Raw genomic sequence first — 483042 nt, forward strand, 5'->3', positions numbered from 1 at the left:
ACTAGTACAAACCAATGACCATTCCTTATGGCCAAAGGCTGTTGAAGAGACAGCACAGAACCTTGTAAGGACTCTCTTCAGTCCAGTTTACATCCTCTCCTGCCTTCTTTCTCTTTACCTTGGACTACGACGGCTTTCAAATACAGATGAAACTGAAATTCTTGTAAGGCCTTTCAGTTAACCCAGACTTCTAGTATGGTATTAAAAGTTACCTATCCACTTGCATATCCACTTCCTGAGGTGGAGTTAGTGGCAAGAGTAACACTGTCTTTACTAGTGGGTACAACTGTTACTCTAATTACAATGCTTCACTGATGCTGAAAAAGATTTTTAGATGCTGCAACTTACTGCTAACATCCTGGTCATCTCAGTGGATTAGTGCGAATTCTCTCAGATAATTCTGTTTTAAACAGCTTTATGTTAAACAAAACACCAACACATTTATTGCTAAAAGATTTTAACTGGTCCCAAAAATCAATGCTTATAAATGTTAAGGACTTTGAAGCATTTTTATGATTTTTCTTTAAGATAAATATCACTATTTGAAATCAATTGAAGAAGGATTTATTTTGTTTCTGCATACAAAATTAGATGAAAATAGTTAATGTAGCTTTTTTTTAAAATGAGATCAACACTTAAATAGCTCTTATTCTATCAGAATTTTGTGGAAACCACCATCACACACACACACACACACTCCTGCAGTCTATATTTTTTCTTCCCTCTCCCAACTTCAAATTATAAAATTTAAGATTTTAAGGATGCTCCAGGATTAGTAGGAAATTTAGCAGTAACTTTATACTGTAATTGCTATCATCTCCCTTTGATGCCTATTTCCTACTTCCTGTTCTCCTGTATCCCCATTCACAAAGTACAACAAAACTTATCTAGCATTTTATAAGTAAAGTGACTTATTTCACCATTTCTAAAAAACAGTGGAATATTCAATATTCAGACTAACCTTATCAAGAGATCCTTCCCCTCCTGAAATTAAGAGATTTTAACGACAAAATTTAGTTAGAAAAGTCAAAATGACAAAATTCCACATGTATCTAGTACATCTATAAGATAGCAAGTTGAATATACACTGGTAGATCAAAAGTTTTTAAGATTCCAAACATGTTCATATAAAATGTTGATAATAATTGAAATGAATCCCTCTCACATGCAAGCCCTCCCACCCCATCATCATCTGCCTGATGTCAAAAGTAACTTTAAAAGACACTCCTCCCACCCCCAACAATTGCACATCGAGACATGGACTTAGAAGAACAACAAAATGCTTCAAGTATGCTTCATGCCAATCATCAATAAGAGTCATAACATTACTGAAAAAAGTACACTTGTTCTTTGGAAGCCCAAGACAGACTTCCTATGGAGTGTGGTCAAAGAACATTTTAAATAAGAAAAACGCCCCCCAAACCCAACTCTTATTCCCCTCTTGAAAAGAGTAAAGTGTAAAATTTTCTTTGGACTTAAAGAAACAGTGTTAAGATTTACCATCTGAATAAGAGATAACCTCAACAGCAATTTAGTTTAACAGTACTGCACAAACTGTGTGCATGAAATAATAAATCATACAGATACTACTGTTCAGCTCTACACATACAGACTACATATGGCATATAAGCATACATGTGACATACTGGCCAGTCTAGAAACAAATATATTTAAGGCTAATAAACCTGAATAAACCTTTGGATCCAGAAGTATTTCTTAATTTCCTTTTCATTGGGGGCTTTGAACTCCTAATATAAAGGTGATGATTTCAGCAAGAAACCATCAACAATATGAGAGCACAGAGCTTTGATGTGTGATTATATATCCTTTCATTTGCACATGCATGAAGAAGGATCCTGATTTTAAAGGAATAACGGATAATATGAAAGAATACTCATTTGTATAGACAAGAAATTCTTCTGGAAATGCAAGCAGGTTACTGAACAGATACCAAAATCTGAGAAGTGTAAAAGACACACACAGACACACACATATATGTATATCTATATATATACATGCACATGTATATATGGACACATATATGTATGTATGCATTTCAACATGTAACTGTGTATCAACGAACATATTTTTTTTTTCAAAGAAAGGGTTTTAATTTATCAGGTATTCAAAAAAAAAGACAAAACAGACTAAATAGACCATATACTGTACGAACAAACAAAAAGGTTATGCCACTAGTTTTATGGAAAAAGTGAGTCACACACTGGCAGCAGTAGAGTGTTGAAACTCATAGTAATAAATAGCTCCAAATAAAGAATTTTCTACAACATTTCCTTAGAAAACAGGACCAGTATTCCTCCTTTTATGATGATCCCGCAACACACCTTCACTTTTATATATATTTAATATTATAACATTAAAACAGACACAAGAATGATGACAAATGGTGCTGGATTCAGGACAGTATACAGTAACATTTTTTTTGTTAAAAGTCCTACTGGTATATTGACTAAGGCTAGACAGCAAGTCATATGATCCTATTTGGTGCACTTTCTACCACGATCCCAGATCAATAAACAGGTAGAGCCAAGGACCTGTGGTCCAACCTACTGTGGCAGACTGTTAACAAAAAATAGGGCCTCTTTTTGGTCCCCCACTTTGTATCTTGTTTCCTGGAACTGCAGAAGTGGAAACAAGATTATAGTGTTTTAAGTGACTACAGAAAGTTAGCAAGAAATGGCATTTTAACATGAGTAAAGTTACTAGGCTTGTGATGGCGATGGTACTGCATCAAAGGAGCATATATGGGACCCCAGTACTTGCAACATCTGGTAGTGTCATTCAGCAACTCAATGACTTGAGAATATATGTATGAAATAATAAATAGATCAGTTATGTAATAAGGCAGTGTGTTGCACATGCATTCATCTTGTGGACTGAAACACCACAGAGAGAGATACATGATACCATACACATTCATTAAGAACAAGGTTTTTTTGTTTGTCGTCTTCTGTGTTTGTTTTTCAAGGCTATCCAGGGTAACTCTTCCAGAGCATTATCTTGAGAAGAGCGGTCCTCTGAGTCTTGTCACTTTTCCTCTCCTTTATCAAGAGATGATGACTGGCTTTAAAGTAAAATAAAGCTGAAGAGGGTTGGCTTGTTTTCCCCGCTCATTCCGGTTGCATCATTCTGAATGTTTCACCTAAAAAACAGTTTTTGATGCAGCCAGATGCTGAATCCTCAGGAGGTTCCAGATGTCTCCAGATAACTCTGTAGTTTACGGACTGTGGTTTTGTCCAGTGAGCAAAGGTCAAAGTCAAAGGTGGTGTTTGTGATATGGAAGTGTCCAGTCTCTTCTATCAGATTTACTATCTGAAAGGGAAAAAACCAAAGTCATAGTTGAAATTTCTAGCTGTTTCACATGCCCACTGAATGTATTAACATACCTCTAATTACCATATGAGATGTATAAAACAAATACATTTGCCCTAATATTTTCAGATTAAACCACAATCCTTTACACATTCTTCCCTTCTGACACAGAACTGTAGTCCAGACTACAGTGCTTTGTTCCTTCATCATCAAACATAATCCCAGTCTATTCCCATCTATTGTTACAGCAAACATGAACATGGAGAATATGTTCCTCAAACGTTAAAAGAAAACCTGCATATTTACTGAGTCATTCTTATATATATATATATATATATGTATATGTAGATGGATATAGGTATTTATAAGAAGTAGGAAGATCTCTTTCTGGAATATTTACTGTGGACGTCACTGCCAAGCAGGTTACTATAGAAAATAATTGGCATAAGCCCGTTTTGAAAACAAGAGAAACAAAACATTCCTAATAGAATCTTGTTTAAATCCAAACAAACAAGAAAAAAATTGTATTCAAGAGCTGTCAAATCAGTTGTTAGTACTAGCAGTTATTTCTTGAATAACAAACCTAAATCAATTCACATTTTTTAAACAGAACAACCATGAAGTACTCCTATCAACGGCATGTGAAAAATCTTTTTTGGTGACTGTACGATCTATAATCACAAGTTTCCTTTAAATAAGAATCAGAAGATTTGTCATAAGTTCCTGAGAAGAATATCAACAGGACCTATGTTAGTTTAGCAATGAACTAGAAGAACTAGAGCCTTTCCGAAGTTTCCAAATTTTGTACTGTCTAAATTATCATCTATATTTTGAAAGAATGGTCATACTCAGTACTGGTCTTCTGTAACAAGTAACCCCAGATATAGTAAGCACTAAGATGTGCATCTACCTAAATAAAAAACCATTCACCATCTTAGAAAACCAAACTACTATTTGTCAGATAGGGCTAAAACAGTGCCAGTGTGCCATGGCCATGGATCTCCATGTGTTTCTTGATTCCAACAGATGGACTTCCACAGTGAGCATGTGGGAGGGCACCCCAGTCTCTTGGCAGTGCCGTGCACTGACAGCATGCTGTTTTTCTGCTGTCTTTCCAACTATCTCTTCTGTGGCATTCAAGCTAGACTCAATGTCACATTTCTATGGTGGCCAGCCATAATGCTGAACCTGAAGGCACTGGATTCTGTGTCAAAGCTTAAGAGCTACTGTATGGATGAAATCTTTAGGGTTTTGTTGCATGCAGCTTGTTTCATCACCGATTATTTGGCCTTCTCAGAATAGGTTCACTATATTCTTAGCTTCAAACATCACAACCCTTGATTCTGAGCAAGTCTTTTCAAAAATTGGAGTCACTGAAAAGCCAAAACATTCCAATCTATCAAAGGAACCTTAATTTTCCACTTTAGATTTATTCTCATGCTTCAGGATAAATAGAACACTACAGACTACATCACAGTATAAAGATACAAGCCTAGTTTTTAAATGAGCAAGCTTAGGTCCTTGTGGCAGTCCATCCTAATCAGGCAGATTTGTCCTGCTTTTCAGAGACAGTCACTCTCTATGCTTAGCATGTTATAAAAAGGTTCAGTTTAAATGTCTGTTTCTCCAAACATTGCAAGTAGAATTAAGGTTCACTTGAAACTTCTTGGTACGATGTTATTTAACAGCCCTGCAAACATGAAAGTCTACTACTATAAAATCTAAGGGATATTTGGAAACTACAGATTGAACAGATAAAATACAAAGGTGAGAGTAGTCCACCACAAAATAATGCAATGATTTTCAATTTTAAGTGTCAAATATACCTTCCCTTTCTGCAAATAGCTGTGTAGATACACAAATCCATTCATACAGAACAATGTGCAAGAGTGTGTACTTGAATTTTCTGTAAGTAAAGAATGAAAATGTATGTAAATAATACTGTGATCTCCTATGGACAAGAAAATATGTCTTGGTATGTGTTTACACAGCATATAACATATGTGATCTTAATCCTGACTGGAAACGTGAGGTGGATATACACTTTAGTATGTAGGTCAACTCTTGATCCTGTACTGAACTCATCATCTTAGACTGTGGTTCAGTTACCATTATTGTTTCTGAAGGCTTGGCTTCAAATCACCAAAATTGCATTTACTAAACCATTCGTTAGTTTTCCCCAAAGCTTAACAACATTTCTACAGCATGATGCAATTCTGCATTGAGATAGCTTTGCAAAGAAGGTGATGAATAGCAAAGACATATACCCATTCTCTCTTTTCAAGTATTAAAACTTCATCTCGGTCAAGAAAGGCAACAGCTTCTGAAATATCTGGTCTGTTCCACAAAAAGGTGCTCTTGCAAGGCTGGCAAGATCCTGCACACTGCCAGTACATCACCAATTCTTTATGCAGCAAAGCTCCTGCTTGGCTCAGAGTTGTTCAGCTCTGATCAGACCAAAGGATCTGGTCTCATGTTTGATCTTGAGAAGCAAACAGTGTCAGCTTCAATACAGGTCACACAGACTTTGCAAAAACAAATCAGAGTTTGCCAGCCTCTGAAAATCCTTCAGTTTGAAATCCATTTAGTTCTAGGAGTACCACACACAGCTCCACTGAAACATGGCACTGATAGATATTATTTACTTTTTTGAACTTTACTAATCAAACTGTAGTTCTTTTTCCACAGTCAAAGATGATCCCTGCACGCATATGGTTTACAGAATATACCTTAAAATGACAAATCTGGTAAGAATACACTAATTCGAAAAACACTGAACTTAAAGCAAAGCTCGTATAATTACCCTCTCCCCATTTCATTTTTTTAAGTAGTTGTTTTTTTCTGCACAGACCACAGAATAAAGAACTATGTTTATGACAAATGAAATAACTTCATGTATATTGTCAGACAATGAATGACAAACCCCATGGTGGAGGAAACAGAATGGAAATGAAATAAATGAGGGAAACGCCTTTTACATTAAAAATCCTGCTTTCTGATCATCTACCATTTTCTGCTTTCCACAAGTTGTAAAAAAAGAAAGGGAATATCTAGATTTAACTTGATTTGCAGCTGTACAAGATTCTGAAAATATTTAGCACTGATACTGCAGTTATTTACACTTCTTTTAAACGTCTGTTGGCTTCAATTTTTTTTCCATACAGAAATTCTTAATCCAACCTTGCCTACTTCCTTTGTCCATCTGATGATTCGTAGATTCTTGTAACACTCTCCCACCTCCTACTGTCCTGAAATTAACATGAGAGAGAAAATCAAACAGAAAAAAAAAAAGATTGCTACTAGCAGGCAACTCTGATCTATGTTATTTTTCATTGTCCCTTTTAGGTACTTTTCTGAACCTTGTCTTGAGAGAGAAGCTATGGAGTCAATGCAGCCCGCTTTTGTAAAGTTAGGAATTTAATCTCAGGCTTGTTCTCCCAATATCCACTGTATGATACATAATTAGCTGCAGAACAAGTTTACAGGAGCTGAGGCAGGAAAGACAGCTACACTGAACAATCCTGTCTAATGTTTCCTTGTGATACTGTGGAAGAACAACACTCTTTGCAACCGCCACAGCAATATACTTAATTTTAGAAAAAAAGAATATGTAAAAGTGTTAACACATCTATTTTTAAGCAGCACTAAATATTTTAAACAAACTGGCAACTTTCTCATTGATCAGGTTCTACTCTAGGCTTTTAAGTCCCAGACCAAGAGAAATATAAACATTTTAAACATATTCCTGTCCTGCCCTCAAGAAATATAGTCACCAAATATAATCAGGGTATCTGGTAAATCAGACTGGAACGAACCCCCAAAAAGTTTTAATTGATATACAAAAATATATCCTCATAAATCCAAACGGCTCAGCTGAAACTATCTGCCTGTTTGCCAGCACTGAAGAATTCATGACTTACGGTATTATCACACACCTCCTTATGCTATTCAGAAATACTTGAAAAAAGATTAAAAATTTAGATTAATCACTAGGAAGCCTGATAGTTATAATGTTATAAATAGCATTAAAACATTTTATTCTGAGAGCTCAGGCTTCATAGTCAAAAAATATCCCATTTGTTCATCTTGGAGCAAGCTTCGCTTTACTGCTGTGGAGGATTTTAAGCCATCTGATAGCTTCCAGACTTGTAAGTTGCCCCTCACAAAAAACTCTCAGGAGATACTTGCTTTCTACAATTAAGCACCTTGTGAATATGAGCAGTGTGATTCTCAGCAGTGCTGCACACTCTCAATTTCTTCCTTATGTCTGTGCTGTCTAATGCATTAGCATTAATGCTTTTTTTAAACCAGCTGAAGATATGACTTCTGCTGCCTCAAAATGAGAGGCAAAGTCCTACCAGAACTCTCACTGCCTTTCACAGGGTCACATTAACACTGTCTGCCGTGAGAAAGCAGATTTAGGAATGCAGCTTTAGTCAGCCAAATTGGAATATATGGGACACGTAGAATTAGCTTTTGACTTAAAATACTCCATTACCCCTACTGTTTCAGAAAAAAATGCTGCCTCATCATTGTAAATCCCAAACTCCTTATTTATAGTGAAAGAAATGGGAGAAACTGTTCTTAAATAATGTAATTTCAGACCAATTTCTATCTAGCCATGCTCCAATATTCGCATCAAAACTGCTCAGCTGAATCTCACAGGACTCATCGTGGCCAAATGTTCTTTTCACCTGCCTTCTAACTCCTGGGTGATTCTCACAGACCTTTAAGTATGATTTCACATCAGGATTACTTAGCTATGCATCCTGGAACCTGCAGTTCAATATTACATCTCTCTTGCCTTCTCCCTCTTTTTATGGATTTATTTCACCTTCCTTTAACACAATGCCTCAAAGAGAAATGCCTCTCTTGGGAAAGAGCCCTATCCTTAAACAGATATATTTTCTCATTTCCACGTCCACTAAATTCACTGCCTACAGATGTGGTGACACCTGAGACTTTAAAAGCTGTCCTCTCTTTGTCACACCCCTTAGCAGTTCAAGTGCTAGTTCAAGAGCCACTGCTTTGACTTTATTGTTGTTCACAACCTTGACCAATACCTTCATTTTTATCTTGCAACTCCTTTCCCTAAAAAGTCCCTAGAATCCCTGACATATGCAGGAAATGTTTACCTTCCCTGACATAAACTTTATATATTATAAACATCACTCAGGAACGCACCACCTCTACTGCCATTCCAGTCTGACCTCGCAACCATCTTTAAAACTCCTTCAGGTATTTACAGCTTTGTTGCACATTTCCGCACTCACTCCCTCTTCTCCTGTAATTCCTTTTCCAGAGTTTCATCCCTTGCTTTCTTGAGCTCTGCAGTTCTTGTTGTCTCTACATACTTCCTGTAACTCTTTGACTAGCAATTTCACATTCATTTCTGAAAGTGTTCTCAGCTCTGCACTGTCTATTTTTATTTCCAGACTCGTTGGAAGTATTTTACATTAATTACATAGCTTCGAAGCAGTCAGGATTTTTAAGATGGAAAGCAACATTACTTGTAATACACAGATGCACTGATTCTATGCAAGTCCACTGTTCAATATTGTGGACACATTTCTGTGATAAGAACCAATGAATTAAGGGATTAAAGGCTTTAAAAACTCAGCTCCTGCCACTATAGTATTATGTGTTTTATAACAGTATAAACCATTTGCTAGTGTAAGTTGGCAAACAGAGAAACGGCAAGTAACATGGCTCTTCATTGAATTCTAGTAGATCTTTGTAGCCAACATTATAGTTACTAGACACATCACTAAAGTACTATACCCACTGTCCTGGCACAGACAGTGCTGTTGTAAATTCAGCTTTTATTGAGGCTTCACTAACTGCCTATGCACACTCCAAACTCAGGAAAATAATCTGCAAGGACAACAATCTCCTAGGAAACAAGGCAACATTGACAGTTAATAGACCTAACTCTCATAACATAACTAACAGCTTGAACACTATGCTATGAGAAGTCATAGATTATAGTATTAAAATTAAACTCTTAAATGACTTAGGAGGCAAAGGCTAATGAATGCTTTCCATTCTCTGATAAATATTCACGATAAAAAAAGTCTATCTTCAGTTTTAAATCCACGTGAATTTTTTTTCATTTACTCAGAATAGGATACAAACTTCCAGTTCAATCATGTCTCTTTTCACACAGCTTTTTCTAGTATTAGTAAGTTCTTACGAGGCAGATTTTAACTGTATTCTAATAACAGACTGAAGAAGCTTTAGTGGACAAGCCCATCTTTCCTCTGCCAAAGGTATGTACTTCCTCCCCACAAAATACACTTAGGTGCTACTAGAAGAGGAAAAAAAATAAAAGGATTACAGATTCAATTTGAACCATCTTATTTTGGGGGGGAAAATTTCTTAGGACCACAGGACAATCCAGGTTGGAAGGCAGGTCTCTACTCCATCCTCCTTTCTAAAGCAGGCTCAGCCATGGGGTTGGACCAGGTTGCTCAGGGCTTTATCCCATCAGGGCTTGAAAACCTCCGAGGACAGAGATGGCCCAGCTTCTCTGGGCCCAGCTCCAGTGCCAGGCTGTCCTTGGGAGGACTTGCTTGTTTTCATCTTCTCTTCGCAGGAAGGTTTTGAAGATGTTTTTCTTTCTTAGAATTTCATTTGAAGGCACCTTGACCCCAGGGTCTGCTGGGTCAAGTGAAACCGTCCCAAAGCTATGCCTTGGATATCTGGAGAGGCAAAGCTAAGGCATGACTGTACAGTACAGTGGCTTCTTCAGTTTCATGGCTCATGTGGACTCTCTAAGAATTCGTGAACAACGTAAAGTGGGTATGGTAATTCATATCTTTTAGCCTCCTGCAAACCAATTATCCAATGCAGATAAAAATTTGCCTTTCTACCATTCTGACAGAGTGCTTGCTTTGGTGAGAAAAGCACTAATTTGTACAAAAGACAAAATGAACTTAGGAAACAATACTATATTAAATATGAAAGATGATCAATATGCATGAGTATCAGAACATCTGACACAGCCATCAGCATTCCTCTTTAATTAAGAATATCTTTAACTGAAATCTTTCTTTCCACCAATCTTTCAATTATTTTCTGATTTTTACTCACAATATCAAGCCTGAATTAATAAACACCACTCATAGATTAACGCAGAGGCTTGCAAAATATTTTTTACTGGCTTATCCAAGTGTTGAGAAATTTGATGAGTGATGGAAGTCATGTAAAAGTGATACAAATTTCTCTCTTTACAAAGTGTCTAAAACTGGGATATAATTGCTCTAAACATAATATAAAAGGCCATCTATGCTACAATTACATCTGCTTTGTTAATGGTGTTTATGGTTTCATTTTCATAATTTGTAATCCAATAGTAACTGACACTGTCATCCAAAACAAAAAACATAAAATTCTTACTATTGCCTAACTTGTCAATAGATTTGAAACCTTCTTGGTTTGCACATTTTCATATTTCTTTACTTCCATGACTTCAGAAGACTGAATAAATACACAGTATTTTTTCCCCAAAGTTCCTCAAATACACAGTATTTTTTCCCCCAAAATTTTTTCCTCAGTGATTTTTTCCCCAAACTTTTTCCCCAATTCACTTTGAATTGCATATTTTCTGTTTGTCGTAGCAAACATACTTAACTATGAGAAATGTGAGAAAATGCCTGTCATTCTCAGGAAAAAGCAGATTCAAAATTCTTATCAAGTCATGACATACAACTGTACTCATTCTCCTATTCTGTTTTCATTACTACTGATTCAGTATGTTGAGAAACATAACAATGAACTGGTGAAAAATTTAGCTCAGATAGACTTTTTTTTTTTAATTTATCAATTACTTTGGCAACACAATTTAAAGTATGCATAAAAACTCCCTAAACTGCACTGCAAGTCTTAATAAGCAGTATTCTACAATCTTGAAAGTTATTAAATCTGATAAGGTTTTAGATGAAGAGAACAAAAATAGATGCGACTTCACAACTTCAATGAGCATGCTGTGATATAGCATGAGAGTGCTCCTCACCTGCTGTAGTACATGTCTCTCTCTCAATGTCATTAATCTTCTGTGGAGTTCTACTAGTTCATCGAGATATGCCTAGAAACAAATACCCCCCCCCCAATAAACAAGTTGTTAATTAATCATAGCTATGTGTTTAAAAAACTTCCAGATTTCTTCAAAAACAATACCAATGAAAATATTACTTTAAATCTTAATTGAACTAAATTTCCTTTTTTGATAGGCTGGCTTTCTTTAGCTTAATTCAGTCCAAACACAAGTTTTGACGGTTTTCTTAGATACTTCATAACCCTGAAAATCTTAAGGTACTGCTACACTGTAAAACAACCTTAAGTAAATTATTCTGTCAGAAGGTCAAAAGACTTTTGGACAGCTGAACTTGCCTTCTAGCATAATAAGAACATATAGAAACCCAAAGAGAATACACTAATTCTTAGAAAAGAAGTAATCAGTGCATTTTTCAGATGCACAGAAATACATTTTAAGGAATGTCAGGAGTTCAAGGGATAGCCACCTTCTCCCTTTGGAAATCAAACATTCCTTGGCTGTAGAAGAAAATCTCTGTGGCTCAGCTACAGCAAAAGGTGTCCAACTGAGACCAGCGCTTCCAAAATAGAATTTTTGACAAACAGCTCCCACCTTTCCACAAGAACCCCAGGAAAAACAGAAACAAAAACAAACAAGGATTCCTAACCAGGAGATCATGAATTGGTTACAGAAGCTCACAAACAAATCCTTCTTTCTCTTTAAGGTTACTTAATTTTGTGTCAACAAGGAGATTTAGGGGCAGAAAGGTCAAGAAACATTGTTCCAATGGTAATTTCCACTTTCCTCTTTCTCAGAATATCAACCTGTTCTAGAGCCATGTCGCCCCTCTCCACCCAATCACTGACTTTCTCTTTCAGTCTCAGACATCTTTTTTTTTTTTTTTTTTTTTTTTTTTTTTTTTACTTTTTTAAAGCACAGAGAGACATGGCATCCATCTGAAGGAAGGAAGAAATGCTACAGATTAGGCCACTGAAAATTTAGCAACAGATACTGCTACATCAGTCTCCTGCCTCACAATATCACAAAGTTACTACTACCACCTGTAAAATGTAAACCTTCAGAGGTTCTCGTCCACACCGGGAAGTTACACTGTGTTCTCTCACACAGTGTGTTAGAGCTCTTATTGATAGCCAGCTGACATGACTTTTCACAAAACTGCCTTTCCCTGTGTTAAATGGTAACTCTTGCTTAGTATTGTTCTGGATAACATGTGCTAAATCACACTGCCATTCCCTAAGGTGTAACCCTTGGAAAGGATTCTGGAAAATATTTTTGTATTGCCTGATTGGTTTATTGACTGGAAATTCAACTGTGACATCTCCTATACAAAAATCATCACTTGTTCAGTGAAGCACAATGCAAAATTACGGGAGGTGCAGATAAAATAAATAATAGATGGCAGATTCCCATCTAGCGACATTTGCAAAGTCACCATATGTATTGAAGGGAAGAAAAAAAATAATACAAGTGAGAAAGAAATTTTAAAACAAAGAGAAAGATTTGCCCTTGAAGAACTGAAAACACAGATGTACTAATTATTTTTTCATTCTATTAATAAAAAAATTTATTTTAGGTTGGTGTGCAGAAAATACATTAATACCATTTTCTAGGCTAGTTTATTGTTCTCCCATTCCTGTTTACCTTATCACAATCGCCATTCTTTATTTGTTTGTCAGATTTATTTTGCTTTATTGGACTCTTGACTTCTAAAATCTGGAAAAGAAAGAAAATTCTTAAATACATTTTTGGATACAATTGCTTAAGAAAAGTCCTACTGTCACTTAAAAACAAGAGGAATATAGAAAAACAAACTCAGAACTGGTCTTTTACATTCTTTAATCCATACAATCAACCTGTATCTTTTCAGAAAAAGCAACTTGCAACAGAAAACACTGAATTGCTGGAATAAGATGATACTGACGTTATTGCTCCTTAAAGGAATTACTGTCATGTCATTTTAAAGCCTTCTTGACACTATTTTTTGTGTGTGTCCTTTGCATGCTAATAGGATAAGAGGTCTAATTTCGCAGACAAAAAATGATGCTGAGGTACTACTGTTCAGTGCCTCTGAAGTGCCATCTGTGTTTTTCTCCCGTTTTCTTTTTCAGTGCTGCCTCTTTTTTGAAGAGTAGAGATTCCAAAACTTACATGATTACATGGGCTATAACTGCAAAAGAATGCTTGACAAAAAGCAATAATTTGTCTTGTACTTATATCGTACCATTCCTTCAGTGCAATACAAAGCCATTTACTACAACATATACAAACCAGGAATGCTTCATCCAGTACTGAAGCACAGTTGAGAAGAGCACGTCAATAATCAGCAGAACACCATGCTTAATATGAAAATCTCAGGATTCAAGTGAGGAATGTTTCAGAGAAGCAGAGAATTCTTGTTTGTTACTTTGATTTTTTCCCCTCACACATAGAAACATTTTTTTGAAGCTAGAAGTACAACTAAAAAAGCACCATGTCACTCCTAACCTGGAGTATAGTCAGCTCTTCTGAAAAACAAAGGAAAATAAATCATCACAGATGATGAAGACTTTGTTTTATGCGCCACTGTAAATAAGACTGGTATCAATAGCACAATTTTCCCTAAAACGATCCTGGACAGTCACAACACAGTACAAAACTCAACAAGGAAAACCATGGAAATGAAGGCCTGTAAGGACAACTCTTCTGGGCTACCATGAAGCCTCACTGACAGCTTTCTGTAAGTTCCTTTCAATGTCTTCTAGTTCCCTAGTATAATTTACTAAAACTACATATACGCTCCCCAGGGTGATCAGCATGGTAACAATGCATGAGGCAGGTAGACAGCTACCTTCTTGTATAGAGAAAGTGACTGCAGATCTGAATTAATCCTACCTAAGCATTTGCTTAGCCAAGAGTGACGCATAGCCAGAAAGCAAAACATGATACTTCTCTGAAGAAAAATGCCAGTTCTTACATTCAACACCCCTGGGATTATCGCAGTCTGAACCAGTTAAAAGAGACATCTTGTCTTGATAAAATTGATCTCTGAGTAAGAATTCAGTACCTTTTAGATGCTTTACTTGCTTTTAAAGGAAGAAAATTCTTAGTAAGCTGTAAGCTGTATTTTTTTGACACCTACTTGTCCTAAAATTTAAAGTCATTTTCAAACAGAACCTTAATGAGGACACAGTATACTTGAAAAAGTCGCTTCCTTGCAGTGCTCTTGATGTGTGATTGAAATCAAACATCTCAAGCACTCTTGTTTAGAGGAGATATGGCACTAATCATATCAGTGGAAGCTTATGGAAGCACTGACATCAACTCCATCTTAGCCATTTCAGGCTGCAAATGGACTTAGCCCAATTTCATAAATCAAAAACTTCATTCTAGCAAGCAGCACTCTGCTAGCAAGCACAGCTTCCCCAAATTTCCAATTTTCACTTCAATTATGAAAACACAAGCAGGCAGTGAGACGTTTATGTTTAGCTGGCTCATTGCTATTGTTTGCAGTGTCTAAACATGCAGGCAGGCTTTCTGTTAGGTCACTGAAGCAAAAAGGAACGTGAAAAATGTGACCAAGTGGGCTGCCGCTTGTTGAGACTTACAGGTCCAGTTACATTGCCTCTGCAGAAGTAAATGCCTTCATTAAACAACAAGCCGTAGATGGATGCTTCATTCTCCCTGTGTTTATGTCTCCAATAAATGTAACATTCTGTATCTTTACAATTTGAATTTTTTCTAGAAAGAGTCTCTCTGTAAAACTTGAAACTTACATGTAAATCAACTCAGAAAAGCCTGCAGGGTTTCTGCTGGATACCACAAATGCTTCCTGGATATGGAATCTCCTTTTTCTTTATGTTCATAAAAACTGTTGTGTGCATAGTCTATTCCTGAGATGTTTTTTCCCCAGTGTGTATTTGAATTTAACTGACATGAATAATAATGTTTTGCTTTTGCACTATGAGTAAACTTGTATATTATTGGAAAAAACAATGAAACGTAAATTATTTTTGCCGGAGAACTGAAACAGATATCCCCTCCCAGGGGAGGGGCTCATCTGTAAGACTCAACTCCTCATTTAAACCACAAACTTCTGTTAATACAAGTAAATGCTATTTTAACTACATCACTACTGTAAACAGCCATTTATTCTCATATTGATTTCAGTAAACTACATGATGGTCTTGTGTGTGGTCTAGCTGACCCTGAGAGTCAGTTGTGGCTCCCTAAAATAAGTGGCAAATTATGTATTTCATAAATAATGAAAATAATTGTTTTAAGAATATCAGCTTTTACATTTGTTAGAGACCCATACTTTTTAGTTGCCTAGGTAAGAGGTAAACTCCTAAAGTCTAATTTTCATTTGTCCCCAGCTTATTTTGTAGCTGTAAGTTATTTCATTTATTTTTCTGGAAAACAGAACCACCCTACTTTCCCATCTAAAAATAAAACAAAAATTAGCTGTTATTGATATGGAACAAGTACTCTTTCTGATAGTGAAGTAAAACCTATTGTATCTTCTAGATAAATACTGGAAGGGAGGGTAAAACACCATTTAATAGACTCCTGAGAATGAACCCATTGATGTGAATTGTGTCTACTACAAATAAATCCCAAGAAGTGCATCAATTGTATGACTGATGCTGTAAAGCCAGTTTATAATGTTTACCTTACAAAGTTAATTCAACAGAGGGGACACATTCCTTAAAATACTGATGAAAACATTAATTTGCTTTACAGTATTTATTTAATCAGACACTTTTCCATCTTCTGAAAAAAAGTCCTAATGTCAGTTTACAGGCTAAGTAATTGCACTGAAGTAATCAGAATGTTACACCAGCTCCCCAGCAGCAAGCACGTTCCTACGTCAGGCTTATATTTATGAATTCTGACTTTACCTGGTTGTTGTTCGTTTTCAATAAAGGTGGTGTTGGTTCATGATGTAGTGATAAAGAAGCTGAACTACTGTCACTGTCACTGCCGTCGCTCAGACTAACCCTGTGGAGAAATACAGCCAAGAACTTAGACATCCAGACAAAGGCCTGCTGGCAGGGGTGAGCCTAGCTCACACTTCGAAGTAGGATACTAAGGATTACTCTTTGCTAAGTAAGCCATCATTAATCAAAGCAACTTGGAAAACTGCTGCTCAGTAGTGGAGAGGCATCAGAGTGGAGCTGCACTCTGGAAAAGGCATGTAGAGCCATGTGTAGCACAGAGAGTAAGACTAGCTGCCTTCACTTGGTTGACATTACACTGTCCAGTTAACAGCAGCTAACATTACAGAAATGATTAAACTGTTAGAAAGTTACACTGCTGTTTCCACAGTCCCTGGAGTGAGGCTGTCGCTGTTCATAGCCATCTGGAAGGAGGAACATGCGTTTCATAGAGATACTTCTCTGCTCTTCCAAAATCTTTTTAAAATCTGTACTTCCTGCTTGGACAAGTGCTTGACTGAAAAGTCATCTTAAAAACTTCATCATAAATAACACACCTTTTCCTGGTTACAATTAAAAAAATTCAGCATCTCAGAAGGGCCATGTGCAAAAGCTCAGATCCTTATCAGTATCACTTTCCGTTTACTTAGGAGCAACAGGGAATATTTACTTGTTGGAAGAAAAAAAACAAAACGAGTTACTGAGGATAAAAGCAAGGCAGAGAAAGATTAGCCGTAAGTTTTATAAAAAACTGAAACAAAATCTCTACATTTAGAGACAGGTTGAGCCTAAAATCATCCTTTATAGGATCACTGACATTTTAACAAATGCTCGAACTGCTAGTCGTCTTGGTCTTTTTTCCTTTGATTCCAGCTGCTAAAGTGCATTAGGGAAACAGCTGACATTCATTAATAGTTTCCTATTACCTTTCCACTTAAGCAGTTGCTGACATTGGCACTCGGGTGTCATGAGCTCACAAAGGTTAGAAACAAGCAGAACCCCATGGATCAGATAAAGGACCCACTATGAAAAGGTTTGAGAAAGTCTGTGTTTCAGGTTTTCCATAACTTTCAACAACATTCAAACACAGCTTCAAACTGCCTGAAGAACAGCTGAATTTTGAAATGCCCTATTAAGGCTGCAATTAGGAAACAGAATGTTTAAAACTATAATTTCTGTGACTGATGCTTGCTTGGCCTTCTCTTCTAGTTCCTTCTCTACTAGTTCCTGAAGTCACAATGGCATGAGACCAAGGTAAGTCAGACGAACACACTATAACACCACTGTAACAATGAGGTTTAGCATACAAATAGCTTGCATTGGGAATGCCTAGGTCCCCCAGTTTTCAGAAAAGGCACTTTTATATGTATACTTTTTAGAAACGGGGTCTGATTTCTCTGGCTGTTTGTTTCTCAGCACTGTGTGAGAACATTAAACCCCATCTACTTACTAGCAGGCACAACATCTTGGCCATCAGGCTATTTGCCATCCTAAGAGACTCACCTGCGACTTCTGTTTCCTCCACGTGTATTTACAGGTCTCTCCAACTCAGAATCATTGTCACTCTCATCTGCTTCATCTGATTCATCTTCATTATCATCTGAATGCAGATCTTTCATTATAGACCGCAATGGACCTGTGCAACAGAAACAATAAAATACACACAAACTAAGCTCACTTTGCAGTGTTCAAGACAAATCACCAAGCTTCACAGATGTTAAAAAGTACCCTCCCAACATAGTATTGGGAGGGGAGAGTCTTAAACGTTAAAAAATGAAGTAATGCACTGGGGGCTTTTGCTGCAGGCACTTATCCATAAATCATTTACTCACATGAGCAGCTCTGTCAACTTTAATAGACTTACTCATGACAACGAAGTGACTCACATGTTCAAGTGTTTTCAGGATTGGCCCCCTGAAAAACAGCTGAAGTACGTAAAATATTTTTGTGCCAAATATTCCCTGTGCATGTTTTAATTTAGGAAAAATTGAGTGTTTCTATACTACTAATAGAAGTAAGATTCTTTTACTTTGACAGGCTTTAACATTTCTTGCTTTCTAAAAGGATATTTATATGCCAGTAAAGATCGACTGGGACATATTGGTAATAGTACATTTGTTAGGTTAATCCACATATTGAAAAACAAAGTCTAATAAGTTATTCTGATTGTAACTTCTGGCCAAGGCAGTCTTCGTCTGCCTGTTTTTGATCTATTTAGATTTAGCTGTTCTGCTTATTTCAAGGTCAATTTCAGGTCAAATAGGCATTTTGGCAGTGTTCATATGTAAAAAGTATGTCAATTCCATGGAATGTCATCCTATCTTTTTTCTTGAATTAATATAAGATATGAAGCTTGACTTGCCCATAAAACTGTATTCAATTCAGTTTAGGATTCTGGTTTGATATTATTCAATTTACTTTGGTTTAAAAGGTAGTTACAGAAAAAGCAGCATGTTTAACATATCTGTAACATGTAAAACAATACAGTTGCTTAAAAGAAGAATGGGCAAAAGCAGCTTAGAAGAGTGAAGTAAGCAAGAAGGATGCCACAGGACGTTTAATTCTGAAGTATACCACAACTGAGAACATAAGAAGCAACATGCAAAAGCAAGTGATGGCTACAGAAACAGTGATTACTATTAGGGTTCTGTAATTCCTTCAGTTCAGGAAACTCAAAGTACTAACACTAATGGAATAAGCCTCAGAGTGCTCTTCAAAGGGAAGCAAACCTTGCAACTTCTTTGCTTATGGGGAAACAGTCCAGGAGTGTCATCCCTAGTCATAGCCAGAATAGAAGCTAGATCTCTCTCCATTAGGACCATACTCCTAAAAGTGCAACTATTCCCTTCATGGAAGGAAGGGTTGGTTAGGTGGATCAATTCAGATCTAGAGAGGCTCAGGTCACAGGCCTTTTGACCAGTTTTCAGTGAATGACTTACTACTAATGCTGCGCAAGACCTCTGTTAAGGTGGCGCAGTTCTATCAGCGGGTTCTTTTCTCTATCTGCACATCTTAAAGGTGACTTGGAATAAGCCCAGATGGTGCTGCTGGGCAAATTCCTGGTGGACCAGACACCTGCATAGGCCATAAGGAAAGGTGAGTCATGCAGAAGTACTTCTTGTCCACACAACCACTGCTGATCAGCTAAAGCAGTAGCAACTGATCTGCCCTCCTTTTTCTGGTACTTTTGGGGTCTCAGACAATGCTCAGCTATTTCCAAATGGTAACCTACAGTTTGACTGAGTATCTAACCCTTGCCCCTCAGAAAATGGCTTCCTCCTTGTCTTTTAATAGGAGCGGTAATGAACTAATTCCCTTTGAAGCAAAAGGGGAGAGGACACCCTCAGCAGCATCAGCACAGGGATGAAAGAAGAATTTGCCTATTCTGATCTTTTGGAATATGCTCTCACTGGCCAGCTTGACCATCGGGATGCGCAGAGAACAAAAGACAAGGCACAGGGAGCTAAACAAATGGAGGTACGAAGTTAGAAAAGAGAATTAAAATGGAAATACAAGGAGGAAGAGTCCATGGCTGAAAAGGGATAAAAGGAAGGAACAGAAGAATATTCACAAGGGCTAGCTTTAGCCTAGAAAGGCTAATCCCCTGACACTCTTTGTAAGTCACAAGAGACACAGAGAGGTTACCTTACAGGGCAAAGATACTAACAACCACTCTCAAACTCCTACTGAAGGCAGTTGTCCTTCTCTGTCTCTACTGAGACTACAGAAGTCTTGCCCCACACATTAGGCTGAAGTCAGCTTTTGAGAAGACTTTCCTCCCCACAAACCATGAGGAGGAAGAGATTGAGAGAAAAGACCAGATGAAAGACTGAGGAAAGGAAGTGTTATTCAAGAAATGAAACTAAATGGGAAAAGAACAAAGGAAAAGGACAGTGGCATGGCAGGCAAGAATAAACAAAAACTAATTTTCTAATGAAATGTAGTATAACATATGAATACCCAGTCTTGCAACACATACCAAAACATTAAACCTGATAGCTTTTTTGACAGTGGATTGCAAGCTACTCTAAACATCAGACCTTGATTTGCTTTTATTTTTAAATAGAAAGAAAACCAGTATACACTCCTCATGCTCCCCACACAGCCTGCTTTCCCAGATTTGAGCTAACTCTTTTCACTTGCCTGCTTCTTTTTTTCCAAGTATTGCAGAGGGTCATTTTATCTCCTAATACTAGGGCAATGAGATAGCCCCATCTTTAGCAGATGGCTGGCTTATTCCTCTTAGAGGAAAAGGAACATGGACTCCTGATGCACTGACAACACCATAGGCACCAAACAACCTGTCATTCAGACATGTTTTCACTGAACATGGGACCAGGTCTGAGACCCTGAACAGGCACTTCGTATCCAGCTAGCTAACTTTTAATCAGCGTTTCTTAACAATCAGTAAAGCATGAATTTTTATGTCTTTGTCTCTAGCATTGATAGCCATGTTACTGTTAATCTTCTATTCCTTACTAACATTTAATTAAAAACCTCCATGACAATTCCTTTAAGGGTTTGAGAAGTTATTTGTTATCTCCTGAAGGGTCAGAGAAGTTCAGGAGACACCAAAAACTTGCTGTTGCCCAAGAGCAAATGTTCTTAGCAAAGATACAGGGGAAAAAAACACAGAGGAAGCTCTGAGGGCAAAAGGACTTGACAAACCTTACATTAGCCCAATGCTTATACATAAAGAGGTAAGCAAAAGTTTGTGCTGTGGTGCTTCTGACACTTGAGTGAACACTGGATTTTGAATGTGAAGGAAGAAGAGCCCTTGCAAGTAACTTTTATTTAGGGCATAAAGCATGAGTTCTGACCAGGGCACAATATTGTGATATACATACCACAGAATGCCTTGTGCTTCATCCCATACTATATAAAAATGCATACACTTGGCAGCACATTAAGTTAACTGGGAAAGCAGAAATTGCTATTTATTGCAGCAAGAAAGAGGACAAGTATATGCCACTTGCATTTCAAAGTTGTTCATGTCAGAGCAAAAACCTCCCATCTATTCTTAAGAACGTTCAGAACTGGAAGACAGTCTGTGACATGCTCATTTATGGCCGAGGAGAGACGAATGGATCCAGTCTGGATATTAGATATCTGGATATAGAAGAAAACATTAAATCGCTTGGTTTTCTCCCAAAGTAAGGTAACAGAAACAAGAAGGGGCATCCAAATCTTTTGGCTTGTAACAGGCAGCTCACATCACAAATGAGGTTTTCATGAATACAGAAATGGGCAAGAAGGGGTTTTGTTCAGCCTTAGTTATAAATCAAACTCCTGAAGCCAGTCACGAACAACAGTCATGCTGCTCCTGTTTTCCTAATTTAAAGAGGTGCAACAACTGGAACAATGCTGTTGGAATACAGAAGAAAATCATTGCCAATCACTTCCAGAAAGGCAGTGTGACAGATATACATCATATTTAGATCTTTTAAAAACCAAACCATCTGTGTGAGGTCCTAATCCATTTACATAATCTTAAAAGCAAGACTATCTTTGGAGAATATAAACGGATAAAACAAATGCAGTATTAATTAGTCAAAAGCTACTTTTTTAATGCTTCCTGGTTTAAAGAAGAAAACAAAAACTGATTAAGAACGTATCAGTCATACAGTCTCATAAAGTCAGGGAACAAGGCCAAATAGGAACTAAGTAGTTTAATAGCTCATGTAGAATGAATCTCAACTGATTTACAGAAAACCTGCTTTGGCAGGCTCTCTGAGAAGAAACTTCTATTTTGTTACTAAGTTCTGAGTAGACCATAATTATTAGCCAGAAAGCCAAAATGTAAACTTAATACCAACCTAAAGTCTAACCATCTTTTTCTCCCACCATATTTCTAACATAAATACAGTATGCTCTTAAAACTTCTCTATAATACAGACCCCCAGCTTTGACTTGCTAGGTTTCTTCCAGTTCACGTAGAATTCACTGGCCTTGGACCCAAATACCACAAACTTCGAGATCATTGCTCTTTGAAGCGGTCCATAAACAGACATCCTTGTACTCCCCATGAGTGCCAGGCCAACCTGAGCGGGGCTCCAGACAGCAGCCACGTGCCATGCTCCTTAATCCCACAAAATGACAGCCTCAAAAATGAAAGCTCTTTTGGGTCTAGCATCTGCTAAGCAACTGGCACATATTTGCTGCCTCAAAACAAGCAGCCTTCATGCCCTTTTCCCAGCTACACATCTTCTCCCCTTCTATTTTGCACTTATGGTTACATCTGTAAACACTTGAGGAAAAGTGTGTAAAGTGAAATAGTAGCTAGTTCAGGCTGTGAAAGCAGCAGGAAAGTGGTGATGAGATGCCATCAATTAGTTTTTGTTGGCCCCTTCATTTTATATGTTGTTTTCAATTTCTTTGGTTTGTTAGTACCTTGTTGTCTGCTGTTCTGAGATGGTGTAAAACTGGAGCTGGAACTGGAGCTGGAACTGGCAGGACTGGGCTGTTCAGACTTAAAAGAAAAAACAAAAATAAATAGCATTGTAATAAATGCTTGCACCCAAAACTGTATTTTAAGAGAAAGCTATTGTCTTAGGCATTTTGTCAAAAAAACAAAACAAAAAGCCTGCTGAACGGAATGATACTCAGAGATCTTTATTTCAGGTGTTGGCGAGCCAAACAGTGGACAAATTGCCAAGCCCACAACACACATACACACAACCTCTTGTCACATACAGCACTTTCCTAAAGTCAGTATGCTACACAAAAAGCTATCAATGCCTTGTTTCTAAGGCTATACAAGATGTGGGCCTAAATAAGTTTACATAAAATGGACCAAAGGCTATACTGCAGCCTTGGCTTACTGTAGTTGCAACATTTTCCTAATTAATCCTAGTTCAGTAGAATCTAAGAAGAGGGAAAGACCTGAGTAGACCAAGCTAAATGCCTTAAAATCCTCCAAATATTTCTTTCTTCCTACTGAAAGAATTAGTATTAAGGAGCGGATTTAAAAAATATTTTTCTGCTCTTACTGGATTTCCCTCTGTTATGACACTTTCTGTACATCTTCAGGCCCTACACAAGAGTGACTGAACGGAAATGATTGCATTATCATACAAGGAAATTATTCTGAACCCACAGATTTCAAAATCTTTAAAATAGAATTGTTAAAATTAGTTTACATTACTTACTAAACAGTTCTACACATTGGTTTTTCACTGTTACTCAAGGAGGATACATTTCTCTATGAAAGTCTATAGAGCTACTGAGAAAGCCCTACTATTTTATGTAAATACAATTCTGTGTATTTTTTCTCATTGTGCTTATGCATTTTGAGGCTTGTCCTGAGAATTACTATCTCCTGCTGCCGTATTGCATATTTGTGTCTATATACTTTTTTTGTGGCTTCTTAGGCTTGGTGGCTTAAAGTGTGGGTGCTGGTAAGCATATGCACACAAACGTGTATATGAGACAAGGAACGAATCTTTTGCATAGTTATAGGAAATGCTAATAAGGAAACATAAAATGAGAAAAATTGTCTACACAGATGGGATGGTGAAAATTGGGGTAGGGAGTAATGATCTAAAATCTGCTATTAAAAAGAAAATCTGCTTGATCTTTACACTTTATACAACTGCTTTACTGTAAAATGTTATCCAGGCTAATGGAAATTTCCTGACTCTCCTTGGCTATAAAATTTCCCTTGTGATTAAGCTGCTACTAAATCCTTGTCAAGAGCAATAGCAGTAATATCGAGCCACTGTAAAGCTCAGAGCTAACTTGCCCAAAAGTTGCCTTGTCTCCACAAATCAATCTATTGTTGCCCTTCATAATAAGAAGGCAGATTTACAGCCTTTTACCGCCTTTTTCTCACAATGGAAAGATGCGTATTTGGGCAAAAGAACGTTTCACTTTTTCTGAGGATGTCTGAGGAAAAACAAAACAAAACAAAACAAAACCCTTTAACATCTGCTCTACTCAAATGAACACCAATTCTAGTTCTTACAGACAACCGTCAACCCCCCCTCCCTCCCCAAGCCCAACCCCTCTCTCAAAAAAAACCTCTGGGCTTGACTGTAGAGGTATAGTAACTTGTTTACATGTGAATCAACTCTGTGCAAGAAACCTCCAGCCAAACAACCAGCAAAACCCCTATTTGAGTACCAAACAGAATTCTTACAGTAATGTATCACAGGATCAGACCTTTTTGAAAGATACTCCAGCATCACTTTACACTATTCCAAAAAGCAAGAAATTGTGTAAAAAAATTTTTCTCACAGCAACTTCTGCAAAACCATAGGAAAAGTAAGATTTTTAGCTGTAAAATAAGTACGGTGACACAAAACAGACTGTACTGATAAAGAAGAGTCAATGCAAACTGTAAAGGCATCACCATTCTGGAAACTAATTTCAGTCTTTTGCTTCAGGTTACTCTTAAACATCTGGTTAATCTGTCACTTTCCTTTTTGTAGCAAAATAGTTAGCTGACAACTGGTTTCTTCAGATTTCCATTAACTTTATTTTTCCTTTATACTTTATTAATTTCCACATGAACTGAAATTTATGGAAAATCCATTGTACATTCTGATATTCCATTAAAAACCACCAAACACAAAAAGGCTATTAATAGTTAATTTAAAATACTTGAACTGCTAAAACTCTCGTGTGTCTTTCTTCCCCTGCCCTCCTCCTCCCCCCTACCCCCTCCATTGCAGACATGCAGAGATATTTGACATTATTAAAACTTCACTGCTTACATTTTGGACCAGTTTGCTAGAAATGACAAATATAAAAAGGCCTCGTCTTATTCATATTATCAGGTGTACAAGTGCCAATGGAACTCCTCAGTGTCAAAATTTTCTCCAAGCATTAACTGTTTGCGAGATAAGATCACAAGAAGGAATAGCTATGAACATATATAAAGTTATACCTTCCTGATAAAATTTTACTCTGCTTTAGCAAAATTATTTTGAAAAGCCACATTAAGAAATCCCAGTGAAGCAGACATCCACATCCTTTTAGAAAGGGTTCTCAATGACACCTGGAAACCATTTACATTATTTGCTTCAACTGCCCTATCTGAAAATTTATTCCAAGAAATACAGACTAGAGTAATTTTAAAAAGTATTAACTACTGGAAATTAAACTTAGCTTTTTCTGTTATGAGAAGTGGGTGAGAACATGCACAGAAGAAAGCAGAAACAGCTGCTTTTAACATAAGAAGGAACATTATTAACAGAAAAGGCTTGCATTTTAGAAGAAACTAAAAATATGCCTCGTATATATGAATATGGATTAGTAAGTGCCTACAGGGTTGACACTTCTTGTTACCAGAGGCCATCTTTTGTCACTTAGGCAATGCTTTTCGACAATTTTACAGGCTGTTATCCCAAGGACTTTGGTATTTATGGCTTTATTCACTTGGGCTTTCTGCTCTTATCCACTGGTTACTAATGACCAAATAGATTTTTTTTTTTAATGGGTCTGAAATTAGCTGAAGGATGTCCTTCAACAATAGAAGCTTAAGACAGTACTAGCAAAAAGCTCCTCTCGTGTCCTTTTCCCATTTTACTAGTTTTCTCTTACTGCAGACAAGCTAATGAGAGTTTAGACCCAAATGGTTTGTTAGTGCAATGACCCGATATGATTTATTGCATTCTTAGACAGTCTATTCCATTTTACTGCTCTCACACTGATGCACAGGAGACACTGGCTTCTTTATTAGGGTTGGTTAAGAGATTCTGTGTTTTGAAACTGCTCAGCAAGAAGAGGGGCCTTTTTTTTGGCTCCTGCTTTCCCTGAAAAAGTACCTTTTTGATCAGCTCTAAATGACTTGGCCTCTATCAATTCCAAACTTTTTATTTTGTTTTTACAAGTAGTACATGAATTTTTTTGTACTACTTTTGTACAAACAATATTCAGGCAAACTAACCTGCTTATGACATGACATATCACAGGGCCATTTCTGTAATATTTCGTAATTGTTTGGATTCATATAACTACTTCCAAAAATAAAAAAATCATTTAACGGTCCTTATTTATATTAAAAAAATAGAAAACATCTGTATGTAGGTGACAACTGCTTTTCTTGCCTTCCCCTGAATTGTTTTTAAAGGAAGTTTATATATTGTTCCCTCAAATAAAACTAAAATGCTGCAGTAATGTTCCGCTTCGTATCAGCTAGTCTACATATTTCCTATTTTTATGCCCAACAGTCCACAGATTTCTGTTTTCACTGTGCTATAAATGCTGATAAGTCTATCAACTTAAAACTGCTAAGAGTTAAGTACTACTACCAGTTGCCCCAGGATAAGCCTTCTTCTCTTGTCCTGTACTTATAACTTCTACGGCTGCCTCATGTGCCCTGTCACCTACCACCGCCTCAGGTTTTAGTAGAATACCCAATCTATCTATAGCTCAAAGGACAGGAAAACCTCATCTCTACCAAGCATCCATGTCTGCCATGGATAAGGGAAGACACTGTTTGCATTTCCATAATGCCATAAGCCTGAATCAAGCTGGCTGTGCCCTGCCTCATTTCTAAACCACCACATCTCCTGTCAAGCAGCTACCTCAGAAATTAACTTCTGAGGTGGGATAAAATAATTCCATTTTAACCATTCACAAAAGTTAGCTTATGGATTGCAAGCTCATCGGTGAGATAGAAGAAGAGAGGGACCAAAAGGGAATTGGAATTAATTCTTTTCTTACAGAAGTAGAACTATTTATTCACAACTGTGACATTTACAGAACTAAGAGTTATTTAAAATAGTAATTTAAAATTAAGGAGCTGTAAAATTTAAACAGGAAATGTCAAATGATTGATTTTTGGGAGGAAGGGGATGTAAAACTAAAGTAGAAGTTGTTCAGTTGCTAAATGTGTTGTACACTAGCTTCTATTGCATCTGGCTGTATAATTTCTTTAACAAATAACCTCTTCCTCATCAATAATACAGAAGTCCTGTCTGAAAGATGACTATAAATGATGAGGGCAGCTAATTGCATCAATAGCTAAGGTCACTTTCTCTGCTAAAGGACTGGTTTAATAGATACCATGTCCTCTAAAATCTATGCATCTGCATGCATTTGCATTTAGGAACATGTACTTTATAATTAAGTTGAATCTGTACCCACTACTTGAGCAAGGTACTGCTGCTCCAGTAAGCCCAGCTCATCTCTGGCTTAAAGGAAGCTCAAAATAAATGTAGTCCTGACTATGCTATTCTAGAGACATTATGCCTTTAGTTAACATTATATTCTACCACCAAAGCATAACATAACATCTCTGCTTCTAAGTGCTGTGCAGCTCTTAACAGGTATCGACCCAATCTACCATCTTGTGAAAAGCTCAGCCATGTCTGGGAGAGTGATATTATAAGGGGATAGATACACTGGCACGAACAAACCATGTTAGAATATGTGGTCCAGGAGTCAGAGGCATTGATCCATGCATAACCCCCACCCCCCATGCATTAAAAAAAACCCCACGCATTAAAAAAAAAAGCATAAAAAAAACACTAGTTGGTTGTAAGGTGACATAAAGAACACTTCTGAGAGCTTTTCAGTGATATTTGATTTTTCATGTTTTACAGTATCTGTATGTGTTATATTCTCCCCATGAGTTCTGACATGTATTTACCTTAAAAGAAAAAAATCCAGTAACTTCAGAACCCCATGACTCTAGAAACAGAAACGTAAAGAGAAGCACAAACTTTAGCAAAAGTCCCCCAGGAGTGAGAACTCCTTCTGTCACTATAAAGATTTATTATTAATGCGGTAAAACGTGACTCAGTATATAGAACGGACACATTCAGTGAAAAGGCTAAATGCAAGCACTGCAATTGCTCTAGCCACTAATATGTAAGGAATCTAAAACACATCCTTAATTTAACAATTAGCATCCAGAAAAGACCTTAAACCAAACACTGTAGCTATTTGGTCTGAACAACTGCACTGGATGAAGCAGGATTTTTTTCAAAAATGGTAGGAAATGTACAAAACATCCTACAGGTAGCTAAGTGATTAGAATTATTATGAGCTGAAGGACAACAGCTAGGTATCTCTGGGCCCCAACCACATACCGAGATAAACGGCAGGGGAAGGGAAGGGGAAAGTAGAAGAATACAGTAGAGGAATATTTTATTTATCCAAGTGTCAGTATGCATATCATTTGTGCTCCTGAGTTCAGCATTTACCTGAAAACACCCAAAGACTGACTAATCTGGAGAAGGGCAGGGAAGGACAACCCCCACAACCCCAAAAGCAACAACTCAAGCTGTGTTCTCCAAATACAGAGGTCTACAAACACGCATGTCAGAAACCTCAGTTTTCTGTAGGATCGTTGGTCTTCCCAGAAGCCTCAAGCTATTTTAGCAGTATAAAGACAGTATATTCAGCAATCTCTTTAGCCTTGCCTGCACCTTCAGTGAGTCCTCCATACTCCTATTTTCTCCTTCTGCATTTTTTTTTCTCTTTCAAAACCATTACTTGCTTTAGACTAATGCTAAGGGGAGACATTACTGCTATCTACAACTACCTAGTGGGAGGATACAGAGCAGACCAAACCAGACTCTTCTTGGCAGTACACAAAGATAGGACAAGAGGCAATGGGCACAAGTTTGAAAACAGGAACCCCTGAAGACATACTAGGGAAAAAAAAGTTTTAGCATGAGGGTGGACAAATAGTGCAACAGGTTGCCCAGCAAGGCTGCAAGTGGTCCAGCACTAAAGGTGTTTGAGACTCAGCTGGTCACAGCCCTGAACCACATGATCTAATTAGACGAGTTACAGGCAAGGGCTGGACTAAAAAAAAAAAAAAAAAAAAAAAACCTCTGGAGGTCTCTTGGAACCTAAATTGTTCTACACATCTTTGATTCAGTTCAGCTTGAAAATAAAAAGAAAAGAATTTGATCCTGGTTTCAGATTGAGGATGATCTTTCTTCCCACTTCATGTTACTCCCACATCCTCTATTCCAGTAGGTAGTAAATTGGGGTGCTGTAGGAAGGCAAGGGATTTTTTGTTTGTTTGTTTTTTAGACTTACATGCTAACTTCAGATTAAACTTTGCAAGCACTACAAAAACTAATTGTTTTCATTGAATTCATTACTTACAAAGCAAGATTTTGCCTTTCTTTAGAGACCCTCCCACTGAAATACATATCTATTTTTGAAAAAAAATCCTTTTCCTTTTATATTTTCATGTTTACATATAGTCTTCGGTTTATAATTAAAAAATAAATTTGAGACACTGCTAACTCACAAAAACTTAAAAATACTCAAGTTAAGTATCAGCCTTAGTTAAGTCTCCTCTGCATGCATCTTTTCTAACTCATTTAAATAAAAAATTTTCTTCACAGAACACCGCACAATGAAAAGATGAATCAGTAATGGAGGCTGTTGCATGTATAGGTATGTTTACCGCACCAGTCTTACTGGTAAGGAGATTAGAAGACACACAGTAAAGCAGGAGAACTGCAGGAAAAAAGATAATGGTTTCTCACGTAAAGCTACTATGGTTTCCACGAAGTCCACTCCTACAAGATACAGAGTAAATTAACATCTAAGTAAACTAAAAAATACAGTCATATGAGTATGAGTGTGGCCCTCAGCATACTGAAAGAGGCAGAATGCAAACTGATGGAAGTACACATCAGATAACACAGCTAGACTTCAGTGCCAATTTTGCATTGTGCAATAAGACTTTATACAACCCTTTGTCTTTGACAGCATTACTTACATATTCAGAACAGAGTTCTCATTCTTTCATGGCTGGAGTTATCTGAACCACATTTCCCCAGAAGCACGTGAAAAGACATCAATATTTATAAATAATTAATACGGCATGAGCAGCACAGCATGGGGAAGTTAACAGCTTTGTATTCTGTTCAAAGCCTGAATTACGTGCTAAAAACAAAGCATGGGGCCTGCTGACGGAAGGTGAAGATATCCTAAATAAATTACTTGTTCAGTGACTACCACGTATTTTTGTAAACTCAGTGGTGCCAAAGTCCTGTGGGGAGAGAATGATGACTGTACATATGTAGTCTGGTAAATGCAGAAGGGCCAAATTAAGCTGACACAGGCAATATTCAGAGGCTGATTTTCTGGGAGTTTGACTTTGCAATTTCTAACATTTTCCATTTGAAAACACATTTACATATCACATAGATAAAGCTCTCAGAAGCCAACTGTGAACAAACAGAAACTTGTGTTTAGGAAAAAACAAATCCTCGATTTTACAGCTGGATGAAAACTAGAAAATTCTGCCTAGGTATTAAAAACAAAGAGAGTTTCATTCAATCTGTCTACGTTTTCTGTTCTATTACTGGGTGAAGAGTACTCACAGACTTTGCAAAAACCCCATAGTTTTTGTCTCTTCCTATATAGTTCAAGCTCTGCGTACAGCCCTCCCAGCACAACCCTACACTAAAGCTTTAGTATGCAGAAATTTGTGAAAATCATATTCATCCACTAAACACAGTCCTAAATCTCTAAACAAACAACAGTTTTTTTTTGTTTTTGGTTTTGGTTTTTTTTTGAAGTGCTGCAGCACAGTCTCCATGCAATGTCTTTGCTATTGTAGATCACTGGCTCCTGAACCTATGTCCCAGAACAAAGGTACCTTTTTCCCAAAATATCATAGCAAACTGTATACAGAGACCTAGTGTAGTTCTCACCATGTCATCACTGTTAGCTCTCTCAGTTTTACACCAAGTCTCATTATATTTACTGTTTTCTTAACCTTGATTCCTGGGATTTAGGTGATTATGTGAAAATCTTAACTTTAATTAAAAAGTTTCTGTACATTCCAGTTACAGTGAAAAGCTGTAGTGAGAGAAAAATAAAGAAAGCTCTCCTGTACCCTAAAAAATCCCCAAGCCTCTAGAAAAAACAAAGCGCTCCAGTTTTCAAATTTTCGTAATTTTTAGCCAATATAACAATTTTGCAGACTAAGTTTTTGATTTTCAGATGCTGTGGTTGGCAACAGTATGCTACACACATTTTTTCCTATGGTATTTCTGAGACATCTATCAGTATCATTCTTAAGAAACTCCTCTATGCTAATATTATCATGTATTTGTGTAGTAGCTTTCAGAAAAATTCTGTTCATTATGTTCACACAGAATTAAGCAATGCTAAGCCTTGGAGAAAAAATACAAAACAGATGGCTGTCTCCTTACTGGTCTTTTACCATTTACGGCTGACACATCTGTGTGCTGTTACTTTGCCTACATACATACTTCTACTGATTACCACAAAAAATACTCATTTAAAGCTCCTTGACACAGCTTTGGAGATTTAAAATAGATTTCTGATACTATGGTATCAGCTTTCTGTTACTGGAAACATTTTCTTCCCATGTAAAAAAAGTTACAAGACTTATGTAATTGTTACATGAGTAGTAAGAAGCCACAGAACAAAGGAAACTCTAAACAGTTTGAAAACCTAGCAGTTCTGTTTATATTTAAGCTAAATTAGACCCAAAGCATTATAATGTAGTGTAATGCAATTCAATGTAAGCAATACAGGTAACCAAAGTTATGAAATTGTAAAAATATTGGCTAAATTAGGATTTCTTCAAAGGTATTATAACCCTGCTTAATCAATCTTGTCTTTTAGTGTCCAAAGGGTCAAAAAGGCTGCACATGGCACTAATAAATCAAGTAGAACTATCACATCTACAAACTGCTTTTTTTGGCTTAAACTGTAACATCTAACTTGCAAAATTTAGCTACTTATAATGGTCCTTTGCCAAAGCAAATTTAGCTCACCGAGAACACTAAGAATGGCTTTTTTCCTGGCAGCTCACCACCCTGAACTTGTGAATCTTTGAGACCAAGTTGTTTTTGCCCAGAATCTTCAGATCATGGTTTTTTTGCTTGATATTCCTACCTATTCATGACATTTTTCTCTTAGAGAAGATGCAATTCAACCGGCAGTGTCTTGAAACCACAACCTTTTAATACATGGAATAAAGTTACAGTAGATTAACTAAGCCTCATTAAATCAGCATGGACAAGAGAAAAGAATTATTCATACAACAAAAGAAAGTAAGTAATTACAACCCGTATTTATTCTTTTCTTATCATGGTTCAAACCATAACGGTTTTTCAGTTGATGATTCAAATCCTTAAAAATGTTCTGGATGACTGGTGTGTTATTTCCTCCCATTACTGATAGTAATACCTAAAACAAGCTCAGACAAAACAGCAAAGTTATTTGATTTACTTCTGTCCCAAGCACCATTCCTCACCAACAATGATATTAAAGAATGAATGGTTTTGTGATTTAAGTAATGAATGTCAGGGCCACTAATTCAGTTACTGCTATCCCTGGCATCCATTATCTCCAGATATGTGAAGAATCTTTCTTTACAGTGTTAAGGCATAAGAAAAGCTCCTGTCAAGTTCAGCTAAAAATTACTGCTCTCCTGGTGATACAGTACGTACTATCAGTCTCCTTTAAACATTTTCTTCTGATGTTGCCCAGAGGTCATGATTCAAAATTTGGGAATATTTAAGCAGATTTAGACAAGTGCAAATTGTTCCATTTCTCCATATTATCTAACTCCGCTGCCTTGAAACACTGATTCCTACAACATGGAGCATAATTTCCTTCAGTTTTGCCAGATGGTTTACAGCACAACTGGTTCAGAATAAGCAATTCCTTCACAGAGATCCAGACATACATGACAGAAATCAGTAACATTTCTCAAGACAACTGAAAGAAATAAAAACACACACATTCCCAGAATCAGGCAGCTCCGCCCTGCTAGGCTAATTATGTAGTTTGCAAGGGGATGAAATCAGCATTAATTAACAAATTTCTTGGCCTTTCATAGCTACACAGTCTTATGACAAGTAAGTTTGATCACCAAAGTAATATGTACCGTATTGTTTTCATCCTCCAATGGAATCCAATGGCATGAGACACTGCTGCCTAGATAAAAGTACTAAAAACGCCACTTGAGACCTCAAGGTCAGAAGCAGCATAGACAAGGCACTTCAGCTGGTCAGATAAGATTTTGTCTCTTTAGCATACAACAAAAATACGGTCAGAGGCTTTCAACTGAAAATCTGTTAGTCTCTATCAGAATTTTTACTGTAGCAGCTGAATGCTTTACTCAGGGGCATCTTTTTTGTTTTTAGGAAAAAGTCTGAAGAAAACTCATCCTGCAGCAACTTTTTGTAACAAAAGCATCAGCTCTACTGAGACTGCAGATTTTAACTAATCACAGCACTACTGAAAGACAGGGCAATGAGTTAAACCAAACTTCACACCAACACTTTTTAAAGCAAATCATCATTTTTTTCTTCTACTGGCTATACGATGAGGCAAGATTACCTTCAGCTAACACACAAATTATTGTCAGAATTAGTTAAAGAGCTGAAGCCTTCTCTAAACAGTAACTGCTGCTTTACATGCACTGCCTTGATTTCCCAACAAAGGAGTGGGCACCATTGTTGTGAGGAAACAGGCAATCACAGAGAGCACGTAACAGACACAGCTGGATTAAATCCAGCATTACTTATTCCACAAACCCTGCATATGTAAATACACTGGAAGAATGACAATGCACAGGTAATACTATAACCTAGTTTGGGGATGAAATGCAACGTTTCACCACAAGTATCCTTCCTTACCCTTTGGGGAGGATCCCCCCAACTTCCAAGGTGCCGCATCAAGGCCAAACACTCAGCACAACCGGAGGCTCCCGTGAGGTGCAGTTCTGAACAGCAAGAACCCACAACCCCTTCGGCACACCCATGAGATACGCTCCAACTATGCGGTACCGTGTTCAGGCGGCCCTTCTCCTGCCTTTGTAAATTAAACTTCACTCTTTAACATCTAAAAATTAAATTATGTGTTTACTGTGTGTTCTGGAAAACTGAGCTCAGTTATCGCTCTGGACTACAAACTTCTGAATGGGAAGTGTTACGAAAATTAGTCTAATAAATTTTAAGGGAAGTCTGGCAGCAAACCTTCAAAGGTACTTAAGTAAAACATGTCATTTTTGCCAAAAAAATCATAAATTTCATAGTTCCACATAAAGAATAAATGGACATAAAAGCCTGCAACAGATCTAATTATTGTGGATACAGTTAAACTATTTCAGCCAAATACTAAAAGGTGTTGGATTTTATGTTAATTATACACAGTCATTTCTCTGGATCACAACAACACATATAAATAAAGCAGCTTAAAAGCAATGAAATTTGCTTCAAGGAGATCTCACATGATCATGATTAATATAAAATATCTATCTTCAGCATCTACAATCCTATCAGCCTCGCAAAATTGTCATGACTTCACCGGCTCAGCCACAAAGTCCTATCTGTCTTTTGCCACAAAATAACGAAGATAATGAAAACATCAGCATTGAACATGGCCAGCTAAAAACCTTACTTGCTGCAGGCTAGCAGGTGAACAAAATTTTCCAGGGCTGAAATATAGAAAATAAAGTCCCCAATTCAAAAATGGACATATGCAAATGGTAAAGTTTATCCACAGGAGTAGTTCCACTGAAAGGCATATAGCCACTGTTACAAATAAAGTCAAATAGTGAAACATAAACTAGTAGCCTAATAACATATGATGTTATTCCTGTGTTTTCTTTGTAAAAATATGACACTGCCCAAAATTGGAAATGAAAGCGATACTCATGATTTTGCCTCAAGAATGTGACATTCCTGACATTCACAAGATTACAGTTGTAATCTGGACTTTTAACTACATCCACCAGTTTCTCTCCACAGTTTCCTTTCCAAATCAATTTTTTTGTAACCCAGTGATTTCCAAAAGCCCTGCAGTAACAAACACTATCTGTTTAACATCAGAAGTTGCTACCACAGTGGAATCACTGTGTTGATTTTGCAGCTTCCTTATCCAGCAACAATTCATCTCACCACATATGCACCAGTTTAATATGCACTCAGGCTTTTGCAAATGAAACCAAAACATTCTTCCCTTCATAGTAACAGTCAATAAAAATAGGCTCAGTATAGCAGCTGAATGGTGCAACACTACAGTGTATCCTGAGGGCCACATGGCATGCTTGTGTCTACTGCCTGCCTCTGCCATTTCTGATTCTCTTCAGCCATTATTTCTCTCTGAGCACAGACCTGGAAGAAAGCCTCTTGGACCAAAAGGTATTTATACAATCTGCTCACATCTGCTGAGTTACCTGGTCAACATGGGCACACTCTGGACAAACAACCCCACAGCAACAACTAATGGGGTTTTCCAGTAGCCTTCATGCATGACTACATATAATACTAAATGCAGAAATGGCATATAAAAACATCAAGCAAGAAGTAAAGATTCTAAGCCTGTGACAGGTCACAGATTCACAGTGCTCCGCCTGACTAGCCAATACAATGAAGAACATCAACAGTATCAATCGTTTTCTATTCTCAGTATTCTAAGTCATTAAAGACATTAACACCGTCCGAGTTTCAGGAGAGTAAAAGAATTCAAAGCTAGCTCCCCTCCGCTTTATTTATTTTTTTTAAACTGTGCAAGTGCTTGAAAATTCCATATGGATCTCTATTTCACTATTGTTATTTCAAACTCTAAATATTATCTGCCAGAGATCTTTCCTTGGCTTCCAGCCCGGGCAGAAAACTGGATTTTTTAGCTAATAAGGGTTGGGAGGTTTTACAAGACCATGGGGGTTTTCAAAATATTCTTGCATATTCGTAGCAGCCGAATTAATAGATCTTATGCCAGATGCAAGGTGGCGTTTTATGGATTACTTTAAAAAGGTACTAATGGTGGAACTTCCAGACATGCAAGCAGTTATCAAAATAAACCCATATTCTATTGTGATCACTAGTATATATTCATTCCTATAAAGCAGCTTGCATTTTTTCCAGAGAAAAATGCCCCATTGAAGTACTCTGCTTTTGATAATTGAAACTCCTCAGTCCTGATCAATCACAATTTGATAGTGCATATGCCCGTGCACGTGCGCGCACACACACACTCACACACACAATTTACATGGGATTCAGTTGTATTCTTTCACTCTCTCACAGATCAAAGCATTTCTGCTCAATTGGTACTTGCATTAACTCAAATCTCCTCTCACTGAATTTTTCCTTCAAAACTGTTTAAATAAATAAAAGTACAATTTTTGGAGTTTTCAAGTGGACTGCGCTGTTATTCCTATGCCTTACTAAAGCCATATAACTTACATACTTTCTATGCCCTCCTTGCTTTATACACTCCATAGGAAAGCCAGTAAAGTGATAACACCTTGGTGTTTGTGTAGGATTTCTAACTGTCTGAATGTACTGCCCCTCCTGAATAATGCTGCTAGCTCATATAAATGTCCTAGGACTCTAAATTGAAGACTCATAGTGTTATGAACAGTAAATCTACCACTGATGCTGAAGTCCAACACACTTTAAAACACTGACATATGTGAAAAGTGATACTAACAAAACAGCACAAAGAAATATTTAGACAAATGTCGGACTTGCCAGCAACTCAAAATGATCAGAAAAACAGAGCTAGAAACACTAAAATATATCAAATGCACTACACAGCAAACACCATACATGTTAATATCCTTCAAATCATACACAAAAAGGTTATTAAACAAGAGCGGAAAGTTTATCATTAAGCAAGACATGCTTTCCTTTATTTCTCACTGCAATTTTATAATGTTATCTGAATCTCAAAGTAGGGATTGACTCCAGGGAATTAGAGGAGTGTCTGGCTTTCTCAAATGCCTGCGAGGCAACAGTAAGGTAACCTGGCTATGTACTCATACCTCAGCTTTGAGGGACAGCTCAGAGGCTGGATTAGTCACTGGCAGATATGCTTTACCACACAGAAAAGAAGCCATCTCTCCAGTAATTGCAATGGTCAGAGGGTAAAAAAAACCCTGTATGTTGCCCATCTCACAAAGGCAAAGGCCAGTTCAAGTCTGAGTGCCCAGAAATAGGTAGAGCACAATGCCAGTATTCAGAAGGGTTGAGCACACACTGCTTTTCTGTCTGAAATTAAAGACCATTAGTTGAAAAGGTGCACCCCACCTCTATTTGCTGAACAGGGGCTGTATCTGAAGAAAGCAGGGGGATATCAGCACTGCTTTCCTGCGACATCTACCCAATAAAACAGTTCCTGGGGCCATCAGCAGCCAGACATGACTTGACAGGTATCTCAGAAGACCCTGTGACATACCAAGAAACAAGCTGCCACCAAGATGGTTTAATGCTGACAGTACTACTCATGGTTTTAAAACTGCTTAGAGTGCAGGGAGCAGGGCCAAACACAGCTGCGACACTGCCCCAAATCAGGTCCTGTCAGAATTACTTACACTTGTGTTTGATGCTGGGCAGTTTTGCTTACAGTGAAGACTTTTCAGAATGTCATCTTAAATTTAAAAACTGCACCCAGCCTTCACCATGGGAACCAGAACAATAACTAACCACATCTAGCTCCAAAAGCAGCTCTCCGATGTGACCACCGATAGCTAGACACTAACTTTTAAAATAAGTCTTAGCTTCTGGTGAACATATTCAGAAGAACTTGCACAGCCTTTACTGAATTTCTCCTGCTGTGCTCTTTGTTGGACCAATTTTCAAAAATAATGCAAGCACTGATTGCTGATGTCCCACTTGTTAGCTTGCTTCTGACACATAAAAAATGAGTTAACGGGAAAAATTCAGAAGCGATGAGTATTTGCTAAGGGGAGAACCCTTGGCAAATATTCTAACTTGTCTCCCTCCTACCCCCATGGACTGTTTCAAAAAGAAATGCATACAAAATGTAGTTGTTCTTTGTGCAACCACTGACTATGTGAACTTTCTGTAAAATATAAAAGTACAACTAAAACAACTCTAGGTGGAACAACACAACCTTAGCTATGCAACAGTTATTGACCACTCTGTTTGATGACACCTATTATTATGAATTTCTCATGTATGTTATACGTATATGAACTCATACCAAGAAGGTGAACAGACACCATGTAGGGGCATGCATGTCTGAGAATGAGAACATTTCTTACTACATGGAGTGAAGTAAGCATTATCCTCACAAAATTCTGAGCTAAATTATTCATAATTTCATCATTCATAACATAATAGCTTTGCGCTATCTTGCAATTGCAACTTAAATTACAAAGCAAAATGTACTTTGGCGCAAAACTGATCTTGTTGTGGTATCATGACTATTACCTTTCAGGTACTGATTTGCAAACTGATTTGTAATATCTAATCCAAGTTTGCTAAATTTGCTGAGTTTGGTTTTGTGGTTTTCTTTTTAAAGCCACTTCAGGAACAAATCCTGGATACTTTTCTAATGAATATATTCCTAAATAATGGTACATTCTCTGTTCAGCAGGGCTACTATATCCGTCAGTATAAGCTTACCACAGTATGTGGTATGACATTTGACTACATTTTATAGCATGTAATTATGCCAGAACGTGCTTACTGAAGAAATATCTTCCTAGCTTCAGGCAACAAAGTGGGTTAATATCATGAAGCATGAACAGACCTGATTCAAGTGGTTCATGTATAGCATGAGCTTTTTTTTTTATTTTTACTTTAATTACTCTCTACACAATGCAGCAACACTTTCACTTTTTTCCTCTTCCCATAACTACATATGTAGGATATGTCCTGCAGTGATCTATCTGTAAAATGTACGCCTTCTCCTGAAATGTTTAGAAACCCAAACATAATCAAATAGTTCAAATTGTTTCTTCCAGCATACAGTATTACCTATACTATGTTGCTTAGTCACACGGTTTCATTAGGCTCTCCGGATATATAGCTGGTGAAATGTAGAAGACCCCATGTTCTGTGAAACGCTGTAGACTTTCATTAACCAGGCTGCCCAGCTCTTTCTCCAAAACTGTTAACAGTTGTGCAAATCCACAGGCATCTGGTGGTTTTCTAGGCTTTTTATACACTTCTCTAAAAATATTATTGACCTTCTAACTAGTATGCAGGCACTGACTTGAGCCATACTGAGCTTGAATTACTAATAAGTACAGTCCCAAAGACTAGAAAAGTGGCAGACGTCCTTTACACTCATACAGTGTGATGGACCATGCTGGCACTCCCACTGAAGACCCCTCTCTTCCACAAAACAGGATGTCAAGGTTCAAATAAACCAGAGCCCAGACCAGCAAGTTCTGCTTGTCTATCGGAGTCAGGTACCTTACTCTCTCCATAACAGCAGCTTGCAGAACTACAAAATTCTGATTTTTTTTCTTTTCTTCTTCTTTTTTTTTTTTGCTTTAGTACAGAATTAATGCACCCCTTAGGTCCCTCAGGTCAACTGCAGATGAGTTATAAACAGCAGTGACAGTGGATTTGTGTCATCCTATGAAAACCACACAGAAGCACAGATTATACTACTGATTATGGGCTAGAGGCTGCAGAATCACAGCAAAGAGGGAAAGGCATGCTAACTACTAAATAATATCTAATATTATGTGTTATCTAGTTCTAAGCACCTGTTCATATCCTTTACATATCAGTTATCTGCAGGTTGCTAGGTAGCACACACATCTGTAGTGTCTGCATTTGTAAAACTTCTGTTATGTTGCAGTTGCTTTCCTTAATTCTTTTGTCTTTCAAGAAGAATGGAGAACTGATGATGCCAGTAGGAGTACAGGTGCCTTTTCACAGGACCAGTCTGAACAAATGGGAAACTCTGAAAATGAACTCTATGGTAATTAGCCTGCTATGCTGAGGGTAGGTGGTGAATCTTATAGTGCTCACATAACTCAAAAGAAGCTGAATCTTCTCTCTTAAGACATTAAAAATTAATTCACCCCAAGGCTGACAAGTATGAGAACTTTCATATTTAAAAGAAAGTTTATTTAGAAGTACTGAAGCCAGTGGCAACATGGTTTTAGACTGAAAACACCATCCCAACCACATTACCACCAGTGCCATGCTATAACATGGGCCTGCTCCATCACATACCTTCCACATTTTACAGGCTTTGCATGCACTAAGGGAATGGTCATTAAAAGGCCACTTTAGAAAGAAAATAAAGACTTTCTCCCAGTGTGAAAAGCTTCTATCAAGTAAACACCTAATGCTGATGCCTACCCACAGCAGGCTATTCACTGCACGTTCCAGACAGTTTAAATAGGGCTGTGTATATTGTGGCAGTAATGGAGGCACATAACTAACAGTGGAAAAATGAGAAAATTCAACAAACATAGTTGAAAAGACTTTCTCGCTTACCACCTCTACGTGTAAGTATAAACGAAGGCATCAAAACAACCCCCTTCTCTTCAAAAGACTCCTCTTCCCACCCCTTCTGTATTTATCTGTCTATAAAAGATGCTTCTGAAAACTGAAATCTGCCTAGGGAGTAATTAAAATCCTAATCATCAAAAGCAAATTATGCCTGAAACAGATGAGCAGGCATGGCTGAAAAATACTTTCAGGAAAGCAAACTTTATGGAAGATCCATTTTCCTCTTGGGTAACTTGATCATTTTACACTGATTTTCCTCACCAGAGTGAAGACTCTGGGGCCTTCCCTCTCTCTCTCCCCAAGTTCTTATCAGTTATAGAGCTGTCCTTCTTAGCAGAAGATTGAGCTCATTTGACTCTGGTATGCCCTTTTTACACGCCTGCATTTACTGAATACTCTGAATTACTTTGACCCTTTCCCGAAGTTCTGTAATTCCTGAATACAAAGCCTAAGGCATGAAATACAAGCATTTCAACAGATTTCCTTCACTCTCACAAAAAGGATGTAATGCAAAAAGAACAAAATCGAAAGGGCAGTATTATTTGTAACCATCTTCCATGCACTCACTAGTCATAATTTTGACAGATTTATATACTAAGTACACTTGAGCAGTCAATACAATTTAAGCAGAATATGCATAAGTTTAAACAGTCAGCAATTAACATGGTTGAGCATGAACAATTTGCCAGTATACAGGAGAAGGGGAAAGGAAAATACAAATATGATACACAATCCCAAGGACTGGGAATACTCAGTGCATATGAAGAAAAAGCAAACATCACTTACTTCAGATTTGGAGGATACATTTTCCTCCATATCAGAATCATTGGGATCCACAATATCATCAAAAGGTGGAAGAGTAGACGTCTTCTTTTCCAGTGTATCATTTTCTATTTTGACTTTCCCCATCTTGAGTTGAGATCTATCCTTTGCTTGTTTTTTGTCAGCTGAACAAGTAAGAATCAGTGGTGGAGCACTAGAAAAACTTTTAAATAAAGACTCTGAGCTACTTTTTTTTCTTTTTTTGGCAGAAAGTTCATCAGAATCCACAACAGAGGGCCTTTTTGTAGGGGCCTTCTTTTCTTGCTGCTGACCACTGGTTATGGTAAGGATGGGAGTATTTTCAGATTTTGGCTCCTTGGACATGGGTTTGGGTTCCTTGAAGGCCATCTTAGGAACTATTTTTTCATCTTTCAGTGGTTTGTTTTCTTTGGGTTTCTTAGAGGATTCTTTGGAAGATTTGTTGTGTTCCCTGGAAGGTTCTTTGAAGGCACTTTTATGTTCTTTTGAGTCTTTAGAAGATTTTTCCTTGTGCTCCTTTATTAACTTATGGGGCTTTGAAAAACTGTTACTACTGCTGCTGCTACTTGTGTTAATAGTCTTAGTTGGGTCCTGCAAAAAGGGGACATAAAACTTTACTTAGCAACAATCAAAACAACAAAAAACTCCAAGGCACAATATGGAACCAGTATTAAAATTAAAAACCTGGACTAGAAACTGCAAATGATTCTATAATAACCAAAACACACGATACACAAGCCATCATTGTGGTCAGCTCATCTGTTGCAAAGCAGTGGAACACGAGCAGCTACCATTGTTTGTCCATGTTTCCAAGAAAAGGATTGATTTGTATCTTAAGAACCAAACATGACTTAGTTTAGGAAATGTTAATCGATGTCTATTAAATAATCAGAAGGAAAAAAAATTGTAAGAAAAGATCAGCACAGGAACCTACATACTGCCAGAGACAATTAGTTCAGGATTAGGGCAAAACATTTAATTTCAGGCAAAGCCTGACTTCTCAGCCACGACCTTGTTCCTCATTCACAGTGACAACTCTGGGTCCAGTCCAGCTATGGAGAACTTGATTGATACATCTCAAGAACCAGCATCTCTTTACTGAGAAAACTTCCTCTGCTGAAAAAGCTTTCCTCCCCCGCACCGCCCATCCCTTGCTGCTTTCTATTCTGACTATTTCATTACATGTTTTAATTCAACTGTTAGAGGTGAAAAGGGTTTCCTGAGGGCATGATGACAAACATCCTGAAGATATGCAAAAGCAGAAAGAGCAGAACAGTATCACTCCTTGCTCAGTTATTTCTCTGGTAAAATGTTAAAGATTAAAGAGAGGGAAAATAGTGATTTGTAACTAGAATTGGCAACAAGGGAACTGAACTATTTGGGGCAGGTTTTACGGGATCCTTTCTTCTGAGAATTAACCTTCATGTTCTCTGATCCTCAGTGTGCCTTCATTGAATTTTCAAAGGATAAAATACCCCGAGCACCACCCAATTCCATTGAAACTGCTTGCAGTGGCTGCTCAGCATCTCAAAAATACCTAGTAGCCTGACTAAATACTAAACCTATGTAGTAACTTCCTCCAAAAATAAGGTTGTTTTCACACTACTTGCAATCTACAAAATGACAATTTCAATTTACAGGAATCTATGCTCAACAAGTTTAGGTTGTTTACTTCCTTACAGGCAGACTATAAAAATGTCTACCTATATATTGCTAGGTTTCAGAGCAGCTTTTTGGAAGAAATGCTTAAGCAAAGACATTGTATATGCCCATTGATTTCCTTTCCCTCTACCATTTAAGCTGCTGTTCTAGGTATAAAAACCAAGATCCTGGAACTCTGGGAAGATCAAGTATGATTTTTTTTCTTATTTATATATTGCAAAATTTGTAAAAATCCTAAGTACAGATTTATATAGAACAAGATTTCATTAAGAATGCCCAGGTAAAGTAATAGCAGAAAGAACTTGAACTGACCCCCTGGAGAATACAAAAAATAAAAAATAAAAAAATTGAAGCTTTATTCCTGCTGGAAACGCCTAAGGCCGCTAGCCCATACACCCAGGAATTTACCACTCTGAGCGCAGGATCTGTCCTGACCAACTGCTACAGTCCACGATAGCATCTAAACCTCCAACCCTCAAGTGATCGAACTCATGATAACAGGAAGAACACAAATAGCTTTAATGAAACTATATGGACTACAGCCATTCCAGTATGGCAAGTATTTCCAGGCCCATGCCTTACTCGCTGGCAACTATACATATTATAGCTGAATAATTTTTAATTACTCTCCCTCAGGACAAAAAAAGATTTACACTATTTATCAGACGTTGGAATGAAAGTAGTTAACCGTGTCCCAATACACATAGTGTTAGTGTTTTAGAATTAAAATTGCATTGAAATTCTGAAGTTGAATGAGTGCATGATGAACAAGGATTTACAAGTGTTTTTCCACTACAGTTTTTAGGCAAAGAAAGCATTACTGAAAATGGGTAACTACTGAAAAGAATGTTTATCCAATTAAATATTAAAAAGGCACTTCTGGTTTGACTTTCAATAATACTGGTTAGTAGTCCAAGTCCTTTGCAGGGTGCAGAACAAAGTAGTACCAATGATCCTCTAGTCTGTTTAAGATCAGATATCCTCTCATCTGTATGAAATTCATGTACAAATACCTAGCTCTATTTATTTTTCAGCAATCTGCACCAATGTTTACCCACCATTCTACAGTGATAAGAATCTGCTGTTCTGTTTCAACCCTCCGGGATATATGCAGATTTGGTTTTTCTGGCTGTCTAACATTGCCACATATTTACAGAACAGCAGAGGGGAAAATATATTAAGCTTTTCTTCCCCCATACCTAATCACTGTTTTAACCACAATATAAACGGGAGAGCAGCAGTGCACTGCAAATTAAAGGAACAAAGCAAGACATGCAAGCCACAACCTCCAAAAGGAATGACTAATTTTATAAGTACAATCTGTAGAACAGCTCTGAAAAAACTCAAAAGCAAAAAAACAAACCAAGACATGATGAACTTGTTAAATGGAAGTTGTGTCAACAAGATGAGAAATTAAGAAAGGGAATATACCCAATTATGCGCTGCTTATTAACCAAATTAGCAGATCATGTCTATTTAAGACTTGTATAATCTGGATGCTGTAAAACCTGGATGTTTTAAACAATCATATGTACAGAAAGAGCAGTCTCCATTCTCCTTCCTATCAACAGGGGAAAAATTAATTAAAAATAATTACTTTGAACTGGCTTTTTCTTTTAAAAGTTACCTTAACTAATTAGTGAAACAATTGAATTTTCACACACATATTGAGTGAGTTATTTGATTGTGGGTTTTTTGTTCAGCTACATTTCTTGTGTCAGTACTACAAGTAGATTTTCAAGTCAGATTTGGAAATCTATATATGTACCAACATTAACAATCGGCAGAAGCATCAATCCAGCACCCAAAACACAAGTAAACAATCAAGCTTAAATCTTGGAAGAGAAGTGAGGATGAAAGAGGATTGGCCCAAAAGTCAAATATATACAGTATGGATTAACTTAAAAAAGCAATCCTAATTTGTTTCAGGCTTCTGGGGATACCATACAGAATTGGTAGAAAGGAAAAATGTTCCACCAACAACCTACAAGAAAATGCTCACTCTTCAAAAGTGAAATACTCTGTGGAAACATCAATTTGGAAAGTCACATGGAAGGAAACACCAAAGCTTTTTTTTTTTTTTTTTTAATTATTATATATAAAGTTACTTTAAATGTTGGGAGGGTAAAAAAAAAGAAAAAAAGAGACAAACTAAATCATTGCAAAATAATTTGAGAAAAATTTCTAACATATAAATTTAAATCTTTACCACACTTATGCAAAGTATGACTGTGATCAACAAGCCAAAATGCAGTTTTTGGCTAGCCTACGCTACATGCACTTTTCTTCGTGGCTCTCTGCCACAAGGTTAATTTTGAAATTTACCTAGTCAGCTATCAGATTAATATACACTCTACTAACATTCCACACTAATGAAAGATAAATGACTTTGAATGCAAAGCTGTCAATAAAAGCTATTATTCTCTTAAATGATGAACAATATTCTGAAGATATTTGAATGTCTGAATATAAGGCACTTCCTTGTTTCCTAGGCCACTAATTAAAAACAAAAATAAAAATGCATTAATCATTCCTTGCACTGGATTACTTTAGTCAAGACTCCTTACCTGGTTTAAAAAAAAGCGGCCACATATTTTGCTTTATGCAAGACCAATCCCAAAGGCATGTCCTATGAACTCATTATTAATGCTTTCCTTCTATCTTCAGATCTTGTTCTATCATGCCAGAGCCAAAAGTGCTGCTCTAGGCAGGTACAGGTTATTTGTCATTCATAAACAAGATGGAGTCCTCATATTTTTTATCATTCTCCTTACCACGAATTTTAAAACCCTCCAAAGGGAAAGGCTCATTTTAGTTGCTCTCCAACAGATGAGAGCTGTGAAATAGGCCCTGGAAGGCAGTATTATCAAAACCACTGTGAACTGGAGACCTTTTTTTTTTCTTTTCTTTTCTTTTCTTCTTCTTTTTTTTTTTTTTTTTTTTTTTTACTTTTAAAATCAGATTTCCTCCCTTATTCCAGAATATGGAAGCTGATGTTTTCATAGAAATAATAGTATAAATATATGATATTTACTGTGACATTTAATACCATGGTTTTTTTTAAGATCTGTTCCTTAAGATGGCCAAACCCTTGCTTTTATGGATACATTCATTCTCTAGGTAAATGCAGTAGCTTTTCTCACTTCCTAATCTTCTTCAATGACCCTAAAAGAAGCCACCAAAGACACAGAGGAAACAGTATGAGGCACTTAATTTTAAAAACATAAAAAACCCAATCATAGCCACCAATTAAACTCTATCAGTGCAATGATGAATGTAAAGTGCTGGTGGGGATGAACTGTGGGTAAATTTTCACATCATGTACTGCATAGACCTTAATGTAAATCAGAATGTATGCTGACAAATTTGTGTTCTTCCCCACCTTAAGAACTGTTGTGCAGAATAAGAGTGAATTACATATTTCTTTTATGTGACATATCAAATGGTCTTTTTTCAAGTTGCATATGCAATACAGAGACTGTGGGTTTTGACAGGTGCTGTATTTACGTATCATAGCTTATATTTGTCTATTCATCAAATATTATTTGAAGTAACCCAAGTGGACGTTATACTTTGATATATTGCATAACAAACATCAAAAGAATAATATAGAAGATTATAGGCATGTTAAAATATCTGTAGAGGTATTCTTTTATTAATCCAAGTAACAGCAAGCACACATATGTCAAGATACACAACCCCTTTGATGGAGCAGTACTAACAGGCCTTTAAAAATAAATAATTCAGAAAGCATGATAAAAATCTAAGATCTTCTCAACCCAGAAAAATGGTGTTGCTCAACAGGTAATGTATTTGCAGATTAAACCAATTCTGGAACCACAAGAAAAAGAATGGTGTTGAATTCTCTACACATCTTTCAGGGCTGAATTTTGACTTCCTGCTACAAAATGTAACTCTCAATTTGGTCAAATGTTGCTTCAGGATAACCAATGTCAAAAATCTCCAAATACTCACAGACATTCTGAGGCTAGTTAGAAAATGACGCAATTTTGCTGAGTTCATTAAGTGGTTCGTTAAGTTTGATTAAGTCATTAAACTGAAAACACTGGCATGGCCATGCCCATCTACTGTATTTTTGTGTTTAGACTAAAAATTTAGGATTGGGGGTCATAAAAACATGCATTATTTTCACTTGTAATAAAAAAGTAATTTCTTCAAATGTGACGCTTATTGAGATAATGTGGTCATGTAAAGCCAATGGAATGGAATTAGTTTCCAATATGCCTCCTGCTCTCGGTAGGAAAAGAGGAGGAGGTATCAAAGGAATTACTTGCTCGTGGGAATTTAGATTTCTAACAAATACAAGTATGTTTAGTATTCAACTGCAAAATGCTAATTGATTTAGATAGAAAAAAAAGCATTTTAAAAGTCTCCATAAATATAGTGTTATTTCACTTTTTAATTGCACACTGGAGATGAATTCACCCACTTACATAGTTCTTCTCACACATAATTACTATAGCCCACATTCCCAAAGCTTTCCACACTTCAGGAAACTTCTTACTTGTCCAGCCCACTGGACTATTATGACCAATGACAGCTGGAGAAAAAGAAGCAGTGTAGACTCAGCGGTTGGAGAGAGCCAGAAGAAGCAGCATAAAGCACTTCCTTCTGGTCAGACATAGGAGTAACAACTTGAAGTTAACTTCATTTCTTTGCAACTGACAGTATATATTATTCCAAAAGACTGGACAAGAGTTCACTGTCTGAACAGGGTTTAGGAAACAAAATCCCAGTTACCATTTGTTCATTAAAAGAATTACTAGGGAGACTCAAAACTTACCATGGAGTACAGTAGTAGCTGGAGCACTAGTGTAGGACTTTGTATCACTTCTGCACTTCCCTGAACCTTTCTGTAGCAATCTGGGCTGCCTGATTTAGGCCAAGCCTCCACATGCCTGCACTGGAAAGCAGGACAAGGCACAGGGGCAACCACATTACAGCTACATCCAAAGAAGGGGTTCAGAGACCAACTTTGATGGTTGCAGTAACTGCATTACAGACCGTAAGGCACTCGGATACAATGCAAATCAGGCAGTGACACACTAAAGAGAACTTCTCTATATACTTTTTGTCATGATACCTTCTCATCAATGCATACACCTAGGCATAACCATAGTTCACTACCTGACAGTTCTTTCAAGATAAAAGATTGGGCATTTTTCCAGGAGATAACATTTTGTACAGTTACAGAACATGAAAGTTATTGCTAAAAATAAGTATTGTTTTTGCAACACACAAAATCAGATGCCAATAAGATTAGGTGACATATTTCAAGCTGGCAGATGCTACAAAAGGAAGAATCAAAACCCAAAAGATTTTTAAAATAGAATGGAGAAAAGGCTTATATGCTAATTCATTTATGAAGCAAGCAGTTGTGTTGTATCTGTTTCTCATTTTAATACTAATGGCATACTTTTTATTTCTCTACATGATTAATTCATTTCAACAAACTGAAGTTGTTCTTTGCTGTTTTGGAAAGGTTGATTTATATTTCTCAGAAGTTTCACTGGAATACACCTTTTCATCATTTTCTGTCTCTGTGCATTAAATTTGATGTCCTAAAAATTGATGGCATATTGTTATCTCTGAAACACTTAGTAAAGAATAAATCCCTGAACTTTAAATATAACTAAAACCCCTAGAGAATACCATCTTTCTTTCAAGTTTCTCTCTACACAGTTATCTTAGAAAGCATTCATTTAAAAATATTTAACAAATCAAACAAGTATTTTAGTATTTTCTCAAATTCTATAAATTTCTGTAGATCTCAGTAAATCCTTTTCTGGCCAAATAACGCAGTTCCCTCCCTTTTCCTCCCCCAAACTGTCTAATACTAAAACAGACAACTAGATTTACTTTTGAGAGAGAAGGAAAACAGTGTATTTTCAAAAACCAAATAAATAACTCCTTAATTGGCACATATTCTCACAGCCATCCTAGTTCAGCATTATTTTTATGTAGCTAACAGTAAGTTCACATCAAATAAATAATTAGGCGTATTATCTATGACTATGTCACATGACTGTAAAAGAACTTAGAGGGATTATTTTCCGACTTATTTCCCTGGGTATGCCTCACTGTTTCAAGTGTCTTCTGTCAAAATAAGTCTCACCTTTGGCCCATGAGACGACTTCTTCTTCACTTCAGAAAAAGACAGGGAGTTACTGGAAAGGTTGGGGAGATGAAGGCTCTGTCCTGAAGGGACCGATGTGCCATCTGACATTACCATGATCTGTCATAAGAAGAAAAAAATATTAAGTCAAATGTTATCAACAGAGAGACTGAGACATGCACACAGAAATAGCCTGATCTGCCTAAGAAATTAGCAAATCACACTGGCAGAAGAATACCACCTCTTCAACAAGCACTACCCTTGTTTCTTCTCAACAGGGGATGGGTTAATGAAACCACACTGCCATCCTCCATTTAATGAACAAAGCACACCTTTCAACTTCCATGCGAGTACAACGTAAGCCCTCGAGGAAGTGGCACAGCTTGTTCCATTACTGTTCCCTACAGAGCACTATGCCCAAGTCCTTAATTAGCATCTCTTTCCCTTATTCTGATGTCTGGTAAAATTGAACGTCTATCCCACCTGCAGTGAAAAGTTCGTCAGATTACTGACATCCCATAAAGAAAGAGGCATGTGCAGCAGTCTTTACTTTTGAATAAAGTAGTGTGATTCAAGATACACTGTAAAAATAATCTTTATTTTTAGTTCAGTTTTAGTATGAAAGCAGCACAACTCTAATACCTCCAAGAAAAAGAATTCCTCATTGTCAAAGAGGCAAGTTGTATATTAACTTCCAGGTTCTGCCTTATCAGTTCTGGAGTTCACTGGATGCCCCATGAACAAACAGTGTTTTTGCCGTAGCAAGAGTCTAGTACTGTGATCTGTTTGTTGATTTTTAAGACTTATGAGTACAAACAGATCAACTGCAGAGGCGACAGAAAATTCAGCCATGGCTAGAGTGGTTACCAGACCCGTCAAAAGGCATGCTTTCTATCTAAGGTAAACTCAGCTTCTGCCTGTGCTCCAGTGCTGCTGTGCCTGGATCTCAGGGCTTCTCAGGACAGCTATTAACTTATCTGTTGCTTCAAAAATGCTCAGTGCCAGACACAGCTGACTTGTTATCTGACCACCACTGCAAAGCTAGAGAGAAGTCAGAGCTCTGCAACTGCAAGGAAGGAACTATCCCTTTCCACAGGGTCCCACACAACTCACTTGCTTTTGTGGATGCCCTGGGGGATCACCCTTGCCCCTCATATAACCCAGGGGGTCCTTCCTTGACCACAGGTTGCTGTATTTAAAAATCATATATTTTTAAAAGCTATTTATGTATTCAAACATTTTGTGAAATCAGATTCTGCACAGAACCAGAACATGCCAGGAGACAGGCCTCTCAAAAAAAAAAAAACGGGGCAAAAAACAATTGCTTCCAACTTGTGGTCAAGGTACAGTCAATATCAATTAGCTATTGTGGTTCAGCACAATACATGATTTTATTTTAGCCAGCCTGCCGGGTACTTTTACCTCCACTTGCCAAGGGTTTTGGTTGAACTGAGTCCAGCTGAAAGCAAGAAAAGGCAGAAGCTAACATAGAGAACGACCAGTGACAAGGATAATGTTACCACAAAATCTGCAGCCACCCTTGTATATCGCAAACCTGTGCAACATATACAGAAAATGCCTTTGTCACTACTGTTATTCCCTCTCACGGACCAGTTAAATTGGGTGGTTAAATAAGATTGTTGGTTTAAAATGTTGCACTGAGTTTAATTTAAAGGAGAACAACTTTCTTTACAGAAAATACCACTTGCACCAAAACCAGCTGACCTTTCAGTAAAAGTAGACATAAGGTCACCCACCCTTAAAGAGTTTAAGCCAGTCTTTTATTGATACAGAGCAATTCTGTTCATTTACTTGTATGAGTGAAAGGTGCATAGCATATCTTTGTGTTGCATGAACAGACAGTTTGGAGAATCTGGGTTTGCCTTACACTGATCATAAAAGCAAAGAAACGAAAAATTCTGCTATGGATCTTTCTCCTAGGGTTGGAAGTTGCCAGTTTCTCCTTGAAACGTAACAGTCTGATTAACTAAAATATGTTGAGGTTCAACCACTGTTCTAATTTTTTTAATTTAAATTGGTAAAAATTCCAGCTTAGAAATATTTATGCATTCATTATAGTAAATAAATTGTCTTACAAAGCTGACATTTTAAAAGAAGCTTATAGACCTTTTAGATATCTCAATTTCTGTGCTGGTATCCATTAAACTGTTATTTGGACTATTGACATTCACAGTGTTCCAGAATATTTAGGAACAGCAGCGCTGGAATGGACAGCATTAGTACCATCTAAGTCCAGGCAGAGCTGGCAAATCTAGCTCCAGAGAGAAAGACAATAAAACCAATACAGATTTCAGAAGACAAAATATGGATATTCCAAATTGAGCCCCACAAATTTCTGTGTAATGAATCCTGCAGCCTGTTATTTTACTATAAACACTATAAAATGGCAGTTGTTGAACCAGAATTTTATTTAACGTGATTAACAGTGTATGCAATAAGACAGAATATCAGTTCAGCATTCCAGATAAGCTCAATAAAGATGATGATAGCCCAAAGAAATCTTATGTCCAATTCAATCCTATGATAAAGCATACACCTCTCTTCCAAAGTGATCTCTGCCAGAAAAAGACTCTGGTCTTCATTAAAATCCTTTACCTCCCTCCCCTGCCAAAAAAACACAAAACAAAAACAAAAAACCCCCAACACACAACCAAAAAACCCCCTCCTTTTCCCTCTCAAATAAGATGAATATTAACACTAGGTAAATCTCCAGGAACTTTAAAGTGCTGGTTTTGTTTGCTGAGATGGTGTATATAAAAAGTCCCTGTGCTACACCACTTTGGAAACGAAATGTGTTTTCTTGTTGACTAACTTTAGGAAAGAGAGAACTACACATCCAGTTGAAGCATACTATTGAAATAACTCAGCTGACAGAATTACAGCAACTTCTACACAGTGGGTACTGCCTTCCCCGCTGGCCCCAGTTTATGAAAAGTAAGACCTTGCAAATGCAGAAATACTCAGCCTGGCCTTTGTACTTCAATCAGTTTTCAGAGCAAGTCCCTATTTCTGCATTGTTACTATCAAGCATGCACATATACATGTGTACACACATACATACATACAAACACAGTACATTAAATCAAGGCTAGCACAACCACAAAGTACATTAAATCAAGGCTAGCACAACCACAAGAAGATATGAATGCATATATCATTGGAAGCAAGAGTTCTCCACTACAACCACTCAATCTGGTTTTTCTTGGTTGTTTGGTTTTTTTAAACCATCCTCCTCTCTTTTGCACTGCAAGTTTCCTACCAGGCTGCAGTTGCAGAGGACAGTGTACCGCAACGGGTCAAGGACACCGCTGCAGCCCTTGCTTAGGCCAAAACCCCTTTGGGCTTGCCTGATCTCACAGCGAACCACTACAGGGATATAAGTCAGCAACTGTATCAGTTCCTCTCCCCGCCCCTTCCACGACTTGCTGCTCTGCTCATACAGGTCAGCAGCTCAGTGGGATCAAGACAAGGTGGTGGAATCAGACACCAGTGCAGGTGTTTGAAGCTGGAAGCAAGGTGAGATCACAGAGGCAACAGCTTGACTTTAAACAATTCCATTAAAGTGGTCATGTTATCACATCCTGAATTTACCAATATTTAAAGCATGAAGTTATAGTGATAGTTTTGTTGTTCTCTCACAGATTTAGCACAAGAATAACGGTATTAAAGCAGAGTAAAGGCCTAGCTAAGCTGACAGTCTGTCTTTGATGTAGCCAGCAGTGACAGTTTGAGGAAAAGTACGGGAACAGGACAACTAATGAAGTGTTATTCTTCTCCCTGCCCCCCATCTCCTCTCTCAGCTTCCAGCAATCAATGGTTTCGGGATTTCATATGTCAGAGGCTCTATCCACATCACGGTAATAACCTTAATGCTATTCTTTTAGTCAAACTTCCATGAGTTTATCCAACTGCTTTCTTGATTCATTTATATTTCTGAGATCTGAAACTCCTGTGGCAATAAGTTCCACAATTTAATTGTGCATCTTTATAAAGTACTTCCTCTTGCATATTTTAAACTCAATGTCTGATTCCCATTTGGCACCTCCGTAATTTTAATGTTATGACATGGTGTCTCACAGTCTGGGCTTATCTAATAATATCCTGAAATGTATTACTGACATGCAAATTCTAAACTATGACTGTCAAACAAGGTAATCATGGCTCCAGGCCTGGCAGTGCAAAGTTTTGTCCAAAGAATGGTTGGCTACTGCAGAGGTGACTGATCATGCAAGGGTCCCACAGAAACAGGAGCAAACTGCTTGGCAAAGTGAAGAGTCTGGCTCAGTCAAAACCTAGTGACTAGCAGGGTGCTAGAGGATCACTGTGAGAACTGAATGATGGCAGTCCTGCTACTGGTGGAAAAACCCTCCAAAATCTCAGTCCTTCTCCTGAAAATATGAAGATGACTAAAGTTGCTAAAGGACAGAAAGTAATGAAAAAAAGTCTTCTCCAGAAGCCCTAAAAACATTCGGTAAGAATAAGTAGATTACAGTGGTGGGTCAGGTCAACAAATGGCTACATGCTCTGGGCAAATACGATGCCTCACAGGGAAACTAGATAGTGCTGGGAAGGTATCCATGGGATTCGCACATCCTATCAGTGGCATGAGAGAGGGTCAGGGAACCCAAATACTAAGCTGAGAAGGAGACTTAAAATAACAATTTCAGCTGTAGGATATTATATCAGGCTTTTCCAATACCAAAGTCAGGAGCAGACAGAAAGGCAGTCTCAACACAAGCTTGAGAATAAAGCAAAAAAACCAGATGCTTCTAGCAAGCAAACAAACTTTGAAAGTGATGCAGAATCTTAGGGAAGCATGAGCTCTAAATTGGTACTAGCATTTAAAAAAGATTTACAGAGATTTTAAAACTTAAATGCAGACAAGTATAGAAGAAAACGCTGATTGTGAAGATGCATCTTCCTGGATGAAGCTAGAAAAAACATTTAAGTTCAGGTAAGAAACAATGAAGTCTGAAAAAGAGTACCGTTTAAATAGGTCATGTGAGAACAGGCAGTTGGACATAGTTCTCCTTCTCAAACAGTGAAGAGTTTTGAAAAAAGGTTGGGTGAATTGGAATATCTGGTTCTGAATAAGCATTAGAAACGTGGTCAAAAGAAAATAGTTTATTCCACAGTGTTACACCAGGGCATAAGTGACACAAATGACAGAACAGGTTCTATTAAGAGATACATTTTCATGTTGGGGTCTTTCTTTGGTTTAAAGCTAAAGAAAAAACCATGTATTTTAACTTTATCTGTCGGTGAGAACTATAGACTCCTTGTGAATTAAAATTCCTTGCATGCACAGGAAGTGACTTATATTACATAATGTGAATGGCAACAATATGGGGTTCTACAAATACAACGGCAATAAAAGGCAGGCTAAGGAAAACATGGGTGTGCTGCTCAATGGGGCAAAGGACCTTGCGACAAAGGACAAGAGAAAGACTGAGCTGCTTAATGTTTTTTTGCCTCAGTTTTCTCTAGTAAGATTGGTCCTTAGGCTTCCAAGGTCCCTGAACCTCCTGGTAGAGCTTGTGGGAGTGAAACAGTGAGGGACTCATTGGAGAGCAGAACTGACTTAGAGAGCACTTCAGACACTGGGACACAGAGAAGTCTACAGGACCAGAGGCGATGCATCTGAGGGCGCTGAAGGAGCGGGCCAGTGTTGTTGCAAGGAAGCTCTCTACCATCTTCAAAAGATCATGGCAATTGGAGAAGTATCCTAATGACCAGAAAAAAAGGTTGTGTTCAATAGTATGAGGCCCAGCTAGAGACTAATTACTAGCAGTGTTCCTCAGGGATCAACATTTGGCCCAATACTGCCGTGTCTTCATTAACATCTGGATAGGATGGAGTGAACTCTTGGCAAGTTCACAGATGATACCAAACTGAGGAGAGTAGCCAGTGTGCTAGAGAGCAGTACTGCCATTTAGGGGAACATGGGCCTGCTGAAGAAATGGGTGGATGAGAACCTAATGGATTTGAACAGAGGCCAACACAAACCAAAAGGTCTGGCCCTGGGAAGGATTAACCCTCTGCAGCAGCACAGCCTGAGGCTGACTGGTTAGGCAGCAGCTCTGCAGAAACGACCCCAATAATCCTGATGGACAAGTTGGTCATGAGCAAGCAATGCGCTCAAGCAGCAGTGAGCAAAAAGAGTGGGCAGGGAAGCCTAACTATCTTTAATGATAAGAAAGTTCCTCATAAAAATAAATGACATTTTTACCTGTTCAGCAACTCCTTTAAACAATGCTTACAGGTTGCATGGAGAACTTTAAAGACTACACTCAAAGATGACTGCAGGCAAGTCTTCAGTTCTTCCCAGAGTACTGCCCATAGCAACCTACTCCAATATTAAGGGCTGGATATGTTTCTGAGGAAAACAAAAGGGAGTGGAGGAGCCATAGCAGGAGAGGGGAGAAGAAGTCTCTATGGATCTGATGGCCCAATCTGCCCCACCATCACATTACAAATCACAGACAAGCTTTTCTTAAAATCTATGGTTCTCCAGGAAGAAAAATGAGAACATGTTAGAGTAAAAACAAATAACAGTTTTATGAATTAGCATCATAATCAGATAAGTGTATATATATTTGTTATTGTTATTGAGAAAGTTGCTCTGCAAACACGCAGCATCAGCCTGTCCCTCTGATAAAGAATCTCAAGTACTGTTAAAGGTGGCGGGCAAAGCTATGCCTGATAAGTTCCAGCTCAGACCATAATAAATGCATTTTCCCCACTCAGCTTCCCTTTCCTCTGCCCTTTTACCTTTACTCAGACACACGCTGTCTGAGATGGCTTTCATAACAAGAAAAAAAAAATACGTACACACACACACACACACAAATGGCGATTATTGGATACTTACTACTACATAACTGCAAATCAAGAACCCAGCAATAATCACAATTGTGGTATGATACACATGTGTTTTGCTTTACTCACAAAAAAGCAAAATGATTTATTTTTGAAAGTACCACAGTTAAAAAGTCCACTGTATAGCTTTTCTTAGCATTTATATGGGAATACTTGCAAAAGGCTCTTGATTGTAGCTTCCACGAAGCACTGACACAGATGGAGAGGTGGAGGAGAAAGCACACAAGCTTAGCTTTTGCATCCTAGATTATCAAACTGTTTACATTTGCACACATTTTACCTCAGCTTTGGTTTGAGACAAAAATAGTTCTCATAGAGCAGCTGTAAATGATCAGTAGAGGTTTCTTAGGAGACAAAGCTTATCATGACCATTTTTATTGCCACCTAAACCAGACAAATGAAATTTAAGTGTTGTCTACTTTGCAATGATTGACTTTCATGAAAAAAATGATAGGTATTTTTAATCAATAAGCTTGTTCTATTTCAGAGTTTTGAGAAAGTTGTTTTCTTTCAATGCTACCACTATTCTGAATAATAAAAGCAAGGTCCCTGGCCTCTTGCCATAGTCATCATGCTTATTCTCCTGCATGTAAGTGAACAACTCCACTAGCTCCACTTTTCTGTAATACTCTACTATAACTGGCCATTTTTTCACCACATGAAGTATTCTGTCATCAGCATGGCAAAAAAGCTGCATCTTCTCCACAGTTAGAACTAAGAAAGAGAAGTAGCTGTTGTCTTCCTCTCCTTGGCAATCCAGAAAATAGGTATCTCAGTATGACTACTTTTCAGAGATACCCTGTGCTGTTCAGGAGAAGCTCCATTACATGACCAGGAGTGTTGGGATGGATGATGTTCAACAAAAAAGGAAGGATCTTTGGGCTGTTCCATAAGGCATACAGAACTTCCATCAGCAGATGACATGAATTCCCAAGAAATGCAGCCTGCAATCTAGTGAAGATGGAGAGATGACGACTACATGGCCTGTGATCAAGACAAGCAGGAGAAAGACCAACAGCAGCAAAGATTAGTGGAATAACTGCTTAATGTGACTGGACAGAAAACAGAAGAAAATTTAGATCCTTGCTGATGTTAGTCCCTGTCTTGCCCCAAAGCCCAGTGAAACCAAGGACTGCTGCCAATAAGCAGTTCTAGAAGAGTTATTTAATAATGCAAGTTGTAGACAGAGGTGGAGGGAGCCCCACTGCATTTCACCATCTCTGTGAAAGGAGAACTGGAGCCTCAGTGTGGGCAGCTCCTCAATACATAACATTAAACTTGGGCAAGAGAGAATTACATTTGTTGGCTGATTGTTTCCTGGTTTTCATTGTGATCCATAGGTTTTCTACACCACCAACCACTACTACTAAGCCATTACTCACATCAATTTTAGCTTAGCAAATAGCAGACACAATAACATTAAGGTAAGGTTTAACAAGATCTCATTGTAATAACACACCTAAGGAAAAATCTGTGAAAACAACACAAGTCCAAATCATACTGGAACATCCAAATATTACATTAGCATCATGCTGATATTATCTACTACGACAACTCCCACCACAGAGCAAAAAAACAACCAAAAAACCTACCCAAGTGTACATAAGCTATTTGTTACTTTCACTGCTGTCAGACAGGCATACCACTTCAAAACAGATTTTTTTAAAAAAAACTTTTTTCACCAGGCCAACCCTAGAGAAAGACTTCCTCCTTTTTTCATAAAGGCCAATTATGGCACTATGCATACAAGTATTCAAATTGATCTGTTGGCAGTGCTATCTTGCCTTTAAGTTCACTTAACACCCAGTTAAATGGTCTGCAGCTGTTGAGCTTGCAATTAGAGTCTTTGTCTACCACTTGCTCTAAATAAAGGACAGCTTCATGGGCCAGGGCAGCAGAGGATCAGTTAATTCTCCCAGAAACAGTGGGTACAGAAAGCCAATTTGTACCCATATTATTGAGTAGGAATGAACTCGCTGCCTGATTCATCTGAAATGACCAATTTACAAAATACTTGAGCTGCAGGCACCCTCTAGGGGCATTCCATTTTGCTGCTCAGGACAACCAAGTGCTATGAAATAAAAAACTGGCATGTATCTGATTTATATAGTCACATACACCACTGAAAAAAGTAGGGAACGAGGCAATCATAACTGTGCACCACCAATTAACCCAATATAAATGTGAGCCCTTTTTCACTAACCCTAGCAGTTTTGCCAGTGTTCTAAAACCATAACACCTGTACATAAACCTAGTCACAACTTATTTACAAGCCTCCCTACATGAAGATTGATCTGCCAAAGACAACACTGTTATCTACCAACACGTTTAGCACCTTGAAGTACCCAGGTAACCAACAGCAAGAACAATCTGCTTTTTGAAATGCAAAACCTTGCTTCTTCAGATTCCAGTAGGGCAGGCTTGAGGAACAGCCTCAAAGTGTTCCATGGAACTGATCTCCAACTTCGACAAATGGACATCTTGTCACCCCACATCTGTAGGGGTCACAGTCCAACCATTCTATAAGGATTCTTACACAGTTCAAAATTTCATGAGCTGTTACAATTGCTCCAGATTAACACATCAGCGCTTCTGTGGGGGAACGAAGCACTACCAAAAAGCTCTTGCCTGTCTCTTGCTTTTTGCTCTTCCTGAATGACAGGAGGCCATCAGCAAAGCTGGAATAACCTTACATTAAAAGGATCCATACCAAGCTACCTGTAGTTTCATTTACTCAATTGGTAATCTAAGAACATTTCCATAAAGGAGCCTCAGAATGGACAGATGAGTTTCCCCACAATGTGCTGCAGAGAAGTTCAAAGAATAAAACCTTCGGTAAGAGCTATGGGAGATCCTGTTTGAATTCTAGGCAAAATGATCCATTACCACAACAGTACCACAGATGCTATTATACTTGTTTGGCATAAGGAGCAGATAAATAGACTTCTTTGTGTGGCCCTGGGCTGCCACAGCCCAACATCATTTTACAGCGAAGAGAAAGTTCATTCACCATTGAGAGCACTAAGAATCACAACAAAAATCCAACTGCCTTGAACAAGGCCTATTATTCCTATTCAAAAAAAGAAGAAAAAAAACTAAAGGGAAAAGAAAATATCTTAGAAAATTTTTTTGCGTTCCTTACTTGAAACAAAAGTAGACATTAATCATATAGTTAAAGAAAACTCAATTACTTAATTATGAAAAGCGCAAGATTAAAGAAAATCCCTTGCCTTGGAGCAGCATTATACCTAAGGGTGGCCCTGGATAGAAGCCAACTATTCCAACTGACACAGAAGACTGGCAAGGAAAGGGGGAGGGTAGAGACAAGAGGCAAATCCCCACAATTTCATCTTCATTACACTAGATTAGTAACACAAGCTTCAGAACATACATCACACAGCATCAGAAGTAACTAAAGAGACATTTGTCGACTGTTACACAGTGAAAACATGAGGATTTGAAACAACCTCCAATAATTGAATGCAATACCTTTTGGCAAAACCTCAATTTTTACTCTGTTAGTTACTGTTTTGTAAAAATTGTACCCATCTCAAAATGTTTCTTTCCTTCTCTTTCTTCTACTCACTAATAATTCAACTGTCTACAAGGAGGGAGTTGTGCTTGGTACAGCAGAGCTGTTTGCACTTCCAAACTCATTTTACAGAAAGCAGACAAAAAGAAAACATCTGTTGCTAAAAAGAGTCATTGCTACTCTAACAGCTACCTATTCCTTGCATCCTCTATATCTGAAACCTCAAATCACATCATTAAAAACCATGTGTATTTGTAATAATGTTATAAATTGTACTGTTTTTATAAGCTGACATAACTGTTCTCTAAAGACTTTTCCTTTTATGAAAAAAAACCTAAGCCTGAAATGTTGTTTGTGTAGTCCAGTTAAAGGAACAAATGATGGAAGGGAGTCTTCTTCCAAAAAGTCCAGAGTATTATTATACAAGTGCACACTGTACAAACATTCTCTTTTAAAAAATATTTTTTCTTCCTCTTTTTTTTTTTGCACCTATGGCAGACAAGGCTGTATTATATTGCTGTCTTCACATGAATTGAAAATATTTTCACTGTCCTTTCCTGAAAGACTCAAAAAGAAGTTGTTTGTAAAATCATATTGAAACAGGTGATGTCTGAGCAAGACTAGGCTTCCAGAGGCAAAATTCAATTTAACTGTTAGGTAGCCATCATTCAAAATCTTCAGAATTAATTCCTTGCTATTGACTCATGAAGCAGATTAGAAATTGAAATTAGATTAGAAACCTAATTTTTTCTTGAAATGAAAAAGCATGCAAGCCAAGACTCCAGTAAAACCACCATGACTGACAATGGAAAATAGATAAATGGAATCATACATTGTTTATAAATAGGTTGGCAGGATTCTACATTCAAACTCTAGTTAAAAATTGAAGAACATGATCAATGACTATAATTTCCCCACCAGTGTCAGCCCTCTTCCCAAGACTCTCTGGTTTGTAATTTCAGGTTCAGAGACTGAAACAGAGAAAAAAGGTAACAGACAAATGTAGGAAGGAAAGGCCAGGATTAAAACCTCAGTCTTACTGTACCTCCTCATACATAATTATGTGTGCTGTGTCTAGAATATGAGCTCTCTAGGTGCTTGCTTGTACATACTTCTGTCACTACTAGTAGTCTGACGATTTGCTTGGTAAAAACTTGGTCTTCCTTCATATACAGGGCATCTTCTGGGATTTCAGACTGGATTACAGGATACACTCCTAATTTACATAAACCACTTTTGTGTACATGTTAGTTTATCATCATTAGGTACTGTACTGCAGAAGCAGTAGCAAAAAAATGTTTAATGTTATAATTTCCATAGTAAACTTTTTGAAAAGATTGTTATTTAGCATATATACATATATATTGAAAAAGATAGAATGTAAGCAATAATACCCAGTGCTTTGGCTGAATATGCCCCATGTATTGTTGAAAATACTTCACTTCTCCATAAACGTTTGAGTACGTTTATGAGACACAAGGTCAATTCTGCAGAGATGACAGCAATGGCAGAGATGAGCCTAACTAAATCTTTCCTGAGGGAGAAGGGGATTTCTGTGTGGAAAGTGTATTTCTGAAGATGACAAACTTTTGTCAGAGGATTTTGCAAACTGTACATGGCCTTTGTAAAATTGAACCAAAGGCTCCTAGTAACTTTCCTGACTAGAGAAATACCATTTCTGTAGCCAAAGCAAAGCCTTTTTCCTGCAAGGATTGAAAAGAATAATTCTCAAATAGGAAGAAAAACACGCAACTTGCAGGCCTCTTACTAATGATGACTGAGGGTATACTTATGCTTCAATTCTGATTATATAAAATGTAGCACTAAGAAAGAAATCTTCTGCAGAGGTTATCTAGATAATGTCTGACATCACCCTAAATACCCTTCTTGCCTTAGCCAAAGCTGACACAGCTGCACTGCAAAGCTATGCTGAAGTTGTGTTCTCACTTGTTTATTACGTGGGATATGTAAATATTACCGTGATTCTTTCCCAGTGAACTGCTGACTAACCAGTCTCACCTCAGGGCATATCAATGACAGAATGCATACGGAAAAGGATATCCATGACAGTGCACTGGTAGTCTGTCAACAATTAAAAAAAAGGGGGGGGGGTGGAGGGGATTATCATGAAAGATAAAAAAACCACTGGTTCTGCCCAGTACCACTTGCTAGGTCACTTCTGAGAAACCACTAGATATGTATATGTCAAGGAGGAAAGAGCGCAGTTGTGGACATCCCAATGATAAGTAAGGAAACTCTGCAGCAACATACAAATACATAGACAGGATTACACTGAATGAAGGAGAATGGCACTGCTTGAAGTAATTCTGCTGAGTGAAGTTCAGTATTTTCAGCAGCAAATATGACTGCACCTGTTCTTTATGCCTGCCTGTACTTTGAGGAAATGCCTTGATTTACAACCAAAGCACATGCCAGGGGACCAATGTATTGCACAAAGCCTGTACTTCTTCCCTTCAGAAGGGCATACTGTTTGTAATATACATATGCTTATGAAAATAAGAAATAAAGAACCACATTTAGTACTTTACTACCATGGAAGCACATTTCCTATTACTTTGCTTGGAGGAAAACAAATGAGAGCTAGGCTCTGAGGTGCACAGGTATTATGCAATTTATACCATTATTTAAAATCATGTCAGCAGAAGTCCTCCATGTTAGAGTGCTTTCCCTATAGCTACCACTCAATATTCTACATTTATCTGGTATCATTCATTCTGAGGAACACGAACTTGATTTTGTCTGATTTGCTGCCAGTCAAGGAAATTATCGGTGACTTGTTACTTTTATACTTTTTTTTAAAAGACATCCATAAGCAGAAGTATTAATTAATTTGACTTACATAAGAGCAAAGCCCTTTTCAAGTAGTTTATTTTCCTGTAAATGCTTTTCTCTGGCTGAAGCACAGTAGTTACACGAGAGTTAATGTTTTATGACTTTATTCAGTTGTCTATTCTACTTATATTTGATAGTCAGCTCTCCACTGCTTCTGAAACAGTCAAAAAATACCCCTACGGAAAACAACCCATACAAGTATAATACGCCTTTCAGTGCTGGGAGGTGTAAGCTGTTTCAGATATTTAGTAAAAAGACAGACAGGACCTTATTACATCAACTGTCCTGAGCTGATTGGGCAAACTCCAAGGTCAGAAAATTTATAGAGGAAAGCATGAAAGACTAACAGCTTCAAGAAAAAGAAACCTATTGTTGGAAGAAAACCGGAGAATTGGAAGGAAAAAAAAAAACACAAACAAATGAAAACCCCCCAAACCCCCAAGGAGTTTGTCTCCTCCAGAAGACAAAAGGCAATCCTGCAAAGCCTGAGCAATCCTGCAAAAGAATGAGCACACTGACATATTCAGGGCAAAAATTTGACAAAAATGCCCCAAATTTCTTTAATAGAAGAAAAAATGCTATTATGTCAAGGAACCTAAAATTAGAGGGCAGAGATAATGAGCAATGAAATGTATGTTTATTTTTGTCATTCTGCACCCCTAACCCCAAGCCTCTGCTTGGGGATTTATTATTTATTGCACTAGTAGATAAAACTTTTCCATTGACAACTGACCCAATATGATATCAGAGGCAGTGGCCTCCGAGGTTTTTCAGAATATAATCATAATGTTTTACTTGCAAACACACTAACGAGTGAATACCTACATCGTCCACCATGTACAACACCCAATACATGCAAATCCAAAACACAGCTCATGCTTCTATTTCAGTAAAACTACACTTGCAACAGTTCTTCTCTAGGAAGACAACAAGCTCTTTCAGGTTATGCCTGAATTTTCAGAATTATCCCTGCTCCTAACTCCTGCTCGGTTTTCAAAGGTCCCCTTCAGCAGACAGAATATTCTAAATCTAACTCCCTATTAACTCCCACCTTGAACCTCCTGCTGTCTAACTGTGTCAAGTGGGACTAAGAGTCTTTGTTGCTTAAGACTACTCAAAAATGTAAACATAAGCATTGACCTAGTATAAACTCACAAAATGGAGGATTACTTAGTATCTCTTCCAGTGACCTGGAGGAGGAGAGAGCACGCACTCTTACACATCAAGTTTGGAAATGACACCAAACCGGGGGTACCAGTTGACACACTCAAGAGCAGGGCTGCTGTTCAGAGGGGCTTAGGAATGCTGGACGAATGGGTCAACAGAAACCCTGTGAAATTCAAAAACAGAAGACAAACACCTAACTATGGCTGGAGGGGGCTCAGCAGAGCAGCGCGGGGCTGGCAGCAGTGAGCAGGGCAGGACCACGTGTGGGTGCTGCCAGCTCCATCCTCGGTGCCCCACGACCGAGGCTGCTCCAGACAGGATGTTGGATTAGGGACCTCCCCAGGCCCCCAGCAGCCTGCTAGGGTCTGCAATACTACGAAGCACAGCAGAACGCTCTCCACAAACAAAAAAAATACGATGTTAATATGTTCCCGCAGGTTTGACCCTCTCCTCCCTGCAAACTGGCTTACCTCCTCAGACTTTTTTTATACTCATTCTATGAACACAAAGAAATCAGAACAGGTCAAAGCTGTACCTCTGTAAATCTTCTGGTTCAAAGTGGGTAAGTTACATATTACATTAAATTTAAATAGATTTATTTATACATAGAGTTTTCTAACTTGTTTTGCCTCATATATAGTTACTGAACTTATTCTGCCTAAAACTCATTACTCTCTGAACAAGAAATGTTTTATTTTCTTGTTACTCAATACCATCACAGTAGCCTTTCTGTATTCCATCTCTGAAATGTCAAGCAAGCAACGCTTCATTTATAAGGCCTAAGAAAAGTAAACATGAATCATGTGGATGTTAAGATAGGCAAGATACAACTATCTTAATAGCGTATTTAAGATAGGTGCATGCTTATTTGCTCACTTGCTCCACTTCAAGACAACAAGCACTGAGCTCTTAAACTAAGTTAATCACAAACACTTAATTTCACTGTCAGGTAAACTTTTATTGTACTAATCATGCACCAGCAATAAGCAGCAACATCTTTATTGTGATGGCTTTGACATGGGTGCAGGACTCACCCCTCCTGCCTTTAGAAGCTTTCTTCTGAATTCCTCTGTCGGGTTGTTGAATGTGAGCTTTTCACAGCGGAGGTGATTTACAGGTGGGTGGCCTTCAAGGTGCAGGAATAAGTCATAGTCAAATCGAACTTTCTTAGGTTCTTCCTGAGGGTTGAAAATAACCAGATAGAAACATCTAACACCAAAACTAACTAAGTTGAAAACAAGGGCTACATAAAGACTGTCAATTAAAATGAAAATTATATCATTTTTAACCATTCTCTGTGTTCTTAAACACATGATGGAATTTACCAAGCGTCAGCTGAGCTACGGTAAATCAGAAAAACTCCTATCAGCCCACGGTAACACACGGTAATTGCATGAACTTCATGAATTTCAAGATCTCTTGAAAAGACTTTATTGAAAGTATTTTACGTCATGTTTTCCATAGGGTAAAGGAAGATGCAGAGTCAAGCATCATGATTCAGCTGACACAAGGTAACTCAGTCACCAACACAAACACAGTCACACTTCTGAGCCCTAGGTAGCATAGAAGACACTGCAGTACATTTTGACTGCAAGCTCCTCTGCAGAAGTCAAACGCTTCTTTTCTTTTTTTTAAAAAAAGAATCATGAAGAAAGGAGGGGGGTAAAAATGAAACTGCTGCAGCAAACTATTTCACCTTCTAGGCATGTTATCTGCTCATTTATTAATGAGATCTCATTCCCTTGAACCAATGTGGCCAGCTAGATTTCAAGTATTCCGCCACAACTTCCATGTGATTAAAATGAAATTGAATGTTCCCTGTACCAATATGGAGAGAATAAAACAGCAAAAGCAAATTAGCTTGGAAGAAATCATTACTGCTCTATTGTTTGGAGAAATCCTTTGCCAAAAAAAGAAACTAATGTCAATGAATACACTCCAGTTCGTATTACAAGAGAAAGGATATTACATATGTTTTATGTTATACATTTACACAGTTCTATTCTAGAAACCATAAGTAAGTTATATGTTCTATTAAGGCAACATTAAATAGCCCTTCCTCCAGGGGCCCAGATGTGCAAACAAAAGCCACCAAGCCAATGGAAGTTTTAAGGCAGAACACAAGTAAAAGGCCAAATTCAAGAAAGACTTTAGCAAAATTAGAACCATGTCAGAACCATGACAAAAGAGGAAAACAAAATACAAGGAAATCTCAACACGTATCCAACACTAAATTTCTAATCAAAATGTGTGCTCTGTTCAGTGACAAACATCCCTGAGATGCTTTAAAAAAATGCACATCAAAAAATGCTTAGTTTTGACTTGGAATTCAAAGGATGTGAAAAGCAGGAAGCATAGAAATCTCAGGTACTGTAAAAGTCAAAACAAAGACTTCACACACAGTCAAGGGACATCCTCAATGTCCCATCTCTGAACTTGGAGCAAATAACAGAAAGGGACCTGGGCTAAAAAGCCTGTGGCAACTTGTTTCTGAAGACAGAAGAGAATAGTTCCCTTAGAGGAACTAGTTTGACAGACCTTTTTCAAATGCAAACATGGATGAAGATATCTGTTATTTTTAAAAAGATTAACACAAGATTTCTTTCATAAAAAGTGAAAGTGATTTATTTCCCAGTCTGCTTAGAAAACTGTAATGTTATGGGCAATCAGTTGGTACCAGCAGCTTTGGCATAAAAGCAGAATTATAAGAATTTACAAACTGGAGTCTTCAAAGTCTGTGGAAAGTTAGATGATCACAGTCAGGGATTTCAAAACAGAATTTTAATACATGAAGCACTACCAGTACCACTGCCATTATTTTAAAACAGTCCTGACAGTGAAGGCAAAATACACTCATTATTAGCCTTATACTTAAGTAACAGCATTTTCCAGCGTAGAAGTCCTTGAATATAAAAGCATTTTTTCCGAGGACTATGTCTCACTGGCTAACACCTACAGCCTACTTTTGTTGAATATGACAGGTTCTGGGAAGCAGCTGGTTTAACTCTCTAAAGCTTGGAATATTTTCTGTCAGAGAGAAACGGCCACTAGATTTTCAACAATTTCTGTTTAGTCTTATGAATGGAAACATTTTAATTCTTTTAGTTCAAGATCCAGGATGGCTTTTGGTACCCTTGCTGTCTCTGTTCATTAGGGTACTTGCTGAACCAGAAATGGAAAGTTGTCTACCTTGAATAAGTGATGATGGTCTGTCTCCTCTTCCTCCTCCAATCTATCTCCTCTTTTTCTGTATTGGAATACCTGTAAAGTGGCTTAGGGGAGGAAGAGTAGCTGAGCCAGAAGGAAGGAGTAATTTGCCTCAGGAATGACAACTCAATTTTTGTGCCATTTTTCCTTCGTATTGTACTGACCCCAGAAAAGGGTCGGCAGCCGCATGGAGAGCTAGCTGACTCACAGTCCGACTGCTGCTTGTTGTATTCCATGACACCAAAATAGGGGTGAGGAGTGTTTGCAAACTTCCTAATTCCACATGCTGCTTGAGGGTGAAGTGAGCTGTAATCATTGGCGCCCTCTTGATTTCAGTATAAGCCACAACTCCTGCTGGTTAACTCCTGAGACTTGCAGGCCTCCACAGTCAGCAAAGGCAGCCAAAGTCTGAGTGGAAAACAGAAAAAGAAATGTCGGGCTGGAAGCCTTCTGAAGAGATGCTTCAGTGAATCACTGTCTTCTGACTTTGTCTCCCCGCTTTTGGGATGAACTCTGAATGGAGGAATTAAAGAGAAGGGGCTGCTTTTCTTTAATAAAATCAGATTTCCTGCAATGGATCAAACTGCCTCCCTATTGGATACAGAGCTAACGAGCATACCAAAAAAGCCAGTCAAGTCAATGAGGCAGTCCGGTTTCCTTTTCCACCAGCAACTGGGGTAAACTATCCCTACTCTTCACAGATTGATACAGGGAACATTTCGGAATTACCTGTTTAAAACATACAACTTAGAAATGCCTAGAGCAGAATTATCCACCTGTCATGCCTTGACAGAGCTTCCCATGGAAGACAAAAGGATACTGAATATCTATTTAAAGGCATAAGAAGCTAACATAATTGTACGCTCCTCTAACCCAAACTGTATCTGAGTAGGATTTCAGAAAAGGCTTTTTATTATGCATTTCTGTTTTCCTTTATTTCTAATTTTCCACCAAACACTCAACAAGTTAAAGATGATAAAGCACCTACTTGATTAAAACAATTATGTTAAACTACACCCTGATATTACAAAATAACCACACAAGTATCTCACAAGCAAATGTGAAGTATAGTAATAGGTCCACCAAAGCACGTGACAAACAAAGGATGCCTAAGATATTACAATCATTAAAATACTGTACAATAAATTCAAGAAACTATGTCAGCTTTTTCCTCTTTATTCCCCCCAAATAGGATTCTTTTCATCTGAACCAGTTATTAGTAATACAGACTCTGTTATGTACAATAAAGGAAATCTCTGTATTTGCTACCAGAGGGACCCACAATAAGTGCAGTATTTACTTAGACTCAGAATGTGAGATATCACAATACCAGCTTTGTAGAACAGCACTAGTTTTGTTTTTAAACTGTGCCCCCTGGTAATGTTGAGTTGAGTAGAATAAATATTCACATGCACTCTAAAAGAATGTTTTTTCAGACTGAGGATGCAGGATGAAAAGACTCTTTTTGAAAGACCGAAAAAATGAACAAATTAGAAAGATTGGCAATATTAAAACAGCACAATGGGTTCATTATGAAAATCAACAGGATCAAGATCAGCTTCCTTTCTTAAAGTTTTTAAGTGGCTATTGAACTTCCTGAAGCATTAGTTAAAAAGTGTGTCCACTTCCAACTAGGCTTTTAATCATTCTAAATAATTACAGTCAACTCCTTCATTTTATCTGATAATCCTAATTGCCCAGGGGTATCTTCAAAAGTAAAATTAGACAATTCTAAAAGTTACAGTGAATTTGAATTGAGGAACAGCATTTATAAAGATACTCTTAATGCTAACATTTAACCAAGCTTGGTAATTAAAACTGGGAATCAAATCCTAAAACCTCCATATGATTTTTTTTCCTAATAGAAAGATGAAAAGCATGTTTTTCCATACCTTGTTTTTGAAGTAAACCTCAATTGGCAAAATAAAACCAGCATACCCGGATTCTTCAACTTTGTAAGGTGGATCCTTGCACACTGAAACAAAGAAAAAAAAATCTTTATTTCCCTCCAAAATCATGTTTTAGAAACAGAAGCAAAATAACTGAGCAATTAGCTTGTGCAATAACGCTGCTACAGCAGCAATATTACAAAACCACATGCACACACTGGGACTCATCTTGGCACGTATTTACCAGGAGCTCAGAGATAGCAGTACAGTTTTTTCTATCTTTGCAGCCTCTGAAAATGGAAGAACGAAGGGCATCCACACCAGGTAGATCATACCATTTACAGGTTTCTACCTTGAGAAAGTTTAAAATAAAATCTCTCATTTGGGGGGAGGGGAGACAAAGATATTCCAGGATAGAAAGGAGACTCTCAAAAAGGTTAACTGTTTTATTATTATTGTGTTAAATCAGGATCAAGGTCTACCTGATAGGACTCAGCTTTTAACAGGACAGTATTATTAGCTCCAGTATGCATAATGTATAACCTAGTGCACAGGCTTTTAGTTATGGCAAATGCCCACAGTCTTGAGCATGAGCTCTGTGACTAAAATGACACTGGACTGCCTACTCAAGTCAGCAGTGAAAGCAGGTCTTTAAAGAACTAGGAACAGAAACTTCTCTTCCTCCTCCTTTCCAGCTGTACCAATTTATTTTTTTCTTCTTCAGAGTTCATGCTAAAATAACACATTAGCACAAACAAGCTGAGCTGGAGAAACCCTGCTTCGTCTCCTGCAGCACTCTGTCTGGTACTTCCAAATGCTGCACTGATATTTATGGCAGCCAGTGACCTAGGCACTACCACCTCAGTGACATTCTGGGACACTGACAGTTTCTTTGCTCGAGAGTGGTAGAAATGATGCAGTTCAAAACAAGATAGGCTGATTTCCTCAGAACCATTTGCTCTAGCGCTATCAATATTATCTGCTTGAAAAAAAAAATGCTTACTTCCAGATGGCTTATTGTTTCCTAGGATGGGTGCCCTTTTCGGAATTGCCAGGGGGCTGCTCATTGCACTGTATCAGGTGCAACTTATACTATTTGACATACACCATATAAAAACTGTGTTTGGCAGTCAACTGTGCACAGCCAGCATACCTAAAGTATTCTTTTTCTTGAAGTACTACAGTCTGAATACCGAAAGTATTCTTTCTATCAAAAGTACTGCAAATGGGCATTTAACACCCATCATTCCCAATATCATTCCCCAAACCTGACAAGACCCATCAGAAACATCCAGGAGCATAACTGCTACTACATTCTTCACAACCCAAGCAGCACATCAGCTCTCTCAGGACAGGCAAGCTTTATTACTATCCACATAGAGGAACACGGCAGCACTTTTTGTTACTGCCCCACAGTTCTTCCCCTGCTCTGCTAGCACCCAACCAGTGCAAGGACTTCACGGATAAGGAAGATTCCAAGTACTGTCACATCTTTGCTCACTTGCTGAAGTTGTCTATCACCATCCAGCTTGCTTCACAAAATCAGTGCACAGGAAAAAGGATGATAAAAGTGGAGTGAGAATAATCTGTTTTCCAGATTCTTTCTGCAATACTTTCTTCTTCCAGCTATAAAATTTATTTAACTTTTTTTGGCAGGAAAAAAGAGGACCTGTAGTTTATAAATCAACCTTTGAAAGGTTTTGAAGAAAAGCATTAAGACAATAGGTCAAATTTGAGAGGTGGTTTCAGTTAGAAACTGATCCTTTTATTTTACAAACTCCTAAAATTAGTACTTCACCTTGTACTGACATGTCTTCCCTGTAAGAGGCCTTACCAGCATTTGCAAATGTAAGTATAATAGTCCTAGTTAAGTACAGCTAGAAGTTACAATAATAAATACTGATAACTTCCCTAACTGAAGGTACAGGAGCAGCCTTGCTGCTCCTCCTCTGCCTTCAAAAGACCCCTTTAGGGAAAGGCCTTCCCAGTATTATTTGAATAATACATGCAAGTGTAAAGAGAGGAGAATGAAATCCACTTATAAAAACAGGATAAGGTTAAATAGCAGATATTTATCCAGATGAAAACATAGAAGCTTTTTCTACTGGAATAATATGTTAACTGGTATTGAAATTTCAGGCTTCATTACATGACAAGCCACAAATAACCTTTCACTTTTTTTAAAATGTCCTGTCAACGTCTTCCTGAGCATTTAATTGGTGCAGAAAACACTGTTAGCATAAATATTTTTCATTCTCCTCCTCGAATCTCTCTACTTCTAGATTTACACAGCTGTTAGCAATGCTGAATAGTACCTTCTTGAAGTTTCACATTACAGCTCTGAAAACAAAATCTGTTACATTTGCAGGCTTTGTTGAAACTTGGGCAATGGGTTACCAAACACTTCTCCACAAGGAAACTACTTCGGGAGCCTTCCCAATCTGAAAGACGGACTTTTGACAGAAGGGAAATTCTACAACCTTGTGATTGAAGACTTCCTGAACACAGCAAGTGACTAAGCAAGGGTGCATGATATTGCACGTTACAGAAAGCTACAGTATTTTCCTCAGCATATCCCTGAAAGCCACCAGCACATGTACTGGCAGAAGCAGCCTCTCTGTGCAGTCTAAGGCAATGCTCCACTGGTATAGGCTCTTTTGTTTTTTGAATTGCTCCAATTAGTAACCAGGGCTGCTGCAATCACATGTGTAGCTCAGCCCAACAAACAGGCAACCATCCTAGAACATTTTGGTGAAGTGCAGCAGAGACAGGTGGTAGGAGTTAGGTAAAAATCACAAAAAAAGATTAAGAAAAAACACAACAGAAAAGAAAGAAAAGCTGTAGTGGAGAAGGAAAAGAGAGACAAGAACAATTTGCAAGTACAGACCAACAGAGCAAAAGCCACAACAGAAACTGGGGATGAGTGATTTTCAAGAATGAAGCATCTGGAAACCCCAACAGGCTTCTTAAAACTCACTGACAAAGCAGCTAACCTTGACCCAGTAAATGAGCAGCAAACACTACCCTTCTGCAGACAAATACACTTTAATTTCCTCCCCAACAAGAGGGACAAAGCCATTTCCCCCATGACTTCTCCTCACCTTTGAAGTGGCACTACAAATATGTTTCAAGCACCAGAAAAATAATACTTCCTGCACAATATTATTACTGAGAGTTAAAGATTTTAGTTTTCAATAGAAACAGACTGGATGGTCACACTGTGCTTCCTCCCTCTCTTCTCTATCTTTTGAGGAGGTAGTCCAACTTCAACCATAATGAATCAAGAGAGTCTCAATGACAGCTAAAGCCCTACAGATACCTACAGGTCTCATGAAAAACCACTCTCTGCAGGAGATAGTTCCAGACAAAACCTTCACTGAGATGCTGGGAGAAGCAGCCAGCAGTCTTAACACAGTATCTTCTTGGAAGAAACATAAGGGCCAGGAGAAAAAGAGAAGAGACAACAGCAAAACCATGTAGATTTCGGTAGATTTCACTGTTCACAGTAGAAGCTGTTCACAGAAGTTTTCTATTGCCTGTTTAAAGCAAGATAAAGAGTTCATGATCCTGTGTTACCTTATCTTTGCCACAATGCAGTATCATTTCTCCTCCTCCAAAAATGAGAGCTTTGATCTTAGGCATTTGCAAATGCAGTTGCTAAATTCAGATTGACCATCCTCTTAAACAGTTTTAGCTATAACTTTGAAGTAAAAATAGGAATTTATACAACACAATTATTCAACCAAAGTCCAACCTTTCTGTTCATCATGCTTCAATGTACTTTGGGATGAACGGTTCTATAGCCTGTAGTAACATTGGTGTGTTTGAGGCCACAGATGAGAGCTCACCTCAGAGTTCCACTATAGCAGAAGGAGAGGACAACAAAAAATTTCTAGTTACAGACATCAGTTTTAAGAGCTTTAACATGAGATTCATTTTATACTAGTCACTCTACTCTACCAAAATGTACCCAAATTGTGTAGACTTTGGCCAAAAAAAAAGAGCCTCCAGAATTCACAATACTAGGAAAGACACTGAAAAACCTTTGCTAAAGCATCCTGCCATACTTACACCTCCAAACACACACAAGCAAGTTGCTAAAAAATTCCAATACAAATACTTTTCTTAAAAAGTGCTCTGCAGTAACGCTGCACAAACTCTGCAGTATAGATGTCATGGCACCTGACTTAAACCCATTGCAAGCATTTGCAGAATTATTTCCCCAGTTGAAGAGTTCTGTCCCAAGCACACAGAGACACTATTTCATAACCTCAGAGAAGTGTCAGTCCTCAGCAAGCCTTTCTGCATGATTTAAGTTTATGAAAGGCTCAACATATTTGTGGATTTCGAAATGGCTCTTCAAAAACTTCCATGGCCACTCCAACGCTGCTAAACACTTTTCAGCAAAAAGCATTTTTCCTGATGAAAACCAAAGTCAGGATGAGTAAAGAACAGTAGAAGTTCCCTTTAGATAGATGCTAACAGAGCAACATCAGGACCATGCAGAACTATGATGGTTGCAGTGAATACATGTAGCATGCACCCTGTAGACGTCATGAAGTGGGTGCTCACATGAGGTGAAGACTTGTGACAGAGAACTGTTTTAGATCATTACTTTATTTGTACTGATATTTTATAGATTCTTGCCTGTAATTCACTCATACTGATTATCCTTTGACCAACTTTTCCCTCCATTCACCACCATCTTAATTGACAGAAGTCTCAAAACAAGATGATGCCTTTTCAGAGGAAGGCTGACTGTAGTAGCAAATCCCTCCTGCCTTAAGACGACAGTTTTAACACATTCAGCTGGGATTTCATAAGAGCTCTTTGACCTTTCTATTCACTAGCTCACTTTCCTAGCTGGTGAGCTCCAATACTTTGGCTCTATACAAAGAGAGGCAGAAAGAAGAAATAACTGTTATGCCCTAACTTCAGTCATTAATACCAAGAAATTACTAAGTACATTTGAACAAAAGCTAGCAGAAATTAGAAAGTTAAGTGTGGCTTAAACCACAACTTGAACACCAGATATAAGGAGTTCCCATTTACATAGTGTCTTATGCTGACAAGTATTTCATGAAATAGACACAGCTTCTTCATCAATTGAAATCAAACCGATATGCTATTTAAACAAGACAGGAAGGAAGAGAAGGGGAAAAACCTCTGTTATGCTCAACAACGCTCTCCAAATCAAATGTTACTAGTCCTTACCTCAGCACTGACTTTTACACACTGCTAAAAGACCAGCAGAGGGAGTAGTAAACACTCACTCGCCCCTAATCAAATTTCTTATCACTCCAAAAATAAAAGGCTGAGAAAGGCCAGTTAAAGTCTGCTTGTGCTCTCTTAATTCTGTCTCTTCGCACATAAAGACAGCATTAAGTCTTGAACACACAATCGTCAATGTCTGATAGACAGCAGTGAGTTTTCTGCACCTCCAGACTCAGGTGCAGCACTTTGTACCCTTGGACTTACAATAATGCTGTTAATTTAGAAAGCTGTAAATGTATTTTTCGGTAGTCTAACATTATCTTATAATAATTATCCATGCATATATACTATCTGCATGTCCTGAAAGCAACTGTGAATATCAAGCAGCAATTTCACCAGATCAGCTTACGTCTGCATGCTGCAGATGGCAAAAGAGAGGGGAAAAGAAAGGGGGTGGGGAAGGGGGGAAAGAAAGAAAGAAAAAAAATTCGATCATTAACTGTAAAGGAGAAAGACGTTTATAGTGCCAGAGAGTGGGCAAGAGCAACCTTAACTCAGAAATTTCCTCTTGTGTGAAGTTCAGCCATGTAACCTTACACGATCTGTTTATGTTTTTCTAGTAGTTCCCAGTTCTTCTGAGACAAGGGAAGAGAGAGGAATGACTGAAGCGCACCACCTCCCTGGCCAGATTCTGGAGCAACACTGACTGGCAGCAAGTTGCCCAAAGTTCCTTGAAATTCTGTAGTAAATTGTGTTTTCTCACCCCTTCCAGGAACTCCACCAGGAGAAGCACTTCTCTTGAATGCCTCACTGTCCACAGACATTAGAAGATCTTTCAGTACCAAACCATGTCTCTTTATTTACTACCACCAACTTCTGAGAATACAGAGCAAGCTTTCTACCTTCAGCACACTTTACAGAGGGTGCAAAAGGTCCCCCCTGCCCCCCCCCCCCCCCATTTGACTCAGGTATGGAGAAAGTTATTTAGCTAAGTTATGCACTGCACGTAGAAGCAGCGCTCCTTATTGAGGCATATGGAAATTACTAGACTAGTTAGTCTTTCAAAGGAGTTAGCATATCCTAATTATTTATCTTTTGTGGTATACTAATTATATTTATTGCCCTTTGAAGACTGCAAACACATTGCAATACAAATTTAGATTAACAGGAAATCGCTTCTTACGGAAGTATTGTAGTATTAATCAGAATATTTCTTTCTTTGTATTAAATATACTGGAAAACACACAGCCCATTTTGCCTCTGTTGTTTACCTGACACCCTTCTTGATGCATTTCAGAGCAGCTGCATACGAGATCTCGAAAGCTAGTTCACATTTTATAGTTAATTTAGCAGTTAAATAGTGGGAATCAGAAAAGGGAAAGCACAATAAATTTTCTAGCATGATTTGGTTTTTTCTCATCTGTTCACAAATGGTATTAACAACAAAGTATGCCATCTAAGTTATCTTTCTAATTTAAACAAAACAGGAATATGGTATGAGCTTAAGACTACAGAACGGTGCACAGCTAATGCCAAAACAATTGTTTACAGTGTGTTTACATGAATGCTAGACCTGATTGTTCTGGCTTTTTTTCAGCATTATTTGTGTAAGGGACAAACACAAAGCTCTACAACGAAAAACACCCTGAAGTACACAGATCTGAAGTCTCTATTCAAACCAGTTCTATAACAAGCACAATATAAATGTATGCCCTAGCACAGAAACACAGCTTAAGAGCTGTGTTTGCAGGCAGGTTATACATATGTTGCATACGCTGGCATGCAAGTAATGGTCACAACATATTACACTACACCGGGATTTGACATTTGAGGAATGAGGACAGGAGAACAGCAGCTAATGAGAAATGCATTATAAGGAAGGGGAACAGAAATACTAACCTTTGTTTTCTTTGAAGAAAAATTATTAAAATTTTAGTCCTGATTCTGACACTATGGCACACAATTATATTTCTGCACTGGCACAAGATATTAATTTCTGAAAGTCAACAATAGTTAGTCTTCTTCTCAAACTCTGCAGTCCTACATATTACTTAGCCTAAAAACAAACTCTTCTTTGTATACAGGATGTGGAAAGGAGGAAGAAGAAATATAGACTAGATGTCAAAAGCAGAAAATCTTTAAAGTGGCACATGGTCTAATCTTGAGTAATTGTTTTTTGTTCTAGGTTAACTCCAGCATGAAGTGAACAAATACAGTTAAAAAACACGCCTTACAAAATGCTACATTTGTTAGACTGTATTTGCACTACTTAGCTACTGGTAATCTGTAGAACAGAAACAAAAATAACATGACAATGCTGTCTAAATATACATTTGATAGATTTTTGGCTGGGGACTTGTTTAAGAAAGCAATTTGCTTTCTTACGCATGAAAACCATTCATTTTGCACTCCATCTCTGCTCTTTTAAAAATCTCATTAAAAAAAGAGACAAAATTGTATTTGCAAATTGGTCTTATTCTTAAAGTGAAATACTACTTACTAAAATATTAGAATTGCTTTACTAATTTTATGCTTTAGAATAAAAAAAATTTCCACTTTAAAAAACAAAAACTTCTTGTAATACACTCACAATTAAGTAAGAAGGCAGACTCTGACGGCATGAGAGAGGCAGATTCCAGAAGCACAACAGTAACTGCAAAGTCAAGTTGGTTTCATGCTAGACAAAAAAAAAAATCAGAAGCCCCTTCTTCACTATAAGCTTGAAGCCAAACAATTCTATGTGTATAGATCATACTATGTAATAAAAAAATAAAATGCCACTTCTTCAATATCATGTGCCTACAAAGGAAAAAAAAATCGTTTTAAAAGAACTGGCCTACTCTCACATATGGAAATTCCAATCTTATCGCAGAAATCACCTTCTTAAATAGACTACCAGCCTGGCATCTGGCTGCTGACATGCTTTCGGGTACCCAGAACAGTCCAAGCATCTAGAAGACCTTCATCAGCTCAAGGTTTCCTTATTGTTCTCAAATATTTGGAAACTCTGTACTTGTACATGGGCGCGCACACACACGTACAAATGTATGTAAGCACATTTATTCTGCTGGAACACTCAGATGAGCTTTAAGGGAAAAAAAAATCAACTTAATAAAACCACAATCTCTCTTTCAAAGATATATCCAACTTGGAAAAAGAGCTGTGCTTTACAATATCCCTGCAAACTCTAACCATGTTACTGACAGAATAGATGTACTGCGCTGCTCATGCTTTTCCCCTCCGTGACATCTTTATAATTCCATCGCGCAATTTTAAGCATTAGGTAATAAGTAGATAATTTTGTTGATAATTCAGCAGGAATAATTGGGTTTCTTTTTGGCTCCTTACTGTGTTAGCTCTGCTGGTCTAGAAAAAGTAAAGTGCTTCTTAGAAGTTCGTAGCACATATGAAGTGCTAACATTCGCTTTTGTTACTGAATGCCCCAACCTTTTTCTCAGGGTTTGGGTAGTAGTAGGATTCAAAAAATATATTTAGAATCACTGGCAATGGCAAGCTTGATATTGTTAAGGATTATGTCATACCCCAAACCTAAAAGGTGTTTTGCTTCTATAAAACAATTTTACGAAGATTTCAAAGAACACTTCAATTAACCATACAACTAACAAAAATCTGATTACAAAATTATACAGTTGAAAAATATGTTTGTAAAGCTGAAAACTAAATAAATGGTCCATTAAGTTGAATAATATAGTATAATTGTATAATTGGTATAACTATACAGCTTGACGGCATGTTTATAGCTACACAGAGATGAAAGTGCTGAAGAAAATGAAGATGTTTAAGCTGACTTCTTAAAAAGTGTGTAAGAAGCTAAAACTTAACAATTTCCTTCATCTATAGTCTCTGAATGTTGTTTGTACCTCATTCCTTAACACATTGTTTTTCATGTCTGCTTTTCTTTTTAGCATTCATTACCAAGGTACTGAAGGTATTTTTACTGCTTTATTTTCACTATTGAGATGATCTCCTATTACTCTGTACATCTTCCCAATGGAAAGGATTCGGACTTTTGTTCTTATTCCACCTTCAAGTTTATCAAACAGGAAATCTGTCAAGCTGTAACAGTCTCAAAGTAGTGCTGAGCATCCCTGAAGCTTAATGAAACATCCAAAGAGCACACCCTTTACATATTAAAATAACCATTAAAATTACCTTTTATAGATACCCCAGATTGGATTTTGGTCCCTTGAAACAAACCAGACAAAAATCTTGTTTACTTTATATAGTTGCACTATACTAGGTAAAACTGTGATTTTGAAATAATTTAAATAAGCCAGGGCCAAGCAAAGCATGAACATTCTTCTTAATATAAGGAAACACTGAATTATGATACTGATTTTTACTAGACTCTGTGCTCTCATATTACTCCTATCACAGTTTAAACAAGCTAAAAACACAACACACATAGCTTAAATTAACATCATCAGTCTTAAAACAAATAAACAATGGAAGAAGCCAAAGAAAATGTGAATACAGGGAACAACCTCCCTTAACAACTTTACAACCTCCCTTGCAATTCCTCAACTGACCTTCTGAATTTCAACTCTCAATTTCTTTAGTTTTTTTCCCCCTCTCCTTTGCTTATACCAATGTATTTCTCTTCTCTTGACTCTTCTCTGACATACAACATTTTGTTTGTATTTTATTTCATTAAATAAAAGTTTGAAAACCAAAGAACAGAAATAATTCAGAATAAATATCCTGAACAAAAAATTAATTGCATGACACCAGCCAGATACACAGGAAACAAGTAATCTCACATTGCTATTGTTTCATTGGTGACTATGATTCAAAAATATGGCAGAACAGAAGTCTTTACACCTTTCTCCAGTGTTGATGAAAGGAATGTAATGATTTACTTGGAATGAAGTGAAGCAATACAAACAATGCAAATCTGCAAAATTATATACAGCTGACAATAATTTGCTTCGCTCTAACAGAAATTCCCAGAGTTAACTAACTCTAATTTAGAATTTGTTCAGGAATTAGAGCACACAGTGACTGAAGAGCATTAAATAAGTCAAAATGGAAATCAGCATTTCAGACTAGGATATCAGATGCTCTCAAAGGAGTCATGCTCACAACTTTTCTACATCACAGCTGACTTCTTTGGACTTCTCATCCAAAACACGAGTTCTCATAACAGATCTGATGAATGATAACTAACTGCACAAGATAGGTTTTCCAAATGTGGCATGTTCAATTCTGGGAATGCCTTGGCTTTTTATTTTTCATTTATTTCTTTAAATAGCAATTGCCCCAGGAACTTGTCTGAATAGATGCTTCTTAGATTACTTTCATAATCTGATCTTCAGTTTGAAGAAAGGCCACCCCTACACACAGAGTGAAAGCAGGCCACTACAGAGTTAAGAAACAAAGGGAAAGAAAAGCATCTACAGAAATGTAATCAAATCAGAGTAAGACTCTAATCCTAGCTTCTTCACTCATTTCTCTGTACATTTTAGAAGGACAACAATTCTTTCCACAAATCAGGAGCTTTAAAATAACACTGTACCCAAGACTTTTGATGTTTGGTTTTAAATTCAAGTTGTTCCCATTATTATTTTACATCAGATAGGCATGAAAAAAAGGCCAAACAGGAGAAGCAAATTTTTGGCTGCTTGCTTTTTACAGTATCTGTTTGCCTTTGTCTTTCCTTAAAATTGCTTTTCACCCCAAGAAAAAACTCCCTTGGTAGCCAACACATCTGTAAAGTTGACTCCAAAAACACCATTCCTTTCACGCGGACAGTTCCCTGCACCCAGGCTGAGCTCAGCTGCCATCTACCACAGCGCTCACTGTAGGCAGGTTACACAGAAGCCTTTGCCACTTCTGGCGAGTGTCAGCGATGGCAGCCATTAGTGAACATCTGACAAATTTAGATGCAACAAAAATAACCTGTTAAAAAAGTTATCCTGTTGAGGCTTCTACCGTCCTATAGGAATGAAGGGGATGCTGTGGTTGAACAGCATATGCCCTTACTGGTGTTAAATGAAAGAGGGGGGTGGAACACAGGCTGGCGGGAAACCGTCCCTGCTCATTGCTCAGCACACAGGAGTACGTGTGCACGCAGGACTGCCTCCTTGCCGCCAGCCATACTAAGGGCTATTTCATAATTACTTCTACCTTCTGAGAGAAATGAAAATAACAACAAAAAGCCCTTTTACTTCAGTGAAAAGGTCACAGTGTTAGAAATGTGCCTGTCTGCGGCCTCATGCTGGGTGAGCGTTAAAGAAACCCACCCCACATACATAATCCAATACAGTACAAAGAAAATGCTAACAATAACAAAAGGGACACTGTGAAGACTCTTAATGTTCAAAACTAAGAAAACCTGAAGTGAAACCAACAACACATTCCATTATGAGCACCACCGAGAGCCTCACAGCCAAAAGGCTCAGAGAAGGACAATAATAAACCGAAAAGGGGTGAGGAGAAGGAATTTTCTAACACTAAATTTCCATCCTGGTTCTCAGGAACTGATTTCTATTACTAGGAGAACTTCAGTTATGTCCATCAGGAACTAAAGATATTTTCTTGGCTGTTTGCCATAACATTATATGTCAATATTCAATTCTGTTTAGACATCAAGATGAAAGGAAATACTGAAATACATGGAACAACTCAGTCTCATGGTTGTCACCTGTAGGAACTGAAAACTTAAAACCAGCAAGAAGCCTCTTTATCAGAAATGGATTCAGATCTCTCCTATCTAATAAAGATTCACTCTTAAGAGTAGTCCAAGCAAAAACCAATTAATGTAATTAAAAAAAACAGAGAAGCAACCAAGGGATAAATGATAATGAAAACATACATATCCTAAAGAGCTATTTTTAGAGCTCACTACTATGCTCCAAAATGCTCTAGAGCTTCTTTATAGACAGTATTTATGTATATGACGAACACCATGGCAAATCATTCTTAAGACTGCACAAAAGATCAAACCTTCTTTTGCTCTGGGGTAGCCTTCAGGGAAGGGAGAAATTAACTACAGCTTTATCTTACAAGAAACATTTTGCTTAATTGAGAGAAAACGCAAAGACAGACTGAAAATGATACTCTGATGAAACGGTACCTCATCTAACTGAACTTTTCTTTCAAGAAAAACCATCAGCACCAGATACTCTTAAGCTTCCCCACAGACACAGAAAGCTTAAAGATTTTGGACTCTAGAAACAAAGAAGCTTAAAGATTTTAGACTCCAGAAACAAAAAAGCAAAGGACAGTAGCGATGTCCACTGTACAGGCAGAGAGGCACAAGCAGTAAGAACTTCCCACAGTCTTACGCTGTTTTCATGGCAAAGTCAGTAAAATGAGTCCCAAATTCCTACATTTGAATGAAGTGTCATGACGACACTACCTACTCTTACTTGACAAATTCAGAACCAATAAAAACATCACGTGGCCTGGCAGAGAAAAAAAAGTCACATAGATATAGCTAGCGTACTGCAGAAAAAAAAAACTTACGTGAAATTAAATGAATATAGAACAGTGAAGCTGTACAGTAATGGTAATTTTTTTTTGATTAAACATACAAGTTGCTTTGAATTTCGTGATTCTTTATGAGCTATTTTTCAACATGCAAGTCCTGGGACATTCCGTACATTTATTAATGGCTGGATGCAAGGCAGGTAGCCTAGGAGGAAGAAAACACTCTTGATTAAATAAATTTGGGTAAGCTCCAGCTAAGCATAATGAAGAAATACAGGTGACTTCATAAAACTTCCTACACTGAACAAGGTAATGACAAAAGGAAATCAGTGTAGAGAGAAGCATATAATACATTTTGTAAGGACACCATTCCATTTTAACCACTCATCAATTAGCAGCATAACCTGCTTATGAACAAAAACAGTCAAGGCAATCCCAGTATGAATCTAGACGAGTGGTTATTTCATATAATCACTTATCTGCTCTTCTACAATGCAACATAATTACTCTGAACAAATGAACTGTGGTGACATGATGCTTTATTTTTCTTAAAAAAACAAAACAAAATCTGAACAAATCTGAAAAAAACTCTTAAGAGTGTTCAAACAAGAACTGCAACACCACTGAAAAGTGTTAAAATTAAGTCTGTAATACACTTTATTTAGATAACGCAAATAGGATACCCAATCACGTGCGCTAAATGCCATTGACGTGGCTTCAACATACTTTCCAAACCCATCCATACATTTTCACAAGCCCTTAGCAGAAGCCTTACAAGGACAGATGAGAAAATCGTAATATCTCTACTTTAGGCTGAAGTATAACTTGCAAAGAATGAAAAACAGCATTTGCTGATAATAAGTATTGGTTACCCTAATTTCAGAATACAGCAGTTATCATAGGCCACTAAGCAGAAGGTGCTGATAAATACTACCTTGAAATTGTCAATTATTTAAACGACCAACTCAGTTTAAGACCAGCTTAGCATATTTAGGCATGAACACGGGGCACTGCACTTGAATGTTGCAAACCTTTAATTAGTTTCAGAAATACAGGAAAGCCCACTCAAATATAAACAGTAGCTACAGGAAACCCAGAATGTAAACAGTGCAAGAATATCATGGAAAAATAATTAAATACAACAAAAACTACGCCACTATTCAGAAAACAGCATGTTATCAACTTCAGCATCATGTTAATTTTGGTCTTATCTTTATGAGATGCTTCACTCAAAGCTGGCCATGTGTGGCTTTAAACACACTGCACTTCAGCATGCCTATGACGTCCCAGAACAGAAATACTGATTTAAACATTCAGTGACACTGGTCGTTCTTCCCAGGAGAACCACAAGAGAGCTACCGCTAGACAGCGTATGTACAGCACCCTACAAACAGGTTCTTGTTACCTAGTTTTAGTTTTACTGCTGGAAACTAATATCCATCATAAAAAAAGTGTGTTTTGTTCTAGAAAGAGGTAATAGCCTTAAATATCTTGAACAACAAAACACTGGTTACAAAGTAAAGCATAAGCAACAAGAACAGAAAAGATATGCTTAGATAATCTCCAATGCATAGTAATGAAACTGACAACCTCAATTTCTCACCTGCACAGTTCTCACTAGATCTTAGTACGTAGTGATTAGTGACTTAGGGACTTAGATCAGTACTTCTAAAAGCACCAAATTCCAGAAGGCTGTAACTCTTCAGCTCCCCATTAGAGGTACAAATTGTTTAGAAAATGGTATCATACTCTCCTATAGTCAGAGCTGCAATGCTTGGACAGAACTTTGTGGTTACTTTTTTACCACAGGAACATAAAAGGAAACCAGGACTCCAAATGCCTGGGGGCACTGGCAGACCGATCAGCATGCTGGCCAAATTCCACTGAAAACCACTTCATTTAACCACTTTATAACCCCTCCTCTGGTGTCAGTAGAGCAGGGTATTCTTTCTGTCCTGAACTGTTATGGCTAATCATTAAATTTTTGCCACAGTTGTTGGGAGTTACTCAGTGCTAAATACTTAAGGGAAAATCAGATAATTTACTAGACTATTAAAAATCAGACTGTTTTAAATCAAAAATTTTAAAGCCCCAGTCCCTCTCCATGAGGCAACCCCCTGACCTGACTCTTCTAGTTTCCTTCCATAGTGTCTCCTGTAATGCAGAAACTTGAACCATGCATAACTGTCCACATCCCCCTCCAGGAAGGCTAGGGTGACTTTTCTTCCCACCGTATTCTGTAGTGTCTTCTCCTAAAGATACTGCAGTAGCTGCTTCTGTTTCTACATATACCCAACACAAACCATTCAATTCACTGTCCACTATGAGCCTCTCAGGCTGCTCCCACTCCTTCCTAGATCTATTTTCAAGAGTTCTCTCTACAATTAAAACATACCATTGCAAATTTAGGCATTAGCTCATATTAAGCCAAGTTAAATCTCATTTTGTTATTTTTGCCTTAAAAAAAAAAGTCCAAGTCCCTTTAGTGTTATTTCTTCCGCTAACAAGGCCTCCCTATAGAACAACAGTTGCTATTTCATCAGCAACCTGCTTACATCAGCTATGTGACTAATGAGGATGTTAAATAACAACATTCAACACAAATCCCCTTGATATTCTGCTGAACAGCATCCCCAAACCAAATGTATTTCTGTATTTAACACCTTCACTTTGTCTATTGACATTCAAAAGTCAGTCTGCAGATGGTTATATCCAGGCCCATTTGAATTGTCCTTATGGAATTAGATTTCACAAGACTACTCTTTTTATGCAGAAATTATTTGTAGAAATTGCTAAATTCAAGAGATTTATCTTTTTTGTTATGCTAGTGTAAATATCATAGCTATCAAATTATGTAAGTCTTACCTTGGCCCCTTTAATGACTGCTTTTACAGTACATGAAAGAGCTTTTCAGAAAATCCCCAAGGTTTAAATGAAACATTTGGCAGACACTTTGGGGAAGAGTTTCAACATCATTATTTGAAAGAATAACTTCCATGCAACTATGGAGAAAACAGCCTCAACTTACGTTTTGACTGGAACATACTTTACTGCGCTTTGCTTTTCTCCTCTCTTCACCCACTCCTCTCCCACAAAAGTACAGAAGCACATGCAAGAGCCCATACGTCTGCTTCTGACACTGTTTACTGTACTTCCTTGCAGGCATTGCATAAGTAATATAGCTACGATCCTTCTGGGTGTTCTGAAGGATCACCATTCTACACTTCACAATTCACAACCACTAATCCATTTTATCCTGGTTGTCTCTCTTAGAACAGCAGTAGTAACTAAAAAGAGAATTTAAGCTTTCCACTGTTATTTGGTAACATATTCTAAAAGCTTTATTAATATCCCACCTCCTCTCTGACAATAATATCATTTAGTAACTAAAGCAGACAGGAGTTGCTTCATACAGATTTTTAGGAAAAAACTTTGTTTTTTACTTTAATGCTTTGATATATCTAAGACAGGTCATTCATTCCATGCTGTCTGCTCCCTGGAGGCACAAAGAAAGATCTTCCACCACATTTTTAAATGAGAAGGCTTCAAAAGAAAAATGGTGGAGCCAATCTTATTTTCAGCACCCATCCAACTCTCTATTGGAAGATAATTCAGATTAAGGGTTATGATTGGGAATCTGTTAACCATTTAATTTCATCCAGTGTTTCTTTTTGGTTATAATTCTTCCATCAAGAGTTTCTGGTATGTGAGCCACCCACAAGTCGCTCCACCTTCCAATGTTCACCCTCTTTCTTTGACTCTGATGGTTCTTCCTCTTAAAGTTAAGTTTTTGCTTTATTCACCTCCCCTTACATGTTTCTTGTCTTGTTATATTTTGTACATGGGACACACACGAGCAAGCTCACATCCTCCACAAAAAGGTCTTGTTTACCCTCTTATTCCCAGCAGCAGCTATCTGGCCTCACCAGCACACAAAGAACAGAGCAACTATGCTTACGCTTTTGTTCCCCATTTATTCTCACTAGCCTCAGGAGAAGAAATTCAGAGGAATAGGATTAAAAATTTACTCCTCTGCCTCTGAGTGGGCTTGGAAAATGACTAATGAGAAAGCAGAGTCTGTTCATCTTTCCCTAGGTCTGGCAAGACTCGTGCTCAGAAAACTGACATTACAAAAAGAAGGCATGATTTTGGGGAGTTACAGAAAGAAGTTAGAGCCTTAGCCTTGAAAATGCCATACAAGCTTACAATTCTCTAATATTGTTTCTTCCATCCCACTGTCTGGCTGTGTCTTTACCACAGAAGGAGAAAGGGGGAAAAAAATCAAAACTATTAAAGCGTAAACTAGTAGGTGAGGGAGGGAGAATGCCTCTACACTGAATAGCTACAACAAACTGTTCTCAAAACAGCACAGTAGCTCCTTCCTGGTTTTGTATGGATATGTGGTCTGTATGCCTCAGGCATCTCCACCTATCCACTAAGATCTCTCTCCAGGAATTTTTTCGGCTCGTCAGCTGGAAGCATAAGCAAGCACCCTCCTGCATACGTAAGCAGGCAAAAGCAAGTGCTGCAGCTCGTTCTGACGTGTGTCCATGCGGCTGGGTCAGCAAAACGTATCAACCTCTCAGCGTTGCACGTCCCTCAGTGGTGGCACTAATTTGGTTCAGTCCCCACTCCCCAAGACACCAATTTTCACAAAACAAGGAAGAAATTAATATCCTCAAGGTTTCCATCTAGTTGAAACTGGTTGACAAAATAAAAAAAAAAAAAAATTAAGGGGACACACATATAAGCAGCATTGTCACAAAAGCCTTATTCCCTAAGGAAAACTGCAAGGTTTAAGTGTTTTCTTCAAGTCAGCCCGACTGACAAAGATTCACTTATGCATTGTTTATAATATACTATCAATTTTAATTAGTCTATTCCCATAGAATTTGATCCCTTGATTCTCTTTTCTTTGCTTACAGTAAAAATATCTTTGATAAAGCATTTGTATTCTGATTGTTTTGTGAATTATGCTGTTTCTTCCTTCACATCTATAAAATACAGTTTTCCCACAGGAGCCCCAAATACATACCATGTATATTAGGATGAAGTTCCCACAGGCTATAAGCCTATCTGGCTTGCCAGAGTTTCCTTGGCACCTACACTTTTTTTTTCACTTGAGTCAGCTGCTGCAATAAATTAACTATTAAGAAAATTGAAGACTACATTTAAACTCTTGGGCCTTAAAATACACAGCTAGAAAAATGCCTCTGTAGAAAAGCATCTGGGCTCTGAATACTTTTGTTACTCAAATATCCTCCTAATAAAAACTTTGGTCACTGGCTAATGTCTTATACTATTGGTTTATATGCATAGCTGCAGAAACACAACTGGTATTAAGACATATTAGATGAGAGAAATTACTCGCTTCATTCAGTTTATTGTTGCAGACCACAGGCAGTCTGATATTTTTAGAAGTTTATTGATTCATCCCCCCCTCAATAACATAACTAACAGTAGGAATAAATCTTCTTTTTAACTCAAGTTTGTTATAACCAGGTAACCAGGCTAACAAATGAAATAGGAGAAGCTGTTACTTAGAAGAGATTCACAAACTCCTCCTGGGAAACTTCACCAAACTGTTTCCCCCCCCTGCCCAAAATATGCTGTTTTACTGAATTTCATGTTTTTGTTTTTCCTAACACAGAATCTTTAGACTGCAGTAGTTTAAACTCTGAAAAATACAGTACCTCAGATCATATTTTTTTGGTTTTGGATCACAAACAAATGATGAGCAGCTCTCCATACTACTCCAAGACCTTCCATGTCTATTTTCTGCCCTCTACAACATTTTTCTTCTATGTGGTACATACATTATCATCATCTCTTATCTAAAGATATACCACTGATTTCCAAGCATGCGTGCGTGTGTGTGAATCCACATGCCTCTTGCCTGTTCAAATTGAATATTCTTTCTACTAAAGACCATCATTTACTCTATGAAATTGCGTAACTGTAGCTATGTAATGTAGGCACTTCTGAATTAAAAAGTGGGGTGAATAACTTTGGTTTTCTGAATTGTCTATGAAGAAGCCTAATTCTCTCCATCATCTTTATATTAGACACAAGTCACCAAATTTATATGCCCAAATCTCAACAGTGCCAATCTCCCTTTATGAGTTTATGTGACAGCACATATGCTAAACAGCTACACAACACAACCTGCAGTTGGTGCATGTACTAAGCATCGTAATACTGGTATACAAGTATGAAAAGAAGGCCGAGAATTAACTTATTGTTAAGAAACAACTCTGCAAAACTCCAGAGCGTAGTTCTAAAGCGTGATTCAACCTGTGATCCAGAAGACACCAGGAAGTACTCTGGAAAACAAAACTCTGGAAAACACAAGAGAAGGTGTTTACAGTTGCATGCAATCCCACCCTTACAAGTAACTTATAATTGAGGAAAAACAAGAACTGCAAATGAACATAAGATTTAACTTAATTTTCATCCTGTCAGTACCAATAAGGAGGTCTAATCATGAGCCAGTCCAAAGCATTTATTAGTGCCTTCAGAAAAAAGCAGTCCACCCCTTTTTTTTTTTTTTAAGAAATATGAATTACCAATTTTTAATCAACATTTAATATTTAGTTCAATGACAATTTTGTAAAATCCTTTTTTTTGTTTCTTACATGCTCAGCACTTGTCAGTCCCCACAGTTCTTCAAGCTATGTAAAACAAAAGTGACTTGTGGATTTCTGGAGAGGAATGTTGTTTGTTTTAAAAATATTAGAGGTCCTCCAACTAAAAGAGCATACAGGAGCAGTGTTTCATCTCAAGAATCATGTTAATGAGGTATCCCACCACACTTCTATTCAGCTAAACAAGAAAAGAGAAGCTATTTTTAAAACACTTTTCAAGACAAGCACAATAATAACTTGGTATACTTCAAAACATTTACCAAGGAAGCCAGTATTAATTGCCATCAACTTAAAAAGGACAAATCAGTAGTGCAGTCAAGAACAGATGCAAGGGCTGCTGGTTACTGTCAAGACACAGCTCTATCCACAACAGACTTGTATTCTGATATATTTCTATTCAGTCACACCAGAACTTGGCAACACATTTAACACTCCCAAAGGCCCAAAGTAAATCAAGAAAAACAAACTGAGATCTCTCCCTCACACACCTGCCCCTAAACTGAGCTATATACAACATGCCTTTTAGGCAACAATTATATGACTTTTTCTCCCACTCCTTTTAAGAAGTTTAAAATTCTGAAATAACAGTTGGGGATATATGACATAAGCACATACATACTTTTTGTATATATGTGTTGTTTATCAGTCTTTTCGTGTATATGCCTTGTATATCAGTCTTATTAAACATCAGCCATAAACCCTCAAAATGTTGGGCTCAATACAGATTTATATGCGACAATCTTCTAAACTGAATGGAACCTATTTTTGTAATAAGATTAGCCTTTTCGATCAAGAAAAAAAAATAGGTGGCTTGTTTTAAAAAAATCAGTAAAGTGTAATTAAAAAATGCTTAGAGAATGAGTTTTTCAAACAGCACATAATTTGCCTTGTTACCAGTACAAGGAAAGAAAGACATTAACTATAAAAGGTACAGCACTGCAAATCCCACACGTACTTAAATCATGGCAGAAGATCCACAGTTACCACAGACCAATTAGCAGCACTGGAAAGAGATTATATTGAGTAGAAACAAAAAAGACTAGATATGGTTGTGCACACCACACTCATACTGGGTGAAATGTTAGAGAACGCTTAACTTTCTCCAAAATATGACAGCATTAGAGATACTAACAGTAGTTTCCTACCTGGTTCATCTGAACAGTGTATTGTATACTGACAGTTCTGTTTCCAAGCAGAAAACTTACTTGTGAACCTCAGGCCAGCTGATCTGCTCTTCTAAAAAGGTATCTGCTCAAATATTATTACATGGTAAAGCATGCTTTCCTAGAAGTAAAGAAACTTTCAGGCTTTTGGTGCAAGTCTTAAAAGGGAAGCCAGAAAACTAGCACCAACAATAGATCGATCACTAGATGTTTCAGTTGCGTGCTTTCCCGTGAAATACTTGCATTAGAAGACTGGAATTCAGCTCAGTGCAGGAACAAAAGCTTGCTGCAATTGGTGCAACTCTACTAAAAACAAGGAAACTACAATCCTCCATGGCTGCCATTGATAGGAGCTCACCAGTTTCAAAGGAGATACAGGATTTTGCATAGTTGCTCTTTGCTGGGGTGAATGGCATTTGTGTATAATAAAGTCATCCTGACTTGACTTTAGTCTACTTTGGTTCTTATCAACACATGGTAGAAGATGTGGAAGAAAAAATGTACTGTGAAACAGTCAGAATTTGCAAGCAGAAAACTAATTTGATCAAATGAGAGAAAGTATCAGTTAATCATTTTCTATTAAACAGAGCCTTGCTTCATTTTATAAAGGTAATACCTCACACTCAAGCCTTTTCCTCCTATTCAAAGTAGATATTTTGCGTAATTTACAGAAGAATAATTTTCACTGTTTTGTACTTTGAGGGTGTTGATGCATATTAACAAAGCTCTCATTTGCCACAAAGGTAGATAGGACAAGTGAGAAGTTTTACATTTTGCCATCAATATCCACATATTGCAATCAACATTGAAGGCAGTATATTTGGATCAGTTTAAACTGTCTTATGGCCTGTATTACAAGGTCCTGAAAATAAAACAGCTAAGCAATGATCAAAAGCAACGCATAAGACACAAACCAAAACCATCCCCCTTAGGAAAATATCACACAACTGATTGTCTTATCTAACAGCTAGGATTACTGTTGCATTCATAATTCAGGTGATTATAACATGCTTTTGGAAAATTTTTTAATCGTGACATCAGCACTGCTAGACGGATCAAACAAGCTGTAGCAAAACATGGGAAGGCCAAGATATGATTGGATAGTTTGTTTGACATAAACATTATTGCTGTGAGTTCACTGCTCGTTGACCTGCAAAAACATGATTTTAGTAAGGCATCCCTGACCCCTTTCTCCCACTCACTTTCACAAATACCCTTGACTTTTACCATCTCATCTTAAACTTCAAAGGAAAGCTGATGTTCAAGTGATTTTTGTAATATCCTCCCCTTTTTTTGCAATCACACTCGCACACGCTACTGTCTGCACAGAGAATGAGGGTGTCTGCTCAAGGGGGTATCTGCAGCTTCATGGCTCTGGAAGTAGATATTCTCTCCTCCATACATCTTACAGGCTGTACTTATGCTGGAGTAGCTAATGGAGCCAAAGTTTGATAATATTTCACGACTGTGATGTTGTAGCTTTTAGGGGGAAAAAAGAAAAAATATGACTGGGGGGAAAAAAAGACAGCTAGGGAGTATCTGAAGATAATTTTTTTTGCCTGGCCAAAACCATTTATCAATGGCTTTCTGCTTCTTCTTCCACCTCATCGTAAAGGGTTAAGATACTGGATTGCCATACAACACACTACTACTTCCCTGTGCCCCACGCAGAGGTGCCAAAGACAGGATCAACTCTGTATGTGTCCAGAGCAATCCATTTTCCATTTCTAGGAAAGAACACAGGAGGCAAACGCCCCGGGTCTGCGTTTGCACACTGCACATTCCTTCACAGAATAACAAAAGCTGACCGGTGTCCAGGCACATTCTCCACTTCCTGACTAAAGCTGAAGGAGAACATCCCTTTTTCCTCAGACCTCTCCCTCACCACCTATCAATTTAACCCATGCAGATGAACTAAAACCACAGCTGGTATCTTTTGTATATAGCCGGCTGCCTGTGCTGGGACAGCAGTTACTAACACAAGGGATGGCCACACGTCTGCCTAAAATCTGAATGACTTTATTGCTAACAGGATCAGCTGATTCAGTGAACCATTATCTACATCCCCTGCCCACTGGATGCTGTAACACAGTTCTGAGAGAAGTGATTTCCATGGCAGAACAGTAATGAACCACAAAGCATACACACTGATCCTCATGCTGATCAGCTACTAAATGGAAAATCATTTTGCAAAAGATACACTGATGCTAAGAAATTAAGTTAGGCTGATATCAACTCATGCTGTTTGTGCAGCAGCAGACTATGGAGGCTTCATCAGGATCATGCAGTCTAAGGCACTATCAAAACAAACAAACAAAAAAAGCACCCACAAAAAGATACAAGTCCCAATCCAATGAGCTTTGGGTACAAACTGAACCTCCAATGAAGTTTTGAACACTTGCAGTCTCCACTGACATACAATTTTAACCAGTTCAGTTATAACTTTAATCAAAGCCATTTATAACTAATTAGAACTACCACAATCAGCAACCACTGGTCAAATTTAAAATCATTTATCACATAGCTTTCACAAGTTGGGAATTTACTTACTCACTTTTAATTAGAATTTTATCGCACACCTTACATTTCTACAGAACACTGGTGCTCAGTGAAGCACTTTTCCTTCACAATGCATTTGGTCCATGAGTTTGTCAGCCATTACAGTTTCTACCCACAAAGCCCTTCAAATGAAAGAGAAAATCTTATCTTTCCAGAGAAGACAAGCGAACCCCACAATTAGTTATAAGAAAGCAAGAATGTATCCCCCTTTTAAATCATTCACTTTAAACAAAACATGAGATCTGTAACAAGCTCAGTACAAACAGGGTTTTAGTTTCTCCAAGTTAAATTTAAAAAGAAAAAAGAGAAAAAGGGGGAAAGGGGGGGGGAAAGGGGGAGGGAAAGGGGGGGGGAAAAGGGGGGGGGAAAAGGGGGGGGGAAAGGGGGGGGGGAAAGGGGGGGGGGAAAGGGGGGGGGGAAAGGGGGGGGGGAAAGGGGGGGGGGAAAGGGGGGGGGGAAAGGGGGGGGGGAAAGGGGGGGGGGAGAGGGGGGGGGGAGAGGGGGGGGAAAGGGGGGGGAAAGGGGGGGGGAAAAGGGGGGGGGAAAAGGGGGGGGAAAGGGGGGGGGGAAAGGGGGGGGGAAAGGGGGGGGGAAAAGGGGGGGGAAAAGGGGGGGGGAAAAGGGGGGGGGAAAAGGGGGGGGAAAAGGGGGGGGAAAAGGGGGGGAAAAGGGGGGGGAAAAGGGGGGGAAAAGGGGGGGGAAAAGGGGGGGGAAAAGGGGGGGGGAAGGGGGGGAAGGGGGGGGGAAGGGGGGGGAAAAGGGGGGGGAAAAGGGGGGGGAAAAGGGGGGGAAAAGGGGGGGGAAAGGGGGGGAAAAGGGGGGGGAAAAGGGGGGGGAAAAGGGGGGGGAAAAGGGGGGGGAAAAGGGGGGGGAAAAGGGGGGGGAAAAGGGGGGGGAAAAGGGGGGGGAAAAGGGGGGGGAAAAGGGGGGGAAAAGGGGGGGAAAAGGGGGGAAAAGGGGGGAAAAGGGGGGAAAGGGGGGGAAAGGGGGGGAAAGGGGGGAAAGGGGGGGAAAGGGGGGGAAAGGGGGGGAAAGGGGGGGAAAGGGGGGGAAAGGGGGGGAAAGGGGGGGAAAGGGGGGGAAAGGGGGGGAAAGGGGGGGAAAGGGGGGGAAAGGGGGAAAAGGGGGGAAAAGGGGGGAAAAGGGGGGAAAAAGGGGGGAAAAGGGGGGAAAAGGGGGGAAAAGGGGGGAAAAGGGGGAAAAAGGGGAAAAGGGGAAAAAGGGGGAAAAAGGGGAAAAAGGGGAAAAAGGGAAAAAGGGAAAAGGGAAAAAGGAAAAAGGAAAAAAAGGAAAAAGGAAAAAAGGAAAAAGAAAAGGAAAAAAGGAAAAAAAAGGAAAAAAGGAAAAAAAGGAAAAAAAGGAAAAAAGGAAAAAAAGGAAAAAAAGGAAAAAAAAGGAAAAAAAAAGGAAAAAAAAGGAAAAAAAGAAAAAAAGGAAAAAGGAAAAAAGGAAAAAAAGGAAAAAAAGGAAAAAAAGGAAAAAAGAAAAAAGAAAAAAGAAAAAAGAAAAAAAGAAAAGAAAAAAAAGAAAAAAGAAAAAAGAAAAGAAAAAAGAAAAAAGAAAAAAAAGAAAAAAAAGACATTGGTGATCAGGTAGACATATCTGTGTTAACAGAACTTCCAATTTGCACTTTTCTTGTTTTTTTCTAGTTAATATTTTTCTATTTGTGGTACGTGAGAAAAGATGTACATGGTTTAGTTAATTCTCTTCGCTCTTGGTTACAACCACAAGGAATGCAATTGTAACTGTGCTGTAAATTATGGTAAAATTAGTAAATGTAATTATGCGGTCTTAACACTACATTACCAATTTTTTGCAGTTACTGTAAATCATAATAAAATGACAACCCTACAAGAATGTAGCACAGATCTGTTGGCAGTTGTCTATGCTGCAGTCTAGACAAAAAAAAACACCACACACACTCTCTCCTTCCCTCTACCCGCTGCAATCAGTGACAGCTTCTAGTAAAGCTGTACATTTTCATATTCTAATGAACAATGTTCAATCTACAGCATCTAACAAAAGGTGATCCTTAGTTCTGAACAAAAGGCAAATTTTCCAATAGTTTTCTCCAACCATAGCTACGATTATATTATAGAACCTATGATTTCCACTTCAGAACACAATAGGAAAAGGGACCTACTGACTTCAGGGTGCTGGGAAACATAACAACCAAATCCTCTCAGCAAATTTATGAAGTTTCATCTTAAATAGGTTGTGTCTTTTCTCCTCGCTGCCCACATTAGATGGCCATTCTCCTCAATCACGCCTTTCGTGACTAGATACTGTCTTCTAATTTCTCACCTAGAACTATCCATGGCTCTTTCAATGACAAGGTGAACAAAGAAAACCAACTTGATTACTTAGTACCCAAAGCAAGCAGGATTTCCCAGCATTCCTAAACACCAACTCTATTTGGCTGACAACTCTGACAAAGATAACTTGAACATTCAAATGCCAGTAAATGCAGAGGAAAAAAAAACGTTCACAATCAAGATTGTGACCTCTGCCTGGAGGAAAGATGCATTTCCAATTGTGTTTGATCAAAACTCCAAATGGAAGAAAGGGAGGGGGAGAGAAGAGGAAGTAATTTGCTCTATCAATACCTTTCCTACAACTATATCACAACACTTTAATTATGTTTGCATGCAGTGCAGAAAGAATAAGATCAAAATGAAGCAACTTATGAACACACAACACAGAAAATGTTAAGAACTCTGATCCTCTGTTCAACTGAGTGCAGGTATTGCACACTGGGTACAGAATTATCTAAGCACATGGCTTCTGCAGTGATGGTTTCCTCTACATTTTAGTTCTATTCTCGTCTACATAAAATCGCAAGTGAGTCCAGTGAAAAAAGTCCTTCCTTGCTACACCTTACACACCCAGTCTTACCCCCTACCTTTCTTGTTTCCTTTATGGGATATATAATGCTTTATGAAAAGCTTACATTGGCAATCATATAAATGATTTTGGCTTAAACAAAGGAAAAACCTCTCTAAATGTAGCAGAGAGGTGCAGCATGTACAGCTGGCTATTCTCTCAGTTCCGTAAGTATTTTCAGGTGCTTATTAAGAACAGTTTTATCACTGAAGAGGTTTCTGGATATTTAAACACTTACAACTTTGACAAACATATGACAATTACAATTTTTGTAGTCAAAAAAAAGTGTATAGAACTTTAAAATGAAAACTGAATTTCTGTTTTCATTCTAGCTATCAAATGTAACTGTATCCTTACTACACATGCTTTTTATTTTTCCGGTCTGAAAACCATTCCTGTCAAATCCCAAAAGCAAGTCTGTTCAGTCCCAAGGTCACTACAAACGCATCCTTCTCTCTCTCTCTGTAAATTAGTTTTGGTAAATTTTTGGAGGATTTTCAGTCTTTTTAAAGCAACAATAGGGCTTTTCACCACGTCAAAATGTTACTCAAACTCTTACAGGCCTTTATTATCACCTTATAGGTCTGTATTATTGCAATGCAATTGTCATCCTCCAAAACTGACTTTTGAAAAACCTGTTTGTAGTGACTTAGAAAAATTACTGTAGAAGAGGTGTCAGCATCGTGCTTGGAAGGCACAGCTCATGAGAACATGCCTCTAATAGACCACTACAGGGGATGAGAAGCTAGTTATTCTCCTATAACAAATGTCTTCCTTGCTACCTCTGGAACAAAGGAGAAAAAACACAACATACTGCCAAAACAGTACGGAAACTCATGCCCTGACTTCCCTTTTTCATGAGTCCAGATTTCATATGACAATGCCACAATTTGGCCTTGAGGTTAGCTACTTACCAGCTTTCCACCCTACTTCTCTGCTCAATTTGACAACAAGACATCCATCTATTTATAAGATACAGTAATTCTGAGAGCATGATAAATGTTCTGTGAACGAAGAAAAAGTCTCATCCATTAATATACTTGATAGAACAAGAGACAAAATCTTCAAAATTACTTTCTCCATAAAAATACAAGAGATTTAAAAGGTCATTTAAAGTTAAATGACAACAATTAAAATTAATGACAAATTTAAACACAAAGTAATCTAAGAAAACATGCACAGCTCACAGGCATTATTTTAAGCCACAGAATCTATAACATTTTCAGAGCATACAGAGTGTATTGTCAATCTATTTTTAATTTTAGTGAAAATCATAAGGAGGTATACTTAGAAAACTCTTCACTGGCTATGTTTTCATTTAGAGCTATGTGATCACATGTCAGAGATACTTTATGGATGTTCACTCACAGGCATCAAGAAAATGGCAACTTCCAAGATGAGATACGAAAAAAAGAAAAAAAACAAAAAAACATTCTGCCTCTGCCAGAAAATACAGACAATGATGAAAGAGATGATGCTTTACAGTGACAGTTCCTTTCCCTGACCTCAAATTAACTCAGTTTGTCAATGAACCCCACTTCTACTCCTCTCCTCTTTTCTACCTTGTCCTATTTAATAGGGATTTCTTTTTCTAGCTACTGAAACTACTTTCCCAATTTTTTTTCCCCAAAGTGCCTTCATAGCATCCTTCTCAGAGATTTGTTCTTCAAGTTGCCCATACATAAAGGAACAGAAACAGAGAAGCAAAGAAAAGCTACGTTAAAAATGAAAATTAAAAAAATACAAGAAATACTCAACTCTGGGAAGGAGAGAAAGCCTCTATTTTGTTGCTGTTACACAAGCCAGCAGACAATCTGTCATATACACAGAGATTTCCACCACCCTTCACAGACAATTTCCTGCTGTGTGAGGTCCTTTGCCTGCAACTGAAGTTGTAAATCCTCTTTTAACCTAAAGCAGTAGTACTACTACTGAATTTTCAAATTTCAGTGCTCCCCTCTCCTCTCATTTACTTTCCTGGAGTCACCTAGCATAGAAATGAAGGATTTATTGTTTCAACGAGTATGCTCTGTCTAATGTTTGTCTTAATTTCTAAGGATTTCAATTGCATTTCAATTTAACATGGTTTAACTAATTCAATCTATGCTTGCCCTACTTCCTATCTATTTTGCTGTTGCTGGGAGATGAAACTTATTCCTCATGATGTTTTCAGAATCAGACTACTGCCTAGCAAGTCTTTCAGCTAGCTGAGCAGATTGCCCTATCAGATATGTTGGAGGGTTGGGGGTTTTTTGGTTGTTCTGTTGTTGTTTTGTTTTTGTTTTTTAAAGAACAGTGAAGTCCCAACAGCTTTTCATTTTACATTCTCCGTCTACAGATTGCATCTACTGCATGTCCGATCTGGTTGACATGAAATTATTTGTAAACAAAGCAAAAGGCACAGCTGGAAAGCTGAACCCTCAAATTCCCGTGTCTGTATATTACCTCTATGCTTAAAACCAGCTTACCACTTATGTTTTGCACCTGCATTCCAGTACACACTTTTTCTGCTACCATGACCGATTTTCTTTTTAGATTATACTATACCTCACTCTTCTGCATCTCCGATACATCTCATCCTGTCATAACCAAGAAATAGTGTAAGATTAAGGATCACAGAAGTTCAACAAGGATATTGCCTTCCTAACCACCTTAGCAATTGGTAGCAATTATAAAGGTATATTTAAAGGTTTGGACTAATTCTAATGAAAAAAAAGAAAAGAAAAAACACACGTTACGAGTCAAGACAATTAGTATTGTCATGTTGCAAAATCACTTCTCCTGAAGTTTAGTAATATTCATATAGTTTTAATGTGTTTTAATTTGTGAGAAAACCCAAAATAATCTTAATTTTGGGAGAGATCTTCCTAGATCTTCTCCTAGAAAAGGAAGGGCTTTACAATAGTTTTTATTAGAATAACTTTAAAAAAAGCCACAGAAAACTCAAGTTAAAATACATCGGACAGGAGCAATACAGTGGGTTTACATGCAAGTCTCCCCTTATCCCACTGTGTGCTCAAGGGCACATCCTTGTTCCCCATCTTGTCCAGCTGACTCTTAGCTTCTGAAACAGAGAGTTCTTCCCAGGGATCAAAAGGAGGAGCTCTTCTTATCCCCTATAAAGCAACATCTGCATATCTGCCAGAGTATGTATATATAGAGAGAAGCACCCACCCCATACCCCATGAATTTCATCCACCTCTAAAGTACAGTATGCAGATGAAAGACAGACAGCTAGCAATAGCAGGCAAGTTCTTCCTCAAGAACACCGCTAGGAAAGAGCGGGATCTAGGGGGAAGGGTAGAAGTGCCGGAGATATACAAGGATGTTTTACATACATAAATAAGAATATATGTACATTATATATATATACACACTCATATATATTTATATAAAAGTGGGAAACATCCTATCTCTGTTCTAAAGAAAAAGGTACTTCATATCTACAGCTGCAGAAGATTGAACTTTAATGGTTGCGTCCTCATAGCTGTGAAATAAGTTGGCTATTTTTCAAGTACTATTTGAAAATATGTACAAATATACAACTAGACAAGAAGCGGAACACCATGCAAAACAAAAGCTAGTTTAACAGCACTGCAAGAAAAATAGTCCACTGTTTAACATGCCCCATTTCAAATCTCTCACTTTAAAGGGAAGAATTTTGTGAGGAGAAAATAATTATTATAGAGGCACTAGCATCTCATGTTTAGATTCCACAAGTCCAACATATATCTCACTTGACCCATGACCTTGGTTACCTCCCTACAAGTCTGCCACCTCTCACTACTTCATTCAATCACTATCTCACACAGAAATTCAGCTTCAAGGAAAAGGGCAAATGAAAGATGAAAATTAAGAGTATCACAGACATTCAGGCCACCATCATGTTCTGCTGAACCTCTTCAACAAATACTATGCCTCTAATCCTTTAACAGAAGCAGTAGCTTTTTGGTCTAATAAAAGATTCCAAGCAGCATGTTTTTGGTAGAGCAAAGGAGAAGGGAGGAGTGAGAGAAAAAATAAGTAGTAATGAATCAGTTTCAGGATTTTGAAACCCTCCTGCCACCTGATGTAACCTTGCTCTTATACTCTCCAAAAGACATAGTAAAGATACCACACTGATGGGTTACATCTCTAGCAAAACTGCTCTGTACCTAAGACTCCAGCCCTCCCCACAGTCTTCACAAGGTTTGAGCTGCCTTTTAAAAAAAAATAAAATAAAAAAAAATAAATTTCATGTTCAAACCAAAAATACTAACCTTTTCTACACAGGGAATCGCTTACATGGTCTGCAAAACGTTCATCTTGAATTCAAATTCTCAACAGTCTTCCATGGGGATAGCCTCTCTTTTCTTCTGTAATGTTCTTATATTTAGGAGTTTGATTGTTTTCTTTTTAAATGTTGAGTTAATTGAAAGACCAGAAGAGGCTTCCAACAACAAAAAGTATGGAGAAGAGAAACACCCACCACAATGTACCTTCAGAAGTAAAGAGAGGGTACAGGAAACACATGCTTAAAAAGAGTACAAGCAGAATTCCATCGTTATGACAGCAAGGTCCAAGTACCGCCATAACATCCCACATTCAGGACTTGACTTAAAGAGAGGCAATCTATAGCAATGCAACTATAGTAATGAGTGCAAATGGGCTGTGTGATGGGCAACTGACCTAACTTTGATGTCACAAATCAACCAAACTACCTTTTAGTGCTGACACGTCTTGCAGCTAAGCTGAGACAGACTAGTTCATGTGGGCACATGTTTACTTTCCTCTAGTAAGGAGCATATCCTTCTCTGTTTAATCACACCAGAATCATTGTGAAAAATGCTCATTTTACATGTAACCTTGAAAGTATTTTTAAAAAATTTAAAGATTCATCTCTATTTGAAAAGAATTTACTGAGATTTCCTATGTAAAATTACTACAGTTATCTATATTCAGTTTTCTTTTCTTTAATACATTTGCTTGTGTCATACAGGAACAGGCAATATAAATACTACAATATACAAAGTAATGCCTCTACAAGAAATCTCAAGTAATTTCTGAGAACCACCAAAACCCTTACTGCTTTTTGATTTTCTTTTAGATCAAAATTTAGACTGACCAAACTGAGTGTTCAGTATATACTACAAACTGAATTCTTGAATTTAAAAAAAAAAAAATTGAAAGAACTGCAATGCGAAAGAAGAACAGCATGTACATATGAGAAATGTCAGCTCTAAAGATATTTAGAAAAACACGCATTAAATAGGTGGTTGGGGGCAACCCTTCTGCCAGCTTTATCACTTATTGCTGCCCTCACCCTAAAATAAGCAAAAGTGAAATTTAAAGAAAAAAAATGTATTTCACCTTCTGAAGAAACAGAATTGTAAATTATAAATCAGAATCCTTTTACTTGTATTTACACTACTGCATTTTTAGAAATGTAAACTTGTTGTTGCCTCTCAGTTCTTTTCTGGAAGTGATAACCTCTCTTCTAGGTAAAACTCTCTTTGCTGACTCCGCACCTAGTCATAGTATTTGACTAACTGCACCAAAGCAAGTGGAGGACACCCAAAAGAAACTGACAAAAAGAACAAAGGAAGAGGTCAAATGGCCAACCTCAGGATTTTCACAGAAAACATGAACCACCTATCACAGGTCTCAAACAACGCAGAAATTTTATTTTGATATAAAGCTGCATGTGCATTTGCTTTGAAAGCTTTGTCCCTTCAGTCATGGTGGAATTCCTAACTGGAACTCAAGGAAGCGCAGAAGACTTCTGATGCTGGCAAAGCCTGAAATCCAGCAGAAGATAAAGGCAAAACTGAACACAGTCACATGACAGTTTCTTACTAAAGAGACTGTTCAAGGCTGAATTTAGAACTATGAAAAAGGAGAACAGAACTGCTCAAGTTTACCATGAAGATTTTATTCTGTATCATATAGCAGCAGCTCCTCAGCTTAAGTCTGGCACTACAGGACAGGCATGACCCTCTGTAAAAGCACAAAAACAAGAATGAGCAAACACCTGAGAAAAAAGTACTCTTTAAGAAATATCTGAACTGATAAGGCTGTTTAGCTTGATGAAGAACTCAACAATCCTCAAACACACACGAAGAATAATCACTTCTCCATGCTCATAGTGAACAGGACAGTAATTTGAACTTGCAGAAATGAAGATTTTAGTTAGACATGAAGAAAGGTTTTTCAATAGTACAGATAGTGCAGCAATGAACCGTCTTCCTGGCAGGTTGTAGAATAATCAGAGATCTTTGACATGAAGTTTGTAGAAAAAAATAAACAGTCATTGGGAATGCTACTGATATAACAGAAAACAGATGAAGAACCAACCATAAACTAGATCTCGGTATCTTTTCCAGACTTATGACAGGAGACTAGAAAATAATTGCTAAGAAATTTGGAGGACATTAGTGAAACAGATCATCCAGGCTAGTTAATTTTGTTGTTTGTTTCTGTTTTATCTTCTCCACACTGAAATGTGCAACTGAGGGTTACTAACAGAATGGACCTTTTTTTTCCTCCTTTTTTGCTCTGTTTAGATATTACAGTTTGTATCTCTAAGAGTAAAATGAGATTCTGGAACCAAGCACAGAAGTCTGAAAAGATCTGAATATCATATCACATTTGTAGAGCATGTCTTATTTTTGTAATAATATTACATATGGATGATATTTACAGTCAAACTTTTTAAACATGAGAAAGCATTAATTTGGAAATATCAGTTTAGAAACCATTTCTCTGCGGCATTTTGAAGCATCTGCATGACATTTTTACCCCCCAAACTCACCCAGTCCATTCTTTCCCCTCCTTCAAAATCTTTTTAGCTTTGAGAGAAAAAGGGCTGAAAACCAAGGAAACTAATTTTCACCAAAAGCATTCATTCTGCTGCATTGAGGAAAAGTGACAGGGATAAACAAACTAAAAATACTAAAAAGAAATTGTTTCAAAACCCCCAAACATCAACTTTAAGTTTAGTTATATCAATTCTCTCAGAAGTCTGTCAAAAGTGAAAAAGGAAATTCCTCAACTAAAAATCCAGCTTTTGATTAAACTTTTTTTTTTTTTAAACGTGCAGAAGATGTTTTCTTCTCAAAAGTTTCAGACAGCTCTAATGGAACTTTCAAGATACCTTCAACTCTATACAGAGGACTTCAGTATAAAAGGACAGCAAATAGCTCCACTAGCCTTCCGCTCGCTTTAAACACAGAAACAAACCCACTCCCCTACTAACACCAATACACTGAGCTGCTCAGAAAGAAAGTGTGTTTTCATCTACAATGCAAGCCCATCTGCAGCTTAATGATTTGATACACACATTACTGGTTTTATTAAGCAGATTTGAAAAAGGAGTCAGCAATGCAGCTATATAAAACTGCCTTCTTATAAGCAGACTACAAAAGGAGAAGTCATTTTATTTAAGAACTAAGGGTTTATGAAGAAAACACACTTACCACTTAATTCAACTTTTCTTTACAAGACCAATCTTTCTCCAATTCTCCACTCTATCCATCGACTCAGGCAAAGTGAACTGGTTTGGGAGAAAAAAGGAGTGCTGCAGGAGCAGTGGTAAAACACATTTTTCCTCCACAAATGCACTGCTGCTGAAGAAGCACACAAGGGCAGCTCTAGCGCTGAAATGAGGTCCCCTAAATGCATACCATCAACACACCTCCACTATCATCAAATTCCACCTTCTTCAGAAAGAACAACATATTTAAAAGAATTATTATGCTAATTTACAGATATCAATATTTGTGCTATTGCTAAAAAACCCTTTTGCCTAGTATTTTCATCTTTTCCAATTCTCTTATTTTAATCAAATATTGAAAAACTCTATCATATTGGCAAAGTGCATGCCATTACTTTAACCCCAAAGCAAAAGAGATAAAGACACCGGAATTTAAACAGCAATTGCAACTGGTCGGTAAACAATTTAAAGTCAAGTGAAGATTATTCTACTTGGCTTTATTACTCTAACAGTGCGGTGCTTATAGACATTTCTTTTAAGAACGAAACATGATAACAATTAAAAGGGTTTAGTTCAAAAATTACAGGGGGGAAGGCTGGGAGGGCAGATGACAAAACAGTACTGTATTTACTTTCCTGAAATTATGCTGCTTGAGCTTTACATTCCCTGGAGAAGTTTTATATTCCCGACCACAGTAATTTAATAATGACTAGAGCTTGCAGGCACATGAGCAAGTACTAGAAGGAGGAGTAGTAAAATAAAAAAAATAATAATTAAAAAAAACCCCAAAGCTGGCATATACACCAGTCATTGTCTTGATCTTATGCTTTGGAATTAAACAGAGACTGGAAATCCATTACGGAATGAACTACTACTGTTTTCAAAGCAACATCCCACCAGTGGCACAACAATACTAGCAGCAAGTGAAGCAGAATTGTTACACAGTTATCTCGCCCAACAATGCCCATTGCTGGAACTCAGTTCTTGGACAGAATTACTTAATAAGTAAAATTCTTCAGGTTTTCTATTAAAGGCTACATCATTTTCACAAGGGAGTAGTTCAACTACTCTGCATTCTCTAGGATGTGGCAATTAATCCCCACCTTATAAGAAACCTTCCTTCCTTTCTGACTCTTAAGCCCAAGTACTAGCTGTTTGAAACTTCACATTTACGTTATTTAATTGGCACCACAGGAGGGACATCACAGTTGCCGCTAACATTCCTTATAGGCCCCTCATTACAGGGACATTAATGACTGCAGTCAGCCCAATTCCACTTCCTTGCTCACTGATTTAATTCCCTGTACAGTAGTGCTCCCAGCCCGCCTCCGAAAGCCTCCCTGCCTGGCATTCAAGGACAGCGCTCCCAAGCCCTGCTATGTAACAGGGCGCAGCCAGCTGGCAAGTTACATGTGCCGGGACATAAAGAAACAGACCAGAGGTTCTGCAGCAGCATAAAATGCAAAGTCTGCCTTTCCATCCCAGAGCATGCCCCATCTGTTAACAAATATGGACCAAGTCACAGAAGGTAATATTTTCAAAGACAAACACTCCAGTAAGAAGATGCAGAGTTATTTGTGTGCAAATTCAAACTTCAGGTTCTTGCATAAACATCCAGGTATTCAAATCGATTTCACACACACTACGGGAATACTTTGCTCTGACTGAACATGCTGCATGACTTCCAAACCTGAATTAATCTTCTTTCGTATCTAAAAAGTGTACATTCACTGCCTGACAACCACTCAGCTTCCTTCAGTCATGTTACCCGAACTATACCCTCTCTTATGCCACGAAAACCAATTTATACACTCTTCAAATTATGAAGGCTATAAATCCAAGGTTACAGAGAAGCCAATCAGGATGACAGAACTGTGTAATTTAAAACCAAAAAAACCAAATGCCTTGATTTTATGAACTGCCAGGCAGACATCAAGGGACTCCTGGGAATAAACAGAAGCTCTTCACAAAAGTACTTTATGACTTCAGCCAGTCCTGGTCTTTTCTTCTGCAGCTCTATCAGAAAACACAGTCTGTTGTGCAAGCAGCATTGTTACCTTAAGAAGAGGCATACACAGCACTGTCAGCAAGGGAATCTAGAGAAGAGGCAGGGAAGACTGAAGAAGCAGAGTACTCTCAGCTCACTATTAGAATAGCGACTACTTTGCCAAAACATGAAAAAATAGCTTACGCAGAAGGAATTTTACAGCCTCCTCACAAATGGACCTTAGGATTCCCGATCAAAGGTAAGCAACCATGGCAGAGACAAGAATCCCAGAAGCAGTGCTCAGAGGTTGAATACAACCTATTTTTAGTGTCTTAGGACTTTCATTTCTCTCACCTATGAGGTGAGCTACTGTGGAAAAACTGTCTTAAAGAGAGAGAGAAAGTCAGACTTTTTATTAGGAGAGTGATAAGCTGGAATCAGCTATCAGACTTGGCAGTTAACAGGGCAGATGTCCACAAAGGAGGCCAGCATTCTGCTCCTGTTTGTTCCTCCCCAACTAGGGAGTGCCTATACCTTTCCGACTTGAAGTGATTCCTGACTAGAGAGTGTTTTATTCAACTGTTCTGGATTCACCTGCCTAATTACTGGGTAGTAACACAGCTTTCAAGAGCACAGTGCACAGGACTGGCAAACACGAACTCAGCATTTTGCACAGTGGGGCAGAAGCAAGTGGGAACACTGCTCGAGACAGCATGAGATGCCTTGAAACCACACCATTGGGGTGGTATGACCCATGGCACCTCAGCATCAGCTAGAAGACCTGCCCACAGTGGGCCGGAGGCCTCAAGTTAGAAGGAGCTCCAGAAGACAAAGGTGTTACCTGTGGGCCAAAAGTACATGACCTTTACTGTGAAGTGGAAACTTCCAAAATGTTACTGTAAACTAGTTTTATGCAGCAGAATCCTACTCAAATTATGCAAGTGCTCTCTTTATTTTAAGAGGGAAGGAATACATGACAAAAAGCAGACTGACTACTTAGAGAACAATTCCTTTTTCATGGAGGAGGCATCAAACAAATCATGTTTTTGTAGTCCAGTATATCTATGGCAGCAGTATATTTATCTGGAATATGCACCAAGATCTTAATCTGGCTGCAAGAACACAATTGTTTTTCTTAGCAAGAATTACAAAGCAAAAAGAACTAGAGACATATGTAATCTGTACTTACATCCAATAGGATTTCTATCAGATGCAATATGTATCAAAATACCAACATATCAGAACTGCTTCTTATACATAACAGAAAAACTGAATTCATACACAGACTATGTGTATGAGTCAGTTACCAACACACTGTGAACTAGACTTGCATCTTCTGTCTTTTCCTGTGTCTTCCACAGCTCCAGACACTCCTAAGCCATATCTGGAGTGGCTTGAGAAAGAGGTAGTTCAGTTCTTGCAAAGAGCACTCCAGAGAAGGAACTTTAATCAAATTCATACTTTCTGGATTACTATTTAAAGTGCAAGCCTCTTTACAAAAAAAAGCGCCTTCACTATATCACAAATAAGAAGAATCCTATTACCATGCATGCACCTACTATAAGAAGCCACATTAAAATCAGATATGTAGCCAAATTTTCTGTGTGCAATAGTAGCCTCCAAAATTTAGGCATGATGACTCCATTACCTGGAAATCTGCAAGGACATATGCACACAATGAACATCATGCACTGTGTATAGCTCTGCGGAAATGAGAAAGACTATGGACAGTATGTGAAGTTAATGAACAGTCTCCCCTAAGGATCAGAGATGTGGTGTAAGAATCTAATTAGGGTCTAGGAACGGAAGCTCTAGGAGGGGAAGAACTTGCATTTAGATTTCTAGGGGCTACAGCTATCAAAATATAAACCAAATTGGCTGATAGTTGAGAACTGTTACTTTAGTCCTTCACCTATACTACATCCATGGTACCACTGAAGTGAGGAGAGATTCCTTGCATAGGAAGTCTACACTTAGCTGCTAAGTAATAGTCCAGTCACAAATACATTATACATAACAAAGATATTATAGAATAACAACTTCAGTCACATTATCATAAAAGAGAGCATTCAGAAAAGACACAGTAGCTGTTGGTCATTAGCAACTTGCTATACTTCTATAAAAATATAAAAGAAATGTGAAAGAATAGTGAATTGAAACTGTCTAGAAATGGCTGCTTAGCACAACTTATATAAAACTTGCTTAGCACGAGTGGCTAGATTTGCTGAAGCCTTAGGCCAAGCGTGGGAAAGGTAACGAATCTTTACTTAGTTTAATAAAAAATAGTGCCTCAGAGCTCATTCTGGCTGGGAAAATAAAGAAGCCACACGCAGTCTGCGCACCTGTGTCACCGACTCCGAGAGGGAAGACGCCAAAACAATGGGGAAAAATAAGACCTTGGGATACAACCGCCAGACCCAACAACAACAGAAGTACAACCATCATTAGAGACTGCAAAAAAACAAAAATAAGGAGAAAAACAGCTTGCCTCAGAATGACGATGAGACCCAATGAGGAGCAGGAGACCCCAGGCCAAAAAATTATCATTGGTCTAACTATTGCGTGAGGGGTGGGAAATGGAAGTCGAACAGACTATAATTACGCAGGATTTGTTTATGTTGGGGTCCCTCTTCGGAGGCACCCAGCTCGAGCTGTAATTACGGCATGCGCGTGATTAAAATTATCTGATTTGTTTTGATTTGACTCCGAACTTTTCTGCGGGAACCTAGGGTCAAGCCCTCTTATGGAGGCCGACAAGCCTAATTTCCATAACAAGAAATCCACATTAGAGGATTAACTTCCTGCAAAGCAGTTTACTTAATTCACGTCGGATACTTCTGAAGTTCCAGATCTGCCATAGTGAAGGCTGAAGAGAACTCACTGTTCAAGTAACAACTTGAAGCACTTAAAAATTGCCCTGCCTGCTTGGTTAGACCGTGTTGTGCCTTAGAGGGGTCAAACTCAGAAAAGTGAGCCACACTGGGGCCAATGTACTAAGATAATCAGAAAACACAGCCAGCCTCCCAGTTCACACATCTGTTTGTGTGGAAGAGTCAGACTACTAGCATCCTTTTATTAACTCCAATAGGGGAACTGACCTCAGTACCCATCCCTTTGAGACTGAAAAATAGCACTAAAACCAATGCTGAGCATGTGCTACAAGTTCATGTGTCAGAGTCACAGCATAGAGTCATTAGAAAAATCGATCACCCAGTTTTAATGTGACTGGCAGCTCAGAGGGAAATAGTGTGGTTGCTGAACCTAACCTACACTCTGGCACTGTAGATTTCCACCTCCTCAGAAGACAGAGGCAATGTTGCTGCAGTCTGACTATCAAGGGCACTGTTGGGAATGGCAGGAGTGAAGAGGGAGAAGAAATAAAGAAAGAAATGTAACCCAAGACACTATAAATATGACAAGGTACCATTTATATCAGCTGAGCCACAATAAGGGACTGCATGCATGCTCTTAGCCCATGAGTAGAACAAGCTTACACTTACTGAGTGAGCACCTCACAGAGCTGAGCTCTGTTGACACAGCAACTCCCTAAACCAGCTTGTGTGCCTGTGTCCTGAGAGCAACATTCTGTATTTTGAATGTCTACTGGACTGTTGAAAAAGAATTTAAATGGTAACTCTTTCTTTGGAAGAGGAAGAATTGAAGGACAGAGGGAGCAAAGGCAGTAGGAGGAAAATTTCCTGTCAGGAGATAAAAGGAAAGGAACTATGTCATGTGTTAGTACCAGATTCCCTCCTCTATATGCATGTGCAAGTACACATCATAACTACAGAGGGGCCCTACTGGGCTTAGAAGAGCCATGGGGTACACAGGGAACAGGGGCTTTTCAAATATGACCATGAAAGCCCCATAATAATTGTTTGATCAAAGTTGCCTAGTGGAAAGAGAATAAAAAGAGGATGTAAGAGATTATCTATGTATAAGCCAGGAAGGGGTCTGGGCTGTTTCATGCACAAGGCAGACTAGATAGCCAAGGGAGCATATGATTTTCTGTAGGAAAGTGGTAAGATTTGCAGCTCTTCTGATTACGATTTTTCTTGCTTGCCCTTGTAACAGTCCAATCCCTCCCCTTGAACAGCTTAAAAGCACAACCATTAGTATTACCCTACAACAGCATGTAGCAGAGGGGCAGAACGGGCTGGAGACCTGCATCACATTTGATCTAGTGGAGACGGCACACGGCAGAGCTGGGCTCTTCCTTGTTCTGCCACCAACCTCTTGTGAGAATCTGCCACTATGTCTCAGTCTCCCCTTATTTGTAAAAAGGGATGTTTCTCTTCTGTGAAACACTTTGAGTTTCACAGACAAAATTCAAGAGCTAAATATTATTGTGGCTGAACATCCCCCCCCCCAAATCTTAGCTGAAAATTTAAGTAGCTACCACTGCTTTAGCCTTCCCATGATGTGCTCAAATATGCAAACAAATTTAAAAATCTTTCCTGTTCCTAAGAAACTCACAAGAAGACCTGACTAACACCAAGATAAGGTGCTCTCTCCAGAACACCAAGGTCACAGACATTCAGAATGAAGACCAGGAACGAGCGAGAAAAGGTATACACCACAACCTTGCTATTCCTCCCCTCCCCTGCTTTCTTTCCAAGAGCAGGCAACAGCCAACGATAATCATCTGCCAGTAAAGCAGCTGCATTCATTGCATTAAACTGTACTGAATGTGGAAGGCTTCACAAGAGCAGGCTGGTACAGCTGCAATCGTGATAGGAGTGAGAGTCCTCCATGTATTTGTTTAGAGAAGAACATGCACTGTGCATGCACACCCATGTAAATCATAAGAGCAGCATTTATCCTGTTGCTTTATTAATGGTAGCACAGGATTAGAGTTAGGTCTTCCTTGCTCTTAGAAAGAGAAGAGCAGTGGAGGCAGAGAAAATTCAGACACAAAGCAGCCCACATGCAACTGGCCTCCAGACACATGAGTGGGAGGCAGGGAACACAAGAAACAGACAGAGCTCCAGGCGGGTTAGGTCCTGGGAAGAATATGGTATTAATGGTCTTGTGAAGAATTTTGTGCCAAGAGAGGCTTTTCTTACACGCCCCATTTTTTTTTTTTTATCTGTCTGACAGCTCAGGTAAGCTGTTACATATTTGTGAACATACACAACTGTCCTGCTCGGCAGAGCTTTGCTACATACTAGCCTTAGTGCTACTGGCTATTGATTTGTGCCAGCATGCATTTGTGGATATGTCAAACCTAAAATAAAGTTACAGTATTAAAATGTGCAATTACCATATATGTGACAGGGAAGGCTGCTGGATGAAACCCGTGAGGAAGTTCCAGGCATTGTTCTGCCGTTTGCATGAACAGCCAAACAGTTCACACAGAAAACAATCAAAGAAAGTCAGTTCAGAACTGATAGGGATGAACTCCTCTCTACTGTTGGAAAGCAACAGTTCAATGTACACAATTATACAGCTATGCAAGTGACATCCCTTCCTTATTCTTTCAGATTGAATTAATAAAACAAAACAAAATTTACTTTTATTTAAAACAGCAATAGGGACCAAAGGCTTCTACATCAAACCTTCTCCTTAGATTTCCAAGTTAAAAAAAAAAAAACAAAACACACACTATTCCATCTCCACTGCCTATATAAAAAAAAGGCATTTGAGAGTTTAAGTTTTAACTTACTGTGTAAAGGTTATTTATAAGAGCAGTGGCCTTGCTCACCTGCCCCTTCTATCAGGAAATGATAACACAAACATTATTTTAGAGGATAAAATGAGAGAGTTTTAGGTATCAATCCTCTCATCTGAAACTTTGAATGAAGTGTTTTGGATCACCACAGAAAAGCTTTATGAACCCAAGTTCTTCGCTCTTCGGAAAGATACCCATTTGCATCACAAAAGCCACATAAATAACATGCTCAGCAGTCCTGCAGTGAGCGTAGAACAGTATCAAGGAAGTTAGTATTGAAAACTGCTAACAGTAAGTTTACCTGTTTCAGACATGGGTGGGGACATCTTGGTTTCACTTCTGAACAGCTGCCCAGCTTTTATCAGCTTACCCCATGTTACTGCATATATCAGAAACTACAAGTACAGCTGGGATTTCACCCTGCAAATCCGTTGTCTCATTAACAAGCTATGCTCAAATCCCTTTTCCTAATGATCATGCTTCCCTGGGATTTTTTTCTTCCTTCTTTAATCTGTGAAGAACTTGCAAGTCTTTTTACAGTAGATTACTATTACCAGCTATTACTAAGCACTCATATGCCTGACCTCTCTATGCTTCTGAGTTTATATTCATGAAAGTACTTCTCCAGACAGGAATGTGAGAACAGTCACCTCCCAGAAAAATTCTAGACTCTTCAAGTTTTTACACTACTAACTTGCTGTGTTATCATAGGAACAGTCACTTAGCCTGCATCTCTGCTTCCCCATCAGCAACACTCAATACCACTATCATTTAATAAACACAACCTACACAGGCAACATGCTAAAATATGGTTACTCTATTTTCGGTGCCTGGGAAGCTCAAAGACAGATGCATACAGACCACAATGAAAGCCTGTGCGCAAACATCCATATTAATAACCTCGCTTTTCTGAATTCAGGTTTCCCCTTGGTTCCACAGTCTCTGGTTCTCTGCCTTGAGTATCTCCCACTGCCTCTGAGCTTCTGCTAGGGCAAAAAGCCTGCTTGTTGTTTTGCCTCCCCTCCAGCTAGGTCCCCATCTACAGAGGGAAAGTGAGGAATACAGATTTTTATACTTGACAGTCATTACATAATAATGTCTGTAGTATTAGTACCAAGTAGAATGTAATGCAGAACACTCTTCATGGAAAGAGAAAAGACAGCATAATGTTCCATTTTTGCAGATCCTGCTGTTAAAGTACCTTGTAAGTAAGTTACAAGTCTGGAAGTGATCTTAAAAGGAGAGAGTAATAGGAAAGGCAACACCATTCCAGACATTGAGAAATAGCAACAAGCTTGCCATCTTTGTATTTGAAGAAAAAAAAAAAAAAGAAAAAGTCAACTAATTTGAATAGTATAATATTTTGAATTAGCCTGCTTTTTTGTACATTATACACAAAATCTTGGCTTTATAAAGCTCAGCACGATACAGTCCACTAAATATAATACAAGTCTCAGTGGAAATATTGTAGTCTCACTTTTTCAAAAAAAAGTTAAAATGCAATAAAAATTGATGACTGTCCTCCATACCCACACAGCAGATAGACACTATTGCTAAAAATAAAGTGATTGAAACCTCTTCTGCCTCTTCACGCACAAGAGAATTGTATTGCAAATCTTGCACCAAGCCATAAAAGCAAGGGAGCAACGCAAAAAAGGATTAGACAGTACAATACATAGAAGCATTGAAGAAAAGTTATTTTATGATTAAATAGGCAAATTCACAAGGAGAAACCAAGAGAGTGACACAGTGTCGTTATTCAGAATGGCAAAAGACAAAGAACCCTGAGATCAAAAGGCTCCTTCTGGCAAATTCCAGACATCTGCTTCAAAGGCATGGAAGAGCTAAACCCTCTGAACAGGCAGCAGTGCAGCCATTGCAATTTAGGTAAGACAATTTTCAATACTTCTTCCCTCCCCTTGGAAAAGTCCAGCAGAATTATTTTTGTGAAATTCTCCCCTCCATCCTACCCCACCCCCACAAAATCAGTCTGAAACAGACATTCAAGGTCAGCCTGAACAGTCAGTTCCAAGAAATTGTCTTAGTTTCCTACAATAGGACATTTGTGAAACACCATTGCCAGCTCTCTCTGTAAAGTATAACCAACTATTTCCTTGACTATGAAAGCTATAAACCATGCATCTCCAAAGAATAATTTTCAAAACCACATAAATTACAGTTAAGACAAGAAAAGGTGGCAAACTACCTATTAAGAAAAAAAACTACAGATGCCCTTATTTATTGCCACAACCTGTTCTCTCCATATTTAGCTCTCAGGAGAGCTAGGAAGCTAACACAGAACAGAACACTTCTGCATCCCATTTCTATCCATAACTTGCTGTTTTACTGTTCTATCCTTCCAGAGAAAATTGCGCACTCCAAATTCCTCCCATTTTGCTAAACCTCAGCAACAGAATCCAAAAGTTAACAACTGTGAACACATAGTAGTGACTCATAAAACCCACATTTCCTCAAAATACCCCAATAAGTATACTTTCCATACTAAACATAAAAGACTAAACTGTCTTACAGTTAAGTAGGTTCAAGGATGTGTTCCAAAACAGAACAGGAAAGATTAACAGATTTTTTTCAACTCTTGAGCTATACTTACATTAGAACTAATAAATTTACTACTTATTACTAAGTGAGAAATCAATCTCTGCTATTTTCTTCCTTTTACATACATCTGAGCAACAAATACACTTTCCTTTCTAACCATTAACCTGAACTGTGTGAGAGCCTAATCAGTCTTGGACATCGTTTCTGTCCAGCTTGAGAAGCCCCCCTGGGCTTATACACCTTGTCTCACCATGGGCAGTACGTGACACCTCAAGAAACCAAAGGGCCATCATGCTAGACAGGTTAGTAGGGCACCATAGAAAATATCTGCAGCACAGAAAAACAGGCAAAAGGAGAGAAGAGGACACTGCTTGGCAGATCTCTTGCATCTTATGTCCTAGCTATACCTAAATTGCACCTTTTGCTCTCAGCTTAATTATGAAATCAAGTCGCAATCTGATGAAGATTTAAGTTGCCCACACTCTTTTCTATTTGACTGTTCTGGTTAACAGCACTAGCACTGTCTGAAGACTAGCTATATCTAGAACAGCTCCCAGATTCCAAGAAAAAAGGCTTTGATATTTTCCCTAATATGCAGACTATGCTGTAACATACAGAGGTTTGAAAAGAACCATCTTTTTAAAAAATTGGAACACATGACTGTAAACAGTGTACATAGTCCAGCATTTCTTGCAGAAGTTTCCAGAAGAGTGGATAGAAACGGATAACCTTAGTCTCTATTGCTTATATTTGTCATAGTCTCAAACTAGGAATTCTAAGGATACCACTTGGAAGGATAATGTTTTTTCAGTATCACCTCTACCATATGGCACCTCTGTCCAAGTAATTTTAAAGTTCTACAGCTACTATGGCCATGCCCTTCAATACCTATTCTACTAAGCAGTTTTCTCCCTAGCATGAAAATTCTCCGTTTTGAAGGCCAAACTATGAGCAGCTCCACAGATGACTGAAGAACTGGCTTTTGATCTCAGTGGGAGCAGGATTCAGCTTGCACAACTCAGTTTGAAGATTTTCTCTCCCCAGTTGGATTATTGATCAGGGATGCAGAAAGGTCCAAGAGGGGCAGAAGGAGAGACAGCTGTTTGCAGCTTCTTTTATTCTTGTGCTTATTATAAGTAAATCTGAAAGAAGTACACATCAACAATATATTTCAGTGTACAACATTACCATCAGAAACATCCAGAAGACTTGTAAGTTTCATTACCAAATGCCTTAGCTCCCAATTGTCTGTGAAAAACATTCAAATGATAAACAGTCTAAGTATTTTTCACAGAATAAATGCCTCTAAAACTTACCACATACGCAGTTTTTCTACTGAAAAACTCTGAGCAAATGTTCAATTTATTTGTATGAAGTCATTTGACATCTTGCCTAATACATTAAATAAAGTTTTCCCTTGAGTTATCAAAAGTCTGCAGAATTAGTTCTTACACTTTCTTAGTCTCTCCTAAATAAACTGAATCCTATCCTTAGATTAAAAAAAAGGATTCTAGCAAATCATTTCTTGCACCAAAAGTCATGCTTTATCCTTCTGATAGGCAAGGATAGATTTAAACACCTATTCAGAGTTTCTATTTCTGTATACATAGCATCGAGGCACTTCCTTAAAGTTCACTTGCCTTCTGCTCCCACCTTTTGCCCCCACCATCTTATTTGGCAAAAACCTCTGAACACCAAAATGAGCAGGCTGAGCACTTAACAATCAGAGTCAGAAAGGCAAAAACAAGATAACCAAGTGAACCTTTCCATTCTCCTACGTTCAAATCATTTCAACAAGAAACTGACTCAACCTGGTGAGAAGCAACAGAAGATAAAAACTCTCAGACAGGTAACTTAAGTTTATTGCAGCCTTGCCAGATAGACAAGCTGGCATAACCTAACAGAGAAACACAAAACCAAAACTAGGGGCTGATATATCTTCACTCCAAAATACACAGAACTGTACCTTACAAGCAAAAATTTACATTCTTTACAGTGCTATGCTCTTTCTTCCAATTCTTTGACCTTTCCATAATGCAAAGGGACTGTCAAAATCTAGCCTCATCTGCCTTCTTCAGGGCAGAATCTTTCAGATCCCCAAAAATCTCAAGAGCAGCTTTTCATATACTGCTAATCAGCTAGACATGACAGGCAGGAAGAAAAAATAAATAAATAACAGGTACTAGGGTTATGATTACAAGAAAAAACAAGATGAGAAAGGTTTGGATTTGTTTTTTCAAAGTAGGTTTTGGTTGGGAAACTCCTTGCCAGACATGAAATACTTCTACTCCAGAAAATGGATTTCAGCGTCAAGTACAGGACGGGCATGATCAAAGTTCGAGACCAACTGATTCGTAAGCATGCGAGAAAGAGCACACGCGCGAGAACACACAAGTGCTATAATGGAAATTTGTCTTGAATGTCATTAAAATATTATTACATTTGCATCTAGTTCCTACATGTTTCCTGGGACACCAGTGCCTCTTAACTCCTATCTTACATTTCAGATGTGAAATCTCAGCACATTCCAGTTTTTCCATGTTTTTACTTAACTTCTTCCTCTTTTTTTCTTTTTAATCCCCCACCATCCTTCAGTTTCCTAGCAACAGATTTATCTTCTGTTCCCTTTTTGGACTCTGTATTTTTCTATCCCAAATGGGAGAGTCTCTTTTGTTAGTTTTAATAGCAAATGTTAACACTTCAGATCCAGATCCATAATCTATAAGCACTGTGTGGCTCATACGTCAAAAAAGCCTAAACAAAAGTGCAAAATACCAAAGAAAAAAAAGTTTTTTAATGTAAACTATGCTGATATAATGGAACAGCCCACAAAAGCATTTGATAGTGGGGGAAACCAAATGACCACGTGACTCACTATCCTTTCTCTGACAGTAGCCAATAATGGATGTCTAGAGGAAAAAAAATAGGAACAAGGAAGCCTGCAGTGAAGCCTCCCGTATGTTGTATCAACTGCAATGCAAGTATCACTAAAAATTACAATGAAAATTAAACAGACAAAATTTGCATATTTAAGCATTTATTATAAACAAGAATTCCTGTTGGCCACATTTCCTGATATCAGTTTCTTTAATCATCTTTTGAGATCAAGAAAACTTGATATTCACAATGTACCGCAGCAATCAGCTCTGTAACACTGTTTCTGACATGGTAGGATACAAAAGGAAAACTTTGGATGGTATGTATTGTTTTTACATGATTTTAATGTAGTTCTTACATTGTGAAACTGATAGCCCAGAGAATGAAATACTCTACTTTCCCTACAGAGCAAGAGAAGGCTTCTCCACCCAGTGTGAATCAGAGTTGATCCAAAGGGAAGACCTCTCATTTTTTCCATATCCCTTAGCATTCTTAGAGCTAGTAAATGCCAACTATCATGCTGACTTCTGTTCCCCAGGGTGAACCACAGTCTAAGAGAATACTGGAATTAGTATTTTCACACCACTGTTAACTTCCAGTCACTACATACCTGGATCTGCTTTGAAGAAAACAACTAAAAATAAATCTTTTTATTCTTTCTTGCCACTGGAGCTATCTGATCTTTAGGCATTTTCAGCCCCCAAGGTATTCAATCCTTTAATTCACTAGTGTTCACTAACAGTGAATTGGTTTATTTCATCGTAGTTTTTGTAATGCTGTTGTTTCCAAAGAACTGGATGACTAGAAAAAACATCACTTGCAAACCATAAGGATAAAGGGTATTTACTGTGAACATCGCATTTAATTTTACTGGTCACAAATTTGACACAAAGAACTGAGTAAAAAAAAATCTTCAAGTAAAAACTTATACCAGGCAGCTCAAAGCGTACAGCAAGACCAGAAACCAGACAAGTGACAAAAGTAAGCACTTACATGAGGCATACCCTTGTTCTTGGGTAATGAACTCTGAAAGCATCCCTTCTGACAGCAAACAAGTAGCAGTGTAAAAACCAAACAGCTTCTACAGTGTTTTAACTACCAAGATTTGAACTTGTCAAAAAAAGTAAAAAAAGTATTGTTAAGTATTGTACACTGACAGAAATTAGTCAGTTTCCACATGTACCATGTTTTTCACTGTTCCTACTAATGTTTCCTCACATATCATTCCTGATGTTCATACAGATGCAGAACCATACAGTTCTTTCGAGAATGCTCAGTCCTGTGGCTTCCTCTGAACAGCAGCGATATTGTGTATCCTCTCAACTGCTAAAACAGGTGATTGATGTTTGCCTGTTCAAATTTCATTCTGACCTATAATAATATATGTCTTCAAAAATAAAGATTTAGGACAAGTGCTGAAGTTCTTAGTGCTCCTCTTCAAAGAGGATACATGAGATGTCAATAGTAACTGCTTTATTCAGATACCATTAGTTTCTGCTAATCGGTATAAAGACAGTTTGCAACAAAGGCAGAAACAATACAACAATGAAATAATTAAGATCACTCTGATAAGCAGCTGCTACTCAACACTAGCAGCACACAGGTTTACTGCACTCAAGAGCAACACTGGCAAAATACTGCCTTAGGGTTATCAACATCTAAGCATCACTCATATATAAATAAGAGAATAACATGTTAACTCAAGTGTAGAAAGAAGAGAATAACATAAAATTTCTGAAGGAGCTGTGCTAGAGGATCTTTCACTGATAGGAAGTAAACTTTAGAAGATGAACTTTAATTCTAATCTTACTCCACTCCTTTTGCACGCACAATATAAAAGCAAAGTTTCCAATCCAACACTTAAGAGCAGTAAAAATAGGACTTCTAAATTCTTTTAAAGCTGCATCTTGCATGGAACAGAAATGGTGCATCAGCCTAGAAGGCATCACTTGGTTCCAATGCCTTCACAACATACGGTACTCAAGCTAACTAGAATTCAGTAAGGCCCAAGACCCCTACAACCATACATCCTACCTACAGCACACACACGGCTTCTTTCCTGTACCTGAAAGACACCAGCTCTTTGTTTGCAAGGGGTTCTAAAATACAGAAAGCTGAGATACTGTTGTCTTTGGCCTGGGTAACATAAGTGCTCAAACAATTTTCTGACTAAGTTGCTTTAATCAAAGCAGAAGACATACAGCAATTGATTTGGCTTTCCACTGTCAGTCCTATGTTAGCGGACTCGGGAAAGTTATGGCTAAGGAACTGTTGCATTTACTTTTGAGTTAGAAGAAAACTAATATATACAAATCCTACCAAGGGGCATTTTTCTTACCAATGAGTGCCTAGTAACACAGTCAGTGCTTCCATGTTTCAGCAATGATAGCTGATGAATAAAGAATGTAATCTTCTACGTGTCATAGGTTTCTTCTTTTCAGACACACTAATCTGCAGGGGGAATTTTCTTCCTTTCGGTGTGAGACAACTGCATTGTCAGTTTATACCAGGGCATATCAGAGACCCTGCAAGTTGTATGGTGCTTTGTGTTACCCTCTGAGGTGCCAAATATCTCCCTAACCTGTCCATCTGCCCCTTTTTGAGGCCTAAAGTATAGAGAAAGCAACCAGCACTGCTTAGTTGACAAAAAAAAAAAAAAAAAAAAAACCCTGTGATGTTCCAGTTCAGTATTTTGCTTCCAGTGATTGCATTGAGATAAAGAGAGATTTCCAAATGAATGGTCACATTAATTTGTATTCATTTTCTCGCAAGAAAGAAACATTTCAGTATTCCACAAACAATCCAGCACTTACATTACCTGTTCTTTCACCATTCATTTTAAAATACAGTAAGCTCTGATTATGCCATAAACTTGCTGCAGGACCACAGGAAAGTCATTTAATCTATATTACTGTACAACTGCTTTCAAATAGTGCTTGTAAGACTCTAAATAAGAGTAAAAACCCCAGGAACTCCAGAACTAAAGAAAGGCGTAGGGTCAGAGAGAGAGAAAACATGTATTTTTTTCGTGCAACTTTTCAAAATCTCAGAAGTTGCATCCGTTAACCCTGCAGAGGTTCTTATCCAAGTATTCCAGTTGGGTCAGAGATTGAAGCTACCTGCCAGGGAGAACAGAGAAACAAAAAATAAAAACTTGTAGTGGCTGATTATCCAACATAACCAACTACAGAAGGAAAAGGTGCTCCCAGACTTATGTCCTTGCAAACCTTCAATTAAATCCAAGAATAAAAAAAATTTAAAAAACCCACCAAACACGCACAAAAGGCAGCAACTCTTTAAATTGCAATGAAGGAGAAAAAACTACCAAGCTGCTATTTTTCAAGGCAAGAAATACAAAATAGAGATGCAAGAAAACGAAGTAAGGGACAGCTGACAGCTAAAAAATCAGGCTGCAACTCACACACGCACACACCTGATGAAGCAAAGCCCTGTCTTATAACTTTCATGATTTTAGAATTTACAGCAATCTGGAATTCATTAAGCACTTTCCCAAGCCTGTTTCTACTGTGCTGCTATATTTGCAAGAGATAGGAGGGTCAGGCCTCTGGCAGAAGTGTCTGCTGCTGTACAGAACCACAGAATAGTTGAGATCAGAAAAGACCTCTCTTTCCCTTCTGTGTCCTTGAAAGGGATACTCGGGCTGACCAGAATTCAAACTCCCTGCTCAAAGCAAGGTCACCTACAGCAGGTTGTTTTCAGGGCCATACCCAGCTGGGGTTTGAGTATCTCTAGGGATGGAGACTCCACAGGCTCTCTGGGCAACCTGTGCCAGTGCTCAGTCACCCTCATAGGAAAAAAGTTTTCCTCATGTTCAGACAGACTTTCCTGTGTTTCAGTTTGTTCCTGCTGCCTCTTATCCATTCCAGGATACCACTGAGAAGAATCTGGCTCTGTCTTCTTTACACCCTCTGATCAAGAACATATATATGTGCATAAAACCCACCCCTGAGCTTTCTCCTCTCCAGGCTAACCCACTCCAGCTCTCTCAGCCTCTCCTCCCATGGGAGATGCTCCAGTCCCTTCATCATCTTTGTGGATTTATTCCAGTATGCCCATGTCTCCCTTGTACTGGGAAGCCAAAACTAGACATCATATTCTGGATGTGGTCTCACCAGGGCAGAGCAAAGGAGAAGGATCACCTCCCACGAGCTGTGGCAATGCTCTGCCTAATGCCACTCAAAATACCATTGGCCTCCTTTGCAACAAGCACACATTGCTGGCTCATGGTCAGCCTGCAGTCCACCAGGACTCCCAGGGCCTTCTCTTCAGAGCTGCTTTACAGCAGGTCAGCCCCCAGCCTGTACTGGTGCAGAGGGTCTAAAACTTCATTAGATTCCTGTCGAGGACCCTCTGAATGGCAGCACAGTCCTCTGCTGTAGCAGCCACTCCTCCCAGTTTTGTATCATCAGCCAGCTTGCTGAAGTCATTGATGAAGTTGAACAGGATTGGACATGGTATTGACCCCTGGGGGACACCACTAGTGATTGTTCTCTAGATGAACTTCATCCCACTGACCACAGCCCTCTGAGCATGCAATCATTTTCAGTCCACCTCACTGCTGATTTTTCTAGCCCGTACTTCATCAGTTTGTTTATGTGAATCTTACGGGAGACAGTTGTCAAAAGCCTTATTGAAGTCTACATAAATAACATCCACTGTTCTCCCCTTGTCCATGCCACATATCATCATAGAAAGCTATCAGGTTGATCAGAAGCCATCTCCCTTCATAAATCCATGCTGAATACTCCCAGGCCCCTTCTTGTCCTTAATATGATTGGAAATGACCTCCATAATAATTTGCTCCATCACTTTCTCAGGGATCAAGGCAAGCCTGACTAGCCTATAGTTCTTCATCTCCTTCCTCTTCCCCTCCTTGAAAACAGGAGTCACATTTGCTTTCTTCTAATCCTCAGGAACCTCTCTGGATTGCAATGATTTACAAAGATAATCGAGAGTGGCTTCACAATGACATCAACCAGCTCCTTGAGCACTCATGGGTGCATCCCATCAGGAACTGTGAACTTGTTCGGTCCAATTTGTTGAAACTATCGCTCCTTATTTAACTGTTTGTTATGTAGAATAACAGAATCGGAAAACTCAAAACTCAGTGCTTTTCTTACAGCTAAAACAGGAAGCCGTTCCTATGTGTTTCTCCATTTGTTAACCGCCTGTTACGTTCCTTTTGCCCTTATTGCATTTTTGTTATGTAACTGCACAGCATCCAAGCATTCAATTCATTTTAAGTTACAGTATGTACATTGGTATGTCATCAATTATGTTTTAAATAGATGAGTTACTGCCAACATGTTCTGCAATTGAGACCACAAGCTAAAGCTTAACATATAGCTACCTGAACTCTACTGGTAGAGTATCTTCCATGAAGTCCAGCTATTTGTTAAATTTATAAAAACCATACACATGACATAATATATGTGGATTTTTCCTTTGAGTTGTAATATTATAACGGCGAAGCCTGAATCAACATTATAAAAACTACATAATAAGTAAACTGCCATCTGTTTGGTGGAAAAGTCTTCAAGAATAAATGAATCATGCCATGAACTAAATCAATACTATATTTTCTAAATATTTCAGTAATAAAAAATACATTTATATCAACCATCCCCACACAACTTCCAGGCAATTAAAGTTGGCTGCAAGTACAAAATGAATGCGTTGCAGAGTTTGTCCGCTATATAAATTTGGCAATAATACATTATTTTTCCTCCGGTTAACACCAGACTACTTTGAAAAAAACAAAGACAAAAAATACTTTTTTTTTGGGGGGGGGGGGGGGAGGAGGGCCTAGGGCAAAAAGCAAAGCTATTTCAAAGTACTGCATTAAAAACAAAATGCTGTAAATCACTGTCAGTAACACTATTGTACATATTTTACACAAGTTCAATAATACAGTACGTTTCCAAATAGTATTTGAGGCAAAAAAGATTTAAAGTGCAATTATTGGTAGAATCTCTTTTTCAAGGCAAGGGAAACAGGAAAGCAAATAATAACTCTAAAACAAAGGCTTTGGGCCTGCAAACACTTAAGCAAGTATGCAACTTCATGCATGTGTCTTGAAGGGATTTACTGCTATGTTCAAGAACCTGTAATTTCAGGACCTAAGGTGTTCTTTTAAATTAGAGGAAACCTGTTGTTTCAAAACAAACTTACTACGTGAATGAAGACATGCAAGTTTTCAGCAGGTTAATAAACCTCTCAGTAATTTTTTGTTTTTCACAAGTTGGGGGGGGGGGGGGGGGGGGAATATGTAAGACTAATATATTAGCCTTTTACAGCTGACCTTGGTGGGGGGGGGGGGGGGGGAGGAGATTTTTCAAAATCATCATGTTAGAAGTACCATTTCTACCCAACGCCAAATGCAAACCCCAACAGCACATAACCTGGATAAAGGTAACTCAGACTCCCTTTTTACAGAACTCCATGTATCAGAAAGAGATTAGCTGCATACACAGCATGAGCAGCTTGCTTACCAATGCTATGCTCATCAGTGATGTTTTCATGCACAGATGTTAATAGGTTTGATCTTTTCCAAAACAGATGAGGAAGATTAAAAAAAGTTTTTAACCACTATAAATCTAAGTCAAGATAAAAAGGCCTGACATTAAAAAAACAGGTAATCTGCTTGAGTAAATCATAACTATATAAAACAACAAGTGGCAGCAACTAAGTAATCTTGTCCAATTAGTATTTTTAAATTAAGATACAGGAGGGTCTTCTCATGACATTTACCTAAAATCTGCTAAGAAAAGTGAATTGGCATCATTTGATTTTGCTGTGGAATGATTGTTCCGCCTTTGTCCTAGGAACAGATTATCTTTTTGTTTATAGCAAGAGTGGGTGTTGCTTTTAAAGCAGGCAATGATGTGGATCAGTTGGATCAAATCAGCGAATTCTCCATTTTATTTTTTCATTCATCATCTTTATAATCTTTTCCTCTCCAAGGCTTCATATTTGTAAGATTCTGCACAATTTTCTCTCATCGTGACATTAGAGAAGAACCAGGTTCACAAGCATGGCAGCAACTGTAGACAGCTACAGTAGTTCCTGCTTCTCCCAGGAGAATTAATAGTGAAATGGTCTATAAGCATGTAAGTTGAAGAACAGTCACCTGTCTTGAAGCAGTTAATTGAATCACAGTTAACTGACTAAAGGACAAGAGGGTCCAAACAGATATATCAAGAAGCCAGACAAGTCTGCCATCACCACTGCCCCTTTAATTAGAGAATTCAAAGGAGCATTCTAAAAAAGTACAAACATCAGAAAACTTTGTTTATACACAGAAAACCAGGAATAGTGCAAGGCACTATCTAGTCACAAATTATGAAGCTCGTCACTACCGTTAACAAAGTTTCCCAATAAGTAGTTCAACATCCTGGCCACAAGCGTGTATCACAGGGGAGGTAGGAAAAACATATTTTTTAAGATGCAGAGTAAAATGAAAAGGGAAAGCCACACTGAAATTCAGGTAACCACATCTCTGGCAAGGAAAACTGGCAAATCAGTTTCACAGTTTGCATTTCACACACAAGTTGTATTTGATCACTGCTCTCTTGTATACTCTACATTCCCTTGTGCATGCACTGTTTCCGTAAGTTTACTACGTTTATCTCTTCAACTTTGTTATGTTCATTGCTAACCCATTATTTTGTATTATCTGGCCTATGCCAGCTATCTCTGTTTTGAGCACAGCAAGAACAAAGAAATAACAAAAGCCAGAAACAGCTATTTTGCCTAACACCAACAAGAAAAAAATCCTAAACCCTAACATCTCACTCCCCCAACTCCACTGATGATTCTCTGCCCATCACCTTCCCACATACACTCCCTGTGAGGTTCAGCTGAAGAAAAAAAAAAAAAAAATAGCAGGCACAAGTATTTATGACACATACTTTCTTAAAAATACCAATCACTTCCCCCACCTGACTTAAGTGAATTCTAAAACCAAGCAAATGTCTGCAAATACAATTTAAAATTCAAAAACTAAAAAGATCAACCTAGGCTAACCAATGCAACCTGTCCATGTTCTGGGTAATCAAGACCCTCTCTACTTTTATTTGTTTGCCCTCTGATTTGATTCCAAGGCCATAAATTCTTGGGCTAATCTGTGCAAGTGCTTGATAAGGGGTCTCAGTGGTAATGACACTGCACATCTTCCATTTTGGAACAGTCTGATGAATTCGTTTCCAACACTATGTTATGCTGGAAAGGAGTAACTACAAGTCTACTACAGAATGGCAGATACTTAAAAAAAAGCCTTATAGACATGAAGATAACCTAAAACTTCAGATGATCTCAGGATACCACAACATAGATTGCAGTGCGGTAACTTTCAATTCAACTGTTTGTGGTAACTTTGAATTCAACTGTTTTCTGAATAAATATCACTTTAAATAGGCCTTTTGAAAAATGGCCAGATAATTCCTGCATCAAGCCTTACCCACATCGCTATGAACACAAGATAAAAGTTTGACCATCCTTTTTTTTTTCTTTTATAAACACAGAAAAAAAAAATTTACCCATTTTCAGAGATGCAATTCAAGCAGTTTTCTCTTCCCTCATCTTCCTTAAAAAAAACTCTGTATTCCATATTTGCACATTAACCCTGCCTGATATAACCAGAACTACTCATGGCTCAATTCTACCCTGACATCACGCATCATCATCTTTTGAACACCGATAGCCTAGGAAAAAGTAGAAGGACAAGGCAGCAGATTATCTTACCTGTTAAAATACTTACAGAAGATAGCAACCAACACTACTAAACAGAAAACAGACCCAACACTTGTGTCTAACCCCAGCAACAGAAAAGGAATCAAGATTTTTTTTCTATTTCTACTCATACATTAAAACAGCCATTGTGTCATCTAGAACACAAGCAAGGGCCACTCTAAAAAAAAAAATTTTTTTTCTTTATATGAGCATCAGGACATGTATCCTAATTCATGCAGAAGTGTGGGAGAGGCCTCTGGACTGACAGACATAGATACACACATAGTAACCATTTGCTGCTCTGCAGCTTGGCTGGAGTATTTAGTTTTCACAAACCAACTGCCAAGCATCTTTACATCTGTAGAAAGCAACAGTGTTTGCAGTACTCCAGCCCACCGACGTGCTACCATTGCCAACAACCTGAAGCACAGATGACTCATAACAACGCTGCTCGTCTTGTGTAAGACCTACTAGATGTGTCCAACACTGCGTGGCAAGTGCTGGAAATAGCATTGGAAACACTGTACTTTTACATCCTGCAGATTCAGGAAAACTGAATCTGTTTTACTCTCTCAGAGCTGGAAGGTACTCTTCAAGCAAAACAAAGCAAGCAGAGCAGTCTGAGGAACCTACTACTTTTTTGAAAGATTTGACAGTAAATAGGAACCTCATCTTCTGATTTCCACCAAACATTGGCTTGGTATTGCATAAGTACTTTGTATCTTTTATACGTTAAGAAGCGATAAGTTAGCAATAAAAATATTCAGTATCAGAAATAAAAAGTTTATGCTGTTTTTTTAAATCAGGAATGCTTCCAAGTTAAAAATTTTTGCAGGAAGTTTTTGTTGTTTTTGTAGGAACTTCTCTTGGTTCAGCTTCAGTCTGAATCAATTCCTCTGTAGAGAGCAGCAAAGAAGTAGTTTTTCTATTTTGCCATCAAAAGCATAAGCAGCAGCATGAGTCAGTGTTAGCCTCTTCTTGCTAGCCTCTTAGCTCTCCTTGGAGACCAACATTTAAAAAAAGGGTTTGAACAGCTCCCATCTAGTTAAAGCTCTGACAAACAAAACCAAAAGTGATGTCACATGTTAATTACATGTCCATCTTCAACCCAAATATGGTTAAACACTTAAGTTATTAGCCCATGGTAGACAGAATTGTCTAACTTGGGCTATTTCTAAGTCAGAAGCAAGCAGAGTTCAACTTCCCAGTCATTGAGACTGCAGCATATTCTACATCACTTAATAAAGTGATGCAGCTGATGAACACTGTTAGTGTGCCACTGTGCCAAGTAAAGTCTCTTAAAGCAGTACATCAATTAAGAAGCCTGTTTTCAGTATCACTGTAGTAGTCCTTATCTCTGGCACTAGAAGAGAGTTTTGCCTCTGGAGACAGACGATAAAAATGCTTGCTCACTTTTGTCCAATGTGAAAGGCAGGAAAAGGCAATGTCAGATTATTTCCTTCCTCCTTCCACCAATACCAGACTCAAGAAGTTATCTGTTTAACTTATTTGAGGCATTAAGATTATCGGTAAAGAAACAAGACAGTTTAAATGCTCTGATACAGACATTTTCCTCTATTAGCAAAAAGCAATCCAACAAAAACAAAAGTAAAAATTCAAGGATGGATTTGGAACACAAAAAGCAAGAACAGAATTGTATGAAGGAGTAAGTCAAGCTTTGGAGTGACCACTGCAGACAGTTTCTCTTTAAACCCTTCAGATGGGCAGCAGGTTTCCTGGAGAGCTGTCACATGCCTTGCATATTGGTAACCTTGCTCCATTTGAAAAGAGAACTCATTTCTCTTCCAAGCTGTACAAACCATAGAAATACAAGGCAGGCAAATCGCTCTGCCAGCTTTCCTAACCCCCTGAGTAAACAGAATATCAAACAGCCAATTTCAGGAAAACAAAATGTGTCATTGGGGGTGGGGGGGGAGAGAATCAAGCATTTTTGGAATATATTACATTTTTCATTTCAATGAAAAATAACACATCATGTCTGCTAATCATTAAAGCAAAGTATTCCATTAGCTTTTCCCATTACAGATCTGTAGAGTATTTAGTAAGCAGATAATCTTTTGTCACAATACAGGGCAAACTTTTCCCCAAGTTCTGCAGTTTCTTTTGGATATTATAATTAATACTGCAGAGTTCTATACATCTCAAATACACTGCAAAATCTGCAGCACTTACAAATCTGTGATATTCAGTGCAAGTACGTACAGTTCTACAACGAGTTATAGATTCTTGTGCAAAGGCAGAAGTTCCAGAGTCAGGACCACCATACATCATCAGCAGTGTCAATGCAATGCTTAGGTATTCAAGAACTCTTTCTAAGGATATAGTTTTACATAATACCTCATCACGTCCAACTGCAAGCTGCCACTGACAAAGAAAATCTTGCTTTTCCTTCCATTCTCAGCTATGCATTCTCACCTCTCCCATTTGCACTGGATGATTGCAGAGCATGTAGAGTTGAGTCAGTTTGGCCCATGGATCCAAAAAAAAAAAAAGAATCTTTAAAAAGTTCAGAGTGAGTGGTAGTAGGAAAGGCCTAAAAGTTGTTTTTATACTGAATCAAGGTGCTGGCCAAGCTTACCCCAGCGTCACATGGAAAATTGTGGAAGCATGCAGACAGGAGGAGAGCTCAGCCGTTCATTTTGGCAGCAGGCTGCAAATGGATATAGTGAGGCATACTACGAAACTGCACTCTAGTATGAATGTTTGTATGAATCCACTAATTGCATTTATCAGGGTTCTGAGAGTAAAAATAGTTATTTAACGAGTGGGAGAGCAGACTTTGGGAAAGAGCAAGAGAAGGCCAATGTATTTAAATGAGGTGCCAAGCTACTCTGGAAGAGCTTACCTTCATCCTTAACTAAACCACAGCAGGAGTAGCCATATGGGAACTTGTTAGATAAGCTCGCAAGCTGCAGATCAGCCTTCTGCAGCTAGAGATCTTGTTTTATAGATGTTTAAAAGGAATCATGTTCCTTTTTGCTATAAACTTTACACAGGAAATAATGACATAGTAGCAGCATGTTAAAAAAAGTGGTATAAACAAGACTTCTTGTAAGGATCCATTAGCATTTAAAGCTTCCCAGGCATTCTTAAAGCTCAAAATAAGAATGGATGCAATTCAGATTCCTCCCTAAGAATTACACTGCATGTGCAACTTCGGGATAACACATACTAGCAAATGGAAGATAAACTCTTCCAGGTGCCTAAACTAATGCACAGGGACCAAGATAAGCAGAAATGCCCAATCATTGCTGCTTAAGACTACAGAACGGAAAATGCAAAGAGACTCCACCTACTGCGTGCTGCGTACAGCTCCTTGGCCATTCTGCGCAGTGAGGGAAGAGAGGCATCCTGCGACTGCAGGAGACCACACAAGAACACCTAGCAGCAGATCTGCAGCAGTCGCACCTCCTTGTCTCCTACAATCTTGCTAGTTCAATCAGAAATCCCCATGAAGCAAAGTTAACTACATCAACTTTTAAGAAAGCTCCATTTCAGGACATAACCCACATAAGATCTCTAACATTTACTAATTATTATTATTGTTGAAAGGCAAAATTCTATAGCCATGCTCTCGTAATAGACAACTGGACAAGTGCCCCTTCACATGTCAGGTGACTTTGGTATGCCAGAATTCTAAAAGCTTCACTGGATACATCCAAAATCTCCACTCTTTGACCACGTCTTAGCTAAAAGACTTGTTAACAATTTAGAACATCAGTAGAACGAGAAATAAAAACAATTTGGCCCATATAGTGCTCAGAAACACAATCAACAGCATTCCAAGTGGCACATAAGTTGCACAACGTGAGGAAAACTGCTAACCCTCTGAGGACACAATTTTAATGGTAATCTTATTCGAGTTTGAGCTACATCATACTTTTTTTTTTTTTAAACTATTCACATCTCACCACATGTAAGTCACTAACCATTTGGCCCGCATCTTGTTTCACTGTATGGTTTCCACTTCTGGCAAAGATTTTCAAAGAGAAAAGGAGCTCAGTATTCAATGCCATGGAAAGTCTGCAGGCCCCAAACTCATCAGCTACCTTTGAATAATCCCAGCCCAAAGAGATTATTAGCCTAGTGACCACCCCAAGAATCCAAACTCAAGCACTACTTTAGAAGAAAAGATGTTTACCTAGCAAGTCAAATTACAGATTTCAAGCAAGACAGCTCAAATCAAAAGCGAAAATTCAAATGAACAATATCATAAACTGAGAAGCAGCAGCTAAGCCTACCAGCTTGAAACAAGACTTAGTTATTGAAAATTGACAACCTAAAAGCCTAACTATAAGTCTTAAGTGTTTCTTCCATTTTTAACGTATGGATGTGAAAGCTGGAAAGCCACTAACGGCATAACCAGATACCTAAAAGCTATTGAAAGCAACTGGCTTTAAAATTATAGATGCAAGAATGAATAATATATTCATGTAATGAATTTAAGACAAAGGCCAAAGCTTATTAAAATGTTCAATAATCTCTAGTCTCTAAAAGATACCAAAAGACAGAGATAGTTAAGATATTAACAAAGAAACTAGGCTATGTATTGGCAGGAGCATCATTAGCTAGAAGAACAGACTGAGTCTTGAGATAAATTCATTCCTTCACAAACTAAGGGCTAATGTGAGTCTTTAGAGATTTTCACAGAGCAGGCCAGTATAAGAGGTGCCAAACCTTGCTTGCGTCTTAAGTGAAGTCCCGTACCATACAAAGTTTTAGACTTACCACAACAACCTCTATCAGCTTGTTAGCAAGACAGGAACATGCTAGACATCAGCACATCTAAGGATCAGAAAAAGACCAGGAACAAAGATATCAGATGTACCTAATCTATAAAAATAGCATGAATGTTAACACGAGCAGTTAGATTAGAAAGTAAGCGGATTAGGACCGAATTCAGTTCTGGGTTCTGCTGTGCTCAGTGTGGGGTTCTGGACTACTCATTTTTACGTGCCTCAAGTTTCCATTTGTAAATTAGAGCAGTGCTTCCCTTCACCATCCTGAACACGCTCTGTTTTATTTAAGGAGCAGAGACTTACCAGCTAAAAACCAGTTACCTCAACAGTCCTCACTTTGAGCAATACTAATGCCCTGATGCTTCTGGAACTATAAGTACTTCATTTAGATGAGTTAGCAACCATTTTTATTACTTTTCCCAATGACTCCCACCCCACCTCTTTTTAGATATGCAAGGAGACATCGTCACAGGTTTTTCTTCCTCGTCACTGTCACTTCACATCTCTTTAAACACTGCTTTTAACTGAGGAAAGAAGGTCCTCCAGCACTTGTCATTACTGCAAGCAACTGACCAGTATCCCAGAGAACGCTTTTCCCCCACGACACTTCCAGCATGAGGGTAACTGCACAAACATATTTTTATGTCCACAACACTCAGCACAGACACCTGAAAAGCAAGGCAAATGCAAGTTACTACCACCAGATGCTTACCAAAGTACTAGAAAGCAGCAGAACACCCAGGAACTCCTTTGTGGGAGATCTACTGCTTTTTAAACACTGGTTTCTCAAATAATGTTACCAACATCTTTTCATGATGGCTTCTCTGAGCAATGGAGTAAGTATCCTATTAGAATTTCAGAAGTGCATGCTCAATTGTTCAGTCACAAATGGCACCTGAAAAATGATCTGGAGCAAGACTCTCAGAAAATGGAAAGCATATCATGCAGATACACAACAGAAAAATGCACAATACTAGTTCAAAACTTTCCAGAATTGATGCCCATTTGGACTACTTATTCATAGACACTTACACAGCAGTATGTTATCTACCCTTCTGCCTTCTCAGTAATTAAGTCATTTATAACCCATACATTTCAGACTATGATCTTTTACTAAATGAACAGACAAGTACGTAATTTCACAGTACAAGTACAGTATTAAATACCCTTAAAGCAGACAGGGCCCTTGTTAAATTTGCTTCAATAAAAAGCTTCCCAAATCCTGCTTCCTTTTTGTTCCTTTGAGAAAATGGTGAAGCAATTTGCATTTACAGCTTAGTTCCTGTTTCCAAAATACCCCTTTAACTTTTTTTTTTTTTTTTTTTTTTTTTTTTTATGGTGGATATAAACAGCACCAAATTGTCAAATCACAGCTATTTTCTGTGCTACCTATACAAATAGGTCTGAGTCCTGGCAAGCCATAAAACAATTACGGCTGAATTCCTGTAGCGCTTTGATATCCCAGCTTGCCTGCAGGGCTTCAAAGCCAACTTGGGGCAATGCTAAAAAACTAACTTCCAAAAGGCATAGAGGGAAAGATAAAACTTTCCAATTCCTGCTCATTCTAACAGAACTACAACAAAAATCTTAACACCGGGATGATAATGTTTGAAGGGAAAGTAATTTGGATTCTCTTCTGTCCAGGGTAGAAATCAGCATAATACATTATTTCCATCAGCCTTGTGTCACCTTAGTAATTTAAAAAAATACTTGTTGGCTTTTATAGATAAAGCTCTCTACTTCACTAGGGCAGCATCCCTTGTTCCAACTGGAACTGTAATTCTACTGCTTGAATACATAAATACCAGAGTTGATTATTCCTTTTATCTGACTTTTTACCTCATATCAATACAATTAGAACAAACATGGGAAACACACAAAATAAGGCAACAATTTAAATCAACACTACCTCACAGAAGGCAGAGAAATATACAACATGAAAAAAATCAAGAAAAAAGCACATTCCACCTGCCTCTCACTCCCCAGTAATTTTTGCAAGTTTGGAAGCACATTTTCCTGTTTAGGCACTCCTCTCTCTCCCGTTATTGGGTGCAAGGCAAAGAAAGAGATGGCAAATAACGAGAAATAATAAAGAGAAACGGTGAAACAGGCTAAGTGTGCAGAGGAAACAAAGATGTTCTCTTACTCATTTTTTCATTATGGATATGGTCATTGTTACTCAAAACAGAGCACAAATACATTGAATGTCACAGGTACCTAAGGATTTATATACTTATATTTTGACTTTATGCCATTATCTATCCAGACTTCAGGTGATCTTCCCCCTAACAGTAAGGGTGGGGGGGGGGGGGGGGAGGCGGGGGGGAGTTACTCCCTGCAGTACTGTTGTAATATACATGCAACACCTCAGAGTTGAAGACAGAGGGCCAACACTTTAATCTCTTTAAATAATACTAACAGCGCTTTTGCCTTTTAAATGCATTGGAATTTGCGAGTTAACAAAAAAGAAGAGCAAGCACTGTATTTCTTTGCAGCACGGATATCTGCATGTCAGTCAAGAAAAATATTATCAGAGTAATGTAACTCTCATTGGTTGAAAGTTCTACGCAAAATTCGAAACATTTTTAAACTCTTACCTTATTTTGAATGCCTGCAGGTTTCTGGTGGAAGGCTATGAAAAATTTTGCTCAGTTGTCACTCTCCTTCTACAACATAATTTCTGGTAACTCCTAGTGCGAGCAGGCACACACATAAACATACAAACACAGAGTACTAAACCAGAATACAGGCTCTTAATTCTAGAGTTACAATTTGTGAAAATCAAAGGCATGCCCACATGCTCTGTTTGTCTCCACACAGAATGAATTCATAGGTACAGATGCTGCATAAAATTATCATCCTAATTAAGTCTATATTTTGTTTTTAATTCTTTTTTTTTAAATAGGTACAAACCTAGTGATCTCCAGAGAAGCAAAAAGAGTGGTTTAAGAGGGTCTCAGTGAATACCAGAAAAGAAAGACTAACCTTTAATCCATACTTTTTACCCTCCTCTCCCCATCTATTCTTTTATGGCACTTTAGAAGAAAAACATGTCTCCAGATTAGTTAGAATTTGGGGTATTTTTTCTGAAATCTGCTATTCTTAACTTTGGTTGGCAGGAAAAGGAGTCACAAAAAAATGTTAATCACACAGCTGGCCATGGCTAGAAAGCCCTTTTTACTTACTGTGTCCTTAACCTGCAGCAAGCCTTTGGGCTCCCACACTAGCTTTATGAAACAAATTTATTAGAGAAATTGTTTAGAGACTAGTTATTTGAGATTAATACAAAGTACAACAGGCTACATAAAATGTTTGAAAGAAAACAATCCACTGGGGAGAGCAGGAGGAAGCAGGGAGAAGTAAGTCTTATCTCCAGAGCCTGATTACATTTCAGTTTTAACAGTCATTAATTTGCTTCAGTGTTTTTCATACAAAGATGCAGACGCTCTTTTTCTTTTATTGAATAATATTATTTTCAAATAAAGAATGTGCCAGAAATTTTCAGCAGAGTCAGAGTTTAGATTAAATGACCGAAGCCTCGAGGCAAACACACTGATCTAATCACTGCATTAGATTCCAAAATCACTTATTGTTCAAGCCAAAAAAAATAGGCCGTTTGTATGCTTCTAGAACTACAGTGTATATGCCTACATTTGCAGACCACTAAAATAACATGGTAGATATAAAGCTAAATCTTAATATTTACACAGTAAATGCATCACTAAAAATGGATACCACAAAACAAAGGTTAGTTTAGGCTTTAATCAAGAATTACTGTTTTATCTAGACTTCAGGACAGACTATGAGGAAGAACCTAAACTCAAAGCTTAAAACATCCAATTGTCTAGACACCCAAACTGATAACTTCCCAATTTAAGCTCTTCATAGAACAAAAAAGGAATCCAAACCTTTCAAGTCTTGAAACAAATAATGAATTTTGACCGTTACACTGAAAGGGTTGATCTATAAGTACATTAGTATTACAGTACCTGTAAATCTGAAGTTCAGCCATTAGCACACAAATATCCCCACAGACCAGGAGTAATAGACTGGCAGAACCAAACTTCTTCTTCTTCAAAAATCAGCAAAATCTGCAGCAGCTATTTAACTTTGCCTTTAACTATAACATCAAAAATTCAAGTAAGTAACCTAATGCAGATCCACTCCATAGAAACCAGATTGTTTCTATTTAGTTTTCAGCCTATGGAAATGATAATGAAAACAAAACCATTCCATAGTTCATTTGACAACCTAATTTTTGTACAATATTAACTTTTATTCTCATGTACAGTTGCTGGAGATACTTAGTTTGTTCAGAAAGAATTTTGCAGATGAAAATTAAACTTCTCAGTGTGGGACAACCTGATATTTAAAAAAAAGGCTGAAGTAAATACCAAAATAATTGATGATTACCTTTTTAACAACAGCCTTTGATTTAGTACAATGTCCAATAGACATTTTCAGGTTTCTAAAGCAGAGGCATTTAAACTCAGTAGGTGCAACACAACACCTCAACCTAAACTGTTGGACAGCTACAGAATCTGTGCTAAATGCCATTCCACTCCTGTTCTTCTGTATATCTGCATTTCAGATACACCTCCTACCCTGCCTTCCTTAGTAATCCAATTTATAACCCTCATGTGAAACAGTCAATATTTGTTTAAAAAAAAAAAAAAAGTGTGTGTGTGGGGGGGGTGCGGGCGTGCAAGTGGTGGGTTTCTACTGTTCACCCTCACATTAAAATTGTTTGGCCACTGCTCCTGCCTGAGCTACAGCCCTAACTGGATTCACACACAATACCTGTTAACAAGAACCTGCCTGTCTGAGTCCAACTTGATGAACACAGATCACTGCAGCTTCCCTGGACTTGCACTGGTGCACTGAAGTAGGACATACTTCACTGCTTGAGTAAATAAGAGTCATTTTCAGCATCATCTTATACTGCATTAATGATAGATAATGCAACTCATGTTTACAGTGCTTCCGCCTGCCCCACCACCCACAGCAGTAGGGCTGTACAGGAGTAAGTGTGCAGAAGCAGATTGATTTTGTTATACTGTTGCTGGGCTACTTTATTTGATTTAGTTTCAATGACTGGTCTTAGTGTATTTACATATGGCTATCAAAGGCACCCAAAGAACTTGGATGGAGTCACTTTACAGTAATTTACACACAAACATCTTACAGTATTTGTAAGAGGCAGCTGCAAGTAGTCCCTTTATTAAAAATTATGTATCTAGGGAAGCACTATGGGGAGGACTAGCACTAAAGAACAATAAAAGCCTATATCCTTATAACAAAGGATGGTGGCTAAGTTAATACAAAGACTGGTTGTAATACTGTTGCCTCCCCACATATACAGAGGAAAAACAAGAGGTCAAGGCCCAGAAAGTACAGAATATATCTAGGTGTTCTAGTTGCCTTTTTAATCAAAGGGAGTGCACTGCTCCTCTCACTAAAACAAGAAGTTATTTATAGGCTGAGAAGTCAAACTTTCTAAAGTATCCTTTACTCCTCAAATAAAGATACACAATTGTTTTACTATACTGCTGCCTCTATTAACCGAACTTCAGTGAGTTATGGAGTAGACAACACATTATGGTGAAATGCTTTTTGTTGAGAAGACATGGTAGCAATATTACGCAGAACTGGGATGTAACTTAGCTCAGTTGAAAGTAGCAAAAAAAGCATCAAATTTACAGAAGTGACAGGTTTTTGTTCTAGAAAATTTGCTAGGTACAAACAGGATCCTTTAAATACTCCACAGTCATAGAAACAACATACTTGCTCCTTCATCTAAGGTGTCTTTTAAGTAACAGCCAGGCAAAGAAATTGTAACATAAGTGCCAAAACACTGTAAAATATTAACCATACAGGAATTGTATAACAGATGAAAACAGACCTTTGAGGCTAGGAGAAGAATAAGTTTAACAGTAGCAGCATCAAAACAGATATGGAACCTTCACAGATTACAGGAAAATTCATTAGATTACTATTTTCTGCCTCCTGTGTAGCACACAGGCAAATAAATTTCCTTTAAGGTTGTATTTTGACTAGAAATAGTTTTAAATGAAAGAGAGAGCAAACTACTACAGTTACAAAAGACGCAATGTTTTTGCTTAAAAGGTATGTATGTGTTTACCAGATACTACTGGAATTACCATATGCCATTTTCATTCCTTGCCATCATTCATTATTTTGAGATGACTGAAACTTATCTGAAATTTAATACTTTTAAGTTACGTAAATGAAAAGACAGTTAATTGTACTAGTACAGTTGTACCCCCATCTTCTAGTCAGCAATTAAGTTTAGGGAACAGCTTGCATAAATATTAGATGTGTTAAGTTTTCAAACACATGAAAATCCTCCAACACCTTTCCTCCTCATTCCCTCAAAACTCCCGTGTACAGGAGCGCGCCTGCCTGCAGCCCCACACACAAACAGGGGCTCTGGAGACAGCGAGTTCTCAGGCTGTAAGCAGTGAAACAAAGTCCCTGAACACAGCGACAGTACAAGCAGCAGCAAACATTCATAGCATGCACAGATCTCAAACCCTCAACAATTCCTCCAATTTCTAAGTAGCCCTCTAATAGCAGACATCAACTGGTTATTGCATAAAAGACTGGATTTTAGATTTGACTCAGAAGAACAAAATTGTGCTTGCTATTTTCCACTTATCTCCCAAGTGGAAGTTTACTTTCTCACACAAGCAAAATATCACAATACCAGCCTGAAAATAATACAAGAACATGCCATTCTTTTTAAAGTGAAAGCTGTTCAACTGCATGTGTTTAGGTAGATGTAAGGAAACATTCTGTAATATTTCCAGTGATGTAATTTTCATTAAAATCTTTTTATAGAAACATAGCTTTGAGGGTGATTTCTACTTCATTAATATGACCCTACACACCGCATTAACATGGCTCTACACATTCTAATATGCGTTACACAATTATATATTTCCTTGCACTAATATTAAATCATTTTCAGTCCCTAAATGCGTCCAAAAACGTGATGTGAGTACAGATCAGACAAGCAAGAAATCAACCCACCAGGCAATACCCTAGTTATATAAGTTGCTTTTGAATACTATGCAAGACCGGTGCCTCTTCATGTTTAGAGAGCACGAAGACCTCAAACTCAATCCATCTCTCTCCCCCTTTTCAGTAAATCGTGTTATTGGGGCCATAATGACCTAGAACCAAATATTCTGTAATGGTTTTATCAAATGCTTCAGTAAAATATTTACTTGGAAGCATATAGTATAAGAAAAAATGCACAAAGAAAAAATGTACAAAGATCTTTTTCTGTTAATTACTGGGCCCAGTACTGAATCTCAAGAGGAATCCAAATGCCGTTTACCTATTTAGAATACTTATTACTCCAAATTTCTCAAGAAATCTTTTGCTGTTCGCCACCACAAAGGCTGTGCTCAGCAACAACGACATTTCTGGACTGGCACTACTTCCCACACTCTTGATGGAAAATACCCTGTTCACTGGCTTCCACCTCACAATATCAAGTAGCTCTGTCTCTACCGAATCTCAGGATTATTCCTTTGTAGATCATGTGTCCCTCAGAGTTAGCATAGGAAAGATAAAAAAAAAAAAAGTCTCCTTGCAAGTATATAAAGAAAGCTCTTGATTTCCTTTACCAGCCTACAAGCACAGAACACCTTGTCTTTCAACCCTTGTTTCACAGAGATATGCTATGTTCTGATGACTTCCGTCCAAACAAGAGCAAAACGATTAAGTGTTTCATTGATTTGGATGGAGTGTTTTTGTAGAAGCTTTATAATAGCAAGCACAAATAGTAAATTTAGGCTTACTACAAACTGTTCAGTATCCTACGAATAATCACCAAAATGAAGCTACTTCACATTTCTCATTTAGTTCTTCATTTTTGTGTATAATAATGCTGGTTTTGCTCTGATCTCTGTCATCATAACAATTTGAAAGCAGAAATATATATCTTCATATTTACCCTTACAAGTGATATACCATTTAAAAAAATTATATACATATCCCACTGTACACACGTATGCTTGTTTGTATACGGCTGTCAACAAAATACTGAAGCCATAAAAAGGCAATTCACATGCATCAACAGCTGAGAATAGGTCTTAACTATATCTGAAAAAAAATTTCACTCAATCAATCATTTACATAGTATTATAGCAGTTAAGACATTTAGGGCCAAAGCATGCCATAGATTTTAAAACAGAACTCTTCCAGCCCTACCAGATCCCTCCAGGGAATTAACAAATATTAACTCCTCAGAGTTAGTGTGACATTTCTGCTCAAGATCAATGGCACAATACAGCCCTTTGGTTGGCAAGTAATAGGAACAGCGAAGCGTTAATACTCTACATGAGAACACCAGAACAAGGCTATATATGTTAAATCCTCTGATGAGTGTACTCAACTCTGGCTGAGGATCTTGTTCTCTAGCATTATTTAAAAAGAATGGCACATCTGAAAGAAAGATTAATAAGTTTAACAAGTTACTGAACAACAGGCTTTACCTAGCAGTCTACAATTCTTGTGAAATTAGTTTTCGATTCTGTGATGTTAGTGTTTTACACTGCCCACCACTTAAAATGCTTAATTTTAAAATAAATAACCACATAGGGATTTAAGCAAGCATATAAACATTTTAAATATCAGTCTCTTCTTCTTCCTTCTATGTACTAGGTAGGACAGCAAAACAACAATAAAAATGCAAAAAAAAGTTTTTGACTAAAGCCAAATGTTTTTTGACAAAATGAGAAAGCACAATTTAGAGCACAAACAATTTTTGTTTGTTTTCAGACATATCTATCAATCACTACCAGGGAAGGAAGATACAGAATGACCACGCATGAGCTAAACTCCCTGTCTTTTTTAAAGTGTAAGTGACCATTGTAAGCATCTTACAAAAAAAATGAATGTTGCCAGACTGCAGCAGCCTACAGACTGATTTCTGGATGTAAGCTTTATTTATAAATCTGTGCTTTCCCCAACTATCTCAAGCATTACCAACAGTCTTTATCAGGCTACAGCCATCAAGTTGTCAGTCTCTTCCACAGATTCCACTAGAACAAAAGACAGAACAACTTCTCTAACATTTCTTCCAAAAACCTGAATAAAGATTATACTGCACATCACTGCTACAGGAACTGTCTTCACACCCCAAACAGTACCCCCAAAAGTAACCCTGACAAAATTCCTAGGTTTTTATCATTTACTAACACAGAGAGGAAAGTTTAACAGACATTACTGTATTTGAAGTGCAGATTACCTAGCCTATAATAGTGAATATATTTAAAGATTTCTTACATATCTATTACTTTTCTAAGGATAAAAACTTCACAAAAGTAAACAGAGTAACAACAAACAAACAGCAGTTTTCCTTTCCTCAAACACTAACAAATATAACTAATGATTTTACAATTTTGAGATATCTTCCCCTCATCTTAAAAAAGAAGTGATAAAGCTGATCTCTCATGCAAGAATTTGGTTTGCTATATCTTTTTGAAGTTAGTATTGTTCTATGGCTATCCAGTATCATGTGTATGATAATCCTGTAGCTACATTTCATTTTCTTACAGTTAAAATCTGAAAGAATTACAAAGTAGCAATATTGTACCTTCAGAAAGACTTGACCACAGCTCTTTAAAACTAGAAATACTGTAATAACAATGAAACGATATTCAAAGCTAACATGATGTGAAATGCATGCTATATGTATTTTCTAATAACCTAGGATTATCTTTTAAGAGTTATGAAATGAGAATCTGAATTGATCAGCAGTTGTTACAGAGATCAGCATTTCTCCTCGCACAAATATGCCACAGCCTTTATGAAAATCAAGCTTCAATTAGACATCCTACAAAAGAGGATGAAAATTAAAGACACTGAAACCACATAATAAAAGTTTTAAAGTGTAAGTTTGTGTTACTGTAAGATGTAACAGTCTTGTTATTCACATGTCTTGTTATACTGAAGTATTGCCAGACTGTAGAGTCACTAAATATCTTAAGCCAATGTAAGAACCCATTGTCACTCTTCAGTCTGAAACAAACTTAACTTGCATTGCATTCAACTGAAATTTTCTCAGAAAGCCAATCTCTTTGACAAACTTTACCAAATAAAAGCATTACTCAACCAATGGAGATGGATTAACAGATCTGTATACTTGCAAGCCAGATAAGTATTGCCCAATCCAGGAATCAAGTCCTTATTACACTGTAGATTTCGAAGTAAAGCATAGGCATCGACAATGAACTTGATCATGTTTAGAGGCATATCAAAGAAGTGAAATTCATTCTTAGAAACAGGTTTTCCTACATGGGTTACACTTCACTATTTTACTAATGATACTTATGTAAGTGCTGATGAAACTTCAGTGCACTTCAATATATTCAGACTCTTCTCATCCTCTTTGAGAAGTAAATCATGAAATGTCCTTGTAAATTACACTGGGCTGAATTAGAGACCACACTTGAAAACACACCTGTACTTGCAAATAAATTCAGCTCCTGATTAAAGTAGCAGCAATATTTAAACTCATGAGATTTCTGTTGGACAAACTAAGTTTTTCACTAGACATTAGAAGAAGGTGCATCTGGCTGCAGCTGAGATCCACTGATGAGCAGACACATGGCCAATAACATAACTGTTCTGAACTAGAACAGCAACATCTGCCCTGAAGCTGCCTTATCAAACCTGGGACTCCTGAACATCATGACCAGAAGAGTGATGTGAAAAGATTCCCACATACCCAACACATGTGGTGGGTAAGGCTTAGGTAAAATATAAAAAGAGAAAAGACAGAGAGCTGCAATTAAAGTCATTTGTTAAAAATGTAGTTAAACCTCCTACTCAAATAACCAGCAGAAAGCCAACTACCAGTCTGTTCATCTTGATCATCTGCCTGTATTAGGCAGTACAAAGAAAACACAAGTCATACAAGAAATAAGAATCTGCTTCTGGGCCCCTATCCTGATTCCACTCAATTTACTAAAATTAATGGGGAGTAAAGTTTCTCATTGACTTCAAACAGAGCAGGAGAAGACTAGTATCTATTTGCATTTAATATTTAAAATTGCCAAAAGAATTTCAAATTAAGAGCAATGAAAAAGATTATATTGTCCGGAAATTTTCTCTAAGAAAGTATTAGATAACATGCAAGCTACCAAAAGCAGCGGGTTCTGCACTGTGGTCACATTAATATAACGGGGCTATGAAAAGAGGGAGAGATTAAGCATCTTCTTCCCCTCCTTTTCCGCAAATACGCTTCATAACATACTGCAATCCATTGAAAAACAAGTTTAAAAAAAAGTCACAAGGTAACAAGGGGAAAACTGGTCTGTTTTTTGTAAACAGAGTTCATTCTAAGATACAAGCACTCACAAATTTTTTTGCCAGTGTATTTTTAATGAATATTTTACACAAACATTTTTAAGTTCAAAACATAGGTCATTAGAGCCCATTTTGAAACCTCGCATTAGATGAGCTTTCACAAAAGGATTAAGTTGTCAATGTAAAAAAAAAAAAAAAAAAAAAAAAAAAAAGTTCAAATATAAATATTCCTTTTAAGCAACAGACCCAAACATCTCTATAAAGGATCTGGTCTACAACTTCAAATTTTACCGATCTGTCCATCACAAGTTGAGAGACTGAGGCAGTCAACTCAGTGAAGTTTCTGTATGATGAACCCAAATGCATCGTAGCAGAACTTGACCAGCATTTTTTCACTTCCAGGTAACATATAGGGAACAAAACGGACATGAGATTTTTTTTTTGTTAAAAAAAAAAATTTTTAAATAACTACTAACCTGTCTGTGCACTTCTTCAGAGTTTACCTACAAATATGTTGTTCCATGAAAAGCTAACAAGCAAACTGAAAAATGCCCCTAATGCAGTTTCCACTTGACAACTATACTACTGTACACTCAGGGTGGAAAACCCAAACTGGGTTTCACTGGTACAGCACAGGTCACCACGTACTATGACTTGTCAGAACCCAAGTCAGCTCACATGTTTGTGCAGGCTCACACAGCAGCAAGCTCCACAAGGAAGAACACACCCCAAATCAGTCTTTCACGTCATCCTAGTTCCAAAAGATTCTTATCTTGCCATGGCCCAAAATACCAGGGGCTTTGAGGCAAATTTCTCTTTAAAGAGGAGTCAGTGATAATGAGGACTGCAAATTTTAGTGTTTCTTCTTCTTTATTGGACACCCAGATAATGACCGATCCAAAATGGATTTCTTAACTTCCCTAATGAGGATTGTTCAGAAAATTTGCCTAGTTGAACTGTGGAAACAAAACTGGAAAAGCCATGGTATGAGTAGAGAAAAAAAAAATCTTTATTAAAACAAGTCATTGGCACCTTTTACCTTAAGTCTACTATCATAAAAGTCTATTAGTTAAGTCCACTTCCAAGTTACTCTATTTTTAGTCTAGTATGAAGTCTAGCTAAGTCTATTTCAAAATATTATGATCCACTGAAGTCTCGTTCTACACTAACATATAGTCTTAAATAAAAATAATCCACACTGGAAAGGTAAGTTTTCCAGATGACCTTAAAAGTTTGGTCTACCCTATAGCAGGCTATCATGCAACTCTACTCCCACTGCTTTGTCATATTACAGCAAAACTTTCTGAATTACAAGGTGTGGTAAACACTATTCCCCTCAACACCATGGAGCAAAGCAACACCTTCCACTTTTTAAGTTACAACATTCCAGTGTCCAAACCCTCATTTTCATATTGAGTAAATCTCAAAAAAAAAAAAAAAAAAAATTAATTAGCCCACCCCTTTTTCAGAAGAAGAATTTTGAGTTTGTCAAAACATACCATTATTTTAACAGAATCTGAACCACTGAAGCCACACTAGTACCATTGTTGTTTTTGACCTGTATTTTTTGCATTGACTCATAGAAAGGTATCAGTAGTTTCCTTACCAAGCTATAATACTGTAAGGCAAACAGTAAGTTAGACCACTATTGCAGAGTACCAGCATTTATTAGATAGGAAGGGAAAGAAAATATTTCTAAACTGGATAGCATCCTAACACACAATAACATATAATATTATCAGACAAGAGCAACAGGCCCTCTTTTGAAAGCAGCCCCACCACTATACCCACTGGTATAGTACTAACTATAACCTGGTGACAGCTCTTTTTCCACAGACACACTTTAAACTACTGCACTTCTACACTCAGCACTACTTTCTTCCCATAAATGGAGAAAGGTAAGCAACATATGCTTTGAAAGAAATCTGGAAACTCTTCATGTCTTCTGCTGGCCAATTTACTTAGCAACATGAAACAGATGAGACCTGGGAACTAACAGTAAATCTTATTTGTGGTCTGTGCGATATGCAAAGTAATACGATGACGATTTTAAAGAGCTTTTGTCATGCGACCTCTACTTCAAAACAGAGTCTGGGCGTAAGGCTATTCTGTTTAATCAGAGGAGTAGTCCTATAGCCCCCCCAGTGGAACTAAGCATGGAAGTTCGACGGGAGGAAGTACAGGGAACCAGTCACAGAAGGAATGCATGCTCCACTGTGCAACCATAAACTGAAGGACTCAGTCGTCGTACAACAAACAGCAGAAGAAATAGAAGCAATACCAAGCCCAAGTTTTTAAGGTGAGACACAGTGAAAGATGCAGGAGATTATATATGCTCTGCTGTTCCCTGCTAGTCATCACCACCTTCCCATTGTATTTACATACACAAACCAAGCTACTCTGTACTCTGAAAACAGAACTGTTCCTAGTGAGATTTGCACCTTAAAACTGATCGAACTTCAGGGTACAGGACCCCGTTTGCTACATAACATTCATCAGCAGAACAAATACATGGATACATCTTTGCTTGTGAACTCTCCAACCTCCAGTGCTTCTAACATCCCTAGTACAGCCACTGTGCCAGAAGAGAGAAGCAAAGTCAGAGTTGTAGCCAGCACACTGACAAGTTTATCCAGTTGTTCTCACCAACATGGAAAGCAACCGCACTGAGAAACAGCTTTAGGAAAAAAAACTATTTACCTTCCTCCTCCACCTTGAATGTTTGGAATGACCGTATCCATAATAAGAAGTGAACTAGTAGCAGAAATACATTATGAGCTAATAAAACCTATGATATCCTATTCATTTATTATTCGCAAATTGATCCAAGAGCTCTACAAATAGATTTGACGAATTACAACTTTTTCTAGTAGCTGCAAGCGTTCATTTTAGAGCAGTCATTTACAATGTGAACCTGGAGAGATGCAAAGATCACCTACCAAACACTTAATGTTATTGTGGCTAGTCATTATAGCGATACTTGCTTTGACCAACATTGTATTCCCACTTCTACCTGTGAAGACCCAGGTTTGACAACTAAACAAGTATCTCCAACTGGCAAGTTATCTTAGCCTAGCATAATAAAGCATATAACACCCTCAGAGACAGTGAACAGCTAATCACAACTATGCATATTATTCCCATTAAATGCAACACTTAAGCTCCCGCTGTTTAGGCCATCTGAGGTCAAATGAAACTACCAGCACTGATTTATAGAACTAAGAAAATCTAAAACATACTTTGCAAAAATTTTAACCATCTCTGTAAGTTAGAAAGATAAACAAAACACTCTTGTGCACAAGCTGCACATCACCATCACAAACTCTTTAAACACTTTTAAATAGAAGAAAACATGCTAGACCGTCCAAGCATAAAACTTTCCCAGAAGCACAATACTCAGCTTCTCCGCTGTGATTTGAGAGACCTGAAATCACAAGGCTCCTTTTTCATCTATTTTTCACTCATTGCTGTAGTTTTAGGAAGTCAAGCAAACCTCCGAAGTGAGTACAATGCTCTGCTCGTCATAGGGGCATACGGCTAACCGCTCACACCGAACGCGGCATGTTCTCCCACAGCCTGAGTCACACGTCATTACAATACGACAAGTTCCCTCTTGGGCTATATAAGCTGGCATTTTTCACAGCAGTTGTCACATCACGACAAAGACACACACAAATAAACCCCTCAAATAAACATTTTAAAACAATGGCTTAAATGACTGCTGAATTAAACTCAGCAGCTGGACACGCAAAGCGAAACACTCTCTGGAGCAAACCATATGTCTTTCCCTCGTAAAAGTCTGAAAATCTACTCCTATTGACAAGCTCGACACCACACCTAGCAGCCATCCCCAAGTATGGGCTGCAGAGTCACGTTCCTGAGGCTGGACAAGGAAAAAATAAAAAATAACAGTAATAATAAGGTATGGGGGGAAAAAAAAGCAGTGAGTGTCACAAACACTCACTATGCAAACAGAACTTCAAAACATTAAATGCACTTTCTACCACTGATTTCAAAGCATCATTCCATTCATTGCACGTGAACAATGCAATCTCACCTATTTAGAGTACTCAGACCTCTTCTCCCAAGTTTCTTTGCCAAATCATTTAGATTGACTCAAAGTCATGTTTTTCCTATGCAAGAAATAGAAGAAAGTAGGAAAGATAGGAAGAATCCACAGTGCAATCTGGGCAATTAAATTCTTCATAAATATTGCAGTATTACATACAAGCCACAGAAAACTACTTGTGCAGTGTCTAGGTTTCTACAGATTTAAAAATTTATTCAGCTGCATGACGATAAAAGGGAATGAATAGCTTATAGGCTAGAAAACCTCCACAGTTGAAATATTACTGCAATTCTCATAGTCCATTGGTTAAGGCAGGCAAAATATTCTTGAAGAAAGACAGTAACTGTTGTAAAATATTTCACAGCTTGGTATCTTCAAACTGAGAAACGTTAAATTCAAGTATGCCTGTTTATCTCATGACAGGAAAGTTTTTTTTTTTCAACACTGAAAATTTTCATCTGTCTTCTACTCCCTTCAGTGTTCAATTTTTCCCACATAGCTACGAGCAGGATGGACTTATTAGGATGTTGTCCTAAGGAACCGCAGGAGTTCTAGATGCCAATAAAGATTACAGATCAAATGGGAGATAACCACTAAGCACTGTGTTTACTTAGACAAATAAACCTGCTCTCAAACAAAGCACCTTCTTTTATTTGCACTGTTATTCCCACTAAAACAACCGGGGGGCTGAGGGGGTCAGGAATCGGACCCGAAAACAAAAGGCTTCTTAAATCTCCCCCTGCGCAACTTGCAGGCGTGCGCACCCGCCGCCGCGCACCCCTTCTGAGGAGTCTCCGCGCGTTTAAGAAGCGATGAAGCCCCGACGACGGTGCAAAGCAGAGAACAAAACAGAAAGCTAAGTGTTGGGAGGGGGCAAAACATAAGCTCCAAAATACACGGGGAAAACAGTAATAACGATCGCAGCAGCGGCGCAGCTCCAGGCGCCGCCGTCCCGCCCGGACGGCGCCTGCACCTGCGGCAGGGGGGCCCCGCCGCCCCCCCTCCCCGCCGGGCGTGCGCGTCCCGGTGCCGGCCGTACCTCGTTTCGGCCGGGGGAAGCTCTCGTGCAGGTGAAAGACGACTTTCTCCACGAAGTGCTGGATGTTGCTGTGCTCGGGCCCCCTGACGAACACCATCCAGTCGTGCGTGAAGCCCTCCACGGTGGGCTTCTTCCTCACCTGGGCGCGGTGCCCCAGCTCCAGCTTCACCTGCACGGCGCACTGCGGGGTGACAGGCCGAGCGCGCCGTCAGCGGCGCGGGGGCCGCCGGCGCCCGCGGGCGCGGACGGCAGCGAAACAAAGCGCTGTCGCTGCCGCGGGGACGGAGCGGGGCGCGCCGGGCGAGCGGAGCCGGCTGCAGCCGCGGCCGCGGGGCAGCGCCGCTGTCAGCGCCGCGCCGGGCTCGCACGGCGGCGACCCCGCGGCGGAACATGGAGGCGGCGGCTGCGGAGCCGCACGGCGCCGCGGGGCGAAGGGGAAAAGCCGCGCCGCGCCGGGCACTTACCGAGCTGGCCATGCCTGGGGCCCCGGGGCTCGCCGGGGTGTCCGCGCCGCGCCCCCGCCCTCCGCGCTACTTCATGGAGCGGCGGGTGCGACCGAGGGTGCGCACGGCGCAGGCGGGCGGGCGGCGGCCGACATGCTCTGCCTCCCTCTGCCCCCGTCCGCCTCCCTCCGCCCCGCTCACTGCACCGAGGCGGCGGCGCCCCGGCCCCGGCAGCCCCGGCGGCGGCGGCGGCGGCGGCGGCAGCCCCGGCCCGGCCCGGCCCCGGCGGCTGGAAGGGCGCCCACCGCGCATGCGCGCCACCCGCCGCGTTGACACCGAGACACAGACATAACAGTGTGCCGAGGGGGCGGGCGCCGCGGCGGTGCGGGCAGCCAATGGCGGGCGGCGGCGCGGCCACGAGCCCCCCGCCCGGCGCGGCCCGCGCCCCGCCCCCGCCGCGCTTAAAGTAACAGGTACCGGGGGGAGGGGCGGAGCGGCCGAGGCTGTTGAGGGATCCGCGGCGGCGCGGGGGGGGGGCAGTATCTCCGCGGGGCTCCCGGAGGGCCCGGAGCGCCTTGCCCTGCCGGGTGTGCCAGGGCAGCGCTGCGGGGCCTCCGCCGCCCTCCCGCGGCTCGGAAAGGGGCTCTGTCGCCGCCGCTGCGGGCGCCGGCGTCCTTCCCGCGGCGCCGCCCGGTCCGGAGGCCTGGCACCGGCTGCAGGTGACGGCGCGGGCCAGCACGCGGCACCTCCCCCGCCAGTGCCACGCGCGGGAAAGCAGCCGTGGCCGGGCAACGGCCCCGGAACGGTCATCGCGTTTAAATGTTCGAACAGCGGGGCGCTGAGGTGGCGTTATGAGAGGGGGCGCGAGACTGGGGTTTGAAGAGCCACGAACAAAAGGCGAACCGGTTCGTTATTTTCTCAGCCTGTGCCGAAAGACCAAATAAACAAGCAACATGTACACAAAAAACCTATTGCCTTTTGCTTTTTACTTCAGCAACCTACTACACCAATCCTGACAAATACACTCAGGGCAAGAGTCTCTTTGCGCTCAGTTTACCTAACCCCCGCCCCGTAAAACCGTTCAGTGCCGTGCGGTTCATAGGATGCAGTCCGCAAGTATCGCTAATGGTTAGATTTCAGCGTTTTGAAACGCGTGCTTTCAAGACTGGTAGCATCTCTTCGTATTTTTGAAATTACAACATACTTGAAGCTACCTTTTTTTCACTGTTCGGATCGACAAGCCTCAACTTTTAAGTGCTCTCCAGTGAAAATTAAGTAAGGGAACACCCTGCGTCAAATACTCATTAAGGAAGAAACTCAAACCTAAGTCTCTATCTTCTGTATCTTAACAAATGTTTCTGAAGACCTTCAAAAATCCTTTTTAGCAAACAAATGGAAGACAATATGCTAGCAATGCACTAATTGAACAAGTATTAGAAGTGATGATGGATAGCAGAAAGGAAATGACATTTGAGATTATTTAACTGCTATTAACTGCTATTTATACCATTAACAGGACTGATACCCTTTAAAAACAGATATGTCACAACCACAACGATCTTTATGTACTTTCTGTATTATAGAAGATAAAATACTTAACCAATGCACAGAAATATGCCAGTGAAAGACTGGGGGTGACTGACTATGAATGTCTAAATCACAGTAGTGATATTTGCGACTTGACTGTTTTCAGACAGCAACGAATTTGTCTACACTTGTCTATGAAAACTTTTGCCACACTGAAAATGATCTTTTCTAGGTTCTCTTCTTATATTTTTTATAATTTTGGATTATATAAATTATAACTCGACAGACGGACAATAAACATACGAACCCTTTTTAAGAGAAGCATTTTTAAAGGGAGTAAAACTGCGAATTTTAAATATCTTCTCTGGGCGTTCCAGATTTCACCAAGAGATGGCGCAACGAGCCCTTGAGTTAATGTCCTCACTTGACCTCTTCAGAAGTCTCTAAATACCCATCACTCTTCATCTTCTCCTCTCCTTTCACTTCAGAATGAGAAATGCATATTACCGAAATATTTCAGAATTCAAGCAGAATTTACTAATTCATTCAAAACTTCTAAGCTCTATTTTGTTTTTCTTGCAGACATTGTTTAAAATGAAGTTTGGTTTCCAATAATGACAATACACTTTCCAATACATTTTTAGAAGAAGGAGAAGAGTTTACTCTTCTTAATTCTGAGATCTGGTTATATGATCTTTCAGCCTTGAATATTAAAATCACTACTAACTGCCCAAAGAGATGAAGTAAAGGCAATTTATAAAAATGCCACAAGTTACAATTTGCCTTGTAATTTTTTAACATTTACCTCTTAAGTATATGAACATCCATGTTTTAAGGATAGCAAGCCTGGACCACAGACGCATTTAATACCATCGGTTTTCAGGTGCTAGGGCCCATGTGAACAGACTAATTTGCATGGTTCAGGATCCCAGATGACACTTTTCCCAGAAAGGTTCTGCTTTAGTTGTGGCTGAGCTGTTCTTCTCAAATGCTGTCAGTTAGGGAACTTGTAAGCACTGATGGTAGGTCTTCAAAAGCATTTAGACATATAGATCCATTTGATTTCAGTGGAAGTCAGATTCAAATGCTTTTGAGTAAGTCAGGATTTTTTCCTCTCAGAAAACACTCATTTTTTGGTATTTAATCCTTCATGTACTCTTCCATGTTAATGCAGAGTTGAGTGTATAGTATGTTCCCAATAAATAACACTAATATATATGCTAATAGTAATTCATCTTTCATTACAGGCAAACCTTTAATTTCAAACTGTGTGGCCTGTTATTATCCTGTAATATGACTTTTGGAAATATTGCTTGATTCTTATTTGAACAATCAAGTTCAAGCACCAATGATTTTACAGTAGTAACTGAGCATGACAGTTAAACCATCACCTAACCACTCTTCTTTCTTTTCTCTTGCCCCGTCACCTATATTCCAGCTTTGCATTACTCATTAACCTCAATGCCATTCTGAGGAGGGAATTCACAGTGTAGAAATGGAAGGCAGTTCTCTGCTATCAAAATACATTCTTAGTGTGGCAGACACTGTGTTTTATAACAACTGCAATGCATATTTCTGCTTTCTTATTATTGCCTTATGAAAAATTAGACACTCAAATGTACTTAAAGAAATTAGTAATAAGCAAACACCAATTTTGTTCATAAAGAAGATACACACTTTAAAGTGCTCAGGTTTAAAAATTGTATCTCAATTGGTGTTTGAGCTCTCATACATGTCATTTTCACAGATACTATGAATGTGTTATACATATTTATGTTACTGACAGCAGTTATGTGGTAAGTACAAAAATGATCTTTGAAGTAGATTCTTTTCTAAAACAGATCTATGAAATTATCTCTATATTCAGTGATTGCAGTATCAGCCCTAAGCATTTTTTCTCTATGTACTTACAATGTAACAACTTGAGGATTACAGATTGCTGCCCTAACATACGCAGATACAGAAATTATTTTATTAAGAAAAGTTATATGGGAATAGTTGCAGTTCAAAGCCCTATTATGTTTGAACTCATGCCCTCAATACATCTTGCTAGCTAGAAGGTAAATCTTTTTATGGGATCTTTCTACATTTCTGGGCAACTCTTCCAAGATCTTGAATATTTGTGTTTTCCTTCCTTACTTACATAATACTTTGACATCATGAAGGATATATTTGCTTCCTAGCCCAGGGCAGACGTTGGGGACACCATATTTCTGTGTAATAAATTAAATTCCATTGTGGGGCTATTATACAACAATAAAACATCTTTTCTTCAACACAGTTTGAATGGAAAAAAAATAGGAAAATTTCTGTATATGAATCACATTATAATTTGGTTTGTCTTTTGGCTTAGTAGGAACAAGGCAATCAATCAAAGCAGTCAAATGCGAAAAGAAAAGCCTTATTTTAAGTTGGTGTATTTCTATTTCTTGTCCACCTCCCTCAGGCTTCTCTTCTTTTGCAAAGATTTGAATTAGTCTTCCCAAGTTCCTCCTGAAAATCATTATTATTTAGTATAATTATAAGATTTGTGTCTGTTCAGGTTGACAACTCTTTCATTATAATGACAGAAGTGAACCCTAGCTATAGCTTTAAGGAGAAGTCACAGTGGGCCTGATCCTGAACATTCGTTCATTTCCCAAAATCCATGGTAGGATTGGAACTTGCATTTCCCATTCTACAGCTCTGCGAAGATGACTACTATCACGCAAGATAAGAGCCATGATGACTTATTTTTAGACAAGATGTACATAGGTTTATTTATTTGTCCTGGTTTTCTCAGAAGGCTGTAAAGATGGGATTTGATTTTTTTATGTCTTCCTGACATATTATTTTCTGAGAAAAGAAGTGTTCTTTTAGGCCTGGGGGCATCCATCAGATCTATGTACTGCAAAACAGGATGAATCAGATGCACAAAAGAACTATCTTTTGTCTCCGAGAAGTCTCTGTTTCTGGGCTCCTGCTAGCTTTTATGCTAAAGTCAAGAAATCAAAGCCCCTTGTGAATCTTAGGGCATTTTTCCTGAAAGACATAAAACTACAATCACTTTAATGGTAGTCATGTTTTGTTATTTTACAGTGTCTTTGGAATTTTTATTTTACTAGAATGAGAACACAGATTAGCAAAGCAGCCTTTTTTATACTCAAGTCACTTCAAAAGAAAATGAGAGAAATTTTGGTAACAACACAGGCAAGCAGAGCAACTATTAGGCTTTTAACAGTAGCTCCAATACAGCTGGTGGTATCTGAACCTGTTTAACATGAGAGAAGGTGACCAAGAAACAAAGTGTATCCCCTGCACTTTATGATTGTGGCTGCTGCATCTTAAATTTCCATCCCTAAAAGAAACAGGGAAGTCTTCCACTGAAGGGAGATGAGTCTTCTTGGATGGTTTTAGCTTGTGCTGTGGTTGAAAATGAGATGAAATAAGGCCATCAGGAAGTAACTGGAAAATGCATTTATATTTAACAAATACCATTGAGACAATTATCTTCTTGGGAATCCCTTAAAAGGGTGCGTTTTCTGACATGGATTCATATTCCATATTCATCTCCATAATAGTGGATTCTACAGGAAAGAATGGACCTACTGGTACTTTGGAGTCTTCCTCTGCTGATTTTTATTTCTTATGTATTTGGCCCAAAATATTTTCCTCTTGATGTAGAACAGGATTGAATTGAAACAAACTGATTTCCTATATTGCACATGATTGTAAGGGAGGAAATGGTTCTAAAACCAAACTTCAATCCCTTTAACTTTTCACTTTTTAACTACTTAACTGAGACCACTCAATTTACAGTGATTACTCTAAAAATTTGCAGATTCACACTCAAATTTGGAGGACAAGAGAGAGCTATTTAATATATGTTAGGTGTGAATCAGTGTTGGCTTTTAATTAAAAAAATTATTAAAAAATAGCACTTCCATTTAAGCTGAAAGGGTTGTGAAACAATTACTGCCATTGAAGACATACGACAATTTTACAGAGTACAAATACAATCTTTAGTTGATACAAGCAGAACCAAAGAATGATCTTGAGTTGATTAAGTGACAAACTGGTGCCACTGTATTCTCTGTTTTGGATTAACAGCTAAAACAACTTACAGCGCATGGATGAAATTACACAAATATGAAAGTACGAAGATTCTGACTCAAAGAACAAAAAATTTATAAAGGTGAGGGCAAATTTCTACTAGTACTATCCAGGATTACTAAACTAGGATTTACCAGCTGCAGTTATACAGCAGTCTTTGGAAATTTCCCTTTGGGAAAAGACACATGTGGGTCGCCTTTTAAACATGTTTAACTACCTAAGTCTTCATGGAGTCAGCCACTGCAGCGCTAAAGGTCCTTGCACATTTTACGTCTGCTGACGTAAATAATGTAGCTACGGGATTGCCCGTAGGCACCAGTCCCTATGTTCAGACATCTTTGGACATATTTACATCATGCTATGAAGTGTGATGCAGAGACCTCTAAGCTGGAAGAAACATGACTCAACGCTTCTGCTCACAGCAGAGCTACTCTGGAAGCAGTATAGCTGTGCTAGTGCAGCACTGCACCTTACATAAGAGACATACTTCAGGGCAGTATTATTGTTGATTCCGTGAGGCTGAAAGGAAGACTGCCTGGGGCTTTCTGTACTATTTCCTTATACAATGCAGATATATCTTCTGTCAAATAAAAATGAGATTTTTTCCTAAGTCCCATGGACATATTAAATTGTCTTCATTCTTTCAAACACAGCTGTTAAAAATCAACTTTTCCAAGTTGAAATTTTGTGACCCAAATATACGGACTGGCTTTCAGTGTCACTTCTAGATTTTAAATGTCTAAAATAAGCAACTAGCTGCAACAGCTAATATTGCTGGCAATATAGGAAACTACAGTGACTTTTAAATATATTGTCACTCTGAATATTGCTTTATTCCAGATCTTTTAATTTCCTTATGCAGACAATATATAAAATCATAGCCGAGTCCCATTGCAAGCCAGATACTTTGACTGTAACATTAAGGTCCTGGTCTGAAGCTGAGCCAAAACTTAAAACGAGCCTACAGCTGATCTTACACATACAACAAGGAATATATATAAACTGCCCTATAATGCCACTCTGGCTGCCAGGAACTAATGGCAAAATAATCTCACTGGATTGGCTCCTTTTTTAACCAGCTATATAGGCTGAGCAAAAGCCAAGCAGCCTGGGCCAAGTGCAGGCCTGTTTTGAGCTTTTACTGACTTGTCCACTGCTAATCACAAATCAAACAGAAAATGAGCACTTTAGCTGGTAACATATTAAACTACTAGTCAATGGAAAGAGATCTTCAAGAGGCTGAATGTTTTAGAAAACAATATAAAAGAGTTTATAATTCACCACCAGCCACCTCAGAGAGAGGTAGTAATGAAAAAAGATAAATGCAAAAGGGAGTCTTGCCTATGCACAATATTACAGTATAGAAGGTTAAAAAAAAAATAAATGTTTAAAGGCCTCTAGGGATACATAAGGAAACCTGTTCAGAGTGGCAAGTCTTGTTGAGAGACCTGCAAGGAAGTGTTTAGCTTTTGACTTCCTCACAATGATGTAGTCTCAAGAGGAAATATTCTTGTTAAACAAACAAAGAAATGCAGAGTCAAATTCTGTACTCAGTTTAAGCTTGTGTAAAGACTGAGTTCAGAGAACCTGCTTTGGATTTCCACCAGTGTAGCCAGGACAGATTCTGATCACACATGCAAGGGAATTATTAAGGAGTGACTTCACTGAAATAAACGTGCTTAATTCTTTGCCTAAAGGGAGATGTCCTCCCTGTTGGAAATAAGAAATTGTGTGATTGTCCTCACTTTATTTCAGGTTTTGGTCTTTGGCTGTTGTGTAATTTATGTAAGTTGACCATAGTCCAGGAAAGGAGTTTATGTGTAAGACCACCACTGTGTGTGATCGCCACACAGGCTACTTGTCTTATGCTAGAGCTTGGTTACAGGAATACTGGCGAGGCTAAGCATGCTGCTGGGGATCCCCTCTCTGCTGAGAAAACCACGAACTGGCCAGATCTTCCTGATTCTCTGTGTCACTAGCAAGTGAGTGTGAAGCCATAATGGCTTAGCATTACCTTGGTAAGAAACTCATAGGGAAAAAAACAGAATTATTTATGAGTACTCACACATCTACACATCTCAGTTGTCTTCATCTTTAACGAACTCACGTTTACATCATCACTGTGACTCAGAAATTATTTTTATCCCCACTTAATGGCTGGGGAATTGAAACAAAAAAGAGATTAAATGACTTGCCCATGGAAAACAAAAAAAGCATGCTGTGAAGCAAGTGATAAAACTCAGTGAGGACAAAGCCTGGCCCTGAAAAACTAGAAAAGTTACAGAAACAGAAAAAAATGTGTAATCAAAAGCATCATGGGAGAACAGTGAGACTGAAATTCACAGCTAGCTGAACAATTAATAAATTTTTGACAAATGTGGGATTTGAAAGACCCTTGAAAAGTTTGAGAAGTGTAATATGTAAGTGTTTGCAGAATTCTGGCCTAGAAGCTAGACAGGCATATTTCAGAAATCTAAACAGAAATCATGTGAAAGAAAAATGGCTACATTTACACATGAGAACACTTTAAAGCAAGACTGCTCAACATACAGATATTTGGGAGCCAGCTAGTAATCACAGCATTACAAGAAAGCTGGAGGTAATTTTTATAAAGGCGCAGAATAGAGCAAAGCAGAATAAGCTGGTGTGGAAATACTTTGCCAAATGCTGGAGGGGGACCTGTGGAGCTGCAGCCTATATATTCTTCCCTGCCATGGAGATTTCGTATGTCCTTCCAAATAAGCTCTGTGTGGTCCACTGAATTTAATAGATTTTGGTAGCTGAGCAGCTGCAATCAGTTTACACTCCTCCTAATGGCAGGCACCCCTCAATGTACAATGAATTTGCTATCAAAAAGACTTTCCATACCACATGATTTTAATTCCAGACACTTTTCCATATATTTATGACTTAAAATAAAACTCTCCAGCTAACAGGATACAAATTCAAAAAGCCTGGTGTCCTGATCTGCTGTAATTTCTGTAATCTTTCAGTGCCCCATTGCCTCTTTTTTAAATGTGTTTCCCATACACCAGATTTCAAACTGACCAGGACTAGTATTTTATCAATTTTATATGCCCAAAATTACAAATATATATATACATACATACATACGTATATAAACACATACAGAGAGCAAGATCCAGGGCCAAAAGAGAGTAATGGCTTCCTAGAGCATCATTTATCACTGTTCTGTACTTGAAAGCCTGTCAGAGTAGAAGTCCTTGAAAGAGAGACCAAGATAAAAATGAGCACCTCTTCTAAGGAGAATGGATGCCAGGAGGTCTGGGAGAAAGCACTGGAATCCTTTAGGGTAAATAATCTACTTTCAGAGTTCAGGTCTACAGGTGTGGGGGGTCAAACCCCAGAATGTGCTTCTTCAAAAAGCCTCCCTTCAGCAGGAATGGGTTTCACAGACCTTCTGTACGGCCAACGAAAGGTGGTAAGTTTGGGTTCAAGAAATATTTAAAACTCGTATAATTGATGGTAGTGCAAGCACTGGAAACCTCTCAATAAACTGAATTACCAGCAAATGAAAATTTTGAGGGTTACAGAGTGCAGTCTCAAATGGAGCAAAGTAACTGTTACTCCGGGGAGCAGCAGCAAATACAAGTCATTGGAAACATTGTTCTAAAAGATCCCTGAAGAATATAACTAGTAGCAAAAAGAAAAAAATAACCAAGCAAGACAGAAATGCATAAGCATCTTCAACAGTAAGCAAAGTTAGTGTGCTTGGCTGAATAGTTTTTCGAAAGTAAATTCACTCACGTCACTAGTCTCGCCTCAGACTCCTGGTGCCTTTCACATCAGTAGCACTGTTTGTGTGAAAGAAAGTATGAATACTTGCAGAACTGGACCAGAAAGGCTCACAAGAGCTCTTAGTTTTAACCTTTGCAATGATGGTTCAGGTGAAACCCAATGGACTTTAATGGAAACATTAATATTAAAGTCTTACATTGCAAATGCACACAGAGTAACTTTAAACAAATGAGTAGCCTTACCAACCTCATTGTCAATGACTGGAATGCTCATCTATTTTGAATCCCTGCTGAGCTGATTTCTTGCAGAATTATGGCATTAGCTAAAGTCTATTTAAGTAAAAGGAAACACACTAATTGAGCATGTGGGGAGGGGTGGGGGGTGGGAAAGAGGCCTAAATAGGAGGCTGGTCTGTCAGAAAGCATGAATTAACTGGGAGGATTAACAGGACTTTAACCCCTGTCATTGATCCCCGATTATGTCTCCCCCACAAGCATCATCCACATTCTCATCTTCACCACGATCTCCTGACACTGGATGCAGGGAAGCAGAGAAGTAGTGGCCCTGCACAGCAATCAGGAAGTCTGCATCTGAGCCCTATGTCTGCCTTTGAAAATAACCTGACCCAGAGGCTTGCCTTCATCACAGGAATTCCAGGTAAAACTAATCAAGTTTGAAGAGCTTTTCAAACACATAAGAACAAAAGCCATTATTTGTAAATTTTATAAATTAAGGCTTTTTCCCCTGTTAAGCAAGTACTGCTTCACTTTTGGCCACAGAAACCAACTAGGCTGTGCTGCTCTTGGAAAAGAATCACAGAACATGATTCTGATAATTGAAATGTTTATGCTGAGAGACACAATACAGTCCTCCTCTCTGACATATCTGTACATTTTGCAGTTGGCAAAATTGTGTAGGCATATTGCTCTGAGATGAGCTGTTCAAGAATTAGAGGCTGCCAGGTGACTACTATGCATTTAGGCAAGTGGATTAGAAATCTGAGTAGTTTTAATTCCATGTAGCCTGAAATGTGATATAGCAAAAAAAAAAAAAAAAAAAAAGTTTTTGAAAAAAAGATTCTTTCTATGATTTTAAATACAGAGCTGAGGCATAAAACATAGTCTAAATCACATCAATTACTGCACCCCTTGAATCCTTCTTAGGTCTTGCTGTACTGCACTGTGTAAGTGGAAGATGAACACATTTTGTTGTTATGAAGTCATCCATATCCCAATCTCACAGCCAGGTTTGCTGGAGCTTGCAATCTTTAAACCTGAATTCAGAGTCTAGAATATCTTTACTGGTCAAGATGTTGCTACAATATGAAATATGGTTTCAACATACCAGTTTTAGGGGACTTCAGACTCTGATGAGAAGGTACAAGTAAAGCGGTAGCTGGCATCAAGGGTTTGCAGAAATTTTACACTTTATAGTGTAAAATCTTTTTGAGAGTTGCTTTTCCAGTTTGAATCTCCCACTCAGATTCTGATGTCCAAATAAAGATATCTAAACTTCTCATAATTATTAATAGCCACACAGAATGAATGAGTACGCAGAAGAGGTGTTATCTTTTTACTTTGATCATCCCATCTTTTGAAAACACAAGTGAGATTTGTCCCGATCCAATATCGGGAGAGTTTCGTTACGATCCCAAGGACGAGATTAAGACGCTAAAACCGGTCAAATATCGTACAACCTTTTACCTTTATTTTTCACGAAGTGGGGAGAAAAGGCGTGTGTGGGGGGGGGGGGAGGCGAAGGGGAGGCGAAGGGAAAAAGGGAACAAGGGTAAGGGGAAAAGATAGAGAAAAGTTGGAAAAGGAGAGAGGAAGCTAGCTACCACCACTCCGAGGCCGATGATGTTCCGCTGACTCCGCTCGAATCACAGCTCAAGCTGGGTGCCTCCGGCGAGGGACGAGGGGCGAGGGACGAGGGGGGGAGAGAGAGAGCGAGAGGGACCAAACAAAGAAATCCCTGGGCAATTATAGCTTTTTCAAATCAAGTTTCCCACCCCTCACGTGGTAGTTCAGACCAATAGTAATATTTGGGTCTGGGGTCTCCTGCTCCTTATTGGGTCTCATCACTGTCCCTAGGTAGGCCGTTTACTGTTGCCGTTTCTGCTGACAGGTGTGTCTCCGTTCTTGGGTCCAGCCATTAGCTCTCAAGGTCCTGACAAAGAAGGTGGTAACTCCAGCAATTAGCACTGTTTCAGCAGTGCACAGGAATGCAAATTGCTGGTAACGCCCTTATCATTCCCGCCTGCAGCAGCTCTGGGCCCTTTCTCACTGTACTAGGGAGTGCGGCCTAAGGCTTCAGCAAATTTAGCCACTCATGCCAAGCAGGTTTTATAGAAGTTGTGCTAAAAACGGACAATAATTTACAGTCCAGATCCCAGAGTCTCTGCCCGATTGCGGTCTCGTTCAGTGCAGGCTCGGTGTGTCCTGGGTGGTCGCAGGGAGACCATCTCGGGGGTTGCAGCAGCCCAGTCCTGTTTCCGCCAGGGACAGATGGCTTGTTCGGGGTTGTGGCCTGCCTGCACCCCATGCACCAAGAAATGTTTAAGGCAAAAAATTCATTCATCAGTCCGCCACAAGATTCCAACTCTGTTTTTGAATAAGTAAGATATGGAAGCTCTATACTTCCAAGTACAATTCCCACTTTCTGGAAAGACATTAATTTTTTTTTCTAAAAGCCAGATCCAAAAAATGTTCTTTGAGAATATAATTGACATCCTCTGGATTGCTCTTCTGTTCAAGTTACTGACCTTGCACAGAAATTTGCTATACTGGAGGTATTTTCAATGTGGTTGGTGTTGCAGGAAAATACACATCTTTAATAAACCCTGCAGACATTTTGTTATTGACTTCCTACGGAATGAAACTGCACTCACTGGATGCACCTCTGAAAAAAATTCTTCATGTGATGGTCGATGGCTACATTTAGGGTGGAATTTGACAAGTCTCAGAAAGCTGAAATTCTTCAGAGTCCAGTTCGAAGGGTACAAATTTCACAGGTGAGTGTCATGTCATGCCATGGTCTTTCAGAGAACTCATGATGATTATTCTAATATCAAAACCAATCACTATAAATTCCTCCACACACACACACCTTTTACTTGCTGTTTTTTTTCTTGGCCTTTCTTTTGTTTTTTGTTCTATTTTGGAGCTGCACTAGTATCATAGAATCAAAGAATCAAAACACAGTTGAGATTAGAAGGCATCTCTGCAGATCCAGATCAACTAGAGCAGCTTGCTCATGGCCTTATCTAGTCAAGTTTTGAACATCTTCAAGGATAGAGCCCCCACAAGTTCTCTGGGCAGCTTGTTTCAGTGTTCAACCACCCTCACAATAAAGAAATGCTTTCTTATGTCCAGATGGGATTCTCTCTGTTTCAGTTTGTGCCCACTGCCTCTTGTCCTGCCACTGGGCATCACTGCAAAGAGCCTGACTCCATCTTCTTTACACCCTCCCATCAGGTGTTTATGCACATTGATAAGATCACCCCTGAGCCTTCTCTTCTCCAAGCTGAATGATCCCAACTCTCTCAGCCTTTCCTCCTATGACAGATGCTCCAGTCCCTTCACCATCTTTGTAGCCCTACATTGGACTTACCCCAGTAGATCCATTTCCTCCTTCTACTGGGGAGCCCAGAGCTGGAGGCAGCTCTGTAGATGTGGTGAGTAGAGGGGAAGAATCGCCTCTGATGATATTCCTCCTAATGCAGCTCAGGTGGCTGTGGGCCCTCTTTGCCACCAGGGCACGTTTCTAGCTGTAGGTCAGCTTGGTGTTCATAAGGTTCCCAGGTCTTTTTCTTACGGCAAAAGCTGCTTTCCAGTCAGTCTGTTCCTTTACTGGTGTGTGGGTTTTTCCTCCCAGCATGCAGGACTTGGCATGTCCCTTTACTGAACTTCATGAGGTTCCTCTCTGCCCATCTCTCCAGCCCACTGAGAATCCTCTGAAGGGCAACACACCCATCTGGTCAGTCAACCACTCCTCCCAGTTTTGTATCATCTGCAGACTTGCTGAGTGTATACTCTTCTCTCATCATCCAGGTCATTAATGAAAATGTTGAACAGTATCAGCCACATTATTGGCCCCTGGGGACCCCACTAGTGACTGGCCTCCACAAGGACTTTGTGCTACTGACCAGAAATCTCTGAGTCTGGCAGCTCAGCCAGCTTTCAGTGCACCTCACTGTCTATTTCTCTAGACCATACTTCATCAGCTTATGAGGGTCTTATGGGAGACATCAAAAGCCATGCTAACATCAAGATAGACAACACCCACTGCTGTCTCCTCATCCACCAAGCCAGTCATCTCATTGTAGATGAGATGACTGATTGCTATCAGATTGGTCAGACATGATTTCCCTTTGTAAATCCGTGCTGACTATTCTCAAATCCCTTCTGGTTCTTAATGTGTTTGGAAATGACCTCCATCAGTTTGCTCCATGACCTCACCTGAGGTGAGGCTGACTGGACCATAGCTCCCCAGATCCTCATCCTTCCCCTTCCTGAGGATAGGAGTGACATTTACTTTCTTCCAGTCCTCAGGAAACCTCCCCAAGTCATCATGACCTTTCAAAGATTATCAAGAGAGCTCTTGCAATGGCATTGGTCAACTCCCTCAGCACTGGTGGGTGCATCCAATACGGTCTCAGGGACTTATTTATGTCCAGTTTGTTTAAGTGTTCCCTAACTCCATCTTACTCCACTTAGGGTAATTCCTCATTGCTCCAGACTTCCCATTGATCTCAAGGGCTGGAGATTCCCAAGGGAAAATCTAACCGTAAAAAACAAGGCAAAGAAGGCATTCAGTCTTGTTATTTCTGTTTCCTAGTTTGCTTGTGCACTTCCGTGTTGCCCCTCCAGCACATATCAGGGTGGTTCAATCCCCCTGTAAGGACAAGGGCCTGCATGTGACACTTCTTCCAGTTGTCTGAAGGTCTCGTCCACTTTCTCTTCCTGATCAGGTAGTCTGTAGCAGATACCCACCACAATGTCACTCATGTTGGTCTGCCTGCTAATCCTGACTCGCAAGCCCTCAGCTAGCCCCTTATCATCCCTGGGCAGAGCTCCAGGCATTTCCGCTACTCTCTCACATAAAGGGCAATTCCCCTCCTCCCTGTCCTGGCCTGTCCTTCCTAAAAAGCCTCTGTGCATTCATTGTGGTCCTATGACTTAACTCACTGTGTCTTCAGGATCCCAATGAGATCATACTCCTGCAGTCGCATGCAGACCTCTTAATTTCTTGTTTGTTCTCCATGCTGCGCGCATTAGTGTGTAGGAACATCAGACAGGCAGCTACTTGTGCTTATTTCCCAGGAGCAGTATAAGAGCTCTCCCCATTGCGCTGTCCTCTTGGCATTTCCTTATTTGGGTGTGCACACTTGTGGTGGATCCCCTTCTGTCCTATTTTGTCATTTTTGAGGGCCTTCTCGTCCACATCACCCTGTACCCTTTACTTGCCAATGCAGTCCGGCACTTCTTCACTTGGACATTGGTCATTTCTCTTCCTGCCCCACCATTCCCAATTTAGCTCTCCTTACAGGTTGGTCAGCCTGTTGGCAAAGCTACTTTTGCCTTGCTTAGTCAAGTGGATGTCTTCTCTTCCCAGTAGTCCCTGTACCTCAGAGGCTCCCACGATCATAAAAGCCAGATTCCTGCTGCTGACACCAGGATCCATCCCCTCCTCCCAAAGCTCTTTTCCTCACCAGTAGGACTGAGGAGACACCAGCTGGGGCCCCCCATGTCCTTCAGCCTCATCTCCAGGGCCATATAATCATTTCTGATACTCTCCAGGTTACCCCTACCAGTATCGTTGCTGTGCAAGTGGAACAGCAACGGAGGGTAATGGTCCAAGGGCTGGACAAGCCTTGGCAGTCTCTCTGCAATGTCCTGGATCCTAAAACTCTGCAAACCTCCCTGGCAGGTGGTCAGGTCAGCAGAGGGGGCCTCCCTCCCCACAGGAGAGTGTCTCCCACCACCACTCCTTGCTGCTTCCTTTTAGTGCTGGTGTGTGACTGAGGCTCAGGCAGTTCTGAAGTTTCTTGAGACAATATGTCCCGAGGAATTTGCTTCTTGACTTACTGACTTCGGCATCAGTACATTTGGGTTATTATACTTTAAAATTATCCTTTGTGTATGCACTAAAGATACTTTCCATGCCATCACCACTCACTTTGCATATGCCATCAGTGACATGTAAGGATGACAAAGTATAGATTTAAACAACTATTATAGTATGCATTTTACTTGCAAGAGGAAAAGCGTGGGCATTTTTGAGGGGACTAAGAGAAAAGCTTCAATGACTCTTGGAGAACTCTTACCACAGTTGCAAGTATGGCTGCACTGAGCAAAATTACTCACTGGAGCAAAGCTAATTCTTAATTTTTCGATGTGAATTTCAAAGAAAATTATGTTGGAGTGCACACACTATGTCCTCGTGAAAAATACACATATTTCTGCATCTTCCCCAGCTGCAAACATCCCAGAAGTAAAATGCTGCTAATTCTAAAATCATAGCAATGAAGGTACAGAAAAAGCCTCATCTAGTATAACCCTCTGTACACACGCAGGATAAAAAATACTTGGAACTATCTCAAATTTCTCACCTTCTCTCTGTTTTATTGTAGTTTCACTGTGATGCTACAGCAAATCTTTCTCCCTCCTTTCCTTGAGATTCCTGCTTGTGAAATGAAATAATAGTATTGGAATTAGCATTTGAAAAGTGCTCCAAAATTCAGTGTTAAGTATTATTTTCTTATTTTAGTTAAAAAACATAACTGTGCCTTTGATCCCACATACAGCAGAGGCTGAATATGAAGAGAAAATGCAAGGGAAGAGTCACAGTTCAGATCACAGATACAGTTTTCATGATGTGATATACAAAGGCTTATCTTAGATTACAGGGAAAGATACGGGAGCACATGTTCCACTGGCTACAGTAAAGAACTTCTATTTACAGCAGCTCAGTATGTCCTTGGCAGTTTTATGTAAATATTAACCAGAGAGTTTGATCAACTACTGAAAGACACTGAAAATAACAGTGAGATAACTATTATATTCACATATATAAATAATATTTATATTTATTATTTATTTATTATTATTTATTTATTTATTTATTATTATTTATTATTTATTTATTATTATATTTATTATTTATATATATTATATTATTATATAATATAAATAATATAAATAAACAATAATTCACAGATTCTGGTCTCGGCACCCAAAGCTGATACAAGTTTGATGGATAGGAATGCAGAAAGCAAATAAGGATATTTCAAGAACACTGGACTTATGAGGAAAGAAAATATTCTAAGAAAGAAAACTTACAGAATATTAAAATCCTCTTGGGATCCCAGTATTCTAACCATAGTCATGCCTCACCAATTCGAATCTGCCTGCAATCTCCATTTTATGTGTTCAGAACAGATTAACAAGATTTAACAACTCAGCAATATATGTATATACCAGGAGATTGCTCAGTCAGGCAAATGGACAAACTCAAATCTCAGGGTAAATAAAAAGAACACAGAATAGAGTAGACAGAAATTTTCACTGTGCATCCCCACAGAACGTGTCAGTGCCTCTCTCCTCAGGCTTTGGCTGCCTGCCCTGAAGGCCACTTCTGACACAGTGCAGCTGTGGGACCTGGGATGGATCAGATTGCTGGAAAAGAGCTGCGTGAGAAAGGGCCTTGGCAGGACCCTCCCCACTTCGCTCGGGAGCTGCATTTAAGTTCAGGCCCTCACCTTGGGCCTTGCTTGACCAACAGTGCCATGCCTGTGCTTGGCCATGAGGACTCATACATCACTGGTCCAGACTGGATCTGTGGACTCGACTCCCGGGTCTGGCCCCAGATGTGCCCTGTCACTAAATACTGCTGCCCCATGATTGCTGGGCTCTGGTTGACCCTGGCTGCTGTCATGAGCCTGCTCATTCAGGTGCTGTGGGACTGCATCTTGTTGGTGACAGCACTGCCTAGCTGTTACTGCTGGCTCCTGGCTCACCTGCCCTTGCAGAGCACTCCCACTCTCTGGGCTCCCTGACAGTAGGAAAGGCTTCTTTTAACGAAAGAAAGAGCCGATCTCTCCGAGTAAAGTTTCCTCAACTTCATCCAGGTAACAGGGAATCCAAGGTGCTTGGAACCTCAGGATGGGATCCAAATCACAGAATCACAGAATGGCTGAGGTTGGAAGGGACCTCTGGAGATCACCTAGTCCAACACCCTCCTCAAGCAGGGGTCATCTACAGCACATTGCCTAGAACCGTGTTCAGTCTGGTTTTCAGTATCTCCAGGAACAGAGACTCCACAGCCTGTCTCAGAAACCTGTGCCAGTGCTCAGTCACTCTCATGGGAAAAAGGGCTTTCCTTATGTTTAGACAGACCTTCCTGTGTTTCAGGTTGTGCCTCTCACCCTATGACTGGGCACCACTGAGAAGAGTCTGGACCCATCCTCTTTACACCCTCCCTTTAGATATTCACACACATTAGTAAGATCCCCCCTCAATCTCTTCTCCAGGATGAACAGGCCCAGCTCTCCTCATATGAGAGAGGTTCCAGGCCCTTCACCATCTTAGTAACCCTTTGCTGGACTCCTCCAGTAGTTCCATGTCTGTCTTGCAGTAGGGAGCCCAGTACGGGACCCAACGCTCCAGGCATGGCCTCACCAGGACTGAGTAGAGGGGAAGGATCACCTCTCTCAACCTGCTGGCGATGCTCTGCCTGATGCAGCCCACGATACTGTTAACCTCCTTTGCCACAAGCACACAGTGCTGGCTCATGCCCACCAGGACCCCCAGGGCCTTCTCTGCAGGGCTGCTCTCCAGCAGGTCAGTCCCCAGCCTGTCCTGGTGCAGGGGGTTATTCCTTCCCAGGGGAAGAACTCTGCAATTCCCCTTGTTGAACGCCATGAGATTCCTCCCTGCCCAGCTCTCCAGCCTGTCGAGGTCCCTCTCAATGGCAGCACAGCCCTCTGCTGTAGCAGCCACTTCTACCAGTTTTGTAGCACCAGCAAACTTGCTGAGGGCGCACTCTGTCCCTTCATCCAGGTCACTGATGAAGAAGTTGAACAAGATTGGAGCCAGCATTGACCCCTGGGGGACACTGCTAGCTCCAGGCCTCCAACTAGGCTTTGTGCCACTGATCACAACCCTCTGAGCTCTGCCGTTCAGCCAGTTCTTAATCCACCTCACCGTCTGCTCATTTAACCCATACTTTCTCAGCTTGCCTATGAGGACCTTATAGGAGACAGTGTCAAAAGTCTTACTCAAGTCAAAGTAGGCAACATCCACTGCTCTCCCCTCATCTACCCAGTCGGTCATTCCAACATGGAAGGCTTTCAGGTTCGTTAAGCCTGATTTCTCTTTCCTGAGTGCATGCTGACTATTCCTGATCACCTTGTTATCTTTCACATGCTTGGAAGGGGTGTCCAGAATGGGCTGCTCCATCATCTTTTCAGGGATTGAGGTGAGGCGGACTGGCCTGTAGTTCCCTGGGTCCTCCTCTTTGCCCTTTTGGAAGACTGGAGGCACATTTGCTTTCTTCCAGCCCTCAGGCACGTCTCCTTATCTCCATGACCTTTCAAAGAGGACTGAGAGTGGCCTAGCAATGACATCGGTCAGCTCCTGCAAGCACTCAGGGCCCATGGACTGGGTATACCCAGTTAGCTTAAGTGATCCTGAACTCGATCCTTCTCCACCAAGGGAAAGTCTTCCTTTCCCCAAACTTTCCCTCTGGTCTTCAGGGCCTGGGATTCCTGAGGGTTGCTCCTACTGGTAAGGACTGAAGCAAAGGCAGCATTCAGGATCTCTGCCTTTTCTGTAGCCTTTGTCACCAGGGCCCCGACCCATTCTGTAGCAGTGTACAGATTCTAGGTTAATTTTCCTCTTACTGTAAACCTAGTCACTGCCACATAACTGGCTTTCAAGTAAATAGAAACAATAAAACACTAGATAACTGAATATTCTCAATACATACATCATATTCCAAAAAAGTTTGACTTTATCTGTCTTTTTCTCATATTTAAATCAGTGCAGGCAAAATAGAAGTTTCTTTCTCCTACTGTTAGATCAAAAAGCTGCCAGGGGCGGAAGACCTTAACAATAACAAAAAAGCTGAGAGTCTGCACTTAGTAAGTGATGCAGAACTTCATTGTACAGAATCTCTCAGCATCTAGTAAACAGAGACAGAACATTGCGGCAGAACAGGACAACATCTCTACCCGTAAGACCCTGAAATGCTCGCCTACACCTAAGCATAATTGTCATGAGGTTTTATTGGATTTTGTTGGATTAACTAACCAAAAGGGATGAAATAATGTCACCTGGCATTTACTTTATAAGCATGTGTATGCTGAAAATAAAAAATTGCAACTGCATGTAGCTTTAATTCATATTGGTTAAGCCAAGATCTAGACCAGACTAAGCCAAGATCTAAACTGGGTAAAAATACCATGAGAGAAAAGGTAATTTGGCTCTTAATTCTTCTTTTATTTTTTTTACGGCACGCTTTATTTTTATTTAGGGTTTAACATCTCAGTGTCTTCACTCTCTCAGGCACTCATTAAAATCAATGGGACTCTGAAATGCTCCAATAGTGATAGAAGCTGGCCTTTGCCAAAGACATGCCTCAAACTTTCAACACTACTCTTCAGTAGAATTAGCACAAGATGGCTATACGCAACAAACTTATTCTGCAGGCCTGCTTGCACTAACATCAAATGGAGATTTTGTCTATGTAACTACTGCAGGATAAGGTTCTGCGAGAGATTTCAAGCCTAATCTCATGAATTGCAGAGCACTCCCTGGGAAGTGTTAAGCAATTTCAACTCTCATGGATCTCAAAAGGCTTTAAAGGACAAGTATTAAGGACTTATAGCTCTATTCTGCCCTCATCATATACACTGAACTTTCATTAAAGCCCATGGACGTGGTGCTTCATGGCTGACTATTGTTTGCAGTGAAAGCAGCTGCATCTTAAAATTTCATGTGTTTATATCAGCCTTAATCTTAGTAATGATGCTTAAACTTATAGCTGACAAGGCCCATTTGCTAAAACTGTATTTTATTACCAGGCTTAAGAGATTTAAAATAAACAAATTTTAATAGTGACAGGTTTTGCCCCTATTGATTTCTGTAGTAAATTCGAAACTGTGACTTTCTTTTTTCCTTTCCTAGATTTTTAAAGTCACAACTGCTTTCTGGCTTAGATCAAACTCTATAGAAGAAATGAGATAGCCAGATTATCAGTGGTTGTTACTGTATGATTTTCATTTGGATAACATCCTTCACTGGGAGATCTCACACACACTATAGCTGCCAAGAGAATGTTCTGGTAGTTCTCAGAGACTGCTAGCCATGCACGTCACCCCTTATGGGATGACTGTCCCCCGATAAAACAATTTAGAATATTTTACAGAAGTGTTATTGGAGCTAATGGGTGCTGTTTAGTTTCTCTCCCTGGAACAGAATTCACAGTGAATGGAACAGTTCTCATGTATCTACTGATGTTCACAAAAATTCTTGTCTCATGAACTCGAGGGTGGTAAGATCATTTGGCAGCCAAATCCAACCTAACTGAATTCTACTTGTGTTATTTTCTGTATAGTAGGTAGTTCGCATTAGAAACAAGAAGAAACCATGTTGGGGACACATCCTAGAGGACTCAACTTCTTTCAAATTTGACTAGCGAAAGTGGATTTTGCAACATAATCTGCAGCTGTGAGCGGCTGTGAATCAAACCCAATTACAATTTTGGCACTGATGCTGCCTTAATAATTCCCAAGGATTTCTTCTACTTTAACAGAAGACCTTGGAAGGTGGGGATACCACATTAAGGAACTACAGAAAATGCAGCTCAGTTTCAAAGCCAGACTCTGGAAGAGGTAAAACCTGGAAGACAATCAAAAGCAGGATCCTTGTGTTGAAGTATGTCCATTAAGAGATCCTGCACCATTTTTTCTGCTCCTCAGGTATTAAAACACAAGCTGAGACCTTAGGACAGTAAACAGTCTCCCCTACAGATGAGCCCTTTTGTATCAAACCAGAATGGAGTTGCTGAGTTGGGTTATGTACCCCCCATACATAATGCCCTGATCTTACCAGTGTCCTTAGAAGACCTGTGTGAAACTCAGCATTTTGAAACAATTAAAGCTGGGAATTTGGCATTCACTAAGTTACTGAATTAGTGAATCCAGGGAAAGGATATGATATCCATGATACCCTAATGCCAGGCATGAATGGAATGGCACAAGAGCTAATGGACCAATGGAATGGACGTGATATACCTGATCCTAATGCCAAGCACAAGTTGTCAGCATGGACCGAAGAGGAAGAAGGCATGGAATGGGTGAGGAGGATGAATGCTGCTTTTTCATTTATGCCATTGCCTGAGGTCACCTATAGTGAGGCTTAACTACCCCAGTATGAAAGGGCTTCCAAGTCCTTTTAACTGATCTGCAATACGTCTGCGTATTGCAGACATGGCAGAAAGCTGACAACCTACAAATACTGTGCTGAGTGCAAAACCACCCCATGGATACCTGTATGTGCAAATTGCCAAAAAAAATTAAGGCACTGCATGTGAAGTCCTGTTGAGAAAACAAGAAGGAAAGTCTACATGATCTAAGTGAGCTGGCTGCTTTTCACTTTTCATATGGACATGCAGGCAGTTCAAGAGGATAGTTTTGTTCTCTAGACCACATTTGGGCTTTTTCTGGTTCCTGAAGTGTCAGTGTAGACTTAGCCAGCAACTCAATGGAAGCAGAAGCAGGTCCTTTTGGATCCCATAAACCACATTTGGCTTTTGTTGGTGAACCTGGTCCCAATACGATAAGATACTCTGCAGTTCCGTGGTCTTTAAAAACTGACAAACTGTAGAAAGACTTACATGGATTTACTTACATTTACATTTGTTTTAAATTTGTCATCATTTCACTACCTTCTGCACAAATGCATCCTTGAGTCATAATACCGAGTAATCTAGCCTTTTTCAAACAAACTGCTCTCAAAGCATTCATGACTTTTGCCATTTCACAAGATATTTTTAGTGACAGTCATTTTAAAGTTATTAATGTCTTGTAAAGGTTGCGTATTGCTTCAATGTTCAGGAATAAAAGTGTTGGTTTGTGTTAAAATAGGAATTCTAATTGAGAATACAACCTCTTCTCAGCCTCTGTTGCTAAATACGAGCTCTGCGGAGTCTTTCAGCATGTTGGCAACACGGAGGTTGCCAAAATGCATCCAAGCTGAGCTTGAACTAATCCATTCTCCTGTCTCTGATCATGGCCTGAAGGATCTAGAAATGAGAGAGCTGCACAACACGCAGCAGACATGAAATCATTAATTCTTCATGTCCCTTCCTGATTTCAAATGGATTAGCCTGTCCCTGGAACATGCTCATCACTGTCCCTCTCAAAATATTGAGAAGATTTAAGAGAGTCTCCCTGCAATAATTTTGAATACTATAAAGATCTGCATTTCTGTATTTAGGGAGAATATTATGAATTCTCTCATCCTTTTCAACACAAGTCATACTGCTTCTATTCATGTCTTGAGATTTAAGTCTGAATTTAAGTTTGGATTGAAGGAAAAGTCTGAATCTGGCTTACCACTACAAGACTAACTCATGTTCCCACACCTTGGGCAAGAGCCTGGACACAAAGTACCAAACCATGCCAAATTTGAAACGCAAGCCGAACTTTGTGGATGAGACTCATCCCACCTTTGTGTACTGGGCAGTCCCGGGGGGGCAGAACAAACGTAACAGAGCGAAGCCATGCTGCCCTCACGGTGTGCTCTGGCCGCCACCACGGGCCAACAGAGTCACTAAGAAGACGCCTCGACAGCCTCCAGCCAGCTTGATATGGCAGCACCCTTCAGGGAGCCAGGTTTAGGCAACCGTAACCAGGGGCAGGCACTCAGTGCCCGTGGTGAGGAGCCCCGAGAGGCCCGACCAGCCGGGGGAGCTCCGAGCCGCCTGCAGGTGAGGGAGCAGCACGGAAGGCGGCAGGGAAGGGGCTCCCGCCCAACAGGGCCCAGCATGGCGGGCAGCCGGGCAGCAGCCAGAGACGCCAAGCTCCAGCTGGGCGGCCGGCCGGCATGGCAGGAGGGCGTTCAGCCGGGCGCGGCCACGATGGGGGCTGAAGTGTGGGGTTCAACAAAGGGATGCCCCGGCCGCCGCCTGCCCACGAAGGCAAACATGGCGCGGCGCCGCCCAGCCCGGAGCCACCGGCACCACCGCACCGCCCGCACGCGCAGCTTCTCGCGCCCGCCCTGCGGCCGTCCGCCTCCCCCGTGCGCATGCGCCGGCGGCCGCGCAGGCGCCCTGGCCGCGGGGGGGGCAAATCTCGCGCTGACTCGCCGCCGCCTTCCCGCCTGGGGAAGGAACTGACGCTGCCGCCACCGGGGCAGGCCGGGGCGCTCGGTGAGGTGAGGGCGGCGGGGGACTCCCGCGCGGCGCCGCTCCACTCCGGCGACCGCTCCCGGGGCTTTCGGCGGGGGTTCGCCACTGGGCCCGGCGGCCCGGGGAGGGGGGTGACCGTGCCTGGCCGGTGTCCGGTGCGGCGCGGTGTCGGGGCGGGTATTGGAGGCGCCGCCGCGGGCACGGGGCAGCGCGGCCGTCTCGGGGTCGGCGGGGGCGGTTACGCAGCTTTTTTTGCACCTACCGACATGGCGGCGGGCGCTGGGGCTGGTTGGCGCGTCCGCGCCTTGGCGTTCCCGCGGCGCGCTGCGTCCCGGGCCTGCACGGGCGGAGCGGGGTCGGTGCGGTGCTGCGGGAAAGGAGCCGGTTTAAGTCCTGTGCTGTGGTGGCTGTGGGGCTTTTAGTCATGACCATCGGAATTTATTTTTTCCTTTTTTTTTCCTATATGAAAACAAACTCTTGTTTTCTCCTAGCATTTAGAAGTGATTTTGTTTTACCAATATTAAGATACAGGTCAGTCATCAGTAGTTCTCAGCTTTGACTCTCTCTAGAGTGAGTGGACTTACCACTCTAACAAATATCAACGTATATATCCTGTAACTGGCAGCACTAGCAAAACAAAATTTCTCTGAGTTTCCTGTAGTGTTGGCTTTGCGCATTCAGCAGAGTAGCAGGAGTGTTTGCATGTATAAGCATATGTATTCTTACTACAGTGGTTTGGTAGGGATGCCAAGTTGAGTCAAGTGTCCTTAATAATGAGGAAAAGGCAGAAAGTATGGGAAGTGTGGTCTAAATGCTCCCAATGAAAGTTTTCTGTGGTCCGTTACGTAGTCTTCCTTAACTTGTATGTTACAGTAATTGCTTTTATTAAACTAGGATAGCCCAGATCATAAGCGCTAATATCAGGATGACCCCTGTCTGGTACAGCTACATTAGCACAGCTTGTACTTGGTTAACATTAGGTCACTTACAGTTCAATTTAACAGTGCCAGGGCATCAAACAAGGGCCCCTTTCCTATAGCTGTCTTTTTTTTTGCTCTTGGGTGGGTGAGAAGTCCACCTGTCTGCCTGGCTGATGATATTAAGTGCTTCTTCGCCACTGAAGATGGGTAAAATACAGCTCAGGACAAACAAACAAAAACTTGTTGGGACAAGCAAAATGTAGTTAGTTACAGCGTAAAAAGGGAGGCTGCTGACCTGTGTAAGAAAGGTTTTGGGGATGTTTGGTGGACAGAGTATCCTGGCTGAGACCAATCCTTTTTGTCACAGTCCTTTGTGGCATATTAGGAGAGACAGCTGTGAGGATCTGCAAGATAATTATTCCCTTTTATAGTATTCCTGTGTAAGTTTTATACTTTTTTTTCAGGGGCATGGAGGAGAATGAGATAAAACTTCTCACATGGAATTGGTTTTGGAAAGGGATGGACTTGTTTTAGGTGGATACTGCTTACTTTGCAAGGATAGTATTTTGTATAATACTAACGGTCTCTGCCAGCTGTAACATGGAAATAAGTTATACAGTGCTTTGAGATTTGCGAACTTTAAAACAAGTTGTTAGGTGTATGTGGTGGTGGTTGGGTGGGGGGGGTTTGCTTTTTGAGACCAAATGCTGTCCCAAATGTCACAAGCTGGGGTAAAGCTTTTAATTAGTTTGCAGAGCAGGTGCTGATAGGCCATAGAGAGCCTGGCAAGCTGGCATACTCTGGCCCTCCTTGTTTTTGTGACAAAATATGGCTAAAAATGGGAAACTCTTTTTTGCTGTTGCTTTTGCAATTCTTGGGATTATTGTGCCATTCATGGGAAGGAGAGAAAGGTATTGCAAGAAATACTGATGCTAATACCTATTTATAGAAGTGCCTTGGCATGCTGACAACATTAGGCCGTAATCAGGGTTCCTAAAACTGAGGAAACGGTTCAGACTAGAGTTTGGTTTTTTTTTAATTAATAGGAAGAGGTCTCTGAATAAAATGGCTATCTGAACTGAAAAAGGGAAAAAATCCCCTTTTGCTTTATTTCTTTTTACAATTTCAAAGTTTTGACCTAATCTTGATAGCCTGTATGAATTCAATGCTGAGAATGCAAGAAATTGAGTTAAGAACAAGTGAGCTTAAATTCAGCCTTACTAATAAGAATTTTCCACACAGACATGGCTTCCTTTTCTTTTTGCATGTTAAGGAAGCAAGCCAGTGGTCTGGCGTAGCTGATTCCAAAGTTAGTGCACAGTCATGCTGTTTTGCTTGAAAAATATCCTTCCTAACCCCACCTTGTAGTGGTGGTATTGTTAGCGGCTGATATTCAGGGATGAAAAAGCAGATGTTTTACAAACTTCAGGTGTAGGTCTGCTGAGGTTCTGATTTATAAGTTATGGCTGGAATTTTCTGCTGCGTGATTTTGCCTATCTTTAGATGGTCAGTTCCTACCTACAGCAGCTGTGCTTCTGCTAGACATGCTGCACTTAACATCTTGCTATCTGATTATAGCATCACTCTCAGAGTGCACAAATGGTTGTATGATGTTTCTGTGGACGTTACCTGGCAAGGGGAACACCGGAAATAATGCACTGAGAAGTGGGATGTAGATGAATAAACGGCACCATGGGGAGGTGTGTTTAGCAGGTCCTAACCATTTTTTGATTGTGGTGTTGGACTGGTAAGTTTGGGCCTCCAAAAGCTAATGTGAATATTATATGAAAATGAAGTAAAATGTATTTTATTGAAGGGTAGTAACACCAACCCTTTGATTGGGAACCACTTCTTTGAGGTTTTTCTTTTGGTGATTCTGAATGCACTAAATATGATCTGTGAACTTTTCCCCTCTTCTTCGCAGAAGGGTGAAATGTTAGTGGAACTCTGACCAAACACTGGCGGTGTCTTACATGATCTGTTTCCTTGGGGGTGTCAGAGTCAGCGGAGAGGAAGTAAGTGTTCCAAATAGTGCACTCTGAGAAGGAGGTCATATTTTGCTCGGACGAATAACTACGACATCATACCTGTAGACTAGTGGGAATATAAAACAACAAGTGATGTATGTATTGTACTAATATGAAATTATAGTACTCAAATAACAGCTTAGTGACTAAAAGAGATATTCTATTAAGTATGTATCTGAGGTGAAGAACTTTCTGCCCTCTGCACCTGTGCAAAACCCCCTGGGGAAATGTCATAATAAAACAATTTATTGAAAATAAGCTTTAGTCTGTTTTTTTTCTGCTCATAGTACTTGGCCATTAAGTGTTACAGAGCCAGGCATGTTTCTACTTATATCTTATAGTTTCTAATTCCTCTATGTAATTTTTAAAGAAAGAAAACCGTCCTTGCTTAGTATTAAGCATGTAGGTAAATCCTTGGCACAGTCTTTTGGTGTGGACCAAAGTGCATTGTTCATTGGTAACATCATTGTGGTACTTGAAGTTCTCCTTGTAGAAAGCAGGAGATTTCTAGCTTGTCAGGTTTCCAATACTATTTTGTTTCTAACCTGCTCTTGAAAAAATACTGTTAGAGTTGGAGGAAGTGGATTCCTGCATTTTCACAATGTTTTACAATTCCATTGCCATCTGAGTTTTGCAGCGATGTGCAGGGTGGCATCTTTGTTTCTGATTGGTCAGCTTCCCAGTTATGAAGTTTAGATCAGATACAATACAAACCATACAAGCATCTGTCCGGATGAGGATGCAGCTTTCTCTCTCATTTCATTCTGTGATGTTATTTCCATCTGGTACCTTTAGTTGAAAATGGGTAGAGTGCAGAAAGAGGGGAGTGAGGAAAGAGTAGCAGAGTACAGATCCTGAGCTTCAGGAGAACAGATTTTGGCTTATTCGGGGAGCTGATGGCTGGATGCTACAGGAGGCAGCTCTGAAGGTCAGAGGAGCTCAGGAGAGTAGGCAGGACTATGAGGTAAACATCTTTCACTTACAAGAACTCAGGAGACCAGCTAGATGAAGTGGGAGATTAGCTTGGCTAAACAGGGAGCTCCAGTGCAAAAGGGCAGCAGACAGAAGGCAGAAGCAGGAACAGGCTACAAAGGAAGAATTTAGAAACATTGCCTGAGTATACAGGGATGATGTTAGAAAAGCAAAGCTCAACTGAAGTTGAAACTTGCAAGGCATGTTGAGGGCAGCAAAAAGAACTTCTGCTGCTACGTTAAGAGTAATAGGTTGAACATGGAAAACATAGAAGTTTTCAAGGTACAAAGAGAGCTGGCCAATGTCCTTGCAAGGTTGCTTTCTATCACCTTTGAAAGGTTTAGGAGTTTGAGGGAGGTCCACAATGACTGGAGAAATGCCTGTGTTGACTCATCTCCAAAAAAGGCAAGAATGTAAACTTGGGGAACAGCAAGCATATTGGCCTCACTTTAGTCCCTGGGAAAACCATGAAGCAAGTCCTCTTTGAGCATGTCTCTGGTACCTGAAGGAGAAGGTGACTGGAGTAGGGTCCAGCAAACTAAACTTAACTAACCTTAGTCCCTGGGAAGGTTATGGAGCAAATCCTCTTAGAGGCCATTTCTATACACATGAAAGAGAAGGTGACTGGGAGCAATCAGCATGAGTTTACCAAGGGCAAATCATGCCTGGCTGACCTGATTGCCTTTGGTAAAGAATAAAATGATTTGATTTGTGGTCAAGGGGAGATCAGTGAATGTCATTTACCTCAACTTTGGTAAGACTTTCAGCACTGTCTCCCACAGTGTTCTTGTATCAAAGTTAAGATGTTACAGCCTGGATGTGTGGCAAACAGATGAATTAAAGAAAAACCAAACCCAGGGTGGTTTAGATGATTAGGCTTTGAACATTGTGGTTAATGGGTTGTACTCTGCCTGGAGGCTGGTCTCAAGTAGGGTACTGTGGGGGTCTGTCCTGGGATCTGTCCTGTTTAATATCTTTATCAGTGACCTGGAGGAGCAGACAGTGCATTCTAATAAAATGGCAGGTGCAGGACACAAATTTGGGTGTACCACTCAATATACTCAATGGCTTGGCTGCCATTAAGATGGACCTTGACAGGCTAGGGGAATAGGCTGACAGCAGTCTCACAAAATTCAACAAGGATAAATGCATGGTCTTGCCCCAGCCCTGACAATAAAGCTCAGGCCAGAGGGACTGAGGCGGGCTCTCCGGGAGCAGGGGTGGCCTCAGGGCACTGCGCAGCAGCCCCAGCACCAACAGGGAGGGGGTTGGGGGGAGACAGCTGGGCTGAACACAGCCTGCATGGAGCAGGACCAGGATAGCCAGCATGGGGGGCAGCACTAGGGCTGCAGGGGGGATGATGAAAACTTTTCCCCTCAAGGATGGCCCAGCAACAAAGTTGGGTCAGAGAGGTCGTGCTGGCTCAGTCCTTGGTGATTGTCAAGCCCTGACTGGGTAAAGCCCAGACCAACCTTCTCTGCCCCCATGGCTGAGCCTGCTTTGAGTGTGGGGTTGGACTAGAGACGTCCTGAAGTCATTTACAGCCTGAATTATCAAGTAATCCTATAAAAGTGCATGGTGTTCTCTGCACACAAGCAAATGCCTTCACTGAGGGTGGATGCTGAAGACTGGAGGACAGTTGGTCTCTAAATTCATTAACTTCCGCTGATTCATGTATTGCATTCTAAATATCTTGTAGAGATTTGATATAGACTGATTTAAATTAGAGAACTGTTTCTAATAGGAAAGAACAGATTTCTAGACTGCCTGGAATAACTCATTTTTGCAGCTTATGAAGGTAGTGTGCTTCTAACGGTCTCCTACTGTTTCTCCTTTTCATATGAATAATGAAAATTACTTGTCAGCTGGTAATGTATAATTTTAGTGTGTAATAAAAAGAAACTGCCTGGGTGGGAACCTTCCATTATGTTGCAGGTTGTTATGTAAATCTGGAGGAGCTCCAGGGTTGTGTGTGGCTCAATTTGTATATACAAATAAGTTGAATGTGTTCGGACCCACCGGACATGCTCAACAAATTTAGATGTGCCCACAATTGTTTGCTGTGTTGATCTTTCTTTCCTTTCAAAAATAGCAAGATGTTAACTCTGGTTTAATGTATGTTGATTTATTATAAGAATACCTACTGCCTCAAAATGCAATGAAATATACTTTAAGCCATTGCAAACCCATACCCACATCATCCTGAATGGAGTTAACTGGTTTATTCTTAAAAAATTGTCAGAAATGTAATTCACAAGTAGTGGGGAGTATTCTGCCACTATAGCTGCTAAGAATTTTATATTCATTGAGGTGGTAACTATTATCTTTGAAGTTTCCTGTGAATGGAATTTTTTCTGGCATGTAGTGCACTTGCATGTTTCCAGGTTTGATCTTGTCTTTTTCAAAACTAGTGGCAAAATTCTTAATTCACCACATCAACAGCATATCTTGAAGTTGGAGTACTGTGTGTATATATTTTGCCTGAGTGGTTACTGCAACGATTTATTTCACTCATTTCAGTGAGTGCTACGTTTTTTGATTTTTTTTATTTTAAGGAAACCATGTCATATGCCTGAAGGTGTGTTTACACTGAACTGAACTGTTTGAGTACTTGTTGTTTGCAATCAGTTTCAGCAGTGTGTAACAAGGCAAGCTGATTTCTGATCTTTCTTCAATTTAGGTTCCTATGTGCATGTGGGTGCCTGCATATACCAACTTCCTGACAAACTTGGAAAGCTTCAAAAATTTGTTTTTCTGTGAAGTGTTCCAGCCCCTAAATGCAGTTACCACTTACAGCATCACACAGGCTTTTTTTGTTTTACTTCTGTTTTTAAATGAAATATTTGTAACGTTTGTGGAGCGTTTCACATTTTAAATCATGTTTCAGGAGCCCTGAATGGTCCTCCTGAGCTGTCCCATTTTGAAGTCAATGAATGCATAAAAATAGTCTCAAGGGTAAATGCTCTCAAAGCATGCATATGGCTGTGCTGCATGGGACTATTCACAAGTAGTAATATATTTGCTTGAGATTTAAGAACTGTTGATGACCTGCTTTTCAGACAATTCAGCATTTCTTGGGTTTAAGGCTATAAAGATGCTGTGGTGGACTTTGGAGGGGGAAAATACATCAGTGTTTTGTTTCCATTTTAACTACAGCATGAACTAATAGGTTATGAAAGAGTCTTGAGTTTTGCATCTCTGCTGTTCCCTTTAGTTATTTGTATGACTTCAGGAAAGCTATTTAACTTTTTGAGGTGTCTTTTTAGCTACCTGCAGCATTAATTTGATTATTCTCTGTCCCCATTATTTAATGCAGTGTCTTTCAACTCCTTTTGATTTGTAGACCTCTAAAGTTTTCAGAGAAACTATGTATGCCTCTAGAAATGCAGATATGTGAGTTGCTGTCTGGCATATATAAACTTGCTTTTCTTAGAAGTCACCAACTAATTAGAAGTAGTTGTGAGCTTTCAGGGGTTGATGGACCAGGGTTTAAAAGTCACTGCTTTAATGTTTATGTCTGCTGTTAAGTGCAAAATAAATCTTGAGTATTTTTTTCTGTAAATAGCATGCTTTCTTGCCTAGTCCTAAGCCTTTTTTAATGTCTCTTGCAGAGCATGAGTTAGCGTCATTTGACAGAACCGAAAATGTCAGACGATATCAAGAAACGATTTGAATTTCCTAACACACTTATTCAGTCACAGGTAATTGATTTTTTTTTCTTTAAATGTTAATTGTGAAACCTTTCTTGCAAGGCCTACTGCCTGACTGGATAAGGAAGCCATTTGCTTTTTGCTCCAAAGCCAGGAACCTATAAAAGTGGGGTATTCTCAAGTAACAGAGAAAAGCTGATTGTACCAACTGTATAATCCAGACATTCTCCTGTGTGGGGAGAGCTAATGATGAACTGGTGCATTCTCGTCAGCCCTTGATGAATAACTATGTAGAGCTGCACTGTCATCAGCAGACTAAACTCCTTTGTTTTCAGATCCATACACTGGCTACCCGTCATATCTGTCTGAAGCCTTCTCATGTAAATAAAGTTTTTATCTTAATACTTTTACTGGACAGTGAGGAAGAGAGTAATAGGCTCTGTTTGAAAACAGAGCTTTCCTGCTTTGGCCATTCCTCTTTTTTTCAGCATTAGGAATATATCTATTGAGCTGTAAGATCATAGCTAGCTTCCTCCGTTTTCTTCCTGTTTGTTTTAGTCTTTCTCCTTGCTTGCCTCAAAAACTGTATCCCATGAAATGTATTTTGAATTCAAGGTAGTATTTGTAGCCATTTGTTTGAAGGAGGGAGTTGATGCGAATACAGTCTGTGCAACCTGATGCCTCTATTGCATTTTCACTGCAACTGAGGCTGCACTGGTATGCAGTAATCCAGTTTGAAAGAGAGATGCAGAGGTCCCCTTGTGTTCAGCTTGGCATTTAGGAGAGGATGGCATGTTCCTGAAAGCTAGAGTTCACCTAAACTGTAGCAAAATGTCTTGTGCTCCTGATGAGTTCACATCATCTTTCATGGGTAACACTTGGCACCTTCGAACCAGTTCAGTTTTCAGTGCAGAAAAATGTCCAGTGTTGCAAGGGGTGCATGTACTCCTAAAATCTTTTTTGGTCTACCACTACAGCTGCTCATCATTAAGGGCTAGTGGTACTGGATTTTATGTTGTTTTGATTATTTCAGTAGCTTCCACCTGTTTTTTGTGACTCCTCAAAAGCATACCATGACCTTCAAACTACCATCAGATCAGGATTCAAATTCCTAAGGGACCTCTTCTCTTTTTAGGACCAACCAAGACATCTGCTCTGTGGGATAAGTAACTTGCAAAGGCAGGGATCAGTGAATTCAGGGTGTTGAGAATAATTTTGTAGCTTCAAAGGTTTTACTGATTAATCAGGTTCTTGGAATGCAGTGGGCTAATCTACAGTCTGACTTTCCTGTGTATCTTATTGCAAAAGCTGCTCTCTATTGATAAGCTTTTCTCCAGCATAATGAAAGTGGTTTTAAGGATGCAGATGTTAGTTTATTTCTGAAATCTCTTAAGAGCAGGAAAAAGAAAAAGAAAAATCATAGATTATTTGCTTGTAAGTGCACTAAAATAAATCTAATCTGCGTTGGGAGCATGTGGCTGGTTTTGTGATGGGGTAGCTACAGAAAAATGGAAATATCTGACTTTGTCCCATTTTTCTCATTCAGTTTTCACAACAGCAAGATGCCCAGAGAATAAACTGTCTAGTTTTTGTTTGTTTGTTTTGGTCTAATGTATCAGAGTATGTATCCAAACCTTTGAAAAGTAGAATCCTTGTACTCTAGGAATGTTCATAGTGTCATCTTTTCTGGAAATGTAAACTGTTATCTGAAAGTGCTACTGCTTATTGTGTCCAACCAGCAGCTAGTATATAAAGGAGTATAAATAAACGCTGAAGGAGAAGGAACCTGGAAACATTTAAAATAATCTATGTTCCTGTCTCTTTACACACTAACGAAACAGAAATGCTGGTTTGGATTTTTTTTGTCTTGTTGGCTTCCCAGTTTCGCTTTGCCAGCCCTAAGGCATTAGAGATAGGTCAGAAAACCAAAGCCTAGATTCAAACACCCTGAGGCTTTTGAGGCTGTTTCAATATTTCAGTCCACATTTACATTTTTAAAAGTACACTGAGGAAATTAGACAGTCTTTCTATTAAAATAGAGTGAAAAGTTTAATCTTACATCTCAAAGGTAAATGTAAATCCTTTAAGCCCTGTTTAAGGAACAGCATTTTTTTGGAGGACCTTGGAAATTTAAGTATGAATCTTGTTTCATGATCTCTTTGCCACAGTATAGCTTACGAATACAGTTTAAATCAAATGCCTGTTTAAAGTAAATGAAGCATTTTTGGCAATAGATATACTGTCAGATATGCAAAGTGCCTAAACACTAGAGTTTGGCACTAGAGTATGGTCAGTGTTCTGCTGAAGTGCTGCAACACCTTGGGCAAGTTGTTTAACTTTGGGTAAGTTGCTTAGCTGTGCTCTGTTTTACTTCTCTTGCTTCCTCTGCCTTGTATAGTAAAGGATACAATTGCCAGCACATGGAAGTACACTGAGATCTGTACAGTAATGGAGCTTTAAATGTCTGCTAAAGCTAATACTCAGGAATTGTGGATAATTTAATGTATCTGGTCCTAATCTTAAAAGAGGTCCTGTACACAGAGGCCCTTACATCTATGTGGAGCCTGTGAAGGCTTGCTTCTCTTGTGCAGCAGGATAACAGTAAAAGGTGATATGGCAGAATTATGGAGGTTTGGGGCCCTAAAATACACTTCAAACAATGTTTGCTATTGTTTCTAGTTCTTGTGTCAGTATCTTCCTTAGCCATTCTGTCAATACAGCAACGGTATAAAGTCTTCCTAATGGAGGCATGAAAAGTAATACTTGATTTGTTTGTGGTTTTATTTCTTTTTCTCCTGTAGGCAGTGGCTCATCTGATTGCTGCAGTACTGAAAGAAAATGTTTCTTCAGACAAGATAAGACAAGCCTCCGACCAGGTCTGTGCCATTCTTTCATTTCTATCTCTTCTCTCCTATCCATAGATGCTTACCTTTTTCTGTGGATTCCCATTCTCCAGTGTGCAATTTTAATAAATCCTGAAAGTTAGGTAAGGTATTCAGCAATATGTTTCTGGGCATACAGGTGGACACTATAAATCTCTGGGATCAGAAGAGTGGTTTTACTTCCATGCTAAATGATATCAGACTGGGGAATACTAACATCTAGCTATGCTCAGTTGAAGAGAGTTTTACTTGAGTATATTTGCATTACCGTGAGTGAAGATTCTGTCACATGGTGAGCCACTTGAGTAGAAAAATTTGAGTAGAAAAATAGTTTACATTCCTATCAAAATTTCAAAACATGTTGGACTTCACATATTAGCATTGGTGTTTGTTGTTTCATATTAGGTAAGTAGACCTCATACTTCCTTTGGAGGCAGCATGATGCAAGTGCGTACTTTGTTGTTTAGTTTGGTCAGGCTTGGTTAAGTGGGGGTCTCATGTTAACTGAGAGGCATATGAAAAGCTGACATTTCCAAGTGTCAGAGTAATGCAAAAGAGGGGTTAGGATATCCTCTTTTTTCCTCTCCCAAAGCTGACTTGTACAGAAACGAGCAGAAAAATGAGATTTATGGATTTTTCCCCCAGTCTGAAAAACAAATATTAACAAACCCAAAACCAAACCTGAAAAGAGCTAAATTTTGATATGAGGACATGCTAAAGGTGCGTAGTTTTTCTAATAGAAGCTCCCTTAGTGTTTGTGATCACATTCACAAATATCATTCTGTCTTGAGCTAAAAGGTAATTCTTCCTCCTGCTCTCCCATACCTCTGCTTCCCTCTACTACCCAAACAGGTATTGAACAGAAAAACAGTAACAGCTTTTAAAATATTAATAAAATTAAAATGGTTCCACTTACATATTACATGCTCCTTTTTCAGTACAGTTGCAGTGTTCAGTCATTTAAAAACATTTTGCTTGTTTCTCGATTTGAAGCCTACTAAGTTACAATACATCAATCGTGAATGCAACTTTAGCATCAAAATAAGTAGTAGGTTTAATGGCTACTGCCAAATCTTTGCACATACCAGCAGGTGGAGAGAACTGAGGGCTTCCTTTGATGAATAGAGATGGCTTGCCCTTCAATAACTCTTTGTATACTGCCCTTAGCTGTTTGCAGTGCACCCTGCTGTAGACATGGTTCAGTTTTACAACAGTTCCTGAACTATCTCAAATTAGTCTAATTTTTTAGGGAAATGAAAATTACTTCTAGCTTACTTGAATAGGCCAAGTTGCAAAATTCTTTTGACTTACCATTCCTCAGAGACTCCTGTCCATAGTGCTGGGATAAGCAACTGGGACAGGAGACATGGGGCCTGTCCTCAGGAAGGCCTTTGTTGATCACAGGTAAGTTCTCTTAGCTTCCTCTTTAGTGCTTTGTAAGACTTCATAAGAAGTTGTTGAGTAGGGTTTTACTTAAAAGTGATTTTGAGATGAACACAGAGAAATTCATGTCAGCCTTCTCATTGCTTATTTCTTCTTCTTTTGATTTCAGACTCCGGCTCTGAACTTGCTCTGGGAAAAGTGCTGCAGTGAGAATGTGGCCCTGCGAACAGCCTGCTCTGAAGGATTGGTGGCACTTGTTGCAGAGAAACATGCTGATCTCAGCTATGTTCTTCATGGAGCTCTCAACCTAATTCCCTCGGCCAGGTAGTGTGTGTTTGCTTGATTTTGTCATTCCTTTTGCTGTTTCCCTTACATGTGCAGTGGAAGAGGTGTGGCTCTGTGGCTGAGAGCATGTTCACACAGGCTCTGGCATTAAGGGCTAACTGTGTCTTGCCCTTCTGGCAAAGGCTCTTGCTTCCATCATAGCAGTGGCTGTCTTGCTCTGTCTCTTGAGATAAGAATTCATAGACCATTCTATCATGAAAGCTGAATCTGGTAGTAGTTTGGGCTAATACTCTGAACTTTGAACTGTAGCACCTCAGAAACCAATGAGCTGCCTAGTTTTGCTGTCCCTTTCATAGGAGAGAGGGAAGAAAATGGCAGTGACCTTCATCATGGTATGGGAGGGGGGAAATAGCTTCCTAATCAGCCCAAATCACGATTTGGTCACCTAGAGTCATCATAAGGCACTGGCTGGAGATTAGGGATGCTGGATTTTTTCCCAGGTTTGCTAAAGGATAAATCACTTCACCTAACTCTGAAGCTACTTCCTCTTACAAAATGCTGCAAATATGATGCCAACATCTCTCAGTGATGTTTTGAATTAAACTGCCTGTGCAACATGCTGAGAGAATGCAAACTGTTGTATGTATAATAAAACTTATGAATGGGAAGCCAGATGATGTTTTGGGAAGATGTTTCCATTCAAGTTCTCCTTGTTTTGTTTCTGTCTCTCTTCAGACTTTTGGCAGAGGTATGGGTTGCAGTAGTAAGCCCTCCTAATTCCTGCGTAGATAATGGTAGTGTCCTTTCTTAGTCAAGGCTACTAATTGATGCGACACCTGCTATGTTTTATCCTGGTGGCCTCAGCATAGAGGTTGTGGGAACCATGCCATTCAAGATATGTTTTTCAATCCTCCTAACCTTAACACAGTCAGTTTTAGGCTGAGATTTCTCATCTGAGCCAAAGGTGAGTCTTAAGTCTGAGAAGACTGCAGCAGAATACTTCTGAAGAAACTGGATCATGTTCAAAAAATTTTTTCTGTTCTCTGACTGACTTGTTCAAAGTCGGGTTAGAGTTAAGCTTTTGTCATGATGATGCTGACTGTGTGCTGAGTTACATTATTACAATATTTGGATTTGGATCCATAGGAAAGTTTTTGTAAATATAATACGAGTAATTTCTGCAGACTGCTATCCTCCAAAGGACAAAATTCAGCTAGCTCAATTTGGGGTCAAAAGAAGAATTTGAATTGTTAACAAGAAGTTAAATTTGTGCTTTAGATGATGAGAATCTGAGTCCTATGGCATAAATTGGAGAGAAAGTTTCATTAGCTGTGGCTCACTGACTAAGAAGAAAGTGAAATTCTTGTTCAGCCAAGCATTCTTTGCAGCATCAGCAATTTACAGGGGGATCTAATATTAATACAATTTTGTACTTCAGGAAAAAGAAAGTGTAAAACAGGATATTCAAGACTGAGTTAACCTTAGAAACAAACTTGTGGTATAGCACAGTTAAGTTAAAGGCCTTGGCTCTGTCTCCATTTCCACGCCATTCTCAGCTTTTTCCTTTTGAAACGGATCCATGTGTGAGACCAACATCATGTTGGCTGCTATGGTAAGTGCTGGCTCTGCTGGCAAATCACCCAGGAACCTTTTTTACATATATTTTTGGCATTTCTTCTCAAGCTGCCACAATTCAAACCGCATCCACTATGGATTGCAAAGCAGAGTTCATATAGCTTAACCACAAAGGTCCCTGGGTTTAAAATGTCTGTAGCCCCAGGAGTTGATTAACCTAACAGCTTCCAATTGCTTCACTTCAATGCTGATCCATTTTTTTGACTTAGCCAGCTGTTCCTTCATTCTATTCTCTGCCAAGTTTTCATTCAGATTTGCTATGGGGCTTTGCACTGCTGCATGCACAGCATCTGTGAAGGAAAGTAAACATGAAATTGGCAGCCAACAGAAAGGCGTATACAACTACTGAGCTCCATTCAGTACAGGATGGAGTGAGGTGAATGTTTTATTGGTAAACACTACTTGTTTTGTGTTCTTGCTTCTCTCCCTCTCTGTTATGATGAATTTAGCAAGGCCTTAGTACACCTGGTGTTTTTTATTTTGTCAGATCTATCAAATTCTGTGCTAGAGAAAACAAGTTGCATTGCCAGCATGCACATGCAGTGCTTATCTGAGTTGACTTTTTTGTGGTTCACACCATCTGCTTATTACGCAAATGAAAAACTATTCTCATCATCCATATTTGGTTTCTTATAGTTCATATTCGGTTTCTTCTGAGGTTCCTGAAGTCCAAACTTCAGGGAACATCTTGAGGGGTATTTTTTATCTCAGTGTGATGACAGTATGATTTCCTCTGCTGGTAGAAATTGTTGTAGGCCCCTTCTGTTTTAGCAGAAGGAAAAATTCTGTGGCCTGTATTCAATAATGTATGAGCATAAATAATCAAATTAGTTTATTTAAAACCAGTGAAATAATTGTAATCTTTAGGGAATTATTGCCAGACTATATTTGTGTATAAATGTTGTTAAAATGCTTTCCTCACCTGAGCATTCATTCCTACAGTGGGAGCAGATGTTGGCAATATGTCATGCCAATGTGTGCCTTTAGTTCAGCAGCTGAATACAAAACCTAAAGCAGGTTCTGTTCCTCTGTTCTCCTGCTTGCATCTTACCTGACAGTTAGGTCCAGAACTACTGGAATTCCAGAACAACGAGGCCTGCTTTAAAATTGTGTGTTTTATTGCTTGTTTTCTCTCACTTCCTAGTTACTCTGTTGAAATTGAAATTGAAGGCTATGCTATCAGATTTACCATTTTAACCATCTCTTTCTAGTCTTAAAATATCTAAGAGGTTAAACATTTTTCCCCTTTTCTCTATACCTATTCATGTGTCTTTTATTTACTATATTAGGGTCAGGAAACCTACTATACTCTGTTTTTGGGTGTTTGGCAACAGGACTCTGCCTAACCTTATTTTCCTGTATAATCATCATTCAGTGTTTTGATACTCAGGTGTCATGACAACCTGTAATTTTAATGATTACAGGCATGTCTTATAACTGTATGCTATCAGCATTGATCTGGGTCAATGTAATGTTTTCTAGCACTGTTTGCAGGAGTATGAAAAAGACACAGCAATGCTTTCTTCTGGTAGACAGTTTCATGGTTGAAATTTCCATGTGCTGTGATGGACGTTTACTGTTATACATGCATTCAGAGAAGAGCTCGTTTTCAGGTTTTAACATACTTTAAAACATCAATTTCAATTAAATGTGGGACAGAAAATGTACTCTTAGAATGATATTCTTCTACTAAATCCATCAGAGAGATGAATCGAATTCTTATCTTTGCTATAGTATCTTCATTTTGCAAAAAGAAAGGCAAAGACATGTGGATTCACAACTTGGCCAAAATTTTGGAGCCAGATGTGAGGAGGTCCTTAAGGAGAGCTTCCTGGGTGTCAGTTTTGTGCCTGGGTTCCTCCTCTTGTGAAAGAATCAACTAATCCAGCTCTGTATGTTATAGTAATGTATTTCTTTTTGCCAACAGGAATGTGCATGGTTTGATAAAAACTATTTGGAAATTACTACAAATGCAAGCCCTTCAGCTGGGAAAAGATGGAGATGAGGCTGTTTGGAATTTGTATGCAATCAGGTGAGTTTCACATCAGTTTTACATAGACACCTTCATAAGTTCTTGTCTGATTTCCAGCAAAAACAGTGTTGATATTGGCCTTTAGTCCCCTCTTTTTTGTAGTTTTGACCCTGCTAACTAGTTTTGGGAAAATTTGACAGTAGAGTAGTAAATGTTCAAGAGATACTGAGTCCTACAGCTTCATGGGAGGAAAAATGTGCCTGGGTAGAAGACAAAGAATCTACCTGATGGAAAGGGTGTGTTTTTGAACTTAGTGCCTATTACCTTTATAAATGCCTGATTGTGGGGGAAAGATGTTCTTCAGATTTCAAGCCCTGCTGGACACTGAACAACATAAGCCAGTAATCTCTCAAAGAGGAGGTCTTACTAGTCCTAGTTGTCACAAAACAGATCATTAACTTATCACAGCCACCACTGTGTATGCTTGGCAAGTGTTAGAACGATCTTTCACATACAGAGAACTCATGTTCTCTGAAGCAGTCTTTTCATTCCTTTGGACAAGCAACAGCAAATGAGACAATTTTAGCATCAAAGGCAAAGACTGTTGTGAAACAAGTAGAATTACCAGAATGTATGATTGCCAAAGCGTAACTCTCTGAGGTGTTTTGCTGCATTTTTAATCCAGCTCTGGAACTGCTTCAAGGCCTTAGTTATGATATTTAAGGATCTACCAGACTAGGTCTGGAATAAATCTAAGCTTCTTTCTTTTATGACATGCAGAAACAAAATGGGATTTAGCTAACACTCCCAGCAGAACTGAGCTTCATCTCTTTAAGAGAACTCCCAAATAACTTATAATGTTGTGGTTTTGGCTGAAAGTTTCAAGGCATTTTATAGTACAGAGATAAGATTGCCACCAGAAGCTGAAAAGGGGATAACAGCAACAGAAAGGCTGTGTGAGTGGGAGAGAGAGAACAAATCTGGGGACTTGTTCATATCTGGTAGCTGGATGATATGGTGATAGTCCCTTTAAGGACACTTCTATTTTGAGTAGACTGCAGACTGCTTTCCTCTCACCTATTTTTTCTGCTTTGTTTCTGCTGTCAAAGTAAGGTTCCTAAATGCTTTTACTATTAAAGAGGTTGCTGTGTAAAAATGATTTCAAAATGCATCCAGAGCTACTGGATGTGAGCTATAGTGATTCCAGCAAGCTCTACAGAAATCATGAGTCACATGATAGCCCTTTAGCCATCACTGGGGGGCGGGGGATGGGGAGATGGTGGAGAGGACTGATATTCCAAAGATGGTGAAATATCAAAAAATTGTGCAGATTTTTTTAAAGATGTGTAAAATGAGTGAGGCAGTTTTTCAGTTCACATATGGATTGCTTTGAATTGTTGTTCTGAGGTTGGGACCAGCTGTAGCAGAGGCAGAAGTAGCCTGGAGGTCAATCTCGCCATGCGCTCGAATTAGGTTCTCCATATGGTTTTATCATCTCTCTTATCTGGCATAAAAGTCTGCTGATTTCGTATGCATGTTAACATACCTGTCCAGTAACCTAAGCTCAAGTTGAGTCGAGCAGGAGAGCAGGGAAGTGACAAGTTTATGGTGAGCCTTGTCAACATTATCAGTCCAGGTGGATTATAGCATGCATTTACCTTTCTGTTAAAATTTTCATGAATGGAGAAGTTTCCCCTGTCACAGATCTTTCCTGTACAAGGAACTGCATTTTACTTAGAACTGGCTTGCACTTTGTTATGCCAGTAACCAGGTTGTACTGATAACATGCTTGGTGATAAAGAAAGAAGACTTTGATATGTGTTTGATATATTTCACAGTAGGTTTATTATTCTTGGTGTTTGATCAGTTTTGGGGAACGTTAGATAACATGCATTTCAGATTTCTGCCAGGTGTTCCCTTGGCCTGAGAATGTATGTATTGTGAGGGAAGAGATAAAATATAGAATTCTAACTACTAAACCCATTTGTGATGCAAAAAAAAAGATTTTTCACTGTTTCCGTCTTGACATGAATTTTGTCATATCGCTACTAAAGTTCACAGGTCAGAGAATGTTTGTAACAGGAAGTATATACAGCAAATGCATTCATGAAGATTACTTAGAATTATGTGAAATAGATTTTCAGCATTATCAGACTAGAACACAGCTTTGGCTATGTATTTTTGCTGAAAGCTATTAACATTTGTTTTAATGAACTTATATTTTACATTATTCCTGGTGATTCACCATGCATGTTTTTTATTGCCTGAAAATGCTGGAAAGCTGCACCTCCCCTGTCTTAGTGGCTTACAACCAATACTCTGAAATCAAAATGCAAGTAAGTAGAAATACTTTAAAAATGCATATTTGATGGAGTGAAGTGCTGTGCTGTGTTTCTGAAAGGGCCAGGGTCACAGCCATGTACATGAAAATGCATGGTGACTACAGTCATTGTTTCCTCAGACAGAAAAAACAATCTGTCACTAAGTTGGTGATGTAAATCAAATTGTAGCTCTCCTACATTCAGAGATATAGCAAGAAGGTTGAGTTGACTTAAAAGTTAAAAATAACTTGCCTTGTTGTTGCCCAGCATAAGGTTAATCTTTCTCTAGACACTCATGAATTTACATGTGGATATCTGAATCTAGTTGTTCATTTCACTTTATTGTAAGTCCTTGCCAGTGAGATCAGTACAGTAGCATTTTTATGTCATTTAAAGATGTGCATGTTGTAGTGCTGTGCTAGCAATGCTTTATTTAGGGTTGAAAATTATTTTCCGTATACACATTACATTTTTCCTACCACTAATAGCACTATCAAATGGAATTTTGGAGGACTGCACATTTTCATGTTTCATTGTTAATCACTAGTCACTGTAGATTTTTTTTATCATCCAGCTCAGTGCAGTCACATTAGCTTCAGAGGACACAAAATCTAGACGTAAAAGCCTTATTTATTCTGGAGACTAAGCCATTTTAATTTTACATTTGTTGTGTTACATGCTCCTACTTCATGAGGGTTCTGCTGGCTTTAGTATGATAGCAGCATTTAGATGACTAATATATTCTTCTAACTCAGAAAGGTAATTAGTTCTTTGAACAAAGGTCTTGAAATAAGCAAATGCTGTAATTTTGTAGGGCTGTAGAGGGCTATGTTCTTTCAAGGTCTCAGCATGATACATGAATAATATTTCTGTCTTGCTGTCCTAAAAATGTTCCTGTCTTCTGTCTATGATTCTGCTGGTCTCCAGTACCAGAGAGTCAACACATTAGTGTCTTGCATGCTGTTGTCTTAAAAAGTTGCAATGGGGCATTAGCTTTAGCTTTTTCAGTCTTTGTACGCAGATCATAAGAGACTCTGCACTTTAACAAAAGATTTGCAGAATTAAGGAAGGTAGACGACATGAAGGCCATGTAGGTAAGTAAACAAACTTTAGAGAAGTATATGTAGGAGATGCTGGATTAGAAGTGAGGGCCAGACCTGTAATATATGTACAGTTTATGGTCTTAGCTAATGTCTGTTTTCTGAACATGCTGCAAATACTCCAGCACATCAGCCAATTTTCTGGAAGTCCCTACTTCAAATTCTTCATCTGCTTGAATAGGAACACACCTTTTTGGAGGAAAAACTGAGCAACAGAGGGAGAATCCAGTGCAAAGAATTCCATTCTGTGCTTGGTAAATTGTTTTAGTGCCTGATTTTCTTCAGTGAAAATTCATTCTCTTTTTTTCTAGTCTGAATTTGCCAGTTTCAGATCCAAGTTTCTGATTCCTAGCTTAATAGGTTTTTCATACTGCTTGACAGTTAGTATGAAGTCTGTCTTCTCTATGAGGGTACTTAGACTGCTGTGACACTTATCCTTTAATCTAATCCTTAATAGCTTGTGTTTACACTGAGATACGTATTTTCCCAGTCTTTTCATTGTTCTTATGGCTGTCCTCTAAACTTGTCCAGTTTTTGAAAACCCCCTTCAAGTAGCTTAGCCTGTAAATTGAGGGAAATGGTTGTGCCTTTTACTTAGTGTGCTTGTTAAATGGCATCTTATTGTGTCCAGTTTTCGGCCCTCTAGTACAAGAAAGAAGTGGTAAGCTGGAGTGAGTTCAGTGGAGGGGTACTAGGTTTGTCGGAGGACTGAAGCACATGCCCTGTGCAGAGGTGGTGAGGGAGCTGGGCCTGTTTAGTCTGGAGAAGACATTGCTTTGGGGAGACCTAATAGCAGCCATTCAAGCACTGAAAAGAAGGTTACCAAGAGTGCAAAGCCAGGTTCTTTACTGCAGTGTTTGTTGGAAGAACGATGGGCAGTGAGCCTATGTTGAAATAGAGGAGGTTCTACCTGGATGTAAGAAAAAATATTTCACTATGAGCACTGTAGCAGCTTGCCCAGAGAGCTTATGTGAATTTCTCCTACGTTGAATATAATGCTGAAATAAGTTGTCATCTGTAACTCTTTGAATTGTCCCAGTCACAGGCAGCAAAAGACTTCAGCTCTGAGACTGAAATCTGCTATAATCACTTTTTCTCTTCTGTACTCATTCAGTGATGGTGCTTATCCTGCTTTCAAGAGTGATTTTGGTGATTCCAAATAGTATGCCATCTAATGTTCTGTTTGTTAGAACAAGGATCATTAAGTACACAAAATTATGTGCTTTCAAGCTGCTGAATGGTTAGGAAACCAAATTCATTATTTTCTACATTTCTCTCCCCTTTTTGTCCTTGTGATTCTTTTTAAATGCTAAAATGGCACTGGCTTACAAACTGTTCAGTTAATCCAGGTAAAAATTTAGACATCTGCTCCTGAAGAACTTGTCTAGCTACTTTTTTACTTTGTTCTCCTGGGTGTATGTATAATCTGGTTATCTTAGCACGAGATCACTTCCAAATTTAACTTGTTTTCTTCTTATTACCTGCCTGAATAGCTTGAAAGCTACTAACTAAAGTATTTTTATAAAGATTTAAATACAATATGTTAAAGTACTGTCTATTTAGAACTTCATTAAAGAGGTGGCAGACATAAGAACAGAGTTTAGCTGTCAGGTTCCATTGCTAAATTTCCTTCTGACTTTAGGGATAATAGCCTCTTAGTAGCTCCCAGTTCCAGAAATCCATGCAGATGCTGATTTTTCTTAATGATTTTTGCTCAGACATCATCTGCAGTTTTTCTTTATTATCAATATTATTATTTCTGCTATTTGAGTCCCCTTCCTGAGAATGTTCACATGCTCTTGTTTACATACTATAGCAATATATTAGCATTATTTGCTGTCTTTAAACTTTCTTGAAGATGGTAAAAAAAAAAAAAAAAACTCTGGTTATACTTTTGAGTCTTAGTAGTGTACAGGTTCTAAAGTGTCTGTGTAAGGGATGACTTAGCAACAGTTTTCTTTATCTGATTTTACTGTATTCCTGAGGGTTTCATGGTGTTTGTTTAAAGGCACAGTTGTCTTCATGCCTAAATAGAAATTACCTGAGTATGTATTAGCCTTCTTCCTAACAAGTTATATCTGTAAATAACCTCTTGAGTGAGGCCAGCTGTGTGTATGCTGATGTCTTGAGCACTGCAATTATGTCTCCCTCAATAAATAAAAGCTGCTTTTTGATGGCTAAAAGCATATTACCAAAACTTTTTGCTTTGTGAATATCCTTCAGTGGTTAACTGGTTTGTAAGTCAGAGCAAGATTTCCCCCATTTTTGCACCATAGGATTCAGTGCACTTTGAACCTTTTGGAGAGAAACAGTTCACCAGAACTTACTTTCACTTGAAGTATGTTTGAGTTTTTATTAAAAGTTTATTGCAGAATCTAAATAACCTGCAGGTCAGCACTATTACCTAAATTACAAAGCTACAGAGTTCAGTGTGTCATATTTGACTGTAGTCTTCTACTGAAGTAGAAAGAGCAGTGTTTGGAGTTTGCTTTGTTGGTGGCTTTATTCTGACCAGATCTGGGAGAAAACAAGAGGAATTAAGTATGAAAAATATTCTGTAACCAGCTTACAAAATTCAGCAGACTTTTCATTCAGCCAGTGGTGACACTTATTACTGTCTGACCAACCTTCAACTCAGTTAGTCCCCCAGAATTCTAATAACAATAACATTGAGAATGCTAAAGTAGCATAATATGTAGCACCTCATTTAGTTTAAACATTTGTGTCTATTAGATAATTTTTGTCAGAAAAATATCTATGGGTATAGCATATTGCTAAGGGGTCCTGTTTACAGCAGATGAGTATTGCCTATCTAGCTCACTTAAGAGAAGCCTTAAGGCAACATCATATTATGTAATTCAGCTACACTCTCTAATGGAAAAAGAACTGTTAATCTGATATTTATGTGTATTTAAGTTTTTGGAAGATATGGGACTCCTGTAGATCTCATTCACGTCACCTGGAGCTGGGATTGCTTAGTGCCCCTCATAATGATGCTTGTGACTCGGCACAGTGCTATTCTATATGAACAAGTCTAAATGAATGTTTGTGTTTGTCTTCTATAATAGAAGGATGCCTCAGCTCTTGAGCTTTCTTCTCTTAACAGGTTTTTAAATATCACTAAAAAACAAAAACACCACTATAAATCCTTTCTAAAAGGCTCATTTGACTACATCAGTCACAATAATATAATTAACAATTTAAATGAAATGTAACAGCTTCTTCACTTGCAGTCTTCCATATCTGCTATTCTGTGAGTGAGACAGCTCACATGCATGAAAGTCCAAAAAAAAAAAAAAATTTGGGAGCAGACTTAAAATGGTAGGTCTGCGGAACAGTCACTGTGGTTAGTTTCAAGTTGTTGTACCTGTTTTTAAAGACTCTGGACTGAAGGGTGGCATGTGGTTCACATGATTCTGTGGGTACTATCTGGAGCCTATTATATAACGATTATGTGAATTCTGATTAATTAGCTCTCTCTCTTTTCCCCGGCAGATTTTAACCTTTAGACTTTCTTCAAATGTGAATTTTTCTTATTTGTATGTGAAAAGATAGGTATATTGTTTTTTTTAAATCTGTCATTGTATCTTGGTGGCTATATATAAAGCAATATACCTATGGCTTCTCAGTCTAAGTGGGCTAGTATCTTAACTGTGGTGGGATCATTTTGATAACTTGCCTTGCTGGCTGATCTGCTTTTGTTTCATTTTCTCAGGATGCAGCCTGCTATATTAGTAGCTATCTCTGAAGCTTGTTGTCAAACACGTAAGAGCTTCATCAGCTGCTATACTTCTTGCATCTACACTAATTGCTTCAAATAACCTTTTATGAAGCTTTAAATATGAATGGTGGACTTAAAAATTGATTTAGTAAGGTTGCTTGAGGAAAACTTTCCAAATACAGTGTGCAGTTTAGTATAGCTGTGAAAGTCAGCTGTATTTGAGAAGCCTGCTCACCTCTGCCTACAGATTTTCATTCCTGAATTTAAACATTCAGATGTGTGTTTTCCACATTTGAATGAAGAACTGGATTTTTTAAAATGCCCAGCCCAGTGTAACTATCAGTGATGTCAAATCAGGCCATGCTTAGGCATTTATTAAAAAAAAAAAAAAAAAAGCGTGGACCCAGACTTTCTGAATAAGCAATTGAGTTTAATTTTGTTTCTCAAAGAACTTGTAAAGTGTTGTCTTTTTTATCATATTAGTCTTAGCAAAGCTAGTAATGGGGTTAGTAGTGGTAAGGGGTTAAATTGTCTGTTTCTGCAGCTGCTTTTATTTGTGGCTAGTTGCACGCTCCCTTTCTGCATTACAGATCCAAATGTGATTTCCCTGTTTTTCAGGAACACTCCTCATCCATTAATCAGTGTGCTTGAAAACAGACCTGATTGCTGGCCAGTTCTCCTGCAGCAGATAACAGCATTTTTCCAGCAGTGTCCAGACAGGTAAATAAACAGACAATCCTACAAAAAGCAGCAAGTAGAGATAACTAAATCATATCAATGTGATATGTTCTTGAAAGCAGCTACAATGATAGAAAAATGTATGTGAATAGTAAGAATTGTATCTTTAGAAAAAGATAATTTTAAAACTTAATTACACAATTCAACAGCTGAAAACAGAATCATAATAAAACGCTAGGATACTTTTTTTGAGAGCGGGAAAAAATATTTTTCTATAGTTTTTTCTTAACTTTTCTATGTTGATTTGTCTTTTTATGGATGGGAAAAATTGTGTAAAGCTTATGATGCCTTTGGAAATTTTTTGAAAGTCAGTTTTGATTATGTCTTCTTATGAATGTCCTTTGCTTTGTAAGCACATAAAAGTAGAAACCTAGTAAAGTTAGAAAATTGATCCCCTTTGTATGTCAGATATTTTGGCTAGTGGACTATTAATGAAAAAACAGCTTGCTAATCCCACCAGCAACAATCTTCTATGTATGCTGTCCAGTGGAGTTTTGGAGGTATAAAAAGTTATCTGTATTAGTCAAGATTTTGGCTGCTTGGTTAAAGAGAAGACTGCTAAGAGATACAACTCTTCTGTACAAAATGGAGGACGACGCAGAGAAAACAGAAGATTACATCTGTTTGTCTGTTTTTATTAAAGGATGATGTCTTTAGAAATAAAGTATTCTTCCTGATTTAAAAAAAAAAAAATGGTACAACCTCATTATAAAATATCTTTAACAAGAAGCAACCCACCTGATAAAGTAAGGCAGAAGTACCTTTGCCAACAGGCTGGCCAGCCTGATGTAAGGAGGGCTTAAAACTAGCAACCACACAGGAACGACAAAATGACCAATGATCAAGTGAGGAAGTGGTGGATGAAGTTTGCAAACAAAGGGTCTGGGGTTATGTGAACAGAATCTTAATCAACAAAACATAGCTGAAGTAGAATCACCCTGAGCATATGTACGTGGAAAAAAAAAGGAAGCACCTGTGGGACCACATTAGGGAGAAAGCTCTCATGCTCTTTTGGGGAAATCAGCATACTGAGGTGCCTATACACTATTGCATGCAGCACAGGGAACAAATAAGGGGAATTTGAAGTCTACATGCAGTTACAGCTACAATCTTGCTGAGATAGCTTGCACAGCTGGGGCATTGCCATGTATGGCTACAGGCTTTTTAGGAAGGACAGGCTGGGACAGCGAGGAGGGAGAGTTGCCTTCTAAATGAGAGAGCAGTGGAAATGCCTGGAGCTCTGCCTGGCGGTGGTGAGGGGCCAGCTGAGAGCTTGTTGGCCAGCATTAGTGGGCAGCCCAACATGGGTGATGCTGTGGTGGGTGACTGCTATAGATCACATGATCAGGAACAAGAAGCAGTTGAGTCTTCTTCAGACAACTGGAAGAAGCTTCCCTTTCACAGGCCCTGACCCTTACGGGGGATTTGAACCATCCTGATACCTGCTGGAGGGGCAACGCAGCAGAGCCGAAGCAAACCAGGAGCTTTCTGGAATGCACTGACAACAACTTCCTGGCACAGATGATGGAGGAATTGATGAGGGGAGATGTTTTCCTCAACCTGATACTTATAAACAAGGAAGAACTGGTTGGGGATGTGAAGGTCAGAGGCAGTCTTAGCTGCAGTGACCGTAAGATGCTGGAATCAAGGATTCTGAGAGGAGACAACAAGGCAAAAATCAGGATTACTACTCTGGATTTTGGGAAAGCAGACTTTGGACTGTTCAGAGATCTGCTGGAAAAATCCCATGGGATATCGTCCTGGAGGGAAGTGGGCTTCAAGAGAGCTGGTTAATGAATTCAAGGATCACCACCTCCAAGCTCAAGACGGTTTGTCCCAACAAGCAGGAAATCAAGTAAGGGCAGCAGGAGGCCTGCATGCATGAAAAAGTTCCTCCTGATGAACCTCAGATAAAAAGAGGAAGCACATGCGAGATGGAAGCAGGGACAGGTAACCCAGGAGGAATATAGAGACACCATCCAAATGAGATGGGGTTAGGAAAGCCAAAGCCCACCCATGTTTGCCTCTGGTGAGGGACACGAAGGACAAAAAGAAGGGTTTCTACAGTCACATAAGCTGCAAAAGGAAGACTAGGCAAATTGTGGACCGACTGCTGAATAGGGAAGGGGCCTTGGTCACAAAGGACACAGAAAAGGCACACATATTGAATACCTTCTTCACCTCAGTTTTTGCTGGTAAAACCAGCCTTCGGGAATCCCAGGCAGATTCAAGAGATGAGTGCGGAAGTCTAGAGCAAGGACTTTTTCTTGGTGGAGAAGGATCGGTTTAAGGAACGCGTGGACAAACAGGACGTGCATAAATTCATAGGTGCTGATGCAATGCATCTGCAAGTGCTGAGGGAGCTGGCTGATGTCACTGTAAAGCTGCTCTCTGTCTCTTTGAAAGGTCATAGCAATTGGGGGTGATTCTTGAGGACTGAAAGAGAGCAAATGTCACTCCTGTCTTCAGGAAGGAGAATCTGGGGAATAAAGACCTCTTACCCTCACCTTGATCCCTGGGAAGGGGATAGAGCAAATAATCCTAAAAAACTTTTCCAGACACATGAAGGACAAGATGATGATCAGGGGAGTTCTCAGCATGGATTTACAAGGCAAAATAGTGCTTAACTAATCTGATAGCCTTCTACGATGAGAAGACTGGCCTGGTGGAGGAGAAGAGTACTGGATTGTTTATCTCGACTTCAGTAAGGCTTTTGACATTGTCTCTCATAAGATCCTCATAGACAAAATGATGAAGAGCAAGCTAGATCAGTGGGCAGTGAGGTGGACTGAAAATGGGCTGAACTACCAAGCTTCGATGGTTGCGATCAGCAGCACAAAGTCCATCTGGAGGCCAGTCACTAGTGGTATACACAAGGTGTTGATACTGAGGCTCATATGGTTGAGTGTCTTCATTAAAGACCTGGATCATGGGGAAGAATGCACCTCCAGCAAGTTTGCTAATGATACAAAACTGGGAGAAGTGGTTGACAGACCAGGTGGTTGTGTTGCCATTCAGTGGGACCTCGGCATGCTGGAGAAATAGATAGAGAGGAATCTCATGAAGTTCAACAAGTGCCGAGTCCTGCACCTGTGACAATTAAGCCCATGCACCAGGAAATGCTAGGGGCCTACTAGCTGGAGAGCAGCTTTGCAGAAAACACACTTGGGTCCGTGCTGGTGGACAGCAAATTGACCATGAGCCAGCAATGTGCCCTTGTGGCAAAGGCGGCAAGGCGAACAGCCTCCTGCAGTAGGCAGAGCATTGTTAGCCAGTCGAGGGAGGAGATCCTTCCCTCTACTCAGCTCTGTCGAGACCATATCTGGGGTGCTGGGCCCAAGTCTGGGCTCCCCAGTACAAGAGAGATGAAAACCTACTGCAGTGAGTCAAGCGAGGGGCCACAAAGATGACAAAGGGACTGGAGCATCTGTCACAGGAGGAAAGGCTGAGAGAGCTGAGACTGTTCGGGCTGGAGAAGAGAAGGCTCGGGGGCAGCTTATCCATGTTTATAAACACCTGATGGGAGGGTGTAAAGAAGATGGAGTCAGACTCTTTGCAGTGGTGCCCGGTGACAGGACAGGAAGCAATGGGCACAAACAAACAGAGGAAATTCCATCTGAACATAAGAAAACACTTCTTTACTTTGAGGTTGGTTGAACACTGGAAGAGGTTGCTCAGACAGGTGGTGGAGTCTCTGTCCCTGGAGATACTGAAAACTGGACTGCACACAGTCCTGGGCTACTGGCTCTAACTGACCCTGCTTTCAATGGTGATGGGGATGTGGACCAGATTATTTCCAGAGGTCCCTTCCAACTCAACTATTCTGTAATTTTCTAAAATATCCAAGCTACCAACAACTTCAACATTCATTCATGCTTATATCCAAGGAACTTGTTCAATAAAGCTCGAATGCAAGATACTAAGTGTTGTAGCAGCCTTACCATCTAATCTTTTAATGGTTTTTTACAGCCATGTTTATGCATTTCAGATTCTTTTTTTATCTTTTTTCCTGTTTTCTAGAAGACTTTTACAATCTGATGGAGTAATAGTACAGTGAAATTGAATTTTATATCATTGCTCCAAGTAAACAGATAAAACAATATTATTTATCCATCTCTTTAATTTCTAGTGATCCTAGGCTGTATGTTCAATAGTAAGAATTTCAAGCAAAAGTGTGTTTTGTCCAATCAGAGTAATTTTTACATGTTATTTGCAGACTTTTTCCTCCACTCAGCTGCTAAATCTGGGACTCCTGAAGAGTCTTGTCAGATGCCTGTTTGATGGAGTGAACTATGGATTTTTTGCTGGTGGCTTGTTTTGAATTTGAACAACATTCCTTTTTGCTGAAAGGGCAAATGTCTTAAATTTTGTTGCTGCTTTTTGTGCAAAGGTTTCTATAGAAAAAAGTTCTAGATTGAAAAAATGTTGCTGTAGCTCTGTTGCTGACTTTTTATTTAAGCTTTGCAGGAGTACTGTGCCTTGTTGGAAACAAATTCCCAATTTTGATTCCTGATATATTTTTTCATCTATCGACTATTAGCTTTATGTGATTGTTTTTCTTAGTGTCAAGAACAGTCAGGGTTTCTAACAAGATGAAGTCAAAAGAACTGTTCTGTGAGAAGTTTTTTTCCAAAAGCCAGTGCTGGTTAAAGTAGTTCCTGTTTTACAGCTCCTCCATACAATTGTTTGAGACCATTGGGTGAAAATTGGCAAGGAATGGAGGGGGTTTTTTAATATGAAAATGACATTTCTGAGTGTTGCTGTCCAAATACTGCTTCAGTATGGTGCAGTGTCTGCTTATGGCATTCAGCAAGGAAAGTAACTTGAATTGATAAGAAGAAAAAGAATAAAATACAGAATGTTACCGTAACATGCAGGTATAAGTTGAGGTGATATTCATGCTTAAATACTGGGTCTTTTACTGATGTACTTCATTGTAAAGCTCTTGTGTAAGATCTCATGATACTGCTAGGTGCTAATAAGTCAAACTTTTTCCTGTGAGATTTAGTGATGCATTTTTAACAACTTTCTGTAAATCTTTGCATCATATAAATTATTCTGGATCCAGGGAATGTCATATTGCTTGGTTTTCCTTGGTATTTGTTCCGTTTTCAGTAGAAAGTAGTCTCAGCAAACTTCTTTCTTGAACTGCAGGGCACAGAGTTCATGTGTTGGTATAATGGCTCCATTTCTAAGATACCTGTATTGTGAACCATCTCAGTTACGTGAATATGCGGAGCTGAGAATGGGCCTACTGAAGATCTTGCTTAAGCCACGTGGTCCAAAGAACAAAGAAGCACCCTCTATGCTGGAATCCCAGATTATTATACTTCTGTGTGATTTGGTTCCCCACCTTCAGGTGAGTTGTAGCCTGACCCCACCTTTTATATTGCTTTATTAAACCAATGACAGTATCACTGTTGCCCTTTGAGTGTGCAAATACAGCGCCGTCTTCCATTTCCTATAGACTCGATTTGTTGGTAGTACAGAACTGTAATATACCAGTTCTTCCTGGGGAAGGGTAAAACTTCTGAAGTGCTCAAATCTGCCAATTAAAATGTAAATTGAAATACATGTTTGCAGTAATTATTTGCCATTAAAAGCCTCTGTAAATATACAGTAAATGTACATAAGCGACAGAATGTTGTTATGTGGTAGTCTTTTTGTCAAAAACACAGGATTTTTAATTTGATACGGGTAGTATTAGAAATGAAACAAGCTACATGAGGAGCACTCATATGTGTTCTCCTGCATAAATCCTGTCTCTCTTCCTGTAACAGAGATAGTGCATCTCAAGGTAAAACTTAATCCCTTTCAGAATACACTGAAGTTTTTGAATGAACTTTTAAGTTGTACAGTAATATTTGCTGGGAGCTGGGGCTTGGTCTGTTTATGCCCTTTGAATAGGGGGCTGAGTTCATTTCTCTGTTCTGATGCTTTACTGTGACATTCATCAAGCTCGATTGTTCTTTCTCTTTACCTTTTTCCTTCCTTTGTAGAATGTATAGAATGGCATTCTTCTATTCAAATAAACTCACTCAAATGTGAGATTCTATGGTATTATTGCCAAAGAGAGAGGGGTTGATAATATTGATCATAAAAAGCTAAATAGGCTTGATATGAAGATATCGAAACCTTCCTCCTCCACAGGAATTTTACCAGTAGAGTATATTTTCTATGGGCAGCTACTTTTTACTGTCTTTTGGACAAGTAATAATACTTATTATGCACATTTATCTCAATTCAGATCTACTGTTCGTGGGTGACAAGTGCATGCTGGTGTTTTTGGTCACAGGAATGATCCCAGACTGTTTTAAATCTGCCTGGGCTTCAGTTTAACACTGTGTCCTGAATATATGAACAAGCTTTCAACTTGTTAAAAATAAGCTATAAAAATGGCACCAAAGAGCAGTCATAAAATTAGTTACAAGCATTTTTTCCCTTATGCTCATTGGCACTTCCACTTTTTCCCTAGAAATTTGTTGCTTTCTTAAACTTATATGAATACTTTTAATTTTATCCACTGTATGATTTTTGCCCTGCCCAGGATGAACCTCTCACAGTAGAAATGAAAATATTTGCTTCAAGAACCTTCAAGCCAGTTTGTGTTGTTTCATAATCTGTCATTCCTTCTCCTCTGAACCACAAGTCTATTTTATCCTTTCTTTACTTTCAGCCTCATTTAATCCTCCGTATTGCGTAATTGCTGATACATTTCCTAATCACTTTGTCTTACGATGTGAACCACTGGTCAGAGGTACAGTTGGCCACCTACAGACTCTTCTGTTGATGAATTCAGTGGGTATGATGGTCCCAGTTAGAGCAGGTGATTCTTTGTTTTTTGTTCCCTCAGAATAATTCTAGCATAGGCAAGAATAGGACCTTATCCTTAATGCTGGCTCCAGAACTTGGACCAGAAGAGCTGGGTTTGACTGGAGTTAGAATATTCAAGAGCAGAACAGCTGTCATATCTAATGCATTAGGCTTTTGAGGCAATCTGCTATTTGAAACCTCTGCTTGGCTTCCTGAGCATAGGAATCTTGCTTTTGGGTATGGTATTCCAGCTTTTCTTTCTTTACTATGTAAGCTCTGTGGTATGCTAAAAGAAGGGAGTACTGCTGCTTTTACAAGAATACTTACCTGCTGTATGAAATACCCATGCAGTTTATTTTTATTTGGCAATGGCTGAGAGAAACCCAAGAGCCAAATTGAATACACCAGGAACAGGGAATTTTCTTCAACAGCCATTAAAAAAAAATCTTTTTATTTTTTCATGTGTGTCTAATTTTACTTCAGAATATTAAGTGACAGTTCATCTATTGGTAAGGGATTCCTGGATTTAGTCTCTAGATGTTTTTTTAAAGTCTTATTAATAGTTGTAATGGAAAGATTGTATAGGTAATTGAACTAATTTTAAATTTTAGACAATTCTTCTGCAGAGATAGGAAAGGAGAAGTGAAAAACACAACAGCTTTTTTTTTTAACTACCTTTTTATTTTACAGCTTAAGGACTTGGCACAAGTCACAGAAGCCTTGTTTTTTCTGCAAGAGCTATTCCTAAGCCTACTGTGCTATCCTGTGTTTTGGAAAGTCCAGTTATCCCAGTTTTGTCTGCAATTGTTATGCTTCTGTGAAGTGTGTTTAAATGTAACGGGAGAATGTTCATCTGTGATCTCCTTAATAGAGGACCACTTTGAGCTCTTAAAAGAGGTAGGATTTCATGGAAAAGCAAAAAATAGTATTAAAGTGGAAAGAACATCATTGTAAGGTTTCAAGGCATCCATATGTGGCATTCATCTGGACATGACCATTGTTGTTTTGAAAGCTTCTGTGGTGGCTTTTTTTTTGGTTGAAAACTTTTAGAAGGCAGAAACTATAATTAACTTATTCTGTATTTATCAGTTAGGCTTTTACTATGGAAATTAAAATGAGCCAAAATGGTTTGAACAAAATAACCCATCAGAATGTTGTAGTTTTGCAATTAGAAGAGCACTTCTCTTATGCTAATTTTGTTTTGCTGCATGCATTGTGTTCCTCTGTGTGTGTTCATTTTGATACGTAAAGCAACACCTTACAGAGTTTCGATTGCTGCCAATTTCCATTTATGAAAAATAAGGAAGACTTGAACCCTTTTCTTTTTTCCTCTCTAGGTTTTTCCAACGGAACAGTACATAGTTGGTTTAGCACTACTACTGCTTCAAATACCAGCAAGTCAGCAGAAGTCTGTCTTGAGTCTAGGTAAAGTCCTCCTTGCGGAAGAGGAATCCACACTCTTAAGACTCTCTCTTTGTTTCTTTCCGTTTAAATAAAAAAGTAAACATCTAATATAATGGCGATAAGGATAAATTTTCCTGCTGTACTGAATTTCTACATGGATGTTACTGAGCTCCCTGCTTTCCTGCAGCTTATGTGTGTTTCATTTTTGTATCAACAAAAAGAGTATTCTCAGCTGAGATTCATGCTTCCTGAACTGTTTCTTTTGATAATCTTAAGAGCACAGGCCTGACAGTCTTGGCAATGTTCACTGACTTTCAGCTAATGATTTTGGTTAATGCACTGCAGTCATTTCAATAAAGTGAGAGACTCTTGCTACATTCCATTATTATACTGCTTGCTATCAGGTGCTGTGGTGTAAAGGCCAAAAATGTATGCGCCTGTAGATAGGCTTGTAGTTTTACCAAAAAATGTTTTGTATTTTAACTCTAGTATGTGCTGACTGTAATTCTTGTGACTGTTACTTTGCTTGATCAGAATGTTTCCTAGAAATGTTTGTGTCATGCTTAAAATTACAACTGATGGTTCCTTTTTCCAAACCGATTTTTTTTTCCTTCTTGAATAGCCTACAAGCTCCTTTCCTGTTCAGAAACCCAGAACATCCCAACCACAGCCCTTGTTTTGGTGATGCCTGTGTTACAGATCTTATCTTCTACAGCAGTTGGGGACTGCCTATCAGAGGAAGATTCTGGCACTACCAGGCAGCAGTTGGCTATAAATCTTTTGGAAATGTTACAGCAGGAAGGTGTGAAGGATAAAAAGGAATTGGTAAATTTTAAGTTAGGTTCTTCCCTTCTTTGGTATAGGAAGCATTCAACAGTTTCAATGCATTATGCCTAGCTGACTAGGAAGGACTCTGCATGTGTGAGCTTGTTTGTGTGATATATTTTATGGAAACAGTCAAAAATTCATATAACACCTAAAATATAGACTACTACTAAAGTGAAAGCGTATTTGTGTGCTAGACATGGTTTTATTTATGACATGGGCTTTTTTGCTTTTAGAGACTAGAGATTAAAGAGTTCACCTGCATTATTGGTTAAGTAACAGGACTTGGTAGAAAAGTAGCTTAACTATAGTTTATTTTGTCCTTTTAAGATGTTTATTCTCATTATCTTCTTGTTTATTCTTGTTATTCTCATTTTCTTCATCTCTTTCTTAATATCATAGGTGCCTCTTAGCCACCACTCCCTTTGAGGAGAAGAAAGGAGTTAGCACTTAGAAGTGCCACTAATTGCTTTTCAGCTAATTACCATGGATATTTTCATCTGGGCTTTTTGTTTGTTTGCTTTTTTTTATTTACTTATATGCTTCTTAGCTGCCCTCCATTCTTCTGTCACATCTGTTCTGAAGACAGGTGATAAGAGAACCTTTTTGATCAAGACATTAACACTGTAGGAGTTAAACTCTTTCTTCTTCACACCGCTGTTACCTGAGCTAGGGAGGGTGGTGATGTGATGGCCTGGAGACAAAAAAAAAGGGGGGGGGGAGGGCAGTTGTTCAGGTTTATGCTGTGTTTCATTGTCCCAGAATCCCTCTCCAGCTTGATTTTCCATTTCCGTAGGTCTAAAAATGCAAGACCATTTGCACTCTTAATGAAAGGTAGATGTTTTAGTCTCTACTAAAGCCTACTTTCCTAATTCTGCTCTGAAAGAATGGCCTCTAGGCTGGCTGCAAGGGTGGAGAGCTGCTCGCCTTCCCTGGATATAACTTGCCAGGGGGCAGCCTGTATTGTCACTAGATGTTTATTTCCATAGCAGGTGTCCCAGGCACTTGAGTCCTGTATGCTCGGTGTCACTTGCCTAGCTACACAGCAACTGCAATAAAGAATTGATAAGCCTAGTCAAAATCAAGCTAGAAAGTAGTTTAGTTTCGATGTTTGTGATCTTTTGTGAACAACAGAGCATAGCTGAAATGCTCTTAAGCCTTCTTTTGACAGGCACCTCAAAGCCAGTGCTTGGCATGGCTTTTCTTAGGTTGCTGTCTGTTTGTGTCTTGTGAAATTGTTAGATTGCTGTAGGACACAGATTACAGTATATTGTATAACACTGGCTTTCTGTAAGGTGACTTTGCTATAGTAATTATATTTGGTATTTTCTCTAGAAAAAAAGCTTTTCCATTAAGGTTATAAATAATTTCTGATAACTTTAATCTTTTCTGCTAGCCACTTGAGGCTGGAAAAACCCTTGTTTTCAGTAGGGATTCTCTAACAAGCTGACCACTTCTGGCTCATTGGTAAACATACATCCCTGTGAAGTTTGTAGCAAGCAGTATGACAGATCTTTGGTGATATGTGTGAGGCAATGAGAATGAAGAGATGGACGCTCATTTTGCCTGCTTACTGTTTGCAGAAAGTGTGTGATAAACTTCCTTTCTTGACTGAAAGATAAAAAAAAGTAGAATTCCTATTTAATGTTCCCATGAGTTCCATCCATTTGTGCTGCAGGATCTAATATGTACTAAGAGAATATCATCTTTAAAGAATTCTCATCACTTAGGCTTTCACCAAACAGTTGTTACACTCTTAACTGGTAAGAAAGAAAAAGGAGCAAGTGTGTCTCCACAGAACAGTGAGCAGTCTCTGAATAGCTGAAGAGCAGACACAGTTGAGTTAAGGTGTACTGTCTTCAAGGGCTCTTTCTGGGTGATGGTGGTGGGGAATTATACCACCTGTACTCCCAAGGTTTTGAAAAATGTTAGGTCATGGCTAACCTGAACAGCTGCTTTGCCATTGAGAGATTTATATATATTTTTCTACGGTGGCAGCTTGAGGTTTTCTACCAAGCAGGCTGTAATGAGGTGTAGTGCTGAAGTAAAAATACGGTGATAGCCGCTTTTCATGTAGGTGAAGTAAAGACAAAAGGAAGGGAGTATGATTGTGCGGCAAAACCTTTGGGGAAGCAATGAGGAATGGGGAAATATTAGCTTAGTATTTCAGGCTCTGCCAATTCTATCTTTTTTTCCCCCAGGCATTGAAAAAATTGACTGTAAATGTCTGATCTTGATTTCAAATCTTAAAATCTTGTAGGGTCAGGCAGCTAAACACTATAGCCTAAAGATATTGAAGTTCCTCTTAGACCAGTGTATGTCCTTAGATAAAGTTTAAATACTTGTATCAATACATGGCAATTTCACAAGTGTGTACCCAGAGGAGGATTTTGGTGCTAAGTGATCTTGCCAGTGAGAGAGATGGCATTGTAGGTTGCTGGTGCCACTCGGTGATAATCTCTCTTTTCCCTTGTAATTCAAAGGTGAATGGGCAGTGCACCTGATGTAGTCTGAATTCCACTTCTAATTTTTAGCTGGGGATCTCTTTTTCAAATGCTTTCTTGACCTGCTTCTGATATAAGCATTCTGCATATAATCATTGCTTGTCAACTATAGTCTTCATAATGCCAAGACATTTCTGAAAGCATCACACTTTCTGAGGAAACAAAGAATTGATAGGACAGAGTAAAGTAGTTTGTTTTGGATGAGGGTTTATTGTTTTAACAGAAAATTCTGAACTTATGTGTTAGTTACAGGAGCTTTAATATATATATATATATTTATATATATATAAAAGACCTGACTGGAGAAGAGTAAAAGCAACTGTGACTTCTCATTGATATTTTACTTCTTTCCTACTTCCAAACCTGATCTACCGTAACTGCATCTATGGAACATTGAGTTCTGAGAAATGAAACAGTTAATATTGATTCACCTATGTTTAACTTAAGCCATGGTGTTTTATAGAGTGGTATGAAAAGTTGAGGGAATTTCCTTAAAATATATAATTGAGAAACTGATAGTTTCATGATGTACATACTATTGTCAGCAACAGAGGTTTTTAATGTACTCCTGTTTTATTGTTTCCATTTTAGTGAGGAAGTAGTACTTAATTATCTGCAGGAAAAGGAATGATGGATGCCAAGTAAAGGAAGAACTCCGGAGTAGGAAATTAGCAACATATCCAATCATTTTCAGTGCAAAAATTCTCAGAGAAGATTGCAAAGAAATATACTGCAGTTTCAGTTTACTCTTTACAATTACTGAGTTGGGACCCTCAAGAAAAGATTTATTTTGGACAACAAAACTTTATTAGTTATGTGTTTTGTTGTTGTTCTTTCATGGTACTGTACTTATTTGATTATTTTTCTGTGTGTATGTGTTTTGCTTGTTCTCAGATGTCCAGCAAGCTCCTCTTCCCCATAACCAGTACTTACAGTTCATTGTATACCACCTGGAAGATCATAGAGCTCATGAAAGAGAAGTCAGCAATTGCTGCCTGGTTGTTTTCGGTGAAATCACTGCTACCTATTACAACTCAAGTCCCTAGTCATGTTTTTCTTCTGCTGGCTTATCTCCTGGTCCAGGAAAATGGAGACAGTCTTCGTGGTGTACTCAGTGCCATTACAGAAGTAGCCAAGGCTGATTGTTCTCAGGTAAAAATGTGTCTTAATGAATTTCTCTGTTCTTCCCTCATCAAAGCCCATTACGTTAATGACAATGTGTAACCTGGATTTGTGGAAAATGTCCTGACTTTTCAGTTTGTTTTGCTGTAGATTGCTAGAGCTACATTGAAGCTGAAGAGTTTAATTCCATCCTGACTGAGGGAAGTAGCTCTGGAGTACTGCTAGTCTTTCAGGGTGGGGGATATTAGGAGAAAGAATGTATTTTTCAGAGGATAGAGAGAAAAACTGTCAAGGGGAGGCTGAATTCTCCTGGGTTTCTGTATGTTCGGTAGATTGATTAAACTCAATGTGTTCTGGGAGTTGTGATGTTTATTTACTTTTTTTACATTCTTGTTGCCTACCAAGAAGCTACTATCTTGAACATGCTCTTCAGAAGTATCAAAACTTAGAGGTTTATAAGCTGTGAATCAGCAAGCACTGAGTAACTAAGTTGAAAAGAACTGACATAACATAACTGGGGTTTAGGTCCTAGTGGTCTAATTTGGGGTCATGACATAAGGAGTTGAGAACTTTCTGACCTCATCACAGATTTGCTGCAATTGTGCAAGCAGACTTTGCTTCTTTCCAGGCTTGAAAAGGGTTTGTTGTTTAATGTAGAGCAAGGTTTTAATAAACCTTGTCAAAAATTGATCTTTACTGCAAGCTGTTAGCAGAACTGCAAAGTGTTACAAAATGTATTTTGATTCTTTGGGAGGCTAAATCCAAGCTGAATTTTCAACATGTTCACCTGGGTATTTTTGAAACTTTTCAGTGGCAGAGCAAGAGGAGACTTAGCTGTAAAATATTTGTGTCATGTACTGCAAAATAGTTACTATGCTTCTGTTTTTGGTTACTTTTTAGTTATTCAGGCTTAGGAAAAAAGCCTGGTTTATTTGCTGATATTACCAAATAAATAAATAAATATGAAAATATAATACAAGAAAATTGAGAAGAGGCCACTAAATGATTGGTCATTGCTTTGGTGACCTCATAAATCATTCTCCATGTCCTTTTGTGGTTACTGAAGGACCACTGTGTCCCTTGATGTGTATAGTCTTGCTTCTTAAAAATATCTGAATATCTGTACTGTCTTTCTGTCGGCTTTAGTGCTAAATTGAAGCCAGATTATGGCAGTATGCTTATACTTACTTGCATAACCTTGAAAGATAAATGTAGGTATCTGGCTTTTTAACCTAGAAATAGTAACAGACAGTGCAGGAGGCATTATACAGAAAAAGTCAAATACATGTTATCTGTAAAATAAAAATATGTGGTGAAGGAAAAGTGTTGCTTCAGATTTCAGATGTGTCATAAAGACAAGCTTTATTTGCCTGAGTCTTTTATAATTGCTTTCTGTTTCAAATACATAACATACTCTGTAGCACAAGAATTGGAAAAAAATACGGCTTGCAGGATATGCACTTCATCATTTAGGTGCTGAACCTTGTAGTTCTGATCCAGGGAAGCACTCTAGGATGTGCTTGCTGTTGAACACATGCTGAAATGCTGTACTAAAACTGGCCCATTAAGCAGAGCTTTTGGAGATAACTGTATTATTTCCTATCAGTGAAATGGATAGAAGTTAAAGGGTGATCTGCTGTTGTAGTATGTTCTTGCCTATGTGTGGATTAGAGAAATGTTGTTGTGCTTCACTCATTTTATTGTTATTTGTTCCTATCTCATGCCATGTGCACAGATACTGTTTTTGCTTATGCTGAGTAAGGTATTTGTTGTAGTGAATTCAGGTGGTTGCAGATTCATTATAATGGTGGTTCTACAAAGCCTGAACTGCAGTTAGTATCTGCTAAATCCTTAAATAGTGTTGCCTTGCAGGCTCTTCTTACTGTTCCAAATAAGAATGGGACCCAGTTCTTTGGTTTGTTTTTGAAGTATTTGTTCAGTGTCCTTGCTGTACTCCTTGTTGAATAGTATATAGAACAGCTGTCCAGGGGTGGTGGGAAGCCTGAAGTCAATGGAACTGCAGAGGTGCTAAAAGAAAGCTGGAACTGGCTCCTCAAAGTGTTTGGGGGAAATGCACAAAACAAAGTGGTTTTTATTCTTTTCTGGATGTTTTATTCCATTTGTTACTTTGTCCACTTAGTCATTCTTTCCTGTTTTCTTAGAATTCATGTGATTTTCCTGCACAAGGAAAAACAAACAAAAACAAACAAAAACAACCACAAGCAGTTCAGGATGCCACAGCTCAGGCAGCTGTGGGAACAGGGCACATGATGTTGCTTTTGCTGCTCTGTATAACACTTGGCTTCTCTTTTGTTTATCACTTGCTTTCTGCCACTCCATTTAATATATACCTGTGCTGCATGTTTGTTAAAAACTTATAGTGAAAAATAGAAGATCATAAATGCTCTGACTACGTGCAGTGGAAAGAAAGAAATACACTGCTGTAATACTTCCTAGATTTATTTTCCCCAAAAGTATTAAAGCCCTAGAACTAGCTTACGCTAGTAGAACAGTTTCCACGATGGTGGTGATATTGCTGACGACAGAGTACAACAGTGTGCTGATAATTTTTGAAACAGCATTGTGTACAGTTCATTGAATTAGTTGTTGCTTAGCTGTTTTCAGAGTGAACTGAAACCTTGAGTGTTTCTTTAGCCTTTCTTAACAGATGGCTTCATGTATTTTAAGTTAGAACGTAAAAAACATGTTTACTCTGTTGCAGGGTTGAACTTCCCCCTTTGCCTCACCCTCACTTTGTCCTCCCCTCCTCTCTCCCAAGAGCTAGAGAATTGAATATTGTTTTCAGAAGTGCCAGTCACATTCTTCTGAACATTTTTGCATAATCTTTCAGGATACCAGTTTACCCTGGTCATCCAGTTCACAGACAGAAAAAAGCTGTCTGCATTGCTAACAACACTGAGGTTTCTGTTGTGAAGCATGTCATAGATGAGTTTATTATTATCAGAGGTCTGTGTTTTGAGTTGCATGAGCTGTACTGAACTGGAGGGAAGGGTCTGCATGATATACGTTGCCAGTTAACACTTTGGGGGAGGGGGGCACAGCGGTAGTTGTCAAAAGTGCTTTTTCCCTTAAGATGTTTTGGCCCTTGTTTGAGCAGTTTACTTACTGTGCTAGGTGCAAAGCTTTAGTTATAGGAAATACTGAGTATATATATTTAAATGCAGCTTTGAAAGTAGGCAGCATAAAAGCAAGCAGTCTCCAGTGTCTCACCTTCAGGAGGCATACAGTTGCCCTTGATGCAGATGTGCTAGTTTTAGGATGGTACTGCTGGAAAAGAACACTTCTATTTTTTTGTCATTTACAACTACAGTTGTAAGGAAGGGGGTGGGGCTAATCAAAGTGAAGGAGAACACTGTGAAGTTTGCAGATAATGAATATCTTGACCAGAACATGGCAATGTGATCTTAAGCCAAGTCAGAGATCAGTCTTCTGAATATACTTCCTGTTCCAGCTGCGAGAGATTGTTTCTTGAGGTAAAACACACAGATTGAGGTAGTTAATAGACACTTTGACGTAACGTTTTGGCATGATAATTATTAGAACTTCCTTTCTCCATTTTAAATGAGAAGCACCTAATTGTGTTCAAGGGGCAGCAGTGAGCAAAATGAATTGAACTCACTTGTAAAAGCAAAGCTGAGCTGATGTGGAACACATCTCTTCCTTAACTTGTGTTTTTCTTGCAGATCCATTGCTGTGAGTCTGAATTCAAAACCAGTATGAACAGCATATCCCAACTCTGAGTAGTTTAACATGTCCACTAAATAGTGCATAACCAGGGACCACCAGTAACCAACATGTACAGCCTGTAGGCTTTGTAAATAAATTATCCTCAAGGGAAGGGGTAGATGACTTGTGGCTGCATGTTGTGACATCTGCAACAGAACTACATCTGCCCTTTACTGAGAAACTTTTCTTCAGTTCTGATCTAAAATGCTGCAAGTAAGGTAATTTGTTCTTGTGACAGGCTAGCCATGTAAAAAACACCAAGGTAACTCCAGACTTTTTACTTGGAATTTCCAGTTTTTATCTGTAGACTGTTCTCTAATTCAGTTTGCTGAAGTAACTCATTGAGTTGTGTGATGAATCAGTGGTATACTCCAGAGCCTAAAAAAGTGAAGGTGTAATGTGCTGTTTCTTAACTGTTTGATGTAGTTGTTCAGAATGCAATTTAAAAATCACTTAAAGCAATAACTTGCTGAAGGAAACACTTAAGTAATATGGCACCTGAGCAGAATGGCCTGAACTGTGGCTGTAGGCAGTGATTCTGTTTTGAATTTCATTTGGGTAAATTGGAATAGCTCCACAGACTTACGTGATTACAGGTTTAGGGACAGATTTAAATGCAAGTCAGCAGAGTGTGCAGGAGCTTTAGACAGGTACAGTGAGCAGAATTTAACTCAAAGTTGTTGGTCTTCAGCATGAAATCAGTGGTTTTATTTGCTTTGTCTTGTTCTGCTTATTTTAAGCCTTAAGCTTTTGTACCCACCAACAGTAAATAAGATTAACAGACACAGCATCTTGAGTGAGCCTTGGTGTTCTGTCTACTTCAGAACAAGTCCTTGAGGTAGTGGAAAAACTCCTTCCTGTGATTGGGAAAAATGGCTTGCGTTCAAATGCAGTGATAAAGAGAAGTTTGAATTACATATTTTTCTTTTTCCTAATGATCAGCAGAAGTCCATGTGAATTAGAAATTGTTTTTTAAAACATGAAACCATGGTTAGTAGTTATCCTCTAACTCGGTTGTATTTGGTTTTCTAACAGGGTCTGTAAAACGTGAGGTTTTTCCTTTTTGTTTTAGATCGTTGTTGACTTCAAGATACTCTGCTGCTTATGAAGTATTTTAATTCAGGTGTCCTTTTTACTGGTACAAAGCCATTTTATAATTAGTAATACAGCTGTCACTCTGCTAGGCAATGTTTGGAAATTTGGAATAAGAGCAATATTGTGTTTGATTGGGGTGATATTTCCCTTGTTAGGCCTTAGTAAGTGCTTCCAAGAAGACCTGATACTTTGCAGTAAGCAATATCTAATGATAATTTTTATCCCAAAATATCCGAACACTTTTTAAAAATGAGACTTACTGGCTGGTTACAGTCCAGGCCAATTGAACTTGGGATCACAAGGCTACTGTCTTGATTGTGACGAGTTGTTTTAGTTCTGAGTCTGCTTAATGGCTTCAAGGAGATTTCTAGTGCAACAAAGCACTGTAATGAAAGGTTATCATATTGTTTCTTGGGGGGGGGTGCTCTCTAAGGTAGGAAGAATTATCTAGGACTTTTCTGGTCTTTCCTTTGCAGTGAAAGTAGTTGATAAAGGGGAAGAAAGCATTGAAGCACATGCATGGGGGAAGTAAGTGATTACTTTGATAAAGCAAACTTTTAATGGGTAATGTGATGACAGCAACCAAAAACATATTCAGGGCAAATTCATACTTTGCGAATTGCTTTATTTGTTTCTGTGTTTTATTTAGTTCTATGTAAATAAATGATCCCTTACGAAAGATGAGAAAAATAAGTGGTAAAATAGTGTTTAGAATGTGTTCTAAGTTAGGAAAGAGGAAAAGCTCATCACAACAGTGTGGTTAGGTATAGCAATAGCATTTTGAGTCGTCTTTTTTTTTTTTCTCCCCCTAGTGATCAAGATAATCAGTAGTTGTACTACTATTCTGCTGCTTCATGGTTTGGATGATTATTGCTTGTAGCTTGTTGATATTCAGCTGAAAAGCTAGGAGTGATTGCCATGCCAAGATCTCGGTTGATCTTGTTTTTAAAGATAAAAGAAAAGTGGGAATGTGTGTTTAGAATGTTGTCCTGCATTGCTTTCCTATTTATTGCAACTCCACAAGAGGGGTTCGCAAACAAGATGTCTTTTCCCACACTGAGTAATGTTTTCATACAGAGGCTAGAGTCTTTGTAATAAATTAATAGAGCCTTGCAAAAATCTTGTTAGGTGTAAAAATAATTGCAATATCTAGTTTTGCAGACATTGGTCTGGCTTTGTTTTGTTTTTGTTTCTTTTCTTTCCCTTTCCCTGAAGCCTACAGAGGAGTGTTGTATATGTACCTCCTCTTTCCCCACTGAGTAGAAGCCTGAAAGCCTTTTTACAGTGCAAGATGAGCGATTATATTTGATCACTGTTTAGCTGACGCATTTTGAAGTAATGGCCTGAAACACTCTGGAAGAAAGTCCAGAAATCTTTTTAAAAGGCCAAAGAGTGAAGAGTAGTGAATATGTTATTAGGCTGTCTTTAATCGAATCACTGCTGAGGCTGCCCTGACACATGCTGTTCCTGAAAGACTTAATATAGCCCTTCTAATCGGATGAATTGTCTTGTTGTGCAAAAACTGCTATTACACTCTGTGTGAAACCAGCCCTGCTGCAAGGGGAAAAAAATTAAATCGTCTGACTGAGAGGTCACTGGTGAATAGTAACACAAGATCTATTACCATTATTAGAGGATTATGAGGCTCTAGAGAACATCTGTTCTTTTATGGTCTTTCAGCTGCTGGAATGAAATATGTTAGTGGTAAATCGCACCCTTCTGGGAAATCTATCAGAAGATGCATTACCGTGTGTTCTTTGGAGAGGGGGATAGGAGAACAAAAGGCAAAATGTTTTTATTCAGGTGAAACTGTGGTTGAGGATCAGCTGAAGTTGAACTGGATTTGGCATGCCCGAAAGTGTCTCAAGTGATGCCTGATAATATTTTTCTATGTCTGATCATGTGATTTTGGAGAGTTGCTGTAGGGGAATGGTCATATGATCTGTCCACAGGAAGTGACTGATCTTGGTGATACAAGTTTATTGGTTAGGGCTCTGAAGTACTGAAACTTTGTGGAGAACAAAAACTGGTCTCAGGAAGAACCAGGAGCACTTTTGAAAACCCAGGTTGTTTTATACCATGTATAAATAAAACCTCTTTCTCATTTATGCACTTCAGTGAAGGGGGCAGTTCTTCAAATGTGCGTATTGTTCAGTACTTTCTAATATGCTATGAGCAAGACAAAGAGTGCTGAGTGCTTTTGAAAATCTGGTCATTTTGCTGTCTTGCCTATGGAAAAACTATGCTGGTGGTACACTTTCAAAATTCAGCCCTAAATTTCCCAGAAATAAAACCTGGAGCATTTCTCATTTCAGTGACATTCTTTAGTGTTTTTTTGGTTGGATCCTTGTGTAGGGCAATGAAATGATCTCTTTAATGTTAAAATTGACCCAAAAGAACCCTCCCAGGTATGCATTCCTACTAAGAACAGCTGGCATGAATAATGTAAAGTGACACCCTACATTTAGATTTTAATTTGGGGACAGCGTATATGGTTTTTTGGATTACATTGTTTGAAATTATTTTTTTCTTTTGAACACAATTTTATTTAGTTTACTCTTCTCCGGCTCTCTCTTATTCTTTGTTTTGGCACGACGGCTGTATGGGGGACAATTTCCCATCGATAAAATGTAAGGAAATGTGAAGGAATGGGAGAGAAGTTTAACGGGGATCTTCCTTTCTGACTATCTTCTCTTATGTTGTGCTTTTTAAGAACAATAATTGTCTTTAGCTTTAAAAAAAAAAATCAGATCGACAAACTGCCAAGGATGAGAACAGTCATCAGTCCTGTTGATGAAACTGCAGTGTTTTGCCTGGCATGTTTAATCTTACTTTTAAAGGGAGGGCTATTAGGATAACTGGGCATCATTTTGAGGTAGAATTCATTATTGAAAACAAAACAAAACCCTGAAACCCTTTGTTGGGTTGCTAATGAGAGACTTGACCTAACTGCTGCATCTTCAGGAATGATAAGGGATGCAGACTGCACTGTTGCTAGGCAGCAGGTTCATCTGCCATATGAGTGGGCTTCTATGTACCAAGAGCTGGTTTTTCTTCATACTGGCTTTTTGAAACTGTTAAACCTTTGAAGATTTAATATAAATTGGTACAGAAATTAGTGCCATCCTTGTTTATCCGTTATATGGTGCAAGCAAGAAGCAGTTTCATCGTATTGGAACATTTTGGACTTTTTTCTTAATCTTATGATTTGAATATGTGTAGTTCAGAACAAGTATACTTTAAAGGACAATATCTTTGTAGAAATATATAAGTGGCCTTATAGTAGCAAGTACTTATTTTTTCCCCTAGAATTCTGTATAGAGCTTATCATGTCTTTACTAGATGTTAGTGTAAATCTCGGAGAGCTTTTTTTTAATACCTGTTTAATGCAGAATAAACTTCTTAACTAGAAAATTGAGGCAGACTCCAGACTTGGAATAAAATTCTGACAGCTGAGGAAGGCTGGACCTGAGGAAGCTGACCTTTAAGGATTTCAATGCTTTTCTAACTAAAGACTGTGAAAATCTTTTTTTTTTTTTTTTTTTTTAATATATCATTCAGTCTGTGATTGTCATATAATCCACTGTACCTACAACTGAGGAAAAATGTAAGTAGCCTTTTCATTAGAGAACTAGCTTAAGACCTGATGGAGTAGTGTACGACCTGATGTCTGGCAAAAGGAAGAGGTGTTTTGGGAAGAGGTCTGTGGGAAGGCAATTGAATAAGGAGCTTGATCATTATAGTGACACATCTGACATCTCTCTTCCTGATGTTTTATTTAGCCTTTTTGTGCAGCAAAGGGTGAACCAATGACAATATTTATTAGGGATGGATATGTTTTTTAAAAAAAGCCCCAAGTTCTGAGATCCTTAGACTTGAGACTCTTCCCACCACCTGCTTGCTGCATGCCATACTTTCTGGCTAACATTAGTTATCGAACGACATTTCTTCCCTGTTGACATGTGTTAACAGCTCTAAGTAGGACTGTATCCCTCAGGGAAGAAGCACCCACTGATCCTCTGATAACTTTGGGACTTTACAATGGCAGTGCAGGTTGCTGCACTGGTTTTAATGGTCACTCCACCTGAAGACATGGGATGTCCATGGTTTGTTGATCACCCTGGAATTAGTTTTAAGTAGTCAAAGATTTAGGTAACTGTAATTCAGTAGTGGGTGATTTATTTTTCTCTTAACACCCAGTTACAACACGTGCCCAGAAATAAAACTGCTTCTGTCAACCAAACTTGCTAGCTTCAGATGTTTTTCTTCTTCCTGTATTATTTGGTTTCTGTGCAAATCTCCTCTTCCTAAGGTTGGTCTTACCAAAAGAGGATTTTGATTTGAGAATTTTGAGCCTTTAACACTCAGGTCTTACTTTGGGCTCTATTAAATTTAATCAGAAAGTTAGTTTTAATACTCTTCCTGTGTACTGCTGAATATCCTTTTCTCTTAGGCATTGCTGTTTTCCCTTTGGCATGGGTAGAGTGGGGAATGCTGATATCTGCATGGTGCATAGGATAGTCTTACCGTTCAGGAGTGGGAAGGGAAGGCAGGGCAATGATGAAATCTCGCCTTTTGAATTAAGGTTTAATTTTCTGTTTCTGAATGTCAGTTTAAGGAGTTGTCATACACAGCCTCATGTTCATGTGCTGTAGTTTGCTGCTACTAGACTTCTGTCAGTGGACATGTCCATGGGGTAGTGCTGTTAATAGGATCACAGAAGTGGTTGGGGTTAAAGAGGATTTGCAGTGTGATGCTAAACACTTGCATCAGTACAACAGAGAGATACTGCAAACTGCAGGATAGATGCAGATTGTCAGGGAGGGAAGGTATGGGTGATGTGTGGGAAGGAAAATTTAAGGAGCTTCTTATATTTGCTAGTTGAGAAAATGTAGTGCCAAACTACGTTATTTTTCACCTGCTGAAGCTTGATATACGTTTCACATTTATGATGACAGTGCAGGCATGCATTGTTGTCCTCTGTGCAAATATATCCTGGATTTAATGCAAACAGGTTATTACTGGATCTGGACTGGGACCAGAGTTGATGTTAATCAAACTCCGCCGTGTGCTGATGAGTTTGGAATGACTTACTTTGCCCTCCCCCTTTTGTACTTCAGGAATATCTAAGTAACAAGGAATACTCCTTATGGTATAAGACTGATGAAGTATTGTGACAGTCTTGAAAGTGTCACCAGCCGTTTGAAAGCCATGTAGGCTAGGAGGAATGTGCTGATTAAGGCACATGATAGGAGCATAAATTCACGTAAGTCCACGGAGTGTGGGAGGAAGAGGCCCCACTTGCTACATATATCTGAAATGGCAGTGTGAGCCATGCTGAGAGTAAAATGAGGTGAAAGAAAGAAACTGATCTTGGACAGACAGGAAAAGGCAGTTCAGAGAATTACTGAGGAGGTGAGGACCAAGTGTTCAGCTTCCTACCCCAGTTACCATAAAGTTCTGTTCACCGGTGATGCTGTGAGCTGGGTCGTGCTCTTGGAGTCATTACTTTGGCTTCTGTGGTAGTGACATTCATCTCAAGAGACATTCCTCTCATATGACAAGTCTGACAGGAACTTGGGGCCTAGGAGAAATTTACTGGTTTTCATAAGAGTTAATCTGAGAGTGTAAGAAGGACGGAGTATGTTACTTCTCAGGGAATAGTGGATGCAGATACAGTAGTGTATGCTGGCAACCCACTGGAGGGTGTTAGGGGGTCTCTCTTGCATTTGAGAATTCAGAAGTTGGAATGTGTGCCCTGTTTTAGAGATTGGGTTTAGGAATGAAGCCTCCTCTGCTGCGAAGACCAGGGCCTCCCTCACAAAAAGCATGAGGGGAGGAGACAGGTTCAGGACTAAGCAGAATGATTTAGAGAGTGCCTGATTAGAAAGTGGGTGCACTTGGGGAGGGGCCGGGGAATACTCTAAAAGGGATGGAAAGAGGCTTCACAGAGGCGATTTGAAATTAAATACTAACCTTGAAGTATTGCTTTTAATTGTTATTGCTTCCTGTGTGACTGTGAGTAAATTACTCATAGCCTCTTTGTCTCCATTTCTCACCTGCATAATGGGAGGGATAGCCCTAACTTGTTGGCTGTTTTGGGCACGTTATGCATACATATTATGCAATAATGCTGCAAGGAGACTATCATGTTAGTCCAGTAGAACTGCAGTCTTTTTTGCAGGTGGGGTTGCTTACAGTTTTTCTTTTTTTTCTATGCTTCTGCTCAAAGTTTTTTTTCGTAGGCGCTATTTCTGAGCAACATGCAAGGTGAACTCTTGGCCCAAGGTGATAATTGACAGTTTTTCCATTGTCTAAGATATCACCCAGTAATTGTGTTAGATTGCACCCTTTACTGGGGCCAGGGAACTTCGGCTTCCTTGTATGTTTTTTAAAACCAGAAGAATGAAATTGTTACTTGACCATTCAGAATATTGAGGTGTTCCAAAGAAAAGAGAAGGAAAAGGTGTGTGATTCAACCACGTTATATATAACCATATTGAGCCTTTTACCTGCTGATTGTAGTGCTCTCTTTTAAAACTTGTTTAGAATAAGGTAAAGATATTTTGAAACCAACAGGGAAGGATGTATTTCGGTAGGCTTGGAAGGAAGACATTATTTACATGAGGAAGGTAGCTGAGCTCTTTGGCATCAAGTGCTTATAGCCTGTTCATTTAAATAAAAAAGTCCAAAGTAATATAAAATAGACATTCAGACTAATGAACAGACTAAAGAATTTTTCTAACAGCTTCTCATTCTCCTCTTTAAAAAGTGGGAAAGTTACTCTCACCTATCTGAAAACTGATGAAAAACAGCTGGTGTTGCGGTAATGGGTTGTATTTCAGCCAAATTCAGGGGCTGTTCTGTAAAAATCGTATTTATGGTCACTTTAGTAGAAAGAATGCTAAATATCTCCTAACCCACTTTAAGTTGTTATAAAATGGTCTTACCTGATGTAGTTGATGGTAATTTAGAACTTCATCAAACTTAGTTCTGGCTGCAGTTGTCATAGGCTACTTCGCTCTGCTGAGACAAGGTTGTTCGGTAGGCGTCAAATAGTGTTGGTTAAGAATGATGGTTGCAAAGGTTCAGGCTGGAGCAAAATACTGGAGAATATAATATGAAACCTAAATCCTGTCTGACACAGTCCTTGTCACCCGTATATTTTCTCAAAATCTTTAAGTTACCTAAGGTAATCAGAGTGTTTGTTATAGGTTTAGGTGTTTAAAAAATCAACAACAAAACACACAGGCAGACACACACAGGCAGATGTGGACAGAGACAGACACTCCTACCCCCAGAAGAATGCTTGAAATAAAAATCTAAATCTGTCGCTCAGAGTTTTGTGTATTCAAATAAGCTGTTCTCCACCATCACCTTGTATATATACTATAAGATATGCAGGGGTAGATAGATAAATAGTCTCCATTTAATTATCTTTCTGAAATCCTGAAAATGTTAATTGATGTGTTTTACATAGGTTACATTTTGGAATCTACAGTTGCAGGCTAAATTCTTACAAAAGCATCTGCACAGATTTCCATTCTTCTATTTACATAAACTTAACAGATCTTATGGTACATGTAAAATGGGATGTTTTAAAATAGCCCCTTTGTGATTTGCATATTCCTCTGCCTATTAAAATTATTAAAATCTTAGTTCATCTAAAGTAAAAAGTCTGTAACTTTATTTGCCAAACTAGTCATTATGTATGCACAATCAGAGGACTGAATGCTATCTCTTTGAAAAAAATCCGGCTTCATATGAAGTCTTAGCTTCATAGATCCTGCCCTCATCTGTTTGTCTGCTGCATTCTCTTCCTTTTTGTTCTTTTGTGCCATTCTGTTCTTGTGTAAAAGAAAACAACCTAGACAAATTTAATTCCTACAAAAGCTGAAAAGCCATCCAGCTTACCTTCAGACCAAAGGAGGTCTGAAAGAAAAGTGGTGAGGGAAAGTTTCTAGTCACAAGTATGCTTTAATTTGAAACATGCAGGAGAGAAAGCACAGCACTATGAAACCTATGTTGAAAATGTTCCTATGTGTGCAAATCTGCTCAGATGAATATTACCTTAAATTCTTAGCCATATTTACTGACTCTGCTTTTACCAATTTACAATAAAGCCACTCCTCTGTCTAGACAGATGGCAGCTACCTTTATTGATGTAGACAACAACCTTGGGAAATAGGAAGGGGGAGGGAGACTTGTCCCTTAGTTGAAAATGTGGGGAAATTTTGATTTATAAAGGGATTCACTCTATTAAGAAATGCAAAGTAACGTTTGGAAAACATTAATAAAAGCTTGTATTATAGTTAATTCCATAAATATTAAATGAAGAATCCAAACCAAGGATTTAAAACTTGCGGAAACACAGATTTGGTTTGCTTAATTATAAAGATAGTGATGTTTTGTAGAACAAACAGTATATTTGATCTATACTTTGGCACCAGTAATTACCAAGAGAGGTATGCAGAATCCCACAGCTCTTGGATTCTTTTTATTATTCTTCCTCTGTCGGAAGACTAGGGTCTTCTAAGGGCTGAGATGGACCTTTGTACAGTGAAAAGTTTTATCATCTGAAGATGTCTTCTCATGTAAAAAAGCGTATCAAGAGAATGCTGTAGCTGAATTTTCCATTTTTTTAACCTATTATGTATATAAACCTCCTACATGCCTAAAGGGTCAGCCTCAACAGACTAAATTTTCAAAGGGTTTTGAGATCTCTGAATTATTTCATTAAGATTGGATTTGAGAGTTGCTCTGTCTGTCAGCCAAGCCCAGTAAGTATGGGATTACATATGCACTGGTTCTGTTTTGAACCAACAGAAGAGTCCGATTTTAGGTTTATTCAGCAGGTTTTTTAAAGTTACAATTACTTAAGATTATAGAAGGGAAAAAAAAAGCCGTGGGAAGTGACACACTTAAGAGGTGTACACTAAAAGTGAAATGGGGAACTTTGTGCCATGCTTACTGTGTAAGGAAAATAATTTTCTGAAAGCTAGACGACTCAAAAATAATTGTGGCTGCATATTACTACTAAATACCAAATTTCCTAATCAGTTTTTCTGCTCTTGGGATTTGACAGTATCTTTTAATATCGTTTATATCTATGGAAGACTAAACTGTGCCACTAAGTGAAAACAAGTACTATTGTGTAAAAGCAGAATGTAAACCAGTGCTGCGTGATTACTTTCAAGTATCATGAAATCAAGTTAAAAAAAGAATGCAAGCCCATCAGCAATAGACTTGATTTTACAACATAGTGATCTGAATCTCCACTAGAAAAAATTGGAGGGCCTGCAAGTATGAAAATACTGAAAAATCCTGCACTAAATGAAAGGGGATTGGAGGTAAATAAGTCTCCTTTCCTTTGCTGTCACTTTAGAGGCAGGTCTCTAGAAGTTTGCTGCCATACATGAGCAAAATGCAATAAATCATGTTGCATTATATGATAGGTTGCAGGATATGATAGAACTATAGCAGCATCATTAGAATTCCTCTGTAATAAAATATGAATTGGAATTATTTCTTCATTGATGTGTTGTGTGAATATTTTAATATATCACTTTTCATTTATTTATTCCTTTCAGTGTGCCTGTAAGAGAAATTTTAAGTGAAAATGAATTTATTATGGAAGTTAGGAAGCGGGAAACTTTGAGCTATTTATGTATTCAAGTTCAAGAGGTAGAGGCTACATGAACAGCTGTAACCATAAAATACGTTGTTAGGTAGCTATTTTGTGGAATTCCCCACGTGGAAGGAATTCTTCAAATACTGGTTAGTGTAAGTAATCATTACTTTTCCAAGAGAGACCGGTGTACCATGTCGCCACAATATACATCGCAATAAAACCATCAGCATTTACTTTTGGCAGTAATACGGTACATTTAGATAATGTTGCCCAGTGATTAAGGGATTCTTTTGAAAACTGAGATGGATTCCTGTAATAATATGTTTGAGCCCATACAGTCTTTTAATATTGTAGCAATACCCAATCCCATCTCTAAAAAGGTGCCAACGATTTAACTGCTAATTGCAGCAGCCTTTATAAATATCTTATGAAGTCTATGGATGAAGACTGCTGTTTATATTTGGGTCTGGAGCTCCTAATTTTGTTAAATTTTACTTGATTTTCTTGCAGCAGTTGAACAGGTACTTAAGTGTTCTGGATTATCCCAGTAGTTACAGCTGAACATGCATGACAGGGTATTTCCAAGATGATGACTTGAAAAGAAGAAATAAGTTGTAAATCTTGTGAAATTACAGATTTCTTGAATTTTCATATTTTCTCTATTAGCAAAAGATTAATGCCAAAAGGTATGAGATTTCTTTTAGTATGTTCTCATAAGTTTGTTGTCTATTATGTAATACTACATACCATGTGGGCAAGCAACTTCCAGGTTTATTTCCTTGTTTTTATTCTATTTTAGGTTCCAAATCTGATCCCAGTTCTGTTGTTTAAACTGGGAAGACCCCTGGAGCCTGCATTGTACAGGGATATATTGTACACACTACCTGCACTGGGTGTACACAAGGTCAGAATCAAAAATTGTTAGTAAAACAGAAACCATTAATGGCAGGCATATCATTTACTTACAATGAACAAGGTATTTAGACTGAAAAAGCTGTGGCATAACTTTATAATATTTATGATGGGATGTGACATTTGTTTTAAAGGGCAAAATGTGCTTACCTGTTTGTACTATATTATTATTTTGTTTATATATCCTACGAAAATGTCCTTTAGATTCACTGTGCACTAAAATTTGTCAGAAAATGAGTTGGAGCCTTGTTCTGATGTTGTAAAGGGCTTAATTACCTGTTTGTGATAGTTGGCCCAAATAAAGATTTATAGCCTTCTCCTTGTTCTTGGACTTTAAAACAATTTTTTTTTTTTAACTTCTTTTAGGTCTGTGTAGCTCAGATTCTACGTGCGATACAGATGCTGGGGAGCACACCAAAGCTTAGAGCTATTACACTGCGCCTGATGACATCCTTATGGGAAAGACAGGTTAGAAAAATGCTGTTGTGTCATTATGAAAAGATGTGGTTTGAAAACTTTTTCCTCTAACCAGGGGAAGTGTTTCATTTTGGAGCATTGCTTACATTAGTGTATCATTAATAAGAGTACAAAGCAGATGGTGGAAATGATGCTTTTATTGATTCTGTGATAGTGAAAGCTTTCAATAGTGTATCTTTGATAGCTGATTTTCATTTCATCAGGTCTAGGAATAGAATTATGAAATTTGTTTTTGAAGTATAGCTTTTTGCTTTGTATGAGGTGCAGTACAAACCAGGCCTGTGAGGTATTTCCATTAAGTTATGTGGCAATAGTTTGCTTATTTGTTTATGAAATAGCAATAGAGATTCGGTTTGTAAAAGTTGGATCCCAGTTGGATCTCAACACAGCGTTAGTCTGCAATGGTGAAGAAAAATAAAGTATGATATGCAACATAAGTGGTCATTTAGAAGTCATGTAAAAACGCTAGCAACATGAAATCCTGTCACTAACTTTGTGAAGCATGATGATAATCTAAGATTAAATCTCTTCCAGGATCGAATTTACCCAGAATTGCAGAAATTCATGGCAGTATCTGATATGCGCTCTTTGTCTCTTGACAAAGATGCTCAGTGGGAAAAGCTGATTGCTAAAGCTGCCTGCATAAGAGATATATGTAGGCAGAGGTAAGCACAAGAGTTTATCCATCTGTTACCTTTGTAGGGAAAAGACAGTAAGTTTGTTTGTTTGGCCTTCTTTTACAACTACGTGATTATTTTTAGCTAGTCTGCTTTAATTGCAGATGAAGTTTTTCTGGATGTCTCTAACAACTCCTGAGTCTGTGTGTATCTCAGCAGCTAATCAGATTTGTGTTTTATTGTAACTAATAGAAAGCATATATAAGTAATGTTAAAATTAAAATGAACAGAAACCTGCTGCCTTCCCCCTGAAACAAAACAAATATCTCACACTGTTTCAGAACAGATACTTAAAGCATACTAAATTTAAAAAACAAGTGACTGAGCTTTGGAAGAAACCACTCATGATCTTTTTGTCTATTGATCTATTCAAATAAAGACTGGGGTGTTCTTCTGAAACATATATTTTGTCAAATGCAGGTTATTGGTCTTAATTCAAACATAATACAGACCACAGAACCTAGAGTGAATGATATATTGATTCTTTCTAGCTCTAGCAATCCATGAATATCAGTACTTAATGTCTATATAGTTCCCATAAATACTGTTTTTAAACATGTTCTCAATTTCCTTCTGGTCTTCGGTGTGCAATACTACATTTTCTGTTGCTTCTGTCCTTTGGGTTCCATTTTCTACTTTGCTTTTTGAAGACCAGTGATACGAATTTTGCCAACTTTCCATCTTTATCTTTTAATCATTGATCCTCAAAAGAACCAATCTTTAGAGAATACACCCTTTCTTTTTTGTCCCCCACATTCTTTAGTATTGGCTAAGAGCATTTTTCAAGAACTCTTAAAAATGTGAAAATCAGGAGAGAAATTTCAATGCAACTGTAATATTTATTGCCAAATAAGAGTTATAATTGGAGCTCAGATGCAAAGGTGTAAATTATTCTGTGTGTATTTACAAATGATTTAGAAATGAAAGCAAATACAGAAAGCCAGAATATTCTCACCTAACCAGATGTTATTTACCCATGGTTCTTACGGAATTGTGAAGAGGAACTGCTGAATCAGCAGTTGTCCTTTCTCCCTTCCTCCCTTTCTCCCTCAAGGGACTGGTTAGATGCTTAAAGACTAGAAAACAAAGCAAAAAAAGACCCATGCGGTCATCAAAGGAGAGGCAAAAGACATTTGTTCAGTGAAAATTTGTTTGGAAGAAAGCTATGAGGGCCACCCTGGATCTGGCAAAAATCTTGGTAGTGGTTGTCTTATTACCAGCAATAACCTGTAGTGGATGCCTGTAGAAGACTATAAGAAAAACAGAGAATAACATCTGTTATTTAATAGCACACAGTAGGTTTTCTTTCTCAGTCACTTCTTGAATGCTGCAGCTTCTTAGTATCCATGACGTTATTTGGCAAGGACTTTCATAAATTAATTGCTTGGTGACCTTTTATCAAACTTGACATCTGCTGATTTACTTCTCTGTGCCACTTAAACTTTAGAACTGTCTATCATATCCTCCCTTGTGTCTCTGCCCACTCCCCCCAGTTCCCAATTTTACTCTGTCATGGTTGTCCCTTGTGCAGAAGCAGTACTCATTGAACTCTTGTATATAGAGAAGAACTTCTGTGTATGTGTGCATATTGCTCTATATCTTCATGTACTTTTGTTTTTCTTTTAGGCCGTACCAACATGGAGCAGATATGTTGGCTGCAATTTCCCAAGTATTAAATGAATGCACAAAACCTGATCAAGCTTCCCCTGCAGCCATAGTGTTACAAGGTCTTCAGGCACTTTGTGAGGCTGAGGTAAGATTAAATTGGCCTGACCTCATAGATCATGGTTTTTCTTCTAGCTGACCTTTCTTTAGAGTGCTTTAGACTGTCATAGAATTTTTTTTCTTCTGGTAAATTTAATTCCTCTATTCCTGCATTCATTCATTGTCCCTGAGAAATCATACTGTGTTCTTTCATTGCAACAGCCTTTCAGGAAATTTTAGATCAACATCACAACTTGTGTCAAAACATCCTTTAACAAATTTTATCCTGAGAGTTGAAAAGAGCAACTGTCTGGTACACAATTCAGACTGGCTGAAAAGTGTATAAATCATCTTATTTCTGATACCTTCCCACTTGCCTGGCCTGCTGAGTGTCTCATTCACCTATTGTACCTGATGGTGTGTGAAATTACTTGTAATGGGAGACTCCCATTGTGGTCTAATATATTCATTAATCACGTAGACAGCCAAGCACTGAAACATGTTGCCCAGAGAGGTTGTGCTGTTTCCATCCATGGAGGTGTTCAAGGTCCGACTGGATAAAGCCCCGAGCAACCTAGTCTGACCTTAGAGTGACCCTGCTTTGAGCAGGAGATCGGACTAGAAACCTCCTGAGGTCCCTTTCAACCTGAACCATCCAGTGATCCTATGATATGCTTGAATTAGGAGCCAGGGCTCCTTGTTTTCCCGGTGACATCCCCGAGATGGTGATTCAGGCACAGATGTGCTGTGAATCACCCTCTAGACACACCATAGACTATGGTGCCGTCTGAGTTAGTGGACTAATGATAGACTGCAGGAATATTTGCTTACCCCTGTTCTGCCAAACTCCTTTTAAGTTTTTTCCACTCCCTCACTCCTAGTATAGTGTTTACCACAATGGGACTGATCCAACAGAAGACTTCAGTCGTTACCACACTATACATGTGAAATCATGTCAGCAGCTCAAGAACAACATAGTAAATGGTTAGCAGTCCATAGATATTAGTATTCAAATAGTAAAGAAGCTTCAGACATTTCTGGTTAAGAACTAACTTATACAGGATAATTATTGTGTTTGCTTTTGGTATAGGGTTTGGTCCTTCTTGACCTTGTATAGCTTCTTTAAATACTGGCCTCAATTAGTATTTAAGCAGTGTTTTCCCAGGCTGAATTATATTTAGAATTCATTTGACTTCTGTGAATGAAAGCAGGAGTTGGGACTGAGACAGAAGTCACATCCTGCTGCTATAAAAAGCCCATATGAAAACAGAAGTACTGTACCACTGGTGAGAACTGGGAATGCTGAGACAGCTCTCAGTACTCAGAAGAGAAGAAAGGAAGGAAATAATCACTTTGCAGATAGGTACCACTTCTGCCTGTTCTAATTCTTACAGGTCCTCTTTAATCTGCTTTGTTTCCCCAGCTGCATGCCAAAGTGTTGTTTTGGGAAAACAGACCTACCTCCTTGGGTTGCTTAAACTTTATTAAACAATTATCTTGTGGTTTGGTAAACTGGGTAACCATTTGGGCTAAGTAATGTAGTCTGTCCCTTATTGAGTATTTAGACTCCAGTCTGCAGAGCAGAAACTTGAAAGGTTATAATCATAGGGACTGGTTAAAGAGTTTTGTTTTGGTGCTTTCTCACTCTGCCACTGTCTCGGTAGATAGCCATGGGAAACGATTTTAATATCTTTGTCTGAGATTTTCCATGTGCAGTGTAGAAAGCAGGTCAGAATGTCACTAGTTCTCTGCTTAGATGAGGATTTTGGTGAGAATCTGATTTTAGTCAATATATGCACCAGTATAACAAAATATGACTTCATACGTTTAGTGTTGGCATAGCTGATATTGGAACCCTGTAGCTTGTCTCATTTTTGTCAACTCTGAGTTCTAAGAGTCTCAGAGAAGTTCTTTTGTAAAAGTAATATAATCAAATCTGTGGTAATGTTAATCTTCAGATTATCACTGTGAAAGAGTAATTTTTTTTGAGTTGACTGCAGTAATTGTTTGGTGTAAATACAATGGCTTAACCTGAAGTAAGTAACACTATATGACTGTCTTATATGGAGCTAAGAGTACTGGGTTTGCTTTTGTGTGATTTATGAAGAGACCTAAATCCTTCTTTTCTGTTTTTGTGAGTGTAACAAAAGGCTTTTAAGGAGAGGAGTATGCAGTGACTTGCACATAAGAAATGCAGAATACACACAGTAGTTCTTGCCAGGCCACATTTCCTAATTCTGGGCCAATCTTTCAGGTTTTTTTGCCAGTGTGATTTCAACAGAAGCCAATGTACTTTCTATACAGCCATCTATACTGGTTCCTGATTGATTTCATGTGTGAAGTTCTGTATGCAAGCCAAGAAACACTCAAGAATTAAAATGCTAAGCATAATACTTTAAACTCTTTTCCAAGTTGTTTATGGAAGTGGTTTCTTGCTGTTTACTGCATCATTCCACATTTATTTGGTTTTTGACCAAAAAGAAACCAGCATAGCAGAGCAATATAGTAAACTAAAATGTTGTGTGAAGAACCAACTGTGTTGACTGAGTTTGACATTAAGTAGGAGTTATAAAGCTGGATGTTATTTAAACAACATGCAGCTAATAACTTTGCTCTTAAAATGGTGGCATTTTATCGCGATGTTATCAGAAGATCTGTTCCTCTTTTCCCCTTGGGCTAAAGTTTCTCCCAGTTTCCCTTTATCAGTTCTGGTTCACTTCTCTTTGTCTTCTTTCCCCTAACTTTAGTACATCTTTGGCCTTGTACATTGGTAATACCATAATTTTTTGAACCCTATAGCCAGTAGTGTAGGTGCAATTCCCTAACTGTGCAGAAGATCTACTATTGAAAGGAACTGCCAGGCTCTCTGTCTTGTCCCAAGATGAACCTTCTGTACAGGTAAACAGTCTTCCCCACGTACTGAATGAACGAATAAAATGTTGACCTTACTGGCCTGTGTTCAGGCTGACTGGTCTTTTGAAACACCCAGCATCAGAATATTTGCAATTTTAAGGATACACTTGATTTCCTAATTCCTTGCTACTGCTACTACAAATCCTGCTGCTTCTTCTCCTTCCCTTCAAACTCTGTGCTTTATGCCCGCACCAAATAAAATCATGTTACCAGCTCCTCTTTCAAGTCAGCCACCAGAATCCTTTTTAATGCATCTTAATTATTGGTGCAATTCCTGGTTTTTGAAAGCTGGAAATGCCAAGGTTAAGTTGGTAATGTAACCTTAATTATTCCAGTTATGAATGTGTTATGTTATATATTCACAAACAATTCTTCCTTCCACACCTCCTACTGAAACCCAACCTCCTTCAGTCTTAGATGTAGTCACTACAGTGATCTGGCAACTTCATTTTCTGTCTTTGTCTTAGTACATGTGGCATAGTAGCGCAGTCTAACTGCACATCTGTTTATCTTCTCTTCCTCTTTCTATTTTGCTTTTCCAAGCTTTGCTGTTGTACATATTTTGACACTTAGTTTTGCTTTTCTCTCAAGACTGGAACAAAATTCTAACATAATGTTTTGGTTTCACCTGTAAGATGGCTAGCTCTCTTGCACTCTTTGTAGGAAGTGGTACATACAGATAGCTTTAGAAAGACTAAGTAGCTTTAAGAAGACTGAATTTGCCAGTACTAAGTGGAGAAGCTACAACTTTTTCTAAATTTGGGAAAGTTTGATTTTCTTCTAAACACATAGTTATTTGGCTTGCATTTTTCATCAGTTTTGTTTTAAACTTTATAATTTAAAATACTTACAGTGGCTTTTAACCTGCATATTATTTCTCCCTTTTGGTCTCCAAACTCATGTTGAGTTCACTATATATATGAATTATGAAAAATTGCGCTCTAAATCCTTATAATTTGTTAGCTGAAACTGGAAAATGGCATATATACTCCACAAAAAGAATTCCTTTTGTAACTGAAACCTCAGTGTAAACGTTTCACATTAAAATGTGGACAAACTGTGTAGGCAGACAAAGATCACTGTCAACCAGTTTTACTGTGGAAATGGCATTGACATGTGGTGAGTTTGCTGTTCATCCTCAGGAATAATACTAGTGCTTCTGCCTCTGTGCACCACCATGTTGTCACATCAGTTGGTTTTATAGTATTGGGCAGAGTGCATTTGGAAAAGAAGAGATAGTTTAATTTATTCTTAAGTCACATTTATCAACAAATTTGAAGTGGCAGCAGGGTTCTTTTTCCTTAACAGAGTGCATATTAATTACGTAAAGCAATGACATGCCCTTTACTTTTTGCAAGTTGCAGGTATTTGTGTAGCTAGCTGTTAAGTATAACACTTTGCAGTAGAGGATGTCTGGTGCCTTTTGCTGCAGTTACCTAGAATTTACCTGTACCAGCAAGATTCTGGTAGGTTTTGTCCTAGTTGTAGTTTAGAGGAAATTCTGAATACTTCAGGTGATCATCATGAAAGATGGGGAGCTGCTATGCAATAAATGATTAATACTCTGTATTGTTTTGGTTACTGACGTATTAACTGACTGGATATACTGATTCAATTTTAAGGCTCTAGAGCAAAGCTAGAAAGGAAGACAGCTAGTTCAAGAACGGTCACTTGAGGATTGTTTTGGGACAGTGACAGACTTAGATCTGCTGAGGAATCTGGTTTGCCTTTCTACTGAACCTCTCAGATGTTTTTAATAAAAACTGTGACCCTACTGAGATACCTGTCTCTCTTGTGCATAATCTAGGAAGACATGTTATGGTTGCTAAGAGGTGTTGGAGTTGTTTACAGAGCCATTAAATGAGACATTCACATCTATATTTGCTATGTTATTTGAAGACCCCCTTCTTCTTTTCAGAATACCAGGAGTTTTAAGCAGTGTGAATATGTCTAGACTTTAAAAAAATCAAGAAGAAAACCCAAAGAAATCCTTTTCTCATATGGCACATTACTTTGGAACAGAAAATGCATAGCCTGCAAGAAGATCATTGTGCGTTGCCTATGCTAATGATCTCAGAGAAACTGCCAGCTGTGCCAGCCGTAGGCAGAACTCTTGAGAACTGTTGCCACACAGGTGTTGTGGTCCACAACATGACCAAAAGGAGGGGTGTCTTGGAACTTGCTTTCCCTGGGAGAGGTTATGATGCCTGTGGGTATCAAAGGATGCAGCCAAACAAGGTTTTTCCCTTCCAGCAAATGTTTCCAGTCAATGCTTTATCCAGCAGTAAGCTTGCCATTTAAAACCACAAAACAAAAAAAACTAAAACACAAATGTAAAACTGAATGCACTGTACCAGAAGTACAAAAAGCCTGTGAGTTGTATGGTTGTTAATGTCTCAAGATGGCAATGACCTGTCACTGCAAACAAACCTGAAATGAGAAACAGCAATGAATATGAAGACAAAAATAGACTTAAAAAGAACTTGCACCAAAGCTTCACCCATGTGTGTCTAGATTTGTGAGTATGCATTTTCTGATCAGCAGTGATTCTTTTTCTGCAGATATCTCAGTATCATGAAGAAAAGCTTTTCATCTTTCTAGGTTCCTAGACAGTGTTGCATTTTCAGAAAACAGCCTTGTACAGTTGAACCATAACCAAGGAGTCACAGAGCATTTTTTTAGGATTCATGACCTGCAAAGAGAGTTCACCTCAGGTTGTTTAACACAAATAGTCAGCTGTTCCAATATAAATGTGCCATGTCAAGGTCATTATTGCCATTATAACCTTTTTATTTATTCACTTTTTAAAAATGTGCCTGTAAAGTACCTCTCTCCTTCCTTTCCCAGTGTTCCCATCCCCTTGCTCTGGGATTTGCTAACAATACAACATTTGGGGTAGTGATTTTCAGTAGGACTGTTTTTATGTCAGATAATTTTAGAGAATTCCTTTTGGAAGAAGCCTGGAGAATTTTACAGTTTAATATTTTAAAAGTTGAAAGTAATTTATTAATGGAATTTGGTGGTATAGCAACTGAGTTTGAAGTACATGATAGGCCAGAATGCACAGCTATATTCAGTGATGGTTTTGGTATCCTCTGGCTTCTGTATTTATTTAATGCCAAATGATTTTTAGCCAGGTTTAATCATGTTTGGTTTTTGATTGATTCACCAAGTTTATTTGCATGAGATCTGCTTCAGGAAACACTTAGTCAGTGATCACCAATGTTTGGGCACAGATGAGACATACTGTGTATTCTAGCTCTTCTCAGAATGAAGCAATAATTTGTAAGCTGTGATATGTTCTAAGCTGCAGTACTTTTTCTAAGAAAGAAAAAATGCCTTGTGCACACGTGCATCCATCCCTTAACAGATCGCTCCTCCCAGACCTGTCCCTGGTCCTTTCATGCATTTCTTTATTATGTCCAAATTTAAATTTGATGTAAAGTATAACAGTACAAATGGACTCATGTTGCTTCTGTTGTGTTTTTACAACAAAAAATTGTTTCTTCCTCTTTTGACACCAGCAGTGTTCAAAATGAGAAAAAAGTGACCGCCTACAAACTCCTGTGCTATCAGTTGAGAGTCCAGGTGCAATATGTTACTTCAGGTGGGAAATGTATAAAGCAGACATACTTTATATTTTGGCAGAGAAGGGAGTCACTTGAAGGATGTGTGTTTGTTTTCAAGGCATCCAATGAGAAATAAAACACAAACTTATATCTGTGCATTTTAAATTTTTTTCATATGTAGTAAACTTATCCTTTTGCATTCTTAAAGAGCTATAGTTTCAAAAAAATAGAATTTATGACTTCTGGATGCAGCAATGTGATTGTTTTCAAAAATTTTTATAACAATAATAACTGTAAAGAACCAGAAGTTGGGCAGGGCATTTTCTAGAACTGACTCTTTGACACCAAGTTACAGAGTTTTCATTTTTAAGCTGTGAGGGCAGAGCTATTAGACTGACATCTTATAAGACCGTCTGCTTTAGCTTGGGAATTCTGTTGGAAGTGTTCTCTGTAAGAGCACAAACATTGAGTGCTGTTGGTAGGTCTCTGGATTTCCATCAGACTCTGAGGGGGATCTTAAAAAATCGGAACCATCACATTGGGAGGATTTTAATTTTGTCAACGATGACTGAGGAACTTTCCTCAGTGTCTGTGAATTGTGATTATCTGAATGAACACCACTCACCTGAAAGTAATAGTATCACTCAAATTGTGGTAATGTCTATGCAACTGTGTGGTTTCACTTAATAAAAAGTACTGATACAGGCTCATGCTTATTTTTGTTACCCTGTTGCATTAAATTTGGAAGGGGTCTGAATTCAGAACGTGTTCCCAGTGTGGTGATGCCTGATGTCGTAGAAATGTGAGCGGTTCCTCAATACAGAGCTTTTTAATTTGATATCCGAATAATATGCGTCCTTCTAAATTGAAAAAACATTAGCTTTGGAGAATTTTATTGATGTTTAACTGTGTTTAGCTTCATGCACAGCTATATAATGGGCTCAGTGAAAATGATTCTGTGTGCAGCAGAGGTCCAGAGTACCAAATACTGAGAAGAAGAGAGCATGTCTTCAAGACAAGAATGTTGTTGTTCCATCTTAGAGACAGGAGAGTTAGCACTGCTCAGGCCTACCAACATGTCAGTGTCCTGCAAGGCTTGAACCTTCAGTTCTTTGAGCTTGTAACCTGTGTGAGGCTGGAGCTGCACAGCTAGTGGACTTTGGACAACTAATTGATACTGTGCATCTGGGATGTTGTCTCAGTGCCAGCTGGTTCCTCTAGACCTCATCCAAATTAGGGATTTTAAAAAATGTATTTTTTCTTCTTTAGGTTTCAGACAGTGGCAGCATTATGCCCAAGGGTGACCTTTGAAACTTCACTGGCAAAATTTTCTTTGATGGCTAAAGTACTTTCTTCTGTTTCTACCTCGTTTTGCTTCAGAACAAAACAAAACAAACCTCTGAAACCCATATACCAGAAAAACAAACAAAAAATATTGTTCTTTTCTCATGCGCTCTAGAACAATATAGCAACAATAGTGAGTGAGGAAATGGAAACATTTGCTTGTGAAAGGCCAAGATGACAGTGTGTGAATGCAATCTTAGCTTTTGTATGATCCAACTTTTTTTCTTAGGATTTAATCTCTCCAATAATGTAAGCTCTTAGCCTTGATGTATTTTGGGACTGCGCATTATATTCTGTATGCTGTGATACTGAGGCAGCATAGTGGTGGCTGCAGTTCAGTAATGTGTTTCAGCATGTACTCAGCCTGCTAAAGACTGGCCAGTTAATAACAAAAAATGCAAAGTTGTCAAAAGCAGCGTATACTGGCATATGTGGACTGCAGAACTGAAGAATGCATCTTTCTGTAAGTTAATGATACCTATACTCTTCAGTCAAATGCTTAGCATTTGGAAAGATAGGTTGTATCTTTTAGCCAGTAGAAAAGTTGAATTTCTGCTTGACTTGCACTTCTCAATACAGATATACGCCAGTAAATCTCAAATCAGTTTTAAGTGAATGTAATCTCTGCCTTTAGCATGAATGTTCTGTACACATAGAAAAGAAAATAAATGTCTTCTATTCATTAAAGCAGAAACAGTTAAAATGTGTTTTATGGTGGATTTTTAGGGTTTGGAATGGTTTTCAGTGTTGACATAGCTATCGAAATGCTAATTACTTTAGCACAGTCTGATAGCAACTGGGTCATGTGTAACAGTAATACTGCACTAAGTACCTGTGATGCTCAAATGTGCATAAATATGTAGAGAAAACACTCCTCTGTAGAATTCTGTTTAAGATACACCATATGTTAGTTGTAATGCTATTCTTGGCTACATTTAAGTAAATGGAGGGCCAACATTTTTGGCAGACCAGCAGATCTTTGTTGAATATATATAAGTTGGTGCCTACATTAACTTCTGATGTTTTTCTTGTATGCTTTTCTTTATTATACTCTATGCCCTGTGCATCTTTAAATCTCTTTCTTTGTTCTGTTGATATGTGGCTAATGTGAAGTAGTAAAGCTGAAATGTGAAGTACTTCCATGGTATCCCTACATTTCATAAAATGGTATGCTTACTGTGTTTATTAGTAAGATGGATTTGGACACTGGAATTTTCCCTTTATTGACTTTATGACCAACAGTATACAACCTTTAAACAGTCTTAAAAATGAAGTGTTGCTTTTTACAGCAATAGGAACAAAGTCATTAGAGAAAGAACGGCAACAACAAAAGAATAATTTATCTGAAAGAGTACTGTGCCCCAGTGGTAGGCTAGGTGGACCAAACTCATCATGGCCCAGGTGTTTTGAACATTGCCCATTGCCTGTAACACCTGTTTCTCTAAGCACTGCTCATGCTCTGCTTGTCACTGCTCCTGAACCTTGGCCTCTCCAGCCAAAAGATGGTTGAACCATATTTCTCTGAACTAAGGTTTCTAATATTTTCCCGTAATAATTCTCTAGCATCTGCTCAGAGGTTTCTTAACCACTTTGTACATTGTACCTGTAACTTCCAGTTAGTGTTAAACGTGACAGTGTACAGTTTTCATAAATTATCACCTATGTCCTATCATTTCTACCCTAAGTCATTTAGTTCTGCCTATCAAACCTGGTCTGATCTGTGATCTTCGTAATCTGTCAGCATATATACTTATAACTGTGGTTGTGTTGAGATTGCCTTTTGCATTTATTTACTAGACTGATTAAAGATCATTAGCATTTATTGAGCAGATCTGAGAGGGAGCAAGTGTATTGCAGAAAACTATAATGATGCTGTTGGAGCCTTTACAATCAATCGCTTCAATTCCTTTTCTTTAGTGCAGGGGAAAGGACGGGGGGGGGGGGGGGGGTTATCACCTTGTTGAACAGAGTATTTTTGTTCTAAAGGAAATTCAGGTGTTCTGCTAATCCAGATACGTTCAGTGCCCTTCCCCTTTCTTCAGCCTCAGGTAGAAGGTGTGTGGAAAAGGATTGCCTTTAATTCTTACCTCATTTTTCAAATTGTTTGCTACAGTTGTTTTATGAGCCCCTGTGTCACTGCCAACCTGCCAAAGTCTATTACTAACTTCATATGAAGCAAGTTATGTGATGATGAATTACAGATTTCTGTGTTCATTGTTTAGCTGTTCTGTACCTGGTGTTGGGTATGGCTATCCCATGGGTGATAACAAAGAGTCAATATTTTCTGACTAAACTGCTTTGAAATCTCTTATGCTTGTGTAATATGACAAGGTGACAAGTCTTCAGTCACACAAAATTTTGAGTGCACACAAGCTGCATAGAAAAGATATGCAGTGTCCAAAACCGGTATATTATTTCAATATAGCTGATAAACATCTGACATATGTTGTTCTCACATATTTCACTTGCCTCCATCTGCCTTTGGGGTTAACTCTGAAAATGCCAACATGCCTAGTTGTTCCATACAGTTGTCATAACATGCAGTTTGCCATTGCTGAAGTGTGGTACAGACATGTACAGACGTTTGAAATTTTAGTTAGGTTATTGCCTTTTTTTTGGTTTACCCTGATGGTTACCTGATACTGGAGAACATATGTGATCCTCTAAGAAAGAATGACATGAAACTTATTTGTTTAGCTAATTATGTTTTTAGTCTTCCTATATGGTAGTATTGAATCAAACTCCATGAGTATACAACTTTGTTTTGTATGTTTCCCTGCATATTAATTGAAGGTCCGTTTTCTTTTTACTAGACAACCAGCTCATTACAAAGTTAAAACTTCTGGATTGTTTAGTTTAGTTAGAACTTTCAGTCTTAATAGATATGCCTTTCTTTCTCTGCACTGAAGAGGTGTTTCTCTAATTCTTGCAAAGAGAGTGTTTTGAGAGATGGGAAAGAGAGGCATCATTTTCACTCAGAATGTAATCAGATTGTTTATAGCTGTCAGCATTAGTTACCATAGAAATGTATTCATGGCTTTGCTGTTCCTAGAAGGGAGTCAGCTCAGCAGGCACCCTTAAGAGCTTCGTCTTCAGTTTTTGAAATTGCTCTCTAAAGTATTTTTTGCAGTCACTGGAGTGATTGTTTAATTCAGCAATTACTTTTGATACCTAGCATGCTCTTTTTGTTGGTGCAGGCTAATACAAAAACTATCCTCAATGCATCTATGGAATATGTTCATAAACATCTCTTTATTTAATTTCATTGCATAGATGGCTACACATTTCTCCCTGAGTCATCTGTTGCTTTGCTTTAATTTCATAAATGTGGAAGAACTTTTCATAGCATTTGCTTTGTTTGTTTAAAGAAAGGTTTTGACTTAAGTTTCTGGTGTATTTTCCTCTTTAAAAGGCTGAGTACTTGCTCAGGCCTTGCTCTACCATAGCTATTTTTTTCTTTTAGACTTTGATTCCAATTCTTGAATAGTTATGGGTTTGGGTTTTTTCTTCTTTCTGTGCAGCTTTTAGTGCTTTGCTCCATTGTCGTTGCAATGGAACCTGAACCCTGAAAGACAAATTGAAGCAACAGGTTATTATTCCAGATGGAGTAATGCAGGCATGGTGGCAAGGTCTGAAAAATGAAATTCCCCAGAGGGAGCAATGTGAGGTTTGGCCGGGTGCTGCAGAGAAGTTACTGAAGTTTTCATTAGAGTATATTGCTTCTTGCAGAGAAGGAACATGGGGGACTTAAACAATCTCACAAGGGAAAACAGAAAACTTTCAGCACCGATAATACCGTGTAGTCTAGCTTTTCATGGACCTTGAGTACTTACCTTTGTGACTTTTGGTTTAATGCTTCAGTCAGACCTGGACCACTGGCTGAGCATCTTACTGCTCTTTTTCAGTACTTCAAAATGCCAAACTTGTATTGTGTTGACTGCTGTTGACCCATCATAAGATCTCAGCAGATGAAAATAAGCCAGGTGAGGATGACAGGTCCTATCCAGCCTTTCATGTCTCACCCCCATTCTGCAATCGGAGTAATAGTGTACGTGTGTAGTCATTATTTTCTTCGCTGTACAAAGCTGATTGACTCTGTTGTGGTGAATAGCCTGGTAGTCTTAAGATTTTTAAGTTAGGATGAATACAAAAGATGGCAACATTGTTTTTAACCTTTAGAAAAATTGTAAACCTCTAACTTGAAACGTTCTGAGTGCTATTTAATACAGTGTGTCTTGTGGAGTGTGCAGGCAGTCTGAAGCACAGGCTTATTGATGTATAGACTGCTCCTCTTTTATCCCAAGTGTATGTTAGTCCTGGAGGTAAATTTTGACATGGCAATTTATTAGGTATATCAAAACACAGAAAAATGATTTAAAAAAAAAATTGAGGTTGGTAGTGATTAAACCTGACACAGAAAGAGTGCATTTGGAGAAGGCACGTGTACTATCCTTACTTTGCTCAGCAAAGAATCTCTGCAGCAGCTGGTAAAGTCCAACATACATAACAAAAGCTGATCTTTTCTCCAGAGATCTTAAGGTTCAGTCTAAGCTCTAAAAGATGTCTGCAGGTTAACACTTGAGCATACAAAAAAGTTGACTTGCATGAAGGACAGATCTTATGCATCAGCACTCTGGTAGTTGTGAATAATTTTAGGTGTTGCGTCAAAGAGAGAACGGTGAAAGAACTTGGTGAATATTTAAGGGGAGCTCTCACCCAAGAGGAACTACATGGAGGACAGTGAAGGTGCTTTTTTGAAAATAAAACAGACAGAGGAGTTAAACTGGTTGTATGAGCTGACTTTGCAGTAAAGATTGTTCTGTTGCTACTGAAAGAAAAACAAGGTGAGAATAACGGGAATAGGAATATTAGCTGTGAATGGATTTGAATGTGAAGACAAGAATATTTCATTAGATTCCTTTCTCTTTTATAAAGGAAGTAAATAACAGGATGATGCATATTTCCTGAGCACTTTTAAATCAGGTTAAAAGGTGGGAAAGGCCATTTGCTTTGACTGTATATGCCATTGCAGATGTCCTAAAGCATCTAAAAGCTTCTGGGTTGATTTGAGGAACAATCCAAAGATTTTCCAGTGTGTATAAAGTTATGCAAGACTTTTGCAGACTTGAAGAATAAATTGTAGGGAGTAGGCCAGAGCTCTACTTAAAGTGTTCTTGTCTGCTGCTGTTACTTATTATAAAATGTTATGTGATGGATGTAAGCAGTAGTCAGAAAGAACTGTTTGCCACGTCTGTGAGGAAGCATTGACGTTTGTTACGAGTCTTTTTTGTCTGCTCTGAAAAAAGCAGGTTTCAGTACTGGAGATAAAGCTGAATATGAAGAACTCCCAGGTCAAGTGGAGCAGTGCCTCATTTGAATGACACTGCTTGCAGCTTTCAGATATCCCTCTGTATTTATCATATTTGTGCAGTACTGTGCTGACTTGCAAGCATGCTAAAACTGAAAAATAAAGCTTGCATTTTAGCTGCTATGGAGCAGTAATATATTTTCACTTCACTTCCTCACCTTCAGTCTGAGTAAATCAAAATGCTTTTATAACAATTAAGCTGCACAACTCTCCTGTGAGAGTTAACGTGGATATTCATGTCTACAGTTAAGAGAAACCAAAGCCTTTGGCGGTTAAGTGCTTTTTTCTGAAGGTCCAGTGAAATAAATATCTGCTTCCTAGTCCTTTCTTATAACTCAAGATATTAGTCTTTCTCTCCAAAGTATAAAATTTTATAATAATCATATGTGGCAGTGAAGTTCAAGGCAGATTGTCCATGTACCGGATAACAAGTTGCTGATCAATTTCATGTGGCTTTGAATTAAGGATAGTTTGGTTAAGTTCTTAAGGATAATCATAAATTCAAGCACAAAAGATGATCCTCTAATTAATGAGACTATTCATGATTTTAAAGCCAGGCCAAATGTGAATCTGAATTGAGGTCTGAGAAGTGAGGCATGTTTCCAAAATAGTCTTGCAGACGGTTGCTGTAAGGATTAACTATCTACCAACTTAATAAACAGAGCCAGTATTTTCATGTTTTGTATGAAACAACGCTGTAATACAGGGGATGCTCTAAAGATATCTTACAATGTACTTGGTTCTTGTTTTTTTATTCATTGTAATATCCATAAGCCACAGAAGTCATAATTGCCAAAGGCAAAAAAAGTTGAGCGAATTTGCTGTTGCTTATCAAATACTGAATGTGAGAGAGTAAAGGGTTTGCTGTTTGGTGCTACTGAAACCATTCAATTGTGAAGAGATATGCTGTAGAACATGTTTTTGTGTTGCAGCTGACAACATCTTATTTGGCTGTTGATGTACAATAAAAATATCCAGAACTGTAAAGCTGGTTGACTAATACTTGTTACCATGCAATAACGCTTCCCAGTTTGTTGGATGTGAATGAGAATCAGTTCTGTGGTCTCATTGTACTGATAGTCTTGTTTGCCACCTAACCCCCAGGATGCATCTGTTGTGTACTATTAAATTTTAAATCTTAATTGTTCAGCTGTGTCTACTCCCATAAATATTAAAGATCATGTTAGGGTTTTTTTTGTGTGGAGCATTGCTTACTTTTCAGAGGATTTGGGTTGTTTTTTTGTTTGTTCATTCTCCCACTCATTTCTAATCTGCAAAAATACCAACCTTTTAATCATACCCCGCAAGGTGCTATAAGTGCTTGACTTTATTGACGTTATCGGTAACAATTTGCTTTGCCTTTCGGGGGGATTTGTCTTATAGCCATATTGGCCTCCTGAATTGAAATAACTGAAGGAGCATCATTTTCCAGTTTATACTGGGCTCTTTGCAGCATGGAGGCTTGCAGATATTCCTGCTTTAACCTACCACTGTGATATTTGGGTGTGCTTGATTTTTCTCTTGGCCACTAATAGCTGTAATTGCAGAACTGTATCTGAAGTGATTTTAGCTTCCATTTAATGGACAGTAACTTTGTTGCTGCTAGAATGACTGCAAAGGGAGATTTAAAGGGGCAAAATTTGCATGTTCTAAGGACTTCAAAAGCAAATGACAAGACTCCAAATTCATTATTAATTAAATAAAAATAAATTTCATGATTTTCCAAGCCAGTTTCACAGTTTTTGTAAGTTTAACAGTGGAAGCATGATGTTACTATGGCCTGTGGTTTCCTAACATACAGCTAGGAACGATTTCTTTTCATGTTTCTGACTTGTTGAAGTGATTCCTTGAGATGTATGCAAGTTGTTTAAGAACTGACCTGCTCCGTACAGGGCTAAAGAAGCTATGGTGGCATTAGTTTTTATTTTAGCTTGACTTTTTCAAATGGTTTCTGAGTTCTTGTAGTTTTACATTCTTCCTTTCTTTTCCATGAAATTGCCAGCATTTGGTTGTGTTCAGAGATTAAGGACACTTTGTTCTGGAGGTCTCACGGAGAACATAGTTATCCCTGCTTATATCTTGCTGAACTCCCAAAAGCAGCTTGCTTTTAAGCTAATTCAAAGAAATGAAGTAGCGCAGTTGTGTTATATCCAGATATATCTGCTGCTTCTGTGTGTACTACTGTAGTGTCCTGACTATTCCTACTGATAGCTGCTTTATCCAGTGAGATGTTGTTTAGAACTGTTGCATGATAGCACTTAATGCACTGTGAGGCTGTTAATATAAGTAAATCCTTGATACACTTGCCATTTCTTTATTACAGCCTGCATTAATTCCCAACCTGAGTAGAATAAAAGAAAGTAAGTACTGGAAACAAATGTTGTGCCTGATGGGCTGGGACTGCTCTTATTAATGGTGCCTCTCATTTCCCTTTCAGGTTGTTTGTATTCGCTCTACGTGGAATGCTCTGTCTCCAAAGCTGAGCTGTGATACAAGACCCCTCATTTTAAAAACACTTAATGAACTGTTTGCCCTGGTTCCCTCATTAACAGTGAATACAAATGAATATGAGGTATGTGCCCGTGGCCCAAGGTGTGCTCCTTCTTTTAGTGTATCTCTGCATGCGAATTATACACATACCTACTTATTTTTGGTTATCTGAATTGAACTGCCTGGCTAATTCAAATTAATGATAATGCACATTTCCCTAGCATTGCACAGTTTCAGATTGCATTAATGAATCCCAGGAGATGGCTGAGAAATACTAGTCTTCACCAGTGCAAGGTAATCTGAGGCTTTCCTCTTCCAGAATGGGGGCGTGAGGGTATTTACAGTTCAGCTCTGTAACCCCTTCACTCTGGCTCATTTTGTTGAGGTGGCAGCAGTTCCTCTCAGGTGGATAGTGGCTTTTCCTTTAGCCAAGGAAAATGACGTGAATGCATGTTTTGTTTACTTTTATAGAAATTCAAAGCTCAAGTTATCAGCTTCCTTTGGAACAACACACAAAACAAGGTAGGTGACACAAATGAAAGAGTTTATTTGTGGTGTCACATGCTGAATATTAGTTTTTATACTTTTTTGTCATGAAAAAGTTAAGTGACAGAAATCTCATTTTCTAATAATGTCTTCTCATTGTCACTGACTGTTCAATACTGTTTCTGAAGCTCTGTGATGCTTATGAAAGTTGATAACTGGTAGTCCTGAGATCATTCTCTCTGCCACTTCCAAGAACTGGTTTTACACAGGCAGTTTGAGTTCCCCTGGTAGACTTCAGCTTGACATGGTAAAGCTACTTTTGCTAAGCTGCAGCTGTGACATTTAATTCAGTTTAGACATGCTAGGATTTTAAACTAACTTGGATACTGACTGAATAACTATAACGTGGAGCTCAGTACAGGAAAACTACACAGGTGTGTCCACCTCCTTTCTTTGGTGGGGTTTTGTAGCAGTGTGTGAATTTTGGGCCATCACAGCCATGTGACTAGGAGAACCAAAGTAACTTTGTTTAGATATAGCTCAGGTGTTTCTGCATGAACTGCAGTCACAGTTATAATGGAGTACAGCAGTCACAATGTTGGCCTAGATAATGAGTCTTTCTAGTTCGCATGTTATGTATAAAGAAACTAATTGAGAAAGTGCCTGAGGAAAGCAGTCTTATTTATAAGAAAAGAGTAAGTCTTTTTCAGCATTCAGTGGTTAGTGGATAGGCTTTTTTATATAGAGAGTCTCCATGTGCTGTGCTTGTAATTTTTTTTTTCTTCCTGCTCGTTTTTCCAGGATGCTGTTGTAGCAGTTTCAGCCTATAAATCACTCTCTTCATTTGGCTCTGAAGAACATACAGTTCTTCACCTTCCTGAACAGGTAGCAATGTTGTATGTTTAGCAGTGAGTACATGTAACGACGCTTCAACCAGACATAAGCTGTATCATATTGGAAGGGAAACAAGGTCTTGTGCTTTCTCTACCAGGCATGCATGGGAGCCTGGTACAAGGGAAATGAACTCATGCTAGCGAAATAGGATGCTATTGTGTGTGATTAGCACAGCTAACTCTTAGAAGCGAGGAAAGCTGCAAATGGAGGCTGAGTGAGGTCTAAGCAGTCAGAAGGTAGTTTTTCTTCTTTCATTAGTTAAATCAGCAGGTTATTCAGGTACCTTCGGGCACTTGGTTGGTATCTTATGTTCTTCTGGTAATGCTTGAAATCAGATTTTGACTTGTGAAGTTTTTAAGACACTAAGCAGCTCAAGTGAATATTGTTCCGTGCACTGCTGTCCCACTCATGCTTAGGGCTCCTGTTTCTGAATTAGGCAAGTTGATTTGAACAGTAGGTGGTTTTGTTTTTTTCTGTTTTGTTTTGGGGGGCTTTTTTGGAATTAAGATGAAAACTTTTCCTGTGTTTGTGTTCTGAACTTTTACAGCATGATATCATGCTCCTTTTGATAAAGGCAGGCAGAAAGAAATTGAGGTTATTTATTGGAAACTTTGAATGTGTATGTATAGGGCCTTTAAACTCTGAAACTTCAGTTTGATCAGTTGACTCAATAACATGACAAAATGAAGGAGTACAAGGAGACCAATGTGTAAGGTCATCTGTATGAATTGCTTTATTTTTTTAATAATCTTTTAAGAGTGGCTGCGCAACAGTCCGTAATCTGTTGATACTTTATGATGTAGTAAATATTTCTGTAATTTTTTATTTCCTGCACTGTTAGGAAATTGGCTCCATCTGAGTGTTGTGACTGCCTCTCTTAAAAAGGTTAAAATAAGTAGCTTTAAAATTAACAAACAAACTTGCTATATATAAACTAATAAAAAAAGTTCAGCATAAGCCCTACAAATAAAAATGTGCTTGTATGGAAAAGCACAACATAGAGAATGAAAGAAATCTCTAAATACTAGTGCAGTAATAAATCTCTTTTGTGGTGGTACATAACTCTGTATTAATGGTGTTACTATTTTATACTCTTTCACTAGATAATGAGTAAATATGTTTTCATCGAAAGCATTGAAATAATGTTCTTCACATTCTGAAAGCTAGTATAGAAAAATAACTTTTTTGATCAGTAATATTTGCTGTGTATTAAAATGTAAAAATACAATGTTTTTCTGAACAGCTGAAGAAGAGTCTGAGTGAAAATGAAGGCTTAGTACTATTAGTTCAGTCCATGGGCGTCATGGTTAATTTTACTATTACAGATACCGTAGATTTACATACTTGGGTGGTCTCATAAGCCAGGTGCAGCTAGAAGAAAAACTTCTATTCCTTCAGCTGCAAATTAATGAAATGGACTAAGATAATTGAAATGGACAACTTTTCATATTGAGTGGGTGTTTTTGACATTTGGAATAATGAAAGTTAATGAGTATTCAGAGGTAAATGTTTTTGTGATCATACTTTCTGTTTTAATCTTTCAGGCACGACCAGAAGTTGATCCACTAGAGGAGACAGACATGAATGAAGAAGAAGAAGAGAAGGAAGTAGATCTCTCTGTTCCAGGCTCTTCCTATATCAAGCTGTTGTCTCTGACACCAGCTCCTGTTTTAGGAGGTAGAATGCATTTAATATTTGAGGTTGCTGTCCAGCTTTAGAAGCACAATGACTATACAGGCATGTAGCTCCTTTATGACAGTGGCATGTTAGGGTGCAGGCTCATTTTGTTTCTGGTGAAGTATCTTACCAAATTACAAGAAAAAATACCAAGTAAAACTTAAAAGAAAAACAAACAATCCCCCCAACCCTGTCTTAGGAAAACATGGGTTCAGAGGTCCTGGTAGTGGAAAAAATGGTTATAATGTTGTAATGTAATGTTGGTTATAATGTCCTTCTGTTACATGGTTTGTCTTACAAATGTAATACAAACCCAACGTTTCATCACAGTACAAGCTCAAGAGGGAGGACAGTGCAGACATTTTTAAAGGCAGCTCTGTTTCTAAGCCCAGCATAGGTTGAAAAAAATCCCCCTAAACCCCCTTTTTTTAATAAAGCCTAATTTTTCCAATATAAAGAGCACCGTGCATTTTTTAACATTTTAAAATAATGTTAAAACAGTACAATGTACAAGATATAATCAATCAGTAAAATTTCAGTGCTATCCTTAGTTATAATGATACGTGTTGATAATGAAGTATGCTTTAAGGGATCATCTCTGGTTGTTGCATCTGTTTTGACATCTAGACAGTTGAATCACCTTTAGAATTTGGAGATTTTTATGTTCACCTGAGTACTATTGTTAATGCTATCTTTTATCTCCAGATACAAGGTTGTAGCATTAGTACCTAGGTGCAGACATTGTTATGTCACTGTTTGTAGAATGCCTGGGATATTGATCTGTGATTGCCATATGTAGGTGTTACCGTGATATAACTAACCTTTGAAATATTTTTCTAAAGCGGGGCTCCTAGAAACATGCTTTCACAAAATACTCTGTGTGTTTAGCAATCTAAAATATGTGCAGCTCCACCTAGAGAAAGGGACTGTATACCCCATTTAGTGAATTCTGAAGACTTTGCAGGGAAGCCAAAGTAACTTACTTCAACTAAAGACAGTGATGCATCTGGGCAGAAATCTCAAGCCATATAATAAACAGAGACGGGCAACTTACCAGGAAGGTGGGAAAACTGCAAATGGTGTTTAGAGAAAACAGATTGAAAAAAAAGATGCAGCTATCACAGACTGGTATAAAAAGATGCATGCAAACAGCCTTTCCACCCCAAAACATTCATTAAATAGATTCTTAAGTCTTCATCTGCTAACAAACACTGCCAATTAAAACAGAATACAGAGTACATGCTTAAACAGAAGCTTTAGTTTTGTGGTCAGCAGGAGTTGTTGTCATGAATTACAGGGTGATCCTACCCGTGACTGGGTAGGAAAATGGATGTCAGAAGCAATGACAGAAGTGCCTCAGGAGCCACTAGGTCTCTATTAGGTCTGATTCTGTGCCATCTGATCTGATGGAATTTTGTTGTTACATGTTACTGAGGTAATTCAGTACTTCCTAACTGCTTGGTAAGAGAAGGACCCAAGTGCTTTTAAAGACGATGATCTCTGTTTCTCAGAGTTTCCCCTGCAGTCTTTGCTAGTGCACACCAAGTCAACTAAAACTTCCAAAGGAAGTGCTGCTTGTGAGATCTTTCCTCTTGCTTTTCCTAGTTGGCTCCTTGAACTCTGAGCTTCTGCTTTTTACTTTCTCCTCCCTCCCTCCTCTTACATCCTTGGAAGGAAGAAAATCTCTAATCTTATTCAGCCTCCTTATACTTCTTGCTGAGGAGATGAACACTTGTTGCTATGGCAACTGCTGGTAAAATACAGAGCTTCAGCCCAAAGATGGTGTTGATATTGGCATTACTGTTGAGTTGTGTGATTTTTTTTTTCCCCAAGAGCCTTCACCGGCTCTATGGGAGGAAAACATCTAAGTTTGCAAACAAACCTACAGAGACTGTTTCTGCAGCAGAGCTGAGAAGAAAAACTAGAAAACAAAGTAGAATGTAGACTTTCTATGACAATTGATTGGAACATGCCGCAGTTCGTTTACCATAACTGTCTGCTCATGTGAACCACTGGAAGCTGAAGTTGTGGGGAATATCTTCTGTCAGACTCCTTTAAAACTGCTTTGTCATTTCGATTTTCGTATTGTCTGAAATCACTGGAGTGTGTAGGGTAAGGGGAGGGTTATGATGGTCTTTGTACAAGCTATTTTTGATTTTAATAGTTTTTTATCCTGTGTGTCTGAGAACTGTCTGAAACCGTGTAGTCTGAGAATAAAAAAAGAAATACACACCACTATAAAAACCACTATAAGCTTCAGGCAACAGTTGATAATTTATTATTATTCAGAGGAACATCTGAGGTATTAGTTACCTCTTTTTTCCTTCAGACTGATTCCAAGCATTGATTTATGGTATTCTATCATTTCCAGCACATCCAGATATTTCATGAAATTCACCTAGGTTTTCTAGTTTGAGGTCTTTGTCTGGCAGGCTACACCCTCAGTCTGTATCTCTTGCCTCAGAATCTGTTTTGGATGCTTGTAAAGGCTACTTCAGTTTGACTTCATAAACAAGAAATAATCATATATTAATACTTTGTAATTTTCAACACAGCCTGAACATAAAAGGTACAGCCTGAGAGTGCAGAACTTAACCACAGCTGTAGATAGTTTATTGCAGAAATAATAGTACAAGCCTTGTACTTCTGTCTGCCTCCCTGCTCCTGCATGCCTGCGCTTTCTACTCTATTTGCACAGTCTGCTCTTAAATCTTCTAGAAAACAACGTTTTCTGAGAGAACATGTTTTATTACATTTGTAAACATAACTTTAATTTCTCACTGTCCTTCCTTCAGCCTGTGCCAATGTTACAGGTATAACAGTCAAAGAATGTAATTAACAGTTCAGGGAATAGTTCAGGCTATTTTTCTTTTCTGCCTGAGTGTCTGACAGGACTTATTCAGACTCTCTTGAGCTGAAATTGCAGTAGCAGTGAATATGGTGTCAGACTTGCCAAGAGTTCTCAATTCCTTGACCTTGAGCTTTGATCTGAATGTGTAGTTATGAGTTCAGCTAAGTATAACTGCCCTGAAGCACAGCTGCAATTCTGGGTCTGCCGGGATTTTTTTGGTGTCTCGGTCATCAGGCTCTGACCTTTCCTTTCCACCCTCTTGTTTTTCCTACACTTCCCCCAGCATTTGAAGAGTTTGCAACATCACTTGTGAAACAGGAGATGGCCAACATGCCCCGTGGTGTGTATCATTCTGCTTTGAGAGGAGGGACCGCACGCTCAGACCAGGGCAAGAGTGTGGCAGGTGTTCCAAACTTCTTGCTGAAAATGTATGAAAGGAACAAACAACCAGGCATGACACCAGGCCTTGCGGGTAAGCTGTCGCTTTCTTGAATCCTCACAGGTCTGTTAATGCACAAGTGTTTAAGTGAGGCACATATACAAGCTTTGACCCAAAGAGATTTTTCTGAATCAGAGTCTGAGACTGGATCAGTTTAAGAAATAATCATATCCAATGCTATTTTCATATGCTTACATAGGCCACTTATGCTTTTAGATCGTTGGCTTTTATTAAATTAACTTTAGAAGTTCTTTGGTTTCTCAAGTATGTCATATGCAATACTCTTCTGAACTATTATCAAGAGAATTTGTACTGACATTCCTTTTCTTCCCGTTTCTTTAAGCTGGCATGTTGTTATGTTACGACCTTCCAGTCCATATGGGCAAAGATGGCAAGCCTATTAATCGTTTTCTGGCCAGCAGGGGACGCAATTTCCAGCAAATGTTGATAGCCCTCATTCATGAGGTAAGATGCAGGCTTTCCTTCCCTTTCTGAAGTATTGTGCTTCCTTTCTCTCCCTTATTACACAAGGAGTAAACATCACTTTAATTTCTCACTGTCCTTCCTTCAACCTGTGCCAATGTTACAGGTATAACAGTCAAAGAATGTAATTAAGGGAATAGTTCAGGCTGTTTTTCTTTTCTGCCTGAGTTTACAATTTTACAGTTTGTTTACAATTGTTTTTTACATTACATTACAATGTTTACAATTAACTCTGTTAATTGATCATTTTGCATTGCTACAGAGGTTAATAACATGCATCTCAGGGTGAAGATTCTGTTCTCAGGGCATGAATAAGACCGTACAAATTATGTCACTTTGTTCTGCCAAATGTGATACAAACAAGAAAGCACAGATGAACATAAGAATGTCTCCTGTCAAAAAATTAGACTGGACTCAGGCAGAATCTCCAGAGATGAAAACAGTATATGGGTAGCTGGGTATTTTAAAGATTTTTTTCACCCACAGCAATGCCAACTCTTACTCTAATTTTTCAAGGATAAAAAGGTTAAACAGTCCCATGACTCCTGCCTTCCCTTCCAAAGTCTGTCCCATAAACAGGCAGTTTGATACTCTGAGAGATGGATTGCATGCTGTTTTGCACAGAGAAGTTTTTTCTTCAGTGCACAGGCTGAATACTGTGTTGAGACTGAACCAGAACTGTATAGAAAAGGAAATGCTTTGTCTAAAACTCCTGCTGTACTTCTAGCAGAAGTTGGAAGGGGTAGTATGAATAAGGTAGGGGTTGCAAGTGGAAGTGTATTTGGCTCCTGATTTTGCTTGGTGACTATCATCCACCAGAACTGGAGCTTACCCCCTGCAGAGTTCCTGTACAGTGCTAATGAAATCACTGACATCAAACATTTTGTTATGAAATAAACAGAACATGGACCTTGAGCAGGAAGGTTGTGTACATGGGGATTTTGGAGTTTTTACATTAGCAAATAGGAGTGCATGGGGCTGTGTTCTGATCCTGTGATGCATCAGCCTGGCTCCCTCCTGGCTTTGCTCCCAGTGCTGCTCCATGATTGCATTTGTACTGGTTCACTCCCGGGATCTCTTCAGAGCAAACCTACTAGTTCTTTCCAAAGCAAACTTGTCTGCAGCATAGCTTGCCTGAAGTTTTCTGATGGACAGTGTAAATGTGAACCATTGTGAATTTGATTTCTTCTACCTAGGGTGGTCTTTTAGCTCTGGCTTATCCCTCAAACACTTCCATACACTTAAGCGTCTCCTGTAAAAAATACCCCCCTAGAGGGCTGTCACACAACATCTCATTTTGGGCACTTTGAACTGAAAAAACACAAAAAGTAATAATTATGTCTTGAGGCCTCAGAGACGCCACATCGATCACAGAGGAAATTTGGGCCAAGTGCTATGAGGACGTAAGCCAATCTGTATCAGTTGGACTTGGGGCTAGAGATCTCTCCCTGGTGCTGTCTACAAAGTCTATGTCAACAGAGTTTTAAAGTAGTTCAGTTACGAAGTTGTTCCCTCAAAATAGCAAAACAAAAAAAATACAGATCTCAAGCATCTAATCAAGGATGCAAATTTTATAGATGTTTTCCATCTTAATGTCTTTACTGCTGAAGAGTGAAGCTATAAACTGGAGATAATACCCCACATCACCACAGGGATGTGAAAGTAAAAATTTATTAGGGCATCCAAGCAGCTGGAAAAACACTAATGGTGAGCACCAGGGGAAGCCCGTAAGAATACTGAGAAATGCGTCATTGGAGGAGATGTCATGAGTTGTGAATGAAGCATGGGGTCCTGTAGAATCCAGAGAGAAGAGCTCAGCATTTTGTGTAGCTGCAGCATTGTGTGAGACCTGGGTCCAGTGCCAAAGGTTCCAGAGCGGGGGGAAAAAAAAGTAATTATATGATAACAGACATGTATTGAAATGTTTCATGAACTGAATTACAGTGGTATGAAGAACAATTCTGCTATTCTGTAGATTTTTGAATACTGGGTTTTGTGCCTGTGGTTTGTTTGCTTTTTCCTTCTAAAGTACTATGTCTATAAACAGTCACATGTTGCCCTGGTAAAGCACCAATTACTATCTTTGGTAAAAATCTAAATCGTGTTATTTGTTTGTGTGGACTAGCACTGATTATAAAATCCAGCAGCTCATCAAAAATTGACCTTTCTTGTGCTAGCAAACTACCTTCTGAATCATAAAAATATAACCTTAAAATAGTTTATTTGACAACATGTATTTTATATGTGAAAATGTGCAAAACTGGAGATAGTATTGAACAGCTGCCTATTACTGAAGGACAGAAATGTTATAAAGATATTAAAAGTACCTCAGAAAAGTTGTACAAAGTCAGTTGATTCAGGGTATAGGTAAACTAAAAAGAAATCTGAATATGTTTAAAATATTCAACTAAATAAAAAACATCTTTGGACAGCCTTAACTGTGCCCTTTTAGCAATAACCCACAATAACTATGGACATTTGACTAAAATATATTGGTATTTGTGTTCTCAGATTAAAGAGAATTTAAAGACAAAATGGGGGATGGGTTGCTTTTTTTCTCCTTTCTAGAAAATGAGCTAGAGTTGAAGTTGTCAAAAAAGAAGAATAAATTGGGCCTTTACCTAGAATAGCAGTGAAATTCTAGGCTCATTTGACTGGCTTTCATACTGTAGTATGTAGTTCAAGCCCTCGGTCATCTTTTGGGGAACAGATTTAACAGTTAAAACAAGGAGCTTAAACTATAAAGCCACTATATAGCAGTACTGGGCTAAGAAGCCTGAGTCAGTAGTACCTGTGTTCATTTTTTTCCTGCACTGGGTATAGGAGGTAACCATTCTTGCAAAGTCATTGCTTCAGTGAGTCCAACATAGCACATTAATAATTTGAATCCGTAAAAGTATGCTTAATAAGACATTTCTTTACTGCTGCTCTGACTCCTTTTCCTATTTGTTTCTTTTTAACCTTATAGTGATTCTTTTTAAGTAAAATAACAAGTACCGTATTAAAGTAAGGCCTTAAATTTGCCTTTAAACCATGGCAGTCAGCATTAAGTTCCAATAAAACCGTGAGTTGGATGTAAATACTAAGAAATGAGATTTAACTGGGAGATAGCCGGTGTCACTGCTGTTGAAAATCTCCAGCAACTAGCAGTTCCTTAGTTAGGGACTAGTAGTCATCAATGTAATTGCCATACTCTCATAATAATGTTTGTATCACTTCAGCAATTTGGTGTATGCTTATATCTGTATAATATGAGTGTGCAGGTTGCATGTCGCATATCTAGCTGGATCTTTGCATGCTTAGTTACCATAATTGCACTTGGTTTTTCAATACTGGGGAATGGGAAATGGCTTGAGGCAATCAGTTTCACTTTTGTGAAAATCTTTGTGTAAAGGGATCATCAGTGAGGTTCTGCTATACAAGAAAAAAATCAGTTGCATGAGGTTTGTATGCAAGCAGAAGAATTTTTTCTTGTGTGCTTAAATGTCTATAAAGCATACAAATAATAAATACCTGTTTTAGTTGTTATTTAAATCTAACAGAAGCAACACCACCACAAAGATAGCTTGTGGTTAAAGCTTAAGGGGTTAGACTGTTTCTGTCTCCTGTGTGCTATTCTAGCTGAGGGACTGAATGCAGCTGTAATATCTATCAGCAAGAACAGATTAAGATACGGAAGGGATTTTTAATGTTATTTGAACTGGTATCTCATGGGAGGCAGAATATGTGTTCAATGAACAGTCGTACATTAGAAATATTGTATTGCCCGTTACTGTTAACTATGACTTAGAAGAGGAATATTCTCTCCCCCAGAAATGAGGATGTGCTGGTTGATTTTTCACTAGACAGATCTTGTTAACTTTAATGTCCTTTCAAAGACAGGTTACTCTAGTCATGCTGGTCAGAAGCCACCAGGATCATGGGATTTTCTTTTTTTTCCTCTAAGGCTGCCTGGACCACACTGGACAAGTCACCTGGGCTAGATTAGCCGGTAGTTACCAGTGGCTGTTTCAGCCTTTGGAGTAATTCTCCATAGGGTCTATGGGAATAATCTCATTCTAGTGTCACTTGTCTCTGTCATGAAAATGAATGAAGAGGAATAGTCACATATCTTCACATCATGGGCCATGTATTTTGATGGTTCTACAAGTGTATGTTTTGAGTTAGAGACATTAAAGCCATTAGGCTTTATCAAAGCAACTGATCTTTTATTTCCTTAATGGAAGTGAACTGGATGGTTCATGCTATAGGCAGATGGCAGCTGAGGCAGCCTCCCTTTGGCCCACGTTTGTGGTAAATGGTGACTTTGGCAGTGTCAGCTGGTGGAATGTTTTCAAAAGAAAAGGGGGGATGGTCTTGCCTTCGTATTTCTCTCCATATTCAAGCATTTCTTGTTGGAAAAAACGTAATTACTTGAAGGTGCAATTGCGAAGTTGGATGCCAGTGTATGAGCTGCGATGGTGATTTGCGTAGTGGTTGACTGATGCTATTCAAATAATAATCATGTTAGGCACTCTTTGTAGTCGCTCACAGAAGAAGCATTCCTTGCTTGTGTTGTAGGTGAGCTCATTAGGTGTGCTGTGATGGCATGCACCTCTGAGCAGTAAGGGGAAAGCTCCTGTTTTTTTCTGGACTGGTTTTATTTCAATATACACAAGAGATTTCAAACTTTATTTGAACTTTGATTGTAGCACTTTAAGATGGTAATCAGATTTGGTAGAACAGAGTTCAGAATTTGCTGTAGTGTATTATTTTGCATATAGATATTTCAGTGGATGTAGTTCAGATTATGGGCTACTTTGTTCTGGCTTCTGCTATTGGATTTATTGCGTGCATCTCCACCAGTAATGAAACAGTACTCAGGAAGTAAGGTTGTAGGCAGATTTTTGCTTTCCTTTTCCTTAGTCTAATATGGCTTAGAAAAAGATGAACAAATACTTTCTCACAAAGGAGTACTGGGGTGAGGGATGGGGGGAGTGTATGCATGCAAGTATGTTATAAAAAGCCTTTGAGCAAAACTTCAGAATCAGTGAAGAAGTGAAGTATCATCTGTTTGATATGGATATGTAGTGCTTGCCTTATATGTGAAATCACTGGGGCTATAATTTGTATGCTCCATAGGTGAGAAGCATTTAAACACATGCCTAAGCACTTTACTGACATATGTTAGTGTCTCAAACACGTTCTACAGCCACGCATTTGTTAAAGGGTTGAGCTGAATTTAGGGCTTACGTGAGTTGGGCAGGGATATCTAGGTGGAAACCTGTGGTGCTTAGTAACAGAACTCACTGGGATTCCTGGTGTCTCTGCCCTACAGCAAATTTTAAATTAGGTCACAAACATTAGTAATATCAATTTCTGGGTCCTGCGCTTTGCTCTTTAAATGATGTTATCTTAATTAGATTCTCAGAGAAGTGTTAGAAACAGCATTTATTTTGCAGTTCCCCATATGCGTTTTGTGTGCCCTCTGGCTGTGTCTCAGTGCCGAATGAGTGAGCGGTGTTCAGCAAAGGCTTGTGGCAGGGCAAAGGCACCAATGCTAAGAGAAAATTCATCTAGATCTTTCCCTAGTATTTGCTTTTGTTGGGAATGCAGCAGTTGGGGGGAAGCGGGCTTCTGATTTCATTTGAAATGACTCAGGTTTGCCGAAGTCTGCAAAACTTGTGCCATGTGTGTTGAGAAGTGCTGAAATACAGGAGCAACCAGTGCATCTCCTGTGTTTTGCAAGAGCTCCCTCTCCTGGATTGTGGCCAACGTAATCTCTGCTTGTGCCTTTTCTCGAGGAGGTACGTTCTTCTTAAACTTTTAAGCACAAATAGGCTCTAACGTGCAGTATTAGCGCCCAGGTTGTGATGCCTGTGGTTCTCATTGCTTCTGTTCTGAGGCCGTGACTGTTTCTTGAAAACTGCTTGCAGCCTGGTTTACCCAGGAACATCTTGGGGCCAGGGTGTGTCAGTGTTTCACAACCACTTTTAGGTAGTTCAGAAGCCCACTGTACATTTCCCCTGTGCCTTCATACATGTAAGTTGCACACTCAAAAAAATCTGGACTTTGTTTTCTCTCAGCTTTATTCATGCTTGCTGGTGTTAGTTAACCAATGCTTAATGGAGTTTTTTTCCAGTGATGGAGGAGAAGTAAAACCAGGTAGCTAGTTTTCTGTACTGAGCTAACAGATACCAACGCTGCTTATGTACTGATCTGAAGTACTATGTCCAAACATTTTCAGTACTAATTAGATGGTTTTTGATTGGGCTCTTTGTTTGGTGAAGATGTTCTACTTCCTCTTCTATCTTCCTCTCACTCCTCAGATACCCAAAATGCTTACCTCTGTGGGAAAAATTAATTCATCAAAACCTTCTCAGTTTTGCTGGTCATAGGGTAAGCACTTCTGCCGATTTTAGATTTAACATGCAAGGGTGCTACTAATATTTTCCTGATTAGACACATGGTCGAATTGTGTTTTACATGCAACAATGCAGAAGTCTTTTTCTTACATGAACACCCTGAAGTGTTTGAAGGCCTGTTCTGGCTCTTTTGGAGAAGTGTGGATTATATGGTATACGTCATATGAGACCAGGCAAACCTAAATGCACAAATCTAAACTAGTTTTAGAATGGAGGCAAAAGAGAAGACTGGTGTTTCTGCAGATGATTAAGGGAACTTAAGGCAAACAGTTGTGATTGGAGACTTGCTGCTCATCAACTTGTTGAAGGAGTTGATGAGCAGAGATGAGACAGGATGTGTGAATACAATTTTGGCTAAAAAAGGAAGAACAATGTTATTGAGGCATTTAGAGATGAGAGGTTTTTGTGTAGGATGTATCTGTATTTTCTGTGGGGTGGAGTAAATCGTCTATGTTTTGATTGTTTATGGCTTTTAGGTTGTATTTATTTGCATAGGTTTATTAGTACTTGTGGGTAGCTGTTGTAAGTTCAGCTACCTCCCACCCCCACACCCAACAGTGGGCTTGAAGCTTTAGCTTAGTCATCTTGTTTTTATTATAAAAGGAAGAATATCATCTGCTTTATATAGACCATGCAGGGCATTAAACAGATGAGACTGAACAGAAAGAGTTATGAAGATGACTAACAGTGGAGGGGTGATCAGTGGTTTATGTTGGTTACCTATTCTGTAGAAAAGAGGCCAGTAGAGGTACTCATGGTGAAGAAAGGAGGGGTTCGCATTCCTCAAGGCCTGGACTCCTTTCCATGTTGAACGGTGACTAGCCTCCATGAAATAAAGGAGCAATAATAACCTTCTGGGATTAAGCCTTGCAGGATTAGTTACTGTTGGTGGGCTTTGGACTATGTTTGGTGACAGCTACAGAGGAGTTTTTCTGTAACTGTGGCAGTCTGGCATGTTCTTTTAATTTAAAAATGAAAACTGTAAGCCTTAAACAGTGGATACTGAGATATATCCCATCTCACCCCAACCTGATGTATTTGCCTTTCCTTTATTAAAAACGTATTGCCCTGGAAACTGCTGAGATGAAATAACTTGTTTCCAGTGGAGTCCAAATGGCTGTCATGACATTTTTTAATCTTTTGGTGGAGACAGATGGTAGAAATAATTGGACACCAGCAACAAAAATCAATTCTGTATGCCCGTCGTGGAATATGATGGGACATAACAATGCACAGTCGTCATTTTAATTATGAAGCTTGTTTTGTTTCTGGGTCTGAAAACACTGCTGTTTACAAAGGAGGCATTTTTTTTAAATCCCATCTTATTTTAGTAAAATATTGCAGCAATTAGGACTGTAATCATAGAGAGAGAAAAAGGGACTGTGCTGATTGTTTTTTAATACACATTCTTTGTAAATTATTTTATTTTAATTTATAAATTGCATAGCATAGAGTTTGGGGAGGAAGGTACGTATAGCATGCAGGAGTCTGAGGCTTGGGAAACCTATTCTTTTGTGGCCTGAATTTTCCAGTTTTGTTTAATCTGTTACTGTAGTTGTTTCGTTAATCTATGAATGGCTAGAAAATGGCCTTGTTATTGAGACCAGTTGACTTAATTTTGTTTTTCAGTATGCTCTGAAAATGTCTGTGGGTTACTGTTTATTGTGATAGTTACTGGAGAGAACAACTTTGGGCTCCTGAGGAAAGATCGTGCACACATATCAGATTGCATTTTTAGCTGTTTGGGTCATTCTTTTGTCATGAAGTTGAGGCTGCCATGCCTATGTGAGACTTGGTGGTAGAAGGGGAGAGCTGTTGCACATTTCTTTATATTGTGCTTGAAGCAGTGTTCGTTTCCTTCTATTACTTTTATGCTGATGCTTCCTAGAGAAAAAGCTTTTCAAATAATCTCCCCTTTTTTTCTTTAAAAATTCTTTTCCATAAAAAAGTTTGAACTACATACTTGGACATGGTTATGTATACCCCAGTTTTGCATATTGACTCCTTTTGAAACATCACCCCTGTGTTTAGTAGTCATCTGCTTGGATTTATTTTAAGTGTGTGTTTAAAGCTTTTAAAGGCACCTAGGATGTCCAGCAACTATCACAAACATAAACTGCATTACTATCTTTGTTATGTATGCATTTTTCTCTGCCAGTGCTATCAAATGTTGTGTTTATTGCCTTATATAATTCCACTGTTCTCTCTGGGATCAATTATTTGGGTCAATCTGTTGAAATACCCGAAGCATCGTGTCCTGGCTGGCCTGGGTAATGAAGTTGAAAAAGTAACTTGCTGTTGGTAAAAACAGAAAGGAGAACATGATACCCATTTTAATTTCTGACAGCCATGTGTAGTATCTGTGAGTATGAGCAAAATACTGTCAGCAAATCACAGGTTGGAGAACACGTTTTACATGTCCATCGAAGTAAAGTGTCAGTCTCTTTTTGAACTAATCAGTACAGCAGGGAGTAGTCCTGAATGCTTGTAGGATCAGACCATTAAACTCTTAGCCAGTGTATTAGTGTTTGTGTAGCAACAGAAGTCACTGTTGGTTTCAGTGTTTTTTTGATTTCATGACCAAAAGGTGGAGCTTTTAACCTGTTAATTTTATTGAGAGAGACTGGGGTAGTCCTTCAGTCATATGTACATTGTCCTTCATTTTAGCATTAAATTTTTCTTTGGGGAATGAAAGTACAGTCCAAAACAATGTATACTAAAACTATACAATATATGTAGTTTTAAGCTATTACAGACATGGTTTTGAATTATTTTCAGTAGACTTAATATAACCACTTCTACCCTTTCTGATGTGTTGCACAGGTTAACATTCAGCCTTCTGAATGGCACCGCTCTATATTGCTGCCGCAGTCCTGGTTGGGATTTATGAGTCGAACATACAGTGCAGTCTTGCAGGTAATTTTGAGCTACGTGATGATATGCACGTTAGTGTTAAAGCTGTATGAATTTTCATTCTTACAAGTAAGAGCATTCATACAAGTAATAATAATGTAAAACTTAAACCTAAGTTTTTTAATAAGGTTTATGAAAATGAAGTAAAAATAAGGAGAGTGTTCAGCTAATGGAAGCAGGATCTGAGATGTGGGTTATTCAGGTGTAATTTCTGCTTACAGTTCTGATTCTTGCAGCCTTGTTCCTGTGCCAAGTCCCTGCAGATCAGTTGTTCCAATTGCAGGTGACTCTTTAAAACATGAGGTTTTAACTTGAATTCTAACCTATTACTGTGGATGGAAATGCTCTAATGACTATATCACAAAGTAGACAAAGGCTATTGAGAAATAATTAATTAAATATAACTTCTCTCTTTTCCAGTTATGATATGCTGCCATACTCTGAGGGATTAATCTTTCAATTTTCCACCCTAACAGTAGGAAATACAGAAATTATCCTAAAACATCTGTTTCATTAGATCAGCTGAGCTGATACGTAGACTAAAGTAGCATCATTTGTTTTTCCCACAGAAAATGATCTAAGAAATTGTAACAGGTAGCTTCCTTCCAGAAGGCTCCCTTTGTGCTCCTAGAACGGCTTATTTTTCTCTATCTCCAGGCCACCACAGCTGTTTTCACAGTGTGAGCAGATCAGGTTGCTGAGCAAATTCCAGAATCTTTCACTGTTCCTTGTTTTCCTGTATAGCAAAACATGTGCTTCTCTAATGTTTTCAAAACAAGTTGTGTGTTGTCCATCAGCAAATGTCAGGTTCTGAACTGAGCCCCTTTACAAAGCTGCTGCCTGCTTTTCAAATTGTAATTTTAAATCTTAACTACAGAGGGGGCCATGGTCAACTGCGTTTATTTACTTTCCTATTTCATTTCTTCACCTCTGACGCAAGATTTCATGAGAACCTTGGCATTTCCCAGGCTTGGTTCTGAAACCTCGTTAGGATTTCCTGCCTTTTTTCAGGCCAGTGGGACCTAGTTTTGTTGCTCTTGAGATCCCTCGCTGCAGACTTCTTTTTTTTTTGTTTTTAACTGAGACCGGGTATCTTTACTTGTATGCTTCTATAGCATGTTTCCTCTGAGATGGCCAAAAGAGATTACAGTATAAGCTAAGTAGTCTGTGATTGTACAGACTCAGTGTATAACAGTATTTTGGGGCAGGCAGGACAGTAATCCTATCTCCACCTTGGAGGCTGAGGTGCAAAAAAGTCTGGGTTTGGTTATCCAAGGTTAAGTAGTCTCTCCAAAGTTCACCAGAACTCTTGCATGAGGACTTTTTCCCCTTCGTAGATGTGAAAATCCTCTTCACATACTTGCACAGTTCTGCCAGTTTGCATATTCAGCATGTTCTTCGGACTGAACCCAACTTTGTGATGATCTAATGAACCTTGATTTAGTCCAGCATTTAAGCTAGTGTTTTAAGTGTTCTGGAGAGTTGGAATCAGTTTAAGAATACAGTAGTAAAGTCAAAGAGCGTACAGTAAAGTCCCATTTGATGTTATGCTTCTGAGAGCAGGGTAGAGTTTTTGTGCAGCCTTCTCTATAATCAATATATTATTCGTGATCCTTTAATCACTTTGGAGAATCACCTTTTGAGTGATATTAGAGTCTGCAGGATTGACTCCTCCTGTTCTCAGGCCTTTATGAACATCGAACATGCCAGTCTTCAGTATTTGAAAAACACAGCTATGAGCTGATATTTATCAACCGAGGCATAATAACCCAGCAAGGAGCAACAATTGACAGCTCAACCAAGATGAGCAGTAGTTGTCTCAAGGTTTGAGACTGAACCCGTCTGTAAGGCAGAGCTGCTTAATGTGTTCAGATAATGCTTGTAAGAGACCAGAATCTATATCTTTTGAGGTACAGGAAGATTTGTAGCAGAAGGTTACTAGGAGACAGGTGTCATAACAAGGAAAAGGATGAGTTTTGCTTGAAGTAATGAATCAAGAAACTGATGTTTTGCTGTCAGAATTCATTTTAGGTAGTGTACATCTAAATCATCTTTGTCCATTGTACTCTTTCTGCCTTCCAGGGGGACTTCTCTTCCCATGGTCTAGAAGGGATGTCTCAGTATCCGTGGCCATTTGTGCTATCTGCAGCTGCCTTCCTCACTCAGAATCAAAAATTACAAATTCTTTTACTTAATGTGTTGTGTACTACAGTGGTATCCTGTATCAAAAACGATTAGGTTCTCTCATGAGGTAGCCTTAACAGAAAGGTTACATCTGCTACTCAGGTGTTTCCTGAAGAAGAAGGCCAGTCATGATGATTGGCCATTTAAGATCCTCTCCTGATTTATGTTGTGATTCTGCAGGGGAGACAGGCAGAGCTAGAGATGCAGTTAAAACATGGAAAGGAAGATCCTGAAGAGGTGCAGTACAAACAATTTACAGCCTGGCTCTGGTAAGGAAATGCCTGTTTGGTGCTCATCACTTGTAATGGCAAGTGAGGGTGCAGGGGAAGGGGATACTTCAAAGGCTTTGATTTTGCAAGTTTAACAGTCTGTATGAGCACTAAGGACAAGAAACAGATATAAGGTCCATCTGGAAAAAGACACTACTGAGGATCTGTCTGTAAGGATGCTTGTACTCACAGGTACCTTCTCCTCTACAGTGTCTGAAACTTTCCAGGGAGAGCAGCACAAGGGAAGAGGAAATTGCATTTGGTTTGCATTATATTAAAGCACAGGCATAGAGCAAAACTTACTTGTAGAGACTAAGTGAGCTGCCTCACCGCAAACGGCTTGATATAAGAAATGTAAGCCATGGTACAGTGTGTGTAATAGTGGCCTGAGGGGAAAGACCTCATTTCATATGATAAGTTGGCACTGCTGAGTCTGAGGATACTGTTTAAAATCAAGCACGTAATGGACACCGATCATATCCTCAGCTACTACTATTTCAGCTAGCTGAGTTGTGTGTCTTACAGCCTCTCAGGATTTAGCCTGTGCACTTGGGGCGGGGGCAGGGGGGAGAGAGAGAACGTGTCTTTGGACGATATAAATACCTGTTTCTGTGCACATCCGTAAATGTATTGTGAACAAAACTAGTACAAACAAAACCAAAGTGGTCTTTGCCTGGTTTAATCAAGAAGGTGCTACTAAGTCCCACACAGAAGGAATATAAAATTGCTGTGTTTGTTGTTTTACTCTAGCTAAGCCTGGATTAGATGGTTTGATAAGAAGATCCAGAACGATGGGTATTACAGAATAGTTTTTTTATGCAGTAGTAGCAGGATTTTCTGTTTTGCTCTACCTAATACATTTTTTGACAGAGAATAAGGAGGAAGCATTTTCCAGGTGGGAGAGAGATGCAATACTGCTCTTGTAAATTTATCCTAGCCTGAATTCTACTTTGTATTTTCTAACTTTATTAATGTAAGCTATGTCAAAAATGAACAGATTTCATTCTTTAAGGCTCTAAATAACTTTAGTACCCATTAGGCATTTAAGTGCCGCCCATTGGATTTTACCTGACTGTGGACAGCTTAATGTAGATTTAATGTTAATGCTTTATTGTGTTAGTGCTATGCAGTCTTGCACTGATATCTGCCAAGCTGTTTCCAGTGGATGCAGGTTTGAAATTGTATGCAAAAATAATGTGCTTACAAAGGAAATACGGACTGGGTTTTTTTAAAGTCTGAGTGACCTGTGGACTCTGCTTTAGGATACATGCATTTTCAAATTGATTATGTGCTATGGAACTGTGACTGAAGGGTATCTTTTTGCATAGGATGACAGTCATTGCTAGGATTTACTAATTGATACTGTAAGTTTTGGTATACACAATCTTCTTTTCATCACACAAACCTGGCAGTATAGAAGCTTTACTGCATCTCTTCTGCTTCTCTCTTGGTACAAATGCAAAATCAAATAAATGCAGACAAGTAGCCTATTATATATTGACTACAGCAATACATAAGAAATTGTGACTACTCCTATAGCTTTCATTTAAAAGCATTCAGGTTATTGTACTGCCTAATAGCATAAATGCCCATAGTGGTTTTCAGGAGTATAATAAATATTGGATAAATTGTTATAGTTGTCCTTTGTAAAACATTTTATTAGGCCAAGACATAGTACAGTGATCTGGAAAGCTATGTGTAACAGCTAACGAAGCAGATTTATGGCTACTTGCGCTAACTCCAAAAAGTGAAGACAGGTAAGAGCCCTTTAGACAACAGTGGTAGTTTGCACAGGAACATGAAAAAAAACATTGGGTGGTAGGTGACCGTGTTTACACTTTGATACCTGTGATTAGTTTGTGCTAAGTCTTGTGACAGCTGCACAAGGAGTGAGATATATATTGACCTAGAATGGCCACATGTAAGGCATATGGGAAAATTAGCTGAATTCATGCTATGTTATAATGTATATAGTGTATGTTCTTTTTGTTTCTGTTGCAGGGTCAGAGATATGTTGACTGATGTCATCAAAGGTGCTTCAAAGTAAGAATTACTCATTTATTACAGATGAGAATTAATTATTCTGTTTTCTCTTTTGTGGCAGAAGATCTAAAATTGTATATCTTGCAGTTGAGTGTCTGCTAATTTCTTGATTTCACCCCATTGCTGTTCAAGAAAGGAACTCTTCCCAGCTTGTGCATTGAACATTTTTCCACTGCCTAAGTTATTAGAAAGGTCTATGCCTAACGTTTTGAATAAAGCCTGTATAGTGTCGTATGTGCTATTAGCCTGTTCTTTCTTCGAATAGCAAATCCTGTTTTTCTTAAGTTACGTAGTTTATCTGAAAGTTAGCTGGTCCATAGTGAAGTATTGTCTCTTTGGAACTATCCCACTCTCTCTTTCTGTTAAGAGTTTTTTATTGTACCGAGATGCCCACGAAGGCAGGAAATTTTATGTTTTTAGATTTTGCTAGGCTTGTTTGTTTGGTACTGGAATTAGCATATGGCTTTCAGGCAGCAAATAGCGTCTTAACCCTTCCTTAAAATTCTGCTTGAATAGCTTACCTTCCTCCTTTCACCCTGCATTGGCAACTAGTTTCTTACTGTGCTTTCTGCTTTTATAACCTCAAATTGTCCACTTGCACCAGAGCACACAAGTGTCAGAAACAGTGAGTCTTCATAAGAACAAATTCTTACAAAATCTTATATCATAAAGACGTCTTCAGTGACAGAATTATAGTGAAATTACACAGACCATATGAGAGTTGGTACTATCTTGAACTGCCTAGAGAACTGGTTTGAAATACTGCTGGAAGTTCAGAGTTCTGGAGATCTTAAATATTAAGACTTTCTATAAAAGTTTGAATTCTTTTTCCCTTTTTTGGATTATATATAATCAGGTTTTGAAAATATTCCCGGCTCCTCCAGTTCCTCGCTTACCAATCCATCTTGGAAGAGCCAGCTGAAGAGGGACAAAATTTGGTTATTTGTTTGATGTTTTAGCTACCCAACAAATGCCTTTGTTAACTTTAAGTACAGTAGTAGAAAGAGATAAATAAAGGAAGGGCAAAATAATACACTTTAAATATGTCATTCTGGATGTCAGAATAAAAGCTATGATTTTAGTTGTAGAAATTTGTTGGCAAAACTAACTGAGGGAGTAGTGTTTCATAATTTGGGAAGGAGGGCTGAATTTTCTTTAGGTAACAGCAAAAGGATTTCCTGTGCATAGATCTTGTCCCTAGAACTTCTTGAGTTTGCTGGCCTTCTCCTAGTCTGAGACAGTGATAAAGCTGAGACAATATTTATTTTGCTTCATATTTTCAGTAAAGGTTATGACATTCTTCTTTTTGCTCCTGGTGCTAGGATGATGGTTTTTACCTAAATTAAGTTACAGCATCCAGCTTTCGTGAGAGCGTAGTTTTAAAAGTTTATCTCAGTTCGAGGTACCTCATGAAGTATAACCACTTAAAAGTTGATAATCAACAACAAAAAAGACTATGTACATAATTTAGGAAATGATTCAATGGAGCATATATGGGGAAATTTAAAAGAACTTCATTAGCCACCTAATTGTAACTATTTGAGGTTATCTCCTATCTGAAAGCAGATAGCTTCAGAGTTTCAAACCAGGAAGGTCAGTGACATTCCATTAAGATCCTTGTGTGCAGTATTAATAAAGAAAAACAAAAATTCAGAAAACATTTTCACTGTCAAAATGAAGTCCTTGAGGACAGGAAGAAATGCTTAATTTTCCAGAGTGGGTATATGTTTACAGTAATAATTGAGGAAGTTCCTTCAGAAATATAAGGCTGATCCAGAAAATGCAGTATGCTGCATTTTGGTCTAGTACTAGCATATCAGTGTCACTGGTCCAGTACAGCCTGCCTGCCTAGCATTCTCTATTTGAAGAGCTTTTAGTGTTATCCTTTGTAGAGCTGGTCCTGTCTAAGACCAACTGCTCGTTTCTCAGGATACCACTTGCTGTACAAAATCGCAGTTCTTTTTTTTAGTGGGCAGCAGATTTCTGTTTATATACAACTTGTGTGTGTGTATATGTGTATGTCAGGCTTTTTAAAGAAAACAAATGAGAAAAGAAAACTGAAACACTTTTCTCTCTGCCATTCTCTCTCTAATTTCTGAAGATGAGGTACGATATGCTTTTGCTGAGCCAGGAGACAACCCAACAAAATTCATAGGCCAAAGTCTGTGTTAATTAAGGAACCTGTTCCCTGTCAGACTACCTGTAGCACGTACTTCCCTGCACTGAGATGTGTTTTGTGACCTGCATCTCTGTTACGCTTCTGGACTCTTCTTTGCCTTTTTCTGTCCAGGGACAGCCCAGTGGTGAAAGGAAACTCCCTCTTAGCCTTAACTGGTCTTGCGGTTGCAGTAGCCAAATATGAAAGCAGCCTTTCCTCAGACACTGAAGGGATGCCTGAGGTGAGTCAATCTTGGGAAAAGAAGTTCTGTACTCTTAGTGGAATATAATGAAGCAACAGGACGAGGTGTTCAGGGGGCTGGCAAGTGTGCATGGAGTCCTGCACACTTTCAGGTTTGAATTTTACACTGCTCAGTGGATGCTGTCTGGTAGTTCTCGTGTGATCCATACAGAACAGCTTGGTGGTTTCAGTCAGAGTAGGCACCTTCTCATGAGAAACTCGATGACTAATACATTTATTGTCAGACTTGACAGATGTGATAAAGGCCAGTGGGTACTCAGGTCTGGCCGCTTTTCTCGTCTGTTACTCAGTTACAACACTGTGTTTTAAGGTGGCATATGAGACACTCTCTTCCTATTTTGGCATTGACAGAGCAGTTCCTGATGTTGCAGTGACTGTGAACGTCCAACTTTTCTATGCATGGATAAGAGAGAGCCTAAAGCCAACCAAAGAAAGCCAAAGCCAAACCAGATCAAAGCCAAATGACTAGCTTGTTCAGCTAGTATTATGTACTCCTTTTGAAGACCACTTTGAATGCGATATTTTTGGTCTGGCTAGAACACAATGTGTAACACAATGCATATGATTATATGAAGAGTGGCTCACAGAAGGACGCTGAAACAATTTTTGGAGAAGTGGAAAATACACATGTGAGAGAGAGAACTTTTTCCAGTTGAGCTTATTTGCTCATTTGTAAAACATTACAATAACTCATTTCCATGCTGAAAGGCTCCATTTATCCATGTTTGCTCAGCATCTGAGGCTCACTTATTTGTGGCAGTCTGGCAGCCATTCATTGCTATTTTCCTCCTGGTGTTAAAACCAAGAAATATACCACTCCTTACATCTGTGAAAAATGCATTCTCTTGCCATCCCATCCCTGACATTTGATTGATTTATACCTTTTGAAAACAGAAAAGGGCTTTTGAGCCACACATGTAATAGGGACCTTTTACTCTATTAGAAAGAGGGTGTATCACAGTCCAAGGTACCATCTTTAGAGCAGCATTTGAGCTAGATATTATTATGACATGGATGCATTATATTTTTGTGTCACGGAAAAGTTCAGCTTCCTAAATGTTTGTGTGTATGAATGGGTGTGTATGATATATTTTTCTAATAGCCTTTATTATTGGCCACATCTTTAAACAAGTGTGTGTAGGGAGATGAAGTCTTGATTTTAAACAAGAGCTTTTGTCTGCCTGTATATGGTAGCTACCTGAATAGAATTTAAGTGTTCCTGTCATAATTCAAGATACTAAAATAATTAACTGTAAGATCTGTGGAGACTCTTGTGCTTTGCAGCCAGGCTGAAATTACTCAAATAGTAATACTCAGTTTTTGTGGCTACATTGAATTTTGCATGGGCTGAATGGATTCACGAAAGTAGTAACATGCTAACACTGAGCTGTATGAGTGTGGAGTTGTGAATGTTTGTAGGCTTTCTCCACACTGTTATTGTGGGGTTCTCTTACTACTGTCACTTTTGCTTTCACTGAATAGTATCTTGATGAAAAATAGCGTCTATGGGAGGGATTTGTCACGTAAAACATGCTACTTGCTGTGCATAAGAGTGGCAGTATAACCTCTGTCCTGATGCATTGTAGCTGGAGAGCTTCTGTTCAGGTAGGATCCAATTTAAGAAAAGATGATTATTTACGTTTGATTTATATTGTATTTATCACTTACAGACTGAACCTGATTTTCTTCCCACAAAACACTGGATTTCTATGGTCATAGAGACCCTCTTTAGTATTGTGAATAGCCGCTATCACCCTAAAGGTCGAGTCTTCCCATGGTTCTACCAGGTATGTGTAGAAACACAAGTACACCTGAGATATTTAACCAATAAATAAAGGCAAGAGAATATGTTTGGATTTCATACTTAGAATGCTTGGTCTGGAGTTTCCTGGTTCTGTTTGTCCTTGCAGTAGTCATAATATAGGAGAATCAAAAAAATCTTCTTTTTTTCTTCTAAGGTGTTTTCTACTTATCTTACATTGAGTTTTTCTCTTTATTGCCAAAGAAGTAAAAACTACATAGATATAAATGAAAAGAAAAAGACCCTTCAAACCTAGGTATATTCTGCATACATTTGCAAAACAAAAGGTTCTAACATGAACAGACTCTCCTCAGACCACAGTATCAAACTCCTGAGAGGTTCTGAGAGCATGCCTTCAGACTCCAAAATGCTGGCTTTTTCAAAATCTAATAGTTATTCTCATTTTACAGTATTTCTTCAACACTGAAGGACCAGTAGAAACTCTGTCATATGTGATTTCAGTCTGATAATCAGCCTGAGATTCTCAAGCCAGTCTGATAATCAGCCTGAGATTCTCAAGCCATATAAGATTTAAGTATCAGATAGTTCTTAAATAGGATCTGGAGATGGACTGAAAGCTCAATACAGACCTTAAGAAATAGGTATAGTTAGCTCTCAACTATCTGTGGTCAGAATTACCAGGTTGGAGATTCATGGTATCATGGATAGAGAGGGAGCTTGGATTCTGCAGGGCCACATACCAGTCTGCTAATGCATCATGAGGTTTTCTAACCTGAATTTTGGTTTATTCCTTGTTATATCCGTGACAGTTTTAATGTTTTACTCGGGTAGTCTGAGACAACTAGCTGGGAGAGTGTTGGCAAACTGATGAAACTGCTCTCTCTCCTGTTGTGACCTATCACACATGGAAAAGGAGGCATAATAAAATACTCCCTATGATACTTCATGTATGATATCACTGTAAATGGATGAAAGGTTGTACAATGTTATCTCTCCTTCTTTCTTGCTTTCCCTCTTTCCCTCCTCTTTGAAGAGATGAGCATAAGAGGCAACTGCATCTGGTCCAGTCAATGAAAAGTGTGTGTCAAAAAGCTGAAAATTGCTAATCGACCTGAATCAGCTATGGCAGGTGACCTCTGTCATCCCTGATAGGGGATATAGATCACTAATTTAATGCAGTGTTAAATAAATGCTGGACTGGCTGGCACTGAGGAGGTTCAAGTACTTGATTGGCACTATCAGTTTTTGCTGAACTGTTGTGAGACTCCTGCTGCTGAAAATAATACTCAGAAAAGGTGTTTTTGAGATGGAGCAGTGTGGTGTGGCTTGTATTTTTATTTCTAAAATCCACTATGTTCGGGGAAAAAAAAATCATTTCTTGTCTATGTAAAATTCCAGGGCACATGATACTTACAGCTTTCCTGCAGAGTGCCTTGCATACTGACTGGAATTTTTTTCTTTTCCTTTTCAGAGTTGCATGTTGAAGTTAATACATATACATGAGACTATTACATATAATCAGACCATTGCTTTATAAATAGAGGCAGCTCTGTGGATTTTAGCTTTTAAAAAGGAAAGGAATTTAGAACCTTTGTAAGGAATCTTCCTTGCAGAAAGCATTGGTAATCTTGCAGGAGGATCTCGTGATATTTGGTCATCTTCGACATAATACTTTTAAAGTACTGCTTTTTCCGACTCAGTGAATTCTTGGTGTGCTGTGATTCAAAAGTACGTTAACATCATGGCTATTTCTTATTTACATTTCTGAGCACACTCCTGAATATTTTTTCAAGGAAGTTGAAACTAAAATAGAGCAATGTATTTATGTGCAGCCTATTGAATTCCAGTTTCCTCTTGTCTTATCCTTTGTTTACAGTTCCATACTTAGTCTTATTTAAACTTGAAAATTATGTTCTCAATTACCATAATTTTAAACTGGTATCAAGGTAAGGCAAATGGAAATGATGCTATGAAATACTGTTTGTTGCCAGATTGCAATACAGCTGGGCTGCTGTTTGCTGTATACATATTTATTAAGCTCCTAAAATGCTGAATGTTATTATCTAAAAGGGAATTTTATCCACCTTCCCCAAGAGGAAAAGAAAAAAATTCTTCTATATTCTGTTCTAGAAATCCTATTCTGGTGAAAATACAGCCAGTGCTATAGCTCGTTCCTGCGCAGCCACTGCTTTGTCCCTCCTGGTGCCAGTTTTCATCGTGTCTTGCAAGGAGAAGGTTGAGGAAGTCCTGAGTATGCTGACTGCCAGGTTACCTGGGAAACCAAATGCTGATGAGTCTCAAGCTGTTCAAATCCATATGGGCCTCGCTTTGGGAATGTTTATCTCACGTTTGTGTGAAGAAAAAGTCAGGTAGGGATTGCTATATGTAACATAGGTGTGCAAATTATTTCCTCCTTTTCCCTGCATGTGGCATTTAAGTTCTGAGAAGGAAAGTATATACAAGTCAAATGATAATCAAATGATTCTTGAGGTGTTTTGCAACATTCCTTAAAAGGTGTCCTCATTTATTGTCATCATCGTTTTTCCTCTTCTATGCTTTGCTGAATGTTTTTCTCCAAGTATTTTGCCATTCCTTCAGGATGAATGATTAATTTTTATAATATCCTCAACTACTTGTGCAAGTCAGTCAACTAAACAAGCCACACAAATAAGTCTCTTAAAGGGGTTAGCTGCCCTGGGAGACTTTTTTGTAAAATAATTTCTAATTCTCACTGGTTCTTTTCTAAGTGATGTTCTGTACACAAACCAGGGTCCACTTATATCATGCAAGCTCTGCATATGGAGATGCAGCTACAAGGCAAACAGTATAATGGATTGTCTCTAAGGTGTGTTGTTACTGCTGTGTTAACAGCAAAGGGATGTTCTGAAGTTGGTAGAAAATGACTTCTTTCCAGAAGATTGGCCTCAATCCAGGATTATGGTCTCAAACTTCAGATCATTCCAAGAAATTGAGAGATGTAGGTTTGGTTTTATACACTTCCAGCCCCTTGACTGCTTGGGATTGTGTATGCCTATATACCCATAATATATGCATAATTGCTGCACATGCAAGGATTTGAAACATATTTGACAATTGGCTGTTAATTTGCTCTGTGAAACTAAGGTTTCTGAAGCATCTGCCTTTGTTAAAACACTGTGCCGCATTCATCTGTTCTAATATTCATGCTTTGCTATCTTCATGCATTGCTGTCTTCAACTCAGCAGCATAGCTTCGGGATGCACTGTCTCTGGATAATTGGTTAGTAGTGACAACTAAGCTACAGACAAGCACTAAAAGGCTCTTGAGAAAATGACATTAGATCATCTTGGTGTTTTGAAGTATGTGAGCCTGGATTCTTTTTGTTGGGGTGGTTGGGAGGGAATTGAGATTAATTATGTGACATTTATCTAAAAATTTCTTATGGACTGAAACAAATCAGATTTTACTGCTCCACTGCCCAGCATAATTTCAAAGCTTAACTTCAAATATTCTTCCAACTGTTGACATGAACCAATAGTAAAACTTATAAGATTGTACCTATACATAATATCAAATCATAGGGATAATTTACCTTAAAGATGTTATGTTCATTAAGAAGACTGTGGACATGTTTTTGTAACAGGGGATCCCTGGGACATCTTTGGAATGAGATGTAAAGGCTTCCACAGGCAAAGGGATGGAGAGAGAGACTTCCGGAGTCTAATGTCTAAAACTGTGATGAATTTTCAGTTTCTAAACAGTTAAGAGTCCAGCTGAGATTGTTTTCTCCAGCACTTGGAGATGTAGTTTCATTCTGCTGTCACGTGTGTTGTAAAAATTGTGAGTGTCTTTGAGGGTGTTGTAGCAATATGGGGTGCCAGTTAAGGTCTCAATACAATATGCTTTCTATTATTTGTTTATCGTCTGTAATGTTTGTATGAATGTGTCACACATGACGACATGACAGTGATGTCACACACAGTCATACGGTTGCTGCTTACAGACTAGTTTGAGAAGCTGTTATAAAAAATAAAGAACTATATTTAGTGTCATGTTGGGTCTTACCAGGAGGCCTGATAGCCTATGTTGTTTAAAGAACAGAGCTGTTTTGGAGGAATTTTGGGTTTTGTTTTGTTTTCTTTGTAGTGATGTACCTGGTCAGCAGATGAACTTACTTCTAATGAAGTCCCTAGATGCACTGGAAGGCTGCTGCTTCGACACCAGTCTGGAGTACAAGTGAGTTTCTTTCATTAGTGATGATAATATTTTATTTTCAGCTCCACTTTGTTCATTAATACTTTCACCCCTAAATTCTTTACAGAGGATTGTAAAGATGAGGAGACAGCATATTCCTGAGCACTTATTGTAGAGCCACAGGCTCATGCAGGCTGGCAGGGACCTTGGAAGGTCCATGCCCCTGCCGAAAGCAGACCAGGTTGTGCAGGGCTTTACCCTGTCGGGGCTGGACACCCTCCAAGGATGGAGACAGCACCATCTCTCTGCCTGGCTCCACTGCTGGGCTGTCCTTGGTGGGGGAAAACTTTCTCCTCATCTCTGGCGTGAGCCCCTGGTGCCCCCTCTTGCTGCCACCTCTCACTTGGTGGCACCTCCCTACACTGGCCGTGGGCAGAGGCGGTCCCCAATGGGGCCAGGAGCACTGAGGAGAAGGGAGGGACCCCCCTGCCCTGCTCAGGCTGGCCCTGCGCTGCTCTGTGGAGCTGCCCTTGGCCCAGCCCAGCCACGGCTGTGCCTTCCTCCCAGCTGAATTTCGTCATACTCCTTGTGCCTGTTCCTCTGGCTCTACCATCTCTTCTGAGTTAATTGTGCTTATTTAAGTATGTATACGTATACACTGCCTCTTCCATACAGTCCCTTGTGCAAGATAAAAAGAAATAATGACCACCACTGCTCCCTGCTAGCCCACAAGAAAAAACATTGGTCATGTTTAAGAGAGCCGCACAGTCTTGTTCACAGGCAGTGGGAGCATACCACCAATTCTAGGAGCAGAGTTGCTCATTTTACCTACATGTGTTCATTAATGAGAGATACTTCTGAATGTGTCTCCTTGTTGCTCTTCAGTGGTTGCTAACGTGCTCAATGCAGCCTAACTCCTGCTGTTTTGGAGCCCTTTACAGGAATGTGCATGTGGGTGCAATATAGCCTGAGCCCAGGAGCAGCTGCCTTGCATGGCTCCTTTATCTGGGAGAGCCAGGCTGTTAATTTGACAGCTATGGATGGCATGTTGAATGCTGAGGAAAGCAAATATATTTCATTTCACCAACTGCAGTTATTCCTCACGTGTCCCAAAGAGATGAGCAGCCCACCAGGAGGGCAAGATATTATTGAAGGGCATCAGACAATTGCTAGCTTTGGCAAGCCAGGAATAATCTGCACAATAAAACACTTGGCATGTATCAGTTGCTGGTGAACAGTCACACCCTGAACATGTGACCACAGTAGTACATCATTTCTGTGGTAGCTATTTTTCTTTTGGAGTAGGGAAGGATCTGCATCATCTTGTGTGCTTCAGTGTAGGTGCATAGGTTTTTCTTTGATTTTGAGCATTTTTCTACCCAGTTCTTCCCTTTTCAAAGGAAACAGAGCAATAATTCCAGTTTGCTTGTGCCTTCCCCTTCTCCAGTGATCTTCTGAAAAGCTCTGGAGGGTTCACAGCTGCACATCGTTGGGCTATGAACTTGGACAGCTTAGTCAGGATACAGAATGCCCTTGGCTGGCCAGTGGTGCACAGGTGGCTGTATCAGCTGCATCACTGCGTTATACCCATTGCCGCTTGTTTGTGTGACCTGTTAGCTGAAGATGAAAGCCCTACAGAAAAGCCAAACTAGACTGCCCTGCTGGCAGGAGGCAGACAGAAGAGTATGAAGCAATGGTAAGCAAGAAAAGGAGTAATAAAGAATTTCTTGTGCTGAGCATAATAGAAACCTTTTAAAAATCTAGTTCTAAAGTTGTTGTGTAGTGTGAGCACTATGCTTCATGAGCAAAGAATTAATTTAAAGCTGCAAACGTTGCAGACTGTTTGTATGAGTTTGGCATGCCTCAGCTTCTGAACTACTGTTATCTCTAAAGGAAGGGCCCTTTCAGCCTTTGCATGTAGTTACAATAGGCACAGCTAACTATGTCAGCTGTATGTGAGTGTTTTATCCCTGGTAAACTTGCTGTTAAAATAGGTTGGAAGTTTTTTGAGAGTAGGTATGTCATGCTGCACAAATGGGGGAGGGAGGAAGTTCCGTTTTTTCTAAATGCCAGCAGTAATCATTTCCCCTCTTGGGGCTGCTCTGAGGTTGCTGACATTTAATAGGATTCTGGGAGAGCTGATAAGACTCCCAGTACAAATTCATTGTTCTGCCATAATTTAGAAGAGATTTTTGACTGCTCTGATCTGCCAAATTATTGGAATTATCTTGTATCATGCTGCCATCTAGTGGAAATAAACCTTTAATTCCTATTTCCCCTGTTTGCCCACCTCCTCTTCCTACCCTGACAGCATACATGCACACACATATGCATGCATACACATGCATTCCCATACTGTTGTACAGTAGATCTTCTAGCTTACCAGTAAATTTCTGAGATGTGGCATGCCTCCTGATTGTTTTAGAAGATGTGTCTGTCTGCCTAGTTATATGTTTCTTCAGGGTGTTAAGTGAGGCATCTCACACATTGATGGCTGTTATTGAGATAAAGAAGTTTTTGCTATTTTTGTTTTGTTTTTCTGCCTCGAGGGCCTAGATAAACAAAGAAGTTTAACAAAGCCTGTGGGCATGCAAAGTGAAGCTCACACAACACACTTCACTGATAATGTCAGTCTTGATAGAAATATTGATTATGTATGTACTTTTTTGTTTTTTAGGGTAATTTTCTTTTGAACTTTTAATTAAAAATTTTTGTTGTTATTTTGGGGAAAGAGGAAGGAAGAAAACAGAGCTATTTCTAATAAACAATAAGCAGCAGGTATTTTTTTCCCAAAGGCAGTGCTTTAGCATGGTGGGAATCTGCTTATGTGCCATAAGGATCTGTACACCTATGTAAGTTGCATGAAATACTCTAAAAAGTTTTCACTTTGAAAAGATCATTGTGAGAGTAGTTCTTCTAAGTCAGTACTCTTTTATCTGTCTTTAACCACACCGGGAAGAAAATAACAGTGAAACTCATCATCTTTAAAGGGGGGAAACCATCTCAAATAAGTATATATTAGTATTATACTTCTTCAATTTTTATCTGGAACAGAGTTTCAGAGATTGCAGAGCCTTAGGGCATGGTTTTAAATGGAAGGCATTTAAACATTATCGAGAGATGTGTGAGAGGACATTAAATCTTCCCATATGTTAGGTAGAAAATAAGTATGGTTTAAAAATAGATACTAATATAGCACCTTTTGGTGATGTATGTATGATGAAACATGTATGTAACATGTATATCACAAGAGTGATTTTTGAAAGTGTTTTTATACAATTCTTTATGCTACTAGATTTTGTCAGGCTTATTGATCATGAAGGCTACTGAACAACTCATTTTTCTTCCCAAGCCTATCATACATAGAGACTGAGAGCAGGTTCAGCAAGTATTTGCATTCATAAGTGTTAGCAACTTTTCTAGTTACTTAGTAGATTATATTGAATATATTATCTCAAGTCAATCTGAGTGTTCTGGGAAAAAAGAATGAGAACCAAATGAAGGGCAGGCATCCAGTTGTAACAGTACAACATTTGGATAGCAAATGTAGCAGAACATATGGTCCCTGTCTTGCAAGGTTTTGCTTTTTGTTTTTTCTCCTTTCTGCAGACAAAGAAAAACATGACATGTTGAAGATGGGGTTAATACTGACCTTTGAAGGGTCTGCTTGTACAAAGTTATTGAGAATACCAAGGAGTGGTAATGTTTTCTGGCTTGCCCATTACATTTCCCTTATTCAGTGTGAATTCTACAACAGCCTTACAAATGTGTCTTTTCATATAAAGCCTTTGCATGGCAGAACTAGCATGTATCTGCTAGTATAAATACTGGAGAAATATTGGGTAAATGGTGAATGCTGATGCTTAAGTGTTGAGTAGAGATGTCGTGAAAAGCCAAGTTACTCTGAAATATGACATATGCAGTAGTCTTCCTTAAAGCTGGTATTCAGAGCCATAAACCAACTTGCTTTTATGGAGTTTTCTTAAGGTCTGTAAGTGTTTGATATGGATTTAAGGCATTTTCAACCCCAAATGGTCATCAGAATTTTTTTACTGTTCCTAGAGAAACATGCCAAATTTCCAGTGACCTCAGGATTAGCAGCATTTAGCCCTTTACAATGTCATTTTTTCCTTCTCCTGAACATATCCTTTTATTTTGTTTCACTCTTTGCTCATGAAGTTCTTTGTGTTGTGATGTGATGAACCCTACTGCGTTGTACATTTCCAAGCTATCATGTTGAGAGGTGACAATAGATTCACAGATGGTAATGGCAGTAGCGCAGTGTATCTGATACACTGGCAGTATAACACTTAGAACATATTGGGAAATTTGAGCTACCATGCTGATGAAGTGAATGTTGATTTTATGTAGGTCACAAACAGGATGACCAAGTGAGAAAGATTGCTAAAGATTGCTAGTTCCACAGTATTTTTTCTTTTTACTTCACAAAAAGCGTGTGTGTCTGTGTGAAATTTTACTCTTGCTTCAGTTCCCTGCTACATTTTGGTTTTTGCAAAGTGACAGCAACATAAAAAAAAAAATTGTAACTCTAACTAGGAACCTAGTGGTCTTTCTGTGTATTTTTGTAAGCCTGTAGTAGAGTAAGTGTGTATGATTCAGATTTGCCCTAAGCCATATCCTTTTTTCGTTGGCTGTTCATGAATTCAAGTATACCACATATTTATAAATGTTGATTCCAGAGATTTGTTGCATATTTTTCACTGGAAAAAGGAAGGAGGGGGCTGTTCTGCAGAGACACCACTGAATGTGCTAGCCATGTTGGTCATCTTTATCCCCAGTTGTTGAAAAATGTTAGCTTGAAGCTGACTGAAGTTATTCCCAAAAGTTTATTTTTTATTTAGCTAAGTAAAAGCAATAACTTTTCCTATTTTTGAATTGGAAATTTTAGCACAAGCGAAAAAGGGTGCCTAATATCCTAGCCACATTCAGTTGACTGTTTGCTGTGTGCAGTGTTGGTCACTGGCATGCTCATGGAGATGCATAAGGGAAAGGGGAGCTTCATCTTCAGGTAGCAGCTGCTGCTTTCAGCTGCTTTGTATTCGTGTATTGAGAGCACCTTTCAGAGCAATGGCTGTTAGTAGCTTGTGATGGTAGCCAAGGCTGGTTGGGAATTTTCTGACAAAACTCTTCTAGTGTAAGGGTTGATGACTTGTGGAAACTGGAACTCTTTATGGGAGCCATAGGTGCTGCATTTCATAAGAAAGTATTTTCAGGTCCAGAGTGGAATTTCTTGTCAAAATCTGAAAAAGAGCCAGATACCATGAAAACACTTATGTCAGTTGCCATGTTAAATTACGTACTTTAAACCTACGTGCCCCTTGCTGAAATTTTGAGTATGCTCAGCATCAAATTATTAATTCTGCCGGGATATGTCTGCCCTGTTGAAGCTGGTCCACTGTTGTGTGTATACATATATTTTAATACATATGGGTTAAAATGTGTACCTAACTTACATTCTGAAATGCAGCTGAATACCATGGCCATACAGCCTTCTTAGCTGCTATCTGGCTCAGGCAGTAGCTTAATCATTTTTGCAGACTGAAACATCTCTTGCAGGAGAGACTGAGAGAAACAGATCCTAAAAGCAAACCTGCAATTATTGTGTTTAATTGGGGTATCATAGAGTTTGGGATATCAGTATGAATCAGATGGACAGGTTTGGATCCATACTTCCCTCCTGCCAGATGTGTTTGTTCACAGGGCTATTGGTTCTTCCAAAGTAGAAGAAATAAGGAAACTGTTTATATATGTCTTGCTGTTCTGAACCTACTTTTTCATCATACGCTCTCTTTTTACCTTGTGCCTTCTTAAAAGGATCATCTCAGTATGAAATAAAAACCACTTGTAAAATTGACTGTGCTAATTATCAGTGAGGGCCAAGAGTTCTTACTGCTCAGCAATCCAAGCTAATTTGGTGATGAAAAAAAGAGTTCAGAGCAGCCAAGGCATCTGTAATCCTTTTTCTTTTGTCTTTTCTTTAAGCACTGGATGTATTTTGGGAGTGGGACTTGTTCTTTCACTCATGAGTCACAGCAGCCAAACAGAATCACGAGTACATGTTTCTGCTTCACTGCAAAAACTTTGTAACTACCTGGATGGCAGCGAGGACCAAAGCAGATGGGTCCAGGAGGTATGGTCTGTTTTATCACAGATTTTAAATCTTCCTTTCTCTTTGCATCTTCCTTTTAATAACTCAACTCTTTACTGAAGCTTTGTACCCACTGGGTGTGGGTACAAGCACCGTTTTTACTCAGATCCTTGATTTCTGATGTTTTCTACCCTGTCAGCTTCATTTTATATCTATTGAACAAAACAATTTTAGAATAACCAATAATGCAGCACAGACATTAAGAAAGTGCTTGATAAGATATAAAATTCAGAGTGCTTCTTTAGGTCCTTAACTCATACTGAAATTGTTGAAAGTTGGGACCTATGTAACTGTGCATCTAGATCCTTCTTTGAAAGTTGCTGTCACTAACTGATGTGAATCTTGCACTACTGAGTGCTGCTACATCTCTGTTTTCTGTTCTCATTATAACATTGCTTTGGAGGCTTAAACTGAGCTGTGCTAGGTTTGAGCATGCCCTTCAATATATTTTGCCAAGCTACTGTGAGTTCTGACATGGGTCCTTGTAGCAAGAAGTGTGCAGCCTCGTCAGGGTAAAACTTGAAAAGGAAAGCTGACAAAACTGGAGAAGCTGGTAACAGAAAGCAAGGATGAAAATAAGCAGGTGTTTGTTGCGGAAACCTCTACCTGTCATGAGTAAACTCACAGCAGTTGAACAGCTGAGTTTCATAATGCTTTGTTTTCCTAAGGGATTTAACAGATACTCATAGCATTCATTTCTTTTTCCTTCTTGGTACTGTTCTGAAAGCCCTTTTTGTGTAATAAATGTATAATTTTATGGAGTTTAATTTTTTTGGCAGTCCATGTGTGTTGGGGATTAGCCTTTTGCTGTTTGTGGATCACGTTTTAAAATAACTTATATCTGTGAAATCATTTATCCCTCCCTAAGGATCTCAGAGTGCTTTACTGAAGTTAAACTGATGTGCAAACTCTGTACAGGGTTCAATACAGCAACTGCTGGGATGAAATGCAGCAGCTGTTTAACATCATGAAGTAATTCGAGATGAGAATCAAAACATGCCTTTTTCAGTTAAAATCTCCATAATGAATTGCACAGATAATTACAACAGTAAAATTTGGCCAGGACCTTGAGATGAATATTACTATATTTGAAGTGCACTAAAGGCTCTTTCAGAGCAATAAACGTCTGGGGTACTATCCTGTCCTGGAGAGAACTTTGGCCTGCTGCAGTGAGAGGTCTAATATGGGCATTACTTCATCCAAACCAAATTGTTGGCAATCCTGCCCAGCAGGTAGGGGCTCTCTAAATTCCCTTACTGTCATATGCTGTTCTCTTGCTTAGTTTTGTACCAGTGAGGTTAAGCAGTTGGCACAGTTGTCCTGTTGAAGGTTCAGACTTCGTTTCCTTATCCTCCATGTCTGAGGGTGAAGAGCAGAAAAGCAGTGTCACTTGTGGATGCTTCTGCATGGGGATGTGAGCCTAATCCCATAGGTTGTGTGTGGGAGACTCTTGTACTACATGCTCCTCTTCTGTCCTTATAGGCCTGCTGGCAGCACTGATGGGATCACAGCATGCTGTGTATGCTCACAAAGATAATGTTCAAATACTCATGCTGAGAAAAATAACTTCATTTCTGTGGAAGGTCAGGATTTTGCCCTAAGTAAACAAAACCAGAAGTATTTCCAGGCTTTAGTTGTACTTTTCTAATGTCAGCATAGATGATGAGTCTTTCTTAGGAACAATAAACATCTGAAAATATAAACTGAAGACCACATGACTTTTTTTTAATCATGCTAGCACATTGCTCCATGGCTTATAAAGCACATATTCTCAGCAGCCTGCCTTTCCTACAGATTAATTTTCTTGTTGAAGTATGTGTTGTATGGTATTCTATAAATTCTGTCCTACGTATTATCCATGATTCTGATGAGACAGTAAAACCAGCATCCCTTTTACCACTGGTGGAGTGTCAAATGAAGATTGAAGGCCTTACCCTAGCTTACAGGACGAAAAGGAATGAAGCTTAGAGTGATGCTTCTCAGTTTCTGGCACTGAGGAGTTGTGTGAGAGCTGTTGCTGAGTGCACAGGTCCTGCCTCCATGGCAGATACTTTGCAGATCACCCGTGGACAAAGAACAGACAGCAGCAGACAGAATTATAAAATTTGCTTCTTACAGCAAAGAATTTAGTTTGTATCAATGAGTGCAACAGTTTCTCTAGAGAGACAATAAATATAAGTGCTGTGGAAATGCAGGTGTGGCTGATGCATGAAAAAACAACTCCAAAAGTGCAGCAGCAAACACTGCTTTCTATTTGAGGTGAAATTTGAGAATTTATGGTTAAGTTTTACTGCTGTAGTAACCAGGTAGTATAAAACCTCTCTGAGGAAGTAAAGATAGCCTTCTTAATGATTTTGTGTGTGTGTGTGTTTGTGAATTTGATCAGACTCTGGATATCAGAATTAAACAATTTTATTTTTCAGGTCCTTGCCTATTCTGTAGCCTGTTCCTGTGTATCTGCTTTCAGTGTTGGAATCATAGAAGCAGCAGAGGCTGAGGAGGCCATGAACAAGCTGCGAACCTTGGTGGAAAATAATCAGCAGGTCATACTTGGAGTTTGGGTTTTGCTTCAGTTCTATTCGTCTCTTAAGTATTTCATATTGCATACTGTTCTACCCAGTCCATCACCTGAAGAAAACATACTGATCTGTTTTGAGCATTAAGTAGCATTTGAGTGTGTTGTGCATACAACGCAGTTACCATGATGACCATTTGTTCCATTGAAACATTGCCTGTAGCTGTATAGCAAATACCAAAGAGTGAAGCAAAAACAGAATTTATGTATGTTTGATTGCATTTAAAAGAGAGGTTGATACTTTTGGGTTCATAGTGTCTTTAGTTCCTGTGTCTGACCAATTATTGTTTCTTTTAAAACATTTTTCTTAAGATCTTTTTCTTGGTAGGAAAATACATTTTCTGTGCTTTTCTGAAATTTTACTTTCCTCTGTACTTCAGACAGCACATCATATCCACAGCCACAGCTGCTTCTGGGTGTCTGTTTCATCCCTCAGTGTTTTAGGATCACCCTGTAAAAATGACCAAAATAGTCTCTGTATTTCAGTGCTAGTTCTCCTTCTTTGTTAAATGCTTACTTGGGGGAGGAAGGGGGGGAAGGAAAAGCACAACCATTTAGAATCAAAGCCAGTTACAACAATAGCCATCTGTCCAGTATGTTTATCCTGAAAATGGCAAGTCAACCTTTGCAACTGCTTTTCCTCTTCACATCAGAATGTCCACTCTAAAATAAATCTCCAGACCAATATACGTGCCAAAGACTAGTTTCTAATCTCAGAAAATCCTCTGTCACTCAACATTACCAAGTACTTAAAATAAGAAAGCATCCAGTATTTTTGAAGAAGAGTAAATTTAGGGGAAGTGCTGCCTTACAAATGTTGTATGATTTTAGTTTTTCTTTTTTGGAAAAGAATACATAGTCATTTGGAAGATCTGTTTTTTAATATGCATCTTTTTTACCTTACAGACATCCGGTTTTGCTTTAGCTCTAGGTACGATTGTTCATGGTTTGTCAGCTTGTGGTCATGGGAAAGCTGAAGACCTGAGTAACAGGCTGATGCCAGCCTGGATTAAAATTGTACTTGCAGAGGTAAGGGAGTTGGAATTCATATCTTGGGAACTTTTTGTTTTTTAAATGAATTGTAGAGGCATAATTCTCCTTGCTTCTGCTGGAGTAATGGTAGGAAAAGTTTGGACTATCTAAGCATATAGTTTGATGTTTGGAAGCAGGAATATGTCTTTGGGCTGTTTACTAAAATAAAAAACACCTTTCTGTTTGGTTTATAAGAAATACTTAGTCCTGTTGGCCTATGAGATCTTATTTCAGATATGTTCACTCATTTAAACAATATTCAAGGATGAAATTCAGGTTATTAAATCAAGACACCTTGTGAAATTAGGTACTACTTAACAAAAGAAGTTAGACTAACAGAATGGTGATTTTCATGTTTCAAAAGTTTATCCTCTTGGTTGTTTTATTAAGTAATAATTTGCCCTATTCTGTTTTCATGATCTGGTAATTGCTGTCTGTATCCTCAAGGAATAATAAGCACTGCACTGTAGCCTCTGACTGCATTTACAGCATTAGGTGCAGCTGATAAGTTTTGGGTGGATTGAGGACAGCACTTATCACTGCTACTGTAACTGAATGGAGCATTGATTAAAATGTATTCATTTGTTCTGCTTGTGTTCAGTACCAATAATTCCCTTTGTTGCACTAAAAATTGTATATGTGAAAACAAACTCTAGACTTAAACTTTAAGGTGGGAGCTGAAGATGAGTACAAATAAAAGAAACAGTGTTTCAGAATTAAATTGCACTGGTGTATTTTATGAAGAGTAGACTATGCCAGAAGAAGGTGCTTTGTCAGGGAGAAAATCAGGATGATTTCAGACTAGTAGGGGGACGTCTTCCATATAAATAAAGACTTTCATTCAAGAATAATGGGAAGACAAATGATCCAGAGACAAAATGAGTGTGCCGGAGGCCAACCTGAAAAAGTTGTTGGGCCAGGAGATACAGAAGTGATAGCACTCACGTTTTTAAGTCGGAATAAAAGCCTTTTCTTGGAAATGAACACGTGTGCTGTGCTACAGCCGTTGCTGTATGACCCGAATGTTGCACTGATTCTGAATTATACTTTCAGGGTTCTCCAACAATGCAGCGTCTGGCTGCTGTCAATGGGCTAGTTGCACTGGTGGGTTCTGAAGGAGGGATGATACAGGTGAGAATATTCAAGCACATGGTATTATCTCCCCTAGAAACTGACTTAAAGAGTTGGACTAGAAAGCAAGATGGAATTACATCCATGCATCCTTATAGCAGTGATTATATACCAGGGCATTCCATTTACTCAATAGCAGATAGTGTTGGGTCTGCACTGAATGGGGTAGCATTGTGGTGCGGAGTATGGGGTCTGTTCCATTTTCCCATCGTATGGCTCATGTGGTGCCGTTGGGGAAAAGCTTACGGCACTGTAAGCTTTTTCCTCTTATCCCCCCACTTCTCCAAAAAAAACCCCACCCATGTACAAATGTAATCTGTATTTTCAGCACCCATTCTGTGTTTTGTTGTTTCCTTTTTTTCCCTTATAAAATTCTGAGAGTATTTTCTTTTTGTCTGGCAGCTGAAATGTGAAAGCATTCAGTCTTCCCAGTTTCAAAGTAAACTCAATGAAGTCATCAGAACCCTCACCCAGGTAAGGGAGTTTCCTGTGTTTCCTACTCTGGATAATACAGTATGGTACTGTATCACCTTGCACAGATAAGACAGTTCTTTATAAAGAAGGTGCATAACATCCATGTCTAGCTTCAATAAGGCAATGCAGCATTAATTTGAGGCTTGCTGCTAACTAGTGACCTATTGTATCTACAGATAATCAGTTTTTCGGGACAGATTGGCCTTCAGACAAATGCAGCAGGGCTTTTGGGACACCTTCACATGTCCTGTTTGTCTTCTGCCCAGAGCAGGGCATCTGGTAAGCTGCTGTATTATTGCTACTTAAAGAACAAATAGCAGTAGCACCTAACCAAGAAGGGAGCAAGGGACACATTAGGCAGTGAAGACTGCATGTTAAATGATATGACAGCTTTTGAATCAGAGAGCTCATGGACCGAAGTGCCAGACCTAAAAGCTGAAACACAAAAGCAGGAATCAGTGTGCTGAGCAGGATGCCCCCCCATCTGCTTTTACTTGTGATATCAAAGTAAGATTCTAAGTTGCTCCAGTCAAAGTTGTTTATTACTTCTGTTTTTATTCTGTTTAAAGCTGCTAGTATAAATTACAAATGAATTTTAAATTGCATATGACAGATGTGTTTGGCATCTAAGTTATCTACTCCAAGCCCTGAGAGCTGATTAATCTACTCTTCATTTCAGCACTTCCCGCTGTTTAAAAAAGCCAGCACAGGAAAAACTAGTCAGTAACAACAAAAAAGGGCTCATTTTTCAAAAGAGTATTTTTCTGGAGGAGATCTTTCTGGTTAGCTGAAGTCTAACAATAGTATCTGTGCCCTTTTAATTTAGCTGTTAACACAAAGAAATTCATATTCTGTTGATACACCATTACCTTCTGGTGTGGTTTCATTATCCACTAGGTGAAATTAAAGCAGGGTTAGATCATTGATGAAATACCAGTAATAAGAGGGAACTAATGAAGTGGAAGCTGTTCACTTCACTGTGATCAAAGTTAGACTCCACAATGTGAAGTGCAGATATATTTCCTCATCACAAAGGAATGTTCTTAGAGTTTCTACTTCTGGATAGTTAGCAGAGGTGCCTGAGGTTAGACAGCTATGAAATGTCTGCTCTTGTCTTAAATTTCTGAAGCTCTCCCTTTTTAAAGCCTGACTCGCAGTGGCCTGATATGTATTAGAAAAATTGTTACCACTAGCTTTTCAGCTGATGAACGAATTTGTTTTTCGGACCTGGCACCCCTCACCAACACTAACATTTAGCTTACCTCAAAAAAAAAAAAAAAAAAAAAAGTGGGAAGGCTTACAGACTTAGAGTTAGCTCAGACATGGTTCAGTTTGGCCTTTGAATTTATATGTGGGCTGGAAGTCACCATTTATCCTGACAGGTTTTAGTATATGAACAGTCTTTTTGTCTTCACAGTTCCTCCAGATTTTAGCTACTTGCCTGAAAACAGCTTTATCAGGGCAGCTATTGACTTTGCCATTGAAGGTGGAAAGAGAGGTGAGAAGGATCAAAGTACAGTATCTCTCTAGGAAAACTGGTATGGTTTTAAAATGTGACCCTTACACCCTGCTTTTATTTGCTGAAAGAACTTTTTTAGATAGTAATTTGAGCTTCAGTAACGCAGGACTTAAATCTCTAAATATTTCTGCAAAGACTTTAAAACAAGAATCTGAATTACACACACAAAGAGTTCAGGATGATATAGTTGGGACATTATTTTTTTCTGCTGAATTTTTCTGACTTTTTCATCCTTACCCCTTCCTTCTCCCCACTCTGCCTATGATGATGGTGCATCTTCTCCCCTGTGGCAGTGAAAGTCAGATCACTTCAAATGTTTGCATGTAGCCTCAGGAATACTCCATCATCAGGCATACTTTCTTCTAGCCTCTATTTTAGTGATACTTGGTTAAATGTCCTATATATCAGTTAAATGGGTTAGCACTGTGTGTGGTAAATGCACATGAACCTGAAGAAAGGATGCGGTCATGTGAGCAACACTAGATAGACTTGTTTTGGAATATAATCTTAATGGAGATAAGGCACAGGAGATTATTCCTGTATGTAACTATGTGAGCTCAGTTCTGTCCTATTAAGCAGGCGTTATTTCTGAAGGAGGTAAAAAGTACCCATGCCTTGCCCCCAGGAGGACTTTTATTGAGTTAACTCACTGTTTCCTGTTTTAGGTTATTTCCCATATAGATCTGGATAAATGTTCTCCTGCTGCCAAAATACAAAAATGCTTACCCAACTAAGTGAGGGATCTGTAGTTAATTCGTAAACTTCATAAACTGAGAGGGACCAGAAAGTTTCTGTTTATCAGTAACAAAAATACTTTCAAAAGTAGACCGCTAAGGTTAGAAAATATAACTATTGATTACAAGTGAAACGGCTAATTCGCAGCTACAAACAGAAGAATACTAAGCGATTTTATAATGCTCTTCAGTTTTCACTGTAGACTGGTCTTCAGTGCAATATGAAATGGTAGACTATATTCATATTTCTTTCTTGAGCTGTTTAACCAAATAAATGTGTATAAAATTCAGACTGTTGACTGTTTTGTTGCAGGCCCAGAATCTGTCCCAGCTCAGCTGGTGAAAGTAGTGCTGGTACCCATTGCGTTAGTTGGAGAAAGTCACCAGTATCCACCTGTGAACTGGGCATCCATTCTTTCACCTTTGATGAGACTAAACTTTGGTAAGTTTCATAGATTCCTGGAGCTTTTTTTGTTCTTGTCATGAGACTTCCAGACTGATACAACTTTCACCAACTGTAGAGCCCACAAATGTTTGCAAATGTTTGCAAGCACGTATTTGCAATAACTCTGTGGAGACATTACTGATAGAGCAGACTAGAGAAGGTCACAGCTAGTAAATTTGGAGCCATGTTGGAAGTTCCCTAAAATATTGGTGAGTTTGGATTAGATTTTGCATTTGGCCTATTACAGAAGAGCCTAAACTGGAAACTAACTGCATCTTATTTTCAGTACATATTAAATGCAGGTCCAGTGCCCATGTTGGAGGATGCAGGCAATTGTATCACAAGTTTGAACTGCTCAGTGGTTCATCTAGCTATTGCTAGTCTGAAATACAGTGTCTACTAAATTACGCTGGGTAACAAGGGAAGTTTATACCTTTTTCCATCATGATCCTGATTTCTCAGTGCTTTCTTCTAGGAGCATTTTTTCTTCATGTCAAAGAATGTGTTTGACCCTTGAGTGTGATTTTGGGCAGCTTGTATAGTGTTTTCCTAGTCAGGATATCTGTTGAAACCAGTTTTTGTTGATGCAAATGTCTGAGTTTCAAACTCCTTTCCTTAAAAATATCTATAAAGTTCTGTTTTCCCTTGTTCGATTCTTCTGAGTTTTGTTTCTCCTGATTTATGTAATTGGTATTACTGGTCTTGCGGTTTCTCTTACAACTGGGCTAGGCAAGTGCTATTGTATTTAAATTTATTTCCTGTAGAGCCAGGAAAGGATAGGTTGTTCTCATATCTTTCTGATGGTTATTTTATTTATACAGACTGCTTGTATCCAGAGCACTACAAATCATTGAACTGTTCCATATGAAACATCCTTTCCTAGATACAAAAAGATTTGTCAACATATTAAAAGTTTTTGCTGATAATTGGGCTGAAACTTCTACTTTACTTGGTATTCTTGCAATTGAGTATAAAGTCTGTTGTAAGAATAAGAAAGAATATCCTATACTGAACTGTGCAGTCCATGCTGATGCAAATGTGTGTGCAACCTTATGAATAGCTGAAACTTGTTATATACATGGGGAATTTTTTTTATTCCTGTTTTTTACTTAGGAGTTTGACTTTTGTAAATCAGGGGAGTTCCAGAGGAAACAGTACCTCAGTTTTGTGCCTACTTTTTTATTGACTTTATAGACAACGTAGACCACTTTTTTTTCCAATATATAATTTCTCTTAATTATCCTCTGTAGTGTTATGGAAGTTGCAGATTGTATTTAGATTATATATGCATGCATAAAGAGAGACTTCCAGAGTGTGTGTGATAAAGGAGGCTTCCAGAGTGTGTGTGATAAAAAAAGCTTTAAGCAGCATCTCTAGAAATACGAAGGTTAATGTAGTCCTGCTGGGCTAGAACAGTTACCCTCCCTTATTTTATCAGTAGAGAATAAATTTCAGGTAAAAAATTTCTTCATAGCTTCTGTTTTGTTTTTCTTCTGCTTTAGGTGATGAGATAAAACATCTCTGCGTTGAACTTGCTGTGACTCAGGCTCAGTCATCTCAAAATGCTGCAATGCTTTTGGGGATGTGGGTGGCACCTCCCCTTGTCTACAGTCTCAGTGTACGTATGTAAGAAAATCTGTGGGACCTCAGCACCTCTTTCCTGTGAGATTCCTCACCTAGAGTGATGTTCAGGATGTCTCACCAAAAAACAGTTACTGTGACTCAGAATTCTGTAAAAATATTGTTTAGCCAATATCTTAGATTGAAATGGCTCTTCTGGAGACTTGGAATTCAGGGCAGATATAAGCTCTGCTACGTTGTTTTTTATTTAGATCATTTAAGACATTTTTCCTCTCTTGTAATACTGTAGTTCTGATAACCAAAAGATGTAAGGAAGGCACAGTATGTAGAGACAGGAAGTATCTTTTATTATACCAGCTGATGGACATGGAGGAAAGTCCTACTTACCTGTCTGAAAGTTTGCCTGTTTCTTTCAGCTGTGTCACTAAATCTGGTAAAAGATTACTTCTCCTTGAAAACTTTGCCTGAGTAGACATTTAACAAACTAACCTATCAGAGAACCAAATTTGGGGTTGTCCTTCACTGTGAAGTGCAATTGTATTTATGGAATTTCAGCATGGGCTTGATGAGGCCTCCATGGTACAGTGTTACAAACTCCCTGAATCCCACAGTACCCCTTACTGTGCAGTTCTGTCAGCTTATATTAGCTGAGGAGCCCATTCAAGACAGTTCTCAGAAAACCCATTGTGGATTTCTGTGGCCTTTTTCAGTTCAAGTGCTTGTTTCCTCTTGTAATTTCTAATTCTTTAGCCTTCACAAATATATAAATACTTGGTAAAGATTTTAAGATATAAATTGGTAAAGTACCAATAAAGGAAAAATTTAATTTCGGAGCCCTTATTTCTCCGTGCAGTGGGATCTAGAGGTCACAAAATGAGCTTAGCTGCAGGGAGTGTTAGTTTTGGATCATTTTAAGATATTGTTCTTTTTTCCTTACCAGACAGAAATACTGAGGGGGCTTGGAGTGCCATGCTTCTGTCCTTGGCTGCCTATGTATGGTCTCTATGCTTTATGCAGGAATGCACTGGGCACCATATAGGGAAGTCACAGTTGTCCTTCTAATACAAAAGCCAGATCTGTACTGAGGTAGAGTTCATTGAAAGGAAGATCTTCAGTATTTAAGGAAAAAAGAATATTGCTGTGTTTCAACTTTTTTTAATTCAAGCAATTCTCCAAAAGAAGAAAGAACAATTGAGAAGTATTTACAGAAAAGATCAGTTTCTACTGACTTCAAGTGCTTTTGAAGTGGTGCTTGAACTGCTTTTTACACTTTCATCCTTTATAACAATAGCTGAAGATCAGCAAAGAGCTAGAATCTGAAACTAAGAGAAAGATGAGCCATGTATTTTTAACACAAGAGAAAATTACTGGAGTCCTTGATATGTACTAATATAAATCATGCAGGGAAAATCAGTGGGTTCTGTAGCTACTTGAGAGCAATTTAAGATTTTATTTTAGTCTGTTGGATGATGAGTGAGACTTCATTGTCTTAAACAGCTTGTGTATAGTACAGGGAACATGAGTAAAGAAGCAACAGAGCAATCTAATTATCTAGGCCAAACAGAAAGACTGAATAATAAAGATATTTCATCTAGAAAGTATGGTAAACCTTATGACTGTAATATCTTGTATTTGCTTTTCAGATGAAAACCCAGAAATACCTTTTTGTGTCTCTGCCCCTGTGGATGAAACATATTGCAGAAGACAAGCTACAGTCTTTTACGGAAGTGTTTCTGATGCAACCATTTAAAGTGAAGAATCCCACCAAAAGAACAGAAATTTGCCAGTGTGTTTTACAGGGTCTTGGCCAGGCAATGAAACTTCCAAACCCTGCCCAGTACTGCTGGAGCTTTCTGTGCCAGGCTGCTGAGAAAATATTTGAGCTTTTACCAAATGAAATTAAGGTAAAGAAAAAGTATGGGGTATAAAAATTCATAGCCTTGTTATAAATATTGTAACTGGATATTTTTACTGATTTTCAATCATGTCTTTTTTTCACTGAGCCATCAGATTTGCAGCATGAAGTAGGATGTAAAATTTTAGATGGGAGTAGTTAAGATTCCTATGTAATTTCAGTAGAAGTTGCTTTCAGGTATTCTTTAGGATATGGTTAAGATGTGAAACCAATCTTATGTACACTATTCTCTCATTTGGTATTTGGTAATGGAAAACTAAAGAATTAGTGCTGAAATAAATTTTGTTGAAACAGAGGCAGAGAATATTCGGGAGGTTGTTTTTTTTTTCTCCAGAGAGAATTCAGCTTCTCACAGTGCTCTAAAGAAAGCATCTAGTCACAGAAAATACCACCAAGGAAGGGCACTTTTAAAGACAATCTTTAAAATTTTTCAAATATAATTATGCCTTAAAAATTAAGTACACTGAAGGTCAGAGCAAGTACAGAATTTGTAAAATAGAATAAGTACTTGATCTAATTGCTAGCCTCTCTTTATTCATCATAATCATTAGCAAGGTTAATGATTTCTAATTTTCATGATGAAGACACGTGGTAATATATACACAAACCTGCATTCATGTTTCTGTTTCCAGAGGGATGAAGTGGAGCTGTATATTGATGTAGCAAAATGTATCTCAGAAATGGCAGATTCAGAGATTGATCGAATTGTCCAGATCTCTAAGGTAATGACTTTTTACTCCTAACCTCTTCTATCACCAAATTATGTGAAATAAACCTGCCTTTTTTTTTTTTTTTTTTAAGCAATGGAGTATTTTAGCTCCTCAAGAGCATTGATAAATTTATATCCATTGTGCATGTAAATTCTCTCTAACAGGTGTTAGAGAGAAGCAAAAGTGGTTAGGATCTGTATCCAAAACCCTCTTAAGGCAATTGAAGTATTACTGGTGTTAGCTTGGTCAAGTTCAGAAAGGGCTCTGTTAGCAGAATAGGAACAGTATTGGATCTTCTGAATCCCAGTCCAGTGATACAAACAGTAGACCATAGGCCTCCTGTGTTAACCTAACCACATACTTAAAACTGCATCCTGGTAACCAGCTATGCTTGAATTGATGGATCCTTGCTTCTGTTAAAAATGAAAGGTACTCTGACTGAACAGCCTTTCAGTGTTGTTGATTTAATTGCTGCATTTGTATTCATACTCAGTGTTTCCTGGTGGACAAGATAACTAAGGATGACAGTGCAATATAAAAGCTTTCAGCTTCTAACTCACCAGATCAGTTAGCAGTGGAATTCTTAGCAGCTGAAAAATATTGTATACTAAGGAAACGGTGGATATGGAAGGACTTGGTGATTTCAGATGAAGTCGTTATAAGCAGTCATTCCCATGCTCTTCTGCTTACTGGCAGATTCATTTGAGAGACCAAGCATGTAAATAGGACAGGGAAGCTAGACTGTCGGCCTTTAAGCAGTTGTCTCTTTAAGTTGTGATTTCCACATTGGAAAAGGCAATTTGAGAATATCTTTGTTGTCACTGCAGTGAACCTGTCTTGCAAGAAGATTTAAGTCTCCAGAATGTCAAGCTGGCTCATTTTAATTTAAAGGGGAGTATGGAATTTAAAGCAATGTGGAAACAGTCAAACTATACTGAGTTACACTGTGCTGGACCATTTAGAAGCATACAAAATTCAAGTAGTACATACGATCTTCTGTTTCATGCTTAATAATCTATCTTAGAGAAAATGAGCCTGCTACATAATCAGAAATTCCTCCTGTCTTCATAAAGAGGAATGCAGCATTTCCTACTGCCCTCATGAGAGGGGTATGTTTTAACTTAACATGCTTTTTATTGCATTTGCAGAACAATATAGAGAAGGCCACCTTCATCAAAGTGTATTTAATTTCTCAAGGCAGACTGCCTCTGATGAACTTGAGTGCCTTGATTGATACTGTGGCAGGATATCATCAAAAAGGATCTATTGCATGGATGCTCTTACATGGTTTCTATCACGCTCGAATTGTGAGCCATGAAAACACAGGTGAGGCCAGGCTTAAAGAAAAATCAACAGCAACATGAACAAATATTGATGGGTCTGAACTGATACTTTTTAAATAATTTTAAGATAGTCTAACCAAATGGTTTCCAGAATTCTCTGGTTTAGAGACGACTTTGAACCTTTAGAACTTTTTTTAGCTCTTCACTTACTTCTATCAAACAACACTTTTATGCTTTTTTAAGTTATTTATGGCTCCTTAGGTCAGCTACAAGTCACTTACATCAGCCAAGTGGTTCACAGATCACAGTTTTGATTAGATCAAGGTCTTTTTATTTTTTCAATACAATATAGTGTTAGAAATGTACTCAGCACATTAGGGACCAATAGTAGTTGTACAATCTTGCTGTCTTTTGGAGCTAATCAGTGGACTTATCAGTGTGCAACACAATAAGCAGAGGTTTCCATGAGATTGATCAAGCCCAGGAAATAGCTTGCTTTTCTGAACTCCTTGAGCTGACTTAACATAGGAAACAAACTACCTTTCCTCCTCCCCACGACAGCAGTTAATTATCTGCTGAGTTAATTATCTGGGTTAGCTCAGCAAAGGGTCTGATAAGCAGTGGAGCTGATGCAAGAGAAATATCGTAATCACACAGGATGAGGAAGAAACAAGTGCAGGGAGAGGGAAGAATGAGATCTCTCCATTCTCATGGTGCAGGATCTTAGACTGATTCAGTTGTTTGCAGAGCAACAATTTTAAAGCATTTTATTGCAAGTGCTTTAGTGTCAACTGTGGTTGAAGAACTTCAAACAGCCAGCAGTGAGTTTTGGATGAGTGGAATGAGGTTCCTTTGGGTAAAAGAGCAGGCAACATGGAAAAGGGGACATATAAAGAATAGCAGCAGAAGGCAATGTATGAAGTGTCATGGTCTCAAAGCTGGAGATGAGATAAAGCTAGTTATTTGTATGTTGGACAAAGGAGGCAAAACATACCCTGGGCAGCAGAATCTAAATCAATGAAGAAGAAAATGTGTTACTAGCTCTGACAAACTTCATGAAGTAAGTGGAAATAAGAAGTATTACGCTGAGGTTAATATCATGTTGCATCCTTGGATTGAGGGCTGATGATGCTTGTAAGCCTTGGCTCTACTGTACTGATTCTGTGTGCATTGTGGGAGGACTTGAGATCAACACTCCCCACACGTGTACGGTGACATCAGTGCTAAAACTGGATGAAGTATTAGGGGAAGGAGCTCAGCAAAGTTTTAAGAGAATTCTGTAGTGGTCACATCTGCAGACTGGGTTAGTGGGATCTGCAAACTCTTATTATGCAAAATGATTGTCTCCTGGCATACCTTTTTCAGCGTGTTTAGTGTGTTGCCTGCATTACAGGGGAAATTTTAGGCAGTATTGTTTGTAGTAGTGTTGTGCCTCTATGCCTTCTGCCATTGGCAACTGTAAATTAAATACAATAATGGTACTGGTGATTGTTGTTCCTCCACGGTGAGTGCTTTGTTGCTATAGTGATTCCCTATACTTTTTAAAGAGAAATGGTACGTTCTATTGTTTAATGTGAACCAATACTCTTGTTCTTTCAGGAGTGATGAAGAGAATGGACTGGCTGCTGGATCTGATGGGCTATATCAGAAATGTTGCGTACAAATCAACACCTATACAAAATGTAGATCTTAAAGAGGTACATGCTGTGAAAATATTTTGCAGCTTTCAGGCAAGAGGAAAACAGTTTCTAACATAACCTATGCTCTTTGTCAGCAATAAGTATTATTCCTCATGCTTTTATCTTTCAGAAAACTGTTATCTCCACAGAAGAATTCTTCTCTGTTAACTTTATAAGTGTTTGTGTGTTTAAAACTCTTACTTTAAAATAACTGTGTCATCTAAATTGTGAGAAAAGTTATAAGCAGCCAGAGGAAATCATTGCTTCAAACTTGCTGTATTTAGAGCACTTAAAGTTTGAATTCACCAGTAGAATTGTCAAATCTGGTCAGAACTCTGCAGCTGCTGATTCGAAGGGGGTTTGGGCAGTTTTAGGGCACCAATATTGTTCATTGTTACAACTGTTCAGCCATTGAAATCTTCTGTTTCAGGGCATAAATTGCTACTTGGGTTAGAAAGGACTTTGTTGCATTGCTGTAATATTTCCCTAGTGGTTGTGACACCACAAAGGTGTCTCTCTCTCTAATTTCCCTGAAGAATCAGTTGACTGTAAAGCTGCATTTCCCCATTTAACTTGAACAGTGGATCAGCCTTAACTGAAAGGTTAATTTTTAGAAGAGTTTGGTTAGCTTCTTTTCTTGTAGACATTTTAGATTGATTTTGATTTTTAGATTTTTTTTTTATTGTTCTGCCTCAAGGCATGAGAGAGTATTAAAAACATTTTAGTTCTTGCTTTTGGAAGGTTAGCTGAGTTTCCAGGTGACAACTCCAGAAGTAGTATGTTGAAGAATATGCCATCATATATTTTTCCATATTATATTCAATTAATGAATTGTCTTCAATGAATTGTCATTGAGTTAATGAATTGCACTTTTGTCTTTTTCCTGTTTAGGCCATAGACTTCCTACTGTGGCTGTTTGCAGCTTCTGTGGTTGCCTGGGCTGACCATGGTGCACCACTGTTGCTTGGCCTCAGTGCCAACTGGTCACCGTGGAAGCACCAAAACATATTACCAGAATTGTCTGAGGATCACTTTGGCAAACACCCCACTGACAAGTTTGCTGTGCAAGAGACTCTAACTCTCCTTCCAAGCAGCATTACCCTCTTGCTAGCTAAAGAGCCTTGGAAAGAACAGACACAGAAGGTAAAATTGCATGTAGTGGTTGCAAAGCACTGCGTCCTTAGAATCAGCTGAAGTCTTAGGTGAAACAGTTATTTCCTCTGTATTTTTTGCATCTGATATGTGGTCCTATTTTTCTTTATCCACAGTTAGACGTGACTTGTCTCAGATGTAATGTATGTTCTCAAGTAAAATATCTGAGTTGCAAGGAAATAAAGAGTATTCCAGTGTTGGGAGTCAAACTCTAAGTGCATGCAGCTGGGAGAGAAGAGCTGGCAGCTCCTGGTAGCAAGTTAGTCTTAACTAACTTAAGCAGTAAAAGGCAGATCCTCTGCAGTTGGACATCACCACAGTGGCAGTTTATAGCAATCAGAGGTCCTCTTTCCAGCTTGTAATGTGTCATTTTATTTTCAAGCATATGATGAAAACAAGTGTGGGAAATTGTGCCTAATTTGACAAACGCACAATATAGATTGCTTGTGGTTGAGATCTGTGGGGAAACTTACTTATAAATCAATAGATTCATAGTTAACTGTTCTGTGTAAAGTGGAGCCCATTCAGGACTGGCTTGTGCATGCTTCTTGTGCTCAGAGTTCCCACTGAAGTTAGAGTTTGGAATGTGGGAGGAATGTAGGAGAGGGCAGTTAATATGCAAGTGTCTGAGCTTTAGGAGGGCATTTGGGAATGTGCCCTTAAAATCATCCCAATAAGTCTGAAATACTACATTCTCCTCCAGGCAGCATCCAATACCAGAAAGCAATGAAAAGAGAGAGGGAGGTCAAAAGAGGGACAAAGATGATAGGAGTGCTGAAGGATTTGCCTTAAAATGCTTGCCCAAGAGAGCGATTAGTAAAGATCATACTAATAAGTTAACACTGAGAGAAAATACACTGACAGTAAGAGGCACTCTCTGGAGACTTTGAATATTTCAGGCAGAAGGTTGATTGACCACTGCCTCTGATTAAATAGTTACTCAGGTTTAATTGTAGTCACATGTTGCCTATCAAGCTGAAAAGAATTTGTGGTGCTCCAGTAGTAAGGCTTTCTTAATTTGGGTTTTCCTTTTTATTTCAATTTTTAGATTATTGACTGGCTTATCAGTATGGTGGAAAGTCCTAAGGAAGTGTTATCAAAATCTTCCAAGGACCTGCTGAAAGGTAGAGTATTTCAATTGGGTCCTTATCTTTCCGTAACTATTAGTATAGAGAAAAATCTGGTTTGTTAAAAGGAGTGTGATGAATCTGTGCTATTAGCACATGTGGGAGAGCTATGTACTGTCTTTAAGGGAACCTTCACAAGGCAAGATAAGATTCCTGTCTGTGAAATCTTCTTGAATTCTTTGATATCTAATCTGTTGACTCTCACGATGTGCCACTGAAGATCCAAGAAACCTCCAGGTATACCTGGTCCTGCAAGCCCATTTCACTGATTGGTCAGTCAGTTGTTTTGGAAGTTACCAATAAAAACAAATGCAACATACTGTTTGGATACCCTTCAATACAATAATAGGAAATCTGTAACAATTTCTTCAATTGTAGCTGAGGATTGAATGGTGGGGAAGGGACCAGAGACAGTGAAAAGTCTAGTGTAGCGGACTGACAGGAAAAAATAGAGGAATGGGGGCTGTTGACAAGAAGGGTGAAAGAAATGCAAGTTACCTCATATTTTGAATTGCAGTAATATCCTGTGGCCTTAGCTTGCACTGTGTTGCTCACCTAGATGTGTAGGATTGATATACAATTAAATTTAAGAGGACACCACAAATATTCCCAAATGAAGTGAGCCTTGTGCTTCTTCCATTAACTCAAGGCATCTCATTTGAATCACTTGACTTGTTGGTCCTAAACGTGGCTTCATGAAATCTGGTTATAATGTTCTTTGCATTGCTAGGATAACTAGCCTTCTCTGGAGGACCTGTGATCTTTAGTCACTCTCTGTTAACAGTTGCAAACTTCTGATATTGTGTCTGCTTAATCTCTGAAAGACATAAGCTTAGAAAAGCAGAAACAATACTGTGGGTTGTTGGGGAATCTCCTCTGAGTTAGATAGGTATGTACACACACACATGCATGTGCACGCTCACTATGCTCTGGTTGAGAATGAGTCAGAGCTTTCCTTGAGCTTCTTTTTTAAGTACTAGAACATCAAATTCCTTCCTGGATGAGTTCAGTGTGACTGCTTTGGTAACTGGATATTCCCCAAAAGCATGAACCTTTCACATACTGAATAAATCAATGAATTGCACAGAAGATTTAAGTCTTCATACTTTATGATCCTCTCCTTCCCAGTGCCTCCCATCTCCCTTCTTGGATGACTGCTTATAGGACTCAAGCTGTTGGTTGACCTGTGTGCCATTTCAAAGTGATGATTTAATTAGCAGATCATAATGTGATACGGTTTGAGTGGGAAACATGCCAAAAAACATGTGAAAAGTCCAGTACAGCCTCCTATTTCAGAGGGATGTAGAGACTAGTGTATTTTCTGAACAGTGGAAACAGCATCAGAAGCTCACAGGCTAACCATGAAAAGCCGTGAAAACAGTCACTAAGAAGAGGACTGAATCTATACCTGTGTTAGCAAAATGACTAGGGGGAATAGTCTTGCAACTTTTGCAGTCTGGGCTGCACATACTAATGTGATTTGTCCTTCTTTTCACAGTTACACTTCTTGCCTTGAGGTCTCTCACAGAGTTCAAGAAGAAGGCAGTGTGGACTAAAGCTTATGGGTGGTAGCTGCATGCCAAGTCTTACCCAATGAAGAAAACTGTCCATGCTTGAAAGCAAAATCTACATAATACTACTATTGGGGCATCAAGAAGACCAATTTCAAAGATTTTTGCCCACTAGAAAGTTTTGGGTCTTTTTTTTTGTTATTCACTCTCCTCTTCTCAAAGACTCATAATGTGAAAAATCATTTGCTTTCCACTGGTAGGACAATCTCCTCTTACAAACTGTCTTGCATTTGGACTGTGGTGAGTCTAAATGACAAATAAACATGTCAGAGTTGTTTCAGTGACAGCTGGAGGGAAATGTTCCTTTAACCCGCAGAAGCTTTGTAGGAACAGGTGAAAAAAATAAAATCTTATAAAAATTGTTTGGATGAGGCCTATTTACTAAAGTATGTTATACCAGAAAAGACTTTAGAATGAACACTAATTTTTAACTGATAACATTTTTTAGTAGTAATAATAGTTGTCTTTATTACTAAAGACAACACAGCTTTAGTAGCTGAAGACATATAACATGAGCAGGGTTTCTGAGAGAAGTAGTGTGGTTGTCAACTTTGCAACAGCTTTATCAGGATTATCGAGATAAATCAAGGATCCTAGTGGCTGCTAAATCCCCAGTTCGGGGTAATTGCAGCTTTCTTGCACTTGAAACTGTTCTTGCCTCCTTTATCCTCTGTTGCCCCTAAGAGCTTTCCTCTGCCTCCAGGGAAAAGGGGCACTGCAGCAACTCTTTTCCACCCTTGCAGCCTTAAAATAGATCAGCCCCTGCTGTTTTCATTACTCAACTTCCTTCTCTTTATGAAGGACTGGAAAATTTCATCTCTTCGCAGCTTTGCTAAGACGGAGCTTAAAGGAATATTTGTGTTTAGCAAGCCTCTCCACTGGAGTAGACAAGGATTAACTGAAAATAAGTGGTTGGGCACTAATTCCTAGTGTACTCCAAAGTAGTATCAGTGAAAGCAGCATTGATTTTAACTATCATGCATGAAGTGTTTTGGCCTACTTTTCCAGGCTATGCCCTGCTGCAGGCATTTCCTTCATTTCAGGACTGACAACATTGCCTATGTAGAGGGAATTCTGCTCTGACTTCATCCTCTGCTTTTCTCATCTAGCAAGGTTACTGTGGGATGCAGCCTAATGGCTGCTATTCATTCCTTCAGTGACTAGGTATGTGGAAGCTTACCACAGTATTCTGTTCTGTTTTCAAAGTAATCTTGCAACAATAGTAATCTTTTGTTCTGTAAATAGCTCTATACTGAGACATTGGATCTAATAGTGAATGCACTGAAGATCTCACTGAAAGCAGTTGCCACCCAGGCAGCACCTCACTGCACAGTGTTCAGAGCAACCTTTAGCAAAGGCAAATCTGTGACATGTTTTAATGGTGCTGTCTCTAGTGTACTGCATCTAAGTAACGTATGACTCCAGTCATCTGATTTTGCATGTGTATTAGCATTTTAGTTCAGATGAGAAGTTTGCTTTTTGAAAGGAGTCTCTGGGTAATGCCCACATACTATGATTCCATTTGCATCATGGGCCAGCATGGCACTTCATTCCTTCTAAATTAAACCATACTGAGAGAGGCATTGCAGGGACACCCCAGTGTACTCCTATAGTTCTGTGTGTTTAGCCTACAAGACTAAACCAGGGCTAGTCTGATGTAAAACACTCTGAATGCACTCTGAAAGGCATATAGGTTGGCTGTTGGGTCCTCACTACGACCTCTTTCTTTTTATAGATCCATTCCTATTCAGCTGCTGTACCTACTAGTGTAGGCATGACCTACGATGGAGATTGGTCCTCTTTTTGGGTAGTGAGTGCCTCTGTTGGAGAAATGAATATGATTTTTATTTCTAGGTGATCTGTCTTAATAGGTTCTTTTGAAGATAATGAGTTTCTAGGACTCAGGTGGACAAGTTAACTGATACTGCATTTTAAAAGTGTGGGGAGGCAGCAAAGGGAGCTGCTGATGAAGTAATCAGTTGACAAGTTTCGTGACTCCAGCATAGCTGTTTTGTGGGCAAACAGAACAGATAAGAAGTAAAGGCTAAAAAAAAAAAATGCTGTTGCTATGTTTATCATTTAGCAGATACCATTTGTTTTCCACACTGTATGTGTTCGTATATACATTTATGAATTTCAGAACCTCATAGTACATAAGCTATATCAAAAGCAGACATTTTTTAAATAATGTCAGAAAAATGTAGTAATCAAACATCCTTCTTCTGGTCATAAAGAGACTGTGTAGACAGTTGCAATTACTTATCACATTGACAGCTCACTGAAAAACTTCCTACTGATATTCCTTCATCCTTGTCTTTAGAGAAGTTTCTTCTTGCATATGTGTATGTACTCATATGTAAGAAAAACGCTTGTTTGATTCCAACATCAGATGACCTAAATGGCAACACAGGTTTGCTGAGATCTTAGATGATTTAAGTTTTGATCAAAGATTTAAGTTGCCAGAGGTGGAAGGATAAGATACCTTTCTCCCCACCCATCCTTGAGCTTTTCCAGAAACTAAGGTGAGGCTTTAGAGCTAAAGCTAGTGGCCTGCTGTAACAGGTCATGGAAGGCTGATTGCTTGAATCTCCCCAGTGCCAGCTCCAAGTTACCTCTGCACCAGAAGCTGGAGGGAAGTCTTCTGTAAGTAACTTCTTACCTTTCTATGGCAGTTTAGGTTTGGGATTCCTCCTCCTCGTAAGTTTTAAAGACTCCTCCTATTGTTCAAGCCTTTTAGCCAGCATTAAGAATCAGTGCAAAGGAAGAGCACCCCATCCTGAATCTTTATTGTTTTAAGTGTATATATTTAAAAAAAAAACCAGTCGTTGATATCAGATGTTGTGTTTCCTCATCCAGGGTATCTTAACTACACAGAATCTTACAACAAATTAGATTGAACTGCCGAAGGGGAAAAATGTCCGTCTTCCACCTTCCGTCTTTCCACCAGTTCACAATGGTTTGATCATGTACTTCTTTTGTTCTGGCTCTCTTCTGTGAAGCTGGCATCCTATTCAGCTTCTTTATGCTTTTCTTCATCCACACTGTCACCAGTAAATCATTTTGAATTACAAGTCCAAAGTGGAAGTACTTGTTTCTCTAAGAATATCCATATTCCTACCTGCCTCTGAGCTACTTTCAAAAAATCCAAGGTTGCCCCTATACTGTTGCATGCAGTGACCCTGTTTATGGTTCCTAAATACTTTGGTGGCCATAACAGTTTGCAGGCACAATGCCACCAGGTATGTTAAATAAAAGTAGTAATATGGGATCTTTCGTAACAACCTCACTGCTTCTTACAACAATCTGAACACCCTTTTAGCTTCCTGCTTGAGAAAGCTGTACAAGCAAAAGCTTCTTCATAAAGGAAAATGAACACAATCACATTAACAAGTATATTCCCTCTCCCCAGTCCACTTTTCAGTCAAGCTCAAATGAACAGCCTCAATTCCCCCTGCTTTAAATTCAAGTCCATATGCATATGATAAACAATGTAGATGAAACATGGGATGAGTTCCTGCATACCTCTAAGCAGTTCTTTGTGCAAACCATGTAGTCCATTTTCTTCTGGACAAAATCCACTGGGCTGCTGTCTCTGCTCTTGATTCTCTGTCTCAAAGAGGCTGCATTCTCGTTGCATTCCCCTTGCAGATAATAACCCAGGGGCAAGTCATGTGAATAAAGTGACCAGAAGTTTGCACGTAGCTTTCAATAGTCATTAACTCCATTTTAAAGACAATATATATCTTGGCCTGACTACATCATGCTGCTTCTGTTTACCTGTCTTCTGTTCAGCATGGAGAAAACTTGTGGGGAAGCAATTCTTATTGTCTGCTGCAGGCATGATTATAATTTTTATTTTGCCCCTTAAATATCCTACCTTGGATACGTAGTGGATGAGCACTTGTTCACTTGCTTTCATGTTTTAGTTGCATTTTTTTCTAGAATCTTGTTTGGAGAAGGGAACACTGGGCCAGAATGTTTTAGATCTGTTGTGAATGCATGGGGCTAATTTGCATTTGAACCTCACAAATTGTGAAGTTTCCAGCTTCTGCTTGTAAGAGATTCAAGTTTTAGCCCAGTTAATGTTTACATATCCAATTCACATACATGTTTGCCTAGCACAAAATAATCTTATAAATTAAATAGTATTGCCACTATAGAACAGCTGTTGCTGATGAAGCAAGAATTAAAACCAAAATAAAAATTGTTAGTGTAATTGAGGGTGGGGGCACTTTTTCAGATTTTTTGTTTTTCAGAGTTCTCTAATATAGGTTAGAAAAAATACATTTACTTTAAAAACTGACGTCAACACTTTCAAAGGTGATTAGTGATTCTGAGCTGCTCCATTTTGAGATGTCTTAAAGAGACTTCCATTTTCTGAAAATTCCACACAGCCAGATCAGGTGCATACAAACAAGAGCTGTGCCTTTAGAATCTTTGTCTAATGTATTTACATGTGATGGGCTGCAGCCCACTGAGAATATATTCCTTATTTCCAAACAAAATATCAACTTAGCTTCGCTTCTTTTTGATGTTGCTTGTCCCTAGGTGAGCTTTTCTTTCTGAGAAGAGGTTCTGGATGATGAAGTACATACCTGAATCAAAACACAAAATAATGTAAGCACAAGGCCATGAAGTCCAAAATGTCTTCAGTTCTTTTAGGAAGAACAGTGTGAGCCTTCCTCTGGCAACCCCAAACAGTTCCTTGCATGAACTTAAGAACAGAGCACCACATTACAAAAATTAGGTTCTTCTGTAAACCTTGCCCAAATGTTCAAATTTGTTTTAAAGCCAATGGCAGAATGAAGGCTTGGCAGTAGCGGTAGCTGCAATTCAAGTGTTTAAAAAGTATTTCGTTGTGAGCTAGAGGAAAGAAATGGTCTGTTTACACCCAGAACTTTTCTTTTTTATTTTTTCCTCCCTTCGACATGGTGGGAGGAGGGATAAGCTGTAGAAGTCTTTATTTAGATATATCTTCACATACCAGCTGGAAGGTCTAGCACAGAATGGGAATATGATCAAAAAGAAATTGATAAAGAAGACTTCCGTTTAATTAACAGCTGTAATGCCAAGATGATCATTGACATGCTTGTTGTATTTTGGTTTTGTATTTTTACCCCCCCACATCTGTCTCTTGCAAAACTAATTACTTGTTTTTGAAAGACAGGAATTCAAACAGGCTGGTGACAAATTTCCCCACAGTGCTTTGCAGGAGATGTTGCAGAGAAGGTTAAAGTTTGTGAACAGACTTTTATTATTAGCCTTCATAATTAGCCTTCATAGACATCTCAGGACCCTGCTTTCTGTGAGATGAGTCACTTACCTATGAACAGCACTAGCAAGTACACTTTCAGAACATAGGGAAAGTAGATGGAGAAGGCGAATGGAAAAGGCAGCTTGATGGAGTATGTGCCAAAGGATTCAAAATAGGGCAGTGATACACAGATTGCAAATGCTGTAAAATAACATGGTAAATCTTTAGTCAAAAGGAGGTGGACAATCATCAAAAAGTTTCATGTAATTGAGAGCCTAAGTTACCCATAAGGCATAGATAGCCCTGTTATGTGCCGCCTTTACTATTTCATTTGAATGCATACATATGTGCTGAAGCTGCTTTTTCCTTGAGTACAGTTTTATAGGTCAGAGGTGCTAATTGGTCTTGATACTAGAATTAGCAAATATTTACTATTCAGTACCAAGTTTAGGCACAGCTGTAGTTGCACTGCTGTCAATATGGTATCAGCAGGCACATTTCCTTGATGTAAGTATGGTGAGCTGTTCTAGTCTAAGTATGGCTTAAGCTAGTAGGGTCAGCTGCAGTACTGGAAAAGTCAGTTTTGAGATGTGCAGTTTGATATAGTTAGTATGGAATGGGGGATTTGTGTATCTTTCTTGGGGCCATTTTGTTAATTTAGTCAGAAAGATGGAAGTTTTGCCTGTGCTGTTTAAAAAAAAACCAAAAAAACAGCAACAACGGCAACAATCCAGAGCACCCATATAAGGCAAAAGTAGAGGAAAGAAGAAAGATAAGTGACATACAGGTAAATATGACAGTGCATAAGCATTTTTTTATAACTCTCTTGGCAACATAGGAGGAAATGTCTTAAAAATGCAAGCAAGGATTGAACTGATCAAATTACTAAAAAATTACTAAAAAGATTTAGAAAGTGAGTAGGTGGTCCCTTTCTACCTCCTTACCTTTAGCCAGCACTGAGAGGGGGTAGAGCAGGATGCACAGTGAGAAGTTGAGCCATGTCAGTGGTAGGTAGTATATTCCCATCCTTGCTAGCATGTTGTAAGTGTATCTGCAGCAAGAGGAAAGAGAAATGATCTCAGAGGAATTAAGCACATCTTCAAAATAAAGACATTACTGAGAAAATAGGATTTTACAAGAGACTGGAGCTGCCCAGCAGAGAAACTACTTCGGAGCAGTACTGCACCAATTTTGCTCAGAGTCTAATTCATGTCTAAATATAGATGGTTCGTTGTTTCGGAAGTGTTGTCTGTGGCGGTAGCCAAGAGCAGGCAGGCTTCAGCTAAAGGCGTTCTCATAAACCAGTGTGATTTCATATTGTTCTGTGAGAAAATAGATTTCAGTTAGGGATGTTGTGCTTGAAAGGGCCAGGTAAAGCAGAATCTGACTGTTACTTAGGATTAAGAAAATGGAGATTTATGCCTACTAGCTAAACCATTGCTGAAGGATGTTAAATACTGAGATATTCACAAGTAGCACTTGCTCATCTGTAAGGCAGCAACTTGGTTTGAAAAAACAGCTACGCTCCAATGTAGTTCAATGTTTTATTCTTATTGTGGTGAAAACTAAGTGCTGATGTTAATAATAGCTGCGGTGTTTAGGGAAAAAAAAAAAAAAACAATCAGGGTTTAGCAGTTTAGGAGAACACTTAAAAGACTGCTGGCCCAGTGAGAGAAATGGCTGCAAGTAATCCTTGGTCAGAAAACAGCTAAACCAAGCACCCTCCTGTTTTGCTTTTTCTCAGTTTTTGCTGGTGACAGAGCTCTAATGATGCACTTCAGCACAATGTGCTTTGCTTCATCATGCTATGAGGTGTTGCAAAATGTTTCAACTGTGTCAGAAGAGGGAAAATGGAAAACTGGTTAGGTGGATCACCCCAGGAGTCCCAAAACAGACCGGTTCCTCCTTGCATGCATGAAACTTCTGCTGGTTCGCAGTGGGCAGCGTTCCCCTGTGAGTTACCAAACTTTGCCAAGTCATTTGTGTTACTGTGGCTCGCTGGGAGCCCAGAGTGGGCAGAATTTTAGTCCCCGAAGATGAGCTAATCCTAGCTAGCTTGTGTGACCTAGAAGTGGTGCAGCTACTTTAGGAAAACTTGAGAAACTGGTTTGATCACATTTTTGGTCAACTGAAAGGTTTCTTGCCCTGTTTTCTTGCTGGAGATATCAAAATAAGGATTTTTAAACCATAGCCAGGATTGTTTCTGTTGGACGGAACCAGCATTAAACAAACTTTCTGTGTTTCCTCTTATTATTTTATTTGAGTAATTTTGCACCATTCCTGAACTGTAGAAGAAGAATTTGACAAATTAGAAATGTATTATATTCTCACAAGCTTGTGTTCCAGGCTTGCCTCAGGATTGTCTCCATTTTTTTATTGCTATTATTTTGAAAGCATAATCTCAATGCTGTACAGAAGGGAGACTCTTCTAGAGCCATCCACTCTCAGTAGATCTCCTTGGACTGCTTATGGTAATAAGCAAAAAAATCAAATATGGAAAACTTTGCAGAATTTGCTCTCAGTATATTGTTAGCTGTAATCCACAGGACATTTATGTCCCTGACAAATGAGATGGGAGAGTCTGCAATACTTCACAGCTAGTTTTTTCTAAGGGGTGGAATAGAGTCCTCTGCATGTTTAGAGATGGTTTCTCCTTTGAGATGCTGGGACACTGCACAGATGCTCTAAAATAAACCAAATAAGATTTCTAAAACAGTATAAATTGTGTCATACGTTATTGCTTGAACTGTTTGTTTGCTGCTCTAGACCACAGTATCCTGCCTATTAATCAGCCCCTATTATTGCAATGATGCTGGACTGTGTTGTTAAGCAATGATGGAAAATAATATGTATTGGCAGTGCTGTGTAGTTTATTTTTTGTTACAGTTTTGGCCTCTTTTACTCCAGCTGCACAGAACATTTTCATCTGAGAGTGAGGTCTACAAAATGAGCTTTACAAAATTCAAACAGAAACAAGGTAGAGGGATAATCCACATAATTAATATGAGTAATATATTAATACATGTAGTCCCAGGACTCTGAAGCTGACTTAAAATCTGATCACTTATACCAGTCATTTTGCTTTTTCAGATCTCTTTTTATAACATCGACTTTCTCTGGTGCCTAAACCCATATTCTCAGTCAGTCCCCAAAGCAATATATTTAGAATAATAGAAAGTGCATAATACATACAGAAATTTGCTCTCATACAGAGACTGGCAAGAGGCCTCTGTCTTTTTTAAATACTACTTAATCCCATATGTCTTTTTTCTTAGATGTACAAACCGAGATCCATAGAGGCTCAAGTAACATTTGAGAAATGACTGTCTGCAGACATCAATGTGAAAATCACTAAGGTGGGATTTTCACACTGATACCTTTGCCTGGTGCTCCAGGCCCAGAGCAGCCTGGGTAGCCTTCCATGATATGTAATTTTTATGATAAAAATTGTTAAATCTATTACCATCCCTTTTGCCTGATGTGAGTTTTCCCTGTGGTGCAATCTGTGCCATACTGAACCAGAGTCCTGGCTGTCTGCAGCAGGAGCTCTTGGCTGTTTGAAAAGCAGAGTGTAGTTAACACATAGTAACTTATCTGGCATGGTAAAAAGTCCTTCATCTGCCTCCTTATTATGCTGTGGTTCTTGGATCCAAATGAGATTAAAAAAAAAAAAAAAGAAAAAAAGAAAGTGTGCTCTTAAAGCAATAGGATTTTAAATCAGTTTGGGGAAATGCCTTTCCCTGGGAAATAGCTGTGATTTTCTTCTAAATTTGTGTTAGAAAGATCAAACCTTTTGAATTAGAAATGTTAATGCAGTGATTTACTTCTGTAATATACTAGCTGGGTTTCACTCAGCTGCTCAGATATGTCAGTTGTACAAATCAATAAGTGTAGTTTTATCAAGGGAGGCTTTTATTTACAATGGACAATATACTTTTCTACCAATTTCAAGATATTGAAATGAAGAGCCTGCATCACAGTGGGTGGGTTTTGCTTGCTAGAATGACCTGCTTTCCTCTCACAGTTTCCACTTTGACCTCTTACCTGACCACATCTAATAAATTCCAGAGGAAAAATAAAACACACACAATATATTTCCCTTGAACTTCTTCCTGACTATTGATGACGACAAATAATACAATTATTCTCTCAGCGATCTGAAAAGAAAAAAGAATTGTGAATTCAGATAGCATGTTGTATAGCTCTCATTTCTATGTCATTCTGGCAAAATAGGAGGCCACGAGTGAATCCAGTTTGTATTGCACAAGCTCCAGTGGATTTTTGACATCTTGATCGGCTTTTTTTTTAGACCCTGCAGTCCCCCAGATTAAGGAATTGGAAACTTGGTTGCAGCTACTATTGCAAGGGTGGTGGTTTGTTTGCTGAAGGGGATGGCTTGGGCCGTTAGTAGAGGGAAACTGTCCATGAGGTTGCTGCGGTGTCTGGAGCAGAGCCCTTCTGCCCTGCGCTCGGTGCTGGAGGCAGGTGGGTGAGCACCCACTGCCTTGCTCTGTGTGTGTCCTGGCCATGAGAAATGGATTTAAGCTTATTCTCCTTTATGTCAATCATTGCCATAATATTTACATCATAATAACATTTTTCTAGTAGTCAGACCTTAGCCTACCCACCAGATTTGCCTTTATGAATGGCAACATATGAGAAAGAATTAAACCGGCAGCATCTCCAGCTTAAAAAAATACTTTGGCAATATTAGAGCTCAAGAATTTAAAAATAAGTGTCTTTTCTCAGTTTTCTGGGACAAGCTTCATATCTGTACCTGTACCCTGTTCTCCACGGAACTTGAAAAATGAATGCATCTGCAGTGTTGAGCACTGCCTACAGCCTCCTGTGAAACCCTTCCAAATCTCTGCTGGCTCACCCTGATTTATGCTCTGTTTGAAACTGTTAAAGGGGAAAAAATGCATATGATCAGCTGGCGTGACTCTGTGCAACTTCATTGAGTTTTAAACCAATTGGCCCACAGAGCCAAATCTTCCATTAAGAACCTTAGGGGTGAGTGATTTTATGGGTAAGACGTCAAGCCAGTGTAAAGTCATGAAACGAAAATCAGATAGCAAGGTGATTTTTGTATGTGCATTCATTCCTCTTTACTGGTTTTCCCCTCCCCCTCACTCCTACCTTAAACCAAAAATGAAATTGGCCTCTCAGCAAGTTTGCGCAGTAGTTTTGCTACGTAATGTTTACCAGTTCTTGTGTGGAACAGTTTGGCTACAGACTTTTTTTCTTGCAAACCATATCCGTCAGATAAAGCAGACACAAAAATGTACAGCCGTCACTTTACTATGCAACAAAACTACGTGAGAGCAATTTTTCATACAGAAACAGAGGGTGTTGCTCCTCTAGGGATCTGGTTCCTCATCTTGAAAAGCACTGAGAGGCCACAACAGATAAAAACGTTTTGTCACCTCTCACCCTGCCCTGACTGTAGTTTTTTGCAGTAGATCCTGTCAGTCCCTAGCTCAGGAAGTGATTTCTAAGAAGGTAGGATGTCGAGAGGCTGGGAAATGGGGGTGGGACGTAACTCCTCTGTGCGGCTGCAGGGGAGCGCAGGGGAACTGCAACTGCTGCTGCTGGATCCGAAACCAGATGCAGCGGAGATGGGAGAAGCAAGGTGGAACAGCCATTGCACGAGGGAAATCAAAACAAAGAGGAGCGTGGGACCGGCCCTGGACAGGCTTGCGTGCTGGAACGCAAGGAGTCAGGGAGGAGAATAAACAGAACGGAGTCTGGGTTAAAATCATTTTGGTGAAGGATGGCCAGAGACTGTTCCCTGCGTGGTGGGGGCAGCTTGTTGTAGACCCTAACATCAGATCAGGATGTGGAGAGAAAGTCTTGTAATGGTGCTAATGTGATTCATGTTTCAGGGAATTGTCTCACCTGGAGACCAAAGGTTTGTAATAACTATGAAAAGGCCCATTTTCCAAATAGTTATTCGCTCCTTGAAAGCTGATGCTAGGAGGCAAAGTGCTAGAGAACAGTATGGATCAAGTGATCCGGACCTGCTAGCTTTTCAGTCAGAAGGATGAGGAGTAGATAGGTAGCTACTGTTGCCGGTTTTGGAAGGACAAGTGTTGACTAAGGACGTGGAATGGCTACCACACACCCTCGTGGTCTGCAAGCGGAGAGAGACTTTCAAGCTCCTTTTCTATGTGGGGAGCAGACACACAAGAGTCTGCAAACATGGCCTGGCTGGGACCGAGATTTCCAGCCACTGGGGAACTTGTGTTTGGGAGAAGGAGTGGTGTGGACAGTCAGCTTTATGAGTTGCAAATGATGGAAGTAATCAGACCAGGCAAAGCAGGTTAAGTCTAGTCTTTAAGTCTAAATGCTCACAAAGCAGGTCCTACCTAGGTCTGCTGCTCTTCACGGGTGGCAGCCTTGGGCAGCAAGTGGTGGGATGCATCAGAGCCTGCAAAATGGAGAACCGCCAGTGGCCTTGCTTTGAAGCAAAGCTGCAGCGCAGCAAGTGAGGCTGGTTGCTCTGCACTGAGAGGCAACCGCGGTGTCTTCCTGCATATGGATATTGCTATTGTGCCTCTTTCTTGTGTAAATTGGGAGGTTGCCTGCTGCCTCCCCTTGTTCCCTTTCAAAACACTGTGCTGTTTCATTTTATAGCACTCACACCTTTAGGTAGCCCATACAAATGAGAGGAAGAGGTGAGGGGAAGTCAGAGGATGGGAACCTTTGAAGCAAGAGACGAGGCAGGATGCTACCTGGAGAAAAGGAGACTAGTAAATGTCCCCTGCAACTGTGCCGCTATACACCCCCCATATACACAAAAATGTGGGCATGTATATAAATATATAAATACATGTGCGTGTATATATATATGTGTGTGTATATATAGAAAACATGTTACTACTAAACCACAGCTCATTTTTTTCTTAATTTGTAGCTTGCATGAATGAAAATATGGTGTTCTCTGCCACAAACCCTTGCTTAAAAAAAAAAAAAAAAGCAAAACCAGAAGTCTTATGTTTTCATGCTCATAAAAAGGAAGTGCTGGCTGACACCTCACAAAGCATAAATGCAATGGTTTCATTTTTCATTCCTTGTTGTCCTTTGTGTTAAAATCAAACTGGAATTTCCTTCCTCTCCCAGCTCTGGTTTCTTGCAGGATTCAGAAAGTGATGTATGTTGGCATAAACTTCCACAGTGCAACCAGGCCATTTGAACCAAGCAAGAGAAAAACACCAAATCAGATTAGATGAGGTTAGGGTAGGAGTAGGCAGCACATTCACTTCCATTTTTTTACTAAGCGTGGCTGCCAGTATCACTCTTGGTATCTGAAACCCAGACCTCCCCCTCAAACAGCTCTCAGATCAAGTAGATGTTTAAAAAAAAGAGAGAAGATTAGGGAAGTGCTAGTTAATAAGGGGGTTAAGGGGGCTATGTTAGGAGTCAGTGATTTTGGCAGGAAGCCATAGCATGTTGGTTTGGCCTGGTAAATCCAGCTGTGTTTGCAGATGGGGTGAAGAACTATGCTTTGTTCACAAAAACTGGAGGGGTGAAGTCTTTCCCTAGGTCTTCCCTTCCTGCTCACTGGCAAAGGTACCAGTGCCACCAGCCTTTACATCCTGACCAGGCAATTAAATCCCACTGTCTCTTGTTTTGAAGCTCTAGCTGTGCATGATGGGCTCTCCTTCTCCGGTGCCCACGTGGCCCCTCGTGCTGCAGAGCTGGAGCCTCCCCTTGGGCCCACCCAGAGCCCCCCTCAGCCTCCATTTCCCCAGAGCACCCATTGCATGGGAATCATCTCTCTTTAGCAGCATGGCCTGGCCCTGGCCTGCCCAGCCCTGCTTAAATATCCAGTGGCCTGAGACCCTCTGCCTTGACAAGGCCAGTCCTGATCCATTTTCTGAAGGAACACATCTGAGCTTGCTTTTCCGTTATCTGTAACATGTACCTCAAGTGCTCCTGTAAATGCCACTGCACCATGACAAGTGAGATTTTTGGTGGCAATCCTTCATCCAAACTCTGTATAAAACTTGTCTCTGCTATGATACCTATAAAATACTCAGCCATCACGAGGTAACATCCACATCCGTCCTTTTACGGTCAAGGTAACGCCACTGCTGCTCGCATGCTTCCCCGGTATTGCTGCACTCACCTCTTGTCTCACCCTAGAGATGGACTCTGAGACAAACCTAACTGCAGACATGCGTGCATGTACATGGACAGAGGGGCACTTCCAAGGATGTATTTTCAGTTTAGAGTCAGGTTCTGGGAAGCCACTACCAAATTATTGCAGTTTTACCATTGCCATGATCACCTCTGATAGACTAGTAGGCTGCAGCTGGGTGAACATCTCTGCTGTCCTTCACTAGAGCACTGTGGAAAACCTCCCTGCTCTGTCCAAGAGGCATGGAGCCAAGTGTGGAAATCACACTGGAGGATGGCTGGCATGCAGCTGTGTAACCTGCACACTCACTGTAAAAGCAGGCCAGCCCAAGAGAAAGCAGAACCTCCATCCAAACTGGCATATGTCGCCTGGAAAGCACGAGATTACTGCTAACATCAAGGTAAGAGTTTTGTTCACAGCAAGAGGAGACTGGGGATATGGCCAAGCAGGGATCCTGCACTAACTTTGCTGCGAGGTAAATACTGAGAGTCACTATGCCACATCCTTCCTTGACCACCTCCTCTGTGGCATCCTGGAGAGCACCACAGTGGTTGCAGCGCCCTGTCAGGGTCAGAGGTTTCTTGCTCAGGTCTCTCAGTCTCCCATCTAGTGTCTTTTATGGTGACACTGATTATTCTGCTGCAGAAACTCTGTACCAAAGGGGGAGAGGAGGTAAGAAAACAGGGATGTTCTGTGCTTTTTGCGCTTACCTCAGCTCTGCAGTTTACCCACAGTGAACGCTGCTCGGGAGTGGTGTTTGCACAGGCTGCCCTGATTTCTGCTCCTGTGGAGCTGGCAGGAAAGGAGGTACCAAGTTTGGGCTGGGGAGTGCATGGCCTCTGCCAGGATGGACCTTGCATTAATGACTGCCTTAGACTTAGCAGGCTGCTTGTCTCTCCAAGAGATGACATGAGATTTGATACAGGGTATGTATAGACTGGATACTCAGCCCCCCTTCCCCCCCCCCCGCCTAGATCAGTATAAGAGCCCGTAGATTCAGGCAGGGGAAAAAACAGTTAATTGCATTTTGACAGATCTGATGCCGTACTTGGTGAGCAGCACCAAGAACAGAGATATGTATTAGTCAATCAATTTCTGATGGAGAATTCAAAAGAGGAACATCTTCACCCTTTTAATATGTCATTTGAAAAAATGGGCTATCCAGAAAACTAAAAACACAACTAACTGCTTTTAGTCTTCTACATTCTGATTGCTGAGAGCAACACCAGTTTCGCCAGTATTCAAATACTAAGAATTGGAAGGGTTGAAGTTACATTCAGCTCAAGAATTTTATTTTTTCCAATGCATTAATAAAAATACCAAAACCAGAGTTTAACTCCAACAGGAAACAAGAGTGTGCTAGGGAAAATGTCAGAGAATCATCTTGGGTTTTGTTGTAGTATGCGATACCTAGACCAGTTTTCTGCCTACAACTGAAAGTATGCTCTGAAAACCCTTTAAAATGTCAGAAACTCTGGGTGTTGCCACAAGTGTGGGCAGAGACCCTTCCAGAAAGAATGAGAATTCTCTTTTCTTTTCCCTCCCAGTATTAATTCTTCTTCTGCCCCTTAATTCTTCTCTCTTACTCTTAAGCAATTCTTTTCTGTCCACACTCCATGCCCTCCAGCAAACCCTGTTTGCTATCTAGTGATTCAGGAGGCTTGAGATGCTGGCAGCTTTCTCATTGCCATCTCTTTGCCACCCCGTAAGAACGTGTCTCACACTAGTCTAAAAAAACCCATGCATATGTTGGCGAGGAAACAGCACGGAAAAGAACCGTCTATGACACTTAGGCTCTGAATACCTCGCCATCTGGCTGCAATGTGCGGGCTGAGGAGGGCCTGTCTCCAACTCCTGATGCTGCTGCTGCAGACAGGACGCCAGCTTCTCCAGAGGGCTCCCAGGCGAGCACTTGCTGGGCACTCCCGCACTTTGCTCGGGGCCAGCCAGGCTAGCTGGAAGCATCTAAAGCGCAGCTACTTCCCAACACAGCTCTGTTGCGTGGTGTTAACCTCTGCAGCTAGCAAACCTAAAGCTGGATCAAGCTCCTTGCTGAGGAAGGGAGGTGGTCCGTCCAGGCTAGGTTAGCAAGGGCTTGTCCCCAGGGGTGGCAGTGGTCAAAGTGTGTAAGTCATGAAAGGAAGAGCCTTGAGAAGGGGACTTACCTGCAAAAAACGAGGGAAGAGACGGCTTTTATCAATGCCAGCAAGGATATGTAGGATCTCCAGTACTGATAACAGCTGGCAAAGGCGCATCACAAGTCCTATGGAGTAAAATGTGTCTGCCAACGAATCTACAGCCAAAGGGAGGAGGAAAATTAGACCACAGTTATACAGAAAAATCAGGGCCAACTACTAATTTTTCTCTTGCCCCATGGCCACTGAAGATGACAGTAAATAAAGTCCATATGGTACCAATTCTTGGGGTTTCAGAAGAAAAGATTTGGGAGGGGAGGAGGGAAGAGGGAACTTTAACTGTAAAACTGTAATGGCTGAGCTTTTCCTTCCACATTCTGCCTTTGCCAGAAATATGGCAGCCTGCTGGCTGCTGTGTGGGGAGGTGTGCAGTCCACTGCCTTCTGCTCTGAGATGCGGAGAGAGGAAGCTGAGGAGAGACTGGCATTCCCTATATCTGATCCAGGGGCAAACCCTGTGCAGGGTGTTTTGGTTTATAAATATCCCTTTATACAGAGCAGTTGTTGCAGTTTCTACCTGTATCTCTATGCATGACACTTCACAAAACAAGCAGACTAGAAAGTAAATATCTCATGGGCTTACAGCTGCCCACCGCCTACAAATTACTTTAAATTTCCAATCACTAATTTTCTGGTTTTGTGCCTTGACTCCTTGGCAACTGAAAGAAAAATGTGCTGTAATGCTTTGGGGAGATAAAAGGTTGCGTGCAGTAGCCACAAAGATATTCCCTCTTACTGGCTTCAATGGGAGTTATGTATACAATAATGATTGGACCTAATCACATTTAGGTCTGCGTCTAAGTCAAATGTTACGGGCAGACTACCAAATATTGCAGCTCATTAGCCAAAAAAGAATTTGATTCTTGATGTGGTACAGCCAGAATATAGGTATCAGTAATTTGTTCATCCTTTTTAACATTCATCTGCACTGGAAGAAGTAGCATTTTGTCACTCTTATTGAAACTGCAGCCCCCTCTACCCACTGTTGAACATAAACCTGTTCAGGATCCTAAGTTTGTTTCTAATTTGATGTTTCTGTGTATCACTTCCTCTTAAAATATTTAAGTAAAATACAGAAGGAATCCTACCTTTGCCAAATGACATGAACCTGATGATCATATTGGTAAATATCCAGGAATGTCCACAGAACTGCATTAAGTCGTACACAAAGAGGTAGGTGTTCATGGTAAAGCTGTGGAGGTGAAAACGGTAAAGCAAACTGTGTTATTCATTACAACATTCAAACTCTTCATTTTTTACAAATTGCATCCTCTTTGAACAAGAGGAAACAGCTCAATGACCACTGTGTCTGTTGATAGTCGCAGAAGAGTACTCTTCTCAACACACTCTATGTATGTCTCAGCATATACATATTCAGACACTTGCTTCCCCCGTGGCCGGCGTTGGGGCGGCCCGGATGTGCACCCCCACATCTCTGGGGCAGTCCAGGGACCTACAGCACCTCCCAGGGACACCGGCCTCCAGCCTCTCCTGCTCCTGGGCCAAGGCGATCTTCTGGCCAGAAGACATGCCTCAGGCTCACATTTAAGGCAGTGTAAAGTACAACGCAAGTAAGTCACAGTGCTGCAAGCAGACAACACAAGTAAAAATATTTATAAAAAGGTAGGTGAGGAAATGGAAAGGAAAGCCACAGTTCAATCTACACTTAATGCAATATGAAAGGTATCTGTCTTCTCCCAGTTTAACCACCTTGCTCTGCTGGTTTTCTTGATGTTCATTAAATTAGGGTCTTTGTCTTTCAGCACACCTTATGTTTCAAGTTGCATTTAATAAATGCGAATCTTCTCCTGTAGGGGCAGAGTAACTTTTATAGCTATTCTAATCTAATTTTTATAGTCATTCCAAATTTTTGCAGAACTCCATAGGTTCTGGACATATTTACTTTCCCTCTTTCAGAAAGGTATTTTCTTCTGACTTATTCCAGAGAGAGGTTTGCCTCTTATCCAGATGCAATAAAGAGTGTCTACCTTCTTTGGAAATGCCTTTGTCAGCTTTGGACTAGAATTAATCTCCTGGATGAATATATTTATAGTTATAATTAACTAGTTAATTTCATGTCACAATGAGTAGTAAATCCCCTTTCCCATGCCCTTTAATCCAGTGTGCACATGTTGTGTGATGCGTCTCTGCTGCCAAACTGTATATATCATTTGTATCTGCATATTAACAAATAGTGAATGCCTTTGTTTAGAAATATCTAAATATGATTAATGAACACACTTCTTTCCCAGCATTGGACAAAACCCATAAACAACTGTTAAAGAATAGTGAATTGAAACTGTCTAGAAATGGCTGCTTAGCACAACTTATATAAAACTTGCTTAGCACGAGTGGCTAGATTTGCTGAAGCCTTAGGCCAAGCGTGGGAAAAGTAACGAATCTTTACTTAGTTTAATAAAAAATAGTGCCTCAGAGCTCGTTCAGGCTGGGAAAAAAAGGGAGCCACACGCAGTCTGCGCACCTGTGTCACCGACTCCGAGAGGGAAGACGCCAAAACAATGGGGAAAAATAAGACCTTGGGAGGCAACCGCCAGACCCAACAAAAACAGAAGTACAACCGTCATCAGAGACTGCAAAAAAACAAAAATAAGGAGGAAAAACAGCTTGCCTCAGAATGACGATGAGACCCAATGAGGAGCAGGAGACCCCAGACCAATAAATTACTATTGGTCTAACTATTGCGTGAGGGGTGGGAAATGGAAGTCGAAAAGACTAATTACCCAAAATTTGTTTATGTTGGGGTCCCTCTTCGGAGGCACCCAGCTCGAGCTGTAATTACGGCACGCGCGTGATTAAAATTATCTGATTTGTTTTGATTTGACTCTGAACTTTTCTGCGGGAACCTAGGGTCGAGCCCTGTTATGGAGGCCGACAGGCCTGACTTCCATAACACAACAATAACATGCACAACTGGCAAACTGATCTAGATCCACTGATCTTCTAAATTTTTATTCTAAGTCTATGATAGGGACATCATAGCATATGTTTTTCTTTCTATTACGCAGGATGGCTGCTCTTCACATCATTACTTCTACAAGCACAGAAAGATTTGATGGCATAATTTATGTCCTAAAAGATATCGGTGGCCTTGGATACTACAAAAATAAGACACACGAGGACCCCAGCAAGGGAATGTATTGAATACACTTGTGTGATACAGCTTAATTGGACTCAAGGCTAGCAGGATCTATAAAAATTGTCCAAGAATTCTATCAGCTTTCATACTGAACGATACTTTGTTCTTTCTCTTCCTAAGAAAAACAGAAGATACGTTAGAAACCGGCAAAAAATCAAGATCATTGTTCTGATTTCAGACACAGCCTTATTACTGGAGCTCTGTAATGTACAGAGTGCTTATAAGCACAGCTGTAAAACTCTCGAGGCGTTGCACCAGTGCCTCCACCAGTCCCCTCAGCCTAACACTGCCATGTGTGCTTTGCACTGGATGCAGGATCTCTCCTGTTCTGAAGTGCAGTTTGCAACATCTGTCTCTCATCTTCAGAAATAGTCTTTCAAAGATTTGGGCTTATTTTCTGAACCCTTCCTCCATCAGCTGGCTAGAAAATTGTTTTCTTAACAATTCTTAAACTGTGTAATCTTGGCTAAACAGAGAGTAACTAAGAGGACTTTTGTAAACACAGCTTCATGCTAGTGTTTAGGCAATAAGGGTGCCATTTTATGTTAAAATTCATGATCAGACCTCGTGAACAGCAAGCCTCCCTCACTTGACGATGCTCTCACTGTATGAAGGACTGGCCCTGACCTCAAAATTGCATTTCATCCTGCTGTGTTAATCCCAGCACAGAGGGTAACCCAACCAGTGAGATCTTTAACGGAAATGGAGAAATCTGGGGAGAATGAACCAGAATTTAAATATAATCAAAGGAAACTGAAATGTAATTGTCCTCTAAGGCCTTTCTTCTCCACCAGGAGCTGAGGCTGGTCTCGTCAGGGAAGCGAGAAGCAGGCTGAGGTCAATCTGTTGCACCGTCCTGACAGTTTTGTATCCCAACACCAAACTTCAGCCATGTGTTTCTATTTAAAAGGTCACTGGCAAAAGGGATTGGCTTTAATTAGACTTTCCGCATTTCATGGTTCACAGCAGGCTCCAGTCCATATTTATCTTCCACCATTTGCTTCTGCAGCACCCCAGCGGGCAAGTACCAACTAGGAGACCAAACAGATGCCTGCAGAGAGATGTCTGAGTACTGCCTCTGCCTGGATGCACTGGCTGGCCATATGAACGTCGCTTGTCCTCTCCAGCGTCCTGGTTCCCCAAAAGGGATTTGCTGGCGCCTTTGATCCTTGTAGTACTCCTTATGCTTTAGTGCTCCTAAGTGGTTTTTAATATCTCTCAAATTGAAGGTATGGTGGGGACACTACACACTCTGGTACACTGCCCATATGGATGCTGGAGGAAAGACATGGACACGGGTCTCGCAGTACTCAGATCCAGAAGGCTGGATGAGCTGTCCATTGTTTTAGTTGTCATTTCCACCTTACTTATTATCACTGATTTCACAGAGAACACACTGAAATGTTAGCTCTCAAGCTTGCTTAGTGGAAATACTTCACTTTATCTGCTCTCTCTGGGCTGGAAACCTAGAAAACTGGGTGAGACGTCAGATCACTCAGACTTCGTATATACAGCAGCATGTTCCCAAGCATCCTCTGTTCCCTCTCTTCACTGGCGGAGATTTCAACAGTGATACAGCTTTAGTTTGGAAAGCCTGATGTGTTCTCACAAGCAGAATGATTACAGAAAAATACATATATGTACTTTTTGTGGCCTTCGGCGTGAGGATGGTGAAGACGCCTGCGCAGCGCTCTCCTCCGAGGCGAGCGCGGGGACGCCTGCATCCGGTGCCCGCGGCGCGGCCCCGGCCGAGCGAAGAGCAGGGGTGGGCGCGGGGTCCGGCCCGGCCAGGGCGGCTGCGGGGCAGCTGGGTCCCGCTCCGGGGGGCTCCCGCGGCCGCTGTCGCGGAGCAGCCGCCGCGGCCGCCTTGCTGTGGGCGCGCAGTGGCCGCGGCGAGAGAGGCATGAGGAAGCAATCCCTCGCTGAAACCAGAGGGCAATGTTCCCTTTTTTTCTTTTTCTGTAGGAAAGGTCGGCTAGAAAAACCCCTCCGCTGACACGATTTCCTTTTAAGTCACGCTGGTTTGAACTTCTGCCCCTTCCCCCCCAGCCCCTGTTACAAGTGCTACAGCTCAGCAAAGAGAGCGCTACAGAGAAGCAGCGTAAAAGATACGTTTTCCTCCTATGAGCACTTCCCACCCTGCTTTGTTTCCCTTTTCTTTCTGCATTTGAACAGTCCAGGTCACCTTTGCTCAAGAGAGATTACCTGTTTCGGGGGCCAGGTCACTGCTGCTGCTCCTGATCTTTCTCTTTCTCTCCTTTTGCAGCTGCAGCAGCTGTTTGTTAGATCACCCCTCCTCTTTCCTCTTCCCCCACCCCACGACGTCACCGTGTATAGCACTAAGCAGGAACAACACTGCACTTCCCGAGAAAAGAGTCTCTAACCCAAATTATCTCCACCCTTTTTGCCCTGCTCCTAGCCCAGCCAAACAGGACATAACATAACCTAGGTCCGTTTCTTGCTGCTGCACCTGCAGCTAGTCTGCAAATCCCACCAATTCAGCCTCTCCGCCCAGAGCAATATTTCGAAGGATCTCCAGAGAGAAGAAATGCAAAATTAAAAACCTGCTTTTTTCTTCTGTTTAAACTGTCAGAGCTACATCAGTGCTAATAACACATTATTAAATACTAAGACTGGGAGCATAGTGTAGAAGGGGCACTTCAGATTAGTTTGCACAGATAAGAACTGGAAAATTCGAATTCAAAAAATTTCCTCTAGAAATTTCTGTTTATTTTGTGAAATACGGGCACTTGGGGCAGAAGAAAGGTATGTTTCCATCATAGCTTTCTTCTGCGCTTATATGTTTTGGGTACCTCAGCATAAGTCAGATGAAGAGTAAGGTCGTTGGCAATGATGATAGGTGTACAAACACCTTTCTGCCAAGAGATTTATTTTCCCACTGGCACTCCCGTGGAAAGTGTGTTCTGTCTTACAGTGAGGTTTAAAATTCAGCATTATGACTGAAGGAGTCACCAAGGACATAATGACCATCTGGCAGGATGTCACACATTAAAGTACAAAAAAGCTAGGGAGTAAAATGTGCCTCCATGGGTCTCACAGCTGCTGTGAGTTGGCATGGGGCCCCTGGCAGGAGCTCACAGCAGCGTGCTCGAGGGGCAAGAAATGCCTCCCAGGCGCATGCATGGGTTCCCGTCACCGGGGCAGGAGGTAGCCAGCGCAGAGGACGCAGCACTCCCAGCACCAGCATTTCCAAGTCTTTGCTGCGGCTGCTCCTGCGGGCTGGGTGCCCAACGCTCCCTGGGATCAACCTCCCAGTGTTTGCTCAGCAAGCAACGATGTTCTCCAAAACGAACGGCCTCTGTGCACCCCAAGCCTGCTCTGCTGTGAGAAACAAAGCACTGCAGGTGGGAACAATCAGCAAATTTCCTTCCAGCGTGCACTCCTGGCCTGAACTAAAATGCTAGCAGGAATACATCTACCTCAGTGGCAACATATAGCAGCAATGGAAACAAGGCACGGGGCTCATAACTCCATCGTAACATGGAAATTTCCATTCCTCTTGAGGAGATGTAGAATATAATTCAGCCAGTGGGTTGTGGTGGGCTTGGTTAACCATACACTAGCTGTTCAGATCTGGTTTTCACAGAACTGTTGAGGTTGGAAGGGACCTCTGGAGATCACCTAGTCCAACACCCCTCCTCAAGCAGGGTCACCTGCGGCACATTGCCAAAGACCATGTCCAAACAGCTCTTGAATACATCCAAGAAAGGAGACTCCAGAGCCTCTCTTGGAAACCTGTACCAGGGCTCTGTCACCCTCACAGGGAAAAGGTTTTTCCACATGTTCAGACGGACCTTCCTGTGTTTCCGTTTGTGTCTGTTGCCTCTCGTCCTGTTGCTGGGCACCATGGAAAAGAGTCTGGATCTGGAGTCTTCTCTTTTCCAGGCTGAACAGGCTCTTTCAGCCTTTCCTCGTATGAGAGATGCATCAGGCCCTTCACCCTCTTAGCAGCCCTCCGCTGGACTCACTCCGGTAGCTCCAAGTCTCCCTGGTGCTGGAGAGCCCAGCACTGGACCCAGCGCTCCGTGTGTGGCCTCACCAGGGCTGAGTAGAGGGGAAGGATCACCTCTCTCAACCTGCTGGCAATGCTCTGCCTGATGCAGCCCAGGATATGAGATATTTTTCATGAGAAAGTTGTTCTGTAAAATACCTTTTTCTTTTTTTTTTTTTCTGTGCATAACTTGCAGTTGAAAATGCATATAAGGTCTCTTTAGCCATGCAGTTTTGTTATGGTGTTTTTTGTAGTGTGATGACCTAAGGCTATGAGAAAGGAGGATTTATAGCAAGAAGTAACCGCTTTCACTAGACCTGCTCCTGCAGCTGGGAGAAACGGGACTGCTTCTAGACACACAGGTAGCTCTCCAGGGTTTGAAGAGATTTTCTGCTTAAACATTTAAAAATTTTGTAAGTGACAAAGACATTCACGTGAAAACAAATATTACACACAACTATTGAAAAACATGTTAGCTGGATATGAGAAGACTAAAGTCCTGGAATAAATCTGTAATTTTTGGAAGAGAAACTTTCTTCTTCACTCTAGCTGCTTGTCTTGCAGACAGACTCCCGTCTAGAACCAGTATCAAAAAAAGGCATGTCCTCTCTTGAAAGAAGCTCCATGACTGCTCAGCAAGTGTTACTCCTGAGTCTCCCAGATTTCTCAAAATCTAAACAGATTGCAACCGAATTTCGTTTTCCTGTGTCACGGAGTGGGAAAGCGTGTGCTCTGCCGGAGAGCCGTGCCTGCGCTGGGAGCCGCTGTGGGCAGGGGCTGTCTCTGAAAGGTAACAGCAGCCCTGAAATATTTCACGTGACATGAGAGGAATCTCACTCTCTTCAGACAGGAAACGCATTCCCCAGGAAGAGGTGAGTGGAGCGATAACGGGAGTGCTGGGTAACCACGCATAAAATACCTGCTCCTCTGATGCGTTGTTCTTGTTTCCAAATCTTTGTTCTAAAAGCAATATGCAGACTCGTTTTAAGAAAATAACCCACGTCCCTTAGATTTTATTTTAATGACATTCATAGCCATCGCCTTCATGGCTCCTCTGCTCTGTAATTAAAGCTTTTAGCCACCTGAATTCGAGCCTGTGTTTTGGCCAGTGGATCGCACTGGTTTAAGCACTGATTAGTAAAAGCTCTTGAACCCAAGCGTGACTTGAAGCACGTGCTCTGGCGGTGCTGGCTGCAGTTACAGCAAGTGTGTCAGTCTTTTTGGCCGGCGGGCAGCAGCTGCACCGTCCTGGGTAGTGCTCCCTGCACCGAGCGGGTGGTCGGCCCCTCGGTGCTCATGACCGGTTGTACACCTCCACGGGAATACCCTGGTCTTGGGAATTCATGGCTTTGAAGCGTTGTTCTCCCGGACCCCAAGCCCCCTCTATATCCCATATATCCCGACATCGCAGGTAGGGGTAGTCGATAGAAAACATCAGATTAGTCTTTCAGCATAGGACCAAAATGCAACGCAGTGTGTTTCTGTGACATGCTTTAATTCTGGCTTTCATAAAACTATCTTTACATGGAAGCCACTTACTTTTATGACTCCAAGGATGACTTCTTTCCCAGCTGATTATTGTAACCTGTTCTTACCATTCCTAAGGAACCAGAATCTGCATAGTTAGGGACAAAATCATCTATTTTTTCAAGGAAATTTTTTTAAAATTTTCTCTTTCTTAAAGAGGGTATTGTAAATAGCATCCCTCTGTTTTTCATTTAAAAAAACACTTACCTTTACCAGGAGTTCCTGTCCTTCCTGCTCTTGCCCAAGCAGTTCCTTTTCAGCAGGTGAAATCAACTGGTTTTGCAAGGGAAGCAGTGCAAAGACCCCCAGACCTCTCAAAGATATCATTACAATTATCAGGAAGAATTAGTGCTAGATGGGCTGGGGGAATTCCCGTTTTTTTTTGGTGTTAGCTGTCACTGAGTCACTCATCACGGAAGTTGTGATAATAGTTTCAGACATTTTCAAGGAGCAAAATAGCTTGCACAAGTAGTGACTGTTACCCTGCTAGGGGGAACTTGCCTGTGCAAGGAGAAGAAAATGCGCTCTATTTTTCTTTTTTTTTTAAAAAAAGAAAAAGACAAAATGAAGGTTCAAGTACATTGCAATACTGCTAGTGTCCAGTGCTCACATTCAGCACAAGTCCTTTTTGAGTACACGTGAGTACAGACAAGATTTAACACTTGTCCGGAGGGCAATATCGTGAGTTCTGCTACAAGTAGCAGAAGCTTATTTTCAAATACTCAAAATCACAATGACAGGGAAGATCAGCTACAGCCAATGTGAGCTTTATCCAAAAAGTGTAGATCAGAACTGAGTCCACCTCTGAAGTCAGAGAGACTTGAAGAAAAGTTATATTGATTACTTAAACAGAGAGCGGTGTTTCTGCAAATATTTGAAGCCATGCAGGCATTTTTTTGCTGTGGAAGAAATACTTTCTGGTTTATATAAATACATCTGTCAAGACACTTCCTTTCTGGGAAAATGAACTGTAATATGCAATACTCCTGCTAAAATCCTGAGGAAGTTTTGTGGGTTCTGGCCTACCGAGATAAGAAACTTTAGGAATATCACAGTCAGTAACGGTTAAAGTGAGTTGGCATCATGGTAACTGGGGTGTGGAGGGCAGTATTTCAACTTGGAATCTCATGATTCCATCTCTTTAATGCAAATTTTGACCTTTCAAATGCATTGCTATGTTTCACCAGCTATTTTGTGGATGGAAACATTACGTGTGTTTGCTTCAACACACTTTTGAAGACCAAATCGTTATTTGCTCAGAAGACTGGATTTTCCTCCTGTGAAGCTCCCGCGTGGATTGAGGAGCCCAGCTTTGCCGCCTGGCCCTGGAAGATGAACCCACCTTGGGTCCCGTGGTGGGGAGCACTGGGGCAGGACACGAACGTCTCTGTGCTGGTCTGCTCTCCGGGTACCACTGCTGCAGCCCTGCCCAGTTTGCAGACCCCACCACAGCACTGAGGGGTCTGCAGACAGCAAAGGGAGGTTGTCCTGACTATCCCTTTCCCCTTTTGCTCCTCCAGGAACCAGAGGTGTTGGAAAAGCCCTTGCATTTAACCAAGATTTCTTGATGTCAGTTGGAATAGTGAAAACATTGGTAAAAATGACTCATCCTTGCCCATATTAGGAAGAGTAGGAATGTTTTGGATAGAAAAAAGAATAGTCAGCTTATTGGAAAGTACCAAATGCAGTCTTGCAACTGTCCTGTGAAGAATCTTTCTTGCTTTTTCAACCTTTTTGCTTTGTGATTATCTCTCTAAAGCAACGTAAACTCTGTCTGTCACTGAAAACTAAGGACTGATGCTCCCGTTTAAAATTTCTTCGTCACCCCCCTTTGCTTGTCGCTCCCTGGAAGGGGCCAGCAGAGAGGGGAAATAGCCAGGTGTGAGAAGGGGCCAAGCCTGGCAGCCGGCGAGGCCCCGCGGGGCGGGCGGCAGGGTGTGGGGTCCCCAGTTCTGCAGCCCCTGTCGCTCCCGGGTGCCGCCGCCGCCGCCACGGCTCAGCCCTGCGATGCTCTTCCCAAGGGCACCGCGCGCGGCTGCCCTTTCCACCGCAGGGACTAGTCCTGGGGCATCACCCGGAAAGCTATTTCCACAGCCCTTTAGTTGTTGCTGTTCTTTCTTTCATTTTTCTTTCTTTTTCTTTCCTTTCTTTTTTTTTTTTTTTTTTTTTTTTGAGGTTTTGGAGGTCTGAAACTTAAAAATGAACCAAAGCAAAGCACTGACAGAACAAGCCAAGCCCTTACAAACAGACATTGTATGCATGGAAAAATTGCCTAAAACAGCTGTATTTGACTGTGATTTCTGAATAATTGTTTCCAAAGTGCGGAATAAGCGTTCCTCAATTTTAAATTTTCATGGTGGAGACGTGGCGTTTGACCCCAATCCCGAAAATCCATTCCAGGAAACAGACTCTGCCTAAATGAAACCCCATCAGCTTCGTTGCAGCTTCCCAAAAAGCCAGCACGATGCAAGTAAACAAGATGCTGTGGGACTAGGCGTGAGAGCAGCCACGGACCTTGGTGTCTCAGCTGTGGCTGCTGCACAGCGCTTGTGCATGATGCTTGTGAGAAATTTAGAGACACTTTCTGCTTTTGAAGCAGTTCCAGCCTGGGAGGATCTTGTTTTGTCTGTGTTAAATTTTTAACGTGGATTTGAGGCTCCATGTTCACTATTTTATTCGTTCCCCTTTGAAAACATGTTCTGCTAGAGATGATTATATTTTGTTACTTTATTTAGTTTTTAGAAAAATACTAATGGGAGGAAATCCCAGAGGGCTTCAGGTGGCTGGGAGCATCACATAATGCTGACCTGGTTACGCGATGGTGACAGCTGAAGTACAGATAGCTCCAAAACATTACAATGGCAAGGGAAAGAGAGAGGATCTGCAGTGTCTTTATTACCTTTCTTTAGCAGTCCAGACTAAAACAAAGGTATATCGTAAATGCTGATCTGCTATTTTCTTTTTCCCTTGTGTTTGTGCAGCACCTACATCATTCCCAGGGTCCCTATCTGTGAATGGGTCCCCTAGACATTGTCTCAGCACAAATAATGTGATAGTACCTCATAGCCAGCCAAAAGGTAGTTGAAACCAAATACTGGTTTAAGAGCCCTCGTGTGTTACCTCTGAGACCTTTTTCCCCTTAGCTTTCTTCAAGCTTACTCCTTTGCTCTTTCAATTCCCCTTTGTGAACCCAATAGCACTTTATTGATAAGCACCATGGTCACGAGGTCTTGTGAAAATGCACGTACTTTCACCTGCAGTTCTCGCTACACATTGACCTGCAGTTCTTACTGCTGGTGTTTTAGCTGTAATCTCACTTTGCCCTCTAGTGCCCATTCCACTATTTCCTGCACTGCAAAGTGCTCCGTTGACTGAAATACCACTGAACATATTTTTACTTGGTGGTGAGATTGCATAACATGATCCGGGGAAACTGCTGGGGACAGTTGTGAACTAAGAAGAAATCTTAATGGGCTGAGAGTTTCTGGACAGGTTACTGAACCATGAATTAGCATCTCCTCACTGTAGGCAGGTGTGGCAGAAAACTCTGGGATTCCTCATTAGAGGGTGGCTGAAAATATTTCATGACATTTCCAAGTGTCATTAAAAATGAGGCCATTTCAATCTCAGTTTACTGCATTGTGGAAGCCACCCAGATTATCAGAACCCAAAAGTCAAGTAGGCTAAGTATACTTTTATTGTGCAGGTTTGAAGAAGTGCAAAAAGCAAACAAACAGCAGAAACGAGATTTGAAACAGTCCACAGCTGGGCCATTTCAAGTGCCGTTAGTTGCAGAGCCCGAGGAATACACTTTCAGCTGTAACATTTGTGTTGGAGGCTCACCATGCAGGAAAAAGCGCCCATCCTCTGCTTTGTCCCTGTGGTCTTTCCTGGTATTCCAGAGCACAGAAAACTTGCTGTTCAGTCGTATTTCTGATGTTTCAGCTTTGGACCTGACACCCATGGCTCTTGCTGCGCCGTCCAGCTTGCATCGACGGCTAGTGGGGAGACAGCTCCGCAGGCCCTGCAAGAGAGACCCGTGCCTCAGGCGCAGCACCTTAGCTTACGGAGCACATTGCTGCTCCTACCAGTCCACTGCCCATACGCTGATCTTTTTCCACTCACCCCCTCTGAATGCTGCTATTTGTCATGGGAAAAAGGGAGAGCTTTCTAGGGGCTCCTGACCAGACATCAAAAATAACCTCTAGCAATTCCTGCCCTTTCTCGGGAGCCTCTCCACCCATGCTTGACCCCCAAAGCAGATGCTCTACCTCTCTCCTACCACTTTGTGAGCCCCCAAAGCCCCTGTCCAGTGCTCATCAGCCTTGACCACAGAAAATGGCTCTTAAATTAGTTTAGCAACACAGCCAGGCTGAAATTCTGTTTTCTCCCTTGCTAACACACAGCAAGCAACTAGGGAAAAAACAAGCATTTGAAATGGAGTTACCCAGGGACACTTTCCAAGGGTAAAATCCTGGCTTGGCCTCACAGAAAAAAAATGGATTTTTCCCCCATTATAAACAGGCTGTTTTGAAGAATATGATTACTTCATAATTATCATTATTAAAAGCTAAGTGTGTGGTTTGGCAGGGGTGCGGGGGGGAATATTTGCTGAAATACCAAGGGCTAAATCTTTCTGCAGGTTAATTTGTGAGCAAAGGGAGAGAGGCAAAAGATTTCATGCAGCAATGAAACACAGCACTGAATGGTGCTGTTTGAGATCGTAGTAGCCAGGACAAATACCTTCATGAGTAAGTAGGACATGCCACTGGCTGCAGTGACTTTAGGGTACTTCTAGTTTAAAAAGTCATTTCAGATAAGTTTGGGACAGAATTTAAAGCAAATAATAGGAAGCACAGGAGGAAATTAAAAAAAAAAAAAAAAAGTCTTCTCCCTGTAAAGCTAGAGCAGGAAAAGATATTTTAATTAGAAGTAACAGTACCCAACTGAGTTATTGCAGAAGTTACAGTTATTGCAAATAACTTCCTGTGTAGACAAATCCTTCTAGGATGACTTTACCTCCTTGAACAAAGCAAATGTTAGAATGGACTGAGTGTAAGAACAAATCCATTCTTGGAAAAGAGCATACCTTGAAAGAATAGTGAGTGATATCAACCTAAACCAGGATCATTTAAATAAAAGCTATACTATTTTATTTTTGATGCAGACACAATCAGTACAAATCTTTTAATTCTTGTAAAGTGATGGATTTGTAGCCCATTCACAAGTAAAAGATTCTCTCTGTACAAATGAAATAGAGACAGATAAGAACAACATAGTTTCTCAGCAGAAAATGCTATATGATAACATCATTTGTCATAATTTATAATTTGTCATAATTTATAACCATCATGTCATTGTCATAATTTATAACCATCCTTTCCAATGGAATAACCCTTACTAGAAATAAGACCCTTACTGGACTTACAGATTATTTCATAGCTAATATATGGACCTTCTTTACCAGATAAGAATTTACTGACATTGAATAATATATTATATTTGCAATAACCCCCATTAGCAACATAATAATTAAATCCAATCAAAATGAACTAGAAATATTTCCACAAGATAGATCGTAGAAGAAAAAAACAAATTAATTTTAAAGCCAAATTATGTTAGGTCAAAATCTTTTTACCTTAGTCATCAAGCCTCCTTATGACTTTATCAACAAATTGAAGACATCTCCTCATTTCTGCACGGCTGACCTCCCAGGAGCACAGGCTGTGTTGTCTGTCTTTAAGAAAACAGTCTATCTTTTGGAAATACTTCTTCAGTTTGAGCCTGCTGGCTTCTCTACTCCAAAAGTAGTGGGTCTGCTTCTTGATTACGCATGCCTCCACTTGCTCGATCTGCTGATGAAGTCCATTCTGGAACTGCTCGAGGGCTCGCCCATCCCACGCAGCTAGTGTCAGGTTCTTGCTAAAGATATAGAAGATGTTTTGGAAGATCTCTTCAACGGCCACTTTGACAGTCTCTTTCTGCCTAGCCTTCAGGACCTGCTCAGGAAATCTGAAGAACATTTTCTCTCCTAGACATTGTCGAGGAAACTTTTCACCCATTTTGTCCAAAAGTTGCAGGCTGCTCTCAATCACTTTGCTTTGCTGTAAAGGAAGGTGATTACAGTGAAGACTTGAGATTTTGGTGGTGCATGACAGCATGAGACCAATTTGTAGCAAGCCAAAAGTGCTCATGATAAAGATAAGTCCTTATGTTCCTCCTTTCCTCCTGAGAGACAGGCTGGAATGCTTTGGAGGTCTTTCGTAAGCTCCTGTCTTTCTTCAAAATCTTTTATTTAATTATTCGGTAGGAGAAGTTTCTTTCATCATTTTTTGGTTTTCAAGGTTTTCCCCCTTGTGTATGCTTTTGACACTTACCACTTTCATTTTCTGCTTTATGACTTCATTGTCTTTTTTTTACCACTTACTTTTTATATCAGCAGAACATTAAAATGTTATGTATATCTTAGATTTTCTATTCCCTCTCCCTCAAGAATTCTACATTCAGTATACTGAAAATTTAAAATAAAAGATTACAGAAATATCCTTAGTTTCTTAATATTTTAGAAGTGAGAGAACATGCTGAAATAGAATAACACTGTCAATGGAGGTCCAGGGACTTGCTGCATACTGCTGGTATCCTGTCCTCTCAGTAAGATTTATACTTCCAAAATTTAGTTAAGCTTTGTCTACCTATTTTAATTTGGGGAAAATATTTTCTTTCTTTTTGCCTCTATTTCTCTTGTCCATTTAAACTCCAAGGACAGATTTCATTTCACTAAAATATGTGTATATATATTAAAGTATGTGCATATGTACTAAAATATGTCTGTATTTTAATACATATACAGTACTAGGTAAATGGAGCCCTGATCTCACTTGGAGACTGTAAATGCCATGGCAATACAAATACTCACATGGGAACAAGTTAGATCCTTAGAGGAAGTACCTTGTATTTTCTCCATCTGAGTAACTGAGGAATAACTGAAGTCAATGCCAGTAAAGCAAAGGTCTGAATTTTGAAGTTAAATGGGAGAGAATGAAGAAAGACTAAAAACACTAAAATTCAGCCACTTGCTTAACCATATAATAGAGCAGGTCAGGAATATCACAGGACAGTTATCTGGGAAACCTGGCACCTATAAGATGCTCTGAATTGTTGCAAAGAAAATGCAAGGTCGTCTTGGGTTTGCTTCAACAAAACCGTTCAGAATAAATTTCTAGTCTTTTTCTTTTGATGAGAGCTAGGCTTAAACTATCATTTTTCTGGCTCCCTGTCCTACTGTGCAAACAAATCTCACTACAAAGTGATTCTCTGCAGGTTATTGTGTCTTAATGAAGCAGTCAGAGAAACTGTATTTTTGGTCTGAGACCTGGCTCTGTCTTTCCATGCACTTGTTGTAGTGACACCCATTGCTATGTGGTTGGCTTTGGTCCCAGTCCAGTAGTGACTCTGACCGGATTTATGGTACCATTTTTAGGCTTTCTTCATGTTTCGAACAAAGGTATTTGGGGGCTTTAAAAATTCCTAAATTAACTGAGCATGATAATTCACATGAATAAACTCTTTGGATGCCTTGACATTGCTTAAGGAGCCTTGGGATGGATGTGCTGCCAGTGTGAGGAGCAAATGAATCCCCTGTAATCTCTTTGGAATGGCAGTATTAAGTAAAAAGACTAAAACATTCAGACTCATAAAATGAATAGTATGAACCAAATCTTTTCATTTGGTGGGATTCTTTGATAGTTTGGAAGAACAAGTCTGAAACTCTTTACTGTCAATGGTTACAAAATGGCCATGGAGATATATTACTTGTGCAAAATACAGCTGTACAAAGTAAAAGAATAAATACTACTACAGCTCTTTTAATAAGTTATACACAAGTAGTTCATTTTTTCTAAGCTGTGATCATTATGTGAGCTTAAGCCTCTTAGTAATGTTAAATAAACAAGCTTCTTTATGTTCATTATTCCTCCCAGACACACAGGTTGTTTTCTTTTATTTTCTTTTGAAAAATACTTTTTTACAAGTTTTCCTCTCACCTCAGAGCTGGAGACACCGTCCAACCATCCTGGGTGTAACATGCATGACAGATCTGATACAGGGGAGGGTAAAAATAGAAAACTGCATTTTCAGAGTTTCTTTAAAAAATAGAGCTGGTCCAGAAGTTTTATTCTCTTCTTTGTGTTAACAGATCTGCTGTCCAGTCTTCCTCCCAGCAGTTATATTTGTCTTAGTTTGTCAGATTTTGATTTCTTTTATAACAACGTGTTCTTCCCTACTCAGCCAATTTCTTGTCTTTTGCATAGAGAAAAGCATGACAGTAACATTGCATAACTCATGGCATGGTCTCCCTTAATCATACATCTTTATTGCTTAGTTCAGAAATAAACAGTTCATGAGAAGTCATTGCTGGAAGAGGCAACCAGGTATTGTGAGACTGCGGTGCAAAATGCTCTTGTTTGTTTCTTTCTGTCTGTGGTTGAAGCACAGAACACTTTAATCTAAAATTAAAAGAGGAAATGGGCTTGGAAACATGACTGGATTTCCAAGCAGACCTAACAGATCATGCTTATAAAATGAGTACCAATCTTTGGTTCCATGAAAGAAAGATCAGGTCTAAAAAGGTCATCCTGCTATTTATGTATTCATCACAGGAGAATGAGACTAGAACTAAACACAAGCATAATTTTGTGTTTTTCTAGCACCTTTAACATGACACAGATTATTCCCCTAATGGAAGTTTTAAATTCCATTATAGACTGCAATAGAGAGATTGAATATTCACTGTTCCTTATGACAAGGGTTCTTTTATTTCAGGCTCTAAAACAAACAGCAAGCTTAAATTCAGGCTATCTACACACTAGCAATTAGAGCAGGGCTAGGGAACATTCCTGCAAAATAGGAGCATGACTATATGTCCTCCAGCATGCTTGTGGCCCATGTTAACCAGCCCATGTTAAATCACTTAACATAACCTTATACCAGCATTCTCAAACCAAACCAACCAGTTCCTCTCAACATTTTATCTACTCTAGCTATCAGTTTCCTTTCTCCTTTAATTCACTCTAGACATCCTGATTTTAACAAGTCAGCATGCCACTGAAAAGTCCAAACCAGCTCAGCTTGTCATCCCATAAGATACCTTATCTTCATCCCCGAATAGACAGACCCTGCCTGTGTTAAAAGCAAATCACTTTTCTCCACTATTTTTAATCTGCCTTATGCATGCAATTTTTTTCTTTCTTACTATTTTTAAGCAAAAACATCAAATACAAGCAAGACTGGATTCTTTACTCTTTTCCTGAAAGCATGAGGATGGCCAGATTCAAGCCTCATGCCGTGGTGGTCAAAAGGCAGGGGCAGCCAGAAGTCCAAATATGCTGGTCAGAAAGGGGGCAGCACATAATTTGTACCATAGCTGGAACCACCCCACAAGGCCAACACGTGAAAGAGAGATAAAGTTAAGAAATTTTTACAGTTTTTTTTTTTACTAAAAGTTTACCACATGAAGAAGCATACCTTACTCACTTTTAAATGTTTAAAATACAGTTGTGAGACACTTGTAGATTTGCAATTACAGAGACAAGTGGCAAGAGATGGACCATTTTGGTGGTCAGGACAGGCAGGTTTGGCAGCAGGCATTCAAGTGCACGGCTGGATTTCTCACTTCTCCAGCACCGCGGGGGTGCCCGACACCAGACAGTGTCTCCTCTGGAGATGTCCAAAATGCAGGAGCAGGGCTGCCTGCTCTGCAGAGGTGGGGGCCAGGGGCCAGGTGAGGAAGAAGAGGCCTGCACGGTGGCCAAGGTGTCAGGGCTGGAACAAAAGCAGGTGCCTCTGCGGGAGGGAGCAGCTAGGAGAGGAAGGGGAACCGGCTGTAGCCTCTGGAGGCAATGGGTGGCTGATGGGGTTACCGCACACTGGCTACCCACCTTTCTGCCCCCAGGTTTGCTGCCTGGTGGCATGTGGAGGGGGCAGAAAGCTCCCCAGACCTCCATGAGGATGATCTTCCAGGTGTGGCAGTTGTGCTGCTCTTGGGCAAGGAAGTGGCTCAGGCACTTTGGGGCTGGGGCCAGCATCCTTCCAGGCTGCAAGGAGGTGATTTTGGCTGACCGTGCTGAAGACATGCCCAAGGATGGCATGAATGGTGCCTGCAGCATTGCACTCCAGGAGATGCATAGGACTGAGGAGAGCCTGAAGGGGCTTGAAGCTGTCCCTTTGCTCCTAGCACTGCATTGCCAGGGAGGATTTGACCCAGGTGGGACCTCCTGGAGCTGTGGAACATTCATTTTGCTCTGCTGGGTGCAAAGGCGGCCCAGTGCCGAGAGGCAGCCACGGGGCTGCAAGCAGCACAGGGCAGGGCTGGAGCAAGGGGGCCGGTGCTGTTGCCTCCAGCCATGTCAGGGTTGAACAGGGAAGTCTGGAGAGCAGGAGGGACCTGGGATGCTGAGGGTGCTCCTCATCCCCGCTTCAGCACTGACGGGTCAGGACATTTCCGATTTCTCACTCCCGGGCCCTCCTCCAAGGCAACAGGAAAGTGCTGCTCTTCCCTGGCAGGCAGTGATGTGGGTGTCACAAGATGCGTTTTCATGTGGGGCAAGAGGGCAGTGGCAGTGGGGTATAACAGCAAGGACAGACGGCGAGTGAAAAGGGTGCAGTTTTGAAAACTGGCCCCGACTTTTGCCTGTACCCTCCTTCCATTGGCACAATCCTCAAGTGAAGGACGAGGAGGCCACAGGGAGAAAAAGACGAGTTTTCTTCCCTCAGGAGGTCACAGGAGATCACACCTGTTGATAGCAGAGGATGCTGATGGGTGAGGAAAAGGTGAAAGCAGGAGTGTGAGGGTTTCTTTTCCTCTCCTAGTCAAGCTTCGGTGAGGGATGCAATGAATAACCAAAGGTGCAGCAATAGAAGGCCCTATTAAAGAGCACATGCTTCTCTCCCATGGGGTATCTCTTTTCTGCCCATGGTGGCCTTTCACTTGGCGGACCTGGAGAAAGTTACTTGGAGTGTGTGAAAATGTCTGAAATGCCATGTCTCCTGGTGGTCTCCTTTCCCATTTCAATTCTCCAGGCACTGCCCAGAGCATCACACTGGATTTTCCAGTGTGTCAAGGTGGATGTTTAGCTCTGTCCTGAAAATCTAGACTTCAGGCTCTGCTCTCAGCTGGGAAGATGTTTGCCTCCAACCAACCTGAAGGTAGTTGTTTTGGGAAGAAACGGCCTCCCTTGGGCCATCTTCGGTCCTTAGCTAAACCCACCGCAACTTGCCTCGTGGCTTCAGAGACCCAGGCCTGCTGCGGCCTGTCCTACACAGGCCCCACAAGCCTCCACAAGTGTCCGTGACGCTGCTGAGAGTGCGAAGAACCTGGTGGAGGGACGTGAGATCCCCAGGGATGTTCCTCTGCCGGCATGTCGTGGCATGGGTGCCCCAGCTACATCGAGCATCGTGTTTCTCCTCCAGCCCTCACCCCATATATGGAGCAGGGAGTGCTCACAGGGCAGAAAAAGGTGCTCTGGGCAGAAAGATGATGGGCGGCTGAGGGGGTTGCAAGGCATTGGCCAGGGGCTCAGTGGAGCAGGTCTTCATGCTAGCTCTTGTGCTTTACTCTGCATCTCTGATACTCAGTTCTCCTTGTCTTCCTCACATGCAGCGTGAGTGTTGGTTGTAGGTTTTGCAGTGCTTGCCGGTGGCTATGGGGGGCACAGAGCCTTGTTTCCCACTGAAAGCCTTAAGCAGAGAGGGGGACATCTCACCATGTGCATTTCAGCCCTGATTTCTGGTAATGCTGGTGTCTCCTGCAGTTCCCCAGGCTGTGTGCAAGGCAGCAGAGCAAGGCCCCGCAGACTCAGGCAGGGGATTCAGCCTCACACCAGCAGACCAAGTGTCCCCAGGACAGGTGGGGACCTGGGGACTGGCACATATGGTCTCCCCCCTTCCACCTACCCAGGCCAGGCGCTCGTTTCAGCCCAGCCCGGGGCTGTCAGTCCCTGCCCCGGAGGGCCACCAGTGAGCCTGCCCCTAGCCCTGTTCCTGAGCTCCTCTCTGGGATTCCCAGATGGTCTTTGGACCTGGCCTGCTCCCTGGCCTTGCAGATGCTCGTGGGGCTGTGGATAGGACCTGTTGCAGTGACCACACTGCCTTGACACCTCCTCCTGGTGCCCTGGGGCTGTGCCTGACTCCATGCAGTTGCTGGAAGTATCCCAACTTCAGCCCTCTTTTGCTGACTGCATCATCTTTACAACTCTCCCCTTCCCCTGCCTTTCCTAGTTTCAAGCCCTCTTTACACCAGGTTGGCCAGCCTGTTGGCCAAGACACGTGTGCCCTGCTTAGGGAGGTGGATCCCATGGTCAAAGAAACCAAAACCCTGTTGAAAACTCCAGTGGCGCAGCCAGTTGTTTGCTTGGAGTATCCATCTACTTCTTTTCCATCCTTCCCCCTCACTGGCAGGATCAAGGGAAAACCCTCTGGGACTCCACACCCCTGACCACTGTCCCCAGAGCTCTGTAGTCACATTAGACACTTTCCAAGTTGCCCTTGGCAGTATCATTGGTGCCTATGTGGAAGAGCAGTAGGGGGTAATTGTCAGAGGGGTAGACAAGATTTGGCAGTCTCTCCGTGACATCCTGGGTCCGAGACCCACACAGGCAGGATGGAGAGGTCCCCCGGTTTTTTCTATCATGTCTTGAATGGTGGGTTTAAACCTAGTTTCTGGGGTCCTGAATGTGAATATGAAGAGCACGGGAACCCCAGTGGTGCTCTCCTTGATCCCACTGGTGAACAGGAGAGGTTTGGGTAGGCGTGGATGTATCCTGTGAGCAGCCCCTTGACTGCACGGCTGATGTTGCAGGCTGGGTTTTCAGGGCTTTGTGGCCCTGGATTTGCTCTGTGGAAGGAGGACTGCAGGCTGGGCTGGATCCCTCTGACACTGGGACAAGAGCACACCAGCCAACAGGTCTTGCTGGTGAGCAGTCATCAGCTTAAGAGCCAGCGCTGCTCTGCAGCTCCTAGGACAGACCCTGTGGGTTGCTGCTTTGCCCTGCCACTAACTCACCACCCTGGGGGATGCCCACAGCTGAACCTGATGGCCCAGTGATCGCTGTCCTCCCCCAGAAGCTGCTTGCTTTCTCTCCTTCTGGATTTCACCCCTGCTCACAGGCAATTGCCCACCCACAGCCTTGAGTGACCCGCAAGCGTGACTCACCTGTCCCTCCTCTGTGCAGGTCTCCACAGCATCCTCCCTCCTGGCCATTTCTCCCAGCTGAGTGGGTTTCTCCACAGCTGCAGCCAGGTCACAGCAGGGCTGGGCGTTGTGTGGCAGTGGGATCCCCAGGACGCCGGCAGCTGACCCAGCATGAGGTGGGAGTCAAGGGCAGGGAGGCTGCCTAGAGCTCTACTGGAAGTGCCCCAAGCGTCCAGGTGGTGAGATGCGGAGGGAGCAGCATCCAGGGCTGCCCAGTGGGGGCCTGGCAAAGAGACAGAGGGCAAGGAGCATCCCCCTTTTTGGGACGCTCCTCAGGCTGCATGTTGAGGACCCTGGAGCACGTACAGGTTGAGAAGTGGGAGCTGGGGAACTGCTGGGGATGCAGGAGGTGCTGCAGAGTGTGAGCGCCTGGCTGAGGGAGCAGGCAGCCGTGGGGCAGTCCCAGTGCTGCTGGGCGCCAGGACGTGGGAGGCTGCAGAGGTGGGTGGCGCCAGGTGCAACGGGGGCCCTAATGCTGGTGCAAAGGGAGGCCATTTGGGGGGGGGGGGGCGGGGGTGTCTGTGCATTGGAAATGTGACAGCGTGCAATTGCTGCTGGCAGCAGGGGCCTCGAGAGGTGGATGAGGAGCTGGTGGGGCTGCTGGCACAGCTCAGCAGGCTGCGGGGGCGTCTGGAGTAGAGCTGCCCAGAGGGCAATGCGCACGGAGCTGCTGCCTGCCAGGAAGGTGCAGAGTGGCCCCAAGTCCCCAGGGGCTGGGGCTGCCATCCCAAGCCCCTGCTCTGCCTTTCCCACGCAGCAGGAGGAGCAGCAGGAGCTGCAGGCACCACGCAGGAACTCTGCAGGGAGGTGGGTGTCCCCTCCTCTGCCTGTGCCCCACGGCCGGGGCAACTGGGGCCCTTGCTGGAGGCCACCCCTATCTCTGGCTCCTCCTTGACCTCAGCCAGTGGTGCTGGAGCAGCCACCAGGAGCTCTAGAGGCCAGAGGAGCTGCTGCCGCAGCTGGAGATGAGCTGGGCCAAGGGTGCCTCTGCCTGCCCTGGTGCCTGCAGAGCTGGGTGGCAGATGGGACCGGGGACCGAGGGCGGTGCCGGAGGGGAGCTGGGAGGAGGCAGTGCCGGGGCCTCGCCTGGAAGGCAAGGATGGGGAGTCGCCCTTTATGTGAGAAAGGAGCTGGAAAGTATGGAGCTCTGCCTAGGGGCGGATGATGAGTGGGTCGAGAGCTCATAGGTAAGGATCAAAGGGCAGACTAACAGGAGGGACACCGCTGTAGGTGTTTGCTACAGGCCACCTGATCAGGAAGAGGGAGTAGACGAGGCTTGCTGCAGACAGCTGGAAGTAGCCTCATGGTCACAGGCCCTGGTTCTCGTGGAGGACTTTAACCACCCTGATATCTGCTGGAGGAACAGCACAGTGAGACACAAGCAATGCAGGAGGTTCCTGGAGAGCACTGATGATAACTTCCAGAAGCAGGTGATGAGGGGCCAATGAGGAGAGGCACGCTGCTGGACCTTGTACGAACACGCAAGGAAAGGCTGGTTGGCGATGTGAAGGCTGGCAACAGCCTTGGCTGCAGAGACCATGAGAGGGTGGGGTTCAGGATCCTGCGAGGAGGAAGCAGGGCAATAAGTATGATCACAGCACTGAACTTCGGGAGAGCAAACTTTGGCCTCTTCAGGGACCTTCTTGGAAGAATCCCATGGGATAGGGCCCTAGAATGAAAAGGGGTCCAAGAAAGCTGGATGATATTCAAGGATCACCTCCTCCACATTCAAGAAGGGTGCATCCAATGAGCAAGTAGTCAAGCAAAGGGAGCAGGAGAGCTGCATGGATGAACCAGGAGCTGCTGGCAAAACTCAAACAGAAGAAAGAAGTAGACAGAAGGTGGAAGGAGGGACAGGCCACCTGGGAGGAATATAGGGATGTTGTCTGAGCATGCAGGGATGGAGCTAGGAAGGCCAAGGCCCATTTGGAGTTGAAGCTGGTGAGGGCTGTCAAGGACAACAGGAAGGGCTTCTTTGAACACATTGGTAACAAAAGGAAGGCTAGGGAGAATATGCGCCTGCTACCGAATGGGTCAGGGGCTCTGGTGACAAAGGCTACAGAAAAGGCAGAGATCCTGAATGCCGCCTTTGCTTCAGTCTTTACCGGTAGGAGCAACCCTCAGGAATCCCAGGCCCTGGAGACCAGGGAGAAAGTCTGGAGAAAGGAAGACTTTCCCTTGGTCAAAGAGGATCAGGTTGAGGATCACTTAAGCAAACTGGACATCCACAAGTCCATGGGCCATGCAAGTCCAGGATGGGATGCACCCTCAAGTGCTGAGGAGCTGGCCAGTGTCATTGCTAGGCCACTCTCAATCCTCTTTGACAGGTCATGGAGACAAGGTGCCTGAGGCCTGGAAGAAAGCAAATGTGCCTCCAGTCTTCCAAAAGGGCAAAGAGGAGGACCCAGGGAGCTACAGGCCAGTCGGCCTTACCTCAGTCCCTGGAAAGGTGATGGAGCAGCTCATTCTGGACACCCTTTCCAAGCATGTGAAGGCTAACAAGGTGATCGGGAGTAGTCAGCATGGATTCAGGAAGGGGGAATCAGGCTTAACCACCCTGAGAGCCTTCCGTGATGGCATGACTGGCTGGGTAGATGAGGGGAGAGCAGAGGATGTTGCCTACTTTGACTTGAGTAAGACTCTTGACACTGTCTCCTATAAGGTCCTCATAGGCAGGCTGAGAAAGTATGGGCTAGATGAGCAGACAGTGAGGTAGACTGAGAACTGGCTGAACGGCAGAGCTCAGAGGGTTGTGTTCAGTGGCACAAAGCCTAGTTGGAGGCCTGGAGCTAGCGGTGTCCCCCAGGGGTCAAAGCTGGCTCCAATCTTGTTCAACTTCTTCATCAGTGACCTGGATGAAGGGACAGAGTGCGCCCTCAGCAAGTTTGCAGGTGATCCAAAATTGGGAGGACTGCTTGATAAAGCATGTTGTTGTCTTGCCATTGAGAGGGACCTCGACAGGCTGGAGAGCTGGGCAGGGAGGAATCTCATGGCGTTCAACAAGGGGAATTGCAGAGTCCTGCCCCTGGGAAGGAATAACCCCCTGCACCAGGACAGACTGGAAACTGACCTGCTGGAGAGCAGCCCTGCAGAGAAGGCCCTGGGGGTCCTGGCGGACACCAAGCTGAACATGAGCCAGCACTGTGCGCTTGTGGCAAAGGAGGTCAACAGTATCGTGGGCTGCATCAGGCAGAGCATCGCCAGCAGGTTGAGAGAGGTGATCCTTCCCCTCTACTCAGTCCTGGTGAGGCCACGCCTGGGGCGCTGGGTCCAGTACTGCGCTCCCCACTACAAGAGAGACATGGAGTGAGTCCAGCAAAGGGCTACTAAGAGGATGAAGAGACTGGAGCATCTCTCATATGGGGAGAGGCTGGGAGAGCTGGGCCTGTTCATCCTGGAGAAGAGAAAACTGAGGGGGGATCTTATCAGTGGGTATAAATACCTGCAGGGAGGATGTAAAGAGATGGCTCCAGACTCTTCCCAGTGGTGCCCAGTGACAGGGTGAAAGGCAACGGGCACAAACGGAAACACAGGAAGTCTCACCAGAACATAACGAAAGCCCTTTTTCCTGTAAGGGTGACAGAGCACTGGCCCAGGTTTCTGAGAGAGGCTGTGGCGTCTCCATCCTTGGAGATACTCAAGAGCCACTTGGACATGGTCTTGGGCAATGTGCCGTAGGTGACCCTGCTTGAGGAGGGGTGTTGGACTAGATGATCCCCAGAGGTCCCTTCCAACTTCAGCTGTTTTGTGAGTCTGTGCTCTGCCTGCCCATGCTTCACAGTCCTGCAGGAGACTCTGCCTGCTCTTTGCCCGTCTGGAGCTGGCGGTGGGCTGCACGCCAAGAGCTGCACAGTGCTCTACAGCTCCTGGTCTGACTGGGAGCTCTTGTGCTGTGCACGTGCTATGTTACCAGAGCGTAGCCTCTGGACCATGTGGCAGGAGAGACCCTGGCCATGCTCAGAGCGGGGCTGCTGCCCTGCTGGCAGGCCGCAGGACTCGGCCTCCCAGCGTCTGTAGCGTGAGTGCTGAGCGCAGCGGTACTCTCCACCTGGGAAAGGTGCCGGAGGCACATGCCTACATGCCTGGCTGGAGGCACGGTGAAGTGCTGCCGGGGTGCATGAAGGCTGACTCCTGAGGGAAAGGAGGGAGGGAGCAGCATTTCCGTGCCAGAGTAGCCTAACGGCACAGGGCTTCTCTGGCAAAGGGGCAAGAGGTGGGTGCCCCCTTGGGGGCCCAGCTTGGAGGAGACGCTGGAAGGGCGAGTGCCCACTGAGAGCATCTCCACTGAGCAGCTGACAAAGGTGATGAAGGGGACCAGGCCTTCCTGAAGCAATGGGAGGAGGAAGTGGTCCAGCTCCAAGAGCGTGGTCCTCCTTGGAACTGTGACCTCCCCAGGAGGTGCTGGAAGACAGGGCAAGGTGGTGGGATGTGAGCCATCCCAGAGGTTTGTAGGAAAAGGTCCTGGTGCTCATGCTGGCTGGGCCATGCAGGAGTGATGCATGGCTGAACCCTCTGCTCCCCATGAGGTAGAGGGGAGGCTGGGCAGGTGATGGTCAGTGGCTGCTGGTGCTGCAGTGACCAGGCTTTCTTCTGGAGATGAAGTTCCTGGGGGAATTAGGAAGGTAAATAGCCAGTACCCAGTGCCCTCTGCCTGTTCTTGCACGCCCTGTGCCTACCCTCTGCTGGACTCACTCCTGCATGGCACTGTCTGTCCCATGCTGGGGAGCCCAAGCCTGGAGACTTCTTGGGCCTGCACCGTGCTGGACGGTGGGCAAGGTTCCTGCCCTAGACCTGCCAGCTGCTGCCCTCCTCGCGTGGCCCCAGTTGCAGGGGCTCCTTCGCTGCCGGGGCATGGAGGCTGCTGGCCCGTGTGTGGCCGAGCTGCGGCCCTCCAGTACCCTGGGGCCTTTTCTGCAAAGCTGCTCCCAGCTGCAGCTCTGCAGGAGCTGCCACAGATGCTCCCACTGCCACAGGTGGGTAGACAGTAAAGAGTATTGGTCCCACAACTGATCCCCAAGGGATGCCACTGCCTTCTACCAGTGGCACTTGGCACCGCTCCTCACAGTTCACCGTGCCCGGCAGTCCGCAGTTTCTGTGCATCTTCTTCATGCTTATTCCACCCATGGGAGGATGCAATGGTCCTGGAAGGGAACAAGGTTCTGCAAAACATGACCAGAGTCCTTCATTTGTTATCAGGACAATACTGAGAAGATGAGAATTTCTGTGCCAGAAAACAGAAACAGCAGCCATTACGTTGTGAAGGACCTTGTGCTGTTCTGTCCAAGGAGCAAGAGCAGGGCTCCCCACCGGGAGACAGAATGCTAGGAGCTAAGGGCAGCCATGGCGCAATGCCGCAGAGTCAGGCACAGCCCCAGGGCACCAGGAAGGGGTGAATTAGGAAGCTAAGTGGCCAGTACCCAGGGCCCTCTGCCTGGACTGACTGGCTCGGTTTTTGAAAGGAGAGCAGATGTTTCTCAGCTTTACTAATGCTTTCACGCTGTCTCCCATAACACCTTTGGACTGATGAAATACAGGGTAGAAAAGTGGACAGCAAGCTGAACTGAAAATTGGCTGAAATGCCAGGCTTACAGGGTTGTGATCAGCATCACAAAGTGCAACTGGAGGCCAGTCACTGGTAGTCTACCTCTGGCAGAGATACTGGGGCCAATACTGATTAATATTGACATCATTGAACTGAGCAATGGGACAGAGTACACATTCAGCAAGTCTGCAGACAGTGCAAATCTGGGAGGAGTGGTCTGCTATACAGAGGGACCTCAGCAGGCTGGAGAAGTCAGTCAATGGGAACTTGATGATATTCAACAAAGGGAATGCCAAGTGCTGCTCTTGGGTAGGAATAATCCCATGCACCAGTACAGGCTGGTCTTCAGCACGTCGAGGGAGATGATCCTTTCCCTTTGCTGAGCACCGGTGAGACACATCTGGAGTGCTGGGTCCAGTGCTGGGGTCCCCAGTACAAGGGAGATGTGGACATACTGGAATGAGTCCAGAGAAGAGCCAATAAGATGATGAAGGGCCTGGAGCACCTGTCGTACGAGGAAAGGCTGAGGGAGCTGGGCCTGTTCATCCTGGAGAAGGCTCAGAGGAAGCTTATCCATGCATTTAAATATCTGAAGGGAAGGAGTAAAGGGGCCAGACTCTTAGCAGTGGTGCCCAGTGAAAGGACAAGAGGCAATGGGCACAAACAGAAATACAGGAAAATCCTTTTAAACGTAAGAAAAAACTTCTTAACTATGAGGACGGTTGAACACTGGAACAGTTTGCCAGAGAGGTTGTGGAGTCTCCATCCTTGGAGATATTCTAATCTGCACAGAGCCCTGAGCAACCTGCTGTAGCTGACCCTGCTTTGAGCCAGATGTTAGACCAGATGATCCTCAGAGGTGCCCGCCAGCCTCATTGCAAACACACCAAAATGACTCCAAATGGATTCTGGAGCAAGGGAGCAGGAGCCATCACCATCCTACTCCTGGCAAAGGACTTGCATCACCAGCCTCTCTCCCTGCCAGGCAAACCCAAATGTGCCTGCACCGTGCTGCCGTACAGCTGCAATTGTGCCCATTCCCTCCACTTGCCATGAGCTAGAGGTGTCCTCCTGGCTTTGAAGATACACTCCTTTTCATGCTCCAAAACTAGCGTGAACATTACAGCTCAGTCAATAGAGGATGCTGGGAGAATGTGGATCTTGGCTGGGGTCAGGACTTCTTGAAAGTGACTCCAAATGCTGCGTGTTACATCCTCCCACACTGATCCCATCTCCTCCCTTTCTGGGAAACGCCAAAGGGCACACAGAGGCTGCAGGGGTGCTCCAAAAGGCCCTCAGAGCACCTCGGGCAATCCAAAGGGCACACGTAAGCTCCTGAGGCACACCAAAAGATAACTTCTTTTGCTGTTCTTGCTACACAGCCTCTCAGCTTGAAAAGAAACATTTAGATTTTTTTAACTGGATTTCCTCTCTTCACAAAGGAATGTCTCTTTGTAGCAGACTCCGCTGACAATCCACCATGCTTGCAGCATTTCATATAGGAGTGTCTTCTGATACAAGGAGATCAATAGGAGCTGACAACTTAACTTCCCCAACTCCAAGGAGACACTCAGTACATGACAGGTTTGGACTTTTGCAGAGAAAATACAAAAGGCTACCAGAAAACAAAGATTATTCAACAAGCAACACTGGTGCAAAGCCTTTGTAGACTGCTGTAAGGACTTCAGTCAAACTATTTTTTTTTAAGTATCCTTTTGTTAGCCTAATCTTAGGACCAGAATGTCTCTTTGGTCCACTAATCTTTTTCACCAGTGCTTTTTCTCTTGCAGTCTTGTTCTCTCCTGACTTCTGGGACTATGTGCTCATTGTCCTTCCTTCCCTTCATAATTACTCCTTCCCTGCCACCTTTGCAACAGTTTCCTCTGTTGCTTCTTTCCACTTCATATAGAGAGAGATCTCATGTAGTTTTGCAATTGTGTCTTTCATCCAGGAGCTCTGCATCCTCTCAGTGTCCGATAGGCCTTGAACTATTCTCTTCGTGCTGACAGGTTCTCACAGTCTTATATCTTGATTACTGAAACAACCATTTTCTTGGCCGTAGCAAATTTTGCCAGATGACCATTTAGAATGCCAGAAAACTCACATTGCCTTAAACTGTTGTTTTGATTGCATCTCCATTCTCTCTGAATTGCTGTCTCACCCCGTTCCCATCAATCACAGCCTGCTTGCCTCCATTTCCTGACCTGTGCTCTTCTACTTATCATTTTCCTTTCCTTGTCAAATGTGGATCCTCACCTCCAAATGGCCTGGGATGCCAACCTCTGTCAACAGCATGCTACATTTTAAAAACAGTAACTTCAAGATTTCTCTCAAAATGTTTCTTCGTGTTTTGGACACTTCATCTACACACCCACAGAATAACTGCAATGGTCTCCTTCAAATTTCTGTTTAAGGCTTCCATTTACTATGATGATTCCAACAAAGTTATCTGGATATTACTTGTTATATGAAGTTAGGACTATCAAACAATTTCTTGACTTTTGTAGTGATGAAAAAAACCTTTTTAAATATAAGGGAAAGTGGAATTAACAACATGCCTGAAGAAGACAGCCAACTAGATGCTACTCTTTTACACTATTTCTACCATTTTCCAGAATCGCTTCTTTCAAATACGAAACTTTGGATGAGTCTAACATTCTCTTAAAAATTCCACATTAATTTTTCTCCCTGAAGACATTAGCTATTTTTTCTAGCATGCAGCTTATGCACACAATTACTAAGAATAGTTCCCAGTGGGAAGTTACGAGCCACTGTTTTGTTTATGCCTTTCATCTACACCACGCTACACCCAAATAAAAACTACTAATTTTTAATGGCATGACTTAAAACTTTTAATAAAAGAGGCAGCAACTTCTTTTGTTCTAATCTTCTGTTTGAGTGAAAAGCAGTCTCACTGGAGAATCTATTTTATTTCATTACTTTTCTGGACTAAAAATAGCAGTAAAATCATTGATAATATTAGGTTCTCATACATTATTGTAAAACTTTGTGTAATAGCTTTAGGCTATATGATTTTTTTCCATTAAAATGCCATGCTGTAAAGATCAGGCCTTAAAAAGCAATTATTTTTCTGCTAGTCTGAAACAGAGTTAGAACTTTTACTATGCTCCAGATTTCATTGAAGTCTTGGGCCTTTCCAAGACTTCTGTAACTTTGGTTATTTGTCTATAATAACTTGTAGGTTTTGTAAAAGAATCTAAGGAAAAGAGTAAGAAAAAATTATATTTTGAGTCTTTCTAATTTTCATCAACTAAAAATTCTAATGATGACAAAATCTTTGTATTTTTGTGAAAGAAAATATTTTCTAAGGTGGGGTATGTATTTTGCTTCTATAAATTAATGTCAGCTCAATCTCACAAACTTATGCCACAATTTGTAAGAGGAGTTCCAGAAAACCAAGAACTATGCATAGATGACTGCATAGATGCTTTAGGTATTTGGGGAGCATAAAAGTACATATAAATGTCAACTATCTAGGAGCACTCTGAATTTATATAAAGTCCAGCTGAGAACCTCTTCTAAAGGTCCATTCTCTAAGAACAATCAGTGCTGAGATTCCCTCAGATTTGGGAAGCTTTAGACTTTTCCACTCCAATATTTTTAGAGTCATCCTCTGAAAGCCAAGGACCATTAACAGACCATAATATAATCTTCTTATAATCTAGACTTTGTATTAGCTTGTCCTTTTACCATAATAACCTTAATGACATAACCCAGACATGCTAAGTCTTTTACCCAAATTCGTGGAAGACTGGAAAGCTTATGGCTATAATATAAATCATGTAATGTGTATGTATGCATACATAAGAAATATAATATAAATATATATATACATAAATTTTTTTAAGAAAACTGAGAAAATATTTATTCACATAAATATAATCAGTATACAACAAATGTATTTGTTTTATGGAGTTTTGGGGGGAGGAGATTTGTTCACTTGACTATGCGTTCCATCAGTCAGGAAAAGGCTTCACTTAGGAAAAAAGAACTAGTATTCAGAATATATTAAATATAATTTCCATCTGTAATATCAACAAACAGAAGGATCTAATCTTTCCATTGGTTAGACAATTTGGAAATGCTTTATTTCTGGTTCCACAGGCACTGCATTGGCACTGGCATGGACGGCAATTCCATCAAATGCATAAAAAACAAGCTATCATATAAATACAACACAGAAGAACAAAAGTGTCTGTTTAAAGCAGGATTCTAGGCATTATAGCAGCAGCAGTTAGGAGTCGCTGACAGGGACAAGGATATTGCCCATATATTTAAGGTTCTTGTATCCTAGAGAAACTACATTTTTCTATTTTTGTCTGACTCAGGCAAAATTCTAACAATAAAGGTTCCTATTCATTCCCAAGTGATCATTATTTTGCCACTCATTCCTACAAACTCTGATGGAAATCCAAAGGAATATCCCAGTTCACAAAACTAAAAGTAAACTCTGGGTTTACTTTCCAGTATGTGTTTAAGCCTTGGCGAAGCTGATGAGACGTAAGCAAGTGCGTTGGAGTTTTTCTGAACTGCAGAATGATATGCTAAGTTTTTCAACCATTTCCTATGATCCTTCAGTATGTAAAATGAAATCAGGAGTAAATAAAGGGCTCGGAATTACGTGGAAGCTTGCCCAAAAAGAGATAAACAGTAACTAAGTGGCACTGAGCCTATAATATGCTCACTATAATATGCACACAAGAGGGCAGCACCCTCAAACATAAGACTTCGGGAAGAATATAGCTTGTTGTGCCTATTTGGTTCTCTAAGGTCTCTAAGGCCAGGAGTGCAGAATTGGCCATGGTTAAGCTCTATGGAAAAGACCTTAATTAGGAGCTCTACACTTCAGAAGAGCCACACAGTTTCCCACCATATTACAAGTTTGGATTTTAAAACTACGAGAAGGGAAATCTCAGCCAAAGAGCTGAGTCCATGCAGTCACAGAGTACAAATTCTAGGTTATTGTCTTCATGTTAATAAAAACAACCTAGTTTACAAGGGATTTGTATTGTATAGACCTTCAAATGCCTGAATGTAGAAAGGCATCCAAGAACATTTTTTCATGTTATTTATGATAGTGCCAAATTAGAGGAGGTATCTGCGCACAGAAGACATTACATAGCGTGGTCTTGCCCTGATTCTGAAAGCCTCCAAGTAAAAGCATGGGGGCATAGATGAAAATCCCCATCTCCAAATCCTTCTGTGGAGTTAGGCAATGTAGCTGTCCATTCCTGGAAGAAATTTGCCAGTTGACTACACCTAGGCCTTGCAAAGCTGAATGAGACAACACCTGTGACTTTCCCCTCCAGCAGCCTAACACTTGTGATGAATTCAGTGGCATGGCAGAGGCTCAGCATCTTCAGCAATCAGGCTCAGTGTCCATATGAGAGTGGATGGAAACAATTAGGTGTCCCTTATGACTGGACACTTGGAGAGTGCATGGGACAGGTCCAAATGCAGTCTCAGTTTTAGCTTATATGAGCTGTGTTCTCCTCATCATGAACGGCACTGACTGAAATGGCTGTCAGCTGGGACGTGGAGTTCATTTGCTTGTCCTCAGCCTCCCCTAGAAGGACACAGTTGATGCAGTATGGTATCTGGGAAGATTTGACTGTTTTGGGGGGGTTGTTTAGTAAATATTTACCTGCCGCCTGATTTGTGTACGTCTCATACAGCCGGAGCAGAAAGTTGTTTAGAAGATGTCAGGGTCCTGAGAGCCTCGGGAGTCCTTCAGATGCTGGCAGAGTCACAGGCCATGTGAGTCAGCACGCCCATTTACTGCTTGCTTCTTTTCCAAGGCCGTCCTTGTCGCATGGCCAGCTGGGTGGCCATCCCTCGGCCATACTACGAGAGCTCCCACAGGTTGGTAGAGGCACACACTGCCATGTGCAGAGGTCTGCTTCCTGCCCTGGGATCAGACCGTGCATGCCACAGAGAGGACATATGCCCAGTCCAGACGGAGGACAGAGGAAGAGGTACATATGCTTCAGAAATTTCCATACAGGACTGTGTGACCTTTCCTAGCTGAGCCATCACATATCCCTGCTTTAGTTGGAAAGGAAGGAAGGCAATTTGCTGTATGAAAACATGAAGGTAAATGTTTACTTTTAGACGTTCCTATGCAATTAGATGTGAATGAAACCTAGAAATAATTCTTACCAGTGAGACCAATTCTTACCAATAATTCTTACCATAATTCTTCAGGTCTCTACTAGGTCCTCATTTAAGTATATTAATATTGTCAGATGTATAAGCAACCCTGATATAACTGAAACCCGATGAGAGGCAGGCAAGTCAAGACAGTACCTGGTCTTGTAATGGACTGGTGGAGACCAGGTGATCTGCACTCCATGCCAAGGTTTTCTAACTCTGGACTGCTTCATAACCTTCATCAGTTGTCTTTGCAAACTTCTCTTTTCCTCTTGCTTTCCTTTCATCCATTTATCTTGGTTTTGGTTGGCTTTTCTCTTTTCTTTTTTTCTCTTTGCCTTTTTCCTTTTCTTGGTGAGGGGTTCTCATTAGGAAAACAACAGTAGTCTCTTAATCTTGGCTGGAACTGTTCTGCTTTACTGAGATACAGTCAGGATAATTGGAGTAGTACAGTTTCCCTTTCCTTTTAAAATATCAGCAAGACTAAAAAGAAAAAAAAGGTAAGCACAAACCACTTATAAAGATCATTGTGAGTCTTGGCCAGAAAGATATGTCCATCAGTCTGTGGAACAGAGACACACAGTAACTTCTGTCTTTACCTGTATCCTTATCTTGGAATCCGCACACAAACAATGTCAATACTTCACAAAGACCCATGATGCTACTGGGTCTCATCATCCACCAGATTTTGTTCACCTAAGTGCCACAGAAGACGAAAACCTCCTCCATATGTTTTAATGATTTGGACATATTCATTGAACCTTATAAACAAATAGGCCAAACATGAGCTAGTTACCTTTGACTCCTCAAAGCACTATAGATTTTCCCAGGATGCGTCCTTCAGTCATGCTCTTCACGTAAAGCAGTGCAATGGCATGCATGACAGGAACCACTGTTGTGATCCATTCAGCTGTGCGTCAGAAAGAAGGCAAATATCATATTCATCATTAAAAAAAATCTACTGTTATTTTCCACCACTGTGAGGACTGTATGGGCAAGCTGATGTGCCACAGAGCTGTGGGCAAGCCACTGAGGAATGGATGAGATGGGTAAGGCATTTCAAACGCTTGTGGCAAATAGTACATAGTTCCTTTCGTACTGTTAACCAGCAGTGATCTTCTGTCATTTTTGAGGACGAGTTATTTGCTGGACAGTTCCTCACTGAGCCTGTGGCCAGCGGCAGCCACGGGGGAAGGAGCAGCAGCTCAGCCAGCTGTTGTGCAGGTTTTCTTGCCAAGGCTTCAGCACCGCGTGTGGAAGCTTGCAAAAGAAAAGCAGCCTTCATTAGCCTAAATGAGGAGGAATCGGGCTGGTGGGTGGGAGGCTGACAAGAAGGATGGACTCTTTGGCTGGGGAGGGCCATGACATCCAGTCCTGCCGCAGGGAACTTCCTTCCCCTGCAGCAGCGCCTGCTTGAAGGTAGTAGCACCATGACTGCTCTCAGGGTGTCTATTCGAAGGCACTTGCTGCGTCGCAGTTTGGCAGCCTTTACCCATGTGTTTCAACAGGCCTATGAGCACTCCTTCTCCAGTTTTTGGGGCAGACACAGTTATTGTCAGGTGTCTTTATTTTTAGTATATCAACATCTCTGATAAAGATCCTATTTAGTCAGATGGGGCCACTTACACAAATAAGGTTTTGCCCTCCTTAGCATAAGCATATATGCAGACAGTATCAGATTTACAACTTGTCTCTGATATCACTGTCCATGAAGTGCTGCTGGCTTTCTTTAAGACTGAAATGAATGTATATCTGACCTTAACTCCCAGAGTGTGATTGCACAGCTTGCCACAATTTTTTTTTTCTCATATATGGGTGCAATTCTTGCAGTAAATGTGTGTATGGAGGCACCGGACTACTAAACATAGTGATGCTTTGTACACCCTGCAACCATTTTGAGCCCAATCAGGTAAGACTAAAGGGACATAGCTACAATGCAGGAAAAATCTGCCCATTTGAATGTGCTTTTGTTATTCAAGTTTTCACTCATTGGTTGGATTCCCAGATGACAGAGCACTAAAGAGATTTCCCCTTTCCTACCCTGTAGCAGTGTCATGACCACCACCTCTACCTATGCTTACTCAGAGATTGCAGCTGTGTCTCTCAGATCTCCCTATTGCTGTCTACACTTCTGGTATCTCAACAAGATCAGATGGCTCCAGAACAAACATGGAGCTGTATCTGGAAACTGAGGCTTATGCAGTATTCATGAAATGCCTCAGTAAGTAGTTCGTCTCTCCCTGGGAGTTTCTTCTATCAGTAAGCCATGATCCAGACACTTACAGATTAAGATACTTGAACTGTGAAGCTCCACATGGTTTTGTAATAATGCTACTACCATTATGACACTGAGACTGGAAGAAGGATTTAGCTTAAAGTCCCTTTCCATACTCAGATCTTCAGCTTAACATAAGCAGGGACTAAACTCACTTATACTTACACAGCATATAAGCTAGTGCCAGGATACCACTTAACAAGTCAGAATAAGAGAGTCTCTAAGGTAAATTTGCCCCACTGCCAGTATATTATTTGATTCTGAGATGATTTTGCCTTACCTATCATTTTTTCTGTGAAAATATTTGCACTGAAATTTCTGTCAATGAGGAATAGCTGTTGGGGCATAAGGTAAATCCTAGAAACCAAACCATGCTGAATGGCCCGGCACTTGGATTCAAGAGACCTCATGTTTGCATGACCCATAAAGATGTCCCATTCTTGGCCACCAGCCCTAAGTGTTGCAAAGGCAAAGAACACAGACAGAGAGCACCTTCATCAGAGCAACATCCACATTTTGCAGCATGAAAATACCCATCACTTCCTGCCATTTCATTACAGCCTCATTAATGATTTTTTTCCCTCCCCACTGACTGAAGAAGCAAGCATCTAAAACACAGAAAATGCAAAACAATCTATGAAAAGTCCTCTGTTATAGAGATGTTCAGAAAAACATCTGTTGAGAAGCTAGGAGGTAATTTAGGAAGGAAGCAACACCATCCCGTGTGTTACATGACCTGCTGTCAATACATACCATCATGTCACCTTTGACAATGTCATGTTCTTATCTATCTAACCATTTCACTGGTATCTTGCCTACTATCCTGTTCTCCACCAGAGGCTGAGGTTTGGAGCCAGTCTGCTGATGATCCCTGCCCTTTCATCTGCCCTGGTATCTGTGCTAGGAGCAGAACCGAATATTCGCATCTGTGGTTCCTCTCATTAAGGCCTCCACCAACAGCTCTCTGCATATGCTCTAAGCGTGTTATAATTAGGAAACTCATCTAATTGTTTCTTGCACATTGGAGATGAGTTATATGCAGGAAAGAACTCAAACCATCAAAAATACTTTCCTGCATGTCCAGAGGACTGCTGTAATCCACAGACTTAATATTTTCACTGTAAACAAAGCAAGTAATTTGTCTCACTCTGTATTTCAGGAGAAGTAAATTATACTTTTCCACTAAGAGGAAATTTAATAATATTAACGGCAAATATTAACCTCCAGCTGCCAGTTTTCTGTTATAGGTAAGAGATATACTAACACAGATATAGATGGCACTGATGAATAGTTATTTGTACACATTCCTTTCAATTGGATGAGCAGCCCAAAGTCTGAATGATTATGTGGAAACCACACTGAGAATTAACACCTCCTCATCAGTTTTGGGGTATTTTTCTGGTTTTGTCTGTGCCAGAAATACTTGTAAAATTCCAATGTAGAGATCAAAAAAAGGAGGTAAGTGAGGCTGACAGATCGAGCTGCATCCTGGTAATCCTGGTAAGACCTGGATTATAGCTATCAGTGCAAATCATATGGTATGTGACTAGCAATAGGAAAGCTAAGGCTTCCATTACTGGAAGAAACTCTGCTATAGAGCAGCATGTCTGAGGTCCCCTCTGCTTCTGGCTGGAGCAGGTTGAGTATAAATATGAGATAACCTGAGAAGCACATAGCAGGAGCTGTGCTTTCCTAGGGGCAGCACAGCAATCAGCAAGGCAGTCCAGAGGCAGGAGAGTTTCTGAATTAGAAAATACAAGTGTTCTTGGTTTTGGCAGATGGAAAAAAAAATGGCAAGTTCACTTTGTGTGAAGTTGTGGGTCATTCCTTAACTAGCGCCAAGTATGACTGTGATTAATACCAAGGAAACAAAATTGTTTCAAGAGCTCTGTATCAATACAGATCACTCCCTCCTCCTGAACTGTGGAAACTCAAGTGTCATTTACTTTGAATACTATATATAATATTGAACAATTTATCTTTGAAAGGGAAGAACAGAAACAAAAAGGTCCTGAGAAGAGTGAAAGAAAGATCAGCATTAGGGAACACCTTCAATAGGAGGAGAGAAAAAACAGACTACGAAATTTTGGTTTGGAATAATTATAAGTGAGAAAGATGTCGAGAGGAAATAATTATTCATTATTTCTCAAAATACAAGGACAAAGGTGCAAAAGAATACAGCATCAAATTTAAACTGGAAATAGACAAAGCATTAACTGAGTTTTGGAAGTGCCTTTCATGGACTGTTGCACTAATATAAGCAGACTCAAAGTAGGATAAGGCTAATTAATGGAGGGTAACTCCATCAATGAGTGTTAAACACAGTAGTTTGGAGACAAGACTTACCTAAGAATCTGTGAAAGACCATTACTGGAAACAAAATACTCATTTAGTGGCTCTGTATCTGAGTGTCTTTGGCTGTTCTTTTTATAGAAAACATAAATATTCTAAGATGATCTAATTGTCTTATTTAGTGCACACAGTCCTGGGGTTTCCTGAGCCTTTTCTCCTTTTTTTTAAACTTTCCCTTGGGACAGCTTGTTTCCTAGTACACATTTTACTACCCTTGCCTCTGCTGAGATGCTATTATTATGGGAAATTTGCAACACACACTATCAGGAAAAGAATTATCTGACTTGTGATTAATGTTTATTTTTAGTGAACATCCTGAGAGAGCGAGTATAATGTTCCACTGAGACCTTTCTGAGTACAATCACACATTGCACTGAATGTGCAGACATTTTGACATCCTTTTTCAGTTCAATTTTCTTTCATGCTAAAAGTCATTCTGAAACTTCTGCACTAAAACTAGAAAGCAATTGAAACACTGTTTCTGAGTCAATAACTACAAGATCAGTAAAAGAATCTGGGTCATAATCAACGCTAATTCAATCTCATGTAATTTTACCAAAAGTGGTACTAAGATAATTAGAAAAGAGAGTTAAAAACACCAGACATTTCATTTTCCCTTTGCTATCTAATTCAAAGATATTTCATATTAATTCATTCCTTAGGCTCATTTCCTATTTGTTGTTGGTGGGTATTTGTTGTTTATTCCTTGTTATTTAGATTATAGCTAAAAATCTGCTACTTTTGCACATGCTCATTTATCTAATCCATCTGTCTGAGCTTTTAGAATGACAAATGTGTGTTCGTTGGATAAATAAATGGTTGGATTTAGTGTATACAGTGGTTTTCTTCGCTTTTAACTCCAGTAAAAATCACCTGTCATGCCTTGAACTATTGTAATAAATTAGGAATCAGACAAGTGGAATATTACCTCTCTGATAAAGAGGTGTTATCTGTTATTGCCTGTCATTAAAAATTCAGACGAGCAATAATGCACGACTAAATCACTACCAAGAACTAAATCAGCGTGTGATCACTTGCTCAAAAGGGACAAGTATAATTATGTCAGCTCACTTGAAACACACTTTAAGTAAAAATCTGCTTGTGTTTTGCACCCAGAGGAGAAATGGCCTTGTATCTGATTAATGACAGATGTTTTATAACACCAAGGCTCACAATAGGTCTCACACTGTAAAAACAGTTAGGATAATGTGTCTGGTGTAAGTTCACCCTTAATAACCAGGTATGTTTTTGACCATCATATTTGGCAATCAAAACTGAAAACTAGATTTTTTAATGTAGCAAGGGAGTTTTGTGATTAGCTGACTGAGACTGCTCACATGGTAAAGACCCACATCAATCATATGTTCTGGGTACCCCTGCTACAGTATGTTGAAATTACTTTATACAGCTGACAGGTTATGCTAATCTAAATCGCTCAGTACATCACCTAAGGCATACACCTCGAAAGGGCCTTGCAGGCGATCCACTATTTTTGGTCCACTGGCACAGCCAGGGGAGGCCAGGTTTCGGGAAGGCTGGTCACGCCGTGCGGACCTGGAGCGAGTCGGGAGGGATCTTGGAGCGATGCTGCTACCTGCAGCTGGGGCGAGTGCAGGGGGGAAGCTGCAGCGCTGCTATCTCGGGTAGCAGGGGTGTCCTCTGCTCGCAGGGATGGGAAGTCGGGAGACGGGAGGGTAAATGTGGAAGAAAGGCTGGCATGCCACGGCGGGAAGCGGACGGCGAACGTGGCGCAGAGCGTGCACACGCAGCCCCCGGGGGTAGGGGAGTGCGGCCAGCAGCCGGGGGAGCACAGGGGCACCCACGACACCCGCTGCCCCGCCGACAGCGTGCACGGAGGGGGAGCTGCCAGCGGCACAAGAACAGGCCAGGCAGCGTTGCCCCTGCTGTACTCGCTCAGGTCCAGAGTGGCTGGGGATCAAAAAGGGGATATCTGCAGGGGACAAAAGCCTGGGGAAGGTGTGGTAAATGGATTAGATTGGACCCTTCCCAGAGAGCCAGCGGCACAGGTATGTCCTGACCACTGTAGGTGCCTGCTCTGGTCTATTGTACATCCACTGCTGTGCCACAGCTGCCCAGGCTCACACCGTGCAGGCATTAGAAGACTTGATTGGGTTATATGGCTCCCCAGTGGAAGTCCAAGGTGATCAGAGCACTCATTTTACAGGCAATGACATTCAAAATTCAGCCAGAGAGCAAGACATATCACGTACCCTACCATCCGCAAAGGGCAGGATTGGTAGAGCAAATGAACGGGCTGCTCAGAGAGCAGCTGCTCAAATGTCCCCTACTGGTACCCTCACAGGTTGGAGCAAAAACGTTCATCAGGCAGCTGCCTGCCTCAGCGACCACACACCGCCTGGCTTGACCCCATAGCTCATTTCCAAGGGGAACGCATCGAGCGGCCGGGTGCGCTTTGAGTGCAGCAGCTGCACCCCCAAGCCTGCCTCCCCGTGTGAGCCATGCCCGGGAGTGCAGGGCTGGGTCTGCGACTGCCCACAAAGAAATCACCCTAGAAGCGGAGAGCCGTCCTCTTGCGAGTATGGGGCTGGCGGAGGCCATACCTCCAGGGTATTGCGTTGCGTGGTGCTCTGTAGCAGTTTAGCTCTCAGTGGAGGGTGTGCGGATACTGAGGCAGGAGTCATTGACTCAAACTGCCTAGAAGAGGTGAATGCTGTGATCCACTGCACCGGATCCCAGCCCCTGCGATGTGCACAGAGAGATCACATAGCCCAACTGACATGTGAGGAGATAGGGGTCCCCACTACCCAGGAACAGATTCCTTGCAACCCACTCAGCAAACAGGCAGTTTTGGGTCTTCAGGGTGAGCTGTATGCGTGCATGATCCGGCTAAACCCAAACAGTCAGAAGAGGAAATCATTGCTGATGGCCCAGGAGACACCCACCTGGTACCAATCAAAGGGGAAAGTGTCCCAGTCTGTGTCTCCTCTAGGAGACTCACCCAGAGAACAGAGACCTGATGCATATGCTGAGTGGAGCTGCAACGTTGCTGCCCTCCATCCTGACTCTGTACCCTGACAGTAGCTGGGACACTAACTGGACTGAGGTGAGCACATCGAACTCAACACCCACAAGATAAAGAGCCTACTTCAAGTACTGCATGATTTAAAGTCCAAAGCATCAGCTCAGAACAGCCCCCAGCAGTGGCTGTCCCCATGGCTGTTGAATTGAGGACGATGGGGAAAACATATTATGTTCCTGTTCTGCTGCACTGATTAGTTTTGTGTGCATACATGTTATAATTTTCTCTCTCTATATATATTTACTATGATTTAGTTGCTTGTACACCTTAGCTGTTAGTTAGGCTAGTACCAGAAAGGCATGTCTGAACCCTGTCCACACGCTGGTGGCACCAATGCCACGTCTCAGTCAGGGGCTGGAGGGTAGTGAGAACGCCTGCGGAAGATCTGAGGAGGAGTGAGTGACAGGCAGAGTATGTGGTAGCAGCCCCAGCCTGTGAAACCACACACACTGACCAACTTCCCACGAGGGCCAGGCAGGCATACTCTGGTTTGTCAACAGCGTCTAGCTGCTTCCCGGGCAGTAGCTACTCAAGGTTAGCACAGCTGAGATAAGGAAATAGTTCTAGCAGATTTAAGGGGCCGTCAGGACACAGTGAGTCAAGTCCTGCCTGGACGTCCGACTGGTGCATTCGACCCATGCCTCCAGCAGCCTCCCATCGGTGACCCCTCCACGCGGTTCCTAGGGCTCCCTGTGCAGCACGGAGTGTAAGTCAGTCACTTATTAAATCAGTCCTGTTTAACCCTTCACGAACCTTGAGCGTGTCTCTCCACCAGCATCGGACCCTCTCTTGCCCGCCTTGTGGTCACACCATCCATGTGTGGCGTATCTTAAAGTACCTCCTCAGAGAGTATTGGCCTCTGACATTAACCATCAATGCTTTGCTTTTGCCTAACCTCACCTACGCCCTCTGAGCATTTAGAAAATTCCTGGCACTTGACTGAGACACTAAATGGCCAACTGATGAAAACAAATTAAATGAAATAAACATTGATTTTTAGGAAAGCTTTTTAGGTACACATATGCACTCACACACAGTCACAGACCCCTATTCTTACCCTCCCTATTCTTATCCCTATTATTCTTGTTGTTTCGGAACAAGAAAAACAAACTGTCCTTGAAAGCACAGTGATTTCTGAATGCCTAACAATCCTAGGGAAAATGTAATTCCGTGTCTCAAATCTCATAGTAGCTAATGAACACGTGATTTAATTCACACAAATGGTTCTACTGAAGATGACTGATCACATGTCCAAAGTGAAGTATAGCTAGTGAGTAATAGCATGACACAAGTTGAAGCATCACATCTAAGAGGCTTTTTCACTAGTTATGGGGGTCTCTTCTGATAGCCTCAGCTCTGCTAAGGCCAGCTTGAACATTACAGAGAAAAGGAGAAGAAAGCAAATTTAAGTCTTTTGGGTCAACCCAATTTGCTGATAATTAAGCTTTCAGTGACACATTTCTCTATGCAGTACAGCCAGTATCAAATCGGAAATCTATAGCTTAATAATGGAAGAAAAATTTTGAGTATCAGTGTGAAAGAAACACATCCTCACTCTGGTTAAAACATTCCTCATGAACTGGGATGGACAGGAGATGGCGCTCACTTTCTGCAGTTCTTCCCAAGGTTTAACTACAGGCTGGTGCACAATACAATGTATAGGAAAATGCTTTAAAATCTGGTACTTGCTCACGTGATTTGATACATGTGAAAAAAAATGTAAAACATACCTCAAAGTACAGATTCTAATCAAACACAGTGTCATGGCTGTTCTTCAGGTCAGATTATGAAGCTGATTTATGTCTTACACTTAAAGATACGAAATTTTTAAAGCCAAAAATTAATCTCCTAAAGCCATATTTAATTTGTGATGCTGAAAAGTCTTACACATTTTCAGTTTAGTGCAAGACAATGTCCAGAGCTCTTATGCTACACTGCCTTACTGACTTCAGCTAAACTAACCCAAACTTACCAAACCAGAAGCTCAAGCCCAGTGAATTCACAAATGCTAAATGTATATACTGAAGCATGGACAGAATATTTAGGAGAACAAGAGTATCTGCAGAATGAGTCTTAAATACCTATTAAAAGAAGCATACAATTTGCATAAAACACTGAACAATCAGCAGCTTCTTGCCACTGCAATGACAGCCCTAGAAGCTGTCTGACAAGCTACTGATTCACAAACCAAGTAACAGGAACTTGTTTTCTAAATTTTTGTCTGACTATCCATTACCAATAATGAAACACAATTAAGTCAATACATTTGATTATTGAATATTTTTAAAAGGAAAAGGCAAATCAGATGTTTTAATTTATTGGATTTGACTTAGAACCCAATTCTCTATTTCTGTTCATGGAAAAGTACTTGTTTCAGATTCAAAAGTTTTTAGAGACGCCCTAAAAACTAAACTGAGATTTATTATATCTCTGCCTTAAAAGTCAGTGCTGATTTACAAAGAAGCTCCTCACAGCAGCTTTTTGGATTAAGAAAATACATACTTAAAATTATTTTTTTCTTCCTAAGCAAAAATTTCAGTTTTTCAGGACATTCTATGTGAAAATAATTTCAGAAAATAACTAAAAATGTTCTCTCAAATTTAAACTAATATTCTGCCAATTGCAGCAAAGCTCTTTGAGGCCAGCTGTGCTAGTCCACATACAAACACGCTGGCACATCTGCAACATGCATCATGCGTGGGGCTACGCAGAGGGCACTACTGGTTTTCATGATGTGGCCTGGAATAAATGCCACTGCAGGCAATCAGCCTTGCATTGGGAAGGGGCAGAGCATCCTTAAGCGCTGCAGGAGAGGGGTAGCCCACAGCTGGGTGGAAAGGTAGAAGGGGATGAAGGCCAGCGGCAAAGCAGGGTGACACACACCCAGGCAGCCCTCCTCGGAGGGAATACACCAGCCGCAGAGGGCTGATCCCCACCGGAGGATGGGGGATCAGAGGGATGCAGAGATCTGTCCCCGTGCCACGTGAGCTCGAGCTGGTTTGAAGGTGGGAAAAAGCTGACTTGCTCCCAGGCGCTTTGACACCTGACCCAGCTAAGCTAAAGCTGAAGGCTCTCTGCAAGACGCCACGTCCAGATCCAGGCAGGCCTACCATGTCTCTGGCATCTCACTGATGCTCTCTCCCACTCAGGACATGCTCTATGGCTTGGACCACATCCCCTTTGAAGAGCTGCAGGATGTGCTTATGGCTTGGGAGGACCTTGGTGAGGATTTCGATGGGATCATGTCTGCAAGCGGCTGTCAGGAGGCTGGCGCCAGAGCTGCCAAGCATCCTGGGCTACATACGCTCATTTCCCAGTGCCATGTCTGAGGAAGAACTTACTGGGTGCAGTTCAACAGTCTTTTAAACAGGTGACAGTTTCCCATACAGAAAAGTAGACAGCACTTTACAGGGGAAGTGGATATTACAAGGGACAGTGAATATTAAGGCAATGAAGTGAATGGTAGAAGTCACTTTGAAGTCACCAGAACAAAGTATCTTCTTCTGATTTCAAAGTAGGGACCACACAGCTAAGATCAGAGTCTGAAAACTGACTATTTAAGACTGTGCACCTTCAAAATAAAAATATCAGTAAAATGCAGTTTGCTGGTTCTGATCCTGTGTAGTGCAACATTAATTTCACTGTGATTCATTTACAACAGTGCTTTATGCTCTTTTTATTTAGTTATAGCAACTCAGCTGAGGTGCACTTGCAAGTTCTTAGCAACTTTATTATCTCTGTTACTTATAATAGGTCTGCAGACTCAAGACTGGGTACTGGTTTCTTCCCTCCACATCCACAATCAACAGCAAAACAGTTTACCAATTTCAGGTAATTTCAGTTCAACTAGAGCCCCTCCATTTCCAGCCACAGGCAGACAAAACTGGGGAGAAAAGAGAAGAGAGAAAGCAGGGTCACTTTTTTTCTTAGTTGGTGTCACTTCACATGGCTATTCAAGGATGCCCCCTCACACTGATTTCAGATCAAAAGAGAAATGTCAGAGAGGAAATAGACAAAACAGTTTCATCCCGCCATGAACAACAACAATTAAAACAAAACTTGAAAAGTGAAACAGCCCCCCCCCCCCCAAGAATGAAAAAAATAATAATCTAATACCTCATTACATGTATTGGATACAGAAGACAGATTCCCCTCTTTTGGCATGGATTTAAATCTCCATGTAGGGAATGACAGCTTAAATAGAACATGTAGAGTAGACCACAGAAAAGGCTTTTGGAGAATACATATATTTATGCACAGTGAGTATGCATGTCCCATGCAGGAAACCTGAGGCCCAGTTCTGTGTGCACTGGGAACTTGTGAGATTATATCATCACACAAGCCTGAGCTGCACTTCTGGATTTGCACAGACTTTTCTAGATGTAAAACCTCACTGTCTACATAAAACTTTAACCTAACAGCAAATCTTTGGAGTTAAGTGGTTCAACGCCATATTCATTTATTACTGTGAAAAAACACCAAAATCACAGTTTGCTTGATTAAATCCTGATGCCAATGTGACTGTGAACAGTTCTCCTTTTGCACCTGAACTGAAAGAAAATACTACAGTACAATATGTGTACTATCACTATACATACCTCCTTCAGAAAAGATGCATCAGTGTTATGTTGAAGTTTTCAAAAATTTAGCAATTCGTATTCATCATGAAAATCCCCCTGCTTTCTTACAAAAAGAAGCAAAGCAAGTGTTTTGCATTTCCAATTAAAACAAAAAAATGCATGTTGCCCAAATTCCAGGATTTTTAGCCTCATTTGGGGAACTGGGAGGGAGAGGAGCGGAGAAAAAAGAAAAGTACAGGCAGACAGTGCAACAGCTCCTGCATTAGGTCCGAGCTGGGGAGTCACAGACACCGCTGGAGCTTCGCTCTGCACCTGGCCCTGCCATGCCGGCAACCACTGGCACCACTGGGTTGCTAATGATGGACTGGAGATAAATTGCCACAAAGCATCTCTGTGGCATACACATACAGCGAAAAATTTCTACCATTTTCACAATACAATACAATAAAGTTTTCAGTTCTGAAAAATGAGCCTCTGAGCCTACAAAGACTCTTTCATAGGTCTTGAACATAACTATACCTTAATCCTTAAAAGCCAGACTTTATCCACTAATCAACTGACTTCTGCACACCGTACCTTTTCAGGAAAAAGGCAAACTAGCTTCAGCGAAGGCTGCTTAATCCATGCACACATCTGATGCACTCATGCACTAAAGCGCACTTGGAACGATACCACCTGAGGCTTGTCTAAATTTCACTCTGGCAATGTTAACATTTCCACAGACTTTGAAAGACCCAGCAGTCCACATGCGTTAAACACACACTGGATGTGGGACTCGAGCTAGCCTTGCTGTGCTGCCAAACCACTGCCAAAACGAAGTCAGCAGGGGCAGGAGTTATACCCTGCCAACACAGATAAGGAAAGTGAATTTGCAGTTGGGCAAGGCCTGCAGCCTTCTCAGCCTTGAAGCCTTTGTTGGCTTCTATTTCTTAAAAAAGGTAAGTATCTATATTTGTATTTATATAAATATATATTATTATATATTTATAAATGTTATTACACTTCATTTACTTGAGCGGTACACACCATCTGCATAACAGTATATCCCACGGCCCCCCTCAGCAGGAGATACAGCTATACTCAGTTAAGCAGTGCACAGTATCCATGTAACAGCATATCATACACAGCACCCTCTGCATACTGAATTTTATACTGCATTTAGCTAAGAAGTAGATAGAATCTGCATAACACAGCACCCTCCACTTTACATATAAAAATACACGTAAGTAAACATGAATATATACACACATACACACACACTTTTTTTATGTATATGTAAAAAATGATACTCTAATTTAGCTAAGCAATATACAGTACCCACACAGCAGCATGTAACACAGCACCCTCCACATTATATAAAAAAAAGTATATGTAAATGTGTAGATATTCACATACACACACATACGATAAGTATGATTATATATATATATATATATAAAGGTGTATGTGTGTGTGTGTATACTTAAAAAAGTATATATAAAATTACACTTAATTTAGCAAAGCAGTACGCGCCACCCCCATAGCAGCACGCAGCACAGCACCCTCACCACCCTACACGTGTTCATGGTGCTGTCGCACTGAGTTTGCCGCAGGAGCACACGGTCCTTACGGCCACGCGCCCTCCGCGGCCGGGCGCACATGGCACGGGGCACCCGTGGCCGTGCAGCCCGGTCCCGTCCCCCCGCGGACCACGCAGCAGCCCGCCAGCAGCGCAAAGGCAGCGGCGGTCTGTCGCTCGGGGTAGCCAGACACCGCTTGGGAAACGCAGCCGCTGCGGAAGTGCTTGAAGTGCGGCGCAGGACACATTCAGCCTCGCTGATGGTTTACGACTTGGCCCGAAGCTAAAAATCCTCCTGTCTGTAGAATAAAGCCACCAAGGTGCCTTTAAGAGACTGTGTTTACCTCTGCGCTGGGCTCCGCGTGCTCCTAGGTGCTGCAAGGGGGTATGCGAGGTGCATCTCAAAGGCGGCGTGTTGCTGTCCTTGGCACAGGGTTACTGCTAGAAACGGGCCAGAATCAGACAGATTGCTCCAATGTGGGACATCTGCTTCTTGCAGTAGCTCAGGAGGAATGGGCACAGTGACCTCCCAAGGCGAGGTGGCCACATTTGACACCCTGCTTTTTAAATATAATGACCTGACTACTCAGTAGTTAGTTATTTCTATTAATAATATTAATGGCTTTTTCCCACTGAAGACAGCAGGAAAATCCTAAGCCGTGACCGCAGGGGTCTGTTAGGTCATTCCCAAGGACCACCCTGCTCAAGGACTGTCCTGCTGCGGTGCCTCCTCATCCTACCCCAGCCACTGAATTTGAGGGTTTTTGCTATCCACACCCTAGACAGGCCGAAGACATACAGCTTCGTTTGAATCACTTACAAATCACTTACAAGAAATAGAAAAAATAAAATCCCCAGTCTAAGCATTGTTTTGACCCACTCTCCACTCTTCTCACAGTGTTGTAAAGAGGGAAACATCATAAAATCTGCTTAGATATTTTTGCTATTATTATTGATTCTATACAGAAAGTGTTTCAATACTACAATGATGTGCAGCAATATAAAAGCTTAAGATCAAAATACAACATGCACACTGAAAGGTGAATATATCGCATACCCTAGGTACACTTGTTTTACAACCCTGAAGCTCTATTAGATCCAAGAGTTACACTCGGAGAGCTTCACCTTCCTTCAAGGTGGAGAAGAGCCCATGACGTCCTAGAGGGAGTTCACAGCAATGGGTTAAACACGTCATATGCCTCTCAGTGTTGACATGTAATGAGGTACTGGAGGAAACTCACAGAAGGGCAGGCAAGAGCAGCTGGGCTGTTCCCTCTGCAGCCTGTTCTCTGCAGCTGGGAGCCAGGTTTTGCTGCAGGAATAATAAGGATATTCTCACTACATCGAAAATAACATCCTCATCAAGTGAACGCTGTCAGTGATCCTGAGGGCACGATGCAGGCTGTGTGACAACACCAGCACTGCTGTTACCACTCATCCTTCGGCGAATTATCTTTCGGCCATTCCTATCCAGCAAGGCAGGAAACAGCTAACATGTTGTCCAGGACTGCAATAAGGAAGCTGCTGAAACCGATGGACTTTCCTGCGCAAGGAGAGATGTTGAGCAGGTTTGATTTCTTCTTATGCATGTCGTGTGCCCCTGTGAGCCTGCAGAGTGTCCCTGTGTGTGCAGTACATCTCTAACGGCAGTGACAGAGCCCCGGCTGGGTATTTTCTGAGTAACCAAAGGTGGGATAGTACCATAAAGCATTGTTATGCTGTGGCTTTCCTAACAAAATAATGTCTTCTGGCCACAGGAAAATAAAAAGTGCAATGATTATAACAGCAATCCTGCTGCATGTATTCAAGCCAATCCCACAGGGAATTTGCCTGAGTAAGAATAAGATGAGATTCAGTGGGTAAACTCTTAAAAAGGTAATGTAACTAATCTTAACTTCAAAAGGGACATAATTTTACCCAAAATATTCTGTTTTGGAGCAATAAGAACGGCAGGTTTCCATTCTGTAAAACTGAATCAAAAGCAGCAGCCTTGAATTTCTAACAGCAACCTCCTCCAGAACTCTGCTTTCAAAAAGCATATGAAATCATGAAACAAATGCGGTGCTTTATAACTTTATTTTTTATTTTTCCCCTTCTTTGTTAAAATAAAAAAACACAAAGCCATGTCATGTTTAGAACTGGGGAAGGAATTGTAAACCTAATCCCCTCTTCTGACAAAGATTTACACTACTGTGCACCTATAAGAACATGAACAGTACCAGGAGGTGCAGAGGGACTGAGTTTAATAGAGAGCTGTGCAACAGCCAGTCATTCTGCACTACACTACCAAAATATCTCAGCATTACCAAACATATTTTCTTGTTATAAACTTGCTTTCAGTGATAGATTGCAGATTCTCCGTAAAAAAATGGGAAATTATGGTACACACACACACACACACACACACACACACACATATTTTTATACTTATTCACAAAGAAATTTTAAAAGTGGGGGTGCACAAGTAGCCTAATCAAAGTTCTTCAGATGCGTGGGAATTTATGAGAGAGTATGATCTAGAAGGAATAAAATGGCAGGGTTAGCTTGCAGGGAGAATAGAGAGGAGACAGGAGAGGAGTAGCAGAGGCTAGTGGCAGATAAAAACACTAACAAAGGAAAAAAGAAGGCAAAGAGTATCAAGTGATTTGGCTTAAGCAGGTTCAGATTTACTTGCACACAGTAGAAGTGTGAATGCATGGTCCCGAGTATCTAGGGACACTCCAAAGAAATTAGTCTAAATGAACTCTTAAAACCATCAGTTAGAATGCATTAAATCTCTCTGTGGTCTCTCATTCACTGTTAAATTGAACATTTTTAGTTCTGAATACCATTAAATCAATTTGAATCAAAGCCATTTCAATTTTGAATGAGTGTGTCCACAGCAAGGTTTTTAAACAAAACCACTTAAAATTCCTTTCTTTGGAATCACCTTCCTGTGATCCTTCATGCTGACAGTTGTCCAATATTTGGGACAGCAAGATACAGCCATTATAAAAATTATACATATCATGATTTCAACACTTTTATTGCAGTACTCATAGGAAAAGAAATATGTCATTAAAAAAAAAAAATACCAACAGATATTCTCTAGGCTTTTGGGCATCCCCAAGGCACAGCACTAGCAGAGGATGCAGATCTTCATATGATCTCTGTCAGTCTTGTTAAATAGTTCATGTTTGTCAATTGCAAGACAAGAACATAGTAACAAATAAATTCAAAAAATGTCATATAAGATGCATTTAATCTGTCTAAAGCTTCTGTATCTATCCCCTCCCCTGAGGTGCCTTTGTCTTCTGTGAATGATGGAAGTGCACTGCCTGGGGGGAGGCATAAGTTTAAGTTTACTTATACTTGCTGACCTTCCAATTAACAACACAGCAATAGCGAACATCCGTCTGTTGACATATGGTCATAACTGCATCATGAGGTTAAGCAATAGCTGCCTGTAATTTGTATCTTCAAAAACAAACTTTTTGCAGCAGAATTTCCTTGCAATTCCTATTTGAAAATACTGAGGAATTTTTTCATACTCAAGATTGTAAGTTGTTTTGTAGTCACTCTTTAGCACAGCTGCCCTTTGAGCGTGGACTCCCAGACCCCAGTTAGGCCTGCCTGTCTCTTGAGCTCCCGGTCGAATGCCAGATTTACGACACGAGGAAGAAATGTAAACGGAGGACTGTGTTGGGTTTTCTGAGGGTCACATTATCTTAATTTACTCTCGTGCAAACCCCAGTCCTAACTCTGCCACCCTCATTATTACACCTGTTAGGGCGTGTGTAATCACAGGTGTCCCGTGTCCTCCACCTTCTTAAACCAGCAGGCAGATACCAGACAAATATTGCACAGCGGAGAGAGCTGAGCAGATGCGAACCTTGGAGGCACTGAGGCCCCACATGCTCACTGCCCTCCTGGTAGGGTAGGCCAAAAACACCCAATTTCCAAGGATTCCCACGACGCCTCGGCAGTCCCTGCCCCTTCTCCCGTGGGGCATCTCTGCAGTCGTAGGCATCTACGTGTGCTACTGCCAACAACTATGACTGTCCTGAAGGAGACAACTGAATAGCTCCTACCCCTCATCTGACTCCAGGACAATGGGCTGACAACAACGCTAGAAGCAAAACGTGGTTTTGTACGAAACTAAATGAGAACATCAGCATTTTTCCCTAATAAATAGTCCTGCGAAAATAATAGCTGAGCCCTCCATAGCAAAAAGAAAAACCCTGAAAAACTGAAACAGAAAAAAAAAGCCCATCCGAGGGTCTTAGGAACTGGCAGGGAAAGAACAAAGAACAAAACAGAGGATTTTGTTATGTCTCTGTACAGATCCATGGCATGCCTGCATCTTGCATACTGCAGGCAGGTTTGTTCCTGAAAAAGATATAGCAAGACCAGAAAATGGCAACTTCTAGTTGTCAGAATGGTGACATGAAAGCTGAAATATCTGGAATGGCTTCCCTAGGAAGAACAGACTGTGATTCTTCAGTCCAGATACCCAGATATAGACAGCTAGGGAAAAGTGGTATGGTACAAAACTATAAAATCATGAGCAGTGCAGAAAAAGAAAAGAAAGAAAATTTATTCTCGTGTATAAGAACAAGGGGACAGCAGATGAAACCAAAAGGTCCAAAAGACAGCAATTTGTAACAGTTTTTCCTGTACTGTGTTTTTAAGTGGTGGAACTCATTGTAACAGGGTGTTAGAGATGATAAATTTGTACGCAGATCCCAAAGGCTTCAAGAGGTTCATGAAGAAAACAACACTAAAGACTATAAAAGACAAAGATATCCCTGCTGGCCAGGAAGTCCCAGGCACAGGTGACTGAAAGCTGGGCAAGTAATGCCCGGTAGACGTTGTCTGGTGTGAGGACAGCTGCACTGCTTGTAGGACAGCTGCAATTGTCCACAAGGTCTGAGGGGCCTTTGGTCCAAGCAGATCCTTCTGCTCTTGTGTTCACTTTGCTCCGTGTAAAAGACAGAGGACAACTGAAAGTCAGGCCACCAATATGTCCTGAGCGCACTGGCCACCCTAGAATAGAGGCTTAATAAATAATCATGAGACTGAGCCGGTCTTGCAGATCTATTTGGATTGCTGGGCCCTCCTCTGCCACAGCCACCAGGGACAGGACTTGGGCACGGTGACAGAGCAGGAACTGAATGAGAAGGCCCAGACCCGGGCTGCGCTTCAGAGGTGTCCCAGGCCTGGGGCTGGAAGAACGCGCATCCCCAAAAGAGGATCTCCTTCCTTCTCCTTCTAGGATGCTCTCTGAGAGTTTGGCTTTGCTCTAATGATCATTTTAGTACCTGATCCAAAGATTCGTTAATGTTAAATACATAAATGAGTCTACTGAGGCTTCCAGAAATATATGACTTCCAAGGGAAATCTTCATTTCTTAACCAATTCATTAATGCTGTGAGGCTTCTAATGTTAAGATAACACTTTCCCCCAGACATCAGCAAAGCCTAAGCTCACAGAAATGCAATTTATAAAAAAAGGCACCATTCTCGTAGAGTGATTGTGGCTGCTCCCTGCTGTTTATGGAGATTTAAAAATCCTGAAATATAAAGAGTTTAAAAGAGATACATTTCTTTGTGTATAAAGATATTTATATTCCAATAAAGAAAAGCGGTTTCTATTATCACTGTTCAGTTACACAGCAAATTTTTAATACTTCAAGCTTTAAAAGAACTGCTTTTTCAGACTGCTTCACAACTCACTAATATGAATGATCTGCTGGCAGGACACTCCCTTTTTATCGAGCTAGAGGTGGAATATTTTCCTTCCAACAGCATACTTCCATTGCTTATCAGGTGTTTTCTTCCCTTGGATTTACAAAATTCTGGCTGGACGGCCAAGGAAAGGTTGCCCTCTCAGCTGGAGATGGCTGAGGACTCAGAGGACACTCTGCAGAGGCTGCTGCCACAAGCAAAGCTGGAGTGAACTGGAACTTTGCCTTAGCAAAGCCGGTGCTTTCTGGGTAGGCATTATTCTGATGCACAAAGCTGGAATTCAAATGACATTGTTACATTTGCAGTACAATAGTTAAACAAATGATTAGGATCGGCAGACAAGTGCAGAGTTGCAGAATTTGTAAAGTTCCTCCCTCCTACCCAAAAGTTCAAACATTTCAGATGAATAGAGTCTTGGAAGAGCAGCATTTTTAAAAGTTTATTTTACTTGAGGTATTATAAAGAAAGCCAGTGCAGCTTATCTTCTCACGGGTAATCACACAGTTTCAGTAGGCTTTTTTATAGATTTTGTCTCAGATCTTTTCTAATGCATGGATTTCTCTGCTGCTGTTGATTTTTTTCCCTGGCCCTTTTTTCCCTTGGTATGTTCCTTTGATATATATTGGAATATTTTTCTTACCATCTGCATTACTGATCAGTGGAGATTTTTAATACTATTAAGAATTGGTTTATTAAAATCCAATTCTCTTGAAATGATTCAGACAGATAGAGTATGCTAAGTATCTGTGTTCAGGGACTTACATTACCATTTTCATCTGTTTTGTTCAATTTGTTGAAAGTTAACTTCATTCAGTTCCAGTTAGCTTCATCCAGTTCCTCCAGTACTTACTTTCATTCAGTTTCAATTATGAGCTAAAAATGGTGTACGTTTTTATAAACATATATTTCCTTCAAACACTTTGGAAACCTAAGAGATGCTCTCATTTCCCAGCAGGGAGTTGTCCCTTAAAGATCTACAAGAATGATCTAGGGGGCTGAAAAGGGGAGAAACAGATAACCTTACAGTTAAGGAAAAGATTTTGAGAAGTCATTAGTAATTCTGGATGCCATGATTTGGGGTGCCTACCACTAATAATTTTTGTTTTTCACAAAGTAATGAAAATACATTTTATGAACACCAAGATTCAGATTCTGTATAGCTTGTCCAAATTGAAGTATCAGAATCATATTTCTGTCTCCAATTTTGAAAATTGCACTTCATTCTCATTTCTGCCATGCTCTCCTTGTATGACCCCGTATGACTCTTTTATTAAGGCTTTAGCTATTCATCACTATCTAAGTCACATTTTCAAGTAATAAATTCCTTCATGCCATGTAGAGTACTGTTTACTCAAAGAATACATTCATTCCTTTGCATATACCACTTTTTAACAGAACAACTTCCTCAATTATTCAGAACTCCTTGATTTAAAAATTAATAAACCAAACCCATTGGATTTCTTCCATTCTGCGGAATGTGGGAAAGATCTGTTGAACATAACCTTTTCTAATATTGAACTGTATCTTGATTTTGCAAGTTGTTTTCCAGGGTATGCAAATACAATCTTTATATATCGTATCTACAAAAGGAATATGTTACCAGTATTTCTTTCTGATTTATTTCTTATTCCCATCCTTAACCAGCAGTTTGTGTTGGCCAGACCTGGAATGCATTAAATATTTTCATCAGGGTTTTGTTCTTATTTGAGAACTAGTGGGGAAAAAATATATTTGGATTTCATTGGCCCTCAATTCCAAAATGAAAAGGCAAGCTGCAAATTGTCTAAAATTTTATAGGCCAAGCCTAACCTCTGATAAGTCAATGGAACTTTACCGGGGTATCTGGAAAAAGAAAGGTACTAGGAAATGGTTAGCTATGAAAGTGGCTGCTTCAAACAAGTCAGCACAAGAGCTGACTGAATTTTTGAGCAAGAAGATGCTGAGAAATCTCTAGTACTATAAAATAAGTAGGACTTGAAGGAGCTTAATATCTCCCAGATGAGGGTGAGTGCAGGAAAACGAAAGGCCATTAACCCCCTCCTAAGAATTGTTCTTGTTTTGAAAATAAATAACAAAGCAGTTTCATCAGTCTGGTGACTCAAATGGTAGTGTTGGCTAAGATTCACACATGTGGAGGCCAGAAGACACCTCTGGATTCTCTCAAAAAGCAGGATTCAGTAAACCATCAGGAAGGAAAATTTTTTGGTCCAAGTCAGCCCTCCAGGCTCCTCCTACGGGTCATGCATTGCCTGCGGACTGTTAGTTCCACCTTCCCTAGGGGAGCATGAACTGCCCTTCAGAAAGGAATAGATCTCTTCTTTTGTGAGAAAGAGAGACAAACTGGCCACTTCAGAAGAGCCACCTAATTCTGAGAGAGCTGAACTTGGATAAAGTGAATGCCACACAGGATGCTTGCCCATGGGCTGCTTACGACCATCTCTGTGCCAGGATACCATGACTGGAAATAACATATATTGTAACTGAAAGCAATTGTAAAACTTGCATTGTGGACTCTGCACGTCCTGAAAAGCAGGGCCTCAGGTGTCCTCCGCTGATCCACATCTGGAGCTCCTCTCGTCTGCATTACTCTCTGCACTGCCGTGCAAGCGAAAAAAAAGTGGGGAGAAGAAACCAGAGGCCAAGGCTGCTGCCAGACACACACACACCAAATGCAAATGCAAATGCATGCTTCAGAGCTGTGTTGGGCATTTGGAAGCAGATTCCAACTCCTCGGCATTTAACGAAAGGCTGATGGCAGGGCATTTCCACGTTCCTCTGCCGAAGTTTTCACGTACTCTTAACATTAGTAAAGGTTGCCTTGAATGATCATCTGTCCCTCACATTCTCTGAGATAGATAGTAGGTTGTGATATAACAGAAAGTTTTCCCAGGCTGAAAAGTAAAGTTGCACTACTGTAAAAAAATACATTAAAACTAATTGTTGTGTTACATTTTAACTATCAGCTCACAGAGGAATGTTTCATACCTCATACAGTGGTCTACAGTTGTGCACGGTTACTGAAAAATGGTGTTGTTCGAATTTGGGACCACTTTACAGGCACTTTCCGCCCATCTGAGTGACTACACAAGGTGCAGGGCCATGGGAGTCTGGCCTCGTGTGCCTAATAAAATCAGCAGCCCTTCTCTGCGGACACATGCGCAACACCCATATCGTCCTGCAAAGAGCCAGCTGCAGAGCGGCCACATCACAGTCCATGGCACCCGGACAGCCAGGCCGTCTTTCAGGTTTCAGTGGACTGGCTCATGGAGTAAAATACCACGCAGTTAAAGTGAAGTGACTACTGCCTACATGTCCCATTGCAGCACCATGCTGTGAAGGGTGGGCGTAGTCCTGAAGCAGTATATGTTGCTAGCCAGGATTTTGTGATTCTGCAACCCGCATCCAGCCCAGCGCACGCACCGTGGCAGCTGAACAGCTCCAAACAAGTCCCGGTACTCTGGTGCAGTCCTGGAGCAGCTAAGCATTACAGACGAATTGCTCTGTATTTCATTATAATGCTATTTAACTGCGCTGGGTTAGTGCTTCCCGCAGAAGAAGGTACTATGTTACTCCATTAAGCTTCACATTTTCCTTTCAGTCACAGGTGGTAATAGTGCTGGTGGGCAGAAAAGCTTTCAGTTCAGCTAACTCTACTCTTTAAGTGGATGTTTCCTAGCTGAAGGAATAGTCTTAAGCCAAACTTTAGCACAGATAGTCCCATCCTTACTAAAGCAAGTTATTATAACTGTTAGACCCATCATATTTAAATGATTAGCAAAAAGAAATAAAACCTCCATTCCTGAGATAATACTACAAAGAAAAAGGTTAAGCTGGATAAATATCCGATCTCTGAACAGCTCAATGGTGAAAGATAGAGCAGGGGAAAAAAGGGTTACCACCATTACAAGCTGTTTTACTGAGCTGAGGACAGGACCCATGACTCTGTATGGTAGAGTCGGTTACCAGCGATCCCTCCATCCAGTCTTCTAGGAGGCTACATTAGTAGACTTGGTAAACTGGCAAACTAGTATACATTCAGGGCTATGCCCGTTGAACAACTGGGATGTTCGATCCGCTTCACGAGGGAATGCCTATTTTTCTAATCTCAAGTTAAATACATACACTTATAAAAACAGTCAATTTTCTGCATATAGGTAGTTCATAAACTGTTTCTAACTTACAATAAATGTGTATTTGCAGGGCTTAAAAATTTGCTAGACAGACTGAAAGAAATTTTGACCCAGAGTCTGTTTATCTAATATTTTTCCACTTTTTTTCTAATTATGTCAGGTGATTTACTATTCAATTAGCATGACTTAATTTCTTTCCTCCATGTTGGTGGTTGAAATGTTGTAAACTATCAGAGCAATTAATACTGGAAATTATGTACTTTTGAGGAAGTGTTTAGACAGTGTTCCAGAGCATAATTTGTGGAATTTGCTGGATTTCCCAGTTTCACAAATAATAACACTTAAAAAATAATCTAGCAAATATTCAGGTCTTACTGAACAAGGAATAGTATGACATTTATCAGCTACAGTGAAGCAAATGCTCCATATCTAATTTTCAAGTCCCTTTAAACCCACTGGTGTCAGTGAGCTTACTCATGTAGTACGTTTCAGAGAACTTCCAACTAGAAGGTCAAAATGCAGGAAAACAGGTCTGTTTCCGAAAGGTATCCAGGTGAAATCTATTGGAAGTAATGTATCTAAAGAAGACCTAATATCTTTGCAGGTCTTGGCTTTCATAGTTGACTGACTTACAGCTGGCTCTTACTTACCACTATACATTTTTTCCAAACAGACTGCGTTTCAGTTTTACGGCAATGAACAATCTGTAGGATGAAGTGGGGTGATGTGGAACACCAGGCCCTGTGAGCTAATTAATTAAAAGATAATTAATTCCATTAGAACAGTCAGTACATTGAAAGGCAATCAAATTTCAGTGGATCTTGAAAAATCTCTCTTAAAAGACCAAGAAAGCAGTTACTCAGATGTCTCAGTTATTTCTTTTGTGAAAGAATCCTGCTCAGCTAAAAAGCCACATGTTTATGCAGAAATGCATCAGGGTTTTAAAAAAGTTGTTCTGACATTCTGTAGTATTGACTGAGGAGTTATAACACCACTCTAGCTAGATTTATTAGCCCTTTCATGCAGAATGGAAGGGATGTAAATGGTGAGAAGTAAACAGTGAAAAGTGCACACAACTTTATTGTGTGGGTTGCCTTACTTCTTTTAAAAATGAGAGCTGATAGCCTGTTTATAGGAAGCTTATAAATAAAGAATCACGGTCCTTCTCAGGTAAGTTCTAAAAGACGATATTTTTCCTGGAAGGTTTAATTTACGTATAAGTCTTTGTGAATTCAAAAGTGAAGACTCACTTAAAATTAGACACAAGTTTTATAGCCCAGACTTATTTTAAAGATACAAATGTTTCTGGCTTGAACAGAAATAAAGGTTTTTCCTCGATAGAAGTATCAGGCACAACTGACACAAGAACTGGAAGAGTCAGTGCTGTTAACTCAGGTTTTCTCCACAGCACATTTTTTCCAGAAATGTTTTGTTTGAGGTGTTATGATGTCTGAAAAAAGAGTACATTCACACTCACAAAAGTAATCCATTTTTGCTGTACATGGTAAAAAGTAACGAGATCAGAGTTCAGCGTGGATAGTCGACGCTATACGAGTTTTAAATAATGAACTGGAATAGCTCAGTAGTGTGAAGCACTGGAGCGCACTGGAGAGGTAATTCTTCAATGCAATTTCTGTGTATTCACGTCCCAAACAAACACAATGAATCAACCCCTAAGGGGGAAAAAAAACAACAGCATAGCATACATCAAAAATATCCTGCAAATAAGTAGGTAAAAAAAAAAAAACATGTGGGAAAAGATGATTAATAATCTTTCTCCCTAAAAGTACCTGTATGAAGCAGTGTGAAGAAGTACTCAAAAAGCTCTGGAAGCAATGAAGTGAGCCACAACAGTTAGAGCACTTGTGTGTGCAGATTTTAATGCATGTCACTACTTCTTCCTCCTTTCTTTCAGTAGAATATATTGACTTTCCTTCTGGCATTGCTAAATTTGTGGGTTTCTTTGCATTTCAGTTCCCAAGACAGCCTGTGATACGGGCAGAGACAAAGCACTCTTGTCTATTAACTTGCTGCAGTTTGCATTACAAATATCAAAAGGCATTCTTTGCAGAGGGATTTTGAAAGGAGTGTCATGGACTTTTTACCATTTTTCCCCAAAGAATATAATTTGGATTTTGTCCAAGAATGACTACCTAGCAAACAAAGCACTAAAAGTGTTTATTTCCACCATATCTATATCTATCTATGGCTTTAATCCATCATTTAGCATCTCTCTGTTCTCTCTCCAGAAGTTAATTCAATGATGATTGAAATTAGTAGTAAAACTGCACTGGAAGTCAAATTTCTCTCACAGGGAAAACTAGTGACATCCCCCAACACATATCTCAATCCTCTCTAGCAGGATACCTAGCTTAGCTATTTGAAAAAGAGTAGTTTAATGCCATAATTCAGTGAGTCCCCCAGCTTTCTGTCAAGACTCAAGTGACTGCATTTGTAATGGATGCATCACGAGGTGGATGCTTCTCCCTGGATCCAACAACTACTTGCTGAAAGCAGATTACTGTGTCCACATGTAGCCCTATACCGTATCAGTCAGTGCTGCTTAACAGAAGTTAGCGTAAATGCAAAGAACTGCTCAGTTTTGGTCCAGCACCCTAGGCAGCAGGCTACAGTTTCCAGTATCTCCCAGACAAAATGAGCAGCGGACACTGGGAAAAACTGGGCTAGCCCCCATCTCAAACTAGTTTTAGTACAGTGAACTAGACATGAAATTACCTACATCTTATCCCGATCCCCTGAAGCAATTAATTCATCCAAACCTGAGCATTTTGCTCTGTTTGCATTTATTATTAAATAAAAACTGCTAAACCCCAGCTATTTCTGGTTTTAGAAAGAAAAAATCGCTCAGTGAGCAGAGCAGCTGATGTATTCTGCCTCCATTTTCCAAAGAACTTAAATTAGTGTCCATTTTACAAATACAGATTAAAAGGAGAAGAGGACTGGACTCATAGCAGCTTATTAGCCCCTATTATTCTGCTAAGATAAGCTGATTTCCCCTCTGGCCTCAGTTCTATTGGGGCAAAGATATTCTTGATTCTATTTACACACAAATCTCTCTGTGTAAAGTCACTTTTTGTTTAATACTTGTTTGTTTGCTGATTTTGGAACAAAACTTCCCAACTTTTATAACATATATTTTACTGAACAAGAAAGAAGAAAAGAAAGCTGTCTTTGTTCAGGTAAATCACAGTCTCTTAAAACACAGAAGTTTTGGCTACAGTGCCAATAAGCCTTTCCCATGAAGTACTGTACAAATGCAGATTCATTTTTTCCCTACTACATTTAGGTAATCTGTAAATATGAAAGCTTCATTATAACACTCCAGCAAAGCACTTATCAATCTTACACAGAGTAACTGAGGCACAGTGTCACCTACTCACAATCACATTATAAAACTGCTCCAGATAGATAACCTAGTTGCTGATTTCTTGCTCTTTTCACAAGACAGGCAAAGGTCCTCTTCCACTTGCTAAAAAAATCTGCTGTGCAGCAGTCCAGTCTCTGCCTAGTTGCTCTTAAATGCTTACACAGTCATCTCACTGCTTACTACAGAGGTTTGGGTTTCAGGACACAACAAGCTGCCACAGAGTTAAAGCTAGAATATATATATATATTCTGGTATTCTATATATATGTATATGTGTGTGTGTGTGTGTGTGTGTGTGTGTATTCTGATATACTCAACAACTATGTCAGAAGGAAGTTGCTGTTGTTCCAATCCCCATACCAGAAATGTATATGAAATAGAATAGGCTTCAGTGAACTCAGAAGGGAAATTCAGAAACACGTGGCTGAAATGTAAAGGATATAAACTTCATCAGTTATAGCCCTCCTTGAACTTTGTACTATTGAAAGTGGCTAGGTGAAAGCCATGAATTCAGAAGTGACTTTTCCATGTTCAGCTGAGTAGAGCTTTGCCATTTAAACCAGCAGCTCCAAGTAACACTGCTGTTTTGTTACCTGATAGCAAAAGTGGAACTGATATGCTGACACTAAAAGAGCTTATACCATATTGCATATTCCCAAAATCTAAAACTCAATGAAAACTTCTGTGAAAGCACAAAGTTTTTCATGTTGTCAGAAGTGTAGAACTTCTCCAGATACTCCTTGATGATTAAAATATATCCCAAAAATGAAGCTGAATTTCAGTAATAACCTGGCATATATGTTCAGTGTCAGCCAAGATTTTTAAAGGTTTTTAAGCATTATTCAATACTGTTAGGAAATCAAATTTATCTGTCATTAAACTACAGTCTTTTCACAGAAATCAAGGAGATCAAGGAGTATCCCCCCATGCACATATTCATTACACATCATCTCTCCCAGTAGGACAGAGAGCCCCACTGCCCTCAACACCACCCACACCACTGCCTTCCCCAGGGAAGGGAAAGGTTGTCTGTACCTGCTAGACCCTTTTGTAAAGAAAACACAAAGCTGGCAAAACATCTCCATGGCTCCATAGGCTATTCTCAGAAGTGTTTAAGTATTACAGCTGAGATTTTTCATTTCTTTACCTTTTGCAAGAGCCCCCAGATGTACTTTTTCTCCCCTCAGAATAACAGTTTTTATGGCTATTCTTCACCAGTACTAATGCACACTTCTGAGAGGTGAAATCCTACCTCCTGCATGGACGCTGTTTCCTGGCCCTTCTAGTCTCATCGCTGTCCTTGTCGGCCCCATTGCTCCTGAAGAGCACAGTGAACGCACCAGACACTACCAGCATGGTGCACAAAGAACAAGCTCTATTTCCACGTTTTCCAATAAACGCTCTCCCAATATTTCATGCAGTCCAAAGAAACCTATCAATAAAATTTCATATCAGAAATTCACGTTACCTGTTTTAAACTGAAAAAGAGAAATAGCACTGCTTTAAAACGTGCTGTTTTCAGCAGAGTTCATTTAAGAAAGGGTGATAGGGAACAGCCTATCTGGTTGCTGGTCACTCTGTATCTCACTCCATGTGGTTCAGCAGGTAGGATTCCTCAAAAGCAAACGCCAGCATTCAGAAAGGACGATTCCTTTGGTATCAGAAAGTAGTGTTCATGCAGTACTAACTGTGAAGAGTAATATCAGCAAATATAATGATTAGCACTTTATTTTAGTAATATTTATGAGAACATCAAATGTTCTTGTAGTTTATATTCTGCCTCAAAACCTGACTCCAAAGTGTAAGATTGAAGGTTCCACTTAAATATTGAAATAATAACCAAGAACCTCCAGCTATTTATTTACCATGATTCAATATTTGCCCTTGTGGTTTCATCCTTTTCACTCCTGTTCACATCATAGCTAAAAATCCATAACACGTTTACTTTTAAAGGGAGAGAGACCCGGGTGCTCAATAAACCTGATGACAAGGCATGATAGTGCAGAGCTAGAGTCTTCATTTACAGTAGAGCAGGGCTGGGGTCTTTATTTACAGTAATCTCATTCACATGAAAATATCTATATCTCAAAAGCTTTGACATAGATGGGGAAAAAAATCTAACTTTTGAGAATCACAGTTCTTCTGTGGCCCAGCTTCCCTCCTCTCACACTCTGCCAGCAGCATTAGCTCTGCCTTCCTGCCCTTTGATTTGCCTATTCAAATGCCTGCTCTTGCACTACCCAGCATTTCTGGGTTATGGGACAAGGCAAGGAATCTAGGCAAAGAATTGAAAAAGAGAAGCAGAGGTCACAGAAATGATCTTTGTCGTGAATAGGAGATACATCAGTTTCTTAGTCAACTACCAGGGTACTGCAAAATGAGGAGAAAAGGCCTGCTTCTGCCTTTTAAACTAGAGATGACCATTCTATAGATCAAACCAATTTCCCTTTTGACTAGGCAGAAGATAAAGATCTAGAAAATAACCAATGTCTCCATTATATGGAGAAGGAATATGCTTTTTATAATCCTTGGCCTTTATCTAAGACTTGCTGTAGCATTGCTACACATGAATTAGTCATAAAGACAAATCTTTCTCCCCCTTTCAATGCCAGCCTTAAATAAACAAACATTTAAGTGCAGCACAAGGTGGAGAACCTGCTGTTGAAAACATCTGCACACACAAACAGGGAAAGAGGGAGAGAAGCATTCTTTCATGCTTTATTTACAAAAATAAAAATGGGGCCAAGGGGAAAAAATATGAAGAATAAAAGAAGGAGCTAATTTAGGGATGATGAGTTCAAGTATGACTTAGTGAAGAACAACAAATACATGCCAACAGATGAAAAGGTTAGCATTTGGGCAGGATTACCTTTGAAGTGCCTGCTCCATAACATATTTTCTAGTATAACTGAGGTGGGAATGTTAAACAACAACAAAAAGAAAACAAAGCAGGTGCTAAACACTTTGTCCTTCCCAGAGCATGATCAGATCTGAGATAAAACTAACTGTTGCTTTTAAAAATGTATTTGTTTTGCTAAGCACAATGTGATATTTAAAAGGGTGTTGATCTTTCTTTTGTGTTCCTATTATTTTCTTCCTCTTACACACTTCGTGGTCAAAATCTCCCCACAGACATAAAGAAAACACTCTGTATAATCCAGTATGTTTCATGTCTGTCCTAAGTCTCCCCTGAAGCCCAGAAGCTCTAGGGAGAGCACAACACAACAGAGCACTTGACGTTACATGACCTGCTTATGGTGTGGGTCAGCTGGGGACGAAGCAGCTAATCTTCAGACAAAGACATGACAGGAGTGAAAAGCCAGCTGACGAGAGTCCTAAGCCCTGGACGATATGCAGAAAAGCTCAAGTTCAGGAGCAGGAAAGTCACTGCTTCCTCTGCTTGCCACAGAATAATGTGAGTAAAGGTGGAGGAGCAGGCAGGCAGAAAGACAGGTGATAAGGGAGAAAGGACTGTAGTCAAGATTTGCCTCTAAATGATTAATTTATTTAATTGATTATTAATTGATTAATCCAAGTCTGTGTGTGGAAATCACTGGGTTCTGTAGAAATACATGAGATAGATACTCTTCCCACCAGAAACTGATTTTCTAAGTGTCCAGCTTCCCCCATAATTGTCCATTTATCTGGATAAAGATAATATGGAGAGCAAACGCCAGGTTTTTCATCTGAGCTTCGTTTCCTGTAATCCAGCCCAGGACAGACTGAGTTCAGTGAGGAACAGGGGTGATTTCCACATTTCCCACAACACACATGGACATTCGGCTGCCTGAAAGAAACTTCAATTTGTTCAGTTTTAGATTAGCACAAAAGTAAAGTGAGTTTGGAAACTAAAGCTTAACAAATTTTCTGGAGTTGTGACCAGAGACCCTATCTTCAGGTGCCTACTTGCGCTTTGGAGGAAGAAAATGCGGGGCATGTTCTGGAAAAGAACTTACAATTTGGGCATATCCTGAAAAAAACCTACCATCTGGGTGTATTTAACATTTGAGTTTATATCCATATACCTTGTTTTGGCCCACAGAGTACAAGAATGCTAGTGTCATTTCCCTTGGTGTGTGTTGTATTATAAACTATTCTCCTGGAGTAAGATATACACAAAAAGGCAGAAATCATTTTTCAAAGCTATATAACTGGCTAATACTTTACCATGCACATTTTTGTATCTCAAAACAGTGATGCTGAATCAGACTCAGACAGGTTTGGATTCTTCATTTTAATTACTCCAAGCCATATTTTCTTCTGTATTACTTTCTAACGCTAACTACTATAGCGGATTCCAGCAATTTTTTAGAAGTTACATTAAAAAAGAAGAAAAGAGCATTCAACTTCTACAGCTGACTAAGGTCACAAATTGCATGCGCCACCGCTCTGTAAAGGGAACACAGCTGACTGCGTATCACCAGGAACATACTCTGCCACATACTCTGCCATGTCTCCAGCCAGGATCTGAAAAGAAATAACTTACCCAAATCCCATTGAAATCCAATGGGAACAGGGTACTGAACCCACTGAACTGCCCTGAAAGTCCTATTGGTAATTTCCATTTTTAACAGTGAGAGTTCGTTACTTATTTTGCAAACTGATCACATCTGTGGAAAAAAAAAAAGAGAGAGAGAGACTATCACCCTGAAATAACAGTGTGTCAGGATGTGCATTAGACAAATATTGCTGCCTTCTGAATTGTACGTCCACTTTTTCACAACTCCTTGAAGAAAGCTGAACTAACAATTATTTCATCAAGCAAAACATCCACTACCTGCAGCAACCTGGTGGCATTCAGGTCCTTCACTGGCTACTCAGTTACATTAAGAATACACTATGGTTATATGACAATTATGAAGTAAAAAGCAGAATTGTATTGCATGACATGAGCTACCCAGCTACCTACTATGTCGTCAGCTATTTTACAACACGATAAACCTGAACAAAACAACTACTGTATGATTTCAAAAAAATTTTTTCAGTTCATACGCCCCTACTCAAGCTGCTAAGAAACATGATCAATAGTGCTTCCGCCTTACTAGGTTAACTGCAGTGAACATCCACTTAATTACTATCTTTATAACCAGCAGTGAGAAAATGCATCACTACTGCAGTCCCACAGTAAACATTAGCAGCATTAAAATACTGAAGTTTCTTTTTCTTCTTAAGTAAGGCTGTCAGCTGCTGGGAAAGTATCATATTTTGTGCACACTACCTGAACAATGTGAATAAGCTTTATGTAAATAAAGATAAGTATTCCTTGGAAACAGTGAAATATCACATCTGATTTTGCTCAAGTGACAAGTTTTATATTGTACCATGGACAGAAACACAGAAGAAATAATATATCTTGGCAAATATGCTTACACTTAGCAAAAACAGGGCCTATAAATTAAGCAGAACTAGCACAATTCAGATGCTTACACGACAAGCTTTCAAAGTACTGTTTTTTCTTTGTGACTTCTGAGAAATTCCTTAGCATGCAGATTGAAACAAATCTCTCAGTGGGAGGGGAATTTTTTCCCCTCAGCTCTATTTTTGACGTTTTTGAGGCCACGTTTCTGAGATACTAAGCACCTGCATCTCCCATTGATTTCAACTGGAATTGTAATTATCCTGCAAGGTCAAAAATTGAATGTATCTTGAAAATTCAGTCCAACACAAAATGGCCTGATTTTCATAGACAGGAAATGCATACAGTTCCTTGTCCCTGTACTTTTATGATCCCAAATGTAGTGCGTGCTATGACTTTATAACCTCATGCCATTTCCATATTACCTACAAAGAGGAAACCAAGATGAAACAAAGGCATAACTAAGACCTGAGATAAATGTCCACATTTTGCACTCTCTGCAACTTCAGTGACTTCCAGCTTTCGTGCCCGTGAACAGCGGTAAAGGGTTCAGGGCTGGGTTCCCCCTGCTGCTACCAGTGGCTTGTGGCAACCACAGAAATATTTGTCAATTATCCACCCATCAATTTAATACAGCTCCAACTAATTCCAGCAGAAGTCAGTAAGGAATGCCATGCAGAGCACTTAAAAAAAAAAAAAAAAAAAAGTTCAGGCTATGATGTGCAAAAGGATTTGTGAATTATATACACTCTTCAGAGAAAACTGTAGTGAACTCTTGCTGAAAGCTTGAGTTCCTCTGAATATTTCTTGTCACTTTCTTATTATTTTTTGTCTGAATAGAAGATAAAACATGACCACACTGTACTTCATGTTTCCATGTAAAGCACACTATGGAATTTCATCCAGTGGTATCTACTTCTTGCCCATTAACTTCAGAAGAGCCAAATTATTTTCAAGACTCTAGGTGATGATGAATATGCCAAATCTCTTTAAAAACATTAACTTTGAAAAGTTTAGAGTTCATCTTCAGTTCCAGTCCAGGTCTGTATCATCACTTCTCTTTTTTCAAAAGAATTATATTGGTGCAATCAGTGAATGACATAGACAAAAGATAGAAGTAACAAAACAGTGAATTGGATTTACAGTCTTGACATTAATAGACTACTTAACAAAATAAACTGTCTTAAAAGAGGCTCTTTTGTGACAAACTTGAAACTATACCCATGTCTTCATCTACAAGCAGAGGTGCAGAGAGGATTTTATATGGAAAATATTACACATGAGTTAACCTAAGTTTTCCAACCCTAAGATTATTTTTTAAAACACCTTAAGAAAAAAAAATACTCTCAGTTTGTCTTTCACTTACTTTACTGGCTTGAGTGACTTCATTAGCACCATTTTCACTTCAAATGATCATTTCCTGCCATTTATTTCTATGTCATAATTGTGAGGAAGAGTAGTGGCTTTATTTATAGCAGCTGATACTCTGCTGAAAAAGATGGACAAGCTTTTGGACTCAGTTGGACTTCATTAGACCTGAAAAGAAGTAACAAAAGCCAGCCTAGACAAAGGTTAGACACAATTGGTCTTAGTTTAATGTAGTTGCAGCTTACATGCAAGGCAAGATGACATGACAGAAGCAAAAAAATGGTTACCACAGCTGAAATGACATGATCATTTGTGTATTTTTCCATTCTTTCCTGTTTGCTCTATCCTATAAAAATAGAAGATAGTTCTTTTGTTTACATTTTACTTGTTAGCTTAAACAAAAGCTATTCAGTTTTCAGGAAAGGATGTAAACAAAACAGTATTATGTTATGGGTTTGGAGTATATTCAAGTGACATTTGGCTTTTCTGTAGACAAAATTTGTTGACTGTTTTGAGAAACCTGTGCTGCTGGCTTTAGCTGGGGAGGGATTGCCCAACTGAAACATCTCTTTTCAGACTCTGAAGCCACCCTAAAAATGTTATGTGACAGCTTAGGTTTGAACTATCTTACAAATAGATATGTTATACATTTTAATGACAGGAAAATGAAGAATGAAAAAAGCCTGGAAATAAGGAACATGTTTTTAGCTGGAAAATCAAATGGAAGAGTTTACCAAGAGAGGACATGGATTTCTCATTACTTTAAAGCCTTTAAATCAAAGTTGCGTGTCTCTCTGGAAAGTCATGCTTGCAGTTTAAGTTACTTTCTTTGGTCTGTGTTTTGCAGGACATCAGACCAGATCAGCTTAATGGTCAGTTTTGTCCTCTAAAGTATAATCAAGATCAAAATATAGCCTTACATTTACTAAAATAACTTTCTCTTCAGCAAAATGCAAATCTCCTGGCTAGAATTTGGCAGCTGCTTAATGGGTGCACCTTAATTTGGGAGCTATGCTGGAATATTTATCCAGGTGACGAGCACGGTAGTACTTGGAGACAACAGATTGATCCAAACCTCGAAGTTTGGCCAGGACAGTAAGGTAGATAATTCCCATTTGGGTTTTAAATGACCACATCCCACCAAAAGCCAATTCTGATGTCTCATCTGATCAGTTAAACTCAATCAACTCACGGGACTTATATTAAAGTCCCATGCCAGTGCCTCCATTCGATCAGATCTGGCCTCCATGGGGGATATACAGCACTATTCAGGGAAAGGGAGATGCCTGCTTCTTAAAGATGATAACCTATTTTCACAGGAAAGACAGAGAGATGCACACTCAAACATTTCCTCTCAGCCCCTTCTATTAAGATAAGTGGCAAACAGCCACAAGCTGTTTTGATTCAACACAGGAAAACATCTTTCTTCCAAAGCCATTAAATCTGCGAAGGATTTCTGCTTTGCAGGCAGGGGAGAAAAAAGAAAAGGACATGTTTTCTCTTATGAAATCAAGTTTTACAGAAATGTTGCTGGCAAAAGCTTTCAACACCACCTTTGTAATCCTTTGTAAATTTGTAACTTAACAAGATGCCAACTCAGGGAAAGGAGAGGGCTTTAAGGAAAGCTTCCTTTCAATGTTTGCTCACAACTAATCCAGAGAAATCCAATGCCAGAAGCCAGACAAAAGACAAATTACATGGTTGTTGAGTATCTTATTGTTCCAGATGGTCAACTCACAGGTACAATTCATGGGCACATAAAGTCTAATACATTGAAAATAAGGCCTATAATGTCACCAAATCACTATAATAAAAAAAAAAAAAGTACAACATGTTCTTTCAAACAAATTGTTTCAAAGTTTGAAAACATTCTCAAGTGTATATGAATGGAATCAGACCAGCAGAGCTGGATGAAATATTCAGTTAGTTTTTAACAAAACAAAGCTGTCTACGTTTCTTGCCACACACTCAGAGATTTGTTTCAGCAACAATGATTCAGAAATGAAGATTTTTTCATCATGTTTAAAGACAGCAACATAGTTAAATCTCCTTTTCTTGTTTCATAAAATTTACTCCCCTAAAACTCTTCTGCTTTATTACAATTTTTCAAAACTTCTTGTGTTTTGAAAATTACTTTATTATAAGCAAAGTTCTGTGTCTCATTTTGAAAAACAAGCTCTAGTTGTTTGCCTAGGTTTAGTAATTTGAGAGATGATTTCAGAAGCATTAAGAATCAAAAGCAACTTAGCTTCAATCAGCATTATATGCTTTTAGTGATTCTGAAAAGACGAGTCAAACCCTGGAATGTAGCATCCAAATTTAGAAGTTATTCTTAAATGTGTGGACCTCACGGCTTCTTTTAGTAGCACAAACGATATCACATGTTCTTGTCTATGCTTAATGCAGAATCATATGAATATCATGCTAGTTTGTACAATTCCTTCCCAAACTCGACACAACTGTGTCTTAAGGGTGTCCACAGTCATACTGGAAAGAGCCCTGTATCTCTTTAAAATGAAAGGAGTACGCAGGCCCTCAGCCTGCCCAGGATTTGGGCAAGTGCTTTTAGTTTCAAGCGTGATTACACAGTAAGCTTTTAAACAGCTTCCTCTGACTTTAATGAAATTGAACATGGCTCCATATTAATGAATCTTTCAGAATATAGCTTGAGAAATATTTTTGGATGGCTTTTTAGTGCATCTTTCTATCTTAAAGCAGCTCAGGGGAAGCTGTAAGAGGGCATCACATAAATGAATTTTCTAAGCTGCTCTGTTGGTCATTCTCAGAGACAACATTTCACTTTCATCCTCTGAGAATGTGAAATTGAACTAATCAGTGGCCTGATTACTAACCATGGCAAGGCTTGAAGGGGAAGTCAGGCTGTCGTTTCAGAAACGATGCCATCCGCCTTCGTGGCAGAACGCAGAACAAGAACTGAGCGTATGCATCAGTGGAACGGTTTTGGGAAGGGTGGTCAATATGTGCACTATACTGCAGGTAGTTAGAGTCACACAAGATTTGGCTACTTCCCTAGTCTATTAAAAGATGGTTTTAACAGTGAGAGCCTAATAATGACCACAATATAGGACTTTTCTTGGGTATTAATAAAACTAATTCCTTGACAGTCATATTTCATTATTTATCCCCAGAGGACTGGTCAAGATGGAAGTTATTTTCTGTTTTGGCTAAACATACAAATATCAATTAGTATATGGTTAATTCTGTGTTTGATTTTCCTTTTCTGAGTATGCAGCCGCTAGTCCTGGCTGTGAGCACTCACACAAACACAAGCAGAACAACCTCGGTACCACTGAGACTGCACAGAAAGTTAGCAAGGATCAGGCTGAGGGTTGTGCTGGGGATATGGCAGTCTCTCCATGCTAATTGCGCATGGGAGCACATTTACCGCGCATCAAATACCAGGTTGTTTATTCCAGGCTGCAGCCTGGGTAAGGTACCTTTAACATCTGCAAGGTGGAAAGTATGCATGTAGAAAAAGATGCTTGTGAACTGTGTTGGTGGGCTGGCCATCTGGAAGAGGAAACTGTTGTAATTACCATGTGGTAACTTGTTTATGTAGCTGTGTGCTGGCAGGAAGGAGAAACTGGGCCTTGGTCCTACCAGCCTCTCAACTGTGTGTGGCAGCTTTGCCAGACAGCTTCAGGTCATACACGCTAGATTAGTGACATTTTTTGGACACAGGCAAGTTAAGCAGCAGATGCATCTATTTTTCACTTTGGCAATAAAGGCAGGAAACTGCAGCATACCCTCATTCTTTCAAGCTACTTTGTAGACAGAGGGCAGCCTGACTGATATAACCATCATTTTTCCAAGCTAAACAATGTGATTTGTCTCTTAATCTGTGAAACTAGAAAATCCTGCTCAGGTGCTAACTACTTCCAGCTGAAATCCTAAATATATAATTAACATGTAATAACACTGACTGAATTTCAGGAAGTATGTTCTAAGGTAACTGACTTGAAGTTTGGCGTTAACTGATTATACACCCTGCTAGATAAAACTCATATCTTCTCAGGAAACTACATTTTCCCATCCACCTGGGTTCCTTTTTTTTTCTTTAGCCTCTTTCTCAGGATGTCCTGGAAAACTGAGAATGACTATTTCATTCTTTAAAGAATCCAGCAGGTGAAAAAGACTTGTGCTTTGTTTTTAAATATCGAGATGGCATTGAAAACCAAACATACAACCAAGAAATAACTCAGACTTATCTCAGTGCCTACCAAGATACATTGTTCAGTTATAATTAACCATTCCTGCCCACTTGGGCCTTTTTACCATGAAATATCTCATGATTTCCCAGAAAAAAATGGCAAAAATTGCACTGCCAATGCCAACTCACTGATATACTAGACTGTATAAATAATGACTCACTGCATTGCCCACTGCAGAAAAGCTGAGCCCTACACACATGTAGCTTGTTTGGTCTTTAGTAATACTTGTTTCTTTAAGAAAAATAAACTTACTTTGGATCAAGATGTTGGATTTGGTGGGGGAGGACAGGTCATGCCTCCAGTTCCAAGGAAGGGCAATGCTCTTTAGCTGCATCTCCCTTTCAGGCTGGTTGGACCCACAACTACTGGAGTACCTCTGTGTCCAGCGCAGCATTTTCCCTCCCCTCCTCTTCCACAGTCCTGCTCTTGATCACCTCCCACCTATGGACCCCCACTAGGACCTTCATCCTCCTCTTCCCTTGACTGTGGGCAGCTGCCACAGTGAGGCGAGGAGGAAGCAGTAGAGATGTCACTTCTCCTTACTTTGAGGAGGAAAAAGAGAGAAGAAAAGCAGGTTTGCAGTGAGACTGAGTGCACACAGAACTAGGAGGGCAGGTCAGCACCTGCAGGCCTGCTCATCTGTAAGGGTGAAGAGAAAGGACCACTGCAAGAAGGCAGGAGTGACAGCAGCACGTGCTGGGGCCTTGGGGGCTCTCACAGACCCAGGGCAGACGCAGAAATGGTGCTGCAGTCATCTGCCCAGTGCCAGGGGGCTGTACAACAGGAGGGAGCGTCCCACGGCCACTGCACGCTCCACATGCAGCCCTGCAGCCGCCCGCGTGTGCCTGTGAAGGCCCTGTGCTGCTGGAGGCTGCGGGGAGGCCCATGCTGAGCACCCACGTGTGACGGCCTTCAACAAGATGGTGATCTGTGCTCAGTCCACCCTTCTCTGAAATGGTAAGAGACGTGGACAGCAAGATATGCCATGAGGTTTCCTCAGAGAAGGCTGTGCAAGGAAAGCATGTCCTCAGCATGGAGCACCAGGCTCACCTGCAGTGCCCTCGGGCGTGGACCTCATACGATCCTGCACATTTCTTCTGGTCACACTCTGCAGGTCCTTCAGACAGCATGGGCTGTGACAGTCCTGTAAAACTGCCTGCTAGCACAACTTGGCCTTCAGCCTCTCAGTGCCCCGGTTTTGCTCAGTCCCACTCCGTTTCCTGAGCCTAAAACTTCACAAATTATTCTGAGATCCCTTTAGGTCATGCCTAACCGCCCAAGCCATGTCCATTCTGCTGTTTCCCTCTGCTTCCCAGCCTGCCCTTAGTAAACTCACACAGCTCCAATGCAGTCTCAAGCTGCCAGCAAACAATCTCTCTCTTGCCTACAGCTCATGCTCTCACGGCTTCTGCTTGCGAGGTTCTGGCTTGTGAGATAGGACAAGAACAAAAGACTTTAAAATCCTTCTTGTGCTCCAGAAAGGTAGCTTCTTCTTCAATAAGCTACGTTTCCAGTGGTTGCTGTGGAGGAGGATCTGTGAAACTCACGCGCACACTGACTGCAACGTAAGAATTTTCTGACTTTTGAACGGCAACAAACGTAGCTTCCCAGGACAGCCCCACAAGCTGCTCTGCTTCAGAAACTCCTCCACGCTGACATGGGCTTCCAAACAGGCAGATGACCTGAATCAGAAACTTGCTGACTTTTCATGAAAGGGTTATGCCAAGGCTCTCACGGATCAACAGAACCAGAAAGTACCCATAAAGCTACTCCAAATCAGGCAAAAGTTCTGAAGAAAAGGGCAGGAAATTACCCAGTGAATTAAAGTTTTATGGTTTCAGGTTTAATATGAATCCCAAAGTAAATTCAGGACATTTGAATTCCATGTGACACTGAGGTGGAAGGAGCTCTCTAATCTGAAATAGTTAAAGCTTGATAAAGCTTCACTGGATAATAGAGAACAAACTTTCCATGTATTAAACAAAAGTTAAATATGCAGTTTTCCTTGTTAAATGCTAAAAAATAACAATAACATCAGTGACTCCCATGTATCATTTTCTGTACTTTGTAATCACTCTCTGAATTTCACAAAAATTTACCCATTTGCTATCCAACAGTAAATTTAAAACAGAATCATCACATGCCATTTGAAGGAGTTTCGTACCCAGCAGAGGGAATACCTAGGAACAAAAATTCAAAGCTCACTGACTATTATTCAAGTTTTCCAACAAGAATAGAGGATTTTTTTAAGGACCTCAAGTCTTATTCAGTGAGTCAACCTTGCATGGATTTTTGATCCACCTCCATCAGTTTCTGTGAATTCAGATATAGATGCATGTTTAACACAGGGAGGGCAGCACAGGTCTGACACACACACATATCCCAGTGACTGCTTTGGGTATCTGAAATTTCACTTCAGATCTAATTTCAGACTCTAGTTCAGCCGTGATCAACTGCAAAGGTAATTCAGTTTAAGTGGTGTTAATTACACAAAACCTTTATCTTTCTTCTTGTACCTCTTCCATCCCTAAGGTGAAAAGCCACAGGGATAAAGCTCATACGATGCTTGTGGTCTGAGGTAGCAGAAGCTCAGGGAGAAGCAGAGCAGGACATAAGCAAACAAGAAGGATTTTATCTCCTTAAAAAACAAACCCTGAGAAGCCACGTCACTACAGCTGAATGCTGTAGTCTTCTCTTTTTTCTTCCACTTCCCTCGCCTTTACATTTAGGTCAAAACAAAGCAAATCTAGCTCTTTTTATGTTTGGGAATTGCAGTATTGAGAAGCAACATTAGCAGGACAGATGCTATGTGTTCTTCCTGTGACATATAAATCATATATGACATGAAATACTATGTACAGCTAAGATACCCTAGTGCTCTTGTCCCTCGGGTATGGCAGGATTTGGTGTGGACATGATTGTGTCCCCCGTGGTCTCAAAGTCCAGAGATTCAAAGCATGGCTAAAGCCTCTTGGAAGATTATGGCAAGGATCTTTTTTCCTGTGAGGGAGAAAAAAAGCTTGTTGTAAGTGTTATGCTTCATTTTCTTTCCTTTGAGAAGCAAAAATTGAGAAAAAGCAGCATTTTTTCTGTGTAATACAACATTTTGAAAACTATCATAAGAAAAAAAATCAGTGAAAATGAGACATTTCCTGTAAATACTTACATTTTGGTTGAATGTGCATTTTCCATCCAAGAGATAACAGGTTGTTAACACAGGAGACTGTGCAATACGGTATCACTGATTCTAAGTAAATATGACGCAGTTAGGACTCTCATTTTGAGCTTACTTGAGATATATGATTTTCTTTGTATGAATATCATTGGTCTACCTATATGAAAATCAGTGTTTCAGCTTAATTTTGAATTAAATTATATATCCAAACTCACTTTCAGATCTTTTCATCATCTTTTCAGATGATGTCCCAGTCAAATTTGGAAAGTAGAACTTCTAAGAGCAGCCAGGAATAGCATTAGTATTCTGTATATTCACAAATCAAAATCCAACAGAAGGAATAGTTATTTCCCTACATTTTTGTTGTTCAGCCTTGAGCTGCTAGCATGAACCAAAACACAAAATATATTAGATTTCCTTAGCAAATGAAACTAGACTATTGGTTTACTTAAAGAGTAACTAAGAAGCAGGCCAAATAAATATAAATAGAAAAAACTGGATTTTTTCCAAGTTTCATTTTGTTTTATGTAACAAGTAAACAAGGCAATATATGGTCAGTAAACCAGGATTTGTCTCAGCCTGATATTTTTCTTACTCTAAGAATTCAAAAGGCATCCAGTCTTTAATGTTGTTAGGCATTTACAGCATCTTACATCACATGCTGCCTCTAGTTGCATGAAGGTGAACTTCAAGAAGCTTGTTTGTGTTCCCAAGAGAGGACAAATACTGCATTTTGCCTTCCAATACTTCTGGTTTTAGACTGATGAAAGTAGGATGCCTCACAAAATTCATTCTTAAACTAGCAAGTCTTAAGAAAACAGTGAATGTAAAAAAATGTTTTAAGTTCTATTAAATTCACTGTGTAGCTGACAGAAGTCATTGCAGGAAAGCCATTTCAGGTAAGCTCTCAGTCTCTTCCATCCTGAACAACAGAAAACATAACACACAGCATCAAGTTTAATTGAGGAAACAAAAGGAAAAGAAACCATTTTACATGGTAAATAATCAGGAACAAGCCATACTTTTTGTGTAATGCAGTGCTTCAGGTAAGAGCAGGTCTGGAAAGCCAGCACCCAAGGCTGGTGGCTCAAACAGGCAGACTCTCCCAGGACAGGACTTCACCTGCTGCACTGCAGAAATGCTTGTCCCTGTGGTACTTTCATTTCTTATTCTACCCCAATTTCAAGCTACAGCTGCTGTGTTTTAACAAGACTGTATCAGATCAGCTGCCAAGATGACCTCACCTAGACCCTAATAATAAGCTGCCCCTTCTGAGCTTGATTGGGGGGGAAGGGGAAGGGGAAGGGGAAGGGGAAGGGGAAGGGGAAGGGGAAGGGGAAGGGGAAGGGGAAGGGGAAGGGGAAGGGGAAGGGGAAGGGGAAGGGGAAGGGGAAGGGGAAGGGGAAGGGGAAGGGGAAGGGGAAGGGGAAGGGGAAGGGGAAGGGGAAGGGGAAGGGGAAGGGGAAGGGGAAGGGGAAGGGGAAGGGGAAGGGGAAGGGGAAGGGGAAGGGGAAGGGGAAGGGGAAGGGGAAGGGGAAGGGGAAGGGGAAGGGGAAGGGGAAGGGGAAGGGGAAGGGGAAGGGGAAGGGGAAATTTTGCAAAACTTACTTCCTTTTCAATCACAAATTAGGAAATGGAAACAGCTTTTCTGGGACACTAAATAGCAAACTTTTTTTCCTAAATCCCACTTTCAAAAACCCTTGTGTAAGCTCAGAAAAGCTTTAAGTTAACAGAGTTTTCTACTGTGTGATAGAGTGACAACAGGCACAGTGCAATAATGATGTCTGTTCCAGGACCCTCTCCTGGAGTAAATGGAATTACACAAGGTGTAAATGCAAAGAGCCAGAGATGGTTCATGGACTAACTTTCTGGTGCTTTTGCTTATAGTTTAGAACTATTAGCAAAAAGGGAAAAATGAGAAATGCCTGTTCTAAAGAGAAATTTGCTTGTTTACGTCAACCAAACCTTTTTAAATTCTCTGTGCCTGTGTATCTTACTATCTCCAGAAAAGTGTTGTAGCATCTGGACAAAGGAGACTGTGCGTAAGGTTACAAAGTACATGTGCCTGCACCTACTGCATCACTCCTCAGGTAGCTCAGCTGTGACCAGGGAGAGGAAACAACTAAACTAGGTAAAAATGAGAAGGGCCAGAGGAGAAAAGACAAGAATAGAGAAAAGTCAGGGAAAAAAATAAAACAGAACTTGTGTTCCATATTGTATTTCCTTTTTCTGAGATAGAAAGGTTCCCACAAATGATCCTTCAAATATATTTTCTTTGTCATCTATTTGTCAAATGACATTGCAAATCGGGCAACACGGCCTATTCTGATTGCTGCTTGAACTAGAGCTAAAAACAACTTCCAGTGGCTGCTGACTGCCCTCTGTTTCCATTCCTCAGTCCGTGCAAACAGCAATTCAGCCCTCCGTAGTCGTTCACACGTCTGATGCTCACTTGCAGGAGGTATGTAAGGATATCACCGGACCCTGCCAACAGGATCAGAAGAAACCTCAAGGGGTTTTTAATTCATCCTTCTAGGACCAACTTTTCTTAAAAATCTCCAGCACAATGACCATATATTGTAAGGTACAGGTCTATACTGATGTAAATGCTCACAGCTCTGCCGTCCACCAGTATTCGTAATCGGCAAAGGTGCAGCCATTTGTAATAATATCCCACCTGAGGTTTACTGCAGTCAGAATTAATGAAATTAAAAAATGGAATAGTTTAACTCCTGTCCCTCCTTCCTGTATCATGGAGGGCTATGGCCTTTAGTCTAATGTGAATTTCATTATTAATATCCTCCAAAGTATACTCCAAGGAACCACAGATGCACCGTGAAGAAAGCATAGGACAATTAACATGTCTCTTTTAAGTTCAAAACTGGCAGCTCTTCAATCTTCAAGAGAATGTACAGTAGTAAAAATGGGGGGAATATACTGCAACTGAATAACTCCTATCCTGAATATAAATTGAAATAGTGTAAATTGTGCCTGATAAAGTTAAAGCTCTAGTAAACCAGTCAGAAAAATAGTACCTCAGTAGTTAAATATTGCAAGCACTTTCTAACTGTTTGAAAGATATGCTGAAATGAATTTAATGTTAATATCTGTTTAGTGACTATCATTTTACTGCAATGATATAGCTATGAATCTTGGTTTGTCTAACTATTGCTATTAACACCAAAAATAACAGTAGCCATCTAAAGTGTCACTTTAAAATGACAATTCCAGAAAAATCTGATATCTATCTTTAATACAAGCTACCGACAATGCACTAAGTAAGGCTGCATATTTCCACATACAAGCACACATGCTGACATATTCCCTGAGGACTACTACCTGTTGCAAAAGTTAGAGAAATCTGTGCTCTGAGAATAAAATGTATCACTAAACTCAGCTTTGCTGGAGTAAAGCAGTGTGAGATTGCTGCAATTTAACTGCCATTCCATGAAATCCTATGCACTGGGGATGTTTTGAAGGGTGGTAGTACATTCAAGTTAGTTATATTTGACAAAATCTCCAGCTGATATAAATCAACGTATTTCCACTGAATCAGTATGGGAGGAATTGACAAGGAAAGTTAAAAGCCTTTTACTGTGACAAGCTCGTTTACTTATTATTAGGTATTTCCTTTTTGTTATAGTAAAAAAAAGAGGTTCATACAATACATATATCCACAGTATATATACATATATATACAATGCATATATCCACATACAATACAATATCCACAGTAAGGCATGGATTTCCAAAGCCATTTGTGCAATATGTGTAGCCTAAATATTTTTGTACAAAACCACCAGGGTCTAGCAGATAAATTGCCTCTTATTTTTATTTTGAACCAAATAGTAGCAAAGGCAAGGACAACACTGACCTCTAAATTCTACACATATACACAACTATGTGCAGAGAGGTTGCCTCAGTATGCCTTGAGAAAGATGGAATTAGTTTTCCATAAAGGAAAAAAAAATGTCTATAGGATTTCTACACAGCCACATATTATTCTTTCATTAAAATGGATTTTTTTCTCAAGATGTTATTATTTGGAACTGGCCAATGCAAAAATCAATGGTTAGTGACGGTTACTTAAATGCTTGCCTGTTTATAAAGGTGCTCCAAATGCTTTTCAGATCTGTTTAATCTATCTTCAACTGCAAAAGATCTTTAAAAAAGTGTTTGCACTGTTTAGACTAGAAACACAAACCTGTTGTACCTCACCAGAGCACATACACCACGAATTGTGCAGGTAGCATCACTCAGGACGGTATAAACAATCCCATCTGATGATAACGGTAACTGCTGGTCCAGGGGTTGATGGAGTTTATTCACTCTCGGTCAGTCGCAGGCCCTGTTCTCGTCCCAGGCGTGTTTGTCTCTCCGCGTAGCTACGCCTCTCCTGCAGGTGTGGTGGGGCACGAAGCTTATGTGGCCCCAAGGTACCCGGTTACGTCTGCTGTGTCCGAGCGCAGCCAGCCCAGGGCCTCTTGGCAGAGCCGGTCTGGCTGAGCTTTGCCACCGCCGGGTGGCAGGGACACGAGGCGGGGGGACGCGCCCTCTCCCTCTGCACGCCTGCAGCTTGGCCCCGCGTCTCTGCGGCACCGGGCAGCACTAACGGGCCTGATTCCCACCACAGCCCGGGAGGATGCTCCTCTGACGGACGGGCGTGTCGCGCCACTTGTTCGCTACCACCGAAGCCTACGCAGGGAACCGAGTTTGAGTCTCCTGAGGCACAAAGACTAACAGCCCCGACCTACCCCTCCTTCTCCTTCTCTTACCATTTTCCTCAGCTCTGCCGTCTCATTCCTTCCTCTGCTTTTATTCCCATTTCACTCACTGCTGTCCATCCCACGATCACCACCTGAATTTGGCATCTTTTCTCCACTGTGGCCCCATCTCATAAAATGCAGGAGGTTCACCGTGCTGCCAGAGGCAATCTTACATGCACGTAAGTACATTTCACCCACAGAAAAAAACCCTGACTAGATGAAAACCACTAATTAATCAGTGCAAAACAAATCACAAATCATGCTGGTTTGGAGGTTCTTTCATAATGTGCTTAAAACCTGAAAGCATGCCGCTATGTTGAAAAAGTGGTATGTAACGTATCTAAAAGAAATCACACCAAAATAAGCTAAATGTGCCTGTCTAAGGAAACGCGGTTTTTAATATGGTATATTTAATCTTTCAGGCAAAAAAATGCTGGGTAGTAGAGACGCTAGGGATTCTGTAACTTTCTGCACAGTTTCATGTTCCTCACACCTTCAAAACCTACCTAGTTTAAAACTATTAAATTTTAATTATTAAAATTTTTAAATTTTTATATATATAAATTTATATATATATTTATATAAATTTATAAATTATATTATTAAAACTCCGATTTAAAACAAACAGGATAGCAGGGGGGGTTTTCATGCCAAAGCTGACTATATGCTTTGAACCAACCAGCAAATACCAAGTAATAATTTTTTCTTCCAAGACTTGGCTGCTGCCTAGAGTCTCTGCCCTGAACCACACGTGACTGGCCAGACTGGGCACGTCTCTGGGATACTCTGACTAACTGCAAGCACCAATGCACTGCACCCGCAGCCCCACCAGCATTTTAAAACTCTCTGTTCTTGTGATGTCATTTAAAGTATCCGGGGGAATGAGGCAGGGGGTGGTTACAAGTTAGAAGAAAACAACATGGTAAGTTTCCGTTTCCTTACTGCCCATGAAACAAAAATAAGAGTTAGAAGAAGGCAGAAATTTTACAGTTCAAGATCTGCTGTTAGCATCATGCATATTCCTACTCTTTATCCGGAAAAAAAGAAAGGGAAAACCCTCTTTCAGGCTCTATGGATTGAAACTACTCACTGCACCAGGGAAAATCTGCTGCCAGAGCATAATCAGACATTTTATATAATTAAGATTGCTATGCCCTACCATGGTCTATTGAGTCACATATCATAGCCCGATTTTACAGTCTATATTATAGCCTGAGAGGTCTGTGGAAGACACTTGGGGAATCGATGTCTTTTCCTACTTGCTATTCCCAAACCTTGCTTTTGATGCATGCTAGTGTAAATAAGGACAGCATCTGTCCCTCTGAGCACTTTTCTTTTACTAGGAATATGTCTGACATTATTAAGAATTACATATCTTTTCCTGCCATAGAAAACACAGAGGAGAACACATAATTTACTCCCTAAAAAAAACTGAAATTCCAATAGTAAAGTCAGCACCAATACCTATGGGATATATTTTTTGAGGGAAGACTCTTCTAGTTCTTCTGTATGCTGAGCCTCTTTTAACATTTATGGACATGACTCTCCTTGAGTTACTTTTCAGAACAAACAGGCACGGGCTGCAGGTTCCAGAGAATAAAATTCTTGGCAGATGCAAGTGAAGAGGATGTCATTACAGCGGGGCAGCTTGCTGCTGCAATTTGTTTGTACACTGCCTCTATACCCTTTACAACCATGTGGCGAGGGACAGGTGTTGCCCTGAACAATTTACATTTTGAATATACAGAGCAACCAAGACTGGGAAAAAGGTATATGGTATTGTCAAATAAGTCTGGAAACAGGTCACGCAGGACCCAAAACAGATTTAAGACAGATTCAGGAAGTAACCACAGGTCTCAAGTCTAAGAAAAAGACAAAATCTGAAGAGTTTTAAAGAATTACTAAGTAAGATGAAAGATCTCTCACAGTTCAAGTTTAGTGAAACCTGAAGCATGGCATTTACATCTCTTCCAAAATTTGCATCAGTCTTATTAATCATGATATCTGAGAATTTAGTTACCCATACAGTTGTCCAGTTCTGCACTGAATCTGTGAAGCTTTTCTCAGGGCTGAAAGCTTCCATTCCGTGGGACGTTATTTTAACGTTGCTGGAGGCTTTCGGCACCCTCTTGTGGCTTTTCTAAAATATTTTACAAGGAAGCCTAGACTTCCATTTGACAGGCAACTGCATCCAAGCTCTATAAAAGTCTGCTAGAATAGGTTCATATCAACTGCTGAAAATAAAATGACATTTTGCTTAATCAAGAAGAAATCGTATCTACCATTGAAGTAGGAGAAGTAAATAACTGTACACTCTACATCAAATTCAGTCACAAGCATCACTTACAGCCACTGCTAGCTGTGCCTTCCCATCATTACAAAGTCAGCACAGATTTCCCCAAAAAGGAACTGCTTTACAACTCTTCACACAGAGTAAAATTTAATATGTTCAGTGCCAATAACAAAAAAAGTTGAATAGTGTGGAATTGGCATCACCTGACTTGGTGCTTGCTTGCTTGGAGTCATGGTCCACATCTCTTCCTGGCTTCGTCTCCGAGCCCAGACTGGGGACACCAGGAGGAGCTCGGTCCCCACAGCCCCGTTCCTGGCTCCAGCCCAGCAGCCTGGCTCTCCCCACCGAAGGAGCAAACGCAACATCTCTGAATGCTGCAAAACACAAACCTGACTATTTTGAGCAAGAGACCAAAAAAACAAGCCGGTCTTCTCAGTTAGCTGTTTATGAACCAAACTACAAAAGCACAGTTTGGCTCAAGGAAGTCAATGGTTAATTAACTTCTAGGCAGAAATATTAATCTTCTTCTGGCATAAACAAATCTTGCAAACCAAATTTAGTGACCTTCTCAAACCAGTTTATTCTTAATTCTCTAGAGATCATTTGCATTTTTTAATATATTGTGCCAAAATTAGTCACACATTTCCTCCTTGTCTTTTAGCCTGTTCTCAGTGCATAAAGCAAAACATAGTCATACCAATATATTTCAGTATAGACGCCAATCTAAGGGGAAAGATCTTAACCTATGAGTTTGCGGCAACCCAGATGCTGGATGCTAAGACACAGGGTTTCTTAGAGTAAGCATATTAATGCCAAACATTCGCTGATGCTGAGGCATTTGGTGTGTCAGTGGTTACAGCACAACCAAAACCCTTGCTATATTTGGCAGTCCTTATCAGCAATGAGCTTGCAACTGGTACTTTGTAAGTTCACCATTTCCTTAAAATAACATCTTAACAAACTAGCTAATATCCCAACTATGTCAAGTGCAGCAATGAATATTCCTCTCAACAGCAGCTGCATCACTTGCTTTTTCACTATTCAACCGTAGTCATTCTTCCATAATTTTTTCCCCAGTTTTCCTTCCTTCCTCTGGAGAGAACAGTGTCATGCATTCCTAAAGACCTCCAACCATTTGTTGTCCTCTGCCTCTGCCCTGGTTTTTCAGCGGGAAGACTGTCTGCCAAATGAACACACTTAACTACTATTGACATAGCACACAGTTTAAATTTTGCTTCAGTGCAGATCTGTGACAAAACTGACACTTTTCATAGAAGCCTTTGTGGGTTATGTACATGTCTACTATGGGCCTTGTTTTTTTTTTCCCTCCCTGCCAAAGACAAATTACTGGGTAGTAAATTAAAGATAATCCATCTCAGAAAAAAGATTGAGGTACATTTCTGCAATGTGTTGCAGACAGATAGGCTTTTTAAGGGTGTGAAATGGTGCAGATATAAATTTTAATGTAAAGTCCACATGCTTCATCCTGGAGATGTGATTCTCAGCAAGTCAGAAACATCTTGAGAAACGGAGGTATTCAAAGATCTCAAACAACTGCTCCATGCAACCTGTTCACAAACTGATGATGAAAATAACTCACACAAATCAGAAAATAAGCCTAAATGAAAATGAATTTAAGAAAATTGCAAGCCAGATGTGGAAATTCTTAATCCGTAAATAAAAAAAGAAACCACTTTCCAGATTTCACCAATTCCTGTTGATTTCTTGTCATCATCAATGCAAAAATGAAAGTTTCTTTTTTCGGTTTTTGTAACAAAAGGGCTCGATTCTACAGACATTTATATCCATACAAGTCTGCCCATGCAAATACTTCTGATTGCACTAACTTGCATACTTTTTGCAAGTTTGTCTCTGAAATCTCCTCTAGATTGATCTGGGAGGGTAAAGCTGGAATAAATCTGTCTTTGTCAACAGAATACCTTGATGTGAAAAAGGAAGGAAAGGGCTGATTCTTCTTTCACCATAAAATCATCACCAATGCTCCGGCTGATTTTAGCAATACAAAACTCAATCACTTGTAATATGATATAACCCATATACTAAAACTCCCTGGATTTAGTATTGTCTCTTTCCCTTATCATCTGTAGTCTTTAAACTGGCTCCATGAGAAGGTGAATTGAAACTAAGGTGTTATGTGTGCACACCTTATATTATAAATATAATTTTAATGTCCCTTTCTTAAGTGAGTCATGGAAATATGTACACAAAGGATGCAGACTGTCATGGCAACTGTCTTGAAGGGCATATATTTTAGTAAGTCTCCTTCTGATTTTGGCTGCACTATTTGGAATATTTTAATGCACTTTTAATCTTTGTAAGTTTGAGCAAGAGGTCCTGCTGGAACACGAGACTTCAGATCTAGCTATTGCCTGTAATGGAAGCCAGAGATGTGACAAAAACTGTTCAAGGGCAGAAGTATGGTGTGAGCACTAACTCGGTTATGTTGCTCTGGTGTGCAAACTGCTTGAGCTTAATAAGGAGTAGGTAAGGGTATCGAGGCTAAAGTAGGAAACTCTGCCCAAAAAGTATGTAATGGAAGTGAAATATAATCAGCATGAACCATGAGATCAGCAGGGTGTCCTGAGACTCAAGGCCGCTTTCATGTAGATAACTATATCAGTAATACTGTATTGGGTGGAAATTACCTAGGTAACTACTTCAGAAACACTGAGCTTGGGTACAGTTGTAACAGAATGAGGACTAATGAGAAAAAAGTGATTAGGGGAAGGGCTATTTGGGAGCCCCTAAGTAAATGAGTGGAATTTGGTCAGAGCAAAAGAGGAGCAAGATTGGCAACAGGTGAGTTCAGGAAAATAAAACATAGGGAATAAGTATGAAATCAGGTGGTGAAGAGTGAATGAGGCGATGCTGTGGTGGGAGGAGCACAGGAGCCTCTGGACGGTGGCCAAGGTGGCCTGTGCACCCCAGTGACCACAGCGGGGGGTGTCCCCTGGGACAAGCCGCTGGACTCACCCTCCGGTCTGCCTCTGAGAGGCTTGGCATTGGAGGGTCAAGCAAGAAGGGATAAACTTGTGAGGAGCCATAGGCTTGTATCTTACTACTAAGTGCAGGAGGAAAGGCAGCAGAATTGCAATGTAATAATACTTACCTATGTGAGTTATAATTTTTCTTTATAGTAAAAAAAGCATGTAACAATGCTAACAACAAGCCAAGACTGTAACTCAGTGTTACTTGGAGTGATATAACTGTGTAGTAATATCACTCCCAATAGTAATGGTTTTTAGTTGATTAAGATACAATTTTTTTAAGGTGTGTTGCCTAATCAATATATAATATAACCAGGCTCTATTTTCCTTAGCCCCACACAAAGCTTCCCAATGATGGGCGGAGAGATGCCCCTTTATTTCAGTAGTAACTGAAACGAATGCTGAACACAGGGGAGTTCAGAAGTGCAGGGGAGGAGTGATAAACAGCAAGAGCAAGCAAGGCACTAGTATGATAGATCATATTCCAGGACTCAAGGCTTCATTTCTGTTATTTCACTGATGCCCTTTTCTAAATTATTCCATTTGCATTTTCCTGTTATTTGTATATTCTCTACCCAGCAAAAATGATGGTATTAATTTCCCCAGAAAATTGGCCATACTAATTATTACAGAGTAATTAAGGAAAAGACTGCTCTTCTAAATACTATTAGGTTTATTAAGAGAAGATCTCAAGTTGGGCTAACTGATTAGCGCATCTGGGAGATCTTTCTCTAACAACAGAGGATGCAATGATCAAAGAGGCACCGTGAGATCACGTTCAGGTAGCATACCTTTCTGCACGTTTATGGAGGAGTCAAAACTGTTCTCCCACATGTTCAATATTCAGGCTAAAATTCCTGTGCGTGTCCTGGGTGATTTAGCCATTTCTTTCCTTCCACAGGCTGACCTTTTTTTGTAGGTGAGATAACGTCCAACAATACAGAATCTCCACCCATTTACTTTGAATTTGCCTTATGCTAAAGCCATGCTACTCTCATGTAAATACGAAGCCAAGAAACACTGTCTTACTGTTATTTATAGTATGTTGTTCCCCATTACAGCCACTATAGCCATCAGTATCTATGTATCTTACTATAAATGATATCCTGGCTTCTCAGTATTATCAATGCACCAGTAAGAGCAGTAATGCCATTTCATCAGTGTAACTGGTGACAGCCAACACACCTTCACCTTGCAAACGGATTTATAAGCAGCAGCCTATATCAGCTCTGTACTCAGCTGAAGAGAGCTGCTGGCATGGAGACGAGTGCTGCAGCTAACCTGCTGCTGGTTGTGGCTGCAGGCACGGCACGGAGAGGACTTTGTGGCAGAGGGAAAATACTGCTGCTTCCTTGGGTGAAATATATCCAGTTCCACTGGACTTTGTGGCAGAGGGCAAATACTGCTGCTTCCTTGGGTGAAATATATCCAGTTCCACTGGACTTTGTGGCAGAGGGCAAATACTGCTGCTTCCTTGGGTGAAATATATCCAGTTCCACTGCCTGCTTCCTGCACCATCAGCTTGTGAAACAGGGATGAGAAAGAAAACGGTGCATAATTTGTACACTATCCCTGTCTGCTGTTCCTTCCTCAGCTCCCTCCCTGAGAGAAAGCTGAGCCGACCAGCTGTCCCCAGCAAGCACTCTGCTGAATGCAAATGCAATCTACCGACAACCAGGAATCTAAAAGATTTTACAAATGACCATTAAGACTGATTTTAAATTGGTATGCCTATGGTATGTTTCACACTTCTGTCTCCTGGATGGACAACTTAGGTGCCAAAATACCATACATCATTCATCCATATTCATGTGACTGAAGATGACATAGAAAGGCCAACTGAAAAGACCGTATTTGCACAAAGCTGGGCAGGTCACTGTGTGTAGCTGCTTCTCTTTCTTCTTAATGGGACTCAGTTTGATCTCTGTCCTGACCAGTGCTTCCTCACTGAAAGCCTAAATTTCCTGCTTTATGAGAGAACTTGAAGTTTCAGCACGTGATCAGAGATTGTGCCACAAAACACCTAAACCTTGGTTTGCCTTTGGAGAGAGATTGAAGAGGCAAAGGTAGAAGCAGCAGCTGTTAAGGAAGGGCTGTTTTCTCCCAGACAAGGGGGTACTAGGTTCACTAAGGAGGTTGCAAAAATAGTCAGCATAGCTTGTCTTGGGAACTGGAACTTGGGTTGGGCGAGTTAAAACAGCACATGGGTAGCAATGACAAGGCAAGCAAGGGGCAGCAGGTCCATGAGAAGCAAATATAACGAAGAGAGGAGAAGGCACAGGTCTAGCTGCCATTTCACATGCCATGTTTCTTTTCAGGCCCAGTCACCATTTTAGTGGGTCTCTAGCCTGTACTCTCTTTGCATTTTGGTAGCCTTTTGCATAGGCTACTCGAAGGTTAATGCAACTGGCTCCATGCAGAGGACAGGGTAATGCAACTAGACTGGCTCCAAGCAGAGGACAGGGCTGCTCAGGAGGTGGAGCTGGTAAGTGGTTAGGGGTGCACAGGAACCAGAGGTACCTTTCGCCAGTGCTGCTCCTCACACCTCACCTCCATGCCCACCTCTCTTCCCAGCAAATGTGCTCCAAGCCTTACAGGGTCGTCAGCCGCTTGCAGCACACACTGACAGCTGCAGAGGTTTTCCACGACTAGAACTGGTAAAAGCTGCATAGTAGCAAATATTTATTTTGTCCTCAGTCTCAAAACAGCCTTGACAGCCTGGATGGCCTTGACTCCATGGTATTATATACATGGTACTTAACATTAGCTATTAATATCAATACCAAATGACTTAGACGTGATGAGCCTCTGGTGTTTTGCAAGGAAGACTTGAAATGCCTATAGGCTTGCCTGAGAAAAGCTGTCATATCTGTTATGCTATAACCCTTTCTGCTGATCAAGATTTGTATCAGAGCTAACAGTCAAATTACAGCATTGCTGGATGTGGTTTAATTGCTACAGAAAGGATCTAAGGTAATCTTTAAAACTCCTCATTTTTGTAAATTCCTCAATAACTATTCACTATGAAGATAATTTTTTCTATTATTTTTCATTCCAGTACATTTTATTTTGATCCAGTTAGGTCCTGATACAATGAGGCAGAAACTGCACCTAAAACTAGGAGTTTAATGTGCGAATTTAGGTTGCCTCCACTTCTCAGAGCACATTAATAACCTGAACTACAATTTCAGCATTAGAGTTTAACCATCGTACACATACATGTACTCCTTTGGAAGAGAGGATAAGGAAATAGCTTTTTGGCAGGAACTAAAGTGGAGCCTGCTCTCCTCTTCCCTTCACACTTCTCCTTCCTCTAAAGCTCCTGCCAATCTTTACCAAAGTCTTAGCATAGTCACATACTTTGATGATAGATTAAAACCTTCCAATCCCAAACACGCCCAGAACAAATTGTATTGCATTTCCCAAACTTCATCTGGCTCCAGCTTCACACATAAATTACTCAGCTCCATACTTTCTACCTTCCCCGAAATCTAATCCTAACACTTACCAAGGCCCTAACTTTTGAGATTAAATTAGCTATAGCAACTAACATTAGAAGTTCCCCCTTTCCCCACAGTCAGGGGAAAGAGCTGCAGAGCCCGTTAGTCTCCTCATTACAGCAGTTATTTCACCTCCTCAGCCACCCGAAGTCCGTAACTTTCTCATTCAAGCTGTACTCAGGGTTGAACTTGAACCCTGCAGCAGCAAGGACGAGACCCACACAGACTGCTGCATGGTGAAATTAGCTGTCACCAGCCCTAAGCTCAGCGTGGTTCACCTTCTGAAACACACAGTGACCACAGGCAGTTAAAGAATTAACCATCTTTTATAACTCATGATATGTACGTGTGAAAGGCACACAGCAAGCGTGGCTAGAGTGTGCCAAAACAGGAGGGGGAGCTCACAACTCACCAACCAGAATAAGGAGCACACAAAGGCAAAAAAACCTTAAACAAACCCAAACATGCCCTAGGGTTTAGCTAGAAGTGAGAAGAAGAAAGCTTTGCTTGCCCCCATTGCCGCTTCTCCTTAAGACTGGATATATATTCTCATCTGTACCTGCCACCCAAACAGCAAACCTCTCGGTGTGACTTTGGGCACGGAGACACCGGGAGGGAAGCTGGCAGGGCTGCGAACTGTGGCCTCTCGTCCTGAGGTGTTATCCAGCCCTCCCGCTGTGTAGTCAGCAGCTGGCGTCCTGCAGTTTATGATCCAACTACAGAAAAGCCCCTGAAGATGCTGAAGAAAATGCAGATGTTTCTGCTATTGCCCTGGCAATAATGAGCCACTGTTAAGGACCTGGCTGTGCCTTAACTTCTATTGATCTGTTGTCAGCACTTCCTTCAGGACTGCGTAGGCAGTGAAGAAAGCTCCCAGATAAACCAGCCGAAGAGGCGCCTGACTCAACCTGCAGTCCTGGACTGATCCAGCCAGGCGTGTGAGATGCCTGGGATCGTGAGGTGCTGATGGCATTGCAGACAGGAGGAGAACACAAAACTGTACAGAACTCACAGCATGTCTAATGACAATACTGATCATGCAAAATGTCAAGAGAGGCCTTCCAAATCCATCTCAAAAATTTTAAATAATCCTTTTTTCTTTAAGAAATTAATTAAACAAAAGAAATAAAAATTCTGTAATGGTGTCCTTTTTGCAGAAAGTAAGGCTTGAAGAAAACTTCCATCCATCTATAACAAGTCTTGCAAAAAGCCTGTAACGATGAGGCAACGAGGCAACATCAGTTACAACCCAGTTGTAACAGCAGAGAATAAAGCCTTGAATCAGTACCAAATGCACCCTGTGGTGAATAATGAGGCGAGTGACAGTCATTTCACTTCAGTTTAGGCACCCACCAGATTGCTTCATTTGAGCTAAGTTAGAAACTTGTCTCTCTGGGGCTCCCCCTTGTACTTACAGAAATTCAGCTTTTCCTGAAATCACTTTCTGGCAACGCCTGTCTGCCTCTGCTGCACGCCTATACAAGCAGATCAGCTGGCTGATTTTACTGGTCCAAGTGGGTGTTTCCAGTTATAGGGGATGAATTCTTGCAAGTGTCTAAGACTGAAGTGGCTCGTCTTTCAAAGATGCTTTACCTTCAGGAAAGATGTGACTACATAAATGCAAGCTGGGTGTCTATTATACACTTTTCCAGACTGCAACCCACTTTTCTTCCTGCAGTTTTCATGCTGCTTGCTGAACACCAAAAAAACCCTAAGCACTAAAAAAATGGGGGAAGAGGGGGGAGGACACTCTCCGTATCCAGTTCTGCAAACACCGGCATACCTATGAGCTTTTCTCACAGGTGTGAAGTTAAATGTGTTTTTTTCAGATATCAGCAGAATCAAGTCCTAAGTGAGTAATGCCATTAAAGTCAGCACAATGTGCAGAAAACATTATATTAGAGAGAGATGTGTGGATATGCAGGCCCTGGTCCAACAAAGATATATGTACACAAAGAGTACCATGAAATTCAATGAGACAACTTGCATTAGGAGAGCCCCCTTACATAATAGGTGCTCACTTGACTGAGACCAGAATTGACAGCATTTGCCCTCTGTCTTCTCCAAATGTCAATAAAGTGCAGTGAAATCAGCTGTCCTCTAATTCCATGTGGATGTTAAGGGAAAACAGGAGAGGAAAAATGAGAGCCCCCTTAAAATAATCATGACCAGGGACTAGTGGAGAAAATTGTTTTGAATGTCACTATTAACACATAAATAGTGTAAATAGTGATAGCCCTGATAAAGGCATGCATAGATATGCACAAATCACATTTTTAAAGCTTTCTTGGATTTTCAGGGTAAGACCACTTTTTTGAAGGTGTGTTCCTCCTGTAGGAGGTTTAGGAGCACCATCTAGCATTGCGATTTGGCAGATGGCATGGTACTAATGCAGTAAAACATTTTCCTCCTGACAGACCCAGCATCCCCTCAATTACAGCTAGAAGGGTGGGGGGAAGAGTCATTGGTTTTATTACTAAGTCGACTGAGTGTCAAACGAGCAACCTGGATAACAATAAATGACACACTGTGGAGCCCATCTTTTGAGGAAATGGGTGCTACCACAATTTTACTGCTCACGTTTTAGCAAATCTGGGAGCTGCACTTTCTCCTTGTCAAACTGAGGGCTTTGTACTTGCTGTCCCATCTGGACTGGTCTTCATGAAACCTTTGGTTCAAGGACAAGAGTTTTCTCTCCGATTTAACAGGATGTTTATTTTCCCTTTCTCCCCTTTTCATGGAATAAAATAGGGCTATTGCTTAAAAGAGAAGCAAGGAGAAGATTTATATACATGCATTTTTAAGATTAAATATTGGAACAGTGTGTATGTTTCGCAGCTGAAAGTCTCACATGAGGAGCGCACTTCATACCCGCATTTGCACAGGAAGCAACCACAGCTCTATCAACAGAGAACTCTTCTCTCCAGCCCCAGTGCCCATGACACGCGATAGTAGGTCTGGCAATGTCACTGCGGATCACAGCCACTTCGGAGGCTGCTGCGCATGGAGGCAGTGAAGCAGAGGCAAGTGACAGAGCACACCTGCAGCATCGTGGAGGCCTGCAAGGTCCAGGTTACTCCGGGAGAGCGGGAAGGCAGCCAGAGCAGAGCCGCCTGTTCCACCAGCAGCACTGGTCTGAGGACCCTGAGGTAACTCGTTATGGTATCTCTCCTCCACTGGCAAACAGGCTGTGTAGGTGACGTTTTTAGACATCTCTCCCCCAAGCAATTGTGAACAAGAATATGGAAGAGCTCAAAGCCAAACCATAATTCATTCTTTCTGCAGTTTTATTTCCTTGTGCTGACAGAAGTGCATCAGACAGTCTCCTCTCTCTCACTTGCACTGCAAGGAGCTCATGACCAGAAGAAAAAAAAAAAGACCCAAACTAAAAAATATGAAAGAAATATTACACATGATTACATCTTTGACCAAGAGTTTCATGACCCTTTCCAGGACCTCTAACACTTCATCTTTGATGTTCATAGTCTCATGACAAACAGTCAAGGATATAAAGGCGTGGCACAAACTTCCACCAACAGGAATCTTAGACGGGTCAGTCTGATTTGCTGTGTTTCTAAAAGGATCCCTACAAGGGATTCAAATGTGTGCAGGCAGGGCCAGGGAGGTGTACTGTGCGCAGAGCAGAAGGCAGCACTGAGCCCAATATGAAAGCCATTGACAAATAGACAAGAATTACTTGCAACTGAATTGAATAATAAATGAGCATTGTTTTAAGCCCTCACAGTTCCTAGATATATATAGTCAATTCCTGCATAACTTCACTAGTACCTTGGCACAGAACTTTGATCTTTTCTTGTTTGAGCACATGAAACTCAATGGAAGAAGTTCATCCTATGATTAACTCCATTCAGATCTGACTTACTAAGGCTAACTTGGCCCTTTCTTCTCAAAAGCTGACAACAATAGGCCGTTTAATATTTGCTAGCTTTATTCCAAAATACATGAGCAAGTGTTTCCTTTCTAACTGTTAATTCTATATATTTTAAGCAGATTGCCATGACTTCCAGCCTTTATGAGGACAGATTTTCAAGTAGAGTCAAAATTGCCATCTTTCTTTCATTTTCAAATTCCTCACCTTTTAACAAATTATGTGTGATTACACACATGTATGGGTCATTCAAGGGTAAACATGGATAAATTACACTGGTCTGTGAGCTTTTACACAGCTCTCAGATGGGTTGCAGATTTCCTCATACTGCTGAAAAATTGAATATAAACATTACGAACAATTGTGTGTGCATGCAGGAGCACTTCTAGTTTTTTAACTGGATGCCAAAATACTCCCTGAAAAAAATGCCAAGTTTTGAGCTAGCAGTGGGTACAAACAGCATAGTGCTACATATGTGCTTAGTTTTAAAGATGTGGTCAATCCCACTCATGTCAGACTTTAGCGGAAAACTGACTTCTCCTTTCATTATGATTCCATTTGTGTTTTAAGTGCATGAGCAAATAAGCTGTATACATATGTTTTGCCTGAAAGAGTTGACACCCCACCTGGATTGTAAAAGCTCACACAGATTAATTCCCCCTCACTGTCAATGACACCTGTCTCGAATACCAGGCTGAACAGGTAAATAATTTGAAATCTTGAAATGTCACAAGCTAGTTAATGCTCTGCAGGATATTTTCCAGCAGAGCTTATATTAATTTCTTTTTCCATCCTAATATCTCTAAGCTAGGTATAGTGCCTTTTGGCGATGATTGAAAGTCAGCATTTCCACCATTGTTTCTGTTGGAAAACAAATCAGCAATTACTCATGATATATATAAATAAATATAAAATATTTTCTCTGGGTATGGGATTCTTCACTGCTATGTTTTAGGTAAACATATGTGTGCATAAACACACTATTTTTTGAAATGGCTGGTCAGCTGTAGGAGGCAGCACCAGTCACCCAAGATGCATAGGTGTGAGACCTTTGATTTCTGATATCAGAAGCAAAGAGCACTTCAGGGTTGTGCTTTTATATGTGCTACTCCACTTAACTAAAGCAACAGACACAATCCACAAATCCACACTCCAGTCCCATGCCCTCAGTCTGGGCGGAAACGTCTCTGCCATTGCATGCTTTGTCATTAAACATACTGATTACATAGACAGATCTAAAACAGCAGGCTCAGGCCTATCTCTAATTAATTTTGCTCTAAGACTCCTTTCTAACTTTATTATTTCTCTCCTACTTTTTCACTAGCAAAAGTACAGTCACAAAACTACAGATTTCCTTCCTTTTTTCTCCAATACCCTTTTTGCATGATAAATACTACTGCCTTAAGCTGTGTTATGAATGCTATTTTATTTAAACACTTTGCGAAATACGAAACATATTACTCTCTGCTTGTGTTCCTCCCACTTCTGTTGTTTCAATAATTCTATTTATGGCCAATCACTTGCTTAAGCTTTTAAATGCAGAGAAGAAGCTGGAGACATCCATCAGCATTAAAGACACTTTGATCCTTGTTTTTCTGCAGTAGACTGGGAAATCCCCATGAATAATAGGAAAGGAAATCTAGGGGGTTTCCCTGAAGATCAACAGACTGTCCGAGCATCTTCGAAAGTACCGTGCAGCAGGAACACTAACAATCGAGTTGGGAATAATAGATATAAGTAGGAGTGATTCAAGGGGTATGCTTAGCCCGAGCTTTTGCAGGAAATTAGTAATAACTAACACATATCTTTTCAAGTTAGTTTTTCTTTTCTTGCCTTTACTACATCCAGGGAACACTGAACCACAGAGAGTACTTAAGTGGTTTTTAGTGTTGCATAGATTAAAAACTTGCAGCAAACAAGTGGCTGGAATGCAGCTGCACAAAGCATTCAAATGAATTGTCAGTTCCCTGGAAAATGAAGTAGCATAGGGACAAAAGCTGTTCACAGAAGACGAACAAATTCATCAAAACGTGTCTGAAAAATACCACAGGAAGATTTTTTTAAAACATCAAAAAAATCTGATTTCAGCAATTCCAAATGGAAAATTTATTCCATTTGGAAAAGGTCACTGTTTGTTCCCCTTGTTCAAAACAGAACATTTTCACCCTTAGTTTGAAAAGGCAGTTTGTTGAAAAGGGGATCTAATTTAAGAAGAAAAAAAGGAGTTAAATAATCTAAAAATGAGGAGGAAGCATCACTGCAAAATATGCAAAATATTTGCTTTGAGGGAGAACCCAAATAAATTTGGGGGTAGTTCTTGGTATGTTCTGCAGAAAACAACTCTGTTTCAGTTTGACTTTAGTTAATTTCTATTCCTTGCTCAGTCAGCAGTTCTTCTGGTTCAGTCAGCATACCAAAAGTGAATTTATCAACTAGCCCCAGTCTGGAAAAACATTTTTAATTACAGTCCAAAATTTTGCTCACACCTAAGTGCAGGCATCCGTGTCCTGAAGATGTGATAACTCCCCTTCTGTTGGATATCCTTCACTTTAAGCTCCACACAGGTGGCTCTTGCTTGGGCTCCAGGCCCTAGAGAATCAGAAAGGCAATCAAGTAAAAATTGGTTAGATCTGGTCCTTGAGGTGCCCCTGTCCCCCAGCCTCAGGCCTCCCCTGCAAACAGCCTGAGGCGATGTTACCCCCTGCCATAGCAGTGAGGGGTGGGCACTGCATAGGGTTCCTCCTGCTGACATCCTTCTCTACCTAAACCCATGCAAAATCTATTATTAAGGTATTTAAGGGTATTTCATGTACTTAGGGTACTGCCGTAACGCATTTTGCCTCTGTCTGTGAACGTGCTATTAACACTGGCTGTGGGGGGACGAGTCCTGTGTGCCCTTACGGCTCACACTGAAATCCCACGGGGCGTCACACCACCTCTGCCCCTGCAACCGCATCAGCGCTTCAAGTCAACTTCGTCTTTTCCCTTGAAGAGAAGCAGGAATATTGCTAGAAAAAGGGAGGGGAGGCAGGATGTGACATTGTCACCTTATGCTACTGCAAGGCAGACAATATCTGGTGAGAGCAACAAAAAGGCCTATACGTTACAGACCAGCTGCCATGAAAACAAGAACAGATGAGGAAGCAAGATGTGGTGTCATACAAAAGACCATTTGTTATATGGCTGTTCGAGGACTTGTGCCAGTAAATACTGCCAATAGCAAAACTAATGTGTTGGGTAAAAAAAGTTCACTGTATTTTGCCTAGCTTCACCAACACCAAGCACAGCGCAAAGACAGATGGCAACATTTAGATAATGAACAGTAGAACATTGCAATACTTTGTTTTTCTAGTGCTTCCACCTAAAATGCCTGTCTTAATGTAAATGCTCCCTTGAAAGAGTTCTAGCGGATAAAAAGGAGCACATCACTGGTCAGTAGTAACTCTGGGTCTCAACTCCTGATCCTAGTATCATTTTCTCACGTTAAGCAGACCTTGGAATAACTACAGAGCAATTTTTGGAACAAGTATATGCCTGCTTGTTCTGTCTGAGGGTCATAGGTGTTATGCCCTTTTCTCCTCTGCCCTCTTACACACCTTTTTGTGCAATGGCACATTTCCAAGGCTGTTGTGAAAACAGCCTCTGAATCTAAATCCCCAAGGGTCATAGATGGATGCCTCATTTCTGGATTAAAGTGGGGTGTGAAATACACACAGAACAGCCCTGTTCAGTTTAGGGCAGGTCTTGAGCTGCCCAGATGCACAACCCCTGATTCCTGATAAATTTCAGATAAAAATAATACAAGAAATTTCTGGAGTCATGCTAGAGGACAGGAGACCTTCCAAATAGCAGTCTTGGGCACTGATACCTAAGCGTTACCTGGTTCTTACTTTAGCTGCCAAAATGACTTTTGGACCAATCATTCATTTCCAACTGCAAAGTCTTCCTTCATTTTCAGCAGGTAGGGCACTGAAAATCATACAGCTGTAAAGGCATGTTCAAAGGAAAAAACTGAGAAAAAAAAGCCTCAAGAATATTTAATGTTTAATTTTTATTTACCATTCAACTCAGGCTCTCCTGTTGTTGTGGAAAATGTACTGCTTCAAGACACTGAATTGGACAAAAAAGATAAAGTTATACAGTTCTAGATTGATATAAGAGGAAAAACTAATGGTTCCTAACCTAACACACTGCAGGTAGTTTTCCAGTACTTGGTTGTTTTATTTGTTGTGCTGTCCTATTAGCAATTTCTTTAATGAACGATATTTTTTACATTCCTTCCACTTAAGTATTTCTTTCTTTGCCCGAGCTTATTTCCATGGAAGTCATCCATATTTTTCCAAAATTCTAAGGATTGTGATCATTAAGTTAGTTAGTGATAAGATTTTACATCTGCTAAAATTTATTGCCACCTGTTGCACCAATTAACATAACTAATAGAAAGTCTATGTTATTACAAACACTGAAAGTTCAAACTTCTAAAGGCTAGATTCCTGTATTTTTAAGCCAAGCAGCTGATCTAATTGAAATCGTCCTTACACATCTTAAATTCTCCTCGTAAATACTTTACGTGTTTGTTATTCACCGGGATTATCTTCCATAAAAATCTACTGCCGTTTACCAAGCAACCCACAATAATTCACTTTCATAGCCACTAGACTGTGTATTTGTTTCCCTGTGACTAGTGCACTCTCCCTCATAACCTTTTATCTCCCTCTTTACAAGTAAATCGATCCGTAATTTCGAGTCATGTACATCTGTACGTGCAGAAATTAGTTTGCCTTCTTGTTGTTGTCAGGCCTCTTCAACGTGGAAGAATTTAAGTCTAGAGGAATTACTATGTTACACTATGCAGTGGGAATTCGTAAACTAACCACAGCAGACTCTGATTCATCTTTCAACTGCTGAATTTTACATTCCTCTCTCAAAAACCTGAAAAGATCACTTTTAATCATAAAGCAAGCTAATTTTCACTCAGACGCCCGCAGTAGAAGTGGGAACATATCTTAACCAGTTGCTCGCCTTCACGATAGCCGTATGGGTTTGGCTTCTTGTCTCACACTCGGTTGCACTCTGCGGATTTTCCTGAAGTCACCAGCACCCTGGTCGTTCTCGCCAGGCTCTTGCAGAGCGTGCGCAGGGCTCTCCCTGGGCGCCCATCGCGGCCCCGCACGTCTCACGCAGCGCTCAGCTGCCAGCCCCCTTCTCGCACTGTCCAGCGCACAAGTAAACATCACCCAGCCCCAACCATTGTAACTGCTGTAGGAAATAACCCTGAAGGAAAGCTTTAAATTATGAGCTGCATTCCCGTTACCTTTTGTGCAGGCACTCCAAAGGAGACCGGAGGCATCGTGCCAAACCCAGTGCTCGCACGCCTTACCCAGCTCCCAGCTGAGCGGCGCAAGCGGGATGCCTGAAGTTAGCTGCACTGTCAGGGAATTAGCGCTTCACAGAGTTTTACAAGCTAGATAGCCATGACGAAGGATATCAGGTTATCTCTGTTTTACTGAGTGAAAACAGCAGATTTGACCAGACTTGGAAAGACGAAACAATAAGACTAAAATCCCAACCTAAAATTTAAATACAGATTTAACACTATTTTTCTTTCCTGTAAGTTTGAATTTATTTTATACAGTGTCTTTTTACCCTTAAAATGGTAGACTGGAGGCAGCATTGATTGATGAAAGCCTGGTTCTTCGGCTGAAGGCTGAAGAGGTGCTTGGAGGGACAATCCATGTGGGGCAAGCGAGGGATACCTCCTGCACTGGGAGCTGGTCAGGCACCAAGGAGTAAGTGTGGGAAAAGGCAGGAAAAGGAATCAAATGGGCTAGCAAATTCAGTTTGTCTAGCGGAGACAAAGAAGACTTGAAGATGATGAAGAGTACAGGTGGTCTGAATCCAGGTCAGAGATGTTTATGCCCACGACTGTAGTTGGACTTTGTATATTTAACAGAGATGCAGGGGACCTAAGGAGGGATTCACAAGAGACAATGACAAAAGACAGGGGAAAGAGCACATTAGTAGCTGGGTTTTGGATGAAGCTGGATGGGTATGAGAAAAGGATCTGAAAAGTCTGAAACAATCTTTTATTATTGTTTTGCTTTGGTTGACAGGAACGCTGGCAGCTCTAGAGGCAGCAAGTAGCAGTGAAAAGTGCAGAAATTAAGTGCATTTTCTACATCCAGAGCTAGCAGTCGTGAAGGCCACAGCAAGTTGATCTAAAATAAAGTGAGATTTACCTTTGCTTGCTTTCTTCAATTAATGAAACAGATGCAGTATTTGCCTAGCTTAGGAAATACAGATGGACAGGTATGCCTGAAGATGGCTTCCTGCTTAGATAGCTCACTTCACGATGCCTGTCACTTTTACTGTTCATAAAGGGATTCAGCTCTGGGTTTATGGATTTTTTTCTTTGATGTCGAGTTCAGAGTGTAGAATCACTGCTGATGAACAACAAAAACCTATGGATTAAAAAAAAAATAATCCAGGTCTTAATAAAACATCTTTCTGCTGAGGTAGAGCTAACCATGAGAAGTCTGAGCTACCAGCACAGATGATGAAGTGCAGGGCTGGAGAAAAAAGGAATTTAAATTAAAATTATACCCTGAAAGATTTCTGCTCTGGTTGAGATTCATACCTTTCAAACTTAATGGGGTTTTCTTATTCATATTTGCCTTTCCATTTTAAGAACATACCAAATCTAGCTTTCAAGCAACATTTCACATCTGCAAGAGGTGTCATGAAGAGCTACATATTAGCACTTTTACTGGTGATGGGATCTCCTTATGAAGGAAAACCTCTGAAAGAAATGGGATTTAGTATGTTATAGGATCACAGAATAGTGTACATAAAAGTAAATACATTGTATCTACAAACAAATATATTGTCCTAATGAACATCTATAGAAATTCCTCTACATCAGCTGGCATCACTGTTCACTTTTCAGCTACTAAAAATAAAACTCTAAATGATGGGTTACAATGGCTTATTGGCTAAAAGAAGGCCTATGCAGTCCTACAGTTCTCTATAGGCACCTTTTGCGTTTCATGTTCTCCTGCCTAAAAAGGAGAGTCAAGTCCCTTATGCCCATTTCCCAGACTTCACAAGTCACTTGACTTCAGGAACTTTTTTGTAAGGTTTTGCTCCTAAGAGAAGTTCTCCAGATCAGATATATTTCCTCCAAAAATGTTATTCTTGAATGAATTAAGTGGTCATAAAAATATCAGACTGATAGAGGAAGGAACAAAAAATTTTCTCCTTGTAGAACTCCAACAACATATTTCAGCTGCTTTGAAGGGACCAAATTTGGGGCAGTTGTAGCTAATCATTGACACTGTCAGCAAGGGGGCCAATTTTGATAGTATATTATGGCTTGATCCATTTTTTACTGAACCTGAATCAAACATATCTTCTCACTCGAATCAGAACATGAATATGTTTTCTAATTCTTCTGAGACATTTTGTGTATTTAATTTCCTACAATGAAATTAATATCATGTAGTGAAATAAGCCATCATTTACCCTTTTCTACTGACTCCACTCAATACCTCAAAAAGAATGTAAGAGAATACGTTCGCAAAACAGAATGGAATTCTGTACTTTATGATTTAGAGCAAATTACAAAATAAAATTTTACAAGATTAACCATGGTCCTTTACATCCATATCAAATGCCCTCTTTTTATAGGGTTCTCATTTTACTTATAATGTCACATTTCTGTAGAAAGTAAAATAAACTGCTAACCACTTTGGGTCAAATTCCTAACCAATGCATGTGAGATAGGTGATTAGCAATGGGACAATGTTACTAAACAGCGTGTAAGTGATTGCAAAACAGAGCCTTATATTTCTAAAAATAAAAAAAAACCTAAGCAACCACAAAAGTTGCTGTACATTTGAAGTACATCAGACTTTTCCTTGGAAATTGTGAGTTTAGTTACAACTCCTACACTTACTAAAGAAGGCCCCAACACAGCATGTGACTAGTTTTCTGTGTATGCCCTGGGAGGTTTACAGAGAGTCCCTATCAAATTTAAGAGTGAATCAATATCCTGTAGAATTCTGTACAATCCTGTGTAATGGAATCTCAATTACACAAGATTCTGGGTTAAACAGAGTTCAACTTCATCCTCCCGGGTAGCACTTCATACAAATTCTAGCCTTTTTCCATGTTAACCCCCTTTCAAGTTTCTCTTCCCTAAATTGCTGGGTTCAGAGTTAAAGTGAAACACTGCCCAAATGAAAATCAAAGAATAGTCTACCATTTTACCTCAGTTGAGAAGAATTTCACCAACTGTACTCAACTTTGTTATTACTAGTGTTCTATTGGTTGCAACTCTCTTCTCCATTGTAATTCTATTTAACCAAAGACTTTGGATGTGATCCAGATGTTCACATAAATTATATTGTACTTTATTTGAGACTGACCTCATTTATGTCCTACAGGCATGGAAAGACTTGGCAGTCTTTTATAGCCTCTTTTCTTTCTAAGATTGTAGAATCTCTGATCATACTTCCTAGAAGTGATGTGCCTTCTTATTGTTATTAATAAAGTGAGTGTCAAGATAAAGGTCAGATGGAGAACAATTTTTAATGCATGCTACACGAAGAAAAACAGTTATTATTTCAGACTGTAACACTTTACTACACTGGGAAAGTTATTGGTCTCTTATTCATACACCAAATAGCTCCTGCTTAGGTCGTATAGCATAGCATAGCTTTGCTCCAAAATGAAATGCCATGGACTGAGTATTAAGTCCATTATTATTAAATCTTTAGAGTTACTGCTCCAAATGCCTGTATCAGCAGTGTTTGCAAGACACAACAGTGCTTAGAGTGACCATACATCCCACTCCACTGCAACACTGCTCCAGTTGTCAGCTCTTGCACAATGTCAAAATTAATGCTAGTGCACCCATGTGTTTGGGAAGAGGACAACGGGGTATACACCGCATTCTCTTGGCAAACAGCAACCTGATTGCTATGCATGAAAGATCCTTTTAAACACAGGAAGACAAAAAGAAGTATCGTAACAGAATGCAGCACTCCAGAGCAGCCTACACACACTGTAACTCATCCTTCAAAAATTGCAATGTCTTGGTGTTCCAGGCACTTCCTAGAATTCAGATCTGCTCTAAATTTTGAGAACAGTTTATAAAGAAGTCTGTTTCTGTGGGATGAAACATCACTAAGAAGGTTATGCCACTGTTTAATTTTTCTAAATAAACTCACATACTACAATTCTCCAAAGTGTTGTTCAGCTTTACGAGCTTGCTGAGCTAGTCAGCAGTAATTAGCTTCATGGAGATATTTTATGTCTCTCCATTTTATTTTTTTTCACTGCCAGGAAGAAGAGAGTTTCCCCAGTGGATGCTTCCATTCATTCATCGGGAGATCCCTCAGGCATATACACACCAAACAAGTCAGTGAGAGTGTTGTGCTAATGCCCTTTTATGAAATATTTTCATGAGATGTTAGAGATCCCAGACAGCGATAGCTTCAATTTACATGTAAAAATGGATTAATACAACTTAGTTATAACCCCAGATTCCTTTTGGCCATTTTATTAACCTGTCCTGTCACAACAACTGATGACAATAACAAGCCCTTTAAAGCCCTCTGATTTCAGCAGGGTGTGAATCAGAAGGATCAATGGTAAATGTTGAGAACTACCCCGAGAAAGCACCGCAAGAAATCCAAAACATTTAGAGGGAAAAAGCATGAGGTTTAGACTGTAAAAATGTCATTGGGGCACACACAGAAAGTCAGTAACAATTGATGTCTTCCCTATTCTGTAGAAATTCAAGTTAAGATGAGACAAGATAGATCCTGACAGTTGTTAATCTGTATCAGGCAATGGCAAAGGACAGTGGGTCAGTTCAGCACAAGGACAACCATTCAGGATGATTGTCTAGTTTCAGGTTTGAGTCTTATTTTCGTTGGTTCATAAAGACGTCCCTCTTCTTGCAGTTCCGTGGCACATCTCAAAAATGATATATGCCTATGAAGCAAAGACACGTAAGCCCATCTATGTTCACAACCCATCCAAACAAAACAGTAAAACCTACAAGAAAAAAAAAAGAAAACCATCAGCAGACATTTCCTACCTAATAATGAACTTCCTTATCATTTTATTTTCAAACTACTACTTTTTCATAATGTCTGATAATCACACAGAGGCCTTCTCCTTTCAGGATACACAAACCACAGGATTCCGATGACTCACACCGAAAGAGCTTTTAAACACATGAAGGACGGAAAGGCATGCTGTTTCTGCATTAAAACTTCCTGCCAAAGTCCAAAACTAAGCATACATAAATATATTTGGACAAAGTTTTAGCAATAAGGAGAAATTCACCTCTCTGTAACCCTTCCGGTGAGACAGTCTTGCCCATCTTATGAACTGTCTGACTGCATCCTGTTTGCCATACACTTCCTTTTCGAAAATCACAGCTGAAAGCAAAATACTTGTAAAACTATTATTTGCACACAAAGGTGCAATATCAACTTTCTGATGCAAGGATGTACCACCTCCTATATTCAAGATTGGGTATGGTATGACTGATGGTCAGCAGAGGAGGGGTCAGTGCTGTAATTTTCGATGTCCTTTGGTCAGGACCTGTCATTTATTGCATGCTTATATGACCTTTATCACAATTGACTCCAAACTGTTCAACTGCTTGGTTTAACACCAACAGTAAATAACAAAGTAATGTGCAGTTCTTTCTTCTTGGAATTGTAAAGATGAGTCCTCTAGCTGTCACAGCTTCTTCTCTTTCCAGAGCAAAGATACTGAGCCCAGTGTCCTTCACTGTATGGGAATCCTTATGGGGAAACCGTAAAGAAAAAAAGAGTTGGTGAAATCTAGTGTATGTGGAGGTGAAAGCACAGCCTCACTGACACTGCTGCTGTCAGTAAAGCTTCTGGCTTTTTTCACAGTGCTTCTCTGGAGACATGCCATCCCAGTCACCTGATTATAACACCTGCGTGGGCATGTCAGAGAAAAAAATGAAGGCTTCCAGGCCTCATCTCCTCAAAATAAAGTTGAATATCCCTGAAGTATCTGTTTCACTAATGTTTGGTGATTTCTCTGGTTGTGATTTAGACTTTGATGGAAATGAGTCAGCGGAAGCTCAAGTGAAATAGAACAGATGACTATGTATGGTTTGCAAAACAGTAAACAGCAGATCCACATGAACACTAGAGGCCACAAGAAACACCTGCATTCTCAAACTCTCAAAATAAAGTGATGTGGTTTTACTGATCCCATGCATGGGAGCGTGTGCCTACCCTGTGGCAAAGGCATGAATGAAGGTCATGCAAAGCTCTGAGTCCTAGAAGCACAGAGTGAAACACTCACGGCCTTATGGAGGACCTCAAGTTTTTCAGCCTGAATTGCATTTTCTGCAGCTGAAAGTACATTGATTTCAGTAATTTAAAGCTAATTTGCTTCTGCTGTCATATCTCAGGGACCAAACCGTTAGCTGCTGCAGGTGCATTGCTGAGGACAGCAGCAGGTGCTACAGCATGCAGGCTACTCTCTATATCGGCAGAATTTCCTCACAGGGAGAGAGCAGGAGGGATCCCAAGTGAATAGGGAGACAATGAGTCTGTGGTTACTTATGGGGTAGGATGATGCACTTTTGTAGGAGATCTCCATGTCACCTGCAAAAAGCTGTACGGATAAGTATAAGCATTACAAGGATGCACAGAGGACAAGAAGTAGAAGGTCTCACACTTTCTGCTGTAAGAATTACAACCCTCTTCCCTCTCCTCCCCACTTCACCACTTTATTATTATCCACATGCAGATGACAACCATTTCTCTGAGGTGATGAGTACATATAACACTTCATGCTTTCATCACTCCCACACTGAGATGCCCACACAGACCTGCATTTGCAGCAGACAGCACTTCTGGATACAGCTTCCTGTTGTTCTTAATCTAAAATATAAATGTAAAAATCAGGGAACATAGAACACCATAACTTGAAGATTGCAGAGACTTTCATTTATGCTATTCATACCTTAAATTCCTCTATTCCAATGTATTATGTGATATTCTAGTGCCTTTTTCCACTTAGATGTAGGCATATTTTAGTGAAATTTACTATAAGATGTACATAGTGCCTTGATGATGAAAGTCATTTTACAAATGCATATTACTGAACCATTGGGTTTGTTTATCTTATTTGCACTAACCTCCCATCTGAACTAATATTCTCTGTTTCTTAAGGAACAAAAATCATCACCCATTTTTTCATGTAACTTGTGAAAATCAACAATCACAGAAACAATGTTCTCCCTTTTGCATGTCTCATTTTGTAGTTCAGAATCTGCTTGAAGTGTATGTGCCTAGACGCTTACCCAAGATGAGATAAACTCCAAAAGACCAAAAATCTTTTAAAGTCAGTAAAGTTTAGATTTAGTGAAAAAACTAAAACTAGAACACTAGAACTTGATTAATTGGGAAAACTCTAAGAAAGTAAGCTAGGCAATATAGAAACAAAGGATCTGTACACAACACTTCCTCTGCCCCCTGTGCCTCTGCAGGCAGATCCTCATGTCCATACTTGGTTCCAGCCAACTCAGAGACTTTCTGAGTAGCAGCACATTCTTTCCAGACCCCTCTGAGAAGCTCCCCTTTCCACTCCTCCAACATGTGGACATCTGATCCCTACCTAGGCGTTGCTGCCTGCATGCCTTCTTCTCCCAGGGGGTTCAAACCAACCTCATCACTTCTTGATGGAACATAATATATCACTGAGAACACCCAGATGAAACAAATACCATCCATCACATCTTTTTGGTGAAAACATACCCAATTAAGATGTCAGTAGACACAGACAAAGCATTTCTAGAGTATAAGGCCAAAAGGAATCACTTCAGCCATTTAGCACAAGCTCTTAAATAACACTGACCACAAGATTTCTCTGCACTATTTTTTATTTGAACTGGAACAGAATTTTTCCTTAACCACCCAAAATGCAATTTAAAACTTTCAGCTGAAGAATCTTCCACATCTTCTAATACATGATTTCAAAGGTTAATCAGCCTCACTGCTAAAAAGCTGCATCTCACTTCTAATCTGCATTTGTCTTGCCTCAGTTGTCATTCAGTGATTCCTGTGATACTTTTGCCAGCTAGGTTTAAGAGACAGATGACAAAGTTCTGAACATTATTTAAGTTCTGACAAGCTGTGATCAAATCACATCCTAACTTCCTCTTTGGTAAACCAACTATGTTGAATCTCCCAGAACAGGGTATGTTTTTCAAGCCATTACTCACCCCTGTGGCTCCTCCATGAACCCTCTGTACTTTATCAACATCTTTCGCGGTGTTGCAGAAATAGTTGTATCAGTGACACACGAAAAAAACCTAAAGAAACTCTCCATCTCCACTTAATATTTCCCAATGGATTCTTAAGCTATTTTGGCCACAGTGTTATAGGGAGAACTTACTTATCATCCACTGCTCCCAATCCAAACAACATTGCCTACCTTCTGACCTGTGCTAACATTTATTAGTTTATACATCTATATATTTAATCCAGATTGGTTAGTCCATAACCCAGCCTCTTCATTGTTTATCCAGTCTTTATGCCATCTGCAAACTTAAATACTAATAATTTTATGCTTTTTTCTAAGTTATTGACAGAAATGTTAAACGTGTTAGACCTAAGCAGTAATAAAGACCCCATAATTTAAAAATTGTGGTAATCTCATAAAATTCAGTTTGCATAATTATATTTCTGAGTCCTCATCTTTCATTGTTTCTCACAAGTTTTTGTGTTTACATATATGCATGTGTATATGCCTTTGTATACAAAGGGTTAGTCTCGAACTCTTTCGTTGAATCCTTGTGACAGAAATATTGCCATTTATCAAAATCACATTACAAAACAGATAGGAAGTTTTAAGTGATATATTTTGGTAGTGCCAAAGCTTCCTATTTTGACATTTTTAATAATGAAAACTTTGACTGCACTTCAAGCAATTTTTATGACTCAGGTAAGTGATTTTTAGAAACTAGCTGTTTCCAGCTAAATCAGAATAATAGCTAAATAGCTAAAATCAGAGAAAAATATTTATTATCAAAAAACCCTCAAAACAAAAGAAAGTCAACCCAACATGCTTTAGATGTGTTCTTTCTTGTTGGATATTTCCAAAGTTTGTTTTATTTCACTCTGCTTTGAAACAAACTCTGAAATTGTCAATTTCCTAGGAAACAAAAATACTGTTTCAAGCCAACTCTTAACATTTATGCCTCAGCCAGTTTTCAAAGTGCTGTGGGCAGGCCACAAGGATAACAAGCCCCCAGATGCTGCAAAACAGGAAGGAACTGTAAAATTGCTGGACCTGATGGTAGCAAAACTGTGACTCACACGGATGCCAAACATTTGGGATGGTATGATTCACACACATTATCGTGCCTGGTTGCAAAGCAGCATTTGCTCATGAGGGCACAGAGACTCGCTCAACAAGCTGCTCACTTCCAGCTGCAAATGGTACATCCGCTAATATCAACTGTAAATAAAGCTTACAGAAGAAAAGCATTATTGAACATGTTGTACAGAGCCCTGTGTGACCTCTGCTAATAACGGGCTAGACTCACCCCAGTCGCCCCCCAGGTCTCCATCCAGAGCCCTGCTGGCACCTCTCAGGGACATCCTCTGACTCCCCACACAGCTATCCTGGCCTCATCGTGGTGCTCCCTCAACATCAAATATGAATGCTCTCAAGGTGTTATGCAGACCCCACAAGAGCCTCCTTCTGTTTCTCCCCTGCCTGGAGGCTGCCCACGAGTCCATAATTAGCTCAGAGAAACTGAAGTAATAATCCACAGCTATTTTTTCAGTAGCCTTGCAGCCAGCCTTTTGCACTTGCAGTCAGCCTTTCGCGTGAGTGAGTTAGACAGCCCAGGGGCAAGGCCTAGACAGGGAAGTCAGAGCTTCTCGCAGCCCAGATTGTGCTCTTTGCTCACTCCAGCACAGCTGATAGGGCTTTTTGCTTGTTTTTCACCTTTCTCACTCCACAGATCCCTTTTCCAGCCCGGGGCACACTTTCAGACATCACCCTTTCCACTGATCTCCCATTTCAGTAACACAGGAGACATGGGTTTCTTCCTTCTCCTTCTCCTGCCCACAACATGTGCCTGCTTGAGTTTTCCAGACTGACAACATTTCATAATGAGAGCCAGCAAAGATGGAGATTTTAGGTCAAGTAGATGTGAATGCATACTTGTAAATCCTGTGAAATGCTCACGCCAAAGGATAACACCAAGGGTTCCTGCAGCTGGCAAATAGCCCTGTAGGCAGAAAGAGTGGGGGGGGGACATGCTTGACAGGGCCAGCATATGGGGAGATTTCAACCGACAGGACAGATGGTGTTGGCAAGTAAAAGCTTCTGCTACCAGCGATGATTTTCAGACACCTGATGCCCTGCCAAACTCATGCCTTGCAGTATCTCACACCACCAGGTGCTCAGCACGCTCCTCCCACCAATCTGAGAGGGCCCTTTTCCTTTCCCCATACCCCTGATTGCCCAAAGGGACCTCAGCCACAAAAACGCGGGAGTCTTTTTCCAAGGTGGAACACCAAGGTGTTGGATGAGGGGACCTGTTTACGTATCTGCTTTCTGTGCACACGACAGGTGTCGGGTCTCCACAGCAAAGACGAGCATTGCCAAGCGGCGACAAGGCGGAGCGGGTTTGGCAAGACAGCTCCGAGAGCCAAGCATCACCACAGGGTCTGCGGCTCTCGGTGCGGGCTACAGAGCACGTGCTAGACCTCAGCAAGGGGCCTGGGAAGACAGCTGTGCTTTGCGGATCACGGTATCAAGGCTAATGCTGAAGAGGAAGTGTGGGGGTGGCAACGGGGTAACAAAAGTTCCTCAGTCAGTCAACCTCGCCAATCTCACAAAGCCTGAAGGATCTGCATTGATCTAATATTTTCCACGGAAGCCCTACTTGTGGCAGTTCTGTGGCATGTCAGCTCTTTTCATAGAGGTTGATCTTGCCACCTACCAAACCATTCCTCCACTAGACTTTAGGTCCACAACATATCTAAGTAGCTAAGTTTGCTACTTATTTTTCTTGGGGTTTTTTTTTTTTTTCTGAATGGCAATATGTTTTCTTTTCTTGTTCAGTGTCTATAGTCTGTATTTCTTTATTCCTCTTTCAAGGTTTCTGTAGCCACAGAGATCTGGGAGAATGAATCCCATAGCATTGTCACATGCTTAAGGCAACAAAAAAAAAGTGCAAAAGGGGCAGCTACACCAACTATTAAAATAAATGCAAGCAACAAATCCAAAGACCCACTGGGTTAAGACTCTCCCCTATGTATCACTTTGCCAAATTGTTTCTACTCAAACACATTGTCCTTCAACTCAAAAGAAATGTTTGAAATGGATAGCTAGACATTGTCATCAGACCATACATTTCTCTATACATGCCAATAATTGATAAATATTAGCAATTTTTGCTAAGTCACAAAAGTACCATCTTTCACATGATTAATTTACATGCATCTTTCAGAGACTCATTCTTATTTTTTTCCCTATCACTCACCCAAATACTTTGATGCTGGAAATGAATGAAACTCCTTAAATTTGAAGTTTTCCTCTGGAATACTATCTCATAGAATTATTGATCCAGATAAATTTTGCAGGAATAGGTCAGCTGAAGACTCAGACAATACTTGTGTGGCTCACTCAAAAATCTTTGTTTTTGGTAGAACCAGAAAATAATGCAGAAAAAGTATTAAAACAAAATTGACCATTTACAAAACCATTTGGTTAGCATCACTTTAAGGTCTGGCTGAGCATCTGACTTGATGCATGCATCTGAAGAGCTTTCTAATTAGTAGTCAGTGTTTTGAAAATAAGTGTTGGTTTATAGCTATATTTTCCAAGAATGGGCTAGACCATTCATGGATCCTTTCCAGGACCTCAGAAAACAGCCCAGGCACTTCAGAAGATGGGTGGTTTCGGAAGCATTACAAATGCATCATGAAGTTCCATCTCTTGCCTCTCATAAACAGATACAAAGAATGAGCTCAATAGTTCAGCCACAGAAGAAACTTAGGACAATGCCAAAAAAACCCAGTCTGTTCACTTACTGCATACTGAGAGATTGTTCTAGTTTCTCATGGACTTTTTTTGATGTAACAAAAGACACATTTGTCAGAGCAAGCGACCTAGGAAGATGATGGACATTTTGACAAGTCAGAAAAATATATTAAAAAGCATTATGTCTGTGATTGTCAGAAAACCCCCCCCCGTGATCTGCCTTTGTTGAGAATTTAGACTGAGTGCTCTTCTCATGGCTTAAGTATATTTTATTGTTTTCAGGCATACCAGATCTGTCTGTACAACCGGGTAACTGCGTTTGAGTAAGTGCACAAAGTATTGTGAACACTGTAAGATATGCAGGTGCAAAAAACCTCAGACTTAATATTTATTTAGATTGGCATTAAACTGGTACAATAACACCAGGGTCTCAGGTGATCTCTATCAGATTAGACCCTGGACTGCACAGTATTTTACATCATCCCACTCATTCCTTCCGGGATCACATGAGGTGAGTGCCAGCAAGGAATAACATTAAACATGAGCACGTCTAGGAGTTAGCATGACTGGTCTGGGACTTGGCTTGGTTGTGCCTGTTTGTTACAAAATAGACTTAGAGGTTGCTAAGGGTTAATGGGCTCAGTGAGAAAGGACTATTTCTTATTCCTGTTCTTATTCTTGTTTTCTTGTTCTTTTTTATTCTTGTTTTATTCTGTTTTATTCTTGCTTCTATTCTTGTTCTTTTTTATGCTTTGTTCTTGGTTTTATTCTTGCTCTTTTTATTCTTATTCTCTGTTTATAGTCTTATTCTAGATTTATAAAAGCAGATATATCGACACAGAAAATTTCTACACTGTCTGCAAACCTATATTCTTTTCAGTACAAAATAGTCCCTACAATATTTGCTTCTAGTGCTTCATTCAGTCTATTTTAAATAGCTTGCTACTGAGTTTCTATCACCACAGTTGTCACTTGTGAAACTCCTTCAGAGCCACTGTTAGGAACATTTTCTAACTCTCCAGCTGAGTTGTCCCCATTTTCTCCAGCCCTTTCCACGTCTTGCTCCTTTCAAACACAGTAAGCAGAGGCGTAAGCCTGATTTCACTGGAGCCTGCACCAGACATTCTGTGGACCAAGAGCCTTTTGATTAGCCTTAATTTCTCCTCCTTCCTCAGAGTTTGCATCTTTGCATTCAAGCCTGCTTCCTCCTCTCCTGACCTGGTCCCCCAGCAATCCCCATCACTTGCAGTAAAACGACAAGGTCTGCTCCCAGCACGGAGGGCGGTGCAGGCGGTGGCGAGCGGCCGCTCTCGGGGTGCCTGTGCTCTGCTCGGTGCCTGAAGGGAAGGTGCTGCCACGTGGCCGGGAGCCAAAGTCCCTCCCTTCCTCTCAGCCCCCACTTTCCGCTGCACCTGAGCTTTGGTAAGTTGAACCTTGGTGAATTGGTAAGGTTATCATCTCTAAAATCAAGCCCCAGCAATAAAGCCGCTGCCTAAGAGGCTGGAGAAAATGACAGTCATTTTTCCGATTATAACCACACTAACCACTTTCCTGACTAACCACACACATGAAAGCTAATTTACCATCCACCTGCCTGCTGGTATCTGCTGAAAAGCGTTTCGCTCGGTGGTTCTTCCCGCCACTGCGAATTCTCAGAAGGAGTGCGTCGCTGCTCGCGCAGAAAGGCTGTGACCCTTCCAGCCCCGGCGTTCGGGGCAAAACGAGACCAGGAGCCGAATTCTGCTGTGTTGCTCACTGACTTCCTTTAGGTGAAATTCAAAGTTGAACATGGACCAAGACGGACACAAGGACAGCCCGGAGCAAGTACAGCCGTGGCAGGAACATACAGCGCTCCTGCTCGCATGATCAGCTACCACGTGTAGCAGGGAGAGGAAGGGCAGGTAGGCACTGCAGCTAAGGACAAGGCAGCCAGCTCTGAGCCTGCATAGGCAGTGTAACAGCCACTGTCCAAATTTAATACATTCAAACAGATGTGTTGTTGCTGTCAGCATATCTCATGGGTCCAGTTTTTACTGCTTTAGGAAACAATATTGTACATGCTTTCTTCCTCTTCCTATGTTCTGAATTTACAATCTATTTTGGATTTAAAGAGAGTCCTGGGATTTTTCTTCCTGTTACTCACAATAATTAAATACTGTTTATGTACTACAGAGTGGAAAGCTTTCCAATTTTTTTTTCCTTTGATTATCAGCCATTACCTGCTGGAGATTTTATTCTTTTCTCTTTTCTTTTTTTCTTTTTCTTTTTTTTTTTTTTGCCTTTCATGACTCAGTCCTTTCTTTCAGTACATCTGGTTTCTCCTTCCTAACTTGCAAGACAGGTTTACCCTTCTCTCCTTCAATTTTTGGCAAGTGTCCTCCAGAACTTGCTTTTTTTCTCTGTGCTTCTGCCTTCTCCTCAGGCAATAAAATCAGTTCAGACAGTTCCTGCTCCTGAAATTGTTCTCAGCTGCTGATAATAACTTTACCTCCTCCCACATCATAAATGATGGCTTATTTTGTTCTGAATATTCCCATTCTGTTTTTGTTTAGGGCATTGCCCTCCATCCTTTCCTTTGCTGGGGCCTTAAGTCTTGCCTTGGCTAACACAGATGCCTCCTGTATGGTTTTCTCTAAATCCTTAAGGTCATTCAAAATGGTGAAGACAAGATAATATTCCAGGTTTACTACTTTCTCCACCTCTCTTCCATTAGCTCTAACCCCACTATAAAGTTTTCCTGGCTTCCCATTTTAAGATCCTTCCCAGCATTGTTATTTATGTGCTTTCTTCTCTCCTGCCTTGTTTGACCCATGGAGCCCACCCTTTCTGCGATGCCAGCCTGACTTGCTCATTTACCTCAACATCTGAGGTGACATCTGAGGAATTGCATATGTGGTTCAGGATTAATAAAGCTGGACTACAATGAACATCCTGTATAATTTTGGATGAAAGCTTTGCATTGGTTCTCCACCTGCACTCTCACTGTCTGGGCTAGAAGGGCTCAGCCCTCGGCTTTCATCAGCCTCCAGATTTCTCAACTCTCTCTCCTGAGGCCTCATCCTCTCTGCCAAGAGAAACCTTGTGAATGGGCAGCAGGACTCGCACTACCTGAGAAGAGCTGGGCTGGATCCTCTATATGCTGAATACCACTGCTCTAGAGCCTGCCCAGTTATAAATCACAAGTCACTGCTTAAATGTCTAAATGTTCACATTTGTATAATCTTCTTCATTCTTACATCTTAAATCACATTGATGTCCTTAGCAGATACCTTCAAAGAGAAAACAAGATGGAGGCTCATCATCTGTGGAAGCTCCTTGGTGATGTTCTATGCCCAGCTGGAAAATTTTGTTTGGTTTGTTGGTGCCTGAAAAGTGTAAAAAGATTTTTTCAACTGAACTGCTGAACACAGGTGTTTTGGCTGTCTATTCCCATTCATGGAATGTTAAGCCTCATACACGTGGGAGAAAGGGTTTCTCTGTCTTAGGTTCAAACCACCAGGATCCTAGTGTAAAGTATGAATTGCTCATAACATGAATGTCTTTTAAATCTTAGAAGGTCATGCATCCAGAGGCAGAATCAGGGAAATCCAAATCTAGCATAACAAAATTTCTGAAGCCAGAGGTAGCCAAAACCACTTTATTTATCATAAATAAAAATATAGAAAGAAATAACTATCTAAAAATAAATGTTTTACAGGCTAAATCACAGGATTCCCTTAAAAATGCCCAAATGATTCTCATTCCTCCTCTTATTACCTGTTCAAAGGATTCTTCCTTTACAGTTTTTTAAGGAATTAGCAGATCTTTTAAATACACTAAACTTCCTCTCTCCTCCTGACTGTTTTTTTCCACTGAAGCCTCCGGATATTTGTCTCTCAATAGTGAAATAAACGGATACAGCCACCCACAGTCAGAGCCTTGTGGTCAGTCCCTCAGAGTCATTCTTGTCCTCCGTGAATGCCTACATGTTAGGACCCCATTCTAATCCCATTTCCTGAATAACTAATCTCTGATTAGAGTGGCACTGCTAATATTAGTAAAGGAGAAATTATGAAACATGCAAGCAAGAGAGAAACTACACAGTTGATATTAAAAGTCAGAAGTCACACTGTCAATAGCTGAAGGATCAGTGTTAACAGAAGGAACGAAAAAGGTTTTGCTTACAGATTTTCTTTGTGCAAACGATTGCTCTGTTTGGTTTTACGTATGTCTCAGCTTCAGACTGATCAGCAATGTGTCTAGGCCTCACCATCAAACAGTGGAAGGCTTCAGTCATTCATTCACTGGCAGTGGATCTCAGATTTCTCTTTAAGAGTGGCCAAAAATACAGAGTTCCACCAATGAGTATGAGAGCAGCAAGCTTTGGCACATTTGAAAAAAATGGCCAGAGGGCCATCCACTGAAGCAGATGAATCTGTAAACTTGTAAAATGCTCATTTTTTACTGTTTTCTTTCCTACTTATTTCATTAATTGAAGAGCATAAATAGCTGGAAAGTGCTGGGAAAAATGTACAGAGACTATCTTCCCAGATCCAACAGTCTTTAGTCAAGACCAGGTCTAGGCAGACAGCAACACATGCTGTTGTGATATTGGCCCCATTACATAAATGCTGCTGCTGGCTATCAAGTGATATCTCATTAAATAGAAGGAAGGATGCCATTTGCTGTCTGCTGCCTTACTACCAACCTCTTGACATCCTTCACCTGGACAGGGTCCTGACCAAGACTTGTGCCACTGTAGCAGCAGAGTGTACACTGTCTCCTCTCCAGAGGCTTGTGCCTGAAATTCCTGATTTTCTAAAGGAGAGAGTGTACAGTTTCAGAGATTAAGGCTGAGAAGCTTATGTTCACAGAGGAAACCAGAACATCCAGTCAAAAATTTCTTATCATGCAATGTTTACCTCAAATGTTTGAATATAAAAGGTTTCCTGCACCAGTGCACAGATCCTCTTTCTGAACAATCACAATCCACTTTATTCCATCTACCCTCTGTGAGGTGACATGTTGTTAAAGTAAGAGGGCTCTCAACTGCCCTGCTCTTCCCAGTTGAGTAAGGTCTAAACAGCCTGATATTTCGTGAGACACGGTTCATGGCATGCACAGAGGAGTAGAAAACACACTGGAAATCCCCACTAGTGCCTGCCTGGAGGCATCATGTTGTCATGCACGCACCATAGGCATTGCAAACCTAGAGGAGCAAAGGAGTGCTGAGGTCATTCGGAAAATCCTTACTTACCTATCCAGTGACAGTATGAGAGCTAGCAAAGAAGTGGGTGACATTATTTTCCCCTGTTGAAGGAGGGAAGTGTCATCCTCTGCAAAAGCCCAGAAGCCTTGCAGGGTAGGTCTGTGGAAAGTGTCCTCTGCCAAAGTTGCAGCAGGCCAAAAAGACTATCCAGTCTAAAGCAGTGGGCATCACTGGAGGGAGCATAGTGTTGTGACTGCTGGAAAAGCTTGAGGAACAGCCTATGTCTGATTCATGAAAGGTTTTAAAAGCAAAGAGGAGATGTGTTTGCTTACAAAGGTAAAGATGAAACAGGGCTGGCAAAAATCCATATTATGCATGATTAGAAGCATAATCACTATCTTCATGGTAATCTTATTTGTGTTACAGAAGCATATAGCAGTCCTGATTAGCATTAGCACTGTGTACTGTCAAGTATTCTCAGTAAGAAGCAGTTCCTGCCTTGAAGAGATTATGTAAACACATCCTAACTAAGGACAAGAAGCATGTCAACAAAAACATTAACACATGTTTATTCAAATAAACTATATAAATTCACTCTTGTGGTATTCCTAACCTCTTTAAGATGCTGTTTGAAAACACTCTGAGGAGGAAACTTTTCTTCTGTGCTAGAGTACCAGAGCCAAAATAAAGGACTGTGACTACATCATAAATCTGGATTTTTAAGGCTTGCAATCTATATCTTAAGCATAATCTCTTTCAGAAAAATGTGTATAAGATGTCTAGAACAATTAAAGGTATTGTAAATAATGTAATCGTAATATTTATTATTACCGACATGTAAATGATTAATAAAATTTTAATTTGACACTAATTTGGGCACAGAAAGTTTGTTGTATGTTTTATGGCATATACGGAACTACTTCTTTGTAGTAAGTACACCATCATCCCTCCCTCCCCTCCCCTCCCCTCCCCTGCTCTTCCCTTCCCTCCCCTTCCCTCCCTTTCTTTTTCTTTGTTGTTTATTCCCTTCCTTTGGAAGGGAATAACCACTTTAACAGTGACAATTGTACAGGCCTCACATAACGTCAGTTCTTAAGTGTAATCAGCTTTGTACCACTTCTCAGAGCCAAAACACCTGAGGTAATAAAGACTTACCAGGCTTTAAAAAGCAAAAAGGAAGTGTTCTGCCATGCCAGGATCAGTGTTCTTTGTATTTTGCACCTTTATCAGCAACATGGACCAGTGTGAGGATATGGTACCTCCTTCCCATGAGCAACTTCCTTTTCCCCACGCAGGTCAGCGCACACCCCCAGCTCCTACCCGCAGCCAACACGATCTTAACTGTCAGAGAGACTGTTGCTGTCCAGAGTCCCACTGTGCTCCCAGAGGTGAAAGCTGGGGTTTCTAGCCACTAACGGTAGCACCCCTACTCCTGGAAGAGGCCTGAGTGAGACCGAAGCACGCCTCACTGTAACAAGCTGTCAGAGGTGGCTTAAAATAACCTGCCCTGTTATCAGTGTCAGTCTTCCCAAGAAAGAATTAGATGGGTTCTCATCTGCTAACTTTTCTAAAAGGGGGTAACCCTTCAGAAGAAAAGGGTTGAGCTGGCTTGGAAGAAACCCAGGACTGGCAAGATGATTTGAGTCATTCTTCCTGCTGCTTACTATTGCTTTGCATATGTGTCTTTTTGTGCATTGAGCGAGCTAAAGACCTCCTTTTTAATCTTGAAATCTCAAGAGGGAAAATCGTTCCTGTGTCCAGTGCAAGTTTTCAACAAGAACAAAAAATCCCAAGCCTAGAAGATCCCAAATGTTTTAATCAAGACAAAAGTCAAAAATTAAGAAAAGAATTTAAAAATGGAGATTCAGAAACTCAAAATGTTATGAGGAGTTTTGTTTTCATTTTGACCATAGACTTATTTTAATGATCTTTAATTTCTAAATAAAAAGTCTTTTAGAAACAAAGATTGGATTTTAGTGACTCTGAACTAAAAAAAAAAAAGACAAACTAAAACATTTGGACAAGGCAAATTGTCTTGTAAATAACCCTTCCTTATGAAAAGTTTTGGTATGGTATTTTTTGACAAAGAACTATTTTACTCAAAAAGTAACAATGAGGCCACTTTAACAGTAAAACTAAACCTCAGAACGGGCCCAGTGTAGACTTTCATAGACTTTCATACACCATCAGTAGTCCAAGATGACTTCTCAGATAAATCTTTACTTTTGATGAAAAACCAGTGCTTTTACTCTTTAGGGACTTAAAATAGCATCCTCTGAAGTGGGCAAATAGGAAGAATAGCAACAACCATTTTATTCTGGATATTTGTGTCATTTATTACAAGATCATTACAGAAAACCCTTAGCAAGAGAAGGAGGAAGATATAGAAATAAAAATGTTAACTGTGAAAGCTCTTAGGATGATATTTTGCAGAGTTTCTCAGGGGTTCAGTTGCTATGTGAGACTATACATATAAACCTGCATTCCAGCATGTGCCTACCTTTTATGTGCTGTTTTATACAAAACTGGAGATACGCACAGGTCACTGTAAAGCTCTTATCTGCTGTTTCTTGGTTAGAGTCATACAGCACTTTGTCACTGAGGACATATCATACAATTCATGATGAATCAGCTGGAGAAAGGTTAGGTAAACACTTCTATTTATTACAATAACCTTGAATTACATTGAACTTTCTAACAGATTAAATAATAAAATATACTCTTTCACCTTTGTCCTTTAGCTCATCAAATTACAGACTACTTATAAACCTCCAGCCAATATTTCCTGGAGATATTTCTTTTATATGTCTCCAGGTCTGCCCAAGAGCGCAGCAGTGAATTACAGGCTGGAGGACCTCTTTGCTGTCCCGCCGGCGGTGCCAGTGCTCTGCTCGGCTGTGGGCTCCAGGGGGAGAGCAGGGAGAGTCCCAGCACTTCGTGCCGTCACCCACGGCTGGCCCCCTCCCAGGGCCGCGCTGTCCCTCCTCGTCCGCCGGGAGCGGCTGTTGGCGGCGCGCACCGCGGGTGGAAGGGGCTGCGGAGGGACCGCGGAGACGGCCGCTCGCTGCACGCAGCCGCACGCTCTTTCTTCTGGTCACCAGCTACTAGAGTAGTAGAGGGCAAGCACGCCGGGGAATTTTGCTGTTTGTTTTGAAGGTGTGTATTAGATATCCCGCAGCTGAGAAATGAGCTACTTTCTTTCTATCGTGACTTCCCTTCATTCCCTGGGTCTCAATGTTTATGCAAATAGCGGCGCAGAGGGAAAATCTAGTAAGAATTCTCCACTAAACTGCGTAATTTGTGAAGTTTCAACTTCAATTTCTGCTCTTCAAAGGAGAGAACTAGTCAGCTCAAGCAGAGGGACACTGCCGTTCATCCACACAGACCGCTCTTTCTTTTTTTCTTTTTTATTCGTGTCCAGCATTAACCGCACTCTCAGTTACAGACGAGAAAGCAGAACAAAGCAAATAGTTTAAGTAAAAGTCTGTAAGTGTCAAGAGCATTTTACAAATGTAATTAAAAATTCCGCTCTCTTTTTGAAACAAAACAGTTCATGTGAGTTATGTTACCTCTTCTTTTACCATTAAAATGAAATAATGCAACCAATTCCCAGTAAAACAGGTTGAGAGTCCTCTGTCTGATAACCACAGAAGAACCGAAACTCCTGATAAACAAGTATCTGTTTTCTCTGAGTCTCGAGCCCTGGCTCACTAGGAAGTAAAATTTCCCTTTACACAGGATGAAATAAGGAAATCATCAGTTACCTTAGCAACCCTTCAAAAAAAAAACCATGTGCACCTATCCAAAGGGCAACCAATCTAATTATAAATTATTATAAAGGTTATGTGAACGACAGTAGCGAGGGGAAGCCATGATTCATTATTTTAGTCTATGGGAAACAGTATTACCATTGTATTCCTTCATGGACTGTTCTGCCACTGCCTTCTGCAGACTGCCTGCCAATGGCACTTGTTTATCTCCCCGAATTGGCTGAAATACAACTACCAGTGGCCTGAAATATCTGACCCAGGCTCTGCGAGAGTCCGACTGTTTACCTCCACCGCCTTGCGAGTTTCACATGTCTGAGAGGCTGGAGCCAAAAGTAGGTATTTGTTTGTTCAGTGCTGCATATACTCCCACTCTGAAACCTGTTAAAAATATTTTAAATCTCTCCATTGAAGTGCAGTCCAAGGCTATGCATTAAAATAGCTGCATACTCTTTAAATTATTGCCTGCATTTCAGTAGCTGTACAGGTGATGACCAGTTATTTGTGTTTATTCCGTAGCTATCACTTAGTATCACTTAAGTCAACGCTCTGTTTTCAGCTAGCATTTGATGGCAGGTTAAACATGCGGGACCAAGGACAGAAAGTCTTGCCCTTCAGCCCTGTGAAAACACCTCACACTCCTTGTGAACGATTTTCCCTCAATTTACCCCGGGGTCAGTGCAGAGCCCTTTGGAGATCCTGGCTGCTGGAGCAGAACAGGTCTCACAGCAGACTTCAGCTTTTCGCTTCACTGCAGTTTACTGACACCCCCAGAAAGACGTGTGGGTGCAAACACAGTCTTAGCAACGGAGAGCAGGCATGTTTAAGTTCTCAGATGGCAAAGGGGAAGGATCTTAGCTTCGCAGATGGACACGCTGGCCTGAGAAGCGATCTGTTCCCTTTGGCAGGAACACATTCTAAAATAGGGTAAGTAAGTAGAACTTTGGTTTAATTGTTTTTCAAACATGATCCTTACTTAACAGGAAGAAACACAGGAACTTACAGGTTGCATCTTCCTTAAACTGTTTCCTATACTCCCAAATTAATGCAAAAAAACCCTTCTTTGCCAGGCTGTTCAAGTAGCTCAGCGTTACTGTGAAATGAGCTGATTTCTTCACCGTTTTTCAGCCTTCCCTTCCTAAAATGTAACCAACTTAAACTGTGACCCTAGCTGAGGGGTGGTAGGCATGAGTGATGGTCTCGTTTTTACTTCTTCCTACTGCTGGATTTATAATGCCATTCCTGGTGTCCTCTCGAGTCAGCAGTGGTCACATGAACCACCCCCAGTTTTGGAGATCCCCAGGGGAGTCTGCTGTTCCCTGGGGAAGGGCTGGGCAGCCTTTTGGACAATGAAGTGTCCCAGAGGAAAAAACTGAAAAAACCTGCATTTTTGTCCCCTGACAAGAAGCTCGGGGAGCAAACCGATGCCCGTGGCGGCAGCCCACACCACCTGCCCGAGTCACAGCGTGCCGCTGGCCAGCGGGTCGGGCTCCTCCACCAGACTGGGGCTCTTGGCTCCTCCCGGGTCTCCAGCCCCGTGGGAACACAGCCTGTCCCTCAGCCATGGTGCCTGGTGGGGCACCGGGAGCACTGGTCATGCTGGGGGTGTGCTTACCAGCCTCTGCACACTCTGCAGTCCTCTGCAGGGAAATCCCAGCTTACGAGCACAGAGAGAGGCAGAGGGCGGTCGCCAGGTCTGGATGACGAGAAGAGCCAGGCTGCTGGGCACTCAGCAGAGCCTGCCAGCACCACCCTTTCAGTATGTGGGAAAATGAGTCTAAGAAACACTGCCTTTTCCTCATGCCTCTTTCCAGATGCCTCCAAATCTGTGCAGGCCATGTGTTTGCAATGTTGCGTATGACTTGAAATCTACCACTGTATTGTCTTTGGCATCTGTGCCCTAGATTGCTAAGCTTGCTTCAGGAGACACTTCATAGGCTCAGGCTCAGAAAAATGGATCTGGAAAATCCCTGTGATTATATCTTTTTTCTGAAATCAGGTCTTTTGCATTATTCCAATACAGCCAGGCATAGCACATGGTTAGGAGCCCAGCTCTTTAGGGAGCTGGGAGAAAATCTGGTGAGATGGAGAAGATGAGAGGATTGACTGTCCATTACCTTCACATATAGCTGAGCTGTTTTTACTTGAGCAAAATGAATGAAAAAAACCAAGTTGTGCCTGTAGAGTAGAATTTTAGATCAGTTTTCACAGATATGTATAGGCAGCAAAGCTCCCATTTTTAAAATGTAGTTCAGAGGAAACCAAGTAAAGGAGACATAAATGCAGCATGTTGTCTGTCTCCAGAGAAGGCGAAAGAGAAGAGTCAGTTTGGAAGAACCTAAAAACAAACCAGGAGTTTTCAGGAGACCTGATGGCCAGAGACTGCTTCCTTCATTTACTTCCCATTCCTGGCATGCCATTTTGACACTCTTCTTTTCCCACCTCTGGGTCTTCCTTAGTACCCCAGAGAGCCAAAAATATCACACTCCTCCCAGAATAACCTCCCAGAACAACCAGATGAAAGCAGTGAATAAAGAAGTGACATGCTTTTCCTCCCTCACAACAAGAGAGAATCCCCTGCATTTTCCCCTCAGCTCAAGAGTTATCCAGTTCATAAAATGAAAGTTGTAATTTTTCTGGCACTGCCCATAAAAGGAGCTGCAAACAGTTTCTGCAAGAGGAGTATCAGTCTTGTTTCACCGAGATATTTATTATCCAGCGTTACAAACGGGAAACGGAGGTACAGGGGGAGTTCCAAGGTCGCACAGGAAACATGCAGCTCAGCTGGAAATAAAAACTTAGGTCTCCTGACTCCAGTCACCAACAAGCACTTTCCTTTCTGCAATAACAAAGGCTAGTCTGCGCGATGTCTTTCATTTATCTGACAGGAAAGTGCTACTGTCTGCAGAAATTTAAGGGATCAGTTTTCATTTGGTTCTGTCCTTTTATGATAGCTCTTCAGAAAGTTCTTAAAAAAGAAATTCCCAGCTCTGCATCATTTTCTTTCTGCCTTAATCTTCTATGCAAAGAAAAAGTTATTAAATGTGCTTTGGAGATGCATTTCAGCATTTCTCAGTTGTGCTTTGAACAACCAGGTCCTTATTCCATTCATACTATTGTAAAACTGTGTGACATCTCAATATCGGAAGTAATTTAACTAGTAGCCAGCAGGAGGAGAAACAGACCGATATGTGGTCTTCCACAGAAAAAACATGTTTGTTTTCATAGAGAGATGAGTTTAATGGGAGCTTGGGGTGAAGCAAGAAAGTAGAACTGTCCTCATCAGCAGTTCTGCAGTGGAGCTCTCTGTGCTTCAGGCTTCACTCCTTTGAAACGTAGCTTTAAAAAAAACAGGGATCGCTCTCAGTTTTTCATGTTAAAAAGGAATACACATAAATGCTGTCACACCTCTCTGCACAAATTTTATCTCACTTTCCTCAGAGCCACTTGGCTACCTTATAATATTCTAATGCCTTTGTCATCATTCCCTAATTCCTGCTCCTTAGCCTAAAATGTGTTGGACAAAGGGACTGGTAAGGAGGAGAGCTACAGGAAACCACACACGTTTTCAAATATAGATGTTTCTTAGGAGCTAAGAGACTTGTGAATTTCACCGAGACTGATGTCCTCTGTGCCTGCATTATTTCTGAAACCTGCTCAAATGCTGCACTGCTTCAAATAGGCTCTTTCTGTCCATACACACCATTTTTGTTCCTTTGCATTTACATCCAGAAATAAACCAAGAACAGCCTTGCTACTGATACTTCAGGATTTACAGCCCCAAAGATCCAAACTTCAAGAAACCTCTCATTATGTCAGAAGCCAATATCAGCACCTCTCCACAAACATAGCGTGGTTGAAAGTGTCTGGCAGCAGTGTGGCATTGTGGTTCCTGTTATTTAACGATACATTTGCAGTTTCAGACAACACAGGCAGCTGTGCGTAGGCCGCTGTGATTCAGCAAGGTGAGCGGTTGTACAATCCGCTGCTGTGTAGGAATATACAGCAAATTCCTTCAAAAGGGTGTGGCTGGGCAGCCAGGATCGGGGAAACACTGCCGAGGCATGGGGGACGTCTCCCGTCCCGGGTGCCGTGGGGACAGGACAGCACCCGCCGTCCAAGGTGGGGCTGGCCAGGGCAAGCAGCCCTGTCCACGGGGTGCCCATGGCAGGAGCAAGGATGGACACGTGGCTGAGTAGAGGAGAGACTGGAAGTGCCACCGAGCATGAAGGAGGAGATGAAGAAACCGAGGTTTTACAGAAACACGGGATGAGCTGGTTGCAACCTCAGAAAGCCCCTGAGCTGCCAGGCTGAGAGCAAACCTGAAGAACGGAGTCCCTCTGCAAGGGTGCAGCAGGCGAAAGGAGAGACTTGTCTGTAGCTCCCCTTTTTTCTTGTTCTGACCCAAGCAATTGCAGTTTTCTCCATTTTAAAAGTTCCCTTTTCTAGCTTATGTACAACTCAGACCTACTTTTGAAGAGCCTTTTTAGTGTTATTTGGATTCTTGCTTTAAGGAAAAAGTGTAGACAAGTCTACTGCACAGTTCTGCCCTGTTAAAGATCCTGTCGAAACCTCAAATGAATTTTGTATAAAGTAGTGCCTCCCTTTGCAGAAATGGATCCTTTTTCATGTCTAAACCAACTGTCTCCCCTTAGCAGAGCCTGGCCTTAACGAAAGGTATTTCATTTAGGGCTTTGCAGTTTTCTTCAATGTACTTTTTTCAGTTGCTTCATATTGGGATAGCTTTCTACAGCAAGAGGAAAACTTAAATAAGGACACAGAAGATGTAGCATCACCGTAAAATTAGTCTGGAAAGTTCAACAAGAGTCATGGAAGTACACCTAGAAATTGTTGTATAAGATCAAAGTGAGAACATGCTCAAGATTAGAAAGTCATATTTGTACCAACTTATTTATAACCTCACTTATAAACCTAGCAGTAAAACATGTCTTCCGAATTCTAATGAAGAAGATGGGTTGCTAGGCTGTGTGAAGAAGTATGGACTTGTGCTCCCAAAGCCTTGGCTGAATCACTGATATTCATTTCAAACAAGAATATTTGCTGCAAAAAATTATTCATATTAAAATAATTTGGAGACTGATGTGCCTTTGCCACTATGCAGCAATATGCGGCACTATGCCAACTAAATGACTTTTAAAGACAAGAATAATGGAACAATCTCATGTGAAAGGAAATGAGAAAGAGCATACGCCCTGATCCACATCTAAAGGCTTTGCTGCAAGTAGGACTTGGACTTGAGTACTTACATTTCCTTTTATGTCTGTGGTTCTTTTTTTGTGCACAGTACCACCATCAAGCCAATGCTGAGCACCTCAGTGACTATGTCACACAGCACCAGTCCTAAAACTGGGGTTCCTTCCATATAAGCACCCTGGCAGTCTTGACCCATTAGCTGTATCACTCACATATGTGGGATAGCAGGAAATACAGCCTGCTCTCATTTTAATTTAAAAACATGGAGGAGAAACTTGCTAGACTAACTTTTAATATGTTGTGATGGTTACAGCCCTCACCCAGGAAGATGAAGTTTCTGTTTGACTGTCAGCTCTCCACGAGAGGCTCAGGTGTCATGCAGAGGCTGAGGAAGGCATCCTGCCTGGCTGATCCCCATGGGACGAGTGCTCTAACTACAGTGCTTTTCTACAACAGGTAAGTTCAGTCATCAGTATTGTTGTTTTAAAAGGCAAGAGCAAGTCAGCTGTGTGTGCCAAAAGGAGCGTCTTGGACTGTGCTTCAGGCTGTGAATCCTGCTGGGACAGAGCACATGCGTGAGACCCACAATGAAGTACCTAAGAATGGGATTTCAGACACGGCTTTGGCCTTAGGATTTCCCGTCGTCCGAGCGCAGTGTCTCTCCTCCCTGTCCAGCGTGCCGCAGGCAGGAGTGCCCCTCCTGTGCTGCCTCCCTGCCCTCCACAAAGGCAGGGACACAAGCAGCTAACTGGAGACTGCTCAGCATCACCCATCTGCTAAGCACCTGTGAGGGTCCCACCCCTCCCCACTTCTTTCCCAGTGAAGTCCTGTTTTGAGTGAGCCGCAGAAGACATCCCCTCCCATGTGGACTGTTGCAACAAAAACAGTCAACTCCATTTCCAGGTTTCTTTAAGCACCATAACCACGTGAAAAATCTTTCCTCCCCCTTGCAAGGAAAGAGGGGTAGAGCCAACTCCTCCTACCTATGACAGTTCTTCCAAAGCCTCTTCACTTAGCCACCCCTTCTCATTTCTGTTGTGTCTAAGCAAAACTGGGTGAAAGCACATGAGCTTCATGAAGCTATCCTATCGCCACCAACCATTACTTTCCTCCTCTGGATATCTTACCTTAGGACTCTAAACAGGGAGTGGTACATTCCTCTTATGAAAATGGATTTGAGACAATCTGTAAACATTGATAAGGAAATTGTTAATTGTTTCTTTTTATGTAGCTACTCTATGTTCAGTGTATGGCTTGAAATGTGACAGTTATCTGAGGAATGTGGATGAATTCAACACAATTTATTACTTTCATTTTATAAAGTTTGTTTGGCATTTTCTGTCTGGCATTTCATTATGGATAGGGAGGTAAACCTGTTTTTCATAATAGGCATTATTTACATTAAAAGCAAAAATTCCACATTACTGAGAGCAGATAAAATGCATGCCTTCTTCTGTCCACCTGCCTGCATTCTTAAAATGGCACCCTGATTCTCCAACCATCTGCATGAAGCACAGATCCTGTTGTCTTCCTACAAGGAAGCATCGCTATTAGCTTAATGAGGAAAACTTCCCACATAGCAAAGCAGACCAAGCTTCTGAACCTGTAAGTACTGTCAGATTTATTTGTTTCTGTATATTCAAAACAATTCTCTCAAAACATTTATCGAATTTACTTTTATCAATGTGAACATGGGCTAAAGAATTTATTTTCTTGTGAATTTATTCTCCAAAGAGAATTGCTTTAGTTGAAGTAATTCGTAACAGGCTAATTTAGATTTGAAGAGCCTCCTAGAGGTCATCCACTCCAACTCACTGCTTGCAGCAGGTCCAATTAGATGAAGTTGCCTGGTCACTTCTCCAGCTAAGATTTGAATTTCTCCAAGGAACATGCTAGGCCCTGTTCCAGTATTTTACCACTCTCACGGTGGAAAAGTTGTTCTTAATGTCCAGCTGGGATTTCCCATGTTCCAGGTTGTGCCACTGCCCCTCTCCCATCACTGTGCACCTCCAGGCAGAGCCTCGCTCCATCTGCCCTGTGCCCTACCATCAGGCAGGAGCGGGCAGCACTAAGGTCTCCCCTTCCCCACCTTGTCTCCCGGCTGAGACAGCCCAGCTCCCTCCACCTCTCCTCCCGCGCCCGGTGCTCCAGCCCTACCGTTGTGGTGACCCTCCACTAGACCTGCCCCGGCGCGGCACCATCCATCCCATGCCAGGGAGCCCAAGCCTGGACACAGCCGCCACCTGCACAGCAGCCCCCTGCCCTGGACCTGCCAGCTGCTGCCCTGCTTGTGCAGCCCCTGGCGTGGGGGCTGCTTTGCTGCCCAGGTGCAGGGGCAGCTGCCCCCTGCATGGCCAAGATCTGGCCCTCCAGGGCCCTAGGGTCTTTCCTGGAGAGCTGCTCCCGGCCAGTTGGCCCCAGCCTGTCCTGCTGCAGTGGGTTCGTCCATCCAGGGGCCAGGTGTTATGTTGGCCTTTGTCCAACACACTCCTTTAGGTTCCCATCAACCCATTTCTCCAGCCTGTCCAGGTCCTTCTGACTAGCAGCCCTGCCCTCCAGTTCATTTACTGCTTACCCCAGTTTGGTGTCATCTGCAAACTTTCCAAGAGACCTCTCCATCCAGTCATCCAGGTTGTTAATGAAGGCATTAAACAGTACTGCTCCCAGGGCCAATCCCTGAAGTATGCCATTAACCACTGGCTGGACCTTATATGACAGTCACAACCCTTTGAACACAGCAGTCCAGCCAGTTTTCCACCCATCCACATATCCAGCCCATATCTCACTGATTTAGCAGAAAGTGGCCTACAGGGGAGCATGCCACAGCCTTGATAAAGTCAAGGTATGTACCCACTGCCCTCCCGTTGTCCACACAGACAGTCATCTCACCATAGGAAGCAATCAAGTTGGCTGGGCAGGATTTCCCTTTGGTAGGCCTGTGCTGACTGCTCCCAGTCACCTTCTTGTCCCTTCCTGGCTGGAAGCAGCTTCCAGGAGGATTTGCTCCATCACCTTTCCAGGGACTGAAGTGAGGCTGGCTCACCTGTGGTTCCCTGGATCCTCCTTCTTGACTTCTTGAAGACAAGTATGACATTTGCCTTTCTCTCGTCATTCTGTGGACTGGTGTGTGTCTGATTGCTTTAATGCTTCACTCCCACAGACTGCGCTAGCAGGCCGAGGGACCTGGGTGGCCCGAGGGCTAACCTCATCAGTGCAAACTGAGCCTAGTCCTCTAGCTGGAGTCACCCAGGATGGAATATTTCATCTGAAATGGTTACTCTGGCCAAATAACTGGTAAACCTTCTCCTGTAATGTGACTGGTAGCTTATACCACAGCCAAGTCTATGGAATGAACTGTATAACTGCATATGGTTAAAATAAGAGTCTGTACAGGACTGTCATTTTTTCTTTTGTAGATTATCCAGTCTAGAGATGTCCCAGGGATGTGACGGAGGTATGGCATCTTGGAGTCACTTAACACTGAGATAGTGTCACAGCCGGTGCACTGTCAGACTTACCATTCTTCTTCATCTAGTAAGTTCCTGTAAGAGAAATTATGGGCTTGATTTAGTAAGTTATTGTTTTTGTCTGTAGGAAAGTGTCTTATTTAGTCTAGAAAAGATAAACACATTATGCAGTGATCCTTATCTGTTAAGATGTCTTCTCTTTTAGAGCAGTGAAGTCTGAAAGAATAGTGGGGGCAAAATCTTATGTCTTGGCACATGTTCTTAAATATTTCTGCTGAGTATCAAATGAGTCCCAGAAGCGTATATGCCTACATACACTTTAATAATAGGACAAATCAATAAAACAGGCATATGAGTCACACCTAAGTAGTAGGCTGTCCTCTAAATCATCTAAAGGCCATCTCGAGTTTAATACTGAAGATTCCTGTGGTTTTCTTTTTTCTTTTTTATTATCTAGTTAAGAGAATTTTAAAACTTTGTTTTATTTTTAGAATAAGATGTTCTATGCACAATTGATAGTTTGCCCTTCCAGTCAACAAAACAGAGAAATGGTTTCTCTTCTTCTTGAGAATGCTTCGTACATTCCTACAATTTTTCCCTTTTAACCACAGTGTTTTATTTGGCAACAGAGAAGTATGAAAAGAATGCTTATAGAGCCATTGCTTATCAATCAGGAAGACAATGGATCTGATTAAAGCTGTTTAAAAGGTAGCCTAAATCCTAAAGACTACTCAATGATATAAATGACTACCCAATAAATATTGCCAAACTATTGTACAAGGTGAACAAAGCTGATCATATACTGCCAGAAAAGCTTACAGTGATATCAGTAACCAATGGGAATCCATTTAAAAGGTACAAATGTAAAATATTTATTTTAAAACTATTGATAATGTAATCTTCATCTGGAAAGGAGTTTCTTTTTTGTTGTTGTTGTCATAAAATTTGCTCTGAGAGGAAGCTCTGCAGCTGAGTTCTACCCAGGTTTGGGTACATTTATGTTCCTATATCGCAGAAGACCTATGCAGCCTACTTTGTTTATCCTTAGACTCTCATTGCAAAACAAGGATATGGCATGATCTCCACCTTTTGGATATGAAAAAAAGGAGCAGAGAAATGAAATGCTGAAGCTTACAAACATATCTCAAGCAAAGTCAAGAACTGAGCCCTACTCCTGTAACTTGCAGTACCGTGCTTTGACTGATCGATGCCTTCTTGCATAGACCAAAGGAGACGCTCTCCAGGAAGTAAATTTGCTTTTAAATGCATGTGAGCATTCCATGCCTAGAAGAAAGTTCGACACATCTGCGTTTTATAACTCCATCCGGTATGCAGACCTACCTGATTACAAACTTTGCTCACAGACCTGAGAGGCACAACTCCCTGGTGGACTCAAAGCAGATTCAGTAGTCAAAAACCCCTGAATTCACTCTGCCCTAACTCTCTGCTTGTCCTTTATGAAACAACTGTACACTCCTGTCATTTAAATCACCAGGGTTAAATCCCACTTAGCTGTTACATTATCCTTTTAAGTATAAAACCATTTCCTTATCTCATCCAATGTCCCTAGGCAATACAGGTGTCACCACTAAGGTATCTCACAGGTCAAACCTACCCTCTCTCTAAAGTGGGAGCGGGCAAATTCAGTATTCAAGTCCAAGTGTGTTTAATGGCCACCCAGGGGCCCCATTATGTGACTTCTGAAATCAGAGATAAACTCCCTTTGATATGAGTGGGATAGAATGGCACCACCAGTCAAGCTTTCTAAATCATCACGACATAAACTGGTATGTTTTCCTTCTTGTCCTTGGCTGTTTACAGGGTTCTAGACTGTGCACTTATTGCAAAACAAAAGATGCAGACAGCTTGATTCATAGCTGTAATAAACGCTAGAATTCAACATGTTTCTACGCATAGAAGAAAGAATCTGCCTTGACTCACCCTTCTCCTGATTCAGGGTTTACAGAAATTGCCATTAAAAATACTTTTCTTCTCATTAGCTGAGCTCATTTTGTAAGACAATTGTCAAAACAGTAAATAGTGAGGTCCATAATAGATCCTATTCTGAACAGAAAGTATGGAAAGAACTTCAGCCTCTGAGTATAACATTAAAGATAATGAATTACCGCCTATCTCATAATTTGAATTCTACACTGCAGTGCACACAGAATTATTAAACATCATTCTCCCCTGCATGATAACAGAGTACGTGTAATGAAACATTCCCAGAATCTTGATAGTGGAGAAGGAACATGTTTGTCCACAGGTGTGTAAGATTTCAGAAGACCCAAGACATTAATGAGTTTTGATAGCAGGCATACAAACACCTGTTGATTACATCTTGACATGGGACAAAAACTGCACTAAGTTTCATTTTAGTTTTCTAGTTGTTCCTAAACCCAGAAGACATTTTCATGAATCAAAGCTAGGCAGTGGGTGGAGAGGAGAGAAGCTGGAGGACCCTTCAAACCAAAGCTACTGAATACTGTATTATAAAAAGATACAGAAGCATGTTATTTCATGTTACGATTATATTTCCCTTGGTATATGAGACCAACTGATATTTTAAATCCTGTATATATTCCAGAATAGTGGGATACAACACAACTGCTGACGTCAGCCTGCAATAAAAATATAAAGCTACTTAGAACACTTTCTTGCTACCCTTAGAGTCAATCCTGGGGTGAAAAACAGGTTTGCTCTTTTACAGGTAATGCATACATGAAATAAAGGAGAGGAAACTTATTTAAAATAAAATATATAATACATACTAACAAAGATCACTAACAAAGATCTGGACAAAATTCTTTCACAGCTTTGCTACCATGCTCAATTTTTCAATGAGATTCTAACTCTCTATGCTGAGCCACCTAGTGACTTTTTAATAGTACAGGATAATTGTGTTGCTATATATTGATTTTCATACTTAAAAATGATATTAACTTCTTAGGAATTTTTGTGGCAGGCTTGTCTATAGAAATCTCCTATTACTTAACTCTTCATATTTTACTCCTTTACAACACATTTTAGCTAGAATATCATGAAGTATTACGAGAAAAACTTTAATACATTTTATTACAGTGCTTATTATTTTTCTAAAGGTAGTAACTACACCACAGAATACAGTCTAATACTGAGAACCAGCGAGTTCTCACCCAGGCAACAGTCACTGAGTGGTCGAAGAGGAGCATGAACTATTGCCCTCCCTCTCATACTTCATTACAATATTAGCCTCTTGTGTTCAGAGCGGCAATATCCTCCAGATGTCCATAGATATATCCATCGCGAACATCATCACTCCGGTTTGTAACTCCACCTTGCTTTGTCACTCTCCCTAATCCTTAACGTCTTAATACATCTCTGCAGTTCCTCCTCGATCGTGGGCAAGGTCTGTTCTTTTAGCCCTCCCTGTGTGTACAGATCTGAGTTTTATTATTTTATTCTACCTGGCACTGGGAGAAAGGTGGTGAAAAGCAGATCAGACACTGAAGTGACAATATTTCTGACGAGCACGCTGACTTCGCCACACAGCATCAAACCAAAGGCTTTTCTATATAACACAGAGATGTATGTCCATGCACCTTCAGCCAGTCAGAGCGGAGAGAGATTCAGTTTTCATTACTGAGAAATACACAGTAATTTCTCCTCTGAGATTAAGGGAATGCATAGCTGAGGGACAAGTCCAGTCACTGACCCAGAGACATGCTGCCCTACTTTCTTACCAGCTGTGGCCTGTCGAGTTCAATGATACTGAAGCTTAGCTGCAGTCACCCCAATAAAAGCTGGACTGCAGTGCTGCTCTCATTGGCCCACCTTTGGAGAATATTTGATGCAGTGAGTCTCACAGTCCCTCTGCTTCGCAGGAGGAGAATAGCCTGATGCAATGAAGCAACATCCAGCGCACTGGTACATCTGTCCTTAAAGGTTTCAAAAGAGCCAGGATCCTGCCTCCTCTCTTCCCCTCTTACAGCCTTACATGAGACCTCATGGATTCTGCAACTTCTGGCACCCAGAAACAGCAGGACATTTATTTTCTGCAAGAGACAGGGAAGGGGCTTTATGTGGCTGAGCTGCGGTTGTTGTGTTCCTTGTTGAGGTAACAACATGTTGCTGTATTCCTTGCTATTCCGTGCACTACAGTTCAGCAGATGCTTAAATACTTACTGTTGTTTACAGTCACAAATGGCCTCCCAGACTGTCCATGGCAGTAAACAGACACTTCAGCGCCAGTGGGCTGGACGACAGTTATCTGATTAGCTCATTCATTTGGATATTAGCATGGTTCATCTTTGCTTTTTGGCTGTTGTCCAATGGCCAGTTTTTTGATTGGCAGATCTATTAGAAATCATTTACTAATTTGCCTTTGACTTCCTCCCTCCTTGCATCAAAATGTCACATTCATACACTATCCTCAGTTGCTCTTAAGTCACAATACAGATCAAAACAGTTCCAAGCTAGCTGGCACCAAAAGCTAAACCACTGCCTCCAGGCACTGCCTTTTTTTCAGCTGACCACTGCATCTTGGAACCAATTGCTTTGTGTAAAGGTATTTCTAATTCAGACTTTGACATTAGATGTTGAAGGCGTGACTCCTGTGCTGAAGACTTCCCCCACTCCAAGGCATTGATGAGTCACTGAGGAATCCTGTGTTAACCACCACCACGAGCTCCATGAAGAGAAGCTCATCCTCGGTTTTGAAACAAAGCACAATTGTAAGTCTTTGTCTCACAAAAAGTAGGCTAGGATTGAAGGATCCCAACTTTTTTATCATCCCTGTAGAGAAACGGTGTTTTCTTTCTTGGTGAAACTTTAACACATTCCAACTTGTTGCATACTTCCAAGGGTTTAATTGATTTCACCCAAAATCTCTCAGCCTGGCCTAGCCAGAGGAAAATAATTATGGTAGGCAGATATTAGCTGTGTTTGGAAATGGAGAACAAGAAAAATGGGGTCTTGCAGTTCATACCAAAATTATGTGGGAAATATGCCTCTGTCTCATGGAAGTCTAGTGCATCTAAACTGCTTTTCTCTAGCAGGATAAACTTCAAGTCTTTATAGCTTAAAATAGATTTATATCAAGGTTGTCTAAATTACTTTGTTTTACAGCCTTACTGCAGTCAGCAAGGCAGTGGTTTATCTTGTTAAGACACAAATAGGGCAGGATCCCCAATATTTTGCTGGCAGAACATGTCCAAGAGTATTTTAGGAGATTCTGAAAGGGTGCATGCAGTCTTTGCATGGGTGAGAGACTCACAGTTCTCATTAGGTTTTGGGATACAGCCAAGAACATGTGAGGCCTGAATAAATTTGGAGCAATCAGATTAATCCCAAAAAGGAAGATATGACAGGTTGCAACAGGTCATCTCCTACTCATCTTATTCTTTTTTATTATTATTTTTGGGGAACAAACAGATTTTTAATCCAATTACAAATGTTGTAAATAAACTGCCAGCTGTAGTATTCCAAAGAACAGTGTGATTTAGGGGGCAAATCATTTCCCATTCCCAATATTCTTCTTTTTTCTGTTTTGTGAAAAGGAGAAGACAGCATTTTTTATTTATTAACTTCTGAGAAGTTACCACCCAGATTGCATGCATGTCTGTATAAGTAATGGTGTATATGTGGTCTATGGGAAGGGACCATTAAATTTTTTGGCTGTGCGTGTGACTTGACTGATCTTCGAAATATCCATTTCACCCGCTTGTTAATCACTGGTTTCTGGAATCAGCTCCAGTCATAATTCTGCTGATTCTACTGAATGATTAAATACAGTAGTATAAGTTTAAGAATAATTCAGCAAGCTTAAAACCAGTTAACTTTCACTAAAGCTTTTTCTCAATATTTAAATAGATAGAAGACATACAGGCATTTTCTTCCTGTTTGAAATAAACTCTGGCCCTTGAGGAAAAGAGAAAATTTGAGACTGGATTTTTGTGAGGGATTAAGGCACTTGTTAACATCAGGCTGTCTGTTCAAGTGCTCTGTTTTCCATAGGCCAGGCCTGAACAAGCTGCTCCCATAGCCTTTTCTATTTCAGGTTTGTTCTCTGCTGTCACTCAGCAGCAGCAATAAAAAGAAAAACAGGAAAGCATCCCCAGTGGAGTCCTTAGCAGCGTGTGTGCAATGCGCCTTGCAGTCCAGGTTCAGCTGGTCAGCTGCAAAGGAAGAGGCTGGTCTGAGCCTGCACCTGTAACACTGCATGTGCGAATTTGCAATTCTCTTAACACACCGCTGCTGGGAGAGAGGGAGGAGAGGGCAGCAGGGCAGGGAGCCGGCAGGAACCAGGTCAGCACACATGGAGACACGAAGGTGCCACTCGCCAAACAGGGTGCGGACGGCGCAGCGTGGAAGGAGAGCAACAGCACTAGTACTGAAACTGTGCCACTTCTAAAGGAGTCGAGTGTTTCCAGCAAGTTATGTGACATGCTCACTTTCCTAATCTTTTTAGACTTTGTGCTAATGACGTGGACATTATCATGGTCCCAAGGTTAAGTAGTACAGATTTTATCACAGGGCTATTTCACAGTATGATTAAAGATCTTTGCCTTGGGAGATTCTTGCTTCAAAGATGAATCAGCCTCCAGTTCTGCAACATGTGTATAATGTAAAAGGTTAAGATTGCACTTGACTACAGAGGATGATGGGTGTAAATCAAGCCAAACTGTATTAAGAGCTTGCAAACCTCTGTAACCTCGCAGTTCTGCCTCAGGGATGGCCAGATTTATAGAAACTTTCAGCCTTCCATTTAAATACATTCATGCAGTTACGCCATTTTCATACATACAACATTTTTTCCATCTAATTGTATATCCAGTTGCAGGCTCACTTTTTACATATAGATTTTAAGCAAATTTCTAAATGTGTGGCTGGCAAGGTTCAGGAAAATGGCGCTTAGTTACTAAAAACTCTTAACATCTTTGATACTATAGATGTAGGATTTACAACTGAAAAGTCATGGAAAACACCTAAAATTGTTCTAGCTGTATGAATACACTAACAGGCAGCTTCAAAGGGACTATGGAACTATGTAACACAAGCAAAAAGTTGTACAGAATGGCAGTAAATATACCTTTTTTTAAACTTGTACTAGTAGGAGTAATGGTAAATGCAGTTGAAAAGCCTTGTTCTTATGTCCTCACCTTATACTAGCTGTAAATATTTTCACCACCAGTCATCTAGTTTAGAGTAGATTGGGAGACTTTAGGCAACTGGAAACGGTCAATTCACTGAAAGTTCCTGGTGAAATTCATGTACCACTTGTCACAGGAGCCACTTCTTCAGATTTGAGCAGAGCTTCTGCACAAAAAGCTATCGAGTGTTTGGGGGTTCAGTTTAAGTGCAGAAAGGAAAAAAATGCAAAATTTTAAAGTAGGTTGGGAGATTGTTTTTCCATGAAGCTTAGTCAGACTGTGCCTGCCTTCTAATGTTTATCAGTAGAAGATGTATCTAGGCTTCTGTAAACTGAAAGACTTGAAAAAAACAACATATATAAGTAACAGCCAAGAAATACTCTTGTGACTAAACACCACACAGAAAAATCTGGTTTACAGCACCTTGGATTACACTTTCATTAGAATCAATTCATTTGCCTTCCTGCCTCTTGACATTTTGGGTTCAGAGGAGTCCCAGCATAAAACTTTTAATACACCTTTACTCTCACAGAGCACCAGTGAGCAAAGATAGTCACTCCAGTGCCTGGTGCTCAGTAAAGCACATGCTTAACACCTTCCTCCTTCCTTCACTTGTGCACAAATGGCCTGTCATGTGAGATACTTGTACACTTTGGTAGGAAACCAGACCTCTGCTTTCATACCTAAAGCCTGACCAAGCAATCTCTGCAGCTATTAGAAAAGCCCCAGTGGCCCCAGTGAGTGTATAATCAGGCCTTAATTGGACCCTGTCCTGATAAGGTCTGACAACACGTAACACCTCATGAACACTGCTATTCACAAACTGCACCATGCTCTTTAGCCAAGACTTCAGCACACATCTGATAAATAGTTTAACTCGCAGCCTGCTCCTCTGTCTCTCAGTGAGATGTCAGTCTCCCCTGCCACGCGCAAAGTGATGCTGCTGTCTCAACAAGGCTGACGTGCAGGTGGCTTCTGTCCCCACTAGTCGTTGGGAGTTTTGCCCTTGTCTTTGAGCTTATCTTTAAAAAAATCCACTGTGAATGCTCCCACTTACGGAAGTACTGTTGACTTCACAAAATCTAATTTAATTGGGAGAAAGGCTGGAGAAACTCAAATCTCAAATGTGCTGAAAAGTGGTGCAACGTGCAGTGAGAAGAAGAAAACCCTACCACACCAGAAGTGTCATCTTCCCCTCTATTGTCCATGTTTAATTAATTCCTCTTTGTGGGATGAGAATAACTTAGGCTAGTAACTCTAGAGAATCATTTTATACAACCGAACCAAGTCTGGTTCTAGACAATTTCTGCAGATTTTAATTTCATGGAATTTAGTAGATGATGGATTTTTTTAAAGCCTCTTACCAACTTACAGCAGGAATGTAACTGCTGATTAAATTCAGTGGAATAGGTACACAAAAATAATTAAAAGGCTCTTTCTGATTGCATTGAACAGGAATTTTCCATCAGGTACTGAACAGCTGTAAAAGAAAAGGAAGTATTATAGACAGCAATAGCAGCAAGAATAACAGGCTGTCTGGTTTATCCTTTTTTCTCACGTCTCTTTCAGGAATGAGCATGAAGTAAACATGCACTGTGTTCAGACTCATCATTTATTACTGATTAAAGAGAAAATAATTTGATCTTCCAGATACCTCTTAGTACCAAACATCTTAGAAGTGATGCTTCCAAAAACTCAGGGCCAGAAGAACAGGCTGCTCTTTTACCATATAAGGGTCATTTGTTCAGGAAGAGACATCACATTTTAAGGAGAAATATGAACTGGTGCATCACTCACGCATCCTATTTATTCTCAGGGGAATATTTTCCCTCCCAGCAATTATGCCCTGAAAGGTAAAGATCTGACTCACAGTGTCTACCCAGACAAGGATACAATGCTACCAGCAATGGGCGGAGAGCAGGGGATTAAAAAGTATGCATTTTTAATGGATGTTTCCTGCTATAGATCTTGTACCTGATTAAAGAAAAAACATTTAGTAACAAACTTAGCTAACAGTTAGTCTGGATCAAATACAATTCCCAAACACCCTTCTTAGAGGCAGAGGGACAGAAGTATGAATCTGGACCACATTCAAATATGTAAAAAGTCTCCTTAGTGGCTGAACAAACATCCAGTTATGGTTATACACCCAGTGACAGAGTGGGCTGGGTTTCTTTTTTCTTTTGTAGATACGTGAAGAACCTGGCCTACAGTATATAAAATTCACATCTGAATTTTATAACCATATCCTTTTTTGCTCTGCACTGTGAAAATGATTTTAGCTCCAACACAGGCCTTGCACTTTGTGCAGAAAGCAGCTCCTTAGTTCAGCCAGCTTATCACTGAAAAGTGAGTTATAAAACTGTATGCAGCCCAACTCCCATTGCCTTTACCAGAATTCACATGCATACATTCAAGGGTATAAACTGACACCAGAGAAACAGTTGTCCTTTACATCATGTTGTAGTCATACAAGCTGTTTTCTCCCTGAGCGGTGTGCAGAACTCTTACCTACTTTGGTTGAAGCAATCTTACTACTAAGTACGCCTTTGAACATGAATAGTAACAAATGTCATTGGTTATGAAACTATTGAGCATATACATTAAAAAAAAAAATCCCCACACATACATTTTTAAATGTGTTGGAATGTTGGAATAAAAAGAAAGAAAAAATGCTGGAAATAAACCAAAATTTCAAGCAACAAGTTGTGCCACTAGAAATCAAACATGAGTTAAAAGTTTTCTAGACATTAATTCAAGCTATATTTCTTGCCCAGTTATTGCATCTAAGCCAGAAGAAATGTCTGCAAAGTTGAACTCCACTGAAAAATTCAGTTTTCTTTCAACATAAGATAATTGTTTGCATTTATAAAAACAGAAATTAGTGAGATGACAGCCATGTGTGCCTTTTATTTCTACTACTCTAAGATGTGTATATGGCCCTGTCATGCACAGAGGAAAATGAAAGTATATTTTTCTTCATATATGCTTCCTTACTGGTAGATAAAGTTGCATTAAGTGGCTTAGCTGCTATAAACAATGCACAACTTTGTTTGTAAAAATGCTAGGAATTATCTGTCATGGCCACACACATAACCACAAAATCATATACACCCAACTATATTTTAGTGAACAGCCAAATCTCTAGCTATTCTCTCTCTTTTTCTTGAGTTGCAAATACCATATGCAAGCAGGTTAACAGGATTGATTCATTAGAGCTGCTTGCTGACCACTGGAAAATATCCTCTCATCCACATACAGCAACACTTATCATTTCCTTGGTATATTTAAACAATTTTACACATACAACACTGAATCAGGAGCCACAAATTCTGGAGAAAAACAAACCAGTATCTTCAAAAATGGAAGCTTTGATCTTTAAAGGAATATTTTGGAAAAAAAATTTAAGAATATCATTACTTAGTTACAAAATCACTCATTTAGGACACAAGAACTGTGAGTTAGTTTCAACTCGCACATCTCCTTCCCCAAGCTTTTCAGATCAATGACTCAAGTAATCGGAGCAGCCTTGATGAAGTAGTAATGAACAGCGTTTTTCATGGAAGACAGAGTTTAGAACTGGGACTGGTAGGCCTCGTTAGCTGCAAATGCAATTACAGAGATATAACAGCTTCAGCAGTTAGAGATTGCCTCAGCCACATCACTGGTAATCTGGCAGCGCTCCTGCAGAGATAGTGCAATTCGCAGCAAGGCACGCTGTTGCTGGGGAAGGAGGGAAGGATCTCAGGGAAGAGCAGCTCGGTTTGTTAAATATTTGGGCATGTTTCCCCCCATCTGTTTTTTGTTAGAGCCTTGCAACTGCAACTGTAAAAAAAGATGAGTCAGATTTCCACTCCCTCGGTGCTATGTGACCAGGATGGTCTAGTTATGGGAAGAAGAAGAACCAGTTCTTGGAAAGCTGTACGGCTTTACCTGAGGGGTGAGCACAGGGTGTAGTCCCAGCCGGGCTCAGCCTTCACACAAAAGAGCACAAGCAAGTCCTGCACGCTGCGGAGTCCGTCCTCTGTGTGAAAATTGAGAGGTGGGGAAAGAGATGCTGTAAAATGAGTGACAGGCAGCAGTGGCAAGACTTGGAGGGGGGCAGGAAGGTAGGCTTCCCCTTTTTTGGAGAAAATACAGAAGAAATGACATTGAGAAAAGGCTTAACATCTGTTTGAAGCCCAGTTTGTGAAAAAGTTAAATGCTAACCTAGTTAGACAAAGTCTGTTTTCACGGTTTCTTTTTGATTTATGGATATCTGTGCTTTTTCCACCACTGTGCAACATTTTGTTGTGCTTTTGGGGTAATAAATCTATGTAATCTGAAACTTTTCAAAATGTCACTCTGGTCTCCCTTACGCAAGAAGACTCCCCAGTATTTTGCTATGACTTCCTTCAGCAGTGTTGGATTTCCATGAGGGTAACAGGCTGAGATGCAGACATTATTTTTAAGTTGCATTTTATAGAAAATGTCATGTGTTTATGTTACTACTATATGGAAAGCAAAATGTTTCACTTGCATGATTTATCTTTATTTTTGACATAAATAAAGGAGATTTTTCCTATACAGAGATGCAAAATTAGCAAAGTTTCTCAGGATTAGCTTTGTATTAATATAGAATTTTTTCCTACTTTTCTTTTTTCTGTTCTTTCATTTCAGGTGCTCATCAACTACCCCTCTTGTTTACTTGGCATCTCTCTTAAACTTCAGTGAAAAGAAAAAAACACATCCAAGTCTCCTTAAAAATATAAAAACATTACCTCTATTGAGCTCAAAAGCTCCCTGTGATATAGACTGTCTTTTTGAACCTTTTTGCCCAGCACCTTGTAAAGTCACATTCTGATCCATGACTAATGGTCTTAATTACTATGACAATAAAAATGTCATGGTTTACTATAACTGGTATGTGTTTTAATTGATAACTATATACTGTGCTTAACAATATAGTAGCTAAATTGATGGCTGTCCAATTTATTTTACATATGTACGTAACTAGAAATCTTGTACAAATGAGATGGTAATATTTGTATTTTTAAAAGCACATAAGGAAAAATTCAAATCTGTGTACACAAACCTATACAAGTTAACTATTCATTTTTAAAATGCAACTATTTTTCCTTCAAAATGATTTTCATAGAATCAAAAGAATTTAGACTGGAAGGGACCTCTGGAGTTAATCCAGCTTTCTGCTGAAGTTCAGTTAGATCAGTCTGCTCAGAGATTTGTTGAATCAAATTTGAATTTCTCCAAAGACAGAGACTCCACAACCTCTCCAGGCCCTGTTCCAGTATTTTACCACTCTCACGGTGGAAAAGTTGTTCTTAATGTCCAGCTGGGATTTCCCATGTTCCAGGTTGTGCCACTGCCCCTCTCCCATCACTGTGCACCTCCCGGCAGAGCCTCGCTCCATCTGCCCTGTGCCCTACCATCAGGCAGGAGCGGGCAGCACTAAGGTCTCCCCTTCCCCACCTTGTCTCCCGGCTGAGACAGCCCAGCTCCCTCCACCTCTCCTCCCGCGCCCGGTGCTCCAGCCCTACCGTTGTGGTGACCCTCCACTAGACCTGCCCCGGCGCGGCACCATCCATCCCATGCCAGGGAGCCCAAGCCTGGACACAGCCGCCAGGGGCGGTGACACCCATGCTGGATGGCAGGCAGGGTCCCTGCCCCAGACGTCCTGGCTGCTGCCCTGCTTGGGCGGCCTCGGGCTCGGGGGCTGCCTTTTTGGGCCTTTCTGTAGAGCTCCCGGCTGGTTTCCCCTGCCTGTCCCACTGCAGGGGGGTTGTCCATCCCCGGGGCCAGGCATTATGTTGGCCTATGCCCAACAAGCTCCATGAGGTACCCGTTGCCTCGTTTCTCCAGTCTGTCCAGGTCCTTCTGACTAGCAGCCCTGCCCTCCAGTTCATTTACTGCTTACACCAGTTTGGTGTCATCTGCAAACTTTCCAAGAGACCTCTCCACCCCTCACTCGGGTCAGTAATAGTTACATTAAATAGTACTGTGCTCTGCAGACTCTCTAGGTATGCTCAGGGTCACCCCAGCAGTATCGCTGCTGTCCATGTGGGTGAGCAGTGAGGCATGAGCAGCAGAAGGCCGGATGAGCATCAGCAATCTCTGCAACACCCTGGATCAGGTCCCTAGCAAGCAAAAATCCTCCTGTGACAGCAGATCAGGTCAGCAGGATAGACCATCAGTCACCCGCCTTTTCTCCTTCCTGCAAACAGCTGATGCAGGCTCAGCTGGCTCTGATGCCTCCCCTTATGGCTGGTTCCTGCTCTCATGTCCCAGGCCTCTCCAGTAATTCAGTAGTCTCCAAGGCCTTATCTCCACACACGGCCTCTAGCTGTCCCTTCTCCTTGTGTTGTGTGGCTTGGGCCTTTGCCTCTGCAGGTTGTCTGCAAAGACCCCCCCAGTCTCCTCTTTCTCCCTTCTCACGTTGTGCTGTCGTCGGTTCATCTTCTCCTACCACTCTTGCAGATAGTGGCTCAGTGTCTTATCCACAGCACACCTTGCACTTATAAAACCAGCCTCTTAGAACATGACATGTATGATCAAGATTCAGAAGAGACATATCTCCTCACCTTCTTCACCAATGTAAATATGCATCAGCTGACTTTAGAAAACAGCAAGCATCATTTGCCGGTTGGACATCATTACGAATTGAGAAGGAGAGCTTATCCAGGTACGACGATCCCAGCAACTGCATATGGCCTCAGAAGCCCAGTTAGGGCCTCTGGTCTTCATGCATACCTACTGAAGAGACAGGCAGCTGTATCTCCTGAATTCACAAAAATTTCTGCGTTTCATGATAGGCATTTGAAATAGAGGTTAATCTTCACACAGCAAATATTTCTACTGTCGTTCTACCCTGAAGTTCATATGAAGACAGCAATACTTTACTCTCTACAAGAAACTAGAGGGTTTTGTTAAGTGGAAATTATCTGAATACTAGTTTCTCAGCTTAGGCAAAAAGCAATAAATGACGCATATACCAGCTCATTGTAGGCGTAACCCCAATGACTTTTTTAATGCCCTTCTGAAATGCAAACACCTCCTTGCTGCAGGGATAGTTGTAATTTACTGTTTGGAAATTAATAATGGAGCCATGTTTGCCTGGCTCAAACAAAAGGACTGCTCCTACAAACCCTAGAGGAAGCAGCAGTTGCATTACCTCCTGTGGCTCTGCACAGGTAGGCCCAGTGGTCAGACATTTGAATGCAAGGAGTACTCTTAAACGTCACGCTTGCATGCAGGAATAATTCCAATCCAGCCTTCAACTGAGGGGGAGGGGAAAGGTTCAGGCTAGTGAACAAAACTTGTTTGATGCAATAAATTCAAAAGTTCACAGTTCAGCCTCCTTCCTGGTGTTCATTATCTCCTCAGCCTGCCATCAGCTGACAAACAAAGAGAAAGTAACTCTGATTCTGTTTATTGAACCAAAAAATGTTTTATCAGATAATAACCCTCATAGGTATTTTAATTCCCGTGCTTATCTTTATGACAGACGTACCGACTGACTGCAATAAATTCAAAATACTTCTCCGAGGGAAGGTCTTAAGGTTGATTACTGCAAGGAAGGCAGTGTTCTGCAGAACTTACAAACTTGAAAGGCCAGCCATATTTCCCAAAATGCCAACAGTTTTTATTGTTTTATATTAATTCCTCCCCTTTCAATTTCACACCAGAGTGAAGCAGAGAAGGAATACCGAATCACTGAGTACCAATTTCCAGATCAGTCATTCACTGAGCATTCGGGAGCTCTGGGCACCCCAGTTATATTTGTCTGGAAACAAAATGAACTTCCATGTCTCCAGCGAAGACCATAAGCACTGGGTGGTCATCTGCAGTATCCCCTGTCAAACTACACAGATATACAAAGAGACCTATAGATACAAAAATAGATAATTATCTATTTCGTGTGGCAAAATGTCTCACATGAATGTTTCTTTCTCATTTTGATGAGAAATGTTCCAAACATTCTAGCTAAAAGCTTCCACTTCAAAAGACTTAACATTTCCCCTTCTCCTCTGTAACAAATAGCTAAGACAAATATCTAATCTGGAGATTCCCCACCCACCCCTAGCCAGACACTTCTACTGTCTCTGGATCTCACTGCCTGTGAAGAGTTTAATTTCTCCTTCCTGAACAAAAAGCAGCTGGCAGAGGTGGCAACTTTAACCAGGCCTGTGACAAATTAGACAAAAACCTACATGCCTGGGACAGCAGGGACAGCAAGAGCTCGGGAGAGGCGGCCAGGAAAATCACTGTTTTATGGAGGGCCATAGCATTCATGGTTTTGGAGAAACTCATCCCTTCATTTGTCCGTATGCTGACTATTGCCAGGTAAAGATATTCACACGGGGTTTCGCGGCACAGTTGTTTCTGTAGCCTTTGGAGAGGGGACTGTCAGCCTCCCTGTTTGGAAGAGCTGTATCACACTAATAGCTTTTTTTTTTTTCTTTCTAACTTATGCAATTTTATTAAGAGCCAGGGATAATAAATCACAGTTTTCTCTAGGCTACTTTACAAAGTCCAAAAGTTAAAATTAATGGGTTTGAGGAGGTGTTTTTAAAATGTTATGATTACAGCAACCTGTTAGATTTTCTTTTTCACTCCCCAACCCACTTTTAGTCACCTTTGTTTTCAAACAGGCTGACAGTAATAACAGGCTAGGTCAAGTTTAATACAGCTATGTCATTAACAGCAACAAGAAAATCCTTCCTTGATCAGTAACTGCGTTTCCCAGGATTAAGTCTATTCACTGTTGGAACGGGTATAATGACTCATCTCCGATGTCAAGAATGAGCCAACAACTTACTACAAAATTAAATTTCTCACAGACCTGCCACAGCTACATCTGAGAAAGAAGAAAGTTAATCTGCTTCAAAGACAAAAGCTCAAAAAAGATTTTTAACATTTTCCCTCCTGTCTGTGCCACAAAAGGCATCATTGTGAATTCCTAAACTTCCAGAGGCAAAGAACGGTAGAACCAGAGAGCAGAGCAGAGCAGAGCAGAGGAGACAGTGAGGAGAGATGAGGGAGAGGTGAGGTGAGGCGAAGAGAGGAGAGGAGAGGTGAGGAGAGATGAGGGAGAGGTGAGGCAAGGCTAGGTGAGGAGTCATCCCTCCTGATAGCATCGCACTTACATACTAAGCCTCAGGACGCTCTAGACATGCTTCTTAATGAGACGTCCTCTTGCTCCAAAAAAAATAAGCTATACACAGGTTTTTGTTCATTTTCCCAAGACAAATCCTAATACTATATAAATAAATTGTTCAGTAAGAATGAAATTGAGTTTTCAGTAATAATCCAAAACATTAGTGTATTTCTACTTAATTTATAATTTCCATCCCCTGATAGCAAGGAATGAGAGGAAGGAAGGAATATTTTTGAGGTCTGTCTACTCTCCTCAGACATTTGCATCCTCACCTAAAATGTAAATCTCTATTTTATATGATCAGCCAAGCAGTTTGGTGTTACACTAGCAACACTGAACAGAAGACAATTCTTGGTCTTTGTGTGAGTTTGAAAAATACTGAAATTTAGTTGAAGACAATAGGAGAATGACATAAGGAAACATTTCAAGTATTTCAAGAGAACCCCCAACATTACTTAGGCATACCTCCGCCTTAATATATAAGGTCCCTCTTTCACCCAGAAAGATGGATCCTGACTATACCCCTAATTTTTTGGAAGTCTGAATTATGCTGCAGATTTGCTTGATGTTGCTTTCTATCATCCTCCTCTGCATATCCAGACTTATGGGAAAAGGCCAAGAAGAATGCAGGTGTTGTCAGGCCTTTCTCAGGCAGCTGCTGGTGATTTAGCCGGGATATTCTCCTTGTTATCTTTTACTCAGTATTGGTGAAAATCCAGTAACAATTTTGGCTTGTGAAAAGATGTGGTTCTTATACTAGGCTTGTGCAGGCCCAAACTCCTGGACAAAGGAGCAGGAGCTCCTAAACAGAATATCTGCACCAGAATATCTAAATAACTGAAGTTACTCAGACTGGATCCCATAAGAGATTAAAAATAACCTCAAGTCAGATGCTGAGATACCTAATTGTTCGGTATCGGGTCCTTGGCGTGAAATTCGGAAGTCCAGAACTAGTAAGGAGAGGTCTCTGCACTCTGCACTGGAGCAGTTAACACCTGAGGCAGGCAGTAGAATAAGACATAGCTGCTGCACAGAAAATCACCTGTAGCTAGGCAAACATAAGAAACACTATGCAGAAAGGTGTGCCTTAAACCTCACTCCTTTCTCCAATGCAGCCACAGTTGCAGTCAGAAGGTCACATCCCAGCGTCCTCATCTGCAGATAAGTGCTGGTCTTTGAAAAAACTAAGCCAAGCAGAAGTGATGCCCATCGTGAGCCTCTTATTTAGGTACTGCAGAGCCTGATCAGCTTGCCCCAAGTCACACAGACTGCCTGTGGTAAAGGACTCAGCTGAGGCTGGCTCTGACCAGGGCACTCAGCCCTCGCCCCCTCCCTGTCACGAGGTCCGTGACCCAGGTACCTGAGGAGACTACATAAATATCCCAAACAGCATTGATAGACAGGAGGTTTCTGTTTCATGCCTTCACCACTGAAAAATATGGGTTTAGGGGTTAAATTAAGTTAGAGCTGGTTAACTGGCATTCAGGTGGTTCGTACTAACATTGCACTGTCATTGCCCAGAACATCTTGCACTCAGAGGAACTCGGCTGTTATTTCCATCCACGAAGGAGATTCAGTATTTAACCAGGGTGAGTCTTTGTTTCATGAACAGAGGTGAACATTCACGTTTAAGAGCGACAGGGTTTCCCTCACACACCATCTCCAGGCTGTAGAAAAAGGCACATAACTGATGTACAAGTAGAATGGTTAGACTGGATGGCAACTACTTATGATCCTATATTTAAAAAGTTATGGATTCTGGTCCTATATTAACAAAGATATGGACTGTAGGGGATCCATTTTCTGTGGAGTCTGTTGTTTCTTCAGTAGACATCTAGTTTAGGTTTCCACTAACTCCTTGAAACTACCTTTTTTGTCAGTCTCAAACTTTTTTGGACCTAATAAAGCTATTGAATTCTCAGGGTGGTGGGGTTTTTTCTTTTCTTTTCTTTTCTTTTTTTTTTTTTTTTTGGTTGGTTGGTTGGTTTTTCTAAACATTCACATCCTTTCATGACCAACTTTATTTCACCCACATTTTGTATTTATCTATTTTCATATACTATCCACAGTTAATATTACAGTGTATGATTTTGCTAATAGTAGCAAACTCTACATACTTTTCCCAGTATCTCTGCCAAATAGCCATAAAAGACTGGCTGGTAGATGGCCAATGAATGCTGGTGGTCTATAACCACAATTTCTCAAACAATATGGAAAGAACTTTGCTTTGGAATATCTTTGATCTACTAGCAAACAGAACATTTTTTTTACTGGGATGAAATAGTAGGCTTTCTTCAAATTATGAATACAAACTTTCTGATGAGAAAACAAAGATCTATTGTATGGTGAACTGAGAGCACACATGGATCCCAAAATCTTATAATAATATTCTTTTAACCTACTGACCACTTATACCTGTTTTTTGTCTCTGAGGACATGAACGTACTGCATGCAGGAGAAAGGCTCCTCTTGCTAAGGCAGTTGTCACTGTATGTATTCCTGCCTTGTTGCTGGGTTCTTGCTCCAGTCCCTATTTCCTGTCTGTTCAGCAGGTGATTTTCTCCACTGTTTCGATACAGTTAACAGCAAGCTAGCTAGTACGTTCCTGAGAGCCTTGATGATAGGGTTTGCTTTTATTGAATTAAAAGCTCCTTTTAAAAACAGCCAATTTTTTTTGCCTTTGCTGCTCTCCTCATTAAAGAAAGTCCTTAATACCACTGCTAATTGTGAAAAGCTAACACAGTCACACATGATTTCACAGATCACCACATTTCTGACATTTAGAGTGCAATTTAGAGGCTTTCTGAGCAAGGATTTGCACACAGACTTCCGTGTTTGATCCAGGTCTAACTGCCTAGCAGAGAGAGCTCTCAGAGGTTTCAGAAGAGGAATGAGATCATTAGCGGAAGCTTCCAAACAAAGCTGGCTCCAGTTTTTAATTTTTTTTTAATACAGGACAACTCCACAAACTCAAGTGGGTGTATATCCAGCCCAGCTCTTAGTATAAATTATCTGAAGAAACGTTAGGGAAATAAAATTTTCAAATAGACTACATCTGGCACACCAAAGCTGGGCACAAAGGCCTATTTCCAGGGATTTCAACATCCATCCTCTGATACCCTTTCAGCTGACTGTGGCGTATCTATATGCATCCTTGCCCTAGAGCAATAACCGTTCCGAGGAGCCTATGGGAAGCTATTTCTGCCAAGAGCCCGTCCAGACTTATCTACAGAGAGACCGAACCAAGCTTCTCAGACCTTGTGGCAGCTGAGAGCTCAGGTCTGTGCGAAACGGTAAGAGCTCCAGTTAGCCAGAAGGCTGCATCCAGGCTGGAAACAAAGAGGAGAGGATTGTTATAAAATAGCCACCATGGGGTTAACAGCACAGCCCAGAAATACTTTGGGAGAATGCCATGCACCAAACCTCCTTTCCTTCCTGTTTATTCAGCAGGAGTTCCCCCCCTGCACACTGCTATTATGATGCAGTTGAAATAAAAATAGCCTGTTCCCTGCAATTCTCCAGATCGGCTTTGGCTGGGCAGGGTTTTTGTGCAGGAAGGCGGATGGAACAGGGAGGAGAGGGATTTTTCTGAGAAATCCCTTTGCAAGCCTCGCCACCTCAGGCAAACGCGGTCTCCTGGGTATCTGCGCCAGTGTCACAACGCTCCCCGTTCAAGGTCTGAGTGTTTTGCCAGCCGTTACAGGAGTCTCGTTTTCTTGCTTGCTCGCTGCCCCCACAACACCCCAGAGCAGTGGGATGATTTGTGCTAATCCTGCTTTCACTGACAACAAAGAAAAATCCCCATTACACATTGTGATAAAGCTATGGTCCTGTTCAAACCACAAAACACACGACAGTAACCTCGTATAGGACTTTTCTCACCTTTAGCCACCTAAGAAACCAGGAAACGAGGCCAACACAGCTGTTTAGGGTTCCTCTACGTTCAGCAAAGACAGATAGTCAGCTTCATCAGGCATTGATCACAATTGTCTTAGACACCCATCTGAGGATGATAATGATTTTTCTCTGGAGATATGAATAGATTAATACCCTCCCAATCCCTGGTAACTACTATTTCCCATCCGTAAGCCCCACCCAACCGACACTATCTTCCTAAGAATTTCCTCTTCTCCCCATCACACGGAGCTATAAAACAGGGAAACGGATGTCAGTGACAGCAGCATTCAAAACATCAGAGTCTGTGTTTAGCTCTAGAATCAGAATTCAACATTTTGACAGCCTAAATGGACCTGTACAGCTTATAAGTGGATAGCCCCAACTCTTTCTAATAAAAGTATTGGAAACACCATGGAGCCTAAGTCTCACCAAAAGTCAACGAGATCTTAGATCTCAACTGCCTAAGCTGATCTGCCTGCAATGGTTAGGCCTATATGTTACTTAGATACTTCTGCAAATATTGCAGCTGTTGTAATGAATGACACACCAGGAATGTAGATCATTCCTGGAAATCTCTGTCCAGTCCTGATGTCTACATTTCAAAGTAGATACTGACAAAAAAAGCTACAAGAACAATCCAAAGTCTTGCAAACTTTCCTTCTAATAAAAGTTGTTTAAGAAATCTCATTGGTTAATGCAATAGAAAATTAAACAGTGATTTGATCACAGATTGTCAATACCTACATTTGGGAAAGATTTCCAATACTATATGTTTCTTTATATCTGGAGATAAAAAGACATAATGTCATTTAATCTCTGCAAGCTAAAACTAAACAGAATCAGGCCTACAGTAAAGATATTGATTTTTAAAAAGAAAGATGATTGACCACTAAGGCGATGATTGGTTCTCTGCCAATGATGAGTAACGTTGATCTTTCTATAGACAAACTGAAGCTCAGTTGTCGGCTTGATACAAAAGTTACCAGGCAAGTTTGATTGTCCATGCGATTTGGAGAGGATAGCAGTTAGCCTCTTCTCTTCCCAGATGTGCAACCGTCCCTCTGCTTCTATCTTTAGGGTTGTTTTTAGGTGTTCTGCCCACATAGTCTTACAAGACAGAAAAGAACAGAAAGGAACATGGGGGCATATAGTGTAGAAATATTTGAGTCAGTGACAGCTAATCCATGAGCCGGTAATTCTCAGTCGTTTTTCTGCAGCAAAATGCAGCAGGGTATCTGATACAATCTGCAGCAAAGAGGTGCTTTGCTGCTTTGATGTGGCAATGACCAGAAGAGGTGAGTATCTGCAGTATTTATAACATCACAATACCTTCTCCTTTTCCCAACAGTAAAACACACAATCAGTAAGAGAACAGACTTTCAGAAAAATAAATTTTGGTTGGCATCTCAAAAGTTAGGCAAGCCAACTATGAAAGAGAATATAGAAATCCTACTAGTGTTTGAACAGTGGAAGAGATACAAAAAGTTATTTCTTATCTGAAGTTCTGGGTTTTTCTGTCAACAAAGGAGCTGAGAACTATATCCAGACTGCCAAAAAGAAAACCGTGCCAGGTGCACCGCTCTCACCACCCTGTTTGTACTGGAGCAGTGCTGCCGCGTTTCAGGCATGACCCAGATCACACAGGGCTAGCTGCTCTACTAGTAGCAAACAAAAAGACATCCCTGCCCTCAACCCAGTGTACACACAGCTGGTAAAGGCATATGAGGCAATGCACACCTATATGGCTTAAAAATCCTGTAAGCATGCAAAGGAGGATACGATCAAGAAAAACAGGTGGAGATTTACAGAAAGGTTCTTTGTAGTGTTCTGTACTGAGAAATTCCCCGATAAAGGTACAGGATTAAATATAATGGGTCTGTTGGCAGAAATAAAACATCTTCCTCCAGCTAAACGATTGGATAATCAGACTCGTATGATTGCCTTTGGTGTGCTGACTCACCAGAGGGCAGCAGCTTTCCAGATGTGATGTCACCCTGTAAAAATGCAAGACGTCCCTCTTGCTGTCCCAGTAGTATCGTCCCTTTATGTACCATACCCTGATGTCAGCAATTTTATTTTGTGTGCTTGGCTGGCAATCTAAGCCCTGCAACGTTTTGGGATAACAGCAAGTCGGGTCAGGTATCTGATATGTGATTAAGTTACAGTTCAACCTTCCAGCATGTCTGTGGTATCAAAACAGCTTCTTGCCATTAGTCTGCAAGGAATAATATGTCTAGGGTGATCTGCTCCTGCATACATAGACATACTTTTCTGTCACCCCGCAGCAAACTGAAAAGATTCTAGGAAAGAAGCTTCACTCTAGTGGCTAAATCCACTGAGAGCAGGATCCCTCATTTTGTGCTTTTAAGTGAAGGAAGGAGAAAATTACATTTATTTTCTACTAAAGCAGGAAAAAACTAACTTTCCCAAATATTTTGACATTGTATCTGACTTTGGAAAAAGAGTCTCTCCTATTATTAATAATAATAAAATGAAAGGATTTAGCTCTCCTTAGAAAACCAGGAAACAGGCTAGCAGAAAAGAGACTAAAGCAAGGAAAAAAAGGGAACATATGTATTAACTTTTCTCCTCTGCAGCTGAGTGCAGTTAAAATATTCACAACAACCTCCCTGACCTCTGCTCCTGGTACTTTCAGCTCAGGACCCTGCCCACTGTAAGAGCAGGCACCAGCCACCCCCTCAGTGAGCGACGGACACCCTCTGGCCTGTGCCCTTACCTCTCTCCAGCCTCACATACTTCCAGTGCTAATAGCAGCAATGTCTGAGGAGCCCCTGGCAGGGAGAAAGTCTGGCGTACTTTGTATCTCTGTGCATCTCTGGATGAGCATCTCTGCAGCTAACCTTAGCCAAGAGCTCTGCTCCCTTTCCAGTGCCCTTATTTCCCGTGTCAAAATTGGAATAATATTTTGTTTTATTTGGAATACTATGAGGAGGTTACAAGAGCCTCTAGAAGCTTGTATAGGAGGCATTGCATTATGTGCACCATACAGCAAAATAAAACCAACAAAACGAAGCAGGAAACATCATCACAGTGTCATTTCTATTCTGGCTAGCTGGCTTCTGGGTGGCCTGGTGTGATATCAATGCCTAGAAAGCTTCAGCATAGACTTCATGGTGTCATTTGTTATTAAACTAGAGATAAACTAACTGCAGACTTAAAGTCTGAAACCCGTTCCATTCCAGTTCCAGTTCACTCTTTACCCTCGGGAGAGGATGGGGTCTGGATTTTGCTGCAAGCGGTGCGAAGAAAATATCCTTCACACCCATCCCAAGCGGAGCCTGCCAAGGGAGCACGCAGGTCATGCTTCTCCTCAACAGCGACCAGGACTATGCACAGACACACAGCACAGCCGTGGCATACTCTAAGAGTGAAACAAAAATCACTGGTGAATGTTTTAGATATCTTTGCCTAGGCCAGTGTTCCTGGCAAAGTGGGAGAAATTATAACAAACATTATGGGAATGCAAAGTCTTATCAAAATTCCCCATCAAGAGACCATAAGAATTTGTCAAGTACCAGGGAAGTGTGCCACACATGCGAGGGACTGCAGGCTTGAGTACTGCGGACTCATAGCAACACTTTCAAAGTACAAAAACCCTCTCCACTTGCTCTCTGTGCTTGAGACCAAACTTCTCAAAGGTTGCTGAGTGTTTGGTTTTGTGTGGGAATACTAACTCAAAACAGAAATTATGATTTCTATAAAACAGAGGAGACTTCTTACTTCTGCCAGCAGATACCACTTGGAGATTAATTGTTTGAAGCTTAAAAATATATTTGGGTGCTACGTGAACTTGAGCAGAAGTCCCAGGTAAAATCATAAGTCTATTGTGTTAGTCACTGTACACATGCACACAATCAGAGAAAGACAGGCCCTGCCCTAAATTGTTCACTATCTAAATATACTAGTCAAACAAAGGATGGAAAAGGAGGGACACAGAGAGGTGAAACAACTTACACAAGGTCTCACAGCAGCCAGCAGCAGAGCAGGAGCCAGGTCACAGCCTCCGGCTGGTCCAGCTTCTCCCTCCACGGCGATCCCCGCGGTCACTGCTCAGCAGCCTTCCCCCTTCCCAAAGGCTCCGCTCTTCTCGTTGTTGATATAAATCTCTGGAGCAACGCAAGCCCAGAAGTGATGACAGTACAGAACAAGAAACGCCGACCAGGAGGGGATGCAGCTCCGCCGGCACGCCTGGATAAACACCAGCTGCCTGTGGGAAACGGTCCGAAGCGGCTTGTGAAAAGCATCTACACGCGCTGCATCCAGCCCGGGGCAGCACCCGCAGCCGAGGCCTTTCCCAGCCACCCAGGGGACACAGCCGGGGCGCCGGCGGCTCCCCCGGGACGCCGGGACCAGCCCTGGGCGCCTGCCCTGGCCGGGGCCCGCAGTGCCACGGCGGCGGGGCGCTCCCATGGGCGCTGCACGGCCGCCCTCCGGCTCCCCGGGAGGCACATTCCTGCAGAGCAGCCGGCCTTCTCGGGCTGGGGCCGTTATCGCATGGACTCCAGCTAGTGAGCAGGGAAGAGATAATAAAACAAGGCTGAAGTTTTCTACATGGGGAAAGCGTCTTTTCTATTTCTCAAAACTCCTGTTTACCAAAGATTTTCTGGCTAAGCTCCAGTGGGCAGAAAAAGACTCCTCTGCACTGACAAGCTCCCTGCAGTCCAGTTCTTATCTGGAGATGCAGCCTTCAGGAGTGAGGGTTAGAACCCTGCTTTTCTTCTAAAAGCATTGGTGTCCAGTAATCCCTTCATGTGTTGTGTCAAATTCATCAGGGCTGATATCCTGTTCTCCAGTTACTATCCCAAATTGCCCCTTTGTCCTCTTTAATTGAAATATTGTTTAGTTCAAACTTGCACAAAAGGCCCTAACAAAATTAGTCTAATTATTTGTTCCCTCCTTTCTTTTAAGCTATAATGAGACCTTTTACACATACTGAAATAAAGACAAATCAGGATACTAGCAAACACTGTTTTGGATAAATGAACACACCTAATTCATTTCAGTTTGTCTGGAAATGTATTTTTGCCTAAAGCACTGATTTTTTTTTTCAAAACCTGCAGAAGGGAATTAACAATGATGTAGTCAAACCAACTTTTAACTACTGTAAGCTGTGGAGAACTTCAGAGAGCTTTTATAAAGTCTATCCTTCCACTCATCCCTCTTAAGCACTAAGATATTACTCATCCTGAGGAAGGGTGGCACAGAAGACTCATGAAATTCAGGTTTAATGAGTGTGAGGGGAAGTAGGTAGGAAGAAACCACATGAATTATTTGTACAAGCTGCAGCCTCACAAATTAATTTTGGGTGCAGGAGAAAGACATTCTCGCACACCTCCCAGCCAAAAAGGGCACGCTGCAAACAGCAGTGTTCCCCAAATAGCAGCAGCCGGAGGAGGGAAGCAGGCAAAGTCCTCGGATGAGCTGCTGAAAGCTGCTGATGTCCATTCAAACCTGAGGGGAGCACACCAGGCTTCCCACCACGTGTTTTGGAAGGAGCTCCCTCTCTGTGATGGGGTGATGGGGCCACGCCAGTGCTGGGAGCTCACTTCGGAGAGCACAGGACACCCTTGCAGGTGGACTTGGTCTCTGCTGTGGCTCCCTGGTGGCTTTCAGAGGAAGGCACTGGGTGCTCAGCAGGTCCGAATTTCTAGAAATAGCAAGAGCCTTCCAACACCCACCCTCCCACCACCACAGTGCCTTTAACAGGTGATTTTATTGCTCAGGTCTAAACATGAGCACTTGCAAGCCCACTGCTGTATTCTTGTTACTGCACTTAAAGCTGCAGTCCCTGGAGGTGCCAGGGGTGCAAGTGCAGTGGTGGCCCCAAGGTTTCCTCCAGGCCCTTCCTCCCTTTCCCGCCAAGTCTCTGGGATCTCCCTTCCCGCCTCACTCGCCCTCCTCAGCACAGCACTGCCCGGAGGTACTGCTCTCCCTCCCAGCAGCTCGTCCTCCCTAGTAGGTAGGTGTTTTGCCTCTCCCACTTACCTTGTCTTGGGCCAGTCACTGCACCACTCCGGATGCTTTTGTGCCTTCTGTGGTGCTGGAAAAAAAAGCAAGTAAGAAGCCATGGAATCAGTCAAAGGGGACTTACCTCACTACTTTTTTGTCATCATTGCAACAGCAACTCTTCATTAAAGCTTGTACAGCGTTGTCCCTTGAAGCTCAGCCCACAATATTTACATAGCCTCTTTGATACAAGAAGACCCATTTAACAACAAATACCTAAGCTATAGAGAGCCCTCTTTCAGAAGGGATCGTCATCATGTAGGTACGGGTTTTATGCATAATACTGATTCTCAGAGACCTGATAGCTTCTTCAGACAAAAAAAAATACAGCTTAGCTCATGCAGTATACGATCAGTTGACTGCTACTGAACAAATGTATAGCTGCAAATGTTTACTTTTTAACAGATAAGCAGTAGTCTTGTGTCTTCCTGGAACCTAACTGGAATTCAGATATTGTTTGACTTTTTCTCTCCCACAACATGCATTTGGTCTTATAATACTTTCAAAACCCAGGGCAAATAGAATACTGAAAGTTAAACATTACATAAGCCAAATGTACCCATTACCATGACTTCAAAACAACTGCTGAGAAGAACTTAGATCTATCTGATCCCTGTCCTGTAAGCAAATATTTTAATGAGTAATTAAAAGTCACTGGTCTTCATCACAGCCCACTTTCTTAATAGTTCACCTGCCAGCTCTGTGAAGATTTCTGACTATAACAACACTCCTGGCCACTCCTACAGTTTTGTTTTTCTATCTGAGGAGCTCAAAGCATTTGACATCTGTTCATTATTTACCCAGTGCAATACACTTGGCAAGCACAGCCAGTGCTGCTAATTTCACCACAAGAGTAAACCAAGGCAAGAGAGGCAGACCCTCACAGCCAGTGTTAATGGCTTACATGGCACTAAGACAATTTACACCAGATAATGAGATAGCCAAGGATGTTAAATTAGTTGCCAGGGTGATGAAACAAGTCAGTGGCAGAGCCAACAGCAGGACTGAGACATCCTAGTGCTGGTCAGCTGTCTGCTGACAGCACAAGCCCTGCAGCTTGGCCACTGGCAACCCCCACACCCCAAGAGAAAATGCTATAGGAAGGGAATTATCATCAGAAGTTTCAAGGGAACTTTTTTTGTTTCTTTGAAAATAAAAAAAATAAGCCACTGGCTCACATGTATGTATGTAATCAATATATATTTAATAAAAAGATAACAAAATTCCAAACTTAAGAATACAACATTCATGTTCAAAATTATCTAGTTACTTATATCCCCTAAACTGAATTTCCTATGTGCAAACATAAAACAATGAAGTACAAATTCAAAGGGTTTTTTTTATTTCAAAATGTTTTGAATTTCTAAATGTAGATGAGCCACTGCAGGCCCCATCAAAATCAATGCCAGAATCTACCAGTAACTTCAGTGAGGTCAGGATTTCATCCAAAATATTTATCTGAATTTCTGCAGGCAAGAGCTGAGGACAAGCAATCAAGATGGCAGCATTGCTTGTTTTTGCAGTTTGGGGGTGAGGGGCAGATTTTTTTTTTAAGCTGGACAAAGTCTGGCCTTGACTTATAGCTTTCTTAGTGCCATACTAAAGCAGTCTAACACATTTTCTTGTAGAAAAATGCCATCTTGCATGAAGTAGAAGTCAGTATGAACATCCTTTTGGAAACAACACTTCCTTGGCAACTGCTCTGCATCTCAGTTTTAGACAAATTGTTCAACAGTACAGGACTCTCTGAGAAACAGAGAATTAAGCTTAAAGTTACAACTACACTTCCATAACCTTCTGTGTTTGAGAACATATTTTTCTATTTTAAGCAGTATTCTTCCTCCTTCGTTGTCCTCAGAACTATATTTTAGGATAGCATGACACTAATTCTTCAATGGCAATTCAGTTTCCTGAGCCAAATGACATCATCATTTGCATAGCAAATCCAGTGCAATTATATTCACTTCAAGAATTTTCCTAGTGTTGTAATAAGGCAAAACAGAATCTCTAATTGAAGGCCCTTTTTTGAGTGATTGTTACAGTTGTGTGTGAGTGTCAGAAGGAAAAGCAAATTACAAGTAATCATTTTCAGAATTCTCTTTGTTTAATTAGAGAATTCTGCACCAGTCTAATAGCAATTGGAACTATGCTGAGAATAGTACATATAGCCCTGAAAGCAAAGGAAAGATGCTTTAGTATTGCTTAGTTTTGCTAGCTCCAGAAATTATGGATTTAGATTCTTTTTTTTTTCCTTGAACAAACAGGTATTTTCAAAAGCACTGATCCAGAGTCCACAAATTTTGAGACTATGTGGTCAACCAAAACCATTTGCAGATCCTTTGTTTATTTTAGCAAACAAACCAATGTGAGCTCCACCCTGACCATGGAGCCAGGGGAGTGTGGGTGTATTCAGTGCATTTGCTTTTCTTCAGAAAAGGAGATCTCTAACTATTGTGAAGTTGTCACTTATCTCAGAATATCTATACCACTTCTTTTGGTGCACCGAGATATAAACCCTGTATTATGTAAAAGTGTAAAGCTTTAACATGTTTCATTTTGATGCTGTCATTTAAAAATTGTATCAAGAAGATCATTAAGAAGGTAAAGCTATTATAATAAAAAGATGAGTTCACATCGCTGGTAGGTTCTGTGGCTGAGATGACAAATACTTCCAGTTCTGTGAATCCCTTCTGGGTGAAGTCTGCCTGAAACACAGACCAGTACAGGAAACTTAACTGACTTCTGTTCAATAACGTAAATCAAAATTGCAACAAAAAAGCACCATTTTTTAGCAACTTATAGTAGCACGGCTGTGATTTTATTGCTATTAATTTTTTACAAATTAAGGATTTAAGCACTATAAAAGTAATTTTCTGTCCAGCATTATCAGAACCTAGGTTTTTTCATATGCATCTTGTCTACCAGGTCTAACAGATCCCTGTTCTGTGGGTCCAAAGCTATTCTTTTCCTTCTAGAGGCCTTTCACCTTTTTGGCCTTAAAAGGGGATATCGGAAATGCTTGTTCTCTAATGGAAAACAGCCGTGGCAAGAATGAAAGCAGAGTTTGAATTCTGCATAACAAACTTTGACCCTCAAACGCATCAGCTAAGGCTAGAACAGAGTTTCTTCATCTGTCCCCTTCTGCCTAGATTTCTCCTTGGCTAGACAAAGGTCTCCGTGGCCACCAGAGTTTCGATGGTATGTGTGGCCTAGAGGTTTTCCCAAATCAGATGTTAGTTGGACTGGGAGAGCCAAAAGGAAGGTGTCACAGTACCAAGCCGTTTCCCTCCTACATGCAAAGACTGTTGTTGGTGGCCTGCACTTGAACAGTGATATTTGTTTGGTTTATTTCTTGAAGGAGAAGGACAGCACCTTGGCTTTATTAGCTAATGATAAATCTAGACTTGCCTAGTGTTAGGCTCTGGAGTGTTTTCCATCCACTTCTGTCAAGATACTGAAGCAACAAGAACAAAATCTACGAGGCTTATTCTAGCACAGCCATAGCCATAGCTACAGCCTCCCTCTACCAGCCCAGGGCGAAAGGAGAAGGCCAGCATGGGCTCTGACGTAACAGGCTTGAGCTCAAGAGCCAATCACATATTATAGACCAAAGTATTTCCTCCTAAAACACAGACTTTCATGAAGCTAACATATTTTGTGGAAAATGAAATAGTGGGAGTGATTTTGATGGGAAATTTCTTCTAAAAATTCTGTAATTTTCAGTCAATATTCAAAGGTGGATTTTTTTAAAAGTGAATCAAGCAGCTTCAATTGCTACCACAAAACATGCAGCTGAAGCTCTCTGATCTTTTCTTCTTTGAGAAATGTTGCCCTTCTAATGGTCTATCTTACTTCTTTAAAAGAACTTAGGTGCTGAAATGCAGCAGGATGGAAACTCCATTTCCCAAGCACCACGAGGGAGGACTAACGACAGGGCCTTCAGACCACCGCTCGCCTAATAAGCCTCCCTCAACCTTGGTCAGCTGCATTGGGTAACAGCCTTGGATTTCTTTCCAGCAATCCATTGGCGCCTTCCCTGCACATCTTTGCTCCAACTTAGGCCTGTTCCTCCCCCTCATTCTCCCAGCCCAGAAAGTACCAGCAGCAGCTTGCATCACTCAGTGCTCTTCCCCTGCTTCTTCCCCGGGTGTATTCCCTCAGCTGCTTTCCATTCCTGAGCACTGTTTGCCTCGTCCTTGCATGCTGGAGCAAAGAAGCCAGAAGAGACCGTTTTTAAGAGTTTTCCTTCATCAGAAGTCTTCTGAATGTTCACTTTCACTTGAAGTAAAACCAAAAGTCTGGGCCTACGAGTGCAGCACAAAGTGGAACTGCTGTTTTGTCACAGCTCTTGTTGCAGCAAGTAAGCTGTGAAATCTTGCAGCTGGCACAGCCCCAGAGGGTAACTGACAAATTGGGTAAGTGTACTCCTGGCTGTTTGACATATAATTATATTGGGGGCCAGATGTGAATGATACACATATTAAATATCACACACACACACACACACACACACACCCAATCGTCCAGAGCGTACCCGGCCCACATCAGAACAAAAACCGCGTTAGCAATACTGCTAACGTGAAACACTTGTATCTCCGTCCCTTGCTCCGGATGGTTACCCTTCAGGGCATTACAGAGAACCCTGGAAAACATCTAGCGTTTTGCACTCCTCCTCTGCACAAAGCAGCTGAAACTGTGTTTGTTTTTAAGAATTGCCTAATAATTGAGAGCGTCCTTGCCAAGATTTAAGCCTGAAGCCAAGTGTGGAGACCATATACACATCCTGGAGCGGGGGAAGGAGAATTCTTGTGTGAAAAAGTAAATCCTTTCTCTGACAGTGGGAGAAAGTAGAGAAGGAACAAAAACGAAAGCACTGAAAATGAGCAAATGACTTGGAACATACACATGTATTTTTTTCCCACAGATATATCCTTGTATTATTGCTTCTAAGATCATCTTAAATCTATGGTGATACAACTAAAAAAAGAAAGCTAATATTCAACCCAGACAACATACTTTTTTTAGGAATGGGTAGGGATGGAATTAGATTAAAATCCAAAGATTCTTTTACAAGCACTATTTTCACGGTTCCCTGAATTAACAGTGTTAACGACACTCAGATTTTAGTGACATGAGATTTTTAACAAGGTTATGGCATTAAACTTTCATCTTTAAGCCTCCTTCAGAAGAACACAGAACAAGAGTCAAGTATTTCACAGGACCATGAATTAAAAACAGACAGCCAACATAAAACAGAGCAGATAGTTTCCTGAACCTCTTCGTAAAAGCTGGCACGATTGCCTGTGATCTTGTGGTTGCAGCATCACTCTGACACTCAGGACATCTGGTTCCATTCCTGGCTGTATCCCAGGACTCCTCTATGGCTTAGGAGAAGTTGTTTATCTCCACGTGCCTCAATATTCCAGATGCAAAATGGAGAAAACAGCTTTACACCACCCAGCAATATTCGGGTTATTTATGTGTGTACATACGACCTTTATTATTGTAGCCAGAAGAGTGTTCTTCAGCACTTTTTCCAGGTTCACTTGCAAAGGCTGTTGAAATTCTCTAAACTCTGCTTCACTGGCTTTAGCACTTACTATACTTCTACATTTAATTTTAAATAAATAAACTTAGGATGTAATACACCTTGAAAACTGCCGTCTCAGTACAAATAATAATAATGAGAAGAGGGCACCTGCTCATCAGGAAAGAATAATTCCTTGAACATTGGAAGAGATAATTTAAAATACTGTGTTAACAGATCTGTCACCTTATCTAGAATCTCAGGTGTTCCCCAGATCCTTTGCAATGTCAGGGGAGCCTCTGTTTTTCAGCAAATTTAAGTTTGAATCAAAAAATCAAGACTTCCCTGAAGCCTGAAACTGTTTTTTGCCTGGTTTAACACCTGAGGCAAGTTTGTATGTGTGCATCTACATCTACAAGTACATCTACAAATACATCTACATCTACATCTATATATGTACACACACACACTCTTTATATATACCTGTATATATATATGTATATACACACCTATATTTATACACATATACCTGTCTATACAGATAAATTTTTTCACCATGTCCCTCTTATTAATGTGTAAAATGAACTACAGAGGTTAAATGATTCACCTACGAAGTGTCTGGACGCAAATGGAAACTCTTGGTAATCTATATTTCTAGTCATCAGATCTAAGCAAAAGACCAGTGCCTCAGGCTTGGCAGAGCCAGAAACAACACAGGTCCTTTTCAGGAGGAGGAAATCACAAGGGCATTCTTTTTAACTGAAGAGGATGCTCTGCCCTTAAGCCATAGCTTTTCTGGTTAGTAGAAACCTTTCCCCAATTTTTACAGCTGAATTCTTTCCTTCCCATTCCTTGATGTGACAGACAGAGCTTATAGCAGGCTGGGAAAAATATTGTCATTAGTTATGAGCAGGGAAAGAGCCAAGAGTTCTCATAATCCTGGGTGTGCCACATGCTTCCATCTGTAACCTTGGGCAAGAAATCGTGTTCCAGTCTTCCCACTCTACCAACTAGAAATAATATCTGCAATACAGGAGTGCTCCAAGGTTCGTCTCAGTCATTATGCTCCAAGACTTGTATTCAAGACTGCAGCACTTCACATAGCTTCATGCTGCTCTGCACTCTTACACAATAACGTCAAAGAAGAACAATGCAGCCTTGAAACCAAACTTTCCATTTCAGACCTCTGTCATTCTGCTCTGAAGGAACATTGCTAGCCTACGAGTATCCCATTTCTGTGATTATTTTCAAAGCTATTTTGATTAGGCTGGACTATATCTGAAGGTTCCCTGAGAGAAAGAAACAGCTTTTGCATTTGAAATTTCTATTTCATGAAGCTCAAGCCCTTCTATTTCATTTCCTTTGTCTGTGTTCAAATTTGCTTCTAGTAAACAGTTTTGTTTTTCAGATCTAGCCAGTACGAAGAATTTAAACCACCCAGATGGAAATACCTTCATAAAATTACTGAGAAATATCATGTAGTAGTACTGTGAATGAGTTCCAGGAATTACTGAAAGTCACTTGCTATTTATTGCTTAGTAATACAGTTCTTGAGGTTTCCTGTCACTAATTCAGCTATGCAAAGCTAATGCAAAGCTTAAAAAAGTTAAAATGGGGGTTTGCATGCTTTGCAGATGCCTGTTCCTACTGGATCATTTTGCAAAAAAGAGCTGAATTGATATTCAAGCTTGCTTCAAGAAGATAGAAGGACTTCTCTTTATTTAGTTGGTGACCAAATTGCTTGCAAAAACTACCCATGATAGCAAGAACGAAAAGGACAATATGGAATTAAAGTGTAGGAGGCATTGTTCTTCCATGGTAAGGCAAATAATTTCAGGCAAATAATTCTGTCGCCCTTACCAAATAACACAAGCACTGTATTCCATGTTCATTGCAACTTGCAGCTGTTAGCCCGCATTGGCTTGGCAAATCTCCCCATCTCCACAAAGAAAAGGGCTGTTCCATGCCTTCCTCTGCTCTTGAGGTTGTCAGCTGAAACCACAGTGTGACTTTCATGATCACAGAGAAATAACTTCCTCACTAGGAAAACTCTAACACAGCTTTTCCTGACTGAAGAAAGGTAGAGCATCTAGAAGTGACCTGAATGAGCAAGGATCACAGACCCAGGCAGGCTAGCAGGGACCGCAGGAGGTCTCCAGTCCAACGCCTGACCAAAACAGGCACAGCTGCACTGTGGGGGCAGGCCAGGTTGCTCAGGGCTTTACCCTGTTGGGGCTTGAAAGCCTCCAAGGACAGAAATGGCACAAGTCCTCTGGCCCGGCTCCACTGCTTGGCTGCCACTGGAGGGGAAAAGTCTTTTCCTTATCTCCTTTCTAAGCATCTCCTGTTTCAGGTTATTGTCATCGTTTCTCATCCTCTTGCTGTTCATTGCTGTAAGGACTTCAGTTCTCCCTTCTTGGTAGCCTCCTCATAGATACTGGAGTGTCAGGGACTAGCAAGAGCAGCACTGCCCCAGGAAGGGGCCAGGCCAGGAGCTGTGGGTGACGTCAGTGCAGGCAGCACCAGCACCCACCAGAGCACCGTCCCACAGCACCAGAGCAGGATCCATTTGGTGACAGTGACAGGTCCTGTCTGCACTCTCACACAAGGCAAGGTGAGAAGTCAGGACCGTGGTCCTTGAAGGGCGCTGGGTCAAGAGCAGCAGGAGGTGTTGCTGGACACACGTACACCCAAAGTGTAGCTCAGGCCGGGACTGGGTGTTCAAGCCTGAGCTTAGATGAGGCTCCTAGCTTGTAGGTAGCAGGTGCACAGGTCCCAGTGGGGCTAATCAGGACAACTAGGGCCCATTAATGTCCTTGTGCTCCTGACAGCAGCCTACCCCCACAGCAAGGTGTGTCCTAATCCATTACAGAGGGGTGGGTTCAGAGGGGGCCTCCTTGCGATGTGGTCTCCTAGCTGTTGGTTGTCATGGGCCTGGGCTGAGTCGAGAGCCCTCATGGACAAATTTTGGGGTGACAAAATAGCAAGGCAGGGCAGGTAAATCCCAGGAATCTACCCTGGGACCTGTCCTGTTCAGCATCTTTATGCGACCTGGAGGAGGAGATGGAGTGCACCTCCACCAGGTTTGCAGGTGACATCTAACGGGGAGATGCAGATGAAAAGCGCGAGGTCTGCGCCACGGGACTTCGACAGGTGGGAGGAAGGGGCAGACAGGGCCGCAGTGAGATGTGGCAAGGACGAGGGGACAGCCGTGGCCAGGCCAGGCAGTGCCAGTGCAGGGGCCAAGTGGGGCAGGGGTGGCCTGGCCTGGCCTGGCTTCCCTGCTGCTTGGCACTCCCGGGCACCGCCGGGCACTGCCACCGCCTGCGGCCAGTGCGGGGAGGCACCACTGGCCACCCAGGCCATTGCACACTCTCCATCCTCGGGTATTTTCAAGCTCAGATTGGATAAAGTCCTGAGCCACCTGGTCTGTATGCAATACTGATCCTGCTTTAAGCAGAAGATTGGACTGGAGACCTCATGTTTGTGTTCTGGTAAAGGAAAAATGAAAAGTAAAGTATTCAACCAATATCCTGGATTATTGCAATCTGGTGGGTGGAAAATGAAATCCAGACTCTGAATCTCATTTTATGGTCCACAGCAAACTGAACCAAAGCCCTAGACTGGAACAAACTGCATTTGATTAGTTCCCTCATGAGATTTCTAACTGCAGAAAAAAGAATGGTCATCCAGGTACTGTTTGTGAACAGGCATAGTTTCACTGGGATCTGCATGACTAAAATAAGCTATTCATTCTCCAATTTAATCTTCAAATGGCAAATCACTTCAAAACAATGCATGTCTGCAACCTCCTTTTACACACTTCGGTGTGCAAGAAGATGGATGGTAAATATATACCTGTGCCGTACAGCTTTAAATGTATTTATTTAGCTGGTACAAATTACACTTTTGCAAAGATCACTAGAAGTAATATGTCATTCTTGAGTCCTGGAAATGAAAGAAAATGGAAGCTGATCTAGTTGTAGATGTACCCATAAAGCAAACAAACTAGAAATGTTTCCTCTGTTTTCTCCCAGAACAAAGAAGAAGAACAGAAGGCCTAGCTCAAAGCTTGTTCTCAGGTCAGCCCTCTCATCAGGTGCTTTACAATATCCATGAGTCCCTGTTTCTGTTGCTACTAAACTCTGCAGCTTTACACAAGTCATTTAGGAAGGTGTGTTTCAGTGATGTTGTTGATTTGGGACTGCTTCTGGTTTTAGAAGTAAGCTTGCTAGCAGGTGCATGATATTCCCACCTTTCAGGTGTTTTATTGTTAATAATGCTTTTGGTCCTCAGGTTTCAGAAATAGGACACACAAAAATCAGGTTAGTCAGCATAAACCTTAAGATGCCCTAGTGACTTAAGTTGGTTATTTATTATGCTGGAAGTTCCCAGAAGACTCTTAAGTATGGCTGAAGCATATGAATGAAGAGAAAGGGAGTTAACTTTTTTGTGGTAGACAGTTTTTATCACATGTATACAGGAATATTTCAAGAATTCCCTCCCACACTCACATGACAGATAAATCAATTGCACTGGAGGAGAGAGCAACGTTTATCTTTATATGCAAACCAGCACTACAAGAAGCGAACAAACTGGGGCTGTTTATACCAGATAATAAGACCACAGCTTAAATTAAAATAGTAGTCTTCATTATCAAAATGTTAATTTCATAAGGAGTATTACAGGATGAGAAAAGTAGAAAGGCCAACCAATGTTTTCCATATCTTCACTGTTTTCCTGGAGAAGCACAAATATTATACGGCACCAAAAGCGGGAGCAGGAACGCAGCTCCTTGTCAGGACAACTATGAGATTCTTCACATCTCAGCCCAAGCAGGACAAGTTCAGCAAGAGATATTCAGAAAAGATGTCTCACCAAATACCTGACATCCCCCTGCGTGGGGCAAACCTAGTTCAAGCCTCTATCCAAACCAGGCGAAGGAAAGAAAAGTCTTTCGCATTTCTGGTGAGAATCTGGGTAAGGGGGAAGAGAGGTAAAGAGATACAGAGGCGAGAAAGCAAAACCTAACCCTACACCTCTGTCTGATTCCAGGGAAAACGTGTGGCTGTGATTTCTGAGCAGAGGTGGCTCTCCCAGGTGGCTGATGCCCTTGAGTGCCTGCTGCCCGCAAAGTCTCCTCACTGTGAGCTTCCTGCCAGCCAGCCCCAAAGGCTGCTTGCCCAGCTTGCTGGCTGCTGGGATTGCTTCTGCCAGGCACCCAGCTCCACGGTGCTTTAACGCAGGTGTTGGCTGGGCTGTGAGGGCAGTAATTACCAGGCACCAGTTACACTGCTCCACATGGCAATACCTAAGCCTTCTTCTGTGAAACACGTTTGCTTTTGCTTTTATAAACACTGAAGAGCAAAGTCTCCAGCAAAAGCGTGCCAGACTCAGCAGTGCAGAAATGGTGCAGGCACTCTACTAACCTCATGTAGGGTTCAGCCATAGGCTACACTTTCTGTGATACAGGTTTTCTGGGACATTTTTCTTATAACGAGCTCCCCAAAGAAATCTGGAAGGCTTTCAGACTTACAAAGCCAGTTTTATTTCCAAATTAAAAAAATTAAAGCAGTGAAGGCAGCAAAAAAAAAACAAAAAAGGTGTTTATACCAGTTCTTTCCTGCTGCCTGTGACCCTGCTTCCAGGCCCAGTTTCAGCCACCTCAGGGACGCAGCAAATTCTGCTCAGACTCCCTGGTCCTTCAGGGGGTTCAGTGTCTGCTGCCATTAAGGTTGCCTCTGAGGCCTTGTTGTCCATTGCAGCAACCTTTGCTGCAAGTTTCCAACTCTTTCCTTTGGGTATATCTGGGTATCAGGATATCTCTCCTCAAACCCATTCCCTTGCTCCCAAAGGAAGGGACACTCTTCACTCCCTTGCAGAAGTGTCCACCCAACCTAATCATTCTCTAAAGGAAGCTTAACATACAAGCTGAGAGAGAAAAAAAAAAAGAATAGATACTGTTCACCAGCCCATCAGATTCACAACAGGAAACCATTAACAGAAATTTCCCCTACAAAAATCTGAAAGCAAGTCTTTTATTTAATGCTGGGTTTCACTACTCACATATATTTTTGCTGAAATAGTTGACCTGTTTATGTATTGGTTTCTTTATTTTTCATATCAGTTGTATATCAGTTTCTTATTTTTTCAGGTGCAAATCTTAGTCATTTTGACCCTGAGGCAAATTATGACTATGCCAGCATGTGTGAAACCCACAACTGAAATCAGATAACACTGCAAATAAAGCTCTAAGAGAGGAAAAAAAGTTCTTCCTTGAATACATGTAAAATACAACTATTGTCACCATTTTGACCCCTAAAATATAATAAAAAACTCTTTTCACTTGGACCTATTCCTTTGTAATTATTAGGTCCTGCATTTATTACTCCACCTGACTGGCTTATCTTTTTTCCAGCCACTATAAATAAGGCAACCAGACATGATATACTAATCCATCTCAAATTTTTATTCTGCACGTTAACATACAGTTCAACATTTTTGAATCTCAGCTGTATCTAGTAGCCAACATTACTAGGAGAAGCTCAGCACTAGATATGTTAATTATTTTGGGTACAGAGACAGATCCAAGCAAAGCTGGCATTCCAAGCAAGAAGGACAAGAGAAGGAGCGATAGTATAAAGTTCGCTGGTGTTTAAAATGGTGGTAGCTATAGCCGCATGGTAATAGAAAAGGCAATGTGAGATTAGCATTCATATCAGCATATGCTAATCACTGATAACTTCTGCTGAGTTGTGTTAGGCCACTGCACCTCTCTAATAGCGCTTTGTCACAGCCACCCCTCTTCTTTCTCTCACATTTGCCACTGACATCTCATTCTGGCCTTCCCAGCTTGCCCGCTAATCAGCACCGTGGCGTGGCTTGTCCACACCGACCCTCCTCTGCAGGAAAAGAAGCACAGAATAACAACTCTCCCCATCCTGAAATCTTGGCCAGCAACAGCTTGCAATACTGAAATTTTTAGGTCCTTTCATGACTATGGCTGGCAGGCCTTGGAAAAATTCTAAAAAGAAGGAAGCATCTTCTTGGCTATGTGTTTGTGCTGATGCAGCTGGCCGTCTTCAGTCCCTTCAGACTCAAGGGGTTGCAGGCCAGAAGGATGCAGCTCCACATCTGAGAGCCACAGACATTTCTCAGGATGCCCTCATACCCTCTTTCACGAGGCACACTGATTTAGGAGACAAGAAGGCAAAGACAGAACCTCTCCTCTCTCTTTTTTGATGGCCCAAAACAGGGAAGAGAGTGGTAGAGGTGCCCCTGGGTCTGGGTCACCACAGTGCTGGAGAGGATGCAGAAGAAGGCACTATAAGGACTAAGGAGCCCTAAAATTTGCTGCCTAGCATGCCATCACTGCAAAACCAAATCAGCATGGGGAACTGGCCGCCAAGGAGCACTGCAGTAAACCTTCAGCGTGCAGTCACTGAACGCTGCCTTTCACAGGGAGGTGGTTGCACGCACAACACTGGGACCAACAGACCGTGTCTGATTTCAGCAGATAAGTTTGCCATAAACATCCACAAATCTTCTGACAGAAACACCTGTAGTCCTGTAATCTAACAGAACAACCCCTGATTCCCATTTTGTAGTACAATTTTCATTAGAAAGTGTGTTTAAAACTTTGTGACCTAGATATGGTACGAAACAGACTAAAATACCTAATAAATCAATAAAGTGCAAGAAAATGCTCAGAAACTGAGAGCATTTTGATTATTTCTCTAGTGATATTTGGGTACTTTCCAACAGGCAAAAAAACTGTGGTAGATTGTGGTTTCCTCCTACCCAAAGAAAGTCTTTAGAAACAATTTATTGAGATAGGACTTCTTCGTCTCTTACCAGAATCATGCCTTTCATCACAGGACTTTACAGAAATGAAAGATCCTTATAAATCCTTCCTTAATCCTTCCAACAACTCCTCTGAATTAAAAATAATCAAATGCAACTAATGGAATAAATTCAAACTGAGCAACTGGGTCAGGGCCACAAAACAAAGAACATCCAAAGTAGAAATAGATCCCATATCTTACCCACCCCTTCTGTCTCCTTACCTGATATTCACAGTTAAACAAATAGTGTTTATTTCACAGGAACTCTTGATCACCGTTTCTTATCTTGATTGCTCAAAGATAGTATGCCTCGGGTATTTGTCCAGAACATCCACCAGCAAAAACTGCTGCAGAAGGAAATCAAGATATCTACAAACTCTGTATTATGTTCATACATACCCTGGCCTTTTAAGAACCTTAAGAAGTCTCTAATTCTCTTTCAGTTCCTCTGTTTCTGCTGTATGAGAAACCTTTGTTATCTGTTCTAGTAAATTTAAGCATTTATTCTTCCAGATTCCTGTCAATCTCCACTTCAGGTTTAACCTCGTTGATTTTATGTTCCTTCCTGGTGTCCTAACCTGCATTAAAATTTCTTTTTTTCTGATTTCAGGGTGCCTTTCTGTAATTCTTCCCTAGGCTGTCCCATGCTGAACCTTAGGCTGCTCATGTCCTTCCTATAGGGCGTTCGCATCTTTCTCTTGTCAAATGTCTCATTGTTTAAAAAAGCAAATTATTACCACACACTTTTACACAAAGCAGAGCCAGAGTCGGAAGTGAAAGAATCTGACACTTTCCAGTCTCTCCAGTTGAAGCTCTTCCACTTGGTGAAGCCAGGACAGGAACCTAAATCCTGCCTCACTTCTTGATGTTACCTTACCTTTCAGTAGCACAGATGTCTCTACTCTCCCATGAACCTAGGAACTGACAGACGGCCCACAGAGAGTAGCCAGTGGTCTGAGTACACATCTGGAAAATGAGAGATGTGGTCAAATAACTTCAAGAAAGGAGGGAGTTCAGATTATTAGATAGAAGGTCTCCATCTGTATCACATCATACAGACATTTTTGTGGAATTCCTACTTTAGTAGCAATACTCTGATAAGACACAGTGGATAGATAAATGTGTCAGCCATGTCTGATCTCTGCTGGAATAAACTAGGAATTTCTGTGCCAGCTTGTTCCAGTGGTATTAAGATACAGGTTTTTCTGGTAAAGTATCTAAAGAGCTTCTGAAATGCAAACTTGTGCACCAGGGGTTCTCAGATATCTCTAAGGCTAAACATCAGTTAAATTTTGGAGTTAAATAACAATGCCTTCTTACTCCAGTCATTTCCAAATGACATCCAGCTGTGGGGTTTGCTGAGATTTGTCTCCCTTCAGCAGGAATGTTCTTTCTTTGGTAAATCTAATAGAGTTTGCAAATCTACTGAACTGCAGTCTTCCCCAGGTCAAAGACAACTGGTGTTAGCCTGCAAGATTTAGAGCAACTAATGGACTTCATTTCATTATTATCCGATTGCTACTCTCTGTTAACGGCAAAATCAAGCAAGAGGGCCCGCCAGTAATGATGATCATGCCCCTAAGCTCTATGTTGTATTTGAAGATTTCTTCTTGTTCTACTCAAGCTGCCTATGCACACATACAGAAATGAATCAAAATTTTAAGAAATGACATTTTAAAATCAAATACTTCAAAGAAAATGTAGGTTCCCTAGGATTCTGAACTTTATGCATTAGCAGGTGATTGATATAACCTTTAGATGGGAAATGGAAGGGTGGATCCACCGCTAGGGCCTGTTGGCTTAGTTCTGATTTAATCTTCGTTTATAGGTTTATAGGAAGTGGAGATCTAAGCCATATTCTGATAAGACAGCTGCTTCCAGTTTGTCTGCTGGCAGAGCCTTGACACATTTTCCTCACCATGGTGAATAACTTCTTTCAGTATGTAAATACAGCACAATTAATCACTCAGAACTAGATTGTCATAGCATTCACCCAGCTGTGATTGCAAGTCCAGCTGCCAACAGAGACAAGAAGTACTAATTTCAGTCTCTGACAGAGAGCTGGTTAGGGAGACAAGGCTATGAGAAAACTAGCACTCCCATCTCATGAACAACTCGAAGCAAAAGGAAGTTATTTCTAGCTCAAGTCATTTTTTTACCTGCCCAGTGAGTGATGCAGGTTAGAAAGACATTGACTGCCTCTTTGCTCTGTCTAAAATTGAGGGGGGGAGTTTTTATGTCAGACAGGAAAATTCTTACAAGATTAAAGTTGTTTCTCTGGAAGAAGATCCAGAACCTGTTATTCCAGAGTCTGTTTTTATGGCTAATTTGATCTATGATCTGTGTTCTAGTTTTTCCTTGCATTCTAACTCTACCACCAATGTTCCACAAAACTGAGTAACCACAGCAAAAAGGCTGGGATAGAAGGCAAAGAGCAAAAAGGCTGAAGGATAAAAAGTTATAAGAGAAAAAGACACACACATTTTCAAAAAGAAGCTGTGTGAGAAGAAAGATGAAGGGAAGAGGTCTTGCCTTCTAGTGCACCGCTCAAAAACATGCATTTTCTAGTGCTTAATCTGATCAATTTGAAGCAAGTATACAAAAAGTATCTTATTTCCTATTTGTTACTCCACATGAAAAATTTCACAGTTCTTTGTTTTCATTTTACAGAGCATGAACGAACAAAAGTGAGAGAGACTTTCCTGCTTTGGAATCAGGAACAAAATTCACGTTTTCCATGATTTTGGAAAAATTTGAATTTTTGCACGTTTCCAAAACCATCTGCTGAATTTGGGTGCTTTGCTGGCTATTCACAAGGCCTGATTTCTCATGAGTACTGAGAACATACATGTCAGTAAGGAATGAGACAACAAAACAGGATATAACGAGTTGATACCAAGAGAGAAGACAATACCCCATGCTGTGCAATCACTTGACAAAAAAGCGACCTCTTGAACCTAGAGATGGAACCTGTCACTCAGTTTTGTGGCATATAGTATCTGACCTCAACGTCTCACACACTAAGGACATTTTTATGAGAATATCAGCACACATGGTGGTAGCTCCAGCCACTCGGAAAAAATAATCAAATTCAGCTCTCCCACACCAAATCACATCACTGTTATTGCCCTAAATTAAAAAGGTGTTTGTTACGGATTCCAGCCCCCCTGCTGCCAAATCCTTTGCTCCTCCTGCATCTGAACCCCACCAAGGGCTAAATCCTAGAATGACTGCTGAATAAAGCCATTTTATGCACATACAATGGGCATTTTGTTCAAGCCATTTAAGACATATTTTACAATAAATCTTTTCATTATCAGAGGCATTTTAAAAATGTTTCCCCTTTAGTCATAGTTTGCAGATTCACTATGTACAGTATTAAGTTTGGTATTTGATGCACAACACATTCATTTTTTTTTAATGCTTAATCATTTTAAACGACCCCATGTCGCTAGAGAGGGCCAACCAGGGCTAAGTAAACATTTTTGTCCAAAGCGTATGTTTCCATATTTGCTCTTATTTCACTGTGGAACAGGTTCTTTCTCAAAATAGAAGGTCAGATGACAGTATCTCTGTGTGGATACAACTGCTTTACACCATTGGTTTCATATGGAGCATGTCTGAGATGTAAAAAAAAATAACCCAAAAATAAAAGATTAATCACTGTATGTTCTAAAGAGGAGCTGTGACACACCCTGGGAGACATTTCCCTTTAACACATATTCAACAACAGAATGGGCACAGACCTATAACTGACTATGGCACTGATCCTGCAAATAAAATTTTCTGCATACTGTTTCATTTTTTAGAGTCATACAGAGTTCCACTCCTCTCACTGGCAGAAGCATGACTGCTTTGCTGGAATGTACTGCTGCGTAAATACAAACCATTTCTTAGCTCCACCCAAAACAAAATCTTCAAAACAAATGTAATGTCAAAGTACTACCTCCTTGAGCTTTGTCTCTATTGTCACTACAAGTCACAAAAAAGCAAACTGCAACCACTGCTCCTAGTGAGCACCTATTCTATGTTGCAAAATTTCATGAACCCCCTGGGAGTTTGCCTGTAAGTAATGAGATGAACCTGCCAGTATCAAAACTGTCTCTTCTTCAGGAAGATCTGACATCAAAGTGACTCAACTGAAAACTCTGCCTGTTGAAGCAAGACCCATGATGGCTTAGCTGAAGAACCACATTTCCCCATATGGGAAGCCTTGTATATATTAAAAATAAAAAGGGAGTTCCCCCCCTCATTTTTCATATCAAAGCTGACCCAGTGATGACTTCCTTACCAGAGACATCTGATCCAAAGGTGCTGGAAAGGAACAGACGGTTACAGCTGCCTCCTCATCTGCCTGTGACTACTCTATTCATAACTTCAGCACTCATCCGCAAAGAGACAAATCTACCATCTTTCCGTCCTACACACCTTGCCATGCTGTGGAGGCTGTATTTCTCTTCTCCCCTGCAATGCGAAGCTGAACTCTCTACCCCTGTCCTCTATGCACAATGCAAGAGGCTACTGAGTTTGATCACTCCAGAAAAATAGCAGAGTCTACACTACGTCTCTTTGCAGTAAGGAGGCCCATTGGAATATGTGCAGCGCCAACTTGCTTTAGGTGCTTTTTAACTAGCGAGGGTACAGGAAACAATGAATCTGCAGCACCATAATGCTGTGTACTCAGTAACTGAAGGCACTCTCACTCTGACTTCAACAACCAGGCCAGCTAGCTCAAGAGCAATACAGGTATGCGTTGCGCAGAAATATCCTGAAAGGCCTGGTGCTGTCACAAGGTGCCTGCTCTTGCAGGCAGTATGGCCCCGCACTGCTGCTGGCTGGTTTTTGCAACACCCCAGATCCAGATCATTTTCCTACTACACAGAACCCTACTGAAGCAGCCACAGACCTGGCTCACCTCAGTGGATAACCACACAAATAGACGATTCAGAGCAAACGAGCGGGTGAGGCAGCCCCTTTCTCTTCTGCGGAGGGCAAAGCTGCGTCACGTTTACTCCAGAGTAAAGTGGCACCATGGAGGAACAGACAAGCTCCATATTCTTACCTGAGCTTGCCTGACTGTGTTTGGATCTTCATCAGCTTTTCTTAGTGAGCATGTGTCCACAGGTCAAAGTACTTCCTATCTGCCACTGTGCACTGCAGTAAACACTTGGAGATCCCATGGAGTCAAAAAGTTATTGGATATTGCAGAGCATCCTTGTGAGTGAGCCTGATGGCACTAAATGAGACCAAATGAGGTCACGAAAAAAAAAACAGGCCAGATACACTCTGACCACGGTTAGTAATCTCCTCATATCAGTCACTTATCACAGAAGTCATGAAATGTTCCAAGATGTGGACACAGCATGCTGTTCATTAACTGTTATTCTGAATTATGTCATAAGCAATGACTTTTCAAGAAAACTTTCAGTACTTTAAAGCCACTGAGTCACTGCAGGTTTTATGTAGAAACCTTTAAATGAGACTTCAAAATCTTTTAGTGCAATGCAACCAGGGGCAAAGTTGGCGAACATTGGCCTTACAGCAATGTCTGTTCATTCTGCAGCAGTAATCATGGGGTATTTCAGTGGTGCTTCAGCTGTTTGGGTATTACATGTCTCCAGAGAGCAAATGCTCCTCCCTATAGCTCCAAGGAGCAGGAATTGACTTACCCCAGGTTCTTTAGCTTGAATCTATGGCACAGTGATGGAACTGTCTCCCTTTACTAGTCCAGCTCACTAAATCAAATGTATGATTTGTGACTAGAGAGTTGACACTGTCAGGCAATGACTGTTGGGCTGAATCCTTATTTAGCAGTTCTGACAGGCTTGAGGATTCATGTCTGCAAATTGCTTCTTACCTACAAGAAACTTTGTGCACATGGTTCCAGCAGAAGCTTATCCCTGCACAAGTAGGCCCAACTTGAACAAATTTACAGCATGGGTAGTACAGCCATACTTGAGGTTCTGTATTTATGCAAAACAGAGTTTAGTCAGCCAACAAGATCTCAGTATCAGAACTACAGTGAATGGTGAGGAAAGGATCCAAATCTGGGACACTGCTTTTCTGCCACATTGCAAGAGCTTGGGAATGAGGAATGAGGTTATGAGGATCTGTGTCTCCCTCCCGAGCAGCTAACACTCTCACAGACAATAACAACGTTAAACTGGATGGCTTCTGCAGGTTCATTCCCAGCTTCACAAAGAACCAGGCACAGTAGAAATGAACAGCAGAAACCAGAATTTGAGAACACAAGGGTGTTAATACATTGCTATGTAAAGTGGGATTTCTGGAGGAGGAGACAGCCTGGATGCCTGTGCTCCAGGAGTTGCTTTCTGTCTTAATAAGGTAAGATACCTTACAAGGAAGGACTTCAAGGATGTGGGTCATGGTCATCTTCTCCTGGGGAAGCTGATCTGCAAAGGACCACTGCTGGTACAGGAAGACATAATATTTGCTCAAGTGAATTTCTTTATTTTCACCTCCTTTCTTTATCATTTTCTGTTTTGCATTTGTAATTTCCATTTTTCCCTCCATTCATACCCTTTTACATTCTGTTTCCTCCCCTATTCCACTGGCTCAGGTTTTCCACTGCTCACAGCAACCTCTTGCAGCCAGTCTTTCTTGCTTCTGCCTCCTGCTCTGCTCCAGCCTACATGGTATCATCCTGAACTGGAGACCTCCTGAAATTTCCATCAGCTGACCTAAACCTCGTACATGGCAAAATGGCCACATGGTTTAGATCACGCAATGTTTGAAAAATAAGAAGATAAAAATTTATACTGAAGCTTCTAGTAAGAGGGGTGAGCCGAAAGAGAGGTGTTTCTACCTAAGTCTTAGAAACTAGAGAGTACTAATAAATGTCAGAAATGCTAAAATATGCACACAGAGGCATTATCTGTTTTACCTGAACAGAAAAGAGTACAGTGTTTTATGTAAAAGCTTTACAAACAGGTAGGCAAGCTTAGCAATCCCCTAACACAACCTGCTAAGGAACCCGAACCCCGCCCTACCACCGCAGAGCCCCTCTAGGCATCAGGCTTCGGGCAAAACTGGAGATTGCCACGTACTTCAAGAACAGCGGGTGGCCGTGGGGTAACTCGGGGACCTCCCACGGGCCCAGGGCGGCTGCGGGGGCGACCCGTCGCCGCAGGGCCCGCAGCCTCCGCGCCAGAGGAGGGCAGCCAGCGCAGGGCCGCGGCGGCGCGCTCAGCCGCACGGCTGGTGTTTCCCCTAGGTGGCGCGCTCCCCTCT

The 483042-nt window shown here is 40.3% G+C and overlaps 4 protein-coding genes and 1 long non-coding RNA gene across 21 annotated transcripts; 1 reads left to right on the forward strand and 4 right to left on the reverse strand.

Moving 5' to 3' along the window:
* Nucleotides 1-548: 548 nt before the first annotated feature.
* Nucleotides 549-145846, reverse strand: MLLT3 (MLLT3 super elongation complex subunit). 3 transcript variants are annotated; one of them, XM_064502489.1, is made up of 12 exons: nt 145544-145842; nt 145080-145260; nt 68641-68723; nt 64576-64719; nt 49090-49209; nt 41277-41882; nt 22690-22768; nt 17803-17935; nt 16264-16363; nt 13028-13099; nt 11345-11416; nt 549-3330 (listed from the first exon to the last, which is right to left on the reverse strand). In XM_064502489.1, exons 1-12 carry the CDS (start codon nt 145553-145555, stop codon nt 3199-3201), a joined length of 1734 nt encoding a protein of 577 aa, XP_064358559.1. In that variant the 5' UTR covers nt 145556-145842; the 3' UTR covers nt 549-3198. The 3 variants fall into 3 exon arrangements, with proteins under 3 accessions (XP_064358559.1, XP_064358561.1, XP_064358560.1); XM_064502490.1 differs by lacking the exon at nt 549-3330 and adding an exon at nt 6251-6578 and having other exon boundaries at nt 145544-145846; XM_064502491.1 differs by lacking the exon at nt 64576-64719.
* A 23357-nt stretch (nt 145847-169203) lies between these two features.
* Nucleotides 169204-293972, forward strand: FOCAD (focadhesin). 4 transcript variants are annotated; one of them, XM_026097885.2, is made up of 45 exons: nt 169212-169341; nt 172160-172250; nt 176846-176935; nt 179686-179760; nt 181319-181473; nt 184997-185101; nt 192802-192903; nt 198076-198280; nt 200425-200631; nt 201072-201159; nt 201761-201963; nt 205362-205619; nt 220862-220966; nt 221341-221442; nt 221986-222116; nt 223755-223881; nt 239464-239598; nt 239988-240038; nt 240804-240887; nt 242441-242573; nt 245708-245896; nt 246207-246328; nt 255574-255666; nt 258028-258116; nt 260118-260159; nt 262450-262558; nt 264249-264365; nt 266471-266709; nt 268466-268555; nt 274517-274664; nt 277106-277225; nt 278164-278286; nt 279343-279420; nt 279823-279894; nt 280071-280173; nt 281312-281392; nt 282461-282589; nt 284095-284210; nt 285817-286077; nt 286721-286810; nt 287947-288124; nt 289681-289778; nt 290652-290903; nt 291961-292036; nt 293538-293972. In XM_026097885.2, exons 3-45 carry the CDS (start codon nt 176879-176881, stop codon nt 293609-293611), a joined length of 5412 nt encoding a protein of 1803 aa, XP_025953670.2. In that variant the 5' UTR covers nt 169212-169341; nt 172160-172250; nt 176846-176878; the 3' UTR covers nt 293612-293972. The 4 variants fall into 4 exon arrangements, with proteins under 4 accessions (XP_025953671.2, XP_025953668.2, XP_025953672.2 ...); XM_026097886.2 differs by lacking the exon at nt 172160-172250 and having other exon boundaries at nt 169204-169336; XM_026097883.2 differs by lacking the exon at nt 172160-172250 and having other exon boundaries at nt 169210-169341.
* A 2402-nt stretch (nt 293973-296374) lies between these two features.
* HACD4 (3-hydroxyacyl-CoA dehydratase 4) lies at nt 296375-314689 on the reverse strand. The gene is made up of 7 exons (XM_026097888.2): nt 314564-314689; nt 310290-310393; nt 309173-309300; nt 302909-303021; nt 299809-299915; nt 298934-299065; nt 296375-298205 (listed from the first exon to the last, which is right to left on the reverse strand). The coding sequence occupies exons 2-7, from the start codon at nt 310384-310386 to the stop codon at nt 298123-298125; spliced, it is 660 nt and encodes a 219-aa protein (XP_025953673.1). The 5' UTR covers nt 310387-310393; nt 314564-314689; the 3' UTR covers nt 296375-298122.
* Nucleotides 314690-323536: 8847 nt separating this feature from the next.
* On the reverse strand, nt 323537-324118 carry LOC112981885 (interferon alpha-10-like). The gene has a single exon (XM_026097879.2). The coding sequence runs from the start codon at nt 324089-324091 to the stop codon at nt 323537-323539; it is 555 nt and encodes a 184-aa protein (XP_025953664.1). The 5' UTR covers nt 324092-324118.
* A 102569-nt stretch (nt 324119-426687) lies between these two features.
* On the reverse strand, nt 426688-462925 carry LOC112981896 (uncharacterized). Of its 12 annotated transcripts, XR_010386340.1 has the most exons (7): nt 460369-461309; nt 449921-450092; nt 447276-447366; nt 435635-436287; nt 433873-433930; nt 433066-433299; nt 426695-430870 (listed from the first exon to the last, which is right to left on the reverse strand). It is a non-coding gene; the product is annotated as an uncharacterized LOC112981896 (long non-coding RNA). The 12 variants fall into 12 exon arrangements; XR_010386339.1 differs by having other exon boundaries at nt 426688-433299; nt 460369-461305; XR_010386337.1 differs by lacking the exons at nt 426695-430870; nt 433066-433299; nt 433873-433930; nt 435635-436287 and adding exons at nt 462400-462454; nt 462637-462925 and having other exon boundaries at nt 439261-447366; nt 460369-460621.
* Nucleotides 462926-483042: the final 20117 nt, after the last annotated feature.

The sequence above is a fragment of the Dromaius novaehollandiae genome, chromosome Z, assembly GCF_036370855.1.
Source record: "Dromaius novaehollandiae isolate bDroNov1 chromosome Z, bDroNov1.hap1, whole genome shotgun sequence".
NCBI lineage: Eukaryota > Metazoa > Chordata > Aves > Casuariiformes > Dromaiidae > Dromaius > Dromaius novaehollandiae.

What these genes read in the sequence shown, in the direction of transcription:
- MLLT3 (XM_064502489.1), bottom strand. An exon ending in GGAGGAAACAGAAGTCGCAG is followed by an intron (nt 16,364 to 17,802) that starts GTGAGTCTCTTA and finishes ATTTCTCCACAG; the next exon opens with GGTTAGTCTGAGCGACGGCA. An exon ending in TGAAAACGAACAACAACCAG is followed by an intron (nt 13,100 to 16,263) that starts GTAAAGTCAGAA and finishes TTTCTTTTCCAG; the next exon opens with ATTTTAGAAGTCAAGAGTCC.
- FOCAD (XM_026097886.2), top strand. Translation starts at nt 176,879, where the DNA reads ATGTCAGACGATATCAAGAAACGATTTGAATTTCCTAACACACTTATT. An exon ending in CAATTTACAGCCTGGCTCTG is followed by an intron (nt 258,117 to 260,117) that starts GTAAGGAAATGC and finishes TTTCTGTTGCAG; the next exon opens with GGTCAGAGATATGTTGACTG. An exon ending in TCTTCCCATGGTTCTACCAG is followed by an intron (nt 264,366 to 266,470) that starts GTATGTGTAGAA and finishes ATTCTGTTCTAG; the next exon opens with AAATCCTATTCTGGTGAAAA.
- HACD4 (XM_026097888.2), bottom strand. Translation starts at nt 310,386, where the DNA reads ATGAACACCTACCTCTTTGTGTACGACTTAATGCAGTTCTGTGGACAT. An exon ending in GTTCATGTCATTTGGCAAAG is followed by an intron (nt 309,301 to 310,289) that starts GTAGGATTCCTT and finishes CTTTGGCTGTAG; the next exon opens with ATTCGTTGGCAGACACATTT. An exon ending in CTTGCTAGTGCTGTTCATAG is followed by an intron (nt 298,206 to 298,933) that starts GTAAGTGACTCA and finishes GTTTTGATTCAG; the next exon opens with GTATGTACTTCATCATCCAG.
- LOC112981885 (XM_026097879.2), bottom strand. Translation starts at nt 324,091, where the DNA reads ATGAGCACTTTTGGCTTGCTACAAATTGGTCTCATGCTGTCATGCACC.